General features: G+C 40.9%; 8 long non-coding RNA genes and 1 other non-coding gene across 22 annotated transcripts; 5 read left to right on the top strand and 4 right to left on the bottom strand.

Moving 5' to 3' along the window:
• Nucleotides 1-12,156: 12,156 nt before the first annotated feature.
• Gm52619 lies at nt 12,157-35,217 on the bottom strand. Its single transcript, XR_003954588.1, has 2 exons — nt 34,429-35,217; nt 12,157-34,084 (listed from the first exon to the last, which is right to left on the bottom strand). It is a non-coding gene; the product is annotated as a predicted gene, 52619 (long non-coding RNA).
• Nucleotides 35,218-40,325: 5,108 nt separating this feature from the next.
• Nucleotides 40,326-304,738, bottom strand: Gm30382. 2 transcript variants are annotated; one of them, XR_001784032.1, is made up of 3 exons: nt 304,241-304,738; nt 173,873-173,960; nt 40,326-41,521 (listed from the first exon to the last, which is right to left on the bottom strand). It is a non-coding gene; the product is annotated as a predicted gene, 30382 (long non-coding RNA). The 2 variants fall into 2 exon arrangements; XR_001784033.1 differs by lacking the exon at nt 40,326-41,521 and adding an exon at nt 170,720-172,792.
• On the top strand, nt 133,876-139,119 carry Gm1653 (predicted gene 1653). Its single transcript, NR_040591.1, has 3 exons — nt 133,876-134,326; nt 136,091-136,251; nt 137,308-139,119. It is a non-coding gene; the product is annotated as a predicted gene 1653 (long non-coding RNA).
• LOC115489710 lies at nt 162,443-169,055 on the top strand. Its single transcript, XR_003954587.1, has 3 exons — nt 162,443-164,054; nt 164,451-164,565; nt 168,654-169,055. It is a non-coding gene; the product is annotated as an uncharacterized LOC115489710 (long non-coding RNA).
• Nucleotides 191,385-199,776, top strand: Gm5149. Of its 3 annotated transcripts, none has more exons than XR_003954586.1 (3): nt 191,385-191,499; nt 199,151-199,264; nt 199,739-199,776. It is a non-coding gene; the product is annotated as a predicted gene 5149 (long non-coding RNA). The 3 variants fall into 3 exon arrangements; XR_376228.3 differs by lacking the exon at nt 191,385-191,499 and adding an exon at nt 193,999-195,809; XR_003954585.1 differs by lacking the exon at nt 191,385-191,499 and adding an exon at nt 193,999-194,130.
• On the bottom strand, nt 200,042-200,147 carry Gm26468. The gene has a single exon (XR_003954748.1). It is a non-coding gene; the product is annotated as a U6 spliceosomal RNA (small nuclear RNA).
• A630039O03Rik lies at nt 288,397-357,169 on the top strand. Of its 8 annotated transcripts, XR_867740.2 has the most exons (9): nt 288,397-304,259; nt 311,231-311,323; nt 312,607-312,665; nt 319,997-320,101; nt 336,362-336,513; nt 337,243-337,320; nt 346,003-346,129; nt 352,700-352,760; nt 356,979-357,140. It is a non-coding gene; the product is annotated as an RIKEN cDNA A630039O03 gene (long non-coding RNA). The 8 variants fall into 8 exon arrangements; XR_376219.3 differs by lacking the exon at nt 311,231-311,323; XR_376221.4 differs by lacking the exons at nt 311,231-311,323; nt 356,979-357,140 and adding an exon at nt 352,861-356,800.
• Nucleotides 357,170-357,298: 129 nt separating this feature from the next.
• On the top strand, nt 357,299-375,209 carry Gm31060. 4 transcript variants are annotated; one of them, XR_867753.2, is made up of 4 exons: nt 357,299-360,087; nt 360,564-360,728; nt 374,593-374,719; nt 374,888-375,209. It is a non-coding gene; the product is annotated as a predicted gene, 31060 (long non-coding RNA). The 4 variants fall into 4 exon arrangements; XR_376247.3 differs by having other exon boundaries at nt 357,299-359,324; nt 360,009-360,728; XR_867752.2 differs by having other exon boundaries at nt 357,299-360,728.
• Nucleotides 375,210-422,020: 46,811 nt separating this feature from the next.
• Nucleotides 422,021-519,533, bottom strand: Gm31121. Its single transcript, XR_376248.1, has 6 exons — nt 519,396-519,533; nt 486,364-486,501; nt 433,389-433,476; nt 430,824-430,853; nt 430,247-430,407; nt 422,021-422,876 (listed from the first exon to the last, which is right to left on the bottom strand). It is a non-coding gene; the product is annotated as a predicted gene, 31121 (long non-coding RNA).
• Nucleotides 519,534-576,716: the final 57,183 nt, after the last annotated feature.

Here is a 576,716-nt window from a genome sequence, read left to right on the forward strand (position 1 = left end):
GTTTGGTCTCTGTGTTTTAAGTCTCATATTCTCAAAGCTTAAAAGGATTTCTGATTGTTTAGGGGGTGTGCCATTTTGGATAGTTAACTGTGTCAGAGTAGAAAAAAGACAGCTGAGATTGCCACCAGCTAGCCACTCTTCAAAGCCAAATGAAAGAATGAAATTCTTTGGTGACAGCTTTTAAACAAAAAACTTTTATCTACATAGACTCCACAGCTCAGTGTATACAAGTGGGGATGCTCTTTCTAAATGAGATTTCCTTTAAAGATGGCTTTATGGTTTGAATGTAAAATGTTCCCCCAAAGCTCACGTGCTTGAACAGTTAGTCCACCACGTGTAGTACTGTTTTGGGAAGTCTGGGATCCTTGGAATTGAGTGCTAGCTACAGAAGGGAAGAGCTGGACTTAAGGTTAAAGATAGTCTATCTATTTCTGGTTCTGCCTTGAGATATCAGGTTCCTTATTTGCCGTGATGTGAGGAGACTCCGCTGCAAGCTCCTATCACTGCAGATGGTTTCCTTAACAGACTGGGGCCCCCTGAACAATGAGCCCATATAAATCCTCCCTTAAGCGGCTTCAGACACAGGAGCAAGGAAAGGACACCGGTGTATGACAGCCGTCAAGAGGCTCGGGCAGCTGGATGAGCTGGCATTTGAGTGCAGACCTGTCTACGTCGGTGGCTATGTGCTTCACTTTCTAGGTAAAAGCACTCCAAGTAATGCGACTATAATATAAAGAAAAGGTACAGTGTCAGTCTGTTCTTGAAGCACATTGGGAATGTCTCCTCTGAAAGGGTAAGACAGCCCACGAATTGGCTTTTTCTAAAGAATGAAATGAAGCTCAACTCCCAGGAAGTCGATTTGACAGCTCTGCAGTTTGTTTCCCTGGGTGAAATATTTCCATTGATGGCTGCTCCATTCCGTTCTGTCAGGCCTAGGGGACAGTGACAGGAGACTGAGAGGATAGCATGTTTACTATGATGATGTCCTAGTCACTAACCCTACGAGGAAACACCTACTAACTTTCTCAGTCATGCTGGAGACTGTTTAACTATTTTCATAATTAAAATGTATTTTTATAAACAGGGGCAATGAAATTAAGTAGAGGAAGGGAAGGAGGAAGGAGAGAGAGAACCAGAGTGAAGAAATTAAATGGACATCTGGGAGTGTGAAAATGTTCTGCATCAACCACTAATCTTTCTACCCTCTTTGTTATCACTAGTCTGTCTTGCCTCATTCAGGACTATATTACAGTGAATGGTGTTTGAGTATGTGGGTGTGAGACAGGGTCTCATTTGGTCTACTCTGCTCTCAAACTTGAGCTTGCTATGTAACTACACAGAACCTTGAATGTCTGATCAGCCTTCCAAGTGCTGAGATAAAAGACATCTTCCACCATTTCTATCTTAAGTAGTTCTGGGGAATGTGCATCACAGGCAAGTTCTTGACCAACTGAATGACACCTCAGCCCTGAGTCATCTTTTTCTTTTCACCCTCTCTTGTCTCTGTTTCTTTATTCTTTAAAGGACGTCAAAGTTGTGTTTTGTGTCACAGTGTAAAGATGACTAGTATATTATAGAGAAAAGATGTCTTAAACTACCCCAAAACATGAGGTATTGTAATGACATTATTTCCAAGGATGCTTCTTAGCTTCCCAGTATCTAGCTGAACTGGGAAGATAGATTAATATATTCATGATAGATACAGAACAATCGTGTTCAAAAGGAATACCTCAACTGTCTAATTCAGTCTCTCCTATTGTATGACATTAGATCTACTGGCTTAGAGGCACTAAATGGCTTTTGAGAGTGTCTTAGTTAGGACTTTATTGCTGGGAAGAGACACCATGACCATGACAACTCATAAAGGACATTTTATTGGGGATGACTTACAGTCTCAGAAGTTCATCATGGTGGGAAGCATGGCAGCATGCAGGCAGACATGGTGCTGGAAGAGCCAAAAGGCCTACATCTTGATACGAAGGCAGCAGAAGGAGAACTGTCTCAACACTAGATGTAGCTTGTAGCTTGAGCATATAGATGAGACCCCAAAGCCTGTCCCCGCAGTGACACACTTCTTCCAACAAGGCCACACTTCCTAATAGTGCCACTCCCCATGGGCCAACCATTATAGCACATGAGTCTATGGGGGCCAAATGATTCAAACCACCACAGAGAGCCACCCAGTTTTTATGATAAGGATTTCAGAGTTTTCCTATCACTTATTTGTGTCTTGGCTTCATCTGAATTAAACTTCAATAACATTGTTTTCTTCTAATTTCTCTGCTAAAACTGGGCATGCCTAATCTGTGATCAGTGTGTCTACCATTCCTACAACTTTTATAATTAGATAACTCTGTTAGTTCCCCAGGTTTGCCAAAACAGCTGCTACAACTGGAAATTCATTCCCTTGAAGTTCTGGGGAGGAAGCACAGAGCAATAAGAACCACAGAGCAAGCACATACTACATGTGCTGGCAGGAACAGCTAAGGGCTCTCATCTCAAGCAGCAAGCAGAGAATAGAGAGATGAAACTAGGACCACAAAAACCAGTCTCCGGCAACACACTTCCTCCATCTAAGCCACACCACCCAGTCCTATGCAAACAGTGCCACAACTAGGAGCAAGCGTTCAAGTGACCAAGCATGTGGGGACATTTCATCCCAACCCTCACAGCTATGCTGTCTGTTCTTACACAGATTCCTTTGTGTGCCCACTGAAGGAGTCACATTCTCCTTCTGCCTGTCATCACTCTGTTGTTACTAACTTAGCTCTGGTTGAAGCCTTCAGTCCAAAGTTACCCTCCTTGACTCTTATGTCAACCCGAAATAGTTCCTGCCTATGTGAAGCGTAACCAAAGGCAAAACACCAGAAATGAAGTGTTACACCTGCAGAAATGAAGAACTTCGGTTCCTTGTCAGACCCATGTCTGACTCCGAACGGCGTGGCGTGCCATTGTTGGTGTGAAGACATACACACTAGATCAGTGCAACTGGACAGTGGGAAGTCGCCATTTCTTATAGCTCCTTTTTGGGAATGGCTTATTTCCTACAATAATACTTATTTGATCTGAAAGAAGGAGGTAAAATCTATTTATACATATGTTCTTTCTGCTATGTGTGTAGTGTGTGTGTGTGTGTGTGTGTGTGTGTGTGTGTGTGTGTGCATGTGTGTAATGTGTATGTTTAGTGTGTGTGTAGTGTGTGTATGTGTGTGTGCGTGCCTGTAAGATATTGGCATCAGGTTTCTTCCTTGATTGTTTTTCATCTTAATTTTTTATTTTTTATTTTTATTTTATATATGTGAGTACACTCTCCCTCTCTTCAGACACACTAGAAGGGGCCATCAGATCCCATTATAGATGGTTGTGAGCCATCATGTGGTTGCTGGGAATTGAACTGAGAACTTCTGGAAGAGCGGTCTCTTAACTGCTGAGCCATCTCTCCAGCCCCTTTTTCATATGAATATTTAAAATAGGGTTTCTAACTGAAAGTGAAGCTTGTCAATTTGAATAGATTTGGAGACCAATGAGCTCCAGGGATCTCTCTCTCTCTTTCTCTCTCATTCTTTCTCTCTCTCTCTCTCTCTCTCTCTCTCCCTCCCTCCCTCCCCCCTCTCTCTCTCCCTCTCTCTCTCTCTTCCACCCCACCTCCCAGCTGCAGTTAGAGATAAACACTTGGCTTTTATGTGGAGTGCTGTGGATCCAAGCTCAGGCCTTCTTGGTTACATGACAGGTACTTTTTTTTTTTTTTAAAGATTGATTGATTGATTTTATGTGACTACATTGCTGTCTTTAGACACACTAGGACAGGGCATCAGATCCCATTACAGATGGTTGTGAGCCACCATGTGATTGCTGAGAATTGAACTGAGGACCTCTGGGAGAGCAGTCAGTGCTCTTAATCACTGAGCCGTCTCTCCAGCCCACAAGAAGGTACTTACCGATCAGAGAGATCTTCCTGGCCTCTCTCTTTCTATGTTAATCTCTAGTCTCATACTAGAAACAGGATTTGAGAGGGGAAATGGCGATGGAGTAGGGAGGGTTTGTCTTATGGTATAATCAGTCATAGTTGCGAGTCACAGAGTCAAAAATATAAATGTGCAATAAATTACAGTTAGGAAGAGAGGAGGGAGTAGGTGAGTGAACAGAGCCGTAGTTATGAGCTAGATTGCAACCTGACTTTGTCCTTTCATTAGATTAGGCTAAAGTAAGATTATTAACTCTCTATTGCGACAGCAGAATAAAAAAATCACATACCCAGAAGATTCACAGAGACATCTGTTTTACACAGCTCTATAAATTAAGAACCTAGACTCACAAGGCTGTGATCTGACCATCAACGAGGCTACCAGATAGAACAGAATTAGAATTTTCTCTATACTCTAAGACCGACTAGTGTCCACACCAGGATCTGGACAACTCGGATCCACCTTGGCAGGCTGATTACCACACAGATCCATGTCCCTGGAGCAGACTTGAACGATTAGTCTGTGGCAGATCAGGAAGATGAGCCTTGTCTGCTCCTTCCCTGGGCCATCTTGGATGAAGCTATTGTCACCATGAAGGAAAGACACAAGTGAAATGCTCCAGCCTCACTGCTGGGAGGATTCTAGTGAAGGACTTGAGAGTACAGCCCTGGCTTCCACTGTGCCCTGGCTTCCACTGTTTGTGTCATTGTTCCATGCCCGTTCTGACACAGCTCTCACCAGCAAGACCTTTCCTGGTCACGTGTTCACACACTCTGCTGTCCTGATTGCCCCAGTGAAGGGCAGTTCCACCCCTCCCTGAACTTATATATTTAAACACCTAGTTAGAAGTGCTACCAGATGAATCAGGGTGTTTCTGTCTAATCTCTCTTTCATAGTTTTGGATCTTTCTGTTCAATGATCTATTCAATACAACTTGCCTTATTTGAGGGGAGAAGAGTTATATCAACATAAAGCAGTACTGGGTGTCTTGTGGGTGCATTTTTAGTTTCATCAATTACTTGAACAGAACAACAACAAAATGCTCACTTCTGTAAAGACAGTAATGTTGGGATTCAAAAGTCAGTGTATTCCAGTGGATTGTTCCTGTGCTCTTATACCCATGAACACGCTACTTACATCTTCCTCCTTTTCCACTCAAACAAAATTGTGATGCAAGGGCACCCTATGCATGTGGAAGGCAAAGACAACACTGTATCTTTGGGTCACAGGGGTAGAATTCAGCTTGTCAGGTTTATGAACAAGTTCTTTTACCTGCAGAGCCGTCTCTCCAGCACGTGTTTCCAGTTTATCAATTCTGTATGAAAGTACACGATACTGAATTAAAGCATTTTTGCTCACACACTACTTAGGGTTGCTTCCTCATCCACTAACAATGATCACACACATTTTGGGGAGTGCAAAATCTTTTTCAGACCTTGGTCTTCTGAGTCCTGACTAAGGATATGACAGTGGGCACGGTGGCCTCTGACGTGTACTGTGAGTACTCTGTAACACCATCACGTGCTTTCACAGAGAACTCATGCAACCTGCTAAAATCTTGGACCTAGTTAGCAAGGGCAGGGTTTTAACTCAGACACCCTGGCTCCACTCTGCTCCTTAATTACTTCATACCTTGCTTCTTGGGTTTAATTTGGGATTATAAAGATTAAAAGAAAAATAAATCGCCTCACACACATAGCTCACACTCTATCTAGTGCCAGGTCTAATGTATAGAAACAGCTCAATACAATTTAACGATTGTTCTAGAAGCTAGGTTGGTGTATTTTGGGTGACCCTTTTGTAGCCATCACAAAATGGTCTTTCAAAGTCAGGCTAGACCTGAGGCTTCTCACCTGAAGGGTACCCGACAGCCTTGCTGTTGGGAAACAGCAGTCCATCTGACTTGAGGAACGCTACAGGGTACCTCACAGTGACCTCGGTGAAAGTTTGCAGGTCGTGAACGCCAATTAGTTGCTATGGTGTCAATGAGTGCAAATTGCTGTAGGTTGTTGGTGAACAGGGAAATCTCTGCTGGGTCAGCGCCCAGGGCAATGAGGTACTAAAGCCTCTGCAGGGAGCTAGAAGGCAGACACCTTAAAACCCGCAACTGTGGGGGGGGCAGTGGAGGTCTACGCATAAACGGGATGGGTACTTCCTGTTTCTCCAGCCTGTGTGTGCAAGTTAGGGTGTTAATCTCAGCCTCTACCTTTCTGTGTGGCCCAAATTAATTTTGTTTTAGGAGTGGTTTCCTTTGTAGGTATAGAATCAAGGCCTAGAACACAGACGTGCTTATATTGTGCAACTTTTGCATATCAGAACAACTTTGGGATGTCACTAACAATCCTTTTCATTTTAAAGTCCTTCCTATTAGAGAAAACAGGAATGAAGACAACAAATAACACTCTGTGTGAAACATGGAAAACATTTGCTCAACCTTTAAGAAGGAGGAGGAAGAGGAGGACGAGGAGGGGGAGGAGGGGGAGGAGGAGGAGGAGATGAAGAAGAAGGAGAAGGAGGAGGAGGAGGAGGAGGAGGAGGAGGAGGAGGAGGAGAAGAAGAAAAAGAAGAAGAAGAAGAAGAAGAAGAAGAAGAAGAAGAAGAAGAAGAAGAAGAAGAAGAAGAAGAAAATTTACAATGCTAAATTGAACCTAGACATCGCTAGAATACAGTAATGGTTTCACTAATGGTTAAATAAAATTCTTCAAATTAATGATGCGCGTGCTGCCACAATAGACATAGTTCACTGAGATAATTAAAATTATTTTTTACTTTGCTAATAATGTAAAGTGTCACTGCTGAGGATGATTGTCACGGGTGTCTGCAGAGAACATCGAACAGAGCGGAGCACCTTGTCTTTGAAAAAAAAAACATAGCTGTATCCCACAATTGCAGAATGTTTTATTCATACGGTGTTTATGTCTGGATATGTCCAAGCTATTTGCTAGGTGAACAGTCACACTTGATAGATCCAGGAGGGAATTTCTTGGTACAATGAGCAAAAAGAGCTATTTTGTTCTTGTGCTCCAACCTCAAACCAAGAAAAGAAAGAAAAAAAAAGCTGTCATAAAAATATGGTCACCTTTCTGTCTTTAAAACAGCGCTAGTGCCTGGGGAAGATTCTCAGAATGAAAAAAAATAGGTGACATTACCCAGGAAACTTTCTGTTCTTCACCTTGTAATAGTCAATCTTATTTAGACAGTGCTCTCTGGGTGGATTGGAAACTGTGCTGTAAGAGATGGCTGGGGAATCAGGGGCCGCAAACCCACAGAACTATTACATATGACCATGACCTGGGTCCTCTACTAAAACTTTACTGTTTAGCTCTGTTCCTCACTGCTTTGACAAGTACCGTAATCCAAACTACCTATGATAAAAATAAATCACTTCTCCCTACTTAATGATCTCTTGCTTTCCCGACGCAGAGAAGGTGAGGGTACGCTCCCTATAATTGGAAAGGGAAAGGGCAACATAAGCTTTTACAATAAAGCTTTTGGTTATGTAGCTGAAGAGTTTCCGCCATTGAAAATAAAAGGGGCTATAATCAAACTGAAGGTGAATCTCTAACCAGGGTGCTGCCCTGAGTGCTGATCCTTCGTCATTCAAGGGTAATGTTGGGTCGCCATCAGTAATAAGAGCGGCTAGAATCTTTCTGTTGTTCATTTAGTTCCAATGACCCCTGGAAAGGGCTACTTACTGAAGTGTGTTTGTTTGTGGAGGTAATTCCATGGGGAATATTTTAGATTCTGCTACAGAAATGATGCTTATGATGGGGAAGAAAGGCAGCATTTAAAGAAATACGGAGATCACTTGCAAAGTGTGGGACAAATGGGCCTGAAAGGGAAAACGTTCTCTGCGTGGCTCGCACATCTCCCAGCGATGACATCATTGTAAAGTCACGGTTGCTCACATCCCAGATGGAGAGCAAGCCCCTCAAAGCAAAACAGGAAATGAGAAACTATTACCGACAACTCTGCTGGCAGATTGGAAATCTGCAATGAATAACTCAAGGGGAGGATACACTTGAGTGGCCATGCCTTCCATCTTCCCAAGGGTCATAGCATCTGTTGTTCCAGACACTTGCCCATGGAAATCAGCACATGAGCTCTCAAAACGGGCATGGAGTATTAATGGGTAGACAGCCTTGGGTAGAAAATGACTGGTCACCAGTACAGAACACTGGATTAGCAACTTTACAGAGGAGAATTTGAGGAAATGGTCTTGAGGGACTATCAGGTTTTTTAAAAAATGTTTTTAAAAATCTCTGGAGACACTGAGCCCAAAATAACTTACCAATGACCAGAAATAGCCTGACATTACAAAATTCTGGCTAGAACAGGAATCAGAGGTTTAGCTCTGCCTCTTGTTGATTGCTACCTAGAAGGCTTATCTGAAATCTGTGTTAGATGCCTAGTGAAGGGGAAAGGAGTGGCTTCCTGTCTGATTGTCCTTTTCTGGACCCATAAAATTCAGCTTTAAAAGTTGTTGTTAGGAGCTGGAGAGAGGCAGGTGTCGGTACAGAGTTACCTGTGGTAACTTAGAAGGTTGTGCACTGGGTAGGATGGCCCGCCTTTAAGCACTCTTCGAGGTTTCAAGATAACTCACTTAGAAAGCTGTGATACCACTCAGTAAGGCTGACTCCATTTCAGATCTTGATTCTATGTCAGAGAAGGACAGAATGAGATCATGTGTATAGTGGGACAAGGCAGAAAGATTTTTAGCTATCTGCTTTGAAGCCTTCAGTCAGCTATAATCAAGTGACTACAAGAACCCTCTCTGAGAGGCCATTTTTAGGTTTGGGGGAGAAAAGGGCTGATCTGTCCTTGATTTGACAGGGTTTGGAATCACCTAGGAGACGTACCCCTTAGAGTGTCTATTAAGAACTTTTCTATAAAAGTTGGGGAAGAGGAAACACTCCCTGTACATCAGTGACATCACCCCCTGGCCTGGAGTCCTGGGGGAGACAGAATTTAGGAGAAAGCAAGCCAAGTACAGCACTCATCTCTCTTTGCTTCCTGACAGATGCTACGTAACCCACCACAAGCTCCAGTCACCATGCCCTCTGTGCAGCGACTGTCTCCTCATACAGAGAGCCAGAAGAGAGCTTCCCTTCCCTTCCCTTCCCTTCCCTTCCCTTCCCTTCCCTTCCCTTCCCTTCCCTTCCCTTCCCTTCCCTTCCCTTCCCTTCCCTTCCCTTCCCTTCCCTTCTTCCCTTCCCTTTTCTTCCCTTCCCTTCCCTTTCCCTTTTTCCCTTTCCCTTTTCCCTTTCCCTTTTTTCCTTTCCCTTTTCCCTTCCCCTCCCCCTCCCCCTCCCCCTCCCCTCCCCTTTCCTTTCCTTTCCTTTCCTTCCCTTCCGTTCCCTGAGTTGCTTTCGTCAGACATTTTGTTACCACAGCAAGAAAAGTAACAAGTGCGGCATACCCTGGATTCCTTCTTCATCGTCCATCTGCCCAGCTACATTTTAGCATCCTTTAGACATTGTTAGCCATTCTTCATTGTAAGTTCCAGACTATCCAACATTTAGATGGCGCTATCATCTGAATGTGTTTCCTAAATTTTACCTGTGGTGAACTTAATTTTCAATCCAGTTGTGTTGTGGAAAGGGGTCTTCAAGAACCTATGAAGCCACAGGGCTTTGTCCCTGCAGAGGAATTACTATCATGGCCATGTCCAAGTCCATTGAGTAAAGGAGGGTATTTAGCAGCAGATCCTAAAACAGCCACTTCCATTCCAAGATTCTTCCCAAGTCAAGAGCACAGTGAAAGTTGCCAGCCAGCAGATACGGAGATAAAAGCATCTATCTCTAGGCCCATTGATTTCCTTTGGAGCATTGTGGGAACTGGGGCAACTATTGTCACTCGGAAGGTATTCTGTCTCTTGCCTGCCTGGTGAGGTGCCCGTGCCTTGGGATGCTGGTCAAATAAGGACAAAGCAAGCTGAGATCATCGTGCACTGTGTCTGTGAGCTCACCCCTAAAGCTGCTTTTTGTGCACTGGTAACCTGTGGGTAAGTGAGTATATGCGGGAGTCAAAGGCTTCCTGGCTCAGAGCTGGCTGGAGTAGCTGCTTCCCCCCTGGCTGAGAGGCACCTGGAGATTGGTTCCACTGATCCAGCCTTGGATGCTGTGGTGTAGTGCACAGCATGGGCAGTCTCTGAACAGCCAGTGGCTGTGACAGACAGGAGCTTCCTGTCTAGTCTGATGCCTCTTCACATTCAACCTGGCTCCTTAGATTATCTTCCCCGGTGGCTACGCTATTGGAGAGTCTCAACAAGCCCTATCTACTCTCCTAGTGTACCCTAACTGGGAGCAGTCCAGCACAGGACTGGTTGTGTTATTAAAGCCTTGTCACTCAGGAGGCTGAAGCAGGGGATTGAGAGTTTGAGGCCAGCCTGGGCAGCGTAGTGAGACTGTCTCAGGACAAGTTCAGCTTTTGATTCTGTATTCTCCACCCCTTTCTTTCTTCCCTTCCTCCCTCCGTCCCTTCCTCTCCTTCCTTCCTCCCTTTCTCCTTTCTGCCCAATCACTATATCTATGATGGAGGTGGGTATGTGTGACATTTTAAGCCTTTATTTGAGCATGTTGATTGGCAAGTGCCTGAACAAGTGACAACATGCCCATTTGGGCCTCATCTATTTTTATTTGTGATAGACTAAGTCGGGAAAGGAAGGTAAAGCTTACAGAGCCAAGCTAGAGGGCCTAGATCTTGTCCAGTTAAAGAGAAAATATTACTCTGCCTATTTAGTTCCTCCACAAATATGGACTAGGGAGTGTAAAAAAGTTGCAAGGAGTTTAGAGATATTCTGCCAATAACAATCAGCACGGTGAACTAGCAGAAGTGTTTAGGGAGGTAGTGCCAGAGGCAGACATGGTTCTGGTTTTATTTAGCACATTTAATAATGATCTGGAAAGGGGGAAACACATTAAAATCACAGATTATCCTAAATTGACAGGTGGTGTAAACACAAATGAGGGCAAACAAAAGGATATAAAGAATTTAGAACAGAAATGAGATTCCGTCAGGAAAAAAAAAGCAGAGAGAGAGTGCTCTTACATCTGCGTGAGTATCCTAAATCAGCAATGGAAATTGTTGGAAGACTCGTTTAGCTCAGAAAGCATTCCTAGGCTTTGCCTACTTTTATCAGTATTAACCCTGTCCCCAACAGTCATAGCTCTTTTTATTCAGCCAGATTAAACTGATTATTCCCAACATGTCAAAACACAAATCTGCTCTTGCCATTCCTCTGCTCGATGGGTTTTCTTCCAGAATAAGGCTAAGCTCACAGGTCCTGCAGGAACCTCTCTCCTCTCCCTCCTCAACCTTAGCAATCTGATATGTCCCACTGCTCCGAGTATTTGCGAATTCCTAACTGCATCATGCCTTCTTATCTCCAAAGGACCTTCAACACTCAGTTCTAGCCCCACTTCCTTCCTAGACTCTGAAAAACCGCTGCGCATCTCTGAGTTCACTGTGGTACTGTCTTTGTCACTGCACCTATCAGACTTGTTAGGAATGACAGTGTAAGTGTTTATTTGTTGAGCAAATAACTATGTTCCAGACTCGCCCTGTGTGAGGCCTTTTACATTCATTATCTTTGTAACCATCACAGCCCTCTTAGCATGATGCACAAATGATCTTCATGCAAAGGAGATACAAAGTCCGTGTTAAGTTCAACAGCCTGTGCGTGACTGAGCAGCTGATGCCTGAAGATTATGCTGTTATTGGAATTCATTTCCTTGTCTCCCTCCTGAGCTGGGCACACTCCTTGAGGACAGGGAACATGTATGATTGGCTAGTATCTAGAGTTCTTTGCATGGTACCCACAGCTTTATGACAACATCAACAAAGATAATTAATACTTTTTTGGGGGGGTCGAGACAGGGTTTCTCTTTGTATCCCTGGCTGTCCTCTGTTCACTCTGTAGACCAGGCTGGCCTCGAACTCAGAAATCTGCCTGGCTCTGCCTCCCGAGTGCTGGGATTAAAGGCGTGCGCCACCACGCCTGGCAGATAATTAATCATTAATGTGTGCTAATCATGTGTCTTTAGTAGCCATCCAAGCAGGTATGAGGTGATCGCTCATTGTGGCTTTGGTTTGCATTTCTCCAATGAGTAGACATTAGTCACATTTGTACATCTTGTTTTGGAGAAATGCCTGTTTAAGTTCTGAGCTGATTTTGAAGTTGAATTCTTAGTCTATGTGTGCATGTGTGTGTGTGTGTGTGTGTGTGTGTGTGTGTGTGTGTGTGTGTCACTGTTGATTGGCTTCATGCTTCTGCATAGGTCATTTGGCAAAGTGTCCTGAGAGAAAGTAAGTTTGCACCATTAGATTTCCAACGCAGTACTTGGGAGAGACCAGTTGGATGGAGCGCATTGGCTCCCAGGCTCTTATTGAAGCCATCTTCTTTGTCTGAGCCACTCTCTTCCTCTGAGGCATTTGCTCCACAAATTCTTGTGTTAGCAGCACAGTCATCTTTAGTTTCTCTTATTCTAAGAGTTGGCATCTCTTATCATGATTTTTATTGCTATTATCTATCAAGGTAGAGGGGATTAGCAAAGTCCAGACCCAGGACATTGCCTGTGAGACACAATGTGTTTTGTTTGGGTAGGATTTGAATGTGTCTCTCACGGGGCAATATGTTGGGAAGTTGACTCTTTTATGGTGCTGTTGGAAAGCAGTAGGCCTGCTGATGGTTACTATCTGCATAGTCTTACTATGAGATTATTTGCCATTAAGACCTCACAAGAATTTGAGTCAACAGGCCTGCCTTTAATTATATTTCCAGCCTTCTAAACCATGAATCAAGCAAACCTCTTTTTATTCTATAAATTATGCAGCCTCAGGCTTTTTGTGATAATCACAAAAGACACTTTTACTCCTAAGGGAAGTCATGTTGATCTGGATTGGGAAGAAGTCTTTCAACGTAGCTGTGCTATGGGGTCACTTCTCAATGTATTCACTTTCTCACCTACAAACTGACTCTTTGCCTGTAGACCCCAGATCACCATCACGGGGGGGGGGGGGGCGTGTCAAATAAATTTCAGTTTCTGTATCTCAGTCACAAAGATTCAACTCCATCCTTTTGTGATAAAGTTAAGAAATAGTGTTTCAGTAAAGCAGTAGATGGTTTTCTCATGTGCCACTGGACTAAGCGATGTATAGCTAGGAAATGATGTGACTTATTCCCTTGGCATGCTGCTTAGGAGCTTAGGGGAATGTGTTTTGTTAAAATTGATAATTCACATATAGTCAGGCCTGTAAGATGAGAGATTTGTGTGTAATGGGCTAGGTGAGTGGGCTATGGATTTATTACATTCACAAATGAGGCTTGTGTTATTAGGAATGCTTTATAGCAAGAAGTAATACCTACATTATTTAACAATTTTAACAGTTCAGAACTTTCCCCAGACACTGTTTTATTTCATGCTCACTGGAGTAATTTCTTTTTACAAATGAGAGAATGAAGACTTCCACATAGTAACCAATGTAATTAAAAATCTTAGTGTAGACCAGGAGCAGAGGCCCAGCTTGAGCCAGTATATTCTGAATCTAACCCCACAGTGAGTTCCATTCAACAACCGTGCCCATGTAGCCTCTTACAATAGGGTGTGATGATTAATATTTATTACTACCTTGGTTAAACTCAGAAATTTAGGAGAGACACCATCTGTGTGTGTCTTTCTGGAGAGACAATCGAAGAGCAAAAAGAGCTCACTGTGAACCTGAGTGGCTCATGCCACAGGCCGGAGTATTGGCCTGAGTCAGAAGATCAGGAGAGATCAGAGAGATCAGAGAGATCAGGCTCCCAGTACAGTCTTCTGGACAGCAGATGTGACACGGCCAGCCTCCCCGCTCTTCTACCATCAGATCTTGTCTACCATGATGGGTTTTATCCGCAGGCTATGGATTTGGCTTCAGTTGTCTTTCTTACAGTCCCAGGGCCTCTGGTTATTATGGAAGGACAGTGACATTTCATTTCCATAAAGTTTAAGGATCGTAAAGTTAGCAGTGTAGGACCCTTGAGTGGCAAGCCACGGGAAGATGTGGACAGCATAAGGCTTTGCTGAGCTTCTAGCAATTTCTATAAGCCCTGAACATTTCACCAGGTATTTTTTATATATAAAGTCACATATTTATTAGTTATTAACCATTAGATTAAATTATGTGTTACATATTTAGTCAAACTGCCTGCTCTGTATTCCTTATAAATGGGAAGGTACTCATGGGAAACAGTAACACAAAACCTAAAACAAAACAAAACAAAACAAACAGAAAAACACATAAAAGGCATAATCATTTTATTTTCTAGTGCTCATATTTAGAATGTGTCAGAATTACATCTTTTCTAATTACTAAACTTACAAGTTAAAATATTCAACTTTGTTTTTTTTATATATTTTTTTCATTTAATTGATTAATTATTGGGTGTTTATTTATTTACAATTGGATATTTTGTTTATTTATATTTCAAATGTTATCTCCTTTTCCAGTTTCCCCTCTGCAAATGCCCTATCCATCCCCTCTTACCCTGCTGCTATGACGATGCTCCCCAACCCATCTACCCACTCCTGCCTCACCGCCCTTAGCATTCTTCTACTCTGGACAATCAAGCCTTCATAGGACCAAGGGCCTCCCCTCCCATTGATGCCAGATAAGGCCCCTCAGCTCCTTCAGGCCTTTCCCTAACTTCTCCATTGGGGTCCCTGTGCTCAGTCCGTTGTTTGGCTGCAAGCATCAGCATCTGTATTGGTCATGATCTGGCAGAGCCTCTAAGGGGACAACTATATCAGGCTCCTGTCAGCAAGCACTTCTTGGCATCAGCATAGTGTCTGGGTTTGGTGTTTGCATGTGGGATGGATCCCCAGGTGGGGCAGTCTCTGGATGGCTTTTCCTTCAGTCTCTGCTCCACTCAATTCACTAGGTTTTAAAGAAGAAACTAGCTTGAATTGGTTTAGAAGTGTGTCTTAGAATAGGTCTAAGTCTGTATGTTGAAGATCTCCATTTAGATTATTCATCAGTTCCCTGGCCACTCTCTCAAAGAATGGCCTCCTTCCTGCTTTAGTAGATGATAGCACAGTCTAGCTGCTGAACCCCTAAACCAAGCCTTGGTCCTTTCGGTAATTCTGCATTTAATTGCTTTCTATCACTAAGACCTATTGACCATCTGTCCAAAAATATCCCTACCTTTCCGATATCTCTCCACCACACCTAATTCTACCCCGAATTAGAAAAATCAGCTTTCTATGTAAACTGTAGTCCCTCCCACAAGGTCTCTCTGGTTCTTTTCTGGCTCTGCAATCCTTTCTCCTTGCCCAGCAGAGGTTACAAAGGTGGGAAGTCTTTGTTCTTTTGCTTGTGGCTCTGTAAGGGATTTAACTTTGATTTGGAATCAGAGCCAATCAAATCCAAGCCTCAGTGTAGCCTTTGAGCCCCTGGGTTCTCACAGTTCATCAGAGTCTATTTCCTCCTTCTGTTGGGTATGTTCGTGTTAGTAGAATTGCACCTGTGTTGGTCCCCTGCCTGCAGCAAGCTCCTCTTCTATCGGCTGTGTTATTGTTCCTTTTCCTGCTGCTTATTCCCCTACACTGTTAGGAGTTAGTGGCCTCTTCCTTCAGATATTGCCTTGTCTGTCATGAGGTGTCACCATACCCCTCTGAGAAATCTGAAACAACCCTGCCACTAGCCTGTTTTCTTTGTAGACTCCAGAGAGGCCTTAGTCTATTCATGGGAAATACATCAGACTAGCTCTTATGACATAAGGCTGGGTTAGGTGGTGATGCAGCCTGTATTTCAATGGTGGCTTTACTCCCCTTGAGGGTGTGGGAAGCTGTTGGATGACACTAAAGGTCCAAAGTCCGGTGGAAGCTACCTCGAGCACAGTCTTTATCTCTGATGAAGATGCTTCACTAATTAGCGTAGTGAGTGTGAGAAGTGGACATTTATTGGTGAAATCAGCACCTTGCTAATTAGCACTATGAACTGATGAATGCTAGAGATGGGCTGTCATTAGAAATGTGGAGGGGGATGAGGAGAGCTGTAGGCCCTCCAACATGGCATGACAACGGTGAAGAGAGGAAACCTTTTCATCCAAACCTGAACAGAAAAGGGCATCTTTTTTTGTACAATTATTTGTTTTGTTTTGTTTTGTTGTTTGTTTTGAAGATAGCGATTCTCCGTGTATCTCTGGATATCCTGTAACTCACTGCTACATAGACCACACTGGTCTCAAGCTCAAACTTACAGAGATCCCAATGCCTCTGCTTTCTACATGCTGAAATTAAAGGCGTGCACCACCGTGCCCAGCAGGACAGAACACAGTCCACTGGCTCATACAACATTTTCTCCCTCTTTTCTTGTGTGTGTGTGTGTGTGTGCACCCACATATATGCACATGTGTGTGAGGCCTGGACTGGATGCCAGGGATATCTCATGATCACTCTTCCACATTATTTTTTGAAGCATGGTCTTGTCTCTCCATCAAAGCCAAAGCTCACCAATATGGCTAGTCTCTCTACCAGCTTGCTCTGGGGAGCTCCTTTCTATGAACTACAAGTGGGCCTCCTTACCCATCCGGCATTTCCATGCTTACTCATGAACCAAGCGCTTTATCCCCTGATCCAGCTCCCCAGCCCTAAAACACTTGGGTTTGTCTGTGGCTGGCTACAAGGGCTGCACAGTCTCCCACTCAATTATTGTCTCTGCAGTCTTGAATGAAGCTGGTGCTGGAAGCGCATACTAAAGGGATAGGAAAGAGCCACACCTCTGTCACAGAACAGGTTTTACCAGCAGTCTCCCGTGTAATAGCTGATTATATTTTACTTCATTTCATGAAGTCTGTATGTGAGAGATGAGGGTGAGACGTGCCTTCATTTATAACTTTACAGCAAAGGTGTAGGGAAGAAACCCAACTCGGGACTTGTTAACGATCTTCTGAAGAGACACATACACGTCAATAGAGCTTAGGTTTCTTCCAACAAGCATGAGTGAATGAAGTCACTTGTATATTTTCTACCTACTTAGTATTGTTTACTACCTCCTTTTAACCAGAACCTGGGACCTGAAAGGCAATGGAAGACTTAACAGAGTCGTGCTTTTCAGAGCCGCCTGTCTTAGAACACTGACCCTGAAAGATACTATGAAGAAAAATATAGTGATGAAATGATATGTATTAAGGGCTAAATGAGACAGCCCTGTCTTTTGTAAATATGTACAGTGTACATGAGCATCTTAAAGACTTTGAGAGGTGACTGAGGGAACATCACAAAGACACACACACAGATAGACAGACAGATAGACTGAAACACACAAATACAGACACACAGACAGACAGACAGACAGACAGACAGATACACACACACACACACACACACACACACACACACACACACACACACACGGCGGCAGGGGAAGTTTACCTTCTTTTAACCAGAATTTCCCAAAGTTATTTGAATGAGCATAGAACTATTTTTTTCTGTCACATGTGCTACCACAGCCTAGAAAGACTTTGGGGGTGGGATGGGGTGTGAGTGACAGATGTGGATAGGAAGTTGGCATTGCAAACAACCAGCTTTGATTATCTGGAGGAGGTAGTCTGGGGTGAAAGCCACCGTCCTCTTCCAGTGTGCCTCCTACATACAGATTGTCTGTAGCATGGCTATGAAGAGGCCAAGAAGCATCCCTTGGGCTATTCTTACCTTCTGATCTACTCTTTACAGAGAGACAGGGAGAGTCATGTTCAGGAAGCAAGAGGACTGGGAGATCCTAGGTCCACTCTGGCACTGATAATCAGATACGACCATGCTACTTGGTGTAGCAGAAAAAACTGACCCCCCCCCAAGAGTTGCAGAGAAGGGAAACTCAGTTCCTACACCTTTTAAAGATCAGCTTGTCCTCTTCCCCTGGAAAGTTACTACAAAGGTATTTCACCTTAGTGAGGCTCCTGAGCTCTGGCCTTGAGAATAAACTTCAGGGACTCAGAGTAGGGAGAAGAAACAGGACTTCTGATGGGCTTTTGTCTCTCCCCTTCATGACACCCCAGTGAAGACATCACATTCATTTGCATTTCTAAACCCAGGAAGGGCCTAAGGAAGTTGGCTATTTTCTTTCTCTTACTGACTTTTTTAACTAGACATTAAACTATGCCATAAAGTTTGGCAAATACATTCAAGAGAGAATCCTGAAATATGATCTCCCAGGTACATACAATTATTGAGGTGAACTCTTGCACCACAGAGGGCTATCTGAATACACATGAAAGGGAGGGAAGGATGGAAATGGAGAGAGCTTTCTCTCCTGCTTTGAGGGTCCATGAACTCTTCTTTCAACTTGGGATGCTTTGTGCTCCCTTCTATACTCACTGTTAGTGAGTACGGAGTAGTTAATCACTATTCATCCTCCCATTTACAGTTGAGATGGTGTTTACTTTGCTAAGCCTCCTCTGAGCCCTGGGTCTAGTGTATTAGGAAATATATCTAGGTGAATCCTATGGCTTTCATGGGCATGCCTGCATCATTACTTATTGGCTATGTGCTACTAGATTATCAAGTCTATTGTGGCCCATGATCATAATGATATATGTAAATCCCAGGAGCCTGATACATTGGCTGCTGGAATATAGAGGCTTAATGTGCATCTCTATTCTAGTTAGTTGATGCAGGGGGTCTGGGTTTTATTTAGAGCATCCTTGATATCCTGCACCGTATTTGGGGAAACTCACACCAGCACAACTCTTATATATACATACTAAACTTCACAGTCACTAGGAGAATGTGGGATTAGTGGCCCCAACGTAAATAAACCAGAGGCCCACAAAATGTTACAGATTATGGAAGTTAGACAGAAGGGCATTAAGTCCTATAGTTTCTAAAGAAATTCTTGGGTTCTGCAAATTCCTAGCAGTGACCCCTGTTGGCAGAGCAGGACTTTGGGTTATAAAGTCAGTGGGATGATCAAGAGGCACCATTGTTTAGAAGGCTTGATTTGTCAGTATGTACAATTGTTTGCTCTGAGGTTTCCTTGTCATATGATTGCAGTGGCCAAGAACTGCATGTGAAAACCACAGACCAGTATACAAATAAATGAAAAGACCTAAGTTATAAACACACATGAGCACATGCATCCAAAGTGGCTTCTCTTGAGACATTTATTTGCGTGTATGTTTGTACAGCTATGTAACATGAAGAATATAGTATATACATATGAGTGTATGTTTGTTAGAGGTAAGGATGAAAGAAAAGAGAAAAGATTGTGGGAAGAAAAATAAAGAAAATAAAGACATAAGAAGAGAAAGAAGAAATCAAATGTATAGCCAAATTCTTGGTACTTGTTGTAAATAAACCAAGTTTTAAAAACAAATACATTTAATCCATAGAAACTAAACCTAACTATGTGCACAATGATTCTTCCTTAGTCCCCCATTGAATTCACTGGCTTATGTATATATACACAGTTACTGTGATCTTTGCTGTTCACTAAATAGTTAGCTAAAACAATTTGCTGGTGACCAAAGTTTGGTTGTTCATTGCACACAGATCAAATGAAATGGAAGAGTTCAGAAGCTACATAGCAAATAAAGCCCTGCGTCTACGCACTGAATGGGGGAGATGTCAGAGCTTTGAAAGTCAAGTCTCAGAATGCTCCGTTTGAGTTCTGCATAAACTATCTTCACTTTATTCTAAAAAAAAAAGCCACTTGAGTAGTTGGAGAGATACAAAGAGGGAATGGCAAGACAGGGGCATTCATGACAAGCTATATGTTGTGATGCTTAAATTGAGGTGGGGGAAGAAACTCTGTAGTACTTGTTTCAAACAGTGGCAAATGGTGCTTTCATTCTGTCAATGTGTTTGCATGCGACCATTAAAAAAGGGGTTGGGTTACGTGGAGCCTCTTGCAGACCTTACAGAATTTCTGTCATCAGATTTCTCTTGTTTTATTTCCTTCCACTTAACAGCCCAGAGCTGATTTTTTTTTTCAAATATGTATGGGGTCTCAAATGGAAAACATTTTGGTAATTTGCATGGACTTTTTTCAAGACTGGAAAATCTAGTCATTGTAGACAATAGAAACAGACTGTCGGCTTGGAAATGAGGGACAAAAATGATTGGTGTAAATCAGTTTTTGAGGTGTCATGTTTCTGCGGAGGCAATCCAAAACTGCGTGGTGTGCTTTTTTCCCCAAAAATGGAATGTGCGATGCGAATCTACAAGCTCCAAGTTCAGTAAGAAACCTCATCTCAAAAATCAAGACGGAGAGCGTAGAGGAGGCCACCTGCTGCTGATTCCTTTCGTGCACACACATTCACACGTATACACAAAAATAACAATTTTAAAATAAATCCAACAGTGACGACGGTGGACCTACAGAGGAATCACAGATCTCTTCTTGGGCCACACAGGGTGCTCAAAGCTCTGTCATCTACAGGAAGGAAGTAGACCTAATGAAAAAGGATCCGGGTTGTTATATTACTTGGGGAACTTCATCTAGCCCCTTTTCCTCTTAGTGACTCTGGAATGCCTGGTAGATCCCTTGCTCTCCACAAACCCTGGACCTCCATTGGCTATTGTAATTAATATTGTAATCATGACTGCAAGGTGTAGCTGTCTTGTGTTGGGACCATCTCCCCTTCTTGAGCAATGGAGTTTGTCAGTGGGAGCACAACAATCACACACAGCAGAGTTTTATCTTTTCTTGACTTCACAAACAGCAAGCACATTTAGGATTCAGGCTTGTCATTAAACAGTGCCGAATCGTCACAGGCAGGGTGGATGCAAAGGTGTCTGTAGCCCAGGGAAACGACTGTTATGTTGACCTTGGCTGAAAGTGTCTGTAATTCCAGAGAATTACTGCTTCTATGCTGTCCTTGCCTGTGACTTGAAATCACATCTGTAGGCTATGTAGCAAGGTGGTTTGAACATTCAGAATGAAGAGCAAAGACCAATGTTTCAGCGTCATCCTTAAAAGCCCCCATGTTGGAGTTTGAAATGAGATTATATACAAAAGGCACATTATTGAAATTGACTGAAACACGGTCAGTCAAGCACACCACATTTCTATTGCCTACAATTTTACAAGTCAAAGACAAGTGGGCAAGCACACCACATCTTTCTCCGGGAGCATGGGTGACTCGTGAATTCTTTGATAGTCAGCCTCATGTAGTTTGAATTCTAGATGGGTTTCTTTTTCAACATTTCTCTACTCCTTTCAATGGTGAAGAATGTCAAGCCCCCCAATCAATGCCAGCCATGCTTGGCTCTGCTGTCCCTTGATGTGCTATCTTCCCTGTGTGTGTGGAAAGACACAAGCCCATTCCCTTCATCATAATGAGGCTGGCTCGGTTGGACGAACATAGGTAGTTCTGAGTTTAGAACTGGAGGTCTTCTGTCACTGTCAACATACCACAGCCCCTCACTTCTTAGCACTTGTTTAGGAAGCTCGGCAGCAGGAGAGAGTTGCAACCGTGGTCCCTTTTCTCTGACATTTCTGCCGGGTGCCCCTCATTTCTTTGCTTTCCCCAGGAACACATTCACCATCCTGCTTATCTGCCGGCTCTGCTCGAACTTGAGAATTTCAAGGGGTCTCGCCCTCAACTCCATGGGGGCTGCACATCTTGCTGCCTGAGAAATTTGACCTTGAGAAATATGCTTCTCTATTAGAGTTCAAGAACTAGAGGCCTAAACGAATTCAATAACGGGATTTAGACGTAAGAAGTGAGGCCCCTGGACTTGTGGGAAGGGAGGCCTTTCCTTTGATAGAGTAATCTTGCTCTTTTTCTTCTCTTGGGCATGATGAGATGTGAGGAGGGAGTATTTTAGAACACTCCTGCTCATTCTTATTCCTGCAGGAGCTGATTCTCCCATCCCTTTGATAGCACACTTTACTAGGCGATGCTCCACTGTGGAGTTACTCTGTGTGTTTGTGGTTGACTAATGTTGAGGGCTGACCGTACAGATTGAGTACAGTTTAAGAAAACTTGTACAAGTAGCTATTGCTGATTCTGTCTCCCTTTGTCCCCAGTATGCTATCCTCTGATCAGCCTACAGAATGACATGGCTTTAGTCTTAAGACTCACCACATTGCAATGCATGCTAATTACTGAAGGCACCACCCTGACATATACCCCATCTTTAAAAAGATCTAGACCTTGAACCTGAATACTTAAGGGAAGTAGAGTTATGAAGGGGAAATGACCCATGGGATAGGAGAGTAAGTTGGGTAAGAGGCCAACTTACTTTAGTTCCAGCTCTCAGGAAGCAGAGGCAGGTGGATCTCTATGAGTTCCAGACCAGTCTGGTTTACAAAGTGAGTTTCAGGACAGCCAAGGCTATGCAGAGAGAGACCCTGTCTCAGAAAACAAAACAAAACAAAACAAAACAAAACAAAACAAAACAAAACAAAACAAAACAAAAGAAAGCAAAACCAAACCAAGAAGACAACATGTTAGGTTAGATCTGGGGAAAGAAACCAAGCGTAGGTCAGACAAAGGGAGGTATTTTCTTACAACATTAAAACAGGTAGAAAAAGCTCCTGAAAGCTGGAGCGAGTGAGCAGCACATCCTAGCACGAGAGCACTATCCTAGTGTGCAGGAGGTGTGGACTAGGGTCCCCACTCCTCCAAAACAAAGGAATCACAGCAGGGCAGAACTTCAAGTATTGATTTTTCTTCTTTCTGCTCATAGGTGGACCCTTTACCATCAAGTGCCAACAGACTGTTCTCAGCCTTCCTCAGTTTACCTCCAGTGACGGCTGCATATTTCATCTGCTGTTTTCTATTATGTGAGGCATTCCTTTTAATCTTGCTATTGAAGTGTTTGTTTTAAATTAAAATAAAAACAACGTAGTCAGGGTGGTTGCCTTGAAGTCTGAGGAGAGGTGGGTCTTTGAACAGAGCTCTCCAGGCTTCGGGCAGGAAGTGCCTGGTTGCTGTGGCTGTCTCTTCCATTGCACAGCTGCCTGAGACAAGTTATCTCCCTAGCACTCTTCATAGCCTCTCTCCCAGGCTGTCTGTCTTCCTGTTCTCTTTCAGCCGCTTTTTCTTCATAGATGTCTTTTCTAGCAGCCAAGTTGTTTGAGCGGCGATTCTCAACTTGTGGGTCACATAACAGATACTCTGCATATCCGATATTTACATTAAGATTTATAACTAGCAAAATTACAGTTAGGAAGTAGCAACAAAAGAAATTTTATGGTTGGGAGTCACTACAACCTGAGGAACTGAACAAATGGGGGTACAGCATCAGCAATGTTGAGAGCTGCTGGGTCAGATAGTTCTTTCTCTTCCAATGGGAAATATAGGCAAGAGATGAAAAGAAAAACTGTTTCTGAAATATGAGAGGGTCATTGCTATCATAATTTATGGGCAATGGAAAAACATTAAAGGGATCTATGAAGGATGTTATTACCCAGAAAGGAACTGACTATGTTTACAGATGTACCTAGAATATGTTGAGGCCTTCCTGACGCTGATTTCTGATCATTTAAATGCCCTCCCTCCCTTCCTCCTTCCCTCCCTCCTTTCCACGCTCCATCCTTTTTATGCTTTGAGACAAAGGCTCATGCAGCCCCTGTTGACACTGAATTTCTTAGGTAAGGAAGGATGGCCTGGAACTCCGACTCCCTGCTCCTCCTCCTGAGAACAGGGATTCCAGGTGTGTGTCACCACACAGGGGTCAGTTTTAAACTTCGCTTTCTCTTTGGTTGTCTCCTAGCAAGTCTGCGTAGCCCTGGGACAGAAATAAAATAGCCTCCTCTGTGGGACTTTTCCTCCCACAAGGACTTGGGGCTGTGTGTGGATGTGCTAACAGGGTTCTAAGTGCCTTCCAACCCTTCTGTTGAATTCTCTCTGTGGCATGCAATTCCTGAGGGGTACACACCAAATTGATAAGCCCAGTGCTAAAGTAAACTGTCGTATCCAGTCCCCAGGAGCCTCTGACTCGAGTGTCAAAATCCAATTGTGCTCCAGGAGCATGGCTGTCCCGGAGAAGCAAAGAAACCCTTGAATGCCCTATTGACAGCACAAGCAAATGAAAAGACTCAACCAAGTTAATCTTCTCACATTATAACAACATCTCCTATAAATTATTAAAGCCCACACAATTTATTACTCATGGGGGGGGGGGAGCAGCTGAATCATGAGCTGTGCTGCTTAATGATTTATTTTTTGTTCTTCGATGTGTTGAGGTTTATAAATCACCTGGTTCTGTTCTGCACTGCACCAGAGAAAAGCGTTCGCCTGTCAACCACCGATGGTCACCTATGCTGGGGCTTGGTAGAACCTCATATTTTAGCTTCTATCAGCAGCCTCTTTCTCTGTTTGAGGTGGCTGTCCCTGTTCATTACTATAATGTTTAAGCATGGCTGGAATCACTATGATTTAAGCTGTTAGATGGTAGAGCTAAGGCGTTTCAGAAATAAATATTAACCTCATTATTTAGGCAGGGTGGCAGACAGACTTCTTGTATTCTGTCACAAGCCTTCCAAGTAAATAAAAATTTACTTAGCAATCCCACGCTTTAAAGTCTGGTCTGCCAGCTTAACCAAGAGCTATCCTGACTACATTTCACGATTTAAAGCAAACATATATCCATGTCTCTTCACTCTGGGGGCCTTGTTTTTATCTCCGATGCTACCATTGACTTGAGATAGTCAGTTAGCTTTCAGAAACACATTTCCTTATATATTCCTGGACCATGATGCATTGGATAATATCTGAGTCGTTCTCCAGATCTAAGATTCTGAAACGATGAGACATAAGTGCATATTAGGCAGCAATGAGTGCCCATGGTGGGGAGAGAGCAGAGATCTGCCTGGCCTGCTTTGTCTCTGCTGTCTTCTACTTTCAAGAAACCTGGGGTCCTCCATAGTCCAATCTGTTCACCTTGTCTGAGCTGGCCAGGAGAGCAGGGGAGAGGTTTCAAAGGGAAATGAATCATACTTAAGAAGGGAGAACAGAGATGGGTTAGAACCGTGGAGAATGTTCTAGAAATGGTATACAAATGTGAAGACTCTGGAACCTTCCGTGATGTTGGCTTACAATTCAAGGTGGCCATTTAGTCTGAGGGCCTGTGAGTGTGTCTGCATGTACCTTTGTAAAGACCCTTCCATCTCAGTACATTCCTGTCCCAGCTGGCATTCCCCTTGAGAATAAATGCTCATTTGAGCTGTAGAGCGGCCACTTGCGTGTCTGATTCTGAAAATAGTGTCATGTTAGATCACCATCCTAGAGTTAACAGAAAAATAAACACTCAAGCACAAACCAAGAAGGCATGTAAATACAAGTTGTTTTAATACAGTTTCTCTTGTAAAGGCAATTTGATACACATACTTCTTGGGAATTAAAATAATAGACATCAATAATGCATGGACTACACATTTAATTTGCTTTCCAGAAATAAACAAACAAAGTGTAAGTTTCCTTTGGAGGCTCAGAACTTGAAGAACATAGCTCGACCCTTAAAAATTACTTCATTTTGTTTAGTGCATAATTAACTTCATGGATGAATAAATGTACTCAGTAAATTCATTTTACATTTAGCATGTGTGTGTATGCACGTGTGCATACGTGTGTTTGTGTGCATGTGTACATGTGTGTGCTCTGCTGCGGCACAAGTGTGGAGGCTGCATGGCAACATGAAGGGGTTTCTTCTCTCCTTTTGCCACATGGGTTCGGGGAATAGAAATCAGTAGTCAGGCTCGTCCCTAAGTGCCTTTGCCCACTAGATCATGGGGTTGTGTTTGATAAATACATTAGTAATCGAATCTTGAAGTATCACTGGAGTAGAATTCTGTTTTGTTTTTGCACATAGATACCGATCTACTTTTAAGCACATTGCTTATGAATGACCCTCCGTTTACTCATCTGAGAAATGGAGACAGCAATCTTTAGCTGCTTTACAATGCTGACCCATAGCTAAAATGTGTTTAAACTGGCGAAGACACATGGAAAAATAAATTATAATGTTGCTTTGAATTATATGTCTGACTAAATTTTCTGTTTTTCTTTCAACAAGAAAGGTGGAATCCTACTCAGCCACTGTAAAGTTCCTCAGGTAACATTTACACACTCATGGCTTCCTCTTGACTGCAGAATAGAGGAGGCTGGAGGCCCAGTACGGTGAAGAGGTCTGTCCTTCCACATTCTGCCTGCAGGGAACTGTACCTGGTTATAGAAATCTGAGGACACAGAGGTCTTGGCTTTCCGGTTGGGTTATATTCATTAATGGGCTTCACCTACAGGTCAAAAGCTTGTGTGTGCTGTCAGATGGACTGATGTGCCAAGGACTCACTACACATAGCAAACTACTTTTCCTATGTAAGTATCCTAACCCTAAAATGTCAGGTTTGGTGAAAATGGATGGAGTACACTTGGCAAAGTTAAGTTCAGGCATTGGTTGCCCAAGACATTTGTAGAGTCAGACACTGGACTTATTGTAGACATTGTGTGATAATACCCCAGTGCAGAACAAAGGCTTTAGCAGCTTTTGATAGCATGGAAGGTCCACTTAGCTGATTAGACTGAATCACTGAACCTTATGCTGCCCTATATATACAATGGCAGACATAAGCACCCTCCTAAGAGGGGAGGTGTTTAGATGAGATCTTTAAGGCTTGGGTATTGTGTCTCATGAATGCACATGAAAGCCAGGATGCATAAGTAGCCATTCATTCTGTCAACAACATTAATTGAAAACTCAGGGGTGCATAAAGCCCCACTTGGGTTTATTGAGTGAGCCACAAGAATCCCTTCACATCTGTGTGCAAATACTTCACAACTGGGAAACTGGGGGTGATCCCTAGGGGATGTGAAAAGGCTGGTAAATGGTGACACACACGTCTACTGTGAATTCCACCTACCATTTGCCGGACCACTTATGTGCCATAATTTTCTGTCATACACATCTTTAAAGGTATTATGGCCCTTGTAAATACTAAATTTATTCCAGCATCTTGAGCAAACTGTTTCCCACTGACCTGCAAACTCCGCTGGAAGCTGGTAGAGTGTTAGACTACTCACTGCTGAAAGGTTCACGTGGGGATGGTTCTTTGTGTTCTGAAAAAGCCATAGCCTTTGAAGAGACTTATTACTCACAGGGTGCACAAGTCTCAAGTATTGTCTGAGTTTCCAGAGACTTTTTCTTATGGTTGGTGTGTCACATCAGTACACTTTGAGTAGAAAGACCGTCAACACATGTACTCTCTCAGAGCCACATGCCTGAAGGTTCTGACCTCTTTCCTGAGCAGGGTGGGGTGGGTCTGGAGGGTAAACCTTGCTGAGTTCAGTTAAGTCCTCTGCTCTGCCCCACCATGCTGGTCCTTCCTTCTGAGCCTCGGAGCCACCTGCTGTAACACCCAGAATAAGGACGGCTGATTGCTGCCTCTAGGATTATGCTGACTATGCAAATAAAGTGACCAAGAGTTGCTGCTGCAAAGTTACCTCTGTTAGCAGACTTCAGAGAAAGATGGCTAAGGAGACTGGAGATAAAGAGTCCAGCATTTTTGCTCTGGCTTAATATGTAACTAAACCTGGCTGGTTTAATCCTTAGCAGAAAGCAAGAAGAAGTAATAGGAAGAAGAGGAGAACAAGAAGGAGAGGGGAAGGAGAAGCAGAGGAGGAGGAGGGGAGGGCAAAGAAGGGGAGGAGGAGGGGAAGAAAGAGGAGAAGGAGAGATCTTGAAGATGTGAAATTATTTTTCTTCATATATAATTCTATAACCCCCCTCCCCGTTTTGTTTTCTGAGACAAGATTTCTCAATGGTAACTTGTCTGTCTTGGAACTTCCACTATAGACCTGGCTGGCCCCCAACTCAGAGAACCTGCCTTTGTTTCTCAAGTGCTAGGATTAGAGGCGTGCACCACCAGCACCCTTGCATATCTTCCATCAGTGTGTCCTGGGAACAGCTCAAAACCACTTAAGTCCTTGTCCTAGAGCAAGCTCCGGGGAACCCTAGTCAGCGCTCTAACTCTTCTCTTGTGCAAAATGAACCCCGCAGGGCCTGCTGTGACATCTACATGGTTGTTATGAGAATCAAATCAGGCCCCATGACCTGATTTGATTTGATTTGATATAGGCACTTCGGAAGTAGGGAGAGTCAGTGAACTCTCATATTTGAACCAAGATGATTGCTGTCCCTGTTGTGTGCTTCAAACTTTAATTCACTCATCTAAAATATTTGTCAATAATATTGTTTATCAGTGAGGTAAAGAGAAAAAAAATCAGAACATAAGTAATGAAAGATAAGACGGTATTGAGAATCAGAAGCCCAGGATGAAGAGGAGTACCTGCTTACACCACTCAACCCCCACACCCCTTCCCCACAGGACAGTTGTCAAAGGTCAGGAGGGGAGCCTGGCTTTTCCTCGCGGTCACCTGCTTGCTGAGGCAGCATGATCTCCCAGCTTTCTTTGTATGGAAGGTACTTTTTCATTACGTTTGAAATTCACAGGGAGCAACTGTGCTTACATCTTTCCTAGAATTCTTTTAAAAGTGAATCCCGTTATTTAAACATTCAGAAATGTAAGTCAAAGCCACACAGACAGAAAAGGGACAGGCAGAGGGAAGGCTTTTTACGAAGCAGCCGTTAAGGGCTGGGGAGAAAACTTAGGAGGTAAAGTGATTGTGAGTCCCAGGATCTGAGTTCGATCCTGTTTTAAAAATCCTGGCCTGGTAAGGTGTGCTTACAACCACAGTGATGGAGATGCGGAGACAGGCACAGCTGCTGGGCCTCGCTGGCCGCCGGGCAGGTTCTAAGGTAATCAATGACCTGATTACATTTTCATTTCCTCTCACCGTGTTTTAGGTGAACAGCCAGAGGAGCAAGGCTAAAGGTTGACTTCTGACCTCCGTATGCACACACCCACGCCCAGGCCCTGTCTCACAGGCAAAGCTGCCATCGAACACTGAAGTGCCTGCTCGTCACTCCAGGCAAACTCAGGGCAGAAAACAAAGACGCTGAATCCTGTGGGTTACCTCTCAAATTTCAACAAAACTGTGTCAGAAGGTTTTTATCAACATAAATGTCGTCCCACCACCAAAAGCACAACAGAGAGAGAGTGTAAGAAAGACAGAGAGACAGACAGACAGACAGACAGACAGACAGACAGACAGACAGAGGCTGAGCTGTTGCCTGCTTTGCGCTCCTGTAACAAGATACTAGCAGGCCTTGTGTAGGAATCAGATCCTTTTGAGAAGATGGCATGTTTTGCCCCTTCTCTTATCCTTCAGTGCCCTTCCACTTCCTGCCAGGAGGTGATGGAGGTGATGTCATAAGAAGGGCTCACAAAAATACTGGCACCGGGATCCTGGACTTCCCTCCTTGAGAACTGCCTACAGTGCTCTGTGACAGCAACCCCAGCGGACTCACACAGACAAAGGACTGAGTTTGCCGATGCATTTAAACAGCCCAAAGAGATAAAGGCGGATGCCAAGGTAATACCTTCTCGTCGCAAGCTCATGTCATTTCATCTTGCCAACTAAATGAGTTTATGAACTGACTGGAGAGACAAGTATATTGCTCCAGCCTTGCTGCCCCGTGAGTGTGTTAGGTATTAATTGGCTGTGTCCACAGTTGCACCAGTACTGGATCTACCAGAGCGTGTGACTCACTCCCATGTGGAAACAATGACCTCCCAGAACTGTTCATGATTTCACAGAGATTTCCCAATTACTCAGAGCAGACACTATTGCACAAAATAAGGTTACCCTTTCTTTCAGTCACAACTTAGGTCTCACAATCTTGAGAGACTTGAGAGATGGTATACCAGTCACACGGGTCACAATCTTGCAGCTCTTACTGGGAGTTTACAGTTAAGAAACACCTTCTAAATGTATCTCCATGATGATTCTTGCTGATCTTCATTTAGGCATTCATTGACCTGCCTTGGGACCCTCAGTTGCATATCTCAGTGTTAAGCTGGCCAGGAGGTCATGTTTTCCTGCTCCCATGATACTTAGGACTACCAGTACCCCACTGGGGATGCTGTGCCACAGGGAGATGTCTTTCCCTGTGTGAGACATCTGAGTGAGGTGTCTCTCACCTGTCCTGGACTGTGAGCTCCCTGAAGGTAGGAACTGCCATTTGACATGTTTATTCTTCGCATCTTTCACAGGCCCAGACATTTGGTCCATGTTCAATAAAGCTTTGCTGATCAAGTCAAATAGTTACAATACATCGTGTTTATATCACATACTTCTGCTGGTTCATATGACAAATTGTTACTTATTTTTAGTACTGTTTTATTTTCATTTTGTTTTAGTTATTTGAGAGCCATTTTGCATATATGCTTTTGAGGAGGTATATATGTGGCTGGTCTGTGTGTACATGTTTGTAAATATGTATGTGTGGAGGCCAGAGGTTGGTGCTCTGTACATTGTATTTCGAGGCTGGGTCTCTCACTGAACTTGAGGCTAACCATATGGAGCCTTCCATTTATGTCAGTCCAGTGCCTGGCATTGTAGGTGATTGATGGGGGGTTGGCCTCAGGTCCTCAGTGTGTGAGGCAGGCACATGATGCCAGCAACTGAACCACCTTCCACATCCAAGAAGGACTTATAGTGCGGAAGGGTAATGATCACATTTGGGTTAACAGTACCTGAATCCTTCGAAGTCATTGTCTCACGAAAGCTGCCTGTCACTGGGTTGCTTCTAAAAATGTCTTTCCAAACAAAACAGAACCAACAAACAAAACCCCAAATTCCCTAATATATTTGCTTATCCAGACAGGTTTTTACAATCCCAAGGGAAACCCATGTAATGGGTGAGAGCCACTGCTACCTGATGTCTGCCAGTTCCTACCAACTCATGAAGTGTTCAAGTGAATCCCCTGACTTGAAATAGAAAAGGGAGTCGAATAAATGTATTTAAAAAAAAAACCACTGCCAAAAAGTTCTGTAATATAATCTAAAATAAATATACCAACTTAACTTTCACATATAAAGAAAAAGAGACGATCGGGTTTTAAAAACCATCAGCAGAACAAATATTTATGGAGTAGAGTGACAACCCGACTTATTGAAAGCTTTGACACATACTGTCTCAGTTAAGGTTTGATGGCACGGCACCCATGATTCTTCAGGGGACTAACCAAGAGTTTCCTTTACTGTTTTCAGCAGAGAATTAGGTTATGACCCCTTGCCAGATGTTTCCCTCATCACATAATTGTGATGACTCTTCCAAGTCTCCCATTGCTCAATTCCTATTTCAGTGTTTATGGAGCAATGATTTATAAAGGAGAAGAAGAGTGGAAGCCAGGCAGTTCATAGGGACCAGCCATATTTCATATAAATCCAACGTAGAAAATTAAGTGTTAGGATATATTAGATTTAAGTGTTATTATATATTCAAAGGTGGGAGCTAAGGTGATGACGCCATTGGTAAAATTCCTGCAGAAGAAACAGGAAGACCTGAATTCAGATCCTTGCACCCACGTGGGAAGCCAGGCTTGGAAACGTGGAGCTCCAGCTTAGGTGAGAGACCCATTCTCCAACTCTACGGTGAGAGCAGCAGAGAAGAGAGCTGATTATTCCTTGTGGCCTCTACATACACACATATGTACATACGTGCATGTCAACCCTACCTGCCCATGTACACATGCAAACAAGACCACAAGCATGCACCACACACTGTAAATTTTAAGGTATATTTACAAATCGAATAACTGTAAAGTGACAATCTTTTCTAGCAGTGGATGTAAACACAGAGCAAACACGACTCATCATGAGTCTGTACAGAAATCGTTGCACAACTGCATGTGGAAACTTGTACCGTCCTCTCCTAACTCTCGGAAGGTCCCATTTATCGTTAGATGACAAACGCCACAAGATTAAAGCATAAATTTCCCTTATGAAAATTGAGGATTGGAGTCGATTACTAATGTCTGATGATCTCAGATCCAGATAGGGACACCTATCCTGTCTCTATCTAAACATGAGCCAATAATAAAGTGTATGCATACTTTTTCCTTTATGTCTAGAAAAGAGACCTGGAACTTTGTTCTAGCTCCTTGTATTTTCTAACACACTAAGGAACAGAATTGACAATTCATAACAAAACTTATAGATGCACTGGAAAAGCTACACTTCATTACAATAGATGCTAGTGATCCACAATAAATAAAATACCAACAACAATAAATAGGCTGGCCCTCACTAAATATCTACTATTCACCAAGGACATATGTAAATCCTCCAGTAATGGTTTGACTTTTAGATCTTTTTTTATGATTACAGTATGCGTGTAGCACAATGATGGTTCTCATTATGCCTTTTTTTCCTGCTGTGGCCTCATGAACTATTAGTATTGATCACATTTTATTTTTATAGCTGAGACAGTGAAGGGACATAGATGTCTCTATAACTTGAAGAGGTTCACACTATCAGTAAGGGATACAGTGGAGTGGAGCTTGTGCATGTGTCTATGTGTGTATGCATATCTGTGTGTGAGTGCATGCATATGTGCGTGTGTGTGTGTGTGTGTGTGAGTGTGTGTGTGTGAGTGTGTGTCTGTGTCTGTGTGTGTGTGAGTGTGTCTGTGTGTGTGAGTGTGTGTGTGTGTGTGTGTGTGTGTGTGTGCACATATGTGTTTGAGCACTTATTATACTTCCATCGCTTAGAAAAGATTGAAAATGCTTTCCGGCAATGAACGCAGGTTTAATTTGGGTACACGCATTACCATGGGAGGAAAAGGGAAGGCTGCATCCCCAAGCTATTAAGAGACTAACAGCCCACAGCTGTCCCCTCTTTTGAGCAGAGAGGCTGGATCGTGCGGGACGTTCTCCAACCCAGGCGGCAGGCTGGCAATGGTTTGCTAGAGTAAGGGCATAACATTCCTCCTTCCCCTCACCCGCTGCCCTACTGCAGGGAAGTATTTAGCTTTGTTGACGGAGCTCCCAGGGCTTCTGCAAAGCACCTTTGCTTAGCTTCCTTTCCCAGCCCCGCCCCTTGCCTTTCCTCTTCTGAGTGCTGCCTCAATCGGCCACTTCTCTAAAAACCCCTTCCTTAGGCTTTCCTTCGAGCGAACTGGAACCAAGATGGATGGCAGCAGCACTGTTCCTAGGAAGCAGAGATGGTGGTTCTGGAGGTGTTAGCAATGAGGTACAGGCACTGGTGGGAGTCTCCATATTGATAGTATTGCTAATGACTGGCATGTGATAGCAGTGTGACTGTCAAAACCAGAGGGCAGCAAACTGTGCTACGCAGGCTCAATTCAACTCCTTATTTCAAATTATGTGTGTGTGTGTGTGTGTGTGTGTGTGTGTGTGTATTAGAACACAATTTTTTATGTATTTTCAGACAGAATTCAGGACTGAAGATAGAGCTTCAAGTTTTATTGGCTACTGTTTTACAGAGAATATAAAATGACTCCTGGCTAACCCCACTCCCTGTAGTTACTGGGTTCTGATCCAAGTAGGAAGATGTGATCCATGGCAGATGTGATTTTCCTGGCTTTGATATCCATAGAGACAATAGAACTCCAAAAACTGTAGATTGATTGGTTCTTGCTAAACCATTGAAGTGTTGAAGACCTAGCGTGAGAAGCTCTGCTATTTACCCCTGTTCTGTGCATGTGAGTATCGCATTGTCCAGCTTAAAACCACCCACACTCATTGGCTCCGTGTTCCTCTGGCTCAGGACTCTAGCAAAGCCTTAGCCAGCTGCTTTGCTCTGGAGTCTCTTGGTCAGGTGCCCTCTAAGGCTACCTACAGTCTTAGCCCCTGAGATGAGAATGGTGTTTTTCTCTTGTTTGGGTGGTGATGCTTAAGTGACTACACTTGATTGGCTCCATTCCAGGAATCAAAGGATGGAAACAGGAAAAATTCCCCTGATGCCACATCCAGTGGCCATCTCTCCAGCTCTAGGTTTGATGAGTCTAGAAGTCCTAGTTTCCAAACGTTCCTCTCTGGAAACTCCTCGCTTGGCTGTTGCCAGAATAACTTGAGCTGCTCCTGCCAGTAGACGACTGACCTGAAGTGATTCTACTGGCAGAGTGATTGAACTGATTACCAGGGTGAGGCAGAAGTGCTGCCACATGTCACTCGGAGGTGGGGTGGGTTGGGCTCTATCTTGGTGTCGCTGTGCCTTGGTTAACTGAAAGAAGCAATCTGCAATCAGTTGGGCTCAGATGCTCAGACTCCTAGGAAGGAAAATATGGCAATCTATCAGGTTCTGCAGATTCAGTTCATCTTCAGGTTAACTTGACTGGGGTTGGAGTAATCGGGAAGACACTCGTCTGCAATGTGTCCAGGAGGATGTTTAAGAAATCTCTCACTGAGGAAGAAACTATCATTCTAAACATGGGGACCACTCTTTGGACTGACTGAGGAGGCATCCCCAGTGTTCCTGCTTGCTGCTTGCCCACCCAGACCTGCTAGCTGCCTTAGACTCCAGTTGCCATGGCAACAGTTGCTGAAGCCGCTTTGCATGCCTTCTTAGCCAGGATGAAATATAACCTCAAGCTGTGAGCCAAAAGAAACTTACCTGTCCATCTCTAAGGTGCCTTTGTCAGGGATTCTGTCACAACAACGTTTGGGAATGACGTTTAGAGGGATCAGGCGCCAAAGATGCATAAGGTTTGACCTCTTTGGACAAACTGCCAGAGAGGAAGCAACAGTTTACTCTGCTTGGTCCTATCTCAGACCTTTTAACCCAGGGTGTGAGATTAACCAAGAGTTAGAAGAAGCTACATCTAGATAATGTAGGAAGCAGCTGGACGCAGGCAGCTCATGCGGTAGTGCTGGCCCAGGGAGGTGGCTTGCTCCAACTCCTAGCTGGTGCTGCAAACTTCTCAATGATGTGCCAAGCCTCCTGAGAATTATCCCTCAAAGTAAGAGGAGTCAGACATGGCAGACAGTTTTTGATCTACTACTCTTGCAGACAGCCAGATTTCAGCCTCACCACATCCTCCCTCTCTTCTCTTCCAGTCCCTTCTGCTCCTTTTCAGAAAGCATTCTCTTGACATGTGACACCTAGAAGACTCTCAGGGCCTGGGCTTCCTTCTAAAGTCTCTCACTGAGGCACTGCTTTCTGCTATTAATTATACCAGGCCATGTTTTGTCTGCCAGTGTCTCTGACCCACACCTGATAGCTTGCGTGTGAAGCATTGTGTGCACTCAGTTTGCCAACTGGGTTTGTATTTGGCCTCTAACACCTTTCTTAAATGTATTGACGTAGCAAAGACTTGCACTCATTTTCATTACTCTGTTGTTATTGTTGATCTTCTTCTTCTTCTTCTTCTTCTTCTTCTTCTTCTTCTTCTTCTTCTTCTTCTTTTCTCCTTCTCCTCCTCCTTCCTCCTCCTTCTCCTCCTCCTCCTCCCCTTCTCCTCCTCCTCCCCTTCTCCTCCTCCCCTCCTCCTCCTCCTCCTCCTCCTCCTCCCGATTCTGTTGTCCTGGACTCACTTTGTAGACTGGGCTAGCCTCTAACTCACAGAGATCCACCTGCCTCTGCCTCCCTCCCCTATTGCTGGGATTAAAGACGTGTGTCACCAAGCACCGGCTTCATTTACACTTAAGATCACTGTAACCAATGGAGGTTACTCTATTCTTGTCACTGTCTAAGATATCCTGTGTCCTGATGCCAGCTATTCGTCTTAAACAAACCAACAAACAAACAACACATAGTTCTTAGCATATAACTCCTCTGATTAAACATCCTGGTGATTTTCCATTGCTTCCTAGATGAAGGTCCATGCACATAGCATACAGTGCACTGCTTATTGGATTGCGACTCAAGGTGAAATTATTCCATAATTTTCCTCTTACCACATAGCCAATGTACAAGCTGTTTATGTCCTAGATAATAAACGCTATGACATGAGTCACATTGCTCCTGCCTGGTGAAGGTCTCTAAGTGCTCTTACTTACACTATGTCACATAACTTATTGATCACTTTTTTTTTCCTGTGAAACTGTTATTTACCAACCCAGCACTTCTTTCCAAACTCTAGACAGAATTAAAGCTTCCTTTCTGGATTTCATAGCATTTAGAAGAAGACACCTGTCATATTTTCATTACTGTTTATCAACACGTCTTTCTTGCCTACATGACTCAGATGTCACAAAAGCCAAATGATACCTCCCTGATCGCCCACTACCTATCAGGTGGCTTCTCACAGTACCGCAAATTCTGTATACAAAAGTTTTGAGAGTGAGACTTCACAGCCCAACAATTGGTCACCTGTACCCTTATTCCTGCCTTCTGTCATTTTTCTTTCCCTTGTTGGAGGTTTTGAAACTGAAGAATCATTAGACAACGTGTGGAATCTGTTGTTCTTGGGACTGGCCACACCTATGGGCCACACCCATGGCCCATGACTGAACAGGCTTCTGTAACTGCTTCCGGTACGTTCACACTAATGCTCTCAGTGCTCTGCAATATACAGAAGCAGGGAAATATACCTACAAATGTCATCACCAGGAGGTATTTAGCTAGGTGACACACTTGAAGCCATTCATTTCAGCTCTCCTTGGGGGAAGGGGGTAGGGGTTGCAGGAAGTGATAGGAAAGAAAGAGCTAGTGTACAAATGTATAAAAATTCTGTCCATGTTATAACTTCTTCACTCTGCTATTTGGATGCTGTTTGGCTGGTCCTTGATTCTGATTCATCTTGCTCAGTGTTTCTCCAGCTACAGCATGCCACACCTCTGGGTTTGCATATCAGATACGTTTTGTATCATCTACTTACATTATGATTCACAATATTAACAAAATTACAGTTATGAAGTAGTAAAAATATCAATGTCATGGTTGGGGTCACCACAACATGAGGAAATGTACTAAAGGGTCACAGCATTAGGAAGGCTGAGAACCACTGCTCTATACTTACCTATAAGCAGGACACGAATCTTTGAAAATTTTCAACTTTTCTTCAAAGAAAAACAAATCCCTTAAAAATATTTTAATGTTGAATATATGGAACTAACATCATAAAGTCTAAATAAACACACGTGAAAAAATCTTCAATATATTATTAGAAAATGCATTTGTGATCTGGGGTTTAACCAGGAGGTAAAAAAGGTAATGAGTGTTTCCACATTAAAGGAGAGCTATTGCTTAATGTAGCAGAAAACCTGGCTATGAGACTCTGACCTGATCATATTAATTTTTATCCCCTGAAATCACATTCTCAGCCTTAGCTCTCCTATCCCTCTGTGACTTCAAAGGAAGCCAGGAAGGCACACAATAGGACGGGTCCAATTCACCTCTGTTTGGAAATGGGCAAAAGGTTATAGACACATCTTCTTTTTGTGCATTGCACTCTACAGAAAACCCCTACCAGGCTAATGCGCATATATATATATATATATAATACTAGCATTGGAAAAATTGGAAGCAAGATGTTAAAATTAATCCAGAGTGGTATAAAACTATGGAATCATATTTATTATCTCTGGCATTAGCTGATGGAATAAGAAGGTAAATCAATTTAGAAGTGTAACTTTAGTGTTGATGATAGCCTGACCCGCCTTGTTCTTGTACCGGTTTATATGATGATGGTGAGCCATACAAAGAGCAGAGTTCTCATTAGTCTGCTAAAGCACACTTTCCCCTTTAAGTGTGTCTGTGAACGCTTATGGGCGCATGTGTGCACATTGATTACTTTAACTCAAGTTTGAAATCCAGAGTTGTTACACTGAAGACCAGAGGACTAAAATAACCTAACCAGGTCATTAAAAGACTGATCATCCATGAGGTGCTAGCTTGGAGCCACCATTGAACACTTCTGTCCTGACTCAGAAGGAAAAGACAAGTATTGTAATCCCCAGTCACCTCTGAAAATGACATCAGGAAATGTCCTCTCAGAGTCGGCTATTGGTCAAGACGGACATGGAATTAGACAAAGCAAGGAAGGAGCAAGGGCTGATGGGTTGAAAGTTTGAACCAAAGACCTTACCCCGTTCCTGCTGTCATACATAATATTTCCTGTTGCTCAGCTACATACATATTGTATGATCTCCCGAAAGGAAGCACAAATCCTCATCTTACAGGCTAAGTCTCCAGTTCTTTCCTTTCCTTGGAGCATTAGTTTCAGTGGAAATGTCTCAGCACAACTCAATACTCACTGAAAGTAACAGCAGCAAGGATAAAATTTCTCCAGCAGATCCAGCTCCAGAAAGCTGTCCGATTAAACAACGTGAATGAGTCAGGCACTGGAGAACTTAGGAAGCAAGTGGATCTCTATGAGTTCAAGGCCAGCCTGCTTTCATGGTGAGTTCCAGACCAATCATGGCTTCATGGTGAGGCCATGACTCACAATGGAATGTGAAAGTTAAGTAAACCACAAAAAAAAAAAAAAACAAAAAAAAAAAAAACCCACCACCACCACCACCACAACAAAAAGGTATTTCCCCTGACAGGAGTCAAACTAGCCTAGAGGATGTATAGTTTAGCAACCAATACAAGAAGGAGTATCCAAAAAAGATACCAGTTTTGTTGAAGCTATGTCTACTCTGAAATTCAGAAAGCTGCTAAGAAGCGTACATTTATTGTCATCATTCCTAAAGGAGTTGGAATGACAAAGAACTTTTAAAGTTCGTTGACTTATTTAGTGAGCTCTCAGTGTTCACTTGCTTCCATATTTGTCTAACTCTTAACGTTCAATTCCAAGCACCCCAACAACACAGAGAAAGAAATTGGAATGCCAACATTTCGGCCAGGGAATGCTGGTTTTCAAGAGAGGATTTTTCTATGGAGCCCTGTCTGTCACAGAACTCACTCTATAGATCAGGCTGGCCTCAAATTGAGAGATCCACCTGCCTCTGTCTCCCCAGTCAGTGCTGGGACTAAAGGCGTGCACCATCACCTGACAAGGGTAGGGTTCCCAAGAGGTGAGTCCTAGACACCGACAGTATCACCCTCCCAAGGTTAACCTGAAGCTCTGAACCAGTTTGCCTCTGGTCCCGGCCTCACAGCTCTATCGCCGACTGTACCGTGTTGAAATTTGTATGACAGGCAGTTTCAGCACTTTTGTTTAGTTAAATGCAAGAGCATCATTTTAAAAGAAAAGCTCTATTGCCAAAAAATATAAACAGCCTGAACTTTGATTAATATAAATATTTTAGAACCAGAACATTGAGTTACATCTTACAGAAACAGTTCTGAGGGGATGCTGGGAAAGCAGAAGCACTTTCGAACACGAGATGAACTCGACACAATACAGCTGCAGAGCAGAATTTTAAGTAAATATGAATTGTTTGTCTTTTCAAGAGGACTGTGGACTTTGCTTGAAAGGGGCTATTTTGAGCGCTTCATGTTTCATTAGTAAAAATGAAAGTTTTCTTTTATAGATTTATTTCCGAGGCAGCCAATTTAAATTTCAAAGTCCTCTAATTAAAAAAGATGCCATTAAAATGATTTCCCCTGCCAAGTTTAGGGTTATTTACTAATAAGCTGCTGGACAAGAGATGTGTGAAGTGAATAGATGAGAAACATTGACGGGGAAGTCTTGGAAGGGCGAAGTTAGTTTATTAAGTCCTCGTTTGTCGCCAATGGCCCCGCTGCACACAGAAAAGCAATCCTTCTACCTTAGAAGATTAATTCTGAAGGAGGTGCTCTGGGGTCAAAGAGCACGGAGCGTGTGCCTAATCTCGGAGAAATCAGGCTATTTCTCACAGCAATTAAGCCAAGGTCTGAGTTTCACCCAGGGTGTATTTAAACACAGGATACAATTAAGCCCCAAAGTATTAATATCTTTGCTTTGCAAAATTGCCCAGGAAATAGATTTTGCCCTCTCTCAAATGAACAGCAAGTCAAATTAAGGGAATAGCTCCACGATTCATAGCCAAGTTGCTTGAAATAAGAGTGTCACATTCTTTTCTAATTGCAAATGACTCGTAGACTTCTGGGGAGTTTTCTTTTCTTTTTTTAAAAGAACCTTACAATAGTCCGAGTGTTATGAGCTTTCCAGCTCCTTTTATCTAAATGGTGAATCTCAGTCCATTTTTTTTGAAAATGTATTGTTTTCACACTGTAATTAAATAGACAAGTCATCGTGTGTTAAAAATCAACTCATTATAAAAATCTGAGGACTTATAATTTGCTACCCAGACAATATTCTAACTAAGGAGCTTAGCAGCGGATGTGTAGAGGGGGAAGGAATGTAACTCACAAGCAATCAAACGATCAGAAGGTTTTTCTTAGAGTTATTTCTTCATATACTTATCTCAAGCAATGAGCTAATGCTCTAGAGAAAATTATTACAGCTTTAAAACATTGCCTCACAAAGACAAAATAAAAGGCTAAATATAAAAACAACTAAACAGCTTTTATTTGTTGTACATCATATCCCTAAGGCAAAAAATTTTAATAGCACACGAGTTGTGTTAAATAAAGTACTGCTTTCATTCAGTTCTTATTAAAAAAAAAAAAAAGCCCTTCTAGAATTAAAAGATTTTTGCCCCTATTCCAAATTTTTTTTTGTTCTTTCTCTTTTGTCTATATATCAGATTAACTTTTCATTTCATTGCCAAATCAAATTCTCTTTGTCTTTTTTTTCCAGAGGAGGGCAGGGTGGGAAGTTGGTCTTGGACTGGGAAAAGATAAATCAATAGCTTTTGTTTATATAGCTGAATCAATAATGTCTTCTTTTCATATAGGACTTGGTATCAAGACCATTTTGTTTCACAGTCTCAGGAACTCAAGAAGAAACATGTAACCCATGATTCACAGACATCCTTATAGAATAATAGCTCTGAGGGAGTGGGGCAAATAGGGTGTGTGCAATGTGTGTGTGTGTGTGTGTGTGTGTGTGTGTGTGTGTGCTCGTGCATGTGAGTGTCACATTCTGACATGCTCTTGTGTGCACTTACTGTTGTTTTTAGCAACTGAGAAGAGAGGTAAAGTGTGCAGGTCAAGGGTCTTTGGACTCATGTTATGAGAAGTTTAGGTTGTATGTGTTGTATGTGTGGTGTGTGTTGTATGTGTGGTGTGTCTGTTGTAATGCATGGGAGTATGCAGCTGGGTGAACCTGAGCATGAACACAGAAGCCACAGATGTCTTCTGCTGTGGCTCTGCACCCGATTCCTTTGAGACAGGTTGTCTCACTGAATTGGAAGTTTGCTGTTTTGGCCAGGCTACCTTACCAAAAATCTCCCAGGATCTCCCTGCTTCTCTTCCCTTTAATGTTGACATTACACAACCATAGTTAGCTCTTTTTATATTTTCTTAAGTGTTGGTTATAGAAGTTTCAACTAAGAATCTTTTATCTGCACAGCAAATCATCACCCACTGAGATATCTTCCTAATCTGAACATGGGCTCTTTGGAAATGTATGGTGGGCTATACAAGAATGTGTGGAAACTTGAATCAAACAAAGCATTGTTCTTATAGGACCAATGATTTTAATATACTTCTTGCTGACATCACTAGCAACTTGCTCTGTTCTGTAACCTTTAAAAGTGCAGCATATCCCAAAATGAGTTACTTATTAAACAAATGTTCTTTTTCTAGTGCAACTGACCTTTAAACGATTATTTCTCGGAGCCCACAACAAAGAGAAATTCACCTGCCGCCTTTACACTTTTGATGCGCTACCGTGAGTGGATCCCCAACCTTTTCATAACCTGGAAGAAACCTGATACACAACATGGAATTACAAAATGCTAATGAGCACTTTTTCCTTTAAGGGGAAGTCTTATTACTCTGTTAGCATGCTGGGATGTGCAGAAGCTATGCAAAAGGGTAGAAGTAAGCTGTTACTGCCTTCAACCTGCAACAATTTTAGATATCACAACTCTAGAGTCCTGGGATTGTAGTCATTTAGCCACTAAGGGCAGTTTCTGCAGGTTTTCCCCTATAACTTTTAAAGTGTGTAGCTGTGGGTCCCTGTAGGTGTGGGTATGTGTGATAATGGGTGGATAGGGTGTGCCTTTAAAGTTGCATTTAATTGAGAAAGTAGCGTTGTCACATTCGGGAACCTACTCAGTGTTTGTAGATAATCTGAGGTGAACCTCTACCCACTTAACCTGGAGACTCATCATCTGTATAAAAGGAAGAGGTTTTGTGATATTATATACATATACATATACATATACATATACATATACATATACATATACATATACATATACATATGCATATACATATACATATACATATACATATACATATACATATACATATACATATACATATACATATACATATACATATACACATACGTGTGTGTGTGTGTGTGTGTGTGTGTGTGTGTGTGTGTGTCTTGGTTATTCTTAATTAAATGGAGGTGGTAAAAGCAAGCTTTATTCAGGAATCAAATCAATCTAGCACATATTTAGAAGCTATGCATTTGTAAGAACTGTGTTTCCCCACATCCCATTGCTCTTTTCGTTGGCAGGTAACCTAGTTTATATTTCCGTAGACTTGAGGAATCTAACAGAAAGTTCATTAGCCTAAATATTTTCACTCAGAGAAAAGTGAAATTCTATTTTTGAAAAATCCCATGAAAAATAATTTTACCTGCAAACCCAGTAACATGCTAAGAGTCCACACTTCACACATACGGGGTTGTAAACTCAAGGCACAGATATCCACCTATGTTCAAGAATAAAAATTTTTTCTTGCAAAATCTAAGCCTAAAAGAGGTAGCTGGATGATAATAGATAGACAAATAGCTAGATAAATAGTAGATAGATAGACAGACAGATAGATGGATAGATGATAGATGATGATAGATGATAGATGATGATAGATGAGTGGACGTGTTGGTTCAAAGGTAATGGGCTTAAAATGTTAAGTCCCATTGCTTTAAACAACAATCCCTCTCCTTTTTCACTTATAAAATATGTCTACTGGAATGAATTACAAAAGTATCTGAGAATTCTTTTAAATAATGAAAACAAAGTATTTTTTAAATAACTTCCACAGAAGTTTTTTTTTTTTTTTGGACTCTAATGTGATAATATTTTCTAAATCATAAGGGCAGGGCAGCTAAAAGCTCCGAGGAAAAAAAACCAAAATTAACATCCTTTTGGGGAAAAAAATCAACTCCAAAAGAAAAAAAAAATAGCAATATATCTTGTTTGCCTTCTACAATTTAATTTACAAAATGGCAAATCGGTTATTTTATTGACATGTTACCACAGAGAAAAACAGCCAGACCTTAGACTAAAGGAGTTTATTAACAAGACTTCCGGAGTCTTATTCATTAATTTGGTTGGCTGCTGACAAACAGAAGAAAATCAACAGCTCTGGATAAAATAATCATCCAGGGCTTCGATGTCTGTAAACGATTTAAATTCCTGACATTGAATATTTATAGTGAGCCATGAGCCTTTGACAGTCACCATATTTCAGCCGGCTCTCGGCTCCCAACACAGACACAAACCCAGAGGTTTCCTGATGGATCTTCAGCCCCTCGCCTCTCTTGGTCGTTTGGTCTGTGTCACCATGAGATAAGGGACACCCAGAGTGTTACTGACAGTCTCCTAAGACCTCACCCCCTGCCTGGTGGTCCTCCCTCCCCAGAACTATAGTTCAGATGCATGAGGCCCTCTGCCCTTTCAGCGGCAGCCCTGTGGGATAGTTCTACACTTATCACCGCGATCACAAATCAGCATTGGCTTCCATCCTCCGGCTTCAAGAGCCTACTCTGCCAGGCAGCAGAGACAGCATTTCGGCCGCAGATGTGACCGGTTAACTGTACAAGCAAAGAGGGGAAATCCACGCAACAATACTTCATTCAGCGAGGGAGTCTGCAGCGGATTACAGCTTCTCTCTGCTTAAGTCTGGTCTTAATTTACTGCTTTTATTCAGTTTTCAACCACAAACGAGCCCCTTATGAGGTATTCACTAGGCAGAATTGACAACTCTTTTTATCTACTTGAAAAATATTTTTGGATAATAATTTATGGTTACAAAATATTTTAAGCAGTTTGAACACTTATCATGCTTTCGATGCTTAACCGTGCAGTATCCTCTGTTTAAAAAATAGTAATAATAATGGACTCCCAGACAATCTGGTCATGTTACACACAGCATTTGTAACAACGGAGTGATTTGGCCACATAGAAACACAAATTAAAAAAAAAAAAAAAAAAAAAAAAGAACTCCACGTATTTCACGGAGAATGTCTTTCCTAGGCTCTTAAATTGCATCTCAGGAGAACATCAGAGTCCAGAATGGTATATCCAGGCTCCGAATGTGGGAAAAATAATTTTGGCAAGTATTGTATTTTACTTATGGGTTAATGTTTAAAATAACATATTTTTGAATACTCTTCAGAAGAGAAAAAAAAGCCGTCTCTCTGTGGACACGAAGTACAGTTCATGTTCTGTTTGTACTTTATATAGGAACCTGGAGGGCAGAGACTAATTTAGACTGTTTGTTTGTTTGTTTGTTTGTTTATATAGTCAAATGTTTTCCTGTACTTAGTTCTGATTTAATGCTGTCAGGTAAACTGTCTGTCTGCAGGTGCCTGTTAGGATGGGAGTGGGCCTTTCTGAAGACTGAGTGCCAGTCACTAGGACTAAACTGGAAACTACTTCTCACCACAGGTTCAAAATGCAAGCTATCCGTGTGCAATAAATGACAAATGCCAGGGTCAGGCTTGTTTCTGCAGAACGTCCTGGTTTTGCCACCCAATGATCTGTGACTACAACGGACCCAAGTGAACGACAAGGAAGAAGGAAAGCATTGTGTAAGCAAAGACCAGGACACAGTGCAGTTGGCATTCTTTGAGATAGAAATATTGCTTTTTTTTAAAATGGCTTTAGATTTTTAAACCATGGGTACAGGAAGCTCTGCAAGTTTTTTTTTTCTTGACAGAATTTGAGTATTCCAGACTCCTTTCCTCAATTTCTTTCTTATTTTTTATCATCAAAGAGTAGTTATGCGTAATAAAAGTTTCATTGTGACATTTTCATACACGTATATGAGGCATTTTGATCAAAATCACCTCCTGTTACCCATGCTTGCTCCTCTCCTTACCTAGCTGATTCCTTTACTTCTCCTGTTAGCTCTCTTTCTAGTCTCATGGCTAGTGTGTGTGTGTGCGTGTGTATGTGTGTGTGTGTGTCCCAATGGTTCTCATTAATGTGGGTGGGGGTTTGTTTATAAGAACCTTGGTATGCTAGCAGTGGCTATAGCACTGAAGAAACTGCCAGACTCCTTGATGGGAAGGAACTCTTCCTATTATGAAAGGAGCCTTCGTGGGCAGATACTCACTGACGTTAGGCAGTCATTTGGTTCCCTCATCAGCCTACATGCCATCTTAAGCTAAGTATTGAAGAAAGTACATTTGGCCTCAAAAGGAAAAGACATGGCTTTAACGAGAAAGAGCTAGACAGCATCCTCTACAGGTCTCTTCAAGTTTCATATGTAAATCATATTTAAAATTCAAATTATGCATGTGTTACAAGGGGGAAAACTACGTAAATGTGCAATAGGAAAATAAAGAACTGTATCATTCTGGTTAGTTACGTGACTATTCCCTCTTTGTACGCTACAATTCTGTTTGGTTTCCATCATAAAAACAGGTAGGGCTTGTTGACTGTTGGTTACTCCTGTTGGTTTGAATTCCTGCTGGAAAGGGTTCAGAAGATCATTCTTGTCCTTGTAGAAGGCGTCACCGCCTGCCTTCCCCTGCGGAGAGAATGCATCGCCTCCATGATGCGCTCAGAATAGTATAAAAGATAAGGCTTGGAAGGCCACAAGCTAGGCCACAGCAGCATCGAATGGAAGGACGCCTACTGTAGTCCCTAAATAATTTATGGTAAAATTGTTTCATTAACAATGCGATAACCTCATTCTGCTATTCAACACAAACTTATTAAAGCATAGACAAGAGCGACTTTAGTAACTAGTGAAGGAGGTTTGGAATATGACAATTCCAGTGATCTAGCTCTGTCATCGGGCAAATGTCAGCTCTCATCAGCAGCCATGTGTCAAAGGTAACACACAGAGAGGTGACACCTTCTCTTTGCTTCCCTGTCATGGTCTTTACCTTTATATACCAGATTCCAGGTACCCAAATTCTGTCTTGTTTTCTTTCTGTCCCCACCAAGGACTATGTGTAAAGTATGGGAGGGGGGAGGAGGGAGGGAGAGAGAAAGGGAGGAAGGGAGACACACACACACACACATGGACAGAGAGAGAGAGAGAGAGAGAGAGAGAGAGAGAGAGAGAGAGAGAGGGAGACACACACAGAGAGAGAATGAGAGGTAGTAATTTTTAACAGCAAAACTTTCTCATTATATATCTATCACAAAGTAATCCAGGTTTAAAAAGTTGTTTTCTTAGTCACTGTATAAATTCAAGATTCTAATGGCCTTAAAAACATGCCAGCCCTTATCATTTATTTCCTGATAGGAAATTGAGAGCTCAGTTTGGGGTCCGTGGGAAGCAGGTGATTCAATGTGATTTGAAAAGGGAAAGAAAACTTGATAAGACATTATCAATCCATCTCGACACTCTCCTAGTGGTCTGTACACTTTACTAAACTTTTTTAAATCCAGCTTTATTAAAAGAAAATTAAATGAAAAATACAAGGAAATCTTTCTGTAGCACATGTCTTAGAGTGAAGCACCCACACGGTGTGGTGGGAATAGTTGGGCATTTAAATAACCTAAAAAGAAAAGGGCAGCAGGCTGAACAGAAGCAACTAAGAGGCTCCACCCTCATCCCAGTGCCTCGAAGATGTAGGAAAAGGAAAGATCTGAAATGAAAATACAGCCAGGCATGGTGGTGCACACCTTTAACCCCAGCACTCGGGAGGCAGAGGCAGAGGCAGAGGCAGAGGCAGAGGCAGAGGCAGAGGCAGAGGCAGAGGCAGAGGCAGAGGCAGAGGCAGAGGCAGAGGCAGAGGCAGAGGCAGAGGCAGAGGCAGAGGCAGAGGCAGAGGCAGGCAGATTTCTGAGTTGGAAGCCAGCCTGGTCTACAAAGTTGAGTTCCAGGACAGCTAGGACTTTACAGAGAAACTCTGTCTCAAAAAACCAAAACCAAAACAAAACAAAACAACAACAAAAAAAAAGACACACAACTATTAAAAAAAAAGAAAGAAAGAAAAAAAATGGAAATACATGAACACGGGACGTGGGGGGGGGGGGGAAGAGGGGACAGTGTGTGACAGTGGGCTTGGGAAATGGAAATCTCCTTCTGTAGTGCGGTGTTGCAGAGGTTTAAATTTAAAAGTGGAGTCAATTTACAGGTACCACTGAGTTGCAGAACAGAGACCATCTAGCTGGTTTCTGCTAGTCAGTGCCATCAAGGAACCTAACCAAACAGTAGAAGAGAATGGGCCCAAAAGCCATGCCGTCTGAGAGCATGGTATAGCTCAAGACCCGTGTTGGATGAACACAGATTTAAGGTTCCCATAGTCCAGCAGTTTAAGAGTATTCTAATGGATGGTGGTGGCGCACATCTTCGATCCCAGCATTCAAGAAGCAGAAGGAGGTAGATTTCTGAGTTCAAGGCTAGCCATAAAAACCCTGTCTCAAAAAGCAGAGCAAATCATAAACAAACCAACAAACAAACAAACAAACAAACAAAAGCGCAGTCATCTCAGTGGCTAGTGGGGCTGGGCTCAGACACACACAGAGCATCAAATGCAAGGATTATGACTTCTCTAACCCAGGAGAGGTCCGAGTCTCTGGCAACCAGGGGGTACATACAGGGCCTGGATGGAGTTCCAAAAGTTTGAAGAGGAAAATGACTAGTCACAGAGTCAGGAAGCTAGCCCTTGAAGTGCGAGAGATTCCTGGAAGGCCATGCACGTGAAGACACTTCAAGGAGTACTCCATACAGGAAAGGGATATCCTTGTCAGACATGACAAGCCCGAGTCACAGGATCAAGTCTAAGCCAAGATGGGGACGGGGACTTATATCTTATCTTTCTATTTCTTAGAGAGGAAGAATTGGAGGCTAAAGAGACACTTGGTGATATAAAAAGATGCTTGATTTATCAAATAGGAGTGATAACTGCTTACACACACACACACACACACACGCGCGCGCACACACACGCACACACGCACACATGCACACATGCACATGCCTCAATTAATTGCTTGGTAAACACATATCCTTCACCCAAATTATTGGGTTAATGAGCAACCCTGACACCGTTTGCCAGAGCCCCAAGCTGCTGAGCATGTGTCCAGGTGCTGAGTGGAAGCACCTGAAATGTGGGCGAGAACAATTACACATTCCGTCAACATTTTTTGGCACCTAGCAGAGGCAGAAGCAGATTGAATCTGCTCCACACCCCTTCAGTAACCCGGATAAGGACTGCATAGCATCGTCTCAATGGAGGTCGCCTGCAATTTGCTTATTGCCAAGTAACCCAATTTTAGAATAGCACAAATTTTAATTATATGTTTCATTTAACTGGCACCTGTCCTTGGAGGCTGTCATTAAAATTCTAACAAGCTATGATGTGGGAACTATTATTATGTATGATTTATAGAGAGTCAAAAATAAATAAGGAGAGAAAGAAAGGAAAAAAAGAAGGCAAGGAGGCAGGTTGGGAAGGTTGGTGTGTTAAGACTGGTGGATATAAATGCCTGGGAGTCCCCTGGTCAGACACACCACATCAGCTCTCTAGAAAGCTCTGGGAAAGATACGTGGATCCTCGGATTTATAGTGCTTTCATGTGATTTTGCTCGTCCCACCTTGTCTGTGTTGTGAGTGGAACACTGTTCCTCAGCAACGTGGTCTCCTAAATACCTTGACATTGAGACCAAGTTGGTTTAAAATAAAGGGTGTGTGTGTGTTTGATAAAATGCCTCACGTGGTCTATGCTAACCTTGAACTCACTATGTGACCCAGCATGGCCTTGAACACCAAGCAATCCTCTGTTTCCACCTTCTAAGTAAATGGACCAGAGCTAGGAGACATCGTAATAAAATTCCCCCAGCAGGTACGCTTAGTTAATGCTGAGATGCCCTGGGTTTTGGGTGCTGGTGTGACTAAGAGCAGATACTTACAAAGCACCTAAAAGCAGAAGTAAGACAGATATGTGCTGACCCTGGAGGCATGGGATGCCACACCTCTCCGTTTAATAAACTTCAATATTTCAATAATGAAGAAGAAAAATCAGTTGAGAGATGCATGGAAAGGGCTGTGCAGATTTATTGGGGTAAATTAACTCATTTTGTGCTGTAAAATTTGATCATCAACACTAAACCAGAACTTCGTCGGATAATTATTTTATATTTCTGTACTTCTATTAGGGATCCTACTGTAGCTACACCTATTTCTCCCAAAAATAGGAACAGGAAAAAAAAACTTGTATTTTTTTTTTCCTTCTAGTCTCTGCCTTTACAAGAAGAAGAAGAAAAGCCTTAGGTTTCTAGGGTAAGTGCCAAATATACTTCCTGTTTAGATCAAATCTAGCTTGAACTGAAATAATTAGCCACTGCTCCTGATTTTAATGGAAATGTAACGTAACTCCTGCTTCACAGCAACCCTGTTCTGTCCTGCTGTGAACAGTGATTTATATGAAATAATCAGTAGACTATTTCTGCCACAGAGACACGCAAAAGTTGTCCTAAAACAAAAGCAAAACGACAATAAAACCCATGACCTTTTAACCTCTCCAGAAAATTAAATAAAAAATATGCGGGGGGGGGGGGGATCACATTTTTAAAAAGCCTGTTCGGTTTGGGAGAAGACTTTACTTCCGTGTGTATATCCTCAGACAGGGTCGTGACCCTGCTTGAGTGACTACAGCTCCTGTAGCTTCTATACCTGCATGGGGGAGGATGCGAAATGATTTTATAATTAGAAATTCTTAATAGAATTGACAGAAAGAAGAAAACATTCTGGTGCGGAGAATGCGCTGGGCATGAGTGCCCATAAAACCAGAGATATTTATGCGTCTACCTGCATAAAAACCGAAACACCTAAAGAGAGCTAAAGATAACACAGTGAGTGGCGTGCATGCCTGGACTTAGCAGCAGTAGGTGTGTGCCAAGAGACCGCAAGCCTTATTTGTGCAATAGATTCTGGAAGTTGCGGACGAGGAAAATAGCTAATTCTCACTAAAACTTGTTTACCCCTGGCTGAATGGCATAGGCTTTGGGAGTGCTTCAGTGTTCATTTTCATCCTGCCGTCCCCCAAATTTCCTGTTGAATGACATTTTAGAAAGCTGTTGCTATTCGAGGTGTCCCTGGTGCCGGAGAGGTCCCACGATCACTCCAAAGTCTGGTTGCCTCTCCACAGCTCGGCCTGAGAAAATTTCATCCACAGAGCTGATTCAGGGACTTGTTTGGATCTGCTACTGGCAGCATAATACGGCATGAATGAAAAAATAAAGCCCTCGGCAGCTGAATGCCCCTAAAGAGCACTTGGGAACTTCACTGGGTGCCAAATAAAGTAGCTCCGGTGTCAGCTGCGGGAAGCGTATTGTACTGGGCTCGGCAGTCTGTCCCGGGCGCCTATTCATTTCTGGGGAAATTTTCAGGTATTGAATTTTAATCCATGATGCCCAATTATAATTTGGGACCCTTTTACATGAGAGACTGGGCTTCACCCCATATGGCAATTAAGTCAGGACCGCCTAATACACGGTTTTAATTTCCACCAAGCAGGTGCTGCTTCCGGTCAGTAACCAATCCGTGATTTGCCTTCCTTCTGTGGATTATGCAATTTTCATTTTCATACGCCAGCGTCACCCCTTCCTGCCACCATTCAGTGTGTGTTAGGTGGTTTCCTGCCTAATCCTGTAGAGCTTCCCACAGACATCTTTTAAAAGTATTTGTAATTTAAAAAACATTATCTTGTAGGTCCCAGTTTGATCTCTACTGGGCAGTAACTTGCTTCTTTTTTTTAAGTAAATGAATAATGGAAGGTTTATGGTATTATCTGATGCTGGGAATTAGGGGGTGGACTCTTCAGGGGTAATGGCTTTTTACTAATTCAGTTATAGACACCCCCACATTTATTATTAAAAACTTACAACAAAATATGTATATAAAAATATTCACAAATTCCTTACATCTTTGAAATAATTATCTTGGGAGATATTATCTCCAGGGCCCTTTGTTTCTCTGCCTTGGTGCCACCCTCTTCCTGCAACAGTGTCCTTTTTCTTAGATTTCACCTTAGGTTTAACACACCAAGCCGTGTATCCATTGATAAGCTGTCTGAAGGAATAAAATACTGACGGTTACTTCCTCAAGTCCTCCATGCTCCTGACTGTACAAGTTCTCTGCTCTTCAGGGTCATCTCCCAGCTTTAGATGTACTGTGCCCACATGCTGAAATCTCCGCCTGTTTGTTCCAGGGACTTAAGTCACATTCTTCAACTCAAGAGTTACAGTTTCAAGACTCTCATGAGCTTCCCCCTCCTATCAGCCCAGTCTCCTTCTGGTCTGACTGTGCGCAGAATCCAGGCTCCAGAGACCCACCGACTAGGCACATGGACAGTCAGGCTATGATAGTCATCTTTAAAAATTTTAAAACTACTATCTGGGTTTCTTTAGGGATGCACTATAGAGAACCCATCTGTACTGGCTGGTTCTGGGTGTCAACTTGCCACAAGCTGGAGTTATCCCAGAAAAAGGAGCCTCCCTTGAGGAAATGCCTCCATGAGATCTAGCTGTAAGGCATTTTCTCATTTAGTGATTCAGGGCCCATTGTGGGTGGTGCCATCCCTGGACTGACAGTCTTGGATTCTATAAGAGAACAAGCTGAGCAAGCCATGGGAAGCCCAGCCAGAAAGTAACATCCCTCCATGGCCTCTGTCTGCATCAGCTCCTGCTTCCTGACCTGCTTGAGTTCCAGTCCTGACTTCCTTTGGTGATGAACAGCAGTGTGGAAGTGTAAGCCGAATAAACCCTTTCCTCCCCAGCTTGCTTCTTGGTCATGATGTTTGTGCAGGAATAGAAACCCTGACTGAGACACCATCCTACAATACTGCAAACCCAAACCTGAAGGTGTTGAATGTGCAGAAAAACGTTGTGTGATTCAAATCTTGTCTAGAAAGAAATCCTTCCACAGACATGCAGAGAAGTAATAAGCTTTAGGTTGTCTTGAGGAGGACTCATGGAATCTCCGTTGGCACTAGCCCCAGACACACCCAGACCCTCACCTCCCAACCCCTGTGAAGCTGAGGCTGACTTTACCTTCCTGATTATCATCTTGCTTCTACCTCTCACATGCTATAGTTGAAGATTTGTCACCAAGCTCCATGTCTGCTTGGGTGAGAGAAATTTATCTCCCTAGCCAAGTGGTGGTTGCACACACCTTTAATCCCAGTACAAGGGAGGCAGAGGCAGTCAGATCTATGAGTTCAAGGATATCCTGACCTACAGAGGGAGTTCCAGGACACCGAGAACTACAGAGAGCTACTCAGAGAAACTCTGCCCTGAAAAACAAAACAAAATGAAATAAAGAAAAAGAAAAGAAAAAAAGGAAGAATTTATCTCCCTAAAATGCTTTGTTTAAAATAGTGGGTAGAGAAGGGTCAGGAGGCAGATCCTGGGTGGTGCTGTTGGCCAAAGCTTCTTTGGGGCTGTTGACATTACCATCTCCTTGCTTTGTTTTAATTATAAAATTTATGGTTGCTGCAGTGTGGTTCAGCTGAAACCTGCTCTACTCATAAACTTCCAGTACTGGGGAGGATAGGACTGGGGGGACGGGAGGGGCAGGGAGAAAGGGAGGGAGGACAGTGAGGAAGGAGAGAGAGAGAGAGAGAGAGAGAGAGAGAGAGAGAGAGAGAGAGAGAGAGAGAGAGCTGAGTTTAAATTTAAAAAGCTATGAAGACCTAGGGAGGAGGGAAAGGCTGGGGAGGGAATGAGGACTGCCCCTCTGAGCGAGGGCCCTGTTGCCACCATCATCTCTTGTAGCTCCCAGGAGTGACAGAAGAGACTCCTCCACTATCTGTCAGGTTGGTCTCCATTATCCGCAGCTCCCAAGGTTGAACCTTGGATGGGATCACAGACAAATGTTTCCTCTAAAAGAACAAATGGACCACTTTGGGATTTGAAAGATGCCTAGTTCAAGAACTGTGCAAAGCTGTCCTGTTGTGTAATGCCAAGATATCTCACTTTAAAAGGGTGCTCTCTGGTGACTTGGACACAGATGAGTAGATTCCAGAGGTTCACACACAGGAACAATCCCACCTGTGGCAGGTGTCATGACGGAAGGAAGGGGGATCTTTAAGAGGAGGAGCCTAGTAGAAAATGCTTAGTGATTGAAGCCATGACCCTGAAGAGAATGGATGTTAGGCAACATCTCTGTGTCAACCATCTTAAAAACAAAACAAAACCAAATAAAACAAACAAAAAAAATCTAGCTTTAGGTATTTTGTTATAAAATCAGAAATTGAGCTGATAAGGGTGTTGCTCGATGACAGACTGAATACTTGGCAGGCTGAAGACCCTTGGTTTAACACACACACACACACACACACACACACACACACACACACACGCCTGCACATTGGCTAATACCCTTTTCTACAACACAATAGATATTATTTGGTTAAGCAAATTAAATTATATTTGAAAGCATTCCTCAAGCTGTTCTAAGAAGGGTCCGTGTCTTGCCGAGTTTCAGTTGCTTCCCTAAATCTTTGTGTCCTCAGAAAATGCCTTTGTAACCCAAAGAGTATTCGCTTCTGAGTGTGCCATGGCCCCATTATCATCTTATAAGCACTGAGAAGTTCTTCAGGGAAGGACGAAAAGATTTAATTCTACAAAATAATTTACCGAGTTATGAGACATCCTCCTTAAAACTTTACTAATAATTTCCATTTATATATGCCTGGGATGTAGCTAGCGAGGAAATGGCTGCCTAGCGTGCATGAGGCCTGGGTTCAATCTCTAGCATTAACAAGAAGCATTTTCAAGGTAATAATTATGAAGCAGTGGACTCCAGTAAAAGTATCCATGAATCTGTGGTTGTTGCTTTTGTTTTGAAACATGAAAATATTAGAGGCACAGGGACCTGTCACATTACAGTTTGATTCAAATGTTTTATGTGGAGTCAAGTTGGCTGTGAGCTTCATAGCTCCTGATGCTGTGACCTGGCTTTACAGTGCCTCTGTTACTTCCCTGTGTCTCTGTCACCCTCTGGCACCATAAGGACATGTCCAGATCTTGGTTGCCAGTGTCTACCTGGATCTTAAACATAATAAAGATACAGTAAATAGAGGCATATTTGTTTAAATGAGTGATAAACACTGCCGTAGATTTATTTAAGCTGTGGGTCTAACCACATTAGAATGTGGGTTTAAAAAAAAACTCCTTGCCCTCAAAGTAAAAATAACAGAAATAAAAACGAGGAGAACTAAATTGAACTGGTCTTTAATAGGGTTGTCAGAGCCAATAAATTCCTCACCAATTACTCTATTATCTGATGCCTCGTTGCTCCTGTTAGCTGGTCTATTTGAAGTCAATGTTCATTTTGTTCTATAATTTTTCAATTTGTTTTTAAGTCTTTATGTCTTCAATTACCTTCCAATAGCTGTGTCTTACCTGCCATTTATTCTTTGTTGGATGACTTCTTAAAAGCAGCTAACGGTGAGCTTCATCTATCATCAGACACCCTGAAAAGCTTGTTGAAGAATACAAGAAAAGGCAGTGAAGGACTGGGGGTGGGGCAGAGACGTGGTGGTTGAAAGAAGTTTAAATAGATAGGGTTTTGAGTTAGTTTAACACATATTTATTGAATGCTCACCCTGGGCTGGACACTGTATACAAAATCTAGGGCACTCAAGATCAGCCAAATTATGACATATTCATGGGACAGAGAGAAACAAGAATCATCAAAACTCCACCCTCCCCCCAATTTAATTTAAACTCTAGAGTGACTTAGTGCTTCTAAGGTTATAATTTGATGTATACATTCTTTATCTTAGTGTGTGTGTGTGTGTGTGTGTGTGTGTGTGTGTGTGTGTCTTTTCTATCTTGAACATTTTGCAAAGGTTCCTAGGATTGTGCAGTCAGGACACACAGCATGGTTCTGCCATCCAGAATTAAATGTAATTTTAGTCACTTGGAACCAAGGTAATAACTGATCACAAGTCAAGAAGGTTTCCATGTTCGCTTGGTAAGCTATGGTCTCGAGAGGCACCCTGTTTTCTTTATTCCGTTATCATCATCGTTATCACTGATGTCATTATTTTGGTGCTCAGTATTAATTCCAGGGCTAGTGACTCCTAAGTACACGTCTCTCCACCAAGTCCCTGCCTCAGCCCTGCTATTGTATTGTTGCCAATAAAGTTTTATTTTGACCACTTGTGAATCTTGTCTTTCCTACAACCTATTACAGGTTTTGTGCCTGAGTGGCAGATTTGAGCAGAACTAAATTGTCTACATAACTGCAACTATTTATCTGGCCATGTGCAAAACTCATATGCTGACTTCTTGTCTAGACAGCCCTTGGTAATTTGTGCTAAGGAGAATGATAAGTTAGGTGAGAACAAAATGATTGATAACCAGGGGAAATTTTTAATATCTCCTTCTGGATATGATTTTTGTCCTATATTTGAATACGATGTGAATATTATTCTGGGAATTTTTATCTAATAAAAGTAATATTCTCTGCTCTGAAGGGTATTAAAGATCCGAATCAGTAGAGTGAAGAAGGTCTATGGGACTTGGCGGCAGTGTTCCTTTGTTCCATACCTGAAAGCACAGACGTGAGAAACCAGCATGTCTAACTTTTCTAGTAATGAATTTTATGCTGGGAACATAGAGTTTGCTTAGAATGTAATATATTTCAGCTGTTATCCTATCTGGGGTCCAAACTGGCTCACATGAGCCTGACTTCCTGATGCCTGTGACCTTATACGGTTTTATCCTACATGGAACATGGCTGACTGTGTAGCCAATAGGTCATAACAGGAATTACAGTGGTGAGTTTTGAAGGCAGAAATGTCATCCAAGGAAGTGTGCCTTCTATTGTGCTTTGAAGGAGCCAGCTGCTCTGTTGGGGGCGGGGGTGGGGGAGCACTCAGCAGCTCTTTGGAAAGGCCTACCCAGCAAAGACAATGCTTTCTGCCCACAGGTTAGGCATACCTGAGCCATCCTTCAATGTGCTCACAACAGTACCATCCTGGAAGTCGGTTTTGTTTTGTTTTTCTTTCTTTTGCCCCAGTCCAACACCTGACATGCTGGTGTCAATCTCCTACGAGACTCTGTGCAGGGACCTCTGGTGAAATCACTCCTCCGTTCCAGCCCCACAGAATCTCTGGAATAGTACTGCAGTGAGCAAGGTTAATCATTCACTTTTAGAATAAGTTATTAATCAGCAGTTGATTGCCAGAGGACAGGAGTGAGGATGGAGCCGGGAACCTTTCACAGTAGAAGCCTGTGTACTACAACGCTCAACTCCAGACCAAGCTGCACTGAGCTGTCCTTCTGTTGGTTCCATGTGATCACAGGACGAGTCTGTAATTATGTGACTTAGTCTCATCACCTGTAAAAATGGTGATATCATTATCCCTGTGTCTCGGAATTATTACTTCATTGATATGAGTAAAAAAATCAAACCCTGGCATATAATAACCAGCTAACCAATAATAATGATAATGATAATAATAATAATAATAATAACTGAATTGCCAAAGAGATGGCTCAAGAGATGGGTAAGAGACTTGTCATCAAGCCTGAGCACCTGACTTGAATTCTCAGGACCTACATGATGGAGGGAGAAAACCAAGTCTCTCTGTCTATCTCTCTCTGTTTCTGTTTCTGTTTCTGTCTCTGTCTCTGTCTCTGTCTCTGCCCCTGCCTCTGCCTCTGCCTCTGCCTCTGTCTGTCTGTCTGTCTGTCTGTCTGTCTGTCTGTCTATCTGTCTGTCTGTCTCTCTCTCTCTCTCTCTCTCACACACACACCCTACCACCACCACTACACACTAGTTACATTTTTATAGAAGAATTATTCACAGTTAGATAATATTAGAATCGACGTTGAGCTTTGACCTAAGCATTTTTTAGGGTTTTTCTTTCAATCTAGCTGAAGTTATAGTAGATTTGAAGAGGACTTTTAACCTATATCCTAAAGTCTATACAACACAGAAGAGCTAACTTGACTATGACAGTTTGCTATCATTGTAAATGATGAAAGTCAGACCTGGGATGGCAAATGCCATGTTGTCTCTCACAGAAAGAATCTATATTTACAAGGACAAAGACGTGAACGAGGATTATTTGGGAAGAGAAAATGTCCAGTGGAGGGGCAGCCTGGGGAGCAAGTGAGACAAAGAGGGGGACAGGACCAGAGCCATCCTAAAACTCATCATTTTATACAATTAATGTATTCAAATATTTTTTAAATCAAAAGGAAGAAAGAAAGCCACTAACAAAGAAAAGGGGGTAAGTCAGTTAGGAAGCAGTGAATTCTACAGCCAGATTCCAAGATGGGCAAAAGACAGACAAGTGGAGGCTGCTGCTACTGAACTGCTTAAAAAGCTTGATGCTGGGTCTTGGTAGATGGCTCAGCAGTTAAGAGCACTGACTGCTCTTACAGAGGTCCTGAGTTCAATTCCCAGCAACTACACACACATGTGGTGTGTGTGTGTGTGTGTGTGTGTGTGTGTGTGTGTGTGTGTGGCTTGGCACCTATGATTCCTCAGGAAATCTGTACCACTGTCCATGAACCATCCAAGGAGGGAGCAATCTGTGACTTAGCTCTGAAGTACAGGTGCTGACCTGAAGCACAACTTACAAAATAAATGAAGCGGCGGATGTGATTTCTCATCTTATTTTGCTAAAGACTCAACCTTAGATATCTTCCTTTTCTTAGCAAAAAATAAAAAGATAAATTGGAAAATAACATGATACTTTGCAGATTGTTTGAGTTATCCAGCCTGCCTTTAATTCAAGGGATTACTGGACAAACCCCGAGTTCATTCAAAAAACACTTCTAAAATCTGCTCAGGATTACCAATATTGTCAGCAAAACCTGTTTCAAATTTATTGCTTTCATCCAGGTTAAATAATAAAAGGGTCCATTTCTCCCACCACGTGTACATACACAATTCCAGCTTTCATCGTTCCTTACACGATTAATCCAGTGATTTATGCTTTTAAAACTCATATTCGAGGATTCTGTTGAGAAAGTCACCCAGACAGACAGAAGACCTTGTGGGATTAATAGGATGTGTGCCAAGTTCAAAGCCAGTGGGGTTCTCCCTGAGCAAGGAAAAAGAAAAAAAAAAAAAAAAAAAAACAACCTAAACATGGTAACCCTTCTTTCAGGGTCTAATCATGTTAATGACTTTTGCAAAAGAGAACCGGCTGAGGTCGAAGAGTTCAGAGAGGAGGGCCCAGACGTTAGACATAGACTGCATGGAAGAGAAGGCATTGCTACTGGAAGCTCTTCCTATTCAAAGTGCGGAAGACACCGTTTTCTTGGAGGAAATCTGCCTTCAGTGTGAGTCATTGTACTAATGGCTAAATTTGAAGTTTCAGAACTTTTGATTTTCTTTCTGAAGCTGTTATATTTCACTCAACTCCACCTCTAGCTGAGAAAAAGTGGGGAAAACGATCATGTGAGCTGATTTTAAAATACTCTTCAGTCCTCCAGGGCATTGCTTCAGTGTTGTCAGAGAGCGAGATCCCAGACCAGGAACGAACACTCTGGTTAGCTGTTATAGATGACTCTAAACACTTAAACATGTTTAGTTTACGCCTCACAGAGGTAAAGGACTGAGATATGGAGTGAAAATGTTCTCTCAGCCCCCAAGCCAGTTGTTTCAAGGATATGTGAGCCTTCACCTATAGCTACTTCCTTCCTTGTTTAAGGAATAAACATCTTCATAAGTTCCATTAAGCGCCTACAGATGACATCTTGCTGAGCACATTTTGCCACATCTCTGAACTCAATGGTTATCTCACAGGATTTCTGGCTCTCATTAGGTTACAGCATTGTTTAATACCTTGGCCGACTAATGGTTTGTGTTTGTTAAGTTTAAAGGGCTGTTTTAAATTTTAATTATGTGCACATGCCTATGTTTATATGCACATGACTGTCGTTGTCCATGGCAGCAAATGGAAGAGACGAGAGCTGGGACTGGACTTATAAATAGTTGAGAGTCACCTCTGGTTCCTTGACTTGGGTGCCAGGAACTGAACTCAGGTCCTTTGCAACCTCTCTCTCTCTCTCTCTCTCTCTCTCTCTCTCTCTCTCTCTCTCTCTCCCTCACTCCCTCCCTCTCTCTGTTTGTGTTTGTTTACTCATCTGTTTTGGAGACAGGGTCTAATTATGTACCTTTGGCTATAGGGCAAGGTGTAGACCAGGCTGACCTCAACCCTCCCCCTCCGACCCTGTATGCTTATACCCCACATTGTTAATAATGATGAAACGATTAGCTTAGTTTTATATACTACAGATTTAGGGACTGGGTGGCGGTGGTGCACAACTTTAATCCCAACAGGCAGATCTCTAAATTCAAGGCCAGCCTGGTCTACAGAGAAAGTTCCAGGACAGCCACAGCTACATAGAGATACTCTGTTTTGAAATAAAATAAACAGACAATATTATATACTTAAGAACACTAGTGTGTGTTTCATTTAAAAACACTGAGATGTATTTGTCTGGCTTATAAGAATTCAGCTGCACAAGTGATATTTAATTTAAATTTCCTTGTGTCAAATTTATGATTTATGAAGATAACCAAAATTCTTTCAGACTAGTTGGAAATTGCTTCGCATTGAAAAATCTTAAATTATTTTCAGAATACATAGCATGTTACCAGGACATAATTGTCTATTTGTATGAAAAGGAAACTATTTTCTTGGTCATGCTTAGCGTAATAGAATGGACAGTTAGAGTTACAAATCAAAAATCAAAACCAACCAAATGAACAAACGAACAAGCAAGCTTTTCTTTTCCTTTCCTTTTCTTTTCTTTTCTTTTTTTTTTTTTGGTGGGGAGAGGGAGAGGTGCGGGGGAGGATCCTCATGATTGCATAGAGAAGCCCAGTAAAGTCTCCCTGGCAATACTTAATATTCTATAGTTATTTTAAAATTAACATCTGTGGCTTCTCTGGCAGCTGGATCTCAGACTCCATGTTCTGCTCCCTTCATCTTCAGCCGTAGTGTTGGAAGAGTTTAAATGTGGCTTCCACACTGACTCTAGCCTTCCACAGATGTGCGTTCTTGAAATCAACAAACCTGCACTCCTTTTCCTAATTTACCAGCACATGACTTACCTTGCTAATGCACATTGTAGCTGCTATTCCAGCTACAGATTTTAAATTGTTGTGCTATCTTTTCCTAGTGTCTCCTGTGACTCTGCATTAGAACATAACTATACACAGCCATGTGGGTTCATATTATTGTTAGTATTTCATTCTTTTTTTTCTTTTTCTTTTCTTTTCTTAGATATTTTCTTCATTTACATTTCAAATGCTATCCCAAAAGCTCCCTATACTCTCCCCGGCCCCCCCTCCCCTACCCACCCACTCCCACTTCTCCGTCCTGGCATTCCCCTGTACTGGGGCATATAAAATTTGCCTGTCCAATGGGCCTCTCTTTCCAGTGATGGCCGACTAGGCTGATTCTTATGAGAAGAACTCATCCCTATTGCAGGTTGGTTGCGGGATTGCCAAAAGTGATCTCAAATCCATAATGGTAAGCAGGACATATCTGGTGAGGCTACTGCTACACCAGTGAAACGCCATGACCAAAAACCAAGTTGTGGAGGAAAGGGTTTATTCACCTTATATTTCCACATTGCTGTTCATACCCAAAGAAAGTCAGGACAGGCACTCAGAAACAAAGCAGGAACCCAGAAGGAGGAGCTGATGCAGAGGCCATGGAGGGGTGCTACTTACTGGCTTGCTTCCCCTGGTTTGGTCAGCCTGCTTTCTTATAGAACCCAGGGCTATCAGCCCAGGGATGGCATCACTCACAGCGGCTGTCTGCCCCCCACCACACACACACCTCAGACATACACGTGCACCATTGATCAGTAAGAAAATGCCTTATATCAGAATCTCATAACTGAGGCTCCTTCTTCTCTGATGACTCTAGCTTGTATCAATTTGACACAAAACATCCAGAACAAAGTTCTTACCACACTCTGGCATTGTGATTCTTCCTAATAACCTACTTAAATATATATATATATATAGTGTAACACAAAATCTTGCAGGCATCCAACCTTGTGATACTGTGACATGATATCATTGCCTGCAACTTTGTGCTGGAGAACCTTTCAATTGAGTTTATGAGGGAGGGGGAGAGACAGAGAGACAGAGACACAGAGCAGGACAGAGAGACAATCTCATAATGTATTCACGAGTGTGCTGGGGTACACGGACCGTGTGCAAGGGCACATACTTGCTAGAACCTGAGACTGTTTTCCCTTTCATTTCTGTGGTTCCCTGTCTCACTCTAGACTTTTCCAGACCCAGCTCTCCTGGACCTCTGTGCAGAAGGAGTGGAAAGGTAAGTTTTATTCTCCAGAGGAGTCTGTTGTCTCCCAGACTTACAGCCTCTGTCTGCTAACCTAGGCCTAGTCCTGGAAGCTTCTAGCTTCTTTACAATCTAATCTAGGCCTAGAATCTTTCCAGCCTCTGAGACCTGCTGCTGAATAAGCTCACCCTTTCTAGTTCTTTCTGTGCTCTGACTGACTGGTTCAACTCCACTCTTCTGTCTCAAAACTCTTCACCAAGATGTCTGATTCAATCTGGCCTCTCTGTTTCCCTTGAATTGCTCTGCTTGACCTCAAACTAACTCTGGTAATATGTTGTAAATGTTATAATTCTCTGGCTCCTTCTCATTCTCTGGCTTGTTTTGTCTTCACCTGTGACTAGCTTGTTCTCTCTCTGTGCCCTGATCTCTGTCCCTGCCCCTGTAAAACTGTACACTGCACTGTTCTCACTTAACTAAGTAGCTTCCCTTTCATCTCTGTTCTCACGAAGAGTTGGGTATATCCTATTCTGTCAGATCTTTCTCTGATTTGTCACTTGGTCTGCCAGTCAATTATACATTACTTTCAAAAATGGGTGAAACTTCTCCAAACTCAGTTTTCCTTCATTGTTTAGGATTAAAAGTATATCCTCAGGGTATGTCTATATTCCAGTCAGGGGGATTAAAGGCCTGTGCTGAGGGCTAAGTCAAACCACAACTAGCAACAGGGCTTTTCAGTGAATAACTCTCAGGGTTCACAGTGTGATCAAATATCCTGCAACACAGGAGCCTTGGTAGCCTAACTCCTCCCCAAGATCTGTTCTGCACTGTCAATCACATCTCTTTTCCAAGGTACTTTGCTGAACACAAATCAAGTTTGAGGCACATCTCCTTCCAATCAATAGACCCTTATAGATTGCTTTAGTCTACCTAAATGACTTCCCAAGAAAATATCTTGCCATCTTGTTTCTAAAGGGAAAAACATCAGATTGAGAGTTCTGTCAGGTCATTGAATGGGACAGGTGACCGTGTTCCTCTGGGGCACTGGGGCACCTCAGTTTCGGGCAGTTCTTAGATGGTAAGGCACAGTATTTTCTCTCCAGTCAGACACACACACAACAGGGGGATGGGGACTGGAGTGGCTTTGAATTCAGGCAAATGGCTAAAGGAAGTTCAGGCTGCCAGAGCGTTCTGACACTCCACAAAGGCTGGTCTGCCTCAAAATTTCTGCTGTGTGGTCAAGACAGGCCCATGCTAAAACACAGACCTGCCTTGAAGTCGATCCTTAGCAAATCAACTGCAAATGTGGCTACTGATGGCCTCTTCAATAACAACCCAGCACATTTTTCATTCATACCATAGAGGCCTGTGCTCAGTAAGAGAGCTGGCGTCTGCTAAGCAGCCACTGCTCACATTTCTTCCTGTTCTGTAGCCGAGGGGAATTCTGGCAAAATTTGTGTTTATATTTTGCATGATGTTGCTAACTCAATATTGTCCACTGTGTCATCCGATTTGATCGTCACAATGGCACTGGGGGCGAACCAGGATGTCCCTGAATTGCCTTCAGGAAACTGACTCAGCTGCAACCATCTGTGCTCAGACAGTGGCAATCTTGAGTTATGTTTTTAAATATACTCAGAAGATTCTGGAACCCACCTTCTTTTTATCATATCATATAGGACAAGTCCTTTCTATCTCCTGATTTCCTCTCCTGGTATTTGAAATGAATGTTGGTTTTGGAAGGAATCGAATTCTGGTCCAGGGGATGCCTGGATCCTCACAGCTCTTCTCAGCTGCAAAAGTGGGAGGCTGTGTGAGCGGACATTCTGTCGGATGCTACTCCCTGCCTGGAATATCAGGGTCTAAGGGTCAGCCTATTGTCTTGACATCAATGTTCTTTAAGGACACATGGCTCCATTTTATGGGTCTGGAATTTGAATCTAGGCTTTAGAACATTTGAGATGATCACTCTATACTCTAACAAAAGTTACATCTTCAGTTCAGAGAACACGTTACTGGCTGTGCGGGGTGGCCTCGACAATGGCTCTAAGGGATCTCTATTTGAGGCTACCTCCCTTAAGTTAGGTATGGGCTAGATCTAGTAACTTGTCTCTTTCTTTCTTTCTTTCTTTCTTTCTTTCTTTCTTTCTTTCTTTCTTTCTTTCTTCCTTCCTTCCTTCCTTCCTTCCCTCCCTCCCTCCCTCCCTCCCTCCCTCCTTCTACTCTCTCTCTCTCTCTCTCTCTCTCTCTCTCTCTCTCTCTCTCCCTCTTCCTTTTCTTCCTTTTTTCTTTTCTTTTATATTTGAGGCAGAATTTCTCTGTGCAGCTCTGGCTGTCCTGGACCTCACTCTGTAGACTGACCAGGCTAGCCTTGAGATCAGAGATTTGGCTGCCTCTGCCTCTTGAGTGCTGGGACTAAGGCTGTATGTCACTACTGTAGGACTTGCGTCTGATGAGCAGAAAATAGCAAAAGAGGTGGGTGCTACATAGATGAGACTACAGAGACCGTGTGGCTTTCTTTCCTGCTCTCAATGGAAGCTTGCTGCAATTCCCAGGGCTGGTCTGTAGATCGGCAGCTTGTATGGAAATGAGCAGAAAATCTCCATCTCATGACAACATAAAATCTCTGATACAGGCCTGGAGAGATAGCTCAGTGGTTAAGAGTATGGGAATTGAACCTCTGGAAGAGCAGCCATGGTGGCTCACTACCATCTGTAATGGGATCAGATGCGCTCTTCTAGTGTGTATCTGAAGACAGCTGAAATGTGTAGTCATATAAATAAAAATAAATAAATCTTTTTAAAAAATCTCTAATACAGTAGGTGGCAACCCTTTTGGAAATCAACCGACCTTTTAACAGGGTTGCCTAAAACCATCTGAAAAGACAGATATTTACATCATGACTCATAGCAATAGCAAAACTACAGTTATGAACTAGCAATGAAAATACTTTTATGGTGGAGGGGGTCATCACAGCATGAGTAACTGCTTTAAAGGGTCACTGCGATGGGAAGGCTGAGAAGCGCTTCTCCAGTGCTTCAGGAGCTGAGTGTTGCCAGCTTCTGTTTCCCTGAGTTTGGGGGAAGGTCCTTCTGATGACCTCGATATATACCTCAGGTCTGGTTGTCATAGAGATGGCAATCGGATAAGAGCCCAACTCCATGTTCTTTGTTTGGCTGCACCAAAATTCCTGACCTGCAGAAAGAGGTCACTCTGTCTGGAGTGGTTCACTTCAAAACAATATGCAACTTACCCATTGACCTCACCTATTTTCCCTCACCTTTCATGAGCTGACTACTGTCTGCACTCAATGTTAGCCGTAGATCTGATGTTAGATAACTATGAAAACAGTATAGTCACTAAGATTATTGCTTTGGTGTTAGAAACATAGGAGCTGTCCCTAGATTTAACCATTTACAAGCTTCAGGGGAGGGATTTAATTTCAGTTACTCGGTTTTCTGCTCTGTGATGGGATCTGCATACATTGGCATACCCCATAGGAGTTTGCTTGCTTTTTTGAGCTTTGATGCAATTGATAAAATAAAAGGAAATAAAATAAAAGGAAAAGCAAATCCTTAGGAAGTGTTTGCTATTATAACTTGCTTATTGTGGTCTAATCATAGTTTTAACCTATAAATAAGTGTTTATATAGGAAAAGGAAGTTTGGTGCCATCATTTTTGTATTATCCTGCTTTGAGACTTTGAGCTCAGACTTATCCATGGAGACTGGAGAAAGGTCAAAAGACCTGAATCCTATTTTTCTTCCCTGTTTTCAGTTTCTTTACTTGATGTTAAAACAAAGTTTTTAGCAAGAAAACCCAGTTGCCTTCTTATCTACTTTGTGGGTTTCTAAAATGTCTATGACATGATGCCATCACCATAGTCCATGTCATTATAAGAAGCCCAAACTAAGTGTGTTTTCTCTAGTGCTCGGGCTTCTCTCTTTGATATCTCTTCTTTTTTTCTTAGGTGACGCAAGGCAGGTTGGGAATTGGTCTCCAGTGCTGTTGTCTAGGTCCTTGAATCATCAAAGAGCTTGCATGAAAAGAAGAATAAGGGTGGGGGTGGTCAGAGGGTGAGAGTGCTTCAGGAGGAAACCTGAAGACATGATTTCAATTCCTGGAACTCACGCTAAAATTTGATGACCCTTGTCTGCATTACCATTACAGAGACATGGAGACAAAGACAGGAGAACTGGTTGGAAGGTTGCTTGGGCAGGGCACTAGTGAAATAAGAGAGACCCTAACTCAAAGTTCAGATGGAAGGACAGGACTGAATCCCCAAAGTTGACTTCCCTGCCTTCTATGTGTGCCTACATTCTCCCCTGACAATAAGTAAGTGAGTAAGTGAGTGAGTGAGTGAGTGAGTGAGTAACTGAGTGAGTGAGTAACTGAGTGAGTGAGTGAGTGAGTAAGTTAGTAAGTGAGTGAGTTAGTAAGTGAGTGAGTGAGTAACTGAGTGAGTGAGTGAGTAAGTGAGTGAGTAAGTAAGTGAGTGAGTGAGTAACTGAGTGAGTGAGTGAGTTAGTAAGTCTTAAGCACACAAAGCTAGAATAGCAGGGCACATCTTTAATTTTTAGCATTAGAAAGATGAAGTAGACTAATCTCTGTAAATTCAAGTCTAGTTTGATTTATATAGCAAGTTTCAGAACGGAGTTTCCTAGTGATAACTGTTCTCAGAGAGAGAGAGAGAGAGAGAGAGAGAGAGAGAGAGAGAGAGAGAGAGAGAGAGAGAGAGGAAGAAAGGGAAGAGAGGAAGCAAAAAGGAGCGGAGAAGAGAGGAGAGGAGAGGAGAGGAGAGGAGAGGAGAGGAGAGGAGAGGAGAGGAGAGGAGAGGAGAGGAGAGGAGAGGAGAGGAGAGGAGAGGAAGAAAGACAAGACAAGACAACCCAGAACTAATAATGATCCAAGCCAAACACTGGAATAGGGGCACAGAATAACAATACAAACCATTCTAAAATAGTTCACAAGACAAACGTAATGTAATTACATGACAATGACTGATCTGTGATGCTTTAAATGAGAGTCACATTACAATGGTCTTTACTAGGTGTTTCTGGAATTCTACTGAGACATCCTTAGTGATACTGTTAGATATACATATCACTTCAGAGCACCAGACACACATGATGTCCACCTGCTTATGAACATTTACAAATCAAAATAAAAAAGGCAAGCTTTGCTTTGATAGTAAAAGAATCAAAAATATTTGTTGAATGGGCAAATGAAGGTTTTCCAAGATTATTGTGTGTGTTTAAAATATCAGAGAAATAATACTAATAGCTACAATGATTTTTCTTTAATATCATTTAATGTACAATCCATTAACTCCTTGGATTTAGACACTAAACAAGGCACCTTAAAAGGAAAAGTGAGTCTGTGTATAGCTTACTAACTAAAGAGTAAAAGGGAAAACCACTTGGGAATGGTTACAGAATATTGCTATACAATTTTTCTTTAAGCTGATTTTTTTTAACTTTTTTAAATCATGGAAATTAACTTAGTGGAATGTTAAGAATAATACTGAGAAGTAGCCACAAACAAAGGCTCTGGAAATGGTCCTTTCCAGTTGAGATCATGTAATTGAACATTCCAGGCTGAGGGGAAAGAAAGACAATGGATTGATTCTCGTTAGAAGAGCTATGAACCTAGACTTGTAGAATGCAGATTTTCGTCTTTAAGGAGGCTAATGTCTCCATGTTGTTTCTTAGTACACTCAACACACAGGATCTGCTCAGCATCATTTAAGAGCCTTCCTTAGAATGAAAATGTGCGTGTGGTGAATAAACGTGCATTGGTCAGTGGGCATCCAGGAAGAGGAATGGCTGCTGTGTTTAACTGAATCACCTTTCTTAGATACCTAAAGGCTTCAAAAAATTTAAATTAATGTATATTCTAACCATGCACTTCCCCTCTAGGGGCCTTTTTGTATACAATTAGTTTCTCCCTCTCCCATGTAGCCCCTATATCCTATTTATTATTTATAAAATTGTCCTTCTACTTGCAACCAGAAATGTATATTGATCTTGGTGAAGATTTATCTATGCAGAAACCCTTGTTCTTTGTTCTTTAACAATTAAAATGAATGTGTGTGTGTTGATTTCTCTAAGAAAGATTTCAGTCAGATGGGTTTTTCTCTAAGTGATGTTCATGCATGCATCTTGGGCATTGAACAGAAAGAGAGGAATTTGTGACTGAGCCAGGGGGACAAAAGCAACCAAAAGCTTGCTCTTCTGGGAACCTTTTTAAAAAACACTAGGCTTGGGCAAAGTTACCACCTCATGCAAATCTACACCCAGAGTGACATCAGTGTGGGATGAGTATTTTTTGCTGAATTTAAATACAAGGCAGGGGGGAATTATTTGTAAAATAAACTGTATGATTGAATAATATTGATGGTACAAATTCATTTCTTATGGGTCAAATAGCCTCCTTGGAATGGGTGTTACAGCAGGAAATAAAGTCACCAAAACACGGCCCCTAGGGCTTTCATTCTTGGGTAAGGTTCACTCTGAGGAAGAAAATGAGAAAATAAATAACAGATAAATCATGTTATGTATCAGAAGGGTGAGGTAAACAGAGTGGATGAGCTGCTGGGGTGAGGGTCAGCTTGGCACAGATGGTGTGTGCATGGGGAGAGAAAGTTGGTCCTACTGACCAAGTGACATTTGAGCAGGAGTGTGACTGAGATTCAAATTTCCCTACGAATGAGAAAAGGTTGTTGAAGCAGAAGGGAGTTTCAGTGAAGTCCTTAGGCTGCTGTGTGGTTCCTTCAAGAGACAGTGAGAAGGCAGCAGGGCTGGAGAAGACAACCTGGGAAGGGGCGGGTCCGAGGAGCTGGGGTCTAGGAACAGAGTGGTTGCAGGACACTCAGAAACTTGGAGGCCTTTGGGAAGGCTAAGACGTTGATCCTGACTGTTGAATGACTGTTTTGTCCTGATTTGCTCGTGCTCTTCGCCCTGCACCCCCTGCCTCCTCATCTACATATGCCCTTACCACTTCTACTATCAAGGATTCACTAGGCACCTACAGAACTGAAGAAGTACATGGTTCTCTGGTTTTAGAGGCATATTTCTGTGGGTCTTGTAGTCTCTTTAATTCAAAAGTATGTTCTGAATTCCTGATTTGGAAAAAACTGTTGATTGAGTCTGCATCTTTACAGGAGGTGCTGCACCCTACACTGACCATAGAGCATGCTACTCTAGGCTGCCGCTGAAAGGGAGGCCACACCAAGCATTTCACATGTGCTAACTTGCCTTGTGCTCTCAGCAGTCCCAAGCAGACAGTCTGTTGTTTTGCCCTTTGGTGGCAAAGATGAATGAGGGTGGCAAGATGAGGTAACACAAATTCCTTTCCTAGACACACAGACAGTCACTGACCCTTGAACCTGGGTATTTTTTGACTCCAGTGTCTGCCCTTGACCATTCACAACTCTGACTCCTGTTGTCACAGTCCTTGACAACACTCACACTCTTTGAAATGTTTTTGTCTATTCATTTAGTATGTCTCTTCTTCAACGTCCTTTATGATGACTTCAGAATGTCATTGTCATATTCTCTTGTAATATTTATAGAGCAAGACATGGCTTGGGCTGTTGCTTAGTGATAGAGTGATGGGTTCTGGATTCAAGATGTGTGATATAATGTAATATGGCAGAGGCAGGAAGAAGGCGAGATATTCAACTGCCATTTTTGGTCAATTCAACTGTGGTAACATATACACATTTATTATCTACAAGTATATATAAGGATACACATGAGAGATAAATTTTAGTGGAGCAAGCCATGACTCTAGACCTCGTGTCCTTCAAAAGCACATGACCCAGAAAGCTGTACTGGGGACCTCTGTATGCATCACAGAAAAGATACCGCGAATTGCTCTCTAGAAATGGAAAGCAAATCCCATCAGGGGAGAAAAGAATGACTTCTTTTCTGTAAGACATTTTGAAGTATTATCATAGCGTAAAACTGAAACCCTCATCAACTGACACAAATCTATTATGTTTAAATGTATTTGCACAGCACTAATAAGTTTTAGGTTTTGCTCTCCCAGTCCCAAGAGCTGAGGGAGGGAGCCGCAGGTCACCCTCAGGATGGTAGGGGTGTCCCAGTCTGGGGACCCCCAGAACTGATCTCCTGTCTTTCCTGCAGGTGCAGATATGACCAAGTCCAAGAATCACACCACACACAATCAGTCTCACAAGTGGCACAGAAATGGCATCAAGAAACGCCAGTCACAAAGATACGAATCTCTTAAGGGGGTTGACCCCAAGTTCCTGAGGAACATGTGTTTTGCCAAGAAGCACAAGAAAGGCCCGAAGAAGATGCAGGCCAACAATGCAAAGGCAGTGAGTGAACGGGCAGAGGCCATCAAGGCCCTGGTGAAGCCTCAGGCCATCAAGCCCAAGATGTCAAAGTGCCCCAGCCGCAAACTCAACGCGTGGCTTTCATCGCTCACCCCAAGCTTGGTAAACAGATTCGAAGCTACATGGCCAAGGCACAAAGGCTCTGCCAACCGAAGCCCAAGGTTCAATTCAAGGCAGAGGCCACAGCTCCAGCTAAGGCCCAGCTTCAGCTCCAGCTCAGGCTCCCAAAGGTGCCCAGGCCCTGTGAAGGCCCCATAGGAAAGGCTGCTGCCAACGTGAGGACAGACGGACTGCTGTGACACACCTGCCTACACACTATTTGCAGATGACCAGTGCCCTATGTTGTTACAAATAAACTTGATCTGTTTAAAAAAAAAGTTTTAGCAGTGTATTCTGACTATTCTTAGAGAGATCTTCAAATTCTTGTCAATTCTGTGTTGCATAGTTTCCATTTAGATTCTAATTAATGCATATATTTATACGCCTTGCTGGCGTCTCTCATAACCCAAGTTAGCTTCAAAGATCACTAAGTAACTGAGGATCCTTCTGCCTCTCCTAAGAATTGAAACGGCAGACATATTCCTGTGTGCCCCATTTCTGTGGTGCTGGGATTGGAACCTAGAGCATGCTAGGTAAGCACTCTAGGTGGACTTAAAAACGCATATTGAATGGAGGAGCTAGAGAAAGTACCCAAGGAGCTAAAGGGATCTGCAACCCTATAGGTGGATCAACATTATGAACTAACCAGTACCCCGGAGCTCTTGACTCTAGCTGCATATGTATCAAAAGATGGCCTAGTCGGCCATCACTGGAAAGAGAGGCCCATTGGACACACAAACTTTATATGCCCCAGAACAGGGGAACGCCAGGGCCAAAAAGGGGGAGTGGGCGGGTAGGGGAGTGGGGGTGGGTGGGTATGGGGGACTTTTGGTATAGCATTGGAAATGTAAATGAGCTAAATACCTAATAAAAAATGGAAAAAAAAAAACGCATATTGAATTCCCAACAAGTACAGAGTTGCATGGTGAGCATATTAAAGTAACACCGACCATAACCTACGGAGCGCAGGCCATATTCTGAAAGTTATTGCAATAGCAGATATCAGTTCTTCATAGTAATTATGCCCGCCATGACTGGCATGAATCAGTTACCTACTTAGAAGAGGCTTTTCCCCTCACCAAGATCAGAGTATACCTTTGCCATTAATTTTATATTAATTAGCACTTTCCCTCAAGAGATGTTAAAGTATGACTAGTTATTAATTTCATCCTTACAAATAATGAAAATGAAGTTGAAAGAAGAGAAGGGGGTGAGGCTGAGTTCAAACTCAGGAATTTCTGACTCCAAAGCCCACCACCAGGGGAGGGAGTCTCTGTAAAGGAGATAGGAGAAAGGGGGAATCCTTATCACCCAACCCCCGCAGATGGACAGACAAACCAGAGGTGAATATATCAAAGAGAGAGTCGGCAGAACTTTGCGAAGGTGGAGCCACTCAGTGATGGGGTCCCCCACAGCGACCCATGGCCAAAGCCAGCGCCATTTCTGACCGTTTGGAAGCAAGTCCGAATACCTGCAGGCTGTAAAGTAATTTCTGATACAGGACTTTGTCCAGGAATGTGTTTCAAGGCTCATTCTATCTCTTTTCCTCTCTATCTGTACTTGCCTTTCAGCTTAGATGCCGTGCTTTTGAAAGGGTAATTTGAAGATAACAGGAGACATGAAACAGGAATAGCAAACATGCTTTCAAAGCCTAACCAGGTACCTGGTAGCATTCCATTCCATTAATAAACTCATTTGAAAAGTGAGCAGACACCTGCACCCCCCCCCCCCCAACAGAACAAATTTTAAGAGCTTCGGCCAAAGCCTACAAATAACTGTAGCAGAAAGACTTCAGGAAAGTAATGAAATCAAAAGGCCTTTGCACCTCACTGTCTCTCAGGTAGCATCGAGCCTGACCTTGGAAGTATTCTCAGCAGACCATCTGGTGAGTCACTCAGCAAAGGCCTAAGTGGGAGCCGTTTTGGTCAAAGCCATTGGGTTTCATAGAGTCCTCCATTCCAGGGACCACTTATTTCTTTACTTGTCTGCAGCTAATCTGAGAAACAGTTTTGGGAGTGTGTTTCAACCAAGGCACTTACTTTCTTATAGCTGATGAAAAGAGTACGGTTGATTGTTAGTTCTTTTCGGTTTTGTACAGAGTCCCATACCTGGTGCTTTCTACTTCCATGTAGATAGCTGAGGGTGACCCTGAACTTCTGATTGGCCTGCTCCCACCTTCTGGGTGCTCTGCTTCCGTAAACACAGGAATCACCCCCTTCTCTTTATGCCCTGCTGGGAGTGAGAACCCGGCTTGGTCAACTTCTGTCAGCTTAGCTTGCTACCTTTTGACTTAAATGCTTTTACCTTTGTTTCATTAACTGAGTGAGATAGAGTTTCTCTCTGAAGGTGTCCTAGAACTCAGGACCTCAGCCTCTGTGGTCTCCATTGCAATTCCTGCCTTTTCTCTTAATATTTATGTACACACTATTTTTCTCATGTCGCCAAAACCCCAGGAAGAAGGCAAAAGCTTTACTCCTCCTTGGGAGGTATAGGATTCACCTTCTACTTTGTTCACGAAAAATGGTAGTTTTGTTTGTTTGAGACCAAGTTTCATGTAGCCCAGGCTAGCCTTCAGTTCTGGATATAGAACCACAGCTGACCTTGAATCCCTGACTCTCCTTTCCCCTTTTCTTATGTGCTGTGATTTGAAGGTTTGTCTGATGACATCCAGCTTTGATTAAAGTATCCTGAGATGAGTTTTTGAGCACCTACAATATGTCAGATAGTAACTGGGTATAAGCGACTCAGTCTCCACTAACATTGTTATAACATACAAGCAAGAAGCAGGCTATTTTAATACAATGCGAGTAAAGGTGTCGAGTGCAGGGGATATAGTCAAAAAACCACTGAACTCACTCTGCAGGCCCGGAGCAGACCCTCAGAGACAGTGACAAGTATTTCCGAGATTATAAAGATAGCCATAGCTGAGGAGAAAAGTCAAACTGGGCATGTGAGACTTCAACATGTCCAGACTGCCAGCCTAGCAGGCAGAGTCCTGAGTTCTGGGAACTTGATCCAGCTAGGTGAGAGGCAAGTAACAGCCAAGTTGCCAACAGCACAATATCTGTGTTTCCTTTTGATGCTGTTAAGGTCATTTGTACGTAGAATCCATAAAATCTGGATGTGGCTAAAAAGGAAGCCATTATGACAATCAGCAAGCACCTCCCGGAGTGTTCAAAACCAGAGGGACGGTCTCATTACAAATTAACTCAAGGAGTAGTGTAAAATGGCTGAGGCATCTACTGTCCCTCGTTCTGAACACTGCCTGCTGCCCTTCTCAGAGAACTAGGATGGAGGTGGAGCCTGGTGGATGGAAGAGTGTGTTCCACATTCCCCGGGGTCTGAGTGTAACACAGAGTGACCTTTAGATAAACATAGCCCAAATCATAAGAAGCTACTTGGCTATCCATAATCAAGATAACTTTTGGCCTATTTGCATTTCGCAAATTAAGCATCTCTCCGAAGGCCTGGATCCTCCTGCAAGCATCTTTCAGCTCCTCTGCACCTTCCCTGGCTCTGGAAGTCTCTCTCTAGTGTGCTAGGTACTGAACTTTGACGGAGAGTCCAGCGCAATAACAGTAAAGTTTAATGGCGCATAACTTTGAGAGACTGACAAATTCCCAGCCAAAGTATTGATTCTTACAGAATTTATGAAGCACACGCTGTATTCTGTGTCATTATGGTCCATTTTTGGCTGAAAGAATCATGTAAAATAGATTTTTAAATGAGTGGTAATAGCCAGACATAAAGAAGGTATTGATGTGCGTCTTGGAGGGTGAAATAGCATGGCAGATTAAAGCAGACAACAAATCAAACACAACCGTCCTTCTGTTACTACAAGGTAAATTCCCTGTTCCTTTTAATCACCCCCTTCCAGGTCCCACTTAATTTGCCTTCTACAGACCTCTTCTGAAGAGCATTAGAGACGCTAGGATTTTTTGCATGCTTGCAAATACTATTTTCAGGTGGTATCAGGAGTCAAGGAACTGGTTGCTTAAATTTGGCAAAGTGGTTTGCTCTCTTGTGTAAATAATGCCTTTGAAACTAATGAAATAATTAATGTTAGATAAAATATTTTACTATAATAAATACCTGCTTATAAATGGGCACACATATTGAATCAGGGTTTGAAGACTGAATGTTATTTTTTTCATGAATTTAACCATTTTTAAATAAAAGGAAACATTTTTATTTTCAGTAAAAAGCAAGCAAACAAACAAACCAAAAACTTGTGTTTTCCATTTACAACTTTAAGTTAAGCTCTTTCTTTTCCAAAGAGGACTGGTGAAGCTGTTTCTATGTCAGCAGCTTTGTGTTGGAAGAGTGTGGAATTCGCTTCCCTGGCTCTGGGCTGCTCATCTTAATACCTTCATAAACAGCTGAAACGGAAGGTTCCCCGCACCCCTGACATTTTGTTTTGACACACTCTGGGGGAAAGAGTAGCTTTCAAAAATAGTCATTTAAACTTTGATTTTATGCTTCGCTGTGGAATACATGTTTATTAAATGCGTGTCTTACCGACAGAGTAATCAATATAGATTGTGTAGTACATTATGAAGAAACCATGTCTGAGATTATTAGAAAAATTAAATGCCTTAGGTTTTGCTTACTTGAGCAATATGGGGAAATTAACAGTTTAAATCCCTCTGTGGACTGGCCTGGATTTAGCCTTGCTCAGAACACATGATAGGTGGCACACTGCTTTAGACACATCTATTTCTTTTCCTTTAAATGAACTCACGTCTACCCTGTCCAGTTATCTGTCATCCATCTAATAAACATTAAGTTATTCAACATCCTAAATTTAAAGACTAATGTTTATGCAAAGATTCTACAGATCAATGGGAGGCGGACAGGGAAGGAAAGGGAGCCACTGTGGCTTTTTCTGAAACTTAGTTGTGCTTCCGTCCCATTCTAGAAACCCTTTCAGAACTGCAAAGACAGACTACCCTATCTGGTTGTACTGGGAGCCCAAGGAGCCCACACACACACACACACACACACACACACACACACACACACACACACACACACCTGAAACCCTGCCAGAATCAAGCAAATCCATTTTCAAGTAGCTGATTTTCAACAATTTAGGAGTTATCCATTTAATAAAAAAAAAAAGTAACTTGGCAAGAAAAAAAGGGGCAAGAATCTCAATAGATTTTTCTCAGGTCCAGCGGAGCCTGAAGGACTCTTCAAGGGCTTGGTCAACAGTGAACAGACAGCTTGAGGCAAAGCTCTGGGATACCCCACAGACTAGGTGCTGTGAGGCCTGTAGAGAGAGAGGCAGGGCTTTACACTAAGCATTTTCCCAGGATAAATGCAGGCAAATTCAAACAAAATAGGCTGCTTAGGGTGGGAGATTTCAACACAAATTCAAGGAACAGCAAAGCAAGTCCTCACCTCCAATACAAACATTGCACAAGAGATGGCCATTAGCATAAGGCAGCTAAAGTGAAGGGCTCCCTGTGCAGAGTATCAATAGAAGGTTATTCACCCGAAACTCCTGTTGGAGAACAACTTGTAGTTTCCTGGATTGGTGAGTTAGAAGTCAAAGCCATGGGTGCCATAAACAATTTGAAAATGTAGTCACACTCCAAGATCCTTATATCTTAATTTTCTGTTTCTTTTTTTTTCCAAATCAACACAACATTTGTTCGATAGTATAGGCAGATGATAAATGCTGGATGTGTACCTTCGTGCACATAATTGTAACCTCCACTTGTGACAAACTAGGTTTCCTAAAAATGGAAGACTTAACAGCTGAAGTGAATAGGCTTGTCATCATAATAGCACATTAGACTTTACAAATGAACGATTCCCAAGGCAACAGGAACAGCTTTGTGCTCCGATTTCATTTCATTCACTTGATAACTAACATTCAGAATCCCGTTTGGATCTTGGAGGACTTGAACTAACCAAAGTATCATAAATTCTAATACCAGTGACCAAAGTGATGCTCATACGCAAAATGATTTCTGATAGAGTCCCTTGCCTCGTATGTGTAGACCTGCCACAGTTGTGGAGTCGAGGGTTATCTTAGCTGGTTAGACAAGAGAAATATGTTCAGAGAATTCAGCATTTCTCTGTGGCCCATGTCCCACTGAGTATTAAAGATCACCCAAATGTAGCAATTATTTAGTGGGAATTTATTGAGTGTCACTCCTTACATGTGTGACTTCTGCTCTCTCTTGTTCTCTTCCTTGTTGCCTACCCCCCCCCCCCCCCCGGGCATTTCACAGAGAAGGGCAGTGAAGGATTCTAAGGGATAACTCTGGGTCTGACCTTGGGTCACACTTCAAAGCTCTCCTGAAGCCTCTGACATCATGCCGCCTCACCAAGAAGCTGGAGCCTTCCCCGCAGAGATCACACCCAAACTTGTTCTTCCTGTTTTGGCTCTTTCTAGACTCCCCACCTGGATCATAGGCTTGGGACACCAATCTGAATTCAGACATCAGTAAATAAGTCCTTTGCTTGCTTGCAGGTCTGAGCAGCAGCGGCTGTGGAGAGCTTCTGGGGCACCAACTCTTCTATCACTGTTAGCTCTGGAGTTCCATTTACTTTGCTGAAGTGATGCTTCACTCAGTGGAGTTGTGACGGGATGAATCTCAAGCAGGGTGGCATGTGGTTGATCAGGCGGCGGACAGCATGACTGCCAGTTTGGCATGCAGTTGAGAGTAGGCATTTGTGTTGTGAAAACTCCTGTTAGCTTATTACAGACACAAAGCGTACGATGAGAAATTGTCTTTATTTTGCTTCGTGAATATCTGCCATTTGATTTTTTTTTTAATTTAAATTTGCAACACGAGCTGACATCTTCTGGGCCTGCACCAGCATTTTCCCCCATAGTGAATACAACCCCGACAGCACTTTGCAGAGTCAACCAACAATGTGTTCAGAAATCACTAGAAATCAATTTCTATTAAGACTCAGCTCTGAAATTTACTGTGTGACTTTGGAAAAGCCACTTAACCTCTCCAAAAACCTTCAAATATAAAATGACCGTCATAAGGATCAAGCCAGATACAATCTTTACAAAAGGGCTTTACAAATTGTTGAGAATTATCCAAATGTTAGGGTACTTGTGGGCATCATTTTTAATCGGATTCCTTCCTTTTTGAAAAGCAATCCTGCAGGATACACTATGACTATCACCTTCTATCTGTGATATCGCCTTTTGACCCCACTCTAAAAAGAAAAAAAAACTAATATTTCCTGGCTTCTGCCTCTAAGTTCCTCTGCAACGTGCCAGGGGCTCTAAACATGTCTACCTTTGTTTCCTGATCTTCATGAATCCTGAAATTATTAGGAAGCCAGGCTTCATTTATCAGTTTCTTATGATGCCTCTTCTTTATTTTGGAATTCCTTCTACTTCTATGGTAGTTTATCTCTCCTAATCACTGACTACAGTCTAAGCTGTCTATTTGAGACTGAAGGAAGGCATAACAAGCATATGGGAGATGATTAAGGAGACCTCTTCTCATTCATTCACAAATGTGCCCTCGTCGCCGAAAGGTACCTTAGCGCCCTCTGCAGGTTATATGGATCTCTCCTCCCACAATCCTGTTTACATACTGACACACACACACACACACACACACACACCTCCCCTTACGCTGAAATTATTGATGACTATGTTCTTTTACCTGGAGAACTGCTCACTGGCAGCTCACTCCAAAGAGTACTGATCTAATGATATTGTGGAAGAAATGGCTCTAAGGTGGTTGTTTCCATCCCTTGTGCAAGTTGGGGAAAGAAATGACAAAGCAAGTACCTTTTAAGCCCCATCCCAGATGATAAGCCATAGGAGACATTGGCAGGTGACCAACTGGAAGCCTGCCAGTGCCAAAGAATTCTTCTACTTTCCTGAGACTGCACAACCAGAACTCTGGGCTCACCAAGCCTAACCTGGCATTCTTGCTTTTACCTTCTTTGTCTTGTTCTCAGAAGTGTCTGCCTTGTCTAATTACTGTGTATGCTACAAATGACTGCCTGAGAGCTCCACCCCTCCTACCACGCCAGTAACTGATGCATCAGGTCTTCCAACACATCAAAAATATCTCCGTGCTCATTCTAACCCATTTTGTGACCACACCCTGGTCCCTTTGCTTGTCTCAGAGAGCAGGGACATGGTTTGTCAAGGACCAGCAAACAAAGTAAACTTGGCAGAAGGCTAAGGATTCTTGGTCGACTTGTTTCCCCGTCTAAACTATTATTACCATCCAGTCCACAAGAGCAGAGCAGAAACATTGTTGCTTTTAGGTTGTTCCAATTTTTTGTTTGTTTGTTTGTTTTACTAGGTTTATAAACTGGTAATCCACGAACACTTTTTGAACCTTCTACTTCCTGAGATGTCACTTGGTCATCCCAAACGAATTAATTGACTTTAGAAGCCATGCTCTTACTTCGCTTATGTCACAGGGCAGAGTGGACTTCCAGGGACTCTGTGGTCCTCTAACAAGCCATGAGTCTCTTGTCTCTTCTGTAATTATTTGGGGGATTTTAGAGAAAAGGTTCCAAGAAGCCAGTACCACATATTTACTAAATCTTAGGCAAAACAAAGACCGAGAACTAGAAAGCCCTACAGCTCAAAACGAAAGGTACAAAAGCCTACAGGTACTTTCTGAAAAGCTAAAGGTAGGAAGACTTTAAAACTGCTTACAAGCAGCAAATCTTCGAAGCAGTCGATGCTTCTGCAACTGTAGGATTTCCTCATGCTAAGTAGCTTTAAAACTACTTAGCAGCATTAAATTGATGTCTTACTCACTACTTAGCTTGCTCCAGGACTTACCAAAGCAAGCTCTCCCAATTACAGCTGGCTCGCAAAAAGGCACCTCAGCCGGATTTCCAACTGGTGAAAGAATTTGGTGCAATTTCAATTTGAATTCTGTGATAGGGAAGGTGGGGGCGGAGCAGCATTTTTAAAATGCCAATCACAACCATTCGGTGTTTCCTGAAGCCAATTCAGTTGACTACAAAGAGGGTTAAAATGAGCAGGGAAGAAAAGGAGGAGCAGGGAACTGGAGGAAATGAGCTTTGTTTTGTTCCCTGAAAGGCTTTCCTCGGATGCACGTGGCTCGGGACTGTGGCCAATCTGACAAAGAATATTCTAGAGTGGCTGGGATAAAGCCTTACCAATTCCTCAAAGCATTCCTAGGTTCTCTTTCCCGTGTTGAATACTTCCATTATAGGATTGTGATTTTAAAAAATAAGAAAGTAAAATAAGATGGCAGAGACCTGCCGTAGTTGAATTCGCTGATTAATGGTTACTGTGAGATGATCTGAGCAGTTTGAAGCAGTGGCCTAAACTCCTGACTTTTACCCGGTCCATTCCATCCCGGCTTCGCAAACCTCAGCTCCTGGAGGAAGTAGATCTGGGAAGAAGAAGCGAAACTTGCTGAGTATTTTGAATCTCAAAGGCTGGCACTTTGTGACTCTTTTTCCAAGACAATAGTCAGGAAATTTGGCTGGTAAGAAAGAAAGGGATTTTCTAAAGTCTTTTATTCCCTTAACTATTGAGAAGCAGGCCAGACTAAGCATCCTAAAGTGGAAAGGAGAGTGGATTAGAAAGAAGGTGAGACATTCCTAGTCCCTTAGTTGTCTTTAACAGCTGAGAGGATAGCCACTGTTTTCCTTCTCTCTGTGACTTCCTGTGGAGGGGGGTCCAGGGAGAAATGGGTAGGGAGAAGTTCTAGAAGGGCTTGTGGAAGCAAACAGCACTTTGCCCTTCCTGGGAGGCCCCCTGGGAATCACCCAGTCACAGTCTAATTCTGCCAACTTCTTAAAGAGCAGAAACATCTGCATATGGCTCTCCAGCCCCCAGCTCTGCAGAGGTCTGTATGGTCACTCCTCAGAAATTCCCAGTCTGCTGGGAAAGGACGCACTTTGTCAACTTTAGCCCAGAAGGTCGTCTAAGGGGAAGGAAGCAGGCCACTGCAGACAAAGCTGAAGGCGGGAATTGTAGTTAGTCCTGTGTTAAGGAATACCTAAGAGTCAGCAAAAGTAGGGAGGGAGGAGACGGCAGAGGGAAGATGCGTGGAACACTGTCATGGTCCAGTGAATAAACACAAGCAATGTCACCAAAGTCAGCTTCCAGAATGTTCAGGGCAGTCGCTCTAAGCCATGCAGGAAGAGGCATCGGGGAAAGGATACCCTTGGCTGTTCAGGAGAGTCACTCTGAGCTGTCCAGGAGGAGGGCCTGGGGAAAGGATGGCCTTGGAGGACACCTGTGTGGGCTACAGGGCCCCACCCTGTCTGAGAGTGACAGGCCTTACTTCTTCACATAAGTCCAGGTGAAGGAGATGGGAATCTGACAAATGTTTCTGACTCACCGAAACAGAAACTAAATTACATAAAGACATGGCTTAGATTACCACATGTGACTGAATCAACAATTTGAAATACCCTTTCCACTGCACCAGAAGACAGTAGGGTGGTGAAGAAGGCCTAGTCAGGTAAAAAGGACCCAAGTTTCAGGGTTCTAATTCCTCATTACTATATCTTAGCATATTATTATTTACCCTAGCCATGACATCCGGTGTCAAACAAGGACTGTTAGCTTTGGAGGCCGGCTGACAGGAAGAGGGAAGGATAAAGAGTTGATACTAAGTTAGAAGCAAGAGTCCTGTGGTAACACAGAACCATCAGGAAACTTCTTTCTGACAACTCTGATCTTGCTTTTTAAAACGCACTGGCTCCGGATTACTTCCCACAGAAAGTGTAATTGCATCAAAGGCCACCTACTAAAGAGCTTGGCCTCCAACCCAGGATTATTAGCTGCTGTCTCCCCGTGCATGCCCTTCCTCGTGGGGAAGATGGGCAAGAACTAATAGGGAAGTTTAATAGCGGGATAGAATTGGCAGGGCTTGGTAACTTGGCTGAAAATTGTATTTCAGGTAGAGAAGAAGGAAGGACGAAATCAGAGAACAGCTGCAGATGGCGTTACGTTCTTTTAGCATTCGAGCTGGTGGGAATGGCACGAGACAATCCAAGGGTTTCCTGATTTATTGCTTGTCAATTCTAGCATGTTTTCCATGGTTTGTTGTTGTTGTTGTTGAATCCAAACATATATTTATTAGCCAAAATAAGAACCGTGACAACTAGTGAATATATTTTTCCAATCAGAATAATTTTATTTATCTTGTAACATAAAGACCCATGCTTCCGGTTGAATGAGCTCTTGGAAAGTATTTTTCAATCCCACTGACTGCGAGAGCATATTTAGATTCTAAGGGCACCTAGGAGAGCCTCTTCCTTTATTTTTCTTCATGTGTGTGTACTTGTGTGTGCATGTGTATGTAGGTGTCTGTGTGAGCAATTATGTGCCACAGTGCACATGTGGAGATCAAAGACCACCTTGGGTATTGGTTTTCTATTTTCACCTTGTGGGAGAATGGGTCTCTTCTGGGACTTCTGACTCCACCTCCAATCTGGCCAAAGGAGTGCCAGGTTAAAAACATGTTTCATCCTGTCTGATCTTTCCTGGCTTCCAGAGTATAAAGTCAGGTTCTAACATTTTCATGACAAACACTCTACCTACTGAGCAATCTTCCCAGCCCTAGTCAGTCAATATTTATTAAGGTTTTAATACAACTGTGAACACTTTTAGGAAACTGGAGATACAGCAGAGTGGATAAGATGACTCTGAGCTGCTTGCTGCGTAAGTGGAAGCTAACATTTGTAACAGATTGGCTGGGGAGAATAAGCCCCATTGAGAAGGGATTATTTAAGAAAATCATCTGAAGATACTAGAGGACTCAAAGTAGCAGAGATGTGTCCAAGCTGGGCGCAGAGATGACATACATGTATGTGGTCTGATGCGACATCTACTGAATGGAGAAGCAGCATGTGTATAGAGGGCTGTGGTTCAGAAAAGGTTAAAGAAAGAGAAGAGATAAGAAAATCATTGACATCTGTGTCTACGAAAATAGAATCCATTACCTTTCCTAGTTCACACACACACAAACACACACAATGCCTACATGCGCATGCATGTGGATCATGTAATTCAGGTTGGCTTTGCGCTTATTCCATAGTTGACCATTACAGTGAACACGATCCCGATGCTCCGTCCTCCACCTCAGTTCACAGCTAAAGATGATCTCAAATTTTTGGTCCTCTAACCTCTACCTCCTGAGTGCTGAGGTTTAAGTGTGTGCCATGTCCTCTGGTTCAGGCATGACTGGGATTGAGTCCCGAGCTTCATGTTAGGCAAACACCAGACTAACTGAGCTATATCTCCAACTCCAGAATGCATCTCTCTGGGCCACTAGAATCAGTGTCTATTACAGGAAGCATTTACTGCAGTGGGGCCCATGCTTCCTTCTCTTTTCCTTAGGGAAGCTCTCACAGGTTCCAGGGCTGTGTGTGCCCTGGACATCACAAAAGAGAAAGCACAGGGTACCAAACCTGGGTAGGGGGTGAGAAGCCTAAGATGTGGGCAGGAGACTCTTCATTGCTCTTTCAGAGTCTGCTCCAGAATCATCTTTGAAGCAAAAGCAGAGTTATTTTAATTTAGAACCTTATGTCTGAAGAAAATTCCCTTTAGTGTACTTTAAGCCTTTGCTCCGAACACCTTCTTGGGTTAGAGATGGAGCTGAAGGGTAGAAGACTTGCCTAGCACTCAACAAATCCTTAGGTCCCAGCCCAGGACCAGAACCAATAACAACAAAGACTGCTTTTCACTTGATCTAGCCCAAAGGTTGAGAAGCGATAACAAAGACTTTCTTAACATGGAACACTATATGGTTGGTTATATATAAGGTCAGCTGCTATATTGATCTCGTTTCTTTTGAGTGTATGGCATATGTGCATATATGTTCATGTATATATGGGCTCTCATGTATATGTGTGTGGGTGAGTATGTATGTGTATGGTAGCCTTGTCTGGAATTATTGTTTACCTTTTGTTTTCCAGACAAAGTATGTACTAGGTAGGCACTAGGAATCTGCCCGTCTCTGCTTCTTGGAGCTGGGATTAAAATGCCTGCCACCATGCCTGCCTGGCTTCACATGTGGTGTGTGTTTGTTGGAGGGTCATGTGTTTGTGTATGAACATGTCACATGCATGCTGAGGCCTCCACTGCTATCCTTCGCCTTATCTTTTGAGTTAGGGTCTGTCTATGAACCGAGTACTCACAGATCCTTCTGTTTCTATCCCAACAGCTCCAGGGTTACAGCTGTGTAACCACACCCAGTTTTCTGTGGGCGCCTAAGATCTGAATTCAGGTGTTCAGACTTACGGCACCTTTCAAACAGCTAAGATATCTCTTCAGGGTTCATCTTTTCTTTCTGGACTGAAATAAGTTTATGAAAATCTCTAGAAAGCACAGTTTCTGTCAGCCATCTGTGAGTTTGTCCCTTATTTAGACTCAAGTGTTTATAAAAGTGGGTGTCTGAAAAGGCCAGAGTTCAAGATTTCTGTGGGCTGGTGCAAGTAAGATCTCAGAATATACTAGCACGGTCTAAATTGAATGTTCTTTTAATCTTCCTACAACTTGTTACAATCTGGTACCAAGCCCACATCTGTGACCTGGCTTAAGGAGCGGAGGGATTCAGGGTATTTGGAAAAGACTGAAACCATTCTGTCGACACTGGTCTCATTGTAGCTACTAGCACAGGAAAATTAAGTTCTAAGTGTAATAGGGAACAGTAGCACTACAGCCTGAGAACTGTTCAACATAATTCTCTGCATAGTCAATTCAAGTCAATTCAAGAAACAAGGGCCTGGTTTTAGAGGGTGCAGAAGAGCCTGGCAGACTACCAGTTCCGTTCCCCATTTTTCCTCAGCCTGTGCTTACAGTCAGACTTGCAAGCACATGTACTTGCTGGTGTACTGCAGGGCACATTCAAGTGTAATTGTACTTTAACTATTACAGTGTTTAGAGACAGTTGCACTTGGACTCCTTCCCACACAGTAAAAGTGGTGCCAGGCCGGTGATAGCCGGCCTAATTTTTTCTCCTGGAAACTCTTCAGTGCACTCTTTTCTTGCTGAGATGAAACTGAAGAAATAGGTTCTATGCATTTTACACTTTCTTGGATTCTTGACCGTCTTGCACATTCTGTCCTCTCTGGAAGGTTCTAGAATGTTCTCTCTGTTCTCACAATTTGCACAACCAGGCCATTCTTTTGTAAATGTGTCCAGCCTTTTCAGGTTACCCTGCTTAATCCAGTTAAGATAGCTGTAATTTTTCTCACATTGTTTATTTAAGTTACAATAGCAATATATGTCTTTATTTTCCATGAAGGAGCAGGCTATACCAATCTTCCTCATCATCCTGTCTCTGGGGGTCTAATCCAGTGTCCGGCATATGGTAAGTATTTGAAATATACTGACTTAAAATAATTGTGACAAAGATACAATGTAAACATTTTTCATTCAGTTCTATGTTCCTGATGTTATAAAATTGGAATTAATTCTTAAGAGAAAAATAATTTCTTCAGATGGAAAATATTACACACATACACACACACACACACACACACTATAATATGAGGATCCTCAGGAGAAATCCTGAGCAAGAGATCCTATTCTAGTGTGTTCCTGAACTAGGGAACTAAAATCAGCTTCCAACACTAGCTCTTTCCTTGTATTGAGGGGAAAAGAGAATTCCCGAAGATACATGACCTTCATGGGGCTACAAGAGTGGATCTCAGAGCATTTGGAGTTAGAGTTCACTTAGGGATTAATTCACAGTGCATGCCTACCACACTCTTAGAGTAGCCCGCAAGAACACATCTACCTGGGCTGGCAAGATGGCTCAGTGGGTAAGAGCACTGACTGCTCTTCCAAAGGTCCTGAGTTCAAATCCCAGCAACCACATGGTGGCTCTGAAGACAGCTACAGTGTACTTATATATAATAATAAATAAATCTTTAAAAAGAAAGAACACATCTACCATTGCAAGAATGCACGCTCTGCCTTCTGGTGGCAGAAGTTGCCAAGCTTTGAGATTTGCCCTCAAAGAGTGGGACCATACTCAAACAAATAAAAACTAACTTTTCCCATTATATTGATGTTTCACAGGCCCGATAGCTAGAAGAACAACCTGACTGCATCCATGAGAAGAAAGCCGTCTATTTTCAGAATGTAGAATAAAGAAGAGGCGTGACCAGCCTCCCGACATGCTCAGTCAGCCGTGTCGGTCCTGGAGAGCCAAGGAGAATTTTTACGTGTAAAGGACGCGCACCTCTGTGTCTCTTAGGATCACTGTGTGGGAAGAGTCTACGTAACAAGCGTATGGGTGACAGACCACAGGCTGTCCTCAGAAAGGGCAGCGTCTGGTGATAAGTGGGGAAGGTGTAGGTGGTGAGGCCGGGACTGTGGTAACTGTGGGAAGCCATCACGTGATATGGGTGATGTGTTATCTTGAAATGCTGAACGTTAGACCACGGGCCAACGATTCCTGTAGCTCTCTGACCGTCAACTTGCTGGTTATGACAACGCTAGAAAGGACTTTATAGGGTAGAGCCCGGCACCACAATTGTCCAGAAAACTTAAGATAGTTTTGCCTATAAAGTGGATCTGTATCTTTCATGATTCTCAAATACTCTTTTTCAGTATTTATGCAGATGAAACTCTGCATAACTGATAATTATCCAAGCCTAATTCTTTTTGACTAACAATAACAACAATAAATGTATTGTGTTGTTTTCATAAACTTTTAAAAAAAATCCTAAGATGACATACACGGAGAGGACCTGTGTGCTGTTTTATTCTGAACTTTGATCTGTATTGCATAGTATATGAAAACTGGACTTGAGGATGGGGAAAAGAATTCTAAAGAAAAAATTCAAAGTTGCGTATCTATCAAGGTGAAGGTGGATCTGGGGGAATTGGGGAGTTAACGTGACCAAAATATCAATGCAATTCTCAAATAATTAATAAAAATATTATTATAAATGATTTCTTATAATCCATTGCCTGTGGCAGATCATCAGCAACCACTGCCCTTAGACAGGTTGCAGCCTGGGATATTTTATTTGTAGCAAAAACATGGACAGGTGCGAGCCTTTCTCCACCCCTTTGTGCCTGCTAGTATGGCTGTGTCTTAAATATACTATGTACTATAATATACTATATATATTACAGAATCATTACAGAGGTTATACATACAAATTTCAGATTATGCCCTTTGAGAGAGATGTGTGAGTTTTCCTAGGATGGCTGGAGCTGCAGCAGCTGTGTTGGGCCAGGAGGCAGAAGCAACAGTTGAAGTTGGCAGAGCAGTTAGATTGAGGGAGCTTATGTCTACGATGCTGGAAAGCTGCCACAGCCCAACACTCAGTATCCAGGCCGTTATATGTGGGAGAACATATTTTTATCTTATTTGAGCCACTGTTTGGGTGTTTGTCACAGCAGCCTAACGGAGGTCCTTAGTAATATAAATGAGATAACCAAACTATAAATAAAGCCTAGCGTAGGTCTCAAAGTTTTTTTTTTCCCCTTGGATATCTAAACTTAAAACTGGTTTTAGTGGTAAGTGGGGGTGGGTGGGGGTAACCCTCAGCATGATAATAAAATCAACAGCTTGAAATGGACATTTCATTTTGTTTTCTGTCTCTCCCTGTAATCAAGAAAACAGACCTGGCATAAAAATGAAGGAGGAGAAAATAGCAGATGCACATCCAGGGAGGGGAAGCACACTTCATTAGAAACAGAGATGCTGTGAGCTTAATTCACAATTTTAAAAAGCACAGTATGTATGTGCTTCTGGCAGACGCACTATGCTTTTCTTCTAATTATATTCATATGTAAATATACATATATAAATATACATGCTCATCCAACTTTCCAAATATATACAATGGACATATTCCATAAATTTAAAAACAGTAACTTGAAAATAGAATTTTAAAAAACACATACGGGATTTGAAATGGTTTATGTGTTTGACAAGCATTTCCAAAAATAGAGATTTTTCTTTATGAATAAAAAGCATAGTGATATTTTGGGGGGCATTACCCTTAAACTGTACAGCATTCCTCAGCCTGATCAAAGGTATTGCCTCCCACTGTATCATGATATTCTGTTTACAGGAGAAAACAAGGAAAGGGCTGAGCCAGAGTGCCATGGAGCCTGTCTGTATGCTGGACCGTGTCTATCAGAGACACAGAGTGAGGCTGGGGAGTTGGCTCAGGGAACAGAGTGAACACCTAGTATACACAGAGCCCTAGGTTCGATTCCTAGCACAGCACAAGTATTCTGGTGGTGCACGCCTGTAGCCCAGTGCACAGGAGATGGAGGCAGGAATATCCGAAATACCAGGCCATCCTCAGCTTTGTAAGAAGTTCCAGGTCAGCTTAGAGTACCTGAGAACATGCTTCAAAAAGTAAAACAAAAAATACAGTCAAAGCAACTACTATAGGCGGATAATTCAGCACAGCAACTGTTCACCGGGCTCATAGAAGCGCAGAATTTGCAAGGGAAGGAAGTCTCGTGCTCAGGATAAGAAGAGACACTGCAGCTTCAGACCGTGTGAGAGGATGGCAGTGGAGCTGATCCACCGTCCCCCTCCCTCTCCAGAATCAATATATGGCAAAATTATCAGCACCAATCTCTGGTAAATAAATAGAAGTCATTCTTGCTTCAAGGGATCAGAGTAGCCGGGTGGTGGCGCGCGCCTTTAATTCCAGCACTTGGAAGGAAGAGACATGGGGATTTCTGAGTTGGAGGGCAGCCTGTGGTCTACAGAGTGAGTTCCAGAACAGCCAGGGCTACACAGAGAAACCTTGTCTTGAAAAAAAAAAAAGAAAAAGAAAGAAAGAAAAAAGATATCAGAGTAGAGAGATTGTGCACATTTGATTTTTTTTCAGCACATCTTCACTTTTCTATTCCCCCAATAAAAAAAAGAAAGTGAAACATTTTTATAAAATGAGCCAACGAGCCAATGGCAACGACTGAGGCTAAGGGCTGCACTAAAGTATCATTGAGGGAACTACCCACAACACACACAAATATATTTGTGTGTGTATGATCAAGAGGACTACCTGCAAAGATATGTGTGTTATATATTCATGTATCTATGTGACACATACAGTTTACATGCTATTCAAATCTGTAGTCTAGAAAGAGATAGCACTAATACTTGAAAGTAATAACACTGAGACTCCGCTTCACTTCAAAAGAAGTGCTGATGGTTTCTGGCTGCAATGATACTCAGGAAGTGTGGCAGTCAGGGCTGGAAGGTATGTGCGCCATGTCTCTCTCTGAAGGTGTGTGCACCAGGTCTCTCTCTGAAGGTATGTGTGCCATGTCTCTCTCTGAAGGTATGTGCACCAGGTCTCTCTCTGAAGGTATGTGCACCAGGTCTCTGATGGCATGCTTCTGTGCTGAAATGGTCAGCCTTTTCAGGGAATTTCATATTCTGTTTCCTGGTTTGCAGTTAGGTTATGAACATGCTTTGCAGCGATGTGCTGAATCCCATGCTCTTTGCAGCACTGGGAATTCTATTTCAGCTACATAGCATTTCTCATCCTGGAGAACTTAGAAGTAAACACAGCATGTCATCTGTCAGTATCCTGGTGTGCATTTGCACGCTTTTGGAAACACAACCTTATGAAGCTCCATAGTATGTGCACCAGTCCACTGACTGTTGCCCAAGACCTCTGCTCTTGCTTTCTCCTTCAGTGTTTCTTTCCCTACTTGTTTCTATACTTTATGATTCAACTACTTTTATTAAAGTTTATTTTATTTCAGGAATCATATATTTTATGTTTATGAGTACACTCGGGCTATCTTCAGACACACCAGAAGAGGGCATCGGATCCCATTACAGATGGTTGTGAGCCACCATGTGGTTGCTGGGAATAGAAATCAGGACCTCTGGAAGAGCAGTCAGTGCTCTTACCTGCTGAGCCCCTAGAATGACGTTTTTAGTCTGTAATAAATCTTTTGCACTTAGAGAAAACATCGGAAGTGAAAAAGAGAACACATACCTACAGACATGCAGGACAAGGAAAGAGGGGGAGGAGAGGAGAGAAGTGTGTGAGAGAGAGAGAGGCAAAGAGACAGAGAGAGATAGACAGAGAGACAGACAGAAAGAGAGAGAGAGACAGAGAGAGACCAAAAAGATACCATACCATCTCTATAGAGCAACAACTCAAAGATGGAGGCACTCAGTTTGAGTGGTTACCAACTGAATTTTCATTTTAAAAAGACTGAATAACCAAAGAAATATTTAATTAAAAACCCACTCCCTTTGTGGCTTCTGTCTGGTCCTGTCAAAGAAACCTGGACAATCGCTGGGAAAGCCACACCCTTCAGCACGTCTTGGAACCGAGTGTCAGTCCTCAGAATTATGCCTTTTCTTCAGTGTACACACTCAGGGAACTCGAAGGCAAAACAACAGCTCAACAGCAGCTATTTTAAGCCTTGTAAAACCCACCCAGAGATGCAGAATGACTGAACCCACAAACCTCATTGTAGCGTGAAAACAGGGGGGAGGTCCTTAGATGCATACTCTTGTCATTGAATAAAACTTGACAACACTCAGCCAGTATTCAAATTAATAAAGTCTTTAAGAAGAACTTGCACTTGATTGGCTAATCTTTGAAAACACTTTACATAATGGTGGCCTCACTTAACTCTTGCCAATTCCCGAATATTCTCAGATGTAATCTAAGCAAAGTGTCGCTAATGTGGGGTATGATTCTGAGAACCATAGATTAGAAACCAAACAAAACAACAATAACAAAAACCAACCAAACCAAACAGTTTAGTTAGTCAATGCAGCTTGAGCCTGACATCCCAGGATGAGGAGACAGAAGACGATCAGAAGTTCAAGGTCACATACAGAAACTGGGCTACTGTCTGAAAGGGGAGGGTGGGTAAGCGAGAGGAGAGGAGGAGAAGAAATAAAATTAGCAACTGACGCAGGTTCATTCTGGACCTGAGTCTTAGGCCTAACCTAAAGCAGTACCCCTTGGCATTTGTGCTGGGCATTAAGGACAGTGGCATCTAGACTCTTCCCTCTCCATTTTTATCCCATTTAGTGTTTTATGCTCCCAAAGGTACAAGTGAGTTCCCAGTTTTTTGATTCATCGATCATTGTATGAGCCTCAGCTTGAGTAAAGGTGGGCTTACCTCTTTCCTTAAAACGAATACATTATGGTGTCTGGAAACACAGCTCAGTGGTTAAGAGCACTGGCTGCTCCTGCAGGCGACTGGAGTTTGGTTCCCAGCATCCACACTGGGTAGCTTCCTGAGCATTGGTAACTTTGTTTCTAGGGCCTCACCAGCCTTCTGATGGTATTGCATGGACATGTGCATGTAGAGACGAGGAAGTATACACATGAAGACGATATTTAAAATGCCTTATTTACAGTCTCTCTACTCCCTCCTAAACTCATGACAAGTTTCTGGATTACCACAGAGGACCAGAGAGAGAATCCTTACCCCTTGAGACTTCTGCTTAGACTTTTCATCAGAGGGTGACTCTTCCCAGGCTAGCTGTGGGGTTGGCTCGCCCCTTTCCATCAGCACATGGGCGGTACCACGTTCCTGTCTCTGAAATGTGTTTTGATTCATTCCTAATATTCCTTTTCAATAGCATAAGCACTCCCCTTAAGTCTGGGTTAATATGCAACCTGTAAGTTCTTCCTTCTTTCAATAAGCCCAACTGTGCCCAGGTATGTGCTAGAACGCTAGCGACCCATCCTGCTAAACCATGGTTCGTTCCTTCTCCACTTCATCCTACCATCAGACATTTTACTCTCCACACTCTACTTGGTCCTAAGAGGTATTCATCTCTCAGTGGGCCCTCTGGCCCTGAAGGCAATGAAGCACACAGGAATGAACAGAAAATCCTAGGGATGTTTCTAGGGAAAGGAACAACTTGAATTGTTCTTAAAGAAGATGCCTGACTGGAAGGGAGGGGAGGAACTTGCATCCGCAGTCCTGCTATCACCATGGAAATATAGCTAGTGGTCAGGGCACAGTGTGCACTAAGGGAAGGTCTTTGTGTCTAGTACTGTGGCCAGCACCGGGCTTGCATCTGCATCTGCATCCTCTTCCCTTCATCATGGCTTCCTGGACAAGCTCTTTGTCACTGTCTGCTCTGAAGCAAAAATTCATGATACCACACGCTTGTTGCAGATAGTCCTTAGTTTTGCAATCTCAAAAAGCTGTGCTTACACATTAGGTCTATTTCAGCCTTCCACAGATGTTTGCTGAATGTTTGATTGCTTACTATGCACAAGGCCACAGGTTAGGTACCAGGTGGTCAATACAAACAAGGATAGACTCTGAAGCATCTCAGCTATGCCTTCCAGGTCCTAGAGCATTCATAGTAACAGTCACTTTAGTCCTACTCCATGTTGGTGCTCCCCCAACCCTCTCACTCTATTTGGAGCATTGCAAACGTTATGGGGAGCCAATAGAAATTTATTTCTTAGCCAACATAAATGTATCTGTAATCTTTAAGGTCATGTTGCGTGGACTTTCTGTGGATCTACTCAGTTACTGGCTCTGTCATCCAGGCAACTATTTTCCACTATAAGATGCAGGGTTTGTGTGTTTATCTCATGAGGTTGTAAAAGGGTTAAATAAGATACTCTGCTTAATGGGTCCAATACTGCTATGTGCTTTTGATATACCACAACTTAGTGGTTTTAAGGTGAATTAAAAAAAAAAAAGAAAAGAAAGGAAGAGGAAAGGAAGGAAAGAAGGAAGGAAGGAAGGAAGGAAGGAAGGAAGGAAGGAAGGAAGGAAGGAAAGGAAGGAAGAAGGAATGGAGGAAGGAAAGAAAAAAGACAGACAGACAGACAGACAGACAGACAGACAGAAAGAAAGAAAAGAGAGGAAGGAAGAAAGGAAAAGAAAGAGAGAGGAAGAGAAAGAAAGAAGGAAAGAAAGAAAGGAAGGAAGGAAGAAGGAAAGAGGTCACACTCAGTGTGAGAGGGTGGGGAGCTCAGAGGACAATTTGCAGACCTAGGTTCCACCAACTGGGTCCTGAGAGCAACTTAGGTTGCCAGGCTCGGTGACAAGTATCTTGATAGCCACTACCATTCGTCTCAGCCAGCGCGCTGAGTGATTTGAAGCCGCTGACTGAGTTCCTCCTAACACAGTGCTCACCATTAGCAGTGATTTTATTTAATTAATTAATTTCAGCTTTTCGGTGGTTGGGAAAGCATACTATAGAATGATTCTCCTTTAACCTCCAGTTCAGTATCCAAAGACCAGCATGAGGCAGTCTGTACTCAAACTGGCCTTTATACTTACTTGCTTTTCCTCAACTGGAAGCTGGTGGAAATGTTCGGACCACGTCAGAGATGGGCTGTGCTAACTGTGACCTTCAGGAGACTGTTTGTTGTGCCTTGTCTTAAGATCTAGTGCATCCTAGACTAAAAAGAAGCATTTGAGAAATACCTAATTGAATCCAAGTCCACTGGACACCATTGGCAACACCCAAACGACAACACTTCTCAGAAAAACACAAGAGCCTTCTGAAGTGGGTTGTATCCTTTCTTCCTGCTACAGCTCATTATTGGCCCTAGTTTTAGTCTCTCCTCTGGGCCCTTCACCTCCGTCTTTTATACTAGAACACTTGGAGTTCTTGGTCAGCCTTTCTTCCAGATCTGCTCCAGCTGGCTTTCCTACCTTCACCTCAGCACTAACACAGCCCAGAGCTCACCGCCTCTATCCCCTTCCCACACTTCCTCACCACACTCAAGCTGTTCGTGCATCTGTCCTTGAATCCTTTCCTCCCACCAGCTCCAGGTTAACTCCCCCAAACAGCATTTCCTCCAAGCCTCTCTCTCAGCCTCTGCTTGTTCACTTACCTAAGAAAGCCCACAGCCCTCAGTCCAGTTTTTAAGGCTCTACATAAATCTCTTCCCACCTTTCCTAGAAACATTTAGATTTAATGCTTGGCTCTGTGCGCTCTCAGCTCTAGTCTGGAAAACTCACTCACAGTCCTCTTCTAGCCCATTTCTTAGGTTCTCTCCAGAGTTTGGCTTCTGCTGTGTTCCCATTGTCAGTACATCGTTCTATTTTTTCCATCGGTACAAATCCTGCCCGTCCTTCCAGATAGAGTTAGAAGCCCATTTTATTCACGGGATTTTCCTTCTGTATCAGCCAACAATGACAGACTTGTTCACTTAAATCCTGTCACAGATGTTTATTGAGTGCTTACTATAGACCAGGCAATATGGTAGGTGTTAGATTACCAGGAAGAATGGGGGTCAACTCTATTCTGAAGACTCTCAGCTCCCCACTTCCTAACTGCTGTAGTATTTACAAGATGACTCATTTTGGCTCTAGTTACATATTTCTGATTGCACCACCCCCCCCCCCCCGCCCCGTCTTCTTAATCTTTTCAGATGGCTCTAAAAATATCTTCCAGTGAGTGATTTATACATAATGGAAGTTTGTTTCTCATCGTGCAGGAGGCGGAGAAGCCCAAGGTCAAGGTGCCTGCAGATTCAATGTTTGGCAAGAGTTCCTTTTCTGTTTCCCAGAAGGCGTCTCCCTGCTTTGTTCATACAGAACACACACCTCCCTTCCCTTCTCAAAGGCACCAGGCCTTTTCACGCGGACCCGCATCCCAATTGATCTAGTCATTCCCCGAAAGTCTTACCTCTTAATATTGCCACACAGCAGGAGTTTCAACATATGGATTTTGAAAGGACAAACATTTGAACAAACATTTTCCGTGAAATGGGGTCATGGTAATGCCCAGTTCTTAGGAAATCAAGAAGTGTTATCTGAAGAAACTTGTAAGCTATGCCACCCCTGCTAGGTGCCAGGGATCAATTAGGAAACTTCTTTCTCCATAAGCTGGCATGTTAACAGTTGACTGAACTAATTTAAGACCACTAAAATCTACACTATTTGTTGCATGGGGGTCTACTATTTATAAAGCTAAAATCAGTACCTTTCTCTATACAATTTTTTTCTACCTTCACTGCTTTGGACTCATGGGTAAACACTTGGAGGATAATTAATGATCATCCACTATTAATGGAATAGGCTGTGATCTTCCTGGGCTGGTACAGGTACCACAGATACATCTTGAAGTCAAGTACGTGGTCATGTGCACGGGAAATCCTGTGGGGCTGCCTCCGAGCTGTTTAAGATTGGGGACTTGTGAGCATCTGCAGGAAGAGGTTGTCAATATATTTGAATGACAACACAGATTGGGAGCACTCTGAGATAAGGAGGCTGTAGGTAACCATAGGGTTGGGTGTAAAACATTCAGTACACAGTGTTATTTGTTCTCTTTGGGCCTCTAAGGGAAGAGCCAGACTCCTATCTCTGGGTAACCGTAATCATATCCAACAGACTAAATCCCCAATTTGAACTTTTTAAATGAAAATATTTCAGTTATTTTTTTTAGATTTATTAATTTATTTTATGTATATGAGTACACTATAGCTGTCTTCAGACACACCAGAAGAGAGCATTGGCTCCCATTACAGATGGTTGTGAGCCACCATGTGGTTGCTGAGAATTGAACTCAGGCCCTCTGGAAGAGCAGTCAGTGCTCTTAACTGCTGAGTCATCTCTCCAGCCCCAAACCTACCATTTTTATATGGATTTCATATTTGGCTTTGGACCATCACAATGAAGTCTGATTGAAAGTTTTTGACATTTGACTTCAATTCCATTAAAGTCTACCCATCAACTTGTTAGAGATGTTGAAACCAGAGATGCCTCAAATGGTCACCAACAATACTTCCAAAAGTACATTAGGTAAAGCTGAGGAGTCAGGGAGATGAGTCAGTTGGTAAGGCTCTGGCTACATGAACATGAGGAGCTGACGTACATAAAAATCCAGCTGTGGTGTCAGGATCCAGAAATCCCTGCATTGGAGAGACAGAGACAGGTGGATGTCTGGGGAGTTTTGGCCAGTATTTCTAGTCAATCCATGAGCTCCAAGGACTCTCCAAGTGAGAGACCCATTCTCAGAAAAAATTAAGGTGGAAAAATGATTGAGGAAGATGACTGACATTAAACACTGGCCTCTACATGTACATCGACCTACTTACACGCATAACTATACCACACACACATATACATTCATCTATCTACACACACACAACTATATAACCACACACACATGTGCACTCCTCTACTTAACACACACAACTATATAACCACACACACTCATATACACCAGTTCTCTCAGGCCCACACGCAAACAGACAGAGAGAGGTGGGGGAGATAGGGAGATGGAGAGGAAGAAGGAGAGGGAGATGGGGTGGGGGAGGAGAGAAAGAGAGGGAAAATGCAGTAAATAAATACATTGTAGCAGGATAAGTATGTTTGTATTAGCTTAGCCCTTGGGCAAACTTATGCTAGAATTTTAAACAACAAACAGACAAAAAAAAATCGGATTTAATTTTCTTGTTCCCAAATATGGAAAGTTTATACATTTGAAATAAACTTTCCTTTGGGTATCACTGACATAGGTAATAGCAAGGTAGAGATATTTACATAAGTAGAAAGTATGTTTAAAGCAGAAAAAAATGTAAGCACTGTTTTTCAAACAGTATCGCCCCTCTGAAACAGAGAAAAACCTCAATAGAAGGAACTCCTAATTGGGCCTTATAAAAATTTAAACAGAAAGTCATGTTAAACATTAACTATCTTTTTTTTTCCCCTTCCACTCAAGGTAAAAAAGTTTTGAAGACCTATAATGACATTGTTTCTTCTTATTGACTTACAAAGGTGCTTTCCTTCCTGGCTACCTGTTTATAAGCAGTTTGTTAATTATCAAGCTGTAACCCTGAGATGAATTTGTCATGGAAATCACCAGTGGAAGCACCGAGGAAGGAAACGGTGTGCAGACCACTGCAAGGGAGCAGCGTAGCCAACGTGAGCTTTGCAGTCATTATCAGTATCATTTCTGGACCATCCTGGCTAGACGGCAACTCCCACAGGTCCAGACGGTATTCCTCACATCTATGTGTTATAACGTTGCTTTTAATTATTTATAAAACAAGCAAACATTAAGAGAGAAAAGACTCCGTGATACAAGACAGCGAAATGAGTTTGAAAATCTACTTGGTTTTCTTTCTTTAAGAAATTTGAATGTAAAATTTTATTTACTGTTTTATATGTGTCTGTGCATGTGTATGCAGTGTGTGTGTGTGTGTGTGTGTGTGTGTGTGTGTGTGTGTGTGTGAGTGTGTGAGGTATGACAGTGTGCATATGCAAATATCAGAAAAGAACACAGTGCAGTTGGTTCTTTCCTTCTAACGTCACTCTGGGCAGAAAGTCCCTCTGCTGTCAGAGTCATCTAACCCCACCCCAACCTCTTTGTTACTATAGCCTTTGACTAATTGTCTAAAAATAAAAACTCTATTTGACCTAGGAAACTACATGAGTAGAATATTTCATTTCTCTTCTTATTAGAGGTCACTGGTGGTTCATCAAGACGAGGATGTAATTTGTAAACTTCTTTTAGATTTATTTGTGTGCATGAGTGTTTTTTCTGCTTGCATGTATGTACACCATGTGTTTGCTTTGTGTCTGAGGAGGTCAGAAGAGGGTGTCAGATCCCTTAGAATTGAAGCTATCTTAGTGTGTAATCTATGATTAAAAGTGAACAAGAGATGGCTGGGGATGTGGCTCAGAGGGTGCTTGCCTACCATTTGATCCCCAGAACCTAAATCAAGCATGGTGGCTCATGCCTATAATCCCAGCACACAGGAGGTGGAGGCAGGAAAATCAGGAATTCAAGGTTATCCTTAGCTACAGAATGAGTTCAAGGTCACCCTTCAGAACATAAAACCTTGTTTCAAAATAGTAAAATAAAAATAATAATAATGATAATAAATGAGCTACAAATTCCTTGTTAAGGAAGAGCAGGTTAGAGGATTCAGTACATTAAAATGAATAATGAGCCAGGTGTTGGTGCTGCACGCCTTTAATCCCAGTACTTGGGAAGCAGAGGCAGGTGGATCTCTGTGAGTTCAAGGCCAGCCTAGTTTACAGAGTGTGTTTCAGAACAAACAAACAAATAAACAAACAAATAAACAGAAAAAAAATCAAGCAAGAGTTAGATTTATCATAGTAATAATTTAAAGGTCTGATGAACTTTCATTATTATCAGAATTTTTTTGTTTGTTTGTTTTTTGTTTTTGTTTTTTCGAGACAGGGTTTCTCTGTATAGCCTTGGCTGTCCTAGAACTCACTCTGGAGACCAGGCTGGCCTTGAAACCAGAAATCCGCCTGCCTCTGCCTCCCAAGTGCTGGAATTAAAGGCGTGTGCCACCATGCCCAGCTCAGAATTATTTTTTAGTTAACCGGTTTAAATAATTGTCAATGTAAAAATTTTGCTTCCTTTCTCCTTAAAATGTCAGCAATGGTCATTTATTAAATATAGAAAAATGCGAGGAGTCTGAGATTTAGTTCACTGGTCGAGGACTTGCCGGCATGTATAAGGCTCTGGGCATAATCCCCATCACTGAGAATGGAGTAATTAATTGATTAGCTGCTAAATAACAAAATGTCAAGAAAATAGTCAGCAGTATAGCTTAAACCACATGGAATTTCTTATAATGCACAGGGGCTGGAAGAATGTTCAGTGCTCGGACACACGACAGAACTGTGTGAAGCCCAGGGTTTGATCTTCAGATGGGAATGACCCACCCCTCCCAGTCTCTCTCTCCTGGACAATCCTGCCCAACCCTGGGTTTCCTGTTCTCCTGGCTGTGTGGTTGGCCTGTCACTCACTCTCTGGACTCCATTGGTCTCCCATGCCTGTGTATGGGTTACTTGGAGACGAAGTGCTCTTGATCTGTCATACAGTCTTATCGTCCTTATCCCCTTGTGAACAGACTCCTTCATTAAAGTCAACCAGCAACTGCCTCCCACTCTTCTCTTGTCTGCAGGAACTGCACACCATTCCACCATTGCTCAGGGCTGAGTCTATTCAATCTGTGACGCTCATCAGGGTATCAATGACAGTGTCTTCTCAACTCTGCCCACAGCAGAGAGCAGTTGCTACACACGGGAAGGGCTACTAAATCACACTGTGTTTTGTACACTCAGCCAAAAGAAAAGAAGGATTTAATTCCGGCCCATCATCCTTTCCCATGTCTGAGCAGCCTGACACCGTCCTCAATCACATAACTAATGTGCGGGAAGAATGAAAACTCTGAAAAACCGGTGACCCAGAAAGCTGAAAACCAAAAATTATGAAGCATCAAATGATACGCTATTTGTCATTTTTCTCTGACATAAAATAGATTCTGCTCAAGTGTCCATGTCTAAAAAAATGTTCTAATATTGAATGTTTTATATTATTTTAACACAAATGCATGTACAAAGCATTCATTTTATTTAAACTATTTATTTAAAGCCCAAAACAAGGAAAGGGAGCAAATCTGTGAGTCAGTCTATTTTTTAAATCAAACACAACTTTTCCCTTGAAATGCTGGAATCATAATTTGACCTGTATATGCCACATATGTAACTTCATCCCGTATTTAAACATTTCACTCGATTTTAATTGTGAGTAGCTTTAGAATCCAGGACTGAAAGAAAGGTGGCATCAGTTTCTCACATCCTGATGAGAGCTAATTAGCTAATTAATTGGAGGACAGTTGAATGCTAGGGTGGAGAGGTGCGGAACACACTCATGGCAGGTACCCGGAAGCGAGCAGCTTTGGGCTTCCAGGATAGGAAGGTATTCAGTAGGTGCCTCCTTGATGGTTCTTGTGGCTCTGTTCCCTACTGATTGAAATGCTGATTCTTAGCAGAGTCCTGAGCTCCTGCAGACCATTTCTCTTGTTCTCTTGAAGATGGTCACCACAGCTGAGGCTGTTTCTAGGAAGCAGGATGGGAAAAGTTCTGGCTCCATCTAAGTGCATTGTTTGCTACGGAGAACGTTTGTATTGCTTAGGAATTAAGCAGCCATGAGAGACTCAACCTCCATCGCAGCCTGAGTGAAATTTACACACAATTCTCTCAGGAATGAAAGCAACCTGGCAGTGCAGCACATTGCATGAAACCCTTATAAAACCCAAACTTTCAGGTCCTTCAGCCCAGGAGCACACCCTTGTCACTGGGACCAGTACAGCTGCAGGAGCGCCAGCATTTGTATGTGCGCATCAGGAAACAGAAAACAAAAGGAAAGGGAATGTCACAAGCCAATACCACAGAGTCAAGGGCACTACAAGACTTGCTCATTGCAAGGGGGCGGAACCCACTGCGGCCAGGTAGGGGGCCACTCTCTGCTCACCTAAGACTGGTGACAATTCTTAAAGAAAATCTTGGGTCTTTGTCCAAATCCCAGCAAGAATGACAGAAGAGTGAGTCACTGATTATATGTGTTGTAATAGTCATTGAACCTTGGCTTTGTGGAATTTTCCGTGAAATGGGGTCATGGTAATGCCCAGTTCTTAGGAAATCAAGAAGTGTTATCTGAAGAAACTTGTAAGCTATGCCACCCCTGCTGGGTGCCAGGGATCAATTAGGAAACTTCTTTCTCCATAAGCTGGTGTGTTAACAGTTGACTGAACTGATCCAAGACCACTAATATCTACACTATTTGTTGCATGGGGCTCTACTATTTATAAAGGTAAAATCAGTACCTTTCTCTATACAATTTTTTTCTACCTTCACTGCTTTGGACTCATGGGTAAACACTTGGAGCATAATTAATGATCATCCACTATTAATGGAGTAAGCTGTGATCTTCCTGGGCTGGTACAGGCACCACAGATACATCTGGAAGTCAAGTACGTGGTCATGTGCACGGGCAAGCCTGTGGGGCTGCCTCCGAGCTGTTTAGGATTGGGGACTTGTGAGCATCTGCAGGCAAGATCCAGCTGCACTGTACTCTTTATCACCGGGACCAATAAGTTCTGTTCGTACAAATAGAAATCAATGTGGCACAGCAGAAAGGTCACAGGACTTGCCTCTGTGTGACCCTGGGCAGGAGCATGCTGCCTGGAAAGTGGGAAGGAGGGCTGTAGCTGACCTTCCCCAAATTCGAAAACACTTAAGGAAAGGCTTTATAAAGTGTAAATCACAAAGCAACAAACTCTAAGGCTGGAAGATATGATGGAGAGATGCTTCCCGGAGAGAGAGTGACTGGAGCACTGGAGAAATGCTCCTCCTGTTTCAGCTTCTGCGAGACAGGACTACAGGTGTTCATTTGGCACCTTGTTCATATCAAATAATGCTTTTCCTTTAGAAAAGCTAATGTCTCTCTATTTCCTGCCTATATTTAGTCCTTACATAAAACTGCCTGGGTTTTGTTTGTTTCTTTGTTTGTTTTTTTGTTTAACTGATTATTGCTTTTCAAGACAGGTTTTCAGTATGTAGTTCTGGCTATCCTAAAATTCACTTTGTAGACCAGGATGGCCTTCAATTCAGACATCCAACTGCCTCTGCCTCCTCAGTATTGGACTTAAATATGTGTGCCACCATGCCCAGGTTAGACACTGTGTGGTTTGCTCTTTACAGTAAACAAGGAATAAAGGAAGTGCAGAGCTGGTCATATGTTGCCACAGTCATTGTAGACTTTGTTGGTATTCTGTCTAAACTCCACCTCCCCCCACCCCCAACAGCCTATCCCTTGGAGGTCAGAAGAGAAGGAGTCTCCTGGAACTAGAGTTATTGATAGTTGTGAGCTGCTGAGTGGGAACTGTGCCCTTACCCGCCCTTGTCAGAGCAGTAAGTGACCTTGACCACTGAGTCCTTCCAGAAACTCCTTTGTTTCAGCCCTACTCTCTTGCTCCCTCCCTCCGTTCCTTCACAAGGCCCTCACCTTCTCTGATCGCAAGGTGAGTTTCCCTCTGAACTGCTTGGCTACTGAAGTTGTGCAGAACTAAGCTCTCTATCTTTCCTCAAGGGTGATGTCGTTGGCTCAGGACCTACTGTCAATTTCCTCTTTGGTGGGAGTAATCAATGAACGTGTTGATCACATTAATAGCAGAAATGAAACAGAGTGATCTTCTCTCTCTTTCTCTCTCTCTTTCTCTGACATATCCGAATTTTTAAATTAAAATTTTCAGGTTGCATATGAAGTAATGAGTTTAATTATATATATATATATATATATATATATATATATATATATATATATATATTTTTTTTTTTTTTTTCATTCACATGGCCATGATTGTTGAATGCAGTACAGAGCGGGTGGCAGCTCAGATCATGGATACTGAGATTGTAGGTACGCTGGCAAGTGGTCGAGGAAGAGGGATCACTGGCCAGGATTAGCCATAATCCTTAAATCCTGCTGGCTTCTCCTACTGCCACACCTAGGACCTGAAAGAAAGACCAGACAAGAAGACCAAAGCACTATTGGCAGACAGTAAGCTGCTGGAAGTTTCTTTTGGAATGGAGAGGCAAGCCTCTCAAGGTCCCTGGAGTAAGGGTGACCCTGGCCTATAACACAGCTGCAGAGTTATGAGCTGGGGGTATGGTTTCATAGTAAAGCCCCTGTCCAGCATGCCTCAGACCCCAATTTAATCGCCAGCACCAGAACACAATTACTAGTATAATTTGATGGTAATGAGCACCTTAGACAGGACCCAGATAAAGCTTGCCTGGTAGAGTGCTCCACAAGCATGTGTCTGCTTTCCTGCATCACAAAAAAATTAGCATTGTGATGCATTCCCTCAATACTGGCACTTGGGCATGGAAGTATAAGATCATCTTTATCTACATAGACAGATGGAGGCCAGCCTGGGCTACATGAGTTTCCACCTCAATAAAAGGAAAGGAAAGGAAAGGAAAGGAAAGGAAAGGAAAGGAAAGGAAAGGAAAGGAAAGCAAACCAAACCAAACCAAACCAAACCAAATCAACTCCCCCCATCACCAAACCAATTTAAAACAAAATATGGGTACTCGTGTAGAAAAGTCAATGGCCTCTTGAGAAAGATGCACAAAGAGGATGGTTCGCAGGAGTGCTGGAAAGGAATGAAGACATACAAACGTCTTGGGAGACTACCTGCATTTACCCTCTGTTCGCCAGACAAAGCCCCCCAGGTGGCCATCCTTTGTACTCTACACCCCAAACTGTTGGTTTTCTAGCAACTACCTTGACTGAAGCACAAACTCATTGTTATTCTGAGAGGAAAAAGAAGCAAAGCACAGGTAGGTACTTGTAGGTGTGTGTCCAGTGCCCTGACATGCTGGTAATTATTCCTTCTCAGAATACCGAATGGCAGAGAAGCACCTGAAAAAATGTTCAACATCCTTAATCATCAGGGAAATGCAAATCAAAACAACCCTGAGATTTCACCTCACACCAGTCAGAATGGCTAAGATGAAAAATGCAGGTGACAGCAGATGCTGGCGAGGATGTGGAGAAAGAGGAACGCTCCTCCATTGTTGGTGGGATTGCAAGCTTGTACAACCACTCTGGAAATCAGTCTGACGGTTCCTCAGAAAATTGGACATAGTACTACCAGAAGATCCAACAATACCTCTTCTGGGCATATATCCAGAAGATGCCCCAACCGGTAAGAAGGACACATGCTCTACTATGTTCATAACAGCCTTATTTATAATAGCCAGAAGCTGGAAAGAACCCAGATGCCCCTCAACAGAGGAATGGATACAGAAAATGTGGTACATTTACACAATGGAGTACTACTCAGCTATTAAAAAAATGAATTTATGAAATTCCTAGCCAAATGGATGGACCTGGAGGGCATCATCCTGAGTGAGGTAACCCAATCACAAAGGAACTCTCACAATATGTACTCACTGATAAGTGGATATTAGCCCAGAAACTTAGGATACCCAAGATATAAGATACAATTTGCTAAACACATTAAACTCAAGAGAACGAAGACCAAAGTGTGGACACTTTGCCCCTTCTTAGAATAGGAAACAAAACACCCATGGAAGGAGTTACAGAGACAAAATTTGGAAGTGTGACGAAAGGATGGGCCATCTAGAGACTGCCATATCCAGAGATCCATCCCATGATCAGCTTCCAAACGCTGACAACATTGCATACACTAGCAAGATTTTGCTGAAAGGACCCAGATATAGCTGTTTCTTGTGAGACTATGCCAGGGCCTAGCAAACACAGAAGTGGATGCTCACAGTCAGCTATTGAATGGACTACAGGGCTCCCAATGGAGGAACTAGAGAAAACACCCAAGGAACTAAAGGGAACTGCAACCCTATAGGTGGAACAACAATATGAACTAAGCAGTACCCCGGAGCTCTTGTCTCTAGCTGCATATGTATCAAAAGATGGCCTAATAGGCCATCACTTGAAAGAGAGATCCATTGGACTTGCAAACTTTATATGCCCCAGTACAGGGGAAGGCCAGGGCCAAAAAGGGGGAGTGGGTGGGTAGGGGATTCGGGGAGGTGGGTATGGGGGACTTTTGGTATAGCATTGGAAATGTAAATGAGCTAAATACCTAATAAAAATGGAAAAAAAAAAGAGAATATGATTGACATTGGCAAAGACACCATCTGCAGTATTAACAAAAGGAGTGTGATGGCCAGGACAACTGAAATGTTTAGAGATCACATCTCAATAATTGCATTTGAATATTTGATTGAGCTGTCTGTTTCTATATCTAAAGCACAGTCCAATATGTGGCTGGTCTATATCACCAGTAGTTAAGGCAATATAAACCTTAAGATGAAAATAAAAATCCCACAATAAATGCACATATACCAAGCGTAAAATAGAAGAATTTAATACAGTGTGAAACACAGTTATCTTTGAGGTTTCAGGATGAATTTTTGCTCTTTTTGGTTACAATCATGTTCTTAGTTTCCACACTAACCATGGTCCAACCGTAGCTATAAAGAACTTCACATTCCAATCAGACTCTGCAACGAACAGCTCACTCCTATACCATCTACCGAGAAACACAATGGAAGAGTTCCTGTATACTCAGGACCACCGACACCCCTCCCACCCTACCCCAGGAACTGATTCTGGTGGGGTGACATTACTATACTTCAAACACAAGACCAACCACATTTTAAATCTCAAATCAGAGGAGGCTGTCATTTTATTTTTTAAAAGATTTATTTTATTTTTATGTATATGAGTACACTATAGCAGTATAGATGGTTGTGAATCATCATGTGGTTTCTGGGAATTGAGCTCAGAATCTCTGCTCTGGCCCAAAGACGTATTTATTATTATATGTAAGTACACTGTAGCTGTCTTCAGACACACCAGAAGACGGCATCCAATCCCATTACAGATGGTCGTGAATCACCATGTGGCTGCTGGGATTTGAACTCAGGACCTTCGGGAGAGCAGTCCGGTGCTCTTACCCGCTGAACCATCTTACTCATTTTAAAGACCTCTGATATGGCGAAGGCCACAAGGTCAATGTCTTTTACATGACTATGATATTTAAGGTGATGAAGGTCTGGCAGATACCAGCCGAAGAATGAACAATGATTGTTGACACAGGGACTATGTAGGTGATAATGCTCAGTAGATATTTTTTGCACTGAATCATAAACATTATCCATTAATATATAAGTTCATAAGGAGAAACATATCTAGTGTCTTTCCATTCTCCTCCTTTCTCTTTACCATGCCACTATACAAAATGTGTTCATGTAATTCTATGGCCAGGCGTAGGCATATGCATGTAAGCAGAATTATAGAGATAACGAGACAAATGTTTTATTAAATTTAATGCCTGATGCAGAATTTTAAGTTTGTTCTCTTCCACCCAAATTTAATGCTTTGGGGTTTGGGAACTTAAGGCTTGACAAATCAACTTTCTGTTCTTGAGTTAAAGGCAAATCGAAAGCATTCAGCAAACTTCATGAACATCAAATGTCAACTGCACCAGAAGATTCTGATACAACCCTCAGAAAATTTGAAACATATGGATTGAGTTTCCCTTGCAGCACTTTAGCGTTTGAAAGGGAAATCTGTGCAAAAATGTGTCGCAGTCTTTCTGAAACCCCGAAAGTTGAAGAAACATTTTTTATTTATTTCGATTTAGAAATAGGGTAACCATTTTGTACCCCGAGAAATTTAATTAAGGACCAAATTTTCTCTTAAGCGTCGTCTGGCCCAGGAGCTGGTGTGGGCAAAACCTCTATTTCTGTGGTCCTGAACTGCTATATACATTTAAAATACAGAATTTTATCAGTGGAGGGTTCAGGGCCTTTCTCTCTGGGGTTCTAACCACTCACATAATGTCCCTATCCTAAGCTGCCCTCAAGGAGTACACCCTCTAAATAAATACAAAATAGAAGCAGGAACACATTAGCTAAACAAAACCTGAAATGATGCTTCGAAACTCAAGATTTTTAGGCTGTCTCCACATCCTCAGAAGTTGTTACATCTCTGCTGACTGAATCACAGAGGAGTACTCCTCTGATGCTGGTTGGTTGTGTGGGGTAAGAGCTCAGACCTTGGTCCTCAGGAGTTTGGTCTGACTATCTGACATTCTGTTATGGAATCCAGTCAAGTCTGCCTTTTGTTCTGCTGGACTATGGAGTTGCATACAATATGTCAGGAAGATGGACAGCTGGACTCAAACAAATGCCATTATGGCCTGGTGTTTACAGGAGCATTCTTCAAAGGCAAGGAGTGTAGTTTAGAGAAGTCTCACCCAGGATAAGAAATCTTATTTCAGGAAGAGAAAATCATAAATCCAGTCATAAAAATCAGCTTATGATTTGTTTTTCTAAATCTCTCTCTCTCTCTCTCTCTCTCTCTCTCTCTCTCTCTCTCTCTCTCTCTCACTCTCTCTCTCACACACACACACACACACACACACACACATACTCCTTTGGTTGAAGTGTCTTGAGTTCTGTTTCTTACTGAATACCTGAGTCCATATCTTACATTTGAACCCCATTTCTTCCTTTATAAGTATGGGGATAGTGGCACCTCCTTCACTGAGCCATTTCAAGAAAAAAAGGAAATCAATTATTTTCTTCCAAGAATGTTCTGTGTGCGACTGATGCTCAGTAGATAGAAAGTCTGACTCATCATGTTGTCTGACATGACTCCGTGGTATTTTGATCCATACCCAGAAAATCATAAGGAATTAAAGAAAACAAAAATCAAACTATCAAAGACAGTGCCTCTTGCTCTAATCATTGATGACCAAGGTTACAGAGTGATTATAAAATATCCATCCTAAAATTATGATTATTATTCTGGCATTCTCAATGAATGGAGAATATACTGAGGGATAAATAGAAAATGAAATAATCTGATTTTGGTTTTTTTTTAAAAATTAAGTATTAACAAGAGAAAAAATAACAATTAGAAACTTTAAAAGAAAATGGCATTTTTCACATATTAGATATTAAATAAAACTCAATTATTTTCTAGATTCCCTCTACCAAATACACTACTAACTTAAAAATGACTGCACTGCCCCCCCCTTATCAAATATCAAATACTAGCTTGATAGATATTTGCTATTAGCAGGCACTGGGGACTAGGTTAAAAAAATTAGCCAACAGAAAGCATTGACTCTGATTAAGTAAATTCCATTGAACTCTTTCTAGTAAGCATTATTCAGGTCGTGAATGCTAATTTGTCCTGCAGGGGGCTGTGGGTAATTACCCAGAACAACTATCAGCTTTATTGAGTTGTTACAAAACAGTATTACTGAACGGTGTGCTGTAAAAGAAGAGAGCCTTGGTATGGACTCCGGAAGAGGGTGCCTCTTTTTTCCTTCTCTTATGGGGAAGATGGTATAGGTAAGGTAGAAATGGTAATAAACAGCCCTTTGCTGAGAAATGTAATGCCCTCTCTGTGTTATTTAGTAGTCATGTAGAATTTCTGACATGCAAGGACATGTATCTGAGAAGTGCCGCCCAGCTACCCAAAACAATTTTAGCTTTCTGCATACTTAAGATTGCGTCGAATCAGAGCCGTCTTAAAAATGAGGCAAACATGGTCCATTGGCTGCGTTCCAGCGACTGCACAGAACTGCTGACATTACTAAAATCTAGATAATTTAGTCCCATATGGGGATCCATACCACAATTATATTGTCCCTGTTTCTACACAGCCCTGATTTTGCACTTCTTTAATGCCTGGCTTTTTATAATTTTAATTCCCTTCACCAATAAAGCAATTTGCATTCACACAGTCTTCTGCCTAAGTAAGGGGCGGGGGAGTGGGGGGGGGGGTTAGGCAAAATCTGCCACATGACCTTCGTTTCTTTACAGTTGATTACAAGGAAGCCGATTCCTCAATGAAGCCATTCTCCCTCCCTGTTTAATTGATGTGAGCCATCACGATACTGTAACTGGGAAGACGAGCAGGCTGTGGGTACACGAGGTGAGACACACACTTGTACAGACCTTGAGTCTGATAGGACACACACCATGGAAAACACTCAGCTGTTCAATGGCTGGCACTGCCCGTGGGGGGTGGAGGTAGTACAAACTATGATAAAATACTGAGACTTCAAAAAAAAGGTATTTTTTTTCTAACTCCCTACCATTGATAGAAATACTTGAAAAATCTGCTATCTCGATCCATACTGGCTGGTCCTAATGCCTCATAAATGTTTAATAAAAACATAACGACTTCCAGAAAACCCCTTTCTCTGTAATTTGTACCAAACAGTGTTGAAGACAAACATTCCTGTGAAAAATTCATTTTCCTTTCTTTTGGACGCATCTTGGTATAAAAGGAAAAGCAGCCATGAGAGGAACTGCGTACTGTATAATAATCCCAGACAAGTCGAGCCTGAGAAGGAACGTACCCATGGCAGTTTGTCCATCTTGACTTTGGGAGGATTCTAGTCTTCTGAAAAGGTCATGTAACCCTAGTGGTTTCACACTGTTAGATATACTATCAACTTCACTGCCAGGGAAAGTAAGGGATTTTATTTCATTATTTTTAAAAAATATTTTGCTGTTGCTTTTTCTTTGTTCGTGTTTGTTGAGATAAGTTTCTCTGTATAGCCTTGGCTGTCCTAAAACTCACTTTGTTGACCAGGTTGGCCTTGAACTCAGAGATCTGCCTTCTTCTGCCTCCCAGTGCTGGGACTCATCATGTGCCGGTGCCACAAAGTCCAGATGAAGTTTTATTTTTTTTAAAGGGTCTTTTTTTCTCCTCAGGGAAGAAGAGACATCCCCCTACATAGGTTTTGCTTAGTTTTGCCTCTCCATGCTGATAACTCATGACGCTCTGATTGTAGACTGAATTAACGCAGCTCACATCTCTGCAAAGTCCCTCTTTTATTTTCTGGTGAGAGCCTGTGTGAACTTGGACACACTCACATATTAGACCCCAAAGGCTACTTCCCCTTTGTCAAATAGCTTTGGCTGTTGCTCTTGCTGTTTTAAGGAGTCTGAGAATGGTACCTACTTTAGACAAAGGACAAGAAAACCAAAGGACAAGACGACCATGGGGACATTAAACTGTTCATGGATACAATGATGATCTACACCAAATACTTCTCATTTTTCCCCACACCTCGACACAGACAACAGGACCCGTGGAGCTGCCTCCTCCCCAGGGGCAAAGCAAAGGTAGCTCTTGTTGGTCACTGCAACCATGACCTGTGCCTACTAACAGCCTTTTAGTAGATTTAAAAAATAAAAATCAATACTACCACCAATGCGTATCTTCATTTCTAGCCTCGAGTACACAAAATTGCTTTTCTTTTTTATCATGGCTCATTTTAAGGGAAAATGAGTACCATATGAATTTCATGTGTAATATTAGAGAGTTTATGTGAGTTTTTCCGATTAATTCTTCTGGTGTGTGTGTGTGTGTGTGTGTGTGCATGTTATATGCATATGAGTACTTGTGTGTGCGGGTACAAGTGCCATGTGTAAAGGCCAGCAATGAATGTTATCTTCCACTATCGCTCTCTGTCTTAGTTTTTGAAAGAAGCTATATCACGAACTGTGGAGCTCTCTGAGCTAGCACAGCTGGACAACGAGCCCCTGAGACACACTTGTCACTGTTTGTCCAGCCCTAGGGTGACAGACACACATCACTGTTCTAATCTTTTGTGTGAGCTCTGGGTGTCTGAACTCTGGGCTTCAAGCGTACACTGCAAGGTCTTTACCCATTGAGTTACCTCTCCAGTCCAAACGTTTGGCTTTAATGTCTTTTCATTATTTACGTAGGAACTAATTGACCATCATTACTTAAGAGAAACTCCTCCTAGCCTTCAAATGTGGGCTTGGGAGGGTGTTTGCATATCTCTGTCAAGTCTGCTTTCAAGTGGGGACTCTGCACCTGAGAAATATTATACATTCAGTATGCACGTTATCATTAATGTCTCGAACACAGCTACTTCTGTAAGTAATAATTATTAACGTGAATGTTAGTTCAGTCTAATTTAGTTCATTAGCAGGATAACTCCTTTGATTTCTAAAGAGGTATCTCGAACACATACAGCACTTTAATCAGCAGGCAAGACCAAGGTGTTTATCACCACCATTCGCTCAACTTCTTCCAGTTGCCATGCTGGGCCGACTTGTGAGGATTAAAAAAGCTGTCCTGGGTGAGTATTTCACTAAGTCCTTGCATGCCATTCAGAGTGGCCTCTCCTGAATGACTTCCTCCTGTTCCTCTCTTTGCACACAAGAAGGGCCTGGTAGGAGCCATTCAGTAGAGTGTCTGCGGGTGCTGTGAGACAAGGTGTTATTCAGCCCTGGACCAGCTGTCACGAATCCATTTCCTTGATACAGGAGCTGGAAAATTGGCCTTTGTCCCTTGAACTGGTCCTTCAGGCTCTGTGTAAGGGTCTTGTTTGTTTGTTTGCTTGTTTATCACAGACATTCTTTTACAGCTTCTAACACCGTAGTGTGTCTAGTTAGGACTCTGGTAATATGATTTCTACAGTAGCCAAGGCAGGCATGGGGATGACTATAATAACCTCATGCGAACTGTCTGTCAAAATGCCACATATTCCATCATCAGTTATCAAATGTGCATCTGAAAAGGGTAGGAGGTCAATGCAAGAAGCTACAGGAGAGAGGGAGGGAGAAAGAACGTTCTGGAAGCAGCCTTTCTCACATGTCACTTTGCTGTGCCTTCTTCAGTGACACCAAATGATGTCCTAGGAGAAGAGGATAGTCTACTCTGAGCAAAAGGAGAGCTGTGTGCCTCACCGTGGGAAGACAAGACCCTCCTCCTCTGAGAGGCAGCCAGGGAGGGGCTCAGAATTCTGCACGTGTTTGTTGGCATCATGTGCATCTGTGAAATGATCTCTAAGTCATTCCACAATGGGAGCTCTGTGTGTGTGTGTGTGTGTGTGTGTGTGTGTGTGTGTGTGTGTGAGAGAGAGAGAGAGAGAGAGACAGACAGACAGACAGACAGACAGACAGTGGGGGTGAGGGATGGGGGAGGTGGGGGGGTTGACAAGGCGGTGAAGCAGGGTGGACACAGCAGCACAGATGTTAAAGGAGGATATTAATGGATGAACAGTGCTGTGAACTGAGTTTAAAAGAACACACAGCCTGGGTTTCTTTTTTAAGGTTAGCTCTTCAAACTGAGTGAGCCCTAAAGCTACCCTCAGCTGATCCCTGCATACTTTTTGTAGATAGTGTAGCTTCCTTATATTTTTAAGAGCACCTGCATGTGAGAGTTGCAGCACATGAGTGCCTGGGACCTGTGCAGGTCCAAACAGGGCATTGGATCTCCTGGAACTGGAGTTACAGATGGTTGTGAGCTAGCAATCGGGTGCTAAGAATCAAACATAGATCCCAGCGAGTGCTTTTAACTGCTGAATGCATCTCCAGATTACTTACGAACGTTGTATTTGAAGTGTATGTAGAAGACGGAGGGTCAGCGTTCCTTGTAAGATGGCCAAGCCCTCCTTGGGTGAGCAGTCTCTATCCTACAGCATGGTGGCTATGTCAGTCAGTGTCACAGGTGTCCAGTCTGTGTTGCTCTTCGTGTCTGAAAGCCTTCGCACCAGCTTCTGCTTTCTGTGTTCCCCAGCCTGACATCTGGAATGGCGTTCTGTCCCAGTTTGCGTTTTCCAGTGACGTTGGATGAAGTGTGTACTAATCCTCGTCTCCTTACTCAGTTAAGTCGTCTGGGATGCCCTGGGAATGCACAAGACTGCTTGGTGTTCTTCACTCGTGCGAGCCTATGACGTGAGGGAAGTATGCTGCAACTGTGACTGAGGGCAGAACTAGGATGGAGATGCAGAGGAAAACTCAGTTGTGAGACAAGGAAGCTCTGTTTCCTCCAGGCCTCCTTACTCCTCTGGGTGGCAATGACAACATGTGTGAAAAGAAATAAAAGCAGCTGGGCTTGTTTTGTGGGTTCCTTTTATTGTTTGGGGGAGAATTAAATGCCCAGACAATCAACAGAACACTAGTCCCGAAGTCCTAGCAAGTCCACTCAACTTAAACACACCTATTTGCATTTAAATTTGACATTGTGCGAAGTAAACTTAAGCAGTAGAAATTTGGTAATGATTTACAGTTTTTTTCTTAGGACACTGTCTGCCGATAGAAACCATGCGATGTCAGGAGAGAGGCGGTGAAGGAAAAGAGCCCAGGAAAGCCTTCTATTCAGGGATGCCTAACTTCTCACTGTTCTCTGAATAAGAGACCCTGTGTTTTAATTCACCCTGAACCCAACACACATTACAACTGGCACCGAGAGTGGGAACCATTCTCCCAGGAGACTAGTAACTGGGATGCTTGGGATGCGCATGTATGGGTATAGGTAGTATCAGTTTCCCATCTTTTCTGAATGACTTTATCTCTGATATCTCAATGACAATAGAGATCGGAACCTATTCTTAGGGCATCAAGAATTGAATTAGAAAGCAAACCTGTCAGTCCCCTGTCATTGTTCTATTCAGCTTTGCTTGGAAGCCTGATGGATGCCTTTCTGGTCCTGACACATGATGTATAGCCATGGCTCCCACGTGCTGCCTCCCTCCCGAGGAGGGAGATAAATGGCCACCGAGTAATGAGAAAAAGACTTGAGATGCGCACTGTTCCCACACACATGGCCACCAAGGAGAATACCACTAATTAGAGGCCAAGAAGCAAACAATTTGTAAATGAATTAGTAAATGAACAATGCCCTAGGGGCCCCAATGAGTTCATTTGCTTCTGGAGGATGGGCAATTTACCCCTCTGCACTTGTGAAATCAATCCCTTGTTAGCACTGCTTAATGGTAGTGTCGTGGGGTTGAACTTCTTCACGTCCGTCCATAGTATGTCTGGCTAAGAGGGAGGGAAGACAAGGAGACCAGTGCAGGGTGTGGCTCATGTCTTCGTGGAAGCTCAGGGTGGGTTCCCAGCAACTGACTGCATCTGCACATTTCACCTTGGCTCAAAGCATCTCAGGATTCTTTATCACATTTGCTATGTTGCCTAGGCAGGCTTCAAACTAACGCATTCAAGTGACCCTAGTGCGCCAGCCTCCAGAATGGGTTGTTGTAGGGTTCACACTTCTCCCTATTGTCCCTGTCACACTGCAGATATAATATACAGTTTGCTTTGGGTATCTTTGAGGGCTTGACTCCAGGAACCCTGCATGTACCAGTAAGTTCAGATATTCCAGAATTGGACCATATCTTAGGCTAGCATCCCCAGCCTTTAAACCAGCTCTCTGTTCCTTACACTGCGTCCTACAATGGGAATGCTATGGAAACATTTTGGACTAGACCATACTAAATAAAACTCAACTATCTTTGTGATTACAGGACTTAACGGGGCCTTTGGTAGTACAATATTTGACAGACACAGGACAAAAACCGCAGGGTCTGGGAAGCTTTCCCCACATACTTGGAGCAAGCATTCTTTTGGAATACATTTGGGGAAATGGAATGTTAATGGCATTTACGGATATCGCAGAAGTCTGAGCCTTCTACTGAAGCAGAGCCATCTCTTCCTTTAAGTGCATAATGCTTTATGAGGCAGGCTTGGCTGGGCTGGATAGAACCGTTCACTCCCATCCTACTTTTTCCAGGTTCTAATAGTCCTTGCATTTTACTCTGAAGTATCTTTACTCCAGATGGTCGTTGGAACAAAGGCCACTGTTTTGGAAGCTCTGTGTGTTCTGATTATTACCCACGATTCTTTGTACCCACCAGTCCAACTCCCTCAGAATAGGGTGAGAAATTTGATGGCAGAAGGAAGGGACTCAAGAGACACAGAATAGTGTCATTTGGCACACCCATCTCCCTATGTACACATGATATGGTGCTCTTTAAATGAATTTTTACGTATCTGTGTTAGCAGGATCACCTTTGTGCACACATATATGTTCACATGTATGTGCAAGACAGAAGTAATCAGTCTTCAATCTTTCTTTACCTTCATTTTGAGACAGGGTCTCTCATTGGATCTGGAACTCACTGGTTGGCTAGACTATCTGTTGAGCAAGCCCCCAGAGATCTTACTGTATTGCCTTCTCAACTCTGGGATTACAGGTACATGCCACACACCCATATTTAGAACCTTATCTCAAAAAGATCTGCTCTTTTTTAAGGGTAAAAATGCTGTTGTGTATCAAAGTGAGCAGAATAAGTTTTGTGACACTAAGGACTTTTATACTTGCCTTTCTATAGTAATGGCATTGTGTCTTTAATGGCTGAATGTCGCAGCAGCAGTAATCTTTGCTTCTGATGGTTCACTGTTAATGCTGATTTGCCATTGTTTTTGGGACCAGGAATGACTGTGGATCCAGGGTGAAGAAACACAATGTGTGTATGTGTGTCTGTGTCTGTGTGTATGTGTGTGTGTGAGAGAGAGAGAGAGAGAGAGAGAGAAAGAGAGGGAGGGAGAAAGAGAGAGGGAGAGAGAGAGGGAGAGAGAGAGGGAGAGGGAGTATAATATACATATATTTCTCTCTATATATAATATATATTATACATATATTTATATATACATAATAATTTTTTAAAATTTTTTTTCAGGACAGGATCTTACAGTGTAGCCCTGGCAGTCCTGGAATTTGCTATGTACACTACACTGGTCTTAAACTCACAGAGATCCACCTGCCTCTGCATTCCAAGTGCTGGAAACAAAGGCATGCCCTACAGCACTGGGCTGGAACCTAATATTATTTAATTGGAAACTCACATCTTTGAGAAATGATTCTGTGTGTGTGTGTGTGAGCGCGCGCACTCACGCACATGTGCACATGCATAGGTTAATGCCCATACATGTGCATGCACATGGAAGCCACCGGTGCCAGATGTCTTCCTTAATAGTCTTCTTAATGCTTCGAGTTAGGTTTCTCACTGAACCTGGACCTCAGCTGTTCAGCGAGACTGACTAGCCAGACAGCCTCAAAGATCCTTCTGTCTCCGCCTTCCCTGTGCTGAGGTTATAGATGCAAGATACAAGTTTGGCTTTCTATATGGACCACTGGATTGCAAGCCTGGGTCCTCATGCTGAGACAAGAAGCTCTTTACCAGCTGAGCCACATCCTCAGTCCCCAAGGTTTACCTCTTTTTGTGCTACGCTTCTTTTCAGAGAGTTAAGGGATTAGTTTTGGGTCTTAAATGTCTTCTTTAGGGTGAATCCCTCTTTTTCTTCAATATACTCACTTTATCTGTTTTATTGTTATAAAACTCGGTAACGTGAAATTGACCACTTTGGTCCCTTTAAACTATATAGCTCAGAGGCAAGTACATTTGCTCTGTTGTGGGACATGACCAGCATCTCTTTCTAGGCCAGCTTCATTGGCCAGACTCTCACACCTTAAGCATATCACTTCCACTCTCTCTTCTTCCCTGGTCCTGCAAAGCACTCTGCTGTTGTCCCTGCCTATGAATTGAACTATTTCAGGCCATACAATTTTAGGTAAGCAGAACCATATAGTATTTGTCTGGTTTATTTCCCTTAGACTCATGTCTTCAGTGTTCATCTTTGTTGCGACACGTGTCAGGATTTTGGTTCTTTCTGAAGGTCGAATGGTATTCTGTTGTGTGTACATAACACATTTTTCTAGATCCAGTGGGATACTGATGGATCCTGGGTAGCTTCTACCTTCTGGTTGTTTAGAACATGTTGTCATTAATAAGGGCATGCGAAGTTCTCTTTATGCTTCCTTGCGATTTTTTTCGGGCAATCCTGTATTCAATCTTGAGTGCTATCACCCTCTCTTCTACGATATTCAGTTCCCGTGGGTGCAGCTTAAGGAGTCTGCTATTTCCATAGCCTTGCCTGCACTCGATTCTCTTCTCATATTAGCCACTCTAACGAGGAAGCCTGCTTTAGCTTTTCAGGTCCATGAATATCCCCCCAGCCCTTTATTCTGTGTAAAATTCTGGCAGTAAGTAAGTTTTCCTATCCTATTCCTTTCCAAGGATAACTTATTCCATCTTTCTAATCAGATCTATTAGCTTTGTCAATAATCCCACTTACTCATAAATGGAGATTATGCAAGGATAAAAAATCTATTACAGGGGTTCTCTTTGTTTCCTTATATTAACAATGCCTACTGCCACAGAATACTGAAAACAAACAGAAAACTGCTTTCTGAATTATATAAAAAGGAAGGGCAAATAGTTTCTTCTGACACCAATTTTGTTAGTATTTATAGCAGGCGGGCGTCTGTTCAGGGGCTTGCTGGTGATGGGATCCATATATCTCCCTGTAACTTTTTACATTTGGGCTCATATCATGCAGCCTCACGGAGCTTCATAAATACGGAGTTTCCTGCCTGTGGGGTTCTCACAAGGGCACAGATTCTAGGCTCAAATGATGAAACATTGCTTTTGTTGGGACCAACAACAGCAAGATGCTCCTATTAAATAAGACAAACAGGTGGCTGGATGTTTTGTGATCATTTTAACAATTGGGTTCAAGTCCCGTTCCCTCTTCTAAATTAACTGCAAGAAGATCCATCACCCAGACCAATAACATACCTGGCAGGTTGTACGGCCCTCACCATCTAGGCCTCTGTGATCATGGGTGTGAATCATAGCATTTATGCTGCCTAAGGCACCCGCATAAGAAAGCACAGCCTAGACCCAGCTGATTAAGCTGTAGCATAAAACAACACTTCAGTAGTCAGGCACATGACAGCCCACGATAGTTTATTGGACCAAAGAGTATAACATTGTAATTTACTTCTCTAATACATGTCATGTTCTCTCTTATTGTTTCCCTTATGGAGTGAAATATGCAGGAAAGAGATTGCTGTTCAAGCTTCATGTGTTATGCCCCTCCAAAATTAGAGGGTAACAAACTGTCTTTATTATCCTGTGCCTTTGGTAAGCTGCCACAAATCACAGGAGCCACTGCAGGTGAGCATCTAGTGGCTTCGAAAGTCAAGGCAAACTAAAAGACTTCATGTCTCTGCCTGAAGCTATTTTTGAACTACAGTTGCAGCAAGACACAATTACTGCACTTCCTGACCCTTCCTTTTTATTGTAAGCTCCTAAGCAATTTTTCTTTCCTATTGACAGGAAACCAGGATTTATAAAGTCTAGCACGATGCAAATATTTCAAGGCTTAATTTCTCCCCTCAAATGCGAGAGCGTAAGTTGCTTAGCATTTCGGTGAGTTTATTTTTCTTTCTAAACTGGGATTCATGGCTGCTCTCCAGCTGCAAAGAGCCCCAGTCACAGATAATTTAAAGAGAATAGCTTACTTGTTTGTCAAGCAAACATGTGTAATCTGATGAAATTATTAATGTCATAGTGCGAACTCTCTTCTCATAAATACAGTTAGCAGCGCTGACACTGCAATTAGACTCCAGTGTTCTGGCTCCCTGCTCACTCGCTCAATCTGTCAGTCCGGAGTGGGGGAGACAAGTCGTGGTGGGCACTTGACAATGCACAGAAGAGATATAAACCTCATCTGATTAAACCCTGGTGAAAGATTAAACGGATCTGAATGGTTGCCAGATTCCTACGATAGGACATTCTTAGCCAGTGGTAATAAAAAGTCCCTTTCAATAGAGGTTTTTAAAAAAGATTATAGGGAGATCATATTCATAATTCCGTATGAGTAATATGTGTCCACACATGTGAGAGACGCAGTGAAAAAGAGCACGATCTCCCTTCACCCCGGAATCTGGCCTTCTCGCTTTCTTAGAATGTGCTTGCCGTGCTCGCTGGATTTTTGTGGTAAATGCCACTTATTTACATGTTCCCAGGGTGACTGCTTTTTTTTTTTTAAATCTTAACCCTGTAGTGGAGCCCGTGCTCACACCGGCCCATTCACAAGAAGCATCTCTGCTCTCAGTGGGTACAACTGTCGGTAAAAATATTTCCATGCCTGATCTAGCAGCCGAGAAGAGTGGGTACACAAGTGCCCTTCAGCGTCATCTTATTCAACTCACTTTATACCTTTTCCGGTTTTGATTTTACATCCCATGATAATAGACAAATTAATTATAATGGCTAACACCTATATCGTACTTTGGATAGTGCTTCCAATGTCCGAAGAGAGTTCTGGTTACTCAATATCCTTCCGATCATTTAAGTCTACAAACCAAACCATTCCCTGTATGCATCCTCTTTTGTGGATGAGGACACGGAGGTACACAAAGAGGCAACCAGTTGCTTAAAGCCAAGAAGGTCCTAACAGGTGAACTAACACATGATTGCAGGCATACAACAATATGGGTGCATCAGTTTAAAAGTGAAACTATGGCTACCGTCTTTGACCTAGAGATATGAGAGTCTTTTATGCTCTGCAAGACCTCGAATTCCCACTCAGCACAGATCAAATACTCAAACACCAAATCATTATACATAGATATTTAAATTCTCAACATTAGTCAGAGACAAAGGCAGGAGGATTGCTGCGTGTCCAAGGCTAGGCTAGTATGCACAGTGAGAAGGGGCTAGCCAATGCTACATAGCAAGATGTTGTCTCATAACCTCAAATCAAGCAACCCAATGAACAAAAGCCACAGCATCACAGTCTTATGAAACTGGATGATTTCTTTAAACAACAAAGAAACCTTGTGTACTTCAGTCCTCCAGCAACAGAAGGAAACGAAAGCGCATTCATTACAAGGAAAAGGAAATAGCGAGCCCAGCAGAGATGAACCCTCTCTACCTATACCTTGTTGACTTGCAGACGAATTGAAATAGTAAGACTAGATATTTTCTCCACTCAGTTATAGCTAAAACCTCCTTGAAAATGTAGAAGGAACCTACAGGAGTGGTTCCAACCCCTTTGTTAGGAAAAAACGTGTCCTAGCACCTTTCTCCTCCATCCTAGGAGACTTGTGTGCGAATGACCCTTTTAGGAGGAGGGTGTTTAAAGTAGTCAGTAGAAGAAGCCAGCCCTACGGGGAGCCAGGGACAGAACAAGTGAATCCCTGTGTGAGAGCCACACTTTCAGTTGTGCTGAACCGCGCTTCCCCACTTGGAAAGTTCATTATATTTGTCATCAGACTAATTATTCTGCACTTGTTGCTAAGTCTGTTGCTTGCTTTCTTGTGAACAGTCACTCCGCTCTCCTTGAATCTCTGTCTTCTAACATGCGATAAGCGCTATAAAATTTCTTTCCTTGTATGGGAATTCTAAAGTCTCTTCCCCCCCTCAACAGCTTGAATTCCTGTATTCTGATGAAGATAGATGAAGCATTTGCATTCTATCCATATTCATAATCCTCTTTCAGAGTCAACCTAAAATACCACGTTTGTTGCCCAGGCAGAGACAGGCAATGTGCTAGTAAGCTCGGCAGCTTTTTGTTTCAATGGATAAGGATCCATCGCTTTCAAATCCCACAGAAGAGTGGCCACTAGGTAAATTTGGGCTGTAAGAAACCCAGGACAATCATAGTGTCTTTTGAATGTGGCAGGAACAATAATTAATGATCCCCTTTTTTATGCTACAGAAAAAAAGAAGGCCATGCATTTGACAGACATGTTATTAATAGTTTCTGCCAACTTGCCATGCATAAAGGGTTTATTGGTTGCAACACCAGTGTATGAAGACATTCTTTTCCTTGAAATGTTCAAGATGGTTGTTTTACGGATGAAAAATGAATGCAATCTGTCTACCGCCACTCAAAGTTTGGGTTTCAATAATAAAATTAAAACGAGTGTGACATTTTCTATTGTGGTATTTAACCATCTGCTTCCTGCTGGTCTGAGCAATAATGGCCTTACCTAGGTAGTCTCTATTTAACAAGAAGACCCACTGATATTGTGTCTCATGGTTAATTTATAAAGAAGATTTATTATTGATAAGGGGACTTGCATATCGGCCATTGTTCCTCTGATAAAAGTGAGTCCTTTCATCTTGGGTTAGGGAAATTTTCGGCTTGACAATAACAATGGATGCTTGGAGCTTCGTAAGGACTAAAAATTTAGGAAGTATACACAGGGGGAAAGCACATCAATGGCACCTCTTGCCAGGTGGGATGCATATGACTTTAGGCGAGCGCCTATTATTTTGCTACTCTACATTAATTAAAAAGATAGGCTCCCAAATGCTTTCTCAGCATCTGGAAGTTAAATCCAGAGACGTTATTTACCTTCATTTTAAATTACTTCATGAAAGTTCTTCTTTAGTGTGGATCTGCTATGTCAATGATTTCCATCAATTAGTCAGGAGAAACGGACAGCACTTTACCACATGGGCTCACAATAAAGCAATGGAAACTCTGCCCAGCAGCTAGCTTAATCCTCCTCTACGGAGGGCTGGGGAGAGGAATAGTCAACATTTTAGTAAGTCTTTGGATTTTGTGTCAGACAACATAGAATTTAGACACACAAAGCATTAGGTTCAGAAGTATTCTCACTATTGTAAAGGCTCATACATATGTCTGGCTTGGTTTGCTTGCAATGGTCACATATTAATTCATGGAACAGCTGCTGTTTGCTTGTATCCTTTACAACCTTTAGTTTTCAGATGTCATAAGTGACTTCTACAGAGGGGAAAGAGGCAGATGAAAATGTGTTTCACATTGGCCTTTCATTTATTCACTGTCTCTGGGAATTTTCTTGCAGGCACCCTTATTGAGCATATGCTAATGCCATCCACCGTGATTACTGATTTTCTCTGAATCCTTCGTCCTCTGTGGGTAAATCAGTAAGGAGAGAGAAGAGACTCTGTGCTACGCATGCTTCAACATCCATCTACTGCCTCTCTGCCATTCCTGCTTCAACATCCATCTGCTGCCTCCGCGTTCATGTGAGTAAGACCCTCAGGTTAGAGATTTTTGCTCCAATATTAAAAGGCATTTAAACTCTCATCAGAGATGTCCATCTATGTCACTGGTTGATTCTGTGATGCAGTGTAAACTTGCCTGCTCCTATTTACTTGGGCAAATTAATTGTATTAAGTGAGAGCTGGAAACAGAGGCAAGCAGCTTCGTTTCCTTGGAATGTGTCAGCGCTGAACGCTCTTTAACTAATGGCTCTGAGCTTAGATGTTGCAAACAAAAGTAAATGTAACCAATGGATTAAAATATCACAGGGTGGGGGCTGGAGAGATGGCCCCTGGTTAAGAGCTCTGGCTGCTCTTCCCGAGGATGAGGGTTCAATTCCCAGCACCCACATGGCAGCAATCCAAGATCTGACATGCTCATACAGACATACATGTAGGCAAAACACCAATGTGCATAAGGTAAAAATTAATAAACGATTTTTTAAAAAATCGCATTGTGAAGGAAAAGTGCGTGGAGGAGGTGTGTGTGGTCTTGTAAATAGTATTGCTTTCTCTGAGCAAGTTGTAGGTGTTCTAAAAGGGGTGGCTAGTCCTGTAGACTTTTCGATGACACTCTATACTGATAACCAAAGCATTCTGTGCTGTTGGGCCATTTGTTTATTTTTTTTTCAGAGGTATTTTCTCACTGGTGACATGAAATACAGCTGTAGACGATCTTTCAAGTCTTCTCTACCAATAAAATTGTGACTGTGTTATTTCTATAAAAAAGATTAGAGGTGATGGTAAAGTTGTTTTATGGGGTGGCTTTTGTGATCTTGTCCTGGGAAAAGCTACTTAAGAAAAACCTGTCCATCTTCAGAGAAGGGACTGAAAGATACCCAATGAGGTTCTCGTCATGCGCATCGGCAGGGTGACTGCACACTCAAGGCAGCCTAGCACTTAGGACGATGTCACTGGAAGATTTTGAGTTCTGGGGCAGTCTGGACAACAGAGTGGTACCCAGTCTCTTTAACCAAAGTGAAAATACAAAAAGCAAACAAAATAACCAACTGACAAATAAAAAAGATAGGCACATACATATCAGATTCCAGAGGGGAGACTCTTTATCTTGTTCAGATTAGGGTAAAATAGAAATGGGTAAGGATCGCACTGCTGATTGGCTGAATCAGGTCTGAAGGGACTGAAAATTCTGTAACAATCTGACACTACTGGCCAGAGAGCACCAACTTAATGTGTAGGTAAAAGATTGACATGTAGGTAAAAGACTTGGCAAAACTAGGTGCCATTAGCTTACCGAACACTGTCAAAACATGAAGGAAACACGCTTGGGAAGGCTGACTCTGGGGTCCTGATCTGGCAAAGGCACTGCTACTGCTCAAATGGCTTCTGGAAGCATCTCTCTCCTTCTCCGTTCACAGTAACTGCTTCCTCTTTTCTCATCCTCACACTCAGACTAAGATTAAGACTATCTTCACAGCTTCCATGTTTTCAACAGAGACTTCTCATGAAGGAAGTGGTAAAGCACAGAATCTGGGCAGCAGAATTTTCTTTGTCTGTGTAAAGGTGCGTATGTCCGCATATGGACCTGAAGACCATAAGATATCCTTGGTAGTAATTTTCCGGTTGCTTCCAACCTTACCCTGTTACTTAATAAGTAGGCTATACTGACTGGCCACTAACCACAGCTATCTGCCTGTCTCTACCTCTCCCGTTAGGATTGTGAGTTCTTGATACCAACCTTGGTTTTTCAATGTGAATTCCGGGGATAGAACCCAGGCCCTTGGGTTTTCATGGCAAGCACTTGACTTGGCTGAGCCATCACCCAGCCCCTGACTGTGTACGACCCCCTCCTTTCCCCTCCCTTCTCCATGAGATTCTTTCTCTGGACATTTTCTCTGGCAGCTAGTAGTGATTTGTGTTCTGATTTCTTGTTGATAATGACCAAGCCAAGACTTAAATAGAAATGACTTCACTGACATGTCTCAGCTGACCAGAGACAAATTCACACCCCAAAACAACCCTCACTCCCTTCCTTCCACATATCCCAACAAAGAGAAGAAACACATAGCCACTCTGTCTTTTTTTTTTTTTTTCTTTAATGTATTACACAATCAGAATCCTTTGGAGAAGCAGCCCTAAAAATAGGTAAGCACAAACAGGCCTTAATATTTCATGAGCTAAAATTTCAAGGGCTTGGAATTAAAGATAGGCAGGTAGCCAGGGATGCACGGAAGGAAATATTTACTGCTACCCACAACCTCTGCTTGCAAGTAAACACCATTTCCGTGGGAGTCTCTTTCCCTGCTGGGACACACTGGTGACTGGGTGGGACATGGTGACTGATTATATCTCTACTCCTGGGGAGATATGTCACTGTGGACTGTTGGTGTGTTTAATTGTTTCTGAAAATTTCTTCCAAATTTCCTAGAGGCTAGATGATCCTGTCTCTTAATTATTTTTTTTCTAGCTGAATAACCTATTAATGAGACTGTGTTCTTGTAGATCACACTATTTTTTGATAAAGTTTCAATACATTTTGCAGGCATTGTTTAATGTGTATGTAGCATGCATGGCTTTAGTACTGGACCAACCAGCACACAGTGTAGGTTTGACATCAGCAGGCTTCACTTGTGTTAGACTTTTCCACTCAGAGTAAATGCCTTTCCTGTTCTGACTCTGGCCTGGGAAAGAGAACCAAACTTAAACTCATGTACATCTATCTATGCAAGCTAACTTAGGACTGACGGCAGCAGAGCCCTCTGTATCAGGAATTCATCTATGCAAGCTAACTTAGGACTGACGTCAGCAGAGCCCTCTGTATCGGGAACTCGGGACAGTCTCTGGTCCACGATATCGAGTGCCACATGTGCTTCTAAAACTAATTTCCCAACCCAAAATAGTGAGTTCCTTATCCAAGTTTAAGGATGATTGTATTCATTCAAAATCAGTTTTCCCCGGATTAGAAAGGAAGGATTCTTAAGTTTAAATCCCACATAGTGATCACTTTCAACCAGAAACACGTTTAGACTCTAGTAAGCCTAGGCCCAAGTATAATACCTCTCATTTTGAATTTACTTTCTTTTTTAAGGAATAGCCTAAGTATTTTGTTTTATTGCATTTTCCATTCCTGTTTTACGTCACTCAATACTCTGTCATTAGCAGATTGAAGACTTCTGCATGCAACTGAAGATCAGGAATAAAATATACACAAAACTACTTACAAAGTGCTATTTAAAAAGTGGGTAGAATGCAATGTGTGCCTCACTTCTTTGGTCATTTTGCAAAGATATTTACATACGAAGCTCATTTGTGTTAACCCCTTTCTTCCCTTTCTCTTCTAGATTTTTTCTTTTTGTAATTCAAACTGTATACACAAAGTAATGGATGTCTTCAAAGATAATGAAAATATTGGATTGTGAAAATATAAATGAAGAGAACACTGTTAGGGTTTTTATGTAGAGAAATTAGCATATCAGGGGTCAAGGAATGTTGCAGAAATCACAGTGTGCAGCAGATCTCACACATGAGGTTGGAGGAAGGGGGAGAAAGGCTTCCTCTAAGTGGGAGGAGGAGGGATGGCAGAGAGAGAGAGAGAGAGAGAGAGAGAGAGAGAGAGAGAGAGAGAGAGAGAGAGAGATAAAGGTGTCAGAGAGTCAGAGAAAGACAGAGATAAAGAGGAGGATACAGAGAGAGAGCACATGAGCAGGAGACAGAGACAGAGAAGAGACAGACTTGGGAAGGGGGGCAAAGAGAAAGAGAAAGAGACAGACAGACAGACAGACAGACAGAAGAGGAGGTAACAGTAGGAACCTTTTAATCGCATGCGCGTTACCTTTGGAAGCTGATGATGATGTGTCTCAGATGGGAGCACAGGTGAAGGTGAGGTGGGGTAGGACCTGGTTCCTAACAAACCCTACTCTTGGATACTTAGCAGCTATCATTTCCTTCAAGAAGGCAACAGCAACAAAAACATTGGTGACAAATGCATACATGTTTTCAAACAAAGGAGACATTTCTTTCCTTCCATGTGAAACACCAGAGATAAGGATCGGTCTGTAACATCAGCGCAGATCACATGGTACTATCAGTTTCCGTATCTATATCATTTTGAACAACCTTGACTGAAGCAGATGGTGGCAAAACTTATGACTTTGTGAGGATAGAATAAATTTAGGGTTCTGTTTCAATGGAGGAGTGAGAAGGAGGATTGAGAAATAAAGTCCCTGACATGGTGAGCCTTTTACCTTCCAAACCTAGATTACATTGTCTTTCTTCCTTTCCCTCCCTTCCTTCCTCCCCTCTGTCCCTCTCTCCATCCTTCCTCAGATCCATCAGGTCTCTGCTACCTTAGGTTCTAACATGATTTACTTTCTTTCTCTTCCCTTTTAAGATGTCGAATCACCTTCTGTCTATATTTTTAGAATAATCTTAACAAATCTTTCTTAGTCTAAAAAGATAGCTCTCCTTATCTCCATGTTCACAAACACATACTGTTTCATTTACTTATTCCCGGTTAACCAAGAATATCGAACATCTATCTTTGCAATACTTATCTGATTCATTGTTCAGGGCCGGGAAATTTTTGCTGTCTTCAGGAGTAGGCAGCAGAGAGCATTCTGGCACATATGTCCTTACCTTACACTTCAATTCATGGTAGACAGGATTAAAATGGAGGCACATTCTACTTCCCCCGAATCACCTTCTTGTCTTTTAAAATGACTGTGCTGGGCCAGTGAGATGGCTCAGCAGGTAAAGGTGCTTTTGGTACAAGCCTGGTGACTTCACATTAGCCTCTGGAACCCACGTAAAGATAGAAGCTTGGAACAGATTCCACAGGGTTGACCTTTAACCTCTACATAATCACTTCTATACACACACGTACACATATGCTAGATTACAGATGTAATCCATTTCTCTGTCTTCTCATAAATCCTTGAACGTGTCATAATTTTTTTAACAACCATTGTACAAGTATTAATAGCTTCCAATTTTACATTTAATTTGTAGTTTCTTGATGATTGGTGAAGGAGTGACCATTCCTCATGCCTATGACTGTTTGACAACATTTGGGTGCTATCAGGGTCAATTGATCCTTTTGCACAGGTAGTTTGCTTTCCTTTTAATACATTGTGTGTGTGTTTATAAATGTATGAAGAGTCTCAAATACTGTAGAAAATAAATATAGAATACAAGCTGTCCCTGCAGCATTTGGCTTTTCCAAAGTTCCTTGTGTCTGCCTTTATGGGCATCTTGACTTTTTTTTTTTCCAGATGCTCTTTTCTTTTTTATTGGTTAAATTTGTCCTTGGACATTTTTAGACTTCAGATAGCCCAAGTTACTTAATACCATGGATTCATTTCATTTGCAGGGCTGGGACATTTCTTGCTGTTTCAATGGCAGTGAACGTAAGCTTTTGTATAGTCTGTGGAACTCATCATGGCTCTTGCCCTCTTGAGGAAACGTTTGGCTCAGTACCCATTAATTCGGTCAATGGTGTTTTCTTTTAGAATTTTGAGTCTAGTGGCCACTGATATTTGTTCACATAATTATTTTGTGAATTCTGGGGCTTGTGTTTAACCTCTTTGTCTTTCAAGGTTCCCTCTTTGTCTACTGAAAGCTGATTAAGGCATGTCTTGATAGGACTCTAGAGTTCTTCTCAGTTGAGATTTTTGGTGTCTGTAGTCACGTGTCATCAAAATTGAGCAGTTTTACACTTTCCTCTCTTCATACATTCTTTGATAGTATTTCTTTGTCATTTCTGTTTTTGGATTCCCACTGTGTTGTTTACATTGCTCCACTCAAGGGCATCCTACACATGTCCTGGTTCTGCTGATTCCCTCACCTTACAAAACCCTTTTTGCTTGTTTGTTTTTGAGGTAGTATTTCTCTGTTTAGCCCTGGCTGTGCTAAAACTAGTTCTGTGGATCAGACTGGGTTCAAATCACAGAGATTTGCCTGCCTCTGCCTACCTAGTGCTAGGATTAAAGGTGTGCACCACCACCGTCCCATTAGAGACATTGCTCTTCAATAATTTCTATTTTCTTCTCTTCAAGATTATTAATTCTTTTCTTATACTGAACAAATCCACCTTTGAAACTCTCTAGTGATTTTTTTTTATTGAACATTTTGGCCATTGCTCTTTTTAACTTCTGCTCCTCCTTCCCTTCCCCCACCTCTGTCTCCTCTCTTCTCCCAATGTCTCATTCCTGTCTCCATTTTTCTTTCTCTCCATCTCCATCTTCCCTTCCCATCCCTAGCTACCTTTCTCCTCCATGTCCCTCATCCTTTTTTAGTCCTCTTTAGGGTTTCTTCCTCTTAGTTGACGGTTCTATCTTCTTCATACACGAGTTGTTGTTCATCTTAAGCAGCAGTTTCCACGTTCAGCTACTAATTTGCTGTTAGGTCTTTGCAAAAGTGCGTTTGCTTTTCACTTTTGAGATGGACCAGAGTTCTTTCTTCTGTGTGTGTGTGTGTGTGTGTGTGTGTGTGTGTGCTTTTTCTTCAAAAGTAGTCTTTGAGAGGAACCTGTCGCTGTCTCTGCTCCGTGGCGACAGGAACGACAGGGACACCAAGGCAGGTTCACACAACAGCTTCATCATTTACTCTGTCCTTCTTGCAGCTTTTCTTACAACAACCTCTCCACTTTGTCAATGGCAACAACAACAACCCTCCTCTACTGGCACCTGACTGACCTCATCTAGCTCCACCTCACCTCATCCAATCAGAATTCACACACGCTCCAGGCACGAGCTCAGGTCAGTTCTTGATAGGCTGACAGGTCTGGATCACTAGGAAAGTACAGCCTGGCAGGCAGACCACGCATGCAGCCTCACTGCGCATGCTCGGGCAAGGCAGTAAACATCTTGGCCCATGCGGCCCGCATCAACCAATATATTCCTTCTGAAAAATCACATTTCCCTCTTTTTCTGGAGTTTGTTGCTGCTTGCTAATGATTTTGCTTGTAGCATTTATTTGACTTCTCTTACTGTTGTTGGTCGTCTCTCTGGCAAAAATCAGCCAGAAGTTTAAATTTAACACATTTCCAGGTATTTTCTGAACCTTTCTCTGGGAATGTATAGTCTCTTTATAATTTTTCTTACATTTACAAATTTCTGTGTCCTAGTTTTTAGTATCTGACTCCTGACTCCCAAAAAGGGGGGGGGGGGGCGAGGAGAGAGAGAGAGAGAGAGAGAGAGAGAGAGAGAGAGAGAGAGAGGATACAAGAACTGCTGGCTCTTTACATTGCTTAGAAGCCCCTTACAAGTCCGGTTAGTCAGAAGGGGAGTAGACCACCCTTTGGTACCTATCTGCATGCTTTGATTTCTGTGATTAGAGCAGAAATCCCTGAGGGCAGGATGTAATAGGCCCCCTTACTAAACTGGATTACTGAATTAAACATATTACTATGTATGCCTAGGAGACTCTCAGTTTCTTAGTGTTTGTGAGGAAAATCTGCTTTGGGTCAAGAGGCATGCGTGTACTGGTTTCTGCATTCTCTGATAGTCCCTCCATTTCCCACCTCAACAAGCATTCAGATAATCCTCATGTCACATTCAAGATGGAAACTCTTGTATGCGCGAAAAGTGTCACCAAATATACGTCCCGACATCTCAGGAGTGTCTGCTGTTCTCTAATCCACTCTTAGGAGCTTTGTAAGGTTTTAACCTCAAGTGTGCTTTGCTCTTTAGTATTATTTTGTTTTAATTTCTTATATCATTCCATCTACTCATTATTTCAATGCTGTGGCCTTATCATTTCTTGCTACCTTTGTAACACCTTAGGACAGGCATACCCTACGGACGAATTAGAGGTGAAAGAACTCAACTACTTGAAGCTGGGCCTAGTGGTGCATGCTTGTAATCACAGCGCAATGGGGGAGCTGAGGCAGAGGATTACTACAAATTTCAGGTTAATTTGGGCCACATAGGAAGTTTCAGGGCATCTAAGGATGCTTAACAAGAAGCTGCCTTAGAAAACAAAAGCTACAAAATAACTCAAGCGTTTAGAAATTTTTCCTAACATGAAATAGATCTTAAAGTCATATGTATGAAATCTCCAGGGGCCAACAAGTGATCAAGAAGGGACCTGGTGGCAGATTCTATGAATTTGGATACAAGAAATTATTTCAGAAACCATATATGTAATTCTGGGAGAAAAGGTAATGTACATTTCGGTACCCACTTCAATGAATTCCAGTTACCTAATCGCACTGTCCATAATGCGTGAGCTTTTTCTAAATGTAGGCCATTCTGTGCATGATCCCATAAATCTCTGCAGTTAGCCTTTTGAAGCTCAGCATGGGTACAATATTTTTCTCCAAATTAGTTAATACTTAGGGCAAAGATGCCAATAACGGGCAATTCTCTGTTGGGTTGACTTTAGAGACAATTTATAGACCACCCCAAAATACTCGCTCTTTTTAACCGGTGGGCAGGAATTGGAATCGAATCACAGAAACAGCTTGTCTCCTCATTCTGAGGCGTTAGTAGTCAGCTGAGAATATAAGCCTGTGACTAGAGGGCGTCAATAAAGCACAGCGAGGGTCAGGGGCCGTGCAGACTCACTTTGACCATGCCACTTTGTCTGGCCCGATTATTCATGTGCGCTGGTAAACACGTTATAGATACTAATGTACAGAAAGACACAGTTGTGCACACTTTTGTCCCAGTGATTGGAAAGCTAAAGTAGGAGACCAGAGCTCTGAGCCCAACCTGGGTTACTGACTGAAGAAATTTCTCCTCTAAGAAACAAATAAAATAAAACCACAACCGAGAAATAAACTCTTCTTGCATAGTGTCCTGCTGTTAAAGATGTTGAATGGAAGACTTAGACATGACTGTACAAAACAGTAATGGCTTGCACACGGACAGTAGTATTAAAAAAGTCTGCTGAAGCCAAATACACACAGAAAGCATGAGGAAAGGGGCTGGGAGGATGGCTCAGTGGTACACAGACTACATAAGTGAGTTCAGATCCCCGTGATCCATGCACGGTAGACAGGGTGGCCTTTCAACAATCCCAAGGCTCAGGACAGGATCGAAGTGATACCCAGAACAACCTGGATACTAGACAAGCCAAATCAATGGGTTCTAGGGTCAATCAAGAGACCCTGCCCTAATATATCTGTGGTAAGTGACAGAGGAAGACACATCTCAACCGTTGTCTTCCACCTGCCTGTGCATACAGGTACCTGCACGTATTTTATGTCTACTCATATAGATATGCACACACACACACACACACACACACACACACACACACACTCACCAAACAAAATATACATGCACACTCAAAGCCGCAAAACCAAAAGCCTGGGGCTGAGGAGACTGCTGTATGTGAGGCCATGGGGTTAACCCAGCGGGTCCACCTCCTGTGGGGGTTATTTCTCCGTCTTGGTTCTCCATACTGATGGACTTTGATCTTCAGTCCTTCACTTGATTCATCATTTATACATGGTTCACAGATAGGGGAGTCAGGCTGGACTTCTAATCAATTTTTATACCTGTGCATTTCTTCTCTTTGGAGCAAAAACATTATTGCAAAATGCTTTTTATTTACCTGTAGGTAGGGCTAGGATTCTTTAGTGACCTTAAGGCGGAGGGCGGGAAGACTGTAGCATCTGAGTGTACCATACAGAAAACAGCACTGTCTGCCAAGGGATGGACTCTATCCTTCAGGGATGGAGGTGCATTGTTCTTAGAAAAAATAAGCCAGAACATAAGTCAAGGCTCCCAGATACCATGTAAGACAAAAACAGCTACAAACACGGCTTGAATCAAGGTGTTAAGTTTACCTAAAATATCACAAGGTTCTATCTTTTTGCAATTTCGTTTTTGTAACTCATGGATTCTTAGCATAAACTCTGTAGTTTATGATGCTGAGTCTCAAGGTCAGATGGTTGAGTGGACTCTCCGATAGCATGTAAATGAATCTGAAGTTCCTGGCTTTACTCCATATCAGATGTGCTTCTAAGCACACAATTTTAGTGACAGAACTCTTATATCATAAACATGTTTTTTTTTTTTTTTTTTTTTTTAAGACTCACTTGTTTATTTTATGTATCTGAGTACATCACCATTGCTTTCTTCAGGCACACCAGAAGAGGGCACCAGACCTCATTACAGATGATTGTGAGCCACCATGTGGTTGCTGGGAGTTGAAGCTCAGGACCTCTGGAAGAGGAGCCAGTGCTCTTAACTGCTGAGCCATCTCTCCAGCCCCCCATAAATATGCTTTTATGATCCCTCAAATTTCCAAGACCAGAGCAATGTGGACCCTCCAGTCCCTTCAGGTAATTAGATCTGTGTAGAGTGTTGCCTCCCAAGGGCCTTTGCATTTTCCCTCTCTGTACTCTGATCTTTAAAATTCCTTTATCAGTCTGATTTCTTTCACTACTTTCTAATTGCTGGACACCACACAGATGGATAACCTTGTTTTAGCCCCTTGAACACAAGGCTTTTTCTTTCTTAGTTCTTGAATGTGATTTCGAGTAGACTATATATTTATTATCTGTAAGACCTCTAGGTTTTTTTTTTTTTTTGTTTGTTTGTTTTTGTTTTTTTGAGACAGGGTTTCTCTGTATAGCCCTGGCTGTCCTGGAACTCACTCTGTAGACCAGGCTGGCCTCAAACTCAGAAATCCACCTGCCTCTGCCTCCGGAGTGCTAGGATTAAAGGCGTGCGCCACCAGGCCCGGCTGAGACCTCTAGTTTTTATCCTGTTTGCTTTTAAATCATGTTTCTGACTCAACTTACTGTTATTTTTTAAATGGCTAACATTTATCTTTATTACGCTTATCCCCTCTTCCAGGGTGGTTGAGTGTGTATACATGAGTGGGTGCCCACGGTGTAACCTGGAACCACTCTTATGGAAAGTAGTGCTTTACAGGCACGGGCGCTGAAAAAATTGTGTGTGCTCTTAACTGCTGAGCCTTCTCTTCAGTCCAAGAGCTGAATTATAAAAACAGAACAAAAGATGACCAAAAACCCTCCCTCTTTTCTAGTTTATGACTAGAAAATTACATATACCCACACTGATTAAGATGTTGCTTAGGGGAAAGGTCCCTGACATATGTAAACTCTAGTTTAACCAAGAAACAAAATATACTTAGGAATTTAGGAACTGTTTTACACTATACTCTATAAAATGATGGGAAAGGCATTATAAATTGTAACAATACATTTTCTCTTACAAGGCAGCTATTTATTATTATTATCATCATCATTATTATTATTATTTATTATTTATTATTATTTTAAAAGGCTGTGCTCAATGAGGTGATGCATGACCTCAGTCCACACTTCTGTGGAGGCTGAGGTAGTGGATCACTTGGCCTACAAGTCCCAGGCCTGCCGACCTAAGCAACTCAGTAAGCGAACCTTTCTAAAAAAGCAAAACCCAGACTACTATCTGTACGCCATGCAAGCGAATCCTCTTTATCTGAGGCATATACACAATAAACAGCATAGTACGAAGCACCAGCACTGACTCTCTCTGCCACTGGTTTTACTCAGTGGTAAAGAGAGCTCTCTCAGATGCTGCTGCTCACAGTATGAATCCTTGTAACGTAATGGTGGAACATGTCAGCTTTCTGACCCGAGCATAGGGCCGCTCAGACACCTGTGGATTTAAGAATTGAGATGTCTACGTGGGTCTGGGTTGGAGTTTATTCAGAAACCTAGAGCCCAAATGAAATGGATTTCTGCCATGGACAGTCTGTTTCCTTCCACAGTCCTGCCAGCTCTTTCTACTACACGAAGGGCCTAAGATTTAAGAATCAACTCTTTGAGGAGTTAGATTTTACAACTTAAGGACACACACACACACACACTCACACCTTGTACAGAGTTGATCAATTGCTCTTGGAATTTCACTCTTGAAATCAGTTTTGCAACAGAGTGACTGAAGCTTTGACTCCCTCACAGTCTGCAAGGCTAAGCCAGGAGCCCTCAGCCGGTACCCAGCTGGAGAGGAAAGCCGCTCTCCTTACATGGGAGACATACAACTTAAAATGTGGAAGCCGGTAACTTTAAAAATGTGTGTACCCTTTCTAAACGATCAAGTATAGCCACAAATATGTCCTGATTAAGTCTACCACAATTGCTTTCATTTGAGGGTTTGATTTAGTCTTTTCAAAACCACAGATACCTAGAAACAGAGCGAGCCCAAGTCCAGGAGACTTTGAAATGAGCCTGTCTTATTGTTAAACGTGTGTTGTCTGCCTCCCTGTGCCTATTCAAGATTTTGTGAGAGACAAAAAACATGTTTGAAAATACCTTGCTGAAGCTCGAAATCCAACGTGAAAAATCACCTTCTCAACAGCTCATTTCTAGAATGTAATCGGGCTTTGACTGTCGTCACAAGGAAACATGGGTGAGATGTCTCGTGCCTGGCTCATTGCTTTGCTTACGTGATGCTGAGTCTGTGTTATAATCACACTTGGGAAACAGTATCCCTGTACATGCTGAAGGCTCATATATTGCTATGAATAGCCCTAATGGAGAAGTAGTTTTAGCATGGACTTCTTGCTTAGCCTTGACTTTCTTTTTCTTCCCTTCCTTCCATCCTTCATGCCCTCCTCCCTCCACTGCCTTCCTTCTCTGTGTCTTGTCCTCTCTTCTTCTCTTATCCACTTTCTTTTCTTGACAGGGTCTTGATTGTTCCTGGCTAAGCATTTTAAATAAAACTAGAGTGACATATTTATACATTTCTATGTGCTTAGCTGTAAAATGTTTTCTATAAAATGAAAGTATAATGTATAAATGTAACATATATATATCAAATATAAATATGAGGAGATATATGATAAAGGAATAGGGCATAAATAATAATCTATAGGAGAGAATTATTTATATCACATCTGGAAACAGATGTCTGTCATCTAATGCCTATTGTGCTCACAAACATGAAGTAGAGATATATCATATCATAACATACTGACGGTTATTTGCATTTATTTATTTATTTATTTATTTATTTATTTACTCAATCGCAGTGCTAGGGATTAAAGCCAGGGCTCTGCCCATGTTGGGGAAGCTTGCTACCCCTGAGCTCCAAATTTGTCTGTATTTTAATAGTTTTTAAATCTTAAATCACACTTGTATAGCTTATAGTCAGTAATAGTAATGAAGGCATGAATTAAAAATAAGGGGAACATGCTTAGCTAATTCTCCCAAGCCGAAGTTGAGTTCACAGGCTTATAGAGCTGTTATAATTTGGTATTTTGGTTTCATTGTCAGAATTTTGCAAGTAAAGTGAGGTCTATGTGGTTCCCGGCCTTTCCTTGCAATGGTCCGGATTCTAGGTTTAAGATAAGAGGTCCAACAGTGATTATAGATGCTATAAGAAAAATATGCTTACTTAATAAATAAAATATATACATTTTAAAGGACACACTTTGTCATTGTGATAAATCTTTAATTAGCAAATTTTCAGGAAGAAATATATGGTGACATTTAAAACCTCTAAAGAGATTGCTGGGCAATCGCTCTAAAACTTAGCTCAATCCTCCAGCCCCGTGGTCTATTTTTTTTTTTTTAATCAGAATTCACCAGAATCCTTTCCTATTAACAGCCAAGTCATTAGTCAGCACAGCCCTAGCAGAGCTAGCACGGTAAAAGAATTGAAATAACTAGTGGGCGGGGCTGTCATATTTGACTTTGTACAGGTAGTCTGTCTGCTCTGCCCGAAATGGAGATTAGCTATTTACAAGAGCCGAGGATGGCAGTTGTGAACACAGGATGTCTGGAACTATCAACAGAACATTCACATGGGCGGGAATGTCCTAAGGACATGTTGGTAATGGGCTTGAAAAAAAAAAAAAAAAAAAAGAAACCACCTGGGAGGTAAATGTGTGTGAGAATGAAGTGGAAGAAAGGAGAGAGGGCTGAGTCTTCAGGAAGAGATGGCATCAGGAGCACAGGCGCAGGACCGGGGATGTCCCGGATAAGGACTCCCAAGCAGCCGGATGTTATCTGCTGTTTGCAGAGAGGCTCTTCTTTATAAACCAGCCCACACGGTAAATGGGGCCCAAAGTGGGTTAGGGAACACTGTAACCTCATTTCACCTTATTTAGCTATGTGCCAGGGATCTCAGCAGGTAGTTCAATTAACTTCTACTAGTTAAATGGGATGAAAATGAGGTTACCCAGATTGACAAAACGCGACTCTGTCCCCTGCTTCCAATCAGGAGGGGTTGTTCTCTGGGCTAGGGCTCTAGCTGGTGGGCCTCCAGGCAATTGCGGGTCTGAACTGAACCAGAGCTTTGGAGCTCAGGGCGAAGGCTCCACCCTGCAGTCTCAGCGGAGACAGGAAAATTACGTTGAACTGATGGCGGCTGTACTAACGAGGATGGCAAAGGCTCATTGCTCGCCTCTCATTTTTCTCTCTTCCTATGGCTGCAAGGCCGCATCGGAGAGAACCTCGTGGGATTTGATTGCAGCGGTTTTCTTTTTCCATAGCTCGGATTTTGTGAGATTATTTCCCTATTGATGGAGTTTTTGAGCTTAGAAAACTTAATTAGCTCCACTTATTTCCAAAATGATGTTCCAGAATCTGGAGTTATTTTAATATGTTTAAAGGTACACTGGATGGAAATAGATTTTTTTTTTTAATTTAAAAACAAAACATCGTTCAGTGAACGACTGTGTTTGGAGGTAGGCAAAGTTCAAATTATAGTTCTTAATTTGCATCTACTTTCAATTTTAGCAAGGGGTTGTATGAGTAGTGGCCGCTTTTAACAGATAAAGGAAAGACATAAGTATTGAAATTATGCTGATGCTCACACTCTCGGGGAACACAGGGTTCCCTTACAGTTCTTCAGATAGGATCTAGTTATCTTCACACCTAGTATTTAGCTTGTTTGAAGGTAGTCCTTGGTAACAATTGAGCGTGGCCCTGTAATAAGAACAGTGCCCTAAATTCCTACACTAGATAAGTCTACCTCAGTCTCCCCATCTGTGAAGTGTTGAATTTTAAAAGCAAGCATGTAGTGGTTCGTTTTTAACTGTCAACTTGGGAAAGTCTAGAATTGCCCAGGAAGAGAATTTCATTGAGGCTTTGTCTTAATCAGGTTGCACTATAGGCACGACTGTGGGCCATTACATTAATTATGTTAATTGAAGTGGGAAGACCTGACTAATATGGGCGGTACCATTCCCAGGCAGGAAGGGGATCCTGGACTATGTAACAATGCTGAAAGCAAGCTGAGCCTAAGTTCGCATGAGTGAATTCCTTCTTCTTTCTCCTAAGGGGATCTGGGGTGACTATCTACTTCAAGTTCCCACAACCTCCCTTGACTTCTCCACTATGATTGATTGGAATGTGGAATTCTGAGCTAAAATAAACCCTTTCTCCCCTAACTTTTCTTTTGTCGAGGGTGTGTTATCAGAGCAACAGGAAATGGAACTTGGACAAGGTATCAGACTATATTGTTCTCAAGAAGAAATGAATTGATACAATGACTTTGTGGTTGTGCAATAAATGTTTCTATTTCTGTTTTATTTTATGAGTATAGTGATAGTAAAGCCAGTAGTGTTAAAAATCGTTACATCTGGAGAGCCATGCTCTTACATCAAGGGCAGATAAGAAGGCCTGTATGTTCTCTCATTAAATAAAAGTAGCCTGCCTTTCCAGGGTTGTCTTTATGTATTTAAAAAGAAAATACTTCTGCTTGTAATCTCTGACTCAGGAGGCTGGGGTAGAAAGGTCATGAGTTTGAGTTCTGACTTGGCTACACAATGAGACCGAGTCAGGAAATAAATAAAACAAATCCCATCTGTGCGCTATAGAGGGTAAATAGGCTCATAGGTTCTCAAATTAAGATATCTCTTCTCTTCTCTTCTCTTCTCTTCTCTTCTCTTCTCTTCTCTTCTCTTCTCTTCTCTTCTCTTCTCTTCTCTTCTCTTCTCTTCTCTTCCTCCCTCTCTTCTTCCCTCCCTCCCTCGCTCACTCCCTTCCTTTTTTTTCTTCCTTTTACCTCTCTGTCTGTCTGTCTGTCTCTCTGTCTGTCTGCTTTTGCTTTTCAAGATAGGATTTCTTTGTGTAGTCCTGACTGTCCTTGAACTTGCTCTGTAGATCAGGCTGGCCTCTAATTCAGAGACCCCCCTGCCTTTGCCTCCTGGGTGCTGGCATTAAAGGCATGCACCACCACTACCCAAGTGAAATGAGGATTTCTAAGGTGAGATATAGCTGTCTACAAATGCCATGGGCACATCAACAGATGACATATAACTGGCCATCACAATGTTGGCGATATAGCTGCAGATGCATCTAAACTCCATCTTCTTGCCCTGAACATTCCCAATGTTACCTATTCAAACTGTTGTGCTATCTACTCTTTATAACGTTCAAGGGGGTTTGCCAGGACTCCATACTTCACAAATGATGACTTTATTCTCTGTGTGGTGTGAATCCTTCAGCTCAAAGAACCTGGTTCATAATTCCAGTCTGGGGCCTGGTGCCTCCTGCAGCAGTGGGTGGTGGTTTGTTTGCCTGTATTGGCCTTGTGCTGAGGAACGGGACCTGGGCTGAGACCTACCTCCTTCACATTTGATGGGATTTACCTGTGTTTTCTTTGAAAGTAAGTACGAGAGCTTAGAATGAATAGTGGTGAAAATGACAACTTTAAAGTTATGTGAAATGAAGATGTAGAATGGCTCACTTAGAATATAGTATAAGAATAAGGCAGTTTTGGATGCTGAGTATGCTTGTTTGATTTAAACCCATTGCATATACAAACAGAACCATGCCACTCTGCCTCATAAATATAAGAATTATATCAATAAAAGTAAAAATGTAATTTCCTGTAAAAGGAAGTAATTTTAATTTGACTTATTTAGTTCTTTGTCTCCAAAATGTTGCTTAAACTCTGCCAACATTGGAAACAAAAACTAAGTATGTGTAAGTGAGTGGCCTTCAAGATACACTGAAATATTATTTTGGATGGGTGGATATGAGTGAAGTACAAAATTTATGTGTATGAAAAATAAAAGTTAAATGTGTTTTTACAGAACATTTTCAAGCACTACATATATATATGTATGTATATGTATATATATATATATATACACACACATATACACACACATACACACACACACACACACACACACACACACACATATATATATACTTGATAAAGAAGTAAGTGTTGATGGTTCAGTCTGTATGGGGACACAGAAGAGCCTTGAGCTCTGACATGAAGCTCACTGTGTAGAGCTGGGCCCTGACGTTCTATGTAATGGACAGATAAGTATAACAGAACAGAAAACTTCCAGTAGCATCTAATTTTTGTTTCATTGAAATAAGAAAAAAATACTTCAAATAAATGCATGCAGATGCCAGTAGTATTTCACTGACTTGCACTGATTACCAATAACTAACTAACTAAGTAACTAAAGTAAATACATGCTAAGAAGCAATCAGCACTAGCTCTGAACTACAGGGAGCAGTGCTGGCCACAGACTCTTCCTTCCTGTGGGTAGTACAAAGGGGAATTTAAGCCCAGCTGCTATCAATGATGACGACAAATTCTAGCCAATCAAGCCAGAAGGAGCACTGGATGTGTTCGCTTTGAACTGCTTAAGGTTTAAACACCAGTGACTTGAAACCAACTCTTCTCATCTTTTCCCAACAGAGACCTGAGTGCGCTGCAAGGGCCAGCACCAGCCACACTTAAGGAGCCACAAGTCTTCATAAGGTCCAAGAAAATGGAAGGGATCCCAGTTCAAGCTGGAGGTGTCATCTGGTTCTAGCCAGCTGGGTGACAACCAGGGTGACAGTGTTGAGGTGCTAGTTAAAAGGAATAGACATTCTCACTGAAGCAGTGGTCATGGACCTTTGCAGAAGTAGCTACAACCCTGTGCACACAGCCCAGCCTGCCCAGAACTGGGGTCTTTTATCTCTGTCTCACCTCTAGCTTTCTCCGACTACAGGCTTTGTTCATGATGGTGCCTCCTCTGGCCTCTTGTGCTTATTTAGTTCTGCTGAGCAGTAATTGTTATATGATGTATGAAGTGGGGAACACAGGCCCCTGGTGAAAGTCTGGGGGTCTATTTTGATTTTTTTGAAGTTGCTGTTAAAATAAATAAGTAAACAATACAAAAGAAAAATCTTCTAACATACAGGTGACATTCTCTGGTTCTGGATACAATGTGAGGTTGTTCCGTTCATGTCTCCCATGTTTAAGGAGACTCAGTCTTCTTTACGGGCGAGCTTCCTAATAGGTTAGCCAATCCCAAGTGGTCAGCCCTAACACATATGCATACAGCCAACACTAAGGGACTTAGTAAGTGGTAGATATATGAACATGTGTCTATACATGTAATAGTAATATTAAAGAAGTGGTCATGAATTTGAAAGAGAATAGAAGAGAGACACAGGAGGAGTTGGGAAGAGAGTAAAGGATGGAAATGATGCAAATACTGGTGGGGTCACACAAGAGGAAGAGCAACACAGTGTTAGAACTTGTGGAGTGTGGCCCACTGATTAGCGCAACCGTGATGGGTGAGACTCAGAGAGGCAGAGCCCCGAGGACTATGTGTCCTGAAGTCTTCATGCTGTTAAAGAGTTTTGCTCTGGTTGCTGCCCTCACACTACACATCCCTCAAAACCTAGGAGTTGTGTGAAAATTCTGAGGGGGCTTCCAGCCCCTCACTGGGCAATGCCATTGGTACTTACAGTATTAGTGACTGGTCCATTTTAAGCATTATTGCCGATTAATGCAGGTTAATGATTCATCCACCAGCCTCAGAAAGGTATTAAAGGTACAGAGTGTTAGCAACGACCACCATCCTTAGAAAGAGTTTGGTGATGTCGATTGTTAGTAAAGTTAGGCTAATATATTTTTTTGCTAGTGTCTCTGATGTAGAAAATCTTGGGGAACAATAAAGGCACACTTTTAATATTGAGCGAGGAATGTTTTTTGGGTCAGGGAACAAGAACAATGGCAGCCGAGCCAGCACTAACTGACGTGATTCTCTTACTAAAGCTGGCCTGGTGATCAGCTGATGATTAATTTCTTGTGCCCATTTTGGTCCTCAGTGTCCTGATAGAATTTAACAAAAAATGGTTAATGAGTAGATGTGCACCCCGAGGAGTTAAAAGAGAAAGGAATGATGTTTTTATATATAAAGGTTTAGATTTGTGATTCTCTTTAAGATTTTAATAAGATTACTTTTTAAGATAAATAATAAAATAATCGATCCTTTCTTTGTAGCTGCAAATTGCTGCCTGTCAGTAAGAGGAACTGGCTGAGAAAATCACCTTGCCTGCTCATGCTTTGTTAATCTATAACAAGTTGCTTAGTTACAAATTCGTGTGGGTTTTGGAGAATATTTTTTTTAATCCTTAATACGTAAAACATTTGATCATGTGGGGGTATTAGGGAACATTTTTTTTTATGTATACTCATTGTAATCACTCACTGGAATAAAGATAGAATGTAACCACATTGTGATTTTTTTTTTTTTTTTGGTACTGTTTGATATATAAGCTGTAGTTGAAAAAAACAAAGTTGTTGAAGCTTGTTCATTGGAGCTCTGCTCCATCCACCCAATGTGTATGTGTATATATGTGTATATGTGCATATGTGTGAAGTTGGTTAGAACTCTGTTCTATCTACCAAATGTGTACATATGTATGTATATATGTATGCATACATGCATGCATGCATGTATGTATGTGTGAAGTTGTTGGTCCTTGCTCCTTGAAGCCTTGCTTCATCTACTAAAGGTGTGTATGTATATGTATACCTATACCTATACGTATACCTATGCGTATATGTATATGTATATGTATATGTATATGTGTATGATTCTCATTCCCCCTTCTTCTTGCCGACCACAAAGAGTTTCTTGATGCCCCACCTCCCTCCAGGGAGTGTTTCCCTGGCCCCAGTGAAGTATTTCACTGAATCAAGCTTTGTTCCCTCAGAGAAAAGCCTGCAGAATGACCAGTCACTGACTCCATAACCCCTTACTTTACCCTGAGATATCAAAGCTGCCCTTCGACAAAATACAGTACTCGTGTATGAAATTCTCAAAACAATGTTATTTAAAACAATAACAACAACAACAACAAAAGGAAAAATGACAATTTATAGCCAGAGCAAGAGGCTCTAGAGATGAGTTTGAGAATGGTGGATGACCATTCCATATAGAACAGTGGAGTGACAATATGAGGTGTCATCAGGCATCAGGAGTGGTGGGCAGAGAAGGAAGCATGGAGGTTTATATTGAGTGCTATGGTGACAGGTTCTAGAAGGAGAAATCTTTGGATATATCTATGTTAATGGCCACTTCTAGATTGGGCTAATTGAGGTGGAAAGACCCATCCTAAATGTCTTTAGCACCCTTCCGTCAGCAGGGGTCTTAGATTGCCTCTAGAGGAGAAAGCTCACTGAGCATGCCTGCTCACTGATCTCTACTTCCTGAGCGCAGAGGCCATGTGACCAGTTGCCTCACATGACTGCTGCTGTGCCTTCTCTACCAACACAGACTTCCCTTTGTCCTGTGAGGCAGAGAGACTCCTCTTTCTTTAGGTTGTTGTGGTCAAGGATTTTGTTGCAGCAACGAAGAAAATGTCCAGTACAGAAAGCCAACAGTGAACAATGCTTAATGAGCCATTGTAACAGGGCTTTCTTTTAAACAGCCACTCTGTGGGAGTCCTGTGTAAGAGAAGCCAGGCCACTGTGAGGTGTGGAAAGGCTAGTTGGAACAGGTGAAGTCATGGAAGCAGGCACACTCTCCCTCCCCATTCAGGGAGCCTGATGAGGAGGAGAGGGCTGCTACTGAGGAAAACAGGCTTTATCATGAGGACGTCAGGTGGAAGGGTTCCTTTTCTTTTTCGAGCATGGGAGAACATTTGCTTCACTTCTGATCAATTTCCTGTGCAGATTTCCATTTCCTGCTCTCTTCCACTGTGTGGGTCTTCAAGCCATGCATTTGCTTGAGGTGTCTAGCGTGAGGAGTTTCCTCCTCTGGAGGAAGAACCAGTTGAGCCCAGCTCCTGGACTTTGCTATTGGAAAGATTCTCTTGCACTTAGGAACTTCCTTTTTCTGAAGACTGCCAGGTTTACTTGGCCGCAAGCAGAAATAGAAGCAAACAGGACTTGAGTGCCACACTCTTTCCTCACAGACTGTGACAGAGTCAACCGTTTTGCTAAGCACATTCTCTGGGAAGCCACTACTGAGTCAAGATGACACTGGAGAAAAATTCTTCCTCCTTTCTCCTTCTTTTCTCTGCCACGAGACACTTTTGTTTGACCATTACCCTTTTTGACTGTTTTGGGTTTTTTGTACAATATTCCTAGCGCCGAGAAGACCTTGCTTACACCTTCAGAAGATGGGGGAATTTACAAAGCCTCTTAAGGCTCTACTGTTCTTTCTCCAGAACCCATCCAATAATGGAAGATCGCTGTCCCAAACTGGCTTAATCCAGAAACCAAAAACATGGATGCCAAATGCCCTTTTTGGAAAGCACTTTAAAATAGTGTGCACGTGTTTAAGCTCTTGAAAAAAACAAACGCATCAACGTTGCTTGGGGGGTAGTTGGTACATTTGAGCAACAGGCACGAGGGCAGCAAAGCGGGAGGAAGAGTGGTCAGGACTTGGATGCAGCTCTGAGAACTCAATGGTCAGATCGTCAGGGAAGAAGCTGAATACACATCATTTTGGTCAAATTCATACCTGTCAACAATCAGGACCTCCTTAGCCATTGATAAGAAAAATGGCTGATGTTGCCTCATCTTCAAAGTGTTCAGGCAGGAATTTGTAAAAAACTAGACGCTTAACATTTTGTTGTAGCCCCAGTTTTACAGATCAGCCACTGATGTCAGCAAGCACTGGCGAATGAGAGGAACAGAAAGGCAAGGCCACAGGAGTCTGCACTAAGACCGAAATGCCTCTGATTGCTTTTAGGCCTTGGCTTCAGTGCACCGGCACTTACTACCCACTAAGGCATTTTCTCGGCAAAGGTTAGAAGGCCCATAGATGGGAGCTTGTAGCTTTGTCAGAGTGACAATCTTTCTTGCTGTTCCTTGAATTTACATAAAGTAACGATGCAAAGCGCTCATCATGCCCCAAACTCAATCTCAAACAAAATGACCAGTAATTGAAACAACCGAGGTAATTGGCCACGGATGATAGACAAAATCTCACTCCAAGGAGCTTACTGACTGGAAAAGATTCAATAACTCCAAAGCACTGGAAATATTTTAGGCACCACAAGCCCTCGTTTGAGTCTATTGGCAAGGAGAATGTAAGAGTCCTTGATTGCCTAGCCTCATGCCGTGCTTTGACTAGACTCTGTAATTTCTAAAATGGACAGCATTTGTGGAAATGATCAGGCACACACCCCTTACCTACCAAGCACTGTGCGTGCTCAAGGCAGACCATAGACTTCATCCTCATGCCACCTGGGTCTGGTTTACTGAACATGCTAGACTTCGTGGAGACAAAAGGAATTCATTCTCTCTCTCTCTCTCTCTCTCTCTCTCTCTCTCTCTCTCTCTCTCTCTCATATTAGCTTCAGCTAGATTGTGTCAGATTCAGTCACTCAACAAGTATTTATTGCCTAGATATTATAGGCCATGCAATATTTTAAGCCCTTTAGGGCATAGGTTAAAACAAAGCTAAAGAGATGAGCCTTTTAAGGGGTAAGATAATGATAATCATGGTAAGGGGTAAGGCAAACATAATAATTGTTTTCCCCATCTCTGAACTCAGGCTTATCCCACAGTTTGTGTATTCAAGTTATCATTTAGTCCCTCTATTAGGACATTTCATGCAGTGCAAATTAAAATATTTGTTTCTCATCTAAATCAAAGCAGCTTGCTCTCCTCTGATGCAGCCTGACGCAGTCTAAGCACAGCAGGAGCTCCAGAGTACAGAGAGCATGCACTCTCCTCCTCACGCCTCCTCAGGCTCTCGCAGGACTTTCCTCAGATGCCCAGATGGCCAGGTTAAGTTATCTTGGTGTTCTGTTGTGATAATAACTCCCCACAGTCGGGCAGATCTCTGAGGATGTCAGCAGCCCTCTGGACATTTGCCTTGTGTGAGCGTCATTTAAGAACATCTGAGTAAATGGTTCATTTTAGGGATTTTGCTCAGCTTATAATGTGAAAGCATCCACAGCGCTTGCCTAACAGGGGATCCATGATTCTACCCTTCGAAACATATTTTTTTTTATTTGAAAAGCATGTTTTTATTCTCTGGGTTCACACTACTAAGCTGAAGTTGCATGTGATGTAAGAGTCAGGGAATCATTTTTCCTATCTTCTAGCCATCTCCTGAGGCTGGTATAGATGGCACTGTTCCTTGGGAATACCATTCAAGAGAGACACAGTTTGCACTTTGCTGATAAGCATGTTTAAAAGGAACAAACAAACAAACAAAACAGGCTGTTGTAGCCATGGGATGCATTCATGCTCCAGGGAAGGGCCTGTACCAGTGGGCTCTGAGCTATCAGAGTGGCATCCCCACTAGGCTGAAGTTGAAGTCTAACAACCCAAATACGCATATTTACAAATTGTCCAAGAAAGGATAGACTCCCCCACAAATCAGTGTGATCCTGAGGGACTCACATAGCAGTGCGTTTTGTGTTGGGCAATAAAGTCTTAAGCTGCCTTAAATCCAAAGGACTCAGTCCCGGTCTTCCTAAGGATTTCTACCACCTCACTAAGAAAGCAGATGTGGTTTCTAAGCATCTTCAGGGGGAAGAAAGGATGCAAATGCTGAGAGAGCTGAACCCACCCATGGACTCAAGAGGCTTCCCCCTGCCAAATGGAAATAGGGGTCAGCTACAGTCTCTGACCGACTGGCATCAATTTGTCTGGAGGGCTTGAACAATAAAAACACTTTAAATAAATGGAAGAAAATCAGAAGGCTCGGATGAAGTTGGATTTATGAGACCTTCAAATACAAAAGAGTGTACATACTTCTCAGCACACTCTATAAAATGGGAAAGGAAGAAGAAGGCAGCATTGTCCTGACACCAAAACCAGATAAAGACACAACAAAGAAGTGAATTCTACATCAATCTCCTGAACACAGATGCAACAATTGTCAAGAATAAACTTGCACACCAAATATTTGAAGATACCGAGGGATCATTCATTGTGATTAAGGAGGCTTCATTCCGGAGTTTCAGGGATGGATCAACATATGCAAATAAATAGTTATGATACATCATGCAAATGTGTCACGTGGTCATTTTGACAGACGCAGAAAGGGCTTTTGATAAAATCCACAACCCTTTAGGATACACATCCAGAAGACACGGAATAGAAGAAACATACCTCAGTATAATAAAGCCTAACTGTGACAAATGTACAACAAAAATCATATTAAATGGAAAAAAATCCATTAAATTTATTCTATTCAACTGAAGTCATCCAAATCTTATTATGTCAATGTAGGGTCACCACAGAAAGAATCGATGAGATATTTCTCATTCTTCCTTTTCCAGGTTCCATCTTTGAAGAACAGATCCCATTGAAGAGATCCAGCATGTTCCAGTTCAATTGGTCACTGCTCAGAGACGGTTCTTTCTTGAGAATGTAATAAGAACTGCTCTGCCATCCTGCTGGGCACCTCCACAGAATCTCCACGAGAACTCTGAAAAAACTGTTTATAGGTCTTCAAATGACTCATCCACTCCTCACGTCACTCCTACCTACTGAGGACTTCTTCTCTCCTCTCCCTCTTCTCCTGCTTCTACTCATTGAGAATCTTCCAACAACTTCTTTCTTCTTTCTCATCCCTTCTTCCTTCTTACTCTATCATCAGTTTCCTCTTTCCTCACCCTTTATCCCCACCTAGCCCTCTCGCTCACACCACAGTCAAGGGGTCCTAATTGTGAAGACTGTCTCCAGCAGTGGCTAGGAAGAGCTAAGTCTTCACACGGATCCCCTGCCCTCGGTTCCCTCCTTCCTTCTCTCTTCCTTCAACTTTTTTTTAAATCCCTGAAATATGTAATATATTAACTTAAAATTTTATGTAAAATATTGCCAGCATGCTGTGTGGATATAGAAACAAGCAGAAAACAAAACAATACAATCAACCAAAAGTCAGAGAGGCTTCTCCAAGTCGTCTTGGAGGGACGAAGTGTCACTTTCTTTAGTGTAGCCATGTTTCTACTGTGAGGAAGTGTGGTGGCAACACAGGACTATCCTGTGGTAAGTATGGTGAGATAGATGTACTGGAGATTAAAGATTACATTCAGATGAGGGAGTTTTCCAGGCTCTACTGTTGGCTTACTTGGCACTAATGAACAGAGGACTTAATGATGGGGAACTAGAGCTGAAAACAAACAAAAATATTAAATTAAAAAATAGTTGTAGTTTTAAAAACCCCCATGAACCTAGTCACACTCTCATATAAAAGTAGTACGCTTTATTTTTGTTTCATAGTTTTTGTTTGTTTTTAACATTATTTCCTCCCTATTTTTCCTGTAAATTATGTTCCCTTATTTCAAAGGTAAGAGAGTCGAATTTCATTTCTCTGCACAGTCTTTCCATATGTAAGGGCTATTGAATGTTTAGGAGGAAAAAAAAAAGCTGTAGCGTCAAATTGGAGAGTTACAGATTGAAGAATAAATACCAAAGGCTCATGAACTGCAGTGGTGACAGGAATTAGTTATCTCTTCCTAGATCACTAATAAACCAGCCAATATCCTGGAGGAAATTAGTTTAGAAAGGCTTTAGATGGTGTCTTCCATCTAAATGGCTACTCTTCTATGGTAAGGTTAAGATGTTAGCTCTAAAAAGAAAGAGAGGGCTGGTCCTCCCCAACTTCAAGTAATAAAGATCTCAATTGCAGTTTCTACAGCTACAGCAACAGCAGAACCACAATTAGGGCAATTACGTTCCTCCCAGGAGTAGTTCCTGATTTGATCCAGGCTTCAAGCTATTCAGCAGTGGTTTAAACCTACAAGAGGTGAGGCTTGTGTAGAGAGACCCCTTCTCTCTTCATATAAACAGCAGCAGCTCGCACGGTAACGCCTCCTCAAACACTAACAAATTAAAAATAACCCTATTAATTATTTTAATTCACTTGTAAAGACTGTAATAAGTGGATACTTTTGTCCTATTCTTAAACAGGTGTGTGTGTGTGTGTGTGTGTGTGTGTGTGTGTGTGTGTGTGTGTTAATTTGGATTTGTATCTATGTCCCATGTCTTTACATACATACACAGTGGGGTAAATTTCATATTCATCTATATAATATTGCAGCACATTATTTTTTCAGAATCTTCTTGATATTGAAATGCTCTAAAAGGAAAGGGAATTTTTTAGCCATCGAAGAGGATTCTAATGAGTCATTATTAAGCCTTTCAGATAAACATTGTATTGACATCTAGTGGCAACAGAGGCTGATAACAGATCTATGTTGTAAGCATCTGTCTTATGATATTTTCCATCTTAAAAATCTCTTGAATAAAAAATAGGCAAAGAATATATCAAATACTGGGTTGCAATTTTTTTGTACTGGTATATTAAACAGCAAAGATTGGTTTTGAATGATCTTAAGAATTGTTTCATGGTTACCTGAGAAATATGGATGAACCAGTCTGCTTCCATCTTAGGCTTGAAAGCCATCTTACAGTAAAGGCAAACTATGCCCATTCTTGTTTGTGATTAAACCTCTGTTTCTCACAGATTGAACTATGCTACACCTGTAACCTTATCTACAAATGGCTCGCTACTGCCTGTTCCCTGAAACAGCAACCACGCCTTTGACTCAAAGGTGATTCTCATGACCACCTCTCATGACCATACCTCTCATGACTATGTTCTGCTTCTGCAACCTTGCCTATTTGTCTACTAAATCCTCCACTTGGAAACCCCCTCCCTGCTCCCTGAATATAAAAGCTGTTATCTTCCCCAAGTCCAACGCCGATCTCTGAACTCTGTCTTAAGGGGAAGATAGCCTGTGTATATGAATAAAAAAAAAGAGCTTACTTTAAAAAGTTTGGCCATTATTCTTTTCGCATCTTTGGGATTAATGATATAAATAAACATCCCAGACATTTGGTAAGATTTCATAGGCTCTATACATCACAGTATTACCACCTAGCACTCTCAAAGGTCCCCTATGTCACTATTCTGCAATGTCCTTAACAGCACTTGGCACGCTTACAACTGAAATACCACACAAATCAAACCTTTAAACTTTCTCGTTTTTAATGAGGGAACTGATGGAGAGAGGCTAGGTTACTTGTTAGGGGTTGGGTAACTACAGAAATACACTCAGAGTTTAAACCTAGATCTGCCCAAGTTCCCAGCCTGAACTCAGCCAAGCTTCAGTTCTTTATAAACACAGAAACAGTTCTCTATGCTATTGCCTCCATTCAAAATTAACAAGTAAAAATGATTATATTAATCATTTTACCTAGCACACCTTTAAAAACTGTAACAAACTTATCTTTCATTTTCCCCTGGAGAAACAATTTTCCTTCTATTTTAATGGCACATAATCGTGTAACAAACACATGTATCTTATAGCTTGGAAATACAACATACCTACAAAGAAACAGGGTGGTCTTCTGGTATGTATATTTCCAATTTGAAAACTTTTGTACGGATCTCTTTTCTAGTGACAAAATCTGGGAAAAATTGTCACAGAAAAGCATCATGGCAAGACATAAATCCAGGGTCAGGGTTCTATTCCCAAGACCATTTGTAAGAACCAGGAAGCTTATAAAGGAAGTTGATAAAATGTAAGCTAGGGACCTGGCCAATGGGATGGCTGGCTGGAAAAGAAGGCTGCAGACAAAAGCCTTAAATATAAGCAGGGATTAAAATTTTCGAGATGGGTGGGTAACCCAGAATTTGTTCTTGTCTAAAGAAAATATAGGGACTAAGAGTGGAGCAGAGACTGCAGGAAAGGCCATCCAGAGACTGCCCTAACTAAGGATCCATCCCATTGGCAGACACCAAATCCATACACTATTGCTGATGCCAAGAAGCGCTTGCTGACAAGAGCCCAGTGTAGCTGTCGCCTGAGAGGTTCTGCCAGCACCTGACTAAGACAAAAGCAAATGCACATAGCCAACCATTGAACTGAGCACGGGGACCCCAGTGGAGGAGTTAGGGGAAGGACTGGAGAAGCTGAAGGGGTTTGCAACCCCATAGGAAAAACAGTATCAACCAACCAGACCCCGAGCTCCTAAGGACTAAACCACCAACCAAAGAGTACACATGGAGGGACCCATGGCTTCAGCTACATTTGTAGCAGAGGATGGCCTTGTCTGGCATCAATGGGAGGGGAGGCCCTCGGTCCTGTGGAGGTTCGATGCTCCAGTGTAGGGGGATGCTAGGGCAGTGAGGTGGGAATGGGGGAGTGGGTGGGTGTGGGAGCTCCCTCATAGAGGCAGAGGGAAAGGGGATGGGATAGGGGGCTTGCAGAGGGGAAACCGGGAAGGGGGACAACATTTGAAATGCAAACAAATAAAATAGTTATGGGTTTGGTGTGTGAAGGATGTGCTGGGGGAAGGCTGTCTGATGGGAGGGAAAGAGTGAGGGCTCCTCGAGGGGCAGCAGGAGGTGGAGCGACAGGTCTTCAGAATCTCTGTGTAAGGATCGAGAGTGGCTGGAGGAAGACTGACCAGTTGTATAGTTGTTCTGGTGATGGGTTCTGCGTGCACACACCCCGAAGTAGAGAGTAAGCACACACGTATGTACAGCTCTCAGCCCCACCGCCCTTCTTGTGTCTTGATGACACAGCTCAGTGTGAGATGCTTGCCTTGGGGGTACAGGAGGGGAATGATGCATACAGATCATGGCAGACACGGCTCTTGTTCTTTTCTTCCTTTATTTGTTGACTATATGTGCAGTGTATACATGTGTAACAGCCATTTATGTCCATGGAGGTCAGACGACAAATAGAATTGTATAACATGTGCGTGCATTTTGTGGTTCAAGAATACAAAACATATGCAAGGAAGGGATATTTTTACTGCTTGTGTATGCGTGTGTGTGTGTGTGTGTGTGTGTGTGTGTGTGTGTGTGTGTGTTGAATACATGTTTAAGTATACATGTGTCTGTGTGAGAGAGATATATGTGTAAAGGCCAGGAGTTGATATCTTCCTATAACTCGACTTTTTTAAAAATTATTTATTTATTTTTTTTAGACAAATTTATCATTAGACATAAACCTGACTGATTCAGTAAGACTAATCAGCTACCAAGATCCAGGGATTCGATCTTCTCTGTGTCAGGATGATAGTCATGTGATTAACTCTTTATATAGGTGTTAGGAATCTGAACTCAGGTCTCCATGTTTGCTCAGTGAACCATGTCACAGGACATGTTTATTTTACTGGATGCAGTATTTCTAGGAATGGTGGAGAATCCTGGGCTGATCCCTTCCTGTAGCCCTCTCTGCTGTGAGAACTCTTTTTAACACTCACTCATTGATGGGAAACCTTTACGAAGCCATCTCTAGGGCTAGGGAAAGCTGGGGACTGAAGAATCTTTCAGAAACAGAGAGCTCGAGAGGCACGATCTATCTCCTTAGGAAACACAGTCATGAGGTCGCTATAACGAGCAAGGGAAGGAGTAAGAACGCTAACGTTTTCAGACAGGGAAGCCATTAGCCTGTGAGAAGGAGGCAGCAAAGGAGTTCTCCCTAATGAGATACAAAATCACTAAGGATCTCACCTCAGCCCTTGCTTGAAGATTGAAGAAAGTAAGAGCGCCTGCCTGTCTGAGGGTTTTGGACAAGGGCGGGTGGTGCATGGGGAACCTTGAAATGCTAACTTTTTTACACTTCCGTTGGTTGTGAAATAGCAAAGCCAGTTAAATATGGGAAATCGAAGGACAGCTGAAAACTCGGGAGGTAACAGTTGGTCGGAGGTAATTTGAGGGATGAAGGAGTATAAAAGAGGAACCGGGAAAGGAGTTGAGAGGCGCTGAGAGGCTGTAAGTCACTGTTAACAGGATCACAAGGTATGCTGACAAGATCCACACAGTGCAGAAAGGAGCCCAGGCTCTGAATTCAGTGGCAAACTGGCTCGCAAGTCTTGTATGAGAAAGTAGACTGGTGTCTCTTCACATCAAATTAGAACAAATTTACAAGAGTGTTACCCAAATTTGCTGTACATAAAATCTCCCTTCAAATAAAATAAATTCACGGACACGAAGGTTTTATTCCACATGGAGAAATGCTGGAAGTTGGGAGGTGTGGCCTGAGACCTAAGCCTTCCAAGTCATGGGGTGTGGCCTGAGGCTTAAGTCTTTGCCAGGTTCTTTTCTTTTTTTCTCCACCCCCCCCCCCCTACTTCTTTTTTGCCTTGGAAGGTATCCAGGGCAAATCTCACCATGGACAAGCGGTCTACCACGCTCCACCCCAAACTTTAGCAATTTTAGAATTGTAGGTGAGCCCATTTTGCAGCCAAGTGTGAGAACAGCAGACCTCAGGCAGTGCTGACCTCCACAGTGCTTCTGCTAAATGGGACTATAGTCTCTCCTCACTTTCATCGGTAGGGGAATCAAAAAGCCAGCGCTGTGTGGATACCTGTTTCAAAATGAAAAGAAGTCATCTGGTGGTGTGGGAGGTGTGGCTTATTAGTGTTTTAAGAACCTTCACAACCCTAATACTAGACAGAATTATACTAGACTTCCTTTTCTTTGAGATACAACTTGCTAAGTAACAGCGGCTGGTCTGGAACTCAGTTTGCAGCAGGACTGGCTTCAAACTAATGGAGTGTCTCCTAAGTCAGCCTTCTGAGAGCTCTGATCTTAGGGATCATAGGCCCAGGTCTGGACACGCACCTCTTCTTGCCTTTTTGATCTCTTATTTCCATAGAGACTTCCTTGTAGGGTATTTTATTTTATTTTATTTTTTTGTGATACACTGGATTTCCCCACTCTGTTTCAGTATATTAACATCCTGAGCACACAAATTACAGAACCCTGTATGTCAGCTGAAAAAAAAGAGAAATGCTAGGTTGATGAACACTTGGCATAAATTAGTCACAGCACATTCAGAGATGCAGCCTGTCTCTGAGGCTCATGCAGGATATGCATGAAAATAGGAGGGCTGTGATTATTTCCTGCCCAGGGTATTGCATTTGTGCTAACATCCTGTAAATATTAACAACTCATGAGGTATCAGAAACGCTTTCCTTTGAATGTCTGAGGTGACTTCAAGTAACTCGTCTTGCTCTGCTCGAACAAATGGAGTCGCCATTCAGTGCAGCCACATGAAAGTGTGTTTCCCAGAAGTCGTCGAACCTTAATATAAAGAGGCTCAGCAAAGGAAGGGGACGCCTCTTATTTTTCTCCTCTGATTAGGCACATTCAGTTCTGCATTATCCCACTTTGCTTTGATGCCAAACAAGATTAAATTTTCAAATACAGTATGCTAAATTTATAATGTAAATTTAAAACAAAATTACTTATAAGAAGCCAACATCAGCATCTAGGGAGAAGGCTGAGCTGTGAGCATAATTTACACCAGTGAAGACGCTCTGCTCTAATTATTTGTGGCCAATTATCAATTACTGGTCAATGCTAGAATCATTCACCATAATTATTTCCCTAAGGTATCATCCATGGATGTAATAAAGAGTCCATCCCATTGCTTCCCTTAGAAAAACAATACTTAGTGGTTTGTTTTTTTTTTTTTTTAACTTTTTGGTATTTATATGTTTATTTATTTATATATTTATTTATTTATTCTGTGAGGTTTTTTATTTGTTTTTGTTTTGTTTTGTTTTGTTTTTGGTTTTTTTTTTTTTAATTCTGCGAGAAAAGCAAATCTCAATCGTTACCATTGAGGATTTTCCTATGATTTTTAAACCTTTAGGTCTTGAGCGTCTAAGCAGAAAGCTGAATATCCATGGTTGGGAGAGAAGTTTTTAGGAAGAACTCTTAATAGGTTACTATTTTATATTGGTCTGATTTTTTTTTAATTAAAAATTGGTTTTCAGTTCAAAAGGGTTAATCTGCCCTTCTTGTGTTCGCATGTTTAGCAATGGAGTCCTTTCTCTGTATATGTTGCTCCTCTCTAGTAAGATGAACCCCAAAGCCTGCGCACACCAACCTTACATCTGAATTTCTAATGGCCCCTCCCATTGTCTCATTTCTGTTTGAACCTGTCAATCAAGAGTGAAAAGTGCTAATCACTCCCAGAAACCCCAATGTTGCTCACAAAAGTACCAGCCACTGAAAAAAAATAATACCGATTGGTCATGGATGGGCAGAAAATCTCACCAGGGGCCTATGGGCACAATGGGGTTTATTAAGTTCAGTTTGATCCAGTTCAGCTCTCCCTACAAGCCAGGTCTGGGATCTTAATTTGAAAGTCAGTGAAAATCAGCTAAGGTAACTTGTCTTCACTAGCTACCCACCCACTGCACTGCAGCAGAGGTTCTCGGTGAGCTGCTTTGTCCTTTGATAGCAGCCTATATTTTTAATTTTTTATTTCCTCCTTTTTTTTTAAGATAGGGGATGGATTTAGTTGGATACTGGTTGTTTTAAAATTCTTGATTGATCAACATTATTTTTCCATTGCTCTTTATTTTCAAACTTTATTTTTTCCAAGTGAGCAAGCAGGCACAGGGAAGCCATTTCCCACTAATACCACACTGTAGCAATACCCTTCCTCCAAGCCCTGGCTGAGTTTATCTCTGAGGGCAGTTATGATGGGCATGAAGCATGGGCCTAAAGTAGTGAAGCCTGGGGTCACAGAAGGAATTCAGTTAAGTGATCTTATTGTCCCCATTAGGCAGAACGCCAACTTTCTTCCAGCCCTTTCCTTAATTTTTTATTTTTTGAAAAAAAAAATTAAAGAAACAAATAAAAACCCCAACCTAAATAAAATCCACACAACTTATTTGCTTTCTTCAAGACGGTGGCTGCGGAGGGCTGGCATGAAAGGAGAGGGAAGATGTGGCTATCACCAAAGAATAAACAGTAATTACCTTGTAGAAGTCTCCAGAGCGATCGATTACCTCTCTGGTTTGTAAGAACAGGACTGGGAATACACAATAATTGATTTCTATTACTTATGTGTATTTTCCTTTTAGCTTTCCGAAGAAGCAACGTACTTTAATTGACTTTAATTTCAAATTACGTATTTTTATGACTCCTGGAGTTGTCTGGAATTAGAATGAACAGAGTTGCTAGCCTCACGAGCTATACTCTCCAGAGAAGGCAGAAAGACTGTGTGCTTGGGTGCACTCATGTGTGTGTATTAGAAGTATTCATATAACCATCACACATCTGGGTCTGGAACTCTATCTATCTATCTATCTATCTATCTATCTATCTATCTATCTATCTATCTATCTATCTATCTATCCTGAATGTAGGTAGCTGTTAGATTCATTTCCCTTGTTTTAGAGAAAGTAAGCATTTTTCACAATGAGAAGCTGAGAGAGAAAGGTCATAGCGAGGTTTGGCACAGGCTCAGTAGAGATGAGCATCCTCTGTGCATGACGAATGGGCAGAGCCGTCAGTGGCACGTTCATGGCACACCATCAGACACCAGCACGGGCCATCCCTGCTGTGATGTCACGGTCCAGTCAACTTTCTGTGAAACAATGAGGGACTGAAATCATCTAACCCATACCTTCAACTTGTACTTTGATCCAGAAAATAAGACATACTTCCAAAGAACTGGGGAACTGAGGCCAACTCTCCTGGGACAGTGCATTTGGGAGATGCAAAGCCTAGCACTGGAGAACAACAGCAGCAAACTTACAATACCCTGATACTTTGCCACAAGACAAAGAGAAAGTTCTCCAGATAGTGTCTCTTCCTAGCTTCCTATCATCTGCCGAGGGGCAATTCTGTGATATTTGACACAATCAGTACACTACGGTACACCCTGATTGTGGTGCCAATTGCTTGGTGTTACAATTACTGGCTAATTGGATGTTCTCTTCCCACCCTGCCCTTTTATGATATGATTTTCCCTTTTAATTTTTTTATCCTCTCCATTTTTATTCAGGATCTAGAGCATTTTAGGTGTTGGAGAATGGGTTTGCAATAAGCTTCTAATGAGAAATTCCCGACTGGGTTCAGTGACATCATTCAGGCAGACACTGAGATTTCCGTTTTTTCACTGCTTGGACAAAGGTGCTTAGGGGATTGTTTATTCTTCAGTGCTGTAAACAAAGCAAGGGCACACAATGACAAAAGGAAGCTCAGCCATGGGACACTACAGCTCCGATTTCTGGGATACCAAGGAGCTGTAGATGTGTATGGGAGGTTCTGAGGCACAGTCAACATATGAGGAAGTGTTGAGTTTGTAATATTATTATTGCATACCGTGATTCCCACCACAAGAAGCCTACCAAATCAGCAAGAACAATGTTACTCGCACCAGCAGCTTAAAATACAGAATTTTATGCATCAAAATACTTTTTCCTTCCAAAGATAAAGCAAAATCAATGATTTAAGGTAGCAGATCTATTCAAAGAAAAGTAAAAGTATGTATGTGAATGCGCGTGTATATATATATTCTACTTCCAGGGATAAGAATCATGAGTAATATCCCAAACTCTGATGTCTCATATCTTATGTGTATATTTCCCTCATAACAAAAATGCATTCTCAAAATTTAAATGCAAAATTCTGGACTTCTAAAATTCTTAAACAGCCAATGTGACTGACAAATCTCTTTGAGGCCCGGACTATTGTGACGCTACTGTGTAAACTCTGCCATTGAGAAGGAATCAGCTTGCAGTACTTGAGGCTGCTACTTTAATACTGGAAGATTTCGCCAACAATACAAGGGTTGCAGACAATGACGGCGAAATAGGACCACTGACATCAGGCTGTCACTTGGACAATGCCCCCAATAGCATGAGTGACATCTGATGGTGGAACAGTAGGCGACTGAGACATAGTAGGCTTGCGCTTTGTCAATTATTTCTTTTCTTCTTTCTCTCCCTGGTGGCTATTTGTCATTCTAAGATGACGACAGACTTCCCTTCCCTTAGACCTTTCTGAACTCTGCTGTCTTTGGACATCATGGATATCACCAAAGAAAGTATTTGCTCGGCGGTAATTGTATGCCACCCCTCATGGCAAGGTAAATGATAATGAGGGCCGCACAGAGAATAGGCATCCTGTCAAAGGGGAAGGGAATGGCTTTTAAGACATACAGCCATACAAAGTGCCTTATAGACTTGTCCTGGAGTAACTGTATCAATTAACCACGCTAAAAGCTCTAACTCAGATGGGCACTGCACACAGCATGTCTACTGGTATTTTATTATCAAGTCCATTATGATGAGTTCATGTCCTAGACAAAGGGAGAACAGAAAAAGAATTCAGGCTGACAAATTAGACTTGAAATCAGTTTCATTTACATAACGACTGGAAGTTCATTAATAACGGAGTTTTAATTATTCATGGTCTTGTTTCACTAGATACAGCAGTTCCCCCCCCCCCCCCCCCCCCCCCCCGCTGTGCGGGATGTCTGGATTAGCTAAAATGAACCTTAGCAAACGGATGGGCTGCCCAGAAACTTGGAGGCTTTTCTCTTTTCACACTGCTGGAGCTGGCTGGGGGCAGGGAGGTGGCTTGTGTCTACAAATTGGGGCTCAGTAATGAGCAGGCAGCAGCAGAAGGCACTGCTGAATAGAGAGAAAGGATGCAGGCCAGCACAGTTTCTTTGACTCTGTGTTCCATGTAAGCTGAGAAGAAAGAGAAGGAAATGCTGGCACTGTCATGCCTGTGGAGCCTTCACCTCAGATGATAGTGCCTTCAGTTTCGGCTGGTCTGAGAAGGCCCAGTGTATCGCACACCGTTGAGCATGACTGTGGCGGTGCCCTTCTTCTTCATCTTTGGCTAGAGGATCAGGAACTGGGTTTGTTTTGCTTTGCATGCATTTGAAAAACTCATGAGGAAGAAGAAAGAAACATAAGCCAACGCCTGTTTTCAATTATCTAGAAAAACCTGAGACCTAGATCAACAATAGGCTTTTATTCCATTTGCTTCTGAGGACAACCGTTGTGACATTTCTGTTCTTACCGATAATCAGCAATGACACTACGTCTTTACCCTAGAGAACTTATACTACTTATGCACACCTTCATCTTTGCACCCAGCCTGGGTACCACGTTGGGAAGGGAGTAGCTGCTGAGCCCGTTGCTAGGGGCTTATTGCATCTCAGGCTCTTTCACTCTTCACACACTCTGCTATTTTAAGGGAATTGTTCACAAAGAGAGAATCCCTGATAAAACAAGCCCCAACTGTTCTCCACGTTTTTACAGGTGACCGAGATGAGGAGAGGGGGCAGGAGTTCTTTTCAATTTGCAGTCACCGGACTGCTGCAGCATCTGGTTTGCAGGGCTGTCTTTTTTCGCAAGTGCTTTAGAAAAAATAAAAGTTGTTTGTCAGAAACAGCCTCTCAAAGAAACATAAGAAAAGAGAAATAAACAAGGAAAAACCAAGTTTAACAAGAGCCGGCTGATACACAACACATCTTCTGGATTCTCCCATTTGACTTAAACTGAACAATATTGCGCTTGTTCTACCAGGATGGAAACAAAGCTCCATAGAGACCTAAAGGTATCTGGTGAAGGATGGAGTCTGCCTGACAGGAGGTTCCCACAGCTCCATCTTCACCTGAAGACAAGGGTTGCTCACTTTTCTTCATAGCTTAGAGTTTTCTTCTTAGTACATAGTTTATATGCTTGTTTCTTTCTTTCTAGATTCTCTTTACCATGATAAAACATTAGAGCAAATAAGTGTACAAACTTAGTTCCTGCTGCTGCTTTTCCTCTGCCTCCTCCTTTTCCTCTTCTTCTTGCTCTTCTTTTCCTTCTACTCTTTGTCAATCCTCCCTTCTCCTCTCCCTCTTCTTCATTCTTCAGAATATGGTTGGTTTTCTTAATGATTGCCTGAAAGTCATGTACTTAAACAACCAGTGGATATTCTTAGAACATGTTGGGAACAAGATGCTGATGTAAGCAAGGGCCATAGGAAGAGTTATTAAAAAGTAGACAGTCTACTTTGCCTGGTAACTTTATCCCAAATGGTCCATGTGATGACTAGGCTGCAATAGCTGTCTTCTCTGGCCAATTTGAGCATAACTCTGTGTGCATGTCTTGCCCCTACACAAAGAAACATTCTCATTTCCCCCTCTCCTTCTGCCTATTTCTTGTCAAATTCTGGGCTCTTCTTTGCTGTTTACAAGGACAAGTGCTTAGTGACTAGTGTGTGTGTGCATGCACATGTTTGTATGTACATGGGTGCAGTAACATACGTGAATAGTACATATGAGAAGGTCAGAGGACAACCTTGGGTGTTAGTCCTCAAAAGACATCTACTTTGATTTTTTTTTTTAAGACAGCATTTCTCATTGGCTTGTGACTTCACCAAGTGTGGTTAAACCAGCCTGGCCACCGAAGTTCCCATGGTTTCCCCCATCCCTGCTCCCATCTCTCTTAGTCTGGGATCATAGGCTCATTTCATCATGATCAGCTCTTAATGTGGGTTCTAGATGCCAAACTCATGTTCTTTCTCTTGAAGGCATGCCCTTAACTGTGCTTTCTCCTAACCCCAGCTAATTTTACAAAGAGGAATGAAGTGCCTTATGGGTAGAGAAAGCCCAAGAAAAGGGCTTAACTAAGTTTTTCTCACTAGGGAGCTAGCCTGAGGAACATGCTGGACCTCAGGCCAGAAGGAAACCAGGGGAGTTGAATGAGCTGTGAGGAGCAGTCCAGGCAGCAAGGTCTTACTGGCACAGTGCTACCCCAGTAAAGCCCACAGACAACCTGAACGGCTATGGCGCCAAAGCTCTTGACTCGGACTGTTTAACTTGGATCAAAGAATTTGAAATCTTAAAACAAAACAAAACCTTGGAAAGTTGCAATCTGTCAAATCCATCTATTAGGAATAACTGGTTTTTTTGGACTAAAAATATAATTTTTGTTTTAACTTTGAAAATGGTTCAACTTGTGAATTTTTCTTAAGATGACAGAGATAAAGCAGCTGTTGTAAATATATACATATATATTTGTGTTTTTATATTTGTTATTTTTAGTTTTATGAAGCAATGGCCCCACACAGGCTATGCACTGTACAGACCTCTCTCCACTCTTCGTTTCTGTAAATTTAGATTTTCCTATGGAGTGATGCTGGGTATATTAAGGGTTAACCTTAGGAGCAGCTGCCAGCACAGAATAGGTTCTGTCCTTTGTCTGCTTTTTGATTGTTGTTTTAGTTTGGTAGGGTTTGTTTTTGTTTGTTTGTTTGTTTATTTCTTGTTTGTTTTGAGAAGAAGAACATGAGGTTGGGCGGGTAGGGGATGGTCTGGGAGAATTGGGGAATGGAAAGATTATGATCAAAAAACATGAAATAAAATATATACATTTTAAAAAATTAGACAGGAAATCCTTGTTTAGTTATTTGGTACGAACCACACATACAATATAACGTTCTGAAGCCCATTATTCCTACCCCTGATACACTATTTCAATTAAATTACTAAATTAAATCTTTTAAAGTTACTGAGTGAAGACAAAGGCTGACGCATTTGTACAATGGTAAAGTGTTTGCTGTGTAAATATAAGGATCTTCCTTTGTAGCCTCCACACTCACATCGAAAGCAGAGCATGGTGGCACCCATAGGTCATCCCGTGCTGGGGAGGAAGGTGGGTTTCTCGGGTTCACTGGCTGGTCTAGCTGAAGAAAGAATTGTTGATGTTAACCTTTGCTACACACACACACACACACACACACACACACACACACACACACATCCCAAAACGACAGTGTGTATACGAGATCATATTAAATGTCCACACTTCCTTCTGCAGGCAACAGAATCAGGGAGCAGAGTGGCAGGACCCACACATAGATGGTCAGCAGGTAGCAGGGATGCTCTGTGTCTTGTCACCATCACGGAGATGCAAATCAAAACCTAAGTGAGACTTCACCCGACACCTCCGACGCTGGCTATTATCAAAACAACAAAGCAAGTGTTGGAATGGATGTGTAGACATTGGAAGCATTGCAGGTCGTTGCTAGGGATGCAGAATGGTGTATTTACTGTGGAAAACAGTAAGAGGCTTCCCTCAAAAATTAAAATTACAGTCACCATATGGCCCAGCACGGCTGGGTCAAACAGATCTGCCTAGATGAATTAAAATTAGGATGCTATAGAGAAAAACACTCTCTTGCTCATTTCAGCACAGGTCACAAAAGGCAGAACATGTGGACAACCTGGGTGTTCAGATAAAGAAACAAAGCAAGAGCCACAGTGGACGCTATTTTGTGTCTAACACTGGAATTTTGCAACATACGATTCACATGAACCCTGAGACGATTACTTTACATGGAACAGGCCAGTTGTAAGAGGAGAAACCTTGCTTGACTCCATTCGGATATGTTATTTAAACTCTGACTCAAGGGGCGGAGAGTAGATGGAGTTTAGAGGAGGATGGAGCATTACCGTAAAGCAGGCGTGCTGTTGTAATTCTGTAAGTCAAATAGGCTCTAGATCTATGTCGTGTGGCATCTCACACATAGATGATAAAGCTACTGTCCCATCAAATATTTATGTATTTATATTTTATTTTATTTTATTTTATTTTATTTTATTTTATTTTATTAAGACAGGCTTTCCTGTAGTTGAAGCTGGCCTCAGACCCACTGTGCAGGCAAAAATGACCCGGATCTTCTGACTCTCCGGCCACCACCTCCCAAATGCTGGGCTTCAGTCACTCTCCACTGTGCTTGATTTATGAGGAAGGAATCAGGCACAGGACCGCCTGCATACCGGGCAAGCACAGTAGTGACTGAGCCACAACCCAAGGCCCTTCAAATAATTTAAGTGGATAGATCTCATGGAGAGAAACCTTACTACAATAAACAAAATTAAAAACAAACAAACAAACAAACAAACAAACAAACAAACGTACGTTTCCTCGCTATTGACACAGTGCTGCTTGTTGAAAGAAGCAGAGTGTCTGTGTGGTATCATGACTGATTTAATGAGTTTTTGCAGCTTTGCTTAGTTGCAGTTTTCTCTTATCTAAAGGAAGGTGACAATCTTTCTCTGATGGAGTCTTTGTAAGAATTCAGGACCATCCTGTTTACACACCTTAATGGCTGTACACCTGGCAGTTGCTGTTATGATTGGAATGGAAGTTAAGAAGACCACGTTCATCCACTGGGCATTGAATTTATAATTTGACGTCGTCAGATCCATAGCGCCAAATTGAAAAGCACATGTAATTTTCTCTCAGTAATGGGATCAATAGATGTCTAAGGTGTAGCCTCTGTGGCACGGTGTGGGGCCTCTGTGCAGTCTTATAAGTCTCTGCTGTGGGCTGAAGGGGAGGAGCTGAAGCCACTGTAGTGCCCACATGGCTTTTCTAGGGTGTTTTATGTACAATCACAGTTTCAAAAAAAAAAAAAAAACTCAGCTGGGCATGCGCACAGGCCTGTTTTTCTAGTCCTGGATAATCTGTGCCACATAAAACATTCCTGAGTAAATTTTTTAAAGACTTGATTGGTCCAGAAATATAATTATTTTCCACTTGTACATCATTTCAACAAGAAGGATAGATTCAATCTAAAGTTAAAAATATAAATTTATACTCCACTCCTGGATATCTTATTCTGTATCAATTATTTGAAGATTGGTCAAAAAATTATATTGATAGTAATATTGTTAATTAATGAATACAAACTTAAATCTTTGATGATGGTAGAGAGTATTCATTCAATACTTTTTAAAAAGGAAAGAAAAAAATGTCAGAAATGCTAAGCTAGTTGGTATCCAATAGTTAGCATTCTTTCCTAGGCTATTAACAGTGGTAGAGCCCAGCACACTGCATATGCAAGCCTTTGGCTCCATCTCAGCACCAAGTACACCCAGCTGAGGTGGGGCTAGCCTGTGGTCCTAGCATCCAGAAGTGAAGGCAGGAACATCAAAGATAAAGGTCAGCTGGGCAGTTGCAGTTCATGCCTTTAAACCCATCACTGTGGAGGCAGAGGCAGGTAGATCCCTGTGAATCCAAGGCCAGCCTGGTCTACAGATCAAGCTCCAGGACAGTCAAGGCTACACAGCAAACCCCTGTCTTGAAAAATCAAAAATAAAAAGGCAAAAACAAACAAACAAACAAATAATTAAATAAACAAACATTAAGGTCATCTTCCGCTATAGTTGGTTTGAGGCCAATCTGTGCTACCTGAGACTTTATCTAAATACATACATTCATACATACATACATTCATACATACATACATACATTCAAACATACATACATACCTACATTCATACATACATACATTCATACATACATACATTCATACATTCATACATACATACATTCATACATTCATACATACATACATACATTCATAATACATTCATACATACATTTATACATATATACATTCATATATACATACATTCATACATACATACATTCATACATACATACATTCATACATTCATACATACATACATACATTCATACATTCATACATACATACATACATTCATACATTCATAATACATTCATACATACATTTATACATATATACATTCATATATACATACATTCATACATACATACATTCATACATACATACATTCATACATTCATACATACATACATACATTCATACATTCATACATACATACATACATTCATACATTCATAATACATTCATACATACATTTATACATATATACATTCATATATACATACATTCATACATACATACATTCATACATTCATACATACATACATTCATACATTCATACATTCATACATTCATACATACATACATACATTCATACATTCATACATACATTCATACATACATACAAACATTCATACATACATACATACATACATGCTAATCTAAAAGCCTAAATATAAAAAAGTCACCACATAAAATGCACTACTGCCTCTATCTTGGTTCATCTCAGTCTATATTCAGTTTTTTTTAAGTGTAGTGTTGTCTTATGACTGTCGTTACTATTTACTGTGATTATTATTTTTAAGCATGTGTATGTGTGTGTGTGCCATAACACGTGTGGCAGTCAATGAACTACGTGAACTATGTCCCTCCCCCCCCTTCATCTCTATGTGGGTTCTGGAGATCAAATTTAGCCCAGCAGGCCTGGCTCATTAATCTTCAGATTTATTTTCTTATCATGCTCATATATCTGGAACTAGAGTTACAGATATATCATCAAGAGGGTGCTAGGACTTGAACCTGGGTCCTCTGCAAGTTCCAGGAGTGCTCTTAACAGTTGAGCCATCTTTCCTAACCCTCACCCCTCATCTTTTTTTTAAAGTTTAATGTGGGTGCTACTGATCAACTCAGGTCATCATGCTATTACAACTCACACTTTACCGACAGAGTGATCTCCCCAGTCCTTTACATTTATTTTTAAAAGTCACTTAAGAATCACACCTATCGGAAATAGAGTGTAAGGGCCAGAGGGGATAGAGCAGCAGAAGAATATGGCCTCTAAATCGACATGAACAGAGCTCATATGAACTCCCAGAGACTGAAGCAGTACGCACAGGGTCTGTACGCATCTTCACCAGGTCCTCTGTGTACATAAGGTGCGTTCCAGGTTAGTGAGCTTTTTATGGAATTCCTAAATGTGCGAACAGGTGGGCCTCTGATTCTTATGTCTTCTCTTGGGCTCTTTTAACTTCTGTTGGATTGTCTGGTTCAATTTCGATGTGATAGGTTTTATCTTATTAAATTGTACTTCGTTATATATTTTTATTACCTCTTAGAAGCTTAATAAGAGGCAGGAAGGGAGTGGATTCAGCTGGGAGGGTAGGTGGAGAAGAACTTGGAGGAGTAGATGGAGAGAAAACTATAATCATGATCTATTACATGAGAAAAGAATCTATTTTTAATAAAAGGGAAAGATTATGCCTATTGGCTCTGGAAGGCAGCGCAGTCAGTAGGGTCTTTGCTTAACATGTACAAACCTCGGATTCTCGCTCCAGACTCCTGTGGTACAGGCACACAATCCCAGCACTTGGCAGGTAGACAAGGGAGGCTCAGGAGTTCAATGATCATCCTTGAAACCATAACTAATTTGAAGCCAGCTTAGACTTCACGAGACCCTGTGTCAACCACCCAAGAACAATGGCAGGAAGACCATTGTTAGGAAACTGGGAAATGGTGACGTATTAGGAAACTACACTGGAGAATGAGGGGGGCTTCTTCTAAATAGCTATGTTTCCAGAATGGACAAGACAACCAAGGTGGAGGCTGAGGTTCCTGAAAGGAAAGCTATGAAGGAGTTCTGTATGGAGAGGAGGGGCTGTTGACAGATTGTACTTGGTAGCTGAAGAACGTCCTAACTGACTGTTTCAAGCTTGCCATCCATCTAGTCTAGCCTTCTTGTGCAGTGTCTCCAGGTGTTTCTCAGAGAGGCACTAAACCTGGCCTCATTGACGCAAGAAGGAAGCCCTCAGGTAGGTTTAATGCCAAAGATTAAGGCTGCATTAAGATTAAGTCTGAAATGCACCGCCACCAATTAGCCCTCTGGTCTTTCTGTAAGCCTTGAATTTTTGATGCGATCAATGACACCAGTGGAGCCATCTTCTGTGCAGTGGTTATTAAAGATATAAAAATCAATACAAAGATGATACTTGGAAATCTATATCACAGGATAATGAATCGCCATGAGAGCCCACTAAGAAGAATGTCAGCAAACCAAACAGAAGGTTCGTGCACAACAAGGCGTTTCATGCCGGGAGAATTGCAGCTAAATTTTGTATGAGACAGACATCCACAGAGCATGCTCACGGCACAGTTGCAGGACACGGTCTTAATAAAATTAAGACAGAATTTTAGTAAGGCAAAAGGCTCCTGCAGCATTCAAAGGGGGAGGGGCTGTGAGGAGAGGTAAGGCGGGGGCAGCAAAGGAGCCAGAATTGAGATGTAAGGCTGAGCCAATAACACCATGATTTAACTTCATGACAAAACAGCATCAAACTTTCTCTGTCAGTAATCCTCACTCAATTTCTTTTAAATGAAGTATGATTTGCCTGCACCTTGCGTCTGTGAGAACTGATCGCTGGTGGAGCTGGGTCTCAGGGCTTCACAGAATGGCCCAAATTTAATTCGAACTCGTGATTGATTTCGTTTCCTTCAAAGGAAGTTTTATTTTTTCCTCCTCCACGGTTGAGCTAGGGCCTAACATGGCACGTTCATTTTAGTTCCCCCCTCCCCCTGCCCCGAGATCCCATGCAAGTGACATGAGCACATTCATGTGCTTCATCCTTAAGGGATGTCACAGCATTGCCAGTGATGTCACAATCGGCTAAGAATGACTCTGTGCTTTGAGAAATATGGATTCCCTATCATGTCTTTTGTTCTTTCTCTAGATTGGTTTACTTTTATTTTAAGTGCATTCCTGTTTGGCCCGTGGGTATGTCTGTGTACTGTGTGTGTGTCTGGTATCCAGGAGGGTCAGAAGAAGATATTGGGTCCCCTAGTACTAGATTTACAGATGGTTGTGAACCACTATGGGCTCTGGGTCCTCTGAACAACCAGTCAGAGCTCTTAAATGCTGAGCCATCTCTCCAACGTCCACCCCCATCGTTTCTTAATTTAGGCTGCTAAGCAAAGCAGAAAAGAACCAGGCCTGTCACAGTCCCCATTCACTGAAACACTGTATATTTAATAGACATTGAATTTATGTCTGAGATTTCCCAATTTATAACTATGTAAATAAAGTTTTATAGACAAGGATTAGGAGAGGATGTGTTTTGTGTATATTGGGTGGTGCGAAAGTCATAAATGTTTCTGTTTCCTCTTCCTGCAGATGCGTGCAGGCGCCCCTTACTGCAATTCTCAAGGGGGACGCCCTTACAGAGAGGCAGGCTCCAGACTCCTGAGTATTAAGTCCTTAACTGAGAAGTCTGCTTCTGTGCTCATCTGTAAGTGTGTTGCTTTAGAGAGAGATGGTATTGCTTTTCTTAGAGTCTTTTCTTCTACTCCCCGTTCTGATGCCAATACAGTTTCCAGAAAATGAAACAATGATTAGTTTATATTATAGCATAGTAAGTCGGGTTTCTCTGAATTTTCATTGCCTGTTTTAGAGGTTGATTTAATCAGCTGTGGTTCTTGTGGAATCGGTCAGGGTTTTCCCCCTCCTCCTAATGTATCATATTGAAGCGAGACACACCCCTGTCTTTTTAACAGGTCTTTCCAGTTTTGACTTCATTTACCACCCCGCCCCTCACTGCTTTGTCCCCCAGGCTCCCAGAGCAAAGGAACCATCAAGTAGCATAAAACAAGAGAATTCAGTTAGACATAAATAAAAGGCAGATCTCTTGTTGGCAAGATCTGCCGTGATGAGCAAAGCCTGTGGTTTCAATGCAGGGTTTTCCTGATTGTGCAGACATCTCTGATTGTCCCCCTGAACCCCACTTGCCTGGGGAATATCTACTCTCTTCAGTACTCCGTTCTGTTTATCCTTGGTGATGTCCAGAAGGGACTGTCCTAAACCTCTCTAGAAATCTACTCTACAATTACATGCATCCACTTAGCAGTTTCCAACAGTTCTAGGATCTGGTACTAACCAGGAGACTCTCTAGTCTTTAGATTTTATGAAACACTTTTGTGTCTTATGAGGCCATAAAAGCATTAGCTCTTCATGAATAGCAGGGTTTTGTTTTTGCTTTTTGTTTGTTTTGCTTTATTTTGTTTGTAACTCAATAGTTACACTTATTAGTTTATTAATTAAACCTACTACTAAATAGTAGGTTTAGGATATAGCTCAATAGTGAAGCTCTTACTTAGTAGCATGTGTGACAGAGGGCCTTGATGCAGTTCCAAGCATAGTACATTAAGAAAAGAAAAGTTATTATATTTAAAAGCTGGGTGTGATCACTCATGCCTAAAATCATCACGTGTGAAAGGCCGAGGCAAGAGAATTGCTGTGAGTTCCAGGCCAGCCTAGGTTATAGAGAGAGACCCTGTTTCAAAAAACGAAAATGATTTACAAGCAGCTGATGGTGACATGCTGTGCCTAGGGCTGCCAGTATGCTTTGTCTCCAGGACCCGACTCAGGGCAAGGTTTTTCATAAAAAAAAAAAAAAAAAAAAAAAAAACTGTGTAAACCGGCTTCTGAGGACCACATTCTAATTGCTTTCTGAGAAAGCTGGAGTCCTTAAAGTTTGGTGATTAAATGAATACCAAAGGCAAATATCTAAACCTGGGTAGAATAATCAAATATGTTAATCAGTAGGAGGAGTAAAACAGCAATTGAGTAAGAGCAAAGATTTTTGTAGGAGACCGATGGATTAAAAAGTGAATTTTAAAACTTGGGCAGGTCTGCCCATACAGAGCAAGCTTAGCTTTCAAGCAGTGTTATGTTCACCAGATTAAAAACTGATGAAGTCTTAATGGGCCGGGCAGGAAGCAGGCTAGAGAGCTGGGAAGTGGGAGGTGAACCAGAAAATCTGATCTTTCATACAGCTAATATGCTCAAGAGAGACAGGGGCCCCCACAGAGAACACTGACCACATTCCGTAAGGCACAAAGGAGACTTGGAAAAAACACCTATAACTTAATTTGGGACTCAAGAATAGAGATGTATTATTTTATTATGCATTATAATACCCAATATTAACACACTCTTTAGTTTCTAAGTAATTAAACATGATTTTAAGTGATTATAGAATTATCACATGATGGTGGCAAAAAGAGTCACACTGGAATTACACACATGGCCGTATGAAGTTAAGGGGTTTTATTTTGTTTGTTTGTTTGTTTTTCCTAAACAAACTTAGAACTATGAATACTTGAAGGCTTCTAAGAGTCAAGGCTACACCATACCCTTTAACAGCCAAAGTGCCTGCTGTCTACTTGGCTCTTATAAACTGGAGAAAGCAAATCTTAGACAGTCTAAATTTAGGAAAGAGAAATCAGGATTCAAGATACAGTCACACATATATCGTGTGTGTGTTCTGTGTGTGTCCTCTCTCTCTCTCTCTCCCCCTCCCACTCTCCCTCTCCTTCTCCCTCTCCCTCTCCCTCTCCCTCTCCCTCTCCCTCTCCCTCTCCCTCTCCCTCCTCCCCTCTCTCTCTTTGTGTGTGTGTGTGTGTTCTATTTGCACTTCTGGGTTTGAACCTAAGGCCTTGCACACACTAAGCGTTCATGCTGCTGCTGATACCACTTTAGCACTAGCCTACTGATTACAGTAGGTTGAGATTGGGCGAACTGAGAAAAAAAACAAAACACACAGCCGAAGGCTAAGAATACTTCTGTTGCGTGTTGACAGAAACGATTGTCTTCACAGTTTTTCTTGTACATTTAGATATTTTTAAATTCTCTGCAGTAGTATTTCCATTATTGTTGAGAATAGAAAGAAGGAGATCAATGGGAAGTCTGATTCTCACCACTGAAAACTCTGCAGATGCAAAGCGAATCCATTTTACGACCGGTGAGGCCTTGAGCTAGAATGAAGACGACCTCCATAGAAGTGCAAGGGTGGTTTATACATTAATTAATTAATTGAGGAGGCTTCGGGCAAAATCAGGGCTCCTGATTAGAAAGGCCCCTGGCAAGGAAGATTTGATAGACATGGGGGAAACTGTAAGGCCAATGGACACTCCTTAGCAAGAAGAGATGTTTGTGTGTACCAGCACGCGCGCGCGCGCACACACACACACACACACACACACACACACACACACACACACACACACACACCAAAAAATGTGCAACCTGGCAACCTGAAATCAGAAGGAGGTAACAATTAAATAGACAGTGACTGGGAGGGAAACTGGCCTTGAACTAAGCAACAAAGAACCACAGACAGTCTTCTGTCTTCTCAATATCGAAATTATTCAAATCCACCAGGAAGTCAGGTTATGGAGTGAGGAACAGCAACCTGACTCCTAGTCTGAGAGACGCCTCTGTTCCCGCTTTAAGTCATCAGCACTGGGTCTGCTTCATTACCGGGGGGCTTGACTTTCCCTCCCAGAGAAGCACAGACTGCCTTCACTCTCCCTAATTCACTCGCTCACTCCCAGAGTCATTGATTTTTCTGAATCTGTAGCTCATCTGTTTGTGAGATGTTCATTGACTCCATGGGACAGAATGGCAAGCATCGGTTGATGTTAATGTACATGCATGCAATAAAACTGTCAGCCCAGTCATCTAGAATCTGAACAAAAAGAAAAGACATACCTACACAATGAAGCTTGCTGAAGAGAGGATAAAATACCTGTGCTTAAAGAGTCTATCCTTGGGCTGCAGAGAGACGTGGGTTCAAACCCTAGTCCCACCTCTTTACGTAGTTGCTACATTTGATCAAATTATACTTTTGAGCTTCATTTATGTTTAAGATGAGAACAGCACATTACTCCCGATGTGTGTTTGGTGAGAATCACATGAACTGTGCGCAAATTTGAACATGCAATAGTAATGGGTTCATGAGGAACTCAATAGAGCAAATAGTCAATATGGCTATCATCATTAGAGACAGTCTGACTTTAAAACTGATCTTTTTATACATTTACTTATTGAATGTGTGTCTGTGAGAGTGCACATGCATGTGCTCATGTGCCTGTGCATGCTCACGTGCCTGGGTGTGCTCATGTGTCTTTGTGTGTGCATATGTGTGAGAGTCAGGGGATGACATTCATTGGAAGTTCACTCTTCCCTTCTACTACATGGCTCCCGGGGATTTAACTTACGTCACCAAGTTCCTCTCTTGACTGAGTATCTCACTGGCTTTTTAAAAATTAATTGGTTTTTCTGTCCATCCATCCATCTGTCTGTCTGCCTGCCTATCTATATATTCATCTTTATTATTATTATTATTATTATCATTATCATTATTATTATTATTATTATTAGTGCTGGAAGTAGATATGGGAGCCTATGAATGCAAATAAGATGATACACAGTGAGTTTTATCTCCACCTGCCTTGGCTTGTCTGAAATATTAAGACAGAATAGTTCAGGCCTGGAGAGATGTCTCGAGGGTTAAGGGAAAGCTTGTTGCTGTTTCAGAGAATCTGCTTGATCCCCAGCATCCACACTAGGCCACTTACAATGACTTGTGACTCCAGCTCTGAATGATCTAACACCCTCATCTGGCCCCACTCACAGGAACAAAGGTATGCTCGCATATGTGCACATAACACAAATCATAAAGAAAGCCAGTATCTGTATATTTTAGGGGACAATATGGTAACTCCATACATGCATTCAGTATGTAGTTACCACTGTGGGGCAATGATACCTCCTCCTTCTCAAGAGGTTGTGAGTTTTACGTGGGGAATTTTCATACTGTTTAAATTACCCGGAGATTTACCACAGATTGTTGTAGCTGACAACTCACTCACTGTGCTATAAAATACTAAAGTGAATTCCAAATTCTGTACATCTTTCTGTTCCTTATAACAACGGCACCTCCCCCTTCACTCTTTCTGGTCTCCAGCAACTACTGTTCACCTTTTCTTCCATGATGAGAAGACTTTTTTTGCTGGTTTGTGTTTTGTTTGGGGGTATTTTATAGGAAGACAGTTTGCTGCTACTGTTGTTTATTTCCGCTTGAGAAGGATCTCATTCTATGGCCCAGGCTGTCCTGGAATTTGACACATAGGCCACACTGCCCTCAAATGCTTGGGCTCCTACCTCAGGTGCCCAAGTGCTTAGGTAACTAAGGCAGGAGCCTCGTGAGCTGTAACTACTTGTAAGTTACTGTTCATGCGTGAGAACAAGGGCATATTGACAACTTAAAATTTTAATATGAACAGAAAAGTTTTAGTTTTTCTTGTATGGGTCAAGTTTTGTATTATTAACACAAGAATGCCCTCCTCTCCCCACTTAGATGGTAAAGAGTTAATTTGCAGAACAAGGCACAAAAGAGAGTCAACATTGATATGGCCATGGTACCAGCTTTATTAAGAGATATCCTTTGGCCAGGTCAGATGCTAATAGGAGGCTGCCTGATGACTAGCAGGGACAGTGAAAGAGACAACCCTTAGTGGGAGACACCAGTGACTGATGGGGCTTTAGAGACTTCGGTTTGATTCAGCCAAGTGGTCAAGTACTTGACAGGAGCAACTTACAATGGAGCAGTTGATCTGAGTTCACCTTTGAAGGGACATGGTCAATTATTCTGGAAAAATTCAAGTGGCAATAGGGGCTCAATTCATGGTCCTGGGAGCTAGCACCTTGCTCACATCTTGCCTAAGTGGAGAGCAGAGAGCTAGACCCACCCCCAGGAGCCAGGAGGTGAGCCAAAGCCCTTCCTAACCCCAGTAGACTATGTCTGCTATCCACCTCTCAAGGTTCTGCAGCTTGCCCATACAGAATATCAGCTCAAATATTCAAGCACATGAGTCTGTAAAGAACGTTTCGAAGTCAAACCAGAGCAAGCAGGTTTTGCTCACGGCACACATGTATAAGTGAAAAACCAACAGTGTAGGTGCCCATCTGGGAAAGGGATTTCCCTTCTTCATCCTAGAATCAGCACTGTTGACCCTGAGAGGAGGCCCCGGTTCCCACTAAGCTGGAGATTTTCATGGATGAGTTTTAGGCCTTTCCCATATCCGAGGAGTCAAAGACTCCTGGCTGGGACTCCCTGAGCTCCACAGTGAGCCCAGCTCAGTTAACTCCTCATGGAGTTAGCTCATAGCTCATGGCCTGCCCTTACAAGCATGATACCCCTTATGGTTTCCCCCAGCAAAGTACAACACATACAAATTCTATTCATTAAGAAACACAGGTTTTGGTGGCTAGAGAGTTGGCTCAGTGGTTAAGAGCATCAACTGCCCTTCCAAAGGACCCAGGTTTAATTCCCAATACCCACATGGCAGCTTACAACTGTCTGTAACTCCAAGGTCTGACACCCTTACACAGACATTAAAAAACAAAACCAAAAACAAACAAACAAAAAAACCCACCGTTGCACATAAAGTAAAAATAAAAGTAAATAAATTATTTGAAAAATTAGAACGAAGCACAGGCTTTATGAAAATAATTTATTACTCTAGCTGAACACACTTTTTGTGTGGCATATGAATATTTTTATATGCTGATTTTATTTGTATAAATAAACCACAGAGATCTCTGCTTGAAACCAGCAAGTTTGAGCTGACATGTTTTTATTGGAGTGTGTTGGTTCGTCTCAACTGTCAGTTTAATGAGATTTAGAGTCGCCTGGGAGATGCAGTGCCGGGGACATCTGTTGGGGAATACTTTCACTGGGCTAATTGTTGCAAGAGGGTCTGCCCACTGTGGGTGGCTCCAGACCTTGGCTTGGGAATTGAACTACACAAAAAGGGAGACAGTGACCTGAGTCGAAGTACTTATCACCTTTATCACCTTCTGCTCTCGCCTGCTGCCATGGTATAACCAGCTCCCTAGCTAGGTTCCTGCGCTTTCTGCTGTGATGAACTGCAACGTGGAATGGTAGGTCCAAATACATCCCTTCTCCTTACGCTGCTTTGTCAGTGTGTTTTGTCATAGTAATAGAAAACGAAACTAAGACAAGAAGAATCAATTTTTAAACTAACTGTCTACTCTTGATGTCTAATGAGCCCCAGACAGCAGACTTAGGACCAACTGCATAGTACAGTCTGCTAAATATTTTTGTTGCTTGAGAGTTTTTCTCTAAATATCACCCTTCAAATGTGAGGTTCTTTTCTACCATTTCTTAAAATTATATCAGAAATCTTAGCCAGATAAATGCTAATTACTCTAAATCACTCAGACAGTCCCACTGACAATTTGGGACTGGAGCCCAACCTGCTCCCTTGACTGAGCAGGCATCCCTGTCCTTTCTGTTACCATGGTGATCAGTTTATGGACAGCATTCGATTGGAAAATGATTTCTGACTACTTTGCTGTAGAGTTTAGAATTTCTAAAGTAGCACAGCAAATATCTAATACTGTATCCTACACAGTTGCATTGCTATTGATGTATTCTTTTTTTTTTAAGAGAAGGTATATACCGGGTTATATTTTAAAAAACAAAAGAATGAAAATAAGTATCTCAGAATCACAAAGAAGAAGACCATCTTTTATTTTTATGGAAAATGTTTTCTCCCCACAAATAACCTATTAGTAAGACTTGTGGCTATTACTTTTATTTTGCCAGCTTTTGCCTTTGATAATGAATATTAATGCTATCCATTTTGAATATGATTGGAGTATCAGGCTTGTGTAAAGCTAAGTGGCAGAGGACAAATTTTGCATATATGTAGCCAGAATTAAAACCCTGGGGTCATATACACATACACAAATTATAATATGGTTAATCAAGATGACTTTGATTCAATTTAGCTCTTATTATAATTAATAGTTTTGAATAGCTCAATAGACAGTTTATTAAAACTTAAAATATCATATTATCTTGAATTGCTAATGAAGATATGTCTGAAATAAATGATAGCATTTGTAATATTTTCTAAGTAAAACAAATGGTAATTCTACATACAAACATCTCAGTGGCATATACTGTATTTAATGTCATTTTGGAAATAGGATGTGAGTCATCACTGTGTGATCATTACCATGACAATGACCAAGGACATTTTAGAGATGAAGAATGTAGGTCTTAAAATAGTTGATGCTCAACTACTGTTGTCCTGATTCCTGATGGTGGGCTAGGGCTCTAAAAATAGTGCCCCAGAATTCTTTTTTTTTTTCTGAACCTTCAGTCCCAAGAAGAAGCAGTATGGTGGTCTCAAGCAATGACTTGGACTTGTTTGGCCTAACAGCACCACGATTTTGCTCCTTAGGAGAGAAGGAGGAATGTGCATAGAAACACGGGCAATTGGCAGGCCCACTGGAGAGATGAAGCCATTAGCTGTCCATAGGCTCATTAAACGCTAATGGTGGTCATAATCATTGCTGTGATTCGGAGGCACTGCTTGTGCTCCCTTGAAAGCCCTTTTGTTTTGCAGTCTCCTTTTCATTCATCCTCCTGAAAGGCTATGCCAATGCATGTTTGCATATTTCCAAGATGGCAAAGCCTTCCAATTGCTTCTCCCACTGCACCATGTGCTGGCAGGAACGAACCCCAGTTTCAGATCCCAAGATCTCTCCTGTCACCTTAGGGCTCGCCAGCACACATTCACCAGCAATGGAATGGCAATGATATTCCTTCCTTGAATTCCCAGGAATACATGTTGTAACTCCTTTAAAGAGAAAGGGATTTGGGAGTTCAGTTTTCTTTAATAATTCCCACATGGTTAGGGAGAGTTTCGCCTGTGGGAGACACTGGATTGCATCCTGGTACCAATACCACTACTAAAATGCTTTCTATTAATCATGAAACCCATAACTATTGATAATAGTAATACTGAAAACCACCAAGATTGAAGCCTATAGGAGTTGAGGGACTAGGACAAACAGAGATGATACAACAGGAGGATTAACTGTAGTTAATCAATTAATGTCATGCTTGCTATGCCGCAATATTCCAAGTGTTCCCAATCTACTGGCTTGGTTACACATGTTCACAGCTTGTTGGAATGTCTACTGTTATTTCTCTCACTTTGTGGAGGAGAAATCTGAATCCTGTAGTCATTTACGTAGAAGCACCATAGATAACAGCAGAAATACCATTTGGGTTATTAAAATAATACACATTTAGATTCAGGTTGGTGCAAAAGCCTAGGCCTTTAGTTGTTATAGGTAGAGCTGACCACTGTCTGGGAGAGTGGTAGCTTCTAGGAATTATTACTCTTAACCAGGAAAGCGATGGGCAGTCATGAAGAGTGGGTTAGACACGCGAAGCTTTCTATTATAAAGGACTTCACTGCCCCTCACTTTATCAACCAGCATCCTCTATAAAAGCCTTCAGTCTGTCCTTCATCAACCAGCATCCTTGGCAAAAGAAGCCCAGCTGGGGCCCTTTGTCCCTTTACAAAGAAATGCATTCCAGTGGCGTCTTGCTGCATGCAGTTCTAATTCATCTCTCCTTAACTGTGATTTGTGATGTCTACTCACATTCCAAAGCAGGAGTGCTCTCCCATCCCAAGAATTCTTTTGTCCAACACAGAGACAGGTAGGCAGCCAGCTGGCGGCAACAGAGCAGATAACAAGAAGCCACACATGCACTGACTCACGTTCTCATCTCTACCCAGGAACACAATTTTACCCTGAAATAAAGGCTCATTGAACGCTATAACTTAGAAAATCACCCACAGGCAAAGTACTACACTCGTACACAATGATTGAATTCATACCATAGCTAAAACCATCCTGGGACTTACTTTGAAATTCATCGTTTGTCTTTAGAAACTATGTAGGCTCCATAGTCTTTCGAATGAGTTGTGGAGTTTAGAGGAAGTAGCCAGCCACCTAGAACAAAAACAAAACACTCAATGTTTCAAATTCAGCATGAAAAACAAAATCAAGAGGATGGAAGGTGCTCTGCTCCACACATTCAGTGTTTTGCTTCGGAGTGTAGGGATGGAATACTAATACCGAGGGACACTGGATAGCTGAACCACCATGTTTGTACTAGGTGTTTGGGGAATCAGCTCAGAGGAAAAGAGCAAAGGCTACAAATGAGTCCTGGAAATGAACAATGTAACCAAACCCAGGAGGGAGGAGCCTGCTGCCACCCACCTAGGGAGACCTGTTAATCAGCAGATCAATTTCACTCTTATCTGAGTCATTAGGCAGCCATTGATACCACCTGCTCACTTTAAACATACAAATACAGACCAGACATCAGAAAGCTGACACCACGCTGCCTGCAAAAGCCCTCTCTGTATAGAGTGACAGGAGGACCAGGACCCAACTCCGAATCCAAGAATCTAGGCATCTGCTCCTCCAGCAGACACAGGTGGGAGAGTGAATCAGAAAGCTGGTCTCCATGGGAAGGGAGAAGACAGCTATGCCAGAACACAGGAGCTAGGAAAATTGAAAGTCAACTGGAACTCAAGAAAGATTTAATGCACTGGGGGAAGGGGGTCCTCTTTCTTCTGAAATAGTTCTATCCCTTGGCTTCAGAGTGGTGATTCCTTAAAAAGACACGGATAACAGAGATCTCGTGAGTTAGCTTTATTGATTTTGAGAACCACTGACTCCAGAGCTGTAGCTTAAGGGAACCCAACACTTGTCTGGTTGGGTTGTCCGCTACTAATGGCTAAGGTTCAAAAATAACTCCATGGAATTGGGGGGGGGGGGGAGCCAGTGACTCCTCACCAGTGGAAAAGAGGGAAGACAGATAATTTGTACATAGTGGCAGTTGACCTTGTCCTGAAGTAGCTACTGTCTGCTTCTTTTAGCTTCTCTAGACTCCCATGGTTAATAGATCTTTCAATCTTCTCTTAATCCCTTACACTCATGAGAACCTATAGATGTCTAAGTGGAGATCATCAAGGCATCCCCTTTATGTGGTAAATGAATATTTACGGCTCTCTCTCTCTCTCTTCTCTTTCCTCCTCCTCCTTCTTTTTTCATATTTTTTATTTTGAGACATGTTATCCTTAGGTAGCAAGCTGTCCATAAACGCTTGATTCTTACTGCCTCAGATACTAAACTGTTGAGATTAAAGATGTGCACCATCATGGCTGACTCTCAGCTTCTTCCATTTTTTCTCTCTCCTTCCCTCCTGTTCTTCCTATAAGGGACTTGCACTTTTAGTAGCTATGACCAGTCATCAAGGAAGGTCTTCCTGCTTTGCTCTCTTAGTCTAGTCTGAATCACCTTGTCAGTGGTAACTTGCATACCTGGGAGGGAAAAGGTAAAGTGAGCTGGTTATCTTGCTTGACGCTCTGGGATGACAGCCTGCTAACTAATTATGTCTCTACTGCTTCCTCCTGTCTCTGAGAGTCAAAGTATCATGTGTAGGTTCTGAATACTTAAAATTCATTCCTAATTAAGCAATGTGTAGATGGATGGATTTTCTATCAAGCGAGTCTCAAATATGTAGCAGAAAATGAAGCAACATTTCTAGTCTGAGATAGAAATGAGGTTAATCAAGATGCTGCACGAGAATCTACTTCCTAATAAAAAGTCTTCCTTAGCAGTTTTCCAAAATGGGCTAACCTTTTATATATTTTATTTTAATGTCTGTGGGGCTGAGGAATTAACCTAGGCCCTTACACTTGCTAAACGGGTTTTCTTCCAGTCAGCCACTGTACCATCTCCTTATTAGTATAATTTGAGGTTATTTATTGAATTTAACTATTATAGTTAATTTATACATCTCTTGTTCTTTGTCTTATGTAAAAGTCCATTGAGAGGGAACAAGAAAGTAAATTCAGGGACCAGAAAATTTGAGAATTCAACATAAGTATGATATGATATGTTCAACGTGAATTGATAAGTAAGGACTTTCTAGGTGTGCACACAAGGTAGAATCAGATGGGTGCACGAGGCAGAAAGGTTTGGTCTTAGAATGGTGGCTAAGTGGGGACTGGAGATGTAGCTCAGTCTGTAGCGTGCTGCAAAACACGCTAAAGGTCCCGAGTTCAAACATCAGCTCTGCATAAAATGTAGCATATTGCTGCATGCCTGTAATCTTGGCACTTGGTAGGTGGAATCAGTCATTTCAGAAGTTCAAGGTCATATCCTGAGTTCCATAGTGAGTTCATGGGTAGTCCCAGAAGCACACATGGCCTGCCTGTGTGCATAGAACAAGAATAAATAACGTAAAGTAAAATTGACTATTTTGAAGAAAGCTGTTCTTTAGGATTTTCCACCCATTACTACTTTTTCAATAGGCTTGGCTACAAACTCCCAAATTCAGTGATTCCCCTGCCTCAGTCTCCCAAGTAGCTGAGATTACAGGTGCATGCCACTGCACCTGGCTCCTACTGTCTTCAGAATTTGAAATTACTTTTCAACTTCCAAACAATAGCACTTTAATAGACTAAGTCTAATCCAGGTAACAACTTGATTCACATAGTGATGTGTGTGTGTTTACATATATAAGACTGCTAGACAGTGGTGGCACACGCCTTTAATCCCAGCACTTGGGAGGCAGAGGCAGGCAGATTTCTGAGTTTGAGGCCAGCTTGGTCTACAGAGTGAGTTCCAGGACAGCCAGGGCTACACAGAGAAACCCTGTCTTGAAAAACAAAAAAACAAAACAAAACAAAAACACAAATATAAAACCACGACTGTAAAACCCTAGTAATAAATAGTGTCCTTTAATCTGTAGTGTGGCGGAGAAGGTTTTAGCAAGATACAAGTGGCAATAAGTTCCCAATGACATTAAAGCAAGATTTCATCGGCTGAATGCAAATGAACATAATTACGAGTAAATAGAGAAGTGTAAACAATTCACGAAAAAGTTCGAGAATTAAAACAATATCAGTGTAGAGGGGGAAAGTTCATTTGTCATTCTCTCATCTGGAGAATAGGCAAAGAAAAAGAAAAAAGACTTTTTTTTTAAAAAAACAAAACAGGGTAGTGTTCAGGTTGCCTTACATTTAGACATGCTTAACTTCCAAAATGTTAAGCAAATGCCTTTGCCTTGAACACGTGCATCTCCTCTGCTTGTCCCCCTGCCTGGCCTGTGGTGGTAAAAACTCCTCCTTCTCTGTATCGTCCCTTGAAGAACAGGTACAATTACTGAGGTGGACCAATTCCACTCTGCCATCTTCCATGGCACAGCCCCGGAAAGGTTTTGCTGTTATCACCAGTATTGCCATTTTCCTACTTACAACAACTCTTAGAGGATTCTAAGCTGATTGGGATATTCACAGAAAGAAGTCTGCCCTCTTAGTTGGGGGCTTGGCTCTAGGACAGGGACATTAACCAGTAGGCAATCTATTGGAAACAAGGATGATGTTTGAGCAAGGAGTGAATGAGCTAGAAATCCAATTTTGGCACACAAGCCAAGATCGGAGCAAGGACAGAAGATGAAATTAGTCAATAATTAACCCAACCAACAATTTCATCAAAATTTAAAGTGTAATGTTCTTCTGAATAGCAGTATGTTACATTAGTAGTATACCATAAGAATAAGGTTTTGAATAGTATATAGTACTCATTGGGACAATGATCTATTAGATGATTAAGACTCAGAAGTTAAGAAGTTGGTGAAAGTCTATGCTCTCATGGCTGGAAGGTACTAATAACATCAAACAAATCAGAGGGTGTGTATTGGGAGTGGCTTAGTCTGGGAGGACTGGTCCTGGTGTGCTTACTCAGAGTCTAAAACTGGGAAGATTGGCTAGTGGGTTTTTGCAGTCCAGACACAAAGGCCATTAATGAGAAGGACGATGAGGTGGCAGCAGGGAGATAAAAGGAAGCGAGAGCTGCAGGAGGTGTTTCAGAGACCACCAGGAGGAGTTGGCTGCTGCATCAGGGAGGAGTGGACAATGACACACGAGAAACATGCTCCCTCACAGAAAAACCCGGAGGCCTCCGATGAAACTGCAGATGTCCGAGGGGCACACTAGTGTGCTGCGGTGGTGACAAGCATAGCTATGCATGCTCCTTCCTACTGGCCGAGTTAGAAAGTCTCAGGGAACAGCAGCAAGAGAGCCCTAAGCACAAGGCTATAAATGAGGGATGGAGTGAGGATGAGAGATGTCAAATAGATAAGATAGCGAATGCTAGGGTTGTCTAAAACCACCAAAGCTAAGAAAGACAGCAAGACTCCTTAAAGAGGACGTTTTGGGAAAGGACAGGCACAACAAGCAGGGCTGGTGGCAAGTGGGTAGGAAGCCTCTGATCTCCTTAGCACTGGACCCGTGAGCAGGAGTCATTGAAGTACTTTTCATGACAATCCTTAGAAAATTGACTTTGTCATAAACTCTACTTCATAAATTAGAAACTGAGAGGAGAGAAAGTTTGCAAAGACCACACTTTAGGCACCACAGGGGCAAACTTCAGATTTAATTACACCCCAGCATCCTTGTCCTTTCTAAGTGTGCCTGTGGCGTTAAGGAGGGGATTGTTTGTTGACTTTGCAGCTCTGTCCATTGAACCCAGGGCCTCAAGCGGTCTGGGCAAGTACTCTACCTCTGAGTTCAACACTCAGCCCAGAACGAGCTAGTTTGCATAAAACAATTGCGCTTAAAACAAAATATCCCACAGATTATATTTTCATGGTTCATTTAGCGAGTGAATGATCACAGTCATAAGGCTAAAGCTGACTGTACAACAGGCCTGAGAAACATAGGTGAAGTGGGAAGTTTTCATATTTTTCAAATAGCAGCATGCAAAATAAGTATGTTCCACATTCAACAAGTGCTGAAAAGTTTATAGGAGGTTCCCAGGCCGTAGTGGGAAAGGGAGAGGCTATCATGGAAGCACATCCTACGTTGGGAAAGTAAAATTCATATAGAGACCATTGGAGTTAGAGTTACTATTGCTGTGATGAAACACTGTGAGCAAAAGCAACTTAGGGAGGACAGAGTTTATTTGGCTTACACTTCTACGTCACAGTTCATCATAAAGGAAGTCAGAATAGAAACTCAAACAGACCAGGATCCTGGAGGCAAGAGCTGATGCAGTAGCCACGAAGGAGTGCCGCTACTGACTGGCTTGCTCGTCATGGTTTTCTCAGCCTGTTCTAGTATGGAACCCAATGACAGCACCACCCAAAATGGACTGGGCCTTCCCCATCAACCACCAATTAAGTAAATAGCTTACAAGCTTGCTTGCCTACATCTTGATCTGGTGGAGGCATTTTCTGAGGTTCCAGCCTCTCAGATGACTTTAGCATAGGTAACATTGACACAAAACCACCCAGGAGAGAGAACAGGGGTTTTAAAACATTTTCCATCTGTGTTCTTGTTTCACCCAAGAAAAATTGTATGGCAACGTAAGCCTGTAGATATATAAAACAGGAATACAAACTGGGGAGAAAGCTCAACAGGAGAGAGTTTGTCTTAGCATATGCTAGGCCCCGAGTCCAATCTCAAATAATAAAAAATTAGAGTGAAAGCATGTGTGCAAATCAAACATTTACTGATAGTAAGACTTAAAATGTTATAAGCCAAGATTTTCATATACAGATAACTTTATCATTTAGTAAAGACCAAAGCAAGGTTGGATACTAATGCGATGGATGAGTTTATTCATATTTACACACAAACCTAAACCACATCTGACACTGTAGGACACAGAGCAGCTTCAGTGTTTTCCAGTGCTGGTTAGGATTGTGGATTTATAGTTGTCATTGCTAGGACTCTGGCCTTATAGAAAAATACAGCAAAATAGGGAGTTCAGGGCAAGTTGGAAAGATGTGGTGGCTATTCTTGTAGTCCCGTTAACCATATATGGGATTAGCTAAAACCAAACGACTGGCCATACCTGTGAAGACATTTTTTTTTTTATTTAAATCATTTGAACTAAGAAGAGCCAGCTGTAATCCAGATCCTTGAGACAGGAAGACAACCCTTTAATCCAGGTCCTTTTAGATGGAAAAATCACACCTTTTGCAGGCAGCTTAAGAAAGCTGTGGAAGAAGGAAGCTTGGTATCTCTTCACTTGGTTCCTTGTTCTTGCTTTTGTTAGCAACTCCATCCCTTCAATATCATTAGAGACTATACCTTTGGGATTCTGGCACATACTGAAGGCTATGTGAGACACCCAGCCTTAGGGACTGAAAATCTACTGGATTCTAGGACCTTCCTTTATAGGCAGCCATTGTTGGATTAGCTGGCCCACAGCCTGTAGACCACTCTAATAAGTCCTCTTTATCCCTTCCTTCTATCTCTCTTTCTCTCTAAAATATATGTATATGTTTAAATATGTATAAATAATAAATATAAATATATTTATTTTTAATAAATTTATATATTTATTGTAATATAAATATATAAAATATGTTAAACATAAATATTTATATATTTATAAATTCATTCTATAGGTTGTATTCCTTTAAATAACCCTGACTCATACAGGGAAGAAAGGGTCTATGTGACTTATACTTCCACACTGTATTAGCCCATCACTGAAGGAAGTAAGGGCAGGAACTCAAACAAGGCAGGAACCTAAAGGCAGGAGCTAATGCAGAGGGACACTGTTTAGAGAGGTACAAGCTATGGAGGGGTACTGCTTATGGGGTTGCTTCTTAAAGCTTGCTCAGCCTGCCTTCTTGTAGAACCTAGGACTGCTAGCCCAGGGATGGGCCCACTCACAATGGTCTTGGCCTTCCCCCGTCAATTAATAATGAAGAAGATAGCCTACAGGCTTGCCTGCAGCCAGATTTATGAAGGCATTCTCTCCACAGAGTTTCTCTTCTTTCAGGGACTATAGCTTGTGTCAAGCTGATGTAAAACTAGCCAATAGAAAAGCTGAGGCTCTTCAGGCAGCTTTGCTGTTGATGTGGGTGTGAAAACCTGCATGGTGCACTGTGTATGCTCTGTCTTCAGAGCCAAGCTTTCAGTGAAACCACGGGATGCCAGCATCCTGGGCCAGCACTGCCAGAAACCTGCTTGATTCCAAATTGATTTTTGTTCATTGTGTATTCAGTAACCTTCAGTTACATAACTTCATACAGGGGGTTTAACTCAGAGTTTATAAAGCCATGAAGACTTATATAGTGAGCAGGAGTGAAGAGTCAAGAATCACCATTTGAGAGCATTTAGACAGAGGAATGTGGGGGCTGAGCTTAAAGAAGTCGAGTACAAATATATTGGATAAGAGATCCTAAGGTTGTTTTTTAACTCTGTTCTCAGAGCAACAGGAGAATATTGAAATGCTAATAATTATACTTCAGAGGGTGAATGCTAACCAACCAAGCTCACATAGCTGCTACAGGAACCAAAAGGGAGCTCAGCTTATATCAGTGCCCATGTCTGTTCTTTCTCAAAATCTTATCAAAGTCCTGAGCTGGCTTGCAAAAGTTTACCAATCCTGCCTGGAGAAAAACATTTTTTTGATTGTTCTTTAATTTGTGATATGGGCAGTATCCTAATTTCACTTTTGTTGCTCTGTTAAAACACTCTGATCAAAAGGAGTTTAAGAGAGAACAGAGTTAATGCGGCAGGCAGGCAGGCAGGCTCGTGCTCAAAACTGCATAGGGAATGACTCTGCCCACAGTGGTCTGGGCTCTCCTACATCAATGAACAGTCAAGACAATTCCCTGCAGACAAGAGGCCAACTATTTTTTGGGCAATCCCAGATTTGGGACTTCTTTCTCAGGTAATTTTAGGTTGTGGCACGTTGACATTTAAAATTAACACCGTATAGATATCCCATGTCTTTTCTATTGCTATAAAACCAAAGGATTTAGACTCTGACCTAGACACCTTATAAAAAAGAAAACATTTAATTTAGGGCTCACAATTCCCACAGGATTAGATTCAATGGACAATATAGTGTGGACCATAGCAGTAGACAGACAGGAAGGGTGAGTATCTAAGAGCTCATGTCTTGATGCTCCAGCATGAGATAGACCAGCTAACTGGGAATAGCATTGACTTTTGAAACTTCAAAGCCCACCAGTAATATGATGCCCCAACAAGGGCACACTTAGTAATTTCTCCCAAACTGTTTCAAGAACTGGAGGACATAAAAATACATGAACTTATTGGGACATTCTCATTGAAATTACAACACCCTGTTAATGTTATTTGCTGCTATTACTATATCAGCTAAAAATATAGTATAGCAGTAGATATGGGAAGATATAATCCATATCAGTCTCAATGGTATTCATAACACAGAGACAATGATATGTTAAAAAGGGTCAAGTATGGGTTCCATCTTGACTGTAAAAAACAACAACAACACACAAATAGAAAATAATAAAATGTATCACAACAATTAGAAATGACTAGTTTTATAGATCCATTTTGTATATTTCTAATTTAAATCTGTATTCTAAATTTATGCAATGTAAGTTTTACTAATGGGTCTTTAATGAAAAAGCACTTTCCAAAATCCTGAAAACCAAAGGATTTAGACTGGTGACAAGGCACCTTCGTCAAGTCATTCTTGGGCATACATTTTAGTTAGTTCCTTGTTTTTTGTTTTGGAAGAAGGTTCCTGGAAATTCAGAGCTAAGCTTTCTCGTCTCTTTCAGCATATCTCACCATGTTGATCTAGATTCATATTGAGTAACAAGAAGTTTTTCCTCAAACAGGCCAAGAGTTGAAGCTGATGAGCGAGGTGGTGTGATAAAACGCCCCTTTAATCCCAGCACTTGGGAGGCAGAGGCAGGAGGATTTTTGAGTTCGAGGCCAGCCTGGTCTACAGAGTGAGTTTCAGGACAGCCAGGGCTACACAGAGAAACCCTGTCTTGAAAAGCCACAAAACAAAACAAAACAAACAAACAAAACCAAACCAAACCAACAAACAAAAAACCGCCCTCCACGGGGACTGGGGACTTACAGGAAACATGCAGCTCGCCCCTCCTCCTTGTGTTCTATCAGTAGAGCAGGATTTTCATTTCAAATACAAGCTTCTAACTTGGAGCACAGCTAAGTTTATAGCCTCTGTCCACATTATCATTCAACTCTGTTATTGTCATGTAACCTCCTCTTTAGGAAAAACCAGTGGACCCTAAAATAAAATGATCGCAAACATGCAAATGAAGGTAGCTGAATTCTCGGGCGTTGGCAGTGTTACTTGAGTTTGAGATGGCCTCAGAAGGGACAATCATAATATTTTTCTGGCTGTCTTGTCTTGATTTATAATTTGAATCTCCATAAATGATAATAGAGAGGGCAATTATCAAAGAAATGGAAAGGGTAATTATCATTAAACTGAAAACACATCAAACATCCAACACGATGGATGTCTGAGCTAAAAACAGATTTTGTGGATCTTGCAACTGTTCCAGAGGAGTTTAATGGAAGCAACTTCGTCTCCCACCTCCTCTAATTAGCCAGATGACTTTGGGTATATCCTCCCCACCCCCTTTCTTTCCCTTGGATGAGAACACAAGAGCTGTTCATCTAAATAGAGACATGCTTAGGATCTGTGAATTGATGAGACATAAGCAATTGTCTACTTAGTATAAAAAAGAATTTCCTTTATTCTCTCTCTCTCTCTCTCTCTCTCTCTCTCTCTCTCTCTGTGTGTGTGTGTGTGTGTGTGTGTGTGTGTGTGTGTGTGTGTACAATCAGATATGGTGAGGCCACGGAGCAGGTGTAGGTGCCATCTACCTGGCTTTAAACAAGGTTTTTTTGTTTTAACCCTCTGTGGCTTTCTGGGATTCTTCAGTCTTAGCTCCCATCTCATTGCATAAGCCCTGGGATTGTGAACTATTGTTAACCCGGGTTTTGATGATTTGGATGCAAGGCTTCATACCTGTGGGGCAAGTACTGTACCAGCTGACTGATTCCCCCCGGGGTGGAGTTTTAGTTTTCTTGTCTGTACCTGTGTAATTACGGGGGAATGGGGGCACCCCTTTCATCTCTACCAAATTCTGCAATAAATGAGTTTAAGTGAGGTGGCAAGGTTTTTGTTCATGAGCATAAATATCAGACTGGACCCTGGCATTCCCCTAAAAGGCTTTGTCTTAAGCAAATCAAGTGAGTTATAATCCGAGCTCCAAGCATTAGTTATCATGTCTCAGAGAATGAAAAGAAAAGATACAAGCTTCAGGACACTGCTCAGAGAGAACTGTCAGCTAGATCTGCTCGCTAAGGAAAATGGTGGGGGCAGGGCATCTCAAAACTGAAGATTACTTTCCTTAGGTTTTTAGATCAGGAGGAGTAATTATTGCATGGATTCTGATGTCTGCTAAAGAGACACTTCTTTGTGGAATTCGATCCAATCAGGTGTTAGCAGTGAGTAGCTGGAATTTTCCGTCTCTGAAGAAGTGTGTTTACTGAGCAGCCGAGGCTCTGGTCTATTGATGTTCTTCATATATGCATCATGATGAAATACTCTGGGAGTCTAGAGATGCCAATAGAATTTTATAATCATTTTATCTGGGTCTCTGCTTTTCACTCTACAAAGAAGCCCAACATGTATTAGTGCACACTGCTTGGGTAGATAGGACTTGTTTAGTTGAGGGTAAAGGACCATAGGTGATGTCAGCACGTGTGGTTATACTGTGGTACCGAACTGGACATCATGGTAATGGACCAAAAGTGAGACCAATTGTTCAAAAGGAAAAAGGAAAGAACTCTCAATTGCCCGTTTTTGGATGGTTACATGAAATATCTGTGATTTCGGTCTTTCTGTCATCTCATGTCAAATTGCCTCTGTAACTCACCCCCCGAAACAGATCAATACAATTTTACTATGCTCTGTGTGACTCCTGGAGCTACCCTCGCCTTGAGCTCGGGAGCCTGAGCTGTGCCTGCTGGCTTGCTTATTGGGGTATTGAATGCATGTTGTACTGTCTGCTGGCCTGGGATATGTGACATCCATGCTGGATAGTCTTCCTCTGAGGAGAATTTTCCAGTGGAGCGTCTGTTTCTTCCCAACATTTATTCTCCCCAGAATCTGTAGCTATATACGAAGTACTTCATTTTCATATTTTGGTGTTTCTGAGTACTGGATTAAGTCAGTACTCACCAGTGAGCTATAGTGTTTAAACAAACAAACAAACAAACAAAACTTCTATGTAATCTGCCCACCAGACTTATAGACTCTTACATGTATATCTGTAAATTGTTATCTTGAATTGTCTACTCCCTTATTATTTTGAAGAATTAATTAACTTGGCCAATAAACATATTTTAAAACATCAAGAACTCCACAATCTCTGAACAGATGAAGGGATCCATTACCAAACATCAGGAGGAGCTTGGGGAATCACGTAGAAGAGGGGGAGGAAAGATTATAGGAACCAGAGGGGTTGAGAACACCTCAAGAACTAGGGCCACAGAATCAACTAAGTAGGGCTTCCAGGGGCTCACAGAGACTGAAGTGACAATAAGAGAGTCTGTGTGGGTCTGCCCTAGGTCCTCTGCATATACCTTATGGCTGTTACCTTTGTATTCTTATGGAACTCCTATAGTGGGACTGGGGGTGTCTCTCACTCTTTTGCTTGCTCTTGGAGCCTTTCCTCCCACTGGGTTGCCTCATAGAGTCATTATATGAGGGTTTGTGCCTAGTCTTCTTGCATCTTGTTATGCTGTGTTCAGTTGAATTTCCTGGGATGCCTGCCCGTTTCTGAATGGACAAGGAGGAACAGTGGGTCTGGGGGAGAGGGAAGAGGAGGGGAAACTGTGGCCAGGATGTATTATAGGAGAGAAAAATAAATGAATTTAAAAAATAAGAATAAAAAAATATAAAAAACTCAAACAACAACACAACTACAACAGAAAGTAGGTGGGTGTTTTGTTTTGTTTTGTTTTTACAACTTCCCACTGTGATCTGTGAACACAGCTCAGCGACACAACCACTTGCTTAGAACTGCTGCTGTAGCTCTGGGTTCAAGGCACAAACATCGAAAAGAAATAATTCCCCCAAAGTTCTGCGTGGTTTGAAGTTACTGAACTCTCGCCTAGCAGCTGTTATGAAGTGATTTACATTTGGTGCGCCCTCTCCAAGGCTGGGGGATTTCCCCTGAATTACAGGAAGTCCCTTTCAACATGACATGCACTTCCCTTGATGTCACAATTCCTCTTGATAAGTATAAACATTTATTTTTAACATGGTCCTTAGATCTTATTCAGTATTTGGTTTCCATCCCTATGTCAAGGACAGATAAAGAAGAAAGGCCAGCTTGTGGGTCAGTACACTCACACATTGAATGTGGCGTTAATAAAAACCTAACAATACTGTTTTCATATGTTTTAACGTGTCTTGAGATGCCAAAAGAACTTGTGAAAAAACAACAGGAGAGAGAGAGAGAGAGAGGGAGAGAGAGGGAGAGAGAGAGAGAGAGAGAGAGAGAGAGAGAGAGAGAGAGAGAGAGAGGAGAGAAAGAGAGAGAGAAAGAGAGAGGAGAGAGGAAGAGAGAGAGGAGAGAGGAAGAGGGAGAGGAGAGAGGGAGAGGGAGAGGAAGAGGGACAGGGAGAGGGAGAGGGAGAGGGAGAGGGAGAGGGACAGGGACAGGGACAGGGACAGGGACAGGGACAGGGACAGGGAGAGGGAAAGGGAGAGGGAAAAGGAGAGGGACAGGGACAGGGAGAGGGAGAGGGAGAGGGAGAGGGAGAGGGAGAGGGACAGGGACAGGGACAGGGACAGGGACAGGGACAGGGACAGGGACAGGGACAGGGAGAGGGAGAGGGAGAGGGAGAGGGAGAGGGAGAGGGAGAGGGAGAGGGAGAGGGAGAGGGACAGGGAGAGGGAGAGGGAGAGGGAGAGGGAGAGGGAGAGGGACAGGGAGAGGGACAGGGACAGGGACAGGGACAGGGACAGGGACAGGGAGAGGGAGAGGGAGAGTTCTCCAACAAGAAGCATAAGTGAAAGAAAATTCATGTCAAAAAATTTTATCTGTAATATTTTAGAAAGTTGGTGCATTTTTTTTACAAGTTATGATCATCCCTTTTCCTACATTCGATCCTCCCCAGATTCCACAGCTATGTTAGAAATACCTCATTTTTTTTCTTTTCTTTTTTTTTTTTGCTGGCTCTGAGTGTTATGGATTAGATCCCCAGTACTTTCCCACTGAGTTTCAGTGTAAAACCACCACCTCCACCACCTCCACCACCACCACCACCACCACCCCAAGTTTTCCAAAGTAGGGAAACAGCTTCTATGCAAAGTGTCCAGCATGAATTTTTAGAAACACAAAGGTACATCCGTAAACTCATTTACTTCGAATTGAGCATCTTTTATTATTTTGAGGGATTAGTTTTCTTGGCCAATAAGCATATTTTAAAATACAAAGAAATGTTCTTTTTGGTTGTTGCTATTGTTGTCTGTACTCAGTTTTCACAGGAATCCAACATTCCTTTTTGGGTTATCTGAGAAGTTGTCAAAATAAACAAACAAACAAAAAACAACAGTGCACACAGCAAGCAACAGGAGAGCTGAAGCCCTGGTTGGCCAACTCTCAGGCTTTTATACTACACTGCGACATTGCTTAACTCTGCTAGTTTTAAAGAGAACGTAGGCCTGTTTCACATATATTGTGCTTCTTTGGATATTTGTGCTTCCTTGTATTGAAGTGTTTCTATGAAAGCTAAGTATACACAGCTCAGTAGTAAAACACTTAACTAGCATGTGCAAGGCCTTGGGCCTGATCAACAACAAACAACTACAAAACAATCTCCCTGTGAGGACCAATGTTCAAACTTGTGTCCTTGTTGGCTTGGACAGGTATTCTGCCTCTGAAGATGTCACCAGACCTTGAGCTGTTAGAGACCAGATCCTGTTATATTCTATAGCTTAGGCGGTTCTCAAGGTCTCTATCTTCCTCCCTCAGATTCTCAAGTGCTGAGAATATAGGTGTGTGACACAATACCTGTCTTAGCTTCATTAATATGCTCATAGCATATTAATTAACTTTACTCCTGTTTTCCAAAACCAAACACCTCAAATGAGTATTTCCTCCATTCCTATATCCTCTGGAGATGTATTCAACCCACTGTTAGGTCACCAGATATTTACAGTGTGTTTATTACTGTCAGTGTTAAGCAGTCTTCTAATCTGTGGGTGGTGTATGTGTGTGTGTGTGTGTGCACGCACACACATTCTATGCTTGGGAAGGTTTTCTTTGAGTAGGAAAGGTGATAAACATATGGACACACACACACACACATACACACAAAACAATTCTGGTAAGATAGTGAGAAACTCAGGGAAGAAAAATAAAGTAAGAACGTTCTCTAGAAGATACAAGTTAATTTCTATGGCCTATGTACTACATGTGTGAAACACCAGTCTAAGTTCATCATAAAGAGGAATCGGTATGGTTCTTAGCATGCTCTTTGAAGTTGGTGCTGCATTCACAGTAGGTAACTTCAGTGAACAGCAGTCTGCTCCCCTGGGTGAGATGTGGAGTTGATTGCTTGCCCTCAATATGGGGTCCTTGTTGACTAGGTTGATGGGAAAGTGTGGGCCAGAGGGAGTAAGACATCTAGTCCTCTTTAAGTTGTCTGACATTTTCTTCCTGGTCTTGAAGTCCTAAGTGCTAGGTCAGAAGTCAGAAGAGGAACCCCAAACTGCAAGAACATTCCAGCAACAGTTGGTGAAAGCCCAGGTCTCACTGAAAGAGCAGTAAGGCTTTATTCTTGAGATGACATGACTTGGGAAGGCTGATTTGGGTTGCAGTAAATGACACGTCTCAACATGGAAATAGTTTCATGAAGTTTTATAGTTAGAGAACAAAAGCTACATTAGAAATGCATAGATACGAACGTTAGGTAGACAAGTTACAGCAAAACAAGCAAGCCTGTGTTCTAGAGCTTTCTGGTGTCTGTGGGTAGACTGTGGTAGTCCAGTGATTTTATACTAAAGGCTTCGTGTGCCAGTCACAGGAATATGAGGTAGACACAGAAGTGGACAGGGAATGACTAGTAAGTGTGTCGTCAGGATGTGCAACAGTCCCAATCTTTTCAACCACAACAGTGGTTTTAATCTTCTAGCCTTGTTGACCCTGTAACATGGGTGTGGCTTCTTTCTGAGAACTTCAGTTCCTGTAGAGTCAGTTTAACCTGAACCTTTACCAAGCTCCAGCCCGAGAAGGAACACTCTGAGGGGTCAGCACCTCAGGCCTCCAGGACGGTGGTGATGAGCTCTGTGTGATCTATCCATCAGACTCCAGCCCACCCTTAGCCAAGGGAGAGGCTGGAGGAGTTCTCTTACGCACTGCGCCTCTGGGCATTTAGGTGTGCACTGGAGAACAGTTGGAACAACTGCCGTGGTCTCTTTACAGACGAGCAAGACCAAGGGAAAGAAAGGTTAACTGATAAATGTGCCTCTTAGGGGAATCTGACTCTCACCGTGTCAGACTCATGTGCCACCTTAAAGTCTATCCCTGATGCCTTCCCAGTGAGGTCACTGTCCCAGGCATCCTGGAATCTACGATGCAGTTGCCGCCTAGTTCTGCCGTTCCACCATCAGTGCCCCGCCAGGGTGCTTTTCCACCACGGGACCTTGCACTGTCCTTGTCCCAAAGGCATTATGCTGTCTATGGCCTTTCAGTGGATTGGAATCTTAGGAGACTATGAAGGAGATTGACCCGCACTAATCTATAATCCTTTCATTGTGTTGTAAAATTATGAGAATTATTCAAGTGAAGTAGGAAATTGACTGCCATTTGATTAAATAAAGAGGAAGGAGAACAAAGTAATTTTCTTAAATTGAGGGCAAATAACTGTCACACACACAAAAAATCAAATTTCTTGGCATATAAATAGGTCACATCCTTTGTCTACCCGGCATATTTGGGTGGGAAAGGCCTGGCTCTGGATACCCTCACCCAGAGCATCCTTCAGCCAGATGGACCTTCCTTAACACGGAAGGAGATCAAGCCGCTCCCTGCGAGCTCAGCGGGCGTAGTTCCAGAGGGTATTTACTGTAAGTTTAGCAATTTCCATTCTGAAGACCTTTTGTGCACGGCAGAGGGACAGCTCTCGGCACAGAGGAAAAGATGGGTGGTGGATGAGGCGTGTCTACCCTCCCCAGGAAACCCCTGATAGTCTTGAAACTTCCCCTCCAGACTATTATACAATCCAGTGCCGTTTCCAAGCAGGAAGTATGATATTCCAAAGACAACTTGACCTCCCGATTGAAAATAGGACTGGGCAAGTAGGTGGGTGGGGGTGGACTGAGGAGAAGGGAGAAGAGTTCAGGCCTGGTGTAAGTCAACCAGATGCACAGACACAAGCATGTAAATTTTGTTAGGAACACACGGTAACATTTCTCTTATGACAAAAATCCAGATTATTTATTCCCCTTGGAGTACATGGGCGCGCCGAGTTTCTAAATGTTCTGTTTGAAAAACTCAACATAACTACAGAAAGCAACCTTTAAACCAGAGCACCCTGTTTTGTTTCCTGCATCCTCACTGGGTGGATCCTCTGATGCCTTGACAGCATCCAGCTTCCAGGAGTAAGCCTCAAGACTGGTTGCTGGGGGCTTTTACCCACTGCTCCTCAGCTGCAGCCCTAATGGTCCCCCAGACCTGTAAGCCCACAATTGCTCTATTGTTTACTTCACAGTCTGAAAAGCCATGGTCCCCATAATCCTAACGGTCATGTTCCCTCAGCAGCAGGTCCCCATCTCTAGTTCCCAGAGGGGCTTCAAATGCAGGCAATAGATTAGCATCTCCATGGCTTGGTGCAATCTATGGCAAACCTATCTGCAAGGGCCCTTTGAAAAGTGTGGACAAGGCTAAATGATTTGCTGTGAGACAATTGTGTTCTTGAGGTGGAGAGAAATTAGGGATAACTTCTGAGGACTGAATGCACTGGCTGAGGGGTAATACAACGCTGGGGACCTCTTGGCCTCTCTCAGCGTTTTGTTCTGTTTCAAGGGATGGGGGAAGGGGACTTCCAATTGTGTCCCTGATGATCAGAACATTGCCTCCGTGAGAGCTCAAGAAAGACACATGCCACTACCAATTAACCATCAGCGGGGCAAGGTATTTATCCTTTCTGTCAGATTCTGTGGGAAGCGTGCCTTATTAGCATTGAAGCCCAAAGAAGTAACCCAGCCGTCCACATTTGCTTACCCTCCCAGGAAAAGCAGACAAGAATTGTTGGTTTGCAAACATATATAGGGAGATAAATAATAAATAAACACCTCTTGTTCTTCCTGGTCTCTACTTGAATGCCCAAATTAAAAATCACCCAATGAAATCCTATTTCCTGCCTGGCTCTCTCTGTTTTTACATTCACAGGAGCTTTTATTTGAAATCAGCTCCATCATGGGGCCGGCTGCTTTGAGTGATTGGGGGCTGCCAATTCCCCGGTTAACCATCTCTGACCCTTCCCTCTGCACTGCACTTCGAGTCAGAGTGGCTGGCCTGGGAGTGAGAGAGTCTCTAGGGCCCATGGTTGTGGCCCCATCAGAAGACACTTCTTGCATGCTTTCAGCTGGTTCCTGGCATGTATCAGAGGGATCTGTGGTGAGCGGCAACAAGGGACTCACTTTTCATCCACTCAAGTTGTGGTTAGGCTTAGTGGCATTTCTTTCTTATCTCAGCCACTAGGAGTCAATCCCCCTGAAAATACATAGTTCTCTCTCTCTCTCTCTCTCTCTCTCTCTCTCTCTCTCTCTCTCTCTCTCTCTCTCTCTCTCTCTCTCTCCTCTCCTCTCTTCTTTCTTTTGTTCCTTCCTTCTTTCCTACCTCCCTCCTTTCCCCCCTTCCTCCCTCTTTCCTTCTTTTCTTTTCTTCTCCCTGAAAGAGATGGCAGAACTCTCAGCCCTCCCTCTTCACCCTTTAGATACAATCACAGAATTATTGTGTATATTCTTTAGGTCATTTGGGGACAAACAGGCAAGGGCCAAGTTAAATTATATGTTTTTCTATTAAAGGTCTTAGAGGAAGCTGCTTTCCTGTAACTAAACTGCTGATGTACCTCTTCATTAAAGAATCAGGGATTAAATAATACTGCTATCATTTTCATATTGAAAAACAAAAACAGAACAAAAAACACAAGCCAAAGTTACAACGGGAAGATTTAGAGTATAATGTTAGCGTTTTGAAAATGTACTAGGAAGATATTAAGTACCAGCATTGTTAAGATACAAAGAACAGGAATTGGTAAAGATGCCACTTGGTACTCGTCTTAAGCCAGCATCTAAACGGAGCTTAGCATTTCAGGAATCAGTTTGGAAATCGGAAGAGAACGGTATAAGGTTGCCACCATCTTACATTGCCCAGTCAGGGTATGTTAGAGACGAGAGCTGAAGCACACCAGCAAGATAGAAGAAGGGGGTCGTCATTCCTGAAGTGAGGATGTGTTCACTGGAGTAGGTAGGGCGGAGGGAGGGAAACCATGGTCTCTGAATGCCAGAAAGCTTTGTCGGGAATGAGGAATTGTGACTCCCACGCCACTGGCCTCGGAGGAGGGGGAGGGGGTTTCAGCAGCAGCAGCTTCCTGAAACTCGTCAAGCCCCTTCCCACCTTACAGCATTTGCACCCCAGCGTCTGACTGGAAATGTGTGTCCTGGGACCCCGAAGGAGCTCTCTGCTCCACTCTAACCACAGCGCTGAAACCCATTCCCAGGCTCTCAGCCCTCCCTTCCCATGTCTGTGCCTCTCCACCCCTCCTGTCCCTTTCTTTTCTTCTTCTCTTTCTCCTTTTCTCCCTTCCACTTGCCCCCTGCTGACTGGGTCTTCTGTAGCCGAGGCTAGCCTGGCTCTGCCGCAGAAGATGCCCTCAGACTTCTAACGGGGCCAGCCTCTATATCCTAAGTACTAGAACCGCAGGTGCACCCTCCACGTCCAGATTACAAGCACTTCATACACGCTAAGCAAGCTCTTCTCCAAGCTGAGACACATTCCCAGCCTCTTGCTTTATTTTTCTATAAGGGCTTGTTACTGCCCGGAGGTATGTGGTCACTGGTTCATACTCTGCCTCTGTGCTTCAGTCTGATGGTGGCCTGCCATGTGCTTTCTGTCTTCTTGTCAGCTTCTCTCTACTGCTACTTTTACAGATGTGTGTAATTGCATAATCCTTTCTATTTCATTTTATTGTTGCCAAGAAAATGATTCTGCAGGGCCTGCACTGCTGGGTATACAAAAGCCATGTCAGCTTTTTCTTAATATATTTATTTTATGTATATGAGTGTTTTGTCTGCATCTCTGCTTGTGAAGGACAGAATAAAATGTCCAGTTCTTTGGGACTGGAGTTACAGACTCTTGTGAGTTTGCATGCTAGTGCTGGAAAATGAATTCAGGCCTTGGAAAGAGCAGCCAGTGCTCTTAATTGCTGAACAATAGCTCTAGCCCTGGAAACCACTGTTTTCTTTTATATAGATGTATGAAGTGAATATATATCTATATATATGCATACATATATATGTATATCTATCTATCTATCTATCTATCTATCTATCTATCTATCTATCTATCTATCTAGTATGTGTGTGTGTGTGCATTTTGAATTATAAAAACACTGTTTTTGAGGAAGAGACTGAAGAAGCTGAGGGAGCCTCAGTAGCTTAGCTCAAGGCACAGCAAAGGGAAGTGAATACTTGAGTCTCCTCACTAGAAGTTCTTCCAAGTAGCAGGACATGCTTTTCGTAGAACATGCAACTAACTGAGCATTCACAGATATAGGGCTGATTAATGATTTAGGGAATGGAGCCATTCCTAACTCCAGGGTGGGCTGCTGAGAAAGGATGCCTCTCTTTCCTTCTTCCCAAAGTGACCATATTAAAAGAACCGGGCTGATGGCTCACACTGCTGTGACAGACGATACCATGACAAGAGATCAAATTCAGATTCCCTTAATCAGGCTTTCTGTGGCACGGGGCTTCACACTCAAGACTCAGCGATCCAGGGAAACCAGGTTTCACAAGTGGGCTTGAGAGGGTTGTCAGACAGGTTGAGCTGTGTGTCACACTTCCGAGGGGCAGGGACAGCCACTATCAAAACCATACACAAGTCTGTGGGAACCAGCTGTGCATAAAGAAGTGAGAACGGACAAAAGAAAAACGATCAGATGCTTGGACAGAGAGGGGGAAGGCCAGCAAGGCTGGGCCGGGGAGATGCTGCTTCATCTTTCTGTGACACATCCCTTCCTCCCAGGTATGGGGCAGAACCTCGCCGTACAATCAGAGAATTAGGTCACAGAATTTCTCTTTGGGCACACGTATGATGGCAGGGAAAGGTCAGAGCATATTTCTAGTGCCCTGACCTGCCTTGAGGGGAAGAGGCATTCTGATTTCTGTGAATTGCTTCGGGGAAGGAGAACAGAATGATAGCCCTCAGACAGGAGGGCAGCAAAAGGCCATAGAGGGACTCTGAGCTTCTTTGAACATCTTTCTCTTTAAAGTACTCAGTATGTGAAAGGTCTACTCGCCGGGATATCCCCTTCTGAGCCCCAATACCGTTCTCCTAACCTTGTTGCTTATTGACACCTCTGAAATCCTCTTTGCAGTTTATCCTAAAGCAGACAATGTTTACTGACACACAGAACTCAAGTTTCTCCTAGATAGAAAAGGCGACAGCAGATGCCAGGTGAAGCACAGTGAGCTATTGTTTCTCACAATGAATCACTGAGAAATGACACAGCATAGAAGATAGACTTGTAGACCAGCCTGACTACCAACAGCAATGGGTCACTATAGAAAACGCTGCTTTGAACACGCTCTATGAAGAATAGAGTGTTGAGAGCCTTTCTAATTTTGGAGCTCTATGGGGTGATTCAGATTTGTTTTATTTTTATTTTTTTTTAATTTTCCTTGAAAACCCTCTCTTTCTGTCTCTCTGTCTCTATCTCTCTGTTTCTGTCTCTCTGTCTCCATCTCTCTGTCTCTCTCCTTTTTTTGTGTGTGTCTGTGTGTCTCTGTGTGTGTTTGTGTGTGTGTGTGCTGAGCATGTTTAATAATGTTCATGTGGAAATGTAAGGACAACTTGTGGGGAACCAATTTTTTCTCTCTACCCTATGCCATTCAGGGTTTGAACTTTAGCTCTCAGGCTTGGCAGCAAGTGCCTCTACTGGCTCACCCACTTCTCTGGCCCTTTTGTCTTCTTTTGAGACAGGGTCTCATACCTGGAATGTGCTACACATCCAGAAGTGACTTTGGACTCTTCATCTTCTCGCCTTTGCCTCCTGAGCGCTAGGACTATGGGTGTGTACATAGCCTGTTGTTTGATGTGGGAATTTAATCCAGGTCTGTCCATGTGGGAGGAAAGCAGGTGCGAGTTGAGTTACAAACGGAAGCCCTTACCAGGAATCTGGGAATATGTAGTTTTCACTTGTGGGACATATGGGCTAACAGGGAGATATTTTTGGAAAAGTGGTACTTGTAGGTATCAGAGTTCAGGGCCTGGCATCCCCAAATCTGACATCTTGGCATGCCAGTCTGCCATGAATATTGAACAATCGCTCTGCCACGGAGCTCCACCCACCCCTGCTGCCGCACTATTTAATGTAAGCTGAATAGAAGCAAAAAAGTTCCCTTACCTTTCTCCCTTGAAACATGGCAGATAGGAATACTCTGACCTACATCCCCTAAATGGAAGTCCCAAGGCCCCCATGTGCCCCATGTGTTCTTTCTCATACCTGAGGGCAATAAAAATCTGAAGCTGTAGGCTTTGCTTTCTAAGTTCACTAGCTTGTCACGGTTAGGTTGTATCTTCTGTTGCCCAGTCGCATTTCCACGTGACGACCCACTAGGTTTTGGAAGACTGTCTAAGAAAACACAATGGCCTCTTGTTTTTCAGTCTTCGTTGTGAGAGCTCTACCGGGCAGAGGATGTCAGGTAAATAATGCTTTCTCCTTATGGCTTATCTTTTACTAGAGGGTGGTCAGTCATGAATCTTGGGCTGGAAAAGAGAAATATATAATCAAGCCCTTTACAGATTGTGGGACCTGCAGAATGTATCCACGGTCTGGTACCTGCTCAGGAGACTGCAGAAATGCCCAGCATAGCTGATAAAAGCCATCTGAAGGGCAATGATTTTTTTTTTAAAAACCAGTGTTCACAAGTTCCGGGTGATTTGCCTGTAGAGTTAAAGATGCAGTTTCTCTGGTCTCTTGCTTCTCAAGTTGGGATGAACAGCAGCAAAGCTTTGGCGTGTTTCTTCTTTTCTTGTTACTTTGTTTCTTGTTATGGGATGTCAGGTGTGAAACTTGTGCTAAGGGAAAGAAAATTGCCCCAGTATGTACACATTAAGCTTAGCGCAGACTTTTCTCTTGTAAACCAGGACCAACATCACCTTTCCTGTCCATTTATGATGCTTAGCAAAGGATGAAACGAATGGAGGTGGGGGAGGGGACCAAATCCAGAGGGATGGGGACATGAAGAACATGGGACTCCAGTGTGAAAACACACACATATGAACTTATGAACTGGGGTTTGTCTTGTCTGTATATGTCATGAGTCTCTCTCTCTCTCTCTCTCTCTCTCTCTCTCTCTCTCTCTCTCTCTCTCTCCTCTATCCCTCTCCCCTTCTTCCCCACTCCCTTCTTTCTCTCATTCTTTTATACCTCAGAATAGAACATAGGTAGGGAAGGGGCCGGAGAGCTGGCTCAGCACTTAAGAGCCCTGACTGCTCTTCCAGAGGTCCTGCGTTCAATTCCCAGCAACCACATGGTGGCTCACAACCATCTGTAATCTGATATGATGCCCTCTTCTGGTGTGTCTGAAGACAGCGACAGTGTACTTACATAATACAAATAAGTAAATCTAAACCAAACCAAAAAAACCAAACAACCCCCCCCCCCCAAAGAAAGCAAAGCACATAGATGGGGGATACATAAACCCCTGTGGATGAGCCCATCCTGTTCTGACAGCCAGATTTCCAGAAACAGAGAATTAAAGGTTTGGGCTGGAATCATCTTAGGGTAACGGTGTACTCACTTGAAGGCAGGCTCATAATGGATCCTCCAGCAACATCAGTTACTAGTGTTGATATTAATTGTTCCCTTTCAAACACCAAACATGAACTAGCAAGATAGGAGAGAGAGAGAAAGCACTTGCCCTGCAAGTGTCATGGTCTAAGTTTCATTCTGGGAATCCATGCTAGAAGGAGAGAACAGACTCCCAATATTTGTCTTCTGGCCTGCAGACATGCATGATTTAAACACACACACACACACACACACACACACACACACACACACACACACACACGCACACATGCACACGTACACGCACACGCACACACACACACACACACACCCACCCACCCACACACACACACACACACACACTGAGAGAGACAGCGAATGAATGAATGAATGAATGAATGAGTAAATAAATTAACAAACCAAGCATTTGTGGCTGGATATACTCAGTGGCAGTGAGCTTGCCTAGGGTGTGAGAGTCTTTGGTTTTCATCTCCACCACGACAACAAATAAACAAACAAGGATCCCCATGTCCAAACAGCTAATTCTAGCATCGCTGAACTGTTGCTACTGCTGTGACACTGAACATTTGGTAATAGGTGAACATAAGGTCACTGGGCTGACTTTTATGATGGTGGATAAAGAATAAAATATTAAACAACTTAAGAAAATCAGGAGACTTAGATTTTTCAACCATTATCCACTCAAAGGCAAATCTGTCTTATTTTAGTATCTCTAATCAAGAAGATTAAAATCAGACGGAAAGCTCAATCCTTTTGATATTTGGAATAAAAATGTACATTTACATTTAGAACTACTGGGACACAATGAAAGATGTAGTTATTTGAGGTAAAAGTGGATTGTGGATAGAGTGGCCAGTGAAAATGCTTCTTAAGTATGCATGTATGACAAAAACCTCCAGACACGAGGAAGTCTCAATTGGCTTTTGAGCCACACTGTGGTTTATTGTATTTTACATCAGTTCTAAGAAGATACCCCATGCCATTGTGTCTATTGGAAAATCATTATGGTGCAATTAAAAGCAATGCTGTTTCACAGATGCACGTGAGCCCCAGTCTCTGTGACTCACGCCTGGCCACTTCCTTGAGCCTCTTGTGACTATGTGCTCTCATGATGGTTGAGAGACCCAGCTGTCAAGAAAACACCCAACAGATGGCAGTTGCACGGATGTGTCACCCTTCTTGGGAGTCCCTAACACCGGAGCTGGGGACCTCCATCAGTGCTGGTGTGCAAATGACTCCTTTCAAGTAGCAGTGGACTGGAATGTTCAGTGACAAAGTTAATCTCCCTCCAGAAGTGAAGGAAATTGAATTGCCCTTATGAAATGAAGTGTACAATACAATGCTTATATTGTCCCTTTGAAAACTTTTACATTCTTATAGATAAGAGTGTCAGACTAAGAGGAAGGTGACATATTAGACAATATACTCCTTTCTCTTAAGGATGTGAGCAAAGCTATACTGGTCCTCTTTCTCATTGTGTGAAGCTCTATAAAGATCGGTTTTATATTTCCTTTAAAAAAAAAAAAAGAGCAATTTAACCTTGGCCTTGGTAATGACGTGACTTGTTGAATGACATGGTCTGTAATGAAATTACCCTAAGTGGTTTGAGAATTAATTAAGTGGTTTCATTTTACATTGTAGCTGGCATTTTAGCACAAAACACTTAAGCCTCCCTCTTCATTACTGTCCCTGTACATATATGTGTGCGACATTACGTGAAGAGGAGACCTACAGATGGGGATTGCGAAAAGTGTGCTAATCACTGTGGGATTGGGCCTCATTACTCATTACTCAGAATGTGAAGTGTAGTTGGTTTCTGACTCATGTTCCTTCCTGTCAGTCACACAAAGGTTTCAGGTGGTAGAGCCTTAGTTCTGTCTAGAGAACATTCTGGTCTGTCTGAGTATGTAATTAAATGGCAGGACAATCTTGAATAATAGGTTTAGGCCACCCTATGTCCTTCAAAAATGTCCTGCATGCACCTGCCTGCTATCGCAATCCCCTTCCAAGGCCTGTAAAAGGTATTGGCTTTCTTTGCTTTGGTCCAAGTATAAATGTCAAATCTTCCAAGCAGGGTGTGTGAGGGTTACTATGTCCTTTAGGGTTAAATTTAAATAGGTTAAAATTGTTGGTTTTCCTTTATGATGTTATCAAAATTATGTCCCGAGACATATATTTATTCTAAATCGTGACCTAAGATTTGTATTTATTCTAAAACTGTGACATTAGTATTTGTCTAGTCATGTCGAAGAAGAAGAAGAAGAAGAAGAAGAAGAAGAAGAAGAAGAAGAAGAAGAAGAAGAAGAAGAAGAAGAAGACGACACGTGCTCTATGTGCTTTCTGGTAATGTAATTGCATCTTGGCTTTACGGACTCCTCTCTAAGGATTTGTCAGTGCACCAAACACCTGAAGGACAAGCTAGAAAAAGAAGCACACCTCCCTAGTAAACAAACAAGAGAGCCAGGGCAGAGCACAGCCTGGCATAAATGACATAGTATCTATTTGGAATACATTGTATATGTCTGAGACAAAGGATTCCACTAATTCGAAGAGCTTAGCACATGTCAAGCATTGTGGGAAGTCCTCTACAGACACCATTAGATGGTATTTTAGCCACATGTGAGATGGCTGCACATCCACTAGACCAGTACACTTACAACGCTGTCAAGGCTGATCATATGCCCAAGCCAACTAGGCCGGTCATCTTCCAAACTCCTGCATTTTTTTTCCAGAAGAATTAAGTAATTTCTTCCCTATAAAACTCACTATTACTTTTCTTGTTGTTTTGTTTTTCATACGGAATTTCTCTGTGTAAAGCCTTGGCTGTCCCAGGAAAAACTCTAGAACAAGCTGACATCAAACTCAGAGATCTGCTGCCTCTGCCTTCCAAAGGATGGGATTAAAGGTGTGAGACTCCACCTCCTAATATTGCTCTTTCTATGTATATGTTTGTAGAGTTCTGTCATGCTATTAATGGATGTATGGGATAATTAACGATCATTGAAAATATGCATTTTTTTGTATAATGAAAGACATCTTTATATCTTAAATACTAAAATTTCTTTTAAAATCTGATAGGCAACAAACTCGTGTTCCCTTTTGTTTGTTTGTTTATGTTTGTTTGTTATGGAACACTTTATTAATATGCAAGTTACCCTTGACAGGGTCCATGATAATCTTCTCTGTGTTGTTTCAATTTTAGTATATGTGTTGTGGGAGTGAAAACATACATATTCTTTTTTGAAAGGTTCAGAAATATTTGTAGTAAGTAGACTGTTATTTGAAAAAAATAATACTACAATTTGTAAAGAATAATTTGATGATTTTCTTTCATGGAAATTACGTGAAAATTCTCCTTCTCACTTAGTGAATGAAAGAAGTGTGTAATTCCAGTGCTAAGAAGATTTTTAGATCCTTTTCCAACAGCCTACAAATAGGAATTACATAACAGGACATGTTTTCAAAGGTAATTAGTACATCAAGAGCTAAGCAATTCCAAGGTTGAAGAGGGGACAAGTTAGAAAAGTGAACTAAAATGATTACCCCTCTCTCTGTGTGTATAAGGATGTGGTGTATATTTGTGTGTGGTGTATATTTGTTTGTGTGTGATATATTTGTGTTTGTATGTGTATATGTGATGTGAGTATGTGTGCATTTGGGTTTATGTCATGTGTATGTATATGTGGTGTATGTGTGTATGTGATGTGTATGTATAGGTGGTGTTCATGTGCATATTTGAGTGGATGTATGTGATGTGTTTATATGCAGTATGTGTGTGTTTGTATATATGTGTGTGTTGTGTTGTGTGTATATGTAATGTGTATGTATGTTATGTGTGTGTATGTGATGTGTGTGTGGTATGATGTATGCATATGTACATTTGTGTGTGTGTTCTGGGACCTCATACATGAGAGGCTATCTGTCTATCGCTGGAGCTGTGTACCGGCCTCTGCACACTTACTGCAGCTTTCGGATTAAAGTGGAAGGAAGCACACAGCTGTAATGCTCTTTGGTCCCCTCTGTGTCTTGTATTGATGCTGGTTCAGGACAATGCTGACACTTACGTGTCAGGACATGGGACCTTCAGTCTACACATCACAGAAGCACAGACGGCCGAGATGAAATAAAGAAGACGAACCCGTTTGGGGGTCAGGCAGTGTAGACCTGAGCCCTGCAGAGAAGGCCCCTGAAAAGCTGTGCTAGTGTGCCACCATTGCGCTGCCTAGTGGAAGCAGGTGACAGATTTACTTTGTGGAAGAGTCCTGGAAACAGTATGAGGCGTCATGACTGGACGGCCTCTGTTCTGAATCGGTATAAACCTCATCTGCAGTTAAGACATTCACATCTGCCCAGGGGGTGGATCAGTCATAAAAGGAAGTGGGCAGACTGTAGGCTTTGCAATGAATCTGAGGTATTAGGTGGACACAATTTAAATGTTTTTTTTTTCCCTTTTCCTGAAGAATAAACACATAATGGGAGAAAAATGAGGCTCTGAAGGGATTACATATCCCTAAATATTTTATGACCATGTTAGATGCAACGCAGTGTCTTTTGGCTTTATTTGAGAGGGGGAGTATTTACTCACAATTATTTACTTGCCAACTACAAACCCAGCGGCCACTCTCTGAGGTTTCCCCGCGTGGTTTCCCTGTTGGCCGCTCTGTCCTGGCGGGGCTATCTGCATGTAAAGCCCAAGGTCCTTGAGTGAAAGAAGACCAAGTATACCCCGTGCTTTTACCCAGCTGATATTTAATGATTTACCATTTAATATAGTTCATCTTCCATAGCCTGGAGTTCAAACAGAGGCAGCTGCTATTAGGCATGCAATAATATTGAACTTCCTACCCATGACCTATGAGAATGTCTTCCTTCGCTTTAGCTACCGAACCATCTGGCCTTTCCCCTATGCCTGGCAACAGACGGAGTGGCACTGTTTACTTCCCATCAATGCAATCTGGGACAGAATGTATAATTATGCTAGCAGAAGATCTTCAAATCAAAATTCCTTGTGTTAGCAGCGATCTGCAGCTCAGGAGGACAAAACAATACACTTTAGCTCATTATCAAAAGAACAGTGAGAACCTCAGGAAACATAGAAAATGCCCGCTGAGCTGAAATCGATTCAAAGGGTAGAGGTGTCCCTGGTTACAATCTGCAGGGAAACTTATTCTCTTATAACTTCTATTTGCTTTCTTTAGTGTGGAAGTTTAGGCACTTGAAAAGCTTCCCTTCTCATAGCTCTGGAAGATATTTGACAGACACAGAACTAGAGAGATGAAGAAATTATCTAAGGAAGTAGATTTTCTTTTGAAAAGCCTAAAGCAGGGCTGGATTCATAGTATGCTTTCATAACATGCAAAAAGCTGTGGGCTCAGTCCCCCAGTACTTCAAAAATCTGGTATGTGGTGTATATGTATAATCCCAGCACTCAGGAAACAGAAGGATCAAATGTTTAAGGTCACCCTTGCCTACATAGCCCCTTTGAAGCCAACTTGGGCCACATGAGATCCTGGCTTAAAAAGCATTGATAATATTATTACAATACACACAAGCATGTACACACACATGCACACACACACACACACACGCACACGCACACACACACACACACACACACACACACACACACACACACACACAAAGAAAGAGAGACACCAAAACTCAAGTGTAAAATATGTAAAGCTATTGAAGTCTTTCAGAAGGAGAAAAAATGATATTTATGTTAACAGATAAAATATATTTTCTATATCTTAATTTATTAGAATGATTGTCAAGTAGTGAAATATTGAGTACAGACTATACCTTTAATATAAAATTTTGTTAACATTTTAATATCTATAAATTAGGATTTACAGGAATGGGAAAATAATTATGAATTCTCATGCTAATTACAAGTCTTCCAGACAACAACTGTTAGGAGTTATTTGCCCTCTAATTTCCTGCGGTGTACAGTGGACCAAAAGAAGGGTTTTTGTTTGTTTGTTTGTTTGTTTGTTTTTCCTAGCCATACATTCCTAAAAGCCGCAGGAGACCGATTGACCGAGTGTTCTTTCTCATTGTGGACGATGTACTTGAAGGTGTCTAGCCTAAGCTTAGATGTCCTTCTCTCTGGTGAGGCGTCTTTCATTCTTAAAACTAGAGTCAGACTTTCCCTCCAATGGTTTTTTTTAAATTTATTATTATATTTTAAAAATTAACTTTGTTCATAGTTTTAAAAATTATATTTATGTCTATGCATAGTAGAAAATACCTAACACACTAACACCATCCATTTATCTATTTTTGGTATTGGGATTTGAACAGAGGGCCCCTTGCTGGTACCTCTTTGAAGTACAACTACAGTGTTATCTGTGCTTTCCTGCTGAGACATAGTTTCAGCAAGTTGTCCAATCTGGCCTTGAACTCACTTAGGAGCCACAGAAGGCCTTGAATTTGTAAGCCTTTGGTTCTTAGCTTCTAAGGTCTTTGCCATCAGATCAGCTCTGAAGATATCAATGTATTTTCTAAAGTTTGAAATTTGACAAGGATGCAGATAATGTCTACAGTGTTTATAATTGTTCAGCTAGAATGTGTGAAAAGGTAAAACCTTTTCCATGATCGCATGAAGAAGAGTCCCAAGTGTGTATGGACTGGGCTTTGTCCCACACACCTATATTCTCAGTACAGAGGAGGTGGAGACAGGAAGACTGGGAGTTCTGGGTCATCCTTGCCTATGTAATGAGCTCCAGGCCATCCTGGCCTACATGAGAACCTGTCTCAGGAAAACAAAGCCAAGTGAAGCCAAACAGTATATAACATGTTCCAACTCAACACTGCACTGCATCTGCGCAGCTGGCAGGAGGCCCTTAGTTCCATTTATTATTTTCAGTTTTCCTGCCGGGCTGGTCACAGGGCAGGACATGTGTACCTGGACTCTCAGCTTCATCTCTACTTGAGGAGAAGCCTTCTAAGTGCTTGTTTATTTATAGTAACTAGCAGATTTTTGGGCAAATGAATGTGTTGGTATGGAGAACTGAGCCAAAGTGATCATGGTTCTATTAAAAACCCCACGATCAAAGCGCACATTCCATTTTAACACACATCTGTCCGCGTGAGATGCTGCAAATTGAAGATCAAGTGTTCATGCATCAGGCTCAACAACTTAGAAAATTTGATCTGGGAATCCTTCCCGCTCTCCTTCCTTAAGTCCAAACACTGACAGGTATGTTATATGATTTTTATTCCCCTGTTTGCTCAGTTCTAAGATTTATAGGAGCTCTAATTTGAAGCATGGCAGAAATGTCCCCATACAGACAGCAGGGGTTTTCCCCACAAAATTTTATTATAATTGTTTCCAGGCCCAAGGGCAAATTATTATAGGGAAGCATATATTTAAAAATAATGCTTGCGTTCTTCTCTCTTTTAAAACTTTGAAAGTGAGTTCTGTTGCCTTGGTTTATTTTTCAGAGGGCAGATGCGCTGGTTTGTTGTCTTCTGAGCAGCTTCCGCACATGGATGTGGTAGTTGTTCTTAGAGTCCATGTTTTCACAAACAGCCAGAAGCCAATCCAATCTCAGCTACACCATTGGATGAATGCTGTAGAGCACTCAAAGAAAGTGAACGTTTCACGGTTCACTGTCACAGGACCCTCGCAAGGTATGCACCTGTTAGAAGCTAGAAAATGAAAATGAAAATACCAATGGCATTGTCTTAGGAAGGAGCTGTCTGGATGGATCTGTTTCTCATCGGAAGTGGTAGTTAGGGGTTGACAGCAACTGAACTGTTCCATTGTGGTTCAAGGACTAGTGACTTGCCTATCACAGGACAGCAATCTTAAACATATAGAATCTTTTGAAGAGATGGCCTGGCTACACTGGAGACAAGGAGATCACGGGTGGATTGCCAAAGGATGCTTCTTTGAGGAATACTGAGTCTAATTCATCTCAAGCCAAGGTACAACTTTTCTCCCTACCCTGACTGATGACATGCAAGGCAGGAGGCTGCCATGTCGCTCCTTTTCTGTCATGATAGTTGTGGCTAACTGTGTGTACAGGAAATAAAGGTTAACAAAAGAAAGTCTTACTATCTCCTTCCCTTCCTTTTTCTCCTCTTTACCCTTCCTCTTCCCCTTTCTCCTCCTCCCTCTCCTTCTTCTCTTCCTCTTTCTCTCTCTCCTTCCTCCCTCTCCTTCTTCTCTTCCTCTTTCTCTCTCTCCTTCCTCTCTCTCCTTCTTCTCTCCTCTTTCTCTTTAGTGACAGGGCTTTCCTGTGTCGCTTTGACAGGCTTTATCCTGGCTACAGAGCCCAGCCTGGCCTTCCACTCGTAGTGACTCTCTTGGTACAGCCTCCTGAGTGCTGGGATTACAGATATGAGCCACCATGTCTGTCCTGCCACAAAAAATGTATTTTATTGGTATCATATGGCACAGAAGCCTTCAGAGTTGAGGAACCAACAGCCGACATGGCTGTATTTTATGCTTAAGTTCAAGGAAGAATGGGGCCTTGTGCAGAACTGTGATTAGCCAAAAGCTATGTTATCTAATGGAACAGACTGAAATGGGAACCCTTGCAAGGCCCATTTTCTGGATTCTTCTTGGGCACTGTGTAGTTCTGAAATCAAAGTCTTATGTCTTACTGCCTGCAAGATGTCGGGTAGGGGGTTGTGTGGTAGTGTTAAAGAAAACTTCCACATTGTCTTTGGATTCTAGTTGCTAGGACTCGCCTTGGGGAAGAGGAACATTGACTAAGTCAGAGAGTGTCTGTCTCTAAGAGGCTTCCGAATCCCTAGCAGAAGGACCCTTCTACACCCAGTCACAGCTTTTCTAGCTATCTTTCCCACAGCCCAGGAAGCATGGTGCCAGCAACACTGAAAGTCGTATGTAGTGGAATATTCAGTCAACAAGACACTCACACTGTTAATGAGGAAGAAAAAGAGGCTTCACTTGAGAAATTACAAAATAACAAAAACAAAACAAAACAAGACAAAACAAAAGCAAAAAACAAAACAAAACAAAACCAACAAACCAAACCAAACAAAAAATCCAAACAACTAAAGAAACAACAACAACAACAAAAAACAAACAACAACAATAAAAAGAAAAACAAAAATAAAGAAATCTTCATGTGGGATATGATGGTGTGTTGGCAGCAAATATGGGTACCTTTGAATATTATCGAATGAAGAGTCATGTTAAGGAGTCTATGAATTATCAATATAATGATTTGATAATTTCAGAAGAGGGTGGGCTTTTACTTCTATAACACCTGTCTCATTTGTCTGAGTGCTGTGCTCAGAGGTGTATATCACTGCACCTGGCCTAAAGTATAGTCTCAAACTATAAGTGTTTTTTTTAATTGTATTTAGCAACCCTCGGTTATTTTTATTCTTTTAAAAAGGATCCTTAAATGTCACCCTATTCACAGATCACGATCAACCTGGTCGCTATTATAAAGTGTAGTTTAGAAACATGTAAATTGTACCTTACAGGAGATGAGCAATGTGGTTAAGGAAGATGTTTGTTGTTCCTAGAAGACAGCTTGGTGTAGAAAGAGAAACTCCTTAACTCTTAAGGCTGTGGCTCTTCCAGCAGCTTCCAGGGACAACTTGCCTGAGAGTTACCTGAGGAACTTGGAAATGTGCACATTCCTGGGATCCAGGCCAGATCTAGGGAGCCTGTTCCAGTGCAGTTGCTCACAGAACCAGTTTTACCACACTGCTTGCAGATGCTGTGGAAGTGCGGACAACTGTCAAGGCTCCCTCTCAGGAACTCTCTAACCTACATATTAATTTAGAAGCCCCGCCTGTGATAGTAAAACATCAGGGGGCGCTCCCTGAAAGCGTGGGGTGAAGAAGAAAAGTGTGATCACTTGCCTGTTGTGCTCCTGCACTTTGTGAATTAGTTTGTACGGGCCAGGCACTCAACCAAGATGCTCAACATTGATGAATAAGTTCATTTGTCTTGGTTACAAGGCTCTGAGGGATACTATTTGGATGCAAAACATGCATTGTTTCCTTCTTTCCTCATCAGAGGGCCATAATTAGCCAGCCACAACTAGGAATACACAAAGGAAATTGACTATTTCATGTATGTCATATATTCAATAATATTTATATCACGAGAAGATAAATAGATACTTTAAAGCCAGCTACAGGATCCAGTGAGGGACAAAACTTGGTAAAACCATAAACTCTTTAAAGAGGGAGCACAGATGACTTGCCAGCCACTAATTCATTTTCTCTTTTCCTTTTATTTTTAACCAGAATGTTTTTCAGTGTAAGCTCTACGCAGTGCTTATCTTCAGGGATGAACTTATTACCCTCGAAAGTTCAGAACACGTAGGTAGGCTCTCATCGGTAGATACTTGCTGAAAGTAAGATTACTTCTGTTTTATTTTAGCAAAAAAAAAAAGCAAGCTGCTAATGTTTACATTATTCATTCATTTCATCATTCCGCATATAGTTATTGATGACTTTATTCTGTGCATAGCTAAATAAGATAAGGTCTCTTGGAAAAGCTCATAGCTTAAAATCCTGAGAGGAGGGGATGGCAGACATGCCAAAGGGCTAGAAAACGGGAATCTAGACGGATCGGGAACTCCACTTTGGATTTTAAGAACCCTTGCTTGAGTCTCAGTGAAGGCAACATAGTTAGACAGCTAATGGAGTCCTTGAAGGCAGTGTTCAAGGGTTAGCTGAGGGAAGGCAGTCTCTGCAGACATTCCAAGACCAAGGCAGAAGGAATCACTTCTGATTTTTATCACAGATGGTTTTCCACTCAGTTCCTGAGATTCTGATTTGGGTCACACACTCTGGAAGTATTTGTGAGCAAAGTCATTAGCATCTCCATCTAATACCCTCTTTGTTGAACCAAGCTGTCATAGGCTTAATAAACAAGCAGTAAGTGTTTACAGACCAAGTTATGATCTGCTCTGCTCCTTTCTGCTTCTTCTTAGAGTATCTTTTGTCAGGGGTGGGGGGTGGAGGGGGGTCATCCCTTCCTCACCATTGTTAAGCAGGGTGTGTCGACATCCTGTTTCTTTATGTAATTATCCTTTTAGGATCTGTGATAGTTTTGTCTACTAAAATGACTACCCTCTAACTGTGAGGCTACTGGTGCAGGATTCTAACAAAGAGATTGTCTTGTACAAAGAAGGGCACTGGTGACTCTCAGTTAAGAATGTGATGAGTTGAAGGTATTTTGTAGTAGTTGAAATCAGCGAGTCATTGCGAATTCTTCTGTGATACTAGTAATTTCTTTGTAACATCCTTCTAATTGCAGCATATAAAAGAGACAAATGTGAGTTGGACTCTATACATAGCATATTAATCTTGTCTTTTCTGGTTAAAACCGTTTAAGCTCCCACTTCTAGTACAGTTGAACAAAGCAGAAAGCTCTAGTTTTTGGTGCTTGGCTGACTAGCTTCTGGGTCCCCTCCTTTATGAATTGTTTATTTTTAGTTGGAAATGTGTAGGCCAGAAGAAATCTCAGGGTTGCAGGTGGCCTGCGATTAGCTATATGGGAAGTGAAGATGATCAAACTTCCTTCTAGACCCTATGAGTCAAACCCTTTTGAAACAATGGGGAGCGTGTGTCATGTAATTTTCAAGTCTTGTATACAAATGACGGCACTTCTCTGCTTGAGACCTCGTCTTAAAGACAGGACCTGTTTCCTAGAGCCTTTCCATCACACAGCAAATCTGGAGTCTGCGATTAGACTCAAGAGCTATTAAACAGTGCCAGAGACAGGAGGGGGACTTCCACAGCATTTCCTTCTAGCAAAATAATACTCTCCAAGGAGCAGCCTCAGCCTTAGGTCAACCTGACTCAGTGGGAAGAGCGCCACCTATTGACCGTGGCCGCAGAGCGACAGCACCTGGCCACCCTTCCAGCTTACCCCCACCCCACCCCCTTTCTCTAGAGGGCTGAGGATAATGACCTTCTGAGGTGGTCTGAAGTTCACCTAAGTGTTTTCATATCACGCCTTATAATTTGAGGCAAACACATGAATTTAAATCAGTTTTTCAAACAACCAGGCCTCTCTTCTCATTTACTAGAATGGGGGGAAAAATCGGTTTTATTACCTTAAAGATGCCAAACAGTGCCATTTTATTACTGTGGGAACCTGGAAGTCATTTCCGAACTCTTTTGGCAAGGGTGCTATGCAGAGCGTCCAATTCGGCCCTTTAAGTGTCTTCTGAGAACCACCACACAGGCTGTGATTTACTGTCTCCAGGAGTTAAAGGGACCCTTTCTACCCTGAGACTGAAGAAAGAAAGGTGAAGTGTGTTTACCAGGCATCCCAATGAGACTTGCAAGACCAGGAGACGACTCTGAGCAGGAGGCAAAGACACTTTGAGGACACACACTTTTTCAACATGTAATTCTTATTTTGGTACAAAGGAAACTTAGGTTGAAAGTTCTTCAAAGTCTTGGCAGTTTGTGTGTATATTGATAAATGGGTTTTCTGGCCGGAGTCACATACATCTTACAGTTGATGGTGATATGGCTGGTTTACCCCTCTCTTCCTTGTATTGGAGCCCAGAAAGGGTTTAGCATACTTCCATGGCAATACAAGGTTGTAGGTAAAAACACATAAATAGAAGCAGGAATAATGGTACACACACATCTGCGATCATAGCACTGAGAGACAGAGGATTAGGTTGGACGATTAAGAGTTCAAAGCTAGCCTCTACCACTCAGTGAGTTCGAGGTCAACCTGGGCTTCTTGTGAGCTTGTCTCTAGACACATCTGAACATATACATTTATACATATACACCTGAATACATATATACCTATATGTGTATACATATATATATATATATATACACACACATATAACTTTTAAACAACCAAAACCTAAAAATAGCATATATGCATAAAATAAGTATGTTTTTTATATATAATATGTACATTCATATTATATATAGATACATATTTTACATATATATGTAAAATACACACATATTGTGAAGGTACAAAAGTTGCACCAACATATTCAATGGGCTAAACACAATTAAACAAGAGTTAAAAAGATGTTTTCATATTTCCTAATTTGCAAGCAGAAGATGGAAAGACTCCAGCCAGCCTTGTTACTGTTCACTAGTAACAAACAGGAACTTTAATTTCTGTGCTCTCGGTTGACACATCTCTAGTGGCTGATTTCATGGACTCTCAAAGATACACTATCATCGGTGTTAATTACAACATGTGCACACACATATCTTTTCTGCCTTTTATGTTATTTTGAGTGTGTGTGTGGGGGGTATGTGTGTATGTGGGGGGGTATGTGTGTGTGTGTGTGGGTATGTGTGTGTGTGTGTGTGGGAGTATGTGTGTGTATGTATGTATGTGTGTGTGTATGTGTGTATATGTGTGTGTGTATGTGTGTGTGTATGTGTGTGTGTATGTGTGTGTGTATGTGTGTGTATGTGTGTGTGTATGTGTGTGTGTATGTGTGTATGTGTGTGTGTATGTGTGTGTGTATGTGTGTGTATGTGTGTGTGTGTGTGTGTGTATGTATGTGTGTGTGTGTGTGTGTGTGTTTGACAGGCTTGCCCATTTGTTGCCCATAGTCATAAGCATTAGGAGTGAAACCACAGAGACAAACAGGACATTTACCCAGGGGACTTACTATACTGTGTATAACTGGCGCACACTGGACTCTGTTTAAATATCTAAACAAAAAATATCAAATAATGTTGTGATATAATCACGGAAATAATTGTTCAGTCACATAAAAGATGAGAAGCTGCTGATGCAAAAGAGTTTGATAAATTTCCTTTTCTTGACAAAACTCCGAACCACTGATTTCAAGGAGAAAGGCCAGTCTTCCCTCTGCATTTTCCTGCTTTGATGATCACTGTCAGAAGCAACTCTCTAAGAAGAACGTTCTTTCTTTCCCCGTGGTAAACAGCTCAAAATCTTTCAAGGGCAATGCCTCTCCAATAATGGCATGCTTTTCTCTTTTTGTTTATCTTGATTAAATAAGTAACCCATCAATTAATTGTTGTAGCACTGTGGAACAAACCTCTGGCCTTGGGCACTCTAGGCAAGAGAGTGCCTACTGCTGAGTTACATTCCTGGCCCTTAGCAGTATTCCACATTCATAAGCCATAAAATAAAGCTATCAGTAATGGCAGCCTGTAGTTTTCACATGTGTTTCTGTAGGTGATATCATTTTCTTGCAAAGATGTGGTTATTAATGAGGAAATCGTTCTATTTCATTTATTTTTGTTCTGCCAGGCAGGCTCTGTCACTGGGAGAAGACATAAATTACTGGAAATTGTGTGCACTCTGCTTTCTAGCACTCAGGCGATGTATCTATCCTAAAGTAGAGCCTACACCCACCAGGTTTAGGATGGAGTGTTTTCACTGTGGAATTGGACAAAGGTAACAGAGGCCAGGTTCTGCAGTAGCATCTTTCAGATCAGTGGCCAAGAATTAAGGAGGACTCTATCTAGAGCCAAGGAGGACTCCCTCTGGAGCCATCAGTGAGGGCCATACTGCTCTCTGCAATGGTGACTAGAACCCAAAGCCTCCTTCCTTGAAGGGGAGGAAGAGCGTTGAAAGGCTCTGATGCTCCTCTGAGTGGAAGGAAGAGGAGCTTCCTAAGAGCAAACATAATCAGTGCCTTTCTGAATCTGCGCCAATGGCTATCCCAAAGAAAAAACAAAAAGCAGAATTATGATTTATGATGGGCCAAGAGTGTTTCTCTTTATAAAACCGCGCAGCGTCACCTCACCCAATTCCTGTATTTGATTCCATTTACTTAGTTTATACCCGCCTCTACCCATCTACCACTTGATCACCAATCTAACTCAACTCCATATTTGTGTCCTGTTATTCTTTTATCTCTTCATAAAGCTAACCTATTTGGGTTCCTTACCCACAGAGGTCATGTGCTTCATGCCTCATTCAGACACTATTAGCTAATGGCAGGAAGGAAGACACGGAAGTGGGAGTCTCCTCTCTCAAGTTGCTTGAAAGGCTCCCATGGGACTGAGAAATCGAAGCTGGTTAGCACGGTAGGGGGACAGGAGGTGATAATTGCTCATCGACGATTGAGAGGCTTGTAAGTCACATCCCTGGTTCTGGGAAGTCTGTCACAAGAGTTCAAGTGTCAGAGGTAAAAGGTAAGAATTAGGTGGTGGTGATGGGGACAGGTAGTTCAACGCACAAGGTCTCATGCCTGTAAAACATGCCATTGTTAAGAGTTTATTTCTGGTCACAAGATGACAATGTAAAGGAAGCAACTCCTTGTCACACAATATGAAGCAATGATTCAGTTCACAGTGACCCAAGGAGGTGACAATGTACAGCTAAGCTCCCTGCCTCTGGAGGCAGACTCCCAGGGTGTGAATTTTGACTTTTGTTTCAGTCTCATTTCTTGCAAAGTTAGAAACAGCTGTCCATCTCAGGGTGAAGACTAAACGAATTTAAACATGAGAAACTCAAATGCACATAGCTTAAAAGAATATCATGACATACATGGGATATTTAATCTCATATAGAGTGAGAGGAACAGTTAGTTAGTTAGTAAGGGTGAGGGTGTTTCTAGAGAAGATTACTACCTAAGGTCAGAGAGACTCATCCTGAGTTGACTGCACCATCCAATAGACTGGAGACTAGGATGTGTCAGTGAAGAAGAGGAAAGCTATTAGCACAAGCCTTGCCCTCTGCTCTGCAGCCCACCACAACCTGAGCCCTTCTCCCCTGTAGGGCTTCCCTAGCATGCTGGCCTGAAAGTTCTGAGATAGCCCAATTAGTTTCCTCTTCCTTCCATTGTTTGTTCCAGGTATTCATTACAGCCAAGGAAAGTCTCACAAACAGAAGGAGTATAACTGTAATTTAAGGGAAAGTCAACTACTGCCTGTGTTTGTGAGACTTTCCTTGGGTAATGAAGATTATTGATAACAACACAATTGTCCTTCGAGGACATGTCACAGGCCATATATAGTGGGGTTCACTATACCCAACAACCAGAGGCTTCCTCCTCCATAAAACTTAAAACCTGTACAAGATGGAGAAAAATACCGGAAAGAATGCAGATGCCCTGCACTAAAGCTTTTTTTGCTACCTTCAGATTGGGGCCTTTTAGAAAGAAACTCAATGCCCGTACTTGTCATGCGCCAGCGTGCAAACTGCACCTGTGTGTTTCTCACGGGCTGTTCTGAACATCAACTATGGTGGTGTGCGTATGACTAGATTCACTTGAAGTTCTGTTCCCTCGTCCAAGAAAACCTTTAAGAGGTGAAGAGAATGAATAAAGGCTAATCTAAGCATTCTGAGGAAAATATCTTTCCTAAAATACACTCCCCAGTTTGAGGGATCACATATAAATAGTCGTGCCAGCTCTGGAAAACACTCTTGAATGTTACTGCTGACTTTGATAGCCGGCCTTGGCATCTCTGCCAGAACTTGCTCTCTGTTGCGGTTATTCTTAGCATACCCTTGGATAATGCTGTAGGTTAAATGTGGATGGCTCCTCCTATCACGCTGGAGGCAGTAATAATGGCAACTAAAGCAGTCATCTGGAGGATGAGCTAAGCATGAATGTCTTCTAACATGAAGCCTCTTTCTAATGTGTACATAAAAGGTATATGATATATATATATATATATCATATAACACACACATGTACACATATAACGATATGTGAGGATATATTAATATATATTATATAATATGTGTGCACACACATCTCTCTATATATCTCATATATATGATATATATATATATATATCATATATATATCCTCACATATAATCTTTAGAGTAACCCATGAGAAAATAGCATAATAGTAACTGAGTAAAACGCATTGAACATACTAACCTCTTTGCTGGGTATAGATCACATGTACTATTAAAGATTGCTAATCTTGTATAAGATAGAAATCCAAACTAAAAAAAAACAACCAACCAACCAAAACAAAAAACAAACAAACAAACAAACAAACAAAACAAAAAACCAAACCTCTAAACTATTAGGAAAACAGATATTGTACCAGATCTTTTTCTGGAATTGCTTTTTAATTGCAAATATTGTTTTATATCTCTGAAGCCAGTCGATTCGAACAGTATATGCAGACCAGCTTTAAATAAATTGTGCAGAGCTCCATGCTGTTAAAGTCTTTGGTCTCTCCAACATTTTTGCTGCGTCTCCCTGACATACCAATTACTTAATACTGCTACATCTAAAGCCAGGGTTCGTTAGTCTGCCTGAAGGAACACAGAGGTTCCAAGCTGGCATAGCTTCTATTTTATTTTTTTTTTTTTTCCTTGCCTGCAACCTGATTTCTTCTGGGTCTGACCTAATTCCTTTGATGCCCGGGGCTCGGAGGCCAGGGCTAATCTGGAGGAAAGGTGAGACAACTGATAGAAAGGCAAAGGAAGGAGAGAGCTGCACCCGGGAGCTGTGCTCTTCAAAGCCAAAACCAGCACCGGCGAAGCAAATCGCCCAAGTTCTACCCTAGTTTGTAGAGAGGAACTCGACGCAGTGTTTATAACACAGGTCTCTCCTCTATCTTGGTTCTATTAGGTAGCTAGTCAGCACTTTACAGCTAGGGCAAAGTGTCGTGGGGGGATGCAGGGTTGGGGCACGATAGCAAACTGCTAATTGGTAGCATGGCACCAGGAAACTCAAAGTAAGGAAAAAATGTCTGCTTAGAAAGAGGCCAGCAGCAGCACTGCGGAAGCCATCATCATGGAAAAGGGTTCCACAGAAGGTCACGTGATCCTCTCAGCTCTGTTCCTAGACTTTGGAACGTGCCGTGATTCAGGCTTTCCTAGACCTGTCCATTTATTTATTGTACCTCTGGGTCTGTTCTCAGGAGCTGTTTCCCGTTGCGAGGCAGATTCTTCTTACCGCTCAAATGCGCTTCAGACATCTTGTAGTCATTAAAGCGCCTAAGGCAGGGCCAAGGGGGCAGATTTTCCTAGCGTCTTCGCTCATCTTGATTTTGGATTACTTTGAGTCTTGAAAAGCAGGAAAATGACATTGTAAGCAGTGACCCCCCTTGCTTACAAACGGCACGTTTCTTTGTTTGAAACGTGAAGAAGTCATAATTTTTCATGGATCTACAGAAAAGGGGTGGCGGTGGTGTCCACTTGTGACCTGAAGAATGAGGGCTTACAACGCCATCCTGACACCTGCGACCATCAGAAGAGATAGATGCTCCATCTAAAGCAAGGAGATTCTCAGTGGCGGGATCCATCCTCAGCACAGTGCCCTGCCTCACTACCAGGCGGTTGTCTTATACTCCACCAACGTTCACAGTCATACAGTGCTTGGCTTCCCAACTCGGTATTCACGCGGCATCCAAGTTCATGTTTCCTAACCGTATGGACAGCTTGCGGACTCTAAGCAGACAGGAGCCACTGAATTTTGGAGCTTTCACTCTGGCCTGCCTTGGGTGCCTAATTGATGCAGCTTCGTGTTTCAGGATATAGATTCGGATTCGAAAACCTTATCTTAGGCATTTTTTAAGACCAATTTATTCATGGACTATTTATAATGTTACTTGACACAAACCTTATTATTATTATTTTTTGTGGTTTTGCAATGAAAAAAAAAAAAGAAAAGAAAGAAATGAAAAGCAAGAATGTGACTGGTCCTGAGTTTTGGCACCAGATGAATGAGATAAAGAAAAAAAAGGAAAGAATCCGACTGCCCCGAAGTATGGTGGAGGAGAAGGTTTATTGTAAATAAAAGGGAGAGCATAGCCAAAGGCTAGGGCATCTAGGAGAGTCCAGAGTGGACATGACCCTGAACCAGGCCTTGTGAGGAAAGGGGACGGTGGGGGAGAGGCAGACCTAGAGTCCAGGAAAGTAAAGGTTAGGAAAAAAAAAAGACCTGGTAACCAAAACGGTTGGATTATGTAGGGGAGGGGAGCTGGGGGAAGGACTGCCCAGCCCCTGGATTGGAGAAGATTAGGTTTATACCAGCATTGCAGACCCTGTAACTGGTAGGGACTGAGGGCTGCAGGGAGAGCCTGGTGGCCAGGTTCTGCTTTGATATGCTAATGACACCCCAGTTAGCCCTTTATCCCAGGTTTGAGACCCAGCATCCAGGAACAGTAGGTTTGCATGGTTTATATTTTCTTTTATACTTTTCTATTTGAATAGTGTGTGCAGCAGGGAAAGGGCACGTGGTGAGAAAAATGTTCCTATTAGGAAGGGAGACTAGGAAGAGGCAGGGAAAGAGTGAGAGAGGAAGAGGAGAGAGAAGAGAGGGGAGACAGAATCAGATAACTCATAACATATGAAAGTAACAGCTATAATTAGTTATAGTCAGAGTACTGGAGTGAGTTAGAAGGCATAGGCAGCGCTGTGTAGTGTTGCTCTGTTTTACTTAGCGTGAGCCCACAGAATCAACATTTATACACTGATGGAAAATGTTGGCAGTTTGATCTGTTTCTGTAAGAACTGGAAAGGTCACTTTAAAACAACATTGCTCTGTGCCATCTCCTACTTGACACAAAGAAGTAGAAGGTCATTTATCAGAGTGAGCTGGGGCCACTTTACCTGGCTGGCCCCTCCCACATAGAATAATGAGCACCCAAGACCAGAAACATCCATCTTCAGTTTAGACCTGGGACCATACCTGACCCCTCGCCCCCTCCCCATGTTTAGAGGTTTACCCTGCTTCTTTTGAGATCCATTGTAACACACGTGTTGAGCAGGTAAAAGATTAATTTGCATTTGTAAACATGTAAACCCTTGAGGGCAGTTGTATTTATGCACAGGTGAACCAGGATCTTTTAGCAGTAAATCTATGCAGTTGACATTTTTATGCCTCTCTCTCTCTCTCTCTCTCTCTCTCTCAAATTATTTTAAGCACAGGTCTAAGCACACAAACAGCTTAGTCTCAATATTAAGCTGCTTGTTGAATTCATCTTTGGGTTTATGATATAATTTATGTGGTTCATAAACAAATATTAGGTACAAACTTTATATGTATATACATTTATTTTTCTAAGATACCAACATTTTTATTACTAAATACAGTAAAGGAATAATTTATTTCTATCTTATTAAAACAACCGCCCATTCATAAATGACTCCAATTATACTAAAATAAGAAGACACTCTAAAAAAATGAGCAAGATCTTCTTATAGAACATCTAGAAGAGATTGTTTCTATTCTTGCTTTTTTTTTAATATATATACGAAATTATGAGGCTCGTTCGGTCGAATGGCTCCACATAAGCTGTGCTCTGCAAAATTCCCCTGCACACAATTTTATTTTTACAGAATTCTGATGAGCTGCGTGCAGTGCTGTGGAATCCTTCAAGCGAGCTAGACCTAATGCTTATGATAATGATCATAGCAATTACAAACACAATAGATACCCATCGCCTCTGATGAGGTCTGAATTCCCTAAGAAAGGGAGACCCATCCCTCTTCGTGAGTTCTTCCGTTGTCACAGCCTCATTGTTGATAACTAATAGGCAAAAATGGAAGGAAGAGATGCTCTAAAGCCACAGGGAAACAAAAGCAAAGCGCCTCTCTTCCTCCACGTGCTCTGCTAACCCCTTTCTCAGATGATCTTGGCAGCTCTACCTCTCTGCCTCACTCTCCTGCTAACCTCTCAAGGCTAGCCAAGCCAGCTCCTCCCCCCTCCCCTCTCTCCTCTCTCCCGCTGTTTCATTACATTTTCTTATGTGCATACCATCAAGTCCTCTTGGACACATAATAAGATTTGTGCCAGACTATGTTTCTTGGCTTTAATGGTTAGTTAGCTTTCCAGAATACACATGCAGCTTTATACATGCTTTTATTACTGACATCATGAGAACGCATCGCTCCTATGTTTACAATCGGGTGCTCACCCTTAAATAAAAGCCAGGAGACCCCTGGTTGTTTAAGGGAATCTTTGAAAAGCAGAATAAAAACAGCTGTTATCTGCTCGAACCATTTCATTTGCTTTCCTGATCTGCATGGTAATGATGTGTAGCAGTGGGCAGTCTCCTGTGTTCATTATCCACCGTACATCACAGCCTCATTCAGGTCTGAATTAGGGCTCTGTCCCAGAGTTCCAACACAATCATTTCACCCTCACATCTAGCAGGTGCTGGTGTTTGGGGGGCAGGAGACACGGGAGCATAAAACACCTATGCTTGCTCCCCACTGACCTCCAGCTTCAAGAGGCTGGATTTCATAGGCAGGGTGGGTTTGAAAGCACAGCCAGCTCTTTACTGAAATCTCATTCACCAGGAACACATTGCACACATCCTCTTGTCAAACAAACGAACAATAGGGTGGTCCTTATTAATCAAAGCCTGGCTAAACTAAGTACAGATGGGAGGGAACAGTGGACTTCTCCATGAAGATTTCTAGAAACAGGAGGAAATGTCTTTCACTTTCCTTCGAGAGAGAGTGGTCAGAAAAGAACTCAAATCAAATTAAGTCCAAATGAAAGAAAACAACAGAAATAAATAGAAAACTTTCAATCCCATTATTGTCAGGATCCAAAGTGGAGGGGAGGGCTGATGGTCCTTCCTGACTGCCAGTCAACTCCACCGTCCCCCAACTCATTCTGAGGATGCAGTACTACCCGAATTCTTAAGACACCAGCACTCTTGAGTTGCTTTGAACCCCCAAGTCCTCTTCTCTTATAGCAGACGTTGATGACTGGGGAGCAGAGTCTTACTTCACTCGAAGTCAGTGACCTTGAAATGGGGGCAGCATCTCCTCTGCAGAGTCCAGCTCATCCCTGACGAACACACCCTTTGTTGTCTTTAACAACAACAGGAATTATCCACAGCAATGGTTGCAATCTTGGGATGGTGAGATGGTTCAGCAGGTAAAGGTGCTTGCCGCCAAGCCTGACAGAGTGAGGTTTGATTCCTGGGGCCCAAACAGCAGAGAGGGAAAGAGAGACAGAGAGACAGAGAGAAATAGACAGAGACAGAGAGAGAGAGAGAGAGAGAGAGAGAGAGAGAGAACCAACTTCTGCAAGCAGTCTTCTGATCTCTACACATTTTTTTGTAGCACATCAAGACAAAACAAAAAAGGGGAGTGTTTTGAATATGTATATGTAATGTATATTATATATGTGTAGTGTGTGTTGAGTGCAATGAACTGTGAATCAGAAAAGCAAGAGAGTGTTACAAGAACACACAGGGGCTGGGGAACTAGTTCAGTAGACAAACCAGGTTCTAGTCTTTAGAAAGGATCTATCGTAGCTGTTTTAGCACAGTCAGTCCCACTTCTCTGTCATGCCATTCTGTTTTCTTGTAGCTCAGGTGGACTTTCAGTGTGAAGGAGCAGGAGATTCTAACATGTTCCTCATCAAGGCCGGGCATGGTGGCACATACCTTTAATCCCAGCACTCGGGAGGCAGAGGCAGGCGGATTTCTGAGTTCGAGGCCAGCCTGGTCTACAGAGTGAGCTCCAGGACAGCCAGGGCTACACAGAGAAACCCTGTCTCAAAAAACCAAAAAACCAAAAAACCAAAAAACCAAAAAACCAAAAAACCAAAAAAAAAAAAAAAAGATGTTCCTCATCACACACAGGCCTTAAAACAAGGCTAAACTCGAATCATACTTGAGAATTTCTTTGTGAAGTCCTCATGGCAGAGCTCATGGCAGAGGGTGTGTGGCTTCAACTGATAAAACAAACCAATGGTATGAAAACAACTGGGGGCCAGCCCTTTCTCCAGCTGAAAGCTTTCAGGAAGCCTATAGCAGCATTCTTTCCTCTTGTTCTTGGTGAAGAGCCATCAACAGAATAGAGTAACGTGTGGCTAAAGATTTTTTTAAAGGCTCTTCTTAAACTTTTGCAAGATAATTGGAGTCCAGATGGGAAATTTTTCTACTAATAGATTAAATATGTGTGAAACCTCAGATTAATTATAAATATCTTCTTCAGAAGGACTACAATTTTATAGCTTTTCATGAGGAGATAATGTCTTATTGGATTTTGAGGGAAAATGAAATAAAATCATTATATATAAGAATTCTCTCACACACACTAGAATCATGATTCCACACTTACTTTCTGGGGGAAGGAAAAGAGATTATCCAATTGATTTTTAAAACACTTGTTGGAAAAATTGCAAAATTCCTTATGAAAACAGGTTCTATTATTTTGGAAATGTGATATTTTGTTCTATACATATGAAACAGTATATTCCAGTACTCATTCAGTTAGCTTCTCTCTTGAGAAGTCCTTGTCCACTCCAGAATGTTTAAATGCCCTTTTCTTAAGCCTTTCTTTCTTATAGTGCCTGTGCTTAAGTCTATATTTAGACTCTTTCTTAAACTCCAACTTTTCTTCATGAAAAACTACTCCAAGTAACTCCGTGAATATGTGGAAAAACAACCAATTCTAAATCAACACAGAATCTTTGGCAAATGCTGAAGACTTCATTATTCCAATTTCCTGGTGGTGTTGAGTAAGTGATAATATCTCTGTGAAATTCACTTTCGATGAGAAACGGGAGTACACCATGTTCCCCTTACAGAGTGGGCATTCCTTAGAAAACACTTGCACATGCCCAGCTAGGCTTTCTGGGAGGCGTATCAAAAACCAGTACAGTGTGTGCACCCCAGAGTGTAAATTCATGCACCATTGCCTCTGTCGAGAAGACACTTAGGCGAGAATGTCAAGTAACGGGAACTCAATGGTCCCAGGCTATTCTCTTGGATGCCAACAAAGGCTTTGAGAGTCTTGTACAGTCCTTGTTGACATCCAATCCAGACACTACCAAACACTGTAAGCTTTATAAAAGTAATCTTGATTTGTCTATTATTCAAACTTAAACTAAAAACAAAACAAAAATAAATAAGCAAGGAGTAACCATCATTTATGTCTGTGTTACAAGAGGCAAGCAAAACTAGAGAGGGGGATGGTGGGAGGGAAGACCAGACAAGTGAGGGAGGGCAGAGCATATTTGATGGGGAAGTAGGAGATGAAGGGAGAGGGAGAGGGGACCCTTCCCCTTTGGAGAGAGTATTGGGCCGGGGAATATTGTAGAGACTCCTCAGAGCATGGGTAGACAGACAGCAGATCAGGGCAGTGATGAGCCCCATAGTACTCCTGTGTGCCTTCTGAGTGTTCACAGACCCTGAATAAAGCAGTAGAAAGAGCAAGCTCTGGGTTTTGACATGATTCTACCCCTGCCATCTGTGTGATCTTGGCCTGAAAACAGTTTCTCCGTGCTTCATCTCCTCAAGTACAAAACATGGCCTCAAAACGTTGTAAGAAAGTTTGGCATGATGATGCCCATCTATAATCCCAGAATGTAGGATGTAGAGACAGGAGGATAAAGAGTTCAAAGTTATACCATATCTCAGCTAGCAAGTGAGCCAACCTGGGTTACTGGGCTCTCATCTTAAATATGAAATGAAACAGAACTTGTAAAAGAAACACTTTGCACAAAAGTTCTTGGAAGATTGTCTGGGACATACAATATTCCGCAAGACTGTTACAAAATATTCTTATAAGAATTCTCTGAGCTGGGCAACAGTATTTTTATTTTAAAGCAAAGATTATTGAATCCATGAAGTTGATACAGGTTGTCTAAGATACAAGAGCTTGTCAAAGGTAGCAGGAGGTTGATGCTCTGCACATCTTACTTCAGGGTCACAGCTTCATTGTTCTCTAGAACACTTCTCGGGGTATAATGTCCAGATCCAGGGTCACTTAAAAAACCAAGCAAGAGGGCTGGCGAAAGGGTTCAGTGGCAGAGTGTGCTTGCTTCCAAGTTTGACAAGCTGGGTTCTATTCACAGTGAACCACATAGTAAGAGCGAACCAACTCACACAAGGTGTCTTCTGACATCTATATTCATGTTTGAGCATACCACCAGCCCCAGCCCCAGCCCCAGCCCCAGCCCCAGCCCCAGCCCCAGCCCCAGCCCCAGCCCCAGCTCCAGCCCCAGCCTCAGCACCACCAGCACCAGCACCAGCCCCAGCCCCACCAGCCCCTGCCCCAGCACCACCACCCCATATACATGGTAAATAGAAGGGGGAAAACAGAACCAAGTAAGAAACTAACGCGATTTTTCTGATAAACATCAAAGATGTTGGTTTCACTACTTCTCACTGTCATCGATGGAATTAGAGGTGGAAGAAGACCAACATTTAAATCACAGAAATACAAGTGCATATTCCCTCCTGCCCCCCCCCCCCCCACAGCAGTTACGATGTTTTAAACTAATATTTCTTTTCCATGAGTGCCTCCTTATTCACTTGCCAATAATAACACTAGGTTTAATATGGGAACTCAGAGGTATCATCATTAAATGAAAAAATTGCTATGCAAATTCCAATAAAAAATTAATTGTTTCTATTCTGGGTTTCATCACCTTATACCAAGGTCAACTCATCAAGGATTCCTCTCACCCCTCCAGATTTCTCTGAGAGGATCAGAACTGTTATTTAGCTTTTCTCTGGGGTCATTCATCCTTTGCCTGTTGTAGCTTCGATGACATGTTTGTTTGTTTGTTTTTAAATGCTCCAAAAAATGAGAGTCCTGTATTAAGAAACACTATGAAGAGATGTGTGTGCTAGTTATTCTTTTAGCTCTGGCCGCTCACATGGTGCTAAGCATGGCCTGGGATACTTGCTTGGTTAAGGTTTGCCAGCCATTAGCATGGCAGATCAGAAGGAAGGCTGGTGAGATGGCTTGAAAGTAGAGGTGCTTGTCCCCATCTCAATGACCTAAGTTTGATTCCTGGAACCCACACGGTGGGAGGGGAGAAATGACCCCCTCAAGCTGTCCTCTGACCTCCAGAGGAGCACAGCCCCTCTTCCACGAGTAAGTAAAGGAAACTTAAGACAGTAAAATAGTATTGCCACCAAGAACTTAAATTTCAGAGGCTCTTGGAAAGACTACATAGGTCTTGGGCCTAACAGGCAACTGGCAGGGATGCTGCTCAGTTTAAATAGAGACAGTGCACAGCTGTGGATTCCCCGAAGCTTCCCAAAACAAACGTGTAGACAATGTTGCCTCGGGTCTTTTCAAGAAGCAAATATGGTAATGTTAATAACATTGAAAACAATGAAGAAGATTGACTTTAAAAATATCGCGATACTGGGTTCACGAGGAAGGTTACTTCTCTCTCGTCACGTTTCCCCCACTGGATCTGCTTCCCACTCGGAGTAGAATCCTTTCCTGTAACTTCACTAAAAGAAGCTGGCTGTGGTTTGGACCTGTAAGTTCGAACAATGGCTTCCAGAAGGGTGAGTGTCAGCTTTCCCTGGTGGATGTTCTAAGTCTGTGTCGAGGAAGGGTCGCACCTCAGTGACCCCTGGGTACCGGAGCCCCGCGTGTAAGTCATCAGGGCAGCACTTTCTTCATTGAACTCCAGAGAGAAGTTCCTGTGCCCAGTGGGTGAAATAACATTACTGGGGGACCTGGGCGGCAGAGGGCCACCTTCCCTCCTGACCTCAATTTCCCAAGACACTGTGCTGTCTGTCTGTGTATGTGACCCACTCACTGGAGAGAGCGCAGGTCTGAGAAAAGCTGCAAAGCTCTCAATAGATGCCTGCCCCAGTCTAGGGTGATAGCTGTCTTGGCACCTAGTCAAGGAAAGAGACTGGATTTCCCTGGTATTTGAGAAAGAAGACAGGGAGTACGATTTGGCTGTTTGGAAAGAATGTGTGCCACCCGCTTACCAAGTCTGCCCTTGTCTACTTAAACTAATCAGATATCACTTAATCCTTTAGTTGAGAATTTGACTATATTATTTCTCCTCTATGACAGAACAGGTGATTGTATTTTGGGGGATGTTTCTATGGGTGTAAGCATAATATACATTTGTGTTTCTTCTATGTGGGATATAAAAGTTCAAAACAGAGCACAATCATTTGGGTTTTATTTGCTTAAATAGACAACACCTTACTGCCTAGTGAGTTCAAACAGGTAGCTAAAGATGGATTTGCCCAGTTATCTCATGGGCAACCAGGTATTTATTGAAGTTGATAGCTAAAAGTTCTTTCTAATGACAAGCAAACAGTATAGGAAGGTGAAGGGCAATGGCACCGTGCAGAAGGAATTCATAGTAACACACACACACACACGTATGTATGGTATGGGTATGCTGTATATTATATCCATGCAAATATTTAATACAGCCTTTCTCCATTGGCTACTTGGCTGCAGAATGGCCTTTCATGGTGGAGCAGGTCAGAGGGATCTTCCCACTTCTAGTTTCACAGGGGCTTCTCTTACTGTCTCACCGTCAGGTTAAAGGTCAGTAACACACAAGTAACAAAGAAGGGAGAGTACACCTGAGTGGCAGAGACAGGAGGATTGCTTACACTTAGGCCCACTGGGTCACTTAGGGCAATACAGAGATTCTATATTTAGAGAGAGAGGGGAGAGGGGAGGAGGAGGGGAGCACTGTGGTGGGAGCACTGTGAATCAGGTCAACCTGGGCTACAGAATGACATCAGTGTAGTGTAACAGGAAAGGAAGCTTGTTCAAATTCTTGTTTGTTTTTAAGATGGCAGTGGCTGTGGAATGGCTTTGAGGGTAAGAGTGTGAGCTAGAAAATCTGAGTTTAACCTCCTAAGCCATAATACAGAGAGAGAGCCTACATCTGGACGTGTTCCTCGTTTCACATGCATCTCTCTGTCTGTCTGTCTGTCTGTCTGTTTCTCTCCCCCCCCTCTCTCTCTCTCACACACACACACACACACACACACACACACACACACACACACTCAGAGAAATTTCGAAGTTAAGATGAGCAGAGGTTTCCCTCAGAGAGCCTCCGAGGACGCCATTCCCTGCCCTCAAGCTCCGAGGACATTGTCCCCAACGCCCTCTCATGTGTCCTCCTGTGCTTCTTGAGCTGCTCTGCTTCTCCACAGGAATGTTCTGGAACAGGAAGTTTTGTTTTATCTGAAGCTTCTACACAATCAAACTGAGTACCCGTCTTTTTCCAAAACAACGCAGCCAACTGGGACTGCTTAAAGGTTGCTTTGGAGAATTTCTGATTTCCCTAAAACTATAATTGCCAATAAAAGTTTTCACAATGAAATTTACCTCCGTGTAATGAGAGATTAGGGAACCAGTTACACTTTTTCTCTTCCCCCCTTTCCTTTGTAGAGTTAGGACACACTGGAGAGGGAAGGACAGACAGCTGGAATCTATAAGAATCTGGAAACACCAACAGTGTTGAAATTTACACTGCTGTGTGCAGATGTTGTCAGGAAACCAGGAGAAAATGCATACAAACAAGGAGATGTTACCAAGAGCTGTTCTTCTATAAGGGACACACAACATTACAGTTGTCCATTTTCTGAGGAACACTACTGGTCCATAAGATGGAGCAGGGCATGACAGCCAGGTTGACAAAAGCTTTGCCATCTTTGACACAGATGTGGTCTATTCCAGATGATGGACGTAAGCATACATTTTAAAAAAAAGCCTTTTTAATATTATATTTAAAAAGAAAGGCACAACTAACAAATCAGGAGAAACAGTGCCAATTGGCACAGCCTTCCCCCTGGGGTTCCAAGTTCATAGAAAACCCCCTGAATCTTCCGGGCATAGCCTCTAATAATATGCTCCCAGCGGAGAGGCTGGGACACAAACTCCATTGGTAATTCACAGCCACCTTATCTGGAGGAGACTAGTTAATCAAAGTGTGGTGGTTGGGACTGTGGGATTATACAAATACACTCGAATATAGACAAGGTTTCCTTTTTTATGTTCTTGGGGCTTAATCTGCCCACTTAGCAACTTTGTTAGTATTCAATTGCTCCTGCAGCATAATTCTGTAGGAACTATTTCAAATAGATCCTCATCTATTCATGTCCATAAAGACCCAAAGGCAGCAAATATTACTCAAGAAGGCAGGTGCAAAACTGATTATCACAAGTCTGTTCAAACTCTGCCTCTGAAAATACGATTAGCTCTTCGTTTTGTTTTGTTTTGTTTTGTTTTGTTTTGTTTTGTTTTGTTTTGTTTTTTACTTGCATCTGCACAGGAGGGGTCTCCTTAAGGTCAGAAAAAGTTATTCTTAGGGGGACTTGAGGAGTGGGAATGGCAAGAGGTGTGCATTCAGTGCTTTTATGCATGGTTTAGGGTAACCAAGTCTACAATTACTGGAAAATAATCTTGACCTGTGTGGGCAGGATAATGGACTCAGTCAAATATGAAATAGGAGGTTAGGTAGGTCTGGGTTCACATCTTGCTTATTTTCAGTGTTTAGTGTGTGTGTGTGTGTGTGTGTGTGTGTGTGTGTGCGTGTGTGTGTGAATATGTGTATGTGCCTGAGTGTGTGAATGTGTGTATGTGTATGTATGTGTGAGTGTGTGAGTGTGCGTGTATGTGAGTGTATATGTGTGAGTGTGTGTATGTATGTATGTATGTGAGTATGTGTGTGTGTGCCCATGACCACGTGGGTATAAGTGCCCCAGGAGGCCAGAAGAAGGTGTTGTATCTCCTGGAGTTATCTGATGGGGACCTGACAGGAGTGTTGGGATCTGAGAGTCTCTGGGAAATCAGAACTCACCGATCAGCACTTAATCATTGTCCAGCGTCCACTTTGATTGTCTAATTGGAGATTTATATGGTTTTTTGTGAGCTGCTTTTTCTGATGCTCCTGTTTCTCATTCATACACTGGGGATAACAATCCCTATTGAAACAAAGTAAGATGATCCATATAAAATATATAATGTAGTAAGTCAAGGGTTATCACAGTGTGAGAATTTAACTGCAGCAGAGAATACTCTTGCTGTTTTCTCTGTGCACGACCAAAGGCACACAAGGCACATGGCAATGGATAAGGGAGCAGAGGGTTCACAGAGGTATGGGTAGGAAGAGATACTCTTGCTTTACTCTAGAGGGGGAACACATAAGGCACAATAGAAGTGATGGCGAGGAACATTAAAATGACAGAAACTTGCTAAAATGCCTGGTGGTTTGCATTCTATAAGAAAATTCTGGACTGCATGCATGAAAGACATCAGAAGATCTGACTTCTCATAGTCAGCGTGAACAGCGGGGCAGACTTTTTCCACACAGACCTGCTAAGGAAGTGGTTCTTGCCTCAGTTTCCCTTTCCATTTAGTCATTATTACGTTTTATATTTATTCATTTATTGACACGAGGTCTCAGGCGTTCCGGCTGGATTTTAATTCACTATGTGATAGAGGGCAGACCCTGAGCTTGGTCAGGATAGCCAGCCTCCATGTCCTGCGGGCTAGGACTTCAGAAATGTCATTACATTGCTCTCTGTGATGCTGAGGCTTGAGCCTGGGGCTTTGTGTATGATAAGCAAGCATTCTATCCACTTGGCTTCAAACCCAACCCTCCATTCCTCGTCCACCTGCTTGCTTTCAGGCTACAAGAGCTTCACACACACCGCCACATCTGACTTCTATATCAACAGCCCTGAGCCCTGAAATGTGCTCAGGAAGTGAGCTTACTGCATCAGTGAATCAGTGTGGGAGAGTTCCAGACAAGGGCAGTCATTTATCCTCTTTGTTAACAAACCTGATTGCCTTTTGTACTTTAAAATAGCAAATGCTACATTGGAGCTTAAAATAGATTTCTAACTTGGTAGCTACCCCGTGATTTTTAGCATGAGGGTCTCTTTTAAATGTCCGAACTCTCCATGAGTGTTTGTACTTGAATTATCTTGTGATTGCAAAAGTGTATACCACAGCAGGTGCTAAGACAGCTCCCACATATATTCAAAACTAGTTCTAGGAATGGTGTTTGTCGCTGAATCCATGTGATAGTAAAACAATTGAAGACATGTTAAAAAAAAAAGACACCAAACAAGCAAATGAACCAAACAGCGTCAGCGGGCAGTGGTCATGCATGCCTGCAATCCCAGCAAACAGGAGGCAAAGGCAGGTGAGTTGCTGAGGTCGAGGCCAGCCAGGTTTATAGAGTGAGTTCCAGGACAGGTAGTGCTACACAGAGAAACCCTGTCTTGGGGGAGGCAGGGTAGTGGGAGAAAAAAGAAAAGAAAAGAAAAGAAAAGAAAAGAAAAGAAAAGAAAAGAAAAGAAAAGAAAAGAAAAGGAAAGGAAAGAAAAGAAAAGAAAAGAGACAAGAAAAACTAGTTAATTTGTTAAAGATATTATAAATAATTACAGGACTAGAAAACACAACGTATGGTGGGGAAATGTTCCCTGATGGGAAATATCCAAGGACACACAAGAGAACATATCAAATTACAGTAAGAAATATATGGTAGGTATCCCACTATATATGAAAACTACACTAACCTGCTTGGCTTAGCATAGAAAAGCTTTGGAAGAATATAGTAAACTGGAATGACTATGTTAGGGGTGGGGCCTTTGGGGTTCAAACAATAAAGGAATATTTAGACTAAAATTACACATCCATGTATAGACGGCTTCTTTCATGTGTGTTCACACATGCCCACGTCCCTCCCCCACTAAGAACACCGACTGTGGGAACATTTGATAAGTGGTCTTGGAGGAAATTTCTGCAGATTCCCGGAATTTCCCTGGGCCCTGGATTAGATCTCAGATGGACAGTCTTCCTAACCAGGTGACCAGCCGGTGAGGTTTCAGGGTTTTCTGATCGTATCGCTCCAGGTCTCTGGCTCATGAACACTACAGGGAGATCCAAGTTAGAATGGAGAGCCCAGAACTCTGGCACTCACTTTACAGTGGAGTCTCAGGACTCTCCTGTCGCCTGTTTCGGGGAAACCTCAAGTACAGGTGACAAGGTGGTAGGGGCACATCCTCTGAGCCCCCATGGGAAGCACAGTGTGAAACCACTCCTTCACCCATGTCTGGTGAGGGCATCTGGTTAGGAGTCTACGCACCGAAGTTAGCGTTCAGATTCGCCACTGTGAAACTGTGCGCGCTGTGCCATTTGCTTTAGAGATGGTGGCTCTGTGCGCGCTGTGCCATTTGCTTTAGAGATGGCGGCTCTGTGCGCGCTGTGCCATTTGCTTTAGAGATGGTGGCTCACAGGGCAAAGAGGTTCAGAATCCTGTCTGGCGCACAACTCTGACGATACCTGGCCAGTGCCTAACAAAGTGCTTTTCAGGTGAGGATCATCAACAGGAGGCCAGTGAGTTAATGATTAAATCATATTTTATAGTTGAGACGACTTTGCAAGATCCTTCAGCAGGGAAGTAAGACATAGAGCAGAATTCTGATGCTCCCTTCCTGACCCATGCCTCTTTCCATCCTATCTTAAATTATTCTTTGCCTAAGTCTCTGTGCACGCATTTAATTTGACTTTGTTTTCTTTCTACGTCATTTGTCGTTTACTTTCCTTTAAATTTAGTAAGTATAGCAAGCTATATTTCAATACCTCATTATTTTTATTACCCTTCTATTTACTTCTGTAAGTTCATGTTTGTCTATTTTATCCACTTAAAAAATAACAAAATCCCTTTGAATGTTCCCCCTTTTGGTATGTTTCTCAGACTGAAATTTTGTCTGTAGTAGAAGAAAGTGTCTGGTTGTTCACAGGGCCTTTCATTTCAGTGAGGTCACGCTACTCAGTGTGTTGTGGTTCAATAGGGTTATTTATTAAGATGATTCATTTTGCTAAAAATGGCTAAGAGTTCTATATTTAAAACATTGTGTCTAACAGATGGCAAGGGTATAAGCATATAGGACAACCCTGAAGAAAATGAGGATCCAGAGAGCTGAAGCCTTTGCCATGTGGGTGTTTTTACATCTTGTCAGTTTGGGATTATAGTGGCACAGCCTTTCGGGGAACCAGGTGACAGGCCTGCGATTTGACTTGTGTCCTACATGGATCCAGTAGGAACCGTGTGGAGCATTCTACTCTATGCTTCTACTGGGAGCAACTAATGTCCCTGTCTCCTTGGACTGCTAGGAGAAAATGCCACTGACTTAAAACAACGCCAACTACAATGACAACAATGACTAAAAGTCCAAATAAGCAGAAAGTTCTTTCTTCCATGAATATACCTAAGAAGTTGACCAAGGCATTGGCAAATACGCTGTCTTGGACTTTGTCTGTAAACCATTAATACTGTCCCTGACGGCTCTGCCCTATGAACCTAATTATCTCCAGGTCAGCTGATGTCTTCACTTGGTGTTATAATTTTAACATGTGTAAACTTAGGCATATTTGGATCTTAGCAATTTGGTATACCACAGAGAAAGATGAGGAAAGACAAAGAAACTTATAATCATCTCTGTGGATTTACAGCCCACACTATGTGCTGGTTTGGGGACCCAGCTTTCTTCAGTCTATGCACCTGGTCTGAAGTGGAACATGATAATTAGTAGCTGTAGGTAAACGGCAGGATCAATAAGTATGCTCTCTGGTTGGAGGCCCCTTAGGGCTAGGCCTCAAGGGCTTCATAGATCAGTACACAGGAAGCCGGGCACTACATGTGAGGATCACGGGAAATCACTCAGAAGGAAGGGCTCTACTGGCTTTAGATGTCAAGGTGACTGCAACTATTCTTGCTACAATTAATGATTTAAACACAAGCTAATAAAGAGCTGTGGATAATAGAAGCTGTATGGAATAATTCAAGATACTCGAAAAAAGCCCTGCCCGGCCAAGCTATAGAAAAGATAACTCCAAAAAAAAAAAAGAAAAGATAACTCCAAGAACCCAAATCAAAACCCCATGAGCCAATTTAACAGGGTATAAATACCGTGGATGGTAGATCAGTACAGTTATTCAGAAGTTAAATTTCAGAAGTTGAAACACAGAATAATCTTAAGGAGGACAGGAGATGTTGAACATAGACCGGAGCATTGTAGTAAAATTTACTACAATTTAATTTGGAGCCCCCAGAGGAGGGCAGGAGAAGATTAGACACTGCACCATTCAGAAAGGGAGATTTTTTTTTCCTCAGATGACACAAGACACTAATCCAGAGACTCAAGAGACAGCTTCTATTTTGAGGCAGGATACAGAGAAGAAAAACTACTCTACCCACATCTCTGTTAAACTGTAGACACCAAAAACCTTAGCGCACAGTGCATAGCAACGGGCTGACAAATACGTTTAGACAAGGGAGCTTATTGCCAATCACCATAGGCAGTTCTGAGCTCAGTCTGCCTGGTCCAATCATGTGATATAGACAGTTCTGAGGTCAATCTGCCTTGTTCAATCACGTGACACAGACAGATTATTTTATCATTTCACCTTCAGCCAGAAGACTGTACTACTCCTTAGCTCAGATGATCCCTCACAGGACTGGGGGTTCAGTGCATGTGCACACTGCTTTAAATGGAAAACACACAATGCCAGTCATTTACCTTGATTGTTAACATCGGAAACAAAACCATGCTAGAATAATTTTGTATTTATTCTCAAATGTTTCTCATTTTTTTTTCTAAGTTTACCCCTGTAGCAGAAACACTTTGGTGATGGAGTCCGATCCTTTGTGAATTGAAATAATTATTTTTGATTCCTGGTGCTGGTGATCAGACCTAGGGGCTCACACAGGCTCACCATATGCTTAGCCACTGAGGTAAACCTTCACCCCCGATCCTTCATTGCTTTAGAGAAATGCTGGCAAATGTAATCATATGGGATACTTGGTACTGACTTGGGGCTGCTTTAACAACAGTAACTAACAGTGGTTAGTCTTGACTTCGTAAGTTCAGGCACATTAGCAAACACGTTAGCATTAACTGCCTTTGCCAGTACAACCAGCTCTTGAAGAATGGGCAACATTCTTGAGGAGCTCAGGTCTCAAGTCATCCTGGATGATGTCAACTCTGAACAGAAAGATAAACTTGTGTAGAGTTAAAACTATACCAAAGCAGCCATAATCAGCCACAGTTGGGAAATCTGTTCCATATTGTCAAAGTGGTCAACTCTCCTTCCTTCTGCCCCCTCCTCTCTTCTTCCTTCCTTCTATCTTCCCTCCCTCCCTCCCTCCTTTCCTCCCTCTCACTTCCTTCCTTCCTTTCTTTTCTTCTTTCCTTCCTTCCTTTTCTTCCTTCCTTCCTTTCTTCCTTCCTTCCTTTTCTTCCTTCCTTCCTTCCTTCCTCCCTTCCTTCCTTCCTTCCTTCCTTCCTTCCTTCCTTTTCTTTCTTTCTTCCTTCCTTTCTTCCTTGTATTCGAGCATGTGACTGTGTGTGGTATATGCAAGCCTATATGTACAGATGGTATGCAAAGGCCAGAGGTGTCCTGCTCTGTCATATTCTGCTTAATTCCTAAAGACAGGGACTTTCACCAAACCTGGAGCGTGGCTGGAAGCCAGGAAACATCAAGGTTCCTCCTGTTTCAATCCCAGAGAGAGTTGGGTTACAAAGGCTCCTATCCACGTGTAGCTTCCTGTGAATCTTAGGGATTTGAACCCAGGATCTTAAGTGTGTGCAGTGAATGCTCACACCTGCTGAGCCATCAGACAAGTCCCTGAAGTCCTCCTCAAGGTAATACAAAAATGTTGCTCTCAGATGTCCCTATTGACAAGTAGTGGGGTGGGGAGAGACATATTGGGAAGATTAAGAAGAGCTATCTCAGCTCAATTTTAGTAATAGCAGTAGCCATATTTACCTATGGATATTGATATAGTCATAATATTTATTTGGCACTGGTTACATATATCGGATTGATTCAAAGCTCTTTTAAATTTAGCATGCTCATTCTTCTATGTATCTTTTTACTAGACATAATCATAGGAAATATGGGGTCCCAGCATGAAGGCACCTGCTTCTAGGTGCTATAGAGAAAAGCATGGAGATAGTGTGTGGGTCTGATCTTGGGTATGGTTGTATTATCATGTGAGTAACAAACAGAGAAGAAGATACACACACACACACACACACACACACACACACACACACACACACACACACACACTCACACACACTCACACATACACACCCTTGAGAAGATGGAGACTAGCAAAGGAAAGTAGCTTGATTGGCACTTACCATACACTGGGGCCGCTGGTCATCTTTGGAACCAAGGCCAGCTCAGCTGAGCTAAAGGAGTGATTTCCTGCTCACTAACTTGGTTCTTGTAGGTCTTTCATAAAGGAAAGTGTGTCTGTTTCTTTTCATTTAGATAGAGGGACAGTCAGACGTGTTATTAGATTACCTTTCACCCTGAACTTGTCCTGAACATTTTTCATGGTAAAGAATAGTCTTTTTTTTCCAGGAAAAAAGAAAATTCTTTCACGTTAGTGACATTGAAACCTAATAGATTGGGCTAGTTAAACAGAAAACAAATTAAAATCGCTCAGCTGCCATGTTTTTTAATCTGTTCTTTTAATTGGCCCACAAGTTCCTAAAGGGCATTAGACTATTATAGAAATATACAGAGCTATGTGGTCTGAGATTTCAAGTTAATACTCATTTTCCTGGTTTGTGAAGACCATTCATTTTCTGTGGCAGTGATTTCAGGGACTGTACCTCTTTTGCTGCTGTATAAATAATTGTGTTTATTATGAAGCAGCACATGATCTGCAAAGTCAAATTGTATCAGTTTCCCTCCAAGGAAGTATCTTATATAGATGCTGCAGGACTCCTGTAGTTTTAATTTTCATTTGCAATGAACTACAGTACCAACTTTGTCATCAGTACACTAACTCGCTGTCATATTTGCTTCTTTAATTTTAGCTACAAGCTTTCTCCATGCCCAGAATGGCTACCCCACTTTTCTTGAAGTAACATCTAAGGGTCTGTTCTTGTTAGTCTTCTACCAAACAACCGCTAGCAGCCTCCTATCTCAGCAAATATTTTTGAATATTTTACCCAAATATTCACTGGTTGTACTTGTTGTTCATTGATAAGTGAGGTCCTTTGCTTTTGTTCTTTGACTTGATTCAGTCGACATCAGCCATAAATTGTGACTACATCATACACTCTTGACATTTCACACGTTAGGACGGCAGCCTTTGGATTGTATTTCAAATGTGAAAAATACATTCAGTTTTAAGGTGTATTTTTTTGTGCTAGACTTATATTGACACAGCCTTATGATTTCCCAGTATTCACCCAAGCCCCCAAAGCTGTACCTCTCTAAGGGAAAAGAGTGGGCTTTAAATAAATTTATAGGACCATCACTTTTATATGGCCAAATCATAAAAGGATATGTGGAAATAGCATTGATGAAAGTTAAGCATTCTCTTCAGGTTTATGGAAGAACAAAGGGATGGAACACTGCCACTTTTTATATATTTATCAAAGGCTGCCAGACTACAAGCAGCCTACGTAGAACTGACCACACCACACTGTGCTGGGGACCAAGTGGAGCTTGTGGTGTTAAGTGGTCGTTATGTTCAAAGGGCAGAGGAAGAGGCACACCTGCTTCTCCTAAGCACTAATAATCTATCAAGAGGAGAATTGTTCTGGAAATGTGTCGTGACTAAAACGAATAGATTGACTTGATACCTCGGCACTGCTGTATCCCTTTCCGTGTCTGAGCAATGTACGGAGTCGCCTTTGGAAGCCACGGTTTTGCGCTGATTCGGAGTTGCTAATGTGTCATCTTCTGGCAGAGATGCGAAAGCATCCATCCGCTTCAGATGTCATGCCAGGAAACCTTCCTTACAGCACAGAGCACAGACAACAGTGACCACAGCTAATACTGATGCTCAGACGTCAGACGTCAGACTCAATGATGGGAAATCCTTCTCCTCCATTTGAAAAGGGAATAATGGATGAGACAGTTTAACTTCAAAAGAAAGCATCCGACAATAAGTAAAAGCACAAAGGAAAATCACCATCTGTTTTACTTTTGCCCCAGACCACTCTCTTCCTGTCACTGTACCCAGCCAGGTCACACGTTTTCACAATTTCTGGTATAGATATTTGAGAATTTTCTATACCTTTCCAACCCTTTTCTATATAAATGAAACTATGCAACAGACTTATGTAATGATGCTTATTTTTAATTCTTCATTACTTCATGCACATATTGTGTATGCATGTATAATCTGGGGGTACTCATGAGCTATGGCAAATGTGTGGAGGTCAGAGGACAGTTTTGGGGAACCAAATTCTCTCCTTTCACCTTGGGTTCCAGGGTCAAAATCTGTGGTGGCAAGGAGCCATCTTTTATCTGTGAAGCCATCCTACTGGTCTTCAGCAGACGCACATAACACATTTCCACATATGGAAAACACCTTGATCTTACTTATTTTAGCGAACAGTGTGACATGTTGTTGTTTGCCTGTGTCCTATTTCAATCCGTTTGCAACTGCTAGGCATTTGGATAATCTTTGAGCCCTTTCTTTGGTGACAAACCCACAATGAACATTTTGACATTTGCGTGAGAATTTCCAGAAAACAGTGTTTCTAGAAATAAAAACACTGAGTGAAATTTTGCTTTTGATAGTCATTGTTAAACTTCACTCCCCAAATGTACCAATTGCTTTTCTGCCAGTTGGGAAAGAAAACAGCCTGCTTGCCTGACCTTGATCAAAAATTGGGTAATTTAGCTTCATAATTCTTTTGCTATGTATTTAATATCATACTTGTTTTAATTTGCATTTATTTAATTATCAGAGAAGTTGAGCATCTGTGGCAAACTCCCTTTTGGAGGACTCGGTTGTGTTAAATAAACAAGAACATATGATGACCTACGAAGGCTCAAATATCTATCTCTGCACACAAACATTTTTATCTCTCTCCTTCCTTCGTGTTCCCTTCCCCACCCTCCCTCCTCCTTCCTCCATCTTTTATAGAATACATGACATGAAAACTATTTCAAGCTGCTTTTCAGCTGTTGACTGTGTCCATGTAGACCCTGACATAAGGTGACTACTACATGGTTAGGCTAGTTATTTTAGCAGAGCAAGTTTACATCCATCTGTTTAAAACACAACTAGAGAAAAGAGCCATAGAAGAGTCAAACTGCTAGTTTAATTTCTAATTTCTAAACTGTTAATTTCTAGAGGAGGAGCTCTCGTTCTGCATGGCTAGGCATGTATCCACGGTGATTCATCAGTAAAAGCTCCAGCAGTGGGTTCAATGAAACAGTGGATGAATGACAGCAATAGTGCAGATAGGATGACTTTTGCTTCCTCGAACATCCCCAAAGCCCATAGCTGTGCCCAGCTTGTCATATGTGCCCAACACAAAGGGACCAAATGGATGATGGATGCGCTTCAACCCTGGGTACCCAGGTAAAACAACTAGTATGCTACATTCCTTATTGGAATCATACTGGAGATTCCCTTTCACAAAGAGAAAAATACCATTGTGATAGTTGCGATTCAGATGAAAACACTGATGTTTTAAAATCAAGGAACAAGGTATTTGTTATCCACTAATGAAGCTCTTTCCCGTACCCCATTCCTGTCACTAATGTGGAGATCATGGGATCAGTTACAGTCATCCAATTTTTCACTTTCCCCATTTCACTGTTTATTTAACGTAAGATGTTCTGTTCTTGCCTGGAACAGAATCTTTGACTGTAATGAGGTTTTGATCAAAGGATTTCCTAGGTTATTCTTTGATTACCCCACAACTCCAGGTCTCTATAACTTTCAATCAATATTAAAATAAGTGTAAAAGTTAAATTTTTAAAAATCAAATGCCCTAACACCTGTGGTCCCGACACTAAAGAGGGAGAAACAAGGGCAAAAACGTAGCTGTGAGAACAACCTGGTCTATATAGTGAGTTCTAGGCTGACCAGGGCTTATAGAAAGGTCTGTCTCAGAAACATTCAGAAAAATGAAAACAAAATAGACATCACCATGAAGATGAACATAGCTGATTTTTAACCCAGACAAAGGTGGGCTACTGGACCTCACAATGTGGAATAATGGGTTAGCTTGTAAGAGCACCCCCAGTGGACTGTAATCCCACCACTAATGCACACTCAGGCTGTTATCTTAAACTTAAATAACAGGATTTATTTAGTCTCAATAACAAGATAGTGAAAACTCCTGCATGTTCAATCTCAATGTTTTATAAGCATTCTTAGGAAAGAGGAAATCTGCATTGTAGTGTAGGTTGGTGTGATTAGTCCAAGAGTGGAGGGATTCCTAGATGTTGATGGACAGCAGCAAGTACCAGAATATGATCAGTAAAGACATGCCATGCCATGTTGAAGCTTATTTAGAACATTGACATGTAGAAGGCTTCAGTAAGGCTTCCTATTGGATAAAAAAATCTACATTGCTATTTTATGCCAATAATTAGTGAGACATTGGAACACACGAGAACATGTAAGCCACTTTGGATATAACAGCCATGATCATTAAATATTGAGACCTAGCTCAACATTGCTAGCCTAGGAGAAATAAGTAAGGGATTTTGAGTTTGAGATAAAGGACGATGAGGGGTAACAGAGTGGAGGTTTAAGAAAGCACTACAATAGTTGGTTTACATTCTCAGGTTGCAAGTCCAACATTGGAGTGAAGTAAGAAAGAATTCACCACAACCAGAAGGAGCTTATCCGCTGGAAAGAAAGCATGTTGTCTATTCACAGAGAAGAGCAAGCTGGAGTACTGGAAGGAAATAATAAGTTCATATCTAAAGGGGCTAGAAGAGATATTAAAGCTTTCTATAGTCGTCATTCATGACCTAAAGTGAACAGAGGAACAATCCCTGACTGTGTCTTTAAGCCAACAATCAGGAGTGTGCATGCATGTGTACACAGGTGTGCATACATGTGAGTGTGGGCATACAGTTGTGGCACAGTGCACACGCGGAGCATGAAGACAATTGTTGGCTTTCACTCATCACCGTCTACCTTATTTGAGAGTTGGTTTCCTTGTTGGCTGCTGCATATGCTGGGCTAGCTGCCCTGTGTGAATCCAGAGTTCCGGAGACTCTCCTCACTCTGACTTACAACTTTTCATGGAGCATTGGAGTTAGATATGTGGGGCGTCCAAACTCAGGTCTTTCACACTTCTATGGTGAGAAGATGGCTCTCATAGCCCTCCTTCTAGTCCCCCCCACAGTGAGCTTGTTCTGGTTGGTGAAAACCTGTAATGAAATACAGATCCCCACTACGGTCGTTAATTTTAACTTATTGGAAGGTTTCAGATGGACCAGTGATGTGAAACCAAACATGATAAATACATATTAGGCAGAGTGTTACGTGAAATAAAAAATTATTGATGTGTCCTAAAATATAATTACATTTAATTTTAAGCTAAAAATAGAATTAAAAGAATAAGTCCCATTCATGATATCAATAAAATATTAGTAACTCAGGGATAAATTTAGAAACAAACTTCTGAAGGAGATATAAAGAAAATTACAAATGCTGATGCAGTCTTTATGTAACACATAAAGAATTAAAAAAGAAAACTTTCCAGAGATCTATAACTTACAGCAAAGTATTTGTACGAGACAAGTGGAATTAATTTATATTTCATGCATTCCCCACATGCATTTCCACGTTGTTAAAATAAAATAGGAGTTTTGAGGGAAATTTAAAACTCTTTTTCCTCTTAACATTTACTTAGGAAGAATAAGCAAGCAAGACTTTAAGGGTAAATTTGAAGCAAACATTGTCATCATTACCAAGAAACACACTGTAAAGTTAGACTATATAAATCTATGGTTTGTGAATAGAAACGGGAAGGTGAATGAAAAGGAGTAAGTAGTTCAAGAATAGGTGTTATTATTTATAAAAATGCCATGCATGATAAAGTAATCGTAAATCAATAAAACTAGAAGGAGGGAGAGGAGGAGGAGAAGAGGAGGAGGAGGAGGGAGAGAAGGAGGAGGAGGAAAAGGAGGAAGAGCAGGAAGAAGAGGAGGAGCAGGTGGCTGGAAACAGTTGGGTGACTGCTTAGAGGCTGGGAAAGCACCTGCGATCCCCACCTCACACAGATTCCAAAATCAGTTTCAGATGGGCTCGCCTGCTAAGGTGAACAACCCAGACCATAATTAAACAAAAGAAAGTCCAAGTTAAGCACAGGTTATTTTACAAAATAAGTACAAAGTCACAAATGTTTTAAAAAGCAAGTATAAACTGATAAATGTGGGAGTCTGGGAGATAGATGGCTTCTACCCAAGCCTGGGAGAGTTGAGTTTGGTTCCCTGGCACCCACATTAGAAAAAAAAAAAAAACAAAAGGCCAGGAATAAGAATGTCATCTGTGGCCACAGTGCTGAAAGGGAAAAGGAAGGAGAGAATTTTGGAGCAGGCTGGCCCTAACTGGTGAGCTCTGGGTTTAGTGAAAGCCAGCTCTAAGAAATAAGATTGACAGGGATAGAAGAAGACACCCATCTTTGACCAGGACCCTCAGCGTGCATGGGCGAGTGCACGGGCAAGCGCACAGGCAAAGCGCAGAATTGGATTTACAAAGATAAGATTGCTATATAAAACCGAATGCATCATTCTATATTTGATAAAAAGTTAGTAACGCTGCATTTTGCTACAAAGCCAATGCCACTAGTATAAGGCACCGGAAGGAAACAATCTGCGGAAGAGGAAGCAGGACTAGTAAACAAACATGGGAGAGCTTGCCCAGTTCGTTACTAGTCAATGAAATGCAAATTAAACTTACACTGGAAAAAAATTAGTTTGTAGTCTATGCTTCTTAAAACAACCCCCATCCCCAAACCCCTAAAGCTGGCACAGTCTGGGGAGATTTCTGCATTGTGGGAAGAATGTGCGGTTGCTTAAAAGAGGAACCAGCTATCAGCATCTGCTCCGCTCAACCCGTTCTCCAGTGCAGTTGCCCTGGGCACCGAGACTGCTCCCTGTGGAAAGGAGAACTTGTCCAACTGGTCCCCACCGAGGCAGGATCTTTTGTTCCTTTAGCACAGGGTGTATCCTCTCCCAGCTCAAGGAGGGGAAACTCAGAGGAGGAAGAGCTTGGATTATTATTATTATTTTAAATCCAATTGAAGGAGGAGCGCTAGCAAACAGCAAAGAGCAATGTTAACAGACACACAATACAGCATCCATTTTCAAGGGTCACACCAGAAAAAAACCAAAAAACCAAAAACCGAAAAAAACAAAAACTTAAATAAGGAAACAGAGTTATCTCCTAGCAGGAACTGTGGCATGATTTTAAGCTTTGCTACCGAGGGCGTCTTCTATATTATGTATTATTGGATAATAACTATCAATTAAAATTGGCTAAAAGATTAAAGAGCACTTTTCAAGCACTTAACACACATGTTTACTAAATACTGTGTGCGTGGCATTAAAGAACACACTTGAAATGGATTTTCTACTTTATTTGTCACAATGGAGTGGGTGTGATAACGAAGTCCTATTTTTTACATAAGAGGACATTTAGTGTCCCTGAGGTTAATCGAGTTGTAAATATCACCCTGCTAGTATACGGGGAACTACAATTTACAGAGGAGAGTAGGGGTTTTTATGATTAGAGAGAGAGAGAGTGTGTGTGTGTGTGTGTGTGTTTGTGTGCTGTGTATACGTTTTATGTTTTAAATTATTTATTTATTTGTAATTTTGTGCATATGGGTTGGGCTTGTGAGAACAGAGGATCTCTCAAAGCTGGAGTCACAGGCAGGACTGTGCCTCTATGCGGGTGTTGGGAGCTGAAATTTGCTTCTCTGTGGGAGCAGTAAGCACTCACAGCTGCTAAACCACCTCTCCACCACCAAGGCCTTGAAGCAAGGACAACAAGGGAAGCGCTCTTCAGACAAGCCTGTCGCACTTAGCCAGACAATCAGCCTGGCCAGCCCCTCTCACCATCTCTTGCCAAGGTGGTGTCATCCGTGCTGAAGTGAAAAGGTCTTCACTGCTAAACCTTTTCTGGAACAATCTTTCCCACCTTCTTCATTTGAGCCAGCAGGTCCCAGCTGTAAACGCTCTGCTGGTTTCTGATGCTGATAATAACCGAAGGAAGGAGAGGGTAGAGATGACCCTGGGAGGTATCCTGAAGGTGCCTTTGTCAGCACCTTAAATTTGATAGCAGGCAATGAGCCCAGCCCTCGGAAGGACTCCACAATGTTAGAGGTATCTTTAGTTCATGTGTGTGTTATTACAATTCCTCCCCCCCCCCCCAATACTTCCTTTATCCCAGTTTGGTCGTTTCGGATGATTATAAAAGTCATGTATTTATCATCCTGACCTCTGGCCTCTGCTATTAGCACTGCATATCCCGGGCCTTGCAGAGCTTTGAAGAGGATTCATTCTGCATGATTCTTGATGAAGTGTCTGGCCAAAGCTTCTCTTCTGTTGTGCAAGAACAAAGTGGGCCCCATGCCAAAAGGGAAGACATGGAAAGGAGAGAGTAATGAACAAAAGAACTTGGGGAGGGAGAAGAGAGGAGGGAGGAAATGGAGGCTTTTTAAAAACCAGGTTATACCATCCCACTGTGTGAAGCGAGAGGGGTGGGTCGACCTGCAGGCATTTGTGGAGCACCATGGTGTTTGGGCTGCCCGCATAAAACCGGCTGGAAGGAGTCCCAGAATACCAGGATACTAAGCAATGTTTCTTTAGTTGGCAGGGCTATGCTGTTCCCTTTTCAATGCCCAAGAAGTCTGAAAAGTGAAAGTTGCCCACCCCCGAGGCTGCTGGGAAAGCGGCCTAATGGGTCCCTGGAACAGGTTAGCGAGAGCCAGCATGCATATCTTTGGACTTCACAGTTTTGAATTGAACAAAGCAAGATATTTAAAAGTTTTCTAATTGACTTGCAGAGAAAGGCTGGGGAGATCTGCATCCTTCATCTTTGTACAGAGAAGAAGGAAGGAAGCAGCCGCCAGGCTCCGCAAAGGCAAAGCCAATAGAGCAGGAAGCTGGTATTTAGTGCTATTTTGTCGGTAATGATGCTTCAGTGTATCAAAAGGGAATTCCTTCCTTTTATCCGACATGGTACCTACAGGACCCAATATGCTCATCTTTGTTCTAATTAAAACCATGTCAAAGGACGTGTCTTGCTTTTAAATATAACATCAAGGATAACATTTTGAAAAAATAAAATCATTAAGTCCAAGTGATGAATCAGAGTTGAGTTTAGCCTTGAAGTCTATGCTATACCAAAACAAAAATCTATTGTAAGATTTCACTGGGGTTGGGGTTATCTAGAAATTCCTTTTGCTAAAGGGCTGTATTGAAACACAAGGAGTTAACTAAGACAGAATGTCTGTAAATAGTGTAAAATGAGTCTGTATACTGGCATGCTTGAAACATCCTACTTAAGTAATAGACGCACTTCAAGATGGTTGTTTTCAATATGCTTATAGACAAAAATATCATTTTTATTAAGGATAATAATTAATTATTTATTTTGTGGTGCCGAGGATTGAATACTAATGTTGTTATTTAAATAAACCACTCTTTCATTTGCTTTAAAATTTTTTATTCATATGTGTATGGATGTGTGTGTATACCAGTTGTGTGCAGCCATGTCTGAAGCCAGATGAGGACATCAGATTATCTGGACTTGGAGTTAAGGTGGCTGTGACCCCCTGATGTGGATTCTGGGTACCGAATTTAGGTCTTATGGAAGAGTAGCAAGCCAGCATTTACTGGCCAGCAAATAGCTGATATCTGTTTGATTTGAGCTGTAATAATCCCTCCTCCACATTTCCTGAAGCCTGGTACCACAACAATGTGATCCAAGTTGTTGCCATCCATCATACTTTGTTCTCATCTATAAAGACAGACATCAAATAAATCCACCCACAGACTTGTCTGTCCCTCTGCTGGCTGGAAGCTCCTGAGGATAAAGAGAGTTTCTATAATCTAGAAGTCAGTGAGTTTGCTTCACCGGAGAGCCTGAGAACAGGAGTGATGTGACTGAGTCTGAGCCTGGTTTTCCACCTACACTGCTCTCACTGAGCGCTGACTGTCCATTCCTACTGCTATAAAGAAAGACTTGAGGCCAAGAACGTTCTCAAGGGACTATGTGTATTTAGCTAACGGTTCTGGAAGTTTAAGGGTATCATGCCACTCCACTAAGGACCTCCTGGTGGGTGGCACGGCTTTGGAGCAAGTATGAAAGAAGAGAGAAGATGTGTGAAGATGTGAACCTGGAACATAGACTTGCAACCTTGTCATAGGTTTACTGTTTAGATAAAAACCCTTCCTTGAGAATACCTCATACCCTGAGACCAGCATCAGTTATTTCTGGGGGCAGCTCTTTGAATGACCTAAAGACCACACAATAAGGACCTACGATCCTACCCTTTAAAGGTCTAGCCCTTAACATTGCCACACTGGACACCAAACTCCTAGTGTAGGAGGTTTTGCAGGGGAGATATTCAATTCATATCCTAGCCGTGGCAGAGGCTGACTGAGAGGAACAAAAGATAGCTCATTATACCTTCAGTGACCTTCAAGATAGGACTGATGACAAGAGCATTAGCTCTTCAGGAAATGCCTACAATAGCTGTGATGGGATTCTAATGTAACAGCAAGATTCTACATGGTCTTGATGGACATGTGGGCTTCAATGGACAGGTTGGTAGGCAGGCGAGGCTGGGTAATTGCTACTCTACCTGGGATCCCCTTCGGCCTTTCATTCGTGGTCTATTCAATTTCTTCTTTGTGTTTTACGGGCTTCAGTGTTTTTGTTCATTCACTGGCTTTGTTTTACGTCTTAGTGTGTTGGAGTCAGTAACTGTCTAAAGGATTGGTCACACGTGTTATACATGTCTGCTTATATACATAGCTAAGGGATATATTGTCATGGATGCTACTGATATACATGCAACCATCAAAAATGAATTAGTATTTTTATAGGTTTTAAAATCTAATCATAGCATACTGTTGACTCATGTTTAATGTATGTGATTATTGATCTTTCTTGTACAAGATATTACTGTCTCTGAGGTTTATATATTTTTTCTTTTCTTTTCTTTTCTTTTTTACATGTTATAGAATGATGCTAGAAATCAGGATACCAGAAGCTACTTAAAAGTTTACATAATAGTTGGGCTACCATGATGGTCTTCAGTAATCCCAGAACGTGGGAGACATAGCTAAGGGAGCTCTTAGGCGAGTTAGCGAGCATAATTAACGAGAATCATTAGAATTTTACATATATGTAAATAAATAATTGGGTTTTCCTTTTGCTGTGTTTGTTGTTAATGTGATTTTGGAGTACAGAGGAACAATGAAGTGAAACCATTTGGAAATATACCATAAATCCAGTGCCTAAGTCATATCTATAAGTAGACAAGTAACATTTGGTTCTGAGGGGCTTGCCTTACAGATAAAAAAAAAATAAGTACTTCCAGCAGTCCTTGACATACATTATTGAAACAGAAAAGCAAAGTTTTTGTATTAAACCAATAGAAAATGTGTCAACTCAAAAACCGAACAGGAAAGTTCATGAGGTGGCATGAACCCGCAATCCTAGCTCTTAGGAAGTGGAGCTGGCAGGGCGGAGAGTTCAAGCCCATCCTTGAGGGATGGAAGCTTGAGGCCATTTTGACCATGGCTAGAAATAAATAAAGTAAAACAAAGGGAATTAGTTATCCTGAAAAATTCTCAGAATGAGATGGGATAACAAAGAACTAACTACTGAACTAATTAATTAATCAAAAAGCCAGAAACAAAAGAAGCCAGCATGCGATGAGGCAACACATAGAAACTTATTTGAAGTAAGTTGTAATCAGTACATCCAGTAACATAGGAACGTTTATGTCATTCAGGCACTGGCACATGAGTGCAGTCAACAGCCCAGAACCAGCATCAAACTTCTGGGGTGGGTATTTCTCCATGGTGTCTGCCTCTCTGCCTTCCTTGCACAAGGTAGGACCCTCTGGCATTGATCATGCCTTTTGCATAAGAAGGAACATAAACACCGGGTTTGTACCCTGTGCCAACCTTCTTTCAACAGCCTATGATGATCTTTGTTCACTCCCCCATCTTTTCTCTCTGATTGTCAGCTGAAGCTTGGCCGCGGTGCCTGCTGGGAAAGCATCCTGCCATTGAGCTACAGCGTTGGCAGGTTTTGCAAGGTTCTGCTGACAGTGCGGATGACCCCCCACTTCCAGGAACAAAGAACAGGCTGTGTGTTTCACACTGGGGTGTGATCCTTATGCTACTGTGTGGGATGGAGATGTCTGCTGTGCTGCCTCTTACACTCTTCCTACATCTCCATTTTAGCACTTGCTTCACGTTGGCTCATTATAATACTACTATAATCACTTGAATCTGAGTATATTACATTTTCTGCCCCCTCCCCACTGTTTCCACAGCAAACATGATCCCCGAGAGGTGATTACTTTAATAAGTATGTACTGAAAAGTGAGTGAATGATTGGTCGGATGAGTTCAGTAAGCTGCCATGAAGTACTTGATTTTTCTAGCTCAAAGTCATGGTGATTTTTTAGGTGGCCTCTGGATTCCCTAAAAAGCAATTAGGACAGGCTTGATCACAGGCTCTTGGAAGCTGAACCATTACAATGGGCTTCAGCATATTTCTTGCAAATGGTACAGTTTCATTTGCAAAGAATAAAGGTATTACTTTCTAATACTTGTTGAAGGCCAAGTACCTTGTGATCCCCTTTTAGACTCTTGGCAGGCCAGGGTTTACAGGGAGGATATTAATAGATGTGTGATACTTTTATTGGGAAACACTGGCTTTAGGAGCTCAGGTTTGGTTCTACAGCTGTCTCCCCTTCATTACCACATTTCCTTCCTTATCACCCCACTCCCTCATCTATGGACTGTCTTCCTCCAGGCTCTGCTTATTTCCCTGCCTTACGTCATGCCAACCTAACTTGGTCTGTGCAAATAGAAACAGAGACCATGCTACTTCAGTTTGTGCAAAACCCTGAGGTTTTTATCTGCTGGCCATGGTCCAACAGGCATAAAAGTTGGAGGCGGTTGGTTCTGGTTTCTTGGCCTCTTATACTCTTTCTGAGGGTGAATGGGAGCCTAAAAGATACCTCTTTTCCCAATCAAGTCCTGATATTAATGAACTACGGAAAATGAGAACTTATTCCCCTTTTCAGTAACATCTGCCTCACTTGGGTACACATGGCCTAAATGGATAGGTTTTTAAAAGCATTTTATTAGCATACTGAAAATTCCCATTAAACGCTAGAGAAGTCACTACGTTACACACGGTATTGAAAACTGCCCTTCTTGAGACTTCAAATGATGGGTCTAATACATTTTTTTCTCTCTCTCATCTATAATATCTATGATTCTGTTACCTTTAGCATAACTTAATTCTTGTGGTATCTCCAAAATGAAAATTTATTACATAAAGGTGAAATTTCGTGAAAGCACAAGAGGCAGAATCACTTGTAGTGAGGGAAGAGACGATCTTAGTCAGGGGTACCACACATGCCTAAGAGAACCAGGTCAGTCAGGTTTCCTAGAACACTCCACCTTACCCACTCCCATGGGAAGATGAGTTTTAACCACATTCAGATCTTAACACCTAAGTTTTTTGTTTTTTGTTTTTTTGGTGGTGGGAAGTATCTTCAGAAAAACACACAAGCATTTTTCATATGTCTATATTCATTGTAAAAAGAATGTTGTCGTTATGCCCATGTTCACAGAGAAACATTAGCACTTCTCAGTGCTTCTCCACACTTGCAATGAGGTCCTAACAAATCGCCTTGTTTAGATTAGAACTTAGGTGTCTGCAAAAGCAGACAAAAGCCTCAGATGCAGTGAGCACTGTCTTCTGTTCGCAACAGGCTTGTGCTTTGTTTTGTTGAGAGGCAAATAAATAAATAAATAAATAAATAAATAAGCCCTCCAGCAATGCCCTAATAGTTTCGGATTCTATGAAGTTTAATATCTTTTCCTTAAAGTTCTGGGTCAAGGACAAAGTTCCGTTTCTACAGAGCTAGTGGTATCCATGAAACAAGAGGTAAAGATCAATTAAAGTTAAATATTCTAGAAGAGCTGCTAAATGTATGGAAACAGTAGGAACTTAAAGCCTTTTTTGTTTCCTTTGGCAGTTCTCCTCCAAACTGTGTCCAAACCACTTTGTTTCCCTGCAGAATAAGGGAAGCTGTGTTCTCTTTCCTTGGCAGGTGAAGGTAGCACTCACACACACAGAGGGGAACTTTTTTTTTCTTATTTGGTTGCTGCAGAAGCTGGTGGCTGACTGGTGGTATCATCCATTTCAGGAGCCACAGGAATCAGGACTAGTTGCAGCCAGTTTGCTCTCCCTCCCATCACTTAGTGATAATGAGAAACACGAGTAAGTAAAACTGCTTAGCCCTGAGCCTGGACAGACCGGATGTGTCCTGTAACAGTCTAGGGCTTCATGCAAATCAGCACTCTGAGGAAGGATGCCTGGATCCTCCTAGTGTGTTTTATGGCCACAGCGTCTCTAAGCCACAGGGTTCTTCTATTCTTCCTATGCTTCTGGGAAATGTAAATTGATTTAGTCTGGCCTTCCCTGTATATGGGAAGAAGTACACAAGGCCTTTCTCTCTCTCTCTCTCTCTCTCTCTCTCTCTCTCTCTCTTTCTTCCTTCCTTCCTTCCTTCCTTCCTTCCTCTCTCTCTCTCTCTCTCTCTCTTTTTCTTTCTCCCTCTCTCCCCCTCTCCCCCTCCCCCCCTCTCCCTCTTCCCCCCTTTCTTATTTTATTATTCCCCATCCCCTTTTTTTGAGACTAGATTTCTCTGTGTAGCCTTGGATGTCCTGGAACTCTGTAGACCAGGTTGGCCTCTGCCTCCCAAATGCTGGGATTAAGGGTGTGTGCCACCATCTCCTGACTATGTGACATTTCAAATGAGCCAATCACTTCAGAGTAAGGTCATTCATTCAGCTGAAGCAAGATTACTTTTGGAAGCAGAAGAGCTCTGTATTGGAGGCAGGGGCATAGCCATTGACATAAGTGGATTATAGCTGAGTATTTGTGTGTGTGTGTTTGTGTAAAACCTTTTATCTCTACTAAAAACAATTAACTCAAAGCAACTATAAATGGTACATTTTGACCATTAGCCACTAGTGTCAGGTAATTATCTTGGTATATATACCTAGCTACCTATATGCATACATAAAAGAGTGTGTGCACATGCGCACACTCATACATTCTGACTTTTAATGTCTGATCCATCTAGTTTAATGGAAGAATGAGCTGAAGTATACCAGCCTCTGTCATTCATTAAAACTCGTAAGATGCAGCATATTGTAACATTGACTTCAAAAAAGAACTACATTGCTGATAATCTTAATGTTAAAACACAAGCTACATCTAACCTATGATTAAATAAATTAGAATCTTAATACTAGTCTCATTATAAACATTTGTGGGTTTTTTTCCCCTCAGTGATTCCTTAACATTTTCTGAATAGAAAATGAACCCCAAATTGAAAATTCACTTTATATCCCTAGTTATTTTGTGTTTTCGAGTTGCATGTATGTCTGTGTGCCATGTGCGCATGGTACCAGAGAGGGCAGAAGAGTCACTGGATTGCCTGGAGTTACAGACAGTTGGAAGCTGCCCTGTGGGCAGAGGGAACTGAGCCTGGGTCCTCTGGAAGAACAGCCAGTGCTCTCCCTTCCTTCCTTTCTTTGACACAGTCTCACTTTGTAGCCCTGCCTTGAAACTCCTTGCATAGGTAGGCTGGTATCGAGCACATAGAGATCCATCTGCTTCAGGCTGATGGTAGAAAGGTATGTAGCATCACACAGGTCCAAGATTAAAGATATTTTATGATAATATTTTGTTATTGCCCCATTCTGTGTTTACAGGACACATAAACAGGTACATTTTCTCCTTTTCTGCCTCTACTTCCCCCTTTTCCCATGTATTAGGACACCTGTCCTTGTGTCTTTGTGTCAACCTCCTTATCTCTCACACTTCTTCCTAAACCCACACCCTAAACGCATTTATTTTCTTCCCTTGCTTCTTTTAAGTCTCTTAAAACAAGGGATAGTGATTATTTAGGTATATAACAATCTATGTATTCATCTGCTTATCTATACATAAAAAGATAATATATAAAAGAATTGGGTTTGTAGGAAGGGCTAAATAATTGTGTTGCTCTCTCTCTTCTCTCTCTGTCTCTGTCTGTCTGTCTCTCTCTCTCTCAGTGGGGTCAGGAGAAATTTTTGTGAAGGAGTTATGCCTAAGAGAGGAGGGGGAGCAGACCAGGAGCTGTCACTGAAAACACTGCACACACACAGACACACAGACACACACAGACACACACAGACACACACACACAGACACAGACACACACACACACACACAGCTGTCACTGAGAACACTTCACACACACAGACACACAGACATAGACACAGACACAGACAGACACACACACACACACACACACACACACACAGACACACACACACACACACACACACACACAGCTGTCACTGAGAACACTTGAGAACACTTTATCCATCAGGAAAATGTGATCGATGGGACGAGACATGATGGGCTTGGGCTTTCTGGGACAGTCTGCTAGAAGTCCAGAGCTATGGGGCTGCAGTGTGATGAGGGAACAGGGGCGCCAATTAAGATTCATTAGGGGTCAGATAATTTCATGCTTTGTAGACCAGTTATAGAGCCTTAGCTTTACCTTATAGGTGGTAGAAAGTCATCAAAAGATTTTAAACAATAGATTAGCATTTTCTCGTGTGAATATAGATTCATAAATCCAGCAGATAGGTGCTGAATTTAAAAAAAAATGAGGGAGGAGAAATCCAGAATACTCGATTGTGAAAGTGGTCGATGGACCCACTGAAGATGGAGTGCAGAGCCAACCTGACAAGTGTTGGCACATCGGAAGAGGAAAGGCAGTTAAGAACTACCACTAGACCCTAGATAGATAAAAGCTCACAGAACTGGGATAGAAAGGGTCCTGTGGAGATGAGTGAGGTTGGTTAGACATCACAACTGTGTATGTCATATACCCAGAAGGAATACTCTGCAGCCAGTTGACTCTGGACCATGAACTCACAAGACAATTGATAAAATGAAGTTTTCAAGACTAAGCTTTCAGAGAGTGGCTAAGGCCATGTGAGGATAATATGGAGCGCAGAGAAAAACAGGGCTTGCACTAAATAGAGTTGGAATGGTGCGTAGGAACTGGTGGAAGAGTGGACTCAAATAGCTGAAGATGTAGAAGAAATAAGAGAGTTTTCCTTTTCATTTTGATTGGTGGGATGATTCTCCCTCCCTCCCTCCCTCCCTCCCTCCCTCCCTCCCTCCCTCCCTCCCTCCCTCCCTCCCTCCCTCCCTCTCTCTCTCTCTCTCTCTCTTTCTTTCTTTCTTTTTCAGATAGGGCTTCTCTGTGTAGCCCTGACTGTCCTGGAACTCACTCTGTAGACCAGGCTGGGCCTCGAACTCAGAAATCCACCTGTCTCTGCCTCCCAAGTGCTGGGATTAAAGGTGTGTGCTACCACATCAAGCTCCCTGAGTACCCACAAGTGGCCCTGAGTTTCAGGTTCTTCTTCCTCCACAAGCCTTTGTGCCTGCTAACGCCAACACTCTACCATCTTGAAGAGACATTTTCACCTCTCCCTCTCCGTCTCTGTCTCTGTCTCTGTCTCTGTCTCTGTCTCTGTCTCTCTCTCTCTCTCTCTCTCCATCCCCCTCTCTGCCTTCCTTTTGTGGTGGTGATATAGACACACTGGCACAAATTCTAGAGTCATGACCTTATTCACGAGTCACTTTTCTCCTACAGTGTGGAGTCATGGAGGTAGAGGCTGTTAGGCTTGGCCACAGGTGGTTTTACCTGCTGAACCGCCTCCCTGGTCCTATGAATAGGATGTGATCCGATAGAATCCAACCTGGGACAAGTTTCCACTACCAACTGTAAATGAAGTAACTACAATTCCTTAGAACCTTTGAGAACATCCATAAGGTGGGCCTTGAAGTATGAATGCATTTCATGTTGATTTATTTCAAAGAAACGTCACCTGAGCCCACAGCTGGAGGATACATTTTGGGTTTCTGCAAGATATTTTTAGGTTAAATCCAAGGCTAGAGTGTTTGAAAGATTAGCCTGCCATCTTCTTGGTATATACTGAGGAACCTGTGAGTGTGAGTCATTGGAAAATATAGGAATGACAACAGTAAACTAGAAAACTGGATGAACAACCCAGCATAGGTCTAAACAAATTCTACATTCAATTTTATACTTTTTATTTTTATACTTTTTATTTTTAAAAAAATATTTTTACTACTATTATTTTAGGGCACGGGCATTTTGTAGGGTTTCTAGCATGTTCCCAGAAATATTTGTGTATTATACCTACTTGTTTGAATAAGAGAGGTTGTAGAAGGGAAATCTACCACACCAGCCTAGATTTGATGTATTTTCCTTGCTACCTCCAGGGCTCCACACTGCCTCACTGGAGTGGCCAATCTAACTGTTCTTCAAAGGCAAGAAACAAGAAAGTCTGGATGACAAGCAGAGACAGGTACTGATGGTTTCCATAGTGACTATTATTTACTTGGGGATAGGAACTCATGCATTCGGAGTGCAGGGACGATGGGCCTGCATCCGCATACCTGGTTTATGTGGTAGTGGTGACAGAACATGAAGCTTCCTCCATGTTAGGTGAGAGCTTTGTCAGGTGAGCCTCACCTTCAGCCTCTTGATGGATATTTTAATGAGGAAGGTGTAAGAAGACCTGCTGAGAATCCAAGTCCATCCCTAGTGTCTCCTTTATTCAGAGGCAGAGAAGAAAACCCAGGAGATTGGAGCAGTAGAGAATGAAAAGAAACATATTACTCAGGAGCCCAAGCCTCTTGTAAATGCCTCTATATACTAATGGCGACACTCAGTATTTAAAACAATCCTTTCAGGTATTTCCCCCCATGTTTCAATGAAGGATCAAGCCTAGTCTTGAAAGTCAAAGAGCTAGTCATCTCTGCCCTTTAGAGTCAGATAAGCAAAGCCAACGACATCGTTTGCAACCAATATACTTCACCTAGAGAGTGGAAGTGTCTGGGATCTTCGCTCTATAAAGGTGGGAGTATTGGTGAGCGACTACGTGGACTCTGCATCATTCGGTGACACTCTGCATCATTTGGTGACGTTCGGGTCTTTAGCTGATTTCCAACCTGGCCACTGACAAACTGCTTTCGGTACCATTCCCTCCTCTAGATCAGGATTTAAAGCCTCTCCTCTAGCTTGATCTTGTTTGACCGACTTCATGAGAATGGACTTTGATGAAGATTTTGTAGCCCTCTTTGGGGCATGTCCTACCATGAGACCCTGGTTACTGTTGTCTCAGTGACCTACCCTTGAGCTTTGGCCTGAGGGAGGTCAGCTGTCAAATGTCTCAGGAAATAAGTGAGCACACAGCACAACTGATTTTTCCCAGCGCAATTCTCAGATTTAAAAATATTATTTACCAGTACTCCACTTTTCCTGACTCCTCCAAAATATTTGGGATTTTAGAGAATTCTGATCACTGTACGGGCACTGGTTAGGTCTGCTCCCTCTACTTATCCTCCTCTCTTTTTCTACAGGCATGCACATAATAAACAATGCATCAAAAAAAAAAAAAACCATTTTGAGTAAGGAAAGCATTAAAACAAAACAAACAAAACAAAACAAAACAAAACAAAAAGCAAGGTAAAAACCCTCTATTGCTCGTTCTGAATGGTTGTATTGCCTGAGGATGTGGCTCAATGACAGATTGCTTGCTTGGCATGCCTTAGGGCCTGGGTTAAACCCCCAGTATCAGGAGCAGGGGGAGGCAATGCTTGGCTTTAGAATAAAGCTCTACAGTAGATACTTGCCTAGCACAAGAGTGGCCCTGGGTCCTCTCTTAAGTATTAAAGAATAATTTAACTAAGTGCATCTGGGAAGCAGAGTTAATTTTCTTTACCTATAGAATCTGTCTACTCTACATTTCATTTTTAATGTTTCTATCACACCCTGTTTATTTAGTGAGGAAGGTGTGTGTTGTCTCTGTGTGGAGGTCAGAGGACAACAGGAGGGAGGCGGTGCTCTCCTTCCACCACGTGGCTCCCTGAAATGGAAATCAGATGGTCAGGTTGGAAGCAAGAGGTGCTGCTTCCTAGTTACCTCACTGGCCCTGGTTTCTCTTCCCTTCTTCTGCGACACTAATATTTATCAAGTTCTCTGCCCCTTAGTCATGTGGAACTACTCATACTGGCTTTAGCAGCTCTGACTCTCAAGAACTGGGCTTTGAATGAGGACTATATCAAAATAAAGTAGTGAGCATAAGTACTCAAGCTTAAGTCAGTGGGTGTGAGGTGCTGCACCATGACGAGTCACACTACAGATAGTTTCTTGCTCAAAGTCTCTCTCTACTCTCTCTCTTGCTCTCTCTTTCATCATTTTTCTTCAGTCTGATTTTCTTTTGTTATTTTTTGATTTGTTTTTCATTTTTTTCTTTTTTTTTTTTTTACTGGTAAGTGTGCATGTGTGTGTGTGTGTGTGTGTGTGTGTGTGTGTGTGTGTATGTGTGTAGAATGAGAATAAAGACACAGCAGAAACAGCACTGGGAAATGACTTGGGCCACATGGTGTTAAGAGATGTAGAAACCACTTCCTTCCTAAAAATGCAGAAGTATTTCATGACTGTTAAATGCCCTGTGTCTGTGGTCTGTGTGTGTCTGTGTGAGAGAGAGACAGAGAGAGAGAGAGACAGAGAGACAGAGAGACAGAGACAGAGACAGGGAGAGATTTCCAGAGGTATCTGTTTAATATAATGGTATATATATATATATTTCCATTGTTAGGTCATTGTTTCCTAAAATAAAGCACACAGGAGTAGAAATTTGTGTCTGCTCAATGGGTAGAAAACTATTCAAATTGAAAAGTAAAAAAAATTCCTCTCCATTTTGCAAAATAAAATGACACAACTATTATATTATTGCTACATAAGTACACATTTTTCAATGAATTCATTCATTAGGATCATATTGGATGAATTTTCCATTTATTTGACCAAAATGTTCAATTGTACAAGTCTAAAGCATGTATAATTCCAAATTCTCCACTGCCCACTCTCAGGTGAACATTCTGCTCATTTGGTATTCCTGTATCCCCACAGAGTGAGAATCGGACTCTATAAATAAAGGATTTTAGAAAATATTTCAAAGTTTCTGGAAAACTTGTTCTGTCTATGCATCTTTAGAGAAGAAATTATTCAGATGGATTACCATAGAATTGACTCATTAATAGCCTAATTTGAATAATGAGTAAGTTATCCTTTAACATACTTGATTGTAGCAAAGCGATTATTGAAATATCACAGAAAGTGGTTTTTTTTCCAACATTAAATCTAAGTTTCCTGGCTTGATCTTCATAGCAAGCAGAGATACTGCACACTATTAAATTCATGTCTTTTTATTGTAATGTACTTTATGTTAATTGAATCCAAATACTTAAATGATTTAAGATACTCCTTTTGCTTAATAACAAATATCTCCAAATATTCATATGTAGATAGCAATAAAGAAGTGTTAGTTCATGGGGCAAGACTCAATGTAGGGAGGAAACTAAATAGTATATACACATCACTGAAGAGAAGGCGTGTAAGAAGGTCCTACAGGCTGGTAGTCTCAAATCCAAACAGGCTTGCAATTATGGAAAACAGAACACAGTCTACATTTGTAATATTCTCGGATTGGTAAGGAGATTAGTGTCTAACTCCTGAAAGGAATACTTATCATTTGGGAAGAGATTTCAGTAACACAAATTTGATGAAAATGAGCACATTTAGGTCTGCATCACTCCTGTGTTTGCTGGGATGGGTGGGGAGTATACACTGGACAGAGTTCTGAAAGTTCTCAAGCGGAAAACCTTAAACATATTAAGTTTCAGCTCTGTATTTCCTCATTTCCTGGGGAGAACTCTGTGTATAGATAGGAGGACATGTGATCCCCTGTAGTGACAAACGTTCTTCCATTTGTAACTGTAAGCTTTCTCAAAGAGCCGAAAATCTTTAGCATTAACACTAAAATGATCAAAGAAACAAAACAAAAGAAGAAACAACAGAAAAGGAAAGCCAAAACCAAAACAGAAACAAAACAAAAACAAACAAACCTAAAACTCTAAGTGCGGCAGAGATGCCTGTCATGCCAACACTAGGAAGACAAAGGGTGGAAGAACAGGAAACAATGCAAACATTTTTAGGAGAAACAGAATTTACCTAGTTGTTATTTTTAAAGTGTTCTCATGTGACATTCATGGGGAGAGGGACACAGGTTATGTAACGAAACCACCAACCTAACAACCCTTCCCAACATAAAATTTCAAGGCCAGACTCCCATGGTGTCAGCGAAGGAACTTAATGGAAGCAGAGGATCCCATACCAAAGTCCCCCAGAGACAGCACAGTGCACCTCCCACCTAGGTTCTGTAGATGCTTCCATCCACACGCAGTGTCTACTGATACTTAAAAAATTACTAGAGAAAGCATTACCATGGAAGACCATGGTCAGTCCAGAAGTGGAGAGAGCATTATGTATAGGGAATGTATCTCCGAAAACATAAAAATTGTACCTAAATTGTAGCAGTGATTCCGTGAAGGGGCAATGAGAGAAGTCCAAGGACCGATGGGGTCTTTATGACGTGGACCCCTGAACAGGCTGTCTTTGGGAGGATTTTTAATTTTACTACGAATTGAACTGCACTCATTTCAATGTCTTGTTTATAACAAGAGCGTTATAATTTTTCATTATATAAAAAATCAGGGAAAGATAAAGTACGTATCCCTTTAGGATACCTAGAGGAAAATTCTAATGAATTCTCTGGCTGTGAAGTGTAAAGTCCACTGTCCATTTTGCCACTAAGGGGTTAAATTGTAACTCCACTTATCTGTTTGTCCATCTGTCAATCTGTCCGTTCATCTACCCATCCATCCACTTACTTATCTATTCATTCATCTATTCACTAAGACACTTTCTGAGTGACTCTAATATAGCGTGATCTCTGTAGTAAAGTTCTCCATGACACCATCCTCATCCTTAAGGGCTGCTTCAAGGCTTTGGCTACTCTGCTTAGAATCTCTAAAGCCCTGGGCAGTGTCTTTGCAAGATTTGCCAATTCCGTAAGAGCTGAAAATACAGCATGAGAGCAATCAGAGTCATCCTCACTCATCAAGAATACATCCCAAACTCAAACAAGGCAAATTTGAGTGTTGCTGGGAGACGGCACCTCTGAGAGGTCCATCAGAGGGTCTCAAAGGCATCAGGGTGCCCTAATCAGCACTCTCCAAGATGGCCGTGTAGAGACGGCAATCACTGGCCTCCACTCAGTGGGAATAGCACACTGAGAGAACGCAGTCCTGTGAGTCGTCTAATGAGATCATTCTACAAAACAAACATATATTTGAGCTGCTCTTGGGTTTGCTGTTGTTTTCTGTGAGCTAAAGAGACAAGAAGGCAATGTAGCTCACATTTCCCAACCGTGTAAAATCAAGGCTTTTTTTTTTTTTTGTCTCTTTCTCTTATTCCTTGTTGTCTACAGATTTGTTGCTCATTTTTTTCCACATAGATGTTAGGTGATAGGGAGACTCTCTCATGTATATATTAAAAATTTGGGGGGACTCTTGATGTATGTCTGTCTTTACACCATTTCCAGTGTGAAGAGAAGACACAGAAGACCAGCATGCCAACTGGGTTCTGTTGGACACAGTGCCTGTGCTTCCCACCTTCCTTGGTCCTCCCCTATCTCATCCTGGGAGTGTAGGCATAAAACAGATATTATTGTTGCTCTTTTGCAATATTTATTTCTCTTAAATAGCATATTTACCAAACCCTGGTTAGAACAACACAGAAAATAAATAAATTCACCAGTGGGTGTGGTGGCACACACCTTTAATCACAGCAGAGGGCCAGCCTGGTCTACAAAGCAAGCCCAGAACAGCCATAGCTACATAGAGAAACCCTGCCTCCAAAACCAAACCAACCAACCAACCAACCAACAAAGCAAATAAAATCACCAAACATGAGTCAAATGAGCAGGTGCCCCATCATACACGGTTGGGAATGAGCTTTTTGGCTGAGCAACCACAAAACCTAGGAATGGATGACAGAAAAGAAGACAGGCAAGATAAGGGAGGGGGACAGAGAGTTCCAAGTAAAGAAACTTGAAGTTCAAAGGCTGTGATTAGTTTGTCCAAAGACTAGCTAATGTCTAGGCTGAGTGAAGGTTGTAGCACAAAATGGAAGGTTTTCCTAGGTCGTAGTTTGTGGAGAGCCAGCTAAAGAGTAGGTCATATATAGTCTTGGTAGCTTGTCACGTGCCCAGCTTTTATTGAAATTAGATAGCATTTGAGAGTTTTAAGTAGTACAATGCAATTACATTAAAATTATTTACCAGACAGTCACACTTGATGGCTGTTGTGTGGCACATGGACTATTGTATCTTCCAATAGGTGGAGAGACTGTGAAGACAGATAGATTCTAGATAAAATGTACAGGCAGAGCTGTGAAGTCTTGGGAGTAGATCAGGTGTGCAGACATCGATGGGAAGCAAATGAGGATTGCTGGCATGGTTTTGGTTTTGGAAAGTAGGTGCTTCTTTCTCTCAGTGGGTGTGGAAAACCAGTTGAGGGGCGAGTGGCTTCGTGCAGGTAATGTAAACACCTTCTCTTGGGCATGTCAGATTTGAGATACTTGTTAGATATGCAGGTAGAGGTGACAGTGTGCACTTGATGCACAATGCTGGATCACAGGGAAAAGGTGAAGGAAAGACTATGATTAATCACAGCATCATCATGCTAGCAATAAGATGTTGACTAGGACCATGAATCAACACGAACAGTGTTTATAACATTTTCATTTTGCATTTCTGTGGTCAGTGGTGCCTTTCCATTTACCATATGGGTGGTGGCTTGCTCTGAGGAGCTCCGGTACCCAAAGAGGAATAGGAAGTGCAGACTGCATACTCTCTATAGGAAGTATAGATTACATACTCTCTATAGGAAGTGCAGACTGCATACTCTCTATAGGAAGTGCAGACTGCATACTCTCTATAGGAAGTGCAAACTGCATACTCTCTATAGGAAGTATAGATTACATACTCTCTATAGGAATTGCAGACTGCATACTCTCTATAGGAAGTGCAGACTGCAGACTCTCTATAGGAAGTGCAGACTGCATACTCTCTATAGGAAGTGCAGACTGCAGAGACTCTCTCTATAGGAAGTGCAGACTGCAGACTCTCTCTATATGCACAGAAGTTTCCTCTGTCGTTTTATTTAAACCAGTCTGTATCAATTCATCAGAAATGAAGTAATCACATGTAGTAATCAGGCTAATGTAGTTAGTGTCGTAACCTCCGTATGTATCCTTCTTGGACACAGAGGTCCATATTCTCAAGCATGACCTGACTTCAGCTTGTGTTCGTCACCGTATCAGGGGTGGCAAGGCCGAAGACACTCCACCCTGTTATCCACATCAGCCTGAGGAATTTCCGGGTAGAGCCAGGATTTATGCCTACAATGCATTAAGGAGTTCCAGGACTAGTTTGTAGGAAGCAAAGTTAAAGTTTTCTTAATAGAAAGAAAGGCACTCCATGGAAGAATGGGGCAGGGCTAGGCGCACCACACTGGTGTTGGCTTCTTAAAGGAGAGTTACACTTTAAGGGTCCTAGTGGCACCATCCTTGGGATTTGGGGCTTTAGAAATTAGAGCTCCCTGAGTTTCTTAAGAATGCTCTCTTCCCCAGACGCTCCCCCCTCAATAACTAAGATTCTGGGTAGAGATGGAAGTTCCTTGGGGTAGCTCCTATTTTGATAAGATGAAGCCAAGGGGCCACTAGGCTTGCACAGGGAGGTTAGGCTATAGCTTCTCCTCTGTAGGGGCTTCCTGGAGAGATTCCTAAACAATTGTAGATTATAGCTGGGAAGGGAGAAGGGCTTTAAGCAAGTGTTTCTAATGGTGTTGGAAGTTTTGATTTTTCAGCTGGCAAGGGGACTCATCCAGATTCTTGGGGAAAGAAATCCTCTCCCTTTTCATGTCCCATGATTATTTCTGTTGTCCTATCCTGTCTCCTGCTTTCAGACTCCCTCAAGGAGATACTTTTGGTCAACTCTTTAACATGATGATATTTTTATTTTCTTTTTTCTAGGGCTTATGTACATATGTACACACACACACACACACACACACACACACACACACATATATATATATAAAATTATGTGTATATGCATGCATGTGTTTACATGATGTGTGGATGTGTGTGGGGGCGGTGTGGGTGACACATGTGCCACAATATGTATGTGGCAATCAGAGGAAACCTTTGTAGACTTCATTCTTCCTTTCAACTTTGCCATGATCTCTGGAGGTCAGATCATGCCATCAGGCTGCATTGCAAGTATCCTTATGTGCTGAGCCATCTCATTGGGTCCTAGTCCCTTCTCCATCAAAGCTCTCCTTTCTCTAATGAACGGCTCTTCATTTTCTAGATTTTAGATCTCAGAATAATTCAGGGTTCATCTCAGCTCTCTCTGAGACCTCCCCTGCCACATGCTGATCCTCCTTCTGAAAGTATTCCCCCAGGCATCTGTTTGGATAGACTGGATAGATAGAATATCCAGCTTTACACTGTAAGCTGCTCTCGTTATATAGCTTACTGTATCTTCTAGATGGGAAAATATCAAAATAAATAAAATATCTTCATGATTCCAGAATGACAAAAACTATGGAATCATTAGAAGGCAAGACAGAAGGAAAACAAGACACATGGCACAAAGCTATTTAACTCAGGTTGACTTACAATGGCACCAAGAGAAGTTAGTCAAACTATCAGTGACATGCACACCTATACTGAGGGGTCTTGAACTGAATGCACAGATGAGTGGCGTCTCCACAGCTCACCCATCTGCTTTTGATCTGGGATGATTCAGGGCCCCAGACTGAATTTAATAGGGTGAAAATGTGGAGCACCACAAGCTCCAGGAGAAGCAGGTCTCTTTGCCCAGAGTGCACAAGGCACACAGTGGCTTCCTGCACCAGCTCATTTGGGCACGTTCAATTCAAGGCAGCAAGGTCACTGCTTCTCACTGCATCTTCCATGGGATGTGGGAAAAATATTCTCTTGTCTGCACATGAAAAAGTCACCCTCTCCTCCTTCAACTCAGAAATGCACATTCCTGAACACATTGAAAATTGTAAAAATCTATGATTTTCTCGAATTAATTTCCTGATTTTTTTTGAGGCCATGTTGACAAGAGAATTAAATGGTTTACTTAAAGTCTTCCTGGAGGAGAGGCCTGTGCTCTAAGCACCCTCCACTCTAAGCTATACTGTGACTTATAGGAGGAGGCTGTTCCGTTCACCATCCCCTCCTCTGCTTAGTTCTGTGTTCCTATAACATGTTAATGTTCACCAAGTGCTCTCCCTTAGATGATGCTTCATAGGAGCTGTGTGTATATGAATATCCTCATTTTGTAAATGAATGAATTACAGCTTAAGGAGTTTATATAACTTCAAAGGCACAATAGTTACTGAAAGCGGCACACATGCTAGAACCAGGAGCCGGGCTGTGTATGAGGATTTTATTAGGCACTGGTACAAGGTCATGGGTAGCTTATGTATTTAGCCCCAGCCTCTCATGACCTCTCACTCTTTATCCTACCTATCCTTCATTTATTTCCACTGAAAATACCAGCAACACAAATGATCTCAGGTCACTGTTAGGAAGATTAAATGATGGGATATATCTGAAAATTTAAATCACTTATCTACTAGGGGCTGACATTTTCTTTAAAACCAAATCCAGTAATTTTTCTCATGGCATCATGCTAGGTAACAACTTGGAGTGTAAACTCGGAGCTAGATCTCAGCTCTTTTGTTAGAAATTTCAAAAGAAATAGGTATTAAAAATGGAAGATTGAAGATGGGCAACATTAGTAGAGAGGGCTTACTATATAGAGAGGCGTGAAAATTAAGGGTTATGGCTGGTGGGAGGCTGAAGCTAATCCCAGCTGGAATGTTTGTATCAAAAACATAAGGAGAGAGGGAGAGCTAGATGCAGAATATTCTTCCTTTGTTTCTGAGCAAAACCCCTGAGTCAGTGGGTAAGACAAAGCCAGAGGATCCCCACGAGGCAGTGAGCCTGCCTGAGGCTAGGGAGAGGCTTCCCAGGAAGGCTGGTGGCCTCTTCTCGGAAGGACGACTAGAGTGTGAGTAGCCATTATCTTGCCATGTGTGGACAGACAGGCTCTAAGTACCTCATACCTCAGATGAAAGGAAATCTGTGACTCAGGGCTTCAAAAGGAAACCCTAATGCTCCCCGAAGACAGACAGAAACACCCCTCTGAGAAGATGCGTAGGAAGAGATTCTAGTGCCCTCACTAGGAGCTGACGTCCCTCTTCACTCCTCCCTCCACACAGCTGGGGGACTGGGGTTGGACATTAGAGTGTTGGATCTAGGAACCTCATGCACATTAGGGGAGTGAGTGTATTACTGAGCCAACCCCCTGACCCTTCGTTTCTTTTTATTTAAACTTTCTAATTTCTGGAGACCTCCCCTATAAAAAATTAATAGCACAGTTAGCAATGTGGCCAAGGTCAATGACTAATCAGAGGAGACGGAAGCTGAATTAGCAAAGCATTCCGCATTGTTTCCATTGATCCACATGCCTTTAAACATGACTTCAAAGCCACACATATGTATACATGTTATCTATCCTGTGTAAGAGCTATGTTGCAAGGTGTAACCTAAACCTTAATGAGACATCAGGCCACATTCAGCAGTTTTCTTCTATCGTTTTTTGCTGGAGAGGATGCTATTTTCCTTGCTTGATTTTGAGTATAATTAAGATATAGAAAACCTACTGAAGACAGTAGTGATGGGCTGAGAGAAGGATTCCAAGTCCCTCCCCCCCACCCCCCACCCCACTGTGCTGTGATCTCAGATCCTTTTCTTTCTACCCACTGGCCAGTCATTACTCAATAGCATAATTCCATGTTAATTGGAAGGCATTTGCCTTGGGGCTCTTGATACAAACAAAGTTCACAGTCTCCCCAAGATAAAACAACAAGCAAGAGGGAAGACGTGCCAGCTGCAGGAAGCAAAGCCCTTTCTCCATTTTGCAGCGGATGAGGATATTAAACAATTGTGCATTAAATGAATAGACGAGGAACCTTGGTCTAACCTGGGGTGTGTGGAGATAGTGACAGTCAGGAGACAGTGGCTCACCACACATGTGCAACCATAGATTAAAGAGGCCCTGGTTGCCCAGAGAACACCTGTGAGGATGCAGAAGCTGCTATGTGTGGGGGAGGCTGAAGGCTGTAGGCAGGCGCTGGGGAACCTTCTTCTCCACGCTGCTCTTCCCAGACCGGCTTCTGCACATTGCTCTCGGTTCCGGTCCTGCAGCTCTGCCTTGTGTGGACCACGAGCTGACACTAAGCTCCCTTCCGCTGAGGACAATGAAGCCCCCTTATTTTTATCTCACTCAGCTAAGCACCTGAAGTGTTTTATAATTTATTCTTTGTGCCATTAATCCTTACAAGTCTATAGATTAAAGGAATGAGTGTGTGTGTGTGTGTGAGTGTGTGTGTACATCGATGTAGCTGTAAATATTTGAAACTGAAAACTCTATGCCAAGTTTCCACCAAATATAACTCGAACTTGGAATGTTTAAGACATGAAAGCTATGAAAATTGGGATTTATTAAAGCACAGAAAAAGCCTGTACTGGTAAGTAGCAAAGAGCTTTCAGAAAGTCACAGGATGCCAGGTGCCGGTGTATATTTTAGAGTTGTTTTTCATAAAATCTATTTTTTTACAACCTTTGGAAACCTTCTGGAAAATGAGAAGAGAGCATTATAATATTTATGATACAGCAGTGGGTTAAGTAACATTCAGATTTTGATTTTAAACTGGTTACTAAATCAGCAAACAATTACTAAAACCCGGGTAAGAAACGGCAGGAGGAGTGTGCAAGCATACCCTTACCTTTGCAAAGCTTGCCACAGGGTCTAGAGCCTGGAACAGATTTAATGGTATAAGATGGGATGAAATGAATTCCAGGAAAGGTACACAGGCCAGTGGAGGAAGACTCGAGAAACAAGCTTCTCTTTGGAAAGGGTTGCTAGGGACCACTTTCAATATACATGAGGGATGGAAGGTGATTTCGTTTCAAATGAGCTTAGAAAGCCTGTTTTAAAGCCTGAGAGGTAGTTTTATCTTTCCATCAGCGTTTACTGAGACTTTGCTCTGTTCTGCTTGTGTGATAGGTATGAAAAACTTTCATTGTATAACAAGATACAAAGGTCCTTGCATTCGAAGTATAAATTGGCAGACTTAGTTTACAACAGTTGGTGGCTCACATTCTAGGGGAAGATGCGCAATCTGTTCCACCATTAAATACTTTAGTGATTTCAGGAAGAACCTCCTCCGATTTTTTTTTTTCTTGATACAGGTCTTATATGTCCCAAGCTGACCTTGAACTCACCGTACAGCCAAGAGTGCTTTGAATGTCCACTCCTGCCTTGGCCTCTGGTGGTCTAGGAGTTCATATTCTGCCAACTGAGTCCTAATCACCCATTCGACTTTGGGGGTTTCTTTAGCTTTTCTAGCACACAGTACCCTTTTTGGTAAGTTGAGTTTGGCCACAAAGCAGCTGCCTGGGTTCAAATCCTGGCAAGCAAAGGAAGACTTAAGGTGTTCTATGTATTATTTCAGTCCAAAGTCAGGATTTCAAAGCCGGAGTAGAAGCTGGTTGTGCCAAGTAACTTTTCAAACCCACTGGGTGGGGAGAGGATAGTAATTGTGTGCATTTTTTCTGGGGTTTCTGCCACTGTAAATGATGAATCAAAAGTCCAGAAACTGCGTGAAGATTTGAACAACCCAAACTTAGGCATGGCCCACCAGATGTACACTACTGAGTTGAGACTTTGTTCATTGAATATTGAAGGAGCATAAAGTGCCATCTGTTACTAATAATATGGAATGTTTCCCTCCCCAGGCTCAAGAGTTCAGCTAAGGGGACTGTGGACATGACTCTGTTGACAGAGTGTCACTTCTTCCCACAAAGCCCCCGGGACAGTGTGGCACACGTCTGCAATCTCAGAACCTGGAAGAGGAAGGATTAGGATTCAAGGTGGTCTTTGGTTACACAGAGTTCTGGGGTAGACTGGATGGGACCGTAGAAGAGCCTGTCACAAAACCAAACCAGGCTAAAACAAACCAAGCCAAGCCAAGCCAAGCCAAACCAAACCAAACCAAACCAAACCAAACCAAGCCAAGCAGAGCCAAGCCAAAGTTTCTTTCTGACTCGGTAGCCCATGAACGCCAATCGGAAATAGCGGGGACTGGAAATAGCGGGGACCGGAAATAGCGGGGACCGGAAATAGCGGGGACCGGAAATGCTCTGTCAGTTCTGGCCATGACCCTTTTTTGGCTTCCTTCTGTTGAGGCGGTCTCTCTGAGGTGGGAAGCTGTACAAGCTTACACGTGTAGGTGCTGGGTGACATCTCCTCTTCCATTCTTTGGCTTTTGTATTTTGGCTAGCTGCCACTGAAGTGAATGGCTTTCAAATTGCCTGAGAAGCGAGTGGGCACTTTTGTATAATTTTAGAACAAGGGAGCCGCTCTCAATCTTGTCTAAAGTGACTCAGACACTTGCCAGTTATTGAAGGGATTTATAACTTTGTCACCTATGTGCTAATTCAAAGCAAAGGTGGAAACGCAAGGGCTGCAAGAAATGGGGAGCATTCAAGCTCTGTTAATGTGAACTTCCTTCTGAGTAACCGGTCCTCCACAGGCCCCCAGTCAAACCTTACACGAACTTCCTAGGTTGTCATGCTGGTCACAGAGATCAAGGACTTTCACACAATTAATCCGGAATCATTTTTCCCCTTGGTACGTTTGCCAGAGAACCTGTCCATTAGGCAGGTTTTCTTTAATTGGACTTTGTATGTCCAAATTGCTTTTTCTCATCAGACTGTGCAATTTCTTTCTTTCTTTATTTTTTTGTATTTATCAGCCTTATCATAGCACATGTACAGGAGTGAGTGGCTCCTTTCCTCATCTGGTAGGGAATTAACCCTAGTTCTGTACCCAGTACCGTCTTTTAAAATGAGGCTGTTTATCATGTTTAGTCTTTGTAAATTTTGAAAGTTCCAAGAAATTAAAAAAGAATACTCCACACATTTAGTAAAATAGGAAAGAGGCTAAAAGAACATTTCACAGAAATAAATAAAAACCACCTGGGCTGATAACTTCTATAAGTTCCAGACTTCTGCAGTTGTAAGGGTCAAGTGTTAAAAGTCTAGAAGTTAAGATGTGAGGTGGAGACGACAGAGGCCACTGAAGGCTCAAGGGAACACTGCCAAGTCATTTAGGCTCAAACTTTGACTAAATTTTAAATTGTCATAATCTGGTAATAAATATCTTCCAGATTTTATCTCTTGTTTTACTTCCTAAAGTTTTAGTTGGTTATGAAAATATATGCATAAACATAATATGTATTGCTTATTCAGAACCAAGTCTTTGAGTTGTAACAAAAATGGGGATATATTTTTTTCCTCCAGGATGAAGGACATGTGATTAAAAAAAAATCCATGCCATTGCTATGTAATTAGCAAATAAATGGTTCTATTTTGCATCACAATCACATGACAAACTGTCTAATGAAAGCACCCCACCCCACCCCTCTCACAAGAAAGCACAGCCTGTATTAGGAAGCAGAGAACTGCTCGCTCGCTGTGCTGAAATCTCACTATGTCTGCTGTTAGGGGGATGGCACATTGTACTTCATATGTCTAGGAAACCCGAGTCCCAGATTCTGCTAGTGGGGACTGAACTGTCCCCTGGTTATGAGAGACATTTCTTCTTCCAGTCTCCCCTCTCAAATCATTTCAATCTTGTGGCTCCATCCCATTGATTTTGTCCCTGATTGTTATTTGATGGAAGTCGTAGGAATTCTTTCAAGCTGCCACCAAATCATTTTGGGAACTTGCTACTGAAATCTTAGACCGTCCCTTTTAATGTTGGTGGACTGGATAGAGCTCCTCTCAAATTCCCATTTGAATGATTCTCATTCTTCAGTATAAACAGTGTTGTTTATGTGTGTCTCAGCGGTAAGCCCTTATGCTATTTTCTGGCCCTTCTGGGCATCGCTCAGAGCTGTGCATCCTCTGATAAAGTGGGATGAGACACAGACACAGCTAGCTATGTGTTAATGAAATCAGAGATGTCATTTTGTATGTTTGAAGTTCTGTTCTTTAAAAATCAAAACTTTTCAACACAGTCAAACCTCAAGACAAGAGGAACGGAAGAAAGGGGTGTAGTGAACAGTATTCATGGAAGTGTTTCTCAGCAGACGCAAATGGAGCCTGAAGGGCCTAACTTAAGTTTGACAAAGACTCAGACTGTGCGAGGAGAAAATAACACAGAGGAGCAAGTAGGGGAATGAACAAGGGTTTTGCTTGTTTTTATTTTATCCTTGTCCCTGCTGCCTTCGTGTACATGGGGTCGGGGGCACACAGGCCAATATGTTTGGTAGGGGAGATGACCCACCTTTCTAGAAGCATCAGAACTGGTCACCTCTGAGAGAACAGTAGAGAAGTAGGTGCCTGTGCAGTGTGATCTGATGTGGTAAACTGATGGGCTGTTCCTAGACTCTTGTATCTGTTTCCAGCATAGCATGGATACCATGATGACTGAAGGACACACACACACACACACACACACACACACACACACACACACACACTGCTGGCAAGAGAGGTCTTTCCTTAATATCTTTTGACTAGATTTGTGGAGAGATTGGTTGAAGGAAGGCACATGGTCGGGGTACAGACAGGAGAAGCTTTTTAGAGAGTTTGAAATCAATAGCACTAACTGCATCCCTGCATCCCTGCACCCCTTGCATTCTTGCCCTCACTTACTCTTAAGACCTTGTTTTTCCTTCTCAGTTTACGCTGTGTGCTAACCTTTCCTGGTTCTTAGGTTAGGACCAAATGAAAACAAACAAGGAAGTTTATTCCACAAGACAACATGAATACAAACATCAGTGGTGGAACTGAACACCGCATAAACAAAGACATTCCCAGATAAGGATGACCACCCATTCTTCAGCCCTTAACAGCTCCTGGTGACAAGCAGACCCCTATTCAGGGGCTGCGGAATGAAGCCTGTAGAGCTGCCTGGAGCCGAGAGTCTGCTGTTAATAGCATTGCTTGCATCGCTAGAAGCCTAACCCTAGCTCTTGCGAGGCGATTTTGCTCGGCTGTGATGATTCTTTCCAGAACGATCGATAGTTATGAATATACAGCCATAAAACTCTTCAATGAAGAAAGAAAATATGGTTTAAAGTGTAATCAAAAATCAGCGTGACCATTTGAAACTCTCACGTATTGCAGAGTGTGCCATCGGTGCACTGAGAGGTCACACAGTTATATACTGTCTCTTAAACAGCGAATGCATAATAGCTTTTGCAACTCTGAACAAATTCATAAATCAATGATGCATGCAGATGCATAACTTTAATTATGACTTCTGCTCAGATGGTTGGTTTATATAATGTAATTGTTTACTATTTCCCTCGACTACACTGGAAATGCTTGCTAGGGAATCTCATATTTCATATGGTTCCCGTTAAAAAAAGAAACTGTGTGTGTGTGTGTCTGTGCCTGTGTGTGTATACATTTGTGTATGTGCCTGTGTGTGTACGTGTGTGTGCATGCATGCGTGTGCCCGTGTCTGTTCATGTGTGCGCACATGTGCATGTTTGTGTATGTGTGGCAGAGTGTCCTCATCTACTAAGCCACTGGGAAGTCTATGTTTTCACAGTGGTCCTTGAGACCTGCCCTTCATTGTGATGCCTTCTTGGTTTGTTGCTATTGTCATTGTTATTTCATCCATGGGCTTTCTTTTCTTTTGTTTAGGGACATTTCTGAAATCCCGTTCTCAGACTCAAGAATCTTCATCGTATTTCAAGCATCTTGTAGCTAGGTTTAGGGAGCTTGCACAAAGCTTTTTAATACATTTGCTTTGACAATGCTCTATCCACTCCTGCTCCTACATCCTAAACACTAACTGAGCCTTCCAGGTCCAAGGTGTAAAGATGTAAAGTGGAGGGACTCTTTTTCATCTCGAAGCATCAGGGGTGATGCATGCTGAGTGTGCCTGAGAAGTTAAGTCCCAGAAGTCACAAGGCTTGAGAAAACTCTTTGTAAACCATGCCCCTGACATGAGTGTCCTGTTTCTTCATTGCTTGAGGCATTAATTCACATTGATCCTAAAGTAGATAATGTGTGTGTGTGTGTGTGTGTGTGTGTGTGTGTGTGTGTGTATGCATATACTCATACTCTATACCAGCTCCTTTCAAGAAAGTATTAAATAATTAATCATTTAAGAATAATAAACACATTATGTCAAGATGAGCCAAAGCCTAAAGCATAATTAATTTTATGACTTCTGAGAAAAATTTACATAAAAGGAATATCATATTTAATGACCAAATGAATACAAAGATTATTTAGCTATTTGGCACAAATGCAGGAGGAAAAATGGAAAATGTTAGTAATATAAGATCTGACCAGTGAATTAGAACAGAGACTTCAGAAGTCGCTGTTCCTGTGGAACACTGCCTTCCCGTTCTGGAGAATGTAAAGGCTATATTTGTCCATCTTTACTTTGAGTCATTCTAGCTTTGCTGTTTGCACAGGATGTGAGACTCTTCTAGTTTAAAATGTTAGTTCAGCCTGAGGTTCACAGAAGAAATCTGTTATCTTGTTAACATGGGCAAATACTACCAATTGCAGATGCATACTCTACAGCAAGTGCAAAACAGTGCGTAAATGGATTGAAGGTTCATTCTTAACCAACCATGGTGGTTACCATGTTTAAACATAAGGGGTGGGCAGCACCCTACTGTGAGTCAGACGAAGCCTCACGTGGAACTGTTGATTTCTCCATACGCCCACCGTTTCTTTCTCCTCGGTCAGGCTCTGCAGGTTGTCACAATGGGAGCATTTATAAGTGCACAATAATCATAGCTCATGCGACATTGTCCCCACCAATTTCCAATCATTTACTTCATTTTTCTCTGTAATATGATGTCAATTCACACCAAAACCTTACAGGAGATTTTTAGCAGTGACAGACAATTGTCAGATGTTTTCTCTTTGAAATGCTCACATGAATGGTTTCTGTTGGACTGAAATGTCTGTCCCCTTAAAAGGTACATATTAATGTTCTCTTCCCTCCTCGGTGTGACGCAAGGCAGAGCCCATAGTTTAGATGGGGCTGTGACAGAGGCTGTGACAGTGAAATGCCTGTGATGGGTGGAGTGGCTTTCTATTTGAGACCAGTGGTCTCTCCTCTGAAGTATAATGAGAAAGCTCTTACAGGTCCTGGGAAGGGGTCATCACCAAGATAATCCACTGTTTCTCTACCTTAGCCTTGGGTTTCTAACTTCTATAACTGTAAATAGCTTTTATTTAAACTACCTAGTCCTGAGTGTTTTTATTATAACATCCTAAGCAAAACATAAGGAAATTACAGTTCTGAATTTTGTAACTCCTCCACAAGCCATTCCATACCTTCTTCCACACTCGTTAGTAACTTCAGTCCACAACTTGTGGTTGCAAAGATATTATTATAACATCTATAAGCATATATTTATTAATTAAAATTATATTTGGGGGAGGCATACAACTTTATTTCTAGTTCTTGAGAGGCAGAGGCAGGTAGATCTCTGTGAGTTCCAGGTCACTCTTGCCCATGTAAAAAGTTCTTGGTCAACCAGGGTTACCTAGTTAGATTTTGTCTAAAATTTAAAAAAACCAACAGTAACCTGAGGAAAATAATAACTTGCATAATTTTTGTTTCCTCTGGATACCTAGTAATATTTCTAAATGAATACAGGGAGCAATTTATAAACCAAAGATGTGATACAAAGCCAACCTTTGCAGAGAAAGAATTGAGCTGAAGGTAGATTTCACAGCTTACTCTCTGTCTAACTGTCTGTCTGTCCTGGGGCACTCGGGTGCATTTGTGTGTTTTGATGTTTACAACCACAAGGAAGAGAGCAGTCATCTGGACCACATAGGTGGTTACAAAGATGAACGAAGGTGTAAAATGTGCTGAGAAACTTCACTAAGAAAAATGAAGGTTCTCAAAACAAAAGAGACATTACTGAGGATGCAGAAGTTTTAACATTGCTGGAACATTTCACTTAAACAAATTCAAACTGCTTACATCTGTGTACACATTATCACATGGGATCTTTTCCCTGCTGCTACTTGTGGTCAAATGGTTGACTGGTCCTTGAGTCATAAGGAAAGTGTCGCTTGATATCATTCAGTGGCGTGGCAAATTAAAATACATCACTTCTAGAATCAGGAAAAATGAGTGGAAAAATTATTAGAGTTCATGTGGTAAAAATTTGAGTAGAGATTACATTTGATTCAATTCCAACTGAAGTTTTTTGTTTTGTTTTTTTGTTAACTATTTGTTTTAAATTTGTTATTTCTTCTTCCTTTTTCAGTTCTTAGACTAAGTCTCACACCGTAGGCTAGCTTTATGCCATCCTTCTCTTCCATTTTTACTCTCAGGTGCTAGGATTTCTGGCCTGTGACACCATGCTCAGCGATTAGCTTCAATTAGTTCTGTGTACTTTTAATACACAGACTTGAAACACAGCCCAGAGTTCTGTGTAGGCTCTTGAATGGGTAGACACATAGGCCATATACTTAATTGAGTAACTTTAGTATTTATCATTATTCACCAAAGGGAAGTTTGAAATAACAAGTTTATTGTCACTACAATGGATTTTTAGTGTGTGTATGTGTGTGTGCACACACGTGCATGCATTTGTGTATATGTCTATATGTGTATGTCGTAGACCAAGTTCTACATTATCCTCGAATATCTTTTTTTTTTTAATTTTATTTGAAACAGTGTCTCTTATTGTTCCAGGTGGTCATCAAGTAATCTAGGCCAGCTGGTCAATGAGATTCCAGGAATCCACCTGTCTCTACCTTCCACCTGTCCCTCTCCATTGTTGAGATTACAACACACATTGCCATGCCTGGCTCTTTGTGTGGGTGTCGGGCTTGGACTCAGGTGTTCAGTCTTCCAAGGCAAACACTTTGCCAATTGAACCACTGCCCAGCCCTAGTGATTTACTTTTAAATAGAAATACTTGGTATAATGTAAACCCAACTGTTTATGTGGATCCCCAGCAAGCTTTGTTTCCCAGGCTGAATCTTCAGGAACTCGAACTCTTCCTAACTTGGGGAGTTATATTCCTCTACAAAGTCTTCAGTTGCAGTCTGTGCTGAACACATTTGCAGATCATTAGCCCCAGCCACCGTCTGCTTCACCGGGAATCAGTTTTTATTGAATTCAAACTTCCAAAAGGAAAATATGCAAGCCTAATGTCAACTGATATTTGTTTTAGCTTTAGTTGGAACTGAAATCGATAGTGTTACTAGTCTTTGCTGAACTAATTGGTAGTAATTCTCCATCTGTGTTGATAGCATGTGAGCATGCACGTATATAACAGAGACACGAATGGATCTAACTCCCAGTGAGCTCCAGAAACGCATTTTGAACGGAAATCTAGAGCTATCTGGTGATAAAGTAACATAAGGTAACATGGCTATCATGACCATTACGATTCTTAAGAACTAGAAAAAAATTAAACTGTTGCTTCCCACTTGAAGAGAGTACGGTGCATAAGAACAGAGATGCTCTCTGGGTTCAGCAAACTGGTGGCCGGAGTGAGAAAGTCTCAAGTGTTTAAGTGCCAGGCAATAAAGTCAAAGTATAAAACAGGCGGGTGTAAGAAACAAATCACAGCCTTCGCCCGGAGAAGAGCCCAGGTGATAAATCATTTTGTTCCATCGGTCCTGCGTGAAGAGGCCAAAGAGATGACACCTCTTTAAATAAATCCAGAAGCCTTTCTCATTTAAACCATCTCTGTTGCTATATTTATTCTTTAAACTAAAATAGTTTTGTAGCCTTTCCATCTTTTTTTTTAACTCTCTAACAATCAATATTGAGTTTCCTTCTGAATCTAAGATTTAATTTTTTACCCTCTCCAGGCTTGGAACTCAGCACCACTTTTACGCCAGCCCGTACTAATTTGAACCAACTTAAATGACACTTTTTAACGTGACTCCACTATTCTTTCAGGAATTCATAATCAGGAAATAATTATCTTCCCTGCTATTCATGGTACCCAATTTATCATTGTTTTCTTAGAACATGTTCTGCAGCAGGTATGGAGCCTGGGGTCAGAGATCCATGGATAAGGTACTTGCCATGAAAGTGTAGGGACCCCAGCACCCTCTGAAATCACGTCTGTAAAAGCTGGGTAAGTAGAGTGGCTGTCTTTAATCTTAGAGCTCAAGAGTCAGAGACCGATGACCCCCGAGGCACGGTGACTCCCTGTGCGAGCAGAATTGGGTCAGCCCTGGTCTATCAAGAAGTTCTGCCTTGGTAAATAAAAGTAAAGGGCAACTGAGGAAGAGAGCTTTGGGTCTTGAAGTGCCCATAATATATGTTTGTACATGTCAATCTGAACATACATGTGGGAGCATACACATACATATACAACATACATAGACACACAGAGACATACCCAGACACAATACACAGACACACACTCAGACACACAGAGCATACACAGACACATGGACCCACACAGATATACCCAGACCACAATACACAGACACACACACACACACACACACACACACACACACAAATACATGCTCCATAATAATTCTTGGAGAGAATGCCTAGGTGACTTGGTTTTATCAGGCATCAACAGAAATAAAGCTTGTTCTAGAATGAATTTCTGTAGAGACAGCACACACTGGGAAGCACACCTCCTCTCTGGACAGACTGGTTATGGCTCTAAATTCTAAGACACCCTGGAGAAAACCACTTTCTTATCTGGCACGCTACAGACTAGCACCATCGATTTAATTTGGTCCTCATGGGTTTATTGTCGTGGAAGTGCAGCCAAACTGCCTCCTCTTCTTACTTTTAATTTTAATCATAAATGAGTGTCAGAAACGGCATCAGCCATAGATAATGTGTGACTTCTTCTTAGAATGAGTAATTTCCTTTGACACTGCAATCTAATTCCCTTCCTATTCAGGCAGGGCCAGGGAGAGTCCAATCAGATGACCCCGCTACCCTAGTAGAGGGAACAAATTGCTTCTGGACCGGAGAGCTGATGTAGACTCCTGACCTGGAGCAAGCAGAAGGTGGACAGCAGATTGGGAGCCTTCAGAGAGCAGAAACGTGTGTATTAGTGGAAAAGTCTAGTTTGTCTTCCCGTGTTAATTACACATTGAAAAAGCACAAAATGGCATGACAAAATATTAATTTCCTTTAATCTATATTTTGAAGTAGAGAGTTAGAATACTATTTGCTCATTTTATCTTTAAATCACTGTTGGTACAAAATGACAGAACATTAACAAATGACTTTCTGATAAAAATATTTAACACTCTTCAAGGTGTGTTGCTTAGATTTCTCATTCAATAGTTAACTAAATGATTATTTGAGGATGTAGTCTGTGAAGTCCAATCCCAGGCACTGAGTTACTGAAATCAGTACCCCTTACTTCTTCCTTAGTTTCTTTGGTGGGAAATGTAGGCATACACATAATGGTAATGAGATAAGAAACAGAGATTGCACTACCAAAGAAACATAGGCAACACCAAAACCACAACAACAGCAACAACAGACAAAATCAGAAGACAGAGCAGGTCAACTGATGGGCTCCTGGGTGGATGATTCCAGGAGCATGACTTGGAATTTGCAAATTAGAAACATTTCTGGAAGAGGATTCCTTAGGCCACAGGTGGGGAGAAGCAAAGACTTCAGGGGAGAAACAGGTAGAAACCAATGGGAGGGAGCCTTTTGGGAGCGAGAAGACAGATTTGAAACTCTGGAAAACAGCACAAAATACACATCAGATAAAGGACTGATGGGGGAAACAGACCCCAATGAGGAACAACAGCAAACATTTATAGCTGTTAAAATTTTACTCTATCTATGTCTTAGACACTGTTAGGATCTGAGGCTACAAAACCAAATAGCTAAGGCTCTGGCTAGTAGGGTGATGCCAGTCAAGATGAGACATGGAACATAGCAAGTATGACAACTACAGTTGTGTGGGCTTATACACACTGAAGCACACACATGAATAAGATGCCTTTAGGAAAATGATCTTTGGAATCAGGTGGTGTAAGTTTTCATGTTATTTTGTCAGTTATCATTAATTAATGAACTCTAGTCACAAGTACAGGAAGCTTTGTGCATTACCAGGATGTCTCAATGTGTTTCGGTGCCCTGAAGTACCTCCCAAATAAGGTTGTCACAAAAATAGAGCTAAATGTCCCATGGGCAGGCTTTAACTTTCACCTGGCCCTGCTAGAATCAGTTATCCATGTGTACACACACATAACATTATGGGAACAAAAAGGGGAACTTCTGAATTAGATGAAGAGTCAAAGAAGAGAGTAGACCAGAATCTGAGTTTTGTAGGATAGCCAAGAGCACCCTGGGCATTTAGAGCCACGAGTGCCATAGCAGAATTAGAAACACTGTGTTCTTAGAACAAGCGTAGTAGAGAGTGGACAAGTCGGAAGTTCAGCATAGTGCTCACTGATAGCTGTGCCATGTACTTGCTTAGGTAGCTGGGATTGAAGTTAGGCTGTCTGGGTTCAGTCTCCAGGTTGTTTGAAATGACTAGCATGGCATAATCTCTGCATCTCAACTGACTTCTCTGTGGAAGAGTGACAGCAATGTCTTCCAGGAGAAGAGTAAGCAGCGGCCTAGAACCTTATCTGGCACCTGGTAGATGCTCTGCATTTGCTGATACCATTATCAGACATCCAAGTTGGTGGTAAACTCAGTTCAAAGCAACAGATGCTATTTCGAAGGGGCTTCTTGAAGGGCTGTGTATTCTATCGTCTTTCAACATCTGATCACATGGGTTTTGTTGGTTGGTTGGTTGGTTGGTTTTTTATCACTGTGTGCTCAGATTTCAGAACGGATCCTTTAGTTGTCAATTAATATCTTACTTCACGATGCAAACTGCATCTCTACAAAAGCTCGTTGGATATCTGTTAAAATGAGTTTGATTGTATACTTCAACAATACCTTTGGCTTAGATGAAATAACCATGTAAATGGCATACATTTTTGCCTCAAAAACAAAACAAATCTAACAAAACAGGAAACAGATACGGACAATGCATTAACTTGATAAACCTGAAAGTGGATCAAATACATGCAATCACTATTTACACAGAGGCTTTGGTACCCTGTACAGCAGAGGTTCTCAACCTCCCCAATGCTGAGGCCTTTAATAATACGACCTCATGTTGTGGCGACACTCAACCATAAAATTGCTTTATTGCTACTTCGTAATTGTAATTGTGCTACTGTTATGGATCATAATGTAAATATCGGATATATGGGGTATCTGATATGCAACTCCTATGAAAACCATTTGTTCAACTCCCACAGGTTGAGAACTGCTGCTGTAGTATAAAGGAAGAAGTGATTTTTTTTTCGAGAGAGAGAGAGAGAGAGAGCTCAGTATTAAATTATCAAGTGGCCCAGGCGAGGAAGCAGTCTTACCCGAAGGACAGCTTGTATGGTGAAACCATGCATATTTAGGACCATCTGCACATCTAACAGACTCAGGGACTTGGGCAATAAGTATAAGAAAATTGCTAAGTCAGTTAAGATATAGTCCTAAGTCAGGTGGGAAGACCCAGGAACAGGTGCAGTGAGCAGGCACCAGGAGTACGTTCGGCCTCCACTTTCCTGTACCTGGCTGATATCTGAAGCTAGGAAACCATTTCTAATCAACAAGAAAGCTGCAAATATCACAGGGAGACAGCGTGGAGCTCTGCCCTTTTCTCATCCTGATTAGTGTCACAATCAGCCACATTCATACTTGTATGTGGAGATTTAGAAAAAGCACTATTATAGCTTCCGTATGTTTTTAGGAACTGTGCTATGAGGGTTCGAGCAAGAAAGAGGGGTGAAGCGGGGCTGGAAGATGCAGGTAGGACTTGCAGAGAACAAAGTTCTGGCGAATTCTGGGATGGAGGGTCTACAGATTCACTGGTGTTTAAATGGTCTATCCACTAAGTATTACACGAGCTTAACTCCATGAGGAGGGATGCTGCCTCCGTTACCATGGTTGTCCAATAGTTAGTACCCTAGCCCTAAGATTTGATGTACCTAGAAGGACTAAAGAGGGAACTCATCTCAATATCAATGTGAAGGAAAACGGACTCAGAGTGGCCAGCGACGGGGAAATGGAGGCGGTGGAAACAGGACCAGGAGCTAGAACTGTGCATGCAAACCACAGGTAACAGAGCGCTTTCTCACCCACCCTCTAAAAAGGCTTTGGATTCTTTTGCATGTCACATTTTATTTCTGACTTTTAACTGTGTATCTGTAAAATGAAATGGTGTGTGTGGTGTGTGTGTGTGTGTGTGTGTGTGTGTGTGTGTGTGTGTGAGTGTGTATGACTCAGGTGAAAAAATTCCCACATATTAAGATATTTGAAGTGCAGAACTGTAGGCAAATATTTTTTAAGCCCATTTACCTGATTATTACCAGAAAATTCTTGGGTTTTGAGCTCAAGCGCATTTGATACCATTTATTTTTTATTTTTTGGTTCTCTACACATGCTACATTAGACCAGTGACTTACAATTTCGTCATTTTTGAAAAGAGGCTTTAAAGATGACTAGTGACAAGTCAGGTGGCCTCAGTAGTGGTCATAGAAAATGTATTTGGAGCCAGGAGGCATGACAATCTCCTGGCATCCCCCACTTTATAGTCTTTACCCTACACTTCCTCCATTTCCTCTTCTCTGGAAGATCTTCCCTCTGCTCCTCAGACTTCCTCACATCCATCCTGGGAGGATCTCTGCTCTTCCTGACTGGCCCCTAATCCCTCTAAGGCCCTGACTGATGATCAATATGTGATAATGACTTCAGACAGAGGTGAACAGCCATTTTTCACAAGTGCCAATTCTGAGAAAGTAAAAGTGTTAATAGGCCACATTAGGAAAAACAAACTACAAAGAAGACAGTAAGAATGATGTGACTGTCCAAGAGGTACTTCTTTTAAGACAGAGATGTGACCCTACATTTAGAAAAATGTAGTGTGGAATTTATTATAAAATTAAAAACGAGTTTTATTCAATTAATTCATTTATTTTGGCAGAGAAGGTGGATTTACTAAGGAAAAGTTAGAAAAGGACTCTCACGAGTGAGAGGGTCCAAGAGAGAAACACGGTGGGTAAGGGTTTTGAAAGCCTACATCAAGCACAGAGTGAAGCTAGGCTATCATACTAGCTATTTAATTTATGTGAGAAACTGATAGGCACCTTACATGCCTCATCTACTCGATGCTTAGATGATGAGGAAGATGCAGAGATCTTTTCAGGGAAACCATGCCACTGGGGCAGGTGGCCACTCACAGAAGCTCCCAGCTGGTGAGGGGACTCAGCTGTCAGGATGGTGAGTTTAGGTTTCCTAATGCTACATTGTTGGGGAGCTCTGGGAGAGCACTTCATGAAAGTGGACTACTTCAACATGGGACCAAGCACTCAAAGTGCAGGAGGGTGGAGAGTCTAAGACCAAGATGCAGAAGATTGTGCCTGTGAGTAGAGGCTGATCTTTGCTTCAAAGGAGACTTTCCCTCAAAGATGTGCGACATCACAGAGGGACGACAGACACCCTCCGTAATGAGGCAAATATCTTTCGGCTTAATGGCTTTTCAGAGGGACCCCTTCCTAATACTAGGGTGTAACGTTTCAATGAACACACTGGCAGAAGGAACAACGTATTCCCTCTCACGTCTGCTACCTCCTCTCCTTCAATCTTGTAGCAATGCTGGCCCTGTAGATTGAGATTGTAGGAAAACTTATATCCTGCTAAATCAGGCTAGGGACTTTAATGCGGTATTTTATAAAATGTGTTAATGGTTCGAAGATTTTGTTTTTTTTTTTGTGCTTTAATATATAATAGAGCTACTGAAATAATTTTTTGGTTCGACACTTTGTCATGCAAATATTTTATCTGCTCTCAGAAAATGCTATTTCTATTTAATTTTCTGCTCACTGTGATGTAGTACCTGATAGCTGCACCTTGATGGACGAGGGCCTTATTCTTGCTCAGAGTTGGCAGGGCAGTGCTTCTCAACCTTCCTAAGGCTGCAACCCTTTGACACAGTTCCTCATGCTGTGCCGACTCCCAACCGTAACATTAGTTTTGTTGTTACTTCCTAACAGGAAGTTTGCTACTGCTATGAATTGTAAGGTAAATATTTTTGGAGATAGAGATTTGTCAACAAGGTTGTGACCAATGGGTTGAGAAGCATTGGTTTAAAGTATACCGTTCATATTATGAGAAAGGCCCTGGAAGCTCACCTCCTTGCCAGCAAAAGAATGAGGTGTCTGGTCACATCAGATTAACAGGAAGCAGAAAGCCAAACATGCAACTGGTGCTTGGAACTAGGCTACAACACCTATCCACACCCAGAGCGAATGGGTTTTTCCTTCTAATCCATATAACAAAAGGTTACAGGATATCCTAAGACAGCGCCATCACCTGGGGTGGGGGTGAGGGGGGCAAACATCCAAACACATGAACCTGGTGATATTTATAACACAATATTTTATTGCTGGCTTCCACGGGATCATGGCCACCACACAATGCAAAGTGAGTTCAGTCCAACTTCACAAGTCCCCATTTCCTCTCAATTCTGACAGCCATTGAAAAGTCATCGGAGACTCAGGGCAGTTTCTTAACTGTGAGTCCACGTGAAATGAAAAGCACATTACACATTGTGCAGTGGCAGTGAGCAAACCTCATCCCAAGAGGAAGACTGAGAAGAAAGCAAGGAAAGAACAAGTCAAAACAAGATAGAACAGGTCACAACAAGATGGAAACCAGGCAGGACAAATACCAAACCCTACTGGCTCCATGACTGGCACTTGGAGCTTCAGGCAACATCGCCTGGGCTCCGGTGGGCTTGGTAGGTTCTAAATCAACAGTCTGATACCTGTTGCTTGCATGGTTTTCTCATGGGTCAGTTCCTTTAGTCCAAACAGCTTTCCTAGACAGGTGTTCTAGGACCCTGGGATCTTCATGGCAACTTGGGCTTGCTTTGCCAGTGGGTCTCCTTACAGGGTATCTGACACTAGTACACATCATCTGGCCTCATTAGTCTTTTTCCTCCTCCCACAGGTGCTAGCCTCTTTACCCTTCCTCTCCCAACTCTCATGTTCTGAATGCACACATAACTAGTATCATGTAGACAATGCCAAGTTTTGCAAAGTTTGAGATGTAGCCTGGCCCTCTTAGATCATAACGGCAGAGCCTATGAGCACCTTTCTGTATACATCAGAGAAAGAAGACATTGGCTTAGACAATTTCCTTGGAGCAGGACACTCTGGAGCCTTCCATGGGTAGGGCCATGTCTTTAAGATAGCATCCTATCACTCCAGTACAGAAGTGTTTGTGCTTAATCTTTTTAGCAGTCACAGTTGTCTGTTGTGACAATTGTGCTCACTTTGTCCACTGCTTCTTTTTTTCCAGAACTCTAATTGCTGAGGCTTATTTTTTGCGAGGGACTGAATGGGACCCTTAGGTTCCTGACCCTGTAGCACTTGCAAGACTTGAGAGCCATAGCCACCCGTTATTCCCACTGTCCTGACCAAACCTGGAAGCATAGAGAGTTTAAGCAGTCTTGTGCAGAGTGACGAAGCAGGAGGAGCAGAGGTTGTGACCTGACACATGTTAAGGCCACTTGTCTCTTCTACGCCTCTCAGTCTGCTATGGAGCAGGTCCTCCCTTTCCTACTCTGTCTTCTGTAAAGACAGAACCGTGTTGGGTCCCTGGGCACTGGCCATGTTGACCTATCTCTTCTCCCCAAGCTCTTTCTCTTACCGTGTTCTAAGTGGTGTTTTCTTTCCAGGAATAGTCTTGCCCATGGCCTTGTCACTGAGCTATCAGCAGAATATTGCTCAGTGATGCCTTTCTGACCACCCGTCTCAGTCTCCTACCGCCACATTAACCTTCAGAACAGCCTTCTGGACATCTCCACTTGGGACGAGGAAAGTGTTTGAGTGGCTTCCTTAAACCACCTGTGTGATGTTTTTAGTTCTGAGTAAACTAGAATAAAGTGACTTTATTAAAACTAAGAAGAAAGTTTATATCTGGAAATGTAGCTTGCTCACAAATCTTTATTTGATATTAATACCATTAACCCCTTGTACTTTTGTAAAAAGGGACAGAAAGAAAAAAATGTCTTCTAAGGATTGTTCATCTATGTGAATAGTTTGTTTACTACATGTCTCATTTAAATAGAATATCTATTAGAGCAAAAAAGCACTGTACTAAAACCCCATAGTACATGCTCATTGCCTGGGTGAAGAGACCTACAGATTCATATCATTAATATATCTACTTGATTTCATTCTTTATACTACAACTGATTGGCAAACCTTTCTCACAACACAGTGATTCTTAGAATCTAGGATGGATCAGACCAGCCCTCCTGTGACTTGTAAGAGAATTAGTAAAGGTCTTCTTGTTGGCTTAGAAGAAGTCAGCGGCTTGCTCATGGACACAGTGCTATGATGTCAGAATGCAGTTGTTGAGCAGGCCAGCACAGCAGCAGCATTGTCCCTGTCCCTCCATCACACCCCTAGAGGACCCTGCGAATCTCTAGCTAAGAGACTCTCCCTTAGGAAGTGCTTACATCAAAGCCATTGGTAGCCACTCATTCTGTGCCTTCCCTGTTCCTTGATTACTGCTTGGAAATGGGACAGCCCAGCCACAACATGTGCTTTGATACCTCCCCCATCCTTCTAAAGACATAAGAACAGACTCCGGGTTCTGTTATTCGGGCTCTGGTTCTTCGGAATGCCTGCCATGCTGTGCATGGGACTGGGGCCTGCACTCTTTGGGGAGAAAAAAAAAACCTGAAAAAAATGTGTATTTTTAAAACATGAAAATATAAATCCACAAAGTCCTGAACTCAGGTGCTTTTAAGTTTCAGATGAAATTCCACCTCCCTCCTCATTTTTGAAAACCAACTCGGTTGCTTTGATGTATTACTAGAAAAAATAAGGTGAAAGGCACATATGTTACAGGCACTCACTTCAATTTTGTATCGAAGTATTATTGTTATATCTTTAAATATATGTCCTCAGAGAAGTCCAACATTTGGGGCAGTTTTCAAGCTTGTGTAAGTTTCAAAGTCCATGTAATCTTTCCAACAAGAGCTTTTATCTGAGATTAAACCTTGAGAAGGTTTGGGCTTTATGTTTCTGAGACTCTTGAACCATGGATATCAGTAAACCTGGTGGATGTAAGCATCTTGGGGGCTGGGAGTGCAGCTCAATTGGTAAAGCTCCTGCCAAGCATGCATGAGCCACTGGGTTTGATCTTCAGAACAGTATGAGTCGCTGCGGTGGCTCATACCTGGAGTCCCAACCCTTGAGAGGTTAACCAGGCAAATCAGAAGACCAGAGTCACCCTAGACTATCGAGCAAGTTCAAGGACAGTCAGGGCTACATGAGACCTGATCTCAAGCACACAGACTGACTGAATGACTGACTGAGTGAGTGAATATAAGTAAATAAACAAACTTGCCTCTCTAAGTATGTAAATAATGATTGGTTTATGAAAACCATCATTCAAATTCTATAGTATGTCTTGTGGATTATTTAATCTCCACCACAGAGGATATAATAATGCTATTGATTATGATAATATTACTTCTTTCACTGACAGTAACCCACTAGACTTCAGAGTCAAGGATAGACATGGTCTGCCTGTCATGTGAAAACAAAGGAGTTTGTGTGAGTACTTATTTCAGAATCTGATCAGGCTTGGCTTGGACAGTTCTCACCATAAAACACATCCTTTAATGCAGAGCAGAACGTTAGGTCACACACCCTCCTTTCTGAATTCCATATCACAGGTACAAGACAGTAAACATACTCCTTAATCACAGAATCCATTGTCACACCAAATTGTCAAGTGCAAAGAAGGGTCACGGAACAATTAGGCAGGTGTGCATTGATGGGTGTGGCACAGAGTCAGGAAAGCCTCACATTGACAGGTGTACCCTAACCCGCCCAGGCTTTCTAACGTTGAACGGCTTGCTTAACTTATCCTCAAGTCAATGTCTAATCAATGGGAGCATTTGCTCTGATCTAAATGCTCCCCCATAATCGTCGGGGATGTGATTGTAGGTTTTATATCATAATGCATACTAAGCACTCACAGCTGTAACATTTTTTTATGTTTAGTAAATGTCAATAAATCTGTGGCATGCGAAAGGGCACTGCTAACATGGCAGCTATTTGATTTCTATACTTTGTCAAATATATGGACCTCTTAATTCAATAACCCATAAAGGCAATGCTCACTGTGGTTTCCCACTCATGAACCTGACCTTTCGTTAATGTCAAACATCATTTTCAACTAGCAAGGGAAAAAAGCATATTATTTATATAAAGCTAATAATTATATGGGAAAATAAATACAGAGGAAGTGATCATGGAAAAGATGAGCCCTTATTCATTTTTATCACTATGACTTGATATAATATTGTGTGTATCTTTTCTCACAGTTCCAAAATATAAAGAGAACATGCCATATCATCAAAGTGTCTAAATTTACCTAATCATTATTTCAGAGTCTAAGTAGTAACATGAATTTTTTTTCCCCAAAGCCATCCATTTTACTTGCAAATGTGAGATCCTTCTCAAAGTGACCTATTGTCTTGAGTTTTTATTCATGCATTTTTGTTGTTATCCAGGGTAGTTCTATGCTACCTGGATTTCTGTTTTTAAGAAGCAGCTAAACGGATTGTGAGTGTCCAGAAGTGAAGGGAGAAGAGCCTCCCTCCTTTCACCAGCTGGATACTTTGATTTGATGCAAACAAAAAACGTTCATCATCGAATATTTATTGAGAGCACACACGAGGCCAGGCACCGCTCCAGGCACTGTGCAGCAGGGAACTGTGTCTAGAAACAGTTCCAGCATTTGCAGAATTTATGCTTGAGTCGTGTGTGAACTTATTAGCCAAATTAATCTGTTGTTAAACTTTCAAATGCTACCAGCGAGAGCTATTAATATGTGTTCCCAACTTCCTCAAAAGCATCCTTCGAGCCACGCTGCTTCCATTTTTTTTTCTCAGATGCTCGCAGCAGGTGCCGTTAAGGTAGAAACTCAACACTTGCTTTGCACTTCTGTGAAATGCAGGTAGATGTCAGCCTCCAACGTGGGAAGCCACTCGCTCCGAATGAGACAAGGAGGTGTTTGTTGTTGAGAGAGGCTTCTGTTAGAAGCTGGAGCATATGGTGATTAAGTATGGTGTTATCAGCCTTTGGACACATAGATGGTCATTACAGAGTGTGTAAGGAGAGATCCAGGGGCAGGGACTATTGCTCAGTGGTGAAGAGCACTTGCTGTTCTCACAGAGGGCTCACGTTCAGTTCTCAGCATCCATACAGCAGCTCAGGACTACCTGTGACTCCATTTCCAAGGAGATCCTACACCCATTTCTGTCTTTCTCTGCCACGGTGTGGATGTGGTGCCTTTATTTACATGCAGACAAAACATTCATACACTAAAACAAAAATGAATAAATATTTTAAAGGGAAGGATTTATTAATAACAATGTATTTCAAAGGCAGTTTACTTTTAAATAATAATACCTGTTTTAGGTACATCTAAAATTTCCATAATTAACCCCTGCAGTGAAGGTTGACTCTGATCAAGTGAGGATACCTTTTTCCTTTGGGACTATAGCTAGATACATTTTCACTTTTGTGTGTTCCCAGCATCGGAACACTCTCCAAGGCAGAACAAGCCTGTGTGTGTTGATATAAGGATGTGAAGGATGTGTGACCTGTTTTTTTTTTTTTTTTTTTTAGTTTGATCTGATGTCAGGTGTACCATTTGGTGACATGTGACCATTGTAGAAATCTGTTTGAATTAATCCCCATGGGGCCAGCATGTGAGATTATCTTTTGACCCCATTTTCCTGTAAAGCATTAATCTATTTAGCTGTTTGGGGTCATCCTCATCATGATGATGGCAGATGAGATGCTAAGCACAGTTCGGACAACTCATATCTTAATAGCTGCTAATCTCACAAGCATCCCAGTTGACTGGCATGTGGCACATGCCAGATAGAAGCTAGAAAAAGCTCTCTTGGATGATGGAAAATATTGTTATTTATTTAAGAGCAATTTAATCAAAATAACAGTTTTATTTTCATTTCACCTTGACTCAAATTAAAAATTAAGCACCAGAAATATGCAAAGGAATGCAAGGGAGTTGTTAGATAACAGTCAGGAAAAAATAAAGGCAGAAATCACAATATTTCATGGAGTAATCATTACAGACTGATTACTAAAATTTTGGGTAAGGATGACTAGAAATATTTTATGGCACAAAACTGATGTTCCTTCTCTCTGACTCTCTTAAAAATTTTAAAATAACAATTGCTTGATGACAATGCGACATTCCTTGCCAGGCAGTGGTGGTACTCAGCTTTAACCCCAGCACTTGGGAAGCAGGGGTGGCGTGGCATGAGTGGGAGCGTGGAGTGGGTGGGGACAGGGGCGTGGGAGTTGTTTCATAAGCTATCGCCCTTCACACCCTAAAAAGTTTAATGGTTGTGAGTCTGGGTTAGGTGTACGGAGACTGAATTAGACAGTCGCTCCAAACTTGTTTAAGCCTCTTCTGTGAATGATACTGTCATCTTTCACACAACTATGTGCAGAATTCGGACTTGAGGTTTAAGCTTGGACTTTCAAACTTTCTAAAGTACAAAGCAAACCTTTCTGTTCCTATGACATTACTTATCTTTAGGCATTTTGATATAGCAAAAGAACATGAATTAATATCCTGGACCATTGGCATTTAGGAGTAATCTAGTGATATTTGTCAAGGATTCCTCCCTTTTGAAGCCTACTGTAAAGACAAGGTGGTCGTCAATTGCTTCTGTAAAGGGAGAAGGTTTGAAGTCAGTGTGTCTTCGAAGTGTTTCTGCTTGTATTTGCAAGGAATGAAAGCAAGCCTGTTCTCTGGGCACCCCTTTCTAAAAGCCTGTTTCTGTCTTTTGCCCTCTTGAGCCTGCAGGTTGGTTTCAAAGAGACGATTTTCACCAGCCTGGTGTAAGGTCAGCTGCAGCTGTCCAGTAACTTTGAGGGTAATTGGGGCCTGAGAAAGACAATAGCTGAAGAAGCAGCCAATGGGCTTTATCAACTGACCCGGGATTGAGCACCAGAGCGACCCCCACATTTTAAACAGTCTTTAGTATTGATCCCAAACTCTTTCAAAGTTTAACACCGGGCGATGCTGTACACAAGAGCAAAGCCCTGGCACACTCGTGGTGTAACATACAGAGGGCGTGATATTTGATTATATCTAAGCTTCTTAAATGCCAAGAGGAATCTGGAGAAGGTATTGATATTGACTTTTAAAAGGTCCACATAGATAAAATTAATAAATCTTATTAAAGTTTATTTTAGGGATATTGATTTTAAAGTTGAAATGCACCCACAAAGAAAGTCCCATGATAAGGGTAATGTGTAAATTCCTTGAAAACCCATAGTTACTGTAATTATACGGAGCATTTTACAAGCAATGAGGGACTGCTTGGGATAGACGACTGAAATTTAATCAGTTTCTGGCATAGGCTGCCTTCCTTTCCCACCACGGATTTCCGACACAGGCGGACCTGTTCTGTGACTGAACCTCACTTATCACATCGGCTCTGTCTTTGACCGCTTTCCAAAAGAAAGGCTTCCTCAGATCTCCCCAAAAGATAAAGGAGCAGGGTGGTTTTTCTGAGTGGTGTGTACCCTTCTCCCATCCCTCGCCAGCCATTCTCAGCAAACTTAATTCAGTTCTCCAGCCTAGCTTTTACACTCCCAAGAAACAGTCTGTATTGCATGCATAAAACATGGGGGTATTAACGCTGCCGCGGTAGAGCATCCGATAAGGAAAAAGGCCTCGCCTTTATGCTCTTAGGGAGGAAGTGTTTGCCCGGAGAACCTCTTTCAAAAACAACTCATTTCATTTCTAAGCATTTCCAGTTTCATTTTCATTGAGTGGTGTGGGCCTGCCAGTCTTATGAAGAGAAACCTGAGTTTGATGGAGTTTCTTTGAAAGCAAGGGGGAAGTGGCGAAGCAATCAGCGGCGATAAGTGTGGAAATTAAGCTACCTCTAGAGTTCATGTTTTACAAGGTCAAAATCGATCAGTTTATCTCCCAGCTGATTTAAAACCTATCTGATTATTTCTGATGGCTTAAGATATAACTGTCCAGAAATCTAAATAGAATTTTTAGACTTACCTTTACTAAAGCCTTACGAACTGAAGACAGGGCTGCTGGCTTGATTTCCATCCTTTTTTGCTGTTGTGAAAAACAAGAACTCCCAAGGTACCATTTGTTCTTTATATTTTTATTACAATGCTTAATAAGTCTCCATCCCTAGTGAAAATTAATGTTTTTTTGTTTTTGTTTTTATTTTATTTTATTTTATTTTATTTTAGCTCATTTAAACTCTGGTTCTTTGAACATAGTGACACTGCTGTGTGACATCTGAGTCCCAGAGATCAATTGATAGCTGGTAAAGACCATGAAGAATGGCCCATTAAGGCAGTTAGTATATGACTAATAACAAGGTTTGTGTTTAGTGTGGAGATTTATCAACTAGATGGAGCACTTATGCCTGGGACCCAGATGAAAATCTACTTGAACCAACTTATTAATAAATCAGAGCACCATTTTTAACAGACCATCTTATTTGAAAAATAAAAACTCCAGATATATTAAAATTGAGCTCGGATGAGATAGGTACCGACCCTGAACCACAACCATGAAATGTACACTCAGAGCCTCAGATTAAAGTCTGTAGAAAGAACAGTAAGTTTTTACATTTTTTCTTTTTCTGTTTTTCTGAGGGCTAGTTAGCATCCTTTGCCTGAGGCCTCTGTCTCTGGCAAGCAGGCTACATCTGGGCCACAGAACTGATTCTCTTTCTCAGTCTGCATAAGATGTAATCACACATTAAGATAATATGTCCAACTTAGAGCTACCACCTGTTTGTAGCTATAGTAAGGACCACAGTAAGGAATCTGCTTAAATATCCCAAGCTATTTTTAGAATAGAGAAATAAAGTATTTTCAATAAAGAGGTAGGGAAATGTCCTTCCAGATATCTAGGATCTCAGCAAGATTTTCCAGGCCTCAAAAAATTATCAGACTGTCTCATCCTCAGTGGGATCTGAAGTGAGTCAAAAAGTTGGTCCCAGACGATGACAGATTTAATCATTATCATCTCTATGACAATGCCAATCAGTGAGTATTGATTATTTGGGGGCGATACATTGAGAAGAATATTTCAGGCTCAGTGTATGCACAGGAAGAAAAAAAAGCCACAGCAAATTAGTGACTTTTATGTGGTGGTGGTGGTGGTGGTGGAGGTGGTGCGATTATGAGAGAGCCCTGAGCTTCTAACTTCTGCAGCCCATTGCTGGTATAGGGTGGACCTCTCTATTCAGGAGACTAAGGGAGGAATGTGTGCAAGTTAAAAACAAACAAACAGACAAAAACCAGAAACAGCAACAAACACCACCACCACCACCACCACCACCACCACCACCACCACCACCACCACCACAACTCCTACTACTACAACAAGAAAGAAACAGGCAATAGCTGGCTCACTGCAGATTCAATAGTCAATTAAATAGTTTATCAGACATTCGCAGAGGCCTGAGGGAAGATGGTTTGTCTTCCTCGTACAGTTTTAAGCTTGACATTCATAATTAATTAAACAAAATAGATGTGGGTACCGCAGGTGGCTCAGCTGGTAAAAGTGGCTGCTAACAAGCCAACAACTAGAGTTCAACCCCCTGGACCTCCAGAGTAGAAAAGGAGAACCAACTCCAAAAAGTTGATCTCTGATCTCCCGGTACCACTCTCTTTCTCTCAGTGCAGTTAAAAAACAAAGACGAAAACAAAAACAAAAATAAAAACAAAAACACCCATATCAAAGAATAACAGTGGTGGAGAGCCCAGTCTTCAAGAACATAGCCACCCCTACAGAGTAGTGGTTCTCAACCTGTGGGTCTGGACCCCCATACCAGATGTCCTGCATATCAGATATTTACATTAGGGTTCATAACAATAGCAAAAAGCACAGTTGTGACGTTGCAATGAAATGATTTTCTGCTTGGGGGTCATCACAGCACAAGGAACGGTATTAGGGGATGCGACCAGAGGAAGGTTGAGAACCACCTGCTTTATAGCATCTCACCAGCTGTGATTGCTCACACCCGTAGTCCCAGCATGAGGCTGTGGAGGCAGAAGGCTTGTGAGTGGAGGCCAGCCTGAGGTGACGGTGACACCACCTCTCAGCTGCAACCCTGGAAACATTTCAGGTAGACTGGTCTGCCATCTGAGTTGTTACGGGTAAAACAGCCCCTACTATTTTCTAGAGTGAATGAACTTTTAAAAATTAGCTCCTTCACTACCTGAGCTGAGGTTCACCTCCTTGGAAAACTGACATTTGTGGGATGGACTGACTTGCTTGAACACAGGACCATTCTGCTCTCTTTTGCCAGACAGTTCAACAAATAGTTTCCCCAACAATATGGCAATGTCTCACAGCCAGGCAGTGCTGTTGCTGCCTCCTGTGGCTGCTCCTCTTCCTTCTCCTACTGCCGACTCTTTCTCCATCTCCTCTTTCAGACCTCTCCCTTCTTCTCCCCCTCTTTCCTCCATCTTCCTTTCTTCTTGTACCTTCTCCTCCTATGCCTCTCTGCTACTTCCTTTAAAAAATAATTGATCCAAATTCTCACGCTTACTGTAGCCAAAACAAGTTTTTTGTTTTGTTTTGTTTGTTGCATTTGTTTGTTTTGTTTTTTATTTTCTGTGTTAAAGCTGTTTACCACATTGCTCTCTGAAGCAGGTTTTTGAGTTAACGGTATCAGAACATGGACATCTTACTTGGTATCAGATCTCCTTCTTCCCAATCATATCTGACCCATCACCACGGTCTCTTGCTACTCACCACCTCTGACAGAACTTTGGGATCATTTTCAGTCTTCTTCTACTATTCTGCATGAAGTCAAATAACTTTTTCCTTTGCCTCTTCTGCTTCAGGAACCTCTGGAGGAGAGAGCTCACACCTCTCTGTAGCTCACACCTCTCTGTAGCTCACACCTCTCTGCAGCTCACACCTCTCTGCAGCTCACACCTCTCTGCAGCTCACACCTCTCTGCAGCTCACACCTCTCTGTAGCTCACACCTCTCTGCAGCTCACACCTCTCTGCAGCTCACACCTCTCTGTAGCTCACACCTCTCTGTAGCTCACACCTCTTTGCAGCTCACACCTCTCTGCAGCTCACACCTCTCTGCAGCTCACACCTCTCTGTAGCTCACACCTCTCTGCAGCTCACACCTCTCTGCAGCTCACACCTCTCTGCAGCTCACACCTCTCTGCAGCTCACACCTCTCTGTAGCTCACACCTCTCTGCAGCTCACACCTCTCTGCAGCTCACACCTCTCTGCAGCTCACACCTCTCTGCAGCTCACACCTCTCTGTAGCTCACACCTCTCTGTAGCTCACACCTCTCTGTAGCTCACACCTCTCTGCAGCTCACACCTCTCTGCAGCTCACACCTCTCTGTAGCTCACACCTCTCTGTGGCTCTGCCGCTCTCCAGTCCATTAGCTGCACAGAAGCTTCACAGAAGTGAACTGGTCTACCTTTTTCATCCCTTACACTCTTCACAGCCTCTCCTGGCACTTAGAGGAGAAGCCTTCAGATGCACCAAAGCCCCCATATGATCCTTCATTTCTATCCCTACCTTATTCTTCATCAGGCTCTGATAAACTCCCTTTTCTAGTCCTCATTTGAAAAGCTCTGGACACTTTGGTTTTGATTGTGTGACTCGTGTATGAGGTATGCTCTTGCGTGGGAGAGATCCCCCCTCTTAGCTACATCATCTACTTGAGGCAAATACCACTTTTTTGAAGAAGTCTGTTTAGTTTTTCTTGCTTTGTGATTATATCCTACCGTGTGTTTGCTTGGGTAATTATTTATTTAAAACCCATCTTCTTATTTTGAGCATGGAGACCATTAACAAAATGGGGGAAATATCAATATTTTCATGTTCTCTTCCTACCTTACATAAGTACAGCTTGCTCCAGAATGTTTGTTGACTGATGCCCAGACTGACCCACTCCAGTAATTTACCAGCTCTCTGTTCACCCTTTTATTTCTAGGGCTAATACTTTTGCTCCACTTCTGTCCCTCAGAGGAGACAATTTTGTAATTCTCTGACTTGGCCCTCCATTGTCACACACCTTCCTCAGTGTTCTTTATAAATGTAGAGAAGGGACTGTAACGTGTAGGGTGTCATCCAGTCATTGGAGAAAGAAATGGAACCAGGTGTTTCTCTGCCCGTCAGTTTAGCCTAAGGTGGTAGCATTCTTTCTTAGCATCTGTGGCTTACTTATGGCTATACATTAACCGGGATTATACATCTTTTTTTTTCTACCATGAAAGTTCCCTGCTAGAAAAAGTGGCATTTGAAGCTTTGCTTAGCCCCTTTGGTGGCTCTGTGGAATGGAGTCTGATCATGTTTACATGTTCCAGCTATGCATGTGGCTCTTGGCTGTGAGTGCTCACGCATTACCTGTTTTGTGTCCTTTCCTGCTTCTTGCACACATGTATTACTTACTGTGTTTAAGTTCCTTGCAGAAAAGGAGAGTAAGGGATCAAAATTACATTACACCGCCGCCGCTTTATTCACACCGTGGATGTTCTCAGGATGCAGACTTAAAATACGAGCTTATCAATAAGTTTAACAGCATATTATCAATAAGCTTAACAGCATGCGTAGTCCAGCATTTACCTCTTTCGTAGAGGAGGATAGCTCATGCAAGTATATGGCCAGCGGATTTTGTTATCTTACATTTTGAAATTATAGCTACATGTCAGTGATTCCTGAATCATATTAAAATTAATTAAAAAGTTAAAAATGTCCGATGTCTTGTATTAGCTGTATGTTATAAATTTCTGCTCTTTACGTTCATATAAAGAGGCAAAGAACAATTTTAGGAAATTGGCCCAGGAGGCATTGAAGACAAAATAGTACATGTGTCATACGCTGCTCTACAATTCTCAATCTAAGGAATAAAATGAATGGATGCCATAAAAGCTCACGATAATTTGACTTATGGTTGTTTTAGCCAATATATAACCATTCATTACAAACGTTCACTGTTGTAGCTTCATTCAGAAGTTATTTATTGAGCCCTGCTTCTGAGATGGGCATGGAGGACACAGGACCCTGAGAGATACTTTGACCATGCTCTCCTACCAGAATCAACAGGGGAGAAGACAGGAAGATGGGGGGATTTTCTATGAGAAATTTGCATGTTTCACAGTCGTTTGTAAAAAATGCATAGATGTCTATTAAGAGTATGGCATGATGGTCTAGGACGGTGACGTCATCGGCGACGTCATCGGTGAAATAGAGGAAGAGCTGAATTTACTAAAGAAGGACACCCCTGTAATCCAGTCTTAAACTCTTTCAAAGTGCTATGCAACAGCACAACGTTGATTGGAATAAAACAAATGTTACCGGCAATGGAAGCGTAGAAGGAAAAAATGGCTGAGAGGAAGAAAGCAACTGAAGATATTACCCACTGCAGAGGTGTTTTGAGTTATTACTAAACCATGAAAAAAAGCTATGGATACTATGGGCACAGTAAAAATCTTAGAGTATTTACTCATTTACATGTGAGAAGATGACCCGCTAGCCACGATCCACGTAGACAACAGAGGACACCTTGTATAAGTTGGATCTCACCTGCCACTGTGGGGGTCTCTGGGATCAGACTCAGGTCATTGAATTTAGCAGCAAACACCTTTACTTAATGTGCCATCCTACTGGCCCCGGACTTCTTTTGTAAAAAGTTCCTGTAAAAATAGAATTTTGTCACAGGCATATTATTGTATCTACTTCCAAAACTGCAAGGAGGGGCTGGGTTGCTTTGCTCTGCCACTGTGGTGTCTCTGTCACAGTTATTTCTGCATCTCAGGCTTACCAGAAGCTGATGCATGTACTGCACTAGTTAAGTCCTTCCTACATACTATCCCCAATTTACAGGTGAGATTGAAGGTTAGACTATTAAATAAGCTCTTCGAGATTTGGAGACAGAGTCTGAAACGAAGCCTATGTCTATGGGTGCGGGAGTTGAGCTTTAAGTCCCTAAGGATTGCCGAAATAAGTTCCTGGTGTTTACCCAAATGTTTACCTTGGCTTCAAAAGAATTAATTACAGGTATGCCAGATGTAGGGTTTACTCTGTTTATAGACAGACAAAGGGGAATGATGTTATGAAATGCTACTTGCAAATGTTGCTGTAAAAAGTGTAACAGTTGCTGTGAACGGGATACATGGATTGGTACTGATTAACAGTCAGCAAACTAACCTACACTCTTGTTAGCTAATTGTAAGACACATTTTCTTTATCTGTTACATTACTGAATATATTCACAGCTAAAAACACGGAAATTGAAAAACAAAACATAGAAGATAGTGACTTCATTAAATGTTCCCAGGTTCTTTAAAGGCGGAAAACGAGTTTTTTTTATTTTATTGTAAATATAATATTTCATTTATTCAATATATGCAATCATTAGAGTTTGGAGAACTTAATGGTGTAAATGTCAAAATATGTTTCAATTGGATATATGTATGTATTTATAAGATTATCATTGAATTTTTTCATTAAAATGTATACCTCATGGTAATTTTTATTTATATACATATACAATCATGCTATGTTTAATTAACACATAATGTTTTAATACATTTTCAGTTAAATGCATGTAACTGAATATGTAGGGAGACCCTTAATTATCTAGGCAGACCTCCTTACTTATGAATGGTAATGTTTCCAAAATTTTAAATATAGTTATGTTATTTTCAGAACAGCATCTATAATTTACACACTTAATTTGCAATGCTGAAATTCCATCTTAACCTCTACTTAAGCTAACGTCAAGCATCCTGTATCGTAGAGTATCTAGGGGTAAGCCTGATTTCATTGAAAAACAGATGTTTTGGGCAGTTATATCTATAGAACAATGATAGGTATTAGCAATTGGAAGTGTACGTCCCAGGATATTCATGGTGCATTATGGGATATAGAAGATCAAGTCTTAGAGCCATATGACACAATGGTGTGGTGGCACAGCAGTGTGGTGACACAAAGGAGCTTTCTTGTCATAACATGGTGTCAGCAACAGATTTCCTGAGCCAGGGAGGAATAAGAACTGACTCCATACAAAATGGGAGATGTTTCTTAGAGATGGTGAGAGAAATGATGTAGAAATCAAACAGAGAGTGAAGAAATCTTGCTTGGATGATGTAGCTTTTCTCCATAAACTAGTGAGGAGGACAAGGCTTTGGCCGGGGGGTGGGGGGGTGCGGTTCACTTTACAATGTGTCCTAAACTAATATCCATTAAGAAGTAAAATCACTGCTATTTAAGAACTAGGACTGTAGCAAAAAACAGCATGGGTATCACTGGGCACTGGGATAAAACATCGACCCTAGGTAGGATTTCAGAAGGATAAACTGGGCTAGAGAGAGATAGCTCAGTGCTTAAGAGTGCACAATACTCTTGCAGGAGACCCAGGCATGGCACCTAGCACCCACATCCACACAGCAGCTACCAATTCCAATTCCAGATTCAGTTTCAGCAGATCCAACCACTCCCCTGACCTCCGAAGACTCCTGTCCTCGCACAGTTCACATATCCACATTCACATGCACATACATAAGATATACAAAAACATATTTTAAAAGGGCAAATTATTTCCTCAGCATTTACTTCTTATATTCTCTAAATCGGGATGTGGGCAAAAGTTATACCATTTCATTTTGTTTGTTTACCTTCCTTCTAACTACCTGGGAGCTAGTGTTTGCAACTCAAGGACTGCTTAATTTCAGGTAGGGTCTCTCTCTCTCTCTCTCTCTCTCTCTCTCTCTCTCTCTCTCTCTCTCTCTCTCTCCCTCCCGTAGATATAAATCCAGATGTGAAATGCCTTGATTTGTTTATTATGTTGAATAATCATAATATTCTCACTTCCATATTTTCAGAAATATCAAAATCATAACCTTACCAGAAAACAATACACAGCCTTTTGCAGATCTGAAGCTGGGTCAGCCTCAGGAAGAGATGGTAGTGATCCCAGAGTTTCCTTATAGGGACGTCTGTTTAGTGACTCTCATTATTCTCCACTTTAAAAAGGAGGACCAGCAATGAAAATGATAACATATGACTGACTCACAATACAATATATCCGCCTTGAATCATTTTCTAAATCCAAAGATATTTTTAGATGAAAGCAAAGGCGGTCATTTCCACATCATTTTGTGAAACTTAAGCCTACCCAGAGGAAAGGTAATTTTGTTTGATCCTGAACATCAAGTGAATTTGTTCACCAAACCATTTATTCCAAAAGGTAATTAAAATAATGTAAAATTGATCCAGTCTATGTTTAACAAAATTAACTAATTATAATCTGCTTAAACCACTTAACCTGTATAGCTTCTTTAAAAATCTTTGACTTTCTTTGGAAAAATAAACAATCTATCCTTACAAAGGAAATGCCTCTTTGTTTTTTGTTGGTCCTGAGATGTGTTGGCCCCAAAGAGAACAGACAGAAAAACAAGAGGAGACACTGAGATTGTTCCTGAAGCCAAAAGCACCCACAGCAAGGAAAAGGACATGTTTAGAGGTGAGGTAACTGGTTTTGGACGCCTCAGTTCAGTGACTGCTACAGGAACATTGACGTGGGCACGTAGGGACCCATCGCAAATGGCCCAATACGAGCAAAAGGTGCATCTGCCTTTCGGTATTCACACTGACTGTGGACAACTCGGTGTTTGTTTGTGTTCCACCAATTTGCACTTATTCAAGTTAGCATCAAACACACTTTTAAAAGTTCAACAAATCAAAAGAGCTAATTGCTTGCCGCTAGCTACGTTTATTTTCAACCTATGTGTCCTAATCACAGAAACACGACGGAGATGTCAAAATTCCAAAGGGTTTATAGGCACTGTGAGTGTCCCGAGAGCTAGGAAATGGCTATAAAAGAACAGAGATTATCTGTGACAACTCCGGGCTTTAAAACAGTGTGGATGAGCTGGGAACCACCTCAGGGAGAAGTAACCTCAGGCCCCGTGTGGCTGGCCGATCAGCTGCCACCTATTATTAATTCATTATAACTTACCACTTTATTTTGCAGATAAAATTGTCATTTATGTCATTCCTAAAACCAAATGACATTATAAAAGACACCCAGTGCTAAGAGAATCAGCTGAAGTATCTCTATATAGGCTAGGTTAAAAAAGGCGAGAGTCTGATTTTTTTTTTTTTTTTTTTTGACAGAAATCTCTTGGAATGCTCTCACGCTGAGGCCAGTTTGTAGACTTGTGCCTCACACTTATTCAACGATATCGAATCACGTGAGCATACTTCTACAGCTAATCAGGAATTTTTTTTCTAATTGAATTATGACCTTTAATCCACCTTCCTCTTGATTATGAATGACGTTGACCTTTACCTAATTTAAAGCAGACACTCTCATGCAAAATTATGCAAACGACACATGTAAATTCTGAATCACACTAAAGATGAGCCTAATGGACCGCTGAGAAATGGTTTCAGAAGTGTTCATCCTGGGGCCCAGTGAGGGCTGGGTGAGTGAGGGAATTCTCCAGCCTGTGGAAAGCTGCAGAGACCTAGTGCTGTTTATATATTTCCAGCTTCTATTTAGAAAACTAGCATGTCAATCAATACACACATCAATTTTGATTATTTTCCTCAGCGTTTTATGGCATTCAGGAAATGATCACCATGTAATGAAGTCAGATGAAATTATTTTTTAGGAGAGTTGGTGCACTGTGCCTGAATATTCAATTCATTTCCATTTCGGATCATCGTAGGCTACATAGAGACCCCGTGAAAGTCAGCTATGGCGCGTGGGGCGAGTTCACTTCCTGATACTGTTTCATCTCATTAAAGAGGAACTTCATGCCCATAGCAGCTGGCAGCCAGCAGTGTTGCTCAGATATATTTAGAAACTACTGTCTCAAGGAAAAAAGTTGAAAGAAGAAAAGAAGCATATTTGCATCCAGAACAAGATGAGCCCTAACTCTTTATTCTCCTTTCTTGCCTTGCCTCTCCCTCTCCGTTGTCTTTAGATCAATAAAGATGATTATGAGTGGACACCGCTTAAGGGGAGAGCAGTTTTGAGCATGCACTTATAGAGCAGACTCCTATAATCCATGCTGCCCTTCTCCGGTCATTCCATTCTACTCCAAGCAGGTATTACAAATGAGATACCACTGTTCATCAAATTATCCTTATTTTTCTTTATGTACAAAAGCATAAAAATGTTGTAAAGCTTGAAACACATGATCCTTAGTCTGTGTCTTATTTCATGCTCATTGGTGCACGCACACGCGCACACACACACACACACACACACACACACACAAACAGAGATTATGTCACAGTAGTAGGTGACTGAGGGCATTTCGCTGTCAGAATTCCTCCAAACAGTTCCTGGCAGAGAAGGATCTGCTTTTGTGACTAACATTGGGTGGCAGTGGTGGTGGCGGCAGATTGCTCTAAGTAAAATAAACAGATTGACCCCGACAGATAATAGCATTTTGCACTGCCAAATACATGTTTATCTTTTGCTATTGGCATAATGGCCCTGACAGTGCTCTTAATGTAATCTTTCTTAGGAAATTAAACAGGTTTTAATGATATGCTTATAATGGATTGGGGACAGAGTTCTAGGGAGAGAAATATCGATACTAGATGTTTGGGGGAGAATACATACATGAAGCAATGTCGAGAGGAATCAATGAACATCAGGAAGAAATCAATGGCAGTCTGTGTTTAAGGAACTCATTAACATAGTGCTCAGAGAGATCGCCAAAAGCCCACAAAGCTATGGGAGTTCTCGACATTCACCGTGCCTCACACACAGAATTCTTAGGAACAAGTCTACATCTGCCTAATTCAGAGTTCTCAGAAGTTGCCAGTCTGCCTTTCGAGCTTGGGTTCTGCAAACTCCCTGTAGTCTGGACAGATGCTGTTTATCAACTGGACTAAAAAAATAATCTGCAACCAGTGCTCTCTCCTGACGTGGCTGGGAACAGGGGTCAGCGTCTCTCCTGGCATGGCTGGGAACAGGGGTCAGCGTCTCTCCTGGCATGGCTGGGAACAGGGGTCAGTGCTCTCCTGGCATGGGTAGGAACAGGGGTCAGCGTCTCTCCTGGCATGGCTGGGAACAGGGGTCAGTGCTCTCCTGACGTGGCTGGGAACAGGGGCCAGTGCTCTCCTGGCATGGGTAGGAACGGGGCCAGTGCTCTCCCCTAGTGTGTCTGGGAACAGGGGCGGGTGTTCTCCCCTGGCGTGGCTGGCAACAAGCAACCACTGCTCTTCTCTGGCATGGCTGTGAACAGGGGCCAGTGCTCTTCTCTGGCCTGACTCGGAACAGGGATGTACATACTAATTTCAGAGCCACAAAGTCCAGAGAAGTGATTCAGCTGGCAGGAGCATTGGCTGCTCTTCCAGAGAACGTAGAGATGATTCTTGGCACCCATATGGCAGCACACAGCCCTCTGTAACTCCAGGTTCAGGGATCCACGGCTCTCTTCTGACCTCTAAGGGCACCAGGTACATGTGTGCACACATGAACTCAAATATATAAAATAAAAATAACTGAATTGAAAGAGCCATAGACATGAACTCAGACCGGTCCAGAGTCATTAGGCCCAATGATGTTAAATTGAGTCCAGAGAAGCCGAGTTAGGGGAAACTGTTAATTTTAATCAAAACGATAACTGTGACATCTAGCACCGGAAGAACCTTTTGCTCTTGGCTTCGGTGGGTGTGTCACACTGAGCTGAGGTCCAGAGAGTTTTAAATCCAAAGGACTTGAGGCTCTTTATTAGTAACAGATTAGAATCAGCCCTTCCTTGCTCCATAAAGCTATTTTCTAAGCTACAAAATGAAACATCGGAATTGTTTTGTCTATGAATGGCATAGAGCAAAGCATGAATATAATTTTTTTACAGAAAAAAAATTGCGTGGGGAGTAATCTCAGCATAGGATTAGGCCGACAGCAGCTGCTTTCATTCCCTGCCATAAAGCAGAGAGGTGGATATCGTGAAAATTTATCGTCCAGATGAGGAAACAGGTCTGGCGAGATGAGATGGCGCCCCATCGGAATTTTAGCATGTCCGATGAAATGGCACCCCTGATGGGATTCTAGCAGGTCCCTGTCGGTAGTCAGCCAGCTGCTTTGTGCTTCCCTTGAAAAATCCATTCCTGTGATTTAAAATGCCTATTTTTCCCCCTCTCTTTTCTTAGTCAAGGATGTGAAACTTTAAACTATGGCCACACACCCCTCTCGTTAATTAGAAAGATGCTCACAGAGTCACCTGCAGTCCTTGCTCCATCCCTGCCTGAATCCACTAAAATCCCAGTAGCCAGGTTGCAATGCTTTTTTTTTTTTCCTCTCACAAGCTAATCAAAAGGATTTCATGATAGTGTTTTTCATCCCTGTGACTGAAGGAGGAAAAATGAATCCATGTGGAGCGCCTGAGCTTTGCTATCCAGCCATACTGAGTCCCCTTCGCTCAGTGTCTTTACCCACCCAGAGTCTTGGAAAACACCACGAGATTTTTGATTCCTCTCCGTCTTGGTCCCCAGAAGGAGTTAGGAAACCCTTCTACTATCTGGGTACCGTTGCTGTTTGTCCCACTCTCTGCTGTGGGTTGTTCCTTTCTAGGTATCACCTTGAGGCCATATCTTATTGCAGGTATCCAGCATTTTCCCAGGAGCATGCACGCAGCAAAAGCTTTGTATTACGGTGCACCCGAGCCCATGGCTTCCACTCTCTTCCTCTCCACCTGCCCAGTTGATGTCCGCGAATTCCTTTTTCGAACTTGGCTCATGGTCACAAATGCTCTCTGTGGACTTTGTTACAGGATTTCTAATTCCATCCATCTACAGCAGAGTATCCTCCTACCCTAGTGCTTTCCCTGGCCTTGTCTCCTCTCAGGACCAAAGCTTCGGGACAAAGAGTATGCTGTGTTTAAGATTAATTACTATTGGCACGTCACTGAAAGTTATGAAGATTTGATAGTACAAGTTAACAAGCTGGAAATGGTGGTTAATAAGAAACACCTCGGTCGGGATCCTTTAATATCAGCTAACCTTTTCCCCATTTCAGAGAACGCTGCTCTCCTCAACCTTGTACTAGTTTCCATGTTTCTGTGATTTTTGTTGCCTTTTCATTTTCTCATTCTTTCCACTCAATTCTTACAGCAGTTGTGTCTCTGTTTCATGTCACAATGAGAAACTCATTTGTATGAAACACATTTAACCTTTGTATTCAGTGGGCTTAGTTCTTCCCTCACACTTTTTTTTTTTTAAGTTGAGCACACGTACACTATTATATTTTTGGGAGAGCACAGCTCCAGTGGTGGAGCATAGAAATATTTTTTGACAAATATAATTTACAAAATTGAAATAATTTGTAAAGAGAACTGGATCTCTTATTGCCCCTGAAACAAAATTGGAGTATATAAATTGGTCTCGCCACATTAAAAAGTAAGCCCGTGAATTGTCTACACGTTAATTAAACACAGACACTCGGCTTAGCATAGGGTCCAGATCTGTGAAAAATGCAATCTGATTTTCATCCTGAATTAATTTAAGCTGCAGCAATTGAGGAATTATTATCATCATTATTTTTACAAACCCTACAAAATCAAAGGCTGAGATATGCGGGAGGAACTTCAGTCACTGTGAACATGGAGGCAGCTGTGGAAGGGAGGGCTCTTTAACTTTGCTGGGAGAAGATTGATAGGAGCCACACAATCACAACACCACCACCAACCACAGCAACAACAAGAAAGACGCGGCGCTGGCTGAATGTGATTGCAAATTTTGGGCTCTTCTTTGCAAAACAGTTGATCTTATGAGCTAGTGAAGTTTAATTTTAAGCTCCCATGTAATGACAACTGTCACTCTGAACTGACTGCTAATACATTTGAGAATTAAGTTGTCTGAATATTTTTTTTCAAACTTCCCTGGAGAGGAATGTCTTTTCGTTTTATTTTCAATTTCAAGGAGCTGACATTATTTTTAGGCAAAAGAATTCAGTGACTGGACTTATGAGTTGAGCAGGGAGGGATAGCTCCTTTTAGTGGCTTGAGGTCAGCTGTGACACCTTGAACTAAATGTATCTTCCTCTGGCCTCTTTCTCTTTGCCTTTCATGGTGGAAATACAACTCCAGTAATTTGACTTGAGAAATCAAATCTGAGTGGAGTGCCTTATAGGCTACTGAACTCACTCAGCAGAGAAGATGGTAGGATAAGCTCAAATTTAAATTGATTCCCAGATTTTCCCACTCCAATGGCTGACATCTAACTTGGCTAATCCATATGAAACTGGTCTATTAAACTAGCTGTAAAGACAAATTCTTGGGCTTTCCTCCTGCCAGCAGGTAGAGAATTTGGACTTAGAAGAGCAGCCCATCTGTCGGATATTTTAAGTATGATTTAAAAAAATACTAGTGTCACACAATGATGGCAAAATTTTTTCTTTTGTTCCCCAATAAATATGTATCTTATACGATCACTACTGTCCAATGGCCTCTACATCTTTTTTTACTAGATTTTATATGGATCCTGTGCCAGTGCTTGTTTATATTGTATAACCACAGGTCAATGATCAGTGTTTGAATCAGATTCCCATGGGTGACCTGTGTAATAGTTCATCTTTTCACACTGGGATGAAAGACAATAGAGGAAGTTTGAAGCTACCACAAACAGGCAGACAGAAGGAAGGCTGCTCTCACTTCTCTGTAAGGAGGGAGTCTTTTCTTTGCCTCACAAAGTGGGCAACACCTATGACATAAAAACAGTTAACTGTGCTGAGTGGCACACAGTCAGCATATTTAAATATTCCCTATCATGCTATCTGTCATCTACTCCTGCTTTGTAAATGGGTTGGTGATATTTTGTCTGGGGAAATTTCCATACAGATGTTCCTAGTGAATAGAACGGCAGAAGAAAGGGCTATTTCAGACTGCATTTGAAGGATGGTTCCACAAGACGGTAGAATATACTTTTCTTATGTGAACTGTTGTTTGGCTCAACATGTTAATTGTTATCAGAACTTCTCTGGAGTTACTAGGAATGGTAGTTAGATAAAGCCCCGGGTTAATTTCCATCAATACCAAGCTCCTTACACCGTTGATATTTCAAACATATAAAAAGCTGTCAATCTTGGTCAGACAGAATAAAGGAGGTGGTTGTTGTAAGACTGAGCAGACATGCCAGTCAATTACAGATGTGATTCTGTGTTCTACTCTACTAGAGTAACCATTCCTGGCATGCCACCAGTGAAATAACTCTTTAAGACTGCTATAATGCTAATACAGATCAAAAGGAAAAGCGATGAAGAAGTTGAAAAACCAGAAAAAGACACCTAGTTCTGGTATGTCCAGACAACAGATGGGTAAGTTGGATAAGATATGTTTGCTATAGGGAGAGGGAAAGAAGTACACTGACCGATAAGCCAGGAAGTCATCGTTATATGTGATTTCAAAGGAAAGGCAGGTTCAAATCCCATGTCTGCACAACTCCATGGCCTTGACAAAGTCAATTAACTTCTCGGAACCTTCATGGTTTTATCTACAAAGTGTGTACAATGGTCCCCTTGACCTGACAGCATTGCTATGAAGATTAAAATTATTGCAAACAAAGCAATAAGGATCTGATAAGTGTCCCCTGGATACCATAACCAATCCACACTCCAATAACAGTTCCAGGGTCTGGGAACTGTTTAGTGTGGCAGAAAGTCTTCCTGAGAAGCTCTGGGTGTGTGCAGATGTAGCAGCATCGGATGCTCTCTGATGGTGCAGATCATTTCTCCTCAGGCAGGGTTGCACATTGCCATGACTCCCACTGAACACTCCCAAAGTTCTGGACAACTTATTAACACCCCCTATAGTATCCTTTTAAGATGGAAATTTATCTTTTAAACTGCATTCGGTAAAACCAGCAGAAGGGACTCAGGGGGGAATAACAAACCACTATTAAATACAGCCGTGAGGGTTCTCGGTGCTCAACATTTTGCTGCAAGGCACACTGAAACGGAGTGGATGTAACTTATCCTGAGCAGTTGCTTGAATGAGTTAGTGGAGGAATGGGAAGTGTACAGATGAAGCAGAGGAACCCAGGGGGAGTTGAAGGCTGTGACCATTTTATTTAGGATGCACAGTAAGACCTGACTAAAGGCATAGGAGGTCGGTCTTTGGAGACTTTCTTGAGGTTAGCAAACAAACGCAAGCATCTATAAAAATCCCTGCTTTTGAAATAGCCCTGTGAAATGATGGCTTGGGATTCCGGGGGGGAATGCCTACAAACCTATCAAATCCATGTAATGTGAATGCAAAGAGAATGTCTAGTTGGCGGCATTTTCTCAGGTCCCCAGAAGAGTGCCTTGCCTAGTTTCTCTGTCTCTCCTTAGCTTGCCTGCTGACAGAGTATCTGTGGTTTCCTTTGTTCTGAAAGGGCACCCTTTAGTTCACAGTAGTCTGAAGTTCGCCCAGCCAGGCTATCCTGTACACTCTCTATCTGTCTGAGTCTCCCTGTGGGGTTTGGGGCAATGAGTGGGACTCCCATCCAAATCCCTTTGGCTGTAGGAGAGTCTCCCTTGACCATAATCCTTTTCCCCCTGTAGTACTGAGGCTCATATGAAAAACTACAATGACAATGACTGCGCAGGACATATTCAAGAGCAGCCCCATGGCTCCCACAGATACTTTCAATCAGCCTTTCCTGGCAAGCCTCAGCTTACTGTACAGCTCAGTAAAAGAGTTTGAAAAGAAACTCTAATTGCTAGGTAAGCCATAAGTCAAATTCCTCTTTTCTCACCGTGAAGGGTTTTTATTACCCACGGCTGTAAATGCCAGCCCCCATCCTTGCAGAATAGCTTTCAGACCAGAGGACAAATAAAATGCTAAGAGGCAAAAGATATGTATCTGTTAAATTCTACATATAGCACCCTAACAAATGCCGGAGGCAGAGAGCTAGCCCTCTGTACAGTAGCAACACTTGTGCCGATGGGCTTCTTTATGCTAGCAATGACAGAGTTCCATGCCCTGCACTACTGGACTCAAAATTCAGAGTGCAATCTTTTCAGCACAGCATTCAGTACCAAAAGGAAAAAGGAAACACACAGTTCTGACACTGAGATATTTTATGTGGATAATAAATCCACCCCCCCAAACTCTACTAACTACAAGTATCTACCTAGAAGATAGAGTCTGAAATTTATGACATCAGAATGATTGGGTATACCAGAAAACATTTTTTCCCCTTCTTTTCAGGACTGTCAACTTTGTTTACTGTTTATGTTCAATTCTATCTCCTACAAGGGATTAAATATCCTTGTCAGAGCCATATGTCAAAATGCAAAATCATATTAACAAAGAGTATGTTCAAAGACAGATGACATTTATCTCCGTTGCAACTGGAATGTTCTAATTATATTTGTACTAATTCAAAAGATTTTTTTGAATTTGTAATTTCATGACATTTTGATGTGATTTAAAGTTAAAATGACTATGGAATGATTAAAATATTATTACAAGTCACTTCAAGGAAACACAGTTGAAGTATTACAAGCTAAGGGATTGCTTTCAGAAATAAGACGTATATTGTACAATCTATTAACCACTTCCACACATTTTTAAACCGAATATAACCATTTGACTATTGAAATCATTCTTAAATAACGATCTCCACTGTGCTATATACATGGCAGGGTTTAAAGAGCCCCTTTACAGTAAAGTTTTCTAAAATACGATTTAAATTTAAAAACAATACCTACCAGCACGTCTAACAACAGTAACGGAATCCAACTAATTGCAACACTTCTGCATAGCCTAGTAATTTGTGAATTGTGCAGAATAAATCTATTTGACAGGCCAGTTAGCAATAGAGCCTCTAGCATGCTGCCATGCCGCAGAATGAAGTAAGAGCTACCGTTTTCTCGCTGATGTCAAAAACATTTCAACAGTTAAATTTTTTTTTTCTTTTCCAGAGAAAATGCTGCAAGAAGGTTCCAGGTTCAGGCAAACAATACACAGCCACCTTCTCACGGTTGAATTTTACACTTGGCTGTAATTGGCAGAAGTTAAACCATCTAAAGAGGTTATTATTTTTTTAAGAGGGAAAACTTGATAGCCAATTGTATTTCTAGGTTAGAGAGTAGACACTCTAATCTTCCTTGCTTGGTAAAACTGAAGCTGGCTATGTGGAAAATAAACATCCAAATACCCCCGCACTTAAACAATTGCACCTACACCGTTAAGTAACAAAAGCCAGAGACACCTGGAATCACAGCATTTGCGCCCTGTGCCAGCAACAATGTAACGCATTCCAGTGACATTTGACAATGAGCAGACAGAAGAGGCATTACACGCGTCTTTAGAAGAATCAGGCTTCCTACCTTCAAGAGACAGATGGAGGTAAGTTCCTTTATAAGAAAAAGTTGTAAGCAAAACCAGGCAGCAGTTGAAGTCAATTGAGTCCTTTCTGCTACTGTATACATACAGCAGTTCTGCAATAAGGGGAGAGATAGAATGGGAGGAGCGGCTGTGAACGAGTGACCTCCTCAGGCTGAGTCCTCTCCGGGAACCACACACTGACAACCAGTTTCTGATTTGCATGGATTATCTCCACTTGACCAGATCCTCCGCAGATACATTTAAAAGGAGCTGGTACAATGGTTAAAATGATGAGAGAGAGAGAGAGAGAGAGAGAGAGAGAGAGAGAGAGAGAGAAACAGACACGAGATCGCAGAGCGTGGATAAGCTGGGGCGTGCAGAATTGTGTCTCAGAAGAGCTACAGCTCCCTCTTCATGCCACAGTTGTAAGATAAGAAATGTTGTCATTACGAGCTGGTTAATCATAGTGAGAAATAGAGCCAGCTTAGTCCGAATGACACCTGCTCTGATTTCTGTGGACATTTTATGAATCTTCTTATATTGTCAGTAGGATTTTAGAGAGTATAACAGAAATATTTTACTAGTATCCAGGTAAACAAATTTAGACAAAGTACCAGTTTTGAATAAGATTAGTGCTTTAATTTGAATGGAGTAGCTGACAAGGGAAGAACATAATTTGCTGAAAGAAATATTGATTTGAATGGGAACTGATCCCTGGCAACTTTTAACATTACTTGCATGTATTCCAATGCAAATAGAAAATGATAATCTAATATTTATGAATAATTGATTGTCTGAAAGAACTCAAATCTGCTGCTGAAAAGAGGTTGTTTCTTTAAATCTCTTTAAATAACTGTTTTCATATTAATTTTCTCCTATGCTACAGATGTATCTTTACATATATAGGTGTTATTCACTTCCCCATTTAGCATCTTCAGAGAGATTGTCTGGTTGGTTATAGATTCATGTTCTCCTTTGAAAGCTGAGAAAGGCAGGAGAGGGTATGATTCTAACTTTTACGAGCAACAGCCACTTGGCAATTCCACAGAAGATCTGGAGCGAAGCGGGGGGGATGTGTTTGAGTGAGTTAGTATGAAGCCTGCCTTGTCTCTGGCAAGAAGCAGCTGCAGAATGCCCAACCAGTCACACGATTAGGCTTCTCTATGGAAAATCGGTAAAACCAGCTGTTGAACCAAACTGGTCACAGTTATGAGGAAGCTGGTGTTGACATGATATGAGCCAAGTGACACAGGTTAGGTATCTTTCAGTGCTAATCTCTCAGCATAAACACACAAGCATTTACAGAGGGCAAGAGAGATCTCCCAGCATCTGCCCTGTTGCTGCTGTTGCTGATGCTGTTGCTGATACTGTTGCTGCTGCTGCTGCTCTGTCTCTCCTGTCAGGAAAGATACTCTGTGACTGACGAGATGGACACATGTGATACTTTAAAAGAAACTGTCAAGGAAATGATAAGGAATTTCCATGAGACTGTAGAAGATTAGGGATTTTGAAAGTGGGCAGACTCAGTGGAAGTAACATTGTTTAGGAGACCATTGCTCATAAGTACTGGGTGAAGACAACAGTTATTTTCTGACATTCTGTAGTCTGATTGTTATGTGAAGGAATGGCTCCTTCCACTGAGTTCCTTTTTCTTCTTTCTTTCTAAATATCATTTGACTACAACTTGTAGATAACTCTGACTGTAACATTATTGGGGTCTTAATACCTTCTTCAGGCTGCAAGCTCTTTGAGTCAAGAACTGTGTAGGTCATAAGCCCTTTAGGACACTTCTCCAGGTAGTCTGAAAGTTCTGTTTATCTAGTTTAGATATTTCACACAATTCTTTTGGTAGAAAATAGATTGAAATTACTGGCCAACTACACTAGTTATTCCTGTAATACCTAGAGTCAGAAATTATTTCTTCCTTATTTTTATGAAATAAAGTAAGGATAATATAGGTGACATGCCATGCACAGGATAGAAAGGCCAGTAGTAGTTGGGTCTGGTTGTGTGTTTTCATGAAACCATGATGTTACATGCCTCCTCCTTGTATTGGGAACATCTTCCTGAAGGTGTTTAGAATTTGAGTTGTAACCTTTTGGTCACCACTACTGACTTGGAAAATTACCAGTATTGTGAACATAGGCATGTTGCTTAATATTTGTAAAAATAGGGGTAACACAATGCCCTCTCTTATATCACTGGCAAAGGTAACAAAGATGAGGTACCTGGCAAACATCTACTCAAGCAGCAGAATCAGAATCTGTTGTTATAATTATTAGAAATCTCTTTCCATTGAGTCAACATGCCTGCCTCTGTGAAGTGTTAGTATGGTGCCCATTAGATGCAGAAAGCAGAGAGTTTCTTTGTTTGTCCTTGGCTCTTTTCTGTTCTTTGAGGGAGACTCATTCCTGGTCCCTGACAACCAGAAGGAATGGCATCTCTACCTTTTTATAACAGACAGAAATAGAAGCACGCTTCTCAGGAGAGCTGGAGAGTGCGTTGTGGCAGCAGAGCCAACCTTCTGCACAGGAATAGGAAATGGCTGGTGTGGTACAACGTGAAGGGCACCCAGAAGCTCTCTGGTCCAGAAATATCTCCCCATCTGTCCCCTCCTATTCCCTGAAATGCCACCATTAGGGGCTCGTTTCTGTGTTTTACTGGCTTTCCATTCTTTTTTTTTTTTTTTTAACTGCACACAGAGTTTGCACATTAACACATTTACACTTGAGTGATACGTGAGTTCACAGTAGTTTCACTCGTTCTATCTGAGATAGTTTCTCTAGCAGCTAGGTGAAGACCAGCATTCCAAGAAGCCAGACTTCAAGTCAGGCAAAGAGGAAACTTGCTTGGTGTGTGCAGTACTGTGGGACAAAAAAGTTGCTGTGTGCATGGAGCCATTGCTACATTTCTTATGATGTATATATTTTTATGTGTATGCATGGTGTTTGTTTGCACATGTATATGTGGGTACATGCATGTGTGATATGCACTTGCACAGGTGTGAGAGTGGATGTGCAAGTTGGACGACAACCTCAGGCAACATCCCCCTTGTTATTTGAGACTGCATAGTCCATTGGCCTTGAACTTGCCAAATAGGCTCTATCAGCTGGATAACAAATCTCTAGGATTTGCTTGTTGCTTGTCCCTGCCTTCTCTGTGCTTATTGTGCGTGTGTGTAAGGGGGGGGGGCAGTGAAGGGAGAGAGAGGGAAAGAAGGAGAGAAAGACAATGACAATTTACTTAATGTTCATAAGATTCTCTTTACTGTGTGGTTGGTATAGAGAATAAAGGCAAGTTACCCAGGAAACGTTTAACCAGTAGACTATTGTTCTAATTACTAGAAATCTGTTTCCATTGTATTGAAATGCCTGCCTCTGTGAACAGTTACTAAGGTGGCATTGGATGTAGAAAGAAGATGGTTTCTTTGTTCTAGGGAAGAAATTTGGGCATTTGTGTGAATGGCAAGTGGGTTCCAGGGTTCCAGCCATGGTCTCCACACTGGCTTGATACATCCAATGCTACCAAGCACAGTTAATTTTCATACATATGAACAGGCCAAGGAGAACTTTGGATAGGTAACAGATGGAGCTGCAGACACCTGTCTGCACATGTTCAAGTACATATGCACTTTTCTAAGCTACTTACCAAGATGTATGAGCACCTTCAGCCTGCCACCAATGAGGATGTAGAGATGTTGGGCCCTGATCCACACAAGAGAGATGAGTATTTATTGACTTCTTAATTTTCTTGTTCATTTGTTCCTTCCTTCCTTCATCCATTCAATAAAAATGAGGAGTGTTTAGAGAAGTGTAGACTGCATATATATGAAAATATATGGCGTTTGTTGTCTTGTCTTACTCCTATGTATGTATCTCATGAAGTAATTGATTCTAGCATTAGAAATCTACACAATGGGAAAGGGCAGAGAAGTGTTGTTGGAGTGAATAAGAAGAGCTCTGCAGACAGGGTGCTGCTGAGAGTCCTTCTTGCGATAGGTCCTACCTTGAGGAGGGAGAGGGAGAGGGAGAGGGAGAGGGTGAGGGAGAGGGAGAGGGAGAGGGAGAGGGAGAGGGAGAGGGAGAGGGAGAGGGAGAGGGAGAGGGAGAAGAGGAGAAGGAGGAGGAGAAGGAGGAAGAAGAAGAAGAAGAAGAAGAAGAAGAAGAAGAAGAAGAAGAAGAAGAAGAAGAAGAAGAAGAAGAAGAAGAAGAAGAAAGAGAGAGAGAGAGAGAGAGAGAGAGAGAGAACAGTAGGAAACACACCAGAAATGCACACAGGTCTCACATGCTCTGAGCATCTTCAGCAGGTGCAAGGGGATGCTGGGGAAGAGGAAGGGATGGGACAAAGAGAGGAGACTGGAACTGAAGAGGCCATGCCTGCTCATTTGCATCTTCTCCCTCCTTTGTCCCTGCATGCCTCACAGCACATATGTAAGTGAGTTTAAATGACAAGGAATGCTGTCTCCAGCAAGAAAAATTAGGAGCAAGGACCAATTAGCTCTTGGATTTCGGTTCTTCTGAACTGGAATACTTCGGTTGCTTGCAAAGTGTTTGGTCCTATTCTTTACTCAAAGTGCTCTATGGCCCATTCATATATGAATTAAAATTAATTGTGTTTGGAGACTTTGGGTGTAGCAAATCAGGGCGGGCATCACTGCTGGAGCCCTGGAACTCCTTTAGCATTGAAAAACTACAGCACTTTGAAATCCTTAGTGAGATGGATTACCAGCATAAATGCCATTAATACTAATGATGGTTAATAATTGGAAAATCATATTTATAAAAACAGCAATGATAATAAAGTCAAACCAGCTAGCACACCTCCCAGTTCTAATCCAAAATGCCACATTAGAGGCTCTCCATTCTCTTTTATTGCCCGAATCTTAGTTATTTTGACATATTTATCCAGAAATTATTGAAGTTTCTACACTTAACCCTGAGATGACAAATTGCTTCTTGTAAATATTACGCTTACAGTAAAATTCACTATAAGATAAATGATTATAGAGATATGGGACCCAGAAGTGGGAAATGTGTTTGAATTATAATAAGGACTGGCTCAACTTAAAACCAATTAATAACTGTCATTTTCTCACAAACACAGGACAAGAAACACCTCCAGAAAGGGCACCTGAACCATGAAAGGTTGAAAAACATACTGATGAACATATTGACTGGATCCATTAGGATTCTTTCAAATCACCTTCTGATAACGGTCTCCTTGCCACCATCCTGTCATATGGAGGCAGAAAGAATGGTTTAGGGTCTGGACAGATGGGTCTATAGTTAACAACATTTACTATTCTTGTAGAGGACCAGGTTTGGATCCCAGCACCCATGTGGCAGCTCACAACCATTGGAAACTATAGTTTCAGGGCATGTGACACTTCTCAAATCTGTGGGCATCAAACATATAAATGGCACATGTGCCTATCTATGTTCAGGCCACAGAATCAGGAAGGCTCTAGGTAATGAATAAGTACATTGGAATTTAAAAAACGTGTTCCTTTCTATTTAGCATAGAACAAGTTTTGCATGGAGTTCCTTCCAATCAACTCTGTGGTCTGAGCTTTAGTCTGTCAGAGAACTGACTCTGCTATTTTATTTCATAAAGTTAATTAATTTGGGGGAAAACTCATATTCTTCCACTCATGGATATTCTTGTTGTCTGCTTTGCAACAGATAGTTCTTAGCAATCAACAAGTCCTACTTGAAGAAAAACCAACTGTTCCTTCTATTTCCTTCACCAGACAAAAACTGGGTGGACATTCTATCCTTAGACCTCAGATTGCTCCTCACTATGCCTCCGACTCCTGGATGTTCTTATTTCTGGAAAATATAGCAAAGAATCCCTTAGCAATTACTCATGCTGAACTGTTTCTCAGATCACTCCTTTGTATCCACATCTCTAGTGTGTTCAGTACAAAACACAGGCACACTACCCTACACAGAAATGAGGAATGCAATAGCCCCATTAGACTAACTGCAACAGACAGGCCAGCAGCACAAACAACACGTTGACACACTTAGATCAATACGCCTCTGGAAGGTGTTCAGGTTCAGTGCACAAAGAGGTTCACATTAAGGAGAATTTGAAAGATGTAAGAGAATCTAACAGGAGCTGGCTGGGAGGTAGTGTGAATTCCTTACGGTGTATGGAGAAACAGAAAAATGGATTGTGCTTCAAGAATGGAGTCATTAGTGAAAATGACTAGACACTGGGATTTTGAATTGAATCCTTATCTCTTCCACCAGGACACTCCTATGTTTTACTGCAAAGGGATAAAAATAAGATATTGTATTCTGTTTGCATTTGCAAAACACTGGAAGTTCTTAAGGCAATACCATTGTTTCACAATAGGGGTCCACCTTCATCAAGGGGTCCACCTTCATCAAGGAGTTCTTTGCATTTGGATTCTACTGTAGGGCGTTAGTGAAAAAAAAAAAAAAGAAACCCGTTGAAAGATTTTAGTTCCTGTAAGTCACTTCTAAAGAGATACTAGTGACTTATGAACTCTGAACTTAAAAGACAAGTGTGAGCAAGGAGCATGCGCCAGCCCTCCAGAAGTCAACGTCACCTGTGGAAACGGCAACTCTGAGGAGAACTGAAACAGTTTGATGCTTTACCTCAGCAAAAAGCAAACAAACACCTATTGCTTTAAAATATTATGCCAAACATTTATAATGTTTAAAAACTTGGCAAGTAATGCTTACTTGGTCCAGCTCTGGCATCTGTTCATCTTTAAACTGATATTTCATTGCAAACAATTCTTTACCTGCAAATGTGAGTGATAGAAAGATACAGAGTGCATCATGGCTCTGATTCATGAAGACAAAAGGAAGCCCATCCAGAACACATAACACTTCCACACTGAGTAGTACTTTATCTTTTAATTGACTGATTGATTTACTCATTCATTCATTCATTCATTCTTCATCCACTCTTTTTGTTGTTGTTGCTGTTGCTTTATTCTCTTGTCCTTTTTGCGTTAGGATCTTACTATTTTCTGTGCTGCCCACATTGGCTCTGTATTCCTGAGTTCGAGGATTTTCCTGCCTCCACCTGCTAAGTAGGTGGGACAGTAGGTAGGTACTGTACATTGTACCTGGGCTTCTTTATTTTTAAGTGTGCGTTCAATTTTTTTACTCTACACACCAGAAATAACTTTTGTTTCAAATCTCTGTGGAAATTTATTATGGTATCAGTTTCCCCATCACCTCAGAGCTCAGAGTATCTTACAGAAACAGGAAAAGGAAGGGGAGTGCTGTTGTGGTTCTGTTTGGAGGACTTTCCCGTGAGAGGGAGCACACGGCAGAGTATCTACTTCAGTGGATGCAAACCATAAGCCAAAAGAGCTACTGGCAGTAAAGGTGGCTATAACCTCTAGAGCCCACATCTTGTGACCTACTTCTAAAAGCCAGGGTTTACCTTCTAAGTGTTCCACACACTCTAAATAGCACCATAAACTAAGCATGGGATGTTTTTACATGAGCCTGTAGGACGCACTTCAATTTCAGACCACAGTATAGCAACCTTAAGAAGCCTCACAAAGACGCATCATCTCATTCAAAATAAAAATATAACAGGCCAATGACTCTATCCCCCCCACCCATTGGTCTACAGGCCCTACTAGAACTTCCTACTTCTTCCCTTATCATGTCTAGCAACCTCTCTGTTTCCTCTCCAGTTGGGCCTTTCTGGCCTCCTTAGGCATCAGGGTATAAAGCAAGCATCTTTCTTGAGCCCTCCATTTTTTTCTCCCTTTTGTCTAGCACGCCCTTCCCATGAAATCGAGGCTGCACAGAGTTTTCAGTATTTCTTCTAAAATGTCTTCCATGTAATAAAGTCTTCCATGATCACAATATTTGGATTCCACCGATCACCCAAGCTCCCCACTCCCTGACCAGCTGTGTTCACCTTATTCTTTCTGCAAAGCTTATCTCTTTGACCTCATCTGTATTCTGCCTGGCCATTTGTCTCTTAAATGTCTTCCCAGGCAGAATGTGAGCTCCATAAGAAAAAGAAATTTTACTTCTCCTTAATGCCTCGTGCCCAGCATTTAGGAGAGATGCCCAGTAAATAATTGCTCAATTTAATAAATGAGAAGTTTATGATTTAATGCAAGTATTTATATGGAGATCAAGATGCTCTGTGCTTCCCGTACTTCTGGGAAACGTTTTCAAATCCTTCTGAATTCCCATTAGCTACTGACTAGAATCCATATTGCTAATTCTCTGGAGTGGAAGAGCATAGATGTTCTAATTTTATAGGACAATGACACTATTCTGTTATGGCAAGAGGATCACATACAATTTGTACTTGGAAGCCCCTTGGTTTTCACGTTGTCACTTTTGATTTGACTTCACAGGAGGCTCCAGAACTCTGAGGGAAATCGTAATGAGGGGAGAGCAGACACACCAACAACAGGTATGCTGGGTGCAGCCTGGTCTTCTCAGAAGGATGGAAGGCAGCAGGATCAAAGGCTGGGTATCCATGCATAGAGAGTGGTTGTCGCAGGAGGGACAGAAAGCCTGTGTACTCGCTGATTTCCTTTGATGGGATTTCAAAGAATTTAGGGGATATTTCTGCAGATTGGAAGTTCCAAGCATCCGTTTATGTATATGCTCAGTGGCACAAACACACACAGATTTCACAGGAGTCTTGGCAACCGTGCTTTTTACATAGGAGACTTTGAACTTAAACGCCAACATTCGATGCATTTGCCAATTAAAACACACACATTCACCTAAGTGTGTGTGCATGCATGCACGTATGCACTCGCGAATATTATTTTTTTTCTCTAAAACACATAAGATAATATAAAGCACTATGTGACAGGTCTTTTTTTTCCCACCATCCTTAGCCATCAGAGGGCAAAATACACAAAGCAGAAAGCCTCAGAGGCCTCCATCGCCACATCTGTGCACTTTGGTGGCACTGATTTTGCTTTCTTTCTGCAATTCCAGAGATGTCTGCAAAGCAACACATGTAGACTTTGCAAAGCAGAGAAAACCTGAAACGGAAACACAAGCAAACAGCAGGAACACAGACAAGAGGCTGTTTCCAGGCATGGATTTAGCTCAACTATCCCAACATCCACCATCGTGAAGGAGTTGACAATGTTGTGGTCTTTTAATTAGGGCTGGAGTTGGGTTTGACTCGGATAAAAATCCTCAAAGGCTTATCCCCAGCATGCCAGGACTGCCCAAATGTCCTGGTCTACGAAATTAGGCTGGGGAATCGCATCTAAACAGGATTTCTGAAAAGATTCTTGGGACTTTCTTCTATGACTAAAGCTTGCGCGATTTAGCGAAGATTGCAAGGACAGCCTTTTATAAAACAATTTGGTAAAAGCTGGGGTGAGGTAACAAAAGTGTTTATATATACTGCATTGCAGTGAAAACACATCGGTCTAGGTATCCAAAAGAAGTTGGGAGAAACTCTCCTTTATTTATTTTCTTAAGACATGACTATAAGGAGGCAGAATTAAATATATGATTAATCTCAGTGACGAAAGATAGTGATAAGTGGATGTGTATATTAAAGGGCACTTTGGTAAATCTGCAAATTGCTAATACTAAGAATAGAAGAAATTTAGTGGTCAGTGGGAATTGCGAAATTGGTACCATGTGCAGGTGTCTTGGATTGAGTTCTCTTATGGGTTTGCAGTACCAGCAGGGTGGGTAAGGCCTGAACTCTTTTATATACAATTTTTACACCTAGTGAACATGATAAATGCCAGGACTTTAGATGTATAAGTAAAATAACTTGGAATTAGAAAAGCATATTTCATGTTTTCAACAAATACCTCCAGAGCACATGGGTTGCTAACCTACAATAGTCATCACAGAAATCACAGTTTGCAGTTCAGAGTCTGATGGGAGAGGCAGATATTATCTAAGTCATGATCATTTGTCTATGTAGCTCTGAGACTCTATGTTATTATGAGCTGTAATGTGAAGGATAAGAACTAGGTACTATGATGTAAACTGATAGAGAACCAGAGAGTTCCATAGGGGATGGCTTTGAAAGATTTAAGCGGAACACAGAGGAAACAGAAAAAGTGACTATCTGCTGGAAGTAGAAGCACCACAGGTGCCATCTTGGTGTGGGAAAATACTTGGCTTGCTTAGGAACACAAAGCAGCACGGGGCTGAATGTGAGGAAGAGGGTGGTAAGAGGCGTGCCAGACAGGTGAGAAAGCCAGGCCTCTCCGAGCGTACTGCTTGCATTCTGACTTTGTTTCTGTATCATCGGAAGCCTTTGGGAGGATCTGCACATTGCTTAGGGATCAAGGTGGAGAAACCTCATACAGTCTTTAGCTTGAGATTATCCTTGGCTGCTGCAGATGGTGGCGCATAGCATAGTAGAAGAAGGTAAACCAAGGAAGCAATCCCTGTGTTCAGGGAGGTACAATACTATGGAGACTGTGGTCAGGCCATGAAAACCAACGACAATGAGACATTCAAAACATGACTAGGATGCCTGGAGCTCAGTTGAATAGGTGCTTGAAAGGGGGCTTGAGACTGATCTGTAGCATCCCATAGGATAGGATTTGGTGACCCCAACATCTTGAGAGCAAGAGGCAGAAGGATCAGAATTCCTAGGTCATCCTTAGACACAGAGTTCAAGGTCAGTGGAGGAAATACGATAACCGGTTTCCAACAAGGCAAACCTAAAGGCCCTAAACTCACAGGGAGAAGACTGCTAGGATCTGTGAAGGGGGCAAGGGAAGAGGAAGGCTGCAGAATGACTGCTAAAGTTTGGCATTAGCAGTAGACCATGACTCTTTCAGACATGAACGATGGAGAAGATCCAAAGTGAAAGCAAAGGTGGCCTCTTCATCATTGCATGTTTACCAGCAGCTTCACGCCTCCACATGGAGGCGTGACGATCTCAGATCTCAGATCTCAGATCTCAGATCTCAGGTCCACAGGGAGGCATAACATTATCAGATCTCAGGTCCACATGGAGGCATGACAATCTCAGATCTCAGGTTGATAAATGTATGCAGTAGGTGCTACGACCAGGGCATAAATTAAGCAATTTAATAAGCACTATTTCTGTTGAACATGCTCAGTGGATTTCCATTGCTGTAGAATGCCCTTTGAGGTCCCCAGGATGTCACCGAAAGGCTTGTGCAATCTTCCCTTTCCTGTAGGGGCTTATTGATATGTGATATTCCCAGGATTCTGATGTGAATAAAATGTAAAGCAACACATGATGTTTTTGTATTATTAGTAACCGAATGGGCTACGTTGACTCATAATTTTTTATGGTTCCTTCCATTTATTAGAACAAGTACCCATCAAGAGTGGAATAGTATTTACCAGTCTCCAGATACCAAGAGCTTACAGTACTTGCTACATAGTACATAGTTAATAAGTACAACCAATATACAGATTAGGCTGAGAGAACCAGAGATACATTTGTGTATATGGGTGACTTTATAGAACACTTGAACTAAATTTTAGGGTATGGAACAGGAACTGGGGTTTTTACAAGGCAGTAAACTAAATATTTCAATATGACTTGGATCCTCTGTGAAGTGTTAAATCGGGTGTCTAGCAGATCTTGTGTTTGGCAGTAATAATTCTGAGCTCTTCTGCCATGTTGAACTCAAGAGGCCGTGGTAAGCGGGAGATACAGTCAGAAGAAGAAATGGAAGGTCATTTTCCTCCTACCTAATTTAGCCCTCACTCATGCCATTACCAGAACAAATGGGCACTATTTTCTTTCCACTTCTAAACATACTTAGGCTTCTCCTTGGAGATCACTTTCCCTCTTCAAGGCTGTCTTGGAAGTAGATTTTCAAAGGGTTTTTATTTCTGTAACAATAACTTTTGGAGTCAGGGAGTCCACTGCATGATGTATGTGGCTGTGTTCCTCATTCCCTGGGGAATAATCTCGCCTAAGCATGAAGCCTGTTTCAATACTGCCTGGCTCTTCTTCAACACAAATTATGAATATTTCTAGAACCAATGTGCTTTCTTATTGGCAACAAACTCAAGTTTTCTGAGGTTTCTTGTTTATGGGGTGTAAACTATTTTGAATGGCACACACACAAACAAACAAAAAGTCTCAGAAGACTCAGAAGTCATAGAATGCCTTTATGGTTCTGAATATGATTCCAAAGGTGAGTCCAGCAAAGTCTGGGAAGACTCTATGCATGAAGAAGGGGAAACGGATGGATGAGCTAAGGCTTGGTTTTTTCTCATTGTGCGGTGAAACCAGCAATTGTAAGAGCTTGGGTTGCAAACTCAAGTGCTGTCAGGGGCCACGAAGGTAAAGTGTTGAACAGGAGAAGCTGGCCTGTCTCAGACAATAGAGCAATGTATCCAGCCATGGTAACTGGACAGTGCTGCCTGCCCTGTCTGACCTGAAACCATGCTGAAAAAATTAGTAAACAAACCCTGCAAGTGAGCCTCCAGGAATGTATATCAGATCATATTATTCTACTGCTTAGAGACATTCAAGGCCTTGCCTTCTCCACAGAACAGCCTATAGAGCATTCCCTTGGTTATATGGCTCTACTTGACCTGAGATGTTCCTGCTTATGCCTTTATCGCATCTCCTGCTTCCAGCCACTGTGAATCCTCAGTGCCTGCCGATCTCCATCTTAGGCTCTTGTTGGGTCTTCTGCCTGGAATAACTTTCCTTCAGAGTGAATGTGTCCTCTCTCAGTTTGTCCAAGTATCTATGCAAGGGAAACCTTCTGAAAAGTGTTATGCTTCTGTTCTTACAATTCTTCACTCACTCTGTTCCATCATATCTTCTTGTGTGTACATGAGGATGTGTGTACAAGTGCATGTTTTACCAGGAAAAAAAAAACCAGTTTAATCTTGATCAGTCATTTCAATGGACTTCAAGTAGCAGGCAGTTTTATTATTTTCTTCAATTTCCTTCTGAACACACTCTGTTGAACTACTTTTTTTTTGAATCAGTATGAACTCTTGTTCCCAAGAGTTCATATATTTCTTTAGAGTCAAGGCCATTCTCTTCAAATAATATAATGTCATTTCAGAAAAGATGTAGCTTGGTTTGTCTGCTAAGCCATCAGTCTTGGTCTGACTCAAAGGAGTAAAGTGTGCTGTAGAAAAGCTGTGGCTAACGGCTCCCTTCTTCCCTATCTTGCCCCTTTGGCCTTCCTGTTTCAGCGTTCTCCAGGTCTGTTCTTGGCCACTATAAACTGAAAGATAGATTTACTGGGTATGGTTGGTGTTCCAATATTAACTATGAGTTTCCTGGAGAAATTTTGTGGCTTCCACAGAAATATTTCATTTGGGAGATTCTCACTGAACTAGTGAGTTCTGATTGGAGGTTTACAACCTCTCTTCTGCTCAGAGTAGCACAAGTCCACTCTTCCCCAAACTCCCTCTGTAATGGCCTTAATTGAATGAAGACTAGCTGCCTTCTGCAGGGCAGATCAGTTTAAAGGAGCTACTCTTAATTCTTATCCTTCACTGTCTTCCTTCTCAACCACCTCAGCGAGAGTCTCCATCCTTCTCCAAAGAGAACACTCTCCTTTCTACTCTCCTAAACTCTCCGTTCTTTAGATTTCTAGGGCCTTTTCTCAAACAATGGGAAACCTGCTATGTCAGACCTATTAAAGTGTTGGAGAGTTCTTTCATTTGGTCTCATTTATACCCACCGCTGATATTTCTTGACTTATAATTACTAAGCAGGTTCACATCATTTTTAATATGTCCTGCATGTAGCTTTTAGCACCTTTGTAAACTCTTTGTTTACAAAGATATTAAAATTCTAAGAAAAAGAGAATGCCATGATTGCCATGACATCACAAATATATTCTATGTACAGTTTATATAGCTAGATAACAGTAACAATGTGGCCTTCTAAAAATTTCTTTTGTGACTAAACCTCTGTAATTCAGAGCAATGCAAAATGGCTCCGTTACTCTTTAAAAACATACTACAGGGATGAAAAGAATCATGTGGTCTGTAAATAGATATGTATTTAAATGTACATATTTTATTTAAAAGGGTTCAATATATAGATTTCGGTTATTTAACATGAAGAATGGTCAATGTCTGTTAATATATTTGAAATTTATATTTGAAATTCCATTATAGTAAGGGCATTATTCTAACAGTAAAATACAGCCACATGAGTTTCAGGCAATCAAGACAAGATTATTTGAAATTCTTTTCAACAATTTGTCTGTAATGACACAGAACTTGGGAAAGGTATCAAAGAGAATAAAAGAGTCTTTATATGTTTCGAAATAAACAACCTTTTCTCCCCACCCCCTTTAAAAACAAAAAGAAACAATTTTAAGGAGAAGGGAGATGGAGCATTGTGAGCATAATTGAAAACACAGAGGGACTATTTCTGTACTTCATTATACGTTCTAAATTGCTACTCCAGTATTCTAGATCTGCTTAAATAGTTAACGGCTGCCAAACAAAACAGTAGCCCACTCTCCGGAAGAGAGGCACCAATTGTATTGTTTACTTGAGGAATATGGAACGAACAAATGTTGATGAGTGCCTTACCACATGGAAAGCTGTCCAGAGCGAGTTATGCCTATAGGGTTAGAGCTTTGAAGAGTGGACCTATGAATTTCTCAATGTAGCAAAACTCTAACATTTAAGCAATAAATGATAAACAATAAAATCTAGGGCCACAGAAAACTAGAATTATACAATAATATAGATTTTAAAAAATGTCTCTTCGAATATTTTTTGTACACAAACATCTACATGTTTTCAGAAACCAGGCTGTCTGAGTCATCCACCTCTTATTTACCCATTCCAGTTTATTCAGTGCTATGAGGAGCAGGTCAGGGACAGACTTGCCTGTGTTTCACCCTTAGAATAGCAGCTTAAGTCGCTGCTGCAGGGAAGCTAAAGGGCCAGTTCTTCTCTCCACAAAGGAAAGTCACTTGCACCGAAACACCGTGATGGATAAAGGCACCAGGAACAGAATTATCTCCAGCGGCTTGAAAATCTCACAAGTGAACCCATAGATGGGAAGACATGTACTTTTGTTTGCAAAATTCATGGGCATTATTTTCTCTTTCTCTTTCCTCCCTCGTGTGTGTGTGTGTGTGTGTTTGTGCCTGTGTATGCATGTGCATACACGTATGCATGTGTGCATGTATGTCTTTCAGTATGCATAGTACCACATATTTGTGTCTATGTGTACATGGTGACTAGAGGAATCACATGTCATTCCTCAAATGTGGTTCACATTTCTCCTCCCCTCCCCTCCCTACCCCTCCCCTCCCGTCCCCTCCTCACCCCTCTTCTCTTCCCTCCCTCTCTTCCTCCCTTCCTCCCTTTCTCCCTTCTCTCTCTCTCTCTCTCTCTCTCTCTCTCTCTCTTTCTTTCTTTCTTTCTTTCTTTCTTTCTTCTCTCTTTGCTTTTTAAGACAGGGTTTCTTATTGGCCTGGGACCTAACACCAGCTCAGGGTGGCCATGCTTGCTTTTTTGTGTATGGATTCTAGTGATGGAAGTCACATCTTCCTGCTTAAAATGTAATCAATTTACAGACTGAACGATATCCACAGCCCAATCTGTTTTAATACATAAATCATACATGATTTAATCTTAAGTCCTTATTATAAGTTGAAAAGGAAGGCATTAGTGAAAACCTCAAATTTGATTTTTGCTTATAGTCTGTCTGTAGTTATTTATGCATTTCCTATTCAGGAAAACATTGCATCATTACTCCTATGCCGAAGTAAATGATCAAACATACAAGGAAGTGTTGACAGATGTTCCTTTTGTTTCAAGCATTTTAATAGGCAGATTCTGTCTGATACACTCATCTGGAGACTTGTGGTCCAGTGACCAAGCCTGGTCATCCATCCATCAGACCAGTGGAGACTGAGCTCAGAGGTGAGGAGAGTTGTTTCTCAGGGTGTGGGCGGGTGTCCTCCTCCTCTTCTCTTCTTCCCCTTTCCCCCTCCAGCCATAGTTGCTCAATTCTCCATTTGTTAGGTGAGAAGAGCCCAGTTGAATGAAGCTTCAGCCCTCTTTTCACTTTCACACCTATGTGTTGGAGAGGACATCTCATTTAGTCTCCACGTTTAGAGTTTCTATCTGTTAAACAGGTATAAAAGTGCTGTTGGTGAATCTATAGCATGGACAGATGTGTTAGTCATTTTTCTCACTGCTGTGATAAAGCACTTGACAAGAAGCAACTTAATGGAGAAACATTAACTTGAATTAGTAGTTAAAGATGATGCATTTCCTCATGGTGGGGAAGCACTGTGTGGAGATTCCATTTTTGGCAATGGAGTTTGCTGTACTTACTTATAACATGGTATTTACCAGGAATCAGAGAGTTCATGCAGGTACGAAGGATGACTATAACACTCTAGTCTTGCCCCTACATCCCAATGTGCGCCAGGTAGGTCCCCACAGCAAGAAGATTCCTAAAATATTTTGTGTCACCATTTGGGGACATTCAAACACATGTGTTGGTGGAAAGTGTTCATTCAAAATATGACAATGGGAAAATTCTAGCCAAGAGTATTTACTCAATGTTTTAGCCATTTTGACTCTGTGTGTTGGGATGTTCATTTTGAAGCTCTATCATTACCCAACCCACAAAAATGGGATATTCAGCCTATAACCCATGAAATGGGATATTGCAGAGCTATAACTCACTCGGTTTCCTAGATTTTTAATTCTTAACTCTAAAAGAGGCATTTGTTGGCTTAGCTCAGTAATGCTGAATCACTAACACGCCTACAGACTTCCTGTATTTTAAACAGCAGTCCAGTCTGAGTTAAATCAGCCATCTCTGGGAAAGCAAAGAGAAACCATAGAGTCCTTCTGTAGTTCACACAGCAGGAGCAGGGAGAGTCCATTTCCATTGGCTTAAGGCACAGGTGAAAGTCAGTAGTGCAGGAAAGGTCAGGTACCATTTTATAAATCTAATGTGGACAGAAGATCAGTATGGACACTGGCAACAGGTCTCTACTTCGAGCTTACAAACTCCCTTAATTTCCAGCCTTTTTAAAACACCATTGACTTGGTGTTGGGCACATTGGAATGGGTCCTGTGATGACAAGAGTCATGGAGTCTCTACTCTGTATCTAAACATGAGGAATTGTGTGTTGTCAACATGACTGAATTGGTCAGTATTGTTTGTCACAGCAGGGCCCCACAATCAATCCAGAAATGCCCCAGTCCTTCTGCAATCAGGATTGATTACTCTGGAAGCCAGCTGTGGCTCATCTGTTTTATGGCAGATGGCCAGTCTTTCATTCAATTGAGAAAAGTAATTTGTCACCTAAACCTCAAATGCTGCCTTGACAGCATTTTACTTTCAAAGGCACAGGGAGGGTAAATGACCACAGGGAAGCCACCACAGAGTTGTGTGACCCATCCCCGAGTCTCCTCTCTGATGCAGTGGTAAAGGAAGGGCTGCTGGCGCCCAATTCTAAAGAGCCTTTGCATAAGCAAACTTTAACGAGTCCCATTGGACGGTCTGTCTGGTCCTTGCTTGCACACATATGACTTATGTCTGGGCTCACAGCTTAAGAAGTCTGTGGGACTCCCCCTGGCAAATGTAACTCCCTAGTCATTCTAATGCAATATAATAATATACAAGGCTTCTCACAAATGGTTTTATTGTCATAGCTATTGCTTCCCAATTTTGATAAGAATTTACGTTTCCATGCAAAATGACTTTATTCATTTTGGCAATAGAGAAAAAAAATAGATGAAATAGAAGTTTGATTTAAAAGTCTGTTTTGCTCAAGATAAGCTGGCAAAAAGACATTTGTTGAAGCTATTAAGAGCTCTGTTTTCAAAAGCTCCCTGCTAATTTGAACCCTATCAAAGGAACACACACATGTGCACCCATTTTTCAGCACATATCAGAAAACATGAATAATTGAAGTGCTTTTTGTGTCTCAGATTTTCATTAAATACAACTCAAATGCCCATCTTGGACTTCAGGATTCGGCCAGGTTTACTTTAGCAAAATAAATTAAAGAAATAATGGATCAAATAAAGCTTTCCATCAGAAAATCCACACAAGCTGAGGGCTTTTTAAAAAAAATTAAATAAAAATAAGTTTAAGGAAAATAATAGAATTCTCAGACTTCTCTAGGCCCATTCTTCCACGGATTTTGTGAGTATGTTATTTTGGTCATTCAGGAATTGTTCCTCACTGCACAAAGAAGACACGATTGGTAATTTTTCTAATGAGGCCCACAAAGAACAAAAAGGAGAAAGTCAGAAAATCTTGCTAAATTAATTGCTGCTGGTAAACTGTGAAAAGAAAACTAGAGAAGACAATAAATGGTGCTAAGTTTTCAAGAAGCAAACTCAATCCAAGCCTAGAGTACTGTTGGATGCTCTGTGAATGATACAGAAGTCACAGGTCCTAGTGAGGGGTGGCACTATGCATGCTGGCTGGTGGTAGGTAACTTCTCCATGGTTTGATTTAAAGGAGAATGCATTATGAATCTGGAATTTGTGGATGACCTGGAATGTAGACTACTAGGGAAGATGGAGCAATTTATGTGGTTAGGTAACCTTGAATTCTGAGTTCTACAAACTCGACCAGACTTCAGAGAGCCAGAGTCTTGTTTTATTACTGTGTCCTTCATCTGCAACAAAAGGAAGTGGTCATGTTCATCAGAAATTTGTAGCGGATGGCAGAGCAGCAAAGATCAATAGGTTAATATTTATAAACCACAATTCAGGTGATTTAAAGTCTACAGATGCATAAAATAAACATTATGCTAATGATGACCTATTGATCATAAAAAAATTACTTTGCTCTAAGGTAACACCTTCCATTTATTCTCTAGAATGTATGCATGCTCGTCTCCAATAGATATTAAGTCATATTCCTAATTATCATGTTATAACCCTAAGACTAATGTGGAAGGCAGAGACCTCAATACACTTTCGGGAGGAATTATGATTATTTATTATTACCAAAGCTTTGTACAGGAGGCACAGAAAAGAAGAAAACTACCAGCGATGCTCTGTCAGACGAGGAAGCATTTATAAAATCTCTCTCTCTCTCTTTTTTTTTTGTAAAGATTTCTTTTACATTTTAATTATGTACATATGTATGGCTGTTGTGTGGCTAAATGAATGTGACTTTAGGTGCCTGAAGATTCCAGAAGAGGGTGCTGGGTCTCCTTGAGCTAGAGTTACACATGATTGTGAGCCATATAATGTGATATGATTGAGAACCAAACTCAGGTCCTCTGTAAAAGTAGTACAAGTTCTTAACTGCTGAGCCATTTGTCCAGCCTCTGTTCTTTCTTGCTCTAGCCGTGAGTGTGTGTGTGTGTGTATGTGTCTGTGTGTGTGTCTCTGTGTGAGAAATATTATAAGCACAGTTCATCACAAAAATAATTTAATTACACCAACAATTTGTTTTTTATTTTATATGTGATTTACTAACTGTGATAACCACATGCCATGTAAAGATATGTAAGGTGGTGAGGGAATGACCACTTCCCACTCCTATTAATGGTAGTAGCATTCTTCTAGGGATTTAAATTCCAGACCATCATGGTGATTTAAACCAAAGACATGTCCCCCCACCCCACCCCCCACAGGCTCTGGTGTTTGAACACTCTTTGGTGCTGCTTGGTAGAGATTGAGGAAATGTGACCTTGATAGAGAAGTATGTCACTGGGGACTGGATTTGGATATTTCTCATCTCACCCAAATGGGGAACATAAGCTCTCAACTTCCTATTCCTGCGACCACGCCTTCTAGTTGCACCCATGCCTCCCTGCCTTGTTGGACCCATTACTGGAAGCTTAAACTCAAATAGACCCGTCTTTCTGTAAGTTGCCTTGATCATGATATTTCATCATAGCAACAGAAAAGTAACTAGTGCAACCACATTCTAATACTTGCCTGTGGGAAGCCACGTATGCCATTACAAGGTGGCGCTGGCTACCACTGGCCACCACACATAAGTCTGGGTAAACAACCAATGTGTATGTACATATGCAGAAAAGTTTTTCACCAAGTCACTTCCTGGCCCGGGCATGATAATGAGGCTCTGCAAGGTACTGAGAGAGAATAACCAATCAGATGAGAGACATGCAAATGAGGTATGATAATGAGGCTCAGTGAGGTACTGAGAGAGAATAACCAATCAGATGAGGAACATGCAAATGAGGTAGAATGCATAACCAATCCGGATGTGAGACACGCCTCTCCTAGGCCTATATAAGCAGCACCAGTTCTGGGCTCAGGGTCTTCTTGCCTATGCAGTAAATGCTCTCCCAATAAACGTGTTGCAGAAGGATCCTGTTGTGGCGTCTGCTTTGCTGGCGAGTCAGGCGCTCACACTTGCCATTCATTACCTATACTCAGTTATCTACTACACAGAATCCAAAAGCAAATCGTCCCTCACACGAACCATTTCTGCCCATTTCCACCACCACCTTGGGTCTCCTCTTCACCGTTGTCAACCTCAGATCATTATGCTCACACCCTTCTTCACCGCATCCCCGCCCCATTTCCCCGTTCAGTGTCTGCAACATCCACTTTGATACTGCCTTTGGCTGCCTAGTGCCCTCATGCTAACTACAAATGTAGCAGCACGGTTCCCCCATTTAGTCCTAAACGGTGGCTAAGAACACAAACTTTATAGGGAGGACTGAGCTGAGGTTCTACTGTGTCTCTGACCCTGGTAATGTTTCCTCCCTCCCTCCCTCCCTCCCTCCCTCTTTCTTTCTTTCTTTCTTTCTTTCTTTCTTTCTTTCTTTCTTTCTTTCTTTCATACCGTGGATTAAATTGAAGAACTTGTACACGTAGGGCAGGTGTTCTGAACTTTGCTCCATCAGCTCATTTCTTTTCTTTCTAGAACCCAGTCAAGTTGACTGAGCATCTTGGAAGTGTCATCAGGTTCTTGGGAGATATGAATTACACAATTGACTTAGGCAGGTATTTATTAAGTATGTGTTGCATGACAAGAAGTGTGCTAAGACTGATACTGAAACAATCTATGAGATCTTCAAGGGGAACATATTGGAGAGGCGGCTTAGCAGTTAAGAGCATTTATTTTTCTTGCAGAGGACTCACGTTCCCAACACCCACATGGTGGCTCACAACCAGCTGTAACTCCAGTTCCAGGGGACCTGGCACCCTGACTTAGGCTTTGTGGGTGCCAGGCACTCACTTGGTACACATAAATAATTCATGCAAGCACACATACACACATACAATTTTAAAATAGATAAGTATGGAAGAGTATACACACAAACATATGTTTAAGAAACGATACCCTCTTCCCCAGCAGCCTCAATAGAGCCTCATGGAGAGATGGGATCTCCCAGCCCCATCCCACGCATGAGAAAATTTTGACAGGGCAGATCGTGTGCAGGTAGTCACAGGTGCGGAAAGCTCATGAGTGCAGCACGATGCCATGTTCAGAACACAGCTGGTCACAGCATCCCCTTCCGTTCGCTGGCTCTTTCCCCTTGGAGGGAATAAAGATACTCCAATGCAAACAAATAATTTAAAAGTAAGCCTCAATGTTATTTTATTTCTATTTTTTCCAAAACAATGGGAAAATTAGCACAGAAAAATGTCCTTCCACCCTCTCCTCCCCATTGTTAATGTCTTACACTGAGAAACTAACTAACACCGAAGGTTTGCTGCTTTGTTTGGTTCTACTTATTTTTTTTTTCCAGTGTCTTTTTCTTTCTGTTTCAAGGACTCTATCCAGGATAGCACATTGCATCTCCCTGGCAGTTGTCCCTTTATGCGCTTCGGCTGTAACTGTCTCTTAAATGTTCCTTGCTGACAATGACCTCAATAGCTAATTGGATGCTAGGTAGACACAAACTCTATGAAGAAAAAAATAAGAGCCGGTAAATACATTGGAGGAAAGGAAGCTGCTGGCTCGCATAGGTAGGCTGAAAACGTAACACTTTGAGATGATGTTTCAATTCAAACTAGAATTTATAGATCACGCAGTAGGACTGTCTGTGGGAAAACAAAACAAAACAAAACAAAATCTCTAGGCTTTACAAATGCCAACACAGAGGCTCTAAACTGCAGCCCTGGTGGTTTTCACACTTACAACAGGAGCAGGCCCTGATGGAATTAAATGAGTCATATGAAGAGAGTGGTTACTGACTGAACAGCCAGGGCAATCATGTGAAAAGGTACATAGATTTCAGTCAGAACTAAATGGGAAACGGGGGACATTTTGAGAAGATGAACACAATCTTATATAATGTTTAAAACAGAACAAGCATGCGGTTCTGCGTCCTGTCATTGTCATGATAGTGTTGATGACTGTTTACCTGCCGTCGCCTACATCTGATCTGGATGCCATCACTGCCATCACGCGTCAGGCTCTGGCCTTTATTAACATCCCCTTTGCAAGATGTCACAATATTATCTACTCTAAAAATCTCAATAACTATATTACCCAACATCAATTGATCTGAAATATCACCACTGTAGGACTGTGTTCTCACAAATCCTCCCTTTTCATTTGTAATACATTGGAAAATATGGCTATGAGGAATCTTATTATGTTGATGAATGTTTACAATTGGTTGGATTTATATTTGAAACTAGGCTTCTTCTACACATTATCACATTTACTAGTTCATTTTCTATTAGTTACTATGATTACATGCTAGAGGCAAAGTAATTTATAAGGATAGGAGTTAATTTAAGTCTCAGGTTTGGGGATGGGGAATCTAGACAGCAGGATACCACTGCCAAGGAAGGCATCTCATCACGATGGTGGACTCATGGCAGGAGCTTTCACACAGAGCTCACACAGTGGGACAGAAAGCCACAGTGGGAACAGGAGCCAATCTTACTCTATTATGAAAACTCTTTTGAAAATTAACTCTGGAACCCTTAAATCCTAGATTGGTCTAACTGTGTTTCACTGGAGCCCTTCAAAGTGCTCTTAACCCTACCCTAACTTACACATTCCCAGACAATTAGTCCCATAAAAATTACCATAATGAGTACCAAGCTTCAGACGCATGAATTCAAGTCACACAAAGACCATAGGTTCAGTGTAGCTTGAGACTGCATCTGTTATCGCCAGACGAGGAAGGTAGGGGAACCTCATGAAGTTCCTTCCTGGGGAAAAAATTCAAAGCTAAGAAAATACTCAGTATTCTAAGGAAGTCTCTCAATGTCTTTGGAGGGCAGGGAGGAAATTGGCATTGTCTCCCTCTGCAGCTCAGGATGGACTTGAACTCCGAATCCTCCTGCTTCTGCCTTCAGAATTTTGGGGTTACCAACGTGCACTCCTGTACTAGCTTTCTTTAAACTCTATTATGTCATTTACCTGTGTCAGCTTCTGGCTATTAGCATTTCTTTTTTTATGAGATATTGTCTTTATTTACATTTCAAATGCTATCCCGAAAGTTCTCTATACCATCCCCCACCCTGCTCCCCTACCCACCCACTCTCACTTCTTGGCTACCCACCCACTCCCACTTCTTGGCCATGGCGTTCCCCTGTACTGGGGCATATAAAGTTTGCAAGACCTAGGGGGCCTCTCTTCCCAATCATGGCCAACTAGGCCATCTTCTGCTACATATGCAGCTAGAGATACGAAGCTCTGGGGGTACTGGTTAGTTCATAATGTTGTTCCACCTATAGGGTTGCAGACCCCTTCAGCTCCTTGGGTGCTTTCTCTAGCTTCTCCTTTGGGGGCCCTGTGTTCCATCTTATAGATGGCTGTGAGCATCCACTTCTGTATTTGCCAGCCACTGGCATTGCCTCATATGAGACAACTATATCAGGGTCCTTTCAGCAAAATCTTGCTGGCATATGCAATAGTGTCTGCATTTGGTGGCTGATTATGGGATGGATTCCCGTGTAGGGTAGTCTCTGGATGGTCCGTTATTTCATTTTAGCTCCAAACTTTGTCTCTGTAACTCCTTTCATGGGTATTTTGTTCCCTATTCTAAGGAGGAATGAAGTATCCACACATTGGTCTTCCTTCTTCTTGATTTTTCTTGTGTTTTGCAAATTGTATCTTGGGTATTCTAAGTTTCTGGGCTAATATCCATTTATCAGTGAGTGCATATCTAGTGATTTCTTTTGTGATTGGGTTACCTCACTAAGGATGATATCCCCCAGATACATCCATTTGCCCAAGAATTTTATAAATTCATTGTTTTTAATAGCTGAGTAGTACTCCATTGTGTAAATGTAACACATTTTTTGTATCTAGTCCTCTGTTGAGGGACATCTAGGTTCTTTCCAGCTTCTGGCTATTATAAATAAGGCTGCTATGAACATAGTAGAGCATGTGTCCTTATTACCAGTTGGACCATCTTCTGGATATATGCCCAGGAGAGGTATTGCGGGATCCTCCGGTAGTACTATGTCCAATTTTCTGAGGAACTGCCAGACTGACTTCCAGGGTGTTTGTACAAGCTTGCAATCCCACAAGCAATGGAGAAGTGTTCCCCTTTTTCCATATCCTCACCAGCATCTGCTGTCACCTGAATTTTTGATCTTAGTTATTCTGACTGATGTGAGGTGGAATCTCAGGGTTGTTTTGATTTGCATTTGATGATTAAGGATGCTGAACATTTTTTCAGGTGCTTCTCAGTCATTCCGTATTTCTCAGGTGAGAATTCTTTGTTTAGCTCTGAGCCCCATTTTTAAATGGGGTTATTTGATTTTCTGGAGTCCACCTTCTTAAGTTCTTTATATATATTGGATATTAGTCCCCTATCAGATTTAGGATTGGTAAAAATACTTTTCCCAATCTGTTGGTGGTCTTTTTGTCCTATTGACAGTGTCTTTTGCCTTGCAGAAGCTTTGCAATTTTATGAGGTCCCATTTGTCAATTCTTGATCTTACAGAACAAGCCATTTATGAATGTGCTGTTTAGGAATTTTTTCCCCTGTGCCCATATATTCGAGGCTTTTCCCCCACTTTCTCCTCTATAAATTTTGGTGTCTCTGGTTTTATGTGGAGGTCTTTAATGCACTTAGACTTGAGCTTTGTACAAGGAGATAAGAATGGATCAATTTGCATTCTTCTACATGATAACCGCCAGTTGTGCCAGCACCATTTGTTAAAAATGCTGTCATTTTTCCACTGGATGGTTTTAGCTCCCTTGTCAAAGATCAAGTGACCATAAGTGCATGGGTCCATTTCTGGGTCTTCAATTCTATTCCATTGATCTACCTGTCTGTCACTATACCAGTACCATGCAGTTTTTATCACAATTGCTCTGTAGGACAGCTTGAGGTTAGGCATGGTGATTCCACCGAGGTTCTTTTATTTTTGAGAATAGTTTTTGCTACCCTTGGTTTTTTATCATTCCAGATGAATTTGCAAATTGCCCTTCCAACTCAGTGAAGAATTGAGTTGGAATTTTTTTTTTTTTTTTTTTTTTTTTGGTTTTTCGAGACAGGGTTTCTCTGTGTAGTTCTGGCTATCCTGGAACTCGCTCTGTAGACCAGGCTGGCCTCGAACTCAGAAATCTGCCTGCCTCTGCCTCCCAAGGGCTGGGATTAAAGGCGTGTGCCACCACCGCCCGGCTTGAGTTGGAATTTTGATGGGGATTGCATTGAATCTGTAGATTGCTTTCAGCAGGATAGCCATTTTGACTATACTAATCCTACCAAACCATGAGCATGGGAGATCTTACCATCTTCTGAGATCCTCTTCCATTTCTTTCTTCAGAGACTTGAAGTCTTTATCATACAGATCTTTCACTTCCTTAGTTAGAGTCACACCAAGGTGTTTTATATTATTTGTGACTATTATGAAGGGTGTTGTTTTCCTAATTTCTTTCTCATCCTGTTTATCCTTTGTGTAGAGAAAGGCCATTGATTTGTTTGAGTAAATTTTGTATCTAGCTACTGCTCTGAAGCTGTTTATCAGGTTTAGGAGTTCTCTGGTGGAATTTTTAGGGTCACAATTATACTATCATATCATCTGCAAATAGTGATATTTTCACTTCTTCCTTTCCAATTTGTATCCCCTTGATCTCCTTTTGTTGTCGAATTGCTCTGGCTAGGATTTCAAGCACTATATTCAATAGGTAGGGAGAAAGTGGGCAGCCTGATTTTAGTGGGATTGCTTTGAGTTTCTCTCCATTTAATTTGATGTTGGCTATTAGTTTGCTGTATATTGCTTTTATTATGTTTATGTATGGGCCTTGAATTCCTGATCTTTCCAAGACTTTTATCATGAAGGGGTGTTGGATTTTTTCAAATGCTTTCTCAGGATCTAATGAGATGATCATGTGATTTTTGTCTTTGAGTTTGTTTACATAGTGGATTACGTTGATGGATTTCCGTATATTAAATCATCCCTGCATTCCTGGGATGAAGCCTACTTGTTCATGTTGGGTGATCAGTTTGCTGTGTTCTTGGATTCGGTTTGCTAGGATTTTATTGAGTATTTTTGCATCGATATTCATAAGGGGAATTGGTCTGAAGTTCTCTCTCTTTGTTGGATCTTTGTGTGATTTAGGTATCAGAGTAATGTGGCTTCATAGAATGGAATTTAGTAGAGAACCTTCTGTTTCTATTTGTGGAATAGTTTGAGGAGAGTTGGAATTAGGTATTCTTTGAAGGTCTGATAGAACTCTACACTAAACCCATCTGGCCTTGGGCTTTTTTTTTGTTGGGAGACTATTGATGACTGCTTCTAGTTCTTTAGGGGAAATGGGACTGTTTAGATTGTTAATCTTATCCTGATTTAACTTTGGTACCTGGTATCTGTCTAGGAAGTTGTCCATTTCATCCCTGGTTTTCCAGTTTTGTTGAGTATAGCCTTTTGTAGTAGGATCTGATGATATTTTGGATTTCCTCAGGTTCTGTTATTATGTCTCCTTTTTCATTTCTGATTTTGTTAATTAGAATACTATCCCTGTGCCCTCTAGTTAGTCTGGCTAATAGTTTATTTATCTTGTTGATTTTCTCAAAGAACCAGCTCCTGGTTTGGTTAATTCTTTGAACAGTTCTTTTTGTTTCTACTTGGTTGATTTCAGCCCTGAGTTTGATTATTTCTTGCCGTCTACTCCTCTTGGGTGAATTTGATTCCTTTAGTTCTAGAGCTTCTAGGTGTGCTGTCAGGCTGCTAGTGTATGCTCTCTCTAGTTTCTTTTTGGAGGCACTCAGGGCTATGAGTTTTCTTCTCAGGATTGCCTTCATTGTGTCCCATAAGTTTGGGTATTTTGTGGCTTCATTTTCATTAAACTCTAAAAAGTCTTTCTTTCTTTATTTCATCCTTGACCAAGGAATTATTGAGTAGGGTGTTGTTCAGTTTCCACGTTAATGTTGGCTTTCTATTATTTATGCTGTTATTGAAGATCTGCCTTAGTATGTGGTGATCTGACAGGATGCATGGGATAATTTCAATACTTTTGTATGTGTGGAGGCCTGTTTTGTGACTGATTAGATGGTCAAATTTGGAGGAAGTACCATGTGGTGCTGAGAAGAAGGTATATCCTTTTGTTTTAGGATAAAATGTTCTGTAGATATCTGTTAAATCCATTTGTTTAACTTCTGTTATTGTCCATGTGTCTCTGTTTAGTTTCTGTTTCCAGGATCTGTCCATTGGTGAGAGTGGGGTGTTGAAGTCTCCTACTATTATTGTGTGAGGTTCAATGCATGCTTTGAGCTTTACTAAAGTTTCTTTAATGAATGTGCCTGCCCTTGTATTTGGAGCATAGGTATTCAGAATTGAGTTTTCATCTTGATTGATTTTACCATTGATGAGTATGAAGTGTCCCTCCTTGTCTTTTTTTGATAACTTTATGTTGGAAGTCAATTTTATTCGATATTAGAATGGATACTCCAGCTTGTTTCTTCTGACCATTTTCTTGAAAAATTGTTTTCTAGCCTTTTACTCTCAGGTAGTGTCTGTCTTTTTCCCTGAGGTGGGTTTCCTGTAAGCAGCAAAATATTGGGTCCTGTTTGTGTAGCCTGTCTATTAGTCTGTCTTTTTATTGGGGAATTGAGTCCATTGATGTTAAGAGAAATTAAAGAAAAGTAATTGTTGTTTCCTGTTATTTTTTTTTGTTGTTGTTAAAGTTGGGATTCTGTTCCTGCAGCTATCTTCTTTTAGGTTTGTTGAAGGATTACTTTCTTGCTTTTTCTAGGGTGTAGTTTCCGTCCTTGCATTGGTGTTTTCCCTTTACTATCCTTTGAAGGGCTGGATTCGTGGAAAGATATTGTTTGAATTTGGTTTTATCATGGAAAACTTTTGTTTTTCCATCTATGGTAATTGAGAGTTTTGCTGGGTATAGTAGCCTGGGCTGGCATTTGTGTTCTCTTAGGGTCTGTATAACATCTGTCCAGGATCTTCTGGCTTTCATAGTCTCTGGTGAAATGTCTGGTGTAATTCTGATAGGCCTGCCTTTATATGTTACTTGACCTTTTTCCCTTACTGCTTTTAATATTCTATCTTTATTTAGTGCATTTGTTGTTCTGATTATTATGGGTTGGGAGGAATTTCTTTTCTGGTCCAGTCTATTTGGAGTTCGGTAGGCTTCTTGTATGTTCATGGGCATGTCTTTCTTTAGGTTTGGGAAGTTTTCTTCTATAATTTTGTTGAAGATATTTGCTGGCCCTTTAAGTTGAAAATCTTCATTCTCATCTACTCCTATTATCCGTAGGTTTGGTCTTCTCATTGTGTCATGAATTTCATGGATGTTTTGAGTTAGGATCTTTTTTCATTTTTCATTTTCTTTGATTGTTGTGCCCATGTTTTCTATGGAATCTACTGCACCTGAGATTCTCTCTTCCATCTCTTGTATTCTGTTGCTGATGATCGCATCTATGGTTCCTGATTTCTTTCCTAGGTTGTCTATCTCCAGAGTTGTCTCACTTTGGGTTTTCTTTATTGTTTCTACTTCTCTTTTTAGGTCTTGGATGGTTTTGTTCAATTCCATTGCCTGTTTGGTTGTGTTTTCCTATAATGCTTTAAGGGATTTTTATGTTTCCTCTTTAAGGACTTCTACCTGTTTAGCAGTGTTTTCCTGTAATTGTTTAAGCACTTCTACCCGTTTAGCTGTGTTCTCCTGTATTTCTTTAAGTGAGTTATTAATGCCCTTCTTAAAGTCCTCTAACAGCATCATGAGATATGTTTTTGATTTTAAGTCTTGCTTTTCGGGTGTGTTAGGTTATCCTGGACTGGCTGATTGGGAGTGCTGGGTTCTGATGAAGGTGAGCGGTCTTGGTTTCTGTTAGTAAGATTTTTACATTTGTGTTTTGCCATCTGGTTATTTCTGGCATTAGTTGTTATACTTGTCTCTGGCTGGAGCTTGTTCCTCCTGTGATTCTGTTAGCCTTCAGCAGTTTTGGGAGTCTAGCTCTCTCCTGAGTCTCTGTGGTCAGAGTACTCTCTGCAGGCAAGCTCTCCTCTTGCAGGGAAGGTGCACAGAGGTCAGGCATTCAGACCTGCCTTCTGGCTGAAGATAAAGGCCCAAAACAGGTCCTGTCCCAGAATTGTGTTGCCTCTGGAGTCCGCACTCTTACCTGTGCAGACAGGTCTCTGAGAGACCAGGGATACAAGATGTCTCCCTCACCTGCTCTGGCAGTCAGAGCCCTCCCAGGCAGACACCTCTCTCCTGGCAGGGAAGGTGCCCGGATATCTGGATCCCAAAACGGGGTCTGTCCCAGAAGCTGTGTCACCTCTGCAGTCCGCACTCTCACCTGTGCAGACTGGTCTCTGAGAGACCCGGGACACAAGATGGCTCCCTTTCCTGCTCCGAGGCTATTAGCATTTTTATATACATGAAATTTCACCGAGTATCTACTATGTGGAACTATTTTGTTTAATAGTAATGTTAACAATAAACATTTATTTATAACAACAGTAAATTGGATAAAATAACATAAGAGAGTTCCTGTACTAAACAGCAGATTTCCAACATTGAAAATTTATATAAGGAGCAAAGTGATGAGAGAAATTGCAGCATTGTGTGTGTGTGTTTGTGTGTGTGTGTAACAGAGGTCAGCAATAGGTTTCTTGTCCTCTAATCACTTTCCTTTTTTCTCTTTATGATAGGATCTCTCACTGATATCAAGCTCATGGACTTAGCTACATAGGCTAGCCAGCAAACATCCCCTTTTGTCTCCACCTCCCTAGCACTCAGGGCACTGGGATATACCCTTGGGTCCCTATGTTCCAGTACCATGTTCCTTAGCAGCTAACAGCTTTGTGCAGATACTTTGACCTGCACAGTTTCTCAATGGGTGTTAGTCATAATTCCTAATTTTGCCAAGTGTAAAAATACACATAGATTGCTGAGTGGGATCTCAGACTCAAAGTGTCACTGAGGAAGCCAGACTTGGAAGAGAATTTTGGTAACGATGGTTGTGAGGTTTGAAGAACAGAAGGAACCCACAATGGCAAACTTTGTGTCAGTAATGTAATTGTACTGCTAACCTTAAAAAGTTGCCCCATAAAATGAGTCATAAAGCAAATATCTTAAACAACCAACCAACCAACACAAAACATCAACAGCAACAAAATGAAACAAAAGGAGCTACTATGGGGGATGGGAAGGAGTTGATCTTTAGTACCTTGCAGCCAACCTAAAAGTATGTGGGCTAATGCTCCCATAACTAAAGATAGGCTAACAAGGAAACACATACCATGTCTAATAGGTGAAAACTTTACACAATGTGACAACTTTTGCAATGGAGGTCTGCAGACTCAGAACGAACACTTGAATGTTTTGTTTGGGATCAGCCAAGTATGGAGATCAATGGAGGAATCAATAAGATCTATGATCCCATGTGTTCCGGTCAAGTGGGCAGACCCAGGATGGAGTGGAGAATAAGACATGTCTTGGGCCTTTAGTTTTTTGTTTTTTCAAATTTCTTTCTTGAGCTAACAGGGCAAGTTCTTTCTGGAATGCAGCTTAATTTCTTTATGGCCAATCCTTCCAGAGAAAAACTCAGGAAGTTAGAGTAGTATTCACAGGATTTATGACTTGCCTTTGGGGGTAGGAGTTTCTGAATCATGCTACCTGCTTCGGGGAACATGACTGTCTATGGTTTGCTGCAGGCAGGAATGAGGAGTGTGCAATACAGCACAGAAGGTCAAAGAGAAACTTCGTAGAATGACTGCTCTTAACCCCTACTTTGGGGTGCAATTTCCTGAATCCCAATAGTCTAATTATGTAGTCAGACCTGGGAAAGTTAGCCTGGTATCTCCCTGACTCTCAATGCACAGTGTAGAAAGGAGCCATTGTAAGTCACAACTGATAACAATCTGGCTTTACAACAGCTGCAAACCCTTCCAAATTTCAGGCCTGACCTCCAAGAACATCAAACAGCCAGAAGGCAGCTACGAAATAAATGCTAACACCAAGCACCTACTTCCAAAGCTCATTTATTACCTATGGTAACAGTTCAGATTATAATGACTTTTTTACCTGTCTCAAATAAAATATTGACAACGAGAAGTCTACAGTCACATTAATAAATCCTAATAAAGTTGTTTCTTATCATGCCCTATCTATTACTCTCACAGCCAATCACGGAGGCAATAATTTACCATGTAGCATATGGATTTCTTGCTTTCTCCCTCACAGCAGCTCTGAGGTGCTCCTTCTGTTATGCTCTGTTTAAAGATGAGGGCACTGAGGCTGCTCAGCAAGTTTTCAGTGACAACTTTGTTCATAAGTCAAACCTCAAACAGAAAATCATGTATAACGACAACAGTCAAACAATCTGACATCAGAGCTGAATATTTATAACAAGGAATAAAAAAAATCACACTAAATAAATCAAATATCTGTACATCGAAACATGAAAAAAAATGTTATCCTTTTACAAATCTGTTTGTGTAAAAAGTCAGTGCAGATAAGAAATCTCTGCCAAGTGAGTGAAGAGAGTCCAGTTGATGCTTCATTCCTCTGGTCCAGAGTCAAGAACTTTACAGGAAGGGCTGCAGGGCTGTTTCTCGAATTCTGGTCTTCTCAAAACAGATAGGAATGCGTAGCTGCATGGGTCCCAGTGGCTCAAGTGCACTCCTCTGAATACTGGGTGCCGAAGTGAGTCAAAGGTAAATGAGATGGAGGAGTGGATTCCTTGTGAAACCTTTTCTCTCCACATCCCTCAAAAGCACAGAAGGACCTCTTGACCCTAGTTTAAACCTTTCCTACCCCATTAGGGTACTCATTTTGCTTTCTAGTCTTTACCAGCTCCAGAATCAAGACTCCGGAATTACTGTAATTCTGCCATTTCCTCATTGAGTGGCCCCTGGATGCGGCTGATATTTCTTTAAATAGAGCAAGTTCATGAACCAATTTCAGCGCCCTTGAAAACAGCTGTTTATGTGCCCAGGTAATTTTCAGCAAAAGTAGAGTTTCCCTTATTCGTTCTTTCATTCATCCTTCCTTTCACTCAACAACTATTGTTTTTGCAACCGTTACCCATCAGGCATTGAGATAATCTCTGTAGATGCAATGGTGAATAAGGGCAACATAACTTATTTCCACAATTTTCTGTAATAGCAGAAGCCTATGATAATAAATATAATGTCTATGAGGAATTTAGTATGATTGTAACTAACCAAATTATAGATGGGTTCAGTATGCAATAAAAACTTATAACCTTGTTGAATCCAGGAAGTTGGGGAGGTTTCTTAAGGAAGTGATTTGTAATCTGAGATCTGAAGATAAATCCCAGTTTGCAAGATAAAACAAATATCGATTACACACAGAGAAAGAATTAGGGAAGAGCTCAAGATGGGTCCGACATAGTGATTTTTAAATGTAAAGGGAAAGGTTGGAATTATCGATATTTAGAGCGGCTGAGGGTAATGAATAATCGGATACACGTGCAGCAGTGAACGAGGGATACTTGAAGCTTGGAAGAACTGGGATGGGGTTTAATATGTGCTTCAATGTTGCATTTTATGGACTCAATCTTCCTTCAAGACACTCCCTTTGAGTACCACTGAGATATTCATTTCCTAGTACCCTGCAATAAGTAGCGTCAGAGAAGTCTCGTAATTTCTTCCAACTGAATGGAGTATGCCACACACTTATTTATGCTTGCTTTTGTGTGCAGCCCCATGCAGGGCCTGTGTGGATCGAACCCTGGTGTCTTGATTGATTACTTCAGCTTTGGAGCTCCCTATCGGATCACGTAAGACCACACTCACATTTCTGGTTTCATTTCTATTTGTTTCTGGGACCCTCATTCCACACATAGTCCATAGCCGACTGAAGCATCATTGTGAATGCTGAACTTCATGGCAGGATTTGTTTTTGTTTTCATTATTCCAAGAAACCTTATTTCCTTTATCAGTTTTATCATTTGGTAAACATTGGGATGGTTTGTATTTTTTGGCCATTAATTTTGAATTATTTTCACTTACGTTTTTTAAAAAGGACATATCAAATTATAAGTATTGATTATAGAGCCATGTGATATTTCATTGTGGCTTTATATCAAGTAATCAAATCCTATTTCCTCAAGCTATTTCAAATTGTTTGTGGTGAAAACAGTTAAAATAGTGTATTTTATGTTTCTTGGATCATGTGAGTATTATCAGAGCCCAGCATCATGTCACTGCATAAGAGAACACCCCAGTTCCCTTCCCTCACATCTCTGTAACTAGCTCCACCCATCCCCTGTTTACCAACACTGTAATTTCCCCCTCTGCCCACTCTTGCTGCTTTTGTTTCTGCTCAATAAACCTCTGCATACAAATGTCAGATCTCCCAGGCTGTTTTCTGGAAAATCTACCATGAATCAGTTAGGAGTGGAAACAGGCCATAAGGAGCTAAACAGCTAGCTCACTCTAAGGACTGCAGGGTTGACTGTAACTGAAGCAAAGATAGCTTGAGCCAGGTACAGTAGAGTGATTGCTAAGATTTTCACCAGTGACAAACTGAGCCTTCCATAGTACCCTGCTGGAAAGGAATGTGTCTCAAACTGACTGAGATGTTGGAAAAAAGACTAAATCTCATAGTTTTGGATACAAATGTGAAAGCAAGAGGGCTTGGCTTAAAAGGGACACACACACACACACACACACACACACACACACACACACACACTTGTCTTAGGTTCAAAGGCAGAAGGGAGTGATATCATCCTAGGGTTTAATTCTAAGAGTAACAAATTTCCCAGGGAATGTGAACTCACTACTTTCCCACCTGTCAAGATGAGACATGGGTGGAGGACCTCTGAGTTTTTAATTCCTTGAAACCTCAGGTCCTTGAGCTCTATGGGGTCTTTAAAGCATTTCCCCCTTCCTGTTAAAGGCTAGTGCAAGGATGATGTAAACACCTCTGCTTTGCCAAAGATCATCCATGCTCATAATCGTGCCTCATCAGCGAGTCAATAAATTTGGTCCAATCTGAATCCGAGAAGGGAGCAGTAAGAACAGAGAGGAACTCCAACCAATGAAATGATTGAAATGAAACATCTTTTCTAGCAAAAGTGAATGCCAACAAAGGAAACCAGGCTAAGAAACAAAAATGTTTACCTACATTAAAAAGAACGGGAGGCTAAGAGCTCTGGAGATGATAAATAAATTGTATACATCATACTTTTTCTGTGACTGAATCTATTTTCAAATCTGGAGTCATTATTGACTGAAGGTCCCAAGAAGTGGGATTCTGTTTCAGCATAGCAAGTATCTGCAGCACCTACACCATGCATGAGTCTTCCTGCTGTGGCACTGATGCTGTATGTATGTATGTATGTATGTATGTATGTATGTATGTATGGGACAGGTGATGGTCCAGATGGTTTTCAGGCTATTGGATAAAAGTCTCAGTTGATCTTTATGTCCGGACACCTGTTAACCACAAATTCCCTCACTGGATCCCTTGCCCTCTGGTATAATAAGTAGTGCAGGTTGGCCCAGCCTGTGAACTGCTCCCTTAAAACCCAGTCAAAATAGTTAATACAAAACAATAATTCATCCTGAGAAAAATGGCATGTAATAATGTTACTATTAAAAACTTCAAGGATGCAAGGGTATGGTCCACACAATATTTTCTATTTAATTCCCCAGCATGGTTTCTATGGAAACACAGATGGAGTCGAAAAGATTTCAGCAGGCTAGATGTCTGTAGAATCAACCAAAGGGTGATAGCAACCGAAGCTGCTATACTACACATACTGTCTTTACCAGAAAGGCTAGGATGGCGTGTATACATGGTACATTGTCCCTGAGGTGTAGCATAAATATATACCCATCTTTTTATATCCTTCTGAAAAGACCACAGGCAAGTTGAATCTTCATTTTATATTTAATGTTGTGCTTCTTATATAGTTCTTGCTTTCAAAATACATCAGAAAATACATAGACATAAGATATCCATTCATATTACCATATTGAGAGTAGTACTCTAATCCATAGGTGAAACGTGGCAAACACATCAAAGACTTTCGTAAGTACACATACTGCAAACTGCTGGAGATGAACTCCAGTTACTTCTCAGTAGTGAGTAAGGGTCCAGTACATGCCAGGTCACCGTCCCTTTCAGAGGAAGTGACAATTACAGCATCCTTCTTCTGCCCAAGCACTAAATACTGTGCTCAGACACTTCAGATTCTACAGGCAGCTTATTTTACACCCAGGATTATTGCTCTCATTTACTTTACTGAGTGATGCAAAGAACTGCCAATGTTAAGAAACGTGACATTGGGCTATACAATGCTGTACAGTTTGAGGACTGGAAAAATACCCAAAGCGAATGTATATCTGCAGAGATTTGGGGCCAGTTCCTTATTGCAGCACAGCAGCAAATACAGTTCCTCTGATGCTTCTCAGTTCCAGCAGACTTGGAGAATCTCCCTGGGAAAACATCACTGTTCATCGGGCCAGGGGTACTTACTGTGAACTGGATTATGCAGGATACGAGAGAAGAGGATTTTCTGGAGTGGGACTTGACTCTCTCTTCTCCAGGTTACAAGACTTGATTCTCACAGTCCAGCATTATATCACTACTGGCATCTCGCCTTTAACTGGCATCTCTAACTGTGCGGAGGGATTCCTTGATGACCAGGGATTAAACAAAACAAACAAAATAAAACAAAGAAACAAACCAAACCTAACCAAAACAAAAGCTCGATGTGCAGTGTATGCAGATGGAATTGAATTTTTTTTAGGTAAAAAGTCTGAGGTACAAAGGAATGGATCTAACAAAGTATAAAATGGCCATTCTTGTATAAATGCAGGTTTGATAACTGCACCTAATTTAATATTTTAAAATATAAAATATTATATTTTAAAGAGAAGTTGTGGAGTTGTAACAATGACAAACATGGCACACATGGTGCTGTCGGGTCCTCCCCACCCTCCTACACCTAACACCTCCACCTCCACCTCCACCTCCACCTCCACCTCCACCTCCACCTCCACCTCCACCTCCACCCTCAGTTTCTCTTTTACTAGACTCCCTTCTAACCTCCCTATTTGGCCACTTCCTCATGCCTGACTCACTTGCGAGGTTAATCACCAAGGTTTGGCTATCAAATATCTTATTTGGCTATACTCACTAACAACATGTTTAATAAGGATTTAACAACTTGTCCTAGTAGGGACTCCCCCCTTTTTCTCCTTAAAAATTATTCTAGCACACACACACACACACACACACACACACACACACACACACACACACAGAGAGAGAGAGAGAGAGAGAGAGAGAGAGAGAGAGAGAGAGAGAACTACCTGCTGCTTTTGCTGCCTGATCCAGATCCAACCATCCTGTCTATCTTGCTTAATAAAGGGTCTCTTTATGTTGGAAATTGGTATTTGGGTATGGTTTGTCTGAGGTTCTAAAGGGAGCAGCCCCTTGTTGTATGAGTCCTCTCAGAGGTAGCTCAAGCCAAGACGACGTGTGACTTCATAATTGGTCAGCTGGTTTGTTAGATGATGTGGACAGAGAAAGAATAGGAAATTTAGAGTAATGTTTAATGAAGTATGAAGTTATTAATGGGATTCTTAGAAGTGGGAGTGAACTTTGGAGATCCTGACATCATGAGTTAACGTCCTCCAATGAGCATCCACCACGCCAAAGTTGCTAAATAGCCAAGTACGTAGCACTTGTGCATCCGGTTGACATCTGTCAATCTTTGTTAGCGTCCATGCAATTTGTGTACTGCTGAAATGACCTGAGGAGCAGAGTATCCTTGGAAGAAAGGATAGAATGCCAATCTCTGTCTGTACTCAGAAAGAATTGGTCTAGTTAATCCTGATGTTTAAAGTCCAGTGTATCAATAGTAGAAATCAATGTTGTGTCCGTGGCAACTCTCTACCTGTGGAGAAGGCTGCAAGCTCACTTGGTAGCAATTCACTTCCATAATATTCCTTTTATTCTTAGGTAAGTGGTTAGTTTTAGGCATATCTACAAGTACTGGTTTCCTATTTCCCTGTAGCAATTCCCATCTAGACCCATCACCTGAGAGTGTTTGGTATACTAGGGTCAAATCCAGCTTAAAGTTGTCTTGCATTACAGAAGCCACTCTGCAACATTTTAAGAATGACAGGGGACAGCCATCATGAAATGTATTGGTCCTGTTATATACAGAAGCAGCCACTGATTTTTGGCTGAATCAGCTCTTGAAGTGCCAATCTGAAGACAATGCCTGTATATGGTTACTATCCCAGGAAATGCTATATTCTTTAAACACCCAATCATTCTAGAATTCTGTAACCCCAAGATGCAGAACATATAACTCTGGAAATCCAGAGTGGAGAAGCCAGGGCCTCCATTGCCATTACTGAATGCCACTCATTTTGAGTGTTTGTGCTCCTCTAACTTGTAGCTCTAGGGTCAGTAGGTATGGAAAGGATCTTGGATGGGATGTCCCAGGGGACATCTCCCAGGGACCATCAAACTTTGTGCTATGCCTCCCACCCACTCGTATTAGATTCTGCTAGTTAAGTCAACAGACTAAGTCAGCAATCGGGTCCTTGGAAAGATAATTAAGCCTTAGTATCAAGAAGATGTGTGGTTCTTGTTATGCTGAAGGTAAAGAAGAATAGAGTAGGCACCCTGGTGATCGACAGGGATGCGTCTTGGAACTTCTATATAACTTAGTGCTTCTTGGAACTTCTATACGTAATTGTTTTTGTGTACATACATGCATCTGTGCATGTTAACATGTGTACGTCCTGGTACGTGTCCATTCACGTGGAGGCCAGAGGACAACCATGTACCATCAAATTTAGATCCTTGTCTTTATTTTGAAACAGTTTTACTGGCCCAGAACTCACCATGTAGACTATGGTGACCAGTTAGCAAGCTTTAGGAATCTCCTTGTTTCTACCTTCTCATCTCTGGGATTACAAAAACACCATGCCTGGATTTTTTATGTGGATTCTGGGGATCAGGTAAAAGGCTTACTAACTGAGCCATCTCAGCCTTTCCACTAATATGGTATTAGAATCTGGCTTCTGCATGGGACCATATTTAAGTCATATGATGCATTAGATTATGTTCAGAGGAATTGATAAAACAGATAATGGAGGAAAGATGCTACTGCTATCAAGGATGAATTATATTTTGTCATTCTTTCTTCTGGGTAGTCTGAGGGAAGAAGAACAATCAGAACTCTAGGTGTTTTTCTGTCTAGGATGAAATAAGTGAGGTTGAACTTCACAAAGGATTGGCTGAAATGTAATGTGTTGTATTGTGCAGGGCCGAACTGAAGACCTGCTGTACTATAGGCTATGGATTGCCCTCAGTTAAACAACCCTGACCCCCGCACCGACATTGAAGAAACACCTCTTGCCCTTTCCAGGGTACTTGGTATCTAGGGATAGAATGGATTGTCTGACTACTTATCCTGGATTGAGGATATCTCTATTCATATATTAAAGTTTCAACCCCAAAGGAAATGGTGTTGGAGGTTGAGGGCACAGACTGGTGAGGCCCTTAGATCCCAAAACCAGAAGCCTAAAGAATAGATTTAGCACCTTTAAAAAAAAAGCAGCCTTCACTCTGCTGCTCTTCCTGGACCGTGGGAGTCAGCTGAGAGGACCCAGCTCTGCTTCAGAAAACACACTCATTCTCATCACTAAATTTGTTGGAAGCTCTTCCTGGATTTCCCAAGGATCAGACAAGATTTTGTTAACAAAGTAGCCAACTTCCAATATTTTATTAGGCCAGTTTGGTTGCCATTTCTTAATCGCTCCAAAGTTAAACATTTGAATGTCCACACTGTAAGAATTCTCTTTTGGGGGGAAGATGTGAACATCTTCTGCCCCCTCCTGATGAAGACCATATAACAAACCAAAGATCATTGTGGGGAGCTAATGAACCTATTAGGCTTACATAAGAGTGAGTTACCAGCAGGAACATGGATGACCTTGAAGTAGCACCACAGAGAGGTCTGCACTCTGCATCATGACCACCCCCTCATGGCCACAGAGATAAAGACCCTTTGCCCTAGCCTTCCTTAGCCTAACTGCTCTCACATCCTCCCCAGACCCTGAGGCCAGGGGGGTAATTAGAGCAAAATTGCATACGAATGCCTAGGGGTGGGGGGAAGCCCTGTGACCTTCCACTCCCACCCCATTTGAGCAAAAGTCAATAGTTCACAAGCCTACTCCCTTCTGCACAGTCATCCATTTCCTTGGAATCTAAAGGAAACTAACCTGACTTACAGTAAGAGGACGGATTTCTTGTTCAAAGAAATGTCTTCCTTAAAATCCCAGAGTTTTGACTACCTGTTAACTTTCTGTTGTTAAAGCAGGGCCAGTACTGAGGATCCTGCTTGGAGGAACAGCTGAAACCAGACAGCTCCAGACCATCTGGATAGGACCAAATTGCCCTGGATTCTGGATCTATCAGAGTTGAGGCTTCCTGGCCTCTAGGGCAGATGGGGTGGTGTGAGTGAGAGTGTTTTCCATGGGGTCCCGCGTTTGAACACGTTATTGCTGGTTGGTGATGCTGTTTTCATGGGCTGTGAATCCTTTAGGAGGCAAAGTCTTGCTGGGGGAAGTACCTCAGTGTGTGAAAGCCTTTGAGAGTTCACAACATGGCCGCTCTTCCGGTTTGCACTTTCCGGGCATGAATAAAGACGTAATCAGATAGCTCCTAGAACCTAAATAAATTCTAGCCTTCTGGAGCAGTAAGCCATGTAGGCTAAGGTGTCTTCTACAAACTCCCTTTGATCATAGGTTTTTATCACAGCAAAAAGTGGTAGCAAATAGAGCGGGCAGCCACAGTGATCTGAACAGGAGCGTGGACTGTGAGTGTAATACGCACTGGGCTGCAGGAGTCATTTTCAGCTTCCCCCAACAGTGAGGATGCACACTGCGTGGCGATGATGGTGATAAGGAGAATGGCAGGGGTCATTCGGATGCGAGAGATACTAGCGGTAAACAGGAACTTGTATTTCACTTGACATAGGAACACTTGGGGGGCTGACGAAGTGCGGTGTTTCTGAAAGTTCGATAAAAGTATTTTGTGGCTGACAGAGATGGTCATGCAAGATGTAGAAGGTCCAGTTGCTTTTTTTCTGGGGACTGCTGTTTTGGGAAACTTCAATAGCCACGGTGAGGCTTTGAGTGCAGGTGTTTCCTCCTCCCAGCCTCCCAGCTGACTGAAGAGGCACCTGCTAATCTCTACCCCCCATCACTGTGCCCATTTTCTCTCAGGTTCTGCCTGTCCTGTCATTTTATGGTTTTTGCTCTCTTGGGGATTAGTTGTAACAAACATGACAAAGCCAAATAGCTGTCCTAGTCTCCTAGTCACACAGACTAGGGCACTGTTGTGTGCCCCTCCCCCAGCAGAGTTTCCTAATGACCCTAAGCCTTGAATTAATTATTATTATAGCATTACTTAAACACGTTTAAACATAAAATCGGTATAAACTCTATGTGCTTACCAGCTTTATAACATTATGGATAAGGAAAACCATTTCACAAGTTCAAGTCAATAAAAACTACAAAACTAATAAAATTTAAATTAAGACCGTTAATTTAATGGACAGATGAAGTTGTTCCCTGGAATTTAAATTGCTGCTCACAATCTGAATGACAATCAGCTTCTTTTGAGTTTGGATTGCCAAAGCTATCTTGTCACTTGGTATAGCCTCACTCTCTTACATCTTCTCTGTTCACACTAAAGAAATCAGATTTCAAACGACATCAGTTTCTTTTCCTTAGCAGGTACTCCATTAATCTTTGAAGTACACTCCTCATTAGTCTTAGGCAATTAGAGGGGTGTCATTCCACCCAGTGGTATTTTGAACAGGACTATGTATCTGCAGCCAATGTGAGTTAATCTAATCTCTATATAAAATTTCCCTTTCTCTGTCTGTCTCTATATATACTTCTAAGATATATATATATATGTGTGTGTGTGTGTGTGTGTGTGTGTGTGTATATGCATATATATACGTATATATCTTCATACACATTTATATATGTATTATATGTTTGTTTTATATCACCTTCTAATATATATGTATGCTTATTACTTATATTATATTTATATATTATTAATATAATATCTTACATTATATATATTATATACATATTATATATTTATTTTGTATATATTGACTTCTTTTAGAAAGTACATATATATGTACATATACCTTTTTTAGTTGTATAGAAATTAAGTAGATTTAAAACATGGCATCCTTAGTCTAGGGAAGGGCTGTGAATTGTAGTGATGTTAAGTTCTTTGGTACTTTTGAAGAGATATGTAATTCCATAAGATTTAATTTTGATATACAATTAACCTTAGTTCTCAGTAAAATATGTAATTTGTTCAGTTACCATGGTTTTAAGTTTGTAAGCCAAATCTTTATAATTCTCAATTCTTGGGTTGTGCTTTTTCCTTTCCCCAGTGATCTGGATGCCACGCAGTGCTCAGTACCATGGGAGTCTGACAGATGGGAGTGATAGTCCCAGCAGCTCAGGGCGATCTGCATGGATGCTATGAGGCTTTCCTTGTGTTGCTGATGTGATTTGGTGGTGAGTCTTCTTGTCTTTTACTTATGAGTTCCTTGTAGTTGAATGCTGTTTATTCAGCTCTATATTGGGTATCAGTGCTCAGTTTTCTACTACAAATTGCCCTGTATTTTACAGTAATTAAAATTTGCAGAAATGTACTGTTATATGTGGGTGTGGGGTATGTGTTTGCGTGTGTATGCGTGTGTGTGTGTGTGTGTGTGTGTGTGTGTGTGTGTATGTGCGTGCATGTGCATGTGTTTGTGTGTGTGTTCACACGTATTTCTGTTGGGATGTTCTTGCCAGAAGTTGATGTCAGATGTGTCCTGTGGTTGCTCTTATTTTTATATGTTAAGACAGAATCTCCCACCAAACCCAGAATAGTCCAATTAAGCTAGTTTCCTGTCTGCCTACAAAGCACTGGGATTAAAAATGGAATACCATTCCCCACAGCATTTATGTAGGTGCTAAGGATCCGAGTTTGGTCCTCATGTTTGTGCGTCAAAGGCTTTATTCTCTGAGCGATCTTCCAGTTCCCTCAAAACACATTAAATTATATATAAATCATTTAAATCCCCTAAACATAAACTTCTCTCCAAGTTTATCATAGAGGAAGTGACACTTCATTGTTAGTTATGGAGTAATATCTCCTTGGAAATAAAGCTTGGTCCAGGTAAGTGAGTTTTAGAGTCTACTCACTGGGGACTAGGCAGAAAACTTGGATTTGGTACAGGAACTTTGTCAGCAACTGTGAAGACTTTTGTTCATATCCGGGAACTCACATAAAGCCCAATATGGCAGTAAAAGCATCTCTGTGTAAGCCATGCTCTCCTCGGGGAGGTGGAGGAGACACAGGAGAATCTCTGGAAACTGATAGGCAAGCTCGCCTTCTATATACAGCAGAAATATCACAAAGACAGCCTGTGTCAAAGAAGGTGAAAGGTGTATGTACATCATACACACACATTTATACACACACATTTATACACACACACACACACACACACACACACACACACACACAGAGAGCTACTGGTCCACATTGCTAGAAAGCTGTTGTTATATCTTCCTCAGCTGGAGTCTGAGTATTTGACTTCTGTCCTTGTCCTGGTTATTCTCTAGAAAATTTACACCCAATGCAATCTTCAATTAAATTACCATTCTATATGTAAACTTAGTTTTGTAGTGTGCTGCTTCAAATCTTTAGACAGCAGCTCACAACTTACATAGAAGGAAAGTAGAGAAGGAATGTGCATGCAATTCTAGCCACAACAGGTTGGATTTGGCCAAACACAAGTACCTATTGGATGGAATCCAGATGGCTATATTAGACATGTACCAGAAGGATCCAATTATAACACTTGCACAGAGCAGGGTCCCCTCGAATACATTCCAAGGACAGAAGAATAAAAATGTACTGTGGGTGAAAGCGCTGAGGGAGTGCAGGTGGACCCCACCGCGGCAAGCAGGTCTTGAGGAACACAGATGCAAACTGTATAAAGACCCTGAATCTGGAACTATTTTAAACATTGGCCTTGGGGTAACCAGAAGAAAAGTCTATTTAGTAAAATTTAGTTGAATGTCAGAGAAGCCCCTAGCTGAAATAATTTGAAACTGTTACATTGAAATCAGTTCAACATGTGTGGTGCTACTCTTAGTTTTATAACTAAGTTATTTATGTAAATGATATTGAGAAGGACAAAAAGACATTTTTTAGAGTTTTTCTGGTACGTCTCAAGGATCTCTTCCTGTGTATTTTCTACACCCTGATTATAGGATAATAGAAGATAATCAATATTCTACTAATTTCCTAGGTCATGCATTCTATAAGTACATGAAATCCTAACGGAACTTTGCCAACGCATTGATGACGTCCTTTGGTTACTTACTTTCCTGTCTAAATTTTCACTTGTATAAAATCACAGTGTGGATATCTGGGGTTGTGTCAAAGTAGATCTATGACTTTGTAGAGCTTCTGAAATGATGCCTTCTTAAGCTTTTGATGATGGCTATTTACACAAGAGCTTATCGATAATTTCAGTGAATGGAGTGAATGGAATTTTCACTGACTTATCCTCTAGACTTCCAGAGCAGTGCAAGAAGAGGTCTGTCTAGAATAGGCAAATTACCAGCGTCAGGACCAGAGGCTGTGTGGACATGAGCGCCCAGGACCAGCTGTCCTGTGCTTGCGGCACAATGTGCAAACTGGGTATCCTCTGTACCTTTCATCCTTGATGAGCCCTTAAACACACTTCTGTCTTCCGGATCCAGTTTTTCCTGTCAGCCACCTCTTCTTTTCCTTGCCAACTGGTTCTTCTCATAGGTCTGTTTTCCACCGTTACTTATTTTTCTGTTCTCTAGTGACCACATATACCGAAAAGAAAAAGACAATTTTAAACAAAAACATATTTGTACATTTCTCTTGGAAAAACAGAAAAGTATTCATCTCCTCTTAGTTTAATGTCTTCGAGTGTGGTAATCAGTCATACTCTCTCAGCGCATAAAATAACTTCCAGGAACGTATCCAGGTTTCTTAAAAGTACAGTAAAGTGTTGCTTGTATGCACATGATATACAAATACCCCACTGGAAAGCTTCAATTATTGAGTTATTTGGTCAACAGACATCAAATGTTTAGATTGTCTAATTGGAAAATAGCTAATAGCTAGCTATGCCTTGGTGTCTGGATAAACGGAATTATTTAGATAAGAAGGCAGATTTTAATTTTTTCCATTAGTTATTCTGGCTTCAGTAGCTACAGCTTTGTCATTCTGTTCACATGTAGGAACAATTTATGCACCTCCAGCTGATTCTTTATATTTTTTTCTATAAACAGGTCATGAAAAATGAAAAAAAATTAGTTTAATTTCAGTACCCAAGTTTATTTTTATTCTATGAGTAATGGAATCCACAAGTCTTTACATGAATGGGTCAATGTGCACTTACAAAGGGGTCTAGCAGACCCTTCACACAACTCTGTTTTGCAAACTATCAAAAATTATGCCATGCTATTGCACAATAATTTTTCAAAATAATAACTGAAAATGCAATTTCTTTTTGAGAAGGTCTCATTGTATAGGCCCAATTATTCTTGAACTCCAAGTGTGGATTAGACTGTGATGGAAGTCCCAGACATCTACCAGCCTCTACCATCTGGATTTAAAGGTGTACTTTACTCTGCTAGGCAAGACAATGGGATGCTTTACTCCTGCAAACAAACAAACAAACAAACAAACAACAAACAAACACAAATCCGTGAGTGAAATGAAGGGTTTAACCAGGAGAGAGAAGGGATGAAATAACAATGAACTAATCTTTTGCTGACGAAACCATACAAACTCTTGCAAAGTTACTGTAGTATACCAGCCCTCCTGCAGCATTCCACATAGAGGAACACTTAACTGTTGAGTCAGCTTCCTTTTCCATCCTACAATCTTCCCGTTCTCCCTAGGTCCCTTCATCTTCTTCATCCTTCTTCCCACACATAATTATGCTGTATTCAGTGTGACAGGAACTTTTCACTAGATCCACTAGAAATAAATCCATACACTGGTGTGTGTTCTGTTTCATGTTTAATCTGCTTTTGGACGCTAATTTTTCTAAAATATTTGTTCTTTTGGTTTTGGGCGCCAATATAAACACCCCATTAAGAAATTAAGTAACAGTAGTCAAATCAAACATCAATTTGTGTTTTAGTCAAGGTTTGTGTTCCTGTACAAAACATCATCACCTAGAAGCAAGTTGGGGAGGAAAGGGTTTATTTATTCAGCTTACACTTCCAAATTGCTGTTCATCACCAAAGAAAGTCAGGACAAGAACTCACACAGGACAGGAACATGGAGATGGGAGCTGATGCAAAGGCCATGGAGGGGTGCTGCTTACTGGCTAGTTTTCCCTAGCTTGCTTGCTTTGCTTTATTTTAGAACCTAGGACTACCTGCCCGGGCATGGCACCACCCACAATGGGCCCTCTGGCCTTGATCATTAATTGAGAAAATGCCTTACAGCTGGATCTCACGGAGACATTTCCTCAAGGGAGACTCCTTTCTCTGTGATAACTCCAGCTTGTGTCGAATTGACACAAAACCAGCCAGTACAATTTAGTTAGTTGGAGAGGGTGTTCTTTTATAATAATAGAGTTATTATAATAATGTCAATAACTTATTGATGTTTTCCCTTTAATTTAACCCAAGTATTATGAAATATCTGTTTTCTATGTGAAAGGTTCTATGTTTCTAAAAGCTGTTGGGATGGACTAGATGGTTCAGTGCACTCAAAACGTCTATTTATTGATTGAAAAATATGGAAGTGTAATCTATACCTCCTATTTTGTGATCTGGCTGAATGTCCCCCCTCAGTTGTCCCCCTTTCTTCTTCCTTTCTCTTCTCCATTCCTGTGTTGGGTTATTGGCTTGGGGCATTGTGAGAACTAGGCAATTCTTGGATCGAGGACTGTATTACTCCAGCCCTCATCCTGTACTCACTTAACATAAACTCTTAAAACATTATTACATACACATGTATGCATAGTATATGTGCTTTCATGTGTGTATGCATGCATGTTGATATATTGTGTGTGCATGTTGTGTATGCATGTGTGTGTGTGAAGAAGTATGCATGTAGGTACACACGTGGGTGTGGAGACCAGGTCTCAGTTTCCCTGTCTCTGTCTGAGATGGAATTAGAGGTTGCAGCCATGCCTGCTTAGCTGTTAGATGCCTTCTGGGATTCATATTTCAGAGAACTTTACCCATTTCTTCCATTCTCGAGAAAGTATCGTAGAAAGGGTTCTACTTGTTTGTTGAAGGAGCCCGAAGAACTCAAACTTAGGCTTTAAATAAAATAATTTGGACTTCAACAAATTCAATAATCCAGAGCCCAGAACATTTCATAGATTTGAAATCTCTTTAATAATATGTGATTGTTTTACTTCCAAGAGATGTAACTAAATACTTTGAAAACTGATGTTACTTTTTCCTTCTTTTTGGGAGGCAAGGGACTGAGCTCAGAGCTGCAGTGTATGTATTCCCTATACTCTCAGCCCTGCAGTCACAATTTTAAATGACCATGGCCACCAGTAAAAACTATTCTAGCTAATCAGCACTGAAGAGACTTCTCTTTTTTTGTTGCAAGGAAGTCAGGGAGAACACCATGTGTCCGGCTTGACTGCAAATGGTTTAAATGCCCACATACCCATTAGGAAGAAGAAATAAAAATGTGGCTGAACCACAGCTAGAAACAAAGAAGCAAAGGAAGGAAGGAAGGAAGGAAGGAAGAAAGGAAAGAAGGAAGGAAGGAAGGAAGGAAGGAAGGAAGGAAGGAAGAAAGAAAGAAAGAAAGAAAGAAAGAAAGAAAGAAAGAACTCTCCCTCATTATTACTGAGAAAGAAGCAGCTTACATGACCTTCTGTGTTTAGAGCCTGAGTTAGATGTAGTTGAGCTTGGCTTCCTGCTGTCAGGACTAAGGAGATTAGTGATGTACTTACCATAAAATCAGATGTCCTTCTGAAAAAAATAAAAAGGTGAATTTGAAATGCAAATCAGAAATTACCTGATCTTTTATGATCGTAAGAATTAAGGGCTCTGGATTCAGATGAGATGGAAAGATAAGTAGATAAAAGCTGTATTTTTTTAGCTCATAAAACAAACAATAAAACCAGAATCTTTGGAGTTTCGTTGTAGTCTGCAAGCAGATTTGTTTGGCAAATAATTAAAACTTAAAAAACATTCTCTAGCTATATCATCGTCTTGGCAACTACAGCTCCTTCATCAAGCCACTTACTCTTAGGATCAATTGGAATCCTGACATAAATCTCAAATATTTAAGATTCTTGTGTTAACAATGAGAATCACATGTATATAAAACGATATTATACTAATTATAGTCTATCTTGTTTCAGTTTAGTAGATATATTCATTTTGGCTTTCAGGAATTAAAGTATGATAGACATATTCAAGGATCTTTGTTTATATTCTGTAAGAATATAACCAGCTTTACAAAGGGCACAGTGGAGAGAAATGGAATATAATCCTAGACCTTGCTGGATGCAATTCAAACAATTTTTATTGTCTAATCATGTATTTCTAAATGCAGGACTCTATGACATCCCATTAAAAGAACATGGATCCCTCATTATTTTATCATTTTGTACTCTTTAGTTTATGTGTATGTGTGTTTGAACACAAGCATATCTGTGCATAAATGGTGACTCAGGAAGCTAGAAGTATGTTGGTTCCCCTGTGTCTGGAGCTACAGATAATTGTATGTGTCCACGTGGATGTCTCACCCAGTGTCCCCTGGAAGGACAGCCAGAGTTCTTATCTGAACATCCATCTCTCCAGTCCACGACTTAATCTTTTAAAGCAACACTCTCCCAAACAAAACAATAACAACACCGAAACTAAAAAGAACAAACTAGGTCTCTAAACAGTGTGCCTCGCTGAAACAAAGTTGCTGTCTGGAAGGAAATGTGAAGAAGGTTGAGGGTTTGGGACAGTATTAAATGTGGTGCTATGATAGAACGTACCTCAAGCACCAAACATCAGCACAAGGAAAAGTGCCTGCTCTTCTCTCATACATTTTTTTCCTGTATGCAGATACAAGGAATATTCAGAGGATAGCATGTCTTAACCTGACAGCCCAGAAGAGTTTTTTCAGGTAAGATGTGAACCATGTTTAAAAAAACCAAAAATCAACAAACAAACAAACAAAACCTTGATTGATAACGGAAAGAATATGGCTTCTTTGTCTTATACAGGAGAAAACAGAGAAGAGGGGAGATGACTGGTCTAGGGAGGAGCTGAGAGCTGGGCCCAAATGACAGACAGCTTTAAAGTGTGTTTACTCTGTTCACGGAAATGAGCAGATACAGAGCTCGCAAATACTGAGAATGAATCAGCTCAGCCTCCCAACTGGAGACTCTTTACTTGGTCTTGGTAGCTCCATGTGTGACAGAAAACAACCCTTTTCAGTCATATCACAGGACTGGACTTCTCTGGCTTCAGGCAGAAGCATCAGTTCTGTTGTTCATGAGAATGAAGTTTGGGTCACCTGATGAAGTATTAGCAATGCGTATGCAAAGTGGCATGTCCTTCTGGAGTTTCTTCTCGTTTGTCCTTTCATTGTGTATCTCTGCAGGACTGAAGCAAATTCAGTTGGTCAACTAAGTGAAAAATGATCACAAAAAGGGTAACATTTGAAATGTCCAGCTACTTCACTAGAAAAAGAGAAAAATGAAAAGGATGTCTCGATTTTTGGACAGTTTACATATAGAGAAACCATTAAACACTAAAGCTTGAGGAATATTTACACATTAACCCCGTAAATCTGTTCATAATGTATGCTCTAAAGTCATCATAGTATAGAGAATGAAATGAGTGTACTAATCAGGTAGAGATTTTATGAAGTGGCATGGTGGTACATGCCTTCATTTCAGTGTTTGAGAAACAGAGGCAGGGATATCTCTGAGTTAGAGGCCAGCCTGATCTACAGAGAAAGTCGAGGCCCAACAGGGCTCAGGGCTACATAGACAAACCTCATCTCAAAAAACAAACAAATAAGCAAACAACAACATCAAACAAAAAACAAAAAACAAAAAAACAAAATAACAACAAAAAAAATACTGAATGGCCACTCATCTTATGAAGAATCCTAAAACATAATGATATAGTTAATATACATTATTTATGCACAATGACATAGTTAATATACATTATTTATGCTCAGCGGTGTTCTTCTTATGCACATGTGCCCAAAGGCTTAGGCAATGGGTAAGGTTTTTTTTTTTTTTAATAAACTGAAAAACTAAATAAATTAAAGCCACCTGTTCTTTTTTCCTTTAAAAAGGGATATATACATATTATTGTTTTACTATATGTTAAACTGAGGTTTGATTTCGGGTAATCCTGTGGTTAGAGCCTATTCTAATGAAGAGACAAGTTCACCAGATGTCCAAGACTTTCAGATTGTCCACACAGCTACTGACACAGCCGAGCAGCATCCTGATCCTTTAGCAGTGGGCTTTCTTGGAAGTAGGTGATGTGACAGAGGTAGTCCCCACAGCGTTGACAGTTGACATTGTCAGACACAGACTTCCTCAAGGATCTTCAGTCACAAAACCTAAGAAACAAACACATGGTCCAGATCACCAGGGAGACGAGGAAGGGGAAGTAACGGATCCCCCTCGATCATTTAATCTATGGGAAGAAGAGAGCACACAGCCTCTGGGATACAGTGTGAAGTTCCATTACAAATGCTGTTATGGGATTTACATCCAATCGTTCCTTGATGATGACTGTGTATTATGACAATGTTGTGACGCCATTTTTTTTGATGGAATGTCAAAAACATTTTATATGTCTATGGCTTCTTGGAAATCCCAAGTGCTTTTATAACTCCAAAAGGAAGGAAAAAAAAAACTATCCATAAAATTGACTGCTTCATTCTTTCATCTAGATGGCTTTCAGGGGTTCTCTTTATCTGCACACTTAGATTGGAGTACCTTTAGGTCAGTTACTCACACACCTTTATGGAACGCTTCATCTTCAAGGTCTTCTACAGCTGCTTCTTTTGGCCTCACATTATATGCAACTAGCTGAATGTTTTGTCTGTTTGATCAGCCAGCCAGGTTAGAAGTGGGCTGAATTCTGAACCTTTTTCACTGGTTTTCGTTCTGCTTAAGAGAGATTACTGAAACCCTGGGCCTACAAAAACAAAGTGCATTGTGAGTTGTTGTTGTTGTTGTTTTTTCTATTGATGAAATGGAAGAGAAAGTGTCCCCCTTTGTTATAAGACCCCCCAAATTCCAAGAACAAGCAGAAAAAGAAATTTGTTCCATTGTTAGAATTTAATACAAAATCCTGTTCTTGTGTCATACAGAAAATTTATCATAGATTTTTATCTGCAATAAAAGTGATGTCAAGGGTGCCACATAATACATTTGTAAAGGTTAGAGATATTTTAACCTTCATCTGTGACCAGAATTAAAATGGTCAATGAACCGCTGAACCACTACTGACTGATTGTTAAGAGTGAGGAAAGAGAGAGAGAGAGAGAGAGAGAGAGAGAGAGAGAGAGAGAGAGAGAGAGAGACACTGCTGACATTAATGTAAAACAGCATCAGATTCCTAGCACTGTAGAGTGGTCAGGTCATTTTGAATAATGTCCTTGAAATTACAGATTTATTACACAAGTAAAAATATGTGGTTACAAATTCCACGGCTCTCCTGGCCTTGTAGTGGATTCGTATTTTCAGAGTCCAGTGGGATTACAGTGTTTTGTTGGTTAAACTCTGCCAAAGGCCTGGGAGAGTGTAACAGCCACATTATTTCAATGGCTTCCTTTCTGAAATGATCACTGTTGCAGACCAAGAACAGGGAGCAGGATTCTCAGAAATGCAGCACAGAGGACTTCTCTAGAATTCATGGAACACTGTTTTTAATGCCAGCAATTAGCTGTCTAGAAGATGAGAACAAGCCCTTGTAGTCAAATGGAACATTCTTGGAAAGCTGAAGTCCACTCTTTTCTGAAGGTCTGGACTGTTTCTGGGTTTCTTCCTTCTTGTGCTGTTATAGACTGTGTCTGGCCACCATCCACATTGTCCTTTAAGTATGTCTGCTCTTTACGTATTAGAAGCTGACTTCCATGGTTCCCACGTTTCACCCGGGCAGCTCACTTATGGCCTGAGCGCCTGCAAAGCAGAGACCTAAGTCATACTCAGTATTGGCTAATAAGAAACTGCTTCAGACTGAAGCACAAGAGGAGGGTGTAGTTGTCTCTTCTCATTAAATTTGTATAAGGAACAAACACAAGGTTTGCGTAGGAAAATTCAAATAAATTTTTATTTATTTAGGTTTTTTTTTATGCTTCAGACACTGCAGGGGTCACAGTTGCTCCTGGTCATTTTGTTCTTGAGTACAGTGAGTATTTTGAAGACCAGATGATTTAATTTAGTTGGTTTAACGCACAGTTTCAACTTTCGCCTTTCCTTTGAAAGTGTGTTTCATGACAGCGTCTGCAGAAGCCTGTTTTCATTACCCAGTATCCTTCAGCCTTAGATCTGTATCAGCTTTCCCCGTTGCTCATAATCCATTACAGAAAGTAGTGTAGCTTTCTGCAGCATGGCCAAAACTCCATGATATGTTTGTAATTTTCCATAAGATTTGTATAGTATAAAGTAAAAATGTTTGCTTTAAGAGACATCTGCTATAAATATACTGACAGTGTAAAATTTCAGGAGAGAGCTACACAATTGCTTTAAAGGCTCAAAGCATGAACCTTCTGTAGAAACTGCCAGAACTTTCTCACATTCTAGTGGGTGAGCTTGTGAACCTCTCTCTACCCAACCCCTGGTTCTCCGTCCTTCCTCCCCGCCCCAGAAACTGCGATGAAATTAGTCTGTAATGCTTTCAACACTCTCGTGGATCGGTTTTCCTTCTCAGAGAAACATATGAATGGTGTTAAAATGTGCTTCCTGCTCGCACACAATATTACCCCAGAATGCCAGAGAAACCCGCCGCTTCCTTCAGATTCCAATAGATATTATCTTTATTGAACAGCATTGCCAACTTGAAAAGGTCAGCCATCCAGGTCAGGGATATATATTCTTTAAGAAGTTTCCAGAACTACCTTTAAAAACTCAGTCCCAGGAGGATTTCTCAATGAGAATCGAGGGCCTTGCATTTCTTTCTTTCAAAATTCTCTTGCCAATGGTTTTTGTTTCGTTTTGTTTTGTTTTGGTTGGCTGGTTTTTAATAAAACAAGTAATAGGATTCACAATAGTCTTTCTTTCTGTGTCATTTTCTTTTCATTCTTCTAAATTTTAAAATTTCTGAATTTAGAAAAAAAAACTAAAAAGAAATTTTAATTTCCTTTTAGGATCTAAAAGGAGAGCTGCACAGTGCTCCTGTCAGAAACTGGGTGGGAAACTCACTGATCAAGAAAGACAAGAACGGGCTGACTCTACAACCACATCCCAAGACTCAAGCAGTCAATGGAGAATAGGCAAACCTCATTTTAAAAGTGTTTCTTTGAGCTACTCAAAAAAAAAAAAAAAAAAAAAAAAAAAACCAACAAAAAAAAAAACCAAAAAAACAAAACAACAACAACAAAAAACCAAAAACCAAAACCCAAAAAACAAAAAAACCTTTAAGCACATGCATGCACACACACAGAGGCACACACACAGAGGCACACACACAGAGGCACACACACACACACACACACACACACACACACACAAATATCTAAATAAATGCAAAAGAAGAAGAAATGGCATTGAAGGAATATGGGGGTTGGCTGAGAAAGCTATTTACATATTAAATTCCGTGGAAAGAAGATACACTGTATTCAGGCTTTGACTTTAGTAACTCTCAGGAGTTAAAGAAAAAGAAAAAGAAAAACACCTGTAAACTGGAGCTCATAATTTTCTGGATAACAAGGAAGTGAAGAGCGGCTTGTGCATACATTTCCCCACTCACTCTCCACATCTTGAAGAGGAAAGTACTTTTCAGTATTTATAGAAATACAATTTAAATTGCTTTTTCATTATGACACCCTCAAGGCAAAATTATTTTATTGGAAAATTGATTTGCTATCAAATAAAATGAAGATAAGAGCTTAAAAGAGCTAAAGTTATCATGTGACAACTGCTTGCCTCGAAGACATTACCAGATATTCATATGTGTGTACACATGAATTCTCATGCATATAACATGTGCATATATATTTTAAATTTTCTGGTGTTTATTGTTCTCAAGAGTGGATTTTTGTAGCCATGGGGAAAATGTTAAGTTGACAACTTTCAGACAGCCTGTCTCCTATACACATAGAAATTACATAAATTGTTATGGTGATCAAAACCAGTTGTCAAAAAAAATTTTTATAAAATACTTCCTTCCCCCTCTTAAAAACGGTCTAATTTTCTCCTCTCTCTTTCAGCCCTTTATCTTCTCCAGTGTCCCACCCTGCAATATGTGTGAAATGTTATCAAAAGCTTTCTGATATTACCATAAATTACTGTGTAAGCAGAGCTACTGCTTATCTGTCAAGGGGCTTTTTTCTTTTTCTTTAGCAATTTTCTCCATTTTTATATGTGTGAAAGGTTTTTTTTTTCTTCCTGCAATTTTTTTTTTAAACCATGGACTGTACCTAAAAGGCTTTGACTTTCATTGGGGCAATACTGTAGATTTCTGTTCATAAAATAATCTTGTGACACCATAAAGGGACAAGAAAGACATTTTTCCCTATTGTTTCTCTTCAACAAGAATTTTGCAGACAGTAATTTCTCTATAGTGGGACACATTCCCAATAGAGAAGATGCATTATTGCATTTAGTATATATTTTACTCTTTTGAGTTTCATTTTTGATTGCATATTTTGCATGCAGCCAGTCTGTGATTTTTTTTGTTATTTATTTTAAAATCTATTGTCATTATGTCTCATCCACGCTACATAGTTAAGTATAGCTCTTTTGATAAGAATTACTTCACAGGGCTCTATTGTACCTGGATAGTCATAATTTTTGACAACCATGCAATTATCTTTTCTATTGTGAGCTTTCTTAAAAATATCCAGGGTTAATTGGATAGAGCTTCTGTTTTGGAAAGAAGAGGGAAGATACTCTATTCTGGGTCCTGTACCCTGAGAAAGCTTGACTATCAGGGCTCTGCTGATGCTGCCCCAGGCTGAGACGGACTGAAGTTTCTATTTCAGACAGCACAGGAAAGGAGTCCCATAAGAGACCCAGACTTCAGAAATGATTGTCAGGAATGATGACAGAATATCTGGAAACCAAAGAAGAAAACTGTGAAGTTCCCCAACCCCAAGTTAAAAAAAATAAACCACCAGTGGCTCTTCAGTGGCTTGGAATTTTCTGTTCGCACTCAATGATTTAGCCTGATACATCTCTATTTGTACCTAAATGCCACTTCAGGTGTATTTTTCAATTGTTGAAATATTAGACATTCAGTGCTCTCTTATACAGTACATGTATGTTAGCATCTCAAGAAAATTAAACCACAAAATAGACAGGCAGTCACTCTGATTTTATCCATATTGATATTTAGGCAACAGTGTTAAAGACACTCATGTTAACCCCAAAGACTATGCAGGTCAACTGTATCAAGAGGTTTTCCAAAGCAACAACAACAACAACAACAACAACAACAACAACAACAGGACAACCAATAAAACATTTAAGCTGATAAGCTTCATTCCTGAAAGGTGAGTTTGTTGTTGTTAGTTCTTCTCAGCCCAGCTACAAAGTAGAAAGACATCTAATCTCTGACCACAGGCACAACCTCCTGGGAATAAGTTAAGAGCAAATACGTTTCTTTTGCTCGCCTTGAACAGGTATTGTCTGTAGATAGCACAGTGAGCAGCATTGAGCACTGTGCAGCTTCTGCCTGCGATGACCTACCCCACCTTCTGTTCCTGCAGCTTCTAATGGTAACCATGTGAGCTGGGGCAATGAACATGCTTTGGATGGTCCAGCTCCTCCATTTTCAACTTTAAATTAAGAGGAAAGACTATGTAAAACTACCTTTATGAGTCTGACAAAACATATTGACCTATTCCTCTAGTACCTAGTTAGTAATTCAATATATGTATATATTTAAATGAATAGATTTTTTCCCCAGCAGTTTTAAGCTTAGGGATAATTTTCTCAGAAAGTATGGAGTTCATATTATGCAGCCCCAGGCTAATATAGTTTGCACTTTTGGTAACATCTTTCATTAGTGTAGCCCATCTGTTAAACTGATAAAGCGGTATGCATGTATTACTATTAACTTAAGAGCATAGTTTACAGTGAGCATTTTATTAAACATTGTATAGTTCTGAGTTTTCATAATGTCATGCATATCAAGCAGAATGATTTTACTTTTCTAACAATTATCTACCCTTAAGTCTGAAACTGGAGCTCTACTGATGTGAGTTTCCCTACAAAATTGCTTGTAGGAAGCAAAGACAGAAGCAGTCAGACCAGGTAAGAAAACTGTGCAATCATTTAGGTGAAATGTAAAACTGTGTGGGCCAGAGTGAAGGCACTGAGTAGTAGATATGAAACATTTGTAGCATTTCCTGATAAAAAATATGCTATTATTTTTATCATTAATATAAATTATTCTTATTTCCTATTAGCACATAATGATGATGTCATATTTTTGTCTTAACTATTTCAACCATTTTCAGTAAATTACGAGGCCTGTAGTTATGGTTCTTGAAAATCTAGCCTTTTCTAGTTAGAAAAGTTGGAAAAGTGTTACTGTGAGTAGATTTATCTATTGCTGGGATATATCTTTTAAATGGTTTCCTCCTATAGAGATATATTTAGCTCACTTAAAATATAATTCAATTCCAATTTGCCATTTTTCTTGCCAGTAAGTCAAAGTGTCATAGGAAATAAAGGCAGAGACTCAATAAAGTCCTAGGCTCTTAAAACATTTTCTTTTCTTCCCTCAGAGCAGCAAAATTGAGGGGAGGAGTGTGGCTACAGTGAATGGGTGTCACTGAGAGTCATGAATAGGGAGCACTTTGGTTGGAGATTCAGAGCTCTGGAGTGTGACTGCGGAGGGAAGCATGCATGAAGATCACTTTGGCTTTTGAAATGTTAAGTTCCACCCAGTTGTAAGTAGGAGAGACAGTGCTAACCCTGTCACTTTCATGCTTTCTCTCCAAACTGGAATGCTACTGTTGGGTTTCAGGAAAATAAGGAAGGTTTTGGGTGTGTGTCTACCCAAGCAAGGAGGATTTCAGAGTTGCAGCCAACCTCACTCTGGAATTAATCATCGAAGTTGATCTCAATAACAAGCCATAAGTATGGCTACAGTGACTTAAGGACTATTTTATTAGGCATAGTCTATCTTGCAGGGGTCTCTTATGGGGGGGTCTCATAGGAATTCATGATACAAAGAAAAATAAAACCAAGTAAAGCTGAAGTAAGTAGTCAGACAGTCAACTGCACATGCAAACAAGTAACACAATGTAAGTTAGCTGAGGCTGTCACCTCAACACAAGCCTAGAGGCACTTTTAACCACTGAGCCATCTCTCCAGCCCAAGAGGCACTTTTGAAGAGAGAATATCAATAGAGAAACTGTCTCCTTCAAATTGACCCGTGACTGTGTATATGAGGCAATTTCTTATTTGATAACCTGTATGGGAACTCACTGTGGGTGGTGCCATTCCCTAGGCAGAATGATCTGGGCTATATAATAAAGCTGAGCAAGCTAGGGGAAACAAGCTTTTTGGTCCTGGTGTTTATAAGAGTAATAGAAAATCCACAAGTAGAACAGGTAGGGAGCAGGGGAAGGGATGAAGCATGTGTAGAACATTCTGGTGAGACAGTTTGGGGAGGAGTGATGACCTAGATGAAAGTATGACACTGATGAAGTAAGGATGGGAACCTGGGTGTGTAAGATGCAGGTGTGATAACCCTGTAGGAGTGAGAAGTGGGCTGGAGCAAAGAGAAACAGTATAGCGGACAACTGGGAAGGAGGCAGGGTTTGCTTAGTGTGGGGAGTCATAGGTGCTGATGCCTCCAAAGTGTCCAAAGCTAAAAACTTACAGTGCAGAGTGGGAGGCACACAGAGCATAGGAAGACACAGAGGGACTAGTCAGCCCACTTCACAGGGAGTAAAGGGTGGCCAGGGCTTGAGCTTCGAGGTGTTTTTCTTGGCTCAGGTGATGCTGTATGAAGACAGCTTGGGTATGTGATGAAAAATGAGAAAGGATTGGTACAGCAATCACTCTATGAGTGTTGACATAGAAAGGTGAAGTTGAGAAAGAAGCCATGGAACAGGCTGTCTTCTTGGGCTCACCTTAAATCCCACAAGGATTCTGGGATACAAAGGAAAACATGCTATTGTTTTGGAAAATATGGAGATAAAACAGAGAGACCATCCAACTTAATTCCTTTGAAATGAACATAAATAATTTCCATTGCTGTTATTCCAAAGGAATGCCTTTTGACCTCCTGGTGGGCTCAAACAATCTGTAGGAAGAATCTTAACACGCTGAACCAAGTGTACACGTGTGCTATTTATCTCTAGGGAAAACTGGACCTTACCCCACAGACATCATGTATCTTTATCTATAAAATGGTTTTCTTTTGTTTCTCTTGTTTAGCTAGTCATGTGAGAAATTAACACTTGATATTTATAAGCCAAGCTATAAAATTGCCAGAACTGACTAGAGACTAACTCAGTTTTCATACTGAAAAAATTGTTGGTAATATTCCCTCACCTTTCAGCGAGGATAATTGGTTAGCTAGAAATGGCTTGACTTAGTGCAGATTTTTAATTGTTGTTATCTTTACTTTTTAATTATAAATTAATTTTGGTTTAGCTTATTCATTTCCATTTTTATTTTCTTATTCCTAGGCTTTCAGAATGTAGCTGTGGATATTTGATATCATCATATTTCTAGCCTGTAATATCCCTTAAGCTATGAATCCCAGTTTACCAGTATTTGAATACAAACCATTCTTTACCAGTTGCTGAAATGAGTGGCTAATTAATTTCTTTCCTTTAACTTTCAAATTGCTTAAGCCTTGGAATTATTACCAATTGAATTTATTTTCCAGGAAGAACTGGTCAAGAAGAGTCAGATAGCTGGCTCAATGGGTTAAAAGTTCTTCCCACACAATCCTGAAGACTTGAGTTGAGTACACCGGATCCACAAAAATACAGTAGTCGTGTTTCACAACTGTAACCCCAAAACTTCTATTGGGCAGTAGAAGGTAGGGACAGGAAAATCACCCTGATGCTCACACTCCAGCCAAGGGGTAGAAACAAGATGGATCTTGCCTCAACAGTGAAAAGGGAAGTTTACTGCTCACAATGAAAGGGTCACCATCCATTGCACAGGGAAAGAGCCGGAAACAGAAGATGCACACCTCATTTTTGGGGAAGCCGAGGACTGAAGGCATCTGCTGGGTTCACTTTTTAGAGTCTCAGAACCATGGAATGGTGCTGTCCTCAGGCTGGGTGGCTCTTCTTACCTCAGTGAATCTAATCTAGACAGTCCCTCACAGAAATGCCTGGAGATGTGTCTCCATGGTGACCCTGAGTTCCATCAAAATGAAAATCTGGAGGAAACATCGAAGGAGCTGTGTCCCCAGTCCTGCAATGACAGTTTAACCTCACTTTGTTAACTAGCTATTTACGTGCTATGAAGGGACCTAACTTTGTAGTCTCATTTTTTCCCATCTGTAAAGTACTTTGCATTTCTATGTTATTTTGGGGAACTTAGTAATAAGGTAAAAATAAATCATAGAGCATTTGACTCTATAACAGGTCAGGCATTATTGTTTGTATTCTGAGAGGGTGTCTCATGTGGTCCAGGTTGGCCTCCAATGACTGGTCCTTCTATTGCAATTCCTGAATGGAGGGGTAACAGATGTTTACCACTATGTCCTTGCTTGGGTCCCATATTGTTGAAAGAGCTTTGCAAGCTTATCAACATGGGGATGAAACTGTTAATATCAGCCAGTGCTTATGCCATGCAGGTTAAAACAATAAACGACTTAAAAGCCTACTTGACCAGTGACAATAGAATAATTTTAGAGAGACTAAAGGGTCAGAACTTGCCATAGAGGGAAGCAAAGGAGGCTGAAGAAGGAATATAATATACAAAAACACTGAAAAATCGCCTCTAATTGCATATGATAAGAACAACTTCAGAGAACTCCTTTGTGGGACTGGATGTATTGTGGCCAAAAATGAAACTGCACAGAGAATATTTTTAAGTGGAATAATAGTCCATTTATTAACTCTATAATCCATGGCTAGGGATAAATGAATCTGTTACCCTGTTTCCCCCTCTCTGATTCTGCAGTTTTTCCTTAGCTTACCTACCGTTTACATTTTTGCTTTGAGACAGTGCTTATGAAATTACCCAGGGATATGTACTCTTGGTTAGCTTGAACATGGAGTTCTACTGCCTCTGCCTCCTGAGTATCCCTGATTATCATCGGCCACCCTAGCCTCAGTATGTCTCTCTCTGTTACTGTATCCTAATCAGATACTGACTCAAATAGTTATTTTCTATTTAATGGAAATGTACTTTCTATTCAATCAAGAAGACAATTACTATTTATTTTAAAACCCTGTTTATTCATCTATTTGTGTGTGTACCTGTGTGTGTGCTTGTGTGTGTATGCATGCGAACCTGTGTGTGTATACATTTGTGTATATATGTGTTTCTGTACCTATATGTGTGTGTGTGTGTGTATGCATGGGTGCACAGATGTTATGACATTCTTGTGTCACATGTAGAGGGCAGAGGACCCCACATAGTGGAGTCTGTCTTCACTGAGTCCCAGGTTTCAAACTCAGGCTCTTAGGATGAAAGCAAGCAACCATCTTGCCGACCCAAAGTAGATGATTTTTGACAGATGTAACCATTATCTGACAGCTAGTAGTTTACGTTATTAAAAACTACCTGAGAAGCCAGGGGTGGTGGCGCACGACTTTAATCCTAGCACTTGGGAGGCAGAGGCAGGTGGATTTCTGAGTTTGAGGCCAGCCTGGTCTACAAAGTGAGTTCCAGGAAAGCCAGGACTACACAGAGAAACCCTGTCTCCAAAAACCAAAAAGAAAAACAAACAAACAAACAAAAACCAAAAAAAAAAAAAAAAAAAAAAAAAAAAAAACCACCACCAACAACAAAAAAACCAAACTACCTGAGAGCAAGAAAGTTTTATGGTCCGAAATTCTATGTGAACCAAGCCATGTACAAAGCACTCTGAGGACTGAGGTAATCTGAGAACCAAATTCTGAACCCCCTCAAAGGAAAAGGTCTGGAACATTTGCCAAGGAAAGATGCGCAAGCGGAGGTGAAGACGTCTCAGGCAGGACAATGGTAACACATTGAGGAAAGACAGGAGAAGGAAGCAGCGGGGGAACTGGCTGTTCTCACTCCACAGCATGTAAAGCGTCACTTGTGACACTTCACAATGTGTTGAAATGTTATCAGGGACCTATGACATAACAATGAATTTCAAAGCGGTGCCAGGAGGGTGGGGGAGGGGCGAGGGCCAAGGAACAGGTCCAGTTTTTCTGCAACTCCCTCGGATGTGCTTAAACCTCTTGACAAGGACACCGGACCATGATGCTCCTCTGGTATTCCTTCTTTCTGCTCCGAGCCCTGGACTGTTCCACAGAATCCTTGTTCTCTCCTCTGACTCCCCTCCCTGTGGCTCAGTAGAATTGGGGCTCACATATGAGGAGTAATGGATGGTGTTGGGAAATTGCAAATTTCACATCTAATCCATGGGTTTGCTAACTAGAAGCGCCAGAATGTGGTCATGGTGCTGAGAGGGACAGGGTAGCCCTGCATCCTGAAGGGAGAACTGAATTCTTATCCTAGAGAGTTCCCCGGTCTGTGACTCTCAGCACTCACAGAAAGGGAAGGGTCACTCTTTGATGGAGAAAACTGAGCAGTTGTTTCAAATACATAGCATCTTATTTCTCAGGGGTAAAGCATGCTATGGATTATGCCATTTCCGAGGTAGAGTTGTGGAGTTCTGAGAAGGGATTGTATCAGGAACAGAAGCGAGGGGGACACGAGTCCAGTGTGTATGTGTGTGTGTGTGTGTGTGTGTGTGGGCATAAGATTCATAAACTAGAAACTATAGATCAAACTAAACATTGAGAGAAAGGGCTGAATTTTGCTCAAAATAACTATTTTTAGAGGTGAGTGTTGCTCAGTGTTAGAACATGTTTTTTTTTTTTTTTTTTTTTTTTTTAAGATTTATTTATTATATGTACACTGTAGCTGTCTTCAGACACTCCAGAAGAGGGCGTCAGATCTTGTTACAGATGGTTGTGAGCCACCATGTGGTTGCTGGGATTTGAACTCCGGACCTTCGGAAGAGCAGTCGGGTGCTCTTACCCACTGAGCCATCTCACCAGCCCCTAGAACATGTTTTAACACACACAAGGCCTTGGGTGCAATTCTCAGCCTATGCACATATGAGAACTGTGCAGGGGTTTGGTAGCTGACATATTTCACTATGCTTCCAGAACCTTCCTTTCACCAGGTGGTCCCACCGTGTTGGGGCACAGGAAGTGTCTTCTAGAATGTTCTCCTGCTTCCTGAGCCCCTGATATTCTAGTATAAAAATGCTACTGTCTAGACAGGCACCATCGGAACTTGGGAACACTTCCTGCTGAACGACAGCTACAGCCTCACTCCTTTTTCAGAGAAAGCGTCTGTACTAGAAACAGTGCTCTCATCACTTCAAGCTTCACGTGGCTTCTCCACTGATGAGCTAACCCCAAAGAGCGCTCGAGAGTATTGTTATGAGTTCCTGCAAATGTCAAGGTTCTTGAGAGATTCAAGTCCTTCACTGAAGTAGGAGATGCCATTCCTTGCTGTAGCTGAGACTCCAAACTGAAACTCTGAGGGGGAGGACAAACACAAAGAAACCCAGGATGCCACATTTTGTTTGAGTATTGGCAGTCAAGTCTTCGAGCACAAACTATTTCAGTAATAAAACCAAGGAGCTTGCATTGAAGCCAAAGCACATGAAAGGGGAACCCAGGACACTGACCTCAAGGCTTCCAGTTTCCTCGTCTGGGCAATTATAGCCATGGTGGGATCAACTAAGATAATGCATAAGAGCCAATGTATAGAAGGCACCTTGCAAATGAACCTAGTGTCTTGGGATAGTAAATGGCAAGGCTCATCTGTTAGGACTGACTAATTCTTTAAAATTAGACTGAAAGTCTAGAAGACCATGTATTATCACATTTTCTTGCTGCATAAAGCCAACCTCCTTTAAAATACAAAGAGATGCATACAAAACCTATGTAATTGTTAAGCATGCAAATCTCATTTTGGGGGTCTTTTAAACATATACAAGAGTGACTATTTGAATTCTTCAGTATCATTTAAAGATTTGCACATTTGCTTGCACTGGAAACTGCAGTTGTGTTTACTAAAACATATGGATGTTTATTATAAAGTCTTCATTCCTAGTGTATGCTTCCACATGTGCCTATCAAGCTTTACTGGAATATTTTAACCCTCATAAAGTAATGTATGCTATATAAATGTGCATAATTGTGCTTCATAAGATAATGTTCACCTCATCTTAATTATTTGAGTAACATGCAAATATTTAATTGAATGTAAAAATCGACCCTATACATATTTATTTGATCTCTCTCGTCTCAGGGTAAACTTAGTGTGATTAGTATCAGAATAATTGCAAACAGCTTCTGTGCAGAAGACTCTTCCATCACCCAGAGCCCCAGCCTGACCCTCTGTCCTTGAGGAAAGCCTCCTATCGGAGTTTGTGTAATCTTGGAGTGGGCGTTTCTTTAATATTAGTAAGAAAAGGGAAGAAATAAAGTAAAAGAAGATTTATTCTTTAAAAGAATCTGACACCACAACAAGGCTCGCTTTGTCTATCAACTTCTTAAACTCTCCTTGCTCCCATTTCTTTCTTTAAAAAAAAAAATGGATATTTTATTTATTTGCATTTCAGAAGTTATCCCCTTTCCCGGTTTCCCCTCCGCAACCCCCCTATCCCACCCTTCCCCCTGCTTCTATGAGGGTGCTCCCCCTCTTACCCATCCACTCTCACCTCACTGCCCTGGCATTCATTCCCCTATGCTGGGGCATTGAGCCTTCACAGGACAAAGGGTCTCTCCTCCCACTGATGCCCGACAAGGCCATCCTTTACTATATATGAGACTGAAGCCATGGTTCCTCCGTGTGTACTCTTTGGTTGGTGGTTTAGTCCCTGGGAGCTCTGGGGGATCTGGATGGTTAATATTGTTGTTCTTCCTATAGGGTTGCAAACTCTTGGAGCTCCTTCAGTCCTTTCCCTAACTCCTCCATTGAGGTCCCGGTGCTCAGTCCAACGGTTGGCTGGGAGCATGCGCATCTGTATTTGTCAGGTTCTGGACTATTGCAGATGTCAAGAAGTGCTTGCTGACAGGAGCCTGATATAGCTGTCTCCCGTTTCTTTTTTATCGCGCGTTTTGAATTACCGCGCTTCATTTCAGCAGACTTTAAAAATAGACAGCAGCAGGTAAAAATTGAGACATAAGACTTCAGTACTTTGGAAGTTGTTTCTAAATTTCAAATTTTATTTTATTTTTATTTGACTTTTAAAAGAGGGACCCTGTGCTCACCAAGAGTAAAATCAGTGCCTCAGAAGTTTTACATTGGGAGCCACGAGGTTGTTGATCTGATCTTGTTTCTGTGAGGGACTGTGACAAGCTTCAGTGCTGCCCTCTCTTTCTGATGCGCACTCAGGTGACAGAGGCGAGGACACATGCTCTCTTTGGGTTTTAGAAGTTAAGTTGAACTTTACTAAGAGAAAGTTTAAAGGCAGTTTGGAGGTAATCATCAAGGCAGAGGAGAGACACCCTTAAGGAGGGCGGAGCTAGCACATCTCACCACAGGCGCAAGCCGGAGGGACACAGCAAGGAATGAACGGGACCCAGACAGGTCTCATGGGTCCAGATCTTCTTATAATTCATAAGTGTTAATATATGAGGGCTGTAGCTCAGCACACACCCTTGGAGGATTTTGTTACTAGTCATATTTTATGTAAAATATTCTGCTTGTTATTTTGTTTCTTTTTTTTTTAACCTTGATTTTATGTTTTAATCACCTGCCATTTCGTTCTGCATTTTTTGACAGTGTAATAATTTGGAATTCATAGAATAAATTTGATTCCATAAAAAATACATGGCCTTGTGCTTTGTTACATTTCTATTTTAAAACCAGGAGAACAATATGTCTGTGTTTATCAACGGGCGCTCAGAAGAGTTTCAGCTCATGTGTAGTGTGACTTGATAAATGTGGCTCTGACTCTCTGAAGTCCCTCATCAAAGAGTTGTAACAATTATTAAACTGGTTCTAGAATCACAAAGCTTTAGTTTTTACATTTCACACATCCTAACATTGTAGCTTTTATGGCCACCTAGACTTGCGGAAGATAATTATATAATTCATTCTTTGGTAGAAGTTATAAAAGTATGCATACAACTCCACAAACATGTACACACATTCACAAGCAAACTGAGACACACTGAAATTATTGTGAGGTTTTTTTTAAATATATATATATATATATATCCTGAAGTTCCCAATAGAGAAACAAAAGTCCTGCTTCCGCACCAATGGAAGACCATTCATGTTTTAATGGGTTCTACTATTGTCTTAGTCAGGGTTTCTATTCCTGGACAAAACATCATGACCAAGAAGCAAGTTGGGGAAGAAAGGGTTTATTCAGCTTACATTTCCACACTGCTGTTCATCACCAAAGGAAGTCAGGACTGGAACTCAAACAGGTCAGGAAGCAGGAGCTGATGCAGAAGCCATGGAGAGATGTTCTTTACTGGCTTGCTTCCCCTGGCTTGCTCAGCCTGCTCTCTTATAGAACCAAGACTACCAGCCCAGAGATGGCACCACCCACAAGGGGCCTTTCCCCCTTGATCACTAATTGAGAAAATGCCTTACAGTTGGATCTCATGGAGGCATTTCCCCAACTGAAGCTCCTTTCTCTGTGATAACTCCAGCTGTGTCAAGTTGACACAAAACTAGCCAATACAACTATCCACTGATATTAACAAAAAAAAAAAAAAAAAAAAAAAAAAAAAAAAAAAAAAAAAAAGAAAGAAAGAAAGAAAGAAAAAAAAGCATAGTGTCTTCTTGAAGTCTAAATGATTTCATACTTCACCTGTGACGCTTCAGGGTATTTATTGATTACTCTCTGCTCCCTGAAGGGAAATTCTTTGGTGTTGATTATGAAAGCAACCGTGCCACTTTAGGCAGACTACTAATCACTGCTAGTCAGTCTGTCCCTACTTGATAGTCTGGATAACTCTCCGGTTTGCCTCACTCACTGTTAGGAGGCTCTGCATAGAGTTTCTAAAAGTAGAAGTCACAAGGCCTATAAACACGCCATGCCACTCTTGCAATGCAGTGTTTACATTTGTATCAGTAACGATAAACAGCAAATGTTCTATGTAATTTATAAGAGCAGGTTTTAATTAGATCGGCAGTATTGGGCTCGAACATTCCTTCTTAGACAACAACCTTTGATGGGTCTATCTCCATTTAGTTAATCTATTTCTTCAGCAGCCTTGTGTTGAGCAAGCTCATTGTGAGGGATGACAGTGTGGTCAGGGTATGTATGGGATAACAGGTGAGGCATGGGGTCTTTCCTGCTGTGTCTGGCTTTGCCAATGCATTTTGTTTTTGTTTTTGTTTTTGACTTAGGCCACAGCTGTGAGGTACATGCAGGGATGCCAGCACAAAAGAAGTGCTGTCTGGTATAATAAAGGCGAGGCTTCCACATCTCTGAAGCTCAGCGGCATAGGCTCTCATCCGGGCTATAATCTTGTCATCGAATGTGGGTGCGGTCACAAAACTGGCAAGGATAAACTTTTTTCCTGCAGATGCAGGACCAAACATGAAACACCCATCTACTCTGAAGTTTTTGTGACGGCACTAACTGTGGTGCACTCACAGTTGGGACTTCTCTGTCTCTGTCTACTGTCTCTGCTACCATCACATCCCAGTGTCAATGAATGTTGCCAGAGATACGGCGGCGCACATTCCAGACTGTGAACGCTGTGAGAGTTGTTTGCACTTTACATAACACGCTTGTGCCCATATGGAAACATATGGTCTAATCATGAAATATAGACGTTGGTATTTCCCTACCTATGTTTACCACTTTGAAATGAAGTATGCTGGAATGCTTCGTTCCAAAAGTTGATGCATTTCACACAAATTACTGTACACATGTGTGTATATACTTAACATGCACACACACAGAAATGAAAATAATTTAAATCTTTAATAAAAAGGAAGCTGATGAATTTTGACTTGTGATCAGGACAGAATATCTAGAAAGCTCTACAAAGTCTCTAAACATACTTTCACCTATATAAAACAACATTCTGAATATTAATTATTATAAAATCAAAACATCAATCAATTTTGTAAAATACTGAAGATCCTTTCTCCTGTGTCATCACATGTACCAACGTTTAATTTTTATATAAAAACTACTAAGCACACCTATCTCATCAGTAGAAAATGCTTTCTAAATGATCAAGTTATCTATAAACAAAATTGCCTTAAAATAAATTTCTTTATGACTTATCCATAAATGTCTGATGTATAATATATCTTATATACACATGTAGTTGAGGTCCCATAAAAACTTCTTTTGGGTGAATGAGGTAATGAATGGAAAGAGTTTAGATCTTATAGCCTGGCAAAAGATGCTGTGTCTAGTGACTCAGGGTTTTCTCGCTCAGTCTGCAGCTGGAGACAAGCGAAACGACATTCTATTGCTTTGGGGTCTCCCAAGCATCTCATTTCTAGCCCTCAAGAAAATGGCAGAGCTTTCAAGGCCCAAGGTCAAGAGCTTCACTCTATATTTTTAACCAGGGCACAAACTATATTATACAGGAAATTGCTCAGTCATATCTTTTTATTTTCTTTCTCCCATGAATCCGACTTCCTTAGAATTATACCAGGTATTAAAGTAGATCCAGCAGATAGAGTCCACCACACCAGGGGACACTAAGCTATGCCTTTCCCTCATATCACCGTCCTTCTCCTTTCCGGGGCAAATATCATCCTTCTTAAACTCTCCTATCTTTATTTTGATGGTGACAAGTATAATATCCTGGTCGAAACTCTCTGCTATTTCTCTGTGCGTGAGTGAAGCTCCTTAGTGCTCTGAAACTGTGCCATTGGTATCATTTGGAAAGATTTAAGTCTTGGAGCATTCACAGAGAACAGCTAATTTTTTTTTTCAAATATGAATGCACAGTTAATTTGCAGAGTGAGCTTTAAATATTCCCATATATTGTGTGTCATTCAGAAGTCTTTATTTTCCACTCATTGGACATCAGGGCACCGTCCAAGAATCTAGAATTATTAAGGCATATAAAATACATGAATCCCAAATCTCACGGCTTGTCCCTGGACATAATTACACAGACAACGTCACTGCACTCTTGAAGCGGAATGCCATTGCAAGCTGCTTGTAGGCTTCATATGTTCAAATGGAGTGATTGAAGAACAAGAAAGGTCTGTTTACTACCGGGTCATGGATGTCTAGCCCGGTGAGAGATCCGAAAGATTCATGTAATTGGTCATCTTGAATTCAGTGCCTAGAAAATTATAAATCTGTCCCTCTCATGAAGCCGCCTCTGAAATACGGAGGCTTTGAAGGGACAAAATGGGAGTTTACCAGGAAAGACCAGAAGCTTTGAACATGGCTGTTCAGAAGCAGCAGGTGTTGCCGCCCCTGTCATAGCTACACAGACACTGCCCCACCTAGCATTTCCCTTTTCTGTACATCCATGTATCCTCTCACCATGACCTTCCCTAACTTTGACAATGGTTAAAAGAAACCATTGTACACTAAATCTGTCCACCGCCATTAAGTACTTCAGCTGCATGGCAAAGCATTCCGGTACCTGCTCTCCACGGGTTTTAAGGATACAGTTTTATATTCATTTGCATGGTGGTTGGTGTACGTCTTAAGCCATAAAGACCGTGTCAAGTGCTCTGAGCAATAATAAAATATTAATTTACAGACAAAAAAATTAAGTGGATTAAAGAAAGAGCTGTTGTCTATCCCTCGAGTGGCTTTTAAGATACTGATGTCTATCTACACTTTGAACGTATCTATTCTTAGCTGTTCAAACCACGGGTGATGAGGCTCGAGTAACGGTCTGCTGGTAGAGAGAAGGCACTGGATTGAAACAACCAACCATATCCTGTCCAATGCTGACTATGGACAAAGGCACCCCTTCTTGTCTGCTGTCTTTCATTTTTCTTTTTGGAAATCATTATGCCAAGATAAAAGACCTGTTACTTTCCAGTAGAAACTGGGGAGGAAAACACACACACACACTCACATGGACACACACACTGATGACATCCATCATAGATGCCCTTATTTATCAAAAATTACATGGACGGATTAATGTAAAAAGTGTATAAAATAACTGATAAGCAGTAACTGACCACTGGCTATCACTGAGCAATGGTAAAGCTTCAGGAAGTAGAGAAACAATGGCTTATGTTTGATTATACACTCTTGTCTCCAAAGCAGAAAATTCCATTCAGAAATAATGTAATTTGATGATGAGGCCCTTTTAATTTTTCAATTCTCTGCCAGTTTTCCCATATAGTGGGAGCCTTAAAAATAACTAATTGGCTTTCAAATAGCAAGCATTTGCCAGTGGCTTTTCATATTGCAGTAGACAGAGGTTGAGGGTAGTGGGAGCTTGGGGGCAGCGGATCTTTAGGACAACATGTGAGGCAAAGGAGAAGGTGTCTAAGTGCTGATGTGATCACAAAGCAACCACTTAGGAAAGCTACAAAGGAACTGATAGGATGACAGAATGCATTGTCTAGAGACCAAGGTTTAGAGGGGCTCCTTTCTCATCAATAATTTTATAAAATATACACGACTCTCATGGCTTATATGTATACATTATGTTGAAGGGCAGGATGCCATGAGAGACTCCTCTTTGTTTGTGTTCCCAGAACTCTTTGATAGAATCAATACTCATAGTCAAGAGCCATTAAAAATGACAACTGTCTCTGATATAATGAAAGCTTATGGAACCTATGTTTTAAAGGCCTTTCCATTTTATTCTCAAGAGCCAGGAGGAAAATCAGGTTGGATATCTTACTATTCATGTGGTAAGCGGGCATGTATAGAGTCCAGTATTTGGTGCTCATAATCCACATTTATGCTGGAATTAATATTGGCAAAAGCTATCATTTGATTTTATACAATGAACATGTATACTATTTCGTGATAGCCTCCAAAGCCCAAGTTATCCACATACATACTATTTTTTATCAATAGTTGTATTTCCTATTTATAATTTTCAGTCTTAGTCACTGTTCTATTGCAGTGAAAAGACACCATGACCAAGGCAACTCTCTTAAAATAAAACATCTAATGGAGGCCTGCTTACAGATTCAGAGATTTAGTCCATTATTATCATCATGGCAGGGGGCGTGGTACCAGGCAGGCAGATCCTAGAGCACTAGCCAAGAGCTACATCCTGATCTGTAGGCAGAGAGTAAGACACTAGGCTTGGCCTTGGCTTTTGACACCTCAAAGCCCACCTCCAGTGACACACCTCCTGTAACAAGGCCACACCTACTTCAGGATGGCCACACTTCCCAATCCTTATAATCTTTTCAAATAGTTCCACTTCCTATTGACTAAACCCTCAAACATATGAGTCCACAGGGACAAATCTCATTCACACCACCACAATCACATAATAGTTTCATGTGTTCATGAGGTATGCCATGATATCCCAATACTGTACATACTGCATAAAAATCAAATCAGGGTAATTAGCATATTTATCGATTCTTTAGGTGGCTCAGCCTGTTGTCAGCCTCTGTTCTTTATTTAATTGTACTGCTATATCAAGACTTATTTGGCTTAGATATTTATTTATTCTTTTCTAGGATGAGAGGATAAATTCCATTTTAATTTCTTGGTAGAATTCAGTATTGATCTTCTCACAGAGAGGCACACAGAGGCAGCAGGATGAAAGCACTGCAACATTATCCCAGGAACGCTGTCCACTCACAGGTATGTCACTGCCACCAACAGGATGAGGAATTCCCCCCCCCCCCCACTCCCCATCGGAGCCTTAGTGTTTGATCAACTATTTGCTAATCACCATCTAGAATCCAATTAGTTGCTTGCATTCCCTCCTTTCTGAGAAGTGACCTTTATTGGCCTTTTTGTTTTCTGCAGGGCTTCCCTGTGTCTTCCTCTACTCCGCTGGAAGCTTGACTTCAGCAGATCTCAGGGCAAGCTTCCCTACTGGAATAAGGCTTGAAACTGAACTAAAAGTTGGGCCGTTTTTTCCATAACCTGAAGAACAGAAGAATTAAACAACTGATACTTCCCTGTTTTCATGAATACAAAAGGGAATTGCAACCATATTTCCAATTTATCCAGAGAATGTGAAGCTAGGTGTGTGCACAAGTGGATGGTTTACAGGACCTCTCTATACTTTCTGCTTAGTTTTGCTGTTTTCTGTATTAACAATAAAATATTTAAAGTATATACAGAATAAATATCTATATAAATGGGGACAATTTTCCAATATATCAGCTTCCAAATCCTGACACCACTGCATACACTAGCAAGATTTTGCTGAAAGGACCCAGATATAGCTGTCTCTTGTGAGACAATGCCAGGGCCTAGCAAACACAGAAGTGGATGCTCACAGTCAGCTATTGGATGGAGCACAGGGCCCCCAATGGAGGAGCTAGAGAAAGTACCCAAGGAGCTAAAGGGATCTGCAACCCTATACGTGGAACAACATTATGAACTAACCAGTACCCCGGAGCTCTTGCCTCTAGCTGCATATGCATCAAAAGATGGCCTAGTCAGCCATCACTGGAAAGAGAGGCCCATTGGACTTGCAAACTTTATATGCCCCAGTACAGGGGAACGCCAGGGCCAAAAAGTGGGGGTGGGTGGGGGGGTATGGGGGACTTTTGGGATAGCATTGGAAATGTAAATGAGGAAAATACCTAATAAAAATGAGAAAAATATATTTTAATATATATTTAAATATATTTTGTTTCAAGCCTCGGGTTGACTTTGGTTTGCCTCTATTTATCTGTTTAGGGTTGTTTGTCAATCTCAGAACCTCAGCCCAGCTGAAATTTGTACTGCAGTGCTTTGAATGAGAATGGGCCCATAGGATTACAGATTGGAATGCTTGGTCCCAACTCAGTGCAACTCTTCTGGGAAGGAGTAGAGGGCACGGCATTGTTGGAGAAGCTGTGTCACTAGGGTTGGGCTTTGATATTTCAAAACCCTATATGTCATTCCTCATTAGCACACACTCTCTCTGCCTCCATCTTGTTTTCAGCTACTGCTCTAGCCCCATGCTGCTGCCATGTTTTCTGCCATGATGGTCATGAGCTCATGTGCTTAAGCTGTAAGCCAGCCCCGAGTTAAATGTTGTCTTCTATAATTTGCCTTGGTCACGGTGTCTCTGCACAGCAATTAGAGCACATGTACAAAGGAAGCCAATGACAATGCCTACAGGGAAGAATAGACCATACTTCTTTGAACAAGAATGTCAACATGATGGGTTGATTGCTGCCTCTCATACCTTACAGATTCATGTTGTCTACTGTTTTCATTCTGCTTCATTTTGATAACGAATACATAATCTTTAAATTCATCAATGTAGTTATCTAATACACACATCTCCCTGCATGGTCTTTTTTTTAACCCAGGCTATCTTGGTAGTCTCTTTGATCCTCAGGCTGACGTTGAACTCGTGAGCCTTTCTTTTCCTGAGCCTTTCAGCAGTGTGATTATAGGGAGGTAGGGCTGGTCCTGTTTTCAATGCAACTTCCCTAAGTCAGAAGTAAGACATAAGATGCACATCTGCATTGTTAAGATCATTAGCTGGGCGTGTGCATTGTGGAGTGGATTTAATAACATGCAAACCAAGCAATGCACACGCTCAAGAAGGAGAGTGAACGTGGGCCTGGTTTAGTGCAGCCTTCTTAAAAAAAAAAAAAAAAAGGCAAGCGAAGGCTTTAGGAAGAGATGAATTTATCCAGACAGACCTTTTCTAATCTCTACCTCTCATGTATATTGCATGCGACCGCTCAGGATTTAGACACCAGGAAAACAGAATTCTCAATGTGAGACCCGGCATTCAGAATGTTGAACAAAGAATTGGACACACTGCTCATTGCTTCACAAACAGAATTTTCAGCATCCCAGGCAGCCAGAGCTTCGTTGTCCTCTCTGCAAGAGGAAACACTTAGATCTGGGAGAAGAGACTCCGTCGCACTGACACAGCTACCGTGATGTGCGTGCGCTGCAGGCCTGGACGGCAAATGGATTTTATTTTTAAACTCCCAAAAGTTTAATTTGTTTTCCCAAACTCTAGGTCTCTTTTACTCCACTTAAAATACATAGTTGTCTTCTCTAGAGTCTCTCTCTCTCTCTCTCTCTCTCTCTCTCTCTCTCTCTCTGTCTTGTCAGGTTTGTTTTGTGGAGCAAATGATATAGTCACTCAGAGACTGTCAGCAACATCATCCTGAGATGTGCCAAAGTATTACATTCCTTCACCTGCATGTACAGTAGAATGTAGTTTCCACACGATGACAGCACAAGGCATCCTTTTCTCCTTCCTCTGGTTTCTAAATAGTTTAATAATAAAATTTGTAAACCATAAAGAACGAACTATGTGACAGCTAATGACTGCACGGGAACACTGCTGAGGTTGCCGGTGTGGTTTGATGTCTGCTTACCGACAAGAAAAAAGAGAAATTAAGGATGGAATGTGATATTTTAAAGTAAAGTTTTCTGTGGATCTGAGAGCAGCTGCCCATCACCAACAAGAGCAAAGCCTGTAGCTGTTTAAATGGATGCAAACTGAACGAGTTGACCCTAGTTGGAGAGGGCAAAGTAAATCACAAGGAAAAAGGAAGCGGGGCTGGGGTGGGGTGTGGTGGGGGATGGGGGAGCAGGAGGTAACCGTGTGGCAGAAGAAGTGGTAAGCAGCAGATGATCCTTCTCTTGAAAGTGCAATTGCTACTTCAGCATTTCAAGGGAAAACACACTTAAGAAATGCACTGCCGCCCCTGCCTGTTTTCACACTATCCTATTAAAAAAAACCAATATATCCTATAGTTATGAAAATCAGCTTGAAGATGAGAACAGGGGAGCCCAAGAAAGGAATGGGAAGGACGGAGAGGGAGGGGGGATTTTCTTTCTAACCACCGTTTCAAAGAGAGTTTAAGAGTCTCATCAAAGCACAGGCTTCAGACTACTAAAAGCTTGTTTGATTGTTTCTTAAGTGTGATGCCACCGACTGCACCGATTCCCAGAAGAAACCTGCTAGTGCCATGAACAGGAACGGAGGGGTAGATGTTTGTGTGGAGGCCTGCGTAGGGAATAAGACACCACCAATATAACTCAAGTCAAAGGAACTAGGAGTGGAACAAGCAGCAAGTGGAGCGGATGCTGGTGCTGGTGCTGGTGCTGGTGCTGATGCTGGCGCTGGCTGGAGCTGCTCATCTGTCGCAGGGCTGGAGGCTCGAAGTTTGGAAACTCCAGTGTTAGAGGCAGATACCAAGCATCCCTGAGACGGCGGAGGATCAGCCTGATTGCTCATGCTTGTTAGGCACGGTCACCATGCCGTCTTCACTGGGCAAGGAGAAACTTTGAAAAGTCAGTGTGATTTGTAACGATACAAATTCTCAGAACCCGGTAATAAAGAGGATGCGCGATGAAACCTGACTGAACGTTCAGCTTTTTTTTACCCCCCACAAGTGTGGACAGCTGAAGAGGCACGGAATAATACAGTTGTCAGTGCGCGGCTTCACCTTCGCGCACCGAGCAAACAAAGAGAGCGATGTTAATCAGCTCAGCTCTGTGGCTGGCTAATCCTCAGCCAGTAATTGATAAATGGGGAAACCATACGGCTTCGACTTCGTGACTCAGAAAAGCCGTGAATATTCATGTCATCTTTGGTCAGGAAGCGTTCTGCACGTTCCTGGGGCAGGTATTGGAAAGAGGAATACAGTTTCTCGCTCAGCAGTAAATACCGCTTCTCTTTTAAGACCCTTTTTTTTCTCCTATTAAAAGTGACGTTTAGCGATACACAGAGGACCGCCACCACCATAACTGCAGGCGAATGACAAATGGCTCCGCAGAAGCCCCGTACTTCAGCTCTTTTCATAAGCTACATTTGGAAAACTAGTAAGTCTTTCAGGAAACCGAGTACACGCACGACTAGAGAAAATGAAGCCAGAATGCAGTATCGGAAACACTGACTCCAACTTCGCGTTCATAAGGATAATTTATTTTCCAAGTAAACCTGAGCAGTGTGCTGCTGTTCCGCAGCGTGCAAGGAGTCAGGCCTGAGGACCCTTCTCAGCATCAAGTTGGCCCGCAGGAAGCTGAGGCGTAGTCATGAAATCAGTTTCAAATAGTGAAAAGGTCAAGTTTATGCTACTGGTGTAAAGGTGTAAATTTTTAACTTGCAGAAAATATATGTAATTCAGCGATATTAACTGTATTAAGTTATTAAGTGTATGTGTGTAAACAACTTTACATGGTATGGCATGTAAGTGAGACTGGTAGAAACTCAAAGAAATAGACCAAGCACAAGTGTGCTCGGAGACTTTGTGGGAAAGTGGACACAGAGAATGGAGATAACCTTTCAGTTTTCTTAGGTTAGAAACTTTTGATTGATTGATTGATTGATTGATTGCTATTTCCCTTCTATGCCAGCACCTGTTGCTAGAACTCGCATGTGAAGTACTGGGGAATCTCCTGCTTTTCAAGAACTCAAAGATAAAAGCAAAGGAAGATATGAGGACTAGGAGTGGTAGGATGGGTCTGCTGGAGAGATACAAACAGAAACTCAATACTATTTAGGAGAACAAAGTGCTGGTCTGTCCTGATTGCCCACTGAATAAGCACTGAAGAAGTGAGCTGTGTCCACCGGATGCAAATCTAGGCAGCAATTAAAACCCATATCACAAAGATCAATCGATCATCTCAATGTTTTTTATAAAATGAATCCAAAATGACATGTGTCACCCTTCTGTTTCTCTTTCCACCTCCTCTCCTCCCCCATCCTCCATTTCTGTCTCTGGAAAAAAAAAAGAACTTGGAAAGCATCAGTTATAATTCGTCTGTTTAAATGTTTGTGATGACTTTTTTTTTTATTATGTATTTTCCTCAATTACATTTCCAATGCTATCCCAAAAGTTCCCCCCCTCCCCTCTTGATGACTTTTTTAGTCTGCCAATTCTTCCACAAAGTCTTTTTAAAAATGTTTTGCCTATTCACTTCATGGAAATACTGTCTTCTGAGTTTTTGTTTGGTTTTAAATTGTCGTTTTAAAAAAAATTATTAGTTTTGTGTCCCTGCATGAGATCATCTGTAATTTGAAAATAGGCAAAGCTATGTCAATATATATGTGTGTGTATGTATACATATATATGTATATATGTGTATGTATATATACATATATATGTATATATGTGTATGTATATATACATATACATGTATATATATACATATATAATTTAAAGTTATATGCATATACAGTTTCTATTTCCAACAATATGCTACATATAATACAGTCACATATATCTGCCTGTGTGTGTTTTTTTTTTAATTTTCTGGTAGTTGAATCTTAGTAAAACTTAAAACACATTTTATAAAGCACAAGCCAGGTGAGCCAGTCTCCTCTGCAGCGTTGACACAATCGACTTTCACTCTGACTCAATGCTATCCCTCATTTCAGAACAGTCCATGATTTATTTTCCCATTTTCCCATTTTTCTGAATCTTCTCTTACATATGAAAAAGACATACAGCACAAACATCTTCATAAAAACACAAAGGATGCTGGGAAACCCCGAGTCCCTCACTAATTCCTATCGTTCGAGCAATTGGTGCCATTACTAATTTGCTTGGCACTTCATGGACCACGGTTCAGATGCATCTAAAGTTCGCCCTTCCCTTCTCACTTAGAAGCATGGAGTCCACAGACACGGGGATGTTGCTGGGTTAGGAGTGAGGTGCTGTTACTGAGTTGTATGTGCTGGGAGATGAGCTATCCACTTACGAGGAACTAAAAAGGCAGCCTCCTTATTCTTAGATCTCTGCAGAGCTGGTACCTGACAACTGCAAGCTCTGCTGAAGAGGAAACCTTTCACAAGGACAGCGCAGTTACTGCTTATAATTTTTTCTTAGTTGTTTGGGAAGAGTAGGCCTGGAGTGGACCAAAACAAAAGCACACTCTAGAGTGAAATGCCTGCTCATTCAGCTCCCAGCAAACCAATCTGACTTCACATTGAGGAGCTTTGGCATTACAGGCCAATGCTGTCTCAGTGTCCAGCTTCAGTGACCTCTAGAGATTCTACTTCATGTCTTCAGGCTTGCTCAGCAAGCTCTTTACTTCCTGAGCCATTTCCCTAGACCTTGCCCCAACGTTTGCCATTCTACATTTAGCCATCCATTTTTTATGTGTGTGCCCTTGGAATCAGACCCAGGGTATGTGCATGCTAAAGACACATGGTACCTCTGAGATGCACCCTTGCCCTTGGCATAGGACTGAGAAACATAAGTGGCCATTAAATTTGGAATTTTCTTACCTACAATCAAGTCCTGCATATGTATGACCATGGTGTTTTAATATCTCGATGGGATCACAGACTTGTGTCCCTGATGTGGTGGCTGATATTTGTTAAACAGTCAGCAACTAGCACTCACCACTCTCATTCTTTCCAAACCTGACAACCTGTTGTATGTGTATCGTCTTTCTGAAAAATAGATAATTCTATGGCTCGCCTAGTGATGTGCACACATTCCATGAGAAACTTAACTTCTTGTGACAAGGGCTGGCATATGTGAGAAACACTCAGTATTCAACTTCCATGCTTTGATTACAAGAATTATAACAGACACCATTAACTGACATTTACTACAAATAATTCCAGTTGAGTCTAAACTCAACCTATTACTGCCTGCCACCGCTTTGCTGACAGGTCGAATGAGCACCCTTGTAAATGATTTTGATTAGAACATGGATTCTCAAGCCCACCAGACCTGCTTCAGCAGGTTTATTTTCTTATGGATTAACTGAACTCAGAAGCCCGGAGCTGTGACACCTTTGGACTTCCCTTACTTTCCAGGTTTGGCTTAAGGCTAAATTGAAAGCATGTAATCTAAAACTAAATCCAGTCTCAGAAAAAAAAATATTTACTGTTTTGGGGCCAATAACTCTGTATCAAGACATGATACAGGTTATTTTGGGTAATGATGAGAGGCCACTATAAAGTTGCTGGATAATGTATGTCAGAGATGCTAGCAGGATCCCAGCACCACAGTTGCCCATCCATGATTAAAAACATCTGACTCATGTGTGCAGCATGTAGAGAGGCTTTCCCCCTTGTTAGTGTTCTCAGCATTGGGAGCAGTTACAGCTACAGCATTTTAAGAGGGTGAGGTTTTTTTACACATACACACACACACACACACACACACACACACACACACAGGACAGAAAGGAAGAAAGGGAGCAAAAACAAAACAACACACACATACAAACATGCACACACACACACACACACACACACACACACACACACACACTAAAAGAGGCCTTCAGAGGAAGCAGTATTCCTAAATGACATAACATTAAGATGTGTTCTTTTTGAAATCTGACAGAACCAGAGCCACAGAAAAAGTGGCCAAGCAGGCTATGTGTGACGTTAAGGGACAAAGGCCACTCTTGGCCAAGGATCTGAGTTGCCTTCAGACCTAGAAAATGAAGAGGAGGAATTTTATGTAGGCTTTGATTTTCCAAACAGAAATTTCTGTGAAATTCCATTGTCAAAGAAAGAAACAAACAGGAGAGGCAGAGAGTTGTAAAAGTTCAGGTTAGTACAAAATTTCTAGGGAGCTGTGGGCTGCCTTTCTGTTCTAAAAACAAAGACATTCTGTCCAAAGAAGAAAAGTAACATGGACATATACTTAACGGGACCTCTGATAGATCAATATTACCCCAGCCTGTTTATAAACACCTCTCTCTCTCTCTCTCTCTCTCTCTCTCTCTCTCTCTCTCTCTCTCATCCTCTGTCCCTCTCTTTCTTATCTTCTTTAATTGTCTTAATAGAGTTTGCTAAAATAATTTTTAAAAAGTATTTTCAACATAGAAGACACACTGACCAAGGTAATACTCTTAAGACATCCCCTTTTATATTCTTACCCCAAGAAAAATGTTTCCTCTCCTAGATGGAAATGCGTCCTTCTTCTCCCCATCTAAGTTCTAAGGAAGGAGATTAAAATTGCCCTTGAACATTCTGTGACTAGTGAGCTTGTCGTGGCTGGAAGAATTCGCTGAGCTCGCTGAGCTACGGCTCTTCTGGAAAGGGTGCTGCCATTGTTTTCCAAGGTTCCCTTCAGTTCGTTAAAAACTTTATAACATAACGTCGAAGACCAAACGGCTTCCCATTAGGCAATGGAGAGCACACTGGTCATGTTTCCGCCTCCCCCAGCCTGGCTTTCTCTGGGTTCAGGGGCAGTACCTGCTCAGATTCTATAAGAATCCTAAGCCTCACAGTCACTGTGAGCAGAAAAGGGCAATAATTATGCCGCATTTGATCCATATCAAAGCAGTATCGATTTACATAAGGTAAAGCATACAAGGCGGCGTTGCCTTCGCCCTACCGCTCTACTTTCGGCAAGAAGTTCTCTCCGCACACTGTGCTGGAATACCAAACCTTCACGTTGAAATTTGTGATGTTAAACAAACCATGCCAGTCATTCAACTTTTTAATTAAGGATGCAGTGTTCCATTCCTTTTCAGACATTAAAATTCAGGTGCAGTCATTAATCTTTCTAAACGAATTCACCTGTGGCTAATACTGATGTATTTTCTATGAGGCTTGTCATGGGTTGCCGCTCGCATAACCACTCCACAGTTAATTACACAGGGGATTATCGTTAGTGTCATGAAGATAAAACCCCCTAGCAGCCTTGGAGAGAAGCTTCGCGTTCTTTCTCTTCCCCTCCCCTCTTTTTTTTTGGAGCAATGCCCTACTTCATTTTTGTAGTGAAGAATAACACCATCGAGAGTTTGTTTCAGTGGCAAGATGAAGATATAGCATGGGGAATTAGGTAAAAGGTGAGTATGCACTGGAAAATTGTGCTTTGACAAACATGCCTTTGCAGTCCGGGGCCCAAAGTCAGGGTGAACTTCGAGGGATCCCGGTGTCACGCACCACTTTAGGTGTAGGTCCTTTGATCTCACACACACACACACACACACACACACACACACACACACACACACACACACATTTCCTGAATCTGTGAAGGAAGTGTTGTTGTTATACATGCCAGAATCCAGGAGATTAAAGAGAGACCTTTGCCATCTTTAGGAAACTTTTTGAGATAGACAGACAGCACCTAAAATGTGCAGGAAAAGACAAAGATGAAGGCATGTCATAGTCCAAGACTCCTAACAATTGTGATCCAAACCAACCCCCCAAGCAGGACGGGAAATTCCATGAATGTGCTTATGCTAGCAATTTAGATTAACCATAGGTAGCAATTCTACATTATGAGAGAAGGGAAATAGAAATGATTCTCTTTTCATGATTATCAGTTACAACGCATACACTTCACGCATATACTAATTGGACTTAGTTTAGCTGATATTTTTCTCTGGGGATTGTTATTTACAGCAGAGTTGGATAGTCTCAGAAAACAATTTGAAAGGTTTAAAGATGTAGGTGATGTTGAAGGAAAGTATAGAAAACATACAAGCTTCAATTCAAGACAGTTTAAAATAACCTTAATAAATGAAAAGTTTTAATTAAGGAGACTGAAAAGCCATATAAAACTATAAAATAAGAGAAACAATGAAAAAAAATTCTGAAATAGTTGTTACTGAAAGAATAGAAGTATTTTTTTCACCAAATCATCTAGCCTAGTTTAAATAGATTTCAAACCTGTTAATGGAACATGGAAAAATATAATTCCTAATGTATTTTTTGTAAAAATGGTAAGTTTACATATAAAATAGGCTTAGGATAAAATAATGTAGCTTAGAATTATATTGAGGAATAAATTTTTTTTTAATTTTCTATAAAAAATTACATTGGTATAAAATGCAAGTACTTGACTGAATAAGTCCACTTTTATCTTGTGGTCTGCATCAAGAAGAGACAGCCATGTCTCTAGGTATATATGAAGAAATGAAAATTTCTTATCTATTTTAGATTTGTTTTACTTTATGTGTATGAATGCTTTGTCTGCATGCATATCTCTGTGTACCACATTTATGCATGGTCTCCACAGAGATCAGAACCCCAGAAATGTCGACCTATTATGCGGGTGCTGGGAATTGAACCCAGGTCCTCTGCAGGAGCAACAAGCGCTCTTAACCACTGAGCCACCTCTCCAGTGCAAGGAATGACGTATCTAAAAAGAAAAAAAAAACTTAGGAGATAATCAATAGGTCTCTTCATAAACACCTTTCCTTTGGTTTCAAGTAAACTGAATGCTAGAACTAATAGTGCAGTAGGTCAGTACTTTCCATGATGCTTCTAGTTCCTTGTATTGAAAGTTCAATGTGGAAACGTTTGACTGTTGCGATCTTTTCACAGCTCACGTGCACATGTATGAAAGGATGTTTTTTTTGTTTGTGTTTTTAGCCCCTAATGATGGATGATCACATTCATCCTCAGATTGTTTGATTTATGCTTGCAGTCCCATTTAAGTTGGTTGTAGCAAAAACAGTGATAGCTGAGAGAGATGGGGCCCGGTGAGGACACTCACTGACTGGCCTCATTGAGTTGTTGGGAATAAAATGCCACACCTGCTCCACCACATCTGCCACCCACACCTGCCCCATGGGATCCCTCCATCATTAGCGTGCTTCAGTGCTACCTTGCACTGTGATGGGACCGTGCTGACGCAGGCCCGGGGATGGGAGGTGTACTTCCTGCTACACAGCGGACATACAGATTCTTTTCTAAACCTCCTCTTCTTTCTTTCCTAGGGCTTCATGCGTGTTCTGAAGAATCTCTAGAACCAATGTTAATAAAGTACTAACGAGGTGATGAAATAACTAGTATGTGCACCTATGAATATATATATATATATATACACACATACATATACATATATATGTGTGTGTGTATACATATATATGTATATGTATATGTATATGTATACATATACATATACATATATATGTATGTGTATATATATGTATATATATACATGTATATATATGTATATATATATACATATATGTATATATATGTATATGTATATATATATACACATATACATATACATATATATGTGTGTGTATACATATATATGTATATGTATATGTATATGTATATGTATATATATATATATATATATATATATATATATATATTCCTGCTAATAGTAAATATATTTTCCCCTATATATTCAACTTTCTAAACAGCTTTCACGATCCTGGAGGCAGTGACATGAAACATCTATGGAAGGGATAGCAGTTGATTGTTAATGTCCCCGTTTGACTTTTAAATTCATCCTGAACCTGAGAAGCAGTGACACCCGTGTGAAAATTACTTCATTTGACTTCATACTAGTTTCTCCTATGGCTTTAACCATCTTTGCAGAAATAAACAATTTTCTTGAAAACTACAACAGAGAAGGTTTTGTTCCTTCTGGCTTATGATAAAGCCCCAGTAGTGTCTTTCTGTATCTTAAACTTAAATTTAGGAACAGAGACTTAGCATAAGATGATATGTTTACTTGCGTAGAAAGCTTTTCAAATTTCAAGAAATTTCCTGCTTTATAGAAGTTGTACAAAGTTCTGAGCATTCTGCTTTATTTGGGAGATTCTTTTGGATTTTGATGTTTCCTATCCCTTTCTGAGAATTCATCTCCCCAATCTTTTCTTCTAAACTTTTATAAAATACCTGACCTCGTCATCAAAACTGTTAGCATGTCCAAAACTCTAAGGAATAAGCATTTACAGAAAACTGTGCCCTTTTCATAGTGTGTGTGTGTGTGTGTGTGTGTGTGTGTACAGATGTGTATGTGTAAGTGTTCATCTGTGTAAAGGTATGTTATATGTGTGTGTAGGTGTATGTATGTGTGTGTGTGTGTGTGTGTGTGTGTGTGTGTGCCTGTGTGGATGTATGTGTGTGTGTGCCTGTGTGGAGGTGTGTGTGGGTAGGTGTGTGTGCGCGCATGTGTGGATATGTGTGTAGGTGTGTGGATGTGTGTGTGTAAGTATATGAGACCATGTGTGAGCAGCTACAATACCTGGTCTTTCATTGAACCTGAAGTTCATGTTTGCATCTAGGCTGGCTGCCTAGTAAACTTCCAGCATCCAATTTTTCACTTCCCGGTACTTAGGCTATAGGCAGAGGCATATGTACCTTTTGTGTGGTTGCTGGAATTTCACATTCTGGTTTTCATGTTTTTCCAGCAAGTGCTCTCACCCACTGAATCCAAGAATTCATTCTCAATTTATTGTTTTGAACAAGACCCATCTATCACAAGTCAACGAATGTGAGCATGGCCTAAGGATGCTTGTGTAGGTTATGGGAACTTTGAGTAGAGATAATAAACCGGCTAGCTTTTAGGCTGAAGAGCAAGCATATTTGTTTTCAACAGGTATTTAGTAATAGCTAGAACTTAACAAGAGGTTCAATTCCATGTATCAAATGCAGTAGTAAATATATTTCAGTAGTTTAGGCTGCATTTGTAACCTATGATTGGGAAGTTTCTGGAAAAGAGCTGAAATCACAGATTAGTGATAAGGTACTTTCTGGTGAAATGTCTGGGCCATTCTAGTTAATACTGATCAGTCATATTGCAAAGTCTTTTAAGCTTTGACCCGCTCCTAGTGAGTAAAGATGACTACATTGATTGCCCGTGATTATTTGAAAATATTGACGAATATCTGTTCTACTGAAGCCTAGGTTTATAGGGAGGTGTTGTGCTGTGCTACTCAATTGTAGTTTTGCTGACGCCCTACAACGTTATCTTAAAGGCCACCAGCATCTCTCTAGTAAAATCATATACGTAATATTTGAGATTAGCCCTATAAATAAATTGTGATTGTGAACATTTTAGAAAGTAAAATACAGTTTTGAAACACTTATTTTATTTTCTTGAAAGTTTTGTTCAAATAGCTAATATCGGACCAAAAACCAAACAACATCTTTTATTTTTACTTGCCTATTTCTAAGTAAACTTTACTCTGATTCTTTAAATAAAAGAAGTAGGTACGGCTCTTGTTTCTAAAATCTGCTCAGTCCAAGCAATATTTACAATTGCAAATGCAAGTTCCACAAGATTAATTTCAAGCCATACATAAAGATAATTTAGAATATGGCCTTTCTGTCTTCTCTTAGCTTCGATTTTAATAATATTCCAGAAACCGAATAAACCTACAGGACTGAATTGGTTGAAGGCTTTTAAATTCAACAACATTTAATATGAATTCAAACTCATTTATCAAAAAAAATGAGTTTAGCATTGAGAAGTTAACAAGATTATGACTGGCCTCAACAGGAGCTGCCTTTATCATAATGTTGTTTGAAAAAAATCTGTTTATGTTACTTAATGTGCGTCTATGTGTATTATATATGTTACACTTGTGTGTGTGTGTGTGTGTGTGTGTGTGTGCGCGCGCACGCGTGCGTGTATGCGTATGCGTATGGTGTGTGGAAGCCAGGAGAAGGTCTGGATTCCCCTTGAGCTGGTGTTACAGGTAGCTGTGAGTGCCACGTGGATGCTGGACACTGAATCTGGATCCACTGCAAGAACAGTAGTCACCGTTAACCACCAAGATGTCGTACAAGCCCCTTATGATATCCTTAGACAGTTTTCCTCACTATCCAGTCTTAAACTTGTAATTCACAATACTTGATGCCCTTGCTCATCAACTTGAAATGGTACTTCTTACTCAACCTCTTGTATCCACCACAGTAAAAACATCTCATCTACGCCTTCCATGCTGGTTCTACATCATAGACATATGCTGTTTCCCTCATAGTCCTATACCCTGACTTTGGTTTTATTGCAGACAGCTTGCAAACCTACTGACAGGATGCAGGATGAACATACCTTGCTTTATGGGGTGAGATGATTCACTTGCAAGGCTAATGGACCATCTGCGATGGAAATCTGTGACCATCCTAATAGCTCTGTCAGTAGACCTGTGCCATTGCTCAGAACTGCTCTTAGTTCCACTACATACTTTCCCAGTCATTGTTAACTTCAAGTATCATTGACACAGGAAGTATTAGAAGGTGGGGAAAGGATAGCCAGATGTGTGGCCATTTACATACCACAGGATAGTGTTGGATCACAAGGGAACTGGTCTTCCAAATATCCCAGGGAGACAAGGTGCGCTGCAAACCCACGTTACCCTTCTGGATACCTGTCCAGTCACTGCTCACGCGGATCCTGACACCAGGCTACATATCTGCTGCGAAAGCCTTCGTTTTGTTCATTTAGAAGTCCGGACACACGCCTTGGCGAGAGTGTTTACATGGTGTCCTAGTCTAACAAGCGTGGGATAAGCTCTGATGTCAGAAGCACATTTCACAGAGAACAGGCTTGCCTTTTTATCCCAGAGTATTAGGGTTGAGAGCCCAGCAGGATTCATCTACCCTACAAAAGCATCCCCATGCTGCCGACTGTGTGTGCCTAGCAGGGACACCCACAAGTTGTGTTCTCTCACCGAGTGACATTTTCTAGCTGTTCACTTTATATTTGTCACATGTATGCAAAGTGTCCCATGGAACGAAAGCTGGGTCAGTTTGGGCATCACTAATCTCATTAGTGTGATGACTCTACAAACACACAACAACAAGAGAAAGTAACTGGTAAGCCCCTGGCATGTGCACACCATGCTCAGCAGGCACATCATTGAAACACGCACTTCACCAGTTTCGAAGAAAGGCAGCAGGCAGCAGCTCCCGTCTGACTCCTCACTCCCTGCTGCACACGGAAGGAGGTCTGACAGGCCCCACTACCCTAAAGAGCCATGAGTGCGAGGTGAAGCGCATCTTACCTGTGCCTTTCAAATCCAGGAGCATCTTTCTTCTTTGAGATGGGAGAGAGGAAGTTTTGTCTGTCCATTGCAAGTTTTTTTAATGCCCTGCATTCCCTTTAATACTTAGAATATGACTTCTCATACTTCCAGTGGAAGTCTTTAGAGACCCAGTGGCATTGTTGCCATTATGAGGCATGTGGCACACTAATCATAACAGTTACTATTTGATTAGCAGTTTGACATGGACACTGTTGTTGTTTTAGTTCATGATGAAGTGGTCAGAGTGGCGGGTGAATTCTGCTACGTTTTAAAATGTCAATTACCAGTCTCGAGTAATTAGAATGATTCTTACAGATAACCAGAGAGTTCACAACCTGTGCTATATAGTGTGTGGAACTGTTCAATTGTGTTAAAGAAAATGAAGTGGGATGGTCAATTCTTAAAATAAATATAACTCTTGAAAACGAACAAAAAATGATTTTATGTTTCTTTTGGGACGTTTATGTTGATATGGGTATGTATGTACAGACAGATGTGTGTGCATGTGTGTGTTCAAGTGTGGAGGCCAGATGTCAGCATTACTTCAGGATTTTTATATGTGTCCTAGGATAAAACTAATGTCACTGTGTTTGTATAGAAAGTACTTAACTGACTGAGCTATCTTTTAAGTCCCTGTGCAATTATTTCTACATGGAAACACAGATGTATACGATATACTTCAAATATATATGTATATATATATATATTTGATTTCCCTATACAATAATAAATCATTATGTATATTTTAGAAAATATTGTTAATAATAATATCAAGTGTCTCTTGTATGAAATTTATGAGCTGAATAACATTTATCCTATAGGGTCCTTTCTATCACAAGCTTTCTTCCTTGAAAAACTAGAATATTTCTTTGTAATGGTTAGAATTATATATCAACAAAGAGACATTGTTCTGTGGTTAGCAGGGAGCTTAGAGCTAATTTTGGTATTTGCCCACAGCATCTGTACAAGCTCTGTCCATAGTTTACTACTCTCTTCCCTGATTCATAGACGTCAATTCTTGTAGATTTGTGCTAGGCAGGCAATCAAACACAATTAAAATAGAAGATATGTTTCTGAGAAAGTTTGTCTACCATCTGAGTGTTAATTAAGTGGAAAGGGTGTTTCACGTTGCTTTGATTGAGGATGTCAAGTGCTGAACTCATAGGCTGTTTAAAGGCTGTGACAGGCTTTCTTGGTTGGGCAATAGCTGGGTATTAAGAATTGACTAGAATGAGTCCAGGGGGTGGGTTACAGTCATCTCAGCCGTGGTCTTCAGAATGGCAGGATGATACCTCTGTCTCTAGGTGCTGGTCCCCAGATGGTCATTACCACCGTGTCAATTCTGAGGCGTCTGGAGGGAACTAAACTAATTTTTATAAAGGGTTGTCACCTCAGTGTGGAAAAGTTTTTAATCAGTTTAGGTTGAGCATGTTGCTGTTAGCAATACAGAGGAGGTAAGGATACCTGGCTGCATTGAGACAGGTTGTCTCTGTCCCAGGCAGAGAAAAGGCACTCACTAGCAATAGGCATGAGAAGGCGTGGGACTCTTACAATTCCAGACGCCATCATCAAGTCCAAAGCAAAACATTGAGGACTAAACATTTCAAAACTATTTTTAAGCTTTGACCTTATTCTTAAAACATTTTTTAATACTAAAGACTAATTTAATGAAAGACTGTATGCTATCAGAGTCACCATGGAAGAACTATTGTCAAAAAGTTCAGTCAAGGCTTTCTGAAGGCCTTAGAAACTGAGGGGACGTTAGAAGAGAAAATTCCTCATGGGAGAGGGGAGAGAAGCATGAGAGGATAACGAAGCCAACATCATCGGAGTGCAATATACACACACATGAAAAGTGGATATGAATCCCGTTATTTTGTACATTTCATGTTGCACATAAAATACATTAAGAGAAAACCCCAGGAGAGTATGGAAACTCGATGTAAGATGCCAAAGAACACCTTAGACGAGTGATAGAGAAATTAAGCTGGTTTTATTAAAAGCATTATTTTCAAGACTTGTGTTAAACTCTTAATGCAGTAGAGGATGTCATAGTACAGGCTACAGGTGCATTTTGGGGACGGTTACTGAGGTGCAGAGGTGGCCCTGATGAGAACTGGAAAGGCTGGGTGGACCACATGAGAGCACTGTTCAGAAACAGCCTTCTGCAGACACAGCATCATCCAGACACAGCCCGCTATTCACAAGGTTTCAACAGCTGGAGTTTAAACCAGATACAACCCACAACGCCTCTGAAGGTTTAACAGCCAATCAATGGCAGTCATTAAGATAACCAACAGTTTGAAGACCGTCTCAACTTTTCAGTTTTATGTTCTGCCTGTCTGCTGCTGGGCTGTAATCATTGCTTTTATTCCCTTTGCTTTCCAGTAACAGTCCACAGCCAAAATCTACAAACAAATGTAATATAATTGATGGCAGTTAAAAATCGCTCGACTCACCTTGACCATGAAGCTTATCCTCATGATGAGAGCTGTGGGCCTCCCTCCCAGGAGCTATGACAAGGATTCACGCTCTGAGGTGTGAACTTGCCTTTTTCTCTAACACATTTGCTTTTCATCAGCACAAGTTATTTTCAGAAAATGACTTGAACCCTTTACTGAAAGATAACGATATGTTTGGGGAAGTACTGATTTTTAAAATATATTTTAAAAAGGAAAACATTCCTAGATCTAAAGTGTGTATTCAATCAAAGACTTGACATGAAAGGTTAATGGTCTTTCCTGGCTTGTGTCACTTGCAGTAAGCTTTTCTATTCATTGACCAGATCTGAACGACACGTCTTTGGGAATATGACAGAGACACACTCAGAGACATTTAGACATTAACTACCTGGTGGCTGTATAACTGTGGTTCTGAAGGTATCAGCAATTTAATTTGCTTTCTCCCTGAAAGATGTGCTCTTTATTCTGATTAGACATCTAATTCATTTGGCAATATAACTCCATCACTTTTGAAGGACAAGGTATCATTCCTGTAGTATGGCCAGGGTTTTAACGAATTTGGTAGAACATTTCTCTCATTTAACTTCTTTTGAAAGAACTAGCCTACAGTTTAATAATCATTATAAACAAATTATTCCTACATTTGCTCTCTAAATGTAGTGCGTAGGCACATAAAAAGTGCTAAATAAGAGGTATTTTATCAAACTTTCAAAGCTCTCAAGGTGATAAATACTACAATTTTAACCACAGTATAAAATATTGCTTGAATACAGATAATATTTCTAAAGACACCAAGATTGTGAAACTCAAGGCTGTCTTTTAAAGGGGAAGAACATTTAAGTCACTTATTAATTAGCGCCTAGTTTTTCTTAAGGTAATTTGTGGGTTTGTAATTCAAAATTTGTAGATGGAGTCTGCGTGTTCTCTTGAAAATATGAGATTGGAGAAACTTTAGAGTTTTGCTATATTGAAAATAGAGTAGCTTATGCTAACATATTTGGGGAAAATAATCTTGCAAAACGTGAGAAAAAACAAAAAGGGTGATAAAAGACCTGTAATGTTGGACAAACATAATTCTATTTAGTGACATTAATTTTCTCTTAATCAAAACAACAGCTCTTGTGATTTTTTTCTTTTCTTTTTTTGCCAGTACTACATAATGTCTGCATTAAGTCAAAGGCCTAACATGAAACCTAGATAATTGCTCCTGTCTGTCCTGTCTTACTTGGTAAGAGGTCATGACTGAGCAGACAGGGAGGTTAAGACCACGTCATGGAAACTTGACCTAAGGATTATACTGATTATATTGATTTGTATTATGGACTGACAGAAGGTATTGTGGAGATGCACAGGCGATCTTTGACACTCCGTAGCAAATACTTTAAGTAGGAAAGTGATCGAGAGTAATGTGTTACTGCCAAGAGAAAGTGCCCAGGCATTCATAGAATGTAAGACTCAGGTCTGAGTTTGACTTTTCTGAGAGAGTGACTAGCTTGGGAATTGCTCTTTGATGTCTCTCACAGGAAGTAATTTGGACTAAGCTTAGCAAAGGGCAGAACTTCTTGAAATACTTAACATTCTTTGTAATTACTTCTTTAATTATTTTAGAAAAATACGGTGAATTGTATTAGCACACTTTTTAATTTGGCTCATTTATAAAATCTTGTGTTTGTTTTTTTTTCAAAGTGAGTGGGGACTACTTCACATGCAGAGTGGTCCTATCTGCATGTTTCCCTGTATGTCTCAATTGATATCAACAGGAACCATTTATGCAATCCATACTCAACAAGTATTTTGTTACAAGGAAGGCATTGTGTTAGTGGGGTGTGAGAGGAAACTATTTATATTATTAGGACGATTTCCAATTTGCAACATTTTGCTCTGAGTTTTCCGTTGATTTCATTTCCTTGATCTGGCAAACACAGCACGCTGAGCTTAGTAAACCGCAAAATGAAAAGATTGACTGACAATGTGATCTAACCCTTGGAATGTACCAGAAAAGGTCAGTAAATTAAGAAGTTAAGTGGAAATCAAGAGAAGCTACAACCTTTCGTTCTGGCAAGGAATTAGTTGAGTAAACTCAAGTTAATTCTTCAACCTCACAGTGACTAAGGTGCTCTGAGCAGTAATCCTACCAGCCTTGAACTTGCAGCGTCGCAAAGCTCAGCTCCCACCAAACTCTTCCGTCTGTGCAACTCTGCACTCCCTCCCCTGGTGTCTACAATACTTCTAAATCTTCAGATATTGGAGGTAAGAAAGGCTGCTATGAAAGATGCTTAATTGACCAATTATTAAACACAGTTAAGCGAATTACTCGTGATAACATTTGTTTGGTCACAACCATTATTACTTTGTTGAAACTGTGACACAATTGCGTGCATGTCCCAAATACGAAAATTAAACAAAATAACCCCTCAGAACCCCAAAAAACAAAACACAACAAAAAAAAACCTAGTTAAAAAACACACAGTATTTTTTATTGTAGTACACCTATTACAAATTTAAAAATATACTGTTTAGTCTAAATATGTTCACGTGAAATATCTCTAAATTTATTTTGATTATAAAAAAGTTATATGCATTATAAAGTTTGAAATACTAAGTGTGTGTGTCTGTGTGTGTGGTATGTGTATGTGTGTGTGTCTGTGTGTAAGCAGTTATATATTTGCAGACATATAATGTAAATGTTCTCCAAAGCTCTTCCTTTTGCAGGATACATACAAGAGTATGAATACATTTCATAAGGTCTTCTAAAAGTGATTTCTCGATATCTTTAAATATTACACAAAATTGATTCAGCGTCCCCACACTGAATACTTCTGCATTAGAATTTAGTGTTTCTGATCCACAAATTCCCACATGGCATAATTTTATACAATAACTTAATGTTTGTTTCACCTCTAAATAACTATTTTTCCCACTGTCAGGTGGCACACTGCAATTAAATTCTATAAATAAATTAAAATCTGGCACTGTACAGCCAAGCGCAGGCCCTGCATTGTAGTGAAATGCTTCCCTGGATCATGGTTTAAGCTCCCTTAATTACTATGTTTGATTTTTAAGGAATTTAAACAGATGCCAGAGAACACTAGGCTGCAAACACAGTCTTCTTCTCTTTAAATGCAGGAGGACTGCCTGCAGGAACAGAAGGTGATGTGAAGTCCTGTGGCTACAGAGGGGGTTTCTTCATCTCTGACGGTTAGGAGCTGTGTCATTTTAGACAAATTTGCCTTATTTCCCCTCATTTGTAAAATGGGAAATGACAAGGAAAAAAAATCAAATAATCCCCAATGCTTGTAAGTAGAAAACAATGGGGAATTGGTCTATGAGTTCACATTTCCAGTCTGTCCAGTGCTCACCTGTTTTAATGTTTCAAAACTCTTTGTCTGCAAGTTTCCATCTTCGTTATATTTGTACCTAGAAGTGAGGTTCTTTATGCCCTTGTTTTTTTGTTTTGCTTAACTTAGTAGTTTACTTTTTGGTACAAGTTGGCAAGTTGAATGCTGCTAGAGAATCACAAAATGAAAAATTATAAAAAAAAAAAACACATATGACTTTTAAAAAGAAAAACCTGTTAGAAGAACAAGGTCATGAACTTGCTTTTTTTTTTTTTCTTTGTGTGTCCAATAAAGGCATGGATATAAAAAGTAATTTTCATCTTTCAGAAAAGACTTATTTTATTTAATTTTTATGCAATATAAAAATTATCCAATTAACATTAAATTAAATGATTAAACATTTATTTACATTTAGGAAACAGAAATACCATTATAATTAAAAAACATATATTAAGTAACTCTATACCCCTAGTATATTAGTAGGTGTTTTTCATTGCAAAATTAAACAACTGGTCCCTTAACTTCAAAAGCCTAGAAGTCAGACCAACACTGATGCTAACAAATATTTAAACAACTTAGAAACAACTGAGAAAATACAGACCTAAAGCTAGAAAAACAAAGCTCTTATTTGAAGTACAAACTGGTGGATTAAACATTATTTATTCTGAGAGTTGATCCTATTGGTGCCATTTGCTGGGCATCACTGTGAGCTGTGTGGACCCTCAGGGTTCAGCAGTTTAGCAGGCTTCTTTGACCTAGGTCAAAGCTTTTTACAAGGTTCTTCCTCCAGCCTCCATCTCTCCTGACCCAGAACAGGACTGCTGTGAGAGAGAACGTGCACACATACACACACACACACACACACACACACACACACACACACACACACGCACACACACACACCCTTGCTCCTTCTTTCCATTCCCTGTTCTTGATTTTCGCCTTTTGAATGTTAGTCAACTGTGATCCTTAGTGGATTCATTTAAGCTTTGTTCCTCAGTTTCCAGAAGCCCACCCACCACTGTAACTGTAACCCCGTGTTTTATCACTAAGTAGTAATATATTCTTTAAGCTAATTTTAGATCTGTTACATGTTTGCCTTAAAACATTTCTATTAATCCCACAGTCCTACTCATGCAGACCCATAGAACAATCTCAAAGGTTACAAACCCTCTAGTTTCTGTCGATTTCAAGTCTTATACCCTTGAACTACAAAATGATGAAAAGTGTACAAAATGTTAAAAAGTGCATGCACACTATAAGCTTACAGATTATAAATGAAGTTATTCAGAAAGTCTATATTTCAACTATTCACTTCTTTGTCCAGATCAGACAAAAGTATTCTGCCAACTTTCTGATCTGATTTTCTCTTTCATTGTCAAAAAGAATGTGATTCTTCTCGAGTCTCCAATGCAGCTGTAAGAACAAAATTACAGCCAGGGCTTAAAATTCAGTCATAGACCACTGTATGTGTGTGTGTGTGTGTGTGTGTGTGTTTTATGTGGATACAACAGTATCAAAATTAAACAGTGCCATCACGGTGTGGCTTCTTGCCTATTTTATCCCTTTCTCTTCTTGGCGTTGTTAGTGTTAACAAGCCATCTACGGGCTTGGGACATTCTCAGCAATAGACCTTAGAGCCTCAGTAGGTCAGCAGGGTCTCTAAGGTTGTATCATGTAAAAGTCAAGTAATTAAATACTGATTACTTACTGTTTAAGAAAAAAAAAATAGATGGCTGGGAAAAGTTGGACTCCAAAGGTCTAATTTCACAGAGAAGGTTTCAGTGAAGATTAAGCTGTTAAATACATTCTGCTTCAGTTGGTTCAAAAGCCAAGGCTAAGGATGGAAACGGTAAACGTTGCTTTTCTACCGTGGAGCTTTGTGAGGGACAGAAAGCAACTCCTTACACAGTATGCATTCCTCCTCTGAGACCCCAACCCCACCCCGGAAGCAAGGGTCCTCCCCTTTTGTTCTTGCTTTTTAGCGTACGAAGGCTCTCCTTCCTATACTGTTGGCATCAGTTAGGGTGTACTTTAGTTTAGCAACCTAGAATGTTTGTAATCAAGCAACGTCATCTTTTATCTGATGCTATTTTATTTCTCACATACAAAAAGACAAGCTCTCCTCAGAGTTCAGACTTAAACCCTCTGTCTTTTTCAGTCGGATACTGAGATTCGGCTGTTTTTCCTTGCTGTGACAAATACCTGAGAGAAATCGTTTAAGAGAAGACAGGCATGTTTGTGCTTGTGAGTTCAGATGCAGCCCATGCTCCATGACGTGAGATGGCATCGCCACAGTGTAGCTTGTGCTAGGGACTGACTCTCAGCTAGGTCCACTGCCCAAGGTTGCCAGCACCTTAAGCTTTTCACATGCGAGGCCCTGGGCAGACCTTTGGTTGGGGAGTGGTTGTGTGTACCACAGTTGTTTCTCTGTCCACTGCCCCTTGCTCCCCGAGTTATGCCCGCGATTAGCATCAAGAAAAAACGCTAGAGATGAAGGAAGTACTACAGCTACTTTTCTTGCTGAAAGTCATCTCTGAGTTTGTCCCTCATCACCACCACCCCCTGCCTCCCTTGGCTGGGATGGGAGTACTTCCCACCTCTTCGATGGGAACAGGAGTTCCTTAGCAGGATTTGTCACAGCATCTGTTAGAAGGTATTTCTTCAGATCACCACCGACCGTCTCTTCACAAGCATATGGATAAAGTTCCTTAACTATTCATCTGTCTGGGGTTGAGTCAACTTTAGCTTTGTCTGAGATGCTCACTTGGTGATGGGAGATGATCTGAGTCTTTCTTGCCACGTGACTATCACAGAATGTTGGTCCAAGGATCTAGGTGCTGTAAGGCAATCAACCCACATGGCCCTTGGATGTAAGAGGTGCACTAAAATGAGACATTGGCTGCCCCTCCCCCTGTGTGTGTGTGCGTGTGTGTGTGTGTGTGTGTGTGTATGTATTTTCAGTACCTATTAGAGACCACAAGAGGGTATCAGGTTCTTTGGAATTGATAGTATTGGGAATTGAACTCTGGTCCTCTGGAAGAACAGAAAGCACCAGTAGCCCCCTTAAATCACCAAGCCATCTCTCTAGCCCCATAGACTTCTCTCTAGGCTATTTTATCCTAAAGGCATTGCTTTAATTGATAATTATAATGTGAGTACTAAGTTAAAAACTGGGATCAAGTGAGTATAGAAACAGCTGTCTACGTTGTGGTTTACTGTTGTTGTGTAACACACTGTACCTAACTGGGTGCACCATCTGTTTACACAACCTGCAGCCCAGTAGGTTGTTTGTGTCAGCAGTACCACGAGCAAGTATGGGAGGTGTTGTACCATCACATTGTGACTGCTATTACATCACTGGGCTACTGAAAACTTCCAGCTCATTTTAATCATACAAGACCGCTGATAGATAGAGAGTTCAGTTTCTGAAGTGCAGCTGTGCACACCATGCCTCTACTTCCTTAGTGGTTCCTAAGGAAAGGGTACCGTTTTTTGGTGGTGAGACTCTGCTTGGCTTATTATAGTCTGTTGAAATCTGTGCATACCTGAAGGTATTCCCACAGCTAGTGTGCGGAACCGCCAGTGCGTTGGATACTATGGAGGAATTTTCTGGAGAAAAGACTAAAGGGCAGATCAGTTCCGAATCATGCATGAGATTCTTAATAATTAAACGTGTTTGAAGATCCTGCTGGGAAATATGCTGAAGTTGAAAGTAGAATTTAGATCCCTAAACAGGCTATATTAAAATTTCAGGCTTTTCCCAGATACCACCTTGATGGTGCCTTTCTAAGCTGATAAATAGAAATTACATATACTTATCACACGCAGTATGATGCGTTGAAATATGTACACGTTGTGAAATAGCTTAGTTAGACAATTAGTTGGTATCCTCACTTAGTCATCGAGCTCAGGAGTGAGAAAGTTTAACATCTCCTCTTGGGATTTTCGAATCTGATGAGTCATTGTTTATTGCGAAAGCGATGCTTTACCGGAGTGCATTGAAGTCATCCAACCACCCAGGTTGAAATAGTGTATCCCTTGGATAGCCTCTCCCTATTAGACCACCCCACAGCCTCTGGTAATCACAGTCATGAATTTAACCCTTTTGAAGTCATGTGCTATTCACCTGCGGCTGAGTTACTTTACCCTGTACTCTCCTCCAGGCCTCTCCAGGCTGTGATTTTGTTCTTTTTCAGAGCTGAGTAGTATTCCATTACACACAGAGGTACAGACATACATCATGTCTTCTCCATTCACTCATCTGGCACTGGAAATGGTTGGTCCAGGTCTCATTTACTGTAGGTAGCACCACAGTGAATGTTTGAGGGGCACAAGAATCTTTAACACACTGGCTTATTCCTTCTGGCTGTTTACACTGTAGTGGGACTGCTAGTTGATATCGTGGTTGTGTATTTTTAGCATTTAGAGAAAGCTATACAGTGTTTTCCATGATGGCTTTCCCAATATGTATCTGTGATAACTATTCTAACCCTTGCGACTGGCCAGGTCTGTGAGGTTTTGATATGTGTTTTCTATATGATTAGAGAACAAGGTGTTTTTCTGTACCTGTTTGACATTTTAAAGTCTTTTTAAAATTAGAAAATGTTTATTTTTGCCTTTGCCCACTTTAGACTTGTTTCCCATTTCCTTGTTATCGAGTTGTTAGAATTCCTTGAGTACTTTGGATGCTAAACCCCTTTTTAGATAATTAACCAATAGTTAACAAGTCCTCATCCCATTCCACAGATGGTCGCTCCACTTTCTTGACAGTTTCCTTGACTGAACAGAGTTCAGTTCTAGTTCACATACCTCTGCGACGTTTGGTTGTTAGGCTCACTTACCTGAGAAATGCTGAAAAGAATAATTTAGTCAAAGATGATTTGGTGAGATGGCTCGGCAGTTAAATGTGTTTTGTAGGCCAGCCTGATGAGCTGAATTCTATCCACAGGAACCCACATAGCAGAAGGAGATAATTAACTTAATTTTTATTGGTTGTTTTACATATTTACATTTTAAATGTTATCTCCCTTCCCAGTTTCTCCTCCACAAACCCCCTATCCACTCCCCTGGTTCTGGGAGGGTGTTTCCCTACCCATCTACCCACCTACTCTGGCCTCAGCACCCTAGCATTCCCCTACCCTGCATCATCAAGCCTCTACAGGACCTCCTATTGATGCCAGATAAGACAATATTCTGCTACATATGTGTCTGGAGCCATGGTCCCCTCCATGTGTGCTCTTTGGTTGGTGGCTTAGTTCCTGGGAGATCTGCGGGATCTGGATGGTTGATATTGGTGTTTTTCCTATGGGGTTGCAAATCCCTTCAGAGTTAACTTTTAAAAGTTGTGTTCTGTTTCATACATTCTCGTGTGTGTGTGTGTGTGTGTGTGTGTGTGTGTGTGTGTTTGTGTGTGAGAGAGAGACAGAGAGAGAGACAAAGAGAGAGAGACATTATTTTTAGAAAAATTAGTTTCATGGACCTTGGCAGATGAACTGAAATCCATTTTTATCAAATTAAAAGCATAAATATAAGCTTGGAAAATAATATTTTTAAAAACTGATATTTGATGACAAAACAATACTAAGTACTTCATAATGTGTTTATGAGTCTAAGTTTGAACCTCTTTCTCTCTCCCTCTCCCTCCCCATCTAGCTTAGATTGATCTGGAATTCATGATCCCCCTGCCTCAGCTCCCTGAGTACAGGGATCATGAGCATGTACCACCACTGTTGCCATTATCGTTTGCATTTGTCGTAAGTTATATTGATATTGGTGAGGAGAATGCTTTCTAATGGCAAAGTGCACAATCTGTTCAGCAGCAGCATTTATAGAGCATAGATAAGAAAAGGGACTGGTAGAGAAGGGGGAAAAGGAAAGACAGGGCAGGTGGGGAGAGGGGAGGCAAAGAGGGCAAGAAGGTGCAAGGGAGAAGAAGGGAGGGGAAGGACAGGTAGGGAGAGGAGAGAAGGGAGAGGGGAGGGAAGTAGAGGACCATTGTCACTGTTCATTCAGATGGTTTTCACAAAGTATTAACAGCAATGTGCTCTGAGCCAACGGAATGAGTAAGAATTCTGAATCTTTACCTTGCAGAATGCCAGTCTAACCTCTGGACCCTTCCAGAGATTGTTTGGAGCAATTGTCCTGGCTGTCATAGGTGACAAGAAATGGAGATGTTGCTTTTGTGATGCATAGACATGCAACAGTATGGGAAGTAACACAACCTCATTTCACCAGTGAAAACGGCATGGCTGTGGAGAGATTCACAGCAGATGGCTCCCTTGGAATTTCTTTGTCTGAGCTCACTTCCAGTGAGCAAACAAACAAACAAACAAACACCCCCAAACAAATCAGCCATATAGGTGGGATCTCAGCTTCCCAGAAGACAGAAAGAGTGGGTCAGAAGCTAGGACTCTGAATCCCTTCACTCCCAGAGGATCCATGTTTAAAGATAGAAGTTACACTTGGGTTTATCATGTAACTCAGGATATTTCTTGACTTACGTTTTATCACCTTATAATGGCTCAGATTATCTTCATTTGTTCCTGGAGTCAGTTTACAAAGTGGTTAGCATGGTCAAGTAGCAGGTTGAGCATACATAAAACCCTAAGGAGAGTTTTTCCTGTCAACACAGGTCTTCATGTTTAGGAAGTCACTTAAATGTCACTTAGTAAGCATAATTGCTGGTGAAGTCAGACTAGGAACTATTATTGGAGATTTGGCAGAAACGTGAAGAACTCAAAGATATAGCTATATGTTTTAAATGGCAATGATATTTGCCAACCCTATTTCGTTGAGTACGGCAGAGTGGCTCGGAACGTGGTCACAATGTAGAGATCACATGTTCTTTTATGACTAAAATGATTGTGAGACATTCTGTCTGAAAATATCTAAATCGTTTGAAGTTTTTTTTAAAGTAATGATAACAAGGAACCTATCCCAAACTCATTCAAACCCTAAAGTATCAAGTTCGTCTGTAACCCAAGAACTTAGAAATTACATTTGTTAAAATGTTTTTTTATACAGAGACTCAAAGATACAAGATTTACAATGATACTGAAAATGTACATGCCAGGTTAGAGAACAGAACAGTAATGTGGGCTGTTAGATGTAAATTTTGTGAACTGCATCGGTAAAAAACAAAGAGATATTTACTTTTCTTTCTTCATAAGAATCTCAGAGTATAATTATGGGCTCTAGTTTAGTCACAAAGGCTCCATTTAAAGCATCAGAGATGGGTGACAGGAAAATATCTCCAAACCAGTTGTCACCCATTTTCTAGCAATTCACAAATTTTTTCTCTCACATTTCCTAGCAGACACTTGCTTCTGCCCTGTTATCCACTGCACCTCTTCCACCCTAGGAAGTAGGATGGAGAGAGGATTGGGCTAAATCAAAGCTCTTCAGTTTCTAAAGTCAAGGCAAATATGAGAAGGCATTAGTAGGAATTGTCTTTATTGGACACTGGCCTCAAGCAACGGACCCCCTCCCCTCAAAGATTACAAAATAATTAGACTTTGCTAAAGGTTGCCAATGTGATATTAAGACAGTCCCCACGTCAATACCATATCATGGCAGTTAATCCTTTCATAGATTATTATTGTGTATCCCTCCAGATAAAATCCACATTAAAATCTGGTTGCAATCATACCTAAAGTTATAGTTTTTGTCCTAAAATGTATCCGAGACTTTTCAATATTTAGAAGTAGTCTTTTAAGCCAGACTTATTTATGCCTGTCATTGAGGTCAGATATTGCTTTTCTTCCATTTTTTTGTGCTTATATATTTTTTATACCTAGGTTGCCGGTGTTAATATTCTAATTTACAGCACATTAGAGATCCCTGAATTCTCTGTGCATCAAAAAACAAAAACAAAAACCCCTCCGAAACCCAAACCAAACTAAACCACTCCCACCACCACCACCACCACCACGGACATGATCTTATGGATATCAGTGAGGTAACTGCATGGTGTAGAGGAGGGGTAGGAAAGACAGCAGGACAGAGCTCAGACCAGCTCCAGGAAGGGCCCTGAGAAACAAGGGCTGTGAGAAATCAACTTTCTAGAATGTTCTCCAGAACACTTCCCTGTTGCACCACTGGGTTCTTTGAAGAGTGGGTTGGGCGATTGAAGCGGCTGTTCCTTTACAGCTGGCGGGTTCACAGAGGTGCTGCTTCATTTATGGCTCTTGTTTGTAAATTACAAGTACCTTTTAAGGAGAGTGATTTCCTTAAGTCTTTAGAGTTCTTATCAGTCGCTAATATTAAGATCTATTTTAGACTTCATGGGAAAGTATCTGCTTTTTGATAAGCTCTTTGCGAATAAAGATAGGAAAGAGAGCAAGCTATCCTCTCTTTGTAAGCTTGCGAAGCACACATAAAAGGACTGAGCTGGTGAGATGGCTCAGTGTTTAAGACCATGGAAGCTCTCATGGAGGACCTGGGTTTGTTTTCTAGCACCTAAATATCTGCTCATAACCATCTGTAACTACATTTCCCGGGGATTTAGCACCTTATTATGGCCTCTGTAGACACCAGGCCCACAAGTGGTGCAGTTACTTATGTCTCAGCAAATAAATTTAAGAAGTTTAAGAATCTATATTGAAATGAAGCATAGCTCTTCCCAAATAATGTTTAAAGTAACTTCTTCTTTAAATAACAGACTACATGAAATGGCCAAGCCGCATTGCCTGCAACCCGTGGGAAGGCTTTCCATAGTTCAGTTGTAAGATTTGATGTAGTGGAGTTATTACCATGGTAACTATTTTTCAGGCTAATAGAAGTGTAACAAATATGGACTAAAAAAAAAATATCAAATCAAATCCAATCCCCTCTGAATCTCCACCCAGACAGTAAATTTCCCTTCTGAGTAAAACAGTCATTGAAAAACTGCAACCCCTCGGAAACACGGGTCCCTTTGTTATTGTAGCGAACACTTGTTCAGAGCCAGCCTCTGCTGCAGCACATCTTTAAAGCTTCCCTTCGGGGTAAATGTGAGATTTATCCTTGGTGCAGACAGGGAGGAGTGGGCACAGTCAATGTAAAATCTGTGGAATGCACATGCTTTTAAAATAGAATTTCTCTCCTAACCTAAGCTTAAATCATGGTTTATACAGAAGTACGTTTATTCTCCGTCCTTCTCAAGCAGATGAAAGTTCAACACAGCACTGGTAATTTATAACCACTGGTGATAGAAAAAAATGTTGTTTTTCTCTGCCAGATTCTCTGAAAATTGCTTTCTAACTCTATCCTTTTTGGAGGTAACAGAGATCTAGTTAAGATTACATGTAGATATGAGTACTTGTCTAGATAGTAAAGCCAAAGACATTAGAGATCACAAATTTTGTAAGGACATTTTGTAAGAAAAAAATTAACCTTTTTATTCCACTAGCTTAATAATCCTTTCACTTCAGAAATACTGCCAGCCAAATATTATTCCATAAAAGAGTATGTGGTGCTCTGATTGAGTGAGAAGGGATAGAGGTGGAGTGTGAGACAGTTAAGCACTTGAGTGCATACTTGAAGACACTGCTAGTCAGCGACTCACTGCCACTGGCCGCTCGTTTGTGCAGAGTCACAGACATTCACCCTTTGGTTAGAGTTTTTGTTTTTAACATTACAAAATATTGCATATTTTCGATCACAAACCAGATTCTGCTCGACCTGGGTACGTTTAAAAAGGATACTCAGCGTCGTTGCTGGAGTATTTGAGAAGCGTGCGTGAAGCTCTGGGATCATTAGCATAAATAGGGCACAGTGGCACATGCTAGCAATCTCAGCTCTCAGCAGGGTAGAGGTAAGAGGGTCAGAAGTTCCATGTCATTCTCAGCTACATACTAAATTTCCATGCCAGCCTGTACCATATATCTCTAAACCAACAAATAACAAAACAAAAAAACAGCAAAACAAAACAGAAAACCCCAATGTGTACTGACATTTAGACTGAAGCAAGCTGGCGCTCCCTGCTTTGTAAACTAGTCCTAATGGCTAGATTAGTCCAGCACATGGGAGAAGAGGCACGGTGTATTTCACAACAGCCCTCCCGGACATTTGTCTCGGGAACGACTGCCTGAAGATGAAATCAGGTCAGCTCGACATAAAACAAACAACGACATGGGACCGTGTATTTCCAGTTAAAAACTCAGGAAGTAGGGAGCTTGCAGAAGGACAGACGCTAACCTCCAAACAGCACTGTAGGAGGCTTTTGGTACTTAGAAAAATATGCCTACGCTGCCTGTCACCTGCAGTTTGAAACAAGCATTGTGTACATGAAATCCTGATTGCGGGACCAGCGGTGAACCTGCATCCCTGCCCCCCACACGGGAAACAGCCATCTAAAGGAGCCAGGAGAGGCGTGTGAAGGCTCGATTTAAGAAATTATTATTTGATATTTTATTTAATCATCTCATCCGTACAAGAGAGTATTAATATTTTTCACGTTCCAGGTGGGAAATATGACACAGAAACAGAAAATACTTGGCCACAACCCCCTGTGAAATACAGCCAGAAATCGAGTGCAATTTTTTTTCTATAAATCTACGTATTTATTATGTAGTACTTTTTATCATAGGCAATCTTAATTTTTTGTAATAATTTTAAAGAATAGAGTTCTCTTTTAAGAAAAGTGCAATTTAGAAAGCCAACTAAAAGGGGGAACCAAGTATACAGTAAACAAACCATGTGATTCACAAGTGCTATGAGAACTAGTCAAAGTGTGAACGGCCCCAAAACTTACTCAGAAATGAATTTCCGTGCATATAGAACAGCAAGGAAGGGTGTTGTGTAAGAACCACCATCAGCTTGGGTTATGCATTTGAATATTTGGTCCCCAGTTGGTGGCGCTGTTTGTAGAGATGATGGACTCTTTAGAGGGCGGAGCCTTGCTGGAGGAAGCTCCTCACTGCCAGCCTTGCTCAGCCTCCTGGTCCCTGGGTTTCCTGTGGTGATGGAGTACGATGAGACAGTTTCTTGCTCCTGCTGCCATGTCATTCCTTCTAACAGACTTTACCCTTTTCTAACGGAAAGTCAGAACACACTCATTCTTCAGTAAGTTGCTCTTGGGCCGGGAATTTTATCACACTATCAGAAAAGTAACCGATAGAGACCGCTTAGAATTTCTTCCAAGGTCTAAGAACCTTGAAATCATAAGCACAAAGTAGACACAATGTTTCCATTGTTATTTTGATGCTCAAATGAGTAAAATCCAAATTATTTGTTCTAAATAACACTTTGAGGGGGGGGGTCAGGAGAAGAGCCCAATAGATTATTTATATGCTCTTAAGAGAGAGCCAGGTTACCTAACTATTTTATATTTCTTTTCAAAACCTAAAAGAAGAGAATGCTGTGGACTCCTATTTCACACAGGAGAAAACTCAAGTTTAAAGTGATAAGGTGAAGTCAGAATTCTAGCCTGGATGTATTCATTCTTGCTTAATTACCCCAGTATACCACCTCACAGTCAAAAGGACTTGGCCAGTATCATTTCACATGGGTGCTTACTGCAGTATATGTAAGCGCAATCCTGGGGCTATTCATTCGGGCTTGATGTAGCTTCGGCTCCCAGTCTGTTTGATCTGCTCTATTGCATCTTGCAGAGAACATGAACACCTTTGTGAAGAGTAAACTTGTACACATCCCACATGGCTCCACCTCTGTACTCCCTCTGCTGTGGGAAAAGATGTCCTATCTTGTAGTGGTCCCATGATTTAGAATAAAGGAGACTATTCCACAGTGTTTGAAGTCACCTGTAGGCTTGTAACTGACATTTATCCATATCAGTTTATGCTTAATTTGGGCCACTTTTGAGTATTATTGTGGTGAAAGAATGTTCTCTGTCTCTCTCTGTCTCTTTTTCTCTCCCCTTTCCATTTATATTACAATGTTAAAATGTGGCTATGAGTCTTTTTGTGTAAACTACAATGAAATAAACAAAGGAACTTTGATTGTGACATCAGGGGCTAGATCTGCTTTGGCCTTGACCATTTAATGGAAGAGAAACTTTCTGCTTCTATAAAGTGACAGTTACTTGCGTTTTTGGTCAAAATGACACCTTATTCCCCTTTACTCAAGTTTGTAGCTCTGTATCTCTAGCCAGCCTCACTTCCCCATGGCCTAAATCAGCATCTTTTTATTATCAGCTGGAATTTCTCCATCATCTCGTAGCTACTGGTTCTGTGATGCCTTTTATAGATGAGTGCTTTGCTGCCTCTCTTCCATATCCAGCCTATTGGCTGCTGCTGTCCACCTATCACAAAGGGTCTTGTAAAGGAGATGGGTAACTAAACTTACAAATGAATTGGATTTCTGCCTAAAGAACCTGATGTTCTTTCTTTCCTTCCCTTGATTTGACTTTTCCTCCTAGACATCACTGCACATCACCATCCCCCCTGCTTTCCCCAGGATCCCCCTTTCTGGAAAATCTTTCTCTATTATCCTTGTTCAAAGTCTTCACCTCCACCTTCTCTCTGTTCCCATTGCTACTTACTACATAGTTTATGTGTTTATTTTATTAATTTATTGGACAAATCCTCAATAGAAATATCATTCAAATGCGTTGAACATTTTGTCTGTTATGTATCCTAAGCTCCTTGAACACAAACCACGCCCTGAATATCCAAATGAAAGAAGAGATTCGTATTGGTGTTGTACAAGAGACTTTCGTTCCCTGGAGGTTGAAGAGAGCAAAGTGAACAGCACAGGATGGATGGAGTCCTCTTGATCTAGATCATGAGAGAGGCATTATTAATTCACTGGTTTTCTATACAATATGAAAAGTACAAGCAGGATGTAGTCTAGGGATGGACAGAAGATGCAGTGACCCTGGGCTTGACAAATCAGGAGGCAGTGTCATCACACTAAGCACGTGGATTTGATAATCCTTAGAAGCGAACAGACAGTGCACAGGGATTGCATTAGGTGAACATGGGCTGAAATGAGAAGGGTGTGACGGAAGATGTCTGCAGAGTTTATTTTACTCTGCTCACAGAGAGTAAATAAGAAGACAGTGTTAATGCCTGAATTTTTGTAGCTTCCCTGTATCACTCACCAATGGTTGTACTCAAAGAATTATTTCATCTTTTCTGCTGCAGTTCCTTTATTTGTGATGTGAAAATCACAGTCTCCCATCTGCTGTTTTAAGAAGTTTATTGTAAGCCCTGATATACAGTAAGTTCTCAATAAAGGATAATTGCTGTTGATTGACAGGGGAAAAGCAGAGCACAAATTATTATAACTTTTTCAAAGCATGTCAGTAAACCAGACATGTATTCGTTTGGACAAACAGAGATATGGGCCTCCAATTCAATAATTGTTGCAGCATTATTTTTGTAAGTTAAATCATTCCCTATTTTCCATAGTCATCTATATGATGTTGGATTGAAAACTAATATGCTGGCATTCTGTTAGTCCAAGGGAAGTCTACCAGGGAAAGTGACTTGTGTAATCTTTGTATTAGTTGCTGAAAACACAATTTGTTTTATCTCTAAAGACATATTTTAGAGGTATTTTTTTTTGGTGATAAAATGCCCAGCAAAATTTCAGAATCCAGAGGAAACTAAAATGGTTAAAAAATAACACACATAAATATATTGTCTTCTCTCACTTGAACATAGATTTTTATTAGAATATGAACATTCATATATAAGGGGTCACATGATACATATCAAAATAAAGTTCTAGAACACTGTCATACTATGTCTTCCCGACTCCAACATAGCAGATTTAACTTATTTTTAGGAAAGAGACACTCTTAAATAATTCAGTGCTTTTGGGAGGCTCAATCATTGGAATAATTACCTTAATTCTCCATTAAATAAAAGTTATCTTTAAAAGGATGTTCTTTGATTGACATGTGCCTTCACTTTACAAAAAGACAGACAAAAGAGGTATCTAGCGTAATTGTTGATTTTCACTGCATTATACAATATGGACCTTTAGGGGCCCAAATCTCAAACATGTAGGACACCTTATTGCATGCCCTTCTCTGGTTCCTTACTAGGCAGATTGTCTACACTGTTATTTAAATGTCAATGGTACAAATGATCCACTGTAAGACTGAGCATCTGTCTCCAGGAAGGTAGGAAGGGCTATCTGTTAACTTCTTTGGAATCCTTGCCATCTTTATCATTCACTTGCTCGCTGCATTGTCTGCTTTTGGCATTAGCAAGTCAACAGGTGTGACAAAGTTTAAATGGATGTAAGATGCCACCTGCTTTTCTAACTCTGGCATGAGTAACGGCCTCCTGTAAGAAGAGCTGCCTCCTGGAACATTTTGTTAGCTGTCATTGGCTGGGACTCATGTCATAGTATAAGAGACCTGCCGGCTTCTAAGCAGGCAACCCGCCATCTAAGCAGATGGGCATGGATTCTCAGCCAAGAGGCCAAGTGTATACAGCAAACATAGGTATCGGGGCCTCGTTTCCCACAGAGCTTGCTAACGTCTGTTTGTCTTGATATCGTACAAGCTGTTGTGACATTTTTCAAGGCACCAAAGACAAATGCTTATTCTGATACATATTTCAAACTTTGATTGGTTACTGAGTACTTATTGCGTAGAAAATACCAGCAGGAAAAAGGATTTAAGGTGAACCAAAACTAAAAATGTTGAGCTTTATGCATATAAATTCAATGAAAAGAGGAAAAACTTTAATAAAGTCTCTGTTTTCCCCTTAGAACACTACTATTATGAGATAAGCAAGAAATTTGGGGATATATTTGTAATATTGCATACAGAAGAATTCAATACAATGCAGGCCATTACAGTAGTACAAGCCATGCATATCGCTCTCAAAGGCTGTGAAGAAAGTCCTTTGTAAGTCTGTGCATCTCTCAGTGCACACAAGGTGCTCATGAACTGCTGATAGCATTGACCATATGGTTAGTATAACCCTCTGGTTACTATGTAGCATCTATCACTTCCCAAGTATATTTGACATCATATAAAACTTAATGTACTTGCCAAAAATGAATCTGGTTGGATTTATGAAGACACGGTGACAACAGGAACAACAAAACCCTCAAGTCAGAACGAACAACATCAACAGCAGCACAAACCCTCCCAATCTGAATATATAGATGTTCGAATGAATTTTTTAAAGAGTTAAGTTCACATTTGGACTGCTTATCAAATTCAGAGATACCAGATTTGTGTCACATTTATTTTAAATATGCATAAGCAGACAGATGCTGAAATAGAGACAGAGATAAAGAAATAAGTAGAAAAATAAGCACACACATGGATTTCCTAGATGTGTAGCACTGCATATGCTCATGTGCTCAAAGAATTGAAGCCCAGGCAGTAAGAGATACCTGGGTTTGAGTTCTGGGAGACAGGATCCTTAAAGCAATGATTGACATGAGGAGGTACTTAGGATAGGACTGTGGGGTAGAACAACATAGATAGCATAGAATAGAAAACAAGCACAAAACAGAACTCTCTCTCCAGCCTCCCAAATGAACAGATCCATGTCAAAAGGATCTGTGGGTCAACCTAAAAGGCCCCAAAATTGGAAGATCTTGATCAATAGATTAAGAAGTATAGTATAAGATCATGCTGTGGGGAAGGGGCTCTTTTCCAAAATTCAAGTTTTGAAAAACAATGACCAATGGGATAGTTTGAAGAACTCCAAATCATAAACGAACAAGGAATGAAGACAATATAAAATCATAGTGTCTCATAAAAATTGGAGCAGATATATTTATTGATGAGTGCAAAACTAGTGGGAGAAACTTAAGGACACATGGAATATGTGCAAAGCCTGGATCCTCATATTCTAATATGTATTAATTATTATGAATTGCCTGATATTTCTTCCTTCCAACCAAGGACTTAGTTCTTTACCACATATGTGTGGACTAGACTTAGAAAGCCACTTCCAATGAACAGTATTGTGATAGAGACATAAGTAGTGGATACCTTCTTAGTCGAGGTCAAAGGCAAGCATCCCCCGGAAGGTCTCATCTTATAGTGTCATCAGGCACATCATTGCATGGGACCGCATTCTCCTCACAATGAACGGATTCCGATTTGTCATGGGAAACCATGAGACAAATACAAGAAGGGTGTTATGTAGAGCACCTGCCCTGTGCTCTTCAGACATGTCATGAAATGAAAAGTAGCAAGACCAAGATACTGAAGAATTGAGTTTCTTCAGGAGACATCATGGTTGAACTAGAGATGACATGCTATGTTTGATTGGTGGGTACAAGGAGACATTGAGGAATGTCTTGGTGATGTCTAAGCATACGTCCCAACTTGGTTGATAGTAACAGACTCTCATTAAGTCTTAGTTTTAAAAAATGACATGATTTGTAAGGGGTTCACATGGGGGAGGCTGAGTCATGTGGTATGTGGGAATTTTCCTTGCCAATTTTCTGAAAAAGTTAGAGTTATGTTAAAGGTAAAAGTTTTAAAATTTGTGTTTGAAAACTATTACTGTTGTGTTGGTAACATGTTAACCTCATAACCTAACATGTTTAGAAACAGAATGTGGGGACAATTCTGCTTAGATGATACACTGCCTTGAAACTCTGAAACTCAAACTCTGCAATATCAGCACTCTGGAATAAATTTAAGACCCCTCCTGTAAACAGTGCTTGAATTCAAATCTGTGTGGAAGAAATTCAAATTAGGACTATCACATTTAGATCAAGTTGTGATAATAGAACATAGCTAATCCATATTTCTTCTCTTCAAGAATAGTCAACAGTATATACAATGATTTTTGCCTACAAACAGTTAGAGATTGTTTTGTAAGGGCCACTTTCTTTTGTCCTAAATGTAAGTCATATGAAAATTTGACATGGACATTGAAAGCAAATCTGTTTTTGAAAAGGTTTCCATAATGAGCCACATTCATTGCTACTTAAAGCAGAATACCATTATATAGCTGGTGAGGAATGAGTGTCTTCATTAAATAATTAAAATTTATTGCATGGTAAGACCCACAATGCTGTACAGCCCTCATCTGTATACTTAGAGTATGTGAAGGGTGAGACATCGCACAGAGGGTTGAAGATGCAGACATCTGTGAAAAACTAGCTGCCAAAATCCCGAGTTCTTCTCAGGAAATCAAAGATATCCTGCTCTCTCAGAGGACCAAAGCTACGTGTCATCTCACAACTGTCTATAACATCAGCTCTAAGGATATAAGACCCTCTTCTGGTTTCATTACATAATTCACAGACTCCTATGCAGGCAATATGTCCAACACAAAAATAAAATGAAACAAAAAACTAAAAAGAAGGATCCAGAACTACTTCAAAAACAATCATTTCTCACCTGCCTTTGGGTTCTTCTCTTTCATATTAGGTCTAGAAATTCTTTACAGTAGTCATGTAGCTACATGCATTCATTTATGAATAAATTTTCTTTTCTTTTGGTGGCACTGGGGATCAAACTCAGGGCATTGTGTGTCTGAGGAATGCACTATACTGGTGAGTCCTCTCTCCCGCCCACTCTGTACCTTCTTGCAGCTGCACTTTGTCCACTCTGATCTTCTGACTGCAGTTTACATGTTCTCATTACTCATCTTTTGTAATTATAATCAATGCCTCAAGGCTCAAATCAGAGAGTCCCTCCCATCTCTCTCCTCATCGCTTAACCCCAGGAAAACTGGGGTACATTGTCTACAATTTTATGACCTGGTTGTTTTCTTTCCAAGTAGGGCATTTCATCAAGACTTAGTGTTTTTCTTTTTCTTTTTGCCACATGATGTGTTTTATTTTCATCAACCATACAAAAAAATCTACTAATCCAGGGCAAATTTAAAATTCCAGGCCAGTGAAATTTGGCTGCCTGAATTTGAAGTGAGGTGTGCATGTTCCCCATCAGAGATCTATGAGTATGTGACATCTCTCAGAGTGACCAAGTTCACAGTGTAGTCTGTGACTCCTCCCACCATGCAGGGAATTCTTCCTATGAATTTATCATATCTGAGATGACAGAGTGGGACTGATGGGTAAGTTATATGGTTTAGACTTTTAGGAACCTGCAATCTGCTCCTTTCTCTTAGTAGTCTTTGGGTCTGCAAGGTGTTCTCTTGTGTCTAGCTTCCCTTCACTTTGCCTAATCAAAATGGGCTGCCATCCAGCTTCCCTGTCATTTTCTTAGAACTGTGGAGTCTTGCTCTGAGTCCAGCTCCTGGGGCTCCCACCCATGTTGCTGCAGCAAGAGTCAAAGACTTGGGCTTCTCACAATCATATTCAACATAGTTAGATTTGTATTTCAGTCACAAGTATGATAGTTTTGCTCATAGATTGTGATATGCTTATTAATTAAAAAGTGACTGAAAGAGAGATGCAAAGATTTTTAGAAGTGTTTTTAAAATGTGAGCAGAAAATGGAAGCTTGGAGGTAAAAGAGAAGATGGTGATAGTGAACTGGTGTGCTGGGGACAGTGCCTGCTTCAAACTCATGAGACTTCAGTTGGGATCCACAGCAGACATGCAAGAACCTCTCATAGAGGTTCATGCCATCAACTCCAAAGCTGGAATAGTGCTTCAGCAAGATCCCTGGAGCTCAATGTCTGTTAATCTAGTCTGTATCAAGAGCTCCCAGTAAGATGAGAGACATCTAACAGAACAGACAAAAACCAAAACAAACAAATAAGGTAGAGAGCAATAAGTGGAGAAAGACATGTATCAAGTTTAACTTCTGTCCTCTGCATACACACACACACACACACACACACACACACACACACACACATACACACAAAGAACAAATAAAACTTGAGCTTCCGAGTCTTCCTCTCTCTTCCAATCCTTAAAAGAATCCAAACAGAATTTCAGTTCAGTTCAATTAACGTGGAATCCTTCAACCTAATGTATTTCCAGAGAAAGGTGGGCTCTAGGTTAGAATTCAATGTCTAACAAATACCCCTTTACACATATTTATGATAATATTGTAAATTCAATATATAATCCAAGCAGTAATCTCTCTTTAGTGTCCTAGTTACAAGCATTGGAGCTCCCTACATAACACAGGCTGCCTCACATATGCCTCTGTGTCATTAGTGCTGATGTTATTGATGTGAGCACCCTACTTAAGCATAGAAAAAGTTCAAGGTTGAAATTCTCGAAACACAGATGTTATCGTGACTCATACTACAATGCCACTGTAGTCTCTGTAACAAGAGACTGAATTCTATTTCCAAAAAATTCTAAGCAATTAGCATGCCATAGTCTGTTTATTTGGTTATTCCATTTTGTTGAGAGATTCATTATTTCACTAGGCTAGGTACATTGCCTGGATATATTTAAAAGCTATTTCAAATAATTTAGATCAATCTTCCAAGCTTAGGGTTTGGATGCTATCTCTGGCTAAATTTTACTAGTCCCTCCTGAAAGCTGGTAGCAACATGTAAAGATATGGTTCTCTCAGTTCACCTTTCTCGTAGAGCAGGAGACTATTTTAATGCATCCTAAAGGGAAATTAAGGTTACTTGTGAATTTTACTTGAAATAGCACTAGAGATTTTAAGTAAATGAAGACTTCTATGGTTACTATGGTTATAAACATGCAATAATTATTAATAATTGAATTCAAAATCACTGAGCCTTGATGTCTGGTCATCAACCCTGTGCCAGAATGAAGTGGTGGCAGAGATCATGCTTGATTTTTATCAAACTTTGTGCCTCCCCTGGTTGAAAACTCGTATCTGACCTGTGAGAGATGGACCTGGCCCCAGGGTACAGCATCAGCTGCAGTCTTTTCTCTGTAAGATTATAAGCCAAGAAGAACACGTGAAGACCTGAAATTCGTCTCATGAAACAATCCTTGGCCTTAAGAATGTAATAAAAATCACTAAGTTAGTTTTGAACATGGCTTTGTTGATGATTTTTTTTAAAGATTCCAATCAGAGCCTACTTCATCCACCTGAAAACCTGTCAAAAAGTCACGCAGAGAGGTGACTTTTGTGAAGAGTGTTTCTGGCATGGAAGTGACTTTTATGCACACCTGAAATTATGCAAAGGAAAACAAGCTGTTCCACAGCCTAACCCCCCTCCCCAACTTTACCTTCCTGTAAGCAGGTCTTCAGAGCACAGCAGAGTTTGCACAAAACTAAAGGACCAGCTGAAGGAAGCTCACAGCCTTTAAGGAGTCCTTTAATTCTCCTCTCTCCCATTTAGGCTCTGCAGGGTTCTTAGGCAAGGCTTCACTGAGCAATTAAATGCTGAGAAATTCATCTGTACATCCAAAATTGGAAAGGCGATGAATATGCATTTTTGCCTCTAGATAGGACCCGAGTCTCCACCTTCCTTCAGTGAAGTGACTGCAAGCTTGTTGAGCGAGGATATCCCACAGTGTTTTCAAGTTCACATTAAGTAGACATCATGACACAAAAAGTTATTTTTTCCATGCTCAAGAGAGTTGTATAACATCTAATGTGATCAGATTCTTTCTGAGTAATGAATATGGAAATTAGATAATTGGACTCTGGGAGTGGGTTCAAATGAACTCCAAGAATTTAAATAACTAAGGCCAAAGGGTATGGAGAACTGTGTGCCTAGGAACAACAGTATATGGTGGTAATTGCAAGAGACAGATTTTTATTAAACAAATATTATTAAAATTATGTCATAATTGAATACCTCCACAAACAGCCATTACCAGATTGACTTGAGAATGATTCTCACATCATGAAAAATAATTAATTTTACCTCAAGCAGGTATATTCCTAACTTTGCATGACTCTGGGGTGAAGATGTGTATTAAATTTAAAGCATAATAGAAAATAGGACCTCACCATGATGTTTCCTATCTTATTACTCAGTTATTTCAGTCTTGGACACACTACACAGATTATCCATGCACAATGAGTCAGGTAATACAGAGCAGTTATCACTCTGTGGGGTTGTCCTCTTGTCTACTTTATATTTTTTATTTACAGCATCTAGATTTCCTTATTGCTCATTTTGGCTTTGAGCATAGGACTTGCTCCAGATACAGGTATGTAGATAGAGGTATCAAATGATAGGTGTGATACAACTCTGTGTTTACATAGTGAGGTTTTTAAGGTATGGGTTGGCGTTCTCCATTCCTTTTGCCATTGTAAAGTGCCGTTGAACTCCCCAGCATTGAGGAGATCTCGTGGTCAGTACTGACCACCTCCTCTCTATCCAACCTTTCACTTTCCTGCTCACATATTTACTGCCCTCTCTCTTCACTGTGACGGGAGTCTCAGAGAATGCTCTTCACTGAAATAGGGCATCCCAGAGAGTGGACTTCAGACATTAACACAATGTTGTGGCAATCCATCTCTACTTCACACAGCTCTGGCCACTTCTTCTATTCCTTTGTGAACTGTATTTGTGCCATGAGGAAGGTATGCTGTGGTAATTTCTCCCCAGGAAGACAAGAAGAGAACATTTGTAGAACGGAAGCTGGGCAGCTCTCCACAAGCTAGGAGACTGCAGGCAGGATCTTTCCCTTTCTAGTCAAACAGGAGAGAAATTGTTTTGTTTTAAGGTACTAGGGAAAACCAGTTTCTCTCACATTCAAGTTCAGTGTGGACTATTCTTTGGTTTCTTTCCTCTCCAGCCTAATGCCTCTAGCCAATCATCCCACTTCCTTAGGAACTGATGTAAGAATACATAACTTTGTTAAATCAGCTGTCACTGTGGGTTTTAAGGTATCTCTAGTAATTTATGCCACATTCTTAGTTTCTCTTGCTTTTGGAAAACCAATGGTTTAAAATAGGGACACCTTAGTAACCCCTTTCTGGGAGCTGGCTGCTCTTCTCCAAGTTCATGGTGTTCAACATCCCCTGCGTCTCACCACCCATGCCCAAAACTTTCTGTTTTCTGAATCGGGAGTCTTTGGTTCCTAATTGAGTTGTACTACTAACTGCCTGGATTTTCTTCTTGTTCCCCAAGGCATCATTTGATTGAATCCTCTCTGGGACTCAAGCCTAATTTCTGGTTCTTTAGACAAATGTTTAGTTTACCCAGCCTCAGTTACTACTGCTTCATTGGTCTTTCTTACAGTTATCTTCCTTGCTCCCCCTTCTACCTATGGAGAATTGGTCACAACTGCTCATGTTTGGTTGCCTGCCTCCCCATCAACCTTGTGGCTCTGAGAGGAAAGAGCTATGGACAGGCAGTGTCATGATACTCACCACGGTGGCTTCTACCTCACGTGTATGCTCTCTGCTGGGAGGGATCACTAGTTATTTAGTTGTGTCACTTATAAGCAAAGTAATTGGTGGGCTAAATCACACTGATCATCTATTGCAGCAATAAATTGTAAGTCCCTTCATTTAAGGAAAGTCAAGTATACAAGCACCCTGGAGTTGCATCCTGCTGCAAGCATTATAAGAGGACATGAGTAGCAGAGATAACATATGGAAAGATAGAAACAACAAGGATTTCTGTTACACATTTCCGTCTACTTGTGCATTTGACTTAGAAATTCCTCTATTTGTTCATACTTTATACTCTGTCCTAAAATTATTTTTATTAACAGATTTCCTTAGTGTTCCTCAATGCTTAGTGATCTGGAGTCTTCACTTTATTGTAATTAAAGGACTGCATTTAAACCCTATAAAAGAAATTCCTGCTGAAGAGAATGTAATGAGAAAACCATCTATTTGTAGAAAGAAATGAGTTTACTTCCAATTTAATATTCAACGTCTTTTCTTTAGTCACTGTGCAAGAATGATCTGAGTGTCCTGGGGTGATGGTTCTGTCAGGAAAGAGGCTATTGCACAAACTCGAGGCCCTGAGTTCAAATCCCCACACTCACATAACGCCAGGAGCCTTGTGTCATTCCTAGAATCCCAGTGTCACTGAGAGAGGAGACATCCTGGATAGTTAGTTAGTTACTCTTGCCAAGTTGGTGAACAACGGGTTCCAAAAGAGCCCCTGTTTCAAACCCCTGACACTGACCTCTGGCCTCTATGCACATTTGCAAACACTTGCGTGTATACACACGTACACTAGTACATACATTGTCTACAGACAGGACAGAGAAGGATCTGAGAAGAATTCTGTTCAGTTATTCTATTGTTGGAACCCATCTTGTGTCAGAGCTGACTAAATCTGGCATCAAACAACTCACTCTCCTCTTGTCCAAGTGGATGATCAGAGTGAACGAATACATTTTCTTCAAACTGACTGAATATTTTCGAGCCAATATCTTTCTAATCCATGTAACTGGAATCCCTCAACAGCCAACTGGCAAATTAAGAGTCATCTCTGGCTCTTGGAATCAACTTCTTCCCAGGGAGAAGCCATTTATCTTCTTTAGGCTAATGGCTACTGGAGTGAGCCACACAGCAGTTTGCTCTAGTTCTTTTTAATATTGGATATCCTTCCTGGATTCCATTTTGACTCTCACTGAAAGAACTCCTAGGTCCTGACCCACCCCTTTGAGACCTAGAACTGCTTTTTTGTGCATAGAAATGTTGGTAAAGCTTTTTATACCAAGACACTTAGATGGGTTAAGAGACACTTAGCACTTCAGATATTCCTCTGGAACCAGTCAGATTTGAGTGTGAAGTTTCAATGTGGGTTTTCTTACCTGTGTAGGGGATAAAATTAATAGTTTCCTCACACAAACACGGCAGGGTTAATTTCGACTGCTCATATGAGTTAGGTAGAACTCTTTCAAAGGGTGTGTAACACTTTCCTGAAAATTGACTGAAAGTTCATGTTTATTTAGTCTTTATAGTGAAGAGATCCTATTCTTTCCCTCTGTGTTTGTGTGTGTGTGTGATATGTACTCTATATTCCCTTTCTTCCACACTATTTTTTTCATATGCTGATGGAACTATTGTCTAGTCCAGATGTCAGGATAGATTCTCCATTCCTGTCTCTCCTCACACTTACATGGAATTTGTAGAATCTTCCCTTTAGCGCTACCTCAAAGCATTCCCTGGAGTGTACAATCCTTCTTCATTTCCCTTTTGACTACTTTAGTTTAAGTTAATGTAATATCTTATCTAGACTACTGCATTGGCTTTTCTGTCTCATTTTTCTAAAGTCTTTCTTCCTCCCCCACAAACTAATGTTTTAAAACACACAATGGTCACCATCACATCCTTTCCTTAATGTTTTACTGAGACTTTTGATTGAAACAATCTTTTTATTTTCCCCCATGGCCTTTAAATCCATCTGAAAGTGCCTTTCAGGGAACCCTTCCACCTCTCTTCCTTGATGCCGGAACGGCTTTGCTTTCCTTACCACTGCTTTTTTCTTTACCTGTGCTATGCTTGCCGTTCCCTTTCATCTTTGTGCTTGCTCTTCTCTTAAGTCTGGGACAGTCCTTCCCAGGCTTTGCCTGTTTGGCTTCTTCTTGTGATTCATGTGTCAGCGAAAGATCACGATCTCGGAGTTGTATTCTTCTAACTAGACCTCACTCCAACTCAGTCATTCTCGGCCTTATTGCTATCATCTATTCTCTCAGTGCAGAGGCCACTGTCAGCAATCATTTTAGTTTCCATCTGACCTCCTCATCTCCCAAGAATATAAACTTTCCTCTCTCAGAAGTTCCCATTCTCCTTTACATCCCCAGCAGCAGAAGAGGGGAAAACACAGGGCAGATGCGTGATAAATATTTGATGCACCTGACTCAGTGAATGAGATTTGTGAGTCTCTACTTCTCTGCCTTGCTAACATCATTTAGAAAAAGAGACAAGAAATTAAGGAAAGGTAAAAGAAAGCAGTAACTCCATGAAGAATTTTGCTGCCTTTTCAACAATTAGACACACACACTTCAGAAAATGTCAGGCCCTGTAGAGCTGAGCTTTTGAGGGTGTGTCTCCAATCAAAAGGAAATTCTTAATTCCATTTTCCACATCTGCATTAATAATGATAATAGTGATAATGATAAAACTATAATGGGAGCAACAGTGTACAGAGCAAGGACAGCATTCTTTTCTCGTGCATTGTTTTAAAGACTGATTTTAGTACTGTTGGTGATTTGTGTCTTTATCTATAATGATATCTTGGGGGTGAATTTAGTAAGAGAAATAGGAAATAGTTCCAAGTAGTCAACATAATAACCTATTTACTTTTACTACTACTTTTTTCTCATTGAGATTTACCTTTAATTCATTATGAGCTCAATTAAGGAAGAGTGTATAGTTACTGTAATTTGGGTATGTTATTCAAACTTCATATCCCTTCTCTACTCAACTATCCTGAATTTTTGACATCGACCACAGGGAACCAGAATACCTTTGGTTACTTGAACGATGAGAAATGTCATGTTGTTAAACTGAACCTCAAGGCACATTGTCTTGTGTTCAGAAGCACTCTTTTTTAAATACTCAAGGGACTTGGCCATTATTGATTACAAACAAGACAGAAGAGTGCCTACAAATATGACCCTTAACTTTTGTAAATAGCAAAGTTTAGGTCTGGGCAGATGAAATAGAGTAGGACATTAATATAGAGGAGAGAATGGCAATACACACACAACAGCTTTCTTTGGAATATTTGGATTTCTTCTAAGATATATTGAAATCCTTTTGTCTGTTTTGATGCAAAACCTCCTACACAAAGCAATGATAGAATGATGCATGTTTAGAAGGAGTATAATTTCACGTATTTTCATGACGTCCAAGGAAACAAAGGAAGAATAGTTATAGAGGTTTCTAGAACAAAGCGGAAAAATGGTAATGACAAATAAGGGCAGATGAAATCGCTTTTATTAGGCTAAGTTGAAATAAGCTTTGTATTGTATTTATGGAAAAAATCTGCTTGGAAATACATTTTTGTGCCCATCTATGCATGTGAACATGCATACATTTATACATTTGAACATGATTCAGAAAATATACATGAAGTGATCATCTTCATTTTATGGTGAAAGAGAGACTATGAAGCATATATTGTTAATATTTACTTCCTGGACATGAACTAAGAAAGCATTGCAGTAATAAAGGAAAACTTGGGAGTTTGATTCTGAGAAAGCTGTGTGATGTCTTTTAAGCACTGCATGTTGTGCTATTATCTGGCCCACGTGAATCATCATCCATCATTTCCACATTCATCTTTCTCTATTTCATTTCCTGTGCACCAAGTGTGTGTGTAGGGGTGGAGGGCAGATTCTGCGACAGTGATTGTAGTCAGCATAAAGAGTTGTTGAAATCATCCTGAGAGCTGCTCTATGGCTGGATGGTGACTACAGAGGGAAGCAAGTCTCAAATGATTTGAAGTAGTGTTGTGAACACTGAAGACACTTAAGGCGTGTTAAGTAATAGAGTCATTAGGAAATGTCAACACAAATGCACAGGTTGAGAAGGTACCCAGAATAAAAAATATTCCAGTTAACTGAAATGTGTTTACTTATGCAAACTGGCTGTCAAAAGAATCTCGATAACAAATCTTATTTATCTACTGTAAAAGAAGCCCCCAAAGTTCCGAGACACGTTATACAAAATGGTTTTTAATAATTTACATAATTAGAACAGTTTTTTTTTAATCATTAGTCTTCATTTAGTATAGTTGTTAGAATTAGAAGTGGCTCGCATTAAAAAATAATTAGGAGTGAAATCTCAATGAGAATAAAATACATGGTGTAGACAGTGGGGAGAATCAGAAGTGATATGGAAACATTTCTGAAGAACATGCGTGTGAAACTCTTTAGTGCATGGTGCATGGTCGCTTAGCCTTGTGTAGTAGGACATTACATATCAAGGTAACTCTTAAAAACAGCAAGAATGTCAAATTCCTTGAGGCAGCATCCAAAGTCGTCATAGTTTTTCTTTAATGATTTTTCATATATTTTATTTTTACCATGTTTTTCTATCCCCCAATTCCTCTAAAGAACCTACCCACCTCCCTATCCACCCAACTTTATATTTTTTCTTCTGTTCTCTCTTTAAAACCAAGGAAAACAAAACTAGAAACATCCCAACCTCCCCATGAAAACTAAAAAAAAAAAAAAAGAAATAAAAGTAAATAATAAAAAAGACCAATGAGACAAAAAGCACCCAAGCAAAGCAAAATGAGACAAACTTGTCTTGTTGTTTGGTTTGTGTTGGCCTTTTATTCCTGGGTATGGGTTTTGCCCTGCAGTGTGGTTAATAAGCCCAGTGAGACTCTTCTGAAAACATTTCCTTTTGCTTGCCAGCAGGTGTCCAAAGACTACCATTCTGCTTGAGGAACAACAATAAAGTGAATCCTAACACTATAGTGCTGCGCCCATAGATCACGCTTCACTCAGCCTTCATCAGCGAAGCTTTCTCACAGTAGATGGGAACCGACATGGAGAGCTCCAGCTGGATAATGGGTCTCAGAATGTTGAGAGCCTCTGGAACACTCAGTCCTAAGTGGGATGCCTTCATCAAAGCCCTCCCTCAAGGCTCAGAGACCTATGCAGAAGGGGAGGAGCAAAGATTAGAACCAGAGGTTGTGGATTCCTCCAAGGAAACGATGTCTCCGACACAACAGAACTGATGTACATATACATTCATAGGTACTGCGTCATCATGCACAAGGACTATACACATTCAAGTCAAACTGGACTGACACAGTTTAAATGCCACTGTCAACAAAGCTGCTATTTTAATAAAAGCTCAATAAAGCCCTTGGTATTGAATGATTGAGTTTCCCTTTCCAACTCTAGGAGGAATATATTTTCTCCATTTATCTTTTGTTATTAAACTATTTACTTAATATTATTTGAAAGACCATTCAATGTAAGTCCCTATGTTGGTTACATATTTGCTATCAACAGTGAAACTTGGACTAAAACCCAGTATGGTTGTTTCGCCGCAAGGAGAAGACAGCAAATGAAGATGAACTATTAAGTTTGAACATACAATAATTTCCCATCTTTGAAATAAAGATAATGCTGTTTATTACATAGTAATCATCCTATGAACAGTCTTGAAGTCATAGCTGTAAATCATTGGAATTAACTGGGAAAACACTGCACTCCTTAGTTACAAACATTATTGTTGTTTTAGGGAATGCAGGCAGCAAGAGGAGGAGGAACTGTGTCACTAAGGTCTCCAGAGTGATGGAGTGTGCAGGAGGGAGGGACACTGAGGGGATTCATTAGGACAATTGGTTCATATGAGTTTTAAAGGGTGAGAACTGCTATTACAAGAAACTCAGAGCTGCTGCAGTGAGAGTTTTGTAGCTCAGTCTAAAGTTGAAGGTCTTTGCATCAGTTAAGCTCATGGTGTAACTGAATGTGAAATCAGCAACCTATGAGCCCAGCAGACTGGTCTTTTCAGTCCTGGAGTCCTGAGTCCTCTTCTCCAACAAAAGTAAACAAAGACTGTATCCCAGATCCTGGAGACCATCAATACACTTGCGTTCCCTGAGCTCATAGACATGCCTTCCTTACTGAGGGCCGATCTCCCCGGGTATGGCTCTATCCTCTGCAAAGTCCTAACAGACACACCAAAAGACACAATCTCCCTTGTCTAGGTATTCCTTAATCCAGTCAGGATGACACCTAAAATCAAAGGGCCATCCAAGTTCACAGATGACTGTCTCTAGGCATGAAGAAGAAACGGACAAACAGAAGAGGAAGCAAAGTGTCTCTCACATCCCAGAGAAAGCAACCCATCTCAAGACTTTTGACTTTGATTGACCAACAATCTAAATATTCTCCTGTAAAGAGGCAAAGCGAACATTATTAAACAGGAAGATAGAAAATAATAATAAAAAAAAAAGATCTTGTATGAGTTTACCTCAACAAAGACAAAGAACTATAGAAAGGAAAAAAGAATGCTGCAAGAGTGAGAAGTCTTAATAAGGCACCTGGCTTTCTCTTTAGAGATGAGAGCCTCTTGGTTACATGTTTGTGGCTCATCCACTTTCTACACTATGTAGGTTAAATCTATACCCCTGGGCAGACTTCTCCCTTGCCTGTATGTTTCTGGGTCAAGTCCTTCTCTCTGAGCCCTTACCTTTAGGCAATTTTCATGTCAAATAATGCAAACCAATTTTAATATTAGCCTAAGGTAAACATAATTACGAGGGTACATTTTTTTGCCAAAAGTAGAAAATTCATGCAATGTGTTTCAAACTCAAATATAATTTTTATAAAAAAAATGTCTTATAATTTTCTAAAGCATATTATATCAAAGAGCCCCAGAATTAATAGCATCCACATATTATTACATTTTCCCAACAAAAGGAGTTATTTAAAGATAATTTTGTAAGCTACTAAACTGGCACATTCTTGTAAAATACTCAGCAATTCATATCCTACTTACCAACAAATTGCTATACCATAAATAAGTATAGAGAACTCCTTTAATATTTAATATCTGCAAGAGGCATTTTACGTATTTGAACAATCAAAAATAAAATAAAGGACATAAGGGGACAGGAAAGTTAGAGAGAGTAAAACCATTTAGCAGAGGGTTTATTGAGTAAAGAGGAGTGAAAAACAGGGTGGTGAGACTGTAGGAGAACTGCCCGGTCCACACTCAGAGCTTTCTCACAATAAAAGAAAGGCCCGAAGTACTCACAAAATAGTCGAGAATAAGGAGAGAGGGCAAAGAAGGGGAAAGAAAAAATGAACAGGAATAAGTATTAAAAGCTGATGTCACTTTTTATTGGTGTGTAGGCACATGTGTGTGCATGTCTGTGGGTCCATGTGAGTGAGGTGTGTGTGTGTGTGTGTGTGTGTGTGTGTGTGTGTGTATACACTCATTTGTATGTGGATATAGCTATGCTATGCAACTATGGCAGTCTTCTAGAGGTCTAATGACATCTTTGGATTCTTGTCATTTTTCACCTTTTCTGAGATGGGCTGGCTTGGCTGAAAGACTCTGGGCACTCTCCTGTCTCTACCTCTTTTCTCTGAGTGCAACAGCTGGAACTGCAGATAAGAGTGTTCAGGGCCCATCTCTAATGTGAGTTTCTGGGACTTGAACTTGGCTCTTCACACTGTACAGCAGACATTTGTACACACTAAAGAGATCTCTCTTGTCTTTGATTAACCTTTTAACAAGACTTATTGTCTTTTTAATTCTGTGAATTAGCTTTATGTTTCTAATTCTGTAGTTGGACCTCCAGGTTATTGTGATTTCGAAGAGTAGTTCCATGTCCCCTATGTCCTAATATTTTCTAGTTAGACTTGCACAATCTGTGGTTCAGTACTGTGTGTTCCACATTTTAAAAGTTCAATTAGGAGACAAAACACTCCCAGTTCAGCTGGGTTGTTAACTAGTGGTCCTGCTGTAGGGATTTAACTCTCAAGAGCCAAATGGATATCTCCCCCTAGACAGAGGACCTGCTGAGTTGTAAGATACTCCAGGGATGGGAGAAAGTAGAAAGAGTGCCCACTGGACAGCAAGAAAACTAGAACAGTACTTCTAGAACTATTTCTGTGAAGTTGGTTCTTTCCTGCAAGTAGCTTCTATGCCGGAGTCTCACTCCTATTGTAATTTGACCTGAAAATTAAAACCTTACTCCTTGAAAGAGTCCCTGTTCCAGGTTAGGCTTATCTTCTCTCTTCCAGTTTTAAAGCAGTTAGTTGCCTGGTTTGTAGTGGAAGTAAATTGAGCATCCGTCACCTTTCTCTTGGGCAAGCTTGAGCTGAAGACGAAGACTGTGGCCACACATTGTTTTACTCAATAGTTGATTTCATTTTTAAAATTCTCTTTCAGAGAAGGGGTCAGGCGACTAAGTGATTTGAAGCAGCAATGATGGGGTAAAGGCTACCACAGAACTTCCTGAGCAATGATCTTGTCGAGCATGGCTGAGTCACAGTTCTGTGTCCTCTGCCTGGAAGCTTTTTTGAAGCAGAAGGTAAATTGCGTAAACAGTCGCTGGAAGAACAAATGATCCCCAGAAGCAAAATATTAATACATAACAGCTAAAAATAGGCAACATTGCCTGTGTAGGAATTCTGGGTGGGACCTTCTGACCTTTGTCTTTCCCTACAAATGGATTTGTGAGGCTAATGGAGGTTTTATGGATATTAGGTACAGAATAGAGAAAAGAAACCAACTTACCCTGTGAATTGAAGAAGGATATGGACTATTTCTGCCATCTCAAAGACAGGAAAAGCTTGCCACTAGGCTGATCTTGCCCATCTCTGATTGTTAGTGACGGTCCAGATTTCAGAGCTTGGCAGTATATTGTCCCTAATATTTCATGTTATTCTGTCTCTGTTTATACATCCCTGGCAGACATGCATTCCAGTTTAATGAGAAGCTCTTCCTAAAAGATGTGCTCAAAGGATTCTATTTACATAGGCAAAGTTTGAGAAAAGACAGATTCCAACCTTTAATTGTGAATCAATGCATAGCTTTCAAGGGGTCCAGAGGGGGGAATAAGACAATCACACTGCCATGTATGGTTCTTAGAGAAGAAAAAAAATCGTGAGATTGATTTAATAGTCTTGGGTTTAGAGTCAAATATTTAAACTTTTAGTTTTTAAAAATGGCAAGGTTAAGATGGGGATGGGGGGGTCTAGGGAGATGCCTCACTGTAAAGTACTTGGCTGAAGACTTGCAAGAGTTGGAACTTGAGTTGGGTTTTGCAAACCTCATGCAAAAAATCCAGGCAAGGGAGCACGGACTTGAAATCCCAGAGCTGGGGAAGCTGAGACAACAGTCAATGGCCTCTGTGGTCAGCCAGTCTATCTGAATTGGTAAACTGCCAGTTCAGAAAGAGACTCTGTGCCAAAATAATAAAACAAAACAAAACAAAAATTAAGGTGGATAGTGATAGAGTATTACCTGCAATGTCACTTCTGACTTCCATATACACACTTTGTGCTCACATGAAGGCATAGATAAAATACAGGTATACACAAATGTTCCTCTCCTACCCCCATGCGTAACCTATACGATATCTTTAATAGAATCTTAAACTCTGCTTCATAAAAAAAATTTACAAAAAAGGAAAGGATACAGCCCAGGTGACATTGTCAAGAACAAATGTTACTTCTTAGTCCTTAGCTTGTGGCCACTGTAAGACCCAACCCCCAAGCTGTTCATGTTCACCCATGCGGGCATGTGGATCTCACCATTCTCTCGTCTGGGTACTTGCTTTCTAGCACAGAGCTCTGGTCTGTAAGGCATTTGATTTCCAGTAATTAATCAGCTCATCATACATGCTGTGTTTCTCCCCCAGGCCCAGATCAAGTGAGTGATCCGAATCTGGCTTGAGGAAAAAAGAAATCATTTGTGCTCTGAGTGCCGGGAATGAAGCACTGATAAACAGTTGTAGGGAAAACACTGAATTTAAATGGCATTGTTTTTCTTTCCAAGCTATAAGTCATCTTTAAAAAAATACACATAGCAAAACCCCTACAACAAAACAAAAGCTAAGCAAAAACACGTTGGATGCCCTTTAAACAGAAATCATTTTGCCCTAATAAAAAGAGTTATCAAGATTTGCTGGTGTGGGTGCTCTGCTGCCTCCATCTCAGGAGTTTGCCTGGAATGTTAATGTTCATTCGTAAACACGTCTGTGTTTGGTTCTGTCTATACTCCTTTATCTCTGGATTTCTTGTTTGGCTTGTCTCCATAATAACCTAGTTACTACTAATTTTATCAGTTGCTTTGAAAAATCTAAACTTGTATTAGTAATTTGTTATGCCTCGAGATTCAGCAACTTTCATTCTTTCCAATGACTTTCCCGTCTGCCTGGACAGACATTTGTTAGTTGGGTTTTGTTGTTGGAACAGAGAAGATTCTCCTGTATTTGCCTTGCAGGTAATTTTGAGCCTTCTTGTTTTTATAAATAATGGAGTCCTGTAATAGGTTCCCAGTCTTTGCCAATTATTCTGCTCAAAACTGAGATCAATCAATCAATCAATCAATCAGTTGTCAGGAACATTTCTGAATTGGCTGTGTCTGATTGATGGAAGCTATGCTTGAACGTTAAGCAGCAGGGAGCATGACGTTTCGAAACTATAATAAACTTTCATGGTTTCTAAGACAGCACGAACTTCAGAGAATGCCCACCCCCATGATTTTCTCCAACTCTGTTTAGATTACTCATGTATATGAAGCAATAATCTTATCTTAAAGAATTATTTCCTCTAGCATACACCCTCCAGGATTTTACAATGATAGGTTTCAGCCGCAGTTCTCAGGAGCCTCAAACCCCCCAAGATATGTTAATCCTTTCTGGAGACTGCAGATGTGTGATTCCCACAATTGGGTACAGTGGTTAGTCAGAAAGACATGCTGTAAGGTCCTACAATGTAGAGACAAACCCACAATTAAGATGGTGGAGTCCATGCTACTGGGACTGAAAAATCTGGGAGATGTGTATACATACATATGTCTAAATTTGCATACTTTCCTATCATGTGTAGTTGAAACACCTTTCAGAAATTAATGACATGAAAGAAGGTAACAGGAACAACAACAAGCGTATCTGTGCCAATACATGAGCTTCAGAAATTGAGTTTGAGCCTCCAAAACTGAGAATGCAAAGACAGACTGGATTCCTGGAAGCTGTTTTCTCTCTTCCACGTGATTGCCCGGCAAACATGTCCACATTCATACACATACTCACACAAACACACAATAAAACACACCACACACACACACATATACCACATAACCACACAATACGTTAGATACAATTTTTTGTGACTTACACGACCTTCTTCCTCTTCCCATGTCACCCCCAATGTCTATGGAATTCTTCTCATTGGCTAGATAACTTATGCTTAGCCAAATAAAACTGAGGAGCTGTACTGTTTGGGATGCATTTATTGAGGTTGCTATTTATATGTACTTAAGCATTGAAAGTTAAAGGAGCTATTTCCAGCACATTATCCATTTGTACACCTTTAACCCACCCCATCGCCTCCTTCTTGGGCCTCCTGTTGCCAGGTGATAGAAAGATACCTGGTTTCTAGTCGGGGTCAGAGGCTTTGTCATGATGGGAGACACACTCATAAAGGAAAGCAGTCAGGGGCTGCTCAAATAAGGCAAAGAAGCCGCCTCTGAGCTCTTGTTTGTTTTCCTTCAAAGCAGCTCACATACAAAGAGAGGACCTTGAAGTCGCAAGTAAATGAGGCAGACTCTTAGCCAAGTGGGGAAAAGTGCCCGAGATGTCACGTCAGATAGTGCTGTTTCCATTCTTTTTCTGCCTCTTATTTATAAGCATCCCATCCATATAAGTAAAATAAACCACACTGGGCTAGAGCACCTGTGAAATATCCAAATCTCAGCAGGCTGACCGTGAACACTCACTCTTCTGGGTTGTCAGGATCAAAGAAGACTTCGACGTTTATCAAAAAAACTTAGCCCACCATGGCTTAGCCTGCATTAACATGGAATGTATTTGAAGAATTCAATAGAGCGAATCTACATTCAACTAAGGTTGAAGTGAGTTTTTCAATTTAGCAAAGAGCTTGCCCTCTTGGAGAGGTAAGAATCAGTTCTCAATATAGGTAAGGTAGAAGAACGGAAGGTTCCCACCAGTTGTCATTGATGGGATATCTTGAGTCAGGATGTGACTTCAAGGGTTGACCATGGAGAAACCTAAAGATAAATGTCTCCATTATACAACAGTGAATTGAGGTGATGTAGGGTACCATGCTGTCTATAGACAATGCAATTATTTTACAGTTTACATTAAAATTATGTTAAATGACAATACTGGCTGCAACATTGTATGTTGCTGCAGACCACAGAACATAAGCAGAGTAGATCTTGAAACAAATCTCATTCACAGATCTATTCAGTGTAGAACAGCCCGGAGGATACTTAACGGATCTACAAAATTTGCTAGGAAGGAAATTTACCTTTTAAGAAGGCAGATTTATTTGTGGTGTCTTTTCTCTGATGCACAAAAGGGTGCTTCATCCATTTTATTTAGAAATTCCAGTGATTTTTCAAAAAAAAATTCTGTATTTATTACCACACTTTGGTGTGTTTCTTCCATAGAATCGGGGCATTGTCTGTGCTGTCAGGAAGAGTTGAAGGTGAGTTGAGTACCAAAAACAAACAAAGAGACAGACAAATAAAACAGGAAAAGAAAAACAGAACAAAATCATTTCCATCAAAATGGTTTGGTTTGGGTGGAAAAGGAAATTGCTTTGAAGAAGAGAGAGCCCGTCAAAGAACCAGGAACTTGCAAGATCAAGTCTCATGTTGAAGTTTCCAGGCAAATGTTCCAGGCTATATTCCTGTGACTTAACGAAGTAATCTTATTTAATATAAGATGTAATACACAATAAAAGGCTTTTCTTAAAGAGAATGATTAGAAATAATAATTTGTTAATAGACTTTGTTTTCTTTCACTGTGTGCTTTATTTATGCTTCAAAAATAGAGATTGGCCATTCACTCCCACAATAGAGCTCTCATTCCCGATTCATTACCTTCCAGGTCAGTTTCCTCTCCTGCTTCTTCTAAAAAAAAAAAAAAAAAACACTTTAGACAATAGAGCTGGTGTGCATGAATGCACAATGTTATAATTATCAGAAAATTTCAATTAATTTAGATAACTATAGATTCAGTGGCAAGTCTAGCCTTAGATGTCACCTTGCTGTGGTATAGTTTTCTGTTTAGGTGGCACAAGGCATCTTTTTAAAACTGAGGCACAGGTAGATGCAGGCATACATACATATCAGTCCTTCAATCAGGGACAATGTCACCATCATTTCAATACAACATTTCTCTTTGTCAAAATCAAAAAGCAAAGCAAGTGACCATGTGGTACCCAGCCTCCAATGATCCATCCACAACACAGCTCCTGCACAGAAGGCACCGGGAGCATTGTGGGAAAGGAGACAAAGGATTTTAAAAGCCAGAGTAACAGAAGTTTGCTGTTTCATTGCATCTCCTAGAAATGTCAGAGAAGCTGTTCCCATAATGTCTCAGCAGCATGGTGGCCTAAGCAACATAGTGACACCAATCGATGTGCTAACATGGACAAAGAAGTGCAGGCAACTAAGGAATGCTAAGAGCAGGCTAACAGCTTTCTCTGGGAATGATGACCATAATTGGTTATCCAATACCAAATGGTACTGGATATCATATAAATAAAACTAAAGAAAAGGGGCCATAAATTTGAGAGACAGAAAAGCAGGGCATTCCTGGGACGGTCTGAGGGAGGAAAGGGAAGAAGAAAAGAAAATGTTGTAATTATATTTTAACACACACACACACACACACACACACACACACACACACACACACGCAAACATGTGTACACTCATATATATATATATATATATATATATATATATATATGTATAATCTATGTATCTATGTATCTATATCTTTGTATTTATGATCTATCTATCTATCTATCTATCTATCCATCTATCTATCTATCTCATTTCATCCTTTGTCTCTATGGTACCAGGGAATAATTTACCAGATTAAAAGCCTGATGTCCACTAACGTTGTATTTGATTAGAATATCTATTGGTGGGACATAGGCTAATGGATTTCAATATGTTTATGACATGTCACTGAGGTAATGTTTGTGGTTTACTCTTTATGGTGATTTAAATGAAAATGGCCCCTATGACCTCATATATTTGACTGCTTAGTCAGTGAAGAATGGAACTGTTTGAGAAAGATTAGAAGGTGGGGCCTTGTTGGAGGATGTGTGTTGCTGGGGTGAGCGCTGAGGTTTCAGAAGCCCAGCTTTATTCTCTCCCCCTCTGCCTGTGGGTCCAGATGTAAAGCTCTGGCCTGTTCTAGCACCATGGCTGTCTGCTCCTGAACATGATGATCATGGGCTATCCCTCCGAAACATTAAGCAAGCCCTCAGTCATTGCCCTGGCTGTGGTGTCTCTTTACAGCAATAGAATGGTGACTAAGACACTGTTCTAGAAAATGCCTGCAATGCCTGTAATCTTACATCATCCTTAAAACTATAATTCCTCTATGGAAACAAGAAGCATTAGAGGAAAAAAAAAACCTGAAGCCACCACCACAGTGAATTAAGGAGGCAGTCACAAAGCAACTGGTACTTAGCAAAATATATCTTGATGTAAAAATCATTAAAGAGATAGAGAAAACTGCTTCTTTTAAAAATACAGAAGTGGATGCTCACAGTCAGCTAATGGATGGATCATAGGGCTCCCAATGGAGGAGCTAGAGAAAGTAGCCAAGGAGCTAAAGGGATCTGCAACCCTATAGGTGGAACAACATTATGAGCTAACCAGTACCCCGGAGCTCTTGACTCTAGCTGCATATATATCAAAAGATGGCCTAGTCGGCCATCACTGGAAAGAGAGGCCCATTGGTCTTGCAAACTTTATATGCCCCAGTACAGGGGAATACCAGGGCCAAAAAGGGGGAGTGGGTGGGCAGGGGAGTGGGGGTGGGTGGATATGGGGGACTTTTGGTATAGCATTGGAAATGTAAATGAGTTAAATACCTAATAAAAAATGGAAAAAAAATAAATAAATAAATAAAAATACCATGCTTGTATTTTAATTTTAACACATAAACTCATCTGGATATGAGAAGCAAACTGTTCACATTCACATTTATAGGAATAAATGTTTATTCCTATAAATAACCTTGCTGTAGAGGCTCCCATGATCTTCCCTGTTCTGCACCTTAGAAAACTCAGGCTTGAAGATGTGAACTGACTCAATCCACCAGGGTCACATGGGTGGTAAACTGTTGTTACCCATTAATCCAGGGTAAGTGCTGACACGTTACTTAGTGTTATTCGTGGGGTGGGCTTTTTAGATTAAATATTATAGGGTGTTGAATTTAAAATTTATTGTAGTTAAAGTCAATGCTGGTCAGAAAAATTTCCTAGAGCCTCCCTTTCCAGCTGAGACCGGTCCTGAGACTATGGGGCACACCTGGCATCCTGGACACCAAGGGACCCAACTATACAGAGGATGCTCTGCTGGTCCCCACCACACCCAGATCAGTTCCCACAGTGGTTGTGTAGATACTATTGTATCTCTTACCTTCTTAGCTGAAGACTGAGCTTGAGCCTGGGTCTGAGCTTCAAATGGTTCTCCTCCTGGACCGCTCACACTTTAAGAGCCTGGGGACCTGTTATAGGGATAATTGAGACGAAATGTCATTGTCAGTAATGGATGCAGGGGCATCACTTCTCTACTTAGGTATAACCACAGCTACACAGTTCCCCTTCTGAAGCCTCTCTTGCCTTACTCAACATCAGCAATAGAACTGGAAAGGACGGTAAGACTTAGAGCGCTGATTTCTGCCCCTGCACAGCAAGCCCAGAATCCCAGCTTCCATTGAAAGAGCGAGAGAGAGTCTAATGTAGCTTATATACCAGTGACGTTCAAGCCAGCTGCATCTGAGTTCGGTGGTCAGACTGTCCAAGGCATCGAAATATAAGGTGACACAGCTAGTAATATTCCCTGGGGAGAAACCATATCTATGGGATCCATGCTTCTCCACAAGCTATTTATGTGAATTATACATATCAAGTAAGATTTCTTTATCCAGATCTCCATATTTACTGTGTGGCTTCAGAGTTAGCAGCACAACCCTGGCAGACCTCCAGAAATGACCCCAACCTAGACTGAGAACATTGGATGTGTGATGTGCTTCTTTCTGGACATGCGTGGACAAGAATGAAAAAAAAAATGGCTATGAAAATTAAATGGAGAGTCATGATTTTCTTTTTTTCATTAAATCCAGACCACATTTTTAAAAAAAAGTATGTGTGTGTGTGTGTGTGTGTGTGTGTGTGTGTGTGTGATGGGGGTATATTATAGCACACATACAAAGGTCAGACACAGAAGTGAGTTTTGTCCTTCTACTGTGTAGGTCTCCAGTCAATCTTCTGTTGTGGGGTGTAGGAGAAAGCACCTTTTATTTCTGAGCCATCTGGTCCACCCTTGGAGTCTTTTAATGGCAGCCACCATGTAACAGATGTGTAGGCTTAAAAGTAACTGTTCATCTAGAGAAAGGATTTCTCTAAGCAGTCTATCTCAAGACAAAGCAAAGGTCATACATACTTTACTCTTTATCCAAAGGAGAATATAGTAGGGGATTGATCACACAGCAGAGAAATACGACAGTTTCAGAGATGTCTGTTTTTGCAGCCTTCCTGTGAAACTTTTCTGTATATTAAGTGTACCTTCTTTAATTCCTGGTAGCTTTCTACAGAGGCAAAAACCACAGATCATAAAAATAGGTACATCAGTGTTGCCATATAAAATTGCAAACTTGGAAAGTGTAGAGCCATTCAGGCTTGGATGGGACAGAGGAGAACTGATCTGTGTATTAATACCACCACTTAATTCAGCCTCCAGTGGGAGAGTTCATAACATTCACAGAGCAGCTGATTCAAATTTTAATACTTGCTGTTCTAGAAAAAAAAATGAGTACCTTATAACACTGTGAAGTGTGAAGAGAATAAAAATGTTTGATATAAGGCCAGTTGAAGAGCCTCTGATTTATGTCACCATAAATACTTTATCCACATGCATGGTTAAACTGCAGCGGACATATCATTCACAGCACAGAGCAGAGTTCCGGAATGAAGAACCAGCAGGCCACCTGTCTTTATTGAAAATGACACATTGGAATGTATCTGCAGTTGCTTGCCTTGGGAGACTGGGCCAAATTGTTTTCCCAGATATCCTCTGTGAGGGATAGAATGTTTGCACGTGTATATGGTTACATCACTCAGGGACTGATAGAACACTTCACTATTGTTAGGAACCTGTCTCATCATTCAAGGAATGTGTCTGGCTGGCCATGTGGGACACCCCTTCAGGTTATGGCAGAATGAAACAACAGGGTCACAAAAGACAGTGCCATTCACTTCACTTCGGGCCCTCCCTGTTTTCCTCGGAATTTTTCATCCAAGAAGTCAATGGCCACAATTGTTAGCAGATAAGCTTTTGTGAGTGAAGAGGCCATGACCTGTAGAGTGCTAATAATCCACCGTATGTCATCCAGATCCAAATGCCGCAGTGCCCCTGAAAGGCTTAGTCATTACTGTATTGATGGGCGGGACATGAAAGCCATCAGAATTGATTTGGGGGAAGAGCATATACTTCTATAGTATGGAATTATTAAATTTTAGGGAACAGGTTGAAAGCAATCACAACCTCTCCCTGATGTTTATCTAAACAAAAATTCTTCAAATGGAAAAAGTTACAATAAAAATTAAAATTGACATATATAGAGGTTTTTGTCTGTTTTGAATGATGGTTGCTAAATTTTGTTGTCTAGTATTTGAGGTACATATTTCTCCATTGGTTCCCTACAACACTAGACTGTTTGGTATCATCATACAACTGCAAAACGTTAAGAAGCACATCTGCCCTCTACCTGCCAGATGTCAGCAGAAAACCTTGCAAGTTCCAGGTACTTCGGACTAGAAGATTAAAGGTCACCCAGGAGTGACAGCCCATAGTCATGTTTACAGAATTATGCAAACGTGTATCATCATTAATGTATTTGCTAAATTTGCTGAGTCATAACAATGACAATAGGCATTTCAGTATGTAAAAATTTATGAACTTTTTCGAGGTGCATAAGTCTGATCCATTTTCCAATTACATTTAATAATTTGTATGATTTAGAAACTTTTTCCCTCCCAAGAAGTACACTTGTATTTCTCCAGGAACACAGGCATCATAGCAGTTTTCAACACAGTAATTGAAGATCAAGTAGGTCCTGCCTGATCACGCAGGGTAGTCATGCAGCCAGTTTATGATTTGGCCTCTGAGGCTCACCTAGCCACACTGGAGGATTTTAGAGATACCATGTGTAACACTGTACTCCGTAAAGAATGCTAAAAATCATTCCTTTGATTAACATGACCATTGTGTACTAGCTATAACACACATGTATTTATCACTGTGATGAATTCATTTACATATAGACTTCTGTTTTCAGAGGATCCTGAAGATATTTACGGGCTCCAGCTGTGGACTCCCACTGTGTTGGGAGTCTCCCCATTGTTTCCTCATGGCATTCTGCATGCTGGCAAGGGTCCTTCAGTTTTCATCTTTCTGATAGCCTCACTCCCGCCCACCCTATCTTGTGGGCTTTTCTTATCCAGCAAGAAGGAAGACAAAAATGTGTGAAGTCTTGCCAGGCTGACCTTTTATTTATCTACCATTGACAGGATCACACAGACTGCTTTTGGTTTTTAGGGCTTTCCTGCTAATTCCCTTGAGGAAAAAAAATATTGCAGAGATAAAAATAACAAGCGTGGGAAAGCAAGGAAGGTTATAGACACTTAGAAAGTCCTTCCAGGCTTGTTCCCCTGCCAGTGGCTTTTGACTCCCTTCTGCAGATGGGCAACAGATACTTCCCTTTGATTCTGCCCTGTGGTTTTGTTTCTAAGAAGGAGGCTAATCTCCATGCCTCTTCTCCTCTGACCTGTCTGTGGAATGGTAGTGAACAAACTTTTCCCATTGAGGTCTCCTGCATTGCTTCTGGAAAAGAGTGAGGAGGTGCAACTAAGTAGGTTTCCCTACATTAGCCAAGATACTGTTCACAAAGAGTGTATTCTCACTACATGTGACACTCAGCTGCCTAAAGTTGTGATGCACTCTCAAATAATGGACACGACTTTAACTAAATGTTTTGTATTGTACTTACAAAGTCTCCCGCTCTTACCTGCTTTCATAGGCACTTGTATCTGTCTTCTTAATTTCTCTTTTTAAAGAGGATTTTTTCTTACAGTGTGACATTTAATGAATATAAATGATCCCAGTTTGGCACAAGGTTAGACTCTTCTGTTCAGTAAACATGTCTTTATTAGCTAATAAACCCCAGGGCTCTTAGCGACAGTAGGGACACTGTTGCCTGACCCCGCCAGTGTTTCATTGCAATAAGGGAAGAAACGGAGCTCATGCAGTGGTAAATGGTGACAGATGCTGCAGAGAGTGCAAGTGAGGTGCAAAAGGATGATGCAGGGCAGGTCTGCAGACTCATGCTGATAGAGCTAAAGGGAGGGACCCAGAGAACTCACTCAGAAGAGTGATATTCCAGAAAAGACCTTAGAAAGCAACAAAGAACATTGCAGTGATACTCATAGAGGGGAGAGAAGGAACTCAAGCTAAAGGCGTCAGCCACACAGTCTCTCCTAGATAGAAGTGAAAGTCAGCACAAAAGCTCCAGGGTAGGGACCCGCCCGGAATACTGTGGGAAATGTAGGAGGGCAAGGTCATGATCAGAGCATGTGAGAAGGAAAGGGGAGAATAGCAAAGAAAAGACTTAGAGAAATTACAGCATAACACACACACACACACACACACACACACACACACACACACACACACACACAGAGAGAGAGAGAGAGAGAGAGAGAGAGAGAGAGAGAGAGAGACTGTGGTTTGTGTTCTTCCTCCTAAGCTACTTTGTGCTTTCTGGGACACTTTGACTAAAGTAGATACTCTGCAGTGACTTTAAAGGTATCTTTGAAGACATAAGTCCAGACATTTCTTTTTATTAAGCCACTCGTTATGGAAAAAGTGTTATCTGACACCCATCTTGTGAAGTTACAAAAATGCTCCAATATTAAGCTAATTCCTAAATTTGCTCTTGGCAATGACATCAGAAATCTAACAAAATTGAACCAAAGTGCCCATAGCAAGAGCTAACGTTATTTCTCTCCTCACTTTGGCATCCTGAAGATTAATCTTCTACTAAAGGTAGCTGTCCTGAGGGTGGCACCATGGATCATGGGAGGTGTAAGGACTTTGGATTCCCAGTGTTTAATAAGAGTCATTTACCATAAACCTCCAAACAAAGGATGAAGTCCAGAATTTTACTGTGTGATTGAAGTCAGAGCACAATCCCTGTCTCTGAAGAGAGTTGACCAAGCAAAGGACAGGATACTTCAGCAAATCACTTTAGTGCAGTTCCTCCACCGGAAAGATGATGCCAAGTCGCAGGTACTACAAAGCAAGGCAGCAAGGGTAATGTGTGTCTGATTCTCAAGGCTTTCGCTGCCTTGATGTATAGTTGGGACTTGTGCTACCTGACCTCATGCTGAAGAACTGAAATGAAAAATATTTCCTGAATGGCAAACAGTCTTGATGATAATCTGAACAAAAGCTGGCCAGGTTGAGCCTTGCGTGTTTTATAGGAAATCTTGTGCTTTAAAGACTGATGCAGCCGCACTGGAGTCAGGCTGGTTCTGAGAGACGAGCCTCATCCAGACTTCACCTTTGCAATTCTCAGAAGAGTAATCTGGGAATAGTATGAAAGTGTCTTGCAATAAAGGGGAGATATTTTGAGAAATGAGACAAATATCAGATCTAGAAAACTGCACTATAGTTTAAACAGATATTTTAGTGTATTATACTCTACACACACACAGACAGAGATAGAGAGTGACAGAGAGACAGAGAGAGACAGAGACAGACTCAGAGAGAGGGGGTGGAGAGAGAAAGAGAGAGATTTTATGTAGGTGATAGGCAGGTAGATAGACAGATAGACAGATAGATAGAAAGGCAGAGAAGAGGGAGGAGTATCAGGGGAAGAGATAAAATAGACCAAAGTTTATTGTTTTCTCTTCCCTCAAACCAAGTCAACTTCTTTCAATTAAACTCTTCATGTTTGAAGACTTGTCTATTTACAGGGAGGACAGAGGTTGATTTTTTTTTTTTTAGACAGCATGATTACACATTTTCCTGTGAAGCTTGTCATTGTATTTAGCTTAACAAGGCAGCAAAACAAAAAGAAAAACAAACAAACAAACAAACAAAGAACTGAAGAATTCCTATACTGAGTCTGAAGAGATGAGTGACACTGAGTCTGGAGGGATGAGTGACACTGTTTTTCTAGAATATGAAAATCAGCTCCCTGAACCCACACCACGGGGTTCTCACCCAGTGAGAGCTCCAGCTCCAAGCCATCTACTGCCTTTTACTATGGGTATCTGTAGGCACTCACACATATCACACACACACACACACACACACACACACACACACACACACACACACAAACACATTAAAAAAGGAAATCTTTAAGAATTTGCTTAAGAATCCACATTTAGACGACCTAGAAAGTTGTGTGACTTTAGGCTGATATTTAGTTCCTTAAGGCTCAGTTTTCTTACCTGTAAAACAGAGAGAGAGAGAGAATTGGTACCTACATACTATGTGATAGATCAGTCAAAATAAGAGAGGTACTATAGTGTATACCAGGGACATGCTAATCAGTCTGTCTGTTAATATTCTCCATGGCAGGTCCAGCAAGTTCCTGAACTTGCAGTGATAACAGGACATGGATTCTGTTTTTCCTTATGTGGGAAACCAAGGCTAATGTGTGAGAACCTCCCGTGGAACTTGTACTGGAATGCCATAAAACTGGAAGCAAATATTGGTGTATCTGGGGTGGGGGGTGAGGACAGAATATGCCTGGAGCTTAGTGCCCAGCCTGTCTAGCTGAGTGAGGGGCTCGATTCTTAGCAAGATACTCCCTCTCAGGAAACTAAGATAGTCCATGAGGAAGTCACTTAATTTCAGCACCTAGCCCACACCCCCAACATTTAATCATATGCATATACCCAATGCACAATACACATATACACACACAAAGAAAATATAAACACATTTAGGCTGTACTTCACAATGGACTGCAATAAACCCTGACACTCCTAAGCCTTTTTACGTTTGATAATTCCATGAATGTATAGGATAGATTGTGATCACATTTACCAATGCCCTCATCTCTTTCACTCTCTTTCCATGTTGCTTCTTCCCCCCCCCCCCACCACATTGTCCCTATCCTTCCCCAAGGTCTCTCTCTCTCTCTCTCTCTCTCTCTCTCTCTCTCTCTCTCTCTCTTTCTCTCTCTCTCTCTCTGTGTGTGTGTGTGTGTGTGTGTGTGTGTGTGTGTGTGTGTGTGTGCATGTATAGATCTTGTATAAATAGCCACTATGGCTTCTCTTTCTTCTCCACATTCCAGAGCTTGCAATCTTTCTGTCTCTTCTTCCATGATCTTTCCTTGGCCTTGCAGATGATACTGCTGCATGCCTGAGGCTGAGCACTTAGCAACCAGACATTCTCTACCCTGTGACAAGTGGTGAGACTGCATTAACCTTTCTCCTCTGCACAACAAGGGCCCCTGACCCTGGCTGAGAGCAGCACTAACGTCTGGGTATAAAGACTAAAGCGCATTTCCTTTGTCCTAAGATGTACATCTGACTCCCTTGGCATGGTGTTGCTACCTGGGCAAAGAGAGAGACATTGAGGATTCTTTGAAATAGCTTAGCTTTCTGCCCGCCCAGGACTTCCCACTCTGCAGGAGTCCAGAAAATACCGTGAACTGTTCAGAGGGTTCCTGTGTGGACCCTGGCTTCAGGTTCTCATTAGAAACAAAGGATAGCAGCACCAAAATGACTCCAGGATTCTTTTTAGTTTTTTGAAATCTTAGTTAAACAAATGTACACCACCCAATGATCAAACTGAGATGGCTCACATGGGGTAATGGACCTCATCTTTCCCCGAGATGTGGGAAACATAGCCCTTTCCATCAGCTTTCTCTCATATATACCATACCACAAAGTAGTTTATCATACCTGCTGCTTGACAATTTAGGCAAATTTAGGAGGATGCAGAAAACATGAGGTCTTAACATGGCAAGGGCAGGAAGTGGCTATGGAGTGATGCTGTGTCAAGTGCTGTACCCCAGAACTTACCCAAAGACCTCTAGTTGCTCGCTACAAGAACTGTGAAAATAAAGCAGAACACATCTTCCCATGGTTAAAAGAAAGTGTGCCAGCAATGGGGAGCGGTGTGGAGGGCAGGATCTTAACTTTTACATTCTTTCTCCATTTTTCTTTTGCCATATTTATGTTAACCTACAACTCACCATTGTATTTTAAAAACACAGTAATACTCAACTCTCCATACTGCTGGAATTCATTTTGAGTCACTTCAAAGGAAGAAATGGCTTTTCTCTTTTAAAAGAGATTTTACTTGACTTCAGTGATGTGTAGATGTCTGCATGTCTGTGTGTAGGTGTGTACACACATTGTAGGTGCCCTGAGAAGTCAAAGGAGCTTGTGGGATCCACTGGTACTAGAGTTCTAGGAGGTTGTAGGCTTCCCAGAGTGGATCTTGAAACCTGAATGTCATCCTCTGTAAGAAGAGTGAACTCTCTTAACTGTGGAAGCATCCCTCCAGCGCATGCGCTTGTCTTGATATAAATTGAGGGGCTGGTTTCTGAAGAGCTGAGGGCTACAAAGCTGCATGGATAACTGAGGTCGTGAGACAAGCCTGTCATCCCAGTCCCCGAGAAGACGAGAGAGTTCAAGTTCAGGTAGCCTGGGCAACTTAGTGAGATCCTATGCGAAAAGAAGAAAGAAGAAAAGGGATCATCAATAGCTCAGCTGTGGACATGTTACCTGGAATGTAGAAGGGCCTGGGTTTCATCCTAAGTGCTGCAAAATAACAACAACAACAACAAAACAAAACAAAACAAAACAAACAAACAAACAAACAACAAACCATGCAAAATGATGCTATAGAAACAGTTTTCAGAAATTATAAAATGTACCATGAATGGTATACAGAACATACACACTAACACACAGAGGCACCCTAGATCATGCACTCAACAAACATTTTACAAAGATAATCCCTTTCCCTAATTCAGCTCACTATTTGAGGATTTTCCAAAAAAAAAAAAATCAGTTATGTTATTATGTCTTTTCTATTGTACAGAAAGAATTTGGGGTTGGATTGAGGCGTTTTATAAATCATGACACATTAACAGATTATTCTTCCCTTAAAAGAGTTTGTTTTTTAACTAGATGTAAAGGTTCCCCTCGCTCCCCCTTCCCTCCCTCCCTCCCTATATCCATTCTCCTTCCCTCTCTCCCTCTATCTATCGCTCGTGATTTGTTTGACTTATGTGTTTTCCAAAGCACATTTAATAAAACACCACAGACTGAGAGCAAATTAGCTGTCTCAGAGAAGATTTAATTTCAGGATTTTTTTCTTTCAAATATTTTTGAAGGAAACTTTACAGTGGTGTCCAAGGATGCTTCTTACGGGTGCCGTTGTCAGAGAAGCCTGCCATTTAGTAGGAACTAGGACATTTTGTAGTATATGATCCAAAGGAGAAAGCTAGATTATCCTGATCTCTCTCACTGGGTTACGCATGATCAAGTTAAACTGCAGAAGGAACCCAAAATTGCCATCAAGGGAGATGGGCAATAAGCAAAAAAAAAAAAAAAAAAAAAAAAAAAGAGAGAATACATTTCCACCAAGAAAAAAAAAAAGAAACAATTTCTCTCTCTCTTTTTTTTCTTTTCTTTGTAAATAAGGCTCATGCCAAAATGGAGAGAGACTTGGAGTAAAATGTGAGCACACCGAGTGCTAGGAATCAACATTTGGACATTTTGTACATGTCAGTAGACAAAGAGAATGACACCTATATCCTTTCAAACATGACTCCAATGTGGTATGTGTATTTTTACTTCTTTTGGTTTTGGATACAGTTTAGACACTGGAGAGATTGTAGTTAAACACATCCTGTGTAGATCATGACATGTTTTAAACCCATTTTCTTCTGTTTTCCAAGCGTATAGACTACAATAATTCTGTTTGTAATCCTGGGGGACTTTGGTCCAGGGTACAATACTTCTATGGTGTTTAAACACTGGTTGCTATCCTTCTTGTGTATTTGTCTAATTCAGCCAAAAATGTGACATGTGTAGACAGCCATAAATTCTGGAAACTCAACTTGAGGATGCCACCACCAGCAGAGGTCATAAGAAAGTATCACTCTCAAGAAGGAGCACCCATCCAAGGAGCACCCATCCAAGGAGCAACCATTGAAGGTGCACCCATCCTGAGCTTCCCATGGCCATCAGCAGGAACTCTCAGGCAGCATCTTCCACTCTGGTTGCATGAGTTTTTGGTGAAATGTGGATCTTAAAGCAGGTTCAGCAGAAATGGGTCCATTGCTGAGTCAAAGTTACCCAAAGTGGTTATCTTCCTCCTTCTCCTCTTCTTCCTCCTCCTCTCCTCCTCCTCTTTTTAAAAAAATTTCCTTTCTTTTCTCCATTTTCCCCTTTCATTTTCTAGGAACTCAACTTTTTCTTTCATTTTCTTCCTTTCTCTCTCTCTCTCTCTCTCTCTCTCTCTCAAGGTCTCATGTGTACTGGACTAGCTTCCAAATCATCTGGTAGCTTAGGATGGACTTGAACTTCCAATCTTACAGCCAGCAAGCATGTCAACATTGCCAAGATTAAAAGTATTTACCACCAGCACTGCTTTATGTAGTTCTGAGAAGCAATGAAGGATTCCTTTTTTGTACAACAGACAAGTATTCTTCTAACCTAACTGAGCCACATCCCTTGCCCTAAGCTTAATTCAGTTCCTACTATGAAGGTGATTTAGAAGTCATTACCATAAAACTATTTTCAGCAAAAATTTCAGCTTCTACATTCTACCTTCCAGTTAATTAAGAGGCACTGGCTATTAAAAATGGAAGCCTAAGTACTTGCACCACCGAAGTGGCCTTGCATTGGCCTGTGGACTATCCACTCTATAGACTTGCATTAACATGGATATTTTAATGTCAGAGTGTTATGGGTGAATGCTGAGTCATATGAAGGATAAAACTGCCCTGATACACAGAGACACCCAACCCCATGTTATTTGGCTGACAACTGAACTGGTGACTAAACTTGTTTGTGTGATGGCTTCCCTCACCAGACAGAAATAACTATCAGACATGTTGAAGAAAGTCCTGAGAATTTTGTGAAGGCACAGAGAATTTCCCAAGTCAGTTTATCTTAAACATAACCTGATACTAAAACAGAGTTAATTTTATAACCAATTTTTTGAGGACTGGTTATTTAACTTCATTCAAGAAGGTAGGCAACCTGGTAGCAATTATATGTAGAATAATAAAGATGGTTATGCGCTTATGGTTTTGCTTGACCTACTTAACAATACAAAACACAGAACAAATAAGACAGGCAGATATGCTGAGAGCTAGAGTCCTGAATCAATATTCAGGGCTTGCATTTCTCCCATCTATTCAATTTCCAGCTCTGTGCCTCTCCTTCTCATTGTTCCGGCTTTATTTACTTACTTAGTTATTTACAGCTACTTCATCTTCAAGTTTTCCTTATTCAAGACAAATTGCATTCTAATGTACTCAGATCACTAAATGTACTTGATGGGGAAGAAAGGCCACGTAGGTACACCAGAGGCAGTGACAGCTGAACAATCCAATCATTTATGGAAATGAAGTAACTTAAATGTTTTATGCATAAAATGTCCAAGAAGTTGTAAATTTCAAAACTTAAGTCTATTTATCAGAACCAAAAGAGCCTTTTTACCCTTTGCAAAATATTTCTCTCTAAACCATCTTGGTGGCATTTCATTTGTAATAAAAAAGGAGGGCTCAGAAAAATCCCCACACTTTCCCTATCTGTAATCAGGAATACTGATTAACATAAGTTCACTTTTCCATTGCAGGGTAACGCTGTGATAAGATAAAGCTTCAATTTCAGGGTTGAAATAATACTGCTTAATTCTGCTGTGTGTTTTCACCTTGAATATTTTCCTTTAACCAGAATAGCTAAATTCCAAGTAATTAAGATGCTGAAACTCTCTTTGAAGCCCAGAGCATCTAATCACTTAACAAAAAGGCTTTATTTCCATATGTTAGCTGCTGCCAACTGCAGATGTTTAGAGCAAGCCTATGTGACAGACAACTGCTACAGCTCCCCAGCAAAGAGCACCAAGGACCTTTGCGCATCAGCCTGCACCTTGGCTTTGTAAAAGGAAACAAAGTCACATTTCACTTCATCTGGATTTTAGTCCGACATCAGCTTATGATAAAATGAATTCTATTGATTTTCCTCAGGAAGATAAGGCTTACTAAGCACCAAACACCATTTTCTTTGTCAGAAAACAACCAAGGTTCATGGCCGGCTCCTCTCAGCTCTATGAGCCTGGATGAGTCTTCGTTTATACTTTTCTTTCAAATAGCTTCAGCAGACAAGTTGCAAAGAATAAGTTCTAAATAACCTTTCTTCCAATATTGTGCAATGCTTACAACAGTTTTATTTGCAAAAAAAAAAAAAAAAAAAAAAAAAAAAAAAGATAGCAGCAATAAATGAGCAAAGACAGAATCTTCACAATGGATACCTGAGTGCAATTCAAATGGTTTCTCACAGGTCTCAGAGAAAACTGAGGACACTCTGGGTAGATCTTGAGAACCTATCATTATACCACAACAGATTCTGAACTGTAACCCTTCACCAAAATAGATTTTACATTTACAATGTAAAAAATCAGTATCTACCATCCATTTATGATCTTGCTATATGACATAGTACCTCTGACAGTGGCTTGACGGGTTTTTAGAGAAATATTGGATAACCTAAGTATATGGAAAGAGACCCCCAATCTGATCAAGCTTCTGTCTCTTGCCTTAGACTAGAAAATGTGTGATAACAAGGAAGGCATTACATTGGTTTGCAGGCATCATAAACACACAGGAAGCTCAAAAGTCAAATTGTGTGCTGTTGGTGGTAGATGTTTAGAATAGTCTTACACATGCCATTTGTAGTAACAGGAAAGGTGGGGGAAAGAAAGTCGCATATACCCAGTGGCTTCTCTGGTGTAAGTAGGATTTAGAAATTGCAAACTCTTGAAAAATTATGCAATTTCTTAGAAAGTTTTTATGTGTTAACTATGAGTTTTGAAATCTATAAAAGAAGAAGAATGAAGAAAAGTTAACTTTTTCATGAAAATTCGATCCCCAGTTACAATAACAGGCTCTGTCATTGCTAGAATGGGTAAATATGTAACATATTTATTGAATGCAGATATGTATTGACTGAATTCATGACTGACTGACTGAATGAATAAGATAACCAGCTCATATTCTTGCGAGCATTGCCAACACAGTCCAGTCAAATATGTGCTATTATCCTCAGACGGAAATTCAGTACAACATTGCCTCTAATGCCATGTAGCTAAGCCCTTTTGAAATAACTATTCTCATCGTACTTTGGTTATTTTGCTTAAGGGAGAGATCTCACAGAACCTTAGGAGCGCTTTACTGATTTCTGTCAGAAGGATGAAATCAAAGGCAACATACACTCTCTCTTTCCTCTCTCTCTCTCTCTCTCTCTCTCTCTCTCTCTCTCTCACACACACACACACACACACACACACACACACACACCACTTACCAATTGCATGGTGAGGATATAAGGGAGATGAGTCCAAAGGTGCCACCCACTCTGTCATTTGGCCTTTATCTTTACAGAAGAAAATTAAGCAGATATAGGAGCTCAGATACAAAGCTTTTTCGTAAGTCTGTAGGGCAGATAGCTGAAGACACAATTGGCAGACAGGATACTGCCAAGGAAACTTTTCAATCTTATCACCTCAAGACAGACAAACTGGGATAACCAGGAAAGGAACAGGAGGGTCAGATTTGGAATCCCACGTTTGAATCTCCAGGTTCTCCGATAGTATAAGAAAATAAAATCCAATTATCAGAAGAGCCCTGAGAAAATATTTTCAATATTCATCTGTGTGAACACTTGCAAACTGTGTTTCCAGAATCTCTTGGAACTATTTATTCATTACTCATGATTGGCTCCCGTGCCTCAGGACACTGAACTCCAAGGTAGGGGTGATGAGTGAGCAGATGCAGGTGTGGTGTTACCCCAGTTTTGTTTCTGCTGTTATCATGCGAACTATCTCTGATTTGACACACAACAGTTGAAGTGTTCTGCGCATTCAGAAGTACTCGCCTGACCTTGATAACCTAATGGACATTAAGTTGTTGAGAATGGCTAATTGGTCAAATGCTACCTGGGGTAGTAAAGAAACACCCACTCCCCAGAAAAACAAGACAAGCAAAAAAGTTCATGCTTAAAATTTTGTACTGAATCCTGCCCAGGGAGCTTAGAGAACATTCTAGACATTGTGTCATTAAGCCAACATACATCAATATGCCTTCATTCAAGTACAGACATGTGGAAAGCTTCCTTCTCTCATTTATTATGTGGAAATTCTCATATGTCTGTCAGGGAACCTAAATAACTTTGATCATAGGCGCCATCGAAGTAATTAGATGGATAGATGGAAAGCCTGATTGAGTTAGGAGTTCACCAACTTTCATGTCTGTTATTCCTGCAGATCCATTAACCATCAGCTTTCTGCTTGGGTTTTTCATTGTGTTAAAAGCCTCTGTGTTTTTTAATGAATGGCTTATCATCTTCCAGGCACGAGACATCATTATTTCAACTACAAGACAGTAAAACATTTTTGAGCAAAAGGAACAGTGGAGACTCCCATGTGATGGATCTGTATTTATTTTTAAAGTAATCAATAGTTGTTTGCAAGTAATTGCATGCCATACTCTTTAAGTAAGACTGAAAATACACATCTGTGTTATGAGATGGTCTAATATGTTCAAATTGGGAGACCAATTACAGGCCTTCCTGAGGCACATTGTTTGGTGAATTATTGTTATGACCCTTACAATGGCTGGCTTTGTACAGTATATTCCATGTGAATTTCAAAGGAAGAGTAAACTTCCTTGAACTACTGAACTACTATGCTTATTGAAGTTAAGTACTACATTTTCTATAGAAATCAATGAAGCTAATCACACAAGCGCAGTTCAACACATCCCACTCAGCTGTCTTGAAAATACTTGAATATCATAATTGGTCTGCAGCTATGAGCATTTTGTTCTCCAAATCTAAGCAAGATGAGAATCCTTCTCAATGTGCCATACACAAGTGTTTAATGAAATATTCAAACCACAGAGCATTCTTTCCAATAGAAAGACTATTCTTGAAGTGGTTGCATAGGGCTAAAGTCTCTTGTTTCTACCTTTTAAAAATGAACAGCACTGAGCACGGCAAACATGCTAATTATTTTCAAGCAAACAATGAATTCAAAATTGGAGACATCTCTCTGGAGGAGAAAAAGACATGCCTTTTATCAAAAAAAAATGGAACTCATCAAGAATAATAACCACTAGTTTCAGAAGACATACTGGGTTGAGATTTTGTACTAAATATTTAACCCAGCATGCACTCTGTAAACAATAGTTATCATATGAAGAAATTATTTGTGTTGCTGTTTTTGCAGATGAAAAAAACTGAGACTAATGTCATCTACTGAGTGGAAAGCCAACAATTCCTATCTGAGGCCTGGGGTTGCAGAATAGACATGAAATGCCTGGACTTAACTAGGCAAAATTACAACTTATTATCTTCTTTGTCGAAGGTCAGGAGAGGTGTATCCTGACCATTGCTGCTTATGAACAACACATGGTCATAAAGTTGGCCAGGAAGCTGACAGAGCTGATTTTAATTGTACCCAGGTCCTTTGTGACTTGGGCTATGGTAGCCTTTGCAACATGAACACATCTCTTACCTTTTTTTTTTTCTCTTTTATTTCAATTCTACAAAACCCAAGGCTATTTCTACCATGTATCATGGAATATGTTTCTCAAATTGGAAGCACAACATTCCTCTATGGACAAGCTCTGTGATGAGAGCACCAGGGCGAAAGTCATGGAAAACGGCTCGCAAAATATTCATATATGTTTTGAGAGAAGGCTAAGGTAAGGCTATAGAAGATAAAACAATAGGATATGCTATTTTTTAGATTAATTTACCTTTGAATATTTCATGTATGTGTAGACTGTTTTCCAATTACTCTTACCATACCCTCTCCCATCTTGACACTTCTGTTGAGGCTTTCTCTTTCCTACAAGTCTCTTTCCCAAATGTGTGTGTGTGTGTGTGTGTGTGTGTGTGTGTGTGTGTGAGAGAGAGAGAGAGAGAGAGAGAGAGAGAGAGAGAGAGAGAGAGAGAGAGCGCAGCGGAGAGCTTAACCAAGACCATCTGAGTGCACAGGTTTGGAACAATCTACTGCAGCTTGGTGGACTCACTGTTGGAGACCCACCTGAAGACACTGGCTATCCCTTTCTGTGAGTACTGAATGCTTCACCATGGAAGACTAGGGCCTTATAAGCCCATCTCCCAACCCCCACACTGTTAAAATAGTCTTAGGCAGGCTCAGTACAGATAACCGCAGCTGTTGTGAGTTTGCAATTGCAATGGCAATGTCATGCTCAGAGGACAGCATTTTGTAGCCTTTCTCCTCTTTCAGCTCTTGTTTTCTTTCAAACTCCAGTGATGTTTCATGAAGCTTAAAGGGTTATCATGATATATCATGCTATATATGTCTTTTTTTTTTTTTTTTTTTTTTTTTTTAGGCTGAAGAGTCAACCATCGCTTATCAGAAAACTGAGAAACTTTGAGTCTTTGAATTAACCTCTGTTCACTGCAAAGAGGTTTCTCTGGGTAAATCTTCGAGTAGCACTTGTTTATGTGTATAAATATAAATATTTAGTAAGCAGTTCAATTTGACATGCCAGTTCAACTTAAATGACAGTAGCAAATAACTCCAATACGGCCTATGACTTCCATAGCCATGTATTTTTAATAGGTTTACATCACAAAGCATGGATCACCTTTTTGTAGTGACACCCCAATTTAATCATAGAATGGCTGGTTTCCCTGATAACATCCATGCGCTATTGCACAAGTGAGCACATCTTTCCTGAAGATTGGTACTGAAGATTTTGAGTTTGTAGTCAGAAAGAAAGTTTGAGAGCTCTTCTCCTCAGTAGGCTGCCTAGAAACTTCTGTGACTGTGGAAACTAGCCAACTATAGACCGAGGCTTTCAGCTCAGTTTCAGAGAGATTTACCTGTATTTTAACCAAGGTGTGTAGTGTAGTGTAGTGTAGTGTAGTGTAGTGTAGTGTAGTGTAGTGTCTTTAGCAATAGGGTTGCATCTTTTAGTTCTGATGGGCAACCAAGAGGACTTGTTTTGGGGGTCTGCATGGCTTTCTTGACCAACAATTCATATGGAAGTATAATAGTTAAGTTTTACTTGTCAAGTTGACAAAGCCTAGACCTACATACGAAGAGAGTATCAATTAGAGAATGTCTAAATTTTGAATTGGCTTGGGGGGGGGGTGTCTGTGGAGGTGTTGTCTTAGTTGCTGTAATTGAGGTGGGGGGGGTCTTGCTTATTGTTAGCAGCCCATTCCCTAGCTTTGGGTTCGGGGCTGTGTAAGCATTGAGAGGGTCTTGAAAGTAGGTAAACATACACACATTTATTTCTCTTGCTCTTGACTGTAGATGTGCAAATTCCGGCCACCTTAAATTCTCTTCAGCGATGGAGAGTGGTCTGGAATTGTGATGTCTAGGTACTTTATCACAGCAACGAAAATGAAAGTGTCCCGCACTTGGATTTGGAAGTTGTTTTAACCATGGCTTCTAGGAATCATTTTCTAGATGTGTAATATATTTCCCTTCTAACATATTATTGCTTTTACAAATTAGTTGCAAGAGAGTAGGCTACATTTTTTTTCTTCATAGAGCTGTTGGTTGACCTTCTTTTTGCAGCTGCTTCCTCATGTTCCTGACCCTACTCATATCCTTGATATGCCCCTTCCCGAGATTTTCCCTCTATGCTTTCTTCTTGTCTGTGATCTACTATCCTCCTCTTTTGGGCAACCCCCCAGCCAGTGAGCTTTTCTGCTTACCTGACTTCCACAGGGACTCCAAGTAAAACACATATAGCTAATGAGAGAGAGAGAGAGAGAGAGAGAGAGAGAGAGAGAGAGAGAGAGAGAGAGTGAGAGAGAGAGAGAGAGAGAGAGAGAGAGAGAGAGAGAGTTCCTGAACCTAGATAATCTTACTCAGTATAACTTTTCCAAATTCAATCCATCTTTGTGCAAATTTCATTCTTCTTTGTGGCTGAGTAAAATCCCATTCTGTATATGCACCACATTTTAAATATTTTTCTTCAGTTGAAGGTTGAATTAATTTCCTAGCTACTGTGCATATTGGAACAGTAAACAAGGAAGTGGAAGTATCTCTGTAGAAGGATATAGGCTTTTGGGTATATGTCCATAGTGGTTTAGTTGGGTCATATGGTAGATATATTTCTAGTTTTTAAAAGAAATGTCTAGACAGATTGCCAAAGAAGTTTCACTAGTTCTTAGTCCCCACTAGCAGTGCATAAGGGTCTCTGTATCCCCAGATGAATGCCAAAATTTATTGTCATTCGTATTCTTGATGGCTGTGGATCAGGATGAGGCAGAGGCATGAAGTAGTTTTGAGCTATGTTTTCCTGATGACTAAGGATGTGGAATCTTTGCTTAGGTCCTTTGCAAAGCCATCTATATTTAAGAGTTTTCCGTTTAGTCCCACAGCCCTGTTTTTAATTGGGTTGTTTGTTCTCTTTTGATTTTGTTTCCCATTTTCTGAGTTCTCTACATGTTTGAGGTGTTAAGCCTCTGTCAGAAGTACAGCTGACAAAGATTGTCTCCCTTGATCCCATTATCAGGGTGTCTGGAATCACCGAACATGGAATGCAAGGATGCTTTAGAGGAGGACCAAGGAGGGAGAGTGCTTTTGTAGCAAGCACTGTAAGCTCCATGACTTTAAGTAGCTCAAAGCAATGTTTTCTTTGCAGCTGCAAATACTGGAGGGCAGCGTGGTGGAGGCCTCCCTTCACCTAGAGCCACCAGAGCCACGTGGAAGGTTGAGGAATGAAATGCCTTGTCTTGCCTTGCCCTAACCCAGGATATTACCCTTCTGTTCACAATAGATGTCTATTCAACTAATTTTATGGCTTTTGAAGACTTTCAGAGGTGACTAACCACCTTTGGGTACAAGTGTTTTCAGGCACAAATCTAAGAAACAGTGGCCTCCTTATTCTTGCTAATTCTTGTTAGTCTTCGAATATCTCTGTTTTAATTTTTCCAACTCTGTGGTAAGATTCCCAGGGTATCTTCACCAAAGCTCAGATTAATTCATTTTTCCCAAAATATTTATTGAACATTCTTTGTCTCTTGTCTTGTGCTGAAGCCTGCATATCTGTGACCAGCTCAATTGCTTCATATCTTGTTGAAAATGTAAATAAGGAATAAATAAATTACAGTACATCATGCCATTGCACCCTGCCCAATAACCACTACAAATGGTTTTAGAGGCATTTTTGGTTCTTTCAAGTTAATCTTCTGGCAACTATAACAATGGTATCTGTAGAACAATTATTGCAAGTCTTCGGGAGAACTTTTTAGTAAGTTCTTTTATTTAACCCATCACAATATCCCTGTGTGGTCCACCCCATAGCCTTGCGTTCAGTCCAACCCATTGTGTGAGCGCATACCAACATGTCTCTCCTTCTCTGAGTCTTTGCTTGGTTTCCCTAACCTGAGGCAGTCTCCGTTCTTGTGAGTATGCACAGCATTTTATTTCCAAACATAATAGTGTTTCTCTTGTGTGCAGTGAATTATGCCATTGTCTAGCAATTCATTTGCAAGATTCATAAGGGAGAGATTACAGTCTACAGCAGAGTAGAAATTTTTAATGAATATTTTTAAATTAATGCTTGCTATTTAACAATTCTTCATTAAAACTGAAACAAAGATTAATCAGATTGAAAAAATTCCAACTAATATGTGAAATACTTTAAAAAAATACAAATTCTTCCCCAAAATGTTAGTTTTCGCTTTCCTCCCTCCCTTCTTCTCTCCCTCCCTCTCTCTCTTCCTCTCTCCCTCCCTCTCTCCCCCCTCCCTCCCTCCATCTCTCTCTTCTTTTCTTCTGTCTCTGCCTTTTTCTCCCCAAGATCATTTTTGTGTTATTACTGCTATAGGAACCAGGCAGCCTTGAGCTTGAGATTCTATTCTTTTGTTTTAGCCTCCCAAGTGGTGGGATTTCAGGCATGCACCACCTTGTTCTTTTATATTTATAAAATATTTTGATTAAAATATATTTATTTGTTTACTTGTGCATATGTGGAGGTCATAGGACAACTTATAGGAGTCAGCTTTCTCAGAGATCCCTGGCCTGTTTCTTGTACTACCATTCTACCATTGACACCTTTTTTTTTTTTTTTTTTTTTTGAGAAAACCTAGTTCTTTCATTGCACAGTTTGAATGGAGTTGGGGAGAGAAACGATCAACCTTACTGGTTTGAATCCAGAGTTAGAGAGTGATGCAGGAACTGGGCAATAGAGCTTTGCACGTTTCTCATCCTCCAATGTGTTGTAAACACCTCGGCATTGGAGCGCACAATGACATCCCAGCTTACAAGTACCAAAGCAGAGAGGTAGATCAGCCAAGAGGCTGTGAGCCCAACCCATCTCGATGGCATGCCGGAAGCCTCAGCAATGTTAAGCACAAGGGGCCAGGATGAGCTACACAAAATAGGAAGCAGAAGTCACAGAAACAGCAAAGGTTAAAAGTGAATTAAACGTTTCCTGAAAATACAAGATTAGAAGTCCTAGAGATCTGGGTCTCTAGATTAGTCCTCTAGGATAACAGAGTTGTCCTGACATAAAAGCTCCCCCTGCAGGCTGCAGGATTTAACTTAATGTAGTGGGAGGAGAACCTTCTTTTCAAGGCCACAGCAAATACTATGAAGCCTGGAATAGGCATTCTCTTTTAGTGTTCTCAGAGGCTGGAGCCTGCACACTGGAGTCAGGGGCTACCTCACTGCTGACTGGAGTCAGCACCACAGAGCGGGAAGGGACAGGAAAGGATGCTGAGGGAGAGTTTTGTTTCTTCATACTTTTCAGGCCAACAAAGCTAAGAATATGACCTGGCACATGAGACTTCTTCTTTTCCACCAGCCACTGCCTCAAGTCAGGGAAAAACCCATCTAACTAACCAAAATAAAAAACAAAAACCCACCATCCAACCAAGAAAGCCCCCCACCCCCCCCCCAAAAAAAAAAAAAAAAAAAAAAAAAAAAAACCAAACCAAACCAACCAAAACAAAACCCTGAAACCAAGGCACTGGGAAACCAACAGAGTCACTTTGTTTTAGCTTATTTTGTTTGTTTGAGGAAGAATCTTATTAGGCATCCCAGGCTGGCCTGAAGTTCACTCTGTAGAGGAAGCTAGCCTGGAATTCAGAGATCTGTCTGCAGTGGCCTCTTGAGTACTGGGATTCAAGGAATGCGCCACCAAGCCGGGCCTAAGGGTGTCTCCTTTTAACTTTTCAGTCACAAAATGTAGAGGCACATGCTCCAAAAGTAACTGAAAAGAGACACAGAGTGGTCGTTTGTCTCAGAGAGTCCTAGACGCATTTTATTTTCTTGAAATCTAAAGATTCTTGATGAATAGGGAAGGCTCTAGTTATTATAGGTGTGTTTCTGAATGATTGAATCCCAAGAGAAATAACTCAAAGCAAATATTCTGCGAAATGGAAACAAAATTCAGGAATTATCTGGGGTGAGTTTCCTGAAATAGACTATCAGGCACGCCGTAAGCTCTTTTATAAATATTTGAGATGTTCAATGAATAAGGACTCTCTTGCTTCTTCCAATAAAATTTCATTTTCTTCTAGTTGCAAAAATCACATTTTTTCCCTAAGCTTTTGACTTTTTCACCAAGTATTATAGGGAATAAAGGTGCCATGCAGGTTAAACAATCATTTTAAAGTGTGCTGATTGGTCCATACTACCTGGGACTCCCTTTTCTCAGTGTAACACTGTTAACCATGAACTAATCTCTATGAGATTGTTTTGCACTTCAGTTTTATTACCTTGTGAATATTATAATAATTAAAAGATAAGTGCAACAACAGATTCATTTAATTTTTCTTCAGTTGCCACATGAATTTTGGAGATAGAACCCTTGCAGAGAAAATAAAAGCTAGCTCAGTTAGGAAAATTCTTGCATCACACGTGTGAGGCCTTAGTTTCCATGTCCAGCATCTAGGGAAGACAGCTAAGTGTGGTTATATAAGCTCACCTGAAATCCAGAGCAGGGATGTGGAGACAGGACAGGTTAGCCACACCAATGAGCTCCTGACTCAAAATGGTAGCACAGTGTGCTGGTTTAAATCTTTAAACCCTGCATTCAGGAGGCAGATGTAGATGGATGTGTCTGAGTTCAAGGCCAAAATACCTGGTCTATAGAGTAAGTTCAAGGTTATCCCGGGCTCCATGGACATCCTGTTTAAAAACAAACAACTAACTAAAAGTATTGCCAAATGGAGTGTCTTAGTCAGGGTTTCTATTCCTGCACAAACATCATGACCAAGAAGCAAGTTGGGGAGGAAAGGGTTTATTTGGCTTACTCTTCCATACTGCTGTTCATCACCAAAGGAAGTCAGGACTGGAACTCAAGCAGGTCAGGGAGCAGGAGCTAATGCAGAGGCCATAGAGGGATGTTCTTTACTGGCTTGCCTCTCTTGGCTTGCTCAGCCTGCTCTCCTATAAAACCAAGACTACCAGCCCAGAGATGGTCCCACCCACAAGGGGCCTTTCCCCCTTGATCACTAATTGAGAAAATGCCTTACAGTTGGATCTCATGGAGGCATTTCCTCAACTGAAGCTCCTTTCTCTGTGGTAACTCCAGCTGTGTCAAGTTGACACAAAACTAGCCAGTACATGGAGAGTGATGGGAAGATACCTTGCACTGATCTCCCTTCTGCATGCCCATTCACACGTATGCACCTGCATCCATGCGCCGAGCATGCTCACACTAACAAATATACACACAAAAGAGAGAAACTGAGTGTGAGGAAAAGAGTGGTGTTTTAGAAACACTGGTCAGGATCAGAACCATGTATAGGATATGTACATCATGCAGGATACATGCTATTCATTCTGAGGCAGAGTTGTGACTAGTGTAGCAATACCACCACAGCATCCAATAAGCCAATTAAGTGGATCTACGGAATGTTTGTAGAAAGCCTGGCATTACAGTCTCTGATCTGTGCCTTCTGGGGGGTGCACAGATGTAGGATAATGCCCTGTTGAGACAAGTCAGCCACCCACCCAATGTATATTTGGTAATTATATAGGCTCTACATTTACAAATATTTAATCATTGTGTCAAAACTTCCTGGTTCAAGAAAGAAGACCTAATTTGTAAATGATACAGATCTTGATAGTTGAAAAAAAATTGAACTTGAGGCCCACGTTAGAAAAAAAAAACCCACACAGTTTGGTTGAGTGTAACAAACTAATAATTCATAATGTGTCACTTATAGCTAACTCATACTTTTCCTGCTAAAAATACTCAGTGCGACTATAATATAAAAATTCTATACAAAAACCAAAATTTCCAAATAAAAGTTGAAATCCCACAATGGCTTCTTAGTGAAATTGGAGAACTGTAATTATGTGCAGAGATGAGGCACTTTCCCCCTAATCTCCCTAAAAATACATTTTAATATCATGGTAATCTGTTTAGTTCCGTATTCTTGTGTTTTATATCATTCTAATGTTGTAAAATGAAAAAAAAAACCCACAACCCACCATTCTGTCAGTTATAATAACACATGATTAGCAAACAGACCGGCTCTGACATGACACTTCAATTCAAAAAGTCTTTCTCACCGCTGAATGCTTTCTTTAATAAAGTGGAAAGACAAACATTTTATTCATTAGAGGCCTCTCTTCAGAGGAATGTGAAAGAGGGAGAGCCATGAAACATGCAGAGGTAGAAGATTCACAGTAGATAAAGAGCATGGTAGGATACATGGAAATAAAATTTGTGAGCCAGAGTCTATCTAGAGAGTCTGAAGACTCTAATATGGTCCCACTGAGAAATAAGCTGTATGCTCTTTCTCCCTTAGGCATTATTTCAGAATGGGAAGAGTTGGGATAAAGACTGCTCGGCTTGCTATCTGAATACATGCAGAAGACACTATTTCACTTTTCACGAACACAGTGAGCAGTTTGCTTATGCTGATCCTTATCTGCACATACAACATTGCTTAAGATACACAAATGCTACACAAGTCATTATATCTATTATATATAGATACATACATGTATATATGTATGTATCTATCTATCTATCTATATATATATATATATTCCTAGGATTTTAAAGGTCCCCGGAAAAGCTTTTACTTTTCACAATCTGAATTTTAAACCAACGGGGATAGAAAACAGTAGTGTAAACTAGTCACCTTATTATTGATAATGATCTCAATTGCTGATGAGAATTATCTCTAAGGTGAAATCAGCATCCTGAAACTGAAACTCAAACTTAGGATAGAATTCCAGCAGTCAAGACATCTACCACAGGGCACCACTTGACTATCATAATCTTAATTCATGTCTGTGGTTCAGCATCATGGTGTACTCTGTGTGTGTGTGTGTGTGTGTGTGTGTGAAGATTTGTGTAATGTCACAATGAAATCTCATTGTCCTATAGAATTGATACATGGTAACAAAAATTTTTAAAGAACTCTTACTCCCTGGGTAGTTTCTCAGTTGAAAGAAAGAGGAAAAGCTTAGCCTAACAGGACCAAGTTTATTCCAAACTACTCAATTTGAATAAAAAGGCAGTATAAGAAGTTATGAATACTGAGAGGCCAGTAATCTGCTTACGTGGATCTTAAGTTAGCTTCAGCTTTCAACCTTGCAGCCCAGCATTATCACTGGGAATCCCAGTTCAAGAAGTACCCCCATCAGGTTAACCTGTGGCCAGGTCTATGGAAAAATTTATTGATTGATGTAGGAAGCCCAGCCCACAACAGACAATGTCACCTCAGGACAGGTTTCTTAGGCTATAAGAGAAAACAGACAGAGGTAGAACATACCTTTAATCCCAGTACAGACAGAAGAAGGTTGTTCTCTGTAAGTTCAAGGCCAGTCATATCTACAAAGTGAGTTGCCACTACAAAGTTGAGCTTGGGTTCAAGATAGATGTATGTCCGTCAGCTCTGACAATTAACATACATCACTGCTTTGGATGAAATCTGTGTGCTGCCTGTGTCTTGATGACATATCCTGGGATTCCTGAGAGTGTAGCGTCTTGGTGAGCCCCAAAGGTCAGTGGAACTTTATCAGTTGGATGAGAGAGAACGGTGTACCTGGTATGCAGAGCCAGGGTATCTTTTGAAGAGGAAATCCAGGTGTGAGCAATGACCCGTGAGCCAAAATTAATACAAGCAGCATTACCCAGAACAGTTTGGGTCAGAGGCTCACAAGATATTTTGTGTGGCTAATTCTATTTATCTCAGTAACAACTCTAACAATGGTTTATACAATGATTTCTGCTTCGCTGAAGAGGGATCTGAGCTTTAGAGGAGATGACTGATAAACAGGTCTGCTTGCATAAGTTTGCAAATTTGTCTCTGGGCCAGAAAGTGGTAATCATTGACTGAATATCTGAAGGCCATGCCAATGAAGGTTTCATCTTAAAGAGACTTATAGCTCTCAGTCACTCCTTAGATTTTATTCTGTGACTGATGTTGGACATACTTGCTTTATGATAGGAAAAATCTTAATAGAAGGTAGATGCTTATACTATGACAATATTTCCCTTGTTAAACACTCACAGCCAGATAAATTAAAAAACTAAAACAAACAGTAATGTGTTTATATTTAACAAATAAAAATTAAGTATGATTGGCTCTCAGTGTCATTGGATTCTTTGCAATGAATTCAACCAAAGGTTAATTATCAACAGTTAAAACAAAAATACATCTGAACTGACATATAGATTTATTTTCCTAATCACTATTCCATGATCAAGACAATATAACAGCATTGTGTTAGACACCAGAAGCCATATAGAGAAGATCAGCATAGGTGTGTTATGCAGATAACATGTGGGACTTGAGTGTCCGTAAACGTGAATTCTTGTATTCATAAAGTTCTTGATCTATGCAGACTCAGTGAATAGTTGAATAGTTCTAGCAGCTTGTCCTAAACCAAAGTGCTTTATGTGTCTGTGGGTGTGTTTGTGAATGTGAGCATAGAAGCCTAGGGGTCGGCTTCTAGTGTTTTAATAATTCTCCATCTTGTTTTTGAGGCAGAGTGTCTCACTTTACCTGGAAACTTGGTGATTCAGTTAGTCTGTCTGGCCAGTGAGCATGGAAAACATAATCGAATGCGCCAAATCCCCAAAACCTAAAGTATTTTCATGGCTCTGATGACCATTTCCATTCATGGCTTCCATCTAAGAAAATTTGGAACCAACTGATCAATCATAAACTAAGATGAGCATTGCTTTCTTATAAAATAGTTATTGATTATTTAATATGAGGGGCATGGGTCTGTGTAGTGGACATGTGTTAATAAAAGAAGGACTCTCTCCACAGTGCTGGCATTCTCACAGAACAGCTCATTTAAGCCACATGCTTGAACAGTTGATGTAGAAGGTCAAAGGGCAAGGGGCATGGAGGAAATTAAGTGGATGAGATTAAATAAGAAGATCTGAAGGTTTACAATTTCAGATATAATGATCACTGCAACCTCATTGGGATATTGTCTGAGCAAATATGAAAGACATTAAAGATTGAGCCATGTGCAGGCAGAGGGAACATCATAGGGAAGGCAATGTAGAAAAAAAAAGGGCTCGCTGTTGATTGGTTCAAGGACCCTATGTAGGAAACCACGTTAGTGACTGATTGCATTGTACCATAGAGTGTGTGTAATAAAATCCTGGATTACGGTTACCTTGCCTTGGGAAGCTATTCTTTTCATTCATTGTTCTTAAGGCTTGGAGAAGGAGGGTTTGCTCTATTCGTTATCTGCAGATTATAAATAGTATAGTAACAGCCACAATGTTTGTATGCTGTGTAGCAGCGTCCAGCATACTGAAAGTGCCCAACAAGTGCTAACTCTTCTGGAAAAAAACATCACGTGTGATATGCAAAAGTACTTTATTGTCTTCAAAATACAGTTGCAGACATCCTTTGTTACTTTTCAATTTAGTTACAGGAGGTAGCTATGGGTCTCATTTTAATAATGAGGAAATGGATTAGGATATTATTTCAAGGTGATGTTTTTGTTATAAAAGCTGGGGTGAAATCCCAGTTTTTATCATTTCTAGATTTAAGTGTTATTTTTTTTTTCTTTCCAGCACCACGCTTTTTAGTAGGCCCCACTGCCTCTCAGAGCTGTGCAGACATGCACAAATCCTTCAGGGAGTGTGAGAGAAGGAAGGCAGAAGAATAAAGTCAGATTTAAGGTGTGTGTGTGTGTGTGTGTGTGTGTGTGTGTGTACTCATTTCAAGCAAAGAGGAAGAGAATTAGTATTTCAGAACACTCACAGTGTTGTTTTGCTGGGTTCTGCCTTATTAGGGCAAAGGGGAGACAGTGATTAGGTCACGTTGACGAAGATTTATCTTCAGATGTTGTACCGAGAACCAGACAGCAGCTATCAGTGAGATGAGGCCAGATGGCAGAGAACTTTAAATGTCACTAAAGCATTTGAGCTTTCTTTTGGCACCGAGACACCACTGACAATTTGTAAGAAGAGGAGCGATAGGGAAAAACAAAATGTGCTTTTTTTCTTTTAGGAAAAAAATCTTATAGAATGGAAAGGAGGTGGAGGGGATACAGAGACAGAAATCCAGTCAAAGAATGTTAATAATCCAAAGGAGAGAAAAAAATACTTATAAATCTGTATTTGGCTAAATTCATTTGGCTACATTACATTAATTTCACCACAATAGTCTCCCTCTCTCCCTCTCTCCCTTCCTTCCTTCCTTCCTTCCTTCCTTCCTTCCTTCCTTCCTTCCTTCCTTCCTTCCTTCCTTCCTTTCTTCCTTTCTTTCTTTCTTCTTTTCTTTCCTTCTTTCTCTGTCTCTCTCTCTGTCTCTCCATCTCTGTCTCTCTCTCTCTTCACTCAAAGCCATGCTATGTTTGGGACTTTGGTTATTTCCAGCCACCTCAGATAGGGCACACACAGGCTAGAGAAACTCCTTCCGAGGATCCAGTCTGTGTGCTGCTCTAGGTTTCAGATGTTAACCTTCTCAATATGACAGATTGCACATGCCTTCTTGTAACTTATAAGGAAACACCAGTGCACATGTTATGTAATGCATAGCTTAGAAGATGACCTTTGCTCCCTGAGGAAGGAGCTTCAGCTAACATTTTCTGGATTTTGGAAACTGTCCTCATTTCTCTTCTCTGGCTACTGTAGCAACAACCCTAAGAATGCACCGAAGCAGCCGGCCAGTACTTCCTTTCCTGTGCTTAGAGACTGTGTGATGACTTGCGCAAAGGTGAAGATGTCTACTGGAAAGCAAAGCATAGGCAGTAAAAAGAAGCCATCAGCAGAGACTCCACCCACGCATTACCTCTGCACTCCTCACAGAAGGTAACACTGAATACCTTGTCAACAGCTTAAGGCAAACCCTAAGGCCTCCTATAGTTATGCCAAGCAGTATATTACCCTGCTATCCCTGCCAATCTCTTGGTAAGATTTTGTTTATCTGAGGTAAATAAGAGCTGAAATTTTCTGTGTGGATTTTGTATAATTCTTAAGAACAGCAACTATTTTCTTTCTTATCCAAGTTTACTTTAAAGACAAACGACTTGATTCAGTACATGGTAATGGATCCAGTACCATTTGGAGTTGAGTAGTTTCTCTTCTTTTTCCTTTCCTTTCCTTTCCTTTCCTTTCCTTTCCTTTCCTTTCCTTTCCTTTCCTTTCCTTTCCTGTCCTGTCCTGTCCTGTCCTGTCCTGTCCTGTCCTGTCCTTTCCTTTCCTTTCCTTTCCTTTCCTTTCCTTTCCTTTCCTTTCCTTTCCTTTCCTTTCCTTTCCTTTCCCTTCCTTCCCTTTCCCTTTTTCCCTTTCCTTTTCCCTTTCACTTTTTCCCTTTCCATTTTTCCCTTTACCTTTTCCTTCCCCTTTCCCTTTCCCTTTCCCCTTCCCCTTTTCTCTCTCTCTCTCTCTCTCTCTCTCTCTCTCTCTCTCTCTTTCTCTCTCTCTCTCTCTCTCTCTCTCTCTCTCTCTCTCTCTCTTTCTTTCTTCCTTTCTTTCTTTTTCAGTAAGCAATACTTCAAAAGTCTCAGAAATCACTTCATCCTGAGACTAAATTTATATGGTGGACAAAAAGAAAGATCTTGAAACAGCAACCATGCAGTCTCCAGTGGGCTATGGAATTTTCTAGCTTGTGTCCTGGTGGAGTGGTAAGTTTGTGTGCTTTGTAGGAGAATTTTAATTGTGAGAAAAAACCCAAACAAACAAAAAACAAGAAATAGATACTTTGTGTAGAAAGTAGAACAGGAGAAATCACTATTAATAGATGCCTGACTGACCGACAGAGGCTAGGATGTGATATGTGGAAAAGAAAAGAACAGGAAGCACGTTGGTGATGGCGGAGAACGTTTTCAGTGCCCCCCGTTTCTACAGCACTGGAAGTGTTCTGCTTATCCTACTGAAGGGTTGCGTGCCTTTCTTCCTATGACCAACACATGGCATTGAAGTTAAGAGATCTCAGGCAGCAGAAACTCATTGTCACATGCAATCAGATGATTCAGAACACAGAGAAATTACTTGGTGAGAATACTTCCACTTATTTTTGTGAGTTATCTTTAAATGAGGAGGACAAGGTACAGTGAAAGAACCTCTATACAGTCAATAATTCATGGCTCTTACAAAAATCTCCTTGCCCACAGTACTTTTGTGTGTTTCCAGTATGACCTCCCTGGAAGATCTACAGCTCCCCAGCTCAGAGGAATACCCCATCAAAGTTGCTCGAAAGAGATTCTATGGGCCAGGTTATACTTCTGTAGTCTCTAGCCATTTCGGGAGTTGGTGCAGTCAATGGAATTGTCCTTAGGATGACAGCCAAGGAGCTTGCCTAGGCCAAGATAAATGCATTAGGAGCAGAAGAGAAATGCAGCTCAGTGGGCAGTGAAAATCAAAGCTGGGAAATGGGCCCCTCTCAGCCTCGCTGCCTTGTGCTGTCCATTAAGCCCTATTTGCTGGTTCATGGTTGCTCACTTCATTTGCTCTCTAATCCCTTTTTTTGCCAGCTTGGCGTATCTCCAGGTTAGTGCAATCCTGTTAATTGCTGTTGCCTGCTACTGACTGACTGTCCCACGGCCTTATCACCTCATTACAGGGATTGGACATGAAATTCTACACGTGAAACGCAGTGTGAGGCTGGGTTTATTTAGGATTGGGACTTAAATCAGACATGATCTCACAGCTTCTTGGAAATGGAGATTTTTTTCCATGTCCTCATGCCTCCAAAGAAGCCGATTGACTGTACCCACCTGCTTGACTTTCATGCTGTGTATCTGCTGCTGCAGTGACTGTATTGCTGTGGGCCAGAAATGTGCAGGAGTCAAGTCTGCTATGGTGGAAAGAGGTCTTAGGAATGGGCTTCACATATTGCATCTAGCACATCTACCCTTAGTGTAGGATTGGTTTTATCACGTGAACACACCACTGCCTCTCTATTTGTTGTTCATGCATTATTATTATTTTTACTATTATTATTGTTTAAACTAATAGATGTGTAAAACAGATATATGATAAATTTAATTTTTTGTTCCCAGAGCTGGGGAGAGAGCTTAGCTACCAGCTAAGTTCTTTGTCTTTTAAACACAAGGAGCTGAGTTAAAAAATCTCAGAATCTATATAAAAAAATCTGGATGGGGCAGCAAGCTCTTGTAATCCCAGCTTGGCTTTGTGGAAAACGGTGGGAGGAGGAGAGACAGTATGAGTCACATCCCTGGGACAAGCTGAGTTATAACTTGGTGAGTTATAGACTAATGAGCGACCCTGCCTCAAATAGAAGAGTTGATGGTGCCTGAGGAATGGCATCTAAGATTGTCCTCTTTCCTTAATATGCAGACACACCCACCCACCCCCACAGACATAGACAGACACAGACAGACACATACACACACACACATACAGAAAGAGAGAGAGAGAGAGAGAGAGAGAGAGAGAGAGAGAGCTTTTTTTCCATCAAGTATTTTGGCGATGACTACTTAATCTTTTCTGATACAACAGCATTTACTAAGCAGCTACCAGAAGCCAATGCATTCTGTATACCACTGTAAATTCCATTATTTCAATATTCTCGGTACTGGAGATGTAAGTCAGAGGTTGGACTCTGTAATTCTGATTAGCAAGCCCCACAGACGTATCAGGACTCTGACTCCAAAGCTCTTAGCGTGGAAAAAAACACTTTTATTAAATGAGTCATAAAAATTGATTTCCCCTTTTGCACACTAAAGCATCTTTTGGTCAACTAAAGATAAATCACACAATACTGGGCTTCAAAAAAATGGCTCTGTGTGTGTGGAAAGAGTAAAAACCATTGGTACATTTCATCTCAACACTTAGATCATCTTTCCTTTATAATTTAAAGTAAAAAGCAGGCTTTTTTGGCTTTTAAAAGCAAGGTTTCTCTGTAGAACCATGGCTAGTCTAGTATCACTGTGTAGATCAGGCTGGCCCCAAACTCTCACAGATCCACCTGGCTCTGGCTCTGGCTCTGGCTCTGGCTCTGGCTCTGGCTCTGGCTCTGGCTCTGGCTCTGGCTCTGCCTCTGCCTCTGCCTCTGCCTCTGCCTCTGCCTCTGCCTCTGCCTCTGCCTCTGCCTCTGCCTCTGACTCTGCGTTCTGGGACTAAAGATGTGTGCCCCCTTACCTGGCAAAAAAATCTACTCTTTTAAGAATATTTTTGTTCCTCCATCCCACCCCTCCCCCCTTTTCTCTGGATTAAAAAAAATCAGGCCTTGCATTTGTTAGCCGAAGGCTCTACTACTGAACCAAACCCTAGTAGATACAGTTCTAAAAATTTTTATTTCATTTTATTTACTGTGTGTTTGTGTGTCGGTGGGTCTATGTTTGTGTATGCTCAAATGCTTGTGTTGTGGTCAGAGGACAACATGCAGAGGTAGTTCTCACGCTGCACACATAATCCCAGGTACTGAATTTGCTGACTCTCAAAGCACTCAGGGCCTCCAGCTTAGTAGCAGTGTCTTTAGGTACTGAGAAAAAAGTAGAAAGCCTACAGCTTTCTAGTCCCGTCCCCCCATGGTCTCACGATAATTTTTCTTTTAGAAACTGAGCATGGAATTTTAGAATTTTTGTACAACCTCCTCTCATTTTATTTTGTGAGGTAAGGTTGCTCCATGGAATCCCGGATGTCCTGAAACTTGTTCTGTAGACCAAGCTTGTTGCTAAAGGCCACACATGAAATAACTGCTAATTTGCAGCCATTTTCTTCATAGATCTTGAGTCTCTGTGGGCCCCCGTTTCTTTCCTCCTTGATATATCCATGCATTATAGGAAGGCTGTCGTTCTAACTGCTAAGCAGAGCTCAGGAACACACTCTTTACACCCAGCACTACCTCTTGTGACCTTGAGGGTTTGTCTTTTTGTTCAACAAATGTTTGATTGAACACTCACTGATGCTTGTGTCTCCTATGGGATTTATTGTAAATCTCCCCTTTTTTCCAGATGTGTATGTAATTTTTGAATTAGTGATTCATGATTTTCTACAGGGTCAGATGTATTCTACACCCCACATGACAAAGTTGGAGATCAGAAGGCAGTCCTTCTAAAGTGCTCAAATTTGCTGAATACCTCTTAGAATGGATATTATCTGAACAAAACCTAAAGGGGTTTCTAATGATAGATATACTACAATGCCATTCCCCCAGAAAGCTTGTCTTTTTCAGACTTTCAGGTTCAAAGTTTTATGCCCACAATAACATTTTATTCAGGCAGAATGCATATACAATATTTAAACTAGATCAGGCTTTGATAAAGGGAGGTGAGGCTAACTTTGTTGGCTGTACTATAACCCCGAAAATATAGCTCTCCCACTATATCCAGAGGAAGTTTGTATTTCTTTTTCTGAAAGTAAATGCAGATAATTGATGCCTCACATTTTTGAATACACGATTTCACATTGATTTAAGTAAATATAACTTAAGTGAGCAACTATCAAACTGTGGTTTTAACATCCAAGTATATTCATATTTAAATTTCAAAGAAAGATACGAAGGCACGGTTTAAGTCTTTTAAATGCTGTATTTACAAGCAAGATGCTTACAATTATAATCCTTATAAGCAAGATGGTCCTTAGAGGCATGTGTGAGAAATTAATTATGAAAAGCAGATAGGGAGAGAGAGAGAGACCCTCAGGGGAAACATTATCTGTGGGATATTTTAGATTTGTAACACGTTAAAATGAAAATAATGTTGGTGGGTTGATTCCAGAATAACTTTCAAAATTAATGGCTCCTTAAAAAAATGTAGCTAGAGAGATTTATTGAAGAATACTTATTGTTTTTTAAAATTCTGTTTTGTGTGATTTAGACCCAGAGAATATTAGAGAGACAGAAAGGAAGGGAACCCAACAAATGTGATATTATAAAACACTTGCTGTGGGGTTGCAGTAGATGGAAATCACTCTAAGAACTGGCTTTATTTTTTTCCAGTAAAGCCAAGAGTTTTAAGTGGTGTGTCTGTACGGCCCGATTGAGTATTTTACAGACCGAATTGTTTCATGTAACTTCGGTGTCAAGATCAGAATGAATAGTTTACCAAAGGAAATGACACCTAAGCTTAAGGGATGACAAGCTTTCTGCACATGGGAAGTTTGGAAAATACCAGCCCTCCTATAGTGCCAATCAAGAAAATCCTCAAACCACAAGAAAATGGAGGGGAAGGGGATGACAAATGAAGTTGTACTTTGAAAAGTTTCTTTCTCCTCCTTCCAACTTTAAGGTTAACAAAATGAAAGATTCTAAGCACACGACATCATAATTTTTATAAATGTGGTTATGAATACATTTACAGTTTTAATTACAATATACATAACACATAAACAGGTTGCCAAATAGATTCTTGAGTTCAGTAAATCCAAGAATTAAAATAAAGCTCTAAGCTGCTCATAATAATTAAGTTAGTTGAATTCAGATTTTTTTGCATAGCAGAATCAAGTAAGGCACCCTTAGATTTACTGAAATTAACGTTTCAACAATTATTCATTGTATTTACTAAACTCAAGACTGTCTATAAGAAAGGAGCCATTTATGTAATTCAGTGGGCACTAGCAAGTTGGGATTAATGAACTGTGGTATTTTGTGACATTTCATTAATAAGTTTTTCCCCACTCTGTGCTTACCTAGTTTTGTACACTTAGCAATTTCTGCCAAGTTATGATCAACTAGTGACTAATTTCTCCTATCATCCATTACTTAAGGAATGCAAATGCCTTCATGTCATAACCAGCAATGGCCTTTGGGTGTCTTTTCAAACAGTGTTTTTATGCCATACATTATTGGATGGAAAGCAGTACAAAAGTACTCTGGGTGAGATGTTCTGCACAGTAGTGAAGCAGTATTTGAATAAACACTGAAAACCAGGGTCATACACACACATACACGCACACAGACACACAGACATACAGACACACAGACACAAACACGTGAAAGCACGCAAACAAACAAACAAACAAAAATGGAATTAAGGGAAATTTCCCACCATACTGAAGACCACCATACCCAAGACCTTCCTTGAATGTTGTGGTGGGAAAAAAAAGATACTTTATTTTGTTAGCATAACTAATAGTCTGGATTGAAGTCTTTGCTGGTCACAGTTGGAAGAATGTGCACCAAGTTCTATTACAAATGGTCAAGAGATCCTTAGAATTTCATGAACTGTATCTGAGACTGTCTATAGATGCTGTGGTCTAGCGTGCTTCACATCTGCTGGCTGCCAGACTGACTCTGCTCTCTGTAACACTGCTTGGTCAAATCATTACAGTTGTATGGAAGAAACTTGTATGGAAGAAACACTTTCATTATTTTCTTCCTTTTAATTTTTTTATGAAAATAAATATGACAAGAGTTGAGAAAACGGTAATATATAAGAATAATCTGACACTTGTTATTTTAGGAGATTTTGATGAAATGTGAAAGCTTTGCCTCAATCCCACAGCAGAGCTCAGAGATAGTTAGGTGAAGAGAGTACACCTGCCCAGATACCTAGAGGTGGCTGTGATCTAACTGAGTACACCTGCCCAGACCCAACAGATGCCTGAGAACTGGACCAGGTGATGGAGCTGGACTCTGTTCTTGCTGCTACATTCTAGCTTCTATCTGACTATGACTCAGTCTCTGTGTTTGATGGACATGGCTTGTTTTAAATGTCTGTGAATGACACCTTGTCCTAGGTGGTCCTATCTGGATATAACTTTATTTCATTACAGATATGAGCAAAATTAAAGCTCAGAGCTTGGGATGGATAAAAATCACAAAAGCAACATTCTTAGATGAACCGTTTCCCCACGAGCAAGTTCCCAAGAATCTTTTGTGAAGTGGAATCTTTTGTAATTTGCAAGCTTTGAAAGCAAATTCCAGTTGAATGCCGGCGAATTACACAAATGAAGCAAGTGGTACTGTACAGACTGACTTTCTTGGAGGGCAATGCACAATTGTTAGGCTGTGGAAAATTATCTTTTCATTGTGATTCTAAAATTTTGGGTTTGGGGAATCTGTGAAATCATAGAAATCATTACAGGCATTTCCCAGACCTGGTATCTATAAAGTTAAAAACCATGAATTTGAATCTAGTCCTGTGCATTTTAACTCTTCTATATTACTGCTTGGCTGGAAGATTTAAAGCTACTCGAAACAGAACTCAGATTTTTCTATCCTTGTGACATTTTCCTTTTGCAGGAATATATGTTGATTAAAAATATAGTATTTGATTACTGTTTGGTTGACCGAATCATTCAATAAATTCTTAAAACTAAATATGCTTAAAACATCTCCAGATGTGCTGGAGAAAGTGGAAAAGGAAATAAGAAGACCAAGTAAAGCATGGATAGTAGAGTGAAATTTGGTCTATGAACAGAAACACGTGAATAAAGACTCATTTCAGCACTGTGGATAGTCAACACAAACACAAGCTTGGCAGGTTGAACTACATATCCAGAGCTTGGTGAGTTTTCTAGTAGTGCATGAACATACTTAAACCCAGAGATCCACCTAGTGACATCTCAGAAGGAGCTAGAGATAGATAGATGATAGAGATAGATAGATAGATAGATAGATAGATAGATAGATAGATAGAAGATACATACATACATACATACATACATACACACATACATAGGAAATATTCTCAGACTTACAGAGTTTATATTTTTTACAGGTGTGTCACAGCACAGAACAAAGCCATTCTCAGACATGCTGCAGACAGGCACTGCCCTGCGTTTACAACAAATGATTGAAGTTGCTTAGATTCTACTATTTCACCAGCAACTTCAATGGCTCTAGGGAAAATCAAGGACTACGTCTCGTCTCTATCTATATATACTACAGAATGTTTGATGGTGTGCAGATATCCTAGGTATATTTTTATCATTAAACTGATGGTTTTGGTATAGAATACTGATTATTGGAACTAAAGTAGCCTGATTGGCAGTTGCCAGAATAACTACACAGGAGCAGACTGGGATGATGGGGCTAGTAGTATTATAGTAGAAGGGTGCTGCTATTCCACTATTCTCATTTTGGTGTAAGAAAAAAGAAAAGTGGGCTGGTGAGATGGCTCAGTGGGTAAGAGCACCCGACTGCTCTTCCGAAGGTCAGGAGTTCAAATCCCAGCAACCACATGGTGGCTCACAACCATCCATAACGAGATCTGACTCCCTCTTCTGGAGTGTCTGAGGACAGCTATAGTGTACTTACATATAATAAATAAATAAATAAATAAATCTTTAAAAAAAAAAAAAAGAAAAAAGAAAAGTTACTGAACAATTCGTCAACTTTGGAACTAGTAAGCTAAAACAGGGCATATTCTCTCTCTCTCTCTCTCTCTCTCTCTCTCTCTCTCTCTCTCTCCCCCCCCTCTCTCTCCCTCTCTCTCTGCATGTGTGTGCATGTATGATCATGTATGTGGAGGCTAGATGTCTGGGTGTCAACCTAAGGTGTCCTAGAAGCAGTCTACCTATGCTTTTAAATCAGGGTATTTCTCTGACCTGGAACTGGATGATTCAGCCTAGCTGTTTGACAAAAGAGACACAGCAAGCTTTCTGTCTGTGCTGGGCTTATAGTAGTGTATTACCCAATATGGTTTTTCCATGGAGGTTTTGGGATTGATCTCAGGTCTTCCCCAGTGGGACTGTCTTTAATTTCCCCTTAGTTATGGTAAGATACCTTTCCAGGATACTTTGTCAAATGTGTAGGGACAGACGTTAAGACAGAGAAGCAGACATAGGTGAGAGCTTCATGAATTTAGAAATGGAAGGAGATAGAAATGTTGATTTGATTATGCAGAAACATCGGGGGCATACAGAGTTGGAAATAGGGATATGGATGCCGTCATCCAAAAATCCCAGAAACTGAAGCCTTCCAGTAGAGCAGAGATGGTAGGCAGTTATACAAATGGTGCCTGCAGATGTAGATGATCAAACACAGAAGCAAGGAAATGGAACAGCGAGTTGTTGAAATTCAAAAGAGTGGGGAATAAAATGCTATAAAACAAAGCAAAGAAAAGCCAAGGAAAGGAACATTTCAGAATAATATGGAAAGAGCCATTGAGAATGATGATGACAATGATGACAATGACAATGATAGTTATATGAAATATGGAAAAGAAAGGAGGACTGAGAGGGACAGCTGTGCTTTAATAGTTGTTAGGTGCACTGGAAAAGACTCAAGTACGATTGTGTGGGGTGAAGAACAAGACATAAATGTATTCTTCTGTAGACCAGTGGGAGACATCAGTGTATTCCTAAGCATGTAGCTCAGTGGTTGTGTGCATGCCCAGCTTGTTCAGGGCTAAGGGCTCTATCCTAGCACCATGGAACAGTGTTAGTGAACCAAATTGTGAAACATTATTCACTTGTTTGGGATTTGCGATATCATCATTACTTAGTATTGAGACAAAATTATTTATTTGTTTGTTTGTTTGTTTATTATGTATTTGTTTTATACCCCTATCACTGCTCCCCTCCCCATGACCCCTCCTACAATCCTTCTCACCCATTTCTCCCTCCCCAGATCCTCTGAATGGATGGGGACCCTCCTGCATATCCCCCCCCATCCTGGCAAATCAGATCTATGCCAGGCTAAGTACATCCTCTCAGTAGATGGAAAGATTTCCCATCACACAGTAGGCAGGATTGACATAGTGAAAATGGCTGTCTTACCAAAAGCGATCTTTACATTCAATGCAATCCCCATCATAATTCTAACACGATTTTTATAGACCTTGAACGAGTAATTCTCAACTTCATATCCAAAACAATCCTGAACAATAAATGAACTTCGAGCAGAATCACTATTCCTGACTTCAAGCTGTACTACAGAACAATATTGATAAAATCTGCATGGTATTGGTACAGAAACAGACATGTTGATCAATGAAATCGAATTGAAGACCCAGAAATAAACCTACACACCTATGGATATTTGATGTTTTTCTTTTTTAATAAAGACCTTAAAACCATACAATAGAAAAAGAAAGCATCTTAAACTAATGGTGCTAGTCTAATTGGATGTCTGCATATAGAAGAATACAAATAGATCCATATTTATTACCTGCACAAAATTCAAGTCCAAGTGACTCAAGGACCTCAACATAAAACTGGATACACTAAATCTCAGAAGAGAAAATGGGAAATACCCTTGAACACATTGATTCAGGAGACAATTTCCAGAACAGAACACCAATGACTCATGCTCTAAGATCAAGAATTGATAAATGGAACCTCATGAAACCACAAAGTTTCTGTAAGGCAAAGGGAACTGTCAATAGGACAAAACAGCAGCCTACAGATTGGGAAATGATCTTCACCAACCCTACATTTGACAGAGGGCTAATATCCAAAATTTATGAAGAACTCAATAAGTTAGATATGAAAAACACAAATAATTCAATTTGAAAAAATGGGACAAAGAACGAAATAGAGAATTCTCAACAGAGGAATTTCAAATGGCAGAGAAGCACTTAAAGAAATATTCAAAGTCATTAGTTATCAGGGAAATGCAAATCAAAACAACTCTGAGACAAAAACTTAAGAGTTGCCTAAGGACCTCATCGTTTGAGTATATCATCCCAATGGCACTGACAGGGACTGAGACCTCAAATAAAGCCATTGTGCAGGTTTAGAGCAGAAATCTATGATTCATAGTTAGCAGCTCTCTCTATACATCCCTACTGTGTTTCTTCTCAGTCTTTCCCTTTGGAGAAGAGAGGTGCAGGGACATTTCACTGGGTAGAGGGGTTGCAGGGAGCTTGTGTTTGAGTTCAGGCTTGTGACTAAAAGCTGTGGCCCTGAATTGTTTCCTTGCACTCTCTAAGTTTCAAGTGTCTGACCTGGAACAAGCACATGCTGCTCGTGCTGACTTCATAAGTTGTTCAGATGATCAAACAGATTATTTCAGGCACTGTATTTATCATTGTGTCTCACACCATTAAGTGCTTAATACATGGTAACTGCTATAATTATTATTTATTATTATTATAATCTGTACTTTAATTCCTATTGAGTATGAATAGGGACATGTCCTCTGGGGAAACCACCTACTTTTTGCATTTAATTCAGCTACAAACATAGATTACTATAGCCTAGCACATTTACACAGAACACACATGTGCAGATATATTCATGCACACCACACACATGTGTGCACACAGGCGGACTCACATACACATGTGTACACACAATCATTGAAACACACACAGTGTTTCACTAGTTGAAAAATAGGACTTTTGCAGCAAGATAGAAGCTGATTACATCACTTCCTGAGATACGTGGCAAAGGTCTAATACATCTGACATACAGCTTCCTCACTTATAATAAGAAAATAATACTTTTATTATGAGGTCATTATGCAAACTGGAAGTAGTAACTTTTATTTAAAGGGTTTAGTACTACCATTTTAAAAGTTAAACATATTTATATTTGTTCATTCTTAACATTGACTAGAAAAATAGACTGTATGATATCTGTTATTCTTGAATTCTCTGTGCCCTTCTGTCTTCTCTTTATTATTATTTTGTCTCAAGTGACTCTGATCCTCCTGTCTTTATTTTCTCTCCTGTGTAAAGCATCCCGGTAGATCTAAGTGTGAGGATGCACGACAGCCGGCCTGTCAGAGTGGAGCCAAACACAAGCAGGGCAGCACTGTTGTGGCATTTTCAACCTAGCGTTGGGAATGAGAGCAGCTCTGGGTGAGGGATGAGAATTCACATTAGTGGGGATGCTGCCACAGGACTCTCGTGGGGTCTGTGGAGTGGGATACATCACTACATTTCTCTTTCATTCTCTTAAATCCTAGACCAGATTTCAGTTTGTCCTTTGATAATCTCCCTTGCCTCATAGAGCAAGTTTTATACCCAGTGAGTCTATACTCAGTGAGCCTAGGTCACCCTGTACAGTTCTTCTTTCATCGTTTGGATACTTACTAGATTTTTCACTTTAAAATAAAATGGTTAATAATTTCTCTAGTGTATTTGAGATTTTTTTCAAAAGCATTTTTTTCAATCTAGTTTAATCTGTGTTTAATTTAATATATTAAATCTTAATTTAATATTTTATAATTTGAGCTAATATATTTAAGGTGTATTACATCTTAATTTTATATATTCAATCAAAGTTTAATAAAGTTTCCCTTTAACATCTTGATTAAAAGGACTACTGCACAGTACTTATGTCTTTCAATTAAACTCCAACCACTGCTGTCTCAGTGGGCTTCAGCATTCCATCAAGGACTTGGAGCCTGAAGTCCAAAAAGAAAAAAAAAAAAAGTGCCAGCAGAAATATCAAGAAATTTTGTTACCACAATCTTTTTCAATCTTTTTTGATTATAGTAATTGTTCTGTATTTGGTAGCATAAAACTAGCTGTTGTAAAAGGGAATTCTTTAAACTCTGGTGATTTATGTCAGTAGAAATTAGTTACAAAATCAAGCGACTAACTCTTCCTGATCCAAGTGTGGTTCTAGTGCTGAAGGTGACTCAGGTACCCAATATTCTGCCAAAATGAGCCACCATCTTCAACATCTATAGCAAAAGCATCCAGAGAGGTGACAGGATATTGGAGGGCACGTGGGTGGGGGCCAGTGAGCAGAACTAACAGTGGCATCGATTGGGTTTATTTATGTTCAGCAGGCTAGAACTCAGCTGTTGCAACAGAACTTTTACAACATGACTGAACTCACTAACAAGGGATAATAGGATCTCACAGTCTCACTGTGTGAAAGCCCAGACAGAAAACAATTTGTTCATATTTATAATGTCATCATTTCTATCTCAATGTATATAAACAATTTACTACATATATAACTTCCACAATTCTAGAATCTGTCATGAAACTTAAATTGAGGAAATAAAAACAGAAATGTCTTGCTAAGAAATGTCTACTGAGAAAGAAAGCCTACAGAGCACATGAGAAGTATACTAATTATTTTTCATGTTTCTTGGATCAAATAACTTACAAGAAGAAATTTAATGCAAGAAATGTTTAATTTGAATTTGGCTTCTATTGTGTAATGGTTTCCTCTTAGATTTAAACATTGTATCCTCCAGAAAACTCCTTAAACCAGAAGGTAAACAAATCAGACTAGCTCCAGGAAGTCCCTAAAACTGATTAGACTCAGTGGGCCCTTCCCTGCCAGAGTAAATACGAAAAGTCAAGAGTCTTTCTCAGATGAACTGAAGCTGAACTACCAAGAAGACTCACTAGCTAAACAACAAAGACTCAGTAGAAAAAGGATACTCTCCAACCTGTTAACTATGCTGTATACTCCTGATTCCCAACAGTGGTGAGCTGTCTCCTGTGCTGGGGTGGGTCTTGGGGATGGATCTTTGAGTCAATATTGCTTCTGTAACTAACTCCTCAACCCCTTTTCTTAAGTAACCTCAATTCAACTCACTGGGTCACCAAGTTGGACTCTCATGAACTATGTACTTAATTTTGTTGTGGGATTCCTATCTGAGGTGAGTAGATACAGATTTTGTGTGTCCCTGGAAGAAGTTTTATAGAACAACAGATTATAGTGGTTGAGGTGAAAGTCCATAAAGACAGGGACAGCATGATGTAAGGAGCGTGAGGTGGCTGTTCACAATACATCTCTAGTCAGAAAACAGAGAGTAAACAGAAGGTTGAACTGGACTATAATACCTTAAGACACACCCAAATTTCCAGTGACTTTCTCCAGTAGAGCTTCCCACACTAAAGTTTCCTTAACCTTCTGAAAACACTGAAGTAGCTAGGGCACCAATTGTGCAGACAACCTACACAGTAAATAAGCCCTAACCATAACTGAAATTGCTTTACATTTCTGTTTGACACAATAGTGACTCTGTTCCCAGTTATTAAGCTCAGCTTATCCTAGTTAACCAAAAGTCAGATAGTAACAGTCCCTAACAATTCACAAAAGGTTCTTTGTTGGAGTCTCACAGTCTTTCTCCACTTTCAAGAACTCCAATAATACAGGTGCAGACTGGGCTGTTGATCATTTCACAAACTCTAGTCCCACCAGCAATGGAAAACTCCACAAAAGAAAGAAAATAGAAAGAAGGGAGAGAGAGCTAGAGGTAGAGAAATCTGACAGAGCCACAGTGTGTGGTTTGAAAAGAGCATTGAAACTTTGCAAACAAATAACACACACACACACACACACACACACACACACACACACACACCAAAACAAACAATAAAAAACACAAAAAAACAAATTTTAACGACTTAATGGCCATTTATTTATTTATTTATTTGATAGTTTCTTTATATACATTTCAAATGCTATTCCGAAAGTTCCCTATACCCTCCCCCCCCCGCCCTGCTCCCCTACCCACCCACTCCCACTTCTTGGCCCTGGTGTTCCCCTGTACTGAGGCATATAAAGTTTGCAAGACCAAGGGGCCTCTCTTCCCAATGATGGCTGACTAGGCCATCTTCTGCTACATATGCAGCTAGAGACATGAGCTCTGGGGGTACTGGTTAGTTCATATTGTTGTTCCACCTATAGGGTTGCAGACCCCTTTATCTCCTTGGGTACTTTCTTTAGCTCCTCCATTGGGGGCCCTGTGTTCCATCCAATAGCTGACTGTGAGCATCCACTTCTGTGTTTGCCAGTACCCAGCATAGCCTAACAAAAGACAGCTTTATCAGGGTCCTTTCAGCAAAATCTTGCTGGCGTATGCAATGATGTCTGGGTTTGGAGTCTGATTATGGGATGGATGCCTGGGTATGACAGTCTCTAGATGGTGCATCCTTTTGTCTCAGCTCCAAACTTTGTCTCTGTAAATCCTTCCATGGGTCTTTTGTTCCCAATTCTAAGAAGGGGGAAGTGTCCACACTTTGGTCTTTGTTCTTCTTGAGTTTCATGTGTTTTGAAAATTGTATCTTGGGTATTCTAAGTTTCTGGGCTAATGTTCACTTATAAGTGAATACATATCATGTGAGTTCTTTTGTGATTGGGTTACCTCACTCAGGATGATACCCTCCAGGTCCATCCATTTGCCTAGGAATTTCATAAGTTCATTGTTTTTAATAGCTGAGTAGTAGTACTCCATTGTGTAAATGTACCACATTTTCTGTATCCTTAATGGCCACTTATTAAACTAATAAAGAAATCCCTTTCTACTATTAGCTTAGGGGAAGAAACTTAAACCATGATGAGATATCACTTCACCTTTTAGAATGACTGGAACTCAAAAGTCAGATGCTACCAAGTGCTGGAAGAGAACACAGCACATTGCTCACCTGGTGCTGGTAGATTTGAAATGGCTTGACTGTTTCATATAAATATTTGGCCATTTCTTGTTCCATACACACAAGCCACATGATCCAGCTATTCTAGTCTATGCATAGTCACAGCACGCCATTGTAACAGCCGAACCTGGAAGCAACTTAGATGTCTATCAGCAGGTTCCAGCAGCTGTGGTGCAGCGTGGAATAGAATTAATCGTCTTGAAGAGTAAAAATGACTAAATATTGATCAATGGTACAATGCAAAAGGATCTCAGAATAATCATACCAAGTGAAAGAAACCAAACTAAAAAGTAGTGCATGCTGTATAATTCTATTTATGCAAAGTATTAGAAACTATAAGCTAATTCAGATGGAAAGAAAATGGTATTATTTTCCCTCTGACATCAGGAGAGGAAGGTTTGAGGGAGAGATAGCAGAGTTTTCCCAAATACTTTTGGAACAGTTGGAGGTATTTTTAATATTTTAAGTGTGGTAACATTTTATATAGAGAAAAACTCATACCCTTATGTATGAATGTATAATGTTATCAAACCCAATAAAACCATTTTGTAAACCACACACAAACACATACACATGCACACACACACACACACACACACACACTGAAAGTCTATTAAAGAGCAAAGGAATCAAAACACAGGCATATGACAAATGCTTTGTGATTTTGAGTCAAATATGTTTGAATGCTTCGTAAGCATTCAGGCAGTAGGTCAGACCGTCCTCTGCCTGGAAGTTAGCAAAGAATGAACACTATGCATCAATGTAGATTTTCTGGATTTGTGGTCTGCGTGCTAGACAGGTAAGTTTTGTTAGGCTTCTCGCAAGTGCACATCGATGTTTGTTGAGCCTATACAGCAATGTGGTGCAAGATCCTTATGGTAGCTTAACTATAAAAGGAAACCTATATTCAAATAGTATTCAGTGTCTTTGCAGAAGACTGTAATTGTCTAAAGAGTAAAACATTTAAAGCTTAAAGCAAACTCTCCTCTAGAAAACACAGAAATAAAAAAATAAGTAAGACTTTTGAAGAAATACCTAGGTGTCAGTTGATAGGGGGATGGCAAGGAAGCCTCTTGAGGTGTTTACCATAATTAGTCATCGTGGAAATCCCAGTCAAAATCACAGAAGGATCCTTACACATGCTAAACCTTGAGAAGATGAATGGTATTAGCTGCTGGAGAGAAAATGCCAAAATGGATCTCTGTGTTCTTTAAGAAAAGGCTAAGAGATGGCACTTTGGAAAAATAATTTTTAAAGGAATCTAAATATGTATGACTTAGTAATTTCACTGTAAGCTTTTGCCCATGAATAATGAAAACTCTCTTTATGCAGACATATACAAACACATGTCGCAGATTTATTTGTAATATAAAGAATAGAACGTATATTTGTAACAGAGCAGTGGGTAGCCAATTGTGACACAGCCAAGAGAAGCCTATTCACTAGTGCACAGAAATCAACTCTTGATGCACACTCCAATATGGGTGTGTCTCAGAGTAGTTATTCTAGATGAAAGGGACAGAACACACCAGGCAGTTCACACTTTCAATTTCTTTTGTGTAAAACTCTAGAAAATAAAATCCTATAGCGACATAAATCTGCAATCACTTCACAAAGATCGTTAAAGGGTGGGGCCAGAGACAGGGATTTCAAAATGATACCTCTCACATAGCCATTGAAGGAAACAGTGTGGAGGTTCTGCAGAGAGCTAAGAGCTAAACTACCACAAGCAATTTTGGTCCTATAAATAGGTATATGTGCAAAGGAATTGAAGTTAGTATGCTGAAGAGACATCTACTCTCATGTTTACTGCAAATAGTTTGCAGTGGTCAATGTATCCAATGATGCAAGCCTCTATCATAGCAGGAGATCATGCTACGATAAGACAGAAACAGGAAAAGTCAGCACTCCAAATCCTCACTCACGTGTTGGAGCTGCAACATGTATCTCATACAAGAAAACGGAATAGTAGCATTTAGAGGCTAAGGAAAGTAGATAGGAGAGATGGACTTGTAAAAAGAGTAAGCAGCCATCACTGACAGGAGACAGAGTCAGCTAAAGTGTGGTGTGCCAGAGGAGCCATCATCTACAATCATTTACTGTGTATTTCCAAATATCAACAAAGGAAGACGCCCAAAGATCCTGTGCATGGGAGGGAAAGCAGGTTGACATGGACACGTGATTCATCTCGATAGTTATCATTACTCACGGAAATGTACACTGATTTATCCAACTATACTTCAGGAGTATAAACAAATGCCAAATATCAACTTTATATAAAAGAAAGTGGGTCAGCACTAGGACCCACTTGAGTTTGATGTGTGGATCGATTCTCTCAGTGCTGATGCTTTGGTGATGTTGTATAAGTTGGTCACCTGGAATAGTGTGCTGCAGTCATGTGTAATGCACACATACATAATTATATGTAAAAGGCTCAACATTCTGTTCAACAAAGGCAGGGCAAAAAAGGGTTCATCTAGATCCTAAGTAGCAGCGAACACATGTTTGTAACCTGAAGAGTACATGGATGTCTGCTGAGCAGAGGATGAGTGTAGCTGAGAGGATTAACGTGTGTGTGTGTGTGTGTGTGTGTGTGTGTGTGTGTGTGTGTGAGAAATCCAAGGAATTAACATGATGTCTGGGAAGGGGAAAAGGGAATTCCCTCCAGCCCTGAAGTCAAAGGCATGACTCAGAAATTTTCCTTCAATCTGCTTCATCTTCCAAGTTAACCATCTTTTTTTTTTTTTTTTTTTTTTTTTTTGTATAGCCCTGACTGTCCTGGAACTCACTTTGTAGACCAAGCTGGCCTTGAACTCAGAAATCCGCCTGCCTCTGCCTCCCAAGTGCTGGGATCAAAGGCATGCGCCACCACGCCCAGCCTCAAGTTAATCATTATTAATGGCTTTTGATTACCTACTGCAGAAATACTTCCAAGAGAAGTAGAAGTCCAAAGATGCCAGACAACTCAGTAGTCACAAAGGAAAATTTGGAAGCTCTTTCTACCAGCATTGGGATGCACGGTAAAGAAGCTCTCTCACCAAGTTATGAGGATGCCCGTGCCAGTAATATTAGAATACTAGTACCAACCTGCATTTTGTAAGCAATGAGAGCCCAGTTCAAACAGGGTTCACTGATTTCCTTCTGTTGGATAGGCTTTAGATTCACTCATCTCTGGCTGGTTGAGCTCTCAGGCTGAGATACTACACTGCAGTGAGTTGACTGAGACTCAGTGTAGAAATGTAGAGAACGCCTCAGGGAGGCAGACTGTTGTGGGTTACAAGCATAGTTCCTGCTCTCTTCTTTAGGAATTGTAGAGAATCCATGTCCTAGGACAATCACTCTGTTCCCACTCCATACTCATTAAGGTAACATGACTGTGTCTGTTGGATGAATAGTGGGTACATGTTACCTAGCAGTTTTCTCTGAGATCCAAATATCGCATCCTGCAAGGAGGAAGATGATATCAACTTGAAAGATTTTCATGAAGTCTCTGAAGCTGACAAGATTCACTAGGCCCCTCCCCACCCCAGAATCAGCAATAAGATGGTTGGTAGTCATTCTCAGACAAGCAAAGCTACAAAGGAGACTCAGACCAGCTGTCTGGAAGAAACAGAAACAAGCAGAGCTATGTGAAAGAGGTTTAGACCAACTGAAGTATCTGGAAAGGACTCTCACTCTCCAACCTGTTGAGCTGCCTGCAGGCTTTGCAGCATTCTTCACATTACCAGCTGTTGTGAGCTATTACTTATGCTAAGGTGGGCTTCGGCGATGCAGCTGTCCTTGAGTCATTTCTGCTCCTGTATGTAACGCCTCATCCATATTCCTGTAAGGTACTCAGTAAACCTCATGGGTTCATCACTGTTGGACTTTGGTGGCATCCATACTTGGTCTGTGTTTGAGCTCCTTATCTGGACCAGGTGGGCTTGTATGTCGCATCTCACTAGGAAAAGTCTTGTCATACAACAGTGTGTCATTTTAGGGCAAGAGTTTTATAATTGAGTTTTACAATTTTTCTTTGTAGGAAGTAGGGGTTTCTCATTCAATCTGACTCTCCATTGAATATATGGAACCATCCATTTCTCATATCCCCGCAGTGGCCTTATTATATGAGACAGAATAGCTTTCTTGCTCAAATCTCTAAACTTATAGAGTTGGTGTGGACCCTGAATAATCCTAACCTATTCTGGTTCATTTCTTCTTCCCCAAAAGAACCTGCACTTGATAGTTACCAATAATAATGTTCTTCTTTTGAGGTCACTTGCTGCCAAACACAGACTTAATTAGAAATAATGGCTGATAGAGACATATTGACCCAGGGCACTCCATCAGTATCCAGAATGTTCTAATGGATTAATTACTATAAGAAATGGAAAACTATTTCTTTAACACAGGGAAAGGTCAAAAATTACCCAGTTTCCCAGATTGTATGAAATTTTACTTCTTCAGCTGCATATTGCCATTCTTTCTAGCTCTAAGATTTGTCTGAGGAATATGTAGGCCAACTGTGATGTGGAATGTTGTGAGTTAAAAATACAGAATTTACATGGGGTGCATGGACCGACATGCAGAAAATTACCTGAGGCAGAATTCAAACTCAAGGTAGCTGTTCCTAGAGAAGGTGGAATGAATGCCTGAATCTCAGGACATGAAGCTAAGAATAGCATAGCTGTTTTGTGACTCCAATAGACTATGATTGATAAGAGTAAACAAATGTTGAGAACATAAAACATTATTTTAAACATTAGACAATCCAAATGTCATAGTAAATTCTAGACACAAAACCTCTATAGAAGTTTGAAAGAGAATAGGCCCCCATAGGCTTATACTTTAAATAATTAATTAGACTCTCAACTGTTGGAACTGTTTCTGAAGGATTAGGAGATATGGCTGTATTGAAGGAGATGTGTCGCTGGAAATGGGCTTTGAAGTTTCAAAACACTTGCACCATTTCAGTGGGTTCTCCTCCTTGAGGATAAAGTTGTGAGCTCTCAGCCATTCCTGCTGCCAGCCTTTGCTCTGCCATTGTGATTCAAACCTCTACAAAAGGCCAGCTGAACCCTTGGTCACTGAGTTTGATCACAGTGATAGAAAAACAATGAACTGATTCTGAGTTTTGTGTTTCTCTTGTGGTCTATTGAGGCATGATTTTATAAAGAATATATATTTTTCTTTTTTGTTTTGTTTTATTAAGAATATTTCTAATAATTTGATAGAATCAAGTTTAGTCAGAGAGAGCATCAGCTGGGCACATGGCAACCTTCTCCTACTTAAGGCTCATGTTAGTCTAAACAACAGTCTCATCGCCGCTGTGAGCATATGTCTCTAAAAAGCATTGTAAATAACAATGATAATATTTTTGAATAAAAAGAGTAAATGTCACCCAAAGCCTCCTACAAATGGGGAAAGAGTTTCCCTTATCCACTAGGCACAGAGGATTTTTTATTTTATATTAGCACTTTTACACGTTGGCCCTAGCATGATCTCTATCAAAATTGTTGGCTATATAGTCAGACAAAAATTAAATTAAAGGGGACATATGTATCACTGCATTTGGATCGTATTTTAATACTGAAGTCCTTGACTGAATCAAATTTACTAAGTATTTTACAAGAGAAAGATCAATGCCTGGCAACTGAAAGTATATTCCAGAAAGCAGGTGAGGCATTGGGATAGGGGCAGAAGGAAGGAGATGACTGTGAAAGCCCCTCGCTGTCCTAACCTCTGCAATTGCCAGCATCCAACAGCTTGATGGAAAAAAAAATCAGACAAGGTTTAGCTTTCCTGATTGATTGGATGTTCACAGTAATGAAGTTGGTTTTCTCATTAGTTATATGTTAAGATGCTAAAATGCCCACTTCAAAAGGTAACAAACATTCAAAGTTTCTGCCTATGGTCTAAAATTACTGTATCACAGATGTACTCTTGAATATTTAGCATCTTCTTGGGAGTAGTGTATACCTACCAGAAATACTGTCACCCATCTGCACGACAGGTTTGCTCCCTTAAAGTTCAGTGGCTATGTGTTTTCACCAGAACTAGGAGAATCCAGAACGTTTCTCTGCCAAGGACATCAGTGAAAGAGCTCCCGACATTTGTAGAAAGAGGAGGAAAAGTGACCTGAGAAAAAATAGACTCAAGGAAGTAAGGAAACCACACACCATGACGCCATGAAAGGCCAAGGAGAAAAGCAAAGACCTGAGCATAAATCATATATGACATCATTTCCTGTCAGAACTGGATCTAGGCAGCAATCTGTCTTGATGTTCTAGCACCCCACTTTCACTTCCTTTCCTGCCGTCATTGCCAGCCAGCTTCACATGTTAGATTCACAATGTGTTCTACACTCCACAAGCAAAGCAGGCAGCTGGAAGTGTATATTTGGGTTATGGTATACCTGCATAGACAACCTCCTGAGGAAAGAACTCCCTGCTAATAACAGAATATTGTGTACCTCATAATAGTCTGACGTACAGTAATTGAGTTGACCTGTGGGCAATTATCACTTCTCATTTCTGATTTGCTTTTCTTTGCTCATGATGTCCACATCAAAGTGACTTCCTTCCCAAGCTTACATAACATCAAAGTGGTTTCTTGGCCATTTGTGCCTGATGTTGACTCCAGGTGGCTGAGCTTCTCTGCAAACATTACCTTACTACTTCATCTTTTCCTTAATAAGCTCTCAGCCCAAACCTTCAGAGAGGTCATTCTCTAAATTATTCTCCTCCCAGCCATTCTTTATCTTTCAACTTTCTGTGTCATAATGACTTCTATACTTAATTTCTGTTTCTTTTCCCAGTTCTTAATTCAGTTTCCAGCTGTAAAACTAAACTTGTGTAACAGAGAGACCTGGACTCTCTTCCACTATTACCCAGCTCATAGCAAATTGTCTCTCACACTGCAGATCTACAGCACATGTTCTCAAATTAATCAAACATCTTTTGTTCAAGTTGTGCTCAGGGAAAACTACTAAAATCTAGATCAGCATAAAATGAAGTTGCAAAATTAATGAAACAGCAGACCAAGGAAATAGAACATTTCATGGGGGAAAAGTAATTGTCTTTCTTGTTTCAGCTTGGTTACATGTGAGGTTTTCTGTTTTCCTCATTTGAGAATAAAAGAATTAAGTATATATGAAATAAAGCAAATTGACAGTTTTTTGTAAAAAATTGCTACTCTGGTGTCCCATGACAAGCAAATAAAAAATGGATGTTCTCACCCCAAGCACAATCCTAACTCACTAACTGTAACTCCAGTGTGCAAAAACAATTCAAACTGTGTTTTTATAAGGTGAAATTGTTAGCCTAATCAGATATACCACTTACTCATTTAAACACATGTTATGGTATGTGGTACGATCTGGGAACTCAACGTTTGGGTATCAGTGAGGCCACAGTGGGAATCTCATTTATTTTTACCCATACCACAACCACTCTACTTGGCCATCGGCTCAGCCACTGAATTTTAGCCAACTATGTACAAAAGACAGTTCATTTTTCACATAGCAGGGACCATGCCAAGAAAGAAAGATAAGTCAGTAGTGATTCATCTCAAGGATACAGACATTCAAAACAATTATTGTCATAAATTCAGAGTTCATTGTGAGTTTGTATAGATGGACTTTAAAAAAACATAATATATAGGTAGAAATGTTTTAAAATGCTTACCTCCATATTTAAAGCCACCTTTAAAAATTAAAATTATTAAATGGAGCTGAGCCTGGTGGGGTATGCTTGCAATGGTAAGGATCAGGAGGTTGAGGCAAGAGGAACATTTGTTTGTGCCAGCATGTGCTGCATGGCATGATTCAACCCTTTCACTGAAATTCTGGGGGGTAGTCACAAAATTGGTAATTCTTTGTGAGTTACTTTGAGGGAATTTTCCTCCACAGAACACATATTTTGTAATATAAACATGGAGATGTGCTTACAATACTCCAGTGGGTCATTTTTGTTCAAGCCAAGGTGAGGCAATCATGTGAAATCAGTCCTTGCCTATGACCAAAGAGAAGAGCCTAGAACACAGTTTTGACAAGGGTTTAGAATTTTCAACAAAAGTATTCAACACTGAGGGAATTTACCTTCCTCGTCACTGAAGTTTCTTTCTATTTAGCCTATAGCTAAGGGCTCTGCAGTGTAATGTTCTTTTGGGCTTCATTTCTCCACATCTCTCCTCAGGAGTGAAGATTCTTAGGTCTAAATTATTTTGCCTATTTAGCACCCACAGGTCTCCTGCTAGTCTTGATCTCACTGAGTTGGTTTCTTGGGACTGGGCACTCTTTCCCCTACTATGGCAATGTAGTCCAAATGTAGTACTGAGGGCATTATACTAATGTAAGAGGATGAGTCTCTTTGACTGATCCAGAGAGCTACAAATGGGAGGAGAAGATGAATCAAAGGGGTCTGAGTCACTGGGCTGTGTAGGCTATCTCTGTTCTATTCTGTTTCTGAGAGGAACCAAATATCCAAGTCTTAATGAAGATTTATTTGTCAAGATGGAGAGAGTTGGAAAAATAATCTGTAGTAGTTTTTTTTTTTTATTGTGTCATATAAATACAACACTCAGACTTAAAATATGTGAGCCTGCCTTTGGATGCTTGCCATGGGCCTTGCTGATGTTGGAGGAAAGTTTATAAGGATATATCCATAGGCAGAAATAGTCATTAGGTACTGGACTTAAACACACCAGCCATGGTTTACTTGAGCTTCCTCAGATGGACTTCTGTCTCCTGTGGTGCCTCAGTAAATGTAACTGAGCAGCCCCAGGATTCTGTGTTGTGCACATGAAATTCCACATCATGAGCTGAACAAGATCTGCTTGTGCCACAAGTCAAAGGGATGTTGGTGATAGGTAACATTTGTTGTGCCTGGCATAGTGGCACATGCCTCCAATCTTAGTTCTCATTGGGAGGCAGAGGCAGGAGGATTTTTCTGTGATTGGGATAACCTTGGTCCACATAGGCAACCAGGGCTGGAGAGAAAAACTCTGCCAAAAAGAAACCGAAAAGGGGCAAGAATTAATGCTTCACCCCATTAAAACTGAATTTGCCCAGGTGACTTCTTGATATCAGCGAGATGTGAATCGAAGTGACACAAATGTTTTCTTCTGTGAGCCTTGAGATTCATTATGTGGCTCTATAATCATTTTCCCTTTCAATATCTCATTGCCTAGGACTTGAATAGATGCTATTCTTCCAGCATATCTGGAATAAAGACTGACATTGAACAAAAGGGCTCCTGACCTTCAGTGAGTATGAAGCCAGAGTATAAAAATGATATTTTGTTGTTATAAATCCCTGTTAGTTGGGTGTTACCCGTGATCAGAGCACAACTTAGCTCATCAGCGAGAAAGGCTAAGTACAAGACAAACACACTGCATGGGCTTTTTGACTAGAGATTATTAACGATCAAGAATGGAAGATGTGTGCACTTACCTTAGAAACCCTTGACCTGATGATACCAGTACTGTTTTCAAGATCCAGAAATGAAGGGAGGGCAAAGTTAAGCTGTGGAAACCTTAACTATGTCAGAAATCCAACTGACTCAGGTAACAACCAGGAGTGATGATGACCCTGAATTGGTAAGAAATTCACCGGCAGCAAGAAAAAAAAATATCAGATACAAGTTAGCTTAAAATTTTCAAAGAAATAAAATGTGACACTTTCTTAAGCACAAGGTCAAGATGTAAATTCTAATTGATTATACAGATAATGTGCTGGTAGTTTTATGCCAACTTGACACACGTTAAAGTCATCTGGAAGAAGGGAACCTCAATTGAGAAAATAATTTTATAAGATTGTGCTATAGGCAAGCCTGAGGGACATTTTCTTAATGAGGCCAGGCCCATTCTGGTGGTCGTGGTGATATAAGAATGCAGGCTGAGCAAGCTGTGAGGAGCAAGCTAATAAGCAGCATCCCTCCATGGCTTCTGCATCCAGGTTCGTGCCCTGTTTGAGCTCCTGTCCTGACTTCCATCAATGATGAACAGCAATGTGGAAGTGAAAGCTGAGCAAGTCTGTTTCTCCATAACTTGATTTTTGGTCATGGTGTTTCATCACTGAGATAGCAAGCCTAACTAAGGCAGAGGGCAATAGCTATTGATTCTGAGTTCACAAAGTCACAAGGACCTAATGAAAGACTTTGTGACATATTCTTGGTCTGAGTGAAGCATAGGTTGAAGTAGGTCATGAGGGTCCCCTTGCCCAAAATCTCATGGCTTTGTGTGCAAGCAAACATGATGCCTTAGATCTATCCTTTGTGTCAATTTCCTAACCCACAAATTCATGAGCACAACCAGTGTGAGGTTTGGAAGCTGGGATACGATGCCCCCTCCATCCCATTTACAGGAGGCTTCATGTAAGACTACAAAATAGAGGCAGACACAGAACGCAAACATGTTGGCTTAATCATGTCTTATTTCATCATAATACACATTCACGGGGTTGGGAACACAAAGACAATTACTTTGTCACTCATATCTTATAACTGAAAACGTGTCTAAACACCTGCCCAGACGTGAGCTGTTTGTGTGGTGAGATGAAGGCAGGAAAGCCAGAGCATACTCCCAAAAATAATGTCATCTCAGAAGAGGGGAAGCTTCTGTTTTGGGGTACACTGACAAAGACACCACAGTGTCTATTGAATTAGCAGAAATAGGAGATTTTCACCTTGAATTACAGACAAACACACTAGAAAGCTATGGTCAGCTCTCTAACAAATTTGTTGACCTTGGAAATTTTGCAGGTTAAAGGCTAGGTAACAAGTGACAATAGGAGTGGGATCATTGTTTTGATTTATTTAATCTATTAATTTATTTCAATTTTCCTGCTTACAAAGAATTAGATTTATTTTACTTTTTCATATGTGTATACATGTTGCTATGACTCAGATGCCATAAGCAGAGATTGAATTTCCTTGAGCTGGAGTTACATATGGTTGTGAGTCACCAATTTTGACTGCTGGGGACCAAACTTGGGTCCTCTGCAAGGACAGCAGTGCTCTTAACCATTGACCATGTCTCAGTATTAGATTTTCATAAATATTTAATAAATATTTAATCTAACAAATAAAAAAGCAGTTTTAAGCAGTTGATTTTTGTTGACTTTTCTCCCTTCTGTTCCATCCCTGCTCCTCCCTTCTGCTCTCCTATCTCAGTGCCTGCCTGACACTTTTATATCACATGTGACCTCCTGCCCTCCTTAACACCTCTTGTTCCCTCCCATGGTTCTCTGTCTGGTTTCACAGTCTATACCTTCTCTCATAATCACTTATTTGCACACACAATACTATGAGAAGGTAGGATCCACATATGAGGGGGAACATGCAATGTAAATTAGTCTTCCTGAGAACTGGATTACTCAACCTAATGTAAGAAAAAGTATATACCCAGGAGTGCTACACTAGTTTATACTCCACCAGTGAATAGGACTCTCTCTTTGCTCACATCACCAAAACTTATTGCATTTGCATTCCTGATCTTACCCATTCTAGTGATGTCACCTACTATTCCTTCCTAATTTCTAAGTACAAATCCAATTCAACCTTTGAAAGGAAGGTTCTGATGCTAAGGTCCTATTCCCCAATTGTTTCTTGGTTTGTCATTAAAGAAGCCATGGACCAATTTCTGAGTGCAAGGAGGAGGCCAGACTTCCGGGTCCTGGGAGGCAAGCAGAGAGATGCAAGGAAGGAGAGAATTTCACCATGCTTATGAATTCTAGAGAAGAGTTGGACACTGATGTGAAATCTCAAAACAGAGTTGGAGCACAGGCTGTCCCAACAGGTGGGTGGTTATGTGCATTTAGCAGGGACTACATGGGACTAACCACTAAAGTTTAGGGAGGGTGGGAGGTAGGTGCAGAGCTAAGAGTAATGATAAGGGCATGTTTTTCCCACGTGGGAGATAGTAGTGGTGAGCAACTGTGTGCCAAGAAAGCAAGTTGGAAAGGAACATCTCTCTCTGTCTCGTCTCTGTCTCTCTGCCTCTCTGTCTCTGTCTGTCTGTCTGTCTGTCTGTCTGTCTGTCTGTCTGTCTCTCTCTCTCTCTCTCTCTCTCTCTCTCTCTTTGTGTTATCTGTGGATTCGAGGCAAGCTAGGTGGGGGCTGGTAGTGCTGCCCAATCCCAGAGCTTAGGCTGGGTAGTGAAAAGCTACACACTACAAACCTTTTTTCCCTTGTACAATCAGATCCTCAAGACCATGGAATTAAATTTGAATACTTATTTCAGAATTTGAATTCAGGAACGACAGCAGTGTTTCTTTAGCAAGTGCAAATGGTCTGCCATGCTCACTGCTTACCCTGTATGTAGTAAGGGTGGCATCTCCAGGGAACAGAGCCCCTTCTGGAAGGTGTCTTATACTTGTCCTGCCTGCTGACCTTTGCATTTCTTGTCTCCACCTGGAACAGCTTTATCTTGTGCAGTCAAAGTGTCTCCACTTTTGTGAATGAATTCTTATTACTCTTAGTAGATTAATTACTATCCTTGTGAGACCAGGAAAGGTTTTTAATTTCTTGCTAAATCTCTGCAGGTATGAACAAAACTGATTCTGATATCATCTCATACAGTCAAAGCAGAAATACAAAAAGATGTTTATTAGAATAATCATGTTAAATTTTGTAGTAAGTACAGACAGAGTGTATTGTTTCTGCCTTTGTTTTGAGACACGATCCAGGTCAACCTCAGATTTACTCTGTAGCTTGACTGGCCTTGAATTCACAATCTGGCTACCTCAGCTGAGCAAGGACTAAAAGAGGACACATTTGAACTCTACTCTATTTTCTACTCTCAAAATCCACCAAACAGTGTTAAGTCCTTGAGGAACACAAATGTTTTCACCCACAACTTTGGTGTGTGAATCATTGTAGTTGGACTATAGATGAAGGACACTTTAGAGTGAGGTACTGGGACGGATTAAAGTAAAATACTCTAAACTTGTGGTGCATTTCCTAATTATTAAGGATCTAATTGAAGTTGTAATGTTATCATTGCCAACAAAAACATAAACTCAGAGACTAGAAATATTGAGAAACAGAGCAGTATTTTTTCATTATTTTGAGAATACATATTCTGCATTAATAACAAAAAGACAATATTGATTTGGATACAATCATATACATAGGGGTGCTAAGGGATATAGAAATCTTTTGTTCAACTTGTTTTCCTATGAGTCTCATGAAAATGTGAAACTGTGTTTTATTATTTTCAAATCATTTATAGAAGCCTACATAAATTTTCAACTGGATCATTGCCTAACATGGCACACAGATCAAGGGTCTATTTTCTAGTAAATAACAATCCAGATCTCTGTATCACAAGTTGGCCAATTTATGAGAATATTAGCCATAAAATAATCTGTCCTCTGATCTTTGCATTTCAGTAGAGGGGGAAAGTTGAACTGAGTAAAAGGAAGCTCAATTAAGATGGACCTCTGATGGAGTTTCAAATATACTTAGACACCAGACATATTTACAGGGTGAAATGTAATTGCCTCTGAAACTGTAAGGAAACAGCGTATCGCTCACATTGCATCTTAGCTCAATGGCCACAGTAGTTAATGAGTCTTTTTCTAGGATGAACCATTTCTGATTACATTGCAGTTGAGAAACTAGTTCATTAGTTCACTGAACTTGTGAGATGTAAGAAAGGCAAAACCTACCAGGAAAATAGGTTAGAACTATGTATTGGTGACAATCTGTAGTGACCAAGTTAAGGTTGGGGGTCTGGTAACTGCCTCCTGAGTCCTCTGCTCTTGGACAGATGAGGATTATCATGCTTCACAGGGAGTTACTTGGTAAAGAACAACCTCTGTTGTACGGGCAGAGAGTCTGAAAATTTGGATGTTCTATAGATCTTGATGTAGACCTAGTATGTGGTCATCACATAAATCTATCAAATCAAGAGGTAAGTAGCTTAAAGTAATTTATTACTACTAACAAAACACAAGGACATTCACAATGATAAAGCTCAAGAAGAAAGAATTCCAAGAGTGATTCATCCTTTCCTCTCTATTGATAGTGCTATCTTTTTTTTAATATGCTGCTACATTTGTTCTGACAAAAGAAGAAGAGCAAGGCACCTTGGTAGGTAAATAGAAGTCGAATGACATTCACAGTGCTTATTCATTTGAATGCATGGTCTACTGAAAGTCACTTTGTGCTTCATGGTAAAGCAAATGAGAGAGGGAGGGAGGGAGGGAGGGAGGGAGGGAGGGAGGGAGGGAGGGAGAGAGAGAGAGAGAGAGAGAGAGAGAGAGAGAGAGAGAGAGAGAGAGAGAGATGTTGACACAGCAGTTTTGTTTTTGAAGGGTACAACATTTACTTTTTAATTAGACTGTAAATTCTTCCAGGGAAAGATCTATGCTTTGATTTATTTAAATACCAAGTAGTAGAGAGTTTGGCACTTAGTAATCCCCTAAGAAACAGCCCGACCAGGTCAACTAACGAAGATTTGCTAATTGCTACCAGAAATGCTGATTTATAAACAGTCTGCTTTTCAGGCCGAAGGGGAAAAATAATGGATATTTAAATAGTGGAAAATTATAGTAGGTGTTAAGAAAAAAATCTAAGAAAAGTTTCCTAGTTCTTATGGAAAAAAATTAGAAATGTAAATGAATTGAGCAATTGTAATACTCAATTGTAATGGATGATTATTCATATTCAGTATAATTAAAAATATGTACTCATATGAAAAAGCACAAATTGACTGGCAAAGGCAACAGAACACAATAGAGTGTGTGTGCAAGTTAGAGAGACAGACTGTACAGCTCAGCATGGTGGACGTGTGGCCATTGTCTCTTCCTACTATTTATGCAGGAGCAGAAATGACTGCTAATTTCTGTGACAACAGAGCTCAGCACACGAGATGTTGTGATGTCTCAGTAAATAAGAGAATGAGCCCTAAGAAGGACAATAGCCACACGCGAAGCTCATGTGACATCACTGCTTTGGATATTTTCCTACCTCATCCTTCCTTCCTTCAGTATCATTCCAGTGATGAGAATATGTATGCACCCACAATGTGACTCGTGTATGAGGATTCATGAGTTTGAGGCCTGTTCCTGAGTAGCAATATAGGTCTGCATACAAACACACACACACACACACACACACACACACACACACACACACACGTACATGTACACAGACACACATACATACACAAATACAAACACTTGCACACACATATACACATGCCGCAAACTACTGTTAAGACATTCATAAAATGTCGCATTTTATTTTTCTCAACTTTTGACTTATATTGTAAATGTTTTAGAAAATAAAATATTCCTATAATGAGTATCTTAGTTAGAGTTTTACTGCTGTGAAGAGACTCCATGACCATGGCAATTCTTATAAAGGAAAACATTTAATTGAGGCTGGCTTACAGTTTCAGAGGTTCAGTCCATTATTGTCATGTTGGGAAGTGTGCAGGTAGACATTGTGATGGAGAAGCTAAGGGATCTGCATGATCTGCAGGCAGTGAGCAGGAAGATGAACTCCACACTGGGTGGAGCTTGACCATAGGAGACCTCAACGCCCACCCCAACAGTGATGTGTTTCCTCCAACAAGGACACACCTTCGCCAATAAGGCTACACCTCCTGATAGTGCCACTCCCATGGGCCAAGTATTTGAACACATGAATATATGGGGGCCATAGCTATTCAAACCACCACAGTGAGTTTTATTTTTGTTGAAATACCAGTTTCTTTTTAATCTTTGAGTCCCACTTCTCCTAAAACAAGATTCTGATAACAAAATTTATTTACAATATATATTTTTGTCATAGTCAATATGATTTTCATCAATGTATGGTCTAATCACATAAACACTCTCTTTTAAATCATTTTTCAAGAAAAAAAAACTGGTAGATGCTAACATAAGAATATATGTTTATATTTCTTCCAAATTATATGCATCACACATATTATCTTAGGATAAGCACTCAAATATTAGCATATGTTATTTTTTTGTGTGTTTCTCATTCTGTTTCGAAACATATAATATTGACTATCTTCCATATTTGAAACAAAATATTTTATGTTAGAAAACAGCAATTGCTATCAAATCCCTAATTGATTACAGTTAAGAATATGGGCAGTGCGTGGAGACAAATGTGTTAATGCTAGATTCAGGAGATAGAGATGGATCTCTTGAGTTTGAGACCAGCTAGTCTACACAGTGGCTTCTAGGCTGTCCAGGAATATGAGACTTTGCCTCACACTAAGTAAGTAAGAAAGCAAGTAGCAAGTAAATAAAAATTTAAAAAGCTAAGGAAATGGGAATGATTGTTAAGTTTGATCAACACAAAGGAAAATATTTAATTAAATTCTTATTTAAGCATTTATTATTTGTACATGAATGTTTGACTTGCATGTATGCGTGGGCAGAATGTGAGCCTTTGGTGTCTGCAGAGGCCAGAAGAGGGCACCAGGATCATTGGAGCTGGAGTTATAGGGGTTGCATGTCACCATGTGGGTGCTGTGAATCCAACCACCTGCTCTGTAAGAGCAGCAAGTGCTCGTAATTGCAGATACAAGAATCCGGCTCAAGATCTGAGTCTCTGTTTAAAGTACCAACTACTTAAGTTTTTTTGTTTGTTTGTTTGTTTTTTGTTTTTGTTTTTGTTTTTTTTTTTACGGCTTCTGATTGATGTTACAAGACTTGGATATTGAAGCACTTACACTGACCATATCTTTATTTCATAACAAAGAGTTTACTGGGAAGGATGTGAAATGAACAAAATGGTGTAGAACAAAGCCCAGATAATAGAGCTATTATTTCAAAGTGTCCTAAAGAATAGTTGTATTAGCAGTAAGTTTCTTGATCTAATGACTAATTGATGAATTAAACCCCAGGCCTTCCGAATGTTATTGAAAGAAACGGGGTTTTCAAGGTTAGCTGATCAGGCTAGAGCTATAAGATTGCCTTAAATTCATCTCTGCAGATGATTAAAGCCCTTCAACCATACAACCACTGCAGTAATTTTTTCCCACTAAGATTACAGCAGTTAGTAAACTTCACCTCAAAGGCAGCAAACACTCATAGTTGTTGACCTGTACAGTCGATTAAGCAAGCACGTAAAGTGACACACATTTTTATTCTAAGTATCATTCCCCTTTGATGGGATAGCATTTGCCTTTTGCAATTCTTTTGTAGCAGGAATCTTTAATATTCATGTTAATGAATTCTAACAATAGGTATTTTGTAGATCAGAACCCATTTTAGGGTGAGGAAATTAAAGATTTCTGTCAGTTCCTACCTAAAAAACGAACAGGCAGAAATTGCATGTTCTTTGTTTCTTCTTTCTTACAACTCTGTCATTGTCTCCACAGATTTCCTTATATTTTGCATAGCTTCCTTTTGTAAAAGCATTTCCTTAACTCACTTCCAAGTCCCTCAGGTATTGTTCTGCATCACTGGATGGTCTGCACTGGGCTTAAGGCTATTTCCTTTTTTACTTTGCTATTCCTTCTATAATTATAGCATTCAGTTATTATTCAGTGTGAGTAACTTCCTTTTTGTTAATTTTGTTGATTCACATTACACTGTTTTATGGTCAAGTCTGATATCTCTTTGTGTCTGTGCATCCACAACAATCAAGATAGCAAACCTCGCCTCACCCTCACAGTCTCCTCATGTCCTTTATGATTTCACCCTTCTTGCTTCTCTTGCTCCTTTGCAAGCACAGATGTCTAATTATGAAGTGTATTTTCTAGACTGCAGATGTACATTGATGTAAAATATCCCCATATTCTTACTCCTTGAAACACTTGGTGCCTGAGTTAAGTGATGTTGTTTGGGAAGGTTATGGAACCTTTAGACGTTGGTGCCTTGTGTGAAGAAGTTGGTCACTAGTAATGGGGTCTTGAGGTTTTATGACTCAGAGCATGTCTTACTCTCTGCTTCCTGACTCTGACTTAGAGAAATGACCAGCTCTCTCATGCTGCCAGGCCTGCACTGCCAGTGTAGACACAATCCCTTCAAACCATGAGCCACAATAAATCCTCCCTTCTCACCTTCCCTCTCCCCTCCCTCCCTCCCTCCCTCCCTCCCTCCCTCCCTCCCTCCCTCGAACTACGATTTCTCATCTATGTTGTCTCAGCAAGGAGAGAGGTAATAGCTTGAACAAACTCAATCATGTAACATTTATTTCTTCTCTGTGTCTTACCTGCTTTTTTTTTTAAATCCAATATAACGATATTGAAACTCCTCGATGGATGTATGCTGTGGATCACCAATTCACTCCTTTTATTTTTCAGTGTTTTTAGTTTTGTGCACACATAGTGATTATTTTAACATCTATTTGTTAATGTTCATTTCACTCTCTACAACTTCTGGCTATTATGAACGAAGCTGTTATGAACATTCACATGGCTATGTTTTCTCACTTTCTTTGGCAAACACTAAGCTAAGATCATTGCCTGACCTGTTGATTTTTTTTTTTGAAAAGTCACTCAGATGTTTGTGTTTAACCAGTAGTTTTTGAGACCTTCAGTTGTAGTTTTTCTAGAGTCGTATTTTAACTTTCGCCACAATAATGGATTCTGTTTACACTTTCCTAATGAAAATCACACAGAGTAATGTTTGCTATTATTTGCCACTGTGAATTTCTTCTAGGCTACTCCTGTTCATTTTTAAATCCTATGGAAACGATTCTGCTTCTTGCTGATGTGTAAAGTTTCTTTGTGCATTTTAGATGCTAATCTTCATTGGACATAGATGTCCCTCAGCATCTGGAAGGTCTGAATCTTTGCACTCCTTTGGGTGGGTACCAGAACCTGCAAATTCTCAAATCCCCTTGAAGTAACACAAGGTTGGTATTCACATACAATCTCCACATATAGCCTTGTGGATTTTAACTCAGATTATGTTTTCATACAAAGTAATGCTCTGTAAATAAACAGTATTTATGGGGTTATTATTCCATAAATACTGTTTATAAAATAATGACAAGAATGTCTGCATGTGCTTAGGATACCTGAAGTTTTATGTTGAGGCAGGTGTAGTGCGCAGATGCTGTTGGAACTCAGGACTATGGAAGGACAATAGAATATTTGAGAACATTCTGGTGCTCACCTCATCTTTTCCTTTTTTAAAAATGTCTTTTGAAGAACAGGAACATCTCATTTCAATGAAGTTGTATTTATTGATTTTTTTCCTCTACAAGAGTTTTTGTTATATGTTTGTTGTATGTAGGTTATTAAAATTGTGTTTTTCTTCTAGGGATTTCATAGTTTTAGCTTTCAGAGTCTATCTGTGACCGTTATGATTTTTCTAATTACAAGCACATAAAGTGTAGGGCGAGAGATTGGTGTCAGTTTTATTTCATATTTTGCCTATGCTTCCTGAATTATTTCTTGAAAGATTATCTTTTCCCTTAAATTTCTTTGGGGCATGTGTCAAAGGCAATTGCATATTTATAGGCATCTATTTCTAGTCTATTTGGGTTTATTGGCTTTCTTGACTGTCTCTATTCCAATGCCACCCCATCTTGACTACTGTAGAACTGGAAATTCTTCAACATCACAAACTCTTTGATCTTTTGAAGCTCTTGTCTCAACTTACATTGATGAGAACAGAGTGAGTGACCTTCAATGTGTGAACGTTTGGGCAGCATCCCAGGACAAGTTTCTCATTGTGCCTTTGTGTGACTGTGAAGCATTAACCCTTTCTTTTCCATCATGCCTGAGAATACGGACTATTTCTACCCTGATGTGAACTTGGATGGAATTTTTCTTCTTATTTGTCACTAAGTCCTGCCTCTTGGTCGCTTCCTTCCAGAACCTGCTGATGAACTCACAATGAAGAACCCAAGGAAGACCATCAGTACAGTATTAGATCACTGTCCCCTCTATGGAAGCAGTCATTAGCCCTGTGAAACCTCACACTCAGGTCCCTAAGACTATCAGCCTTCTATTGGTGCTTCCTCCATCCAGTCTTAGGTCACTACTGATTTCCTGTTTAAACTTAACTTGAGTGTTCTTTCTAAGAATCAATATAGTTTCTGTGGAAGATATTTTCTTTTTTAGGAGTCACTGTTATGCAGTACTCAAGGCTTTTCTGAAAACTGTGAAGGCATACACTCTATCCACTGTCATACTTTCAGTCCTTCAGTAGTAGGATAAGTATGGTTCTGGCTACTCTGCATTAACTGAGAATGAAGATTGCTGCAGTTTTTCAAAGCCCTAAAACCTGAAGAGCCTTAAAGAAAGCAACTACCCAAGTGTGGGAGGTAATGTGCTTGACTGGATGTCATCTTGCCACTCATTTCTGGCCTTAAACACCCCCTCTTAAGCATGCTGTGCTCCCAACCCCCCAAATAAGGAAAAATGGACTCTATCTTTATGGTGATAAAACAAAATGAAGTAGAGCCCAAACGACTGCCAATCAGGTTTACTCAGAAGCAATAATTTGTGCAGCCTACTATGCAGAAGAGGAAGTCAGCCTCTGAGCCTTTACATGGATGCTTCTAGAGCTTTTATGGATTTATGACTGAGGATATCTTAGCTTCCAGTGATTGCCACAGTCTCATAGTTTTTATTTGTCTCTTTGCACATTCTACCTAGACAGTGTTTGAGTTTACATCTAATAGAACAGGAATTCAATAATTGTATTTTTGTTGTTGGCTTTTCTGATTCCAGAGCAAAAGAGAAACCAAAAATTTAATCAACGTGAGAGAGTGAGCTACCACCTGCTTGAACCACAAAGGAACCTGGGAAATCCCAAGAGAGAAATAGAAAGCACTGATGAATGGCAGAGGAAACGGAACATACCAAAGTAAACCAGATGCAGGGAAGACAATGTTTAGGGAGAAGTTTATAGCAGTATAGAGTGCTGAGATTCCAAATACAGATTAACTCTACATAGGATAAAAAAGGAGGAGAAAGGAGGAGGAGGAGGAGGAGGAAGAGGAGGAGGAGGAGGAGGAGGAGGAGGAGGAGGAGGAGGAGGAGGAGGAGGAGAAACAGAGGCATTATTTTTTCATAATTGACAGAAAATAGAAAAAGGATGATGAGGATGGGTGTCAATAAGAGAAGAATGAAAGACAAAGTCAGGGAACCCCAAGGTAGGATTTTTGGCCAAAAAAGATCTTCTGCTAGAAAGAAACAATTATGAACAAAAATGAAAAATACAATTAATCCGCTGATCAAACAAACAAGAAGTATCCATGTCTTGTTCTAAAGAAATAGAAATATTATAAAGAATCCAACAAGCAATGAAGTACCAACAGAACAGAGAAGCCAGGAGAAGCAGCAAAGTTCTAGAAGCATCCACGTAAAGGCTCAGAGAGCGACTCCCTCTTCTGCATAGTAGGCTGCACAAATTATGGCTTCTGAATAAACCTGGCTGGCAGTTGTTTGGGCTCTACTTAATTTTGTTTTATCCCCATAAAGATAGAATCCATTTTTCCTTGCTCAGGGGTATTTAAAGGAACAGAGAGATCCATAAACAAATAGATGTGGAACAGAGCTATAACCTGTAACGTCTAAAGTACTTAATGCCTGGTTCTCTATAGAAGGCAGACGACAACAACACAAAAACAAAAACAAAGTCTTATTCTGACTGTAGAATTGTAGAAGAAAAAAGTCTAAAGGATTCAGAAAAGAAACATTTAGGAGTGAACTGATTACAAGTAACAATTTTAACAACTTTATAGGATATTGGACATTTCCCCAGGAGGGACCACAGAAAATGCTGCCTTCTTAAAGACTGGGAAAAAAGACACCAGGAAAGGAAGGGAAGCCAGCATTTAACCATCTTCTCCCCAGCAATCTCTCCTCTTCTCCCTGCCTCTCTCCATCCATAGCTCTGTTTTTATTTTATTTTGTTTTGTTTTGTTTTGTTTTGTTTTATTTTATTTTATTTTATTTTATTTTATTTTATTTTATTTTATTTTATTTTATAGAAAGAATCATTTTGTATTCAAGTCCTGAAACTGTGCTTCCATCCGGAAGCACTGGAGTTGCAGGTGTGTGCCTCCACCTCTGGCTCACAAGCACATCTTTGGCTTTAGAAAGCTATCATGTGATGGTGGAGACTGGTACTTGAGAGGATGGCCTTATGCTGGTCTTCACATAATAAGAATAGGAAAGGTTAAGAGGATGCAATCATGCGCCGAGTGTCTGATATGCAGGATTCCTGGTAGTGTTTAAGTAATCATAGTGTTTAAAAAGTGGAGCACACATTAAAATTAGTTTTAATCTATGTGATCTATATTTGTTGAGTTAGAATATATTTTCAGGGGTGTGTGTGTGTGTGTGTGTGTGTGTGTGTGTGTGTGTGTGTGCACGCCTGCTCTTGTGCACAGATCATTCATTCTTCTGCTATAGGGTCTCTCATTTTACCTGGCAGTAGGGTAGTGTCCAGTGTGCCTTAGAGATCTCCAGCCCCATCTGGAATGATTCTCAGGCATGAATTCCTATTCATCTTTTTTTTACTTATTCGAAATTTGAACTCTGATCTCTGTGCTTTCCCTTATGTAAGAGTCATCTTTGCAATCCCTAGACAATCCTGTATTTTACTCAGTGACACCACAAAAGTAAAGTCTTTTACTATTTATTCACACCTTCTCAGATTGCCTTTAGCATATTGCACAGTGTCTGCCACTTTGATTTACACTCGGTGGCCTTTCGCCATTATTTTATAATTCATATTCCTAATTAGTACTGGGGTAGAAGATGTGCTTATCGCCTATTATGTTTTCTGTTACTATGATTTACCTGGTCATTTCTGGGCCTTTTCACAGAAACAGAGATGCACCACTAGTCTTTTAAAATGTTTAGGAGGGCCAAATTTTATTTTGAGCAATAATTTATTTCTTTAGCAGCACACAAATATTTCTTTCAAAACCACATTACTCTTTATTCCTATTTTTAAGGCACATTTTATTACTCTTATCCTAAGTTTTTCTATGTTGACATATTCCATGATTTCTTCATAGTTTATATTTTTTCCACTGTATTAAATGCTTTAATTTATTTGGATTTAGCTTTGCTTCCACTTTGAGATATGTAACTGAACTTCTAAATATAATAATGAATTGTCAATCTATCTTTCCTCAAAGATTTTCACTGCTTGCAAAATTACCACATATAATTTCCTGTTTCTTGACCCTCTGTTTAATCGCCATTTGTCTCTCTCTCTCTCTCTCTAGGCAGAAATGATACCATCTTAATTATTGAAGCTAAGAAGTGAGAATTCTTCCTGTTGAATGTGCTCTCTAGACTGTCCATAGCTTTGTGTAACCCATTCTTTCTACATAACTTATAGGACTTATTTTTCAAGTGTCATCGAAATCTATAATGGATTTGTATTAGAACTTTAAAAAAATTACAGACTAATTTTGCCACAATTGACATATTTTATGCAAATTCCTCCCAAAATATAATGTGCCTTTTAATTTATTCAAGTCTTTGATGCTTTCAGAAACGTTGCATGTTTCTTCATAAAGTATGTTTAAAGATTTATCTTATTTTAAATTGTGTATCCATGTGAGGGTATGTGCACGGGAGTGCAGTTGCCAGAGCAGTCCAACAGAGGGCATCATTTCATCCAGAGCAGAAGTTATTGGGTATGAGCTGCTTGAGGTGGGTGATGGGAAATGAACTCGGACTTTGTGCAAGAGTAGTCATTGGGAATGGACCGTGAAGATGCTATTTGCTTTCACTGACAGCCCCAGCTCTTCACTATCTGCTGAAGCCATCATATGAGTGTCTCTGACATGTGCTTGGGTTCCCTCCCACTAAGCCAGTACCATTGCCCCAACAGGACTAAGCATTCCCACCATGATGGACTGAGAAGCTGAGAGCTTAAATAGACTGCCATTCCTCATTCAGTTTCTGTCGGTTACTGTGCCACCAAAATGAGAAAGTGTGACTAGAGCCAAATTCCTTCCAAATTAGAGTAGATCTCTCATTTGTTACACACCTTGCCTGTACATAGATTCCATATCGGGGAAATTATTTTATTTTCACTTTTCTAATTCTTAGAACATATATTGCTTTTCTTATCTCAATTAATTGACTAAAATTATAATAAGTATTAGGTTCAAAATTAATATGAAGTTTCTGCCTATTGATCTGAATGTTGAAGCCCTCTTTCTACCTTCTGGTCAAATATTGCATTGTCCAATTTTGTGAGTAGAACAATCTTTCATTTTTGGTTTTCTAAGAATTATTTTTTTCCACTAACAAGTTGGATTCAAAACATGCTAATTTATATGATGGTATAGCCCATTCCTTCACGATTAATGTCACCCATGCACTTAATCTGGAAAAATATCCTTTCATTTCTAAAATAAATCACCCGTGATAAGATTGAGCATTGTTATTATTCTTTCCCAATGATTTTTGTAATTTTCCAGTTCAATTCCAACTTTATTTTCATTCACTAAATGGATTTATCAACTCTTCATATATTCCCATCATTCAAATAACTTCCATACCTAAGAAAAATGAGTGTGTGTGTGTGTGTGTGTGTGTGTGTGTGTGTGTGTGTATTTTTTGAAGACACTTTGACTTTTCTGAGGGTCATCTTTGTTGAGAGTTAGCCTGGGGGTGTTGAAGAGCTGTATTAGTTGGAGGCTTTTTTTTATCACTGACACAATGCTGTCATTAATAACTTCTGGAGGAATTATTCTAGATCATGGTGTCAGGCAGGTTGCCGTGGTTCCAGAGTGGGTTGCCATGATCTCATGTGATTTGTTATACATCCTCGTAGTCTCAGTCATGTTTGGGCAGCTTGTTCATGGTGCCCAGGCAGGGAGAGGACTAGGAAGGAACACAGGAGATGCTGGCAGCAGACCTCACTCCAGGGCAGGCCCCTCCTGATCTACTGCTCTTGCCAGGCCCAACCTCTTCCTTCCCCCACCTGCCACGAACAGCATCATTTGATAAATCAAGGGAAGGATGAACATATCAGCCAGCTCAGGGACGTCATGCTCTGTCTCCGAGGATCTACTTGTTACTCAGTACAGGTTTCCTTATCTCCTAGGTGGTCTCAGTCAAATCCTGTCAACAAGATCAATGACCACAAGGGCAAGCTTGTCCTTAATATTTTCTGATTTACATCAGTCTTTGTTGCTTATTTACTTGAAAATTTAGATCTACAAAATTGAACAGTTTACTCTTAGTTTTGCTTTTAGTAAGATTTTAGGTAGAACATCTTGTATGTGTGTGTGTGTGTGTGTGTGTGTGTCTGTGTGTGTGTATGCACATGTGTGTATGTGTGTGTGTGTGTGTGTGTGTGTGTGTGTGTGTGTGTTTCTGTTTCTTCCCATCTCCAGTGTTCCTTGTTTACATCAAATCAGTTTGGTAATATTCGCAGAGCTTCTGGGAGTCAGGTTTTAGTTAATTGAGCGCCTTTCTCTCCCTCCCATTTTCCCATTTTATTTGAGTTCTGATTTTATTTTTACTGACTTTTTCTTTCGTCTTTCCAGAAATATGGCTTGATCTACATTTTTCTGGAATTTAATGGTTGAACACTTAGAGAGGGTTTTAGTTTTTTCTTTTTCTTTTTCTTTTTCTTTTTCTTTTTCTTTTTCTTTTTCTTTTTCTTTTTTCTTTTTTCTTTTTCTTTCTGGAAATCAGCTTCAGGTCATCAGGATGCAATAAGCACCTTTACCCTCTAAGCCATCTTGCCAGCCCAGGTATTAGCTTGCTGAGAAGGTAAAGATTTCCAGTGACAAAGGGGTTGATTTTATTGTTCGCAGAGTTCTGAGAACATCATATTTCCTATTCAACATATGCTGGCAAACTGTCTTATTTACTCTTCTACTGTTGTGATGAAACACCATGGCCAAGGTTACATCTTAAAAAAAAGCAAAACAGATTTAATTTGGCTTGTGGTTTTGGAGGGCAGAGTTAGAATCTGTAATGGCAGAGCAAAGGAATAATTGAACACTCACATCTTGATCTACAAGTAGGAGACTGTGGGTTGGGGAGGATGGTACAATTCTTTTGAAGCCCAAAAGCCTACCTCCACTGACTCATCTCCTCTCACAAATTCTCCTAACCCTTCCTGAGTAGTTCCACCACCTGGAGACCAAAAACTCAAACGGCCTGCTGGGGCCGCTCCTACTCAAGCCACCAAACTCACTTTCTATCTATTTTTCTAATTGTACAAAATTAACCAAGAAACATATGTTGCTTGCAATATTTTTAATATTTTCTAACAGTTTAAAATATTTTTTGTTTTAATTTAATTTCCTAATGTTCCTTCAGGCAAGAATTCTGTTAGCTGTTCTTTATGCATGAAGGGTCAAAGCAGTGCGGATCGCGGCCCAAACAACTCCTGAGCATAAGAAGCAGAACCTGGATCAAAGCACGTGCGTAATAGTTTCAGTGTGAGAAGATTTAGGAAATACCTTAATGTAGATTCAAGCATGGACATGTACATAGAAGTTTAAAAGGATCTCAGAAAGAAGAATAGAAAAAATCCAGGACATTCTGGGGCCCTCAAGACAGGCTCTGAAATTGATATATATCAGATCAATAGTCATTTATCAGTGTTATTTCCATGGTTTTCATTCATCTTACATATTCCAAACAAACTTACATTTCCTTCCATATTATTAAATTCCTATTTGTCTGCATCTAATAGACTCTTTTCACTTTATTCATTGTAGTAAAACATCAAAAAGTACAATGTCCAAAGAAAGTTCAGTTCTTCCCTCTTTGGCTCCAAACTCATGCATTTCTGCATTGAATGGATATTTTTTAAAATGGCTTTGCACTATTGTTCTTGGTGGTTTTTTTTTTTTTTTTTATTATTTGTGGATATGTATAAACACTTGTAAGACTTGGGATTGTGAGATTGCTCATCAGGAAAGAGTCTATCAGTTTGTCAACCTAAGCTCAATTCCCCCAAACTTACATGGTGAAGGAGATAGCAGACTCTTGGAAGTTGTCCTTTGACCTACATATGTACACTATATCACACACATGCATGCGCGCACGCGCGCGCGCACACACACACACACACACACACATACACTCACACACAATTTAATAATTTTTTTCAGAAACATTGAAGACTAACTTCTAACCAGATAGTTTTTCTTCCAACCAATCTTCAAATCTTTATGAAGAGCTGTTCATGGTATGCAGTTCCTTGACCAGCCTGGGATATTATGGTCTTATGAATTATGTATGAGTTCTTCAGTCCTGTGTGTAGACATTCTATACAGTTTAGTTCCATGTTGGTTTACAATGCTCTAGGCCACACCATATCCTTCATGTTTATAATGTACACTTTTTGGAAAACAGATAGATGGTCTGCTATGGTCTGAATTTTTATGTTTTCAAAACTCATATATTGCTATCCTAACACTAAGGGTGACAGCATTAGAAAACTGGCTTTGAGGACATCATTAGCCCATGATGGAAGACAGAGCCTTCATGGGTGCTGGTAATGTCCTTATGATAGATACTTGATAGGTATCCTGCTATGTCAATCATGTAAAGACTTATAAGAATGAGCTTTCTGTAGAAAGGAAACATATCACATGTAGAATCTCCATGCACTTTGAATTTGCACTCCTCAGCTTTCAGAATGATAAGAGATAAATGTTTACTCTTTGTTGGGGGGAGGGTCTGAGTGTATAACATATTCAAATCTGCCTGTGGACACATGTGCACATGTGGAAGGCCAAAGAGCTCATGAGGTGTCTCTTCTCCATCACTCTTTACTTCTGTTTTTGTTGTTTTTGTTTTGTTTTGTTTTGTTTTGTTTTGTTTTGTTTTGTTTTGTTTTGTTGTTTGCTTGGTTGGATTGACAGGATTTCTCACTTGACCAGGTTAGTTTTGGGGGCTCTTTGGACCTGTGTGCTCCATGCCTGGATTTATAATGTGGGTTCTGAGAATCCGAATTCAAGTTCTCTTTCATGTGTGGCAAGCAATTTGTCTCCTGAGCCATCTCTCCAGGACATTTGAGGTTTTAAAGAGGCCAACTTATGTTATGTTTTTTATATACCAGCCACCACGTTAAACAATGGCCTTTCCTCAGAAATACAATTAATTCAGGTGGTTGGAGCAGGCATCAGTTCGTGTTTTTTTGTTTTGTTTTGTTCTGTTTTTAATCATAAAATTACAACTGTAATCTTTGTAGTTGAGTTCTGTGGATCAATCAACTAGTACAGTTGAGTCTGACCAGGTTAGTAAGGTTGACAAATTTTATGTCACAAAATAATGATTGATTCTGAGTATGAAAATGGGCACCAAGTGAGCTGAAGGAGCAGAGGAAGGCATGCAGTACAGAGAACATCTCAGAACGCCCTTCCAACCTCAGGAGCAAGATATACCACACCAGAACAAACTAGCATTACCTGAATGCAGAGAATGAAGGGATCCCCTTCCAAGAGGAACTTAGATAAGATCACGAGATGGATAAGTTGTGCCTCAGAGTGTTTCAGAATTTACTTCAAGGTCAAGGAAACAGCACTGAAAAGGTTTAAATATGGGAGTGACACAATCACACTTATACAGAAAAAAAATTCATCATGCTATAGAAATTAGGTTCATAGCAACAAAGATGGGTGCATAAGGAGTGAAGCAGTTAGGGGGCTATTGTAGCTAAGGCTAGAGGTGACGAATTTGTACTAGAGTAGTTGCTATGGCTATGTAGTTACCATGGTTATAAAGAGAAAATAGACTTGAGAAGCATTCAGGTGAAATAAAAACATCTTGGCAATGTATTTTATAAGGTGAATGAGCTATGAAGAACTCTTGATGAATTTTTGGCTGATTTAATGTGGGGATGATGGAGTCATTCAATGAAGGAGTAACTGCAAGAATTCTCTCTCTGGTTTTGTTTTGATTTGGGAGTTTTGTCTTTGATATATTCGGATGGAATTGACAAGTACGCCATAAAAGGTTCAGATCAGAGATGCTGGTGCCTAAGATGTTAGCAACTAAGATTTCTGGGTCTGCTCTGTGCTTCTAGCTACTTTAGGGAGCTCATATAAATGGGATCATGTAACATTTATGTTGTTTTGACTGGTTAATTCATTCAGTATCATGTCCTCAAGATTCATCCATGTTGTAGTATAAGTCAATATTTTTCCTCCTTTTAAAGGCAAATATCCCACTGTATGTGTAGTCTGTTTCTTTATGTCCTTGACAGATACTAAAATTGATTACCTCTTTGGTATGCTAGGGACACACATAAATAGCATCTATTGAGCATTTAAAAAGTCCTGGTTACATATTCAGAAGGATATGTGTATTATATCGTAATTCAACAAGATTTTTGAATTATTGTTTTCTACAAAATTTAATTATTTTACTATCAACACAATTTCTACTTTTGTTTATCCTTGTCAATACATGTTGTGATTTTGAATATTCTTTGTTTATGGCCACTAATCTAATGTTTGGAAATTCACCTCACTATGACTTTGATGTTTCTTTTTCTGATAACTTCGAATGTGCCTGTACAGCTAGAGAGAGGAAGGATTTCATTTGATTCAGTTTCAGAGAGTCATGCCTCTTTATCATATGAAAGTGTGAGACAGGACAGCTCAGAGCAGATAGCCAGGGTACAAAGTGCCAGTAGCAATTTGATTCCCTTGTGATCCCTAGCTCATAAGATGCTACCACCCACCTTCCTTGTAGATCCTTTTTCCTCAGACTTCCCTGGGGAGCATCCCTCACACTTATTCTTACACAGAGACCTCTTCATTCAGCAGGGTGATTCCACATCCAGCAGGTTGACAGCAAAGTTTAACTGTCATTTCACTGATTTCCTTGCCCACTTTTAATCAGGGCTTTTATTTTGTTGTTGAGTTATAGGAATTCTTTATATCACAGAGACATTAATCTGTGGTCAGATATATGAGGTACAAATATTCCCCAAATCACTTTCTAGTGTAAAAAGTCCAGTTGGCTCATCTGTCTATAAAGGGAACTTGATGGTGTAGAAATAACAGTAAAAACTCCAGGACACTCTAGGAAAGAAACTGTGGACCAATGATTTCTAACATGTCAAGCTGCTTGCAAATGTGTATGTGTCAGAAAGCTATATTGAACCATACAAGAACTTAGACAGTATAAAAATGTCATTATATATCAGTGTATTAGCCTACACCAACCAAGGAACAATGAGGAGTGCACAGATGAGAACAGAATATATTTCACTGTGGAACTGAGATCAAAACACACATGAATGTCAGAAAGAGGGAGGCTAGAATTCCAGGAGTGGATGTCAGAAGGTCCCAGGTTGAGCCACATGTGCTTAAATTTCCCCCTTAACAAACAGAAACCTGACATTTAGGATCTTATATCACTGAATCAGGAAATAAAACGCTAAGGCAACATTATTTTTCTTTACTTTTTTCCCATAGGGAAAGAAGCATTGAGGCAACACATGGCTTATCTGTATCAGTCCTGCTCCCGTCCACTCTCGCTCTGCCTGTGAGACCCAAGCTCACAGGAATTATCAGGGAACTCCAAGAAGAGCAAATTAGGTTTTTGAAAGTCAATATGTTGAATCTTAGTTCTTTGGCAAGATATATATTCTTTCAATTTATAAATATAATAAATTTATAAGTATACTAAATTATTTATATATATATATTTATGTAAAAATATATTTTAAGTCACAGACCAAAAGGCCCAGAAGATATTTTCTTTTTTTTTCATTCTTTCTTTTTTCCCATATTTTTGTTACTAGATATTTTCTTCATTTACATTTCAAATGCTATCCCAAAAGTCCCCTATACCCTCACCCTGCCCTGTTCCCCTACCCACTCACTCCCACTTCTTGGTCCTGGCGTTCCACTGTACTGCGAAATATAAAGTTTGCTAGACCAAGGGGCCTCTCTTCCCAATGATGGCCGACTAGGCCATCTTCTGCTACATATGCAGCTAGAGACAGGAGCTCTGGGGGTACTGACTAGTTCATATTGTTGTTCTACCTATAAGGTTACAGACCCCTTCAGTTCTTGGGTACTTTCTCTAGCTCCTATATTGGGGGCCCTGTGTTCCATCCTATAGATGACTGTGAGCATTCACTTCTGTATTTGCCAGGAACAGGCAAAGCCTCACAGGAGACAGCCATATCAGGGTCCCTTAGACAAAATCTTTCTGGCATATGCAATAGTGTCTGCATTTAGTGGCTGATTATGAGATGGACCCCCGGGTGGAAAAGTCTCTGGATGGTCCATCCTTTCATCTTAGCTCCAAACGTTTTCTCTACAACTCCTTCCATGGATATTTTATTCCCTATTCTAGGGAGGAACGAAGTATCAACACATTGATCTTCCTTCTTGATTTTCTTGTGTTTTGGAAGTTTTATCTTGGGTATTCTAGATTTCTGGGCTAATATCCACTTGTCAGTGAGTGCATATCAAGTGACTTCTTTTGTGATTGGGTTACTTCACTCAGGATGATATCCTCCAGATACATTCAAATGCCCAGAATTTCATAAATTCATTGTTTTTAACAGTTGAGTAGTACTCCATTGTGTAAATGTACCACATTTTCTGTATCCATTCCTCTGTTGAGGGACATCTGGGTTCTTTCGAGCTTCTAGGTATTATAAATAGGGCTGCTATGAACATAGTGGAGCTGTGTCCTTATTTCCAGTTGGAACATCTTCTGGGTATATGCCCAGGAGAGGTATTGCTGGATCTACCAGTAGTACTATGGCCAGTTTTCTGAGGAACCGCCAGAATGATTTCCAGAGTGGTTGTACCAGCTTGCAATACCACCAGCAATGGAGGAGTGTTCTTCTTTCTCCACATCCTCATCAGCATCTGCTGTCACCTGAATTTTTGATCCTACCCGTTCTGACTGGTGTGAGGTACAATCTCAGGGTTGTTTTGATTTGCATTTCCCTGATGATTAAGGATGTTGAACATTTTTTCAAGTGCTTCTCAGCCCTTCAGTATTCCTCAGTTGAGAATTCTTTATTTATCTCTAAGCCCCATTTTTTAATGGGGTTATTTGAATTTCTGGAGTTCAGCTTCTTGAGCTCTTTGTATATATTGGATATTAGTCTCCTATCAGATTTAGGATTGGTAAAAATTCTTTCCCAATCTTTTGGTGGCCTTTTTGTCTTAATGATAGTATCTTTTGCCCTACAGAAGCTTTGCAATTTTATGAGGTCCCATTTGTCGATTCTTGATCTTACAGCACAGGCCATTGCTGTTCTGTTTAGGAATTTTCCCCTGTGTCCATATCTTTGAGGGCGTTCCCCATTTTCTCCACTATAAATTTCAGTGTCTCTGGTTTTATATGGAGTTCTTTGATCCACTTAGACTTGAGCTTTGTACAAGGAGATAAAAATGGATCAATTCGCATTCTTCTACATGATAATTGCCACTTGTGCCAGCACCATTTATTGAAAATGCTGTCTTTTTTCCCATTGGATGGTTTTAGCCCCCTTGTCAAAGATCAAGTGACCATAAGTGTGTGGGTTCATTTCTGGGTCTTCAATTCTATTCCATTGGTCTACTTGTCTGTCGCTATACCAGTACCATGCAGTTTTTATCACAATTGCTCTGTAGTACAGCTTTAGGTCAGGGATGGTGATTCCACCAGAGGTTCTTTTATCCTTGAGAAGAGTTTTTGCTATCCTAGGTTTTTTGTTATTCCAGATGAATTTGCAAATTGCCCTTTCTAACTCAGTTAAGAATTGGGTTGAAATTTTGATGGGGATTGCGTTGAATCTCTAGGTTGCTATCGGCAGGATAGCCATTTCTACTATATTAATCCTGCCAATTGATGAGCATGGGAGATCTTTCCATCTTCTGAGATATTCTTTAATTTCTTTCTTCAGAGACTTGAAGTTCTTGTCATACAGATCTTTCACTTAATTAGTTAGAGTCATACCAAGGTATTTTATATTATTTGTAACTATTGTGAAGGGTGTTGTTTCCCTAATTTCTTTCTTATCCTGTTTATCCTTTGTGTAGAGAAAGGCCACTGATTTCTTTGAGTTAATTTTATATCCAGCTACTGCGCTGAAGCTGTTTATCAGGTTTAGGAGTTCTCTGGTGGAATTTTTAGGGTCACAATTATACTATCATATCATCTGCAAACAGTGATATTTTAACTTCTTCCTTTCCTATTTATATCCCCTTGATCTTCTTTTGTTGTCTAATTGCTCTGGCTAGGACTTCAAGTACTATATTGAATAGGTAGTGAGGAAGTGGGCAGCCTTGTCTAGTCCCTGATTTTAGTGGGATTGCTTCCAGCTTCTCTTTATTAACTTTGATGTTGGCTACTGGTTTGCTGTAGATTGCTTTTATTATGTTTAGGTATGGGCCTTGAATTCCTGATCTTTCCATGTCTTTTATCATGAAGGATTGTTGGGTTTTGTCAAATGCTTTCTCAGCATTTAAGGAGATGATCATGTGATTTTTGTCGTTGAGTTTGTTTATATAGAGGATTACATTGACGGATTTCTGTATATTAAACAGAAATCCTGCATCCCTGAGATGAAGCCTACTTGATCATGTTGGATGATCATTTTGATGTGTTCTTGGATTCAGTTGGCAAGAATTTTATTGAGTATTTTTGCATCGATATTCATAAGGTGAATTGGTCTGAAGTTCTCTTTCTTTGTTGGATCTTTGTGTGGTTTAGGTATCAGAGTAATTGTGGCTTCATAGAATGAATTGGGTAGAGTACCTTATGTTTCTCTTTTGTGGAATAGTTTGAGGAGAGTTGGAATTAGGTCTTCTTTGAAGGTCTGATAGAACTGTTCACTAAACCCGTCTGGTCCTGGGCTTTTTATGGTTGGGAGACTATTAATGACTGCTTCTATTTTTTTAGGGGAAATGGGAGCATCAAGATCGTTAATCTGATCCTGATTTAACTTTGGAACCTGGTATTTGTCTAGGAAGTTGTCCATTTCATCCAGGTTTTCCAGTTTTGTTGAGTAAAGCCTTTTGTAGTAGGATTTGATGATGTTTTGGATTTCCTCAGGATCTGTTGTTATGTCTACTTTTTCATTTCTTATTTTGTTAATTAGGATACTGTCCCTGTGCCCTCAAGTTAGTCTGGCTAAGGGTTTATTCATCCTGTTGATTTTCTAAAAGAACCAGCTCCTGGTTTGGTTGATTCTTTGAATATTTCTTTTTGTTTCCACTTGGTTGATTTCAGCTCTAAGTTTGATTATTTCCTGCCATATACTCCTCTTGGGTGAATTTGCTTCCTTTCATTCTAGAGCTTCTAGGTATGCTGTTAGACTGCTAGTGTATGCTCTCTCTAGTTTCTTTTTGGAGGCACTCAGGGCTATGAGTTTTCCTCTTAGGACTGCTTTCATTGTGTCCCATAAGTTTGGGTATGTTGTGGCTTCATTTTCATTAAACTCTAAAATGTCTTTAACTTTTTTTTTATTTTTTCCTTGACCAAGGTATCATTGAGTAGAGTGTTGTTCAGTTTCCACATGAATGTTGGCTTTCTATTATTTATGCTGTTATTGAAGGTCAGCCTTAGTCCCTGGTGATCTGATAGGATGCATGGGTTAATTTCAATATTTTTGTATATGTTGAGGCCTGTTTTGTGACCCATTATATGGTCAATTTTGGAGGAGGTACCAAAAGGTGCTGAGAAGAATGTATATCCTTTTGTTTTAGAATAAAATGTTTTGTAGATATCTGTTAAATCCATTTGTTTCTTAACTTCTGTTATTGTCCATGTATCTCTGTTTAGTTTCTGTTTCCAGGATCTGTCCATTGGTGAGAGTGGGGTGTTGAAGTCTCCCACTATTATTGTGTGAGATGCAATGTGTGCTTTGAGCTTTACTAAAGTTTCTTCAATGAATGTGGCTGCCCTTGCATTTGGAGCATAAATATTCAGAATTGAGAGTTCAGCTTGGTAGATTTTACCATTGACGACTATGAAGTGCCTCTTCTTGTCTTTTTTGATAACTTTGGGTTGGAAGTCAATTTTATTCGATATTAGAATGGCTACTCCAGCTTGTTTCTTTGGACCATTTGCTTGGAAAATTGTTTTCCAGTCTTTCACTCTGAGGTAGTGTCTGTCTTTATCCCTGAGGTGGGTTTCCTGTAAGCAGCAAAATGTTGGGTCCTGTTTGTATAGCCAGTGTCTTAGTCTATGTCTTTTTATTTCGGGAATTGAGTCCATTGATGTTAAGAGTAATCAAAGAAAAGTAATTGTTGCTTCCTGTCATTTTTGTTATTAAGTTGGGATTCTGTTCTTGTGGCTGTCTTCTTTTAGGTTTGTTAAAGGATTACTTTCTTGCCTTTTCTAGGGTATAATTTCCATCTTTGTGTTGGTGTTTCCCCTTTATTATCCTTCAAAGGGTTGGATTCGTGGAAAAATATTGTGTGAATTTAGTTTTGTCATGGGATATTTTGGTTTCTCCACCTATGTTAATTGAGAGTTTTGCTGGGTATAGTAGCCTGGGCTGGCATTTGTGTTCTCTTAGCATCTGTATCACATCTGTCCAGGATCTTTTGGCTTTCATAGTCTCTGGTGAGTAGTCTGGAGTAATTCTAATAGCCCTGCTTTTATATGTTACTTGACCCTTTTCCCTTACTGCTTTTAATATTCTATCTTTATTTAGTGCATTTGTTGTTCTGATTCTTATGTGTCGGTAGGAATTTCTTTTCTGGTCCAGTCTATTTGGAGTTCTCTACGCTTCTTGTATGTTCATGCGTATCTCTTTCTTTAGGTATGGGAAATTTTCATCTCTCATTTTTGTTGAAGATATTTGCTGGCCCTTTAAGTTGAAAATCTTCATTCTCATCTACTCCTATTATCCGTAGGTTTGGTCTTCTCATTGTGTCCTGGATTTCCTGGATGTTTTGAGTTAAGATCTTTTCACATTTTGCATTTTCTTTGTTGTTGTGTCCATGTTCCCAATGGAATCTTCTGCACTTGAGATTCTCTCTTCCATCTCCTGTATTCTTTTGCTGATGCTCACATCTATGATTCTTGATTTCTTTCCTAGGGTTTCTGTCTCCAGAGTTGTCTCCCTTTGGGTTTTCTTCATTGTTTCTACTTCCATTTTTAGATCTTGGATAGTTTTGTTCAATTCCATCGCCTGTTTGGTTGTGTTTTCCTGTAATTCTTTAAGGGATTTTTGTGTTTCCTCTTAAAGGGCTTCTACTTGTTTAGCAGTATTCTCCTGTAATTCCTTGAGGGATTTTTGTGCTTCCTCTTTAAGGGCTTCTGCCTGTTTAGAAGTGTTCTCCTGTATTTCTTTAAGTGAGTTATTAATGCCCATCTTAAAATCTTCTACCACCATCATGAGATATGATTTAAAATCCGTGTCTTGCTTTTCAGGTGTGTTGGGGTATTCAGGACTCATTGTGGTGGGCATAGTGGGTTCTGATGATACCCATTGTTCTTCCTTGCTGTTAGTAAGATTCTTATGTTTGCCTCTTGCCATCCGGAAATCTCTGGTGTTAATGTTCAAGCTGTCTCTAGTTGTAGCTTGATCCTCCTCTGATTGTTTTAGCCTCTGTCAGCACTTCTGGGAGTCCAACTCTCACCTGAGTTCCAGTGGTCAGAGCACTCTCTGCAGGTAAGCTCTCCTCTTTCAGGGCAGGTGTCCAGCAGTCTGGAGCTCTGATATACCTCCCGAGTTCTGGGGTCAGAACTCTCCCTGTAGGCCAACTCTCCTCTGGCAAGGAATGTGCACAGGAGTCTGAGTCTCAGCTCTGCCTCCTGGCTGAGGATGAAAGGCCTGATGGGACCCTGACCAAGAACCTCTGTTGCTTCTATTGCCCACATGCTCTCAGGTGATCAGGAGATCCTGGGTGTGTTAGGGGTCCTGTAGTGTGGAGAGTCCTCTGGTGCCCTAGAACGCCCTTGACCGGGTTCTCCAGAAGATGGCAGGGCTGGCCCCCACTGAATGGATCCCATCCAATGGTCAGGCAGGGTTCGGTTGTCCCTATTCCTGCTGGCACAAGACCCTCCACAATTCTTTGGATCTGATGTTGTGTTCCTCTCACCCATGATCCTGAGGTCCTGAGGTGTGGAGAGCACTCTGGAGCCCTTAGTGGCCTCTGCTGGGCTCAGAAGGAAGATGGTAGGGGTGGCCCAGAAAATATTTTCAACAAAATTATAGAGGAAAAATTTCCTAACCTAAAGGAGATGCCTATAAAGTTCAAGATGCTTACAGAACAGTAAATAGGTTGGACCAGAGAAGAAAGTCCCCTTGCCACATAATATTCTGTACACAAAATATACAGAATAAAGAAAGAATATTTAATGATACAAGGGAAAAAGGCCAAGGAACATATAAAGGGAGACTTATTAGAATTGCACCTGACTTCCCAATGGAACCTTTAAAAGCCAGAAAGTCCTGGACAGAAGTGCTACAGACTCTCAAAGACCACAGATGCCAGCCTAGATTACTGTAACCAGGACAACTTTCAATCACTTTAAATGGAGAAAATATGTTATTCCATAATAAATTCAAGTTTAAAGAGTATATCAACAATTCCACCTCTGAACAAGATGCCAGAAGGAAAAGTCCACCCATATTGGTCAACTACACCCATAAAAAACACAACAATAAATAATCTGACACAATCACAACCAAATGAACACACACACACACCACCATCACCATCACCACCATAAAATAGAAAACAACAACAGGAATTAACAATCACTGGTCATTAATATCTCTTAATGGCTTTAAATCCCTAATAAAAAAGATTCAGGATAGCAGAGTGGGTGCTAAGACATATCTTTCTGCTGAATACAAGAAATACACTTTAACAACATGGATAGCCATTGCCTCAGGGTAAAAATTTGGAAAAAATATAAGAAAATGGACCTAAGATGCAAGCTGGTGTAATGATTTTAATATCCACCAAAATAAACTTCAAACCAAAGCTCATAAAAAGACATGGAGAAAGACACTACACACTCATTAAAAAATTTTCCAACAAGATGACATTTCAATACTTAACATCTGTGCCCCCAAAACAACTGCACCCAGTTTTGTAAAATACATTATTCTAGTTTAAATAACATACTGCTTCTCACACACTGATAGTAATAGAAATCGTGCTCACTAGAAGACAGGTCATACAGACAATTAAACAGAGAAATACTGTAGCTAACAAATGTTATAAACCAATATAGACCTAATACATTTTTACAGAACAATTCACCAAAACAGAAATGCATATTCCTTTTTCTTAGAAGCTCATAGAATTGTCTCCATAATTGACCATATACTTGGACATAAAGCAACTCTGAATAGATACAAGAAAATTGAAATAACTCACTGCATTAGACTATCACAGATTTAAGCTGGATATCAACAACAGATACTACAGAAAGCTTGTAAATAAATGGAAATTGAACAGCTCTCTAACTGAATGAAAAATGGGACAAGACAGAAAGAAATAAATGAAAGACTTTCTAAAATTCAATGAAAATGAATACACTGAATAACCAAACTATGGGAAACAGTGAGAGAGATACAAAGAGGCAAGCTCAGAGCACTGAGTACCACATACTCTCTACAAACCAGTGGTGTGATCTCATAGTAGCTACTTAAGAGCACACCTGAAAGCTCTAGAACAAAAAGAAGCAAATACAACCAAGAGGAGTAGCTGATGAGAAAAAATCAAACTGAGGGCTAAAATCAATACGCTAGACACAAAGAGAATAGTGCAAAGAACCAATGAACCAAAGATTTGGTTCTTTGAGAAGATCAACATGATAGAATAGCCCTTATTCAAACTAACTAAAAGGCAGAGAACATGCAAATAAACAAAATCAGAAGTGAAAAGGGGATTTAACAATAGGCACTAAGAAAATCCAGAAAATGATAAAGACATACTTCAAAAAACCTGTACGCTATTAAATTTAAAATAAAATATTCCCTATAGGTACTATTTTCTAAAGTGAAATCAAGATAAGAAACCATTTAAATAGACCTATACCCCCTAGTAAAATAGAAACAGTCTTTAGAAGTCTCCCAACCAAAAACAAGAAGCCTAGGGTCAGATGGTTTTAGCACAGAATTCTAACAGATTTTCAAAGATGAGTTAACACACATAAATCTCAAATTATTTTACAAACTAGAAATAGAAGGAACATTGCCCCATTCATTTGATGAGGCCACAATTACCCTGGCACCCAAATCTCAGAAGGATTAAACAAAGAAAGAAAATAACAGACCCATTTCCTTTACAAACATAGATGCAAAAATACTCAATAAAACACTTGCAAACGGAACTCGAAAGCACATTAAAATAAAATAAAATAAAATAAAATAAAAAGCCCATAAAAAGATTTTCCATGATGAAGTAGATTTCATCCCAGGGATGGATGGATGGATTGTTCAACATACAAAACCCAATCACTGTAATCCACCATATCAACAAAGGGAAAAAACTGACATGGTCACCTCATTAGATGCCAAAAAGGCCTGGGACAGAATCCAAAACCCCTTTATGTTAAGCGTATTGGAGAGATCAAAGATACAAGGGATACCTAGATGCAATAAATGCAATATATACAGCAAAGCAGTAGCCAACATCAAATTAAATGGAGAGAAACTTAAAAGCAATTCCACTAAAATCAGAAGCAGGACAAGACTGCCTACTTCCTCCATATCTATTCAAGATAATACTTGAACTCTTAGCCAGAGCAGTCAAATAACTAAAGAACACCAAGGGAATACAGATGGGAAGGAAGCCAAAGTATCATTATTTGCAGCTGATATGATAGTATACATAAGCAAACTCAAATATCCTATCAGGGAACTTCTACAGCCAGTGAACACCTTTAGCAAAGTAGCAAATCTTAATATAAGATTAACTTTAAAAAAAATTAGTAGCTGTCTTTTATACAAATGAAGAATGGATTAAGAAAAAAGCAGGAAGTCAACATTCTTTACAATATCCATAAATGATACAAAACTCTTGGGGGTAACCTTAAAAAGCAAGTAAAGTCTTGTATCATAAAAACTTCATATCTTTAAAAAAAGAAACTGAAGAGGATATCAGAAGATCAAAAGATGTCCCATGCTCATGGATTGGTAAAATTAACATATTAAAATGGCTGTCATACCAAGAGCAATCTATAGATTCAAAACAATCCCCATCAAAATTTCAACAGAATTCTTTACAGACCCTGAAAGAACAACACTCAGTTTCATATAGAAAAACAAAAAGCCAAGCATAGCTAAAACAATTCTAAGAAAGAAAAGAATGCCCAGAGGGTATCACCACCTGTGGTTTCAGTTCATACTGAAGATCTATAGTAATGAAAACCACATGGTATTGGCATAAAAGCAGGTGTGCTGATCAATGGAATTGAATTGAAGTCATAAATCTATAAATCCATATTCTTATGGACACCTGATTTTTGACAAAGAAACCAGAAATACACACTGAAAAAGAGAAAACATCTTTTAAAAATGAACTTGGCTAATCTGGGTGTGGAAATAGATCCATATCTATCACTCTGCACAAAACTCAAGTCTAAGTGGGTCAAAAAACTCAACATAAAACCTGATACACTGAAACTGATGTAACCTTGGACACATCTGAACAGAGTACTGGTAGCCCAGGCACTAAAACCAACAATAAATGGGACCTTATGAAACTGAAAGGCTTCTGTGAGGAAAAGGACGCTGTCAATTAGGCAAAACGGCAGCCTACAGAATGGGAAAAGGTTTTTATCATCTCCAAATTACATAAAGTTCTCAATAAATGAAATATTTTAAAAAATATCATCCAATTAAAAGCTGGGTCACACATCTAAATAGAGAATTCTCAACCAAGAAACACTTAACTGGTCAATCTGTTTAACCATCAGGGAAATGCCAATCAAAACTACTTTGAGATTTCATCGTACACCTGTCAGAATGGCTAAGATTAATGACAGGAGTGACAGCTCATGCAGGAAGAGTGCAGAGCAAGGAGAAAACTCAGTGACTGGTGAGAGTGCAGACTTGTACAGACACTATGGAAATCAATATGGCAGCTTCTCAGAAAAAAATGGTAATCAATCTACGTCAAGACTCAGTTATGCTAATCTTGGTCATATACCCAAAAGAACAGCCCAGTTTTTCCACATGGGCACTTGCTCAAATACATTCATTATGGCCTTATTCTTAATAGCCAGACACTGGAAACAATCTAGATGTCCCTCTACAGAAGAATGGATAAACGAAATATATTTACACAACAGAGTATAGCTCAGTTGTTAAAAACAAATGACATTATGAAATTTTCAGGCAAATAGATAGAACTAGAAAAAAATTATCTTGAATGAGGTAACCCAGACCCCGAATGACAAATATAGTATGTATTAATTTACACATGGATATTAGACATTAGGTAAATGATACCAAACTACAAGCCATAGACACTGAGAGGTTACATAAAGAGGGTGGTTCTAAGGGAGATGCATGGATCTCCCTGAGAAAGGAAAAATAGACCAGATTTGGGGATGGACAGGGGAAGAGTGGGGATGGGAGTGGAGTGGGAGAGATCAGGTGAGGGAAGGATCAGATCCGTGGAGTACACGGAGAAATTATTGGAATTGGAAGCTGGTTTGGAGTGGTGTGGAAACCTGGGGTAGTGGCAACTTCCTGGACTCTGAGGGTGAACATTTTCATGATAGCCACACAAGGATCCTAGTGGCAAAACTGGGTTGCATTTCATTGAGTTATTTACCAAGGTGTCCTTTGGGGATGCCCAAACAGCACAGGCCTATGTTGTTGACAGAGGATTGCTTTCTGCAAACTGCTGGTGAGGTCCCATTGCTGAGAACCACAACAGCTCATCTAACTTGGAGAGATCGATGCCTGCATGGAGCCTTTGCCCCTGTATTCAAGTCTCTTCAGTGAAGGAAGATATCCTGCAAGCTACAGAAATAGAAACGTGCATACCAAACCCAGGTACAAACCCTAGGACCTAAAATCCACCTCAAGGCAAACTGGGAAGATATGATGGGCCAATGGTGGCTCAGAACTTTTGGAAATGACCAGTGTCTACTTTAACTTGAGACCGACATCAAGAAAGGAAGCCCATGCCGCACTCTGCCTGGATGTCCAGGAATCAGAGAGTGGATAGACCAGAGGCTGAGGGCAGAACCAAACACCACTGATTATTAATCACCATCATCGTCATTGTCACCGTCATAATCATAAAATATTATTCCTAACGATATTCTGTTGCACTTTTAGGTCAATGCCTGGCTAGTCATCACCATAAAGGCTTCCCCTAGGAGCAGACTGAAGCAGATACAGAGACCCACAGCCAGACATTACGCAGAGAGAGTCTAAACTCGAGGTCCCTCCAGTCCCTCCAACCAGAGATCTGGAAATCCTGAAGAAGAGGCAGAAGAAAGATTATAAGAGTCAGAGGGATGGAGGATACCAGAAGATCATGGCCCACTGAATCAACTAAATAGGCTCACAGAGACCTATGTGGCAAGCACACAGCCTCCCTGGGTCTGCACCAGGTCCTCTGAGTAGATGTTGCAGCTGTTAGCATTGTGTTTTTGTGGGAATCCTACCTGTGGGAACAGGGTTGTCTCTGGCTCCTTTTTGTGCTCTTGGGACTCTTTTCCTCTTATTGGGTTTCCTGGTCCCGCCTTGTGTGAGAGCTTTTGCCTAGTCTTACTGTGTTTTGTTTTGTTTCGTTTGTTTGGCTGTTGTCTGTTGGAAGCCCATTGTTTTCTGAAGAGAGATGGAGGAGGAGTGGATACAGGAGTAGGGGATGTAGGTTGGGGGAGGTGGAGAGCTTGGGGGAGGGGCTCTGGTCAGGACGCATTGTATGAGAGAAAAGAGTTGTTCTCAATATTAATTCTAAATGAAATGGCAAGTCAATGCATTCATTGGTGTGCTGCATGAAAATTCAGAGATTAATATTCACTATGTGTTTAGTTAGAAGATCAACACCTGATTTAAGACTAGGGATGCTCAGGCTGAAAGGATGAAAACAATCTAATACTCAGACTGAATAAAATCTGCAAATTAGTGTTTGACATCTACACGGACTGAGTGAACGCAGTGGAAAACACTGTAACTTTGAAGCTCCTCCTGGAGAGTTGAAGACACGGAGAGACACTTCTACTTAACGTACCTCAGCCTGAGAAGCCAGTGAGCAGTCCTTTCTTCCATGTTGAATGGCAGGGTTGACTGTCTCCATGGTCACCTGTTGTAGTGTGAGGATTTCCAATTCCTGGTGAGAATGGAAAAAACAAAACAAAACAAAACAAAACAGAGCAATTCTCAACTGATAGGACAAAGTTGGGCAACTTTGTGATTTTACTTATGGAATTAATAGCAGGGCAAGTCTTTGGAAAAGAGAGATAATTCCAGGAAATCTCCAACAACAGGGTAGGAAGATACTGGCAGTACTACCTATGCCAAGAAAGTGATGGAAGGAGCAGGTAGCCTGGAGACCAGGTGCTTACATTTTTGAAAGATGTGAAGATCAGAGATATGAGGCAATTTTACTTTTATTTTTTTAAATTGATGCTCTTTTATTCTATGCTAGAATGGAGAATATTTTAAAGATAAACCACAACACGTTGCGAAATAATCTACGAGAATGAAATAAGACAAGCTAATAAGCTTGGAAACAGCCCATGGCGTGGTGATAAAGACAAAGTTGCTATTAGCACCAACTCAGAGCAAAGGGTGGAGACATTATAATAGAGAGAAGATTGAACTACGCAGCGGTTGGTTGGCTACATAAGACGAGAAGGAACAGGTGTGCTGTATCCTTGCTCTGGTTTTTATGAAGTCGGAGCAACTCCTGCAGACTTACGTGAAAAACTTTTGGAACTATTTTATAGAGATAGAGAGGCTTTAAGAAGGAGTGTGCCTCATTTAGAGTCCAGGATTGCAAAAACTTTTAAGACGGGAGGAAGAATTTACAGAGAGAACAGAACTACAGTAAAACAGCAGCAAATAGCTGTCCTCCACAGTTTACGAGTGAGAACAGGAGAAGCATGCTTCCATGCGTGGCAGATGATTCAAATTGCACATAAATTAGAACTGAAAACTAAAAAAAGTTTTGCTATACCTGGTGAGGTGCTTTCTTTTCTGTTTGTTTCCTTTTGTCTTGCTCTAAAAAATATATTATCAACAGGATAGCTTTCCAGGGATATTTTTAGAAATGTCAAAATTAGAAGAGAACATTGAATGTGTATGTCAGCTTAATGTCACATTTTTATTACTAATGTTCAGGTAGAAAAACTCCTTATGCCAAACATGCTGATTGTCTTAGTCACACCAATTTGAAAGAAGAGAGCAAGGGAGCTTTAACTGCACAGGGAGATCTGGATTAAGAGGAGAGAAGAATTTCTTGCTGGAAAGGAATGTTAGGAATCAAAGTGAAACCCCAGGGACATGAGGGGCACAGTGACCAGGGAGACAAGAAACAGCCAGAAGGGGACTGTGCTGGGATTTTATTGCTGAGCTTTTAAGCCACATGTGCCCAGGAATCTGGCTGAAATGCCAGTCAACACCAGTTTGCAGGGCAGATGAAGTGGGCCTGTAAAAGCCTTTTGGGACCATTCAAGCAGAGTTATGCCATCATTTGGAAAGCATTCAAGTTTTATTCTGCTCTAGAGAAATCAGAAGTCAGGGCTGACCCTGCTGTACAAAGGCTCACCCTTCATGTACTTCTAGGATAGGCAAATGTGCAGTAAGAACTGTTGGTGACTGCAGAACTCTACGCTCAGGCAATGCATTTTCTAACCACTCATTACAGGAAACCTGGGATGTTTAGTTTTAATGGTCATCTTGACACAATGTAGAGTTACCTGAGAAAGAAGTCTCTGTGAGGGATGTCTAGTTAACATTGGCCTATATGAATATCTGTGTGGATTATATTGGTTATTATCAATTGAGGTGGGAAGATATGCCAACAGTAGGTAGCGCCATTCCTTAGCCAGAGGATCCTGGATTATATTAAAAACAAAGAAAGAGAGCTGAGCAGACACACACATGCATTAATCCACTGCTCTCTACTCTTGACTGTGGATGTGAGGTTCAGAGTGCTTCAAGTTCCTCAACTTCTCCATAAGCGTGGACTGTAACCTGGAATGGTCAGCGAAATAAACTTGCATTTCTAAGTTCCTTTCATCGGCAGGATTTATCACAGCAACAGGAAGCTGAACAAAGACAGGACTCAGTGAAGTTTGTTGTTGTTGTTGTTTTTCAGTTTGAATTTAGCGATTGTAGACATTAATGCTGTAAGCATTAAAACTTTGCCCAAATTCCCAAACCAAACAAGCAGGTCAATCTTACTCAAGACACTGTGTTCCCAGTCATTACGCCAGGTACAGACAGTGTAATGTGCAATTGCAGCCGATTTTCCTAATTATGGTCTACACTCATCTATTTGACTGCTAATTTGTTTACTGCGTTATTGATCGATTTAGAAAATTGTGAATATTTGGGCAAACATGCTTCTGATTAATTGCATATTGCATGTAGTTACTGATAGATATGTCTAATTTCTTTTTTATGTTATGCTAATTTCAGATTTTAAAAGCCTTATTAAAATGTATCCTTTATTTCCTAGAGTTAAAAGATTAGTGGCTTCTCCCTTATGCATAAGGGAAGGGAATAATCCTTCGTTTGCTCCAGCTTTTGCCGAAATTCTGCTCAGGAGGAAAACAAGTCTCAGTCATGTAAGAATTCACATTCAGCAGCACACTCGTGTCCTCCATTCGGCCCCCAGGAAAATATGATTATGTTAATTGCATTTCTTTGGATATATACAAATTAGACTCATTGTACAACGTCCAGGAATTACTGTCCTCGTGTTTCACAATAGCGAGAATTAATTGAAATCCTTTAGGGTATATGAGGCCGGAAGTGTGTCATGTTCATGGTATAGTAGAAAATAATTAGATCTGCAGTGAAGAGACACTCCCAATTAAAACTTTATGGGAAAATGATTCTGAAATTAGCTTTAAGGAAATGTAATGGGAACAGATCATAGGCAAAAGGCAACATTCCCTGGTTCTATTAGCAAGTGTGTTTATATCTTTGTAGAGAATCTGTTAACACCTTTAGACTGGTGATGCAATTTAAGTGGTATTTGAGAGAAAACTAAATCTACATCAGGCAAAGAAACAAAAGCTATGAAAGACATATTTTTGTTGCAACAAGACACAATGTTTATAGTAGCAATCTTACACCTTTCCTAATCAAATTTGTCTTTAAACCTCACTAGAAAATATTACTAATGCAGATAAAGGCAATAGAGGTTTAATGATAGATACTGACAAATACAGAAAAAGTTTCAGAGCTTAAATTTTAGAAAGTATTTTTCTAGTTTCTCATTTATTAGACTTTTTGACGAGTAGATTATTTTCTGAACTAATGAAAAGCACTGGACATGTTCTTTCCCTGCTAAGCTGCTAAGCTGCTTGATACGATTTAAAAACAGTCTTAAGGATATTTGCATGATGAACTAATTCTTATACTAGCTTTTGCATAGAAATGCTAGTATAGCAACTCATAAACAAACAGACAAACAAAAACAAAGCAAACAATTGATTTCCAGCATTTAAATTTTATAGTTTCAGGGTTGATTCTTAGCTCACTAATAAAGCACTTGCTTAGCCTGTATAAGGGCCTGTGTTCTATCCATAACAACCAAAAAATTAAAAATAAAAAACCCTATTATAGTGTCAATGTATAAAGCAGACTGCAGTCATTGACTGGGCAGAAGCATTTTACACTTGGGAGAGATTTTTCAAATTTTGTAAGTAAGAAATCTTATATTAAAGATAGAATGTAAGTTCATGCAAGTTAAATAATTGGCCGATTTCATATCATATTACTTACTGTTCATCAGTAAGCAACACTGAGGCGTTCTTAGGCCAGCTCAGGTGCAGCAGTCAGTGATCCACTGGACCATTACTGGTACTGAGTTATCTTGAGGTGCGCCTGTGGCCTTGAGCCTCTTTCCATGGTTCCCGGCTTTTAGTTTACATGGAACTTCATTTGATTGTGAGGAAGGGTGGCCTGCTCATGTATACAATTCAGTTGTTCCACCAGTGAGCTATTAGGTACAAAGGGAAGCGTTTTAAACAAATTGATTTTTCTGTGTGGAGCTTAAGTCCAAAAGGACTTCTTTGTGCAAAACCCAAGATCAATAGTTCTGTGCCAAACAAAATTGAATCATGCCATGACTTCAATTTTGTAATAATTTTAGTGCAAGATAAATAATAAGCTTGTTTCTGAATATTCCTTCATGGCTGACCTAATTTCAGTAACAGTCACTCTGTTCCTTTCATTACACCATTTACTACTGACATCACAGCCACACACAGACTTTAAGTGCAAGAGGCATATGTTATGAATGCTGCATCAGGCATCTTGTATATATATATATATATATATATATATATATATATATATATATATATATATATATACATACATGTGTGCACTCATGTAAATGTGCACTTAACTTACATGAGTGCACACAGGAAAAACACAGGGATTCCAGGACATAAATTTTACTCAATGTTTCATTATTTTAGGAGCAAAGTTCCTATCCTGCCCTCTCACTCATCAAAAACTGACATTTTATGCCATTACATCCTACACAACTAACTTCAAGTTAACGGAAAATAACAGTGAAAGTGAACCGAGTCTAGAATATGCTCTAGAAGGTGACTCTAGTGGGATGAACACTCATGTTGGTTCACATGCAAATTCTCAGTCCTCTGGATTTCTTTGCATTTAAAAGAAAAGGGAGAAAAAAATAAAACAGCAATTCATTTTTCAAACCTTGGCAGGTGCTTCTGTCTGGCCTTGCGTACATTTCATTACATTCCAATGTCACACACAAAAAGCTTTTTTATAAGAAGTGTAATTTGTAAGTACTTTTGGAAATTAATTTAATAAAATATTCACTGAAAACAGATTAATTCCTCAATGTTTGTCAGCCAACACAACCAAGTGATGCCTGAATTCCTTTCTCCCTCTCTCTCTCCTTCCAACAGTTGTTACTTAGAATGCAATTATGATGTATGCGTGGAAGCAGATAATTGCTAAATTAATATCAACTGATTCACAAATCATAAGCTCATGAAAAAATTAAGCAAATTTGTAACATGTGGATGTACATCAAATAGGCCAATCTAAGGGTGAAAGCCGATAGAACTCTAAAACCTTAATTTCTCTAAAAATCAGATACATTTAATATTAGTCCCTATTAGAAAATAATTTTTAAAGAAATTTATGAAATAACTAGGACTTTTTGATCATCTGGAGTAATAGGATTGTCTTTAAAAATGAGTGTGAAATATTTGTACATCTAACAATGCCTGAAAGATTTATTTTTTTAATCATAAAAAATAATTTTCTTCTTATAAAAACATTGTAAAAGCTTGGGGTTTTCTTCCTCTTTTTCATTTTGGCTTTTGTATTTTGTGTTAGGGACAAAGTATTACTATGTAGCACAGGTTTGTTAAGATCTTTCTTTGTAACCCAGGCTGTACTAAAACTCACAACCTTGTTTGCCTTACCTTCCTGTACTGGCTAGTTTTGTGTCAACTTGACACAGCTGGAGTTATCACAGAGAAAGGAGCTTCAGTTGAGGAAATGCCTCCATGAGATCCAACTGTAAGGCATTTTCTCAATTAGTGATCAAGGGGGAAAGGCCCCTTGTGGGTGGGACCATCTCTGGGCTGGTAGTCTTGGGTTCTATAAGAGAGCAGGCTGAGCAAGCCAGGTGAGGCAAGCCAGTAAAGAACATCCCTCCATGGCCTCTGCATCAGCTCCTGCTCCCTGACCTGCTTGAGTTCCAGTCCTGACTTCCTTTGGTGATGAACAGCAGTGTGGAAGTGTAAGCCGAATAAACCCTTTCCTCCCCAACTTGCCTCTTGGTCATGATGTTTGTGCAGGAATAGAAACCCTGACTAAGACACTTCCAGAATGCCAGGATTACACATCTAAGCTCCCGTGCCTAGCCAAAATCATTTTTAATATGTAGTTGAGTATAAAGCATACTTGGGAAATGAGAGTTTTAGGGATATTTGAGAGCCAGTTTATCAACAGATCTGATTATCTCCCTCCTTGTAGGACTTGATGTCATTCAACTTATTTGTGTGGTCTGAATTCTGTATCCAACAACACATTTGGATGTCTGGGATACCGGAGACCTTCCTGAACCGTGATGCTAACAGCCTTCTCTTTTCAGGTTGCTTTTCAAAGTTTACTTTCCCAATTCCCTTCATGTACTGCCATGCTTGCAAACAGTGAGGACATGCTACAAGGCCTTGCTAATGTAATTCTATTAATTCCCTATGTTTTCGTTAATATTAGCTATCAACTGGATACTACCTAGAATCATTTGAAAAGAGAGTCTTAATGAGGAATTATTTACAACAGTTTGGCTGTAGGCATGTCTATGAAGGATTGTCTTGATTGTCAGTTGATGTAGGAAGACCCACCCATTGTGGGCCTAGGCATTTCCTAGGCAAGTGATCCTGAAGAGTATAAAAGAGATGAAAGGTTCCTGACAGTAAGCAAATGGGCTGTATGCGCTTGTATCCTCTCTGCTTTGTACTATGGGTTAATATGCTAAGATATTAAGTTTCTGGCTTCTCTTCCATGAAGGGCTTTATACTGGATTTGTAAGCTGAGTATACCCTTTCCTCTCTTAACATGCTGTGTGACATGATATTTAATTAGGGCAACAGAAATGAATCTAGAATATCTACATGGTATGGTTTGGACCTTCAATTTTTTTCCACTGGATGGTTTTAGCTCCTTTGTCAAATATCAAGTGACCATATGTGTGTGTGTTCATTTCTGGGTCTTCAATTCTATTCCATTGATCTTCCTGCCTGTCTCTGTATAAATACCATACAGTTTTTTTTTTTTCCACTATTGCTCCGTAATACAACTTGAGGTCAGGGATAATGATTCCCCCAGAAGTTCTTTTATTATTGAGAATAGTTTTCACTCTCTTGGGTTTTATTTTGTTATTCCAAATGAGTTTGCAAATTGCTTTTTTTTTTTTTTTTTTTTTTTTTTTTTTTTTTTTTTTTTGGTTTTTCGAGACAGGGTTTCTCTGTGTAGCCCTGGCTGTCCTGGAACTCACTTTGTAGACCAGGCTGGCCTCGAACTCAGAAATCCACCTGCCTCTGCCCCCCAAGTGCTGGGATTAAAGGCGTGTCCCAGCACACCCGGCTGCAAATTGCTTTTTCTAACTCTGTGAAGAATTGAGTTGGAATTTTGATGGGAATTGCATTGGATCTGTAGATTGCTTTCGGTAAGATGGGTGGGTGGGTGGAGTCACACCCTCATAGAAGCAGGGGGGAGGGAGGACGATAGGAGGTTGGAAGGAGGACTGGGAAAGGGGATAACATTTGAAACATAAATTTTAAAAAATATACAGGAAAAAAAAAAAGGCAGAGCATTGCTGGAGGAAGTAGGTGCCTGAGGATAGGTCTGGAGGGCTTTGAACCAGGTCTCATTTGTTCCTTTCCTTCTTCCTGACTACCAGGCCTCAGATTCTTGCAGCCATGCCCTCTCTGCCTTGATGCACTATATCCTCCCCAGACTGTAAGCAAAATAAATCTTTTCCCTGTTAAGTTGCTTTTTTCAGGGTATTTTACCTTAGCAGTGGGAAAGAAGCCACAGTTGGTAAGCATGTTAATCTATTGGTGTCATAATTTGCTTCTCTGTGGTGTGAGGATTTTGATTGCTAGACGATTAGCATAGTAGACGTGATGCTATGCATTATCTAATTTGATCAAGATGAAAACTCAGTGTGAGTATTAGTTTTGGGTTTTTTTTATTTTTATTATTATTATTATTTTATTTTTTACTTTGAGTAATTGTGGTAAGTTCCTAAGATACCACACAGCTGTAGGGAATCCCCCTGACTGAGTGGGTATGGGCACTCTCTCCCAGCAACTGCAACAGAAACGTTTCTGATTTCATGAGTTCAACTCTGAATTTTGTCTGAATGGAATTCTGTGGCTGAACATTTTTTTTTAAATCACCAAATGGTTTATTTCAAAGATTCATGTTCTCTTTTCTAGGCACCTCTACTTACAAACCATGCACTTGAAGAGCTGAACTTCTGACTTGGCCACGAATGTTTCTCTCAGGTTCTTACATGTCAGCACTTGGCTGGGAATCTCCTCCTACGGGGCTGACCTGTCCTGAGATGATGCTGTGACAGGTACATATCCTGTGGAACAGAAGGAAGGATGACACAGCTGGCTCTCCCCACACTGTTCCGGTGAGGAAGGGTCAGAGTTGTGCCTTTAATTAAAGTGAGCCTCCCTTTGTCTTTAATGTATCACACACATTTGCAAAGCTACTGGTCTCCTCCCATTGCAAAGCATACTCAAATAAGTCGCCAGTGTGAAGAACCAGCCAAGAATAATAATTAGCTTTCTTACTTATCAGTTTTCAATGAGTTCCTTATTTATTTTCAAATCCTAGTGTCATATCTATTAAGTTAACAAATCACAGTGTTTCTAACATGCCTCTAGTATCTGGATATGCAAAACCAAGGCATATAAAGAAAAAACTTCTGTTCTATTGTATATTCATCCTGAATTAGTAGAAAAAAATGAACCACAGACAGTGAGAAACTCATTTTAAACATGAATGTATAATAGAATATAAATTTTCATCAAAAAATCAATAAACAAAATTGAATTTTCCCCATTTGAGTTTGTATTCCCTCTTTCCATTCGTTTTTTTAACAAAAGAACTCAGTCAAATGAAACATAGTCATTTATAGATTTTACCGAAAGTTCACCTCCTCTCCCTGGTCCTTCCTTTTATTAAAGCTTTATCTAAGGCAGGGCTTCTCAACCTACCTAATGCTGTCACCCTTTAATACAGTTCCTCATGCTCTGGTGACCCCCTGCCCCCTGACAACCATACAATTTTTTTCTTTGCTACTTTATAACTATAATTTCACTACTTTTATAAATTGTAATGTAAATACCTGTGTTTTCTGATGGTCTTAGCCAACCTTTGTGAAAGGGTCATTTGACCCCTAAAGGGTCACGACCTTTATATAGATTGAGAATCGCTGATTAAAGGTTCATATGTTTATTTATATAATAATAACTTTTAATTATTTTTCTGCCTCCATTTTACACTCTCATCTCCCACTGCCCCTTGGAGCTTTTCTCAAAAAGTCACTTTCTACTTGTCTTATTGTGTGAGTTTAATTCATTTTTTTTTTTTTTTTACCCTATTATGGTTGGGAAGTTATTTATTGGAGGAAGTACAACTTGCTGGCAGCTGCTTCCCTGAAGAAAATGACACTTCTTCTCACACAAACCATTAACTGCCATTTTGGTTCCTCAGGGAGGTGCCCCTCATTATTTCACCATGGATGAGGAGGGTTCTCACCCTCACTAAGAGATTATACTTAAGCAGAAAGTCTAGGCGATGTTTAGTTGACATGGTTAGGAGAGATGTTAAGGATACAACAACCTTCTTATATTTTAGAAAACCTAGGACCTTCTCAATTATAGGAATAAAATCAGCATTCTGGTCTTTGCTTGCAGGTATTGTTTCCTAGAGCATCCAGCCTTAAAGTCCACAACTGAACATGCATGGTCCTTGATCACCTGACCCATTCAGTACACACTAAGTGCTCCATGGTCACTACAGACATTGTCTCCTCTCCTGTCCTCTCTCAGCCAGTTCTCATCCCTTCTGTATGCCCTGTTTTGCCTGGAAATAATTTTAAAGTGTATGGACTTCTTATTTCTGAAGGAAACATTAAAGAAGTGTTTCTTGGTAATATGAAACCTTTGCCCCCCCATTTTCGACTTTCCCCCAGAGGTCACTTTCCCTTTTCCTCTCCTGTTTCTCAGCTTTCTAGCTGTCCTGCCTTACTGAGCTCCAATGCTGGGAAATGAATCAGTTGCTTCCAGATCCCATGATCATTATATTATACAGAACATTTTTTTCATTGCATAATTGATTTTTTATCTTCAAAATTATTTGGTATATTGTCCTTTTCTTCAGTGCCAGGACTCAGCAGAGGGAAGAGGCACTGTTCTTTATTGAGGGTGGAGGTTAGCAATACCATGACAACAATCCCACTGGGCAAAGACTCCTAAATTATATGCTGTTCCATGAACCTTTATTTGGAAATATTTTAGTTCTGAATGTCAAAATCCCCACAGGAGTTATTTTAGTCTAAAGAAAGTTTTTGACACGATAGCAGGAACTGAGTGACCAGATCACCAAGAAGACTGATTCATTTGCTTCTAAAAATATCAGGGGCTGAAAGGCACTCATGTTCCCTTTCTTTATTTCTTGTGACTTTTGCTTTTCAGCCTGATCCTCTAGTGCTATAGATGGCTTACTCCATATAGTAGAAATTTCAGGAGTTGGTAGTTTCAGAATTTCATGGCATACTTTTTTTTAATATGAGAGGAAGAGATAGAGGGGGGAGGGAGGAATCACCCCTGTCACTCAGGTTCATTTTGAAAATTCCTTAGTGCTCTGATGTTCCTGGCTCAGGTTGGAGTTTGTATCTGGATCATCTGATTGTAGTCAGATTGACATAAGGCTACAAAGAAACTTGCTGGCTTTGAGAGATTCCTGCATATAGCAATGGGAGGGTATTGTAGCAGAGGTACCATGTCTCAAACACATCAAATGCGCAGTATAAGCAACAGTGTATTCTGGCGTGCCCAAGAGCCTGGAGTGAGGCTCCTGTTACTATGTTTCAGAGTGACCCTGAATCCACTCAGCACAGCTGTAGAGCTCCCTAGAATTTCTTCTGACCAAGTGTCTTCCTGGGATGTAAAGGAGAACTTAGGTTTTGCTTGACTCTTTTGATCTAAGAACTGTCAATTAAGAGGAGATCCACAAAAGAGGTTGCTGTAGCTGAGCTCCCTGGAAAAGTTAATGTAATAACACAGGGTGTTAGAAACTGTTTTCTTTGGGATGCTATTTTTTTTTATATTTTCTTTATATACATTTCAAATGCTATCCCAAAAGTTCCCTATACCCTCCATCTGCCCTGCTCCCCTAAATACCCACTTCCGCTTCTTGGCCCTGGCATTCCCCTGTACTGGGGCATATAAAGTTTGCAATACCAAGGGGCATGTCTTCCCAGTCCTAGTCGGCCATCTTCTGCTACCTATGCAGCTAGAGATATGAGCTCTGGGGGTACTGGTTAGTTCATATTGTTGTTCCACCTATAGGGTTGCAGGCCCCTTCAGCTCCTTGGGTTGGGATGCCATTCTTGTATCCTGTTTCCTACAGACATTTGAAAGTGAAGACATCCTCATGTTGATAAGTTACAAGGACAAATTATTAAAGAGATGTGGAAGCAAAGATGGATGGTAGTGTCAGGCAAGAACTGGGCATCAGAAGCCATCCTTTCCATAACAGCCTGTAGCTGAGCAGTGACCGTGAGTTAAGGAACAGTAGGCTTTTCTGCATGTTTTCTCCTCCTACTCTTCTCCCAGGTTCCCTCTTCATGTGGTTCAGAAGAACCTCCAGTGGCCAATTGTGGGTTGAAGATAATTAGCCTTTAATTATCACCAGTTATATTTTCACCTGTTTCACTTTCAAATCCCCATCGCTTCTAGTTTTCCAATTAGCTGATTCATTCTTCAACAAGGAAATATGGAGAATCAGGCTTTTCCTTTGGGAACCAACTTGCTCCCCACTAAGTTTTCAAGTTATATTTTAGCTCATGTAAGAAATCCCTTGAGGGAATCAACTTATTTTAATGTATAAACACACACAAACACACACACACACACACACACACACACACACACACACACACACACACCAGAGATCTCGGATCAAAAGTGTGTTGTTCTCCCTGAAAGAGCTGAGTCTGACTAGACACTGGAAATCCTGTCTCTGGGGAGATTAGAATGATGAATATTATTCAAGAAAAGAACAAGCAGATTAAAATTTACACAAATGGGCAAGCCCTTATTTTCAATCTACAGAAAACTTTTTACTCTGTTTTCCTTATGGTTGCATGGGCATAGAAGTCTAAAGCAAAATACCAGGATGAGAGATAAATAAATAAATGCTTGAAATATCTTAGAGAGTTGAAGAGAGTTAATGTACTCTTCAACAACCTAGCAAATTTAATATAAAACATTTGATAACCCAACAGAAAAGCAATTTGCAAAAAGAAAAAAGGGAGGTAATTTACCCTGTAGAAGTTTTAATATTTTTATATCTTTGTATCACATAATATCATATATACATAGGGGTGAAAGTATAGAGAAATCTTATGTAAGGCTGTTCTGGGAATAAGGACTCATTAGCATGCAAATCATTTATCAAGATGCAAATAATTTAACTATAATGTGGTGAGGGTCCCCAGAGTAAATAATTTCCATTTTCATTACTGAATATGATACAAACACCCATAATATTTTCTCTGAAAATTACAGTATTTATTTAGAACTCTTTGATCTGCCAACAAATTTTATCTCCTGAACCTTTACTTGAAAACATGTAAATGACCAGATCATTTTGCCAACTCAGAAGTGAAGGCTGGAAAAATATAAGGTCAAGAATTGTGATAGCAGGGAGCTGGAAACATGCAGATATTTCTAAAACATTCCTGGGTTTCTGAGTTCTGATTAAGTGCAGTGCTCACTAATGCTTTTATGTTTGCATGATTATTAATCAATTTATCCCTCTTCATTCAAATTATAAAATATTCAAATATAATCAATGTGTTACTAGGTTCCATATCAAATACATATTTTCAAATTTAATAGCATAAACAATATTATTAATAAATAATTCGAAACCTCACCCCTTACAGTTTGCAAGTTGTGGAGATGAGTCTCCTGGGAAATTCTACTGTACAAAGAACTATATGTGATATTCTTGTTACAATGTTTCACTTTCCAAATGGCAAAAATATCTCAGTGACATAGTTTAATGTCTATATTTTCAGTATTTTAGTTCTCATTGATGGGAATGAATGATAAGCAGGGAAGGAAGAAGAAAGGAAGAAAGAAAGGGAGGGAAGGAGAAGGAAGGAAGGAAGGGTGAACAAAGGAACTGAGCAATAGAAGGGGGAGCAATAGACTAGACACTCTCTAGTCTGTCTGAATTACTTGTTATGCCACTTTAAACTATGAACTTTCTAATTTCCTAGCAGTTGTTATTATATGCAATATATAATGCTACTGCCAACAAATATATGAAAAATGCTTATTATCATCAGCTATCAGAGAAATTCTAGTCAAAACCACACTGAGACTTTCTCTGACCCTAGTTAGGAAGGCTGATGAGGATGTGGTCATAGCAGAACTCTTTTGCACAGTTGAGAATATAAATTAGTTCAGTACTGTGGAGGGCATCATGGAAACTCCTCAAACCAGGAGACAGAAAGCACTGTAGAAAATGAAACATCAGCATACAAAAGCAACATTTGCACAGCCATGTTTACTACCACAGTATTCTCAAGAAATAATATATGGAGTCATTAACATATGAGTGGATACATCTCTGACCCATAATTGTTCCTGTCTGAAATAATTACAGGGATGGAAATGGAGAGGAGCCTGAAGAAAAGAAGGTCTATTGACAGGCCCAAAGTGGGATTCAGCTCAAGGGGAGGTACCAAGGCCTGACACTATTAATGAGGCTATGGAGCACTCACAAAAAGGGACCTAGCATGACTGCCCTCTGAAAGACCCAACAAGCAGCTGAAAGAGTTAGAGGCAGATACAACCAGTGGGAAGAAGCTGCTGATGCCTGTTCTTGAATTAGGAAAGGCTGAAAGAAGCTGAGGAGAAGGGCGATCCTGTAGGAGGACCAGCAGTCTCAATTAGTCTGGACCCCTAAGATCTCTCAAAACACTGGACCTCCAAACAGACAGCATACACCAGCTGATATGAGACTCCCAACACACATACAGTAGAGGACTTCCAGGTCTGTGTTCATTCAGAGATGATGTACCTAACCCTCAAGAGACTGGAAGCACCAGGAAGTTTAGAGGTCAGGTAGGGTGGGGGTAGGGGCATCCACATGGAGATGGGGTGGGGAGGGAAGGAGATGTGGGATGTGGAGCAATGGGAGGGTGGATGAGGGGGACGGTGAATGGAATATGGAGTGTAAAAAATAAGTTAAAAAAAATTAGGCAAGGTACCATTCAGACAGGCTTGTTATTCTGACACTTGAAAGGTGAAGGGAAATAGGGCTGACCTGGATGACAAACTGAGGTCTTGTCTCAATAAAGCAAAAAAAATGTAACCATCCATCCATCCATCCATCCCACTTACCCATCTACAATATGGAAATAAAGTAAAAGTTTCCAAGGTTACACATTTGAGGTGATAACACACCAGGGTCTTTTTACCAGGCACCGGAGGAAGTTATATAAATACAAAGTGATGACTGGAAGATATACTGAGATATCAAAAAGAGTGGGGAAAGAGGAAACAAAAACTAAGTTTGATACGATTTTAACTGAGAAATTATGCTAAAATACAAAGCAAGAAATAAAAAGAAAGAAAGAAAAAGTCTGTCTGAATCAAACGGAACCCTTTGCAGATGAAGTGCTTATGTAGTATTCATGTCTATACTCAACCTGTGGTGATGATAAACATGTAATTTTTTTGAGATCATATATTGAGCATGTTGGGGTCACCTTTAGAATAAAACCAACTCATACAAAAATATATGAGTGGATAAAGAAAATGCATATATCTACAATGGAATCTTAGTCATACAGAACAATGAAAGTCCATCGTTTGCAGCAAAATGGATAAAATGAGATCATGGTAAGCAAAATGAGCTGTACCTAAAAAGGTGGTAACCAAGTGAATTCTGTCATTTTTTGAAGTTTAAGAAGAAAGCTGAGCTCTGTGGTAATTAGTGATTACTGAAGGATGTAAGGAGGGAAGGAGTGTAAACCTGGAGAGAGATTCATAGAGGGAAGCTAGATTTGATTGCAATGTTATGTGTATGCATAGAAACATCACCATATGTCTCATTAATACCGATCATTAGAACATTTAATTAAAATAAAATGAAATGCAGTTTAAAGCATTCATAGTTCATAGTTAGCCTTCAATGAAGATGAAGATATCTATTGTGGCTTTTATAAATTATCTCCCCTCATCACACATGGAACCAATCTTTTTGCTATATCCCAGGTATTTGGTTTCTGGTGGCTTTGCTTCACAGAAGCCCATGGCTTTGTTACATAGCATGAAGTCAGCGGTCCAAGCAGAGGTTCCAAAGGCATGTTGGAAATGAACTAGTATATGTCATTTCCTGTATTAGGAATTTTCATCACATCAAAAAAACTCCTTTAATCTCTCCAAGTAGATGTGTTAATTAGCAATGACCCTTCCTTGTTTTCCTTAAGTATCTTCAAGTATGGAAGTAAGCAACTCTACCCTCATACAGTAGTCATTTAAATAGTAAACACTATCCAGTGTCTATGTGTAGGCTTAGATTGTTTAAAACCTACTTTAATAAGTATTCTCAAGTGCTTTGATTCCCCTTCTAGCCTACTGTCCAAAGATATGGGAGAAAATGAGTAATAGGACAATGGGAAAGTTGACCTTTTTAGAAGCAGTTCTTTGAGGTGATTCTAATTTCCATTTGTCAGGGTATCAGCAGTCCAGTTCAGTAGCGTCACGATACCAATAGTCTTGTTCAAGAGTGTCACCAAGCATGAATCAGCAGTGGATGCATGATCCAGTAGAAACCACCAGGTCTCCACCAAATCAGCACTAGTCAGCCTGGAATGACCAGGACCAGCCACAATGCCTTGAGAAGTTCTCAGCTATGTCTCTCTCGACAAAGTGAAGGTCGACTAAGCTGGCAGACTAACAAAGCAATACAAGGCTGGCTATGCAAGCGCCCCTGCCACTGTCTGTCGGATCTTATTTATACCCTCTCCCGACATCATATGTCCTCTCATGGGTCTGGCCTTAGCCAAACATGACATGATTCTGCTTTAGAGAAACATCTTTTGAGTCTGCATCACATGGCACACTAGAAATCTCCACTTCATCTATGTCTATTTTGTCTCATTTTACCATGGCGTCTCTTGGATGTATGGTCCAAACTTAGATAACTCTGCTCTCGTATTGCAGTCATGTTCACTGTAGTCATAAAGGGCAACAGGGAAGGCTGATGACCTCTGTCTCTAGTGATGAAGCCATCCATCCATGCCCTGTGCTGGCACCTTCACACTTAGTCTTCTTTAGAAGGAGTTAATCTTACAAAATGTCTGAGCTGAGACTGCACTCAAACTTCTGTTTTCCAAGTGAATTCTTTCCCCAGTACAAAATGGGTACACTTACTACCACATTCTTCCTCCATTTCCTCTTCCTCTTCTTCTTCCTTATCTTTTTCAACTCCACTCCCACATTGGACTCTTCTATGTAAGCTGCATGACACATCTTTGGGACAACGATGTGTATCAATCTTCTATCTAAGTTGCTGGGCACATCCTTGGGACAATGGAGTGTTGTGGTTGAATACAAATGACTTCATTAGCTTTAACTGTCAATTTGACACAATGTAGAATTTTCTGGGAAGAGAATTTTGATTGAGGAAATACCTAGATCAAATTGGTCTGTGGGCTTTCTGAGGAGGATTCTCTTGATTCTTAATTGATATACTAAACTACACTATGGCTGGCACTATATCCTAAGTAGGTGGTCTTGAACTATATAAAAAAATGTAGCTAAGGAAAAGCTTGCCTTCCTGCCAGCAACCAGCATCCTTCATGCTTCCTGCCAGCAGCCAGCATCCTCCATGCTTCCTGCCACTTCTTTGGCTGTCAAATGAGTTCTTTGGTCAGTGATGATGCTTTATGGAATATCAAGCAAATCTGCATCCAAATACCTGCCTTGAGTTCCCATCTTGTCTGTGCTCAATGATGGACTGTGATCTAGAATTAAAAGTCAAATAAACTCTTTCATTCTCTAAGCTGATTTGGTAAGAGCGTTTTATCCTAGTATCAGGAAGGAGGCTAACACAAAGGTCTGCAATTTTCTCTTCAGAGCTATAAATATCTAGCGGAAGAACACTGGGTTTTGATAACATAAAAGTGAAAGTACGCTGCATCCTGAAGATGAATGTGACAAAGATGGGACACCAAAAGTCAGAGATCTGGAACTTTTCATAAACTCGGAACATTATTGGTTTAAAGCTATCTCAGCATTCCAAGAGAATCTGTTATTCTACTGACATAATGAGAGATTAATAAATACATTTTAGTTTCCTTTTTTTCCTGCTACTGTTACATAAAATATCTCTTTAAATGTCCTTTATAAATTAAAATAACATTAAGTGTGCTTGAGGACATGTTATCTTCTCTTTGTTTTTTTAAAACTAAAGTCTCTGGTCTCATTCACAATGGCTTAAGGTAGAAATGGCAATGATCACCTTCAGACTCCTCCTGTAACTGTGACAGTCTAACAGTCTGTGTAGACTGTTTGCAAAAACAATAAAGAAAAACCGAAACAATTGAGACTTGTTAAAAATCAAAACAAAGCAATTTTTGTTACCAATCCTTGAACAGTGATTTATGCCAAATATAGTGACATTACACTCACATCCCACTTAGGATTTCAAATTACTTGTTCAAGTATTTCATTTGAAATAGCACAGAAGAGAATTTGATTTGCTGTGAAATACTTTAGCATCTCCCTTAGTCAATGGCAAATTTGTCATTAATATGAACTTTAACAGAATACCTCTCTCTCCACTTGGTTACTTGAGGAGTCTACTTCAAGTTTTATTGCATGTAATTTTTCCATATTGAAATTCAGGCATGAAAATTTGATAAAATAAAAAAATTTGAAATACAAAGATATACTTGTTTGTGTTTTAGGTAGGTGAAGTGGCTGGCATTGTTTCCAGTCAAGAATAAAGGCTTCTGTGAGTTATAATTCCTTCTTAGCAGAAGCACATTCAACAGATGAGTGATAATGTGCTATTGTGAGGTTTTCTATAAGGGAAGGTCCATTATAGATAACCATTTGGCTTCATTATTTATGTTTTATTAAATATTTTTCCAAACTAACTACTATTGTATAAAATAGCTGACTTACCTACAAAAAATATGTATATGCTGGAGTTATCAACAATTCACCAACTAAATACCATGATGCTTTAAAATGAAAAACATGATGACTATACACAACTGTGTTGCACTTACAAAATCTAGATTCACTATCTTCAAATTTATTCCAGAATCATGTGGTCCAGGTGATGGAAATGAACAAAACCATACTAGACCTAAAAAGGGAAGTAGACACAATAAAGAAAACCCAAAGTGAGGCAACGCTGGAGATAGAAACCCTAGGAAAGAAATCTGGAACCTTAGATGTGAGCATCAGCAACAGAATACAAGAGATGGAAGAGAGAATCTCAGCAGCGCCTTCTAAAGTGTTAGCTACAATACAATACTCACAAAAGCCCTATAATAGCCTTCATGAAGAAGAGAGTCCATAGGCAAAGACACCACTGTCGTAAGAGGCATAGCCTAGCTTACTTCTAGAATTGGCCTGTTGTGTAATGGCAGCAAATGAGACACAAGCTTTAGACCTAAAGACAAGGTTTTAAACAACGTTTAAAAATTTAGTAAATATTCAAAAGTTTAGCAGTTTTATTCAGAGACATACTAGGAATGATTTTGTAATTTCTAAACACTTTATAACATATTTTCTTCGATAAGATTACTGTGAGCTTTCTTTGAGCGTATTATTGTATGATGTGTAAACCATATGAATGAGGGGAGTATCAATTTTATCAATCAAAGAGAATGGGTTTTAAGAAAATACTGTTTCAACAGGAATCATGGCAGAGTTGCAGAGCATTAAAATGAGACTGAATTACAGTGTGGAGGAATTATGAAGATGGGAATGATCCTCATAAAAACAGAAGCTTGATTCATAATTCATATGTCAGAATATTTGTGGGGGCAGGAGACACAGGGGAAGGAAAATGTGTCATTTGCACTGCCAAAAAATTTAGAAGAATGAAGAACTGGTTTTAGAAATGATCATGTTAGAGGTCATAGAAACACCTTGTAGGGTGATGATTATAAAATCATTCTGATATATGAGATGAGAAGCCAAGAGTGAGTCACCACGAAAACTTGGGTCCTGGATTGTGCAACAGCAGGGCTAATCAATAAGACAGAAGGCAGAGGAGGCATGGACTTGAGACAGAGTGAGATGTTGTCCTGTTTGGGTTTTGTTGAATTTTGGAAGTCTAGAAGGTACCTAGGAAAATGTACAATGGCAGAAACTCAGAAGATATGTTGGCCTGGGTATGTATAAATGGACATGGAGACCAGCTGTCATGTGGAGATACCACATATACATAGAAGAACTTTCAGGATTTTTTGTGAGGATAACTAACCTGTAGCCTGAAAAGTAATTTCTTAAAAGGCATCATGAAGCCTAATAAAAATGACAACTCTTTTTTTTTTTTTGCATCAAGACTCAGAGTATTTATTTTTGACATAGAAAATATAGTTTTTGTCCCAAGTACACAATTCCAAAAGAAACTACAAAAGGAGTTACAGATAACACAAAAATAAGTGTGACTGTGTTCATTAAAATTTATTCACAAATCGAGTAACTGACTACATTTGGAATCTAGGCTGCTGTAGGCTAATACTTGTAACACAGTCTTAGGAAGGTTAGGAGGTTATTAGAATAGAAAGGATTTACCAATGCTGTAAGACGGTGCCAAATGATGAAGTAAGATGAAGCTGCCACTATTCACAAAACTCCATCATCAAGCTGTCACCAACAATTTTATTCAGTTGCTACCATGGAGTTAGGAATCCTGTACCACATGGAGGAGGGAACCAGAATTTCAGAGAAGAAACAGGAAATGAGGAGGCGGAAAGAGCAAGTGAGGAGAAGGAAACAGGAAGTGAGGAGGAGACTAGGGAAAAGAAACACTGTGTTGAGGGCTTTGCAGGAAAGAGACAGGAAAATAAAAGCAGTTAGTAGAAATTAGGAGAGAATGGCATTGTTTACTTGCTCATGTTGGAAGATGGAAGAAGGCATTCTGTTTTGTGATCAGACTTCTGAGCAGAGCATGGAGCAGGCAGAGACTGGCTTTAACCTCATATGGACTCACCACTCCTCTTACGACCATTTTGTAATAAGAGGGAAAGTTCGTTGTTATGGAAGAAATATGTAGATTTCCCTTAGTCCTGATCTAGCCGTTTGTAGAAGTCTAGTGTCAGGTTATAGGCCTAAAATTCGAGGAGAGGTGAAATTATTTAAAGGAAAGTAACAAAATAAGTGTAAAATTGATGGGTTACTCTTCCCAAACTTTTAATTAGGTCAATGGTTGTCTGCAATAGCTTTCAAGGACATTCTGCTGCTTAGTCCCGGTCTTCATCATATCTCCCTTGCATACACTTCTTCCCTTTTGTGTTACCTGGCCACATGCACCTAAGCCACAGGATCCAGCAGCTAAACCGCAGGCCAAAATTCACCTTTTTTTCTCACAAGTTAATTTTTTTCAGTTATACCATAATGGTGAAAAAATGACTACCATAGACCTCAGTTTATACCAGGATGATAAATGGTGGTCTAAACACAGTTCAATTATATTATGAATTATGTCATACACACTGCTGGAATCTCTGAGGCATTAGGAATCATGAAAAAAAAAAGACAAAGCAAAAATACATATAGGATAGCCTGTGAAAGAAATGTGATAGAAATGGAAAGGTGGAATTTGAATGTCCTTACAGCTGGTAGGATTCTACCAGATTATTGTTCATACTTTTGCAAGAGGTCAAACTATATTGTTGGTAACCTGTATTCTTATAAAACAAATGTACTCTGTTTAAAAAATATGAAAAGCTTCCCCCACTAACAGAAAACATAGAAAAATCGGAACTGAGTGTTTCAGGAAATTAAGCAATGCATACAAAAACACGTGTGTGTGTGTGTGTGTGTGTATGAAAGCAATGCTGAATAGATTTCTAAAGGAAGGAGTGTGCACTATTTCATTAATTCATTTTATTTCTGAGTCATCTGGATGGCTGCCTTCCTTTGTGTTGGTTAGCATGGCCTTTGCTTATTTTACTCTGTAGCACTCTCTTGCCTTTATGAATGCCTCACCTTGTAATTATTTGGTTCTCACGCACTGAAGTCTTCCCAGAAGACTGCGAATGCCCTTGTAAAGTGGTCAGAAGTCATTAACATCTGTGACATTTAGGACAAAGGAAAATATTTTCTACTACATTTACTTTGGTCTCTAATCATACAAATAGAATATATGTGCACATGCAAGTGTGTGTATGCCTGTGTGCCTCTGTGTGTGTGTGTGTGTATGCCTGTGTGTGTGTGTGCGTGTTCAGTGTATTCATGGGTGGGCTCTCTTTTCTCACACATTCTTTTTCTGTTTTTCAACCCCCAATCCCTCCCATCCCCCCACTTACCACCCCACCCTGGCCCATGGCCAAGAAACTATCATCTTATTGTAGAATCCTCTTTTATCTCAGCTTTTTCTCCTCCTTTTCTTTCCTTTCCACACTGTTTAAAAATTTTCAGCTGCAATTTAGTTATAATTCACAATGGAATAAGTTAATGGAAAATTTTGAAAGGAGACAACCAAATTCACTTTAAAAATAGTTAATTTGAATCAAGAATGTTCAAATAGGCAACAGGAAGTCCTAGAAAACTATCAAGCTCGCCACTTTTGAAATAGTGAGTGCTGGGAGCGCTTTCAGCAATTCTGGACATTTCAGTGTTCATGATTCATATGGTGACTTAGTTTAGAACAGGAGAAAGACAATTTACTGGCTGACAGAATGTCCAGTTATATATTTACATTTCCTCGGGACGGAAAACAGTCACAACACCTTGGGTATTAGTTTCCCGTTTATTGGCCTTTTGCATTTCACACACACACAAAAATAGTCTCCATTTGCAATTATTCATGAGAATGCACAGTATTCACTCACCAGGGTTGAGGCTGCATGTGTTTCATAGAACTTCATCACCTAGATGTTATTTAAAACACAGAATTCTGGGCTTCATTTAGGATACAACTGGTATTTTATGTAATTATTGGAGGGACACTTGCAGCTGATGTTAACAGTTTACATCTTTCCAGCAATCTCTAACAGCAAACTTGTTTCAAATGAGTCCCTGAGAAAAACACATTAACTTTGGAAGGAGTGATGGAACCTCATTTCCTTGGTGGAGGAGCTCAGCCTCATTATTAATAAAGACAAACAAGTGCAGAGAACGAGCGTTTACCCCCTTTTAATGGACTTTTAAGTCAGTTTCTCAAGTTGTTGATGAATGCAATAAAATAAAATTAAATTAAAAGAAATGTCAAGGACAAGAAAACAAATTTAAAAATTAACAAAGCCCACAATAAATTAGCAATTACATGTCCATCAAAGGTTTTAAAGACGGTTGATCTTGGCAAAAAGTGAAAAAAAAAACAACGTTATTGTAGTTTTAGCGGGAACAATTATTATCATTGCAAATTACTTAAACTATTAAGCTGAGAATAATTCAGAAATATCATTAGCAGTCAAATTACTGAAAAGGCCTGTTTTCTTTCCCTCTTTGTTTAATTTAAATTAATGTCTGCTTATTCTCACACAAGCAGAAAATGCTGATAAATAATTCCAGAGCATGCCTAAACATCTCCCTTCACAGCTAGCTTCTAATTTGATCTCTGGAGACCCTTCTCAGGAGCTGAATAAAATATTTTCATTTATTCTAAGAGAGCCTCCTTCCTCCACCACACAGTTCTAATCTCGGGCTGTTCCGTAATGCCTCTAGATGAAGTCTTCACCAAATCATTAAACTTGTTCAATAACGACGTAACAAAGCACAGGAGACTTGGCGTCAGGGCAGCAAAGATGTTTTTCAAATGGAGAGAAAGAGGGAGCGAGAGACAGAAAAAAAACTTTAATAAGCCAACTTAAATTTCTAGGGCAAGTTGGAGAGATTATTGAACACTTGAAACTTTGTAGCAGGTAGGGGACAAGGAGACTCTCAAGTCCTTGGTGCCAGAACGTCTGGCGAGGGCCCTTACATGTGAGTGGGAGCAGAGTCCCTGAAGTTGCCTTTGCTTTTGGAATTCAGCTTCAGATGGTGCCTGGGTCCCAGGACACTTGCTGAATCCACTCTGCAAAGTACAGGCCCTGTGGAGCAGCTTGTTTGTTCTTCATACAAATAAATGTCCCAATGATCAGATAATGAAAATTACTTTCCCCAAACTGTCTGGAGCCGTCAAGATGCAATTTGATGACATAAGATTAAAGACTTGTGAAAAGGAAATTTTTCTGTCCTAGGCTGGGATAACCCACCATACACATTGCCAATTCATGCCATGCAAGACACATTGCTAATTAAGCAGCTGTGTTAGCAAAATGAAACAACTTCTTAATATAGGAAGGTGTCAGGCTCCCAGCCAGGGTGGGGATGGAATCAGGCTACTGTTGTAGAGGATATCTACTGGCTTTCACTCAACAGCCTGGAGAACTGACTGGTATCCATCAACAGGTCTTATACTGTTCATTGCCAGATTCTCTCTCTCTCTCTCTCTCTCTCTCTCTCTCTCTCTCTCTCTCTCTCTCTCTCTCCCTCCCTCCATCCTTCTCACTCTTTCCTCTCTTGTTTGTTAAGATCTCTCTTCAGTGTCAACATATCTGATAAGAGTAGAGAGGTATTTCCTACATAAATCCTTAACTTTTCCACTCAAACATCCATGATCATGGACTTAAACTAAACCACCTAAAACCCAAACTCTACTTCTGCGCTGGGATTAAGGCTCAGTATAAGTTCCTCTTGCTCAAGCTTAAGGCCCAGAGTTCAGTTCTTTAGCCTTTATCTAAAAGCTGGGCATGCACGGCGGCTGCCTACAATCTTAGTACTTGAGAGGCAGAGAGAAGTCAGGGATGGGCCCAGATGACTGTCTAAATCAGCTGGGATCAGTGAACTTCAGGCTAAGGGAGAGGCTCTGCCTCAATAAATAAGGTGGAGAATGATTGAGGAATCACCTGGTGTCAAACCTAGGTCTTCCAGAAGCATGTACACATGGGAACACATAAATGTTCACATGCACATCATAAACACGTTTGTACCACTACCCCAAGTGATCTGCCTTGCTCAGTCTTCCTAACTTCATTCCTTATACACAAATTCTTCTGCGACCTAGGGACCTTTATGTCCTTGAGATCCAGAGTGCTTGCCTTGGCTATTCCTCACCAGGGCTCTCCTTACATTGCCCTAACCTTCATGTTCTGTCATTTTGTGCAACAGCTCCTCATGTGCTTTCTTCATGTGGAATAGGAATTTTAGACATTGATCTGCTCTGCCCAAGACTTGCGTCCTCTGGAAGGCTCTGAAAGCTCCCAGAGGGGAGCTCTCTTCTCTCACAGTTGCTTGCATATAATCTTTCAGGGTTAGGCACTTAGGCAGTTCTGAGACCTAATGAATGACCATAGGTTCAGACAGGAGGAGGCATCTGTGAGCAGAGATGAAGAGTTTGACTAACAGTAGGCTTATAAAATAAATAAATCGTAGCTTTCCCGTCCTATTTGTGTTCAGTGGCATTACCTTTTTATTGGTACCTTGACACAGACAATGAGAAAAACACTTCAGAGAAGTTGCATTGCAACTGTACATACATACAATACTTGGGGATTTTAAAGTGTTTGAAACTTGGCTTCGATAACGCTTGTGACAATGGATTTTTATATGAAAAATTAAAGTTGTAGATTCCTCTATCTGCCAGAGAAGATGCACCACTGTGCAGAGTATTGTGTAGACTGCAAACTGTTTCCTTCATTGTGACCATGTTGTAGAGTTCATTTGAAAATGTCCACTGTTCTCTATTGGTACACCTATTCTCTGTTCCCTCCCTCTCTCCCTCCCTCTTTCTCCCTGTCACATTGCCTCCTTTCCTGTCCTTGACCTTTCCTTTCCTGTGGGTTGAGATATGCTTGTGTATTTGCATAAAAACACTCCAGGCTCATCATTTACAGGCAAAGACAGAGATGAGAGAAGTGGGGATTGGAGCCAATCTTCCTGGTTCTACTTGGAAGTCCACACAGTAACCACTGTGTGGACTCCTGTGTATAACTTAGTCTATCTTCGCCTAAGTCTTCTCATCTAAAAGAAACAAAAGAGTTGTACCTAACGTAGATGCAGTCATACTCTACACTTCCTCTAATGCTAAGAAAGACAAGAGTGCTCTATTATCGTACTTAACCTGCAGTACAGAGAGCAGTTCCTTCATCTACCAACTTCCATCTCACAGCATCATAGACAAGGTTTGGTCTTCTGAGACATTCCTGTCATCTGTCATCTACAGCAGTCACTTCATATTGTCTAATTAGGCTTCATTGTTATGGAGACTTTTGTAACTTTGGCACAAGAGAGTTTAGTTCCTTGTAGGGCCTGTACCGATCAGACCGTAACCATGTAGATCCCTGGTCCCATGTCTGGGGAAAACTATGTGCCATGGTCAGACACATGCACACGTGCATGATGCCAGAAAAGAGCATCAGATGGCCTCCCATCGCTCTTCACCCATTCCTTTATGCGTAGGCTCTCTCTTTCAACTTGGAATTTGAGTCTTGACTAGGCTGAATGCCACAACCCTAAGGGATGCTCCTATCTGTCCTCCTTTTATAGTTGGAAATACTGGCATTTTATGGGGTACCCAGCTTGGGACGTGGCTTCTGCCTTCTGAAATCCGGCCTTCATGATCGTGTGCTTGCTGAGTTAACCCAGCTCCCAACCACAAGCTTTGTGGAGTCTCATGTTTTATAAAATCAGATTATACCTTTATCCTCATATCATTATTGAGAGAAAGGAGTGGAATACATATACAAGAGCTGGCATATTCTAAGGGCTGACTAGGAAAATGCTCCCTTGAATTTTAATTTTCCTAATTATTGAACTTTTTTAAAAACTACTTTTCCTATGAACATAATTTATTAAAATATTCGTCTGCTAAAGAAAATGTCATACCCTTTGTTTCGTATGCCTACCCATCCTCACAGCCTGGTTCATTTCCATTTACTCCCAGTCTAAAATAACATACGTTACTGTTTAGGTTTGTGCCACTGTGACCAAAATTCTTGACAGAAAGAACGTAAAGGTGAAAAGATTGACTTTGTCTCGCTGTTTTGCAAGGTCGTAATGAAGCATGGTGTGCGTTTCAAAACAGTCTCTTAGTCTGCGCAGGTGGAAGCGTGTCAGATTGGATTGTTCAGATGGCAAAGATCGTGAAGCTCAGAGTAGCTGAAGTAGGCTCAAAGATGAAGCTTCCACGGCCTACCCCATTTGCCTGTTTTGTTAATTACGTCTCTTCTCTAAAATCTCTGGGAGATGTCCACCTTTTGATACTGTAAGAGGACATCACCATCTACGCGTATGTTGGGCTTCATTTAAAGCCATCCAGGGAAAAATTAAACCCTTGGGTAACAGGGTGAAAACACCTGACACAGCCTTCAAAATAGCAATAAGAGCTGGAGATTACAGCTTCAAAAGATGAGCTGGGATAAAACATTTCAGACTCATGGCTTTCCGTTCTTGAGGTCTGCCTTGCAGCACAGGCACCTGCCTTGGAGCTCTTGGATAGCAGGATCAGGGATCCTTCAGGGAATCTGGCTTCTCATTCATTGTCTGACCTTACAGGCATTCTTCGGGAACACTATCTGACCTTCCTTCCATAATCAACCTGCTATATGTCTGAAAAACAGCATCCCTTGAATACTGCCCAGTTCAGACAAGAACTTGAGAAGTAGCAGGGTTCACTGAGTTCCGTCAAACTTTATCCATATTTTCCCAAGTGGGGCTTTCTCAGCAGGGCTACCTAGAAGCTGGCTATTTTAGGAAGTTCTCCTTCAAGGCCAAACCCTTCAGTTAAAAGTCTTTATAGTGAATTTTCATTTTCATGGCCTGAGACCTTCATCTGGCTGCTTTTACCCTGAAGACATCTTCCTATTGACCCAGTATAAGGGTGTCTTGTTTTCTTTCAATGAAACTAATCTCTGCCCACTACAGCTTCCTGTCCACATTGCCATGTCATTAGCTGTCAGTGTTCTCACCCTTGCCTCCTTTTCTCAGGACTGCAGGTGGGCTTTGGAAGGCAGGCATGGTTGTCATTCCATCTTGTTCTTTGAGCTAGAGGCTTGCTGGCTTGGACCCTCCACAACAGCCAGGCTGTCTCTCCAGTAAGACTCATAGATCCTTGTGTCTCCCTGCTTTCCAAAGCTAGGACTCCCAGTATGTCCCTATTGGTCTGATTTTATTTTATCTATCTATTTACTTGTATACATTTACTTTTACATTTTTACTATGTTCAGGGGATTAAACTCAGGGTATAACGTTTTCAAGGCAAGTACTTTACGTAATTACTCTTCTGAGGAAGCTTAGGGAAGATCATGCCCATTGTGCAAGCAAATTAAAGCTAGCTCTCCCTTCCGGTTCTCTCCATCTATGGTAACTTTAGCTTTCTTTGTTCTGTTTATGAACTAAGACTATGAAGAAAGTTTCATCAGGTTTCAGACCTACAAACGGTTAAAAAGTATTTTTTAAACTTTTCTTTAGGAATTTTAACAGATTTGGAAAAAACGACTTTTATTCGTTCAGGACTTATTCAGAGCCTTTGTATTGATAATGCTTTTCTACCACTATCTAACAAGAGTACATTCATGGCTTCAAACAATGTGTATTCCTTTGTTTTTGCCATTGTCCCTATAAAACATATCAATCCACAGAGACATATTTTTAAAAAATATTTCTAAATAAATGTATTGTTGTTTCCTTCATGACAAGCTAATAGAAACTGGTTGTGATAAGATTAAAGTTGAACGAACAAAATGGCAGTACACTTTTTAATTTGACTTTTTTAATAGGAACTTTCTATGCATCCTTTGGTCTCATCATCGCTACTTTAATTCAGAAAATGTGGGTAAATATGTCACGTTAACGGAGCGATGCTGATGCGCTTTCCAGACTGGATTTGCTTTACGGTTTTGTAGCTTACACCTCCGCTTCATCTTTTTCACGAGGTTCCAAGGTTTAGCTCGCAAGTTGCAGTCAGTCACACACTCACAGAGAATAGGAACTAACGTCATGAAAAAAGGTCATAGTACAGTCGTGAGAGAGGCCAGGACAGGTAATTGTATTGAGAATATTTCCCTTGCTTATTGGTAATTATGAGAACTGGCAGAAAAGAGAGGTAGAGAGGAGATGCCTATGTTTCCAACCTTTCCACTTGCATTAGACATTCTGTCTTCTATTCTTTGAGGAAGCCTGGGATGCTTTTTATTATCTGTGGAGACATTGCAGTATGCTTGCTCCTGAGTTATCAGGATGAAGGGCAGAAACAGGTTCTAGTCTTGGCTCATTGTGTCCCTCAATTAGCTCACGTAAAAGAAAACTAATAGCAAATAGATCTTTGCATAAGGTATTAGATATTAAATAAATCCCAGAGAAAAAATAATCCTTTAATGTCTATACTCAATATCTAATTTGTATCTGCTGACATTGGCATTTTACTGTGGCTGGTGAGTAGACTTTTTAAAATGCTTTATCATAAGACTAATCTCTGGGGGATTTCACCAACACATGCACACATACTATAATGGGTTGTTTCACTAAAATTCAGCAACGTGGTATGGAGGAGTGGCTCAGTCATTGAAGTGCTTGCTATGCAAGTATTAGGGCTTGAGGTTTAACATAAGAACCTTCATTGAAAACAAAACCACAAATAGCTATGGAATCAAGCATTTGTGATTCCAGAATGGAGAAGGCAGAGATGGGTAGATGCATGGGTCTCAACATCTGACCAGTCTAGGCAAATTGCTAAGCTCTAGGCCAATGGGAGACCCTGTCTCAAAACTAAGGTGGGAGGTTCCAGAAAAAGATTTTGGAAATGTCCTCTAGCATTCACAGGCCTGTCATACACCTGTGACTGTGGGAATACATCTTTGCATATGAATATATGAACACACACACACACACACACACACACACACACACACACACACACACCAGCTGCATATAATTTCACTTGTTTGAGGAATCAACATCTCTAATGGCAAAGTCACATTCAGAGACCATTGTACGCAGGGCTGTCACAATGCAGATTGTCCAAAAGAAACCGGAGACAAGGTTGACTCATACACACATCTGTGGCTCCTCCCAGGACTTCTTACCTCAGCCCCTACCCTAAATCTCTCCCTCCCACAGTGCTGGGCTTCTCTACTCCCAGCTTCTGATTCCCATATAATTCACCCATTATGGTCATGTGCTCTCTTGGGTTTTGGCTCCTGGTTAGCTTACTCTTCCTTCTTGGTCTACAGCTCCTCCCTCGATCCTCCTGACCTCTCTTCTCCTTCTCTTCCTCTCTTGCCATCCCATCACTCTAATGCCTTGGTTCAGTCCGAACCCCTACAGATACTTCTGGCTGCACCCTCCCTCATATCTAGGATACAACCCTTTTGCCAAACCATACTTTGGAGAAGTCTTGTCCTCGTTGTCATTCAGAGATGTCCCCAGGATCTGAGGGCAGTATACCTGTAGTTGAGGGTCCTATATTTCCTGTTTGTGAGGGACTATAGTTATGGTGAACTCAGTGTAGATCCCACTGATGAAAGTGAAAATGATTTTGAAAATGCGTCAAAGGGGAGATCATCTGGGTGGGACCTGTCACAGTGCAGATAGCCGGGAATTAACAGCATCCTTCTGCTGGGGGAGACTCTTCTGCTGACTTTGAAAACATGAGCAGCCATGTTTGAGTTGCCTGTGCAGGTGTCCAGGTGATAAAGGCAGAGTGGAGATGAGCCTGGCCATTAGCTCCAGGGAGCACAGTGAATTCAGTCATAAAACCCCAAGAAAAATCTCTGCCAAGATGCAGTGAGCTAGGAATCACTTCTTCCCCCGTGGAGCTTCCACATGGGAAGGCAGCTGGCTAAAGCCTGGATATCAGGCTGCCAGAACACAGAAGAAAAGTTAGCTTGTGCCAGACTGATGACATAGAGAGAGTAAGTGTATGCTGTTTTAATCCTATACATTTGTAATTGATTCCACACCAAAAGGAAACCCTTAACAGTTACTAAACCCTAGTAGGTAGAGTTTGTGCTGGTGATGAGGGTCTCTTACACTTGGTCCCTAAACTGCTTATGCTTTCTGTACTTTACAACAGAATCAATAAAATACAGAACTGTATGGATTTGGGTGTGAGTTGTGCCCCACAGGTTCAGTGTTGAAGGCTTGGTGTTCAGTGGGTAGTGGAAATATGAGAAGTGGCAGAAACTTAAAAACATAGGTTAGTAAGGAATACCCTTGGGGGACATATGTTATCCTGCCTGACTTAATGTGAGAGAAGTGACCCTCCCTGCCCCATCTCCGCAAGATCTGACTCTCCTTGCCCAGAAAAAGCAGAACCTACCTAAATCACACACTGAAAACTCTTAAATTCTGGGGTAAAGCATATTTTTCTTTCCTTAATCTATAAGTTGTAAACTAGTGAACAGTTGTTTATATTAAATTGTTTAATGATGTTTGGCAAAATTGAGTTTTAGGAAATATTATTTTGGGAAAAAAACATGCATGTGAGTGAAAATTTATGCTAAGACATTTTGTATAAGTAATAGAACAGTCAAATTTAAAGATCAGAATACAATAAAATTTCCCATTCTGATCAGAATATGTAGTGGAATGAGGTCTCATGATCCTCTCATGTATCTTTGTATACCCATAACAATATAGATATACAAATAATTATGGCTAAGTGTATGTAGTGACATATTCCTTTACTTTTTCCCACTCCCAACCATTGTATTTGATTAGCTATAGAGGTGAAGGGAGACTCAGTTTTTGCTAAAGTAGTTTTTACAATTATAGCTAGAGATAAGAACTATTGCTTTGATTATAAGTAGAGACTTAGGTCCAAGCTATGCTCCTTTTTGCAGCCTGGGAAATCTCCAACTTAGCTACAAAATGAAACTTATGACATTAGTCAATTATAATATATTGGTGAATCTCTTCAAAAAGGTTTTATATATTGAGTAGGTCATGTATAAAGTCACACCACTGTTGTCCCTACAGGTCTCTTCCTCTGCCTTTTCATTTCCTTCTTCATCTACCCGTCCTTCTCATTTCACACATATAAAGCCTAGGACTTCATTTGTACATTTTATACAGAATCAAGAAACTTGCTATCTTTACCAAAGATGTTCTGTGGACCACAAGTTTATGACACTCCAGAGTTTATTTAAAATGCTAATGGCTTGGATCCACATGAGCCAGAAGGAATCAGAAACTTCTGCAATGAAGTCCTGAGACTGACATTGCAATTTCCGTTTTACGTCACTCCAATTGGTCTAGAAGCACAGGGCCAACTACATTTATCAGTTCACAACACAGATGCTCTACTCAGTATTATTACAGACAGTGTGCTATAGGAAGGTTCGAAAGCACAGGGGTGTGAAGGCCTACATGTTTGTGTCCAATCTGTGAAGAGATATGTGTGGATATACTCAAAAAGTAGGACCGTGAAAATAGGAATCTGGTTACATAAACAATATGAGAACCATTCTCATCCCCAGAGGTACAAAAAGCATAGTGCCTTTGCCTGCCTATGGGGCCACTACTCAGAAGACAGAGACAGAGTGGATCTAACTTGAGGGTCACCAAGGAGTGTGTCACCATGCAAGGTGAGTCTTCATGTGCAGGGTTTGCCAAAGGCACCACATGACACAGACAGGTTGGGACACAAATCCCACCTTCTCTTTGCAATCTGTCCCCTGGTCTTCCACAGTTGTCGTGACAGCCTTCACTTGCCCAGAAGCTGAAAAGGAAGAAAGGCTGAATGCTACAGTAAGCTGTAATTAAGAAACCATAAGCTTTGCATTTTGATTGGTTGGGGTTTTCCACATTGGCAGTGATGAGGGGTGAAGACTATACTTCTCTGTGGGCCCAAGGGAGAATATTTAGAGTGTAGTTAGGGATCATTCTTATTTAGTAAAGTGGTGGCTATAGGGTTTTTTTTTCCAAGATCAGTGACTTCACTAGACTGAGGTTTCCAGAACCAGGCATGATGTCCCTGTTTTTGAGCTGGTCTTGCATCCAATTTGAGAGCTGTTGATTACTGCTAAAGTATGTATGTCACTACTATGCTCCTAGGCTTCTCCCATGTTGGTCATTGTTTTGGTCCATAGGTTTTTGTTGTTGTTGTTGTTTTGTTTTGTTTTGTTTTGCTTTGTTTTGTTTTTAGCCTGGTAGGACTGTTGGCTCCTTCTCCATTTTGGAAGCTTGCAATGTACATTCTGGTACCATTAATGATAGTCCTCATAGAGGAAACATTCAGGCAAGTCATAGCTGTGGAATTTTGGAACCCTTTTCTGACATGCATGGTATCTTCAGCACTTGGGAATTATCTTCTAACTCTAGGGGCAAAGAAGAGTAATAATTGTCAATCAAACTTTGGGAGTCTCTTGAACGATCCTGACCATCGACTCAAAAGAGGGCTTGTCTTTCATGGTGCTGTGGTTTTTGTTATATGGACTTTGGCTCTTTGAGGGAACATTGTGCTCCCAAATGGGAAAAGCTTATTTAAACTACATATGGATATTTATTTATCAACTTACATGTACTGTAAGTATTTTCGGTCGTTCAGGAACAGTAGAATTCCTTATGACACTTTCAAGACATCTTTATTGTTAACTTACCCTCCCCCTCCTTCTTCTGTCTTTGTATACTTTCCCCTCCATAGTGAGACCCCCATTTTCTATTTCCGTGATAAGGTCACTGGTATCCTGCCACTCGCCTCTCTACTCCTCCCCCACTTCTCCCACCCAAGACCTGTCCCCTTTTACTTTCCTGGTTTCTGTAGCTATGCTGGCTAGGTACTCAAGCCTGATTACCAGGAGTTAGAAGCTTCCGAGAAGAGAAAACATGATCTGTTTCATTATGAGTCTGGATTACCTCATTTCATATGATCCTTTCTAGTTCTATCCAATTATTTACACAATCATAATATATCTATGGTTTAATGATTGCACCTAAGGCTCAGGGAACACGGTGAAAGAAGATCCAGAAATAGAGAGTCAGAGGAACAGAGAGTTTACTGTGAGATTGTGTCTCCTAGAAATGTCAGAAGCTAGGTGCATAAAGTCTCACCAACGTGACTGCCTTATCATGATCTGAACAGAAGCAAAAAAGGGAAAGGCCCCTTTTCATCCCCACACACAGGACTGTAAGCAACTGAGGAATGCTGAGACCACAGGACATAATCTTCCCTGGGGTAGAGCATACTAAATGGTCACCAGATGAATGGTCAGCCATGAAACACACACAAGTAATGAGAGCATTGTACTTCCTCACTTAAGAATGGTATGTCTCTCTTTCCCTCTTTCTCTCTCTCTCTCTCTCTCTCTCTCTCTCTCTCTCTCTCTCTCTCTCTGTGTGTGTGTGTGTGTGTGTAAAACAACAATTAATAAAAAAGAAAGCCATGAATTTGAAACAAGGGAGGGATGAAATGATGTAATTATATTACAGTCTAAAAAAGTAACAGAAATAATTTTAAAAGAAGACAGAATAAAGTTAGTATAGACAAAGAACCTGAGAACAAATATGCGTGTGTTCTAAAAATAAAAATTGGTTAATTTCAATTTTCAAAGTTGTTAGGAGATACTGATTGTGGAGCTGGGAGCTCCTTTTCCAGCTTCTAGCTTCCTGTCACTTACAGAGAAAACAGAAAAACACTGCACATTCAGCAGTAACTGAAAACATCACAGAACAATTCATGGAAAGGCCATACGACACACTTCAGATATCAAGATTGCCTGGCGTCAAGAAACAAGCAGTCAGCATTTTAGGTTACACTAGTTACACTAAGAGTTTTACGTTCCTTCCAGTTTCAGTCATGACCTATATACAAACTGGTAGGTTACAGAGTGCCCATGTGGTGGATGGAATGTGGACAGGAAGCTATGGGTAGGTAGTAGGTGAGGAGAGCCAAGGGCATGGCTTCCAAGATCTACGTTTCTTACACTCTGATTGATGTAGTATCTACAGAAAGGTTTGAGCGTGCTAATTCTGATGAATGTGTATTGGGCTGTTAGCACATCTTTTAATTGTTCAGCTAATTGGCTCTTCCTGAATTACTTTGTAAAGAGCAATTATCTGAGACCACGCTGTGGCAGCTTGGTCCTGCAAGAGACCTGCTCTTGTGAACCACTTCAAATAAACCTGGGTTGTTGAGCTCCCTTCTAGAGTCATCCTTCATGTTCTCTCTCGATTTGGAGAGATCTTTCAGAGGCAAACCACAGGAAGACTCGCACACAAGAATTCCCCGAGGTCAAAGCTGAGAGCCGTGCCAGGTTGGAGACTCCAGGCATAAGACAGCACTTTGGGGAATTTTCTTCTTCTTCTTCTTCTTCTTCTTCTTCTTCTTCTTCTTCTTCTTCTTCTTCTTCTTCTTCTTCTTCTTCTTCTTCTTCTTCTTCTTCTTCTTCTTTTTTTTTACGGTGCCTGCCAAGTGGGAATTAGAGATAAACAAGACAAGTGCAGGGCTTCTCATAACTTTACTTGTGAAGGTGAGAAACGAAGAAGCCTCTAATTAACAAAGATGGTTTGTAACCACAGATTGAATTCCAACTCCCGTGGCTGGGAATGCTTACACATGGACGTGCAGTTCACTTCAGCTGCCAGAATTACAATCCATTTCCTCCCTGGAATGTCTGAATCCATATGGGTATTAGGGATGCCCAATTCTTGTCAAGGAGGCTTTGATAGTTATGGGAAAAGATAGCTAAACTCAAGCAGCTTGGGAAAGGGTGTTTAAGTATAGTTTCAAACTGCCTAACCCACTCAGTGAATTCAGACAAGGAATAGGTGACTGCGTCAACAGGACGTTTTCCTTTATTTGAATATGAGTTTTCACATGTATTTTAGGATATTTTGGGGGAACTTACAAACTTTTAAAGCACACCAGAGAAGTCAAATTTTGTTATATTGGAACTTTTTAAAAAAAGTTTGTATTCCGGATTGTAGTTCATTCCAAATATTGTCAAGTTGACAACCAGGAATAGCCACTACAATCCACCCCTTGTCAACTTGACACAAATAATATCTCATGTTCACATGAAACAATAACAAGGTTGTGAATACGCCTAACATGATATAACTATCCCTCGTACAATCGCAAACGCATTTGTAAATTTACAATGGGCATTCATATTACTTTATAATCCTCGTTTCTGCAACTGGTTACGTGGCCTTAATTGGTATTTATAACTACCTTCCTCTACTACCCATTCTGTATTTCCTTCTCCTTCAGCCAGCACCTCAGCAGGTCTTGGCTCTTTTCCTGGAGGATTGACCCATACCTTCATTCCTGATGGGTCTGCGTCCTTTGTCATCCTGCTTGGATTAGGCTGTTGTAGTTTCCCATTGACTTTAATCACAGGACATGGTAGTACTAAGAGACGCCCTAAGGGATCTCCTACACTCCAGACATAATCTTGCTTATCAAAAGAAACTAATTTGGAAAACACTACAGATTTGGTCTTTTTTCAATGTTTAATTATTTTTTTTACTCTAGTGGTAGAATAAACATATTGTGTAGATCTGAATAAGAATGTAGCAACTGTTAAACATGTTGCCTGCAGTCACATATAACATGAGTATTGAAATAAAACCCTATTAACTTAGTTTTTTCTTTAAAGGGGAATGTACCAACATTCCTTCTCTGTGAAGATGTAAACTTAGAAACTACAATATTCTTAAATTAAATATACAAGGCTTTTCAAACATATAGGAACTAAGCACTCATATAATTTTAATGAAATAGTGTAAATGTGCTTAGTTTATTTATACATGTGTGTATACGTGCATTCACATATATAGGCAGATGCATGCATGGATGTCTTCAGTTACTCTCACTTTACTTTCTTTGGTAAGTTATCCTTGGACCTGGATCTCATGAACTCAGTTCCACTCATGCTCACTCACCAGTCATTAGCTGTTTGTAGTTCTTTGTCTAAGGACTGGACCCCCTTCTTCATTAGCATGTCTATCAGTATTGCTATTATTTGAGTCTTATTTATGGGCCAGTTTAAGAAACACAATCTCACGGAAGACTTCCTGGTATTCTGGCTCTTAGAATCTTTATATCCTGTGAGGCTATTCCTAGAGCCATAGATGTAGGAGTTTTGCTGCAGATTCCAAAAGAAGAGTGTGCTAATTGGTTGCCCAATACAAAGTCTTTAGCCTTGAAACCATAAATGAAACACGTAAATGAAACTAGACTCAGGAGGTAACATACACACACACTCAGAGAGAGAGAGGGAGAGAGAGAGAGAGACATATGAATCTATATGTATTTGTATGTATGTGCTTGTTTGTACCAATAATAATTTTTAAAAGAGGTTATTAGTTTCACTGTAAGGTAGAAGAGGCAAGGGAAGAGGTTGGAGGGAGAGGTCAGGAGAGGCACTTAAGGAAAAGGAAACAAGCAGTGATATATTTACATTAAAATGTATTTAAAAAGAAAGAAATAACAGGAAATTGTTGGATGGATAGGAAGGTAAGGTAGGAGAGGTAGTTGAATATGACCAAACTCCATTCTGTGAAACGCAAACAACTGATTTAGATAAAGTGTTTGGCATGCACGATGGAAGGAATAGTCACTTCCACTCCTTGCTTCAGAGCTGCCATCAGAGTTCCAGAATTCTTAGATGAGTGCTGGGATTTGAACTCAGGTCTTCAGGAGTATGTGGAAAACACTTTACTAAATGAGCCATATCCCCACCCCCTTTCAAGTTTTATGTATACACACACACACATACACATACACACACATATATGTATACATATGTATACATGTATATATACACATACATACATACATACATACGTACGTACATACATATATATTTAGCTTTGCACTTCTTCGTTAGAAGCTAAAGCTTTTCATTTCACACGTTGGTTTTCAGATATTAAGAGATACCACAGTAGATGAACATTGCCAAAGTCACTTTATATGGCTCTGCATATGCATTTGCAAACATGACTCCTTAACATACCTGTGTTGAATTGTCTTGGCATTTTGAACATTTTAGGCATTTTTGAACTTACCACAGCCTCTATGTTTTAGAATAAGCAAAAAAAAAAAAATGCCTTTAAAATCTAATTGGAATTTTACATTACCACACTTGCAGAGATTTAGATTTCTTGGGTAAAACCTATTATTAATGGCGATATGGTTGGGAAGGAAATCATGAACAGCTGTGAATTACAGCTTTATGTTAAGGTTTCCCTGACGCTGTGGTGGCTACCTGCTGTCATCCTTATCAGGACATTTAAATTTGGGGGGGAGTGTATGATATATGCTGGAATAGGAGTTACTTAAGCTTTTAATTTACTTCACCTAGCTCGAGAATATTGATTGGCCCAGTTCAGAGATTCTCCTAATTTATCTTAAAGCACTATTTTCACGTCAGAACAGGGTGTTTCTGGGGGAGTAGATTCTTAAAAGCTGGTGTGCAGGCTTCACAGATGAAACGAATAGACAGAGAACTAACTGCTAAGACAAATTGAAGGTCCAGCTCAACCCTAAAATAAGCCTCATGTTTTAGGTTTATAGATTTGTGAGACAGCCTTTGTAGTTATCGTTGGCTACAATGCAGGCAGCTGGCTCTGGGGTTAGCCATGCCTGGGCACCATCATTCTTTGGGTTGAAAATTGTGTTGTAACTTCATGACCTACTCTGCTGGCCTGACCCCTGTCCTCCATGTCCTTGCTACATAAGAATTCTAAGGTTAGGTTTTTCCATTAGGTCCATCTAATTGAAAAATACTCTAATTATAGCTATCAAGACATGAGGAAGAATGAGTCATTAAAGCGATCAAATGTTATACATGTCACAAGTTCTAACACTCCCAGAGTTCTTTCATTATTGGTGATTGGTAAGTGAACAACAATATATTCTATAGATAGTGAAAGTATAATGCACGGTTAAGCTCCATACCTCACCATGGCTATTCTAAGTGAATGGAAGGTCGTTCGTACACGCAGACTTTGGGTCCAGTTAATCTCAATGGTGCATACTTTTTTCTATTTGTGTGGTTTTAAAATAGTTCAATTTTCAAAAAAAATTTCATAGTGAAAGAAGAGCTAACCAACACACTTATGACAAGAAGGTACTAAAATGCTCTGTTCTAAATCTGCTTTGGAGAACTGCAGGGGTCCTTTTCACAGACCGAACCAGATGACATCGCTCTCTTGGCCTCCTCTCCCTCATCCTTCCTCATACTTACCTTTTGCTGTTATTTGACTTTTTCCTGTCACAGAACAACAAATGAACAGATTAATAAACTCCCTTCAATTTTCATTGGCTGTGTAATTAGAATAGGATTGTTGTGTAGGCACACTAGTGATGTCATCAGGTTAAATGAAAACCTGTTTTTCTGCAAACAATACCTAACAAAAATTCATGCTGACATGGTGGCCGTGAGAACAGAATGCACAACAATTAAATAAGCTATCACTATTAAGAAGAAATCAATTTTGCTTTCTGTTTGCCTCAAGCTCCCAGTTGTGTTTTCCTAATTATTTTAGAACACTGGCTGTTCTTTCCCCTTTTGGCATGCTCTTGCCTTATTTGGATTTTATTTCTACTTGTCTATATAAAAGTACTCACGTAAAGCAGGTTTAGTGTAAACTCAATGTTCACTTATTGTGACCCATTGATTTCTATACGATACTATGCTTATACGTAAAGCAGTCAAACTTGTGTGAATTAATTCATATGTAACAAGTGTATATAACAGTAATGTTTTCTCAGTAGTTATTATGTAGCTAAATGTGATTTCCTAATGCATAAGTTATACGAGTTTGAGGTGTTGGCTCCCAGGATGTACCATCTGTGATACTGTGGTCACGCATCACACTGAAAACACATAAAGAAATCATTCATGCTTCAGGTTGGTCTGCCTCCACCCTCAAACATATAACATCCTTGAGTGATAAAAGTGTTTCATATGTACTAGAAAACCAGACTTAAATTATTTCATATGGTGTGACCTACACATTTGAATGTGTGTGATTCACATTCATTTGCACGTGTACGAGTGTTAATGTGTGTATATGGTGCTAACAGTTATATTATATTATATTATATTATATTATATTATATTATATTATATTATATTATATTATATAGTATACAAAGCAAGTGGCTTCCTTTTGAGGTTTGATTAACACTGAGAGAACCCAGAAGAAAATGGAAAGAAAAATGCATGAGTTATATATAGACTTGTTTTGAATTCAAGTTTACTGCCCAGCTATATTTACAAAACAAATTGGTATATAGAAAGGCAATTTAAATTCTAGTACATACTCACTGATTTAAAAAAAACAAACTATGTTTACTGATCAAAACTTTCTAATTATTTGTCTATCCATGGCTATAGCTGTCATTTGGCAACTTTATATGTTGTACTTGTTTTCATTTTGCTTGTATTGTTGATTTTAGTTGGCATGTTTATTTCTCCTCTTGTTCTTCCCCTGCCTCTTCCTCTGTTACCTCCTCCCCTTCATACTCACCTTCCCCATTCCTCCTCCTCATCTTTCTTTCTTTCCTTCTCTTCCTTCTCCTTCCTTCTCCCCCTCATATTCTTCCTCATCTTTCTCTTCTCCCTCCCAATCTTTGGTGATGGGCACTAAACTCAAAATTTTACACACACTTTACCAGTGAGTTACACAGCCAGCCCCATGATAATGTGAGATGTCATAGAAAACAAAATGCTATTTTTCTCACACCATTCATATATATGAATCCAAGTTATCTCCTTTAAAAATCACAGAAGAGGAGATGACAGCAAGTTTAAAGTGTTCATTCTTATGTGTGGTTTCTCTGCATTTAGATCAAAGAAGAGTCCTGTGTCTAGAAGAATACATACTGCTCCAATCAGAGATTGTGTTTGCCATCATGCAGATTTGAGATGGAAATTACCTTATAAATTTGATGTTTCACATGAAAAAGTTGATATAACCTGCTCTGATGTTCAATTTGAAGTACTATACAAATTATAATAACTGACATGTTTAACACAAATAAAATACACATTTGTCAAATGTCCATACAATATTGGTTTATAAATGGCTTCTCACATTTCTTTTGACTTTTATTATTATAGAAATATATAAGCAATAATTTTAAAATATTTCTTTTTAAAATATTTAATCACTATTGAACATTGTAAACTTTATTTTTCATAATTTCAAACATTGACAATCTTGATAAGCATCATAAAATACAGAAAGGAAAAACCATAAGCTAAATATATATTCTACATGTTTATATTTTCATACCTTGAGTATTTCAGTGCCAGTTTTTTATTTAATTTTAGCACTTATGGCAAAAGTTCAGGTAAAAGTAGTGTTGGTTATACATCAAATTATTCACCCTTGCAGGCAATTTTTAAGTGAACATATAAATAATTTTATCTAACTCATTTACTATTTTGGTGATTTACACTAAAAATAACGCTTAATGAAGATGTGAAAGTTGTACACGCAGGAAAGCCTTCCTGCTGTCTGCTTTTTACACTACGAGGTCTTGACACACAGTAAATCACTGGATATATGCTGAACCAGCACGCTGGCTTCATCTCAGCCTGCCCTGATCATCAGTGTAGATGATTAGTTAAATACCAACGCCTATTTATATTATTCACAAATATCTGAGTCCTCCGTGTCTTTGGCATGCTGTATAATTCTATTCACACAGATGGGAGCTATTAATTACTTCTGCCAATGGATCTAAGCTGAAGGCAATATATAGCATGCCCAGTCGGTACGCAGAATTCCCTGCAAGCTCTAACAAAGTTCTAGTCCAAGCCCATTTCTTGCTTTGTTTTTAGATACGCTAGGTTTTAGGGCCAGCCACGACCGCATAAAGCCTGCCATTCTCCATCATCGTTCTGCTTTTGCTGTTTGGTAGGAAGTGAATGATTAAGAAAGCCAAGTTCCCAAGTTATCTTAGATTAATGAATTACACAGACATGGGTACTGTGCTGACCATACTATGATTGATAAATTCAACTAGTAAAAGTAAATAGTCACTATGCTCGTTCATAACTCCCAGATTTTATATAGACACATGAAATGATATATATAATCTATATATGTATATACGATAAACTCATATATGTGACTTGTATGTATAAATATGTATATACGTATATGCACATAAATGTGTGTGTATGTGTTCATACACACAGGTGTGGTTTGAAAGGAGAAATGAAACTTACTGGCAGAAACAAAAAAGATAGGGTAGAAAGAAAAGATTGAAGATCTTGGGAGGAAATATGTTCCATGGATGCTTGTGTGGCAGTGTGTTTATGTAACAGAGAAACATGGGTAATAAATATATACAATCAGGACTAGAAAAAAGGCTCAGCAACTAAGAGTACTTGCTGCTCTTCCACACAACTGAAGCTTGGCACTCAGCACCCATGCTAGACATAACGTGACAGTTAGCATATAAGTGTCTGTCCCTGCAGTTCCAGAGGCTTTGAGGATCTCTTTTATCCTCCACGGCACCTCCACTGATATATGTTCACCAACACGCAGACATGCAAACAATTAGAAAAAAGGACAAATAAAAATATATATCAAAAATATAAATAACTATGTCTATGGATTGCTAATAGGTAAGCAAACAGTATGTTTTAGATTTTAATCTCAATGAAAATTCAGTATTTATTAAATACAGACCAGTCTAGGTCTTCATGTCTAGGGATATTCACTAAATAATTTCCTCATTAAAGGCAATACAACAATAATTTGATTTAACAGAAGGGATAAGACTAAACATTCATGAAAACATTGTCTTATATTTTATTTTCATTTTTATTAATTGGAGTATTCCTATAACACCCCCTCTTTGGGTCTAGGCTACACAGTCCTCCAGCCATCATGGAGTTTGCCTTTTAGTAAAAGAGACAGGCCACAGAGAACACAAAGAACAGCAGCTACATATCGAAGGTCTGTGTGCTACAGTAAAGAGTTGAAGGATGCAGGATGGATGCATGCTCTCCATGGGGTCCTGGGTGTTACCTTAAGAAGAGAGTCCAGCACACTTAAGGCAGGGAAATAGGTATGCAAAAGGCCAAAGGTAGGGTTTCATAAGAAAGAAAGGGTAGGTAGAGAACCATGGCAGACCTGAGAAGAGGGTGATACACCTGGCATATGTTGAAGGATAGCTTCTCTGGGCTGTGATTAGCACAGTCATCCTGTCCTGCCTAGCCCTTCACAGTTCTGGTAGCTTCTATTGATGCTGCTCCTCCCTCCCTCCCTCCCTCCCTCCCTCCCTCCCTCCCTCCCTTCCTTCCTTCCTTCCTTCTGCTTTTTCTCCTCTTCCTCCAAGTCTCTCTCCTTCTTTTCTTTTTTCTTATTCCTCCTCCTTTCCCTCTCCCTCCTTGTCCATACTTGACTTAAACATGCTAATAGGTGTTATCCCATGAAATCGTGTCTTCATCTCTCTTTTTGCTTTTTGATCTTGAGAAAGTGCATTTCTACAATAGGAAATTGAGACTTAAACACACTCTGTGGCGCAGGGTGGTTTTGGGCTTGTGATCAATCTTTCTGGGCTCCCCAGGTAGCTGTGATGTGCGCTTTTGCCTCTAGGTCTGGCTTCTGGGAAATTATGTAGTTTTGATTTATATGCATGCTTATTGTTCATGTTGCTTATATCTTCTTCAGAATACAAACTGTACAACATGAAGATCACATTTATTTCTGGTTACATATATTAATATAATTACATATCTATCTGTCATCTTATCAATCTACATTTTTTTGGCAGTAGATTCCTTCTTAAATATTTTTATAAAGGCAGTAGATTTTAGAAGGAAATGCATATTAGGGTTGGGATTTTGGAACCATGTTCTGAGTCTCAAGTGAAATTTTCAGTGAGATTATTAAGGTTATAGTCAATAACTTCTTTTCTCCTTTTGGACACAGATACTCTGGCTCTCCTCCTGACCATCAAGTTTGTCTTAGAAACTACAATCACATTACACTTAAGTTCATCCTCTTGGCTCAGGTCACCCACATTCTTACAAGTTGATTACTGGGAAATCAGTTCTTTCTTTTGTACTGGAACTTAAACTTAAAACCTTACAAACAATAAACATTCTACAGTGAAATTAACCAGACCAAACTCTGTACATCTCAATAAACTTCTATACCAATAGAAGGGAATGTGAAAAACGCAGTCTAGGCTGCACAGAAGTATACTTCCTACTGGATTCTTTCTCAGTCTTGCAGTGATTCAATCAAACATGACCAGGTGGTCTCAGAAAGAGGCAGATATACATAGAAGGTGATGTGAGCAACCATGCTGGAAATGATTACTTGACTCCTGTGATATCCAGGTAGTTCTTCTTACAGTCTGGCTGTTTGTCATTCTTTGCACTCTGGGCTAAACAATTCGTCTTGCCAAAGTAGTTTGGTGTTGGCTTTTATTGTTAGAAAAACCAGTTTCAAATGAATGTAATATCAATACCAATACAGACCCACATTGTTGATATGGCCCCATGCTGATGTTTGAGCTTTTCTTGTATCTGCTAAGGAGAATAAGAAAGTCATTTGAAAGGAAATAATCAATCTATAAAAACAAAATGAGTGTTAACATCTCTACAAAAAAAAGATTGTCTTCCCCAAAATATGAGAAGCAAGCAATGATTTGGGGACAAAACATAGCAAGGTGAGTTTGTGGGAAGGGTCAGGTTCTTGTTACCACGGCTCATAGCACAGACTGGAACCAAGTCGCAGAGGAGAGCTGAATTGGTGGAGATATAACTTTTTTTTTTTTTTTGAATCTGACCTTTGAAACCAGCAGAGTGGGCAATAACCATTAACAGATCAAATATGAGAAATGTCAGGTGTGGAGTAAGCCTTGACAGAAAATATTTCATCAGCCTAAGCCTTGAACAATCACTGGCAGGACCTGGGAGGCCATTCTGCCCGCACCCTTCTCTCTTACTCTCTGTGATATGAATGACAGGTCGCTTCTTTTAGTTGTGCCCTCCTTAGCTAAATGTTCAACTACAAGGAGATGAAATTGACTCAAGCACACCATAATTCTGAGAAATTACCATTGTGAGGTGACCTAGTTTCCTTCTTATTGCCACAGTGAGGAAGTCCTCATGGAGAAATATACTCAACACTTTGAAGCACTCATGTCTACATTTTTTTTCTAGGCAATCTCTAGTATGTAATGCTATTGCATATTCTTTTAGCCAGAGGCATCTTTAGCTAACTTCCTCCAGTCTCCTTCCCCAACTGTTAAGCACTTCTTACAGCTTCAAGTTTAAGGCCACTATGGAACCGGTAAATGAGAAGCAGATAGAAATAGTTATTGGTGTGCAGAGAGCACTTATACGACCACTCCTCTCTGGTTACACTTTTGTTTATATTTTTTGTTATATTTTAATGCAGTTTCCAATGAAGCAGTTTGGTTATGAAGTAGCCACAGTAAGCCCGTGCACACAGTTTTATGAAGCTGCAATCATGGTTGCCCTGGGCTTTATTAACAGCACCATCCCCTATCCTAAACTTATGTGTCATCTCAGGGCTAAGTCTGTTATGGATCCAGTCGTTGCCAAAGTGAGAAATCCCATGAGTGATTCATATACATGAATGTCTTTGAGACAGACATTGTTTCAGAACTGTGGGAGGGAGATTGCGGGGTGTTGCTCAGTCTATGACAGCCATCCCTGAGCACCGGAAGTAAGCTATCCATCCCGATCCTCCGATCAGAGCGGGCATAATTGCACGCATCATCTCCCTCCCGATAAACTACCGTGTCATGATAAGGGCAGCTGAAGAGCAGGTTTGTAAGTACAGAGCTATGAGACGGGGGCTCAAAGGGAAGGGGACATTTACATTCTCTTCCTACCAGCTACGTCTGTCTGCTTTCCTGCGAAGTTTTATTTCCTTTGCACTCTTGTACTTTCATCCTGATGACACGGCTATTATTTTATAGCAGTTTCCAGCAGTTAATTAATGAACTGCACACAAGTGACATGACACCACCTTGCCCAATTATCGCTAGCATCTATTTTTACAGCACAAAGCACTGCCGCTTTGTGGGTTGTCTTGTTCGCAAATTGGCTCAGGAGGCAGTTACTTTAATAGCCAAAACAATGCAACAGTAGCGCCACACTGGTGACACGGGGTAACTGTAAATCTCCATGTGAGATCTCATAAAGCTCACTATAAAAAGCCTGGTGATATCATGTAATAAAAGTGCCCTTTTCTACTGAGTTAAGCAGCTATCGCTCAATTTGCCGTGTAATCCCACGAGCGCCCTCATTGCTTGGTATAGAATGTGATATGGGTGGAGGCTATGGTGACCACGGGAACGGAAGGACCTTCTTTGTTTCTTTCTATCCTGTATTTTGAATTTGTTCAAGCTGCTATTGATCTTCGCACTGCTTTTTCTCTCTAATCCACCTTCTTCGCTCTTCGGTCACCAGAGAGCTTTTGGCCTTTTGCCAGGCTTACACCTAGCACTTTGCTCAGTTTACATGTCCCCGTAACCACATTGATTATTGATTTTCCTTTAGAGCTTGCTGCAGCAGCCCCTGTTTAATTAAAAATCACTTTATGTGTAAAATACTATCACAATCATGTATCTAAAAAGAAAAGGCAAGGACAAACTCTTCCTCCCTCCCTTCTTCTCTCCCCACTCCTCTCTCTACTCTCAATGCCGCCAAAGGTCTCATCCACCCATCTCAGATTGTTATACAAAACCAAAGATGACTTTGAACGTCTGGATTTCCTACTACCTCTTCCCAAGTGCTGGGATGGGAGGCTTAGGTAACCACCCCCAGCCCTGAGCCTTCTGGGGATCCATTCCCGGCCTTTATGAAAGCTTGGCAAACACTCTACCATCCCCAGTTCCCACTGACAAAACAAAAGACATATCCTTTTCTGAGCAAATGATGTAAAGGCTTAGGATGCTTCTGTGGCCAGCGGAGCCAGTGGGATGGCTTACGGTGCTCACTGTGAAGAGCTCCATCCTAGCAATGCACTGAAACATTGAGTTTCTCATAGTGTGTATAAATCTGCACAGTCAATGTCACTAGGAACACTCTTTAGTCCCAATTGTACTCAGCAATGTCCTATCTATCTATCAATCTATCATCTATCTATCTATCTATCTATCTATCTATCTGTCTATAATCTCTCTCTCCCTCTATCTCTCTCTATATACATATATGACTGGTAATTTTTATTACGAAGATAGATCATTTACAGTGAAGGCGAAGGGAGACCGGGATGTGAACTTCTGCTACTTTGGAGGATGTTGGCAGAAATTAATAATAAAAGAAACAACCACACCTTCTGCATGCACTTCGAATTGCTTCTGTTTTCACTGCTTTCCATAATTTCTGAGTATTTCTTCTCACTTTTTTTCCATCAGACACCTTCAAGTATTTCCCCTTTGTTTTGCTGCTGTTTTGGCCACAGTAACTGTGTTTGAGGTCTATGTTATGAGCTCCTTTCAAGCACAACGACCCAGACTTGCTACTCCGAGCACTCTTTACACCTGCAGGAAGCTGCTTTCAGGAGACTGCGGACCATATCATAAGGCAGTGGAATTTTGAAAACTTGTCTCCTGAGCTTTAGAACTACTTGTTTAAGACATGTGGGAAAATGAGCTCTGCCATTTACTCCATTTCTTTGCTTAGATTTGGTTTTTTTAAAGCAAAACAAACATGAAGTACCCAAATCCTTTAGACATTCACTTGTTCTGAGGGAATTGTGGCCAATTCCGAAATCTAATCTACTAGCACAAACAACCTAGGATGGCTGGATAAAGTAGTTGCGGAGCTGGCGATCCATCAAAAATATTGTGATAGCTCCTGCACTGGAAAAAACTTATGGATTAGGAAGGCAAGACATTAGAACTATGCTCAACTTTTTATTTTGTTTGAAAATTAGTTGTTTAACATTACTTAAAAACATTTTATAAGGCAATAATTCCTCTAACACATAACAAGGTTACATGGTGTTTTTATAGGAAGGGAGCAGCACTCTGTGTTTCTATCAGTTATAGAAAAATATGTACACTTAAAATATTATATAATATATGTTAGGAGCAGGTGTGGCGGCAGTCCTAAAGGCGCCAGAGACTGCAGCTAAGTCATATGACTTGCACCTGACTTCCTCATATAAGACACAAACATCTTGAGTGCTGCGCAGGTGTACCAGGATACAGGTGAATCCAATTTGGTGGAGATTTGCCCCTGCTGCCCTGATTAGCTGAAGCTGCGTGCCTGGTGAGGTGGCGTGGCCTGCTGTGCGTGGATGGGAACTGAGAGTATATAAGAGTGAGAGGCCCGGGTTAGAGGGAGGATTATTATTCGAGAGAGGATTACTATTAGTGGGGGAGATATAAAAACAAGGGAGATATAAAAACAAGGGAGAGATATAAACGAGGGAGAGATACAAACAGGGGAAATATAAACAAGGGAGAGATATAAACAAGGGAGATATAAAAACAAGGGAGATATAAAAACAAGGGAGATATAATAATAACTGAATAAATGTGTGCAGAAGGATCCTGTAGCAGCGTCGTTCTTCCTGGCCAGTTGAGCGCGCGCAAGAAGTGGTGCCGAAACCCGGGAAAAGAAACATCTTCAGGCAAGAGCGAAGACCCCTGCTACAGGGAGGATTCAGAACTGCATAACGGGGAAGAAGGGGTTAATAAAGGTTCCTGTGAAACAGACTGTTGAGAAGGATCCGGCGTGGATTCAGAACTCTTCAGCTGGGGAACGGTACTGATGAAGAGAAAGAAGAAAGATGAGGACGGAATAAACTGCTGTTAGAAGGACTGGTGGTCACGTCGTTCTTGCTGGTCGAGAGCGGGCGCGACAATTGGTGGCCCGTACGGGGAACCGACTCCCCCACCGAGTTCAGAACTTTCAGCAGTCAGTGGTTGCCGGCAGGGTAAGTTCAAGGTGAGTGAAACTTGCGACTCCAGGACTTTGGGAAGGACCTCGGATAAAATAGAGGTGAGCATAAAGTTGCCAGGAAGTAGGCACAAAGTGACCCCAGGAGTTTGGGAAGGACCTCGGATAAAATAGAGGCAAGTATAAAGTTGCCAGGAAGCAGGCTTTGGGACAAGTTAAGGTTCCTGGCTTTGGAACAAGTTAAGGTTCCCTGTTTGGGGACAAGTTAAGGAACTATGATAACCTCAGTGTAGTGATCAATAGATCCTCGCTGTGTAGTTATGCTTTTTTCTCCCATTGACCCTTTGTGGGTAGGTCTGATAGTTTTGGTCTTGTTTGTTCTGATATATGGACTCTGTTACTGTTTGAAACTGTGTGTAGAGGCAGTCAAGACAGGTCAGAAAATCCTTATAGAGCAACAAGAAAATATGTCGGAAGAGGAGAAGGGCTTAAAAAGAAAAAGGAAAAAGAAAGGAGACACAGTGTTATCAGGTGGACAGAAAGGACAGGACAACAGAGTTGAGGCGGAGGAGGAAGGTGAATTAGCTTCTGCTCCCCCTCCCTATGCCTCCTCGGCAGCCATCTATGGGCAGACCTTCTGTCCGGAGGTCTGGAAAGAGGATAGATTCTCCTTGCTGGGATGTCCTATTTTCACTGATCAAGCTGAATTTGCATGGGATAGAGATATGCTGCTTGATCAAGGTAGATTTGCACAACAACAGACAGGATATCCAGTGCAGGTGCTTGAGCAGGTGAATCAGATTCCTATAAGGGCGTGGAAATCATTGCCTAACAGAGGGGAAGCTAATGAAAACTTGACTTTCATATTGACTTCCCAGATGGACACACAGGTGATTGAGGTTATGGTCTCATCACCACGAGGTATTGTGTCCATCTCCACTGGGGATCGACCGGATCAGGTGTTGATGTGGGCGAGAGGGTCTGTTTGTGTGTTTCCACAGGACCAGATGGAACCTCTTTGGGTGCCGGAGAGATTGGTGAGACGCTGCAAGAATGAGGCTCCTCATCCAGTTGCCCCTGTGGATGTGGTGGATGATCCCACAAGCACAAAGGATGGAGCCGAGATGGGAGATCCTTTCGGTGTTCCAGAAGCCGATACCAGCTCGACATGACGTTCACATTTTTCCATGCCTTTTTGATCCCTGAATTCCCCTTAAAGAGATAGCCTCGCTGGCCATCTATCCCTTGCTTCAGAGAAGATGAGTGGGGATGAGAGCCCTGGGATGTATGCTTGTTATAGTGTGTGTGTTTTTTGTGTTTGGCACATGTGTTAGGTGCAGAGTGTGCGGCCCGCACTTTTGCCATGGTAGCGTAGGCTTTTGCTGCAGTGGAGGCGGGACAATCTCCTCAGATTCGGTTTGCCGCTCTAAAAGAAATTATGCTGCGTTATGCCGTGGGGTGCGAGGCTAAGCACTGCACAGAGGATAGCTTGCTGTTGGCATCCTGTGGAAGGCAGGTCTGATTGCATGAAGGTTCAGTGTCCTAGTTGCCTTCCCCCAGGAAAAATGACACGGGAGCTGGCCAAGACCTCTCTGGGTGATGAGCCTAAGGGATGGTTTTGTGTAGGGCCCCTATGCTTGCACACTGGGGATCAGACCTCTACCTTCACCCATGAGGCTTGCTTGCAGCAATTAAGATCTGGCCATAGGTTAAGTAACATCCTGGCCTTTTGATGCACCTGCCACAAGCAAAACACAATCTCCCCAGGAGTGGCTTGGCATGATTGAGAGGTAGTCAGTGATAAGACTCCCTGGGCATGTCACCAACCTAAGACAGGGATCAAACCAATGCTGTTTGTCTCCCAAGGACGGGTAAGGGGCATGGCTGCGGGGGGCTATCTACAGACATTCTCTCTGCCAGAAAAGAAAAAAGGGGGAGATGTTAGGAGCAGGTGTGGCGGCAGTCCTAAAGGCGCCAGAGACTGCAGCTAAGTCATATGACTTGCACCTGACTTCCTCATATAAGACACAAACATCTTGAGTGCTGCGCAGGTGTACCAGGATACAGGTGAATCCAATTTGGTGGAGATTTGCCCCTGCTGCCCTGATTAGCTGAAGCTGCGTGCCTGGTGAGGTGGCGTGGCCTGCTGTGCGTGGATGGGAACTGAGAGTATATAAGAGTGAGAGGCCCGGGTTAGAGGGAGGATTATTATTCGAGAGAGGATTACTATTAGTGGGGGAGATATAAAAACAAGGGAGATATAAAAACAAGGGAGAGATATAAACGAGGGAGAGATACAAACAGGGGAAATATAAACAAGGGAGAGATATAAACAAGGGAGATATAAAAACAAGGGAGATATAAAAACAAGGGAGATATAATAATAACTGAATAAATGTGTGCAGAAGGATCCTGTAGCAGCGTCGTTCTTCCTGGCCAGTTGAGCGCGCGCAAGAAATATACATTTAGAGATAGTGACAAATGTGTATTATATGGTAGATAATTTAACTCAGAGATTCAAATCTCCTGAGTTGTGCAAAACTACACTTGTATACTTTAAAACGTGTACTTAGGAAATAAGCAGTTTAATTACAGTATAACACATGTGTATAGGTGTGTATTTTAACTTGGTTGACCTTACTATGGAAACTGTCCATTAGACATATAATGAGTCCCTAGTATTTTACCTTTTTCTCAGACAGTTTCTAGTGGCAGCAGATGATAGCTTAAATTGAAAATAATTTAGTGCTTTATTATGCCAAAGTTACAGTGAGTATTAATGTTCTTGGACAGTATAAATGTCTGGAAAGACAAACATCCAACTGGATTCAGTAAATTAATAGCTGAGTGTTCACTGATGGATGACAGACTATAGGGATAGGACTGATCAGCCCAGACACTATCTTACACTTGTTCAGAATATAGACACATTTCTATGCTATGGTGTACTTCCCTTAGAAGAAATTTCTATAAGAAAGTTGTGCTGTACATGCTTGTAATTGAGAGGCTGAGGCAGAAGGATAGAAGTCATGAGTGTGAGGCTGACAAGGCCTACAAAGTGAGATTCCATCTCAGATAAGAGGAGATGATAGCTGGGCGTGGTGGCACATGCCTTTAATCCTAGCACTTTAGAGGCAGAGGCAGGCGGATTTCTGAGTTCGAGGCCAGCCTGGTCTACAAAGTGAGTTCCAGGACAGCCTGAGAAACCCTCTCTCGAAAAACCAAAAATAAAAAAAAAAAAAGAGGAGATGATAATGTTGATGGTGACAACATTGAAATGGTGACCCAGGTATATAATTATTGGGAAATCAGATCATTGTTAGTGATTTATACACTGCTGGGTATAACGTAATGTATTTGCTATTATCAGACACAAAAACTGATAGTGTCAAAAAGAACATTTGAGAAAACAGATTGGCGTGTCCAGTTGCCTGAGTTGTTGAGATTCTGGTAGAGGTTAAAGCAGGTAGAAGAAAAGAATGCAGGTAGTTCATACTTAATTTCAGTGCTGCATGTCTCCACTAAATTCCCTGCCCTAGCTGTGGTGCATGGGAAGGAGGGAGCTCACACTTCAGGAGCCCTGCTGTGCTTCCTGCTTCTCTCTGAGTGACTCCCCCCATCTTTGCTCCAGTAAGTACATTTGGAAGATATAGGCAGCAAGCTACTTTCCTGTAGACTATGCTTTCACCCTTGGAGAGTGAACACACACACAGTAGTGTCCTTCTCATGGATTTCTACAGGGCTTCTATTAGTGCGACTGACTCCTAAGCTAGATAATTCTTAGCTGTGGGGATAATCTGGTCCATCTGCAGAATGGTCAATGAACAGTTGACTTCTGCCCACTAATTTTGTTGGACTTTCACCCACATTATGACTATAAAAGCTTGTCCACCTACATTGGCAAAATATTTGCTAGAAGCCTAAGTTTCCCCAGTTAGAAGTAATTTATTAATAATAGTGGGGAATAACAGACAGAATTAGTAGACACATAAATATTGTGATTTCATATAGGAGACACAAAATAATGAAATTGGAAGTTACTAGGGATGGTAGAGATTACAGAAGGCCAATTGAGTTTTCTTCATTTGACTATGGTCATGTAAACCCAGGATGCAGTTGTTTCTGTCTGCTCCAGAAAGTAGAATTCTGTCGTCTGTCTGTCTGTATTCTGCTTTCTGTCTGTCTTTCTTTCCTTCTTTCTTTTAAATTTGCATGTGTGTGTATGTGTGTGTGTGTGTGTGTGTGTGTGTGTGTGTGTGTGTGGTGGGCATGCATGTGTGTGTATATATGGGTATATTTGTATATCTGTAGTGTGAATGTATGTATGTTTTTGTATGTATAGCACATGAGTCTGTGCATGGGTACATGTTGTGTCCTTGTCTTGGCTTCTGTGGATTCAAATTTTTGTTTTCATATGTTATTGCTTTACCTATTGATTAATCTCCCTGAGTTTCTTCAGCGAGTGTTCATTCAACTGCGTCAATAGAAGCACAGGACACACAGCCCATAGAGGAAATGGGTATTCTGCGGGTGGAGGGATAAAACCTTGCTAGTGCTGCGTAGAACTGCAGGCTGCGGGGCTGCGGGGCTGCAGGGTATGGTTACATGTCTACCAATCTGTGGCAACCAAGGTACAGTCAAGAAACATCCATTTCTACAGGATTTATGAAAAATTAATACATACAATATTAAATGACTTCCCCCCTTTTCCTTCTTTTCTTAGAAATATCAGCTATTAGGAATGTGGTTTTGTTTTGTTTTGTTTGTTTTCTCCTAGAGAGTAAGTTTTATTGGATGTATTCTGAGTAGTTCAGTAATGTGAACTTAGAAAGTTTTTATCAGATAATAATTCACCCTAAAATACAGTGCATCTCTAACACCATGAATTAAAATATGTTGACAAAGAGATATTGCCTTTTACACTGGGTAATACAGTTGTATGGATTTATGGTTAGTACATAATATTAAGTGGCCTGGACAGGGAAATCTCATTGAGCTCCTGGGAAAGACTGTAACTTGCATTTCCTGCTGACTTATGTTTTCCATGGCACCTTAATAAGATTTATGGAATATTTAGTCTTTGATTCTTTAATTATAATTGGCAGGTGTCCCTGAAGTTGTAAAGCAATTAGGAAGCCCGGGGTTATTTGCTTATTACAGCAGCACTGGTGGACTTGATTTTTCTAGGCTGTTTATTATGTCTTCTTTCCAATCATTTATCATTCTAGATTGGATCTCCAAAGGATAGTATCCTAGCCGTGACCGGTACCTCAGGGCACAGATAAAGACAAGGAACCTGGAGAACACACAGGTAATTTTATTTCTCAAGAGACTTGACCATTGGTGACAAAATTTAACACCTTACACCATGAACTGGTCTATAGGCGAACACCTTACACCATGAACTGGTCTATAGGCGAACAACTTACACCATGAACTGGTCTATAGGCGAACACCTTACACTATGAACTGGTCTATAGGTGAACACCTTACACCATGAACTGGTCTATAGGCGAACACCTTACACCATGAACTGGTCTATAGGCGAACACCTTACACTATGAACTGGTCTATAGGCGAACACCTAACACTATGAACTGGTCTATAGGCGAACACCTAACACTATGAACTGGTCTATAGGCGAACACCCTACACTATGACCTGGTCTATAGGCGAACACCTTACACCATGAACTGGTCTATAGGCGAACACCTTACACCATGAACTGGTCTATAGGCGAACACCTTACACTATGAACTGGTCTATAGGCGAACACCTTACACTATGAACTGGTCTATAGGCGAACACCTTACACTATGAACTGGTCTATAGGCAAACACCTTACACTATGAACTGGTCTATAGGCGAACACCTTACACTATGAACTGGTCTTTAGGCGAACACCTTACACTATGAACTGGTCTATAGGCGAACACCTTACACTATGAACTGGTCTTTAGGCGAACACCTTACACTATGAACTGGTCTTTAGGCGAACACCTTACACTATGAACTGGTCTATAGGCGAACACCTTACACTATGAACTGGTCTATAGGCGAACACCTTACACTATGAACTGATCTATAGGCGAACACCTTACACTATGAACTGATCTATAGGCGAACACCTTACACTATGAACTGATCTATAGGCGAACACCTTACACTATGAACTGATCTATAGGTGAACACCTTACACTATGAACTGATCTATAGGCGAACACCTTACACTATGAACTGATCTATAGGCGAACACCTTACACTATGAACTGATCTATAGGTGAACACCTTACACTATGAACTGATCTATAGGCAAACACCTTACACTATGAACTGGTCTATAGGTGAACACCTTACACTATGAACTGATCTATAGGCGAACAACTTACACTATGAACTGGCCTATAGGTGAACACCTTACACTATGAACTGATCTATAGGCGAACACCTTACACTATGAACTGGCCTATAGGCGAACACCTTACACTATGAACTGGCCTATAGGTGGTTATTAAAGGTGGAGGCTGATTTGTTCTTAAAAGCTACCACAAATTTTAGCTCTATTAATGCCTGAAGGATAGTAAAATATTCCATGGTTTTAAAATCCCTTTGAGTGGATGAAACTTCTTATTCCATCCTTACAGAAGTTTTAAGTGCAAATTTTGAAATACAAATGAATGCAAAACAAATGGAATCTATCATCATGATTCATTGTACAGAGACTCTTTGTTTTTGTTCTAATTCAGGACGGGCTTTATAATCTTTGAAGTGATACATTTATATAAATTTCAGTGAAAAGGAAACTTCAGTTCATTTTCCAGAATGTTTTTCATATCTGTCATTTTTTTGGAAAATTATGATATATGTTAAATATGCTCAATGTGTTTATTTCCTCAGTACACTTTTATTTCTTTGTTGCCATTTGCTAGGTAATGGATGCATGCAAGTACAATTTCTTCTCTCAGAAGTTTGCTGTCTGAAGAGGAAACTTTTATTCAGCATTTTTTCAGTAAATGTATATTGGATCTGTCTTATTTCTCTTGTACAAAAATATAAGCCAAGTCCTGGATTAGTGGTATTTGCTTAGTTGGACACATTAACTGTAAGTAAATGAGTATATAATACTAATGCAAGGAATAAAAACAAATCAATGCAAGTATTCTATGCCATATAGTGAGGAACATTAACTTTTTTGTGGCTGTGATCCATACCGTAAGGGAAGGAAACTAACAGAGGGCAGGGCGTTCATGACTCTGTTAAGGATTGCACGGGGAAGGAAAGGCATCAGCAGGCCATGGGAGCAGAAGTGGGGGCGGCTGTTCACATTGCTGCTGCAGTCAGGAGGCAGAGAATGTGTATGAAATACAACTGCAAGGCATGATAATGGTGGCCTAATTCCCCAGGGGAGGTTCAACTGCCTGTCAATCCCACCATCTTCCAAAGCAGCAACAGTATCTGGGGGCTGAATCTCTAAACACAGGAGGTGATGTAATGATGTAATGATGCTCCCACCAAGCCTTAGCCATTTCTCCAGCTATTGCCTTTTTTCTTTTGTAAGGTTAAATATTACAAAGGATAATTTCTACTTGAAACAATAAACAAGAAATAGGAAAGTGAAGGTAATTTGTCTTTAATACTTCAAATTACTTGACTGTGAAGTGGAACACTGTGATGGAGGGATAAGCAGCATTATATGGAATAGAAAATATTTAAAGCATGAAAAAAAAACTTTAGACATATCTACATGTGAATAGGAGTGAAGGAAAGATCGAAGTTAACATCAGACAAGGGATTCCTGGAAAAGCTTCCACCTCTTGGAAGACATCTGACGGTTTAGTCATGCTTGTGAATCAGTTCCATTTTGGGGTTTTTGTTTTGTTTTGTTTTTTACATTTTTATTAGTTAATTTATATAATATACACTTTACATTTATGCATAAAATAGTTTTACTCAGATGTGCAATGGCAAATAGAGAAAAAAAATTATTCCCGAATTCATTAGCAACACCCACAACCTGATTTGTAAGATGAGGTGTACAATTAAAAGATGACTCATTGTATATGGCAGTATGAGTTACCAGGAGAGCTGTGGGCAGTCAACAGAAGCCTCTGTTCAAGGTAGCCATATCCCATACTGGGAGAGGATACCAGCACATCATGACTGTTCATACTTAATAAGTAGGGACCAGAGGCTTTTATGGAGAAAAAATTGAATTCTCCCTTGAAGAAGGAGATATGGTGAAAATTTGGAGAAAGAGCAAGTGTCCTTCAGAACAGGGAATAGATTTGAGGATTGGAAAGACCAGGACTAGTGTGCTATAAGCTGAACCAGGTTCTCTCCAAGGGACATGCTAACCTCTAAAGACTGGACCTAAAACAGTGATCTTGTAAGGAAAGAGGGCCACTGATCACCAAGTCAAATTGATGAGAACTCTGAAGCCAACATGTACAACTTTAATTTTTCAAATTCTATTTTTAATGATGGCTCTTAAACACTTTACTTCCCTTTGAGCCCATCACCTACCAGAGGTAGTAGAAAAGAAAGGACATGGGCAAGGGAGGTGTAGTGGACCTGTTTAGAAAGGTTCTTTGGAGCAACTCCTGTCTGTGTTGTCTTGAAATCAGCAGTTCAGTTCACAGGTTAGCAGCAGCAGCTTGATTCACTTACAAACACTTCATGGATATACCAGCAGTCCAGTTCAATAGAGTCAGGATAGAATCAGCAGCAGTGGCATTACCTAGCAGAGACATCCAGGCCTCACCCTGAGCTCAAGTCAGCAGGAGGAACCCAGAGGGATGCCAGGAGAAGTTCTCTGTTGTGCATCTCTCAGTTAATAAAAGATCAGTGAAGACTTGAGACCAACAAGCACAGCACAGCTAGCTCAATATGC

The sequence above is a fragment of the Mus musculus genome, chromosome 3 (genome assembly GCF_000001635.26).
Source record: "Mus musculus strain C57BL/6J chromosome 3, GRCm38.p6 C57BL/6J".
NCBI classification, from domain to species: domain Eukaryota; kingdom Metazoa; phylum Chordata; class Mammalia; order Rodentia; family Muridae; genus Mus; species Mus musculus.